General features: G+C 42.6%; 3 protein-coding genes and 3 non-coding genes across 8 annotated transcripts; 3 read left to right on the top strand and 3 right to left on the bottom strand.

Annotated features, from left to right (window-relative positions):
• Positions 1–76941: 76941 nt before the first annotated feature.
• Positions 76942–77686, bottom strand: LOC128054504 (thiamin pyrophosphokinase 1-like). The gene is made up of 2 exons (XM_052647129.1): positions 77327–77686; positions 76942–77206 (listed from the first exon to the last, which is right to left on the bottom strand). The coding sequence occupies exons 1-2, from the start codon at positions 77678–77680 to the stop codon at positions 76949–76951; spliced, it is 612 nt and encodes a 203-aa protein (XP_052503089.1). The 5' UTR covers positions 77681–77686; the 3' UTR covers positions 76942–76948.
• A 117667-nt stretch (positions 77687–195353) lies between these two features.
• On the top strand, positions 195354–195488 carry LOC128054895 (small nucleolar RNA SNORA70). Its single transcript, XR_008200042.1, has one exon. It is a non-coding gene; the product is annotated as a small nucleolar RNA SNORA70 (small nucleolar RNA).
• A 12733-nt stretch (positions 195489–208221) lies between these two features.
• LOC128054923 (U6 spliceosomal RNA) lies at positions 208222–208328 on the top strand. Its single transcript, XR_008200065.1, has one exon. It is a non-coding gene; the product is annotated as a U6 spliceosomal RNA (small nuclear RNA).
• A 5591-nt stretch (positions 208329–213919) lies between these two features.
• On the bottom strand, positions 213920–222106 carry SKOR1 (SKI family transcriptional corepressor 1). The gene is made up of 9 exons (XM_052647126.1): positions 222084–222106; positions 219572–221780; positions 218384–218474; positions 217399–217506; positions 216779–216850; positions 215407–215481; positions 215079–215153; positions 214502–214567; positions 213920–214014 (listed from the first exon to the last, which is right to left on the bottom strand). Exons 1-9 carry the CDS (start codon positions 222104–222106, stop codon positions 213920–213922), a joined length of 2814 nt encoding a protein of 937 aa, XP_052503086.1.
• An 18142-nt stretch (positions 222107–240248) lies between these two features.
• Positions 240249–502473, bottom strand: MAP2K5 (mitogen-activated protein kinase kinase 5). 3 transcript variants are annotated; one of them, XM_052646195.1, is made up of 23 exons: positions 501736–501835; positions 500474–500513; positions 494685–494733; positions 477955–478022; positions 462077–462146; positions 457965–458005; positions 456883–456950; positions 449616–449664; positions 442749–442813; positions 417014–417053; positions 408823–408891; positions 408648–408729; positions 397161–397222; positions 392283–392331; positions 362566–362639; positions 361553–361603; positions 351397–351468; positions 329535–329564; positions 308971–308997; positions 308627–308659; positions 288712–288773; positions 285708–285753; positions 240249–240695 (listed from the first exon to the last, which is right to left on the bottom strand). In XM_052646195.1, the coding sequence occupies exons 1-23, from the start codon at positions 501741–501743 to the stop codon at positions 240591–240593; spliced, it is 1260 nt and encodes a 419-aa protein (XP_052502155.1). In that variant the 5' UTR covers positions 501744–501835; the 3' UTR covers positions 240249–240590. The 3 variants fall into 3 exon arrangements, with proteins under 3 accessions (XP_052502155.1, XP_052502152.1, XP_052502153.1); XM_052646192.1 differs by lacking the exon at positions 500474–500513 and having other exon boundaries at positions 501736–502473; XM_052646193.1 differs by lacking the exons at positions 329535–329564; positions 500474–500513 and having other exon boundaries at positions 501736–502473.
• Positions 491860–491932, top strand: TRNAS-GGA (transfer RNA serine (anticodon GGA)). Its single transcript has one exon. It is a non-coding gene; the product is annotated as a tRNA-Ser (tRNA).
• Positions 502474–509574: the final 7101 nt, after the last annotated feature.

Raw genomic sequence — 509574 nt, 5'->3', positions numbered from 1 at the left:
TATATTTGAAAAGTATATATATATTTTTGTATTAACATATAAAAATCTGGAGACTTCCTGGAGGTTCAGTGGTTATATATCTGCCTTCAAATGCAGGGACACAGGCTCAGTCCCTGTTTGGGAAACTAAGGTTCCACATGCGGTGGGGGTACTAAGCCTATGTGCTACAACTAGAGAGCCCGTATGCTATAACTACTGATGCCCTCATGCTTTAGAGCCCAAGCTCCACAACAACAGAAGACCATGTGCTGTAACTAGAGAGAAGCCCCTGGGTACCACACGGAAGAACCAGTGCAGCCAAAAATAAAAATAAGTAAAATGAATGGGAACTTATTTAAAAATATATATATCGAAATTTGTGGAGAGAGGAACAGCAACAAAATACAGAGTAGATAGCTCCCAATTCCATACCACAAATCATTGAAAAAACAAACAGAAGGTATCACACCAACTTTATCAGAATTCTGGAAAACAGTCAAAGATTTACAGCAACCAACCAAATGCTTAACTTTTTTTTTTTAAGGCAACTTAAAAATGGTAAGAAAACTTTATGACATTTTTACTTGCCCCTTCCCTACTCCCTCCCTGACTCTGCAGCAGACAGAAGCCCACATTTCCAGGGAAGAGCCCTGATCCCTGGTATCACTGTGTTTGTCTATTCCAATCTGTCTGGGGGCTAGCTGAAGGACTAATTCAAGGCCCTTGTCTTCATCTTGTCAGCGCTGGAACCCAAAGCAGTGGTCATTGCTTGAAAACACTTTAAAGTGAATAAATAACCTGCAACGGCCTGGGGCCAAAGATTACAGCTGGTACACAAAAGACCTTCTAAAGCCTGGAAGTAAAAGCTGGAGAGAGAAATTTTCTGGGAAGTAAGAGCACTCAAATTCAAAAGTGCTTATGCACACTGGGGTATTTAGAAAGCTAAACAAGATGCATGCTCAGGAAAGACCTGGGAAGATCCTAAAATCCTACCACTAGCTGATCTATATGCTCAGTGTAACCAGGAAGTAACAGGCTGAGGAAGAATTTCAAGTGGCCTGGCTAAGTGTTAAAGGAATACTCCTGCAAGAGCCAGTTGCAAAAATTGGGAAAGGTATTTGTTTAAGTGCTCAGTGTTCAAGGAAATCTCAGTAAAAGCACTGGCTGAAAGTAAGCTGAGGCTTCAAAAATCAAGACCAGCAAATCCTGGGCAAGGGAGAGAGATTAATTTCCAAAGATAACCTGTTATAATATTCAAATATCCAGTTTTCAACAACAACAAAAAAAATCACAAAAAGTACAAAGAAACAGGAAAAAATGGCCCATTCAAAAAAAAATAAATTGACAAAAACTATCCCTGACGAAGCTCAGACATTGGTACTATTCAGATTAGATTGAAAAATCACTAACATATGTACAGAAAAGAAAAGAAGGGAATCAGAATATAATCCTACATAAAAATCAACCAAAAAAATTGTCAGGGCAGTAATGGGGGAATGAAAAGTGTATAAACCATACAGAAGATAGTTAAATGACAGAAGAAAGACCTTTCTAATCAATAATTATTTTAAATATAAATGATTAAGCTCTTCAATGTGAATCTCTTGGTTAAATTTATTCTTAAGAATTTTATTCATTTTAATATTATTAAAAATGAAATTATTTTCTTACTTTCCTTTTTAAATTGTTCATAGTGTACAGAAAAAAACTAATTTTTGTGTGTTGATTTTGTATTTCATACCATTACTGAATTTAACTCCTAGGTGGCAACTTTTGTGTCATAAAAAAATTAACCAAGCAAATAAACTTAGAAGGAAAACATAGCCATGTGTGCCAATATAAGAAAAACTTGAAGGTTGAAAATCAGTTATATAAGTTTCCATCCCAGGCAGCTATTAAGAGAATAACAAATCAAACTCAAGCTAGCAGTAAGCAAATAATGAGAGCAGAGATAAAATTTAAAATAAAAATAAGTCAGCAAAGCCTAAAGTTGGCTATTTGAAAATTTTAATGAAATTGGTAATAAAATGAAATAAAAATAATACATAAAATTAAATTTCTCCTAATAAAACTTATCAAGAAGAAGAAAAAAGAAAGAAATTATCATCATCACGATGTCGATTCCACATGAAAGGCAAACAAGCCTATGTATGCCAGTAATGACAGAAGCCCTTTTTAGAAATTATGATCATCATGAATGAGCTAAGGGTCATCCACTACAGAGCCTATAGACACTATAAAAGATAATGAATACAGTGAACAGTCTGACTCAAATACAGCTGATGATTTAAGCAAAATGATCAAACTCCATAAAACCTACAGCTTGCCAAAACTGACTCATAGCCAAGAAAACGAGAACAGTTCTACATCCATTTAAAAAGTTGAATCTATTATCTAAAACTTTCTTACAAAGAAAACACCAGACACACATGATTTCACCAGTGAATTTGCTAGACGATTAAGGAAGAAATAACAGCCAATCTTAGTCTTCTCAAGAACAGAAAAAGATATAACATTCTCAACTCTTTACAAGGCCAGGACCGTGAAACCAAAACCTGACAAGGATATTACAAGACAGGAAAAGTAAGGAACACTCTCTTTCATTCCCATAGGGGTGAAAAATCTTAAGCAAAATATGAGCAAATTTAATCCAACTCTCTCTCTCTCTCTCTCTCTCTCTCTCTCTCTTATATATATATATATATATATATATATATACACACACACACATACATGTAATGGAATATAACCAAGGGGAGCTTATTCTAGGAACACAAAAAAACTTTAATATTTGAAAACAAACCATTTAAATTTGTCACATTAGCAAAAAGAAAAAAATGATATGATCACATTGATAGATATAGGAAAATCATTTAATAAAATTTAATACTTATTCATGATACTACTTCAATAAGCTAGTAATAGGAGGAAACTCCTTTATATCATTATAAGTATTTACCAAAAACCCACAAAAAAACATAATTAATGGTAAAACAGTGAAAGTATTTCTTTTGATAATTGGAATGAGGCAAGATGATAACATAAATAGAAGGGGAAAATCAGAATTAGAAAAGAAGTAATAAAACTGTCATTCACAGAGAACATGATGGTGCATGGAGAAAATCTCAAAGAATTCTTACAAAAATTATTGGATAGTAGAATTTATTAATAAGTGAATTTCACTGGATGGGATGTGAGCTAACAAAAATCAATTACATTTCTATGTCAGCAATAAATAAATAGAAGATGTAATTCAGAAAAATATGTCAATTACATTTAAAAAATAACAAAAAAATATATTTGAACACATCTTACAAAAAAAAAGACCTCTACACAGAAAGCTATTAAACTTTTGATGAAATTAAAGACCTAAATTAACAGAGATTATGCTCTTCATAGATTTGAATACTCAATATTGTAAAGACATCAGTTCTTCCTATATTGATATGTATTTAATTGGGATATATTCAATGTAACTGTAATCAAAATCCTAGTAGATTTGTTACAGATACTAATAAACTGATTCCAATATTTATAGAAATGTGATGATTCAGAAAAAGGAAATGCAGTCTCGAAGGAAACAACCTAAGTGGAGGCCTCACACTACCGGATATCAATATATATTATAAACGTAGAGTGGTTAAATCATCATAACACTGGCACAAGGAGAGAGAAATAGACCAAGGAACAGAAGAAATAGTTCAGAGACACTTGGAAAAAGCACACTGTTTTCAGAAAAAGACTACAGGTCATTGGATATCATTTAACAAAAAATGACTCATGACCCTTACCTCAAATCATACACTGAAAGCAATTACAGACAAATTATAAATCTAAATGTGAAATGTAAAATAATATCTTCTGTAAATTAACATAGAAAAATATCTTTAAGGTCCTAAGGTAGGAAGAGATTTCTTAAATGAGATACAAAAAGTGCCAACCACAAAGGAAAACTTGAATAAATTGGAGTATATAAAATCAAAACTTCTCTTTGTCATAAGACACGATGAGGAGATGGACTTCCCTGGTGGTACACTGGAGAAGAATCTGCCTGCCAATGCAGGGGACATGAATTCAGTCCCTAGTATGGGAGAATTCCACAAGCCACAGAGCAACTGAGCCTGTGCTCGGGAACACACGAGCCGCAACTGCTGAGCCTCCTTCCTGCAACTACTGAGCCTGCTTCCTGCAACTACTGAGCCTGCTTCCTGCAACTACTGAGCCTGCTTCCTGCAACTACTGAGCCTGCTTCCTGCAACTACTGAGCCTGCTTCCTGCAACTACTGAGCCTGCTTCCTGCAACTACTGAGCCTGCTTACTGCAACTACTGAAGCCTGAGCACCTCAAGGCTGTGCTCTGCAACGAGAGCCCCACGCATGACAACGAAGAGTAGGCCCTGCTGGCCGCAACTAGAGAAAGCCCACACACAGCAACAAACACCCAGCACAGCCAAAAATACGTATGCTAATTAATTTAAATTTTTTTAATTGAAAGATAATTGCTTTACAGAATTTTGTGGTTTTCTGTCATAGATCAACAAGAGTCAGCTATAGGTACAACCATGTCCCCTCCCTCCCAGACCTCCCTCCCAGCTCCTTCCCCATCCCACCCTTCAGCCGGTCAGAGCCCCTGTTTGAGTTCCCTGAGTCATACGGCAAATTCCCATTGGGTATCTATTTTACATATAGTATTACAAATTTTTATGTTACTCCCACCATACATCTCCCCTTCTCCCTCCTCTCCTCCCACCGTGTCCATAGGTCTATTCTCCATGTCTGTTTCTCCACTGCTGCCCTGAAAATAAATTCATCAGTGCCATCTCTTCAGAGTCCACATATATGTGTCAGTATACGATACTTACATTTCTCTTTCTTACTTACTTCACTCTGTATAATGGGCTCTAGTTTCATCCACCTCATTAGAACAGATTCAAGTGTGTTCCTTTTTATGGCTGAGTAGTATTCCATTGTGTATATGTACCCCAGCTTCTTTATTCAATCATCTGTTGATGGGCATCTAGGTTGCTTTCATGTTCTGGCTATTGTAAATACATTGGGGTACGTGTGTCTTTTTCACATGTTTTGATTTCCTCAGGGTATATGCCTAGGAGTGGGATTGCTGGGTCATATGGTGGTTTTATTCTTAGCTTTCAAGTAGTCTCCATACCATCTTCCATAGAGGCTGTATCAATTTACATTCCCACCAGGAATGCAAGAGTGTTCCGTTTTCTCCACACCCTCACCAGCATTTATAGTTTGTAGACTTTTTGATGAGGGCCATTCTGACTGGTGTGAGGTGATGTCTCATTGTAGTTTGATTTGCATTTCTTTAATAATGACTGATGTTGAGCATCTTTTCATGTGTTTGTTAGCCATCTGTATGTCTTCTTTGGAGAAATGTCTCTTCAGGTCCCTTTCCCACCTTATGATTGGGTTGTTTGTTTTTCTAGTATTGAGTTGTATGAGCTGCTTGTATATTTTTGAAATTAATTCTTTATCAGTTGTTTCCTTTGCTATTATTTTCTCCCATTCTGAGGGTAGTCTTTTCACCTTGTTTATGGTTTCCTTTGCTATGCAACAGCTGTTAAGTTTAATTAGGTCCCACTTGTTTATTTTTGTTTTTATTTCCATTACTCTAGGAGGTGGTTCCTAGAAGAGAGAGAAAAGGCAAGCCACTAGTGGGAGACCATATTAAAATACATGTATCCAACAAAAGAGATCTTCTATAATATTATACAAGAAGCTTATAAAACTTATTCAAAGCAATTCAACAAAATAAAAAGCAGACAACCCAATAGAGCAAATAGACAAGAGGGTTGAATTGGCACTTCACTAAAGAGCATATTCTAAATGGCCAATAGATACAGAAAAAAATGCTCAACTTCATCAGTCATCAGGAAAACACTTATTAAACCCATAGTATAGCAAATTTAGGAAAAGGAAGAAATAGACTTATCTATGGGGTTGCGCAGAGTTGGACACGACTGAAGCGACTTAGCAGCAGCAGCAGCAGCTTAAATGTTACTCCCTCTGAGATGCCTTCTTATCCAAGACAGTACATGGTGGTGTTTATTTCACCTATAGTCAACATTTACCTTATTTTTGGCTGACCCACATCTAAGTCACTTCTATTATACTAGACCTCACAGAGGGAATCCCCCGTGGTGGGAGTTTTTATGGGAAGCAAGTGTCCAGAGCTAGCCACCCACAATGGAAGCCAGCAGCTGAGGGAGAACAGCTTCACAGGAGTGGGACAGGAGTGTGAATCAAACCCAGTAGAACAAAAGCTTGCTGTTGGTTCCCTGATTCTCTGTTGAGACCTAGACACAAGGGCAGAGACCTAGCAACCCCAGCTATCTGCAGCATCACCTTCTCAGTGGTTTCTGATATTCTGTCTCTGGACCTCTCAGGGTTCTAGTTCGCTTTCCAAGTCTACTTACCCAGACTCCCTTTGATCCAAAGTTTCCAATTACCTTCTAATAACTACCCCCACCCCCAACTTTTTTTTTAACCTAAGTGGATTTGCTTGCTTACAATCAAGGATCCTGTCTGATGTGTCTCTCTCATTCATTTTCTTCATTATAGCTATCACAATGTATAATTATTTTATCTATTTGTCTTCTTGGTGGTGACCTATGCCTAACAGTAAGCCTCAGGAAGTCGGGGTTAGTATCTATCTTGTTTTCCACTGTACCTTTTATACTTGAATAGGAACTGCCATGTAGCAAGAACTCAGTAAGTGCTAGCTGAATGAATGAGTGCCTCCTTTGCTTACTTACCTGCCGTATTGTCTGTTTCCTCACAGACAAGGGATTTTCAGCAGCCATCCCCTCTGTAATGTTTAATTCAACATATTTTCTGTTGAAGCATTTTCATCCAATGATTAAGAAGCCTGCATTAAGGGAGCCTAGCTTCAAGATAGATCAAGGCTCTAATTTCAGGATAAATGATTAGGAAGTTGCCTCATGTTGCTACTTCTCGAATATGCCCAGATATTTATGTTAACCTTTTAGTTGCTAAACAATAGTTCACTTTTCTGTCTAACTAACATTCTTCCATTCCGCAAAGGAGATTATCATAACCTGATGAATATCCACCGTCTTAGGGAACTAAACTAAGTCACTTAAAATTTTTGAATAAAAGCAAAATAAGGATTTTGTTTTGAATAAGAACTTTTAAAATTTCTCTGAATTGACTCTCTTGTAAAACACATTATTAACCAGGAGTTTCAGTCTTTAATAGAATTGCAGAATGAAATATAAGGTAAGGAAGAAGGATAGACTAAGGAGATAGCCAAATTATAACTTATTTTGAGTGAGGGTGGTGTAGTGGAAGGAAGTCAGTCTTAAGGATTGCGTGCTTTTATTTAGCTTTAAAGCAGAATTACATTTTTTTGAAGGTGGGCTCAGAATATGGTGACCCATCCTCAGAACCATAAAAATAGAGTAGTCCTTCTTGGAGCTGAAAAATGGGACCCAGTGATGTGGATAATGAGAGGTTGTTATTGTTACCTATAGTCCATTTCACCGCAGTAAACCCTCAAAACAAAAATACCTGTGATAGCCACTAAGTTTGTTTGCAAATATCTAAGTGTTAGGAGGAGGGAGATGTGTCTCTTCTAGGCAGAGCCACGGATCGGTGCCATATTCCCGCTCCCTGCTGTGATGATTGTAGAAGCAGATGCTGAAGGGGATCTTCCATCAGCTAAGGCTCCTGGGCGACTTCACCAAACAGTCAGCCCCGCTAACCCACACTGGATATATAGCATGGGCAAGAAATAAACTTTCCTTGTTTTCAGTGATCAAGATTTGGAGTTTGTTACTACAGCTTAATCCTGACCTCATGCCTAATATGAGATGCTGCCAGAACAAAAACCTGTGAAGTGTCATTGGCAGTGACAAGGATGATGAGTCATGTTATCCAATGGTGAAACATTTGGTAAAAGCTGTTGCCTGAAATTACTTGGAAGGTAAATTATGTACCTAATGAAGCTGTAGATCTAGAAGAAGCAATTAAAAACCATAATGTTAACCGTATGTTTTGGCTGTTTTTGACAAGTTATTACAGAGAGAGAGAAAGGGAGGGAGGGGCTGAGTGGTTTGCAAGCAGGAATGAAAGACAAAAGAAAGAGTCCAGGAATTCAGAGATCTGCAGAGCTGGAAGACTGCTTCTACTCACAAATGAAAGATCAAACAACGAAAACCCAGTGTTATAGTAAGAGTCTATTCAAGGCTGCTGCCCTCATATCCACATTTAAAACCTCCCCAAGGACTAAACTGTGAGCATAAAGGTCCAATCAGAATGGGACTTTGGGGTTGATTCCCTTCAGAAAAAGTGAGTGAGACTCTTTGGATTTTTGGTTTTGTGAGTTTTTTCGTTGTTGATTTGTTTTTGGCTCCTGTGCACAGGCTTTCCTTAGTTCTGGTGAGTGTAGGCTACTCTCCAGCCAGCTGCGGTGCTCGGGCTTCTCATTGCAGAAAGATGGCTTCTCTTGCTGCAGAGCAGGGGCTCTAGACACGTGGGCTTCAGTAGCTGTGGTGCAGGGGCTTAGTTATCTTGCGGCATGTGGGATCTTCCCAGAGTAAGGATCAAATCCGTGTCCCCTGCATTGGTAGGTAGATTCTTAACCACTGGACCTCCAGGGAAGCCTATGAATGTGAATATTTGGATTGTGGGAAAGGCTTTTGGTGGCTGAAATGTGGATTATAGTAATCCTCGTGGCTGTATATAAATATTTTGGTTTTCTTCTCCTAAGCATATGGTAGGATTGTACTTCCTCTTTCAATCTGAAATTAATCCTGACCATGTGATTGAATTTGGCTGATAGTATGTGAAAGGAAATCACAGATGGCATTTGGGGGCAGAAGCCTTTTTTTCTGTTTTGGCAGCATGGGGGATCTTAGTTCCCCAACTAGGGATCAAACCCGTGCCTCTGCAGTAGAAGTTTGGAGTCCTAAGCACTAGACCACCAGGGAAACTCAGGGCAGAAACTTTAAGAGCCAGTGCTGACCCATCATTTCCTCTTCCTCTTCTTCCTCTGTGTTGGTGTTTATAGAAGCACATCTTGAGATTCAGTCTCCTTTAGCATGGGTCCTTGAGTGATCACAATCCATACAGCTTTTTGCCGACCTAACATGTAATATAAGCAGCAATACTTCTACTGATTTACTTCACTGAGATTTTAGATCGTTTTTTTCCTTCTTATCACAGCACCCCTAATCTATCCTGACCAATGCAGTGAGCAGTGTGCTTAATCTCTGTAGGAGGAAAACATTAAGCAAGAAAGGAAATCCACAGCCAGAAACTAAAAAAAAAAAAAAATGCCATATTGGTCTACATACTAATTTTAACTTTTGTGTGGTAAAAGATGCCACAAAGAAATCATATGCTAGAAAAAAATATTTGTAATATATATAAAAAGGATTAATATTCACTATCTTCAAAGACCATTAATCAACTGATTAAAAAACTACCGAACAGAAGCAACAGGCAAAGGATATGACGAAGTTGAGGTGGACATTTTTCGTTTCCTTCTCCAGCAGTTTTTCTTTCTGTCGAAAACATAGATTTTCCTTTGGAGGAACTGCTCCTCTCACATTCTCAGGCATGTGATTGGGTAGGTCTGACCACACCCGCAACTCCAGTGGACTCCAGACTGGATTGAGTCACATGCCAAACCCTGGACTAATCACTGGAATTGGGAATGACTGGATAAATGTTGGCATTTCCACTAGATATTACTGAGCAGCTTTCAAAACATGAGATTGTTCTAGTATGCTTATTTGGAAAGATGAGCATAATATATATTGATAGTTTGATGAAACAACCAAGTTTTCAAGTAATGTGTATAATACGATCACATTTTTTTCTAAATAAAAAGAGGAACGCCTATAATACATGTGAATAAATCTTCGTATGAGCACAGAGAGAAGTGTATAGCATGCAGATAATATCATTAACACTGTGTGCTTGTTGTTAGACTCTTGTCCGAGGTCCAGAAACCTTTCATTCTGCTTTGTGATGCCAGGCCTGAAACGCCACAAACTACAGTTGCCAGCTACTGTCACCCTCCGTTAATACGGGGTGCAGGAGGGAGACTGGAAAGTTGAAGGAAGGACTTCCTGTTTGCCTCCTGAGGGCTTCCTGTAAAAGTAAGCCCAGTAGTTTTTCACACTGGCAGCAACAGTTGGTTCCAGTTCTCACTACTTTCCACAACCCCAGAATGAGCTTCATGATGCCCCTTTGGAGCACTGGTCCGCTAGTGTCTACTCCTCAAGAGGTCTGGGTCCCGGCTCTCCTAGTGTCTGAGTTCAAACAACTCTGGCTAATTCCCTTTGTTCTCCAGCCCTAGGGGTGGGGAGCCATTTCCTACAGCTTCTCTGTTATCTCAAAGCCCCCTTTTGCCTCCTCAGTCTTCCAGTATCTGTTTAAGTCAACGGTATTGGATTGCTATTGCTGCTCCAGTATATTACCACAAACCTAGTGGCTTAAATCAATACACATTTATTATCTTACCGTTCTGGAGGTCAGAAATTCAAAATGGGTTTCACTGGGTTAAAATGAAGGCATCAACAAAATTCTGTAAAGCAGTTATCCTTCAATTAAAAAATAAATAAGAAATCAAGGTATCAGCAAGCCTTCATTCCTTCCAGAAGGGTTAGGAAAGAATCTATTGCCCTGCCTTTTCCATATTCTAGAAGCTGCCTGTATACTTTGGCTTATGGCTCCACCTTCACAGACAGCAGTATAGCATCTTCACCTCTCTCTCTGACTCTCCTGCCTCCCTCGATCCCTTTTAAGGACCCTTGCAATTACATTGGATGCACACTGGTAATCCATGATAATGTCCCTTTCTCAAGATCTGTAACCTTATCATTATCCACAAGTCCCCTTAGCCAAACCTTCATGACAGCAGGAACTTTGCTTTGTGAAGTACAAAGAAGGCATATTATGGATATTTTTTGCACAAAGGGATAGATTTATTTCTGTAGTTAATTATTTAGTAGAAAATGTCACTAGAAAATTGAAATATGTGCTTGGATCCCTTTGGTCAGTGGGACACCTGTACACAGGTTTTGATGTTCTGTATATGACCTACATGAATCATATGATTCCCAACCTTGGAGTAATGCACTTTCCTCAAAGGGCTTTCTTTTCCTAATAGTGACAAATTCTGGAGACTAGGATATAGACATCATTGGGGGCTAGTATTCTTCATGCTACCCCAATCTCCTGCATCAGGGATTTGTAAACTTTTACTGTAAAGGACCAGACAGTAAACATTTTAGGCTCTGCAGGCCATACTGTGTCTGTAACAACTACTCAACTCTGCTGTTGTAGAAGGAAAGCAGCCATAGATGATTGAAAAACAGATGAGCATGGCTATGTTCCAATAAAACTTTATTTACAAAAATAGATAGGGTGGGATTTGGCCAACAATTGTACTTGAATGAATTATGGGCCCTAGCATGTCAACTCCATCCTGGATTAAAACTATCTCTGTTAAACTACCCATGTATTTTTCTGTTTTCTGACTAATTCAGTTTAATTATGTCAGAAGGGTGAAATTGAAAAGAGAGTGAGGAGATTATTGAAATTTCTGTATATATCTCTATATTCTTTGACTTATCACAATTAGAATATGCTACTTTTATGACAAAAACATCAAACAGCCAAAAAACAAAAAAGTGTCTACTATATATCTATATATAAAAATATGTTCTTCATAATAGCAAAATATTGGAAATAACCTAAACGGCCAACCAGTGCCTGAATTGGTTGGATAAATTACATACTCATACAATAGGCAGTGCAATGGTTCCTCATTTCACTCACAGCAAAAATAAAAATCTTCACAACGGCCTACAAGGCCCTATACTTATCTATTTACTACATTTCTTTTTTTTGAAATGTCTGTCTTCTCTTACTAAAATGTAAATTACATAAGAGTGAGGATTTTTCTCACTTCTGCCCAGGACCGTACTTTTCAGATAGTTAGATATTCAATTACTATTTTTGGTATAAAAGAATAATGAAATACTTTGCGACCATTACAAATGATTTTGTAGAATGAAATTTCCACATTTAATCATGTAGGCAAATGTTCAAAATACATGAAGTGGGAATATCCCATTGTAAAACAATATGTACCCTATAATCCAATTTTCAAAAGGTGTGTTTATACATGGGAAAAAATATGGATAAGTCTACTTTAACATAATACCAGTGGTCATCTCAGAGCATGGAGTTTTAGGTACTATTTATTTAAATTTTTATTTCCTTCTATCTTTTAAAAGTTTTATGTATAACATACATGTTATATGATATATATTTTTTTTTCAAGATACTATTATGTCTTTGAGAAGAACCAACAGCAGTCCTGACCACAGTTAAGAACTGTCCAAGACTTAGCCAGCTATTTTTCAAAGCCTATGGCAAACAGCAACCTTTCCATCAATCCCCTCTTCCCCCGACTCCAGGTAAATGTCACTCCCCCTCCTCTGCATGCCCTACACACTTTATTGACAGTTCAGAGGCTCTCATATAAAAACCCTCCCACCCAGAATAGAAGCATCTGTGGGCAGGTGTCCCATTTTAGGTTGAGAATTAGTCTTGGTTTGTAATAAGAGTACTAACTCTTTTAAAAATTGTATTTATTTATCCATCTTTTGGCAGCTCTGAGTATTTGTTGCTTCTGCTCAGGTTTTCTCTAGTTGCAGGAAGTGGGGGCTACTCCCTGTCGAGGTGTGAGGGCCTCTCATTGCAGTGGCTTCTCTTGTTGTGGAGCACAGGCTGTAGGCACATGAGCTTCAGTAGTTGCCGCACACAGGCTCAGTAGTTGAAGCTTGCAAGCTCTAGAGTGCAGGCTCAGTAGTTGTGGCACACAGGATTTAGTTGCTCCACAGCACGTGGAAACTTCCCAGACCAGGGATTGAAACCATGTCCCCTGCACTGGCAGGTGGATTCTTATCCACTATGCCACCAGGGAAGTCTGAGTGATAGCTTTGGAGTCATTAAGACCTGCTGCTGCTGCTGCTGCTAAGTCGCTTCAGTCGTGTCCAACTCTGTGCGACCCCATAGACGGCAGCCCTCCAGGCTCCCCCGTTCCTGGGATTCTCCAGGCAAGAATACTGGAGTGGGTTGCCATTTCCTTCTCCAATGCATGAAAGTGAAAATTGAAAGTGAAGTCGCTCAGTCGAGTCCAACTCCTAGCGACCCCATGGACTACAGCCTACCAGGCTCCTCCGTCCATGGGATTTTCCAGGCAAGAGTACTGGAGTGGGGTTCCATTGCCTTCTCCATCATTAAGACCTACTTGATCTCAAGCAAGTTTCTTGAGTTCTTGGAGTCTCAGTACTCTCATCTGCAATTTGGGATAATAAGGCCCACATGAGAGGACTGTAGCAGTATGATTGTTAAGAACTAGGACTTTGGAGTTGAACATGGCTTCATATCCAAGCTCTACCACTCATATGCTTTGAATCCTGAGGCAAGTCACTTTATCTCTGAGCCTGAATCTCCTCCTCTATATACATCATTTCAGTACATATGTCAGAGGTTGGTGGAAGATAAATGAGAGTGTAATCGCTATGACCTCACTGGTCCAAGGATCAGCATCACTTTCCTCTCGCTGATGGCAATGGCCTCCTCGGGTCTCCATGCTTCTCCCTCCAGTCCCTTCTCAACACTGCAGCCAGGGTGCTCCAACTGAATCTCAATTATTATACATTCTGTTTTTCCTTGTCAGTGAGGGACAGAAAACCAAGGCTTACTAGATCTGATAGACAGAGTGCTTGATGAACTATGGACGGAGGTTCGTGACATTGTACAGAAGGCAGGGATCAAGACCATCACTGAGAAAAAGAAATGCAAAAAAGCAAAATGGCTGTCTGAGGAGGCCTTACAAATAGCTGTGAAAAGAAGAGAAGCCAAAAGCAAAGGAGAAAAGGAAAAATATACCCATTTGAATGTAGAGTTCCAGCGAATAGCAAGGAGAGATAAGAAAGCCTTCTTCAGTGGTCAGTGCAAAGAAATAAAACAATAGAATGGGAAAGACTAGAGATCTCTTCAAGAAAATCAGAGATACCAAGGGAACATTTCATGCAAAGATGGGCTCAATAAAGGACAGAAATGGTATGGACCTAACAGAAGCAGAAGATATTAAGAAGAGGTGGCAAGAATACACAGAAGAACTGTACAAAAAAGATCTTCATGACCCAGATAATCACGATGGTGTGATCACTCAGCTAGAGCCAGACATCCTGAAATGCAAAGTCAAATGGGATTTAGGAAGCATCACTACGAACAAAGCTAGTGGAGGTGATGGCATTCCAGTTGAGCTATTTCAAATCCTGAAAGATGATGCTGTGAAAGTGCTACACTCAATATGCCAGCAAATTTGGAAAACTCAGCAGTGGCCACAGGACTGGAGAAGGTCAGTTTTCATTCCAATCCCAAAGAAAGGCAATGCCATATAATGCTAGAATTACTGCACAATTGCACTCATCTCACACGCTTGTAAAGTAATGCTCAAAATTCTCCAAGCTAGGCTTCAACAATATGTTTCACGACTGAGCAACTGAACTGAACTGAACTGATGGAACTGGATACCATGATCTTTGTTTTCTGAATGCTGAGCTTTAAGCCAACTTTTTCACTCTCCTCTTTCACTTTCATCAAGAAGCTCTTTAGTTCTTCTTCACTTTCTGCCATTAGGGTGGTGTCATCTGCATATCTGAGGTTATTGATATTTCTCCCAGGAATCTTGATCCCAGCTTGTGCTTCCTCCAGCCCAGTGTTTCTCATGATGTACTCTGCATATAAGTTAAATAAGCAGGGTGACAATATACAGCCTTGATGTACAATATACAGCCTTGATGTACTCCTTTCCCTGTTTGGACCAGTCTGTTGTTCCATGTCCAGTTCTAACTGTTGCTTCATGACCTGCATACAGGTTTCTCAAGAGGCAGGTCAGGTGGTCTGGTATTCCCATCTCTTGAAGAATTTTCCACAGTTCATTATGATCCACACAGTCAAAGGCTTTGGCATAATGAATAAAGCAGAAATAGATGTTTTTCTGGAACTCTCTTGCTTTTTTGATGATCCAGCAGATGTTGGCAATTTGATCTCTGGTTCCTCTGCCTTTTCTAAAATCAGCTTGAACATCTGGAAGTTCACGGTTCACGTATTGCTAAAGCCTGGCTTGGAGAATTTTAAGCATTACTTTACTAGCGTGTGAGATGAATGCATCTGTGTGGTAGTTTCAGCATTCTTTGGCATTGCTTTTCTTTGGGATTGGAATGAAAACTGACCTTTTCCAGTCATCCAGTCCCATTACATCATGGCAAATAGATGGAGAAACAGTGGAAACAGTGGCAGACTTTATCTTTGGGAGCTCCCAAAATACTGCAGATGGTGACTAAAGCCATGAAATTAAAAGATGCTTCCTCCTTGGGAGAAAAGTTATGACCAACCTAGATAGTATGTTGGAGAAGGAAATGGCAACCCACTCCAGTATTCTTGCCCGGAGAATCCCAGGGACAGAAGAGCCTGGTGGGCTGCCATCCATGGGGTCGCACAGAGTTGGACACGACTGAAACAACTTAGCAGCAGCAGAAGCAAATGGCATATTAAAAAGCAGAGACATTACTTTGTCAACAAAGGTCCATCTAGTCAAGGCTACGGTTTTTCCAGTAGTCATGTATGAATGTGAGAGTTGGACTATAAAGAAAGCTGAGTGCCAAAGAATTGATGCTTTTGAACTGTGGTGTTGGAGAAGACTCTTGAGAGTCCCTTGGACTGCAAAGAGATCCAACCAGTCAATTCTAAAGGAAATCAGTCCTGAATATTCATTGGAAGACTGATGTTGAAGCTGAAGCTCCAATACTTTGGCCACCTGATGTGAAGAGCTGACTCACTTGAAAAGACCCTGATGCTGGGGAAGATTGAAGGCGGGAGGAGAAGGGGACAACAGAGGATGAGAGAGTTGGATGGCATCACTGACTCAATGGACGTGAGTTTGAGTAGGTTCCAGGAGGTGGCGATGGACAGGGGGGCCTGGTGTGCTGTAGCCCATGGGGTTGCAAAGAGTTGGACACGACTAAGTGACTGAACTGAACTGAACAGGCCAAATACAGTCCATAAGCTCAGAACGGTTTTCACCTTCTCCAATTGTTGGGGGGAAAAAAATCAAAAGAAGAATAATATTTTGTGACACATGAAAATTTTACAAAATTCCAACAGAGTATACATAAAGAGAGTTTTCTTGAATCACAGCTACATTCATTTGTTTACACAGTGTGTCTGCATGGTACAGTGGCAGCTTTTTGAGTAGTTGTGAGAGAGATCGCATGGCCAGCAAAGGCAAAAATTAAAATTTTTACTAACCGGCCCTTTCCAGAACAAGTTGACCAATCCCTGATTTAAAACACAGGTAACAAAACAAAACAAACTATAAACACCCTGATGGCTTCCATCTCACTCAAATGTCACTTTCTCAGGGAGACCACTTGAACCACCTATTTAATATTAAATACAGGTACCTCCCTAAGTGGGCACTCCTGATCACCCTGTCCCCATTCTATTCTTTTCCACAGTAGCTGTCATCTTCAAACACTCCATTTTCAGTTTACTTATTACATCCGTGAGCCTGCCGCTCCTACCAGAATGAAATCTTCTCTAGGGCAGGGATTTTTGTACAGTCATGGCTCCCAGCACTTACGCCTAAAACAAGTGTGTTGAATAAATAAGTAAAAACATAAAGCATTAAGTAGGGCTTCCCAGGTTGTGCAGTGGTAAAGAATCTGCCTGCCAAGTCAGGAGATGCAAGAGATGCAGATTCCGTCCCTGGACTGGGAGGATCCACTGGAGGAGGAAATGGCAACCCACTCTAGTTGCTTGCCTGGAAAATTTCATGGACAGAGGACACACACACAAAGCACTGAGTGCTGTGCCTAGACCATAGCAAGTGTGTCGAAGCACTTACTGTTTTTATTACTATTGATTGATTAGAAGTATGTATACAAGGGCCTAATGTAAAACAAACTTGTAACAGATTTTAATTTCCTTCCCTTCCCTTTATACCTCTTACAGTACTTTGAAAAATGTCTTACCATACTAAGCATTCACTATTCTGATGACTTTCCACTCATCCCTGTACCCCTACCTATCAAGGCAAATACTGGGCCTCTAATGAAAAACCAGAGGAACCAGAGATCAAACTGCCAACATCCGCTGGATCATGGAAAAAGCAAGAGAGTTCCAGAAAAACATCTATTTCTGCTTTATTCATTATGCCAAAGCCTTTGACTGTGTGGATCATAATGAACTGTGGAAAATTCTTCAAGAGATGGGAATACCAGACCACCTGACCTGCCTCTTGAGAAACCTGTATGCAGGTCATGAAGCAACAGTTAGAACTGGACATGGAACAACAGACTGGTTCCAAATAGGAAAAGGAGTACATCAAGGCTGTATATTGTCACCCTGCTTATTTAACTTTTATGCAGAGTACATCATGAGAAACGCTGGGCTGGAAGAAGCATGAGCTGGAATCGAGATTGCCGGGAGAAATATCAATAACCTCAGATATGCAGATGACACCACCCTAATGGCAGAAAGTGAAGAGGAACTAAAAAGCTTCTTGATGAAAGTGAAAGAGGAGAGTGAAAAAGTTGGCTTAAAGCTCAACATTCAGAAAACAAAGATCATGGCATCTGGTCCCATCACTTCATGGGAAATAGATGGGGAAACAGTGGAAACAGTGTCAGATTTTATTTTGGGGGGCTCCAAAATCACTGCAGATGGTGACTGCAGCCATGAAATTAAAAGATGCTTACTCTTTGGAAGAAAAGTTATGACCAACCTAGATAGCATATTCAAAAGCTGAGACATATACTTTGCCAACAAAGGTCTGTCTAGTCAAGGCTATGGTTTTTCCTGTGGTCATGTATGGATGTGAGAGTTGGACTGTGAAGAGGGCTGAGCACCAAGGAATTGATGCTTTTGAACTGTGGTGTTGGAGAAGACTCTTGAGAGTCCCTTGGACTGCAAGGAGATCCAACCAGTCCATTCTGAAGGAGATCAGCCCTGGGTGTTCTTTGGAAGGAATGATGATAAAGCTGAAACTCCAGTACTTGGGCCACCTCATGTGAAGAGTTGACTCATTGGAAAAGACTCTGATGCTGGGAGGGATTGGGGGCAGGAGGAGAAGGGGTCGACAGAGGATGAGGTGGCTGGATGGCATCACCGACTTGATGGACGTGAGTTTGAGTGAACTCCAGAAGATAGTGATGGACAGGGAGGCCTGGCGTGCTGTGATTTATGGGGTCTCAAAGAGTCGGACACGACTGGGTGACTGAACTGAACTGAGCTGAATCCTTTTCCACCTCCCAATATTCAGCCCTGTGGCTCTGTGACCAGGGGGAAAGTGTACCCTACCTTACCAGATCTGCCTGAACCACTGTGGATGGTGCTGTGCACAACTCTGGCACCAATCTGGGAAAGGCTATTCAAAAGCAAAACACTTAGGAGGTACAGATGCTTGTCCCCAAGATAAAACCATGATAAAGTCTTCAGGGTTTGCAAATAACCTGGCTGTGTAAGTACCATGGCTTGGCTTTGTTTAAATAAGAGTGTTAGAGGAACATGTTCAGGACTATTTAAATTCAGATTATGTAGCTCCTAAGGAATTCAAAATATAAGGGCAAACACTTAAATGACTTTAAATGTAAGCAAGATAGGAAACTGTATAACCTATATAGCTCCACTCCTGGTTCTGGGGATCAAGACATTCTCTCTGGAATATTCAGGGAAAATAAATAAAGATCAGGGGGTGGGGGAGATGAAGTCTATCTGTAGGTGTACAATGAATTCATGCCTCTTGGATTTTCTGAAGTGAAAGTTGCTCAGCCATGTCCGACTCTTTGTGACCCCATGGACTACACAGTCTGTGTAATTCTCCAGGCCAAAATACTGGAGTGGGTAGCCTTTCCCTTGTCCAGCAGATCTTCCCAACCCAGGAATTGAACCGGGTCTCTGGCTTTGCAGGCAGATTCTTTACCAACTGCGCTATCTGGGGCATGCTCAATATCAAATTTTCTGCATTGTCAGACAGTGTATCTTGGATTTTTATTTCTGAGAATGTGGCCACCATTTTAATCCATTTAGATTAGCTATTCCAACACCCTTATTTTACGAAGAAGAACATGAGGCCCGGAGAGAGACTACCAATGCTAGGCATAGTTCCTGGTACATAGGTACTAACTAAATATTTACCCATTACTATCCAAGATGGTGGAGCAGAAGGACATGTACTCATCTTCTCCTGCGAGAACTCCAAAATTACAACTCACTGCTGAACCACCATCAACAGAAGAATGTTGGATCCCACCAAAAAAAGATACCCCACATCCAAGGGCAAAGGAGAAGCCCCAACAAGGTGGTAGGAGGGCTGAAATTGTGTTTACAATCAAACCCCATACCCACCAGAGATGCTCAGAGGGCTCAAACAGAACCTTATACATACCAGGAGAACCCACAGAGACTGAGCCAGATGTGCCTTTGAGTGTTTGAATGTCTCCTACAGAGGTACGGGTCAACAGTGGTCTGCCACAGGGGCAGGGGCTCTGGGTGCAGCATACCTGGATATGGCATAAGCCCTCTTGCAGGAGGTCACCATTAACTGCATCACAGAGCCACCAGAATTTACACAGGACTGGGGAAACAGACTCTTGGAGGGCACAAACAAAACCTCGTGTGCATCAGGACCCAAGAGAAAGGAGCAGTGACCCCACAAGAGACTGCCCCAGACTTACGCATGAGTGTCCAGGAGTCTCCAGGGGAGGCATGGGTTGGCGGTGGCCTGCTGCAGGGTCGGGTGCACTGAGTGCGTTCAAGGGCCCTTTTCAAGGAGGTCACCATTATCTTCATTACCTCCACCATAGTTTGGCCTGAAATCAAACTAAATCTGGGCCTAATCTGACTAAATCTGGGCCAATGACTTGATTAAAATTAGTAAGTTGCAGAGTTAGAAGGCCTCCTTAGGCCCTCTCAGCTGGAGACCATCAAGTCTACAATGTGCGGCCTCAACTCCAACAGGTCCCAGGCCAATACTGACCACCACGGACAGAGAGTTAGCCACCACAGTCTTTCAGGCAGGGGGTTTGAGATTAAGTGAGCTTCTGCATCCTTGCTGGGGCTTCTGGGCTACAGTTATACATTTCTCTAACACCTGTCTCACTGGTACCACATGATGCCATTCTTATGGGCCCTTCTGAGAAACCTGTCTTGTTCTGAGTCAGTCAACTCTGCAACCTATGTCCCCATCTGTTTAGACAGAGGCTAAGGCCCATGTCAATGGTAGCCATGTTTATAGACTGGACACAAGGGAAGTCCGGAGGGTGCCAGGCATGAGAACTCTGGCAAACCAGCACATTCTCTCTAGCAGAGTGACCAGTGGACCCACCAGCAGTACTCTCTAGAGGACAAAGAGAAGATGTAAGGGGTGCTGTGACAGGTCACCACATTCCCCCTTTAGGAATGAGGCCCTCATTTTCCCCACTGCAGGCACTATTGGCTATTCACAACCCATTCCTCTCCTAGACTTGCTCTCAGCCAAATTATACCCCTTCACCAGGAGCAGCCAGTATCTAATATCCTGTGGGAGAGGACAAAGGTCTGGCCCCATGGGCTCAATGGGAAGCATCTCTGAGAGACTTTTGCAGCTCCAGAGTTCCCCATGGGGTGGCTGGGGCCATTGTATTGACTACATCAGTCTCACTTCTCCCTTGTCTCTTCCTTCTCGTGGGTTTTGATCATTAGCATTCTTCCCAATAATCTTCTTGCATACAAATATCCATCACAGAGTCTTTTCCTAGGGAATCCTAGGACAGAAGGGAAAGCAGACAGTGCAACAGAACCTAGATGTATTCAGAGGAGACAGTAAGTAAAAGGCATGACCATGTCCTTACAGAAAACCATTCATAAGTCAGGAGCTACAGGTAAAAGGAGAGAAGTCCAGAAAGCTCAAATCACTTTCCCAATACATTGTTAACATCATTTGAAGTAACCCGAGTTGTCTCCTTTCCTTCTCACTGGAAAGACCCTTAGGACCACACTCAGCTGGGTAACTGCCTGGTGTCCTTATTGTTTCTCCACTTTCTGCCTTGACTCTGGGACCATGTGGCCAGGACACTCTGCCCACATTTGTCAGCCTCTCCCTTTGAGGAACTGGCCAGTATTCTCTAAACCCCCAACTTCTGGCTACCGTCTTGTTCTGAATCAACTGATGACCCAGAACAAAGGTGCTTCCGCCTGTCTGACTCTGAGTATGGCATGTCCCTTTGGAAACTGTCTTGGACTGCTGCCAGTCCCCTGGGGGCTAGTCTGATGGTGGAGTCATTCTCTGTACCTCCATGCCTTCTGGCTCTGGCTCCCGTTCTCTCTCCATTACCCCAGGATGTTGAGGGTACAGCCAAGTACACTCAGGTTCCATAATCTCCTTTTCCTTTTTGGCTTTAGTTTCACCTCTAAGAAAATACAGGCATGGCTTATTACAATTTGAGATTTTTTTCCCCTTATGTCTTGCTTTCTTGGTCTGCATGTTTCATCCTTTAGCAAGAGACCATCTTAAAATTTAAAAATTCATTAGGTCAGAACTAAGGGTTATGGAGAACAACTAACTGGTAGAATAAAGTGTTCATAGTGAGCTTGAAATATTAGTTCAAATATTTCTTGTCATAATATAAAAGTTGATGGATTGTAAAAAGTTACTTTTAAAATGGATTTACTTATTTATTTACTTTTAAAATAGTAGTATGCAAAGTTTTAGGGCTTTCCTGGTGGCTGAGTGGTAAAGAATTTGCCTACCAATGTAGGAGATGTGGGTTCCATGCCTGGAGCAGGAAGGAAATGGCAACCCAATCCAGTATTATTGCCTGGGAAATTATTGCCATGGGGTCGCAAAAGAGTTGGATATGACTTAGCGACTAAATAACAACAACAATGCAAAATATTAAATGTACACAAAAGAAATCTTATGATGAAATTTCATGTACCCACCATCCAGCCTCATCCATCTAAAATGCACATACTTATTTCTACTGTGTTCAGCTGAGTGAGTGCAGTCAATAGATGATGAATCAACTTATTTACTTGTATGTAACTCAAGGTCAACCTAAAATGACAACTACTAATCATTTCATTTGATTGATCTGTGTATTCCATGACTTCCACATTAAATTGGTTGGAAAAATGAATGATTCTTCTTCCCATCTCTCAACTTTATCACCTTCTCTCTCCACCCTATTTCTATAGTTTAGGGACCTCAGTCATCTCTTGACTATGTAACTAGATTTTATATTTTGAGATTTTAATGTTGTCAGTACCCTTCCCCACACCACCCCCCAATTTGTTCCTCTGTATTCCTCACATTCAAGCAAAGGGTCAGCTCTCAACTCAGATAGCTTGAGAAAGACCTGATGCAAAGCAGAAGGCAGAAGTAGGCAAAGCTTTCTCACTTTCATTTCCCTAAAACCCAAGCAGTTGGAGAGAAAATTAGAGAGTTTGCAAAGGAAAGAAAGGAAGAAGTCTTTTTGCAGGTATAGATAGTATCTAGGGGCAAAAATAGAGTTCCTTGGTAGGGGAGGTCCCTGATCCACAGGGAGCCTGGTTCTGATTCCTGGGAGGTAGCCAGTACCCAGGGAGGAGTGGCTTCTGGCTGCATCTAGGGTGGGTGACTATAATCAGACTCACAAAAGATGCCCAAATCCCCAGTGTGGCACAAAGATAGCAGAGAATTCCTGGGGCTAAAGGGCCCGTGTGGGTAGGACCGATGGTTGTCTCAGTGGTACCACGTGTCTGATGGGAGCACATTGCCACCCACCCCCACCTCGGCACTGAGGGAGACTCTGGAGCTGTGTGAAACCAGCCCTGTTAGTGAAGCAGGGAAGAACTCAGTTTCAAGTCTCAGTGGGATGCCCACTGAATCAGTTAAGTAACTTGCCCAACTGCTAACGCATGGCAGAACTGATATTTAAGGCCAAGTCTGTTAGCTTTACTCCAACCCCCCACCTTGCCTCCCAGTTACTCTACAGCAGGGGTCCCCAACCTTCAGGATTTAATGCCTGATGATCTGAGGTAGAGTTATGTCATAATCATAGAAATAAAGTACACAATAAATGTAATGTACTTGAATCATCCTGAAACCATCCTTCCCACCCTGGTCTATGGGGAAAATCTGTCTTCAAAATTTTCGGTCCCTGGTGCCAGAAAGGTTGGGGACCACTGCTCTACAGGATTATAGAAATTCAGCGCCTTTACACCTCCATCAGCTTCCTGAGGAGTGACTGATATCCTTTTGCCCCAGAGACATGAGGGTACCTCAGACACCCTTTCAGCTGACTTCTCTCCTGAGGGGGCTGTGAAGGTGAAGGAGCTGAGGCCAGCACAGCCTCAGACTCTCTGAGGCTCACTGAGCCACGTGACGATGCCTGGCCTCAGGTTCATCTGTGAGATGGAGCTACAACATCAGCATCATAGGGTTCCTGGTGAGCAGGAGATAAGAAAACGAGAGGAAATGTACTATAACATGTGTCTGATATTATTAGGAGTAATATCAGGAAGAACAATAATAACTAGTACTTTCATACCTAATAACCATGCTCCAAAGCCTGCTGGACCTTCATTTTTTTAAAATTTAATTTAATTTTATTTTATTTGGAGGCTAATTACTTTATAATATTGTGGTGGTTTTACCATACATTCACATGAATCAGCCATGGGTATACATGTGTTCCCCATCCTGACCCTCCCTCCCACCTCCCTCCCCAGTTCTGTTCCTGCATCTCAACTTATGCAGAGCCTGCTTCCCTTTCCTGGACATCTTGCCCCACTCTCCTTTTGCAAACTCCTTTTTTTTAGTGAATAATTCTATTTTATCTTTTCTATTGTTTGGCTGTATCTTTTCTATTGTTTGGCTGTACCACACGGTGTAAAGGATCTTAGATTCCCTACCAGGGATTGAACCTGCGCCCCCCTGCATTGGAAGCTCAGAGTCTTAACCACTGGACCACCAGGGAAGTCTGCAAACTCCTGTTGATCTGGTCTCACTGTAACACGTCACCTCCTCTGAAGGCTCTCCCTGAACCTCACCCCACCCAAAAGCCTAAGTGACACACCCCTTCTCTGGGCAGTCCCTACCTGCATGCGTTGCCCCTTTAGTGCTGCAGTTCCCCCACTAGCCAGCCCATCAGCCCACTCCTCTTCCGCTGCAGCCTCCCTTCTTCAGCTAAACTAGCAAATTCCTGGAGAGTGGGGGCTGTCTTGTTTATTGAATTTCTAAAGTGGAGATAGAACAGGGCCTCACACAAAATAGACACTCAAGGTTTCAAAATCTGTTGAAGGAAGGTACAAATATGCCCTCTGAGTCATCAAACACAGAGATTCATTTGTGGCCCCAGTGGCTTCAGTGCCAACCATGTCTTACTATAATTGAATTTCCTAAAAATTGGTAATACAAACAAAGTTTAAACATAACATAGCTAGTCAACAGCCACCCATAAGGACAACGTAAGTTGCTCCTTGAAGGGCTTGATAATTTTTTGGCTTGCCTAAGAAAGTTCAAGAGACTTTTACTGAAAACATTCTCTGACATAAACCATACCAATGTTTTCTTAGGTCAGTCTCTCAAGGCAATAGAAATAAGAGCAAAAATAAACAAATGGAACCTAATCAAACTTACAAGCTTATGCAGAGCAAAGGAAACCATACATAAAATGAAAAGACAACCTAAGGAATGGGAAAAAATATTTGTAAATCCTGCAACTAAGGGCTTAATTTCCAAAATATACAAATAGCTCATACAATTCAACAACAAAAAACCCCAAAAAACCCAATCAAAAAATGGGCAAAAGACTTAAATAGACTTTTCTCCAAAGAAGACATATAGGTGGCCAATAGATGTTCAGTATTGCTAATTATTAGAGAAATGCAAAGTAAATCAAAACTACAATGAGATACCACCTCCTACTGTTCAGAATGACCATCATTAAAAGTTTACAGATAACAAATGCTGGAGAGGGTGTGGTAATTTGGCACAGCCACTATGGAAAACAGTATGGAAGTTCTTCAAAAAACTAAAACAGAATTACCATAGGATCCAGCAATCCCATTCCTGGGTATATATACAGATAAAACTGTAATTCAAAGGGATACATACACCCCTATGTTCATAGCAGCACTATTCACAGTTGCAAAGATGAGGAAATTACCTAACTGTTCACTGACAGAGGACTGTAATGTATACATATCACAACTTCTTTATATACACACACATACCTACATACAATGGAGGTACATACCTACATACAATGGAATAATACTCAGCCATAAAAAAGAATGAAATAATGCCACTTGCAGCACTATGAACAGAACTAGAGATTATCACACTCAGTTCAGTTCAGTCGCTCAGCCGTGTCCAACTCTTCGTAACCCCATGGGCTGCAGCACGCCACGCCTCTCTGTCCATCACCAACTCCCAGAGTTTACTCAAACTCATTGAGTTAGTGATGCCATCCAACTGTCTCATCCTCTGTCATCCCCTTATCCTCCTGACTTCAATCTTTCCCAGCATCTGGGTCTTTCAAATGAGTCAGCTCTTCGCATCAGGTGGCCAAAGTATTGGAGTTTCAACATCAGTCCTTCCAATGAATATTCAGGACTGATTTCCTTTAGAACTGACTGGTTGGATCTCCTTGCAGTCCAAGGGACTCTCAAGAGTCTTCTCCAACACCACAGTTCAAAGGCATCAGTTCTTTGGTGCTCAGCTTTCTTCATAGTCCAACTCTCACATTCATACATGACTACTGGAAAAACCATAGCCTTGACTAGATGGACCTTTGTTGGCAAAGTAATGTCTCTGCTTTGTAATATGCTGTCTAGTTTGGTCATAACTTTCCTTCCAAGGAGTAAGCGTCTTTTAATTTCATGGCTGCAGTCACCATCTGCAGTGAATTTGGAGCCCCCACAAATAAAGTCTGCCACTGTTTCTGCTGTTTCCCCATCTATTTGTCATGAAGTGATGGGACTGGATGCCATGATCTTAGTTTTTGGAATGCTAAGCTTTAAGCCAACTTTTTCACTCTATTCTTTCACTTTCATCAAGAGACTCTAGTTCTTCTTCACTTTCTGCCATAAGGGTGGTGTCATCTGCATATCGGAGGTTATTGGTATTTCTCCCAGGAATCTTGATTCCAGCTTGCGCTTCCTCCAGCCCAGCATTTCTCATGATGTACTCTGCATATAAGTTAAATAAGCAGGGTGACAATATAGAGCCTTGACGTACTCCTTTTCCTATTTGGAACCAGTCTGTTGTTCCATGTCCAGTTCTAACTGTTGCTTCCTGACCTGCATACAGATTTCTCAAGAGGCAGGTCAGGTGGCCTGGTATTCCCATCTCTTGAAGAATTTTCCACAGTTTATTTGATCCACACAGTCAAAGGCTTTGGCGTAGGCAATAAAGCAGAAATAGATGTTTCTCTGGAACTCTCTCGCTTTTTTGATGATCCAGCAGATGTTGGCAATTTGTTCTCTGGTTCCTCTGCCTTTTCTAAACCCAGCTTGAACATCTAGATGTTCACGGTTCCCGTATTGTTAAAGTCTGGCTTGAAGAATTTTGAGCATTACTTTACTAGCGTGTGAGATGAAGGCAATTGTGCAGTAGTTTGCTCATTTTTTGGCATTGCCTTTCTTATCATACTAAGTAAAGTAAATAAGAAAGAGGACAAATACCGTATGATATCACATCAAATTGCCAACATCTGTTGCATTATAGAAAAGGCAAGCAAATTCCAAAAAAATCTACTTCTGCTTCATTGACTATGCTAAAGCCTTTGACTATGTGAATCACAAACTGTGGAAAATTCTTAAAGAGATGGGAATACCTGTCTCCTAAGGTACCTGTGTGCAGATCAAGAAACCACAGTTAGAACCAGATATGGAACAACTGACTGGTTCCAAATTAGGAAAGGAGTATGTCAAGGCCATCTCTAGTCATCTTCCTTATTTAACTTCTATGCAGAGTACATCATGAGAAAAGCTGGACTAGATGAAGCACAAGCTGGAATCAAGACTGCCAAGAGAAATATCAACAACCTCAAATATGCAGATGATACCACCCTTATGGCAGAAAGTGAAGAGGAACTAAAGAACCTCTTGATGAGGGTGAAAGAGAAGAGTGAAAAAGCTGGCTTAAATGGAATCTGGTCCCATCACTTCATGGCAAATAGATGGGGAGACAGTGGAAACCGTGACAGATTTTATTTTCTTGAGTTCCAAAATCACTGCAGATGATGACTGCAGTCATGAAATTAACAGATGCTTGCTCCTTGGAAGAAAAGCTATGACAAATCTAAACAGCATATTAAAAAGCAGAGATATCACTTTGCCAACAAAGGTCTCTATAGTCAAAGCTATGGTTTTTCCAGTTATCATGTATGGATGTGAGAGTTGGACCATAAAGAAGGCTGAGCACCAAAAAATTGATGCTTTTGAACTGTGGTGTTGGAGAAGACTCTTGAGAGTCCTTTGGACTGCAAGGAGATCTAACCAGTCCATCCTAAAGGAAATCAATCCTGAATATTCATTGGAAGGACTGATGCTGAAGCTGAAGCTCCAATACTTTGGCCACCTGATGTGAAGAACAGACTCATTTGAAAAGACCCTGATGCTGGGAAAGATTGGGGGAAGGAGGAGAAGAGGGTAACAGAGGATGAGATGGTTGGATGGCATCACTGACTCAAAGGATATGAGTTCGAGCAAGCTCTGGGAGATCGTGAAGGACCATCTGGCATGCTGCAGTCCATGCGGTCTCAAAGTGTTGGACACAACTTAGCAACTGAACAATAACAACACGTGGAGTTGCTGGGCTGCACTCCATAGGCCTACAGGGCCTGCGCTTGCTCAACCTCAAGACTGAAGAAAGAACCTGGAGTCAGTAACAGAGACATCAATGGTTTAAAGGATGGGGGAGTTTACACGTCTGGAGCAAGGTCCTGGAGTGACACCCCACCATGTGTGGAGCACAGCAGGGAGGACATGGCGGTCTCCACTCCCAAGGGGAAGGAGAGGTCACCAGTTACAGGGGACCTGATACCAGGTGGGCTCATTAGTCACCAGAGAAACCAGTAGAGGAGCAAGCCCTTACTGCCCCACTGATGAGAACAATGCCTAGCTGGTAGCTGCGGCAAGTACATAGGAAGGTTAGTCTAGTGGGTGAGATATAGGTGAAGCAGACACTGGTTGGGCAAGGGATGTACAGAGGAGCCTGGTGAACTACAGTCCATGGGGTCATATAGTGTTAGATAGGACTGAGCAACTAACACACACTCATACCCCCACACACTGTGTAACATAGGGAACTATATTCAATATCCTGAGTTAAATCATGATGGAAAAGAATATTTTTTAAATGTATATATGTGTGTAAGTGAATCACTTTGCTGTATGGCAGAAATGAACACAACATTGTACATCAAATATACTTCAATTTAAAAAAGTATTTAAGCCTAAAAAAAGAAACATTTGCTGAGTAATTGGTCAACACCAATTATATAACCTTCCTTGGCCAGTGTGAGGACAGAATTCACTGCATAAATTCTTACTGCTTAGCACAAGCTGAAGTGTGTTCTATGTTTCGTAAATTATGGGAATTGGGAACAAGCTTTTTCCTCTTAAAAAATATCAAATTCTAGCATATTAAGGCCTGATGCCAAGAACTATGAGATTGTTGGGATAATCTAAGGTCTAGATTCTAGATAGCCCTGCCTTCAATTGTTTACAGTCTAATGCTAGAAGATTTTAATAAACAGTGCACCACTCCTATCTTAACCTTGGCTTCTGCTTAAGTCCACAGATTTGTGCTGTCTTCTATACCCGAACTGGTCAATGAAAAGTTAATGACCTAAGAAGTCTGCCAAGCCCTAAACCAACAACTGTCCCAAATATTGACTAGACTGACTGATCAGCCTCGGACAATTCACAATGAATGATGGAGGGGGTGATTCGCAGTGAAAGATGGGGATTCAATCTTACAGCAAACAGTACTAGATTAAATTGTCTTCCATAATACCATTGCAAACAGCTAGGCCATCAAAATTACGAATTGCCACTTAGGCTAATATATTTTGTTTGCCTCTCGCCAAGAGTCATGACTGAGTGACTGAACAACAACAACATTTTGTTTGCCTGATGCCCTCTGGAGCTGTTTATGTCTCTGCAAAGATGATGGATGTATGTGATATCTTAGTTTGGAGTGAGAACAATGAGGTCTTCTCTAAGTTTTGGAATAGACTTCCCATGTGTTGGTAATAGTAAAGAACCTGCCTGCCAATGCAGGAGATGCGGGTTCCATCCCTGGGTCAGGAAGATCCCCCATAAAAGGCAATGGCAATCCACTCCAGTATTCTTGCCTGGGAAATCCCATGAACAGAAGATCCTGGGGGGTTACAGTCCATGGGGTCACAAAGAGTCAGGCATGACTGAAGCTACTTAGCATGCATGCATGCATGCTTCTTATGTATAAGTTTTGTATACCAGGTCTCAGGACAGCTGTCATCTTTTACAACACCCCGTGAACTCTAAGTACAAATGATGCATTTACTCCTAAGGAAAAAAATGGACATAGAGATGTAGTTTTTTTCCTGTCTGGCTTCCATATCTCCCTTAGCCTTGAAGAAACTTCAAGGGATGCAAGGCTGGATATCTCGGGCAAGCAGAGCAAATGAGTGTCTTCCCTGGGACTCTAGAACCAAAACTATTAAAGAGATTCCATTTTCAGTGGGACTGGTTTATAGATAGGACCTACAAACGCAGAATCTGAGAGTGATGACTTCTGCCACGTGGCCTGTGGAACAAAGAAAGTCAAAATGCAGTCAGGAAAAAGCAAGATGGAGAGGATGCAAAATGAAAGAGAATGTTCTGGCACCAATCCATGTTCTTTTCTGAGATTTGGTTACTTATTGGGATTTTATGAGACTCTTCTGCATCCTCATAATAAATCTCTTTTTGCTTAACTTGGTGCAAATTTTCTTCTATCACCAATTTGTCATTACCAATTATATTTGGCTTAATATATTAGTCAGAAGATTCAAAACTAATACACTATTTTGTGGTAAACATAAACTGCAATAAGAATTTGAGCACATGTAATACAATGGTGCTAGAACATTGTCAAGAAATTCTTGTGAAATGAATTGAGACCAGTGATTTCCTGGTAAATGGTTACTGATGGGCTTTGTTTGTGGGTAGGTGGGAGGGGTAGGCCCTAATTTGTAGCTTTTGCCAATTTCCAAGGTGTAAATACTCTCAAGATATCAATGTGAAGTCAGCACATACAGAGTTAGAAGTAGCGTACTATTATATAGTATTTCTACAGTACACATGCAAGAGATGTAAATTAGCTCAAAAGCATTGCTAATAGTAACATGTAGTAAAATAATTAGTAAATGATGAGGATTTAATAAAGATTTGTCACTTTTGTTTTAAATAGAATGTACTTAATACATTCCAATACATTTATGCTATTTAATTTTAATAATGGCTGTTTAATAACTGAAAATCCTATAAATTTGACCATCTGCTTCTGCAAACTGGTACAAACTGACTCTAGCACACCACTGATTAAGATGAATGTTTGTTGGTCAAATTCTCATACAGATTTATTATCCCGACTAAGGTCCGTCTAGTCAAGGCTATGGTTTTTCCAGTGGTCATGCATGGATGTGAGAGTTGGACTGTGAAGAAGGCTGAGCGCCGAAGAACTGATGCTTTCGAACTGTGGTGTTGGAGAAGACTCTTGAGAGTCCCTTGGACTGCAAGGAGATCCAACCAGTCCATTCTGAAGGAGATCAGCCCTGGGATTTCTTTGGAAGGAATGATGCTAAAGCTGAAGCTCCAGTACTTTGGCCACCTCATGCGAAGAGTTGACTCATTGGAAAAGGCTCTGATGCTGGGAGGGATTGGGGGCAGGAGGAGAAGGGGACGACAGAGGATGAGTTGGCTGGATGGCATCACTGACTCGATGGACGTGAGTCTGAGTGAACTCCGAGAGTTGGTGTTGGACAGGGAGGCCTGGCGTGCTGTGACTCATGGGGTCGCAAAGAGTTGGACACGACCAAGTGACTGAACTGAACTAATATAATTGTTAGGGGAACCACTGACTGAAACCACCCACCCTGGCCTGGCCTGATTGTAACCACTTGCAGGAGTTAATCTTACAATAGGAGGTCCTGGTAAGGAACTTGAAACTAACAAGTTACCAACAACCAGAAGAATTTGGGAAAGGTCGAAAGGAGAGAGGAGACTCCATATGTCCTGCTAATCTGCCAGAATCCTTCTTGCTGCAATCCATCTAGGCTGCTGCTGCAGGTACAAGCTGAGCATGTCCTTGCTGAGCCACATACAAGCCATCAGGAAGGACTCTGAGTCAGAATGACAGGCCTAAGACAACCTGGAAACTAAACCCATTACCATAATACCTGAGACTGTGAGCCACGTGTCCGAGCAATTCTCCTCACATCCCTTACCCTACAGCTTCCCACCAGGGTTGTTGTTGTTGCTGTCGCTTAGGCAGTCCAACTCTTTGCGACCCCATGGATAGCAGCACGCCAGACTTCCCTGTCCTTCACCATCTCCCGGAGCTTGCTCAAACTCATGTCCATTGAATCAGTGATGCCATCCAACTATCTCGTCCTCTGTCATCCCCTTCTCCTCCTGCCTTCAATCTTTCCCAGCATCAGCATCTTTTCTAATGAATTGGCTCTTCGCATCAGGTGGCCAATGCATTGGAGCTTCAGCATCCGTCCTTCCAGTGAATATTCAGGGTTGATTTCCTTTAGGATTGACTGGTTGGATCTCCTTGCAGTCCAAGGGACTCTTAAGAGTCTTCTCCAGCACCACAGTTCAAGAGCGTCAGTTCTTTGGTGCTCAGCCTTCTCTACCACCTGTGTGTCCTTTCCCAATAAAGCCTCTTGCCTTGTCAGCACGTGTGTCTCCTCAGTCAATTCATTTCTGTTAGACAAGAACCCACTGTTAGGTCCTGGAAGGGGTCCACCTTCCTGCAACATAATAACTGATACAGAGTAATCTCACCTAATCCTTACATTCCTATGGCTTGACATGACACATATATTGTTTTGTTGTTTCTAAGTAGGAACTTTCTCATTTCCCCTGAAAGCTGTGCTAATTGTTTACCCATCCTTCTTTCTAAATAAATGATGCCCTACCCTTTCCAAGCCCTTATCCCCCACCCCTAAGCTTAAGCTACGAGCCATCTCCTCAGGGACATCAGGTTATTAATTGCAGTCAGCGCATCCAAACCTGAACTCATTATTTTCTGCCTGAACTTGCTCTTCCTCCCCACTCTTCACCTATTTAACCTAACGACAAAGAACTATTTGTTCCCTATCTCATTTAATATCTCAAATTCTCTCTGTTTACCAAGGTGGAACCCTGAATGCAGTGTCTCCCAACCTAGGCTACATTCAAAAATACCTGTACCTGAGTCCCATGGGCAGGGATTCAGACTTAATTGGTCTGAGGTGTGGCCTGGGCATTGTGGGAGGAGAGGCTTAAAAGACTCCCAGGTGATTCTGATGTTCAGCCAAGTTGCAAACCACTGCTTTACTGTCATCCTTACCTACTCTCTCCTAGAATTTATTAAATTGGCTGCAAAAACCAGTCAATTCTGTCTCCAAAATGTCTCTTAATCCCATTGCAAATCTTCATTTCTACTCGTCTTACTCCTTCATTCCCTCACCTGGACTACCATAATTGCTTCTTGACCCATCTCCCCACAGTCAGTCCCTCCTCCTCTCAAACATCCTCTTGGACTTATCAGAGTGATCTTTCCCAAACACAGGTCTGGTCCTGTCTTAACACCCACTGAAAATCCATTATAGTGGCAAGCATTTGCACAACAATATTTGGATGCAAGAAATATTGAGTCTCATTATCTCTCTCAATCAAATTAAACTGACATTGAGCATCCATTTTCCAGAAGAGCGGCTTATTATTGAGGATCTTCTTTCCTAGAATTATACAAGAATCCCAGGAGGCCCTAACAAGCCAGAAAATACGAGGAAAGGCCATCAAGGTACATCCTGGTCACTCGCTGCTGAGGTGCTATTTACCCAATTTATAAACCAAGTCCATCCTCTTTGAGTCAAGCAGGTCACAAAGATCTTTCATCCAGACTTCCAGGCCCTAGTTTGTAGGATCTGGCCTCCTAGTGCTGTGCTAGGTCGCTCAGTCATTTCCGACTCTTTGCAACCCCATGGACTATAGCCCTCCAGGCGCCTCTGTCCATGGGGATTCCCCAGGAAGAATACTGGAGTGGGTTGCCATGCCCTCCTCCAGGGGATCTTCCCAACCCCGTGACTGAACCCAGGTGTTCCACATTGCAAGCAGTTTCTTTACTGTCTGAGCAACCAGGGAAGCCTAAGAATACTGGAGTGGGTAGCCTATCCCTTCTCCAGGGGATCTTCCTGACCCAAAAATCAAACTGGTGTCTCCTCCACTGTAGGCAGATTCTTTACCAGCTGAGTTACCAGGGAAGCCCCTGGCCTCCCTGGGCCAGCCTCAGTCTGGGGCACTGGGTGCCAGTGGTTGCCCTAGAGTTTATCACCCATGAACCCTCTATCCCAGAACACTCAGTCCCTTCCTTGCCTCCTCAACCCTGGAAGACTTCCTTGTTCTAGAGGAACAAGCTTCAGAGTTCAACACAAAGTCCTGTTTTCTGAAGGGCACGTGGCCTGGCAGGCCTGCCTCCACTTGGCATATAGGAGAATCCTGGCCCTGGCCTGGTCTAAGCAGGTCATATCCCCGGGCCCAGAAATAGTGTGGGGCCAACATCACCAGCACAGATAGTTATGACTCTTCCTTTTCTAGGCTTTCGTTGTGGACTCACCCACTGTCTTATCAACACATTCCTCTTTTACTTAACCCTATGGAGTTGCAAAATAATAGAAGGAAGGAGTGATTCATCAATGATTAATCAACCTATTGTTGGTCACATTCTTACAGAATCTAGCATCAGCCCAAAAAGAGTTCATGGGATCTGGGAGTTTGAGAAGCATGCCTCTGTTCAGTTGGTCCCTCAGCATCTTCTTGGCCACTTCTAGTCACTCTCCCTGGGTATGCAGGGAACATAGTGAATTACCTGTAGTTCACCAACCAGGTAGCTCTTGTGGCTTCCGTAAGTTTGCTTATGCCGGTCTCGTCTCTAACACCTCCTCCTTCTTTTCTATCCTGGTGAACTCCTACTCTTTAACACTCACTTCTGTTGCAGGAAGGGGGACCCAAGAGTAGGCTCTTGTCTAACACTCAGAAATGGATTGTCTAAGGAGGCACACATGCTGACAAAGCAAGAGACTCTTTTGGGAAAGTGTGCTCTGGTGGAGAGCAGAAGCATAAGGAAATCCAGGAGAATTGCTCTGGCACACGGCTTGCAGTCTTGGGTTTTATGGGTTAGTTTCCAGGTTCTCTCTGGCCAGTCACTCTGACTTGGTCCTTCCTGGTGGCGCACACGTGGCTCAGCCAAGATGGATTCCAGCAAGAAGGATTCTGGGGAGTTGGCAGGATGTGTGGACTGGTATCTCCTCTCTCCTTTTGACCTTTCCCGAATTCTTCCAATTAGTGGTAGCTTTTTTATTAGTTAATAACTAATTAGTTATTGGTTCCATGTTTCTTACCAGGAACTTCTATTGTTTAGATAACTCATGCAAGTGGCTACTATCTTGCCTGGCCAGGGTGCGCAATTTCAGTCAGAGTTTTTCCTAACACTTCAATGTCATCTTCTCTGAAACTCTTGCAAAAGCATCTCACAAACACTTGAGATATACCTTCATCTTAGGGCCCATCACATTACTATCATTAATACTATACATGCTGGGACTTTCCTGGTGGGCCAGTGGCTAAGATGCCATTCTCCCAATGCAGGGGGGCTTGGGTTCCATCCCTGGTCAGGGAACTAGATCCTACATGCTGCAACTAAGATCCAGCACAGCCAAAAAAAAAAAAAAAAAGAACTCTACACATGTTACTTCCTGTGATAGTGAATATCTTATGGATAGAAACTGTGTTTTCCTTTAGCACTTTTCACAAGTCAGGCATATGTTACATGGATTCTAAATTCCTAGAGTTTTAGAGCTATAAAGGAACCTTTTGGATGGCATGACCGACTCAATGGACATGAGTCTGAGCCAAAGTCTGGAAGACAGTGAAGGACAAGGAAGCCTGGTGTGTTGCAGTTCATGGGGTCTCAAAGAGTTGGACATGATTTAGCAACTGAACAACAAAGGAAACTTGGAGATCATCTAATCCAGTGGTTTTCAAACTCTAGTTCTGCAATCCCTCTTCAAACAGAATCTTACATGGAAATGATATTTAGATAGGTGAGAACAGAGAAGCTCGAGTTAAAGCAGACGAGATGCTGGTACCAAGAGAGAAGCCTATGGACCCACCTCCACAGGTCAAAAATTGAAAATTCTCAGGCCTTGCTCAGTGCCTGCATTTCACTGATGAGACAATCGTGGTCAGGGAACATTACTATTTCATAAAAATCTACTTTACCCTATATCCTTAGAACGTTGTTGCTTTACTCTCTCCAATCTTCTAGAATCATCACAGCCTGACAAGAATAATCAATGACCCATTTTTAAAGCCTTTGTGGGGTAAACGATTTCCTTTGCCATATCTTATGCATACTATTAGCCAATTCTTCAAGGAAGGTGTTTACAGGCAAGTTATTACTATGTCAGGATTGCAGAAACATGTATAGCAATTATCTGGGTTTTTTTTTGTTTTTTTTTTGCTTAAAAAATTTTCCCCTATAATATTGTGTGGGTGTTTGTAAAATTAACAGGCTTGAGTCCATGCCATATAGCTCTGCCAGTGTGCTTCAGTGAGCAGTTCCAACCTGCAAAAATACTCTTACAGGCTGAAGATACTCAGGAAGTATCTGTAGTCTACATGACAAGATCTAGTTTGGTTTTTGTTGCTGTTTTTACATTTTCCAGGAAGTAGACTAAAGCACTCCCTCCCTCTAAAAGCCACAGAGCTTTGAGATGCAACGTTGAGGGTAGCGGCATTTGCTTATTCTTAAGCAGGCCTTGGGTACTTTTAAATGACAAGGGAAGTCATTGGAAATTCTCAGGGTCAGATCACAATTGCCTTAGGAGAAATGCATACCGTGAATTCCCACAGAAAGGATATCATCAATGCCATCAGATTCACAGCTCTTTAAATCAGAACTTTTGTCTCCTTTCCACAGTCACCACCCTAAGACAGGTCTCACCATCTCTTGCATGTATCATGCTTTATATACATATATATATAATTTACTTTTTATTTATTTTTGTCTGTGCTGGGTCATTGTTGCCGCATGGATCTTTTCTCTAGTTGCAGCAACCGAGGACTACTCTTCATTATCACATGTGGGCTTCTTGATATGGAAGCTTGTGGAGCACATCTTCTAGGGCACTCCGGCTTCAGTAGCTGAGGCATGTGGGCTCAACAGTTGCAGTTCCTGGGCTCTAGGGCACAGGCTCAATAGTTGTGGCACACAGGCTTAGTTGCTCCTCAGCATGTGGGATTTTCCTAGACCAGGGATTGAACCCATGTCTCTTCCATTGGCAGGTGGATTTGTCACCACTGAGTCACCAGGGAAGCCACTAGGCTATTTCAAATCCTAAAAGATGATGCTGTTAAAGGGCTGCATTCGATATGCCAGCAAAGGTGGAAAACTCAGCAGTGGTCACAGAACTGGAAAAGGTCACTTTTCATTTCAATCCCAAAGAAAGGCAATGTCAAAGAATGTTCAAACTACCACACAATTGCACTCATCTCACATGCTAGCAAAGTAATGCTCAAAATTCTCCAAGCTAGGCTTCAACAGTATGTGAACCGAGAACTTCCAGATGTTCAAGCTAGATTTGGAAAAGGCAGAGGAACCAGAGATCAAATTGTCATTAACTCCTGGATCACTGAAAAAGCAAGAAAATTCCAGAAAAACATCTACTTCTGCTTCATTGACTATGGTAAAGCCTTTGACTGTGTGGATCACAACAAACTGGAAAATTCTGAAAGAGATGGAAACACCAGACTACCTTATGTGCCTCCTGAGAAACCTGTCTGCAGATCAAGAAGCAACAGTTAGAACTGGACATGGAACACCTGACTGGTTCCAAATTGGGAAAGGAGTACATCAAGGCTGTATATTGTCACCCTGCTTATTTAACTTATATGCAGAGCACATCATGAGAAATGCTGGGCTGGATGAAGCACAAGTTGGAAACAATATTGCTGGGAGAAATATCAATAACCTCAGATATGCAGATGATACCACACTAATGACAGAAAGTGAAGAGGAACTAAAGAGCCTCTTGATGAAAGTGAAAGTGGAGAGTGAGAAAGTTGGCTTAACACTCAACATTCTGAAAACTAAGATCATGGCATCTGGTCCCATCACTTCATATCAAATAGATGGATAAACAATGGAAACAGTGAAAGACTTTATTTTCTTGGGCTCCAAAATCACTGCAGATGGTAACTGTACTCATGAAATTAAAAGACACTTGCTCCTTGGAAGAAAAGCTATGACAAACCTTGACAGTCTATTAAAAAACAGAGACATTAGTTTGCTGACAAAGGTCCCTATAGTCAAAGCTATGGTTTTTCCAGTCGTCATGTATGGATGTGAGAGTTGGACCATAAAGAAGGCTGAGTGCCAAAGAATTGATGCTTTTGAACTGTGGTGTTGGAGAAGACTCTTGAGAGTCCCTTGGACTGCAAGGAGATCCAACCAGTCCATCCTAAAGGAAATCAGTCCTGAATATTCATTGGAAGGACTGATGCTGAAGCTCCAATACTTTGGCCACTTGATGCCAAGGACTGACTCATTAGAAAAGACCCTGATGTTGGGAAAGACTGAAGGTGGGAGGAGAAGGGGATGACAGAGGACAAGATGGTTGGATGGTATCACTCACTCAATGAACATGAGTTTGAGCAAGCTCCAAGAGATGGTGAAGGACTGGGAAGCCTGGCGTGCTGCAGTCCACGGGGTCGCAAAGAGTCAGACACAACTGAGCAACTGAACAACAACCACCATTGCTGTTTCCCTCTGACAAATGTCTCTGTCTTCAGTTTCAACCCCTTGGACCCAGCTTTTGAGCTGCTGCTAGAGAGGAATTTTGCAAATACATTTGTGTCCTTGGGAAGGGGTGGTGGCCAAAAGGAGCTTCTGGGATGCTGATGTGGTTCTGTGTCCTGATTTGAGTTCTTGGTTACATGGATGTGTTCACTCATTCATGATTTGCATATGTTTCTGTCTTTGTGTATTACTCTTATCTTGGCAGGTTTATTTAAACTGTTAGACTGTGATCCAAGGACACGTCTTTCACTATCTTTGTGTCCTGGTATCCAGCACATGTGGGTTATTCTCACATTATTGTTGAATGCTATAGGCATAAATAATCAAATGAAGAAATAGGACTGAAGAGTCGGATGGCAAGGGCCATAGAGTCTTTCCTAGGGCTGGATGATTACCTACACTAAAATGGAATTATGAAAGTTGGGGGAGTGGGTGGAGTAAAGGGCAGGTCGGAAAGTTGTTTGCAAGTGTTGTGTTTAGACAGGAGGAAGATCAGAGTGAAGTGAGGCAGTTATAGGACGCCAGCCAACAGAAGCCAGACTGGCATCCCCATGTCTTGGTCCACTTCAGGGTACAACTCCTTCTTCCTCTTTTTAAAAAAATATTTATTTATGTGTTTGGCTATGCCAGGTCTTAGTTGCAGGTTGCAGCCTGGGGGACATAGTTGCCTGAGCAGGGATTGAACGTGGGTCTCCTGCATCAGGAGCATGGAGTCTTAGCCATTGAACCACCAGGGAAGTCCCCAACTCTCCTTCTTGACATCCCTCTTCTGAGACTGCCGTCCTCCCGAACATGAAACTCTTCCTGTGTTCTCTCTTTTTTGTCCCCTCAACCTTCAGTTTGCTGCCAAGATATACGTTTCTCAAATCAACCCTTCTTCCGTTCTGATCACTGGCCTCTTTATTAAGATCCTCCTGGCTCTAAGAGTTCCTACCTGGTCTCCCAATTAGGACTTTTTGTGGCATGGAGCCGATATTGGAAATGGACTGATTTTTTAAAAATAGAAAATAAAAAAGGCTTGTGGGGGAAGATTCATCAAAAGATTACAGGGATGACCTCTGGGACCTCAAAAAAGAAACACTAGAGTTCAGTTCAGTTCAGTCGCTCAGTCGTGTCCGACTCTTTGCGACCCCATGAATCGCAGCATGCCAGGCCTCCCTGTCCATCACCAACTCCCGGAGTTCACTCACACTCACGTCCATCGAGTCAGTGATGCCATCCAGCCATCTCATTTGCTTTGGCTCCATAGGGACAAGAAAAGCACCAAGGCTCGTTTGCTGCCTCTTTCACTGTACTTCTTGGTAATTTTAGTCTATGCCTCTCTCTCCTTTTCCTCAGACCTCATCAGGGGAATCATGGTCAGTGGACCCACAACTGAGGTTTTCCATCTGCTTCCAAGAGACCACTTCAGACAGGAATGAGAATGTCTTAGACTCAATACCAAATCTCCATGCAAGGGACTCCTGGGGCAGGCCTCTGCCTTGGGACCACTTAGCTGTGTTCTGGGGACCTCGTCCAACTGTGACATAGACTGTTCATGATCGAGCACCATTGCCATGAAGAAGGGGCATGGCCATTCCCAGAGAAGAGGACCTGGGCAAGCAATCCAATGATGAATTTACACCTTTGTCCCTGACTCTGCCTGGCCATATTGTCACAGAGCTATCCTTCCCAAAGGAGACCTCTGAGTAAGTCACTTTCACTTAGCAACTTGACCTCAGCTGCAAGGTTACCTCACCTGTGGTCACAGCCCACAGTGGTCTATAGCTGCCCGACAGTGAAGCCAAATGAAGTAGGGGTCTACAGGCCTGGGTATCGCAACCTGACCTGGGACAGCACTGCCAGGCACTACTCCTGGCAGAATTTCCCACCCAAGTGGCTGAGGCTTTGTCAAGCTGGCATTGCAATTCTGCTTCTTCCCCATCCTTCCTGTGTCGCGTTCCAGCCTTCCATGGATGTTGCACTCTCAGTGTTTGCTTCCAGGGGAACCAAGCTTCAACAGTTGAATGATCTTTCTGTCCATCTAGATTGCCCATTTCCTACCATCTCTTCCTGCCTCAATTTGTCCTACTCTTTGGATGTCATCTCTTCTCAGAAGCCTTGCCTAGCTGCCCCAATCAGACATACTCCCACCATTCAGTAATCTGTCACCACCTTAGATGGTGTACCTCTTTTATTGAAATTGTCTGCTTCTCCCCAGTATTGTAGCTTTTTGTGAGCCTTTCCACCACCACCCCCCATCCCCACAATACACACTAATCAGTGAGCTCTTGGAATGAGAGGCCCATTTTTACCCTTTTTTTCTCTCTTTCTCCAATGCTCTGCTCAGGACATGGTCAATCCTCAGCGAGGGATTATTATTATTATTAATTTATTAGACTGCATCATGTCTTAGTTGCAGGGTGCAGGATCTTTGCTGTGGCTTAGAGGACTTGTGGCACACAGGAAGCAGAGATAAGGGGCTCAGCAGTTTTGGCCTGAGGGTTTAGTTGCCCTGTGGCAGGTGAGATCTTAGTTTCCCAAGCCCCTGAACTGGCAGATGGATTCTTAACCCCTGGACCATCAGGCAAGTCCTCATCAGTGAGGGGTTATTAATGTTCTGAAACACTTGGGAGAATCAGGCAGTAAATGAATATAAACCACCAAAACTCTTTAAAAAATTCTTTTTCTTGAACAAGATAGGATCAATTTTAACATACCAAATGTTTGCAAAACTGTTTTATCTTCACTGCTAGTCTATAAGCTTCTACACAACAGAGACTATGTTTTACCAATGTACGCATATCCCTCCCAAGCAAATTTTAGTAAGATAGAGGCTAAACCCACCAGGTCTGCAGCTCATTAGACCTGGGGTTACATCTTGTCTCTGCATTTACTTCCTGCACACCCTTGAGCAATTCACTTCATTCATTTAACACTTAATTTTTTACCTGTAAAATGGGAAATACCTGTAAAACATAAGGTTGTCAAGGGACTAACTGAGATAACTATATGAAGCATAGGCTCTGGGTTGGGTAAGGGTGTGATAACAACTAGTTAATTTTATTTGTTATTAAAAGGTATTCTATAATGTTTACTAAATGAATGGGTGAGTACAAAGAAAGGAGGAGGAAGAAAATAACTTGGAGAAAATCTTTGTAAATATTTTGCTAAAAGTAAAGACCATGAGTCAAAGGATGAGATGCCGAGTCTTGTGAATTTTTAAAAAACTGATTAACTTTTGGTCATGCTAGGTCCTCGCTGCTTTGTGTGGGCTTTCTCTAGCGGTGGTGGTGAGCGGGGCGGTGGAGGAGGCGGGCTACTCTTTGTGGTGGTACACGGGCTCCCCACTGCAGCAGCTTCTCTGGTTGTGGAGTGCGGACTCTAGGCGCCTAGGCTTCAGTAGTCGCAGCTTGAGCGCTCTAGAGCGTAGGCTTAGTAGCTGCGGTGCATGGGCTTAGATGCCCCACAGCATGTGGAATCTTCCTGGGCCAGGGATTGAACCTATCCCCTTCATTGGCAGGTGGGTTCTTATCCATTGTGCTACTAGGGAAGTCCCAAGTCCTGTGAATTTCATAACTCTTTCATCCTGCTTATAAAAGAGTGTTTGCCCATGCCCATAGTAGGCACTCAATAAATGGAACTCTTCCAGAGACCAAAATGGGCAGGAGATCAATGATATAGGTCCGTTTTAGACTAGAGCAACTGCTCTCAAATCATTTGATTTTAGGATTGCTTTACGCTCTTAAAAATTATCAAGGATCCTAAGAACTTTTATGTGGGCTACATCTGTCGCTATGCAGTTTTAAAAATGAAAACTGAGAACATTTTAGATATTGTTTTATTCTTTGAAAACTAACAATAACAAGCATGTTATTGTTACATTGTGATATAACATGTTACATGTTAACATGAATAATACCATCTGTGAAAAATAGCTGTATTTTCTACATAAAAAAATGGTGAGAAGGGTGGCATTTGCAAATACCTTTGATGTCTGGCTAACAGAAGACAGCTGGGTTCTCATATCTGCTTCAGCGTTCAATATGTGATATGTTGTTTTGGTTGAAGTACATGTAGAAACTCTAGTCTCACACAGCTATGCAGATGGAGAAGGGAGGAATACTTTAAAAGCCTTTTCAGATAATTGTGAGTATTCCTTTTTGCTACCACTCTAAAACTCATGAAATTTAACTTTATTAAATCAAATAAGTTCCTTAAAGGTTAGCTGCAATGTGGATTATGAAACCACATAACAAACATTTCCCACTCTATTATATTAAAATCCATGTACTTTGGATCATTTTACTCATGTGTGATTTTGTAACATTATGTTTTGCTCATTTGGAAAATATTGGCTCACTGAGTTATACAGAACTTCCACATGTTGACATAGTTCAGTATATAATATCAAAAAATAACATTTGTTAATATTGTTACTAATCCCATCAGAAAAGTCTTTAAGTATTGGTAAGCTGTCAAGTTCTCAATGGCAAATATAGGTTTTCCAAACGTCTAGTTTTCAGTTCAAAACCTGAATTTTATCATTGGCAACAAATGCTATCAGTTGTTTACCTTAAAGTGACTGGCTTATTTTGTTTATATTAATATTTAAGAGACTGTCTACTAAATAATTATCTTAATAAACATCTTTGTCAATCTTCTTTCAAGTAAAAACACTATTTCAGGGAGAAAAAAAAAAGCAGGGGATTCAATTTTCATTTCAGAGCAATCACACTTCTTAAGACAACCATGGTTTTTCAGTATTTAGTAGAAATGCTTCACTTGTACTTTTCCACATGCATGCATGTTCAGTCATGTCCAACTCTTTGCGACCCCATGGACCCCATGCGCCAAGCTCCTCTTTTCATGGGATTCTCCAGGCAAGAATACTGGAGTGCACTGCCACTTCCTATTCCAGGGGATCTTCCTGACCCAGGGATCCAACCCACGTCCCCTGTGTCTCCCGCATTGGCAGGCAGATTCTTTACCACTGAGCCAGGATAGTATTAAAATACAGGTACTCAGAGGTCAAGATATAGTATAAGAAATACTTTCACAGCTTCGTTAAGGTCACTGTTAAGTGAATCTGGCTGTTTTTCAAACTTGAGAGTCCAGACTGATTAAAAATGCCACATCTACCAGTACAATTTGGTGCTGCTGCCTCAATTCATGCTTAAGTGCCAGCAATTGCGCCCATCACTGCTTTTGCATCATCACATCATTGCTTTCGCACCATCAGTGCAGATGTTAACCTGTGGAAAAAGCCAATAATATCTTGTTATTACTATGAAAGTAGTCTTGACAGAGCTTCTGGAATGGTCTTGAGGATCAACCAGGGTCCACAAACCACACTCTGTAACGGTTGGGCTAGAAATTCAGAAAGCCGTGTCATAATTCAAAGGTTCATGGCCTAGAGGAGGGACTTGGGAAACTACAAGGAATTTTGAAGACAGTGTCTCTGGATAAGACCCCCAGGATTGGCAGATTTTATAACTAAAGTTTTGGTTATCTTTGTTCTTATGTTCTCTAGGGAGAGCCCACCCTTTTGTTGCTCATACCTGGGGAGGGCTGCTCCCGACACTAGTTCTTGTCACAATCCCGTTGGGGGCAGGGGTGGATTTTTTTGGCCATGCACTGCAGGATCTTAGTTTCGTGAACAAGGACTGAACCTGCCCCCTGCACTGGAAGTACAGAATCTTAACCACTGGACCATCAGGGAAGTCCCTACACCCCTGTTTTTAAAAAACCCTGAAGGGCTGTGACTTGCAATCCTCTGCCCTTTACTTTAGTAAAGTAAGTCAGAGAGAGAAAGACAAATACCATATGATATCACTTATATGTGGAATCTAAAATATGATACAAATGAACTTTTCTATGGAACAGAAACAGACTCACAGATATGGAAAACAGATTAGTGGTTGCTAAGGAGTGGGAGGAAGGATGGATCGGGAGTTTGCGACTAGTAGATGCAAACTATTATACACAGGATTGATAAACAGCAAGGTCATACTATGTGGCCCAGGGAGATACTATTCAGTATCCTGTGATAAACCATGATGGAAAACAATGTGAAAAAGAATGTATATATGTACACAACTGAATCACTTTGTATATAGTAGAAATTAACATTGTAAAGTAACTATACTTCAGTAAAATAAAATAAAATTAACAATTTAAGTGATACGAAAGTACTGTGTCACAGTTTGACCACGCTTTTTGTTCATTCTTAGTGATACATAAAATGATGGGTGTATCTTATAATTGAGGTATATTAGATTTGATGACGTATGATGGTAGTATTTGCATTTAGGTATATCTGAGGGTTTGAAACATAGCCCTTGTGAATGCAGAAACTCTAATGTATTTGTTCCTTGTTTCTGTCCTTATTGTTTTCTTCCCAACACAAACATCTGCAGATGCATCACAAAAGATAAAAACAATTTAGAAATGAAAGTTACCCATAAACTTGGTCGCTAGACATATCACTATAAACACAATAGTGTATATTCTTCCAAAAATAAACTAAAATTTACTTTTAAAAGAATGTGTATATGTAAGTTATGAAGGATAAAACTAATAACCATGAACCCATCTCCCCTGTTAAGAATTATAATATTCCAATAGCATTGCATTTTCTTGGATATACCTTCCCAAGTCCATCCCCCAGTGCTGTCCCCCAACCCCAAGGAAACTGATTTTGTTTATTTCTCTTGTTTTCAGTATGATTATACTGTATATGTGTGAATTCCTATACAGTGCTTTCTGTTTTCTTGCCTTTGAATTTTAAGAAAAATAGTATTATTCTGTACATATTCTTCTGCAACATGTTTTCTGCACTCAACATTATATTTAGGAGATTCATCCATATCAATGCATATAATTCAGTTTCTCAACCTTGACACTGTTGATAGGTTGGACTGGATAATTTTTTGTTGTAGAGGGCTGTCCAGTGCATGTTAGAGCCTGACACATAGTAGCTTCTCAATAAATCTTCTTTCTCTTGTGGCAAATACAGAAACTTGTACACCAAGGTATTCACTAATAATATTTGTTGAATGAATGAATTAAGCCTTTACTTTTCTGGGGGATCTTCTTAGGGCTTCTGCTACCCTAGCTTGTTACTCTTGGCTTGGTTCTTTCCCTTAAGTTTTTTTTCCTTTTGGCTGTGCTGGGTTTTAGTTACGGCACAGGAACTCTTACTTGTGGCCTGTGGTATCTAGTTCCCTGACCAGGGATCGAACCTGGGCCTCCTGCATTGGGAGCGCAGAGTCTTAGCTACTGGACTTCCCTGTGGGAAGTCACAAGCAACCATGAGAAAACGTGACCCATTCAAAGAAGGTGGCTTCTGGTCAGTTCCATCTGAGTGTCAAAGGCCAGAATCTTCTGATTTTCTAGAGACTCCCCAAATTCCAGATTTTTATGGATATCTTCTGATATTTAAACATTGGTAACAGATTCAAATTTTTTTCCTATCACAGAGGACAAATTAGATATGCCTAAGGTTTGCTTTGGCCTGCAGGCAGCCAGTTTGCAGCCTTTGTTCAGGCCAGCCACCAAAGTACTGCTTTCAAATGACCTCGGAGGTAATGCTCTTGGCCTTGAGAACAGAACCTTCACACAGTGTCCTGGGACCCTTTCTGCTGGATCTTGCCAGACCAAACACTCAGGGAAGGGGAAGGAAGCCAACATCTATAGATGCACCAGACACCCACTCTTTCCCTCACTTGCTACAGCAGCCCTGTGAGGTAGGTGTAATCGTTATCTCCATGTTGACGGAAACAGATCAGAATTATTACATAACTTGCTAAAGTTCCACTTTGCTACTAAGTTGTAGGCTTTGAACCCAGGACTATCTGACTAGACCATAAACTCCTAAAGAGAAGGGAGAAACATGTACCCTATTTCTCTGTGTACCCTTCCTAACAGAGGTCTGGGCATGTAGTCAGTGCTCAGTAGGGTGATTGGTGATCAATTAATTGGTGGGGAAAGACACGCTTATTGCCTCATCCTCTCCACACTTACACAAGAAATTTGAGATTTGATCCTCCACCAAGAAAGAAAAACACCACACATGTAATAAACTGAATTATCTGAACTGAGTTCTTATCTGAATTAGCATCATAGAGATACAGAAGAAATGCAGAGTAAGTATTTAAAAGAATAGAATTGTGATTATCTACCAGCTTTTCATAAGCTCTTGCCATTCTCCCTGCTTCTCATCTCCCTCCACCAAAAGAATGTTTTTGTGGTTAAAAAAAAAGTCTCTGATTATCCTTTCATGAGCATATTCTGAATGGGATTCCATACACTAAATTAGTGTGAGTGGCTGGTGATGATGACAAGGATACCTCAGCTTGGAACAGTGATTAATTCTCTATGTTAGTGTTTCACAATATGGAGCTCAAGTTACAAACTTAATTCAGTGAAAAAACATGACAGGCATTTATAGTCAAAATACTTGTTGAAAGACTCCCCACCTATAGAAACATACAGGATAGCTCCAGGGTGTATATGATCATTTTCCTAAAATTTTGGCAAGAAGCTGTTAGGAGCCCTGATAAGGCTGGCAATATGTAAGAACATTTCCTTCTCTTAATGGCACCCAGCCAGCTTCTGACAGCCCTTGCCAGCTTCCCAGAACTGCAAATGGCTTGGGGGTGATTTTATCTTGACTTTATTATCCTAACTCACAACCTATAGAAGTAATAAAAAAGGAAACACAACAGATGAAATGTGTGAAATGTGAAGAAATAGCAATGAGCCATGACCAATTTAGGATGAAGTTCAACATACATAACCAAGCAACAGACTTAATCTAAATTCAAGCAGTAGGTAGTAAGGTGGACAAGCCCCAAAGAAAGTAGTGGCATTAGAAAACTACAAGGAAAATAACTAAAATACTCCTTTGACTCCAAGTGGGGCCAGACAGGTAGAGATTCTGTTTCCTCTCTCTCAGGAGGCTTGAAATGGAAGTCAGGGATGAGAAAAGATCATTTTCTATGTAGTTCATGGTGCTCAGATATCATTTGTAGTTTATAAGAGACTGGGTATAATTTATTCATGTATTCATTTAAAACATGTCTCAAAAGATGCATGCATCCTAATGTTCATAGCAGCGATTTTACAATAGCTGAGATATGGAAGCCACCTAAGTGCCCATGAACAGATGAATGGATAAAGAAGATGTGGGAGTTATATATATATGTGTGTGTGTGTGTGTGTGTGTGTGTGTGTGTGTGTCTGTCTGTCTGTCTGTGCTGTGCTTAGTCGCTCAGTTGTGTCTGACTCTTTGTAACCCCATGGACTGTAGCCTGCCAGGCATATATATATATATACATACACACATACACATATATGTATAGATGGCATATATACATATATATATACAGGTACTCAGCCAGAAAAGAAGAATGAAATTATGCCATTTGCAACAATATGAATGGACCTGGAGGGTATTCTGCTTAGGGAAATAAGTCAAAGAAAGACAAATACTGTACGATATTACAGATATGTGGAATCTGAAAAATAAAACAAAGTAGTAAATATAACAAAAAAGAAACAGACTCTCAGATACAGAGAACAAACTAGTGACTACCAGTGGAGAAAGAGAAGGAGGAGGGGCAAAAGAGAGGTAGGAGATTAAGAGGTACAAACTATATATATAAAATAAATGAGCAACAAGGATATATTGTACAGCACAAGGAATATAGCCCAATATTTTATAATTACTATAAATGGAGTATAACCTTTAAAATTTGTGATTCACTATGTTGTGCAGCTGAAACTTGTATAATATTGTAAATCAACCATACCTCACTAAAAAAAAAAAAAAAAAAAACCTCTGAAGGGAAAAAAATATGTTTTGACATCTACCCTATCGTATTTCTGCCTTCAAATCCCTCACAGTCCAGGGAAGGGCTCGGTGGTAGTGAAATGAAATGATACAAGATGAGATGATAAATTACAGATTAAAAAAAGTGGCACACACAGAGGAAGGAGCAGTCTGACTCCTCCCTTGGGACGGAAACAGGAGTAGGAGCTGAGAACCTGAGGCTGGGGCAGGGAATTCCCCATCATGGGTTGTTGTGCCACCAAAACCAGAGGGTTGAACCAAGTCCAGAGTCCATGCAGCAAGGCAAAGTCCCAAGTCGAAATAAAAGTCCTGGGGTGGACAAGGCAAAGGGCTCAGTCCTGGAGCACAGAGCTCAAGCTCTGGAGAAGCAGAGAGGCCACACTGGCCACAACTGGCAGGTATTGGCACCCCCCACCCCCACCCGCTGCTGCTCCAAAGTTCCCCACCCCTTCCATGGGACCTCCCCAAGGTCCAGAAACCAATGGGTTCAAATGACCCACCAGGGGCCCCCATGATGCAGCTGCACGCTAGGCCTTTTTCTATTTTGATAGCTTTCACGTACTTGTCAGGGGAGTGATATGCAAGTGGATCAGCCCAGTTTGATGGTTTAAGATTCAATGAAAGGAATATCTTGCTTTTTGGAGGCGAAAAGGAGTTTTCTCAGACATGTTGATAGTAGGCAGGTGTTGAGCTGATGGAAATGGGAAGTGAGTGAGTGTGTGGGCAAAGGCAGGAAGCATGTGAGGAGCTGGGTTCTGGGCTCCAGGGGCCATGGGTACCAATGAGCATGTGCCAGTGGAAGTGAGCCATGTTGGGAAGCCTTGGGCGCAGGCTTCGGGGCTTAGACTTTATCCTCCAGCCAAAGAAAAGACCTTCTTTTCAATGAAAAAGATGTGGCTCTGGACCCAGGAGCTGTCACTGCCTTACTAGATGGGTCTGAACACTGGCTGTCACCACGCCATTTTCTGTGTCCCAGAGAACAAGCCACTGGGAAACAGGCGTGAGCTGTGTGCTCCTCTGCCACTGCCTCTGCTGCTAAGGCTGCAGGTGTCTCAGTCACAGGGGAGGGTGCTCGAGCTAGGACCCAGAGGTGTGCAGACATCAGCTCTACCGGGTGACCACACCCCGGGGGCCTCAGGAGGTGAGCAGTGCCCCTTTCCCAAGTGCTAGGACACAACCATTTCCCTGGACCTCAATCTTTGGCCTTTCAGGCTCCCAGGGGCTGGACAGTCTGTTTTTACAGATCCAAGAGGTAAGTTTGCACAGGACTTTGGAGAAGCAAATGGCTATCCACTCCAGTAGTCTTGCCTGGAGAATGCCATGGATGGAGGAGCCTGGTGGGCTACAGTCCACGGGGTCTCAAAGAGTCAGACACAACTGAGCGACTTCACTTTCACTTTCACTTTTGGTGGCAAATAATACATATTCTATAATGAAAGAATGTTACTTACTAGGGACACAGCTCATCTGTCCCTGGTCTGTGCCTTTGGGCAATAGCTGAATTGTACAGAAAGTATAAATGTCATGTGAGAATCCGACAGACATTCTTTCCTTTCCACCTATGTAAAAATTTACCTGTAGCCCCACTTCAGGTTGCTCAAAGTTTCAGGGACTCAGAGGGACCGTGTCAACCAACTTCATGGCAGCTTGCTATGGCTGGGGGTGGGTATGGGGACTGATGCTCAGACAGGGTAAGTGTCACAGTTTGTGAAGTTGAGATTCAAACCCAGACTTGCCAGAAGCCCCAGCCAATGCTCTTTTCACTGGCTCACACTCTGTCTCCTCCCAGGGAAGAAAGGCAAGTCCAGAGTGAGGGCTGCTATTTCCAAGGGCCTGAGATTTGTCAGTGTGATTTGAGTTTAATACTCTTATATTGCACTCATCTCACACGCTAGTAAAGTAATGCTCAAATTTCTCCAAGCCCCAGGCATCAGCAATACGTGAACCGTGAACTTCCAGATGTTCAAGCTGGTTTTAGAAAAGGCAGAGGAACTAGAGATCAAATTGCCAACATCTGCTGGATCATCAAAAAAGCAAGAAAGTTCCAGAAAAAACATCTATTTCTGCTTTATTGCCTATGCCAAAGCCTTTGACTGTGTAGATCACAATAAACTGTGGAAAATTCTTCAAGAGATGGGAATACCAGACCACCTGACCTGCCTCTTGAGAAACCTATATGCAGGTCAGGAAGCAACACTTAGAACTGGACATGGAACAACAGACTGGTTCCAAATAGGAAAAGGAGTATGTCAAGGCTGTATATTGTCACCCTGCTTATTTAACTTCTATGCAGAGCACATCATGAGAACTGCTGGGCTGGAAGAAGCACAAGCTGGAATTGAGATTGCCGGAAGAAATATCAATAACCTCAGATATCTAGATGACACCACCCTATTGGCAGAAAGTTCAGTTCAGTTCAGTTCAGTCGCTCAGTCGTGTCCGACTCTTTGCGACCCCATGAATTGCAGCATGCCAGGCCTCCCTGTCCAACACCAACTCCTGGAGTTCACCCAGACTCACGTCCATCGAGTCAGTGATGCCATCCAGCCATCTCATCCTCTGTCATCCCCTTCTCCTCCTTCCCCTAATCCCTCCCAGCATCAGGGTCTTTTCCAATGAGTCAACTCTTTGCATGAGGTGGCCAAAGTACTGGAGTTTCAGCTTTAGCATCAGTCCTTCCAAAGAAACCCCAGGGCTAATCTCCTTCAGAATGGACTGGTTGGATCTCCTTGCAGTCCAAGGGACTCTCAAGAGTCTTCTCCAACACCACAGTTCAAAAGCATCAATTCTTCGGTGCTCAGCCTTCTTCACAGAAAAACCATAGCCTTGACTAGATGGACCTTAGTCGGCAAGGTAATGTCTCTGCTTTTGAATATGCTATCTAGGTTGGTCATAACTTTTCTTCCAAGGAGTAAGCATCTTTTGATTTCATGGCTACAGTCACCATCTGCAGTGATTTTGGAGCCCCCCAAAATAAAGTCTGACACTATTTCCACTGTTTCCCCATCTATTTCCCATGAAGTGATGGGACTGGATGCCATGATCTTTGTTTTCTGAATGTTGAGCTTTAAGCCAACTTTTTCACTTTCCTCTTTCACTTTCATCAAGAAGCTTTTTAGTTCCTCTTCACTTTCTGCCATAAGGGTGGTGTCATCTGCATATCTGAGGTTATTGATATTTCTCCCGGCAATCTTGATTCCAATGTTTCTTCCAGTCCAGCGTTTCTCATGATGTACTCTGCATAGAAGTTAAATAAGCAGGGTGACAATATACAGTCTTGACGCACTCCTTTTCCTATTTGGAACCAGTCTGTTATTCCATGTCCAGTTCTAACTGTTGCTTCCTGACCTGCATGCAGAAAGTGAAGAGGAACTAAAAAGCCTCTTGATGAAAGTGAAAGAGGAGAGTGAAAAAGTTGGCTTAAAGCTCAACATTCAAAACACTAAGATCATGGCATCTGGTCCCATCACTCATGGGAAATATATGGGGAACAGTTTCAGACCTTATTTTCTGGGGCTCCAAAATCACTGCACTTGGTGATTGCAGCCATGAAATTAAAAGACGCTTACTCCTTGGAAGAAAAGTTATGACCGACCTAGATAGCATATTCAAAAGCAGAGACATTACTTTGCCAACAAAGTTTCGTCTAGTCAAAGCTATGGTTTTTCCAGTGGTCATGTATGGATGTGAGAGTTGGACTGTGAAGAAAACTGAGCACAGAATTGATGCTTTGAACTGTGGTATTGGAGAAGACTCTTGAGAGTCCCTTGGACTGCAAGGAGATCCAACCAGTCCATTCTAAAGGAGATCAGCCCTGGGTGTTCTTTGGAAGGACTGATGCTAAAGCTGAAACTCCAGTACTTTGGCCACCTCATGCGAAGAGTTGACTCATTGGAAAAGACCCTGATGCTGGGAGGGATTGGGGGCAGGAGGAGAAGGGGATGACAGAGGATGAGATGGCTAGATTGCATCACCGACTTGATGAACATGAGTTGGGGTGAACTCCGGGGGTTGGTGATGCACAGGGAGGCCTGGCATGCTGCAGTTCATGGGTTTGCAAAGAGTTGGACACGACTGAGCGACTGAACTGAACTGAACTGAAATGAATACTCTTATAACTCAAATTATTCTGACTGGGCCTGAAAGACAACATCTAATGAAGGTGAAAAGTGTGGGAAGGGAGGGTTCAAAATAATATTTTGCATTTCTAGGACTCTATTTTCCCAAGCATTTTACACTTTCCACTGCACTGAGTCACCCAGCCCTCCTGTGAGGGAGCTGGAGCAGTTGTTATGGCTGGCTCCTTCTGAGGGCTGGGGCAGAGATCAGGCAGGCTGCTCCAGATTTCAATGGCTCCCCTTTCCTGGGGCTACAAGTGCTCCAGGGTGTATTAGAAAAGAAGGCATTGAGCGGTAGTGACCCTCTAGTGCCAGGCACTCCTCTCTGCTTGTTGACGCCTCCTCCTGGGAGATTTTCACGGTCCCCTTGAGAGCAAGCTCCTTGCTCCAAATGGGAGGGGTAGGCCACTCTGACCCTCTTGCCCCCTCCCTTTATTCTCCAAGACATCATCAGGCTAAACTAGTGGGGAGGGGAGGGTAACTAGGGACAATCTCAATGTAGCAATGGAAAAAATTTTAAGCATGCATGCTAAATATGATTTTTCCCCCCATAGATTGAGAGCAAGTGCCAAGAATTGAAACCAAGAGGTTTGGGGCCAAGAAGTCATCCCAGGTATGTCTGTGAGTACCACAAGCCCCCAGGGCTGCCACACTGCACAGCTCAGTCCTACCTGGGGCTTTGCCAGTCCCTAATCCTGTGCCCCAGCCTCACACTTCTCTGAGAAAGCTTCTTCCTTTTCACTTCTGCCTTGCAGATCTGACCTGCAAACCTCTCTGCTCTGCCTCACAAATCTGCTCCCACTTTTTAGGAAACCCCAACTTTAAACCCCAGGACTTGATCTCGCTATAAAGCATTCCCTACCCCAGCAGTATCATTGCTTAAGTATGAGTTATTCAGTCTGGAAAAACAGCCAGAAGGGCTGTGGGACAGACCACAGAGAGTAGTGGCACTCTGTTCCATAAAATCATCAGAGGCTGGGGAGGGCCTCGCCAGGTTCCTCTAGAATCTGTCCCCTCAAATCCCAACTATCACCACCCTGTGAGAGTCAGGCAGGCTTCTTTATTTTTCTCATTCACCCCCCTTATGGCAGAAAGTGAAGAAGTAAAGAGCCTCTTGATGGAAGTGAAAGAGGAGAGTGAAAAAGTTGGCTTAAAGCTCAACATTCAGAAAACAAAGATCATGGCATCTGGGCCCATCACTTCATGGGAAATAGATGGGGAAACAGTGGAAATAGTGGCAGACTTTATTTTTGGGCTCCAAAATCACTGCAGATGGTGATTGCAGCCATGAAATTAAAAGACGCTTACTCCTTGGAAGGAAAGTTATGACCAACCTAGATAGCATATTCAAAAGCAGAGACATTACTTTGCCAACAAAGGTCCGTCTAGTCAAGGCTATGGTTTTTCCAGTATGGTCATGTATGGATGTGAGAGATGGACTGTGAAGAAAGCTGACCACCGAAGAATTGATGCTTTTGAACTGTGGTCTTGGAGAAGACTCTTGAGAGCCCCTTGGACTGCAAGGAGATCCAACCAGTCCATTCTGAAGGAGATCAACCTTGGGATTTCTTTGGAAGGAATGATGCTAAAGCTGAAACTCCAGTACTTTGGCCACCTCATGCGAAGAGTTGACTCATTGGAAAAGACTCTGATGCTGGGAGGGATTGGGGGCAGGAGGAGAAGGGGACGACTGAGGATGAGATGGCTGGATGGCATCACGGACTCGATGGACGTGAGTCTGAGTGAACTCTGGGAGTTGGTGATGGACAGGGAGGCCTGGCGTGCTGCAATTCATGAGGTCGCAAAGAGTCGGACATGACTGAGCGACTGAGCTGAACTTTAGATCAGATACACACTCATCTCTAATGGACAGAATTTTCAGTCTAAATCCCTAAAGCTAAATAAAGTCTGCAAATATCTAGTTGGTGTGTGCTGTTTTCAAAAATGTTTGAAAGTTTGAACTCCTCGAAGTAGGGCAGGCCTCCTCAATTAGCCACAGTCCCCACTGTTCTCCAGTACCCTACACACAGGCTGATTCACTCGTATGCATTGTCTGTGTTGCCCCTATATGTGTCTGTGTTTGCTACTATTCTTCCAAACCCACAAGTAAGAGAAATATTTTCCTAATTGTCCCTGAGTTTGCAAACCTGCTTCACCTTCAGTGGAGCTGGTACTGCATATTATTACCGCATTATGCTTCATCTTTTCCTTAAACTCCCTTCTACCTTTCAAACAAGCTTTCTTGGGCATTGTGAGAGAGGTTCAAGAGGGAGGGAACATAAGTATACCAATGGCTGATTCATGTTGATGTTTGACAGAAACCAACACAATATTGTAGAGCAATTATCCTTCAAAAAACAAACAAAAACAAACTTTCTTGGCTCTGCTGGCATTTTAAAATTCCATTACTGGGGACTTCCCTGGTGGTCCAGTGGTTAAGGCTCTGCCTTCTGATGCAGGAGGCACAGGTTCCATCCATAGTCAGGGAACTAAGATCCCACATGCTGAGCTGCTTGTGCCTTAAAGGTTGCTCTTCTAATTATACAAACACATGTTGGAAGTTTTGAAACTATCTCTGGCGTTGGAGCAGGATGGTGGGGAAGAGCAGGCAACAGCCTAGCCCTATCACAAGCCAAGCAGGAGAGAGGTCCTGACCTGCCTCTCGGACTGGCCTTCAACTGCAGTGCTCTTTTCAGCATGAGCAAAAGGAGTTGCCCGGAATCAACTGACTAAGACTTGGGAGAGGAAAGGAGCAGCTGAGAGCATCAGATTCAGGTCAGGTTAACTGGAGGTCCCAAATGTTGCCACATGAGCTACTTTCCATCCCACACACTCATTCCCACGGTCTGGCAGACATGATTAAACAATCTCAGCACTGTTTCCCACCAGGCGGGGTACTCCCCCATGAGTCTACCCATCCCTCACTCTGGGCAGCCGGCACAGCCTGAGCAAAGCCGACAATTGTGATGAAACCTACTTCCTACCTTTTGATTGCGCTGGATGGCTAACTGAAAGACCAGGACTCTGGTGTCAACCCTGCCATTGACACTGGGATATCTGGAGCTTGGGCAAGGCTGCTTACCTCTGCTTCTTCATCTGATAAATGAAGTGGTTGGGCAGTTGACTGACTGACTTGCAACCTCATGTCAAGGCTAAGTGAGTGGGATGATGATTTAGGTGAGGAGGGCTGGAAGACTGCAAAAAAGGAAAGGATCCCTGTGGGTGAGGGGCCCTGAGTGGGTCTCTAACTTAGGAGAATTCATGCAAAGCTGATGGCCACATTTACAGAGACAGGAGGGGCTTCCAAGCAGGCATAATCAGCAATGGCGTGGAGGTAAGAATGTACTGAACAGGAGACAGCCCATAATTAGCAATGATCTCATGAATCCCTGTGCTAGATATATGCAATCACTCACTCAATAAACCTTTCCTCCATCCTACCGTGTGTTGGGTGTCGTGCTAGGTGCTGAGGTCCTGTGGTGAACAGAAGACATACACAGAGTGACTGGTGCTGTAGGCTGCCTCCTTACCCATAGTTCTGCGTGTTCAGTCGCTCAGTCACATCCGACTCTTTGCAACCCCATGGACTGTAGCCAGCCTGGGCTCCTCTGGCCATGGGATTTTTCAAGCAAGAATACTGGCGTGGGTTGCCATTTCCTTCTCCAACCTTACCCATAGTGAAGCAACAATAGGACTGAATCCAGCTTGCCCTCTGGCCCTTCCACACAGGCAAGGAGATACATTTCAATGACTGAGTATAACCAAATCACCCAACTGCTTTCAGCATTTCTGAAGGTAAGTGAGGTGCCCCATGTAAAAGGCAATTTGTAAACTGTAAAATCCTCCATGGACGTTGTCCATAAATCTTGACTGGGATAATAACAATTGAACAAGATGCTGATGATAGATTTTAGGCAAGGGCCCTGAAGTGGGAGAAACCCCCTGGAAACCAACTCATCAAGGTAAAGCTGACACTGACCCGTGCTTCCTGACCATCCCACCTTCAGTGTTTTGACCCAGTTTAGGCTTCCCTTTAAAAGCTCATAGAAATATTTCCTCACTATAATTACAGGCGAGGCTCAGGATCTCTGTCGTAAGAAGGGCTGGTAGAAAAGGGACAATTAACCAAGGCACATAATTGAAGGGTAGATAAATATATCCGGTGGCAATGAGGCCCCTTCCTATTGGATACTATTCCCAGTATCCAAGGGCAAAGATAGGAATGTGCTTCATTTAGACCAGAGGATGCTGAGCACTTTATTATTAAAGGCTTCTATCAAGGAGTGAGGTGCATGTGGATGTGGGGGATGGAGACTTTCGGGTGCCTCCTGCGTGGACGGAGTCGACATGCTCCCTTTCCTACCCAGGAGGCTTTCCGTGCTGCTGGCAGTGGCTCCTTTTTAAAAGTCTGCTAATTATGAGATTGGAGGGCATGCTTGGGAGAGACAGTGTGACTCCTGTCACTAAGCAGAACAATGCAAAGTTCAAAAATAGTAGTATCTGCTAGTGGAAAACCAATAAACATATAATTTCCAGGTAATTACTATCATATAATTAGCTCTCTGCTTTTATATGCCCCAGCGGAAGTTGGGTTGGGGAGCAACTGTAACACAGCTTAATAATCATGGTACATTCCAACAGCAAAATGAAGACTTTTTTTTTTCTCCCAAAGAGCACCAACAGGGACTTCCCTGGTGGCCCAGTGGTTAAGAATTCACCTTCCAATACAGGGGACCTGGGTTCGATCCCTGGTCCGGGAAGATCACAAGTGCCATGGGGCAACTAAGCCCACACACCGCAACTACTGAGCCTGTGAGCTGCAACTAGAGAAAGAAGCCCATGCCACAACGAAGAGACCACAGTGAAAGACCCTGTATGCCACAGTGAAGATGCTGTGTGCGGCAACTAAGATCCAACACAGCAGGTGAGTAAATACATAGATTTTTTAAAAAGAGCACCAAGACTGGCTGATCCTGGGCCCAGTTCACATGGACTAGTGAGCCAGGTTCTTAGGTGGCATAAAATGAGCTCTGGGCTCTGAGTCTGAAGAGCAGGTTTTCATTCCCGCTCTGTCTGATCACCTTGTACGACTCCTCCTCCAGCACTTGGTATCCTTGTAATTGGTAAAATGAAGGTGTTGGACTAACTCATGCATTCTCATCACACTCAAAAGGGTGAACATTGGTTCTGGAGGTGAAACAGTCTTATGATATTGCAATGGCTGGTGGCCCTCCAAAGCTCAACCCTATCTGGCAAAATCTTATTTCTTAGAGCTTACTTGTTTTCTCTCATCAGGTTTTCTTTGGTATTGACATTAGGGTCACAGAAGATACACAAAATGCATGCAGGATCAGTACTGCAAAACTACAGGGGATGGACTGAAGACTTTCTCTTCATCCTTCAGTCCATCACAAAGTCCTGTCATAAGAGATGTTTCATGGGTGCCTATTGGCTCCTATTCACTGCCTCCTGGATGTTGTTTATGTTTATTTCTCAGTGACTTTGTGTGTGACTTGGGCTTTCATAATGAAATAAAAAGTTGTATTTTACTATATTTCATTCTGCTAAGTTATTCAATCCATCAATAATTATGTCAAGTGCTGAAAAGGAGAAATGTCAACAATATCTGAAAGAATATCTAGCTAAGCATGCATGCATGCACAGTGCATAAATGGATATACATCTGTGGTATTGAAATTTCATGCAAGCCTTGGATAGGGTTAAAAAAAATGTAAAAACACCCTTGGAAAGGTAATAATAGGCTGAGAACACTGCACTAGATATTTCTAAGAGTCCTTCCAGCTATGAGATTCTGTAAGTCCATGGTTAACAAGTGTCCTCTGAGTTGTTCCCCACCCAGCACAGCAAAGTTACTTATTGTCTGGTGAATTGAGAGGGTTTCTTAACCCCTCTGAACCTTGGATTTCTCATTTGGAAAGAGGACATGCATACATGCCTCAATAGGTATCAGCATCTTCCTTCTAGGGGAACAGAAATAGACTAGATTGAGCAGCATCTTCCTTGTTGTTGTTTAGTCAATAAATCATGTCTGACTTTTGTGACCCCGTGGATTGTAGCCCGCCAGGCTCCTCTGTTCATGGAATTATCCAGTCAAGAATACTGGAGTGGGTGCTATTTCCTTTTCCAGGGGATCTTCACAACCCAGGGATCAAACCCACGTCTCCTGCATCGACATGTGGATTCTTTCTCACTGAGCCACCAGGGAAGTCCAGAGTCTTCATTTGTGTTCTAAAAGCTGAGCCTGAGACAAGAACTTAAGTACAGGTACGTTTGGGGAGAGATCCGAGGATGCAAGAGTGATGGAAATTGGGGTAGTGAGACAGAAAGGGTGAAAAATCAGTAAAGTATGTGAGTTGATTACTGCTGTGGGCAGGTGGGCCTGAATCCTGCTGGTAAATCTCTTAAGAATAATCTAGAACACATCTCACAATTGTTCCTTTGAAAGATGAGAGGCTGGGACATTTGAGCATTGATTTTAATCCTCCATAGCAGAGGATTATCCCTGGGGATGTTGACTCCTCTGCACTTTCAGGCTGCCCTGCACTTAGGCTGGGTGAACTTCTGCAGCTTTGGAAAAAGATTTGAGGCAGGACATAAAAAGATACTCACTATTGCTAATTGTTAAGAGAAATGCAAATCACAGCTACAATGAGATACCACCTCACTTAAACCAGTCACAATGGCCATCATCAAGAAGTCTACAAATAACTGAAGAAGGTGTGAAAAAAGGGAACCCTCCTGAACTATTGGGAGGAATATACATTGGTACAGCCACTAAGGGGAATGGCACTGAGGTTCCTCAAGAAACTAAAAACAGAGCTGCCATATGATCCAGCAATCCCACTCCTGGGTATATATCTAGACAAAACTATAATTCAAAAAGATACATGCACTCTTATGCTCATAGTATCACTATTCACAATAGGTACGACATGGTAAAAACCTAAATGTCCACTGACGGAGGAATGGATAAAGAATATGTGGTACATGTATACACAATGGACTACTGCTGCTGCTGCTGCTAAGTCGCTTCAGTCATGTCCGACTCTGTGAGACCCGATAGACAGCAGCCCACCAGGCTCTGCCGTCCCTGGGATTCCCCAGGCAAAAACACTGCAGTGGGTTGCCATTTCCTTCTCCATCCCATGAAAGTGAAAAGTGAAAGTGAAGTTGCTCAGTCGTGTCCAACTCTTAGCAACCCCACGGACTGCAGCCCACCAGGCTCCTCCGTCCATGGGATATTCCAGGCAAGAGTACTGGAGTGGGGTACTCAGCCATAAAAAGAGCAAAATAATGCCATTTGCAGCAACATGGATGGATCTAGGGATTATCATACTAAGTGAAGTAAGTCAGAAGAAAGAGAAAGACAAACACCATGTGATATCACTTATATATGGAATCTAAAATAGGACACAAATGAACTTATCGACAAAACGGAAACAGACTCACAGACACAGAGAGCAGGTTTGTAGTTGCCAAGAGGGAGGAGGGGCCAACGAGGATGGAGTGGGATTTGGGGGTTAGCAGATGCAAATGCTTATATACAGGGCGGGTAAACAAGGTCCTACTGTACAGCATAGGGAATTTCCTATATGTATCCTGTGATAAACCACAATGGAAAAGAATATTAAGAAGACCGTACATATACACATAGAGCAGAAATTAATGCAACATTGTAAATCAACTATACTTCAATTTTCTTAAAAAAAAAAAAAAAAAAAGAGCTGAGGCAGAAAAGGGGATAAAATACCTGAGGTGGGAAAAGGGGATAAAATGCCTGAGGTGGGAAAAGGGGATAAAATGCCTGAGGTGGGAAAAGGGGATAAAATACCTGAGGTGGGAAAAGGGGATAAAATACCTGAGGTGGGACGCTGTCAATGCGCTTGGAAATATCTCTCATGGCCTCAGTGGTGGCCCAAAGCCTCTGCCACAAACACAAAAGAGAGTGTGTTAAGCAGAACTCATGGCCATACCTCCATCCATCCATCCACACAGCATTCGTGCATCATCCATTCATTTAAGCATCTAGGGATCTGTCCATACACCCATCTAGCCATTCATCACACTTCTTCCCAGTACGAAAAAGATTTGAAGTGAGCCACCAACATGTGCTAAGACCCTGGAAAAGTCATTCCCTCTTTCTGAGATTTCCTTCTTCTCTGAAAAAAAGATTGGGATGCTTGGTCTTACACCCCCCTGCCAGCTTTGGGTTAAGTGTCATAAAAACAAGGATTGCAAAGGCAGGTAGAGTCAGTGGCCCACCCCGCCTGGAAAAGCGAAGTACAGGTATGTTCTGGTGAGGCTGGCTGCTTGTCCAGAGAGGCAAGGCCTTGCTGCAGGTCCACTCTCCAGAATCTGGTCTTCTTGGAGCTTCAGACACTCGGTTATCACATCTGGATGTGACTGAATTTGGGAAATGGAAGTAAAAGGTGGTTGGGCCCTGATTCTGAATTCCCAAGTTCATCAGGTACCCCAGAGACAAATTTATTAATTTAGCTTGAGATATAACTCAAATTTATCAATTTAGCAAGAGAAACAGAACCCTTAGTGGGCTGATAAGGACATACAAAAGAAAACCTATATAGGAAGTCAAATGCTAAACACAGGCTGTGTGGGGAGTCTGGTTCAGAGCCATTGGAGGGAGCAGGTGGTTTCAAGGCAGGTGTCACTAAGCTATGACAGTCTGATACATCCGTCACTCTTTGGAGGCAGGCTCACAGGGGGTGCAGATAGTGAACCCACCTTCTCCTCTGATAAAGTGTTGAGACACGTGGCCAAATTTTATTCTCTGAGTCCTCACCCCAACTGTCCATATTCCTACTGAGAGTCCATACAACTTCCTAATTGGATACAGTGCAATCAATTTTGACTCAAGTGCCATAACTGAAATCCCATTGCAGTTCTGCTTCCCAGCAATGTCCGGGGTGCACGCAACGATTTTGGTCGCCTGCTAAGGGTTGCTTTAGAGTGGCTAATGGCATCCAACATGTATGCGTTTTCTAGTTTGGCTCTTTGAGAGTGTACTGGCTAACCATCCCCTGCTCGTTGGCAACATACTCACACTTTCCCCAGATCTAATCTCTGTTCTATTCTGTGCCCCAGGTCTGCCTCTGTAGATGTACCCCCAGCCCCACTTGCCAGCTTACTTCTGGTTGGTAAGAGATGCGGGACAGGAACAGATTTGGGGGCAGATCTTTTTCTTTCCCTCTGTCTCCATGCTGTCCTGGCTTGTCTTTGTCTGCCTCCCTCCATGGCTTGAGCTCCTAATGGGCAGTCCCTTGTCCCAGGTTCAGCAGGCCCCAGTGATATTCTTCCTCTCAGTCCTTCAGACCTAAGGCTGGTCTCTGAGTAGCCTCAATATCCCTTGTTTGCTTCCCGAATTCTGCTCATGTCTCTGTATCTCCCTCTATCAAGTATCTTCATTTGAGCCATCTGGGGGTAAATCCTACTTCTTGCTCTGACCCTGATCATTACAGAGTATGCCCTTATCCTCCACATCTTGGTAGGGGTCCATAATAGTTTCCCATATCTCCACACAAAAAAAGGCTTTATGTTTTCACGTGACAACATGTGCTAGTATAAAAGTGAAAGCAATTGATATGGAGAGATTTAGAAACCCTGGACGAGAATAAAGTGTTTCAAGGGACTTTTCTGGCAGTCCAGTGGTTAGGACCATGTGCTTCCACTGCAGGGGGCATGGTTTCCATCCCTGGTTGAAGAACTAAAATCCTACAAGCTGTATGATGCAGCCAAAAAGAAAAGGAATAAAGTGTTTTGAGAAATGTCTCAGCTGGACAATGGCACATTAAGGAGGAGACAGTTATGACCATCAGTGACCTTCTCAATGACTCACCAAGGAGGGCGTGCCTGTCCTGAAAGTAATCCCATTTCACTTTATCAGAAAACAGAGATATCAGATTTAGAAATTAAATAGCTTATCAAATTTTAACTCTCAATCATAAGATATTACAGTTATTAATTATTAAAATTCTAATCATTCATTAAGGTACTTTAAACATTTAAAAATACACTGAGCTTCTAACAAATTAAATTTTACAAAAAGAACATCTGTTGAAATGAATAGAAGTTAATTTCGCTGGACCTTCCTTTCCTCTCCTGTTTGGCAGAACAATAGAAAGTCTAAGATTCCATGATCCCATGGAGATTCCTTCTTCCCATCAATGTATTCATTCTGATCACACTTTTTTCAACTTATTTGATCACCTAACACTGCTGCATAAAAAGGATGTGGAGTCCACTAAGAGGAGGGCTTTACCCTGCACACATGTCTGCTTCAAGTTCCTAAATCCTCCTCTATCACACTTGGCCATAAAAAGCTCGTCTCTCCTTTCCTCATCAACACTCAGAATTTAAACCACACAGTTTGCCATCTGCATATATTTTGTTCTCTACTTGCTTCATGTGTATTGTTTCTTGTATTTTCAGTGAAATTATGAATCATTCTAGACATAGAAAACAAACTTACAGTTACCAAAGGGGAAAGGGTGGGGGATAAAGGAGGAGTTTGGGATTAACCTATGCTGCTGCTGCTAAGTCGCTTCAGTCGTGTCCGACTCTGTGTGACCCCATAGACGGCAGCCCACTGGTTCCCCCGTCCCTGGGATTCTCCAGGCAAGAACACTGGAGTGGGTTGCCATTTCCTTCTCCAGTGTGTGAAAGTGAAAAGTGAAAGGGAAGTCGCTCAGTTGTGTCCGACTCTGTGCGACCCCATAGACTGCAGCCCACCAGGCTCCTCCGTCCATGGGATTTTCCAGGCAAGAGTACTGGAGTGGGGTGCCATTGCCTTCTCCATGGGATTAACCTATACACACTACTATATATAAAACAGATAAACAATAAGAACCCACTGCATAGCATGAGGAACTGAACGCAATATTTTATAATAACCTATAAGGGAAAAGAATTTAAAAAAGAATATATGTATAAAACTGAATCACTTTGCTGTACAACTGAAACTAACACCACATTGTAAATCAACTACATTTCGATTTTTAAAAAATCATTCTGGGATAGGCACACCATCATTTACCATTGCATGCCCTTTGCCACCCAGAATAAGGGCAGGCTCATAGATATTACACATCCATTTAGCCAATATTTTTCTTAAAGAGATGGGAATTCCAGACCACCTTACCTGCCTCCTGAGAAACCTGTTTGCAGGTCAAGAAGCAACAGTTAGAACCAGACATGGAACAACAGACTGGTTCCAAATTGGGAAAGGACTACATCAAGGCTGTATATTGTTATTCTGCTTATTTAACTTCTATGCAGAGTACATCATGAGAAATGCTGGGTTGGATGAAGCACAAGCTGGAATCAACACTGCCAGGAAAAACATCAATAACCTCAGATATGCAGATGCCACCACCCTTATGGCAGAAAGCAAAGAGGGACTAAAGAGCCTCTTGATGAAGGTGAAAAAGGAGAGTGAAAAAGCTGACTTAAAACTCAACATTCCGAAAACTAAGATCATGGAATACAGTCCCGTCACAATCATTTCACGGCAAACAGATATGGAAACAGTGAAAGACTTTATTTTCTTGGGCTCTGAAATCATTGCAGATGGTGACTGCTGCTATGAAATTAAGACACTTGCTCCTCAGAAGAAAAACTATGACATACCTAGATAGCATATTAAAAAGCAGAGACATTACTTTGCTGACAAAAGTCCATATAGTCAAAGCTATGGTTTTTCCAGTTATCATGTAAGGATGAGAGAATTGGATCATAAAGAAGGCTGAGCATCAAAGAATCGATGCTTTTGAATTGAGGTGTTGGAGAAGGCTCTCGAGAGTCCCTTGGACTGCAAGGAGATCAAACCAGTCAATCCTAAAGGAAATCAATCCTGAATATTTATTGGAAGGACTGATGCTGAAGCTGAAGCTCCAATACTTTGGCCACCTGATGCCAAGAGCTGACTCATTACTAAAGACCCTGATTGGGAAAGGCTGAAGGCAGGAGGAGAAAGGGACAACCAAGGACGAGATGGTTGGATGGCATTATTGACTCAATGAACATGAATTTGAGCAAGCTCCTTGAGATGGTGAAGGACAGGGAAGCCAGGTATGCTGCAGTCCGTGGGGTCACAAAGAGTCGGACATGACTGAGTGACTGAACAACAGCAACTATGTGCCAGGCTCAGTGTTAGGCTCTGGGCATAAAGATGATTAAGATAAAGTCCAGATTCTCATAAAACTCAAAGCCTGGAGAAGACAATAGATTTGAAAATATAAAATTACAGACATCCTGGTAAGTATTCAAAAGAAATCATGATTTCAAATACCAGGGAGAACAAAGAAGATGAGGATTGATATAGATGTTGAAGAATAAAAAGAATTTTCCTACAAGGGCAATGGTGGAAGAGATGCTATTAATGGGGAATTAAGTGAAAAGAACTATGTCTGCAGAAGGCAAGCAGTGGGGTATTTAGACACCCCTTGGAGAGGAGGGGATGGTATGATGATGGGAGATGGGCTGTTTCAGAGGCCCTTGGTGGCTTCCTGGAGCTAGAGTACTAAGACAGGCGTCTGAATTCTAGTTTTGCCTTTTCCTTCACATCAACCTTTATGAGCCACCATTTCCTTATCTCTTAAACAGGAACAGTAATACTTATTGTTTACTGTCTTTGTAAGGATTCAACAAGGCAATGCATGGCAGAACATCAGTTGAATGTCCTGCCATACCACTTACTGGTTATGGGATATTAGCCAAGTTACTAAATCATTCTAAGCCTCAGTTTGCTCATGACAATAATAATTATACTTAGATTAAATTATGTTTAGAATTTCCATAGCAAGTCTTCTTTTCTCTGCCTAACTGATAAACATCCTGTTTTTTTTTTGAATAATTATGGAAGGAATTGCAATTTCCTTTTTTCTCCCTGGCTGCCAGGAAGCTCAGAAGCAAGTTTGATGCCCAGTCCCAGCAAAAATGTGTCCCCTTTTGTGCTTATCTCTGCCATCTCCTCTTCCTGAACTGCATTCTCTGTGTTATTGCTCTTACTTGAAATCTGTCCTTTGTTGTAAAGCTCTGATTGTTGGTTCCTTTTTTTCCCCTCCCACTTAATCTGCTTCTTTTCCATGAAAATTTATGCTTTTATGAGATAGTAGTTTTAATGCTTGCAGAATATTCTTGAGAATCCAAGCACCTTTGTTTAACCAACTCCTTGTTGCTAGAAACTTAATGAATTTCTATCCTCATATTTAGACAGAAGATAGAGATACAGAAATAAAAATAAAGAGACATACTCACATAGATGTCAAAGCCCCAAATCATGGCAGTGCAGCACTAAATACTGCCTGAACATTTTCATTTATTATGATTTAAACATGCACTTATTTATTCTCGGCTGCCCTGGGTCCTCGTTGCTCTGTGCAGGCTTTCTCTAGTGGAGGGCAGGGGCCACTCTCCAGTCCCGTGCTTGGGTTTCTCAGTGCTTGCTGCAGAGCGCTGGCTCTAGGCTGTGCAGGCTCGTTAGTTGCAGTGCCTGGGCTGAGTTGCCCCACAGCATGTGGAATCTTCTCAGACCAGGGATTGAACCCATGTCACCAGATTCTTAACCAGTGGACCAGCAGGGAAGTCCAATTTATTATTGATTATTATTTACTTTTTAATTATATGAATAATACACAGATACATTCTCTCTGTAAAAAATTAAACATCGCTGATAAGGCTAAAGTCTTCTTGGAGTCCCTGACTCCATTACCCTTTCTGCCTCCCCAGAGGAAACCATTACTGTCAGTTTGATGCAAACTTCTTAGCCCTTTCCTATAGGAATATACACACTCTCATAGAAAATAAACTCTTCTTTGCATTTGGACAGTTAGTCTTCTGGGCTGTGCCTAGGGTTGCACTTCATATTCATGATTACTTATTAAGACACCCCATGTGTATGTAAGTGTACATAAGTGAAATAATTTATGAAACCTAAGAGAGAAAAGGTATCACAGGGGAAATATCTCTAGAAACTCCACAGCTTTTAAGAAAATAGAGAGCTCACATTCCTCCAACAGCTTCCAGGTACTTTCTCTTTCCTGGGTTAATCTCTGAGTACTGAGGGCTTTCATGGGCTGCCAAAGCAGTGGGCACACTTTGTGCCTAAAGGAAGAATGTATCAGAATGAAAGATCCTTGACGCTCCCAATGCCCATTCTACAGACGGGTATATCAAGACCCAGGGAGGAAGTAATCAACTTCCAAGGTCACACAATTGGGTAATGGCAGGGCTGGGGTAGAAACCCAGGCTTCCTGATTCCTGGTCCAGTATCCTTTCCATGCTCACACGCCCAGTTGCTGCTTTCCCTTTGGAAACTTGCCCACAGATCAACCTGTGTGCAATCACTCAGAGATGATAACATTCAGTCAACTTGTACACATGTTGTGCACATTGTAGAGGATATGGGAAAACTGTGATATTGAGGGATGTTGTATGGATGTGCTCACTCATTCGCTTATCCTTATATTCGGGGATCCTTATCCTTATGTTCCTTGTCTTCTCTATGCCAGGACCTATGACAGGTGACATAGAGGTCCAAGGATACATCAGACCAGGTCCTGCCCTTCAGGAGCTCACTGCTTGACGACATGACAAGTGCATTAAGAGCTGCAGTGCCGAGTCTCATGGAGAAGGCGATGGCACCCCACTCCAGCACTCTTGCCTGGAAAAGCCCATGGATTGAGGAACCCGGTAGGCTGCAGTCCATGGGGTTGCAAATAGTCGGACATGACTGAGTGACTTCACTTTCATGCACTGGAGAAGGAAATGGCAACCCACTCCAGTGTTCTTGCCTGGAGAATCCCAGGGACGGGGGAGCCTGGTGGGCTGCCGTCTCTGGGGTTGCACAGAGTCAGACACGACTGAAGTGACAGCAGGAGCCAAGTCTAAAGTGCTGAGTGCCGTGCAAGAGGTGGAGAGTGCAAACAGCCCAGACACCATCACATCCAAGTCAGACAGCTTTTTGAAGAGGTACCATCTGAGCGAAACTCTGAAGGATGATTAGGTTAGTTGAGGGGGAGTAAATGAAGGGAACTCCAGGTACAGCAAGGTTCCCAGGAAGAAAAGCAGAGGTTTTAGAGAAAAGGCAGAGCACAGGTTGGGGGACAATGAAGAGGCTTGTAAAGGATGTGGGCGCCAGGTTTAGCCTCCTTGAGTTAAAGTCATGAGGCACATATCTTGTTGCCTTCAGTACAGTGTGTGCCCCCAAAGAAGACAGAGCTGACCTCACGTCTCTGAGCCTTCTTGATGCCTGGCAAAGTCATGCATATATTACATTATCGTGGATTATATTATTATTTGTTGCTGCTGTTGTTCAGTCGCTCAATCGTGTCCGACTCTCTGCAGCCTCATGGACTACAGCATCCCAGGCTTCCCTGTCCTTCACTATCTCCTGGAGTTTGCTCCCATCTCATCCTCTGTCTCCCCCTTCTCCTCCTGCCCTCAATCTTTCCCAGCATCAGGGTCTTTTCCAATGAGTTGGCTCTTTGCATCAGGTGGCCAAACTATTGGATTATATTATATCAATAATGATAGTATGTAACATTATAATGCATACAATATATTTTTTATATATATGGGGCTTCCCAGGTGGTATACTGGCAAAGAATCTGCCTGCCAAGCAGGACACATGGGTTCAATCCCTGGGTCAGAAAGATCCCCTGGAGAAGGAAGTGGCAACCCACTCCAGTGTTCTTGCCTGAGAAATCCCATGGACAGAGGGGCCTGGCAGGCTACGATCCATGGGGTTACAAAAGTTGGACTTGACTTAGCAAGTAAACAACATTTTATATGTGTGTGTGTGTGTGTGTATACACACACACACTCTATAGATTATATATGCATGCATATATTTAGAATGAACTGGATTACAATGTTGTGGTCTGCCATCCAGAGCCAGACCTTCTGGAGAGCGAAGTCAAGTGGGCCTTAGGAAGCACAGGCTCGGGATGTGACAGAATTCCAGTAGAACTATTCAGAACCCCAAAGGGTGGTGCCATCAAGGTGTTTCATTCAATATGGCAGCAAATCTGGAAAACCCAGCAGTGGTCACAGGACTGGAAAAGGTCAATCCTCATCCCAGTTCCCAAAAAGGGTAGTACTAAAGAATGTGCTAACCTGAACTGAGCCGTGGGACAGTTGCACTCATCGCCCATGCTAGTGAGGTCATGCTTGAAATCTAGCATGCTAGGCTTCAGCATTATGCAAACCAAGAACTTCCAGACGTCCAAGCTGGGTTTTGAAAAAGAAAAGGAACCAGAGATCAAATTGCCAACATTCACTGGATCACAGAGAAAGGAAATTCCAGAAAAACATCTACCTCTGTTTCACTGATTATGCCAAAGTCTTTGACTGTGTAGATCATAATAAAATATGGAAAGCTTATACTCCTCATACTTAGATGCTGATTACGCATTTTCGTCAGAAATATGACCGAGGTGATGGTATGTCCTTATCAATAAAGAGGCACACGGTGCCTACCTGTCACATTAGTAGTGAGAAGTGGGCAACAGAGGATGAGATAGTTGGATGGCATCAACTCAACGGACCTGAGTTTCAGCAAACTCCAGGAGATAGTGAAGGACAGGAAAGCCTGGCATACTGCAGCTCATGGGGTTGCAGAGAGTCAGACACAACTTAGTGACTCAACAACAACAACAGTCATTTAGTTGCTTCCCTATGGCTCAGTGGTAAAGAACCCACCTGCCAATGCAGGAGAGGCAGGTTTGATCCCTGGGTCAGGAAGATCCCCAGGAGAAGGAAATGGCAACACACTCCAGTTTTCTTGCCTGGGAAATCGCACGGACAGAGGAGCCTGGTGGGTGAGAGTCCATAGGGTCGCTAGAGTCGGACACAACTTAGAGAGTAAACAGCAACAATCGCTCAGTTAAGGTGTTGACTGTCAAGTTTCTTCACTTTAAACTTACTACTCTTCCCTTTGTAATTAATAAGCTTCTCATGGAAATATACTCTGAGACACTGCAAATATCCTGTTTCCTGTTAAATTTTTACCCACCAATTTTAGCAACTATTGATGCTAACTGTTTTACTGTGAAGTGAAAGCATTAGTCTTTCAGTCATGTCCAACTCTTTGCAACCCCATGGACTGTAGCCTGCCAGGCTCCTCTGTCCTTGGAATTCTCCAGGCAAGAATACTGGAGCAGGTAGCCTTTCCCTTCTAGAGGGGATCTTCCCAACCCAGGGATTGAACCTGGGTCTCCTGCATTGCAGGAGATTCTTTACTATCTGAGCCATCAGGGAAGCCCAATTCTTCCCATGGTGGTTGCCAAAAGGTGGTTTTCTGATTCCATCAAACTTTCTTTACTAGTTGGACTTCTACCCTAAGGAAAAACTTTCCCTTCTCCTTCATTTATAGATTCATCCATCTTTTTATCAGCATGGATTCTTATTTATCTTTATTTCAAGGGTTATTATATATTATTAATTATTTTGATGCTTAAGTTACCCCAGATTTGTCCACTGGGGATCCTTTCAACTGACTCCTATGTTCTTCTGACAGAAACTCATCTTTTCTTCTGACACTTTTAAACTGTCTGATGCACCAAGATATTCCAGGTTTGTCTTGTACCATCCATGCCTCAGTCCTAGCATCTGTCATTTCTCCAAAGAAGCCTTGTTTACTTTTAGTGGATAATAGTATTGAGAAACCAAGATTTGGACAATAAGTGTACTCTTTACAACTACCCTTTCATTGCCTCTGGGCCCTGTCAGCAGACACAGCTAGGAAACACACACACACAAACACACAGAAACACACATAAGCACATATTTATACTTGTGTATCTGAAAACATGTTTTTAACAAAATATTAAGTGGAAAAATACAGAATTACATGTATATACAGCAGACTGAACCCACACCCAGCCTTAGAAAATATAGGGGGACAAGATATACATTCAAAAACAAGTAGAGTTTTCGTCATTGTCCAGGAGTGTGAAGGATTTCCATGAGACTGAAAGCAGGCAAGATTGGATTAGAGAGGAAGTCAGTAGCAGCAACAGCTGGAGTGGGCCACTCCAGAGGAAGGAAGAATACCAAGGGTGTCCCACATCCAGAGGCGATGGGAGAAAAAATTAGTGCCCCTGGGGAAATTGATGGGGGAATTTTGGGGAACTGTAGTAGGAACAGACAGGCCCATTGACCTTGCATTTCTCCATGCACCTTGTATGTAAGAGTTTGAGGGTAAGGACTTGGATTAATGAGAAAGGGCCATGCACTGAGTGGCTGTCAAAGTCTGGAAGGAATGAAAAACATCCATGCCCAGAAGACCAGCTGCTGAGGTTCTGTGGGCAGCAGGTCCTGCCCATCAAAGTATCATGGAGTACAAGTCCTAGCAACTGTTTTGCCCCTCTCTATAAGCAAACTGCTCAACAAGAGACAGCTGTCAGCCTAATCAGAAACTGCAACTGCAAAAATGCATAGACAGTCAACAATTGCCAATTGCTTGAGGTGTGCAATATTATAAAAAAAGGCATCAGAGGTCTAACAGATAAAGGCACATTTGAGGAAAGAAAGTTAACCAGAACTAGACTTTAAAATAAATGTGATGATAAATCCTCAGAGCGACAAGAAAGAGTGTTTCATTTAAGAAGCAAAAAGAGCTGGTTGTAAAACAGTAACAATTAGAGATTTTGTAATAAAAATATAATTATTGAAATTTAAAAATAAATGGGCTAATAGCTGAATGAACACAGTTAAAGAGTGAATCAGGGAACTGAATGATAAGATCTAGGAATTCTGGAATGCAGCACAAATAATAGAGATGGATGGTAAAAAGAACACTTAAGGATAAAAGGGCTAGATTCAGAAGTATTAATACATATCTAAAAAGAGTTTCAGAGATATAGGGCAGAGACACTAGAAAGGATGCAATATTTAAAGAAATACTATCCAGAGATATTCTTTTAAAAAGTCTTCAGATTTAAACAATCCACCATGTGCCAATAAAAATTTTCAAGCCACCTTTGGATTCATCAAAGTGAAATTTCAGAAGATGAAGGCTAAAGAAGAAATTACAATTTAAAAGCTCATTTAAAAAAATCAGATTTATCAACTGCAAAAGAATGAAATCACATTTCTTTTTGGCAACATCACTTCGATGTCTTCAAAATGCCAACTGTGGGGGCATTTGTACTCATTATTTAATAGCCAAATTATTACTTAAATGTGAGGATAAAAGAGAGGCATTTTCAGATATAAAAGTACTCAGAAAATTTACTCACCTCTTCTCTCCAGATCCCTTCTGAAAATAAGACAAAATAAAACAATAGCCAATTAGATGTTGTGCTCCAGTTAAGGGGGAAAAAAAAGTAAATCCAAGAGGAAACTGTCATGCAAAGACCAAAGGAGAACAAAGAGTTTAAGAAATCATAGTAAGAATTTCCTGGAAAAGTTGTAAAATAACCACCTGGAACTAAAATTTCAGGTATCAACAAAGTCAGCACGTATAGAAATATTGCACAAAAAGGAAAATAAAAAAGTTTATTATTAGAATTTTTACCTTGTTTGAGTGAGAACATAGATCCTAATGAATTCTTTAAAAATGTATTTGTATATGTGCATTAAAAAATGAATACTAATATAGAAATGAGTTGTATTTCTTTATACTAACAATGAGATGTCACAAGGGGAATGTAAATAAATAATCTCTTTTAAAATCATATCCAAAAAATCCTTAGGAATAAACCTCACCAAGAAGGTAAAAAATTTATATGTTGAGAACTAAAAAACATTAATAAAAGAAATTGAAGATGATTCAAAGAGATGGAAAGATATCCCATGCCTTTGGATTGGAAGAATTAATACTTTTTAAATGGCCATATTGCTGAAAGCAATCTACAGATTTAATGCAATTTCTATCAAATTATCCATGATATTTTTCACAAAACTAGAACAATGAATAATCCTAAAATTTATAGGGAACCATAAGAGATCCAGAATTGACAAAGCAATCCTGAGAAGAAACAGCAAAGCAGGAGGCGCAACCCTCCAAACTTCAGACAATACTACAAACCTACAGTAATCAAAACAGTGTGGCCCTAGCACAAAATGATACAAGGATCAATGGAACAGAATAGAGCACCCAGAAACAAACCCACAAACTTATGGACAATTAATCTTCATCAAAGGAGGCAAGAATATACAAGTGGTATACTCAGCAAGTGGTACTGGGAAAGTATGTAAATCAATGAAGTTAGAGCACACCTTCACACCATACACAAAAATTAACTCAAAATGGCTTAAAGACTTAAATATAAGACAAGATGCCATAAAACTCCTAGAAGAGCACACAGGCAAAATATTCTATTATAAATCATACCAATGTTTTATTAGGTCAGTCTCCCAAGGCAATTGAAATAAAAAATAAACAAATGGGACCTACTCAAATTTACAAGCTTTTGCACAGCAAAGGAAACCATAGACAAAAGAAAAAGATAACCTACAGATGGGGAAAAAATATTTGCAATTGATATGACCAGCAAGGGCTTGATTTCCAAAATATATGAACAGCTCATACAGCTCAATAACAAAGAAACAGTTCAATCAAAAAATGGGCAGAAGACCTAAACAGACATTTCTCCAAAGAAGACATACAGATGGCCAATAGGCACATGAAAAGATGCTCATTATCACTAAGTATTAACATCAAAGTCAAAACTACAGTGAGGTTCCACCTCACACCAGTCAGAATGGCCATCATTAAAAAGTCTACAAATAATAAATGATGGAGAGGGTATAGAAAAAAGGGAAGCTTCTTATACTATTGGTGGGAATGTAAGTTGGGGTAGCCACCAAAAACAGTGGAAAGGTTCTTCAAAAGGTTAAAAACAGAGTTTCCATATAATCCAGCAATCCCACTTCTGAGCGTATATCCAGACAAAACTATAATTCAAAACAATACTTGCAACCCTGTGTTCATAGCAGCACTATTCACAATAGCCTAGACATGGAGACAACGTAAATATCCATTGACAGAGGAATGGATAAAGAAGATGTGGTATGTACGTGCAATAGAATTCTACTCGGTCACACACACAAAATGAAATAATGCCATTTGTAGCAACACGGAAGGACCTGGAGACTATCATACTAAACGAAGTAAGTCAAGCAGAGAAAGACAAATGCCCTATGCTTATCACTTATACGTGGAATCTAAAATATGACACAAATGTACTTATCTGTGAAACAGAAACAGGCTCACAGACATGGAAACCAGACCTGCAGTTGCCAAGGGGGAGGAGAAATGGGGGATGGGAACTTGGGATAAGTATATGCAAATTATTATATAGGATGGATAAACAACAAGGTCCTACTGTACAGCACAGGGAGCTATATTCATTATCCTGTGATAAACCGTAAAGGAAAAGAATATGAAAAAGAATGTATAAATATATGTATAACTGAGACACTTTGCTACACAGCGGTAATGAATACAACATTGTAAATCAACAATACTTCAATAAAATGTTTTAAAATATGTTAACAAGCACAGGAAAATGTATTCAACATTATTAGTCATTAGGAAGTTGCAAATCAAAATCACAACAAGATACCATTTCACACTCATTAGGATGACTATAATGAAAAAGATAATAAGTATCGGAGAGGATGAGGTGAAATTGGAACCCTCATATATTGCTGATGGGACTCTAAAATGGTACAGCCACTTTGGAAAACAGTTTGGCAGTTCTTCAAAATGTTATATAAGAATTTTCTATATAATCCACCAATTCTAATCCTGGAAAATACCCAAGAGAATTAACAGCATATGTCCACACAAAAGCCTGTAAACAGATGTGTTTCTAATGAACAGCCATGTTTAAAAACAACTGCATTATACGATCTTTTACTTTTATCTAGTTTGTTTCACTTTTTCTATTTCATAGTCAGTGCGGGTTTGATTCTTGGGTTGGGAAGATCCCCTGGAGGCGAGCATGGCAATCCATTCCAGTGTTCTTACCTGGAGAATCCCATGGACAGAGGAGTGTGGTAGGCTACTGGCCATAGGGTGGCAAAGAGTTGGACATGACTGAAGCGACTTAGTACGTATGCACACATGCTCCCATTTCAGTTTACGTTTTCCAATTTCCCTGTCTATTTTGTTGTTTTCTCAAGCCTTTATCAAGCATACTATAAAAGCTTTCATATACATATATATATCATTTCAGTTCAGTTCAGTTGCTCAGTCATGTCTGACTCTTTGCGACCCCATGAGTCGCAGCATGCCAGGCCTCCCTGTCCATCACCAACTCCTGAAGTTCATTCAGACTCATGTCCATCGAGTCAGTGATGCCATCCAGCCATCTCATCCGCTGTCGTCCCCTTCTCCTCCTGCCCCCAATCCCTCCCAGCATCAGAGTCTTTTCCAATGAGTCAACCCTTCGCATGAGGTGGCCAAAGTACTGGAGTTTCAACTTTAGCATCAGTCCTTCCAATGAACACCCAGGACTGATCTCCTTTAGGATGGGCTAGTTGGATCTCCTTGCAGTCCAAGGGACTCTCAAGAGTCTTTTCCAACACCACAGTTCAAAAGCATCATTCTTCGGCATTTAGCTTTCTTCACTGTCCAACTCTCACATCCATACGTGACTACTGGAAAAACCATAGCCTTGACTAGACAGACCTTTGTTGGCAAAGTAATGTCTCTGCTTTTGAATATGTTATCTAGGTTGGTCATAACTTTCCTTCCGAGGAGTAAGCGTCTTTTAATTTCATGGCTGCAATCACCATCTGCAGTGATTTTGGAGCCCCAAAAAATAAAGTCTGACACTGTTTCCACTGTTTCTCCATCTATTTCCCATGACGTGATGGGCCCAGATGCCATGATGTTAGTTTTCTGAATGTTGAGCTTTTTTTTTAATATTTTTTTTGATGTGGACCATTTTTAAAGTCTTTATTGAATTTGTTAGAATATTGTTTCTGTTTTATGTTTTGGTTTTCTGGCCGCAAGGCATATGGGATCCTAGCTCCCTGGCCAGGGATTGAGCCTGCATCCCTTGCATCGGAAGGTGAAGTCTTAACCACTGGACCACCAGGGAAGTCCCTGAATGTTGAGCTTTAAGCCAACTTTTTCACTCTCCTCTTTCACTTTCTTCAAGAGGCTCTTTAGTTCTTCTTCACTTTCTGCCATAAGGGTGGTGTCATCTGCATATCTGAGGTGATTGATATTTCTCCCGGCAGTCTTGATTCCAGCTTGTGCTTCTTCCAGCCCAGCATTTCTCATGATGTACTCTGCATAGAAGTTAAATAAGCAGGGTGACAATATACAGCCTTGACGTAATCCTTTTCCTATTTGGAAACTGTCTGTTGTTCCATGTCCAGTTCTAACTTTTGCTTCCTGACCTGCATATAGGTTTCTCAAGAGGCAGGTCAGGTGGTCTGATATTTCCATCTCTTTCAGAATTTTCCACAGTTTATTGCGATCTACACAGTCAAGGCTTCGGCATAGTCAATAAAGCAGAAATAGATGTATTTCTGGAACTATAGTACTCTTGCTGGAAAACTATTTCTTGCTTTTTCCATGATCCAGCAGATGTTGGCAATTTGATCTCTGGTTCCTCTGCCTTTTCTAAAACCATCTTGAACATCTGGAAGTTCATGGTTCACGTATTGCTGATTTTATGCCAGTGCCCATTATTTGCTTTCATACCTTATTCAAGAAACCACATTGTATTTAATTGCATTGAGCAGCTTTAGTTGCATGCAACAAATTCTGGTAAATTCTCTTTTTGTTTTTATCTTATTACAAATATTTTCCAATTTTCTGTTATGGCTTCTTAGATACACCCATCATTTAAAAGTGGACAGTTAATTTCCAAATACATGGGATTTTGTTTAGAGGATCTTTAGTATTAATTTCTCATTTTTTTATGTTTAAGATAAATCATATGTTTAATAAATCATTACATGATTTTATTTTTTTATTTATTTTTTTGATAACTATTTTTATTTCACATCTGGATTCAGTTTCACATGTATTTGCATAAATAATTTAAAAATGATCTCTAATGATTATGCACAGCTGCATGCTAGTTCAACGGGCCCCACTTTTCTCCACTTACAACGTGACCCTCCCTCTGTCGCAGCACCAAAGAGAGAAGCCGCTCTCATTCTTTACAGCAGCACTGGGTTTGTGTCATGTAAAGCAGCTGGGTGGGTTCTACTTGTTTTAAATTTTAATAATCAGGCTAGTGATTTTTTAATTTATCATTAAAAGATAATACCCCAAACTGTTAAGGTCAGAATAAAATGGTGCGGTTCTAGCATCCCAAGCTAGAAGGAATTATATTTTTCAGTGAAAGGGAATCCACATAAGACTGAGAGAGAGAACATTATGAGATAGAAGCAAGCATTTAAGGATCAACAGGAGGAGGTGTATGTGCTGGACACCACGGAACCTCAGAGCTTTCTCAGCTTCAAAATTACAAGCCGTTTTCTGGGGGTACCTGGAGTGATTAATAAGAGTGATCAGGACTGAACTTGAGAGTGAGATGACCCACGTTAGTCTTCCAACTGAATCTAACAGAGCATATTTACTTTAAATAATGACGACCCTCCCCCCTTCCCTGGTCAGAGTAAAACTGAACTCTGTCATTTATAGCGCTCCCTGCATGATCAGAACATGAAAAGTCTTTAAAACTAGCGGGCCTCCCAGGGGACAGGTTTAGATACTGCCAGCCCAGGAGGACTGTTCTTGTTGAGCATGATGTTGTTGGCAAATGAGGTATGTCAGAGGCACAGCGACGGAGGTCAGTGCTGGTCAGAGTTTTACGGCCATGGTCCAGAGCAGGGGACAGTCCGTCTCCACAGCCACAACACCAGATCCGTCGTAGGCGTTGGAAGTGCTGACTAGTGTTCCAAAGCTGAGCGTCTGATGTGTGAGGTTCCACTTTAGGCCTGTTGTTGTCACCTGATTGCAAGGCTGTCCAACAGGAATGAGGCCACACCAATCACCTTCCATCCCAGTATCTACATGCAATTTGTGCTTTCCCGGTTGGAGCAGGTAGACGAGAGATTCCTCTTGGATTATTATAACGGACAAAGAAGTTATTTGAGGCGCTTGGAACAAAGTGCTCACAGATGCCATGATCTGGTCAAAACGTCCAGCAAGTCCTCCCAAGGTCACAATCATATCTACCTGTAGGTCTTTTTCTTCTATCTTCCTTTGGAGCACTTCAAGGCACTTGGTAAAGTCAGTATGGTCTTGATCCGGAGTTGAGATAATTTCACAGCCCTTAATAGCGTAGTATTCTCTAACTTCAGGCCTAATAGAATCAAAGTCTCCACTGATGAATTCAGGCAGAAAGCTCTCCCTCTCTCCTTCTGTGACATCATATAAGCGGTTGGCACCTCCATCAGCACAGGCTTTTAAAAGAGCTTTGTGCCAAAGATGACGAAAACATTTGTCCAAAGGCTGGTTCAGAATCACAAGGCAGTATTTCAAACTCCCAGAGGGAAGCAGGGGTTCCAGCGGGGTAATGGCATGCTCCATAACGGATTGCTGGTCTCTGCGTTAAAAAAAAAAAAAAAAAGCCACATCAGAACTTCTCCTAGCTAATTAAACAGCACGCGGAAACGCCAGTACGTGTGGCCACGAGGCGGACCGCGGAGCGAGCCGCGCTCCCGGTGTGCGGGCCCGGGCACTGCCGGCTGGGCGCTGATTTTATTATTATATATTACACAGTATATTATCTCATGAGCAACAGTCCAAGAAATTATTATGCTGGCCATTTGTCAAAAATGCTTTGTTGCTATTTCACCTTTTTTTCAGGCCACAATTTCTCATTTTGATACTAATTTCTCATTTAAATGTTTTCTTCTCTGCAATCACCATCTTGTTTTTTCAGTCTAACTTTATTGATGCTTTCAATGGCTAAGTTGAAGATCTCCTTGGTAAATGTCATACTGCACTTGAAATATATGAGTAATTTTCAAATATCTTTTGATACTGATTTCTAACATAATTCCATAGTGATAAGAGAACAGACCCTTAGACCATGAAATTTCAATACCTTTAGACCACGAAATTTTTGCACCTTGTTTTATGTCCCTGGATATTTTCCAGTGTCTCCTAGTTTACCGTCATAGGAACTTGAATAGAAATTGTATCCTATTGTTGTGTGAAAATCGTATAAATTTTAATTATGTCAAATTGATTTAATGCTTTTCAGGTCTACTGTATCCTTCTACTTCTCTGTATATTCATTCTATCAACTTTTGAGAGTTTGATATTGGAACTCCATCTAAAAATCTTAATTTATCTACTTAAAAAATAATTGTAATATATAGTAGAACTATATGTAAACTTGTTCTGTATTTTCTAAGTCTCCTATAAATGTGTTATGATACTTTCATAATTTAAAAACTAAAAAAAACTTTTAAACCTGTAAATACATGGTCATAGAAGCATTATTCATAATAGCTAAGATGGAAACAACTCAAATATCCATCAACTGATGGATGAATAAACAAAATGTGGTATACTCACACAGTGGAATATCTTTCAACCAAAAAAAGAAATGAAGTGCTGAGGAGAAGGGATAAATTGGGAGATTGGGACTGAAATATGCACATTGCTATATATAAAATAGATAACTAATAAGAACCTACTGTATAGCACAGGGAACTCTGCTCTATAGTGTGTAATTATATATGGGAATAGAATCTAAAAAAGAGTGAATATATGTATAACTGATTCACTTTGCAGTACAGAAGAAACTAGCACAACATTGCAAATCAATTATACTCTAATAAAAATCAATAAAAACCAAAACATCATGGTTGATACTATCGATGATTAGATTAAAATTATTTTATTATAGGATGTGTCAGAAAAAAATAAAGAAATGAAGTATGAACACATGCTACGACGTGAATAAACCTTGAAACCATTATGGTAAATGAAAAAAATCATATACAAAAGGATAAATATTGTATGATTCTGTTTCTAAGAAATGTCCAGAAAAAACAAAACCATACAAAGAAAAAGTAGATTAAAGATTGCTAGGGACTAATGGGAAGGGAGAATGGGGAGTGATAATTGTTTGGAATGCTTTTTCAGAAGGGTGATGAAAATGTTCTGAAATTAGAGAGTGATGATGGTTGGACAACTCTATAAAACTACACCCCAAATACTCAGGTGTACATTTGGCAAAGGCAAATGTTATTGTATGTGAGTGAAGTGGAAGTCGCTCAGTTGTGTCCGACTCTTTGCAACCCCATGGACTATACAGTCCACGAAATTCTCTAGGCTAGAATACTGGAAGTGGGTAGCCTTTCCCTTCTCCAGAGGATTTTCCCAAGCCAGAGGTCAAACCCAGGCTTCCCCAATGCAGGCAGATTCTTTACTAGCTGAGCCACAAAGGAAGCCCAAGAATACTGGAGTAGGTAGCCTACCCCTTCTCCAGGGGATCTTCCCGACCCAGGAATTGAACTGTGGTCTCCTGCATTGCAGGTGATTTCTTTACCAACTGAGCTATGAGGGAAGTCCATTATATCTCAATAAAATTGTTATTTAAAAAATTAGTGTCAGAGAACTTCCCTAGTGGTCCAGTGGCTAAGAGTCTGCACTACCAATGCTCATGGCCCGGGGTTCAATTCCTGATCAGGAAACTAGATTCCACATGTTGCAACTAAGACCCTGTGCTGTCAAATAAATAAATACATATTAAAAATGGATTTATGTCAGAATGTAATATTATTCAGACTGAAAGACAGAAGAGCATTCTGAAAGATGTTATGGCATGACTGAACTTTGAAGACATTATGCTAAGTGAAATCAGCCAAGCCATAAGAGAACCAACACTGTATGATTCCACTTCCATGTGATATCTAGAGTAGTCAAATTCATAGACAGAAAGTAGGGTGGTGGGTAGCAGGGATTGGAGCAGGGGTGAATAGGGAGTCAGAGTTTCAGATGAGAAGATGAAGAAGTTTTGGAGGTGAATGGTAGTGATGGTTGCACAACAATGTGAATGGACTTAATATCCCAAAACGGTACATTTAAAAATGGTTAAAATAGTAAACTTCACTTCATGCACATTCTACCCCAATAAAAAATGATTGTTAACCACTAGAAGTCTCAAATAGAATATGCAAGTTTCAAATCAGTAGATGAAAAAACTGAATAAATAAAATCTAATGATTCCATGATTTCAAGAAAATCTAGGAGAGTGTGTGGGTGGTGGGCAGAAAAAGTTGGTAAAAACCTAGAAATGGAAATACAAATAAGATGATCAAGAATAAGTGCAAGAAATGTGATATCCTGGATTCAGTCCTGGAACAGAAAATAGACATTGGTAGAAAAACTGATGAAATTGGAAAAAAAAAAAAAAAAAAATCTGGGCTTTAGTTAACAGAAACCTACTAATACTTGGTTTTTTTTGGCTTTGACAAATGTACCACTATACTGTAAGAGGATAACATCACAGGAAATGAAACTGGATGTGCAGTATTTAGAAATTTCTGTACTATTTATATTTATTAGTGTATCAGTACTATCTCTGCAACTTTTCTGTAAATATAAAATTATTCCAAAATAAAAAGTTTATTAAAAAATAAGTATATCAATAATTATTAAAATATGGTTAATTTTAAAATCCATTAAAAGAATGTAGCTATATTTTATTATATAGAAAATGTACTTTTAAAAATTACAGAGGAAAGCTGAAAAAGAACCTTTGGCAAATAATTAGCGAAATACTTTCCAGATTGACAAAAGGGATAATTTGCTAAAAACTTAGAATACTTGTGAGATTTTGTGCACCTAACAGCATTGCTATGAAATACACAGCAAGATTCTGTAGAATTATGGGACTTCTCTGATGGTCCAGTGGCTAAGATTTCCCCATCCCAAGGGGCCCAAGTTTGCTTCCTGGCTAGAGAACTAGATCCCACACACGGCCGCTGAGAGCCTGCACGCTGCAGCTAAGACATGGTGCAGCCAGTAAATTTTTTAAAAAGATTTTATAGAATTACTATGAGAAATTTATAAATCAGCATTTCTATTGAGAGATTCTAACACACACACTTCAGATCTGACTACTAAGTAAGACAAAAAATGTAAAGGCATTGAGTACCTGAGAGCAAAAATGTTTCTCAGTTTAAGTCACATTAACATCTTTAAATAAAAAACACCCCCCCCCTTAAATATAAGGAATTTAAACGTTAAACAATATAAGTTTATTTCTCTTTCATGTAAAATCCAATCTTAGATCACTAGGTACTGAGGAAGGGTCTCTGCTCCAAAGAGTCATTCAGGGATTCAAGCTGATACATACTGTGCAAGCTTCAAAATATGGCTTCTGTGGTCACCTAAGTGTTGAGACCTAGCAGATAGCTGTGGTAAAAGAGAAACTGTGGGGACTTCCCCAGTGGCTCAGTGGTAAAGAATCTGCCCGCCAATGCAGGAGACATGGATTCGATCCCGGATCCGGGAGGATCCTACATGCCAAGGAAAAACCAAGCCTGTGTGCCACAACTACTGAGCCTGTGCTCTAGACCCAGGGAGCTGCAACGACTGAAGCCCACACACCGTAGAGCCCACACTGCAAGTCAAGAAAAGCCTCTGCAGTTAGAAGCCCGCACACCATAGAGCCCACGCCACAAATCAAGAAAAGCCTCTGCAGTGAGAAGCCTGCACACAGCAACTAGAGAGTAGCCCCTGCTTGCCACAACTAGAGAAAAAGCTAACCAAAAATAAATAAAAGTAAAATTATTGGGAAAAAGGTAGAGAGAAAGTGGAGAATCAACTGTGAACCAGTCCTAGAACTGACACATTATAAATTTTACTCAAGTTCCAATACCCAAAACTCATACGGCCACATCAAATTGCTAGAGAGACCATGAAAATGTTGTGTGCCCAGGAGGAAGGCGAAAACAGGTTTGTCTGTCAGGTAGCCAGTCTTTAACATGGTAATTAACAACCTATGAATCTAGTGGATATGTGCAGAACTCTGAACCCAACAGAAAATGCACATTCTTTTAAAAGACAAATGGAATATTTACAAAAATTGATTATTAGGTTGCCTGGTAAGTCTCCAAAAATGTTTTGACTGATGTAATAATCTATTGACAACACAAATAAAATTAGGTGTCAACAACAGTATAAAGATGACCAGAAAATTGTATACACCTGGAAATTTAAAAACAGTTCTAAATAATTAATGGGTTGAACAAAAAATCATAAGAAAATTAGAATTGAATGAAGTACTGCTTTGGGATGCAAAGTAGTTTTCAGGGAAATATACAGATTTATAGGCACCTATTATAAGGCACTTATTATAAAATCAGAAAGACCAATGATGGATGAACTTAGCTTTTGTATTAGAGCTGCCATGACAGGTTATCACAAATTAAGTGACTTAAAACAACAGAAGTTTATTGTTTCATAGTTCTAGAAGCTATACTCTCTCTGAACACTCAATGGGAGGATACTTCCTTGTTTCTTGTTAGCTTTTGGTGACTGCATGCAATCCTTGGCACTTTTTGGCTTTAGAGACACCACTCCACTCTCTCCCTCCATCATCACATAGTGTTCTCCCTGTGTGTCTGTCTTTGGGCCCAGAGAAAGACTTCTTTTCTTATAGGGATACCAGTCATATTGGATTTAGAACTCATCCTAATGGTTAGGATCTAACCCAGTAAGATCTTATCTTAACTTGGGTACATGTGCTAAGACCTTATTTCCAAGTAAAATCACATTTATAGGTTCTGGATGGACATCAATTTTGGGAGACACCATTCAACCCAGTAGGGCTTCCAATAAAAAAATAATAAATTGGGAAAAACCTTATGAAATATAAAGAAAGCAGATAAAGGAAAATAGTAAAGACCATAGTAGTAAGTGATTAATAAGAAAAGGTTAATTAATAGTGATTTTTTTTAAAGACTTGAAGAACTTGATTGAGTAAACCAAAAGGAGGGCAAATTAACATTATATGTGCTGTGTGCGCTTAGTTGCTCAGTCATGTCCATCTCTTTGCAACCTCATGGACTGTAGCATGCCAGGCTCCTCGGTCCATGGGGATTCTTCAGGCAAGAGTACTGGAGTGGGCTGCCATGCCCTCCTCCAGGGGTTCTTCCCAACCCAGGAATCGAACCCAGGTCTCCTATATTGCAGGTGGATTCTTTACCGTCTGGGCCACCAGGGAAGCCCAAGAATACTGGAATGGGTAGCCTATCCCTTCTCCAGGGGATCTTCCTGATCCAGGAATTGAACTGGGGTCTCCTGCATTGCAGATGGATTCTTTAGCAGATGAGCTGCCTAACATTACATGCATTGACAAAATGGTCAAACTACCAACTACTGACTCAGAAGAGATTTTAAAGTTTTAAAAGACTACTAAATAACATTATGCAAAAATGAAACCCAGATGAAACGGAAACAGGAAAACATAAATTATCAGCCACAAAAGAAATTGAAAGTATGGTTAAAGATCCATCCACTAAAAGATACCGGTCCATGTGGTTCTATGGGAGCCTGTTATCAAATGGTTGTGCTCATGCTTATGCTCACTCATTCGTGTCTGACTCTTTGCGACACCCTGGACTGTAGCTCACCAGACTCCTATATCCTTAGGATTTTTCAGGCAAGAGTACCTGAGTGGGTTGCCATTTCCTCCTCCAGTGGATCTTCCCAACCCAGGGATGGAACCTGCGTCTCTTGTGTCTCCTGCATTGGCAGGCGAATTCTTTATCACTAGCACCACCTGGGAAGCCTCCTTATCAAACCACAAGGGGACCAATAATTCCTATCTTATATAAACTCTTTCAGAGAAGAAAAAAGAGGAAAAGCTACTCATCTTATTTTCTAGGTAAATTTTCCATTGTGAGCCTGAGAAAAATGTTTATTCTGTTGTTGGATAAAGTAGTCTACAGACATCAATAACATTAATAGCTGGTTGATTGATGGTGTTGTTGAGTTCAACTATGTCCTCACTGATTTTCTGCCCAAGGAATCTGTCCATTACTGACAGAGGAGTGTTGAAATCTGTAACTATGATAGTGATTCATCTATTTCTTCTTTCAGTTCCATCAGTTTTTGCCTCATATAGTTTCTCACTTTGTTGTTAGGTGCATAGGTATCAAAAACTATTGTATCTTCTTGGAGAACTGAGGTGAGGTGAAGTCGCTCAGTCGTGTCCAACTCTTTGCGACCCCTTTGTTATTATGTATTGCTGTTCTTTATCTCTGATAACACTTATTTTGAAGCTAATTGTCTGAAATTAATATTGCTGTTCTTGCTTTCTTTTGGTTAATGTCAGCATAGTATATTTTTTTCCATTTACTTTTAATCTGTATGTCTTTAAATTTAAAGTGGTTTCTTATAGACAATACATAGTTGAATCATGTTTCTTGATATACTTGGACAATATCTGTATTTTAATTGGTGCATTTAGAACAATGGCATTCAAAATGATTATTGATATAGTTGGATTAACATCTACCATATTTGCTACTGGTTTTCTACTTGTTGCCTTTGTCATTTGTTCATCTTTTTGTCTTCCACTCTTTCTGCCTCTTGTGGTTTTAATTAAACATTTTATATGATTTCATTTTTTTCCTTTTTAACAAATCAGTTATATTTTTTAGTGGTTTCCCTAAAATTTGCAATTATATGTTTGCAACTACTCTAAGTCCACTTTGAAGTAATACTAAACCAGGTAGTGTGAGTACCTTATAATAACAAAATATCCTAATTTCTTATATCGAATTCCTTATATTCCTAATCCTGTCCCTTGTATCATTGCTGTTATTATTTTATTTATTATATATATATATATGCATGCAAAATAATTGAATACATAGTTAATATTATTATTTTGGGCAAACTATTATCTCAAGTCAATTAAGAATAAGAAAAATGAGTTTCATCTTGCCTTTGCTTATTCCTTCTTCGATGCTCTTTTTTTTTTTTTTTAATGGAGGTCTGAGGTTTTGACTTATAGTTGGCCCTCCATATCCATGAATTCCATGTCTGTGGAATCAATCAACCTTAAATTTTGGGGGAAAAAATTCCAGAAAGTTTCAAAAAGCAAAATTTGAACTTGCCAGACCTTTACATAGCATTTAAATTGTATTAGGTATTAAAGCAATCTAGAGATGATTTAAAGCATATGTGAAGATGTGCATGAGGGACTTGAGCATCCACAGATTTTGGTATCCATGGGAGGTCCTGGAATCAGTCCCCTGCAGATACCAAGGGACAACTATATATTATTTTTCTTCTCTCCAAAGAACTTTTAAAATTTCTTGCAATGCAGGTCCACCAGCAACAAGTTCCCTCAGTTTTTGTTTATCTGAGAAAAAACATTTTTAGTTCTCCTTCACTTTTGAAGGCTAATTTTGCAGGGTACAGAATTCTAGGTGGCTGGATTCTTTTCCTCTCAACACTAAATATTTCACTTTACTCTCTTCTCACATGCATGGTTTCCGAGGAGAAGCTGGATCTAATTCTTATATTTTTTCCCCACTATAGATAAGTTGTGTTTCCCTTTTGGTTTCTTTCACTTTTTTCTTTATCTTTAATATTCTGTAATTTGAAAGTAATGTGCCAAGACATTGGTTTTTAAATGTTTATTTTGCTTGGTGTTCTCTAAGCTTCCTGAATCTGCCATTAATGTGAGAAAATCCTGTCATTATTGTTCTATTTCTTCTGCCCTTGTCTCTTTCTTGAGGTATTCCCATTACACAGACGTCATACTTTATGTTGTTGCTCCACACACCTCAGATATTCTGTTAATTATTTTTTTCAATCTTGTTCTACTTGCTTTTTTGGGTTAAAAGGATTCTATTGAGATATTCTCAAGCTCAAAAATTCTTTCCTAAGCTGTGTCCAGTCTACTAATGAGCCCATCAAAGGCATTCTTCCTTTCTGTTACAGTGTTTTCTTTTTTTTTAATCTCTAGAATTTCGTTCTGGTTCTTACTTAGGATTTCCATCTCTCTGCTTATATTGCCCATCTGTTCTTACAGGCTATCTACTTTCATCCATTAGAGCCCTTAGCATATTAATCAGAGTTATTTTAAATTCCCAGTCTGATCATTGCAAAATCTCTGCCATGTCTGGTTCTGATGCTTTCTCTGTCTTTTCAAATTGTTTGTTGTTGTTGCTGTTTTTGTCTTTTGCCTTTGGTATGTCTTATAATTTTTTCTTTATAGTCAGACTAGGTACAATGCTGTACCAGGTGAAAGGAACCACTTTGTTAATCGTTAAATAAGATTATTTTAAAAATTACAATATAATACACTCTATACATGGAGAAAAAATATAGAAAAAAGACTGAAAGGAAACATACAACAGTGTTGAACAATGGCTGTGCTGGGTGATATGTTTATGGGTGATTTTGTTTTCTTTTTTTTTCCTGTACTTTCCACATTTTCTGGAATAGCCATGTGTTATTTTATAATTAGCCATGAAAAATGTAAAATAAAAATAAAGAGCCTTTTTAAAAAACCCACCATCAAATTCAGCCTTTAAAGAGTAGTGTGTTTACTCCTCTTTCCCCTAAAGGAGGGCCTGACATTTAGAGAAAACATAAAACACTCTGAAGCATCATTTAATCCTATTACGCTTCTGGACCTCTTATAAACCAGGGGATGATCCTGTTGGCTCTTTAAAATAAATCTCCCAAGGTCACAGGGCTTGTCTGTTACAGAGGGGGTTGAAACTCTCAGACCAGTGCTCCTCCCCCTGTACCATCTGGCACCTCGGAATTTCATCAAAGACTGCTAGAGCTAGCCAGAGCCAAATGTTCAAATTTTTCTTCTTTCTAAGGCAATATTACTCCCTCTTAGGATCACTCTGCTAACAAGCCACTGCCCTGTCACTGGGCCTCAGTTTCCTCCTCTGTAAAACAGGGGACTTGTGTTGCCCTAGCAGATGCGGAAATCCCAGGCTCCAGGACAGCTGTGCTCTTTGTTTTCTCCCCTGTTACCTAAAGGGTTCTGCTTTTCTCTGCTGGCTCTGTCATGGTCCTAGGGATGCGATGTCCCATCCTGGTTCTGTCACAAACTCTTTTACTGGGTATCCTTGATCCAGTCAATGACTATGTGGGGACCTCAGTTTTCTCATCTGTATTATGAGGGTTTGGGCACAGACCAGAGATTTTCACGTTCTGGGTGTTGCCACCCTGGATTCCTGGGGAGGGTGGGTAGAATGAGCAGTGCCTACTGTGTTTGGTTTGCATACTGGATTCTGGGCAAGATTTCCTTTGAAATAAGGGTCTGTAGCTACTAATACAAAACTACTTGAAAACTACTGAGCCGGGAGACTCTGCAGAGCTTTTTCTAGGGCTGACATTCTATTTCTACACCAACCACAGAATGCTGGGTACTGGGGTGAAAAGAACACAGTAGACTCCAATTCCCTATAGCACTGAGCTACTGGGAGAAGAGTGGAGATGGGTGCTATTAGATGGTGCTAAGATCTGAGAAGCTCAGATCAACTCAACCCACTCAGCCACTTCTCATTCCGCTCCCCTTCCTCTGTCACCGAGGCAACCAAGCAGGGCACTGGTTGGTGGGCCTGCAGTCCTCCTCTTCCCCCCTCCGCGCTCACTCAAACTCCAGGCTGCATTCCCACCCCTCTGTCTGTCCACAACTTGTCTGGGTCTGGAGATGCAAGTCTCACATTTAGGGCTGCCTTTTTGTGAGCATGAAACCCAGATTTCAAGCAGGGTGGGAGGTGGAGGCTTGCCCCTAAAATAATTCTGGCTTGCATCCCAGATTTGCCTGCTTTCCTGGAACGTGTGTTGCAGGCAAGGGGTCTGTCTGACCTCACCAGGGCAGTGAGTGCAGAGCTCTGGGATGCCTGAGACCCCAGTCACCAGGGACTGGGGTGGAGTTTGGGGGTGGGGGACAGAGACAGTGGGTGCCCTCAGCAGTCCTCCGTTGCAGGTGGGAGGTTGTGGGTAAAGAGTTCTAGGGTTTCTTTTCTTGAGAATTATCTTGGCAACCAGAAGACTGAGCTGAGTGCCAGTGTCTGGGGGGGAGTCCAGCTGGACTCGTGATAATGGTTAAAAGAAAGTAAACAGGAGGTAGAGATTGGGGGCTTGGAAGGGATGGATAGGAATTTTGTTGAGGGACCTCGCTTGAATTTGTGTCTGCATATTACACTGAAAAGTTCCAGGTTCAATTCAGGGGGAGGTGAGCTGGAATGTTAAGCTGGGTAAGCGGAGCTCAGCCATAAGAGGCAGTATAAGGTGGGCAAGTCCCAGCTACTCAGTTTCTTCAAAATTAAACAGAGATGAAAGAAGGTGTGTGGAGGACTTTCCTGGTGGTCCAGTGGCTAAGACTCCCTGCTCCCAATGCAAGGGTCTGCATTCCATCCCTGGTTAGGGAACTAGATCCCACGTGCCCCAACTGAAAGATACCGCGTGCTGCAACTAAAGATCCCGCATATCATAGCAAAGATCAAAGATCCTGTGTGCTGCAACTAAAACCTGCCACTAAGACCTGCTGCAGCCAAATAGATAAATGTTTTTTTTAAAAGGTCGCATATCAATAGCAATTAGAGCTAATAAGGGGGCTTCCCTGCTGGCTCAGTGGTAAAGAATTCGTTTGCAATGCAGATGAGTCGGGAGACATGGATTCCATCCCTGGGTCAGGAAGATCCCCTGGAGAAGGAAATGGCAACCTGCTCCAGTATTCTTGCCTGGGAAATCCCATGGAGAGGGGAGCCTGGTGGGCTACAGCCTATGGGTTCCAAAAGACTTGGAGATGACTTAGCAGCTAAACAACAAGAGCTAATAAACAGATGTAGCAAAGTTGCAGAATACAAGATCAATACAGAAACATTATATTTTCATAAATGAGCAGTTAATAGCCAGAAAAGGCAATGAAGAAAACAATCTCATTTATAATAGCGTCAAAAAAAATGAGTCTATCAGAACTCTCCTTACTTTCTGCTCATTTTTTTCTGTAAACTTAAATGTCCCCCCAAAGTCCATTAATTTTTTTAAGTAATAAAATATTTAGGAATAAATTTAACCAGGACTTACATTGAAAATATCACTGAAAGAAAATAAGATCTAAATAAATGGGAAAACATTCTGGGCTCATGGATTCAAAGATTTAATATCGTTCAAATGGTGATATTGTGCAAAGCAATCTATAGATTCACTGTCATCTCTATCAAAATCTGAAAGGCCTTTTTGCATAAATAGACAAGATGGTTCTAAAAATCACATGGAATTGCAAAGGGCTGCAAACAGCCAAAGCAGGTCTAGGAAAAGAACTAAGTTGGAGGACTCATTCTTCTTGATTTCAAAACTTACTGTGAAGCTACAATAATCAAAACAGTATGGGACTGGCTTGAGAATAGAAATATAGATCAATGAAATAGGATTGAGAGTCCAGGAATAAACCCAGACATCTACAGGCAATGATTTTTGAAAGGTGTGATGACCATTCAAAGGGGAAAGAGTCTCTTCAACAAATTGTGGTAGGAAAACTGAATGAAATTTGAATCCTACCTCATCCCCTATTAAAAATTAACTCAAATAAAGTCAAAATGGATTAAAGATCTAAACGTAAGACCAGAAACTATAAAACTCCTAGAGGAGAACATAGGCAAAACACTCTCAGACATAAATCACAGCAGGATCCTCTATGATCCACCTCCCAGAATTCTGGAAATAAAAGCAAAAATAAACAAATGGGATCTAATTAAAATTAAAAGCTTCTGCACAACAAAGGAAACTATAAGCAAGGTGAAAAGACAGCCTTCAGAATGGGAGAAAACAATAGCAAATGAAGCAACTGACAAACAACTTATCTCAAAAATATACAAGCAACTTATGCAGCTCAACTCCAGAAAAATAAATGACCCAATCAAAAAATGGGCCAAAGAACTAAATAGGCATTTCTCCAAAGAAGACATACGGATGGCTAACAAACACATGAAAAGATGCTCAACATCACTCATTATCAGAGAAATGCAAATCAAGACCACAATGAGGTACCATTTCACGCCAGTCAGAATGGCTGCGATCCAAAAGTCTACAAGCAACAAATGCTGGCGAGGGTGTGGAGAAAAGGGAACCCTCTTACACTGTTGGTGGGAATGCAGACTAGTGCAGCCACTATGGAGAACAGTGTGGAGATTCCTTTAAAAATTGCAAATAGAGCTGCCTTATGACCCAGCAATCCCACTGCTGGGCATAAACACCAAGGAAACCAGAATTGAAAGAGACACATGTACCCCAATGTTCATCGCAGCACTGTTTATAATAGCCAGGACATGGAAACAACCTAGATGTCCATCAGCAGATGAATGGATAAGAAAGCTGTGGTACATATACACAATGGAGTATTACTCAGCCATTAAAAAGAATACATTTGAATCAGTTCTAATGAGATGGATGAAACTGGAGCCGATTATACAGAGTGAAGTAAGCCAGAAAGAAAAACACCAATACAGTATACTGACACATATATATGGAATTTAGAAAGATGGTAATGATGACCCTGTATGCGAGACAGCAAAAGAGACACAGATGTATAGAACGGACTTTTGGACTCTGAGGGAGAGGGAAAGGGTGGGATGATTTGGGAGAATTGCATTGAAACATGTATACTATCAGGTAAGAAACGAAGTGCCAGTCTATGTTCGATACAGGATACAGGATGCTTGGGGCTGGTGCATGGGGGTGATCCAGAGAGATGATATGGGGTGGGAGGTGGGAGGGGGATTCAGGATTCGGAGCTTGTATACACCCATGGTGGATTCATGTCAGTGTATGGCAAAACCAATACAGTATTGTAAAGTAAAATAAAGTAAAAATAAAAAATAAATAAATAAAATAAAAATTAACTCAAAGTGAATCAAAGCTTTAAATATAAGATCTAAAACCATGAAACTCTTAGGAGAACACATGGGAGAAAACCATGAACTCAGATTTGGTAGTTTTTTAAAATGACACTGAAAACATAAGGAATAAAAGGGGAAAAATGGATGAACTGAACTTTATCAACATTTAAAACTTGTGTATCAAAAGACACTGTCAAGTTGAATGGATAAAGAAGCTGCGGAACATATATACAACGGAATAGTACTCAGTCATACAAAGGAATGCATTTGAGTCAGTTCTAATGAGGTGGATGAACCTGGAGCCTGTTATACGGAGAGAAGTAAGTCAGAAAGAGAAAAACAAATATCGTATGTTAATGCATACACATGGAATCTAGAAGGATGGTACTGTTTGCAGAGCAGCAATCCAGACACAGACATAGAGAACAGGCTTACGGACAAGGGAAGGGGAGAAGAGGGAGAGGGTGAGATAAATGGAGAGAGCAGCACGGATGCATGTGCACTGCCATAGGTAAAGACACTGACTAAGTAAACAGGGAGCCAAGGGGAGTTTGCTGTAGACTCAGGAAACTCAACCTGGGGCTCTGTAACAGCCTAGAGGGGTGGGAATGGGCGGGGGCAGGGAGATTCAAGAGGGAAGGGATGTATGTACACCTATGGTTAACTCATGTTGATGTATGACAGAAATCAAACCAATATTGTAAACCAATCATCAATCAATTAAAAATAAACAAATATTTAAGATAAAATACTGTCAAGAGAATGCAATGACAGCTGACAAAATGAGACAAAATATTTGCATTTCATATAAGTGACAAGGAACTTATTTTATCAGAATATATTAAAAACTCCTACAGTTCACTTCAGTCATTCAGTCGTGTCTGACTCTTTGCGACCCCATGAATCACAGCACGCCAGGCCTCCCTGTCCATCACCAACTTCCGGAGTCCACCTGAACCCATGTCCATCGAGTCAGTGATGCCATCCAACCATTTCATCCTCTGTCATCCCCTTCTCCTCCTGCCTTCAATCTTTCCCAGCATCAGGGTCTTTTCAAATGAGTCAGTTCTTCATATCAGGTGGCCAAAGTATTGGAGTTTTAGCTTCAGCATCAGTCCTTCCAATGAACACCCAGGACTGATTTCCTTCAGAATGGACTGGTTGGATCTCTTTGCAGTCCAAGGGACTCTCAAGAGTCTTCTCCAACACCACAGCACAAAAGCATCAATTCTTCAGCGCTCAGCTTTCTTTATAGTCCAACTCTCACATCCATACATGACTACTGGAAAAACCATAGCCTTGACTAGATGGACATTTGTTGGCAAAGTAATGTCTCTGCTTTTTAATACGTGTCTAGGGTGGCCATAACTTTCCTTCCAAGGAGTAAGCATCTTTTAATTTCATGGCTACAATCACCATCTGCAGTGATTTTGGAGCCCAGAAAAATAAAGTCTGACACTGTTTCCACTGTTTTCCCATCTATTTCCTGTGACATGATGGGATGAGATGCCATGATCTTAGTTTTCTGAATGCTGAGCTTTAAACCAACTTTTTCACTCTCCTCTTTCACTTTCATCAAGAGGCTCTTTAGTTCTTCTTCACTTTCTGCCATAAGGGTGGTGTCATCTGCATATCTGAGGTTATTGACATTTCTCCTGGCAATCTTGATTCCAGCTTGTGCATCATCCAGCCCAGTATTTCTCATGATGTACTCTGCACAGAAGTTAAATAAGCAGGGTGACAATATACAGCTTTGATATACTTCTTTCCCTATTTGGAACCCGTCTGTTGTTCCATGTCCAGTTCTAACTGTTGCTTCCTGACCTGCATATAGGTTTCTCAAGAGGCAGGTCAGGTGGTCTGGTATTCCCATCTCTTGAAGAATTTTCCACAGTTTATTGTGATTACAGCTCATCACAAAAAGACAAAAAACACAATTACAAAATGGGCAAAGGACTTGAATAGATATTTCTGTAAAGAAAATAGTCAATGACCAATAAGAATATGGAAAAAATGCTCAGTATCATCAGTCACTAGGGAAATGAAAATCGAAACCACAAGATCCCACTTCAGACCCGCTAGGACAGCTATGACTTTTTAAAGTAGAAAGTAGCAAATATTGGCAAGGACACAGGGAAATCAGGACACTCATACATTGCTGGCGTGAATGTGAAGTGGTGCAGGCACTATGGAAGACACTTTGGCAGTTCCTTAGAAACTTAAACATGTGACCCAGCTATTCCTGTCCTGGGTTATATACCCCAAAGGATTGAAAATAGGTGTTTAAGCACAAACCTGTACAAAACTGATCATAGCAGCATTGTTCACAGATGAAATGTGGAAACAATTCAAATGTCCCTCAAATGATAAATGGGTTTTTAAAATGTGGTATATACCTTGTTTTTGTTATTTCGTCACTCAGTTATATCTGTTGTATCCAACTCTGCTACTCATGGACTGTAGCCTGCCAGGCTCCTCTGTCCATGGGATTTCCCAGGCAAGAATACTGGAGTGGGCTGCCATTTCCTTCTCCAGGGGATCTTCCTGACCCAGATATCAAATCCACATCTCCTGCATTGGCAGGTGGGCTCTTTACCACTAAGTCACCTGGGAAGCCCTGTGGTATATACATACAATGGAATATTATTCAGTGCTGATGCATGCTACATCACGGATGAACCTTAAAAATATTGTACTAAGTGAAAAAAGCCAGGCACAAAAGGCACATTGCATGATTTCATTTATGTGAAATACCAGGGATAGGCAAATCCCCAGATGCAGAAAGTAGATTTAGCGGTTGCCATGGGCTAGGGAGAGAGGTTAACAGAGAGTGATTGCTTAACGGGATTGAGGTCTCCCACTGGGGTGATGAAAATGTTCCAGGATTAGGTAGTGGTGAACACTGTAGAAGACTGTGAAGGTTCTAAATGTTGCTAATAGTACATTTTACATTGTGTATATTTTACCACGATAACAAAATGTTCAATGAATTAGTTTCCAAAAGAAAGTGAATTCCCTAAGCACCTCTCCATAAGCAAACAGACAAACAAGTTTGTTTTAACAGCAAAACTATTATGTTCAAGCATGAGCTTATGCAGAAACTCCAACAGAGGTAAGTGGAGGTCCTGGGACAGGGGGTGACTGTGCCCTTTTCACTACATATGAAAGTCCCTGAGCAACTGAATAGTTTCTGAGATGCCTTCTAGCCCTGATCTCCTGAGTCTGAAGGGCTTATGTGTTGAAGGACAGCTCAGCAGAGGCCACCAGAACTAAAGGGTCTTGGATTGGTGACCAGGCCAGCTCTAGCCTATGTCCACTGTGGAATTCCAGCCAGAGCCTACTGAGCTCAGCACTGGATGGCATTCTCTCTCTTAAAAAAAAAAAATTATATATATGCCAGGTCTTAGCTGAGGCACATGGGATCTAGTTTCCTGACTAGGGATCAAATCCTGCCCCCCTGCAGGATTTGGGAGCCTGGAGGCTTAGCCTCTGCACTACCAGAGAAATCCCTGGATGGCTTTCTCTGAAAGATGACAAAATGAACCAGTAACAAAGGGTCCAAGAATGTCTGGGATAGGGAGGAGGCAGGTGTGGTGCTTAGGAGCTGGAGGCTCTGGACCCAGTCTGCTGATTTTGATTCTCGTATCCATACTTATTAGCTATTTCCTGGAGTAAAGTTTTCAAACCATCTGTTCTCCAGGGATTAATATTACTATGTATGGCATGGTGGTATCATGAGGATTAAAAGCATTAATTGCAGTAAAGTGTTTAGAACAATACCTGGCATATAGAAAGCCCTCGATAATTAATCTTACTTTTTATTCTAGAATGACAGGGGTCCCTTGCATCATATGACTCAATAGAGTCAATCCTATGGAGACTGAGACTCTCTTGCTGAGAAGGATCCAAGAGATGACGTTGGGCCACAGCCTGCCTCCATCCTGGTTTCTCCTGTGCATGCATGGCTATGGCAAGCTGCAGTATTCTCTCCAAAACGTCTGTATAATTGAGTTCACTTCCAAACTGCTGGTCTTAACCCATCAGTACTGAAATCAACTGAGTGGTTGTAGCAGTTACGTTTCAAACCATGAAAAAAAGCCAGAATGGCAAACAAGAGGGCAACATAGATGATTAGGGTGAATATTTAGTATTGTTTGTTGAAGCTTCTGTTTCAGTTTGTGTGTATGTGTGCACACACACACGTACATGCTAGTGAGCACCTACATAATGAGTCATGATAGAACATGTATTTCTTGGTAAGGGTTGCAGTAAAAGAGGTTTTAAGGCCATGATCTGGTAATACCTAGCAGCTTTCCAAAGGTCCCTGAGCTGAGCTGAGGAGGTCTGCCTGCCCTAGGAAAGCAGATCTGATTTGGTAGGCAGGACTGATCTCGGGTCATCTGTCTAGCTCCCAGCAAACTTGGGACAGTGGCTTGCAAAGAGGAGGGAAGAGTCTCAGCTGGAAGGTGGGGAAATTCAAAATATAGATCAGGTATGCTGATACTCAAGAGGCAGGTTAGGTGGTCTGGTATTCCCATCTCTTTCAGAATTTTCCAGTTTATTGTGATCCACACAGTCAAAGGCTTTGGCATGAGAAATCTGTATGCAGGCCAGGAAACAACAGTTAGAACTGGACATGGAACAACAGACTGGTTCCAAGTAGGAAAAGGAGTACGTCAAGGCTGTATATTGTCACCCTGCTTATTTAACTTTTATGCAGAGTACATCATGAGAAACGCTGGGCTGGAAGAAGCACAAGCTGGAATCAAGATAGCCGGGAGATATATCAATAACCTCAGATATGCAGATGACACCACCCTTATGGCAGAAAGTGAAGAGGAACTAAAGAGCCTCTTGAAAGTGAAAGAGGAGAGTGAAAAAGTTGGCTTAAAGCTCAACATTCAGAAAACGAAGATCATGGCATCCAGTCCCATCACTTCACAGCAAATAGATGGGGAAACAGTGTCAGACTTTATTTTGGGGGCTCCAAAATCACTGCAGATGGTGATTGCAGCCATGAAATTAAAAGACGCTTATTCCTTGGAAGAAAAGTTATGACCAACCTAGATAGCATATTCAAAAGCAGAGACATTACTTTGCCGACTAAGGTCCGTCTAGTCAAGGCTATGGTTTTTCCAGTGGTCATGTATGGATGTGAGAGTTGGACTGTGAAGAAGGCTGAGCACCGAAGAATTGATGCTTTTGAACTGTGGTGTTGGAGAAGACTCTTGAGAGTCCCTTGGACTGCAAGGAGATCCAACCAGTCCATTCTGAAGGAGATCAACCCTGGGATTTCTTTGGAAGGACTGATGCTAAAGCTGAAACTCCAGTACTTTGGCCACCTCATGCGAAGAGTTGACTCATTGGAAAAGACTCTGATGCTGGGAGGGGTTGGGGGCAGGAGAAGAAGAGGACGACAGAGGATGAGATGGCTGGATGGCATCACCGACTCGATGGACGCGAGTCTGAGTGAACTCTGGGAGTTGGTGATGGACAGGGAGGCCTGGCGTGCTGCGATTCATGGAGTCGCAAAGAGTCAGACACGACTGAGCGACTGAACTGAACTGAACTGATGCTGATACTTGGGGCTTCCCTGGTGTTTCAATCGGTAAAGAATCCTCCTGCCAGTGCAGGAGACCTGGGTTCAATCCCTGGGTTGGGACGATCCTCTGGAGAAGGAAATGGCAACCCACTCCTGTATTCTTGCCTGGGAAATCCCATGGAGAGAGGAGCCTGACAGGCTACAGTCCATGGGGTTGCAAAGAGTCAGACATGACTTGGTTACTAAGCACCACCACCACCCTAATATTTGAATCAAGTCAGTAGAACTTGGAAGGCTCCACTCTCCCCCCCTCCCTACATAAATGCACACTAGGATCATTTAAGCACAAAAGGAGGGCCTGTATCAGATGTTTGCTGTCTCTTTCATTGTATCTTGTACTTGTCGGGGTACCTTATTCCCCAGAGTGGTGTTTCGGTCCCAGAAGCCCCGACCTTCCCCTGCCTTTGAAACGACCCTTGCAGGCTCATTTCAGAACCACTAGCTCTCCCGCTCCCCTTACTCCCTCCCTTCCCAGATGTCGCTGGCTTCCCTGGCTCGTTTCTCCTGGTAGCTTTGGCCCTAAATAGACTCCTCCTTCCTCTACCCCAGCATGAAAGACTAGCACCCCCTCTCTTATATACAAACTTAGACTCAACAGAGATTGGGAGTCATGGCCAAGGTCTGGGAAAGGGCTGCCAGCTTTGTGGAAGGGGGCTTCTGGGTATTTCCCAGGTGGGGACTCACACTGAGAAAGAGATGGCAAGAGCTGGAAGTATTGTTGAAAATGTAGACAGTGGATAGTCTGGACTACTGATTGGTATTGCTTAATCCAGGATGAAGTAGGTGGGAAGTAAAGTTGCCTTTGAATGCTTGGGACTTCAAACCCTTAGCTTCTCTCGCCTTCCTGTGGGTCTGCTGGGAGTATGGCAATTCTATGAAGCTGGGGCTATCAAAAGCCAAAAGGAGGGGGACTAGACCTCAGCTGGGGAAGCATACAATGGGACCCAGTTTTTAAGGGCTATTCATGTGATTTAAAGGGGATTCATCCGATTGAAAGCTTTAAATCCAGTCCTTATAACAACCTAGGTATCACCTGCATTGACCACACCTTTGCTTTGAATTGCCTATAAGCCATGACCACAGCCAGAGTCTATGGACCAGTCACTTTGGCTACGTTCCATCATCTTCAACTGCAAAATAGTTCTAATAGTATCTTTCATAGGGGGTTGTGAGATACGAAAATATCCTAGCCCAGCGCCTAAAGCAAAGCAGACATGTCACAGATCAATCCGTTATCACAAGCATCCTTGTAATGTCACATTTTATCATTGACATCATATTTTATAACTTGGTTGAAAATTAGTGAAAACACATAAAGTAAAATCCACCCACAGCTCATCTGTATGTAAAAAGAAAGAATTGTACAAAGACTTCACAAAACCCTACTTTCCACTTTCTAGGTTAACAGTTTGCTGTGACTCCTTCTTTATTTTTCTTCAAGTTTAATTGGACCACCTATTGATCACTCTCTCTTTCTTCAGGGCTTTTTAAAATACAGAAATTGAATCATGTTGTCTAGTAGCTAGTCCGGAGAAGGCAATGGCACCCCACTCCAGTACTCTTGCCTGGAAAATCCCATGGGTGGAGGAGCCTGGTGGGCTGCAGTCCATGTGGTCGCGAAGTCAGACACGACTGAGCGACTTCACTTTCACTTTTCACTTTCATGCACTGGAGAAGGAAATGGCAACCCATTCCAGTGTTCTTGCCTGGAGAATCCGAGGGACGGGGGAGCCTAGTGGGCTGCCGTCTATGGGGTCGCACAGAGTCGGACACGACTGAAGCGACTTAGTAGCAGCAGCAGCAGTAGCTCGTCAGTGTTTTAACTTGATATATCATGAATGATATATGAATGCAGTCATTCCTTAGGTATTATCTGTCTTTTTAGTTTTTTCTAATCTGATGGGCAAAAGAGAACATCTCATTGTTTTGGGTTGACTGTCTCTGATCAAGCATCATTTTGTGTCCTCTGAAAGTTTGCATTTTCTCCTCTATGAATTGCCAATTCAAACCTTAACAGGGAACTAACTTCCCTGGTGGTCCAGTGGTTACAACTCCCCATTTCCACTGCAGGGGACATGGGTTCCATCCCTAGTAGGGGAACTAAGATCCTTCATGCTGCAGTACAGCCAAAAAAAAGAAACAAAAAGAACTAAAAAACCTTAACCCACTTATCTATTGGGCCGTTTCTATTTTTCTTATTAAATTGTAGAACACTCTTTGTATAGGAAGGACATTTACCTTTTGTCTGCTACTTGTGTTAAAAATATTTCCCCCCATTCTGCCCTTTGCTTTCTGAGTTTATGGTATCTTTCGTCATTCAGAAATTTTAAATATTTTTTGTAGTCAAATGTGTCCTTTATGGCATCTCGGCTTCTTTGGGGGCTGTTTGGCAAGCCTTTGTTTTCTGGCTGTCCTGGGTCCATTGCCATGCTCTCCATCCTCTCGCGGGTGATAGTTGGCAGTGAATGTCCTCATTGAGCCTTGCTCTGTCGCTCATGCCAGCACCTTGGGCTCCTTATGTATCAACACCATGTAATAATTGTCTGGTGCTGGCAAGTGTTACAGTGTGTGAGAGAACACAGAGAAAGGCAAGAATAGAGGAGCCAAGACAGTCCCAGAAGGCAGTGAAAGAAGTGGGTGGGAGCTGGAGTAGCCGAAAGGCTGAAAAGCAGAGAGGAGCGGGGAGAGGAATTTCATGACCTTGAACTGAGTGTCTAAAAGTCACGCTAGCTGATACTCCGAGTAGGACTTTTGAAACTAATGGCATCTTGGAAAGGAATTTCGTTTAACTTTTTTTCCAAACTCATTTCATTCTTTACAAGCACTACATAGTGGCTGGTCTCCGCACCTGGGAGGCAATATAAAAATCTCCTGCCAGACTCAAAATGAAAGAAAAAGAAACTGGAAAATAGGACCTCAGCTCAAAAGTATGTCTCTTCTTGAGTAAATTTTAATAGATATTCCAGGCTCCATAGATCAAATGCTTAAATTAAGATTTAAAAAAAAGAAAGAAAGAAAGTAATGATACTTTGGTTAGAGTGAATCTGAGTTCCTTACCTCTCCACAGTTTACCTTCCTAAATAAATAGACAAAAACAGTTCAGGTCACCACATACACGGGAGCACCTACCCTGTACCAACTGTCTCTCCTGAAAACAGCTCTGGAGATAAACAGGACATGGTGTAGGGGTCACTTGGGATCACTGAAGCTCTGATGGCTGGAGCATTGCCTAATAGTCCCTGGCATCCTATATACCCCTGACCATAATGCTCCAGCATCAGGCAACAAAGCTACTCTCTGCCCCTACAGTTAGAGCTCCTAGAGCCTTGGGGCTTCTGCTCACTCCCTTCTCTCTGTTCCTCTGTAGACTTCTGCCTCTTCCCAGGCCTCCTCGGTATGCAATGCCTCTTTTTAAAAAATTTTTCTTTATTTATTGGCTGTGCTGGATATCGTTGCTGTGAGTGGACTTTCTTTAGCTGTGTCAAGAGGAGGCTACTCTCTGGTTGCGGCGCACAGGTTTCTCGCTGCAGCGGCTTCTCTTGTTGCCGAGCATGGGCTCTAGGCGCGTGGGCTTCAGCAGGTGCAGCCCACGGGCTCAGTACCCAAGGTGCACAGGCTTAGTTGCTCCACTGCATGTGGGATCTTCCCAGACCGGGGACTGAACCATGTCTCCTGCATCGGCAGGTGGACTCTTAACCACTGGACCCCTAGGGAAGTCATGGATGCCCTCCTGAGGCTCATGCTCACACTTTCCAAAAGACAAGGTCTGATTGGTTCTAGTTGCTGTTGTCCTTTTGGGGTTGTCTCATTGGCTGCTGGTCAGTCTATACAGCCAACTCTTCTTGGGTTTGTTGCCCACCCCTGCTTCATGGTGGCAGGGTCACGTGGCCAGGTTTCTTCAAAAGGAGCTCCACACGGGCATGAAGTCCTCAAGAATAAAATAAGCTGCTTTCCAATACTCATTCTTTCCAGCATCATGCCCACTGAAACAAAATTTGACATCTGGCTATTTAGTTTGTAGTAGATTAGAATGTGAAACAGGGAAAATAGGAGATGAGAAAGATTTACAATCATAGTCAAACATTATTAGTTAACTAACTTCCCTGGTGGCTCAGATGGTAAAGCGTCTGTCTACAATGTGGGAGACCCGGGTTCAATCCCTGGGTTGGGAAGATCCCCTGGAGAAGGAAATGGCAATCCAAACCAGTACTATTGCCTGGAAAATCCTATGGACAGAGGAGCCAATCCATAGGCTACAGTCCATGGGGTCACAAAGAGTCGGACACAACTGAGCGACTTCACTTTCTCACATTTGTTAACATTTCAATGTTTGTTACTTTCTAAGCAATAAGTTACGGTTTTTTAAGGCCTACAGTGAGGAAATAGCATAACTGACATATGAGAACTCAAGAAGCAGGACTTTTCTGGTGGTCCAGTGGTCAAGAATCAGACTTCAATGCAAGGGATGCAGGTTTGATCCTTGGATGGGGAACTAAGATCCCATGTGGTACAATTAGGGCAAGCCCTGCATGCCATAACAAAGACCTGGCACCACCAAAATAAAAATAAATAAAATACAAGGAATTCAAGAAGCTACTAAGTGGAGCCATGTATTGTTGCAACAAGTCTTGCCCCCTTCTCTGATACCAGTCTACCCCTATTTTACAGCCCTGAATAATACTTCAGATTCAGAAAAATACTTGAACCATGGAATTGTTAAGGTGGGTTCCAAAGATTCTACTCAGTGGTTAAGAAATACTTAGGTTTGTGATTATTGATCTGTCATCACTTTTTCATTTTGTTGACAACAGTTATCTGTAAGGCAACTTGTGGAATCTTCTTGCAGACATCAGGCAGAATACACAAATTTGCCAGAGGAGTGGACTCAAGTTATTCTGAATAACCATTTCCTGAGATGTTTCTCAACTCCATCTTCTATCTATTTTGATTCATAGCAATCTTTCAGATAATACCATGTGTTTTTGTTAAGATTATTATTAAAAACAACCATAACTAGCACTACAACACCATTTCTAAGCTATATGTGTCACCCAGGATCCTTGCAGGGGATCTATGTGATTGGAGGAGAATTTTTTTTTGGCTCCATCATGCAGCTTGCATGATCTTAGTTCCCTGACCAGGGATTGAAATCAGGCCTACAGCAGTGAAAGCGCCCGGGTCAGGCCACTGGACTGTCAGTGAAAGAGGATTTATAAAGGGACTATTCCCAAAAGTATGAGAGCAAAGGTTAGGGAAACTGCCCCGTGCCAGTGCAGCACCCTGAGGCCAGCAACCCTGAGGAGCAGTAACCATCCCTAGGCTTAGAGGGGAGAAGGGAGGAAGCAGTGTATAGGGGGTGTATATGGAGAAGGTCCCTTGACAGAGCTGTGGCCTTAGCTAGAGGCACAAAGCCAAACCACAGTGACCTGGCAGAGAGGAAACCATGGAAAATATCTCTCTCCTCACTTTCCTCTGGCCCTCCTATCTCCATTATTTCCCATTTGCAAAACCTTACTGGAAGCCTGAGTGCAAGAGATATATAGCCCATGGAAGTCCATCTCCTAGGATACAGAATAGAGTAAAAAGAGATGAAGGGCAAAGAGGCGATGTCCAGTGCTTCTTCAATGTCATATTCACTAATCACATTACTGACAACAATATTAACAACACGTCCCATTTGAGCCCCTGCTTTGCACCCTTCACGCCTGTTTGCCTTCTATGGGTAAGGAAATGATGGTTCACAGGCTACTGTGCTCTTCAGGGACCCTGTAGAACAGGGAGATTGCCTTCTGAAAAGGAAACTCTTAAGCAACGATGGGGATGTCCCTGGTGGTCCAGTGGTTAAGAATCTGCCTTGCAATGCCAGGGATATCATTCAATCCCTGGTTGGGGAACTAAGATCCCACATGCCATGGGGCAACTAAGCCCACACGTTGCAACTACGAAGCCCACACACCACAATAAAAGAAAAAATCCCAGGTGCCCCAACTAAGACCCAAGGCAGCCAAATAAATAAAGGATGATCTCAGCCATCTAGGATATATTAGTTATCTGTCACTGCTAACAAAACGTAGTAGTATAAAATAACAAACATTTATTATTTCATGCAGTCTCTGTGGGTGGGTGGTACTAGCTAAGGTTCTGTCATGAGGTTGTCAAGAGGTTGACCAGGGTTGGAGGCCTCTGAAGGTTTGCTTTGGGCTGAAGGATTCATTTTCTATGCAGCTCATTCACTCGCCTTGCAAGTGGCTGCTGGCTTTCAGCACAAGGCCTCAGCTGCTCACCATGTGGACTGCTCCACAGGACTGGTATAGTGTCCTTGAGACATGGCAGTTGGCTTTTCCCAGGGTTATCCAAGACAGCAAAGCAGGTAATTCCTTGGTGATCCAATGGCTAAGACTCTGTGCTTCTAATGCAGGGGGCCCAGGTTTGATCCCTGGTCAGGGAACTAGATCCCACATGCCACAACTAAGGCCTGGCGCAGTCAAATCAATAAATAGATACTTTTTGAAAAATATAATTAGAATAAATCTATTTTAAAAAGGAAAGATCAAAACAGAGAGGAACCACAGTACCTTTTATGACCTAGTCTCCCAAGTTATCGGAGAAGGCAATGGCACCCCACTCCAGTACTCTTGCCTGGAAAATCCATGGACAGAGGAGCCTGGTAGGCAGCAGTCCATGGGGTCGCGAAGAGTTGGGCAAGACTGAGCGACTTCACTTTGACTTTTCACTTCATGCATTGGAGAAGGAAATGGCAACCCACTCCAGTGTTCTTGCCTGGAGAATCCCAGGGGCAGGGAAGTCTGGTGGGCTGCCGTCTATGGGGTCGCACAGAGTCGGACATGACTGAAGCAACTTAGCAGCAGCAGCAGCAGCAGCTCCCAAGTTATAACTCATCACTTCCACCATATGCTATTCTTTAGAAGCAAATCACAAAACCCAAACCACACTTGTGGGAGGGAGGAGATACATGGCAGGGATTAAATGCCACCTCTTAATGAGATTGGTAAGAATCTGTGAACATATTCTAAAACCACTAGATATCACAATAGCATATACCAAAGATATTGTAGTTATTAATATACGACTGAAGAGCTTAGGGAAGACTTTACATTGAAACTTGACCATCACCAAGCAAGGTGAAATGTCCCAAGCATACTGTGCTCTATACAAAGAAAAAGCAGGTTAATAGAAGAAGGCTAGTTCTCAAGGAATCTATGAGAAGATGGCCCAGAGGGGTAATACTATACAGAGAATGGTGAACCCAGTGGACACAGTTATCTGATAAAAGGAGAGGCATACTTGGTTTGGAGGCAAGAATGCATCAAGTCTAGATGAAATATCTGTCAGAATTATCCATTTCCCCTGGGTGGGAGATGCCTTCTGGGAATGTAGAGTCCTAGGCATGATGGTTTCAGTAAACCTAAAGAATCACCTCCACTTAAGATCAACTAATTGCTAACCTTTGGGTACCCAGCAGTATCTTATGAGTGTTGGTAATATGACTTGGGCCTGAGCATTTCCAGACCTGCAGAGCTAAGGACTAGATAGACTCTTGAACATAGAAGTCCCACCCTGCAGAGAAATCACTGCCTTGAGTGATGCTCTTATCTCACCATGCCTTTTGTTATTGCAGAGCCCCTTCTATAAAAATTCATGTGTCATTTCCATGCTGGCACCACTAAAAGCAAGCTGGGTCACTGGCAGGATCACTGAAGCCACCTGGGAAAACTCAGCCAGGGTCCTCACTCATTCTGTGTCTGCTCAAACCAGCACAGTCTGATCTGGAAATATGGCCTCAATATGGGCCATCAGTGTTTCTGTTGGTACACAGAGGATACAGTCTTCATCAAGTCAGACTAAGTGATTTTCCTTGAATAGATTGTCCAAGACATTTACTCAGTGAATAAACAATTCGGGTTCTTTGTATATAAAAATTTTTAAAAAACAACTTCAAAAGAATTCATGCAATAATAGAACACAGTTTATGACACCAAAAATACTGCAAACAACCCAAATGTTTAGCAATATGGGACGGTAGCATTAACTATGTTACAGCCACACAGTTGAATACATTAGCTGCATTGACCTTTTTGCCATGATGGAAATATTCTACTCTGTCCAGTATGGTAGCCTCTAGTCACATGCAGCTACTGAGCACTTGAAATGGGGCTAGTTCAGCCAAGGAGTTAAATTTTAATTTTATTAATTTTAGTTTAAATAACCATATATGGCCAGTAGGCTATCTTAATGGACCCTGCTCCTCAATACAATGATATCATATGAACTCCAAGATAGATTGTTGAATAAAAAAACAAGACGTCAAAAGTATCGAGTATGTTACCTTTTGTGAATGAAAAGGAGAGAAGTAAAAATAAATATTAATACTTACATTTGCACGAGTTTTCACATAATTAGTGAAAGAATAAATGAAAAGGACAAAGGGAACAGGAAGGATGTGGATGGAATGAAAGGGAGACTTCCCAGTGCGTATGTTTTAATATTTTGTAGATTCTAAAACCATACAAATGTATTACCTACTCAATAAAAAGAATAAACCAAAACAAAATAAAAAGTTTAAGATAAAAAATCCATGTGAAGATATACTTAGCATATGAGTGTTAGGAATAGATCTTTCTCTGAGTTCTCATAGACTTCCCTCTATCAGATAAGGCAAGATAAATAAATCATCATGTTTCCTTTTGCCTTAGTTGCCTGGAAGGGCAAAGCAGAATGTAATGTTTAGCTATAGTCTCTTTCATTTATCTAGATTTCTGCTATAACACCTCCCCACAGTCCTACCTTTTACCTGGTTTTTGTTAATTTATCTTTCTTACTGACTTTCACTGTAAGCCTCTTTTCTGAAGCAAAATAGTAAAAAAAAAAAAAAGAATAAATAGAAAATACCTGATGAAGAAGATAAGAAAGGCACATTTTTGATAGAAGTTTAAAATGATACCATCTTTTAAGAGTGTAATTTAGAAATGTCTATTAATTTCCTAAATATTCATGGATTTTGATTCAACAGTCCTTCTAGGAATTTGTCTTATGAAAATGCTTTTAGAAATGTGTAAGATATAAGTACAAAGGACAATCAAATCCCTTATGATTATACAGTGGAAGTGAGAAATAGATTTAAGGGACTAGATCTGATAGATAGAGTGCCTGATGAACTATGGACGGAGGTTTGTGACATTGTACAGGAGATAGAGATTAAGACCATCCCCAAGAAAAAGAAATGCAAAACAGCAAAATGGCTGTCTGAGGAGGCCTTACAAATACCTGTGAAAAGAAGAGAAGCCAAAAGCAAAGGAGAAAAGCAAAGATACAAGCATCTGAATGCAGAGTTCCAAAGAAGAGCAAGGAGAGATAAGAAAGCCTTCTTCAGCGATCAATGCAAAGAAATAGAAGAAAACAACAGAATGGGAAAGACTAGAGATCTCTTCAAGAAAATCAGAGATACCAAGGGAACATTTCATGCAAAGATGGGCTCGGTAAAGGACAGAAATGGTATGGACCTAAGAGAAGCAAAAGATATTAAGAAGAGGTGGCAAGAATACATGGAAGAACTGTACAAAAAAGAGCTTCATGACCAAGATAATCACGATGGTATGATCACTCACCTAGAGCCAGACATCTTGGAATGTGAAGTCAAGTGGGCCTTAGAAAGCATCACTACGAACAAAGCTAGTGGAGGTGATGGAATCCCAGTTGAGCTATTTCAAATCCTAAAAGATGATGCTGTGAAAGTGCTGCACTCAATATGCCAGCCAATTTGGAAAACTCAGCAGTGGCCATAGGACTGGAAAAGGTCAGTTTTCATTCCAATCCCAAAGAAAGACAATGCCAAAGAATGTTGGAACTACTGCACAATTGCACTCATCTCACACGCTAGTAAAGTAATGCTCAAAATTCTCCACGCCAGGCTTCAGCAATACGTGAACCGTGAACTTCTAGATGTTCAAGCTGGTTTTAGAAAAGGCAGAGGAACCAGAGATCAAATTGCCAACATCCTCTGGATCATGGAAAAAGCAAGAGAGTTCCAGAAAAACATCTATTTCTGCTTTATTGACTATGCCAAAGCCTTTGACTGTGTGGATCACAATAAACTGTGGAAAATTCTTCAAGAGATGGGAATACCAGACCACCTGACCTGCCTCTTCAGAAACATATATGCAGGTCAGGAAGCAACAGTTAGAACTGGACATGGAACAACAGATGGGTTCCAAATAAGAAAAGGAGTACATGAAGGCTGTATATTGTCACCCTGCTTATTTAACTTATATGCAGAGTACATCATGAGAAACGCTGGGCTGGAAGAAGCACAAGCTGGAATCAAGATCGCTGGGAGAAATGTCAATAACCTCAGATGTGCAGATGACACCACCCTTACGGCAGAAAGTGAAGAAGAACTAAAGAGCCTCTTGAAGAAAGTGAAAGAGGAGAGTGAAAAAGTTGGCTTAAAGCTCAACATTCAGAAAACGAAGATCATGGCATCTCGTCCCATCACTTCACAGCAAATAGATGGGGAAACAGTGGAAACAGTGTCAGACTTTATTTTGGGGGGCTCCAAAATCACTGCAGATGGTGGTTGCTGCCATGAAATTAAAAGACGATTACTCCTTGGAAGGAAAGTTATGACCAACCTAGATAGCATATTCAAAAGCAGAGACATTACTTTGCCGACTAAGGTCCGTCTAGTCAAGGCTATGGTTTTTCCAGTGGTCATGTATGGATGTGAGAGTTGGACTGTGAAGAAAGCTGAGCGCCGAAGAACTGATGCTTTTGAACTGCGGTGTTGGAGAAGACTCTTGAGAGTCCCTTGGACTTCAAGGAGATCCAACCAGTCCATTCTAAAGGAGATCAGCCCTGGGTGTTCATTGGAAGGACTGATGCTAAAGCTGAAACTCCAGTACTTTGGCCACCTCATGCGAAAAGTTGACTCATTGGAAAAGACCCTGATGCTGGGAGGGATTGGGGGCAGGAGAAGGGGACGACAGAGGATGAGATGGCTGGATGGCATCACTGACTCGATGGACATGAGTTTGAGTGAACTCTGGGAGTTGGTGATGGACAGGGAGGCCTGGCGTGCTGCGATTCATGGGGTCGCAGAGAGTCGGACGCGACTGAGCGACTGAACTGAACTGAATGTGCATCAATAGGGAGTGGTGAAGTAAGCTATGAAAAAACATGCGATAGGGAAAAGGAGTGCGATAGACCTGTTTACTGACAGTTAATGGTGATTAAGTATTAAACAATACATAAAACGGCAGTTCTCAGAATTTTTGGTCTTAGGACTCCATTTTACTCTTACCAGTTAATTAGGATTCCAAAGAGCTTTTGTTATGCACATTATATCCACTGGTATTACCACATTAGAAATTTAAACTATGACATTTAAATATATACTTCTTAATTTATTTAAGGTGTTGGCTAACCTTCCCAGGTGGAGCTAGTAGTAAAGAACCTGCCTGCCAAGGCAGGAGACTTAAGGTTTGATTCCTGGGTTGGGATGATCCGCTGGAGGAGGGCATGGCGACCCACTCCAGTATTCTTGCCTGAAGAACCCCATGGGCAGAGGAGCCTGGTGGATTATGGTCCACAGGGTTGCAAAGTGTCGGACACAACTGAAGTGACTTAGCACACAGCACGTTGGCCAACCCAATAACAATAACAAACACATTACATGTTTACGTAAGTCACATCCTTTTTATCAAAATGAACCATGGCAAGATGTAATTTAGTAAGAAGGCTGGCAATGTCTCACATTTCTGCAAATGTATTTAATATCTGGCTTAATAGAAGACAGCTGGATTCTCACAGCTACTTCTGCAATCAATCTGTTGTGGTAGGTGTTTTGGTTGAAGTACAGGAAGAAAAATCCAACCTCATGCTCAGATGTAGTTGGAAAAGGGAGGGTAATTTTCATAGATCATTTTGGATATTCTTCTTGGAGAGTTCACCAAATTTCCACAAGTGGTGGTTTCTCAAGGATTAGTTGCAATGTGGATTCCAAAACCATATTGATGAACTTTTCTTAGTGTTACTTTAAAAATCCATCAGTCTATCTTCCACTTTGAATGATTCTTTTACCCATGTATGACTTTGTAACATCATAACTGGTCATTTAAAAAATACCAGTTCACTGAGTTATACAGATGTTTTGTATAGTGACACATTTTATTAACAATGTCAAAAATCACATTTGTTAATATCACCACCAATCTCATCATTATAGTCTTTAAGTGTTGGCAAACTGCCAGCTCATAATGATAAATATAAGTTAAACAGCACACTTTGGGAGTTGTTGAGTAGCTTATAATCCCTTTTTTGTTAAAAAAAAAAAAATCCTAATTTTTGCTTAAAAGCTTGAATTTCATCATTAGTATTACACACTTGTCAGTTTTCCATGAAGTTAACAGGCTCATTAGTTGTTGAGAAAATGTTTGAAAAAATCCCCAAATCTGACCCAACATAGTTTGCCTGTTAGTCATTGTTTCAAGTAAAAATATTTCTCCATTAAAACACACACACACACACAGTTGAATTCAGTTTGGAAGTCAAACAATTGCACAGTGCTACTCCTCCAGACCATTGTTGTAACTTGGAATGCAGCTGAAGTGTTTGATGCATACTCTTCATCTCATTACAGATTCTTAAAAATAAAGGGACTCCAGGGTTGAAGTTTAATAAAATTAGTCATCTTTAGTGTTCTATCAAGGGTGTTCGTAAGGAAAACAGAATTTCTGTTATTCTGAGACTGTGCTGGTGAAGCATACAATGATTCCCCACCCCCACCCCAGGACAGTTTGGTGCCACCACCCTGATCTATGGCACCAGCAGTTTTACCTACTTTTGTATTTTGTAACATCAATGCAAATATCAACACTGTGAAGAAAGCAAATAATGCTTCAGCACAATTATAAAAACAGCTTTGGCCTTATGGACCCTCTGAAATGATCTCAGGAATCTTTTGGAATTCATAAAATCACCCTTTGAGAACTGCTGATGTAGCCTATGATTCCTTTTTTGTTTAAAACAAAAGAAGGCAAAGACCAAAAGAAAGAAAGGTATTCACCGAAGTGCTAACAGTGACTATAGCAGTAGAAAGTGATAAAGTGACATTTTCCTGGTATGTCACATACTTTTCTTTTTTTTGAATCCTTTACAATGAGTATGTATTTAAGTAACTAAAAACACTAAAGAAAGGAAAAGATTAAATAAATGATAAACACCGATTACAACACACTCAGAGAATGTAAAATGCTCCATGGACCTGTTTTTATATTGAAAATATGAAGAGATTAGATACATAAAGCAGGGAGCTTAAATTATTAAAAAACAAAACAAGATACAAGAGAAACCTCACCCTGAGAAAAACCTCATTTCCCACAGGGCTGGAGGAAGGAAGTGCCGCCCTGCCTGAGATGCTGAGGCATCCACCAGGCCCAGGTAGCCTAAATGAACGACCCTGCTGATACTTTCACATGCAGTCTGAAAATAAATCTAAAACACATTTCTCTGTAGAAGGCAACAGGATTGGACTCGAAGAGTGATTTAACACTTTAGAAAGCTCACAACTTCCTTCCCAGAGGAAAGACAAAGTCAGGCCCAGGACCCAGGGCTTACAGAGCAGATACAAAGTTTCTCTTTGGTGCCTTAAGCCTCCAGCTCTGCGCCTTCCTTCCTCTAGACTGAACCGGTCACCTCTTGCCTCTGCCGGATCCAGTGCTCTTCTGATCTCCTCTCCTTTGCCCTGGTGGCTCAGACGGTAAAGCATTTGCCTACAATGCGGGAGACCTGGGTTCAATCCCTGGGTCGGGAAGATCCTCTGGAGAAGGAAATGGCAACCCACTCCAGGACTCTTGCCTGGAAAATCCCATGGATGGAGGAGCCTGGTAGGCTACAGTCTATGGGGTCGCAAAGAGTCAGACACGACTGAGCGACTTCACTCACTCACTCTCCTTTGCCCCTACTATCTCAGCCTCTACCATGATATCAGTCCTCCACGCCTGTCAGTCATCTACACCCTAGCATAAATGAGTTTCCATTACGAGGCTCCCTCCCCTGCTGCATTTGCTTCTTAGACTGATCTCTGATGGTGGACTAAAAGGCTGGATGCTGAGAGAAGGCAGCTGAGGCATCATCGGTAATTGCTGGGGAAGTCCCTGAAGCAGAAGTCTCTTTCCCGGGCTTCTAAAATCATGCTCTATGGGTGGCTACCGTCAGCAGTTTCCTTCTGCTGTGTGACATCAAAGATGTTACTGCTGCTTTCTGGGCTCTGTTAACCCAAGTGGGTTGGACTGGTGACCTCCTGGGTTTCTGTGACTGAGCTCCATTAATGTACAGGAGAAGCCGGCTCAGGAGGCCTGGGGAATGGCATCTTGTTTTCAGTTCCTGGATTCAAGGAGGATTCAGAGGAAACTCCCCTCAGCTCCCTGCAGTTTGCCCCCCTCCCCCCTTCTCTTCCTCATGACCTGTGTCTCCAGGGGGAGGATCAAACAAAGAGGTTGCAGAGGGTAGTGGAATGCTGTGTTTGGTTAAGTCCCAGGCTGGATGTGATTACAAAGTTCCTGTGACTGCGGAGACGTGGTGGGGAATGTGGTGGGAGGGATTCTGATGTCCAAGAATGTGTTCAGGCACACCCCCCACCCCCCGCACACACATACACACACAACTCTTAATGCAGTTGTGAGTTGCTAAACTTTGTGCTCAGACCCTCACCTCATATATGCCCACCACCTCCTTAGAGATCATTTGTTTTTTCCATAAAGGCTTTCATAAGACCAAACAACTTTCACAAATTAAAGGAATAAATAAATGATTTTCTAGTATTTTTGCCTCTCAATATCCGTCATCCTCAGTTTAGTCGCTCAGTCGTGTCCGACTCTTTGCAACCCCATGAATCACAGCACGCCAGGCCTCCCTGTCCATCACCATCTCCCGGAGTTCACTCAGACTACATGTGGTGAATTCCCAAGGACAAGAGTCACAGCTGACCCCTCTCTTTATCCCCGCCCACTCCTTTCATCATGCCCAGTACTTACTTGATGCCTTCCCCCAATTTTGTGCCATGTACAGATATGAAAATGAATGAATGAATGGAGAAATGAATGTTTCCACTAAAAGGTTCAAAAAAGTGTTTTTAAAGGTAATGGGTTACTGGGACTTCCTGGTGGTCCAGTGGTAAAAGATCTGCCTTCCAATGCAGGGGATGCAGTTTCAGTCCTGTCAGGGAACTAGGGTGTCACGTTCCCTGGGGCAACTAAGCCCACATGCAGCACCTACTGAGCCCATGTGCCGCAAACTAGCCAGGTCCACACCCCCCAGTGAAAGATCCCAAGTGCCACAATGAAGGCTTAATGCAGTCAAACAAATAAAGTATGTAAAAATAAATAGATTAACCTCAGATATGCAGACAGCACCACTCTTACAGCAGAAAGTGAAAAAGAACTAAAGAGCCTCCTGATGAAAGTGAAAGAGGAGAATGAAAAAGCTGGCTTAAAACTCAGCATTCCAAAAATTAAGATCATGGCATCCAGTCCCATCACTTCATGGCAAATAGATGGGGAAACAATGGAAACAGTGAGAGATGTCATTTTCTTGGGCTCCAAAATCACTGCATAAGGTGACTGCAGTTAGGAAATTAAAAGATGCTTGCTCCTTGGAAGAAAAGCTATGACAAACCTAGACAGCATATTAAAAAGCAGAGAGACATTACTTTGCTGACAAAGGTCCATATAGTCCAAGCTATGGTTTTTCCAGTTGTCACATATGGATGTGAGAGTCAGACCATAAAGAAAGCTGAGCACCAAAGAATTGATGCTTTTGAACTGTGATGTTGGAAAAGACTCTTGAGAGTCCCTTGGACTGCAAGGAGATCCAACCAGTCAATCCTAAAGGAAATCAATCCGGAATATTCATTGAAAGGACCGATGCTGAAGCTGAAGCTCCAAAACTTTGGTCACCTGATGCAAAGAGCTGACTCATTGGAAAAGACCCTGATGCTGGGAAAGACTGAAGGCAAGAGGAGAAGGGGATGAGAGAGGATGAGATGGTTGGATGGCATCACCAATTCAATGGACATGAGTTTGAGCAAGCTCTGTGAGTTGGTGATGGACAGGGAAGCCTTGCATGCTGCAATCCATGGGGTTGCAAAGAATGGGACATGACTGAGCAACTGAACTGAAATAAAGGTAATGGGTTATTCCCCACGGAGTGTCACCATGTCACTCAACTTGTCTTCTTGTCTCCACTTCCTTTACTGTAATTCACAAAAGAGTGGCCCTGGGGGTGTTCACGGTAGATAAGGAAGAGCAATCTGAAAAGGACCCTGTGCTGGCACTTTCAGCTTTACGACCTTAACAAAGTCACTCGCCTTCTCTAGACCTCCGTTTCAACTCAAAGATAGGGTTGAAAATACCTGCCTCGAGCCTAGAGGACCTATAGGAGCCTATGTGAGACTTCAGGTGAGTAAGCAAGATATATCAGGGCCACCCTGTGAGTTAGGGACAGGGAGACTCAGGCTAGCTGATTGGAGACCTCCAGAGCATGCCTCCCCTTGGTGGCTGGCTTCCTCGTCCCCTTGAAGACTCACAGCAACACAAGAAAAGGGAGTGATTTATCTTCATCCCCCAGCAGCCCTTCAGAGCCACTGGGACCATCAACTCAGTGGGACATTCTGGAACTACTGGTGGGGAGATGGTTGTTTGGTTGGGAGGAGGTCAGGGTCATAGGCTTGGGCTGTGCCCATCAGACAGGTCTGCAGAGCATAAAAGTGTTGCAGCGCACGATGGAATCTCTTCCCTTAAAAGAAACACATCATGGAAACGATGTTAAAAATGTTAACTTGACAATAAAGTAGCCGACTCTTGCTCCTCTGTGGAGAGGGTATCAAGATCGGATTCCCAGCCGCCAGAGTCCCATGCCCGGGTCAGAGCTTTCAAGGCCTGGCCACACGGGACGGCTGCCCCAGGGGCCATGTTATCAGCCCTTGGCGCACAGGACGTCCTGGGAAAGTCGGGGGCAGGAGACAACACTTCCACCCCCAAAGGGACCTCAGCAAGGAGGGGTCACCACCTTGGATTCCAGCCCAAGAGTCAAAGAAGGGTGTCCTGTGGTCCTTCCTGTGCTGGTCCTAGATCCCTGGGCAGCAGTGTCAGGGGACAGCAGGAGTGCCTGCAGGCTGGGCGGTTCGGGTCAGGATGAGTTCACAAGGGCACGTTTGGCCAAGGCCGGGCTGTTGGACATAGGTATGGCCACTTGGCCATCAACTTCTCCAAAACTGGTTTAACATTCTGCAGGGCACTCGATCAGATGTGGTGGGAGGCATAGCAGCTGCTGTTCCCCTTTGTAAAGACACCAGGAACAGAGTTGGTTTTGACCCTAACTGTGCCAGTGTTCCTGCCTGGAGAATCCCAGGGACGGGGGAGCCTGGTGGGCTGCCGTCTATGGGGTCGCACAGAGTCGGACACGACTGAAGTGACTTAGCAGCAGCAGCAGTGGCATGTTGGTGGTGGTGGGTTTCTCTGCCTCTCTAACCCCTGCCTTGCCCCTCTTATCTATGGTCAGCAGGAGAGTGGAGTCTCAGATCCAGCCCTGATGGTTCTCAAAGCCCACCATCTCCCTTCTACAGCAGAGGTCCCCAAACTTCAGGGTCTAATGCCGATGATCTGAGATGGAGCTGATATAATCAGAAATAACGTGCACAATAAACGTAATATGCTTTAATCATTCTGGAAACTTCCCCTTCCCCCTTCCATGAAACTGGTCCCAGGTGCCGAAAAGATTGAGGGCCACTGTTCTACAGGACAGAGGCATTGGGGGCAAACTGTCTTCAGGCCCCTCCTCCTCTCTGGGCCTTTCGCCAGCCTCAGGTGGCCAGAGTCCCCTGGGTAAAGAGAACCCTCCTCCTTCCCCACCTAGTCCCTACCCCTGGTTAGGGAGAAAGTATCAGACAATAAACTCATTCAGGCTGAGGAGTTTTGTGGATTTAAAGAGGACAGTTTTGAAAGGGGGAGATGAGCAAAAATGATATTTAAGAAAAAAAATGACCTAATTAGCTGTGTGGCTTTGGGCTTTTTGCCCAACCTCACTGAACCCTAATATCTTCATCTATACCATGGGGACTAACACTATTTTTACCTTATGGATTAAACGTGGGAAATGCCCAGAACATAATAGGAATCTATATATTTAGCATCTCTATCATAAGATCCACCACACTGATTTTAAGCTTTCTACATTTACCCATGGAAGAAAGGGCTGTCTCTCCTCTGAAGAGTTTTTTAACAAGTGTGCCCATTTTTAACAAGGTAGCAGTAATTAGGGTCTGGGAAAGACATCAGGGACAGCAAGATTCTGAGAGGCTCCCACTTCTAGCTCAACCCAAAAAGGGATCTGAGCATAGACAGAGGAGGCAACCTGGATTAGAACAGCCTGTGTAGTTTAATCAAAGCTCCTGATACCAGTGTCTCTCTAAATTTCCAATGAACCATTTATAGCTGCAGAGAAGAATGTGTACTGCCAAGAGGTTTAGATATGCATATGGAATTGGCTGTCTGCCAGTAGGACATTTCTTAGAATACACTTGTGTTCACATAAAAATTGCTGCAGATTCTTCTATTCTATGTCCAAATACACACGTATTTAATTTAAAATTTTTTTTTTAAATGTGTGTTAAGTTGCTTCAGTCATGTCTGACTCTTTGCAACCCTATGTACGATTGCCCACCATGCTCCTCAGTCCATGGGGATCCTCCAGGCAAGAACACTGGAGTGGGTTGCCATGTCCTTCTCCATGGGATCTTCCTGACCCAGGGATCAAACCCATTGACTCTTGCATTTCAGGCTGATTCTTTACCAACTGAGCCACCAGGGAGGCCCAAATGTGTATGTATTTAATTTAAAATTGAAAAAAAAAACCCAAAACACTCAAACCAAAAGACAACCACCATGTCTCCCTGCCCCCGTACAATCTTCAAGCTGGCACTTTGAGAAGACACAGTGTGTTCAGACTGGCTTTTTGCTCTGCCTGTATCTGCCACAGACCCCCTCCCATGCCTGTGCAATTCCAACCTGACAGCATGGTTCAGAACAAGGATATGAATCTAGGTGACCCCACCATCTCCCTTAGTTCCTCATGCCTGACCTGACCTGCTCAACCAGTGCCCACACCCCATCCACAGTACAAATAAAACTCAGCAGAACCACACATATGTGTGCAAACTGAGAAGCCTGAACCACTGTTAGGGGAGGAAATGGGGCTTGAAAGATCTAGTAGGCATGGGTGCCATATTAGCCTGGGGTCTTATGTGGTAAGCAACAGAAACTGACTCTGGGTACCGTACCCAGAAAGTACTTTATTGGAAGAAGAGAGGCAACAGAGAGCTCAAAGAAAAACTGAAGCCAGAAGGACAGGTAGGACAGCAGTTTCAGGAATCCAGGAAGCAGATGCCAGGGTATAGTCACTGGAACTGAGATAAACAGACCCCAAACATTTTCTGTTTTGGTATCAACTGCTATCTCTTGCTAGGACAGAGTATTTAATCAGCCTAAATACTGGGTGACACAGCTCATCCTCTGGCCAGAGATGATGGGGTCCCCTGATGGCTAATCCCATCAAAATGCATCAGATGAAAGACAGGTCAATCATTCAGGCAAAACTGTGGTGCTATTTCCAGAAGAGTGGGCACTGAATGCAGTTCCCAGCTATCTGCAACAATGGACCCTAGAGAATATTGTGCTTAGCAAAGTCAGGCAGAGAAAGACAAATATACTCTCTGACATCACTCATATGTGGAATCTAATAAATAATACAAATGAATCTGTATTCAAAACAGAAACAGACTCACAGACATAGGAAACAAACTTACGGTTACCACAGGGGAAAGGGAAGGGAGGGATCAATTTGGGGTATGGGGTTTACAGAAATAAACTACTGTCTATGAAAGAGCTAAGCAACAAGGGTTATTGCATAGCACAGGGAATTATACCCATTCTGTTGTAATAACCTATCAATATAATGGAATATAACCTGCAAAAATACTGAATCTCTATGCTGTACACCTGAAACTAACATGATACTGTAAACCAACTACACTTCAAACGAACAAAATTATCCATGATGGATCCTACATCTTGTCTCCAAAGCCAGCCTGGTTGTCCCCAAGGGACTCACAGGTCCTCTCTAAGGAGAGTCTGCTGTCGCCGGATCACCAGCATCAGCAGCTACCGCTGAGCGTTCCCTTCTCAAGACACAGAGCCTTTCACCCCGAGCAAGAAGGCCCAGGATGAAGTACCTGGGCAAAAAGGCTCCAGGGGAGAGGAAGCCCCTCTGGAGAGAACTTAGTCCTCACCAAGATGAACTACAACCACAATCATTCAAGGGAAGGAGCTACAGGGAGACAGGGTAGGGGATGTGCCCACAAAGGGAGACACAGACAGAGAGGCTGGGCTCCGATACGCAGCCCGACTACCTTCATTATTTGGCCAAAGGTGTGTGCCAGCCAAGAGGTCTTCACCCCGAGGAGTCTGGAGAAAGGCCTGATTTGTCAGCCAGAGTCTTCTCCCTGCAATGCCCAAAAGAGAGGTATAAGCTGGTGGCCCAGTGGCTAAGACTCCATGCTCCCAATGCAGAAGGACCAGGTTCCATCCCCGGTAAGGAAACTAGATCCCACATGCTGCAACTAAGAGTTTGCATGCTGCAACTGAGACCCGGTGCAGCCAAATAAATTAAAAAAAAAAAAAAGAAAGAAAGAGATAAGTAAACAAAGAAACTCACAGCGACAACACTAGACATGTAATATACACAGCATGCTTATAAAACTTGCAAGTAGCACAGAACTATACAGAATACAAAATTAAAGTCTGTAGAATGACTCTTTCTCCCAAGCATGGGCCCCGTTTAATGGAATATCCAAGTCCTTGCTTCCCCCTTCTCAGTAGACACCAAGAGGAGTCCCGAGGGTGAAGGAAGAGAGGGGACTAGGCAGGGAAACTCTAAGTGCCCTTCCAGCTCAAACAGAGCTGCAGGGAAACCAGGGCAGCCCCCCACCACACACCCAACCCCCTACACAGTGGCTGCACCCTGGGTACCCAGGCCATAAGGAGGTGGTGAAGGAAAGGGGAAGCAGGGAGAGAGGCTGGGAGAGAGTGAGAGGATTAAAGTCCCCTTTACTCCCCCATTCCACCCATTCTCCTCCCTCCCAAAGGTAGCAACTGTTACCCACACTTCCTTACTTGCTTATACATGGCAGATAATCACAGAGAAACCGACTAGGCGTCATTTTCCTGCAGATATCTTATGAAAAGGCAGGAGACCTCTTCCATTCCTCATCTTCTCAAGTAAGCTTAAGTCCACTTGGAGCCCTGGAGGGCCAGGGCTCACTCCCCCGTTGTCCTCCTCCATAGAAAGGAGGTTCTAAAGGGAAGGAGATCTGTTTACTTTCTTCAACTTCTCCCACACTTAGAGCAGGGCTTGCAATATAGTAAGCACTCGATCTTTTTGAGTAAATGAAATTTCTTCTCTCTTCTCGGATGAAGATAGCATTCCCTCATAACAACACCTCCTCCTTGTCCTGATTGATGAAGTTTGACTGAGTTACCGGTCCTGGTCTTGCCACTCAACGACTCCCAGTTGGAGCTCATGTTCTTGCTCGTGTACCCTGAGATAGGGGAGTACATGATGGAGCTGGAAAAACAAGGCCAAGCTCATTAGGTTTAGAGACAGAGGACCTCCATGTGTGTTCCTGCTCCTCAGCCACTAGCTCACGAGCTGTGGGCTGGAGAAAAGTGGTGGATAGCGTGGGGAATCACCCAGAGCCCTCTCCAGGGCTGAAGCCCACCTTCCCTAGCAGCTGGAAGTGCTGAAGGCTGAGGGCTCTCAGCTGAGTCACCTCAAGGACTTGCCTTGACTGAGAAGGCCCATCTTTCTCAAGCCCAAGGACCGCCTCCATGAAGGAGTACAAAGGCTTAGCCCCTGCTTGCCAGGAGGGATAACTCTACAGAGCCAGCTGAGCTCCAGAACAGCCTGCATGATGCCCTCAACCTCTGTGCCCAGTCCTGCGTTCTTCACTCCCGGCAGGTGACAATCCTACAAAGGCTTCCCCTGCAGGCCTCTCTGCTCACAGCCTGATTCTCAGGGTACCCAAAATACAACAAGAGGCCACACATATTCACTCTGTTCCCGGACTCATTAGCTATACAACACAAGTATTAAAGATGGGTTTTGAAGTCAAACAGATGTAGATTTTAATCCAAATCCACCACTTGCCAACTCTGTGTTAATGGGCAAGGTATTAACCTTGCTGAGACTTTCTTGCCTCATCTGTATAATGGGGTGGAGGAGATGCCTCTAGTGCCCTATGTCATATACCCTCCACTGGCCTGTGATGTCAGCTGTAGCTATGGGGGACAGTTTCATCGGAGCTCAGCCTCACCTGCGCTGCAGTGTCCCACCGTTTGTTCTTTACACCCTTTACTTTGGAGGGGACGTCCCCAGGCCACTTGACTTCTATATGCTTCACTGATGTGTTGGACCCTAAATCTAGATAGGATTTATATCCTCCCCTCTAGAGTAAATGCATCATACTTGTTACTTCTTCCTCAACTGGTCTCATGAACATGGGGTCATTGGTATGGTGCACTCTCATGTGATGCTCTGTGGAATGTCCAGATGATCCAGGTCCCTCCAGACTCCATGATGGTAGAAGGCGGGGGAGTTAACACAGCCCTGATGCAAGACACTAATGTATCCTGTCCTCTGCTCCACGTGAATGGGCACTGCTTTGACCCTCTTTTCTGACAGGGATGGAAAAGAAAACAAAAAACAGATCAATGAAGAAGAAAAAAAAAAAAAAGATCGATGGGCAGGCACCATGTAGTATTGGAGGCTATGTTGATCTGCTCCAGCAAAGATACCCTACTTAGCAAAACAGCACCAGCTGGGGCTCCTGCTTGGTTAGCTTTGCAGTAGTTTACTCTCTTCAGCCATTTTATCCAGTTTCTGCAGAGGCCTGATAGGTGAGTTAAATGGGAATACGACAGAGACCACCATTCCTGCATGTTTTTATCACTGAGGGTAGCACTGATTTCAGCCATTCCCCCTGGGATAGATACTCTCTTGTATTTGATTTACCATCTTGGCCAGGGAGAGGGAGCATTTTAGAGGCTTCAGTTAGCCTTCTTTACTGTATTAGCTCTTATTCCATAGGCCAAGGAACCCATATAGGGGGTTCTACCAGCTACCAAGTATTGTCTCTTCCAATACACACCCAGGAACAGTAACCACATTGGACCTGTAAACTCACGTTGAGCTGGAGCAAGGCCAGGGCTCCATTATTCCCCCTCACTCTAATGGAGAGGGTGGTGGTGATGGCACTTTGGGTCATCAGACCCTGTCAATTCACACCCTGAATCCCTGTCAATTCAAACCCTGGATTGTCAATTCAGACCCTTTGGCCAAAAATTCTGCCAAGTCCTTGGACAAGGACATTCCCCTGTCTCTTGCTCAGTTACACGAGTAAATGGTCACAGGTTCTTTTTGGAAAGAACTTGGAGGGAATACTACTGAATTCAAATTTGCCATGATGTTCCATGTCCTTTAGTCAATGGCTCAGGTCCAGAAACTGGTTAAGGGATCCGACATTTCACTGGGGGCGGCTGCCTTCAGCCCCCTGATCATCCATCCTTGATTTCTTCTGATTGTGTAAATTGAGCAATACACCCATCTATCTTATCCACCTGTCTAGGAGCACTGTGTTCTATCACCCACCTCCATAGAACTCTGCAGGTCATGCGCTCCTGACTGCCACTTGGATCACCTCTCAGATTTTACTCTTCACTGCGATCATTGAGCCCACCTGGGTTCTAAATGCTAAACACCGCAGCCTGACCGCTATTATGTCCGGATCCTCTAATCCCCATGGGTATCAGACAGCCCAGCTCTGTAATAGCATTTCCTACTCTGCCCCTCCCTCCCCAGCTTCTTCCTTACTGCCTGCATAAAGGATGCTCTCCCCGGCTTCCCGCAGCACAGAGTTGGCTGGTGGGTTTTCTGGCCTCCAGCACTACAAACACTCTGACATGCCCACTCCTCTGGGCCTTTTGATTTCTTCCTCCACCCTCTGCCATAGCAGCTCTGACATTTCTACTTCACTCGAGTGGACCTTTGCTTTTCCTATGCTTCTAAAATCCATCTTTAAAGAGTATTAGCACTACCTCCTAGGCTTCTGGCCAGGCTGCTAAATCCACTATCATGGGAGAGTACTTCTGTATCAACACCAGCTCTTATCCAACTTCACCTTCCTCCCCTCTTGATCTGGCCCCCTTGGGATTCAGTTCTGTGCCCACTTTCTGCCTGAATGTTATGAACCAGATTCAGCAGATAATCTCCCTCCTCCCTTAGCTAGCCCAGCACACCTGGGATTTGACTCGTTGTCCATCAGATAGAGAAGAGGTAGAAGTCGGTTCCTAGGGAGACAAGCTTTATCTTGCAGGGCACCTACCTCCTTTCAAACGGAGTGCTGTCTTCCTAAATGGGGGAACCACTATTTGCCAACTAGAAGTAGATGACTTCTGGGACTTCCCTGATGGTCCAGTGGTTAAGACTTCACCTTCGAATGCAGGAGGAGTAGGTTCCATCCCTTGTTGGAGAGCTAAGATCCCACATGCCTCACAGCCAAAAAAAAAAAAAAAAAACATAAACAACAGAAGCAATATTGTAACAAGTTCAATAAAGGCTTTAAAAATGGCCCACATCAAAAAAATCTTTAAAAATAAACTCTCAGGGACTTCCCTGGGGACCCAGTGGGGAATAAAAGAGAAGTAGGTCACTTCTGCTGGAGAAGGAAATGGCAACCCACTCCAGTGTTCTTGCCTGGAGAATCCCAGGGACGGGGGAGTCTGTTGGGCTGCCGTCTATGGGGTCGCACAGAGTCGGACACGACTGAAGCGACGCAGCAGCAGCAGCAGCAGGTCACTTCTGCAGGTCCGGTGGGTCCAGAAGAATCTGAGAGGGCTCTCAACTGTATTTACTCATATATGCCCAGCCCAGCTCTCAGGCTCCTACCGCTTTCCTAACAGTGATCTGACCTTGGCATACAAGGCCCGTCAGAACTAAGTGCCCACCTTCTCTGGAGCTCTTTCACTCTTACCATTATGTCTAAAGCCTGGTCCTCCCTCTGCAGGTGGGAGTTCCTCAAATGCTGCCCAGGCAGTCCTCTGGCTTTTGCCTTTGGCCTGAGTGATTTTTCACTCTGAGACTGTGAGTAAATCAATGGGTCTGGCAAAGTTCTTCATTTCCATGGTCCTTACGTTCACTGCTTCCTTCAATTGCCAAAAACATTGCACCAGCCAGGTGCAAATACCTTCCACCCATATTCCAGCCCAGGTCACCAACAGTGAGTGAGTTTTAACCATCACAATGTTATGGCATGCCAGGGACTAAGCTTACTTCTATCCATCAGGTTCACTGATACCTGGCTGGCAAATGGTCCCTCTCCAAATTCCCTTTTCTGCTTTGTAAGACCACTCCTGGCCCAAACTGTCTTGGTTCGGGTCCCCTGAAAGCGGACTCTGAGACAGAGAAGGTTTAGCAGGCAGAACTCTGAGAGGACAGGATTGAAAAGAGGGAGTAAATGATCACAATGTGGCTGCAGGCAAGGCCTCAGACGGTCGCACAGGAAGCTCTGAGCTGGGATGGCCCTTCTAGAGGGTTCCAGAATGTGTCAAGGAGGCCAGGGCATGACTTCTCTGCATCAACCAGTCACTGGCTGAAGACGGCCCAAAGGTCTGGGCCTTGCCTTGGTGGAGGCAATGACTTGTAGCCAGGAAAATTCCCAGGGAGGGAAGGAGCAGTGAGACACCAGGAGCCAATATTCTCAGCAGCTGGGTTTGTGGCCCTTGAAGGGGGGCCAGTAGGAACATGGTTCAGTTCAGTTCAATATAGTCGCTCAGTCGTGTCCGACTCTTTGCGATCCCATGAACTGCAGCACGCCAGGCCTCCCTGCTGCTGCTGCTGCTGCTGCTGCTAAGTCGCTTCAGTTGTGTCCGACTCTGTGCAACCCCGTAGATGGCAGACTCCTCCGTCCCTGGGATTCTCCAGGCAAGAACACTGGAGTGGGTTGCCATTTCCTTCTCCAATGCATGAAAGTGAAAAGTGAAAGTGAAGTCGCTCAGTCATGTCTGACTCTTCGTGACCCCATGGACTGCAGCCTACCAGGCTCCAGGCCTCCCTAACCATCACCAACTCCCGGAGTCCACCCAAACCCATGTCCATTGAGTCAGTGATGCCATCCAACGATCTCATCCTCTGTCATCTCCTTCTCCTCCTGCCCTCAATCTTTCCCAGCATCAGGGTCTTTTCAAATGAGTCAGTTCTTTGCATGAGGTGGCCAAAGGATTGGAATTTCAGCTTCAACATCAGTCCTTCCAATGAACACCCAGGACTGCTCTCCTTTAGGATGGACTGGTTGGATCTCCTTGCAGTCCAAGGGACTCTCAAGAGTCTTCTCCAACACCACAGTGCAAAAGCATCAATTCTTTGGCGCTCAGCTTTCTTCACAGTCCAACTCTCACATCCATACATGACCACTGGAAAAACCATAGCCTTGACTAGATGGACCTTTGTTGACAAAGTAATGTCTCTGGTTTTTTATACGTGTCTAGGTTGGTCATAACTTTTCTTCCAAGGAGTAAGCGTCTTTTAATTTCATGGCTGCAATAAACATCTGCAGTGATTTTGGAGCCCAGAAAAATAAAGTTAGCCACTGTTTCCACTGTTTCCCCATCTATTTGCCATGAAGTGGTGGGATTGGATGCCATGATCTTTGTTTTCTGAATGTTGAGCTTTAAGCCAACTTTTTCACTTTCTTCTTTCACTTTCTTCAAGAGGCTCTTTAGTTCTTCTTCACTTTCTGCCATAAGGGTGGTGTTATCTGCATATCTGAGCTTATTGATATTTCTCCCGGCAATCTCGATTCCAGCTTGTGCTTCTTCCAGCCCAGCGTTTCTCATGATGTACTCTGCATATAAGCTAAATAAGCAGGGTGAACACAGTTACAATTTATCAAACCATCTCAGCAAGTTCTCCTGAGAACTAAATGAGAGAAAATGTAGTAAGAGCTTAGCAATATGCCAGGTATATAATGGTTTTCTTTAAAAAGTTACTGGGACTTCCCTGGCAGTCCAGTGGTTAAAGATTCAGTGATTCCACTGCAGGGGGCGTGAGTTTGATCCCTGGTAGGGGAACAAAGATCCCTTATGCTGCACGGTGTAGCCAAAAAATAACAAAAATTATGAAAACAAAAAGTGCCAGCAGATCTTGTGTCTGGTGAGGTGCTTTAAAAAAAAAAAGGTAACTATTACTGTTTTTATTTCCAATGATAATTATAGTTTCTATTTATATCATAATATTCAGCTGAACCATGTAAGTTGTTGACATTTAATCACATTTGACCTACAGGTTTCATATGGCTCATCTGTTAATTAATAAGAATAATTGAATAATACCTGTTCTACCTACCTTGTAGATTTATTTGAAGATCTGCTAGCAAGGGGCATATGTAAAAATGCTTTGTAAAGTGTTCTATTAAAATGTCGACACACTAGATTATTGGGGTTATCTTTTACTACCACATCTAAGAGGATGGCTACATTCAGGCTTCCCCAGCCAAGGATAATAGAGCTATCTTATTCCCTTTAAATACTTAAATTACAACAAACTTTGAACCCTACGGGCCCTTATGGGAGCCCAGCCCGTGCAGAGTGTTCCAGCAGTCTTGAAGAGCGCCTCAGTGCTGGGTTACACGAGCCCTAGAACTCCCTCTTTCTGCTCTTCCCCTTCAGCTTCTGCAGTGGTCCCACACCCTCTGTGCCTTCCCACCTGCCTGGGCACGACCACTCTCTGTGGATGCTTGCACCAAGGAGCCTTCCACGGGCCTCCTCATAGCCTCTCAGCCCCAAGCATGGCCGGGGCCCTTTTCTCAATGCATCATACTTAACAGAAACCAGGCACAGCTTCTAGCATGAGCTGACAAAATTTCGGAGACCATGAAAGAAGAGCAAAACAAAGAGAAATACTCAAGACCATGATTGATACGGTTTTTCTCGGAGTCTACAGACCCCAGGCCGTTACCCAGGTAATCTCACAAGGTCACTGACCTGGCTAGCCCTGGCTAGTTCCATACGGCAGGGCCCAGCCCAGCACCATCTCCAAGGTTTGCTTGGACCGTGCCTTCCATCAAAGGACAGATGCAACTTTCTTTTTTTTTAGTTTATTTATTTGGCTGTGTCGGCAGCCCGGGAGAGGCCCTGAGCGGAGGACCCAAGTAAGCAGTTCTAACCTATAGAAACGGAGATGTAAATATCATCACAAGCCACTGAGTTCAGAGGTAATTTGTTATGTAGCAAGATAACTACAATGGGAATAATCTTCAAGGTGTGTTCTGAAGTAGAAAAATCAAGGTGCAGAAAAATGTCTGTTACATGTTTTTATTTGTATAAAAGGGGAGAAATATTTCCTTGGTCCCCTGCATTGGGAGCATGGAGTCTTAGCCACTGGACCACCAGGGAAGTCCCCAGATGCAACTTTGTTAAAGCACGGACAGAGGAGGAGAGAGAGAGAAACTTCCCTGTCATCCCCAGGGCTCACATCCTGAGTCCTCAGTTTTTGCCCCAGGACATTGTCCTCTTAGGATGACTGGCAGTAGGAATTTTTCTTTAACGGCATTTACCCCCATCCTGAGGTCATGGCCTTGCTCTTTGCAAATTGCAGAATGATTACAGGAATACAGAAGGTCCACGATCAGTGCAGTCCAGAATATTGTGTATTTATCGTGTACGTCCAATCCAGGCTGGTCCAGGCCCTTTTCACAGTTTCTGTTCCAGGTGACAGTCAGGTTCAAATGTGCTTTGTGCAGTCCTCTGGAATGGAGTTCCTCAAATCTTCTATCCATTCAAAGCACCCACAGTTCCATGAAGAACAAGCAACAGTTTATGGTCTGTATTGATCAAGACAGACCCAACAAAACTTTCTCCACCCTACACACAGCCCAAAAAGCATAGCAATAGCTGAGTGCCACCTACATGCACCACACACACAAGACCCCTACTTTCAGGAACTTCCCCACCAGTAGGGGTAAAAGACGTTAACAGGTCAGCCTATCAGCGGAACCCCAGTTAAAGGAGCAAGGGCCCATCCATTTGATGGAAGGCTGGGACAGACCAAGTGTGCTTTTTATTATGTGCTTCGAGAGAATTGTGGTCAGCAGCTTCTGAAATAGCTGCTGGTGATCCCACCTCCCAGGATTTATATCCGTGTATAATCCCCTCCTTGTGTACATGGATGATTATGGTGGTTGGGGTGGGGATGGGGAACAGCTGGACCTAATACCTTCTTCCAACAGCTAGAATACAACAAAGGCCTTGGAGGTTACTCAGAGATTGGGCTTTAAAAAGCTAGGGACTTCCAATTTGCTCACTCTCTTCTCAGGGCACTTACCCTGATGATGTAAGCTGCCATGCTGGAGAGGCAGCCAGGTCCTGCAAAGGACGAAGCTAAGGGTCTGGCAGCTTCTAAGGGACTGAACCCTACCAAGAGGTGCACAAGTGAACTTGGCATCTGATCCCAGCTGACACCTTGACGGCAGCCCGGGAGAGGCCCTGAGCGGAGGACCCAAGTAAGCAGTTCTAACCTATAGAAACGGAGATGTAAATGTCATCACAAGCCACTGAGTTCAGAGGTAATTTGTTATGTAGCAAGATAACTACAATGGGAATAATCTTCAAGGTGTGTTCTGAAGTAGAAAAATCAAGGTGCAGAAAAATGTCTGTTACATGTTTTTATTTGTATAAAAGGGGAGAGATATTTCCATTGTGTGTGTGTGATCCATATATATGTATATTCATATATATGTATTTGCTTCTATATGCATAAAATATTCCTGGAATGATATGCATTAAATTCAGAATACACTTTGCTTTCTTGAGGTCTAATGGTTGGTGGAGGGAGAATTTTCCCTGTACACCTTTTAGATCTTGATTTTGTATCAGGTGAAACTGTTGACAATTCAAAAAGTAAGCACAATTAAAAAAAAAAAAAGAGTCAGTCAATAAACCACCCAGGAAAAAGAAAATGAAGATAAAGTGTTTTAAAAAACAATTAAACTTTAAACTGAAGAGCTCTTATTGATTTGTACCTATCTCTTGTTCCCCACATCCAAGTGCTGTCAATTCTGAGAATATCTCAAATCTGTTGCACTTCTCTTTTTAAAATTTATTTTTAACACAATTTTTTAAAGTCACACTCCATTTATAGTCATTACAAAATATTGGACATATTCCTCATGTTATATAATACATCCTTTATAGCCTGTCTTACACCCAACAGTTTGTACCCCTTAATCCCTCCCCATCTCCCCACTGGTAACCACTAGTTTGTTCTCTATATCTCTGAGTCTGCTTCTTTTTTGCTATATTCATTAGCTTGTTGTTTTTTAAAGATTCCACATTTGAGATATAATACAGGATTTATCTTTCTCTGTCTGACTTGTATGCCCTCCAAGTCCAACATGTTGTTGCAAACAAAATTTCATTCTTTTTATGGCAGAGTAGGGTGCTCTTTGGAAGGAATGATGCTAAAGCTGAAACAGTACTTTGGCCACTTCATGCGAAGAGTTGACTCACTGGAAAAGACTCTGATGCTGGGAGGGATTGGGGGCAGGAGGAGAAGGAGACAACAGAGGATGAGATGGCTGGATGGCATCACCGACTCCACGGATGTGAGTCTGAGTGAACTCTGGGAGTTGGTGATGGACAGGGAGGCCTGGCGTGCTGCGATTCATGGGGTCGCAGAGAGTCGGACACAAATGAGTGACTTAACTGAACTGAACTAAACTGAGTATTCTATTGTGTGTGTGTGTGTTCTCTGCTGGAGAAGGGATCAGCTCCCCACTCCAGTATTCTTGGGCTTCCCTTGTGGCTCAGTTGGTAAAGAATCCACCTGCAATGTGGGAGACCTTGGTTCGATCCCTGGGTTGGGAAGATTCCCCTGGAGGAGGGAACGGCTACCCACTCCAGTATTCTGGCCTGGAGAATTCCATGGACTGTATAGTCCATGGGGTCGCAAAGAGTTGGACACAACTGAGTAACTTCCTCTTTCACTTTCATGCAGAAGAGGAATTGCTGAATCATATGGTAGTTCTATTTTGAGCTTCCTGAGAAACCTCCATAGTGTTTTCCTCAGTGGCTGCACTAACTTACATTCCTACCAACAGTACAAAGGTTTACCTTTCGCCACATTCTCCTAATATTTGTCATTTGTGTTCTTTTTGATGAGAGCCATTCTGACTGTGTGAAGTGATAACTCGTAGTGATTTTAAAACTGTCCCACTTCTCTCTTTCCATCTTCTCTCCTACTACTCTGGACCAAGCCACAAGCATCTTTTTCCTGGCCTATTGTAATAGCTTCCTAGTCATTCTCTCTGCTTCCTCCCCCTACCTTCTTTCCTGATTACACTGCTCCCCTTCTTCATACTGGAGCTTCCTGATCAAATGTTCTTTCTCTTTTAAAGTGAATTTCGGTATAGGAGATAGCTTCCTATTACAGAAATACTCTTGAAGAAACAAAGGGAGGGGATTTCACTTGTGGTTAAGATGCTGCTCTTCCAAAGCAGGTGGTGCAGGTTTGATCCCTGGTCAGGGAACTAAGATCCTACATGCAGCAAAAAAAAGAAAAAGAAATGCAAAGGGAGGAGGGAACTGCTATGTATTAGGTGCTTATGTAAAGCAGATTTTACATATAATGCTATTTAATCTTCATAACAGCCCTATGGCGTGGGTATAATTACTGTCCCCATTTTACAGATGAAGACATTTGAGGTCAAGGCTACAGTATTATGTCCATGGGTACCATCTGCTTAGCACCCCCTTCTCCTGGGAATGATCGTTCTTTCCTCCATCCATCTGCTTACTGTAGGAATGACCATCATCTGCAAATATCCTGCCTCCTGGTCACAGCTGATTCACTCAAGTACAAGCAGCTGACCCAGTTTGGGCAACAGAGCACTTCCTATCCTGCAGAGACCCCTTCCCCAGCTGCCAACAGCTGCAGAGAGACTCGGTAAACTGGATTGGAGAGGAGCCTCTGATGCACAGCACTCTCAGCTGAGAAGATGCTGAACTCTCATGATCAAAATTCCATGGAGTTGGACCAGAGAAATTGGCTACTATTGCCCCTTCTGCCCTGAAATTGAGTTTGTCACTTTCTCTGCACTTTGGTATTGTGTTTGTGAAATAACAGAGTGGAGGCCAGCAGGGTGGTTTGGACTGGAAGAGTTAATCTCCAAGGACCCTAACTCTTCTGTGCAACCTTGAGAATGCTGTTTCCCTACTCCAAGCCTCAATTTGCTCAACTGAGAGTTGGAGATGGCAGTGGGGGAGGTGGGGAATGGATGAGACAATCTCCTGAAGGACTTTCCAGTCAGAAAATTAAGGGCCCTTCACATCAGAGGTAAGTGGCTGCCCTCCTTCTCAACAGGAAAGATGTCTTTCCCTCTAAGTTCTGGCTGAGCCTCTCCAGGCTCTTTAATAAGAGGGTGGCGGACCTTCTAATCTGGGAAGGGGCCGATTTCACTCAGAACAAATGAACCACAGAGACAAAAACCATCTGTGATGTGGTGGAGACCCTGCCAGAGTCCCCTTAGCAGCCTACCTCTTGCCAAGACCCCAGCCCCCACCCCCAGCCCTCTCAGCAACCCCTCCCCCCATCCCAGATTTGATGAAATGTTACGTTTCCCATCATGCAATCGGGCCTTCTGCTGTGAGGTTACTAGCTGCTCTTAAGAGTTCTTTACACAGCTCCACTTGGGCTCCCAGCCACCAAATTCTTCCTGCTCATGCATTACTTAAATTAGCTAAGGATGTTGGCATTTAGAGCCGAACGCCAGCGTTTATCTCGGACGGCGGCCTCACGATGGCCGTGGCTGTGTTTTCAGTGCTGCACTCCTCTGCAGACAGCTCTTTGTAATGTAAGGTGTTACACAAGCTCTTGCTGTATCTACAATTCTGCATATTTTTATGATTAGCTGACTAGGAGTACATACATTCCACCTCCGGCCTCCGGTATGACAATTGGTCCAGGAAACACAGAAATCACATTCCAACGACTTTTGTTCCCTAGCTCCTTTTCAGATGACTCCACCTTGACTCTCGGCTGAAACAGAGCAAGGCTAATGCCCTCCACTGCCCAGACACCGAGAGGCCCTCACACCTGTGTGGCCTTTGACAGTTTACGAAACTTTCACTTACGCTGCTCATACTTCTGTGGCTGCTATTTTACAGATGAGGAAACTATGTCTCACAAAGAAAAATTGTCAATTTGTAATGCAAAGCACAAATTGGTAATCATTCTCACGATGCGGCCAAATTTCTTGAGTCTAGGGCTTTCCCTGCTATATCACTACTGTCTATTGAAAAGAAACCAGCTTTCAGAAATGGATGCCTACTCAAGATGGTCTATAACAGATGTTAGGGCAAGGCTCAGCTGCTATAATAGAGAGAGCTGATAAAACTATGATTTAGGGAGCAAAAAAGTCTATTTTTCTCTCCTATAATACTCCACGATAGCTGGCAGCTCAGCTGCACAGTTTGTCAACACCCAGGTTCCTTCCAGCTTGTTGCTCTACCATCTCCAGAGCCCATTTATAATCTATTTACCTGACTGACACTGGTTTTGCAGCCACATCTGGGTTGCAGCTGGTGGAAAGGAAAAAGAGGGGGAGACATGCCCATCATTTTAAAGCCTGAGTCCCCCAGTGCTACATACCATTACCACTCACATTCCACTGGAGAGAATTTGGTCACAGGGCTACCCTTAACCACAAAAGGGGAAGGGAAATATGATCTAGCTACATGCCTAGGAAAGAAGGGAGACGGATTTGGTAGGGTGACTGGAAGAATCTTCCACACAAAGCATTGAAAGTCTCCAACTATTTTTCATACTCTGCTTGACCTCCTCCCAAGAAAATAACTCTCTCACTTGCCTCCTTGTACCTAAAAATCAACCATTTAAGGGCCACCTTTGGGTTTTGAAGGCCCTTTGGTCTTCTAGAAATCTTTTTTGCATGTGTGTGCAATTTTTAAAATACTTATGTGTTTATTTTATTATTATTTTTTGGCTGGATCCAGTCTTAGTTGTAGCATGTGGGGTCTTTGTTGCAGCACACGAGCTCAGTAGCTGTGGTGCATGGGCTCTCTAGTTGAAGTCTGTGTGCTCGGTAGTTGCAACATGGGCTTAGTTGCCCCATAGAGTGTGGGATCTTTATTTAGTTCCTCAACCAGGGATCAAACCCATGTTCTCTTCATTGGAAGGCAGATTCTTAACCACTGTACCACCAGAAAAGACCCTGTGCCAATTTTAAATATAATTTTATTTAAGATGTTGCTTTCTCCACTTACAATACAGCGCTTATAAAGCGCAATATGATTTCCTTTCCCTGTGTAAATACCCATATCCAAGTGTCAGGAATGCCCAGTTACGTACTATAGCAGCTCAACTTTAAAAGCATCATGAAATTTACTATCAATCTGGGTCCTTCAGTGGAATGATGCTAAATCCATATGCTGCTGCTGCTGCTGCTGCTAAGTCGCTTCAGTCGTGTCCGACTCTGTGTGACCCCATAGACGGCAGCCCACCAGGCTCCCCTGTCCCTGGGATTCTCCAGGCAAGAACACTGGAGTGGGTTGCCATTTCCTTCTCCAATGCATGAAAGTGAAAAGTGAAAGGGAAGTCACTCAGTCGTGTCTGACTCTTCACGACCCCATGGACTGCTAGGTTAGCTCAATCAATCTCTTCAATGGTGTGCTCGGAGGAGGCACCCCCAGATGGAGGAGCTCCAGCACCAGGGAAGAAGCCCTCCAGGCCTGCCTCCTGCACTCTGGTACAGCATGGCACCAATGGGGTTGCAGACTTTTTCCAGCTCCTTCTCCTGATGTTCAAATACTTCCTTTTCAGCAGTCTGATTCTTATTAAGCCAGTTGATTATTTCATTACTTATATCAAGAATCTCCTGTTTGTCCTCATCATTGATCTTGCCTTGAAGTTTTTCATCTTCATCAGTAGCTTTCATGTTGAAAGAATAGGATTCAAGAGAATTCTTCGACGACAACTTGTCCCACAGAAGCGCATCTTCATCTTTGTACTTCTGGACCACTAGCTACTGTTATTTAAATATGTTTTCATTTTTTCCATAACCATCCATCCTCTGTAATGAGCACCTAATAGTACCATCTTTAATCCTCAAAATACTCCTTTAAAAGAGCGTCATTATCCTCCTTTTATAAGTGAAGAAACTGAGACTCTGGAAAATGGAGTGGCAGATCCAAGATAGTCAGAAATCAAACCTGGTTCTGTCTGACTCCAAAGCCCTAACTGTTTCTGCCACATCGTAATGATATATTTTCTTCCTCACTATAGCTTTTCTTCTTATCCAGAAACACCTTCTGAAGTCTGTGTACTGGTCCAAAAACAAGGTCTGAGGGACCCCAGGAGACAGCCTGATGAGAGTTTGATGTTTCTTTACAGACCCCTCTGTTACCACAGGAACAGTGTGGGCCCCAGGACAGTAGCATATTGCTTGCGTGCTCAGTTGCTCAGTCGTGTCCTACTCTTTGTGACCCCATGGACTGTAGCCCACCAGGCTCCTCTGGCCACAGGATTCTCCAGGCAAGAATACTAGAGTGGATTGCCATTTCTTCTCCGGGGGATCTACCCAACCCAGGGATCGAGCACGCGTCTCCTGCATCTCCTGCACTGGCAGGCAGATTCTTTACCACTGAGATACTGGGGAAGTCCCAGTAGCGGCATGTTGGGAGCATCTTTGTCTCAGGTCTGTGCTGTGGTTGCCATCTAGAAACTCTCCAGGGCTGTGACCCAGACTCTTCACATTAAATATAATTTTTAACAAAACCAAAGCACATGTTTTGGTTCCAGATATTGTCTGACAGAAAAGGCTAATCAAACAAGAAAAACTTTTTTCACAATCCTTGGAAAAGCCCACTTCTATACTAACCCATAGACCAACACAACTTTCAGCCCATGTCCATTGTGGTTTTGGACAATCTTGTGATTAACTTCCAGGATGTTGATACTGGGCCCAGCAGTGAGGAGGAGGGGTTGTACATTTAAAGTCTTCAAGTAACGTACTTATTCTCTATCTGCATCAATCAGCACAGGCAGAGAATCCAGACTAAATGGAATTCAAGGGTTGTCGAGAATGAGACCCATACAGGCTTGCGTTTGTTCCATACTGTATACATCCCAGCCTTGGATCCATTCACTTCCAAGCTACCACTGTATCTTTGGGCTACTCCTGAAACCTCAAAACTTTTCTTTCAACTCAACTGACCCCTGTTTCTTGAACACCTTCATCTGTTGGCGCTGATATTCCCTCTTGCATCATTTAAAGTAAATCTAAGGTTTCATTGATGGTTCAGTGGTCATGAATCTGCCTGCCAATGCAGGAGACAAGGGTTTGATCCCTGATACCACATGCCATGGAGCAACAAAGCCCGTGCACCACAACTGTGGAGTCTGTGCTCTAGAGCCCGGGAACCACAACTGCTGAGCCACAGTCACCAGAGCCCGCATGCCTAGAGCTCCAGACAACAGAAGCCTCTACAATAAGAAGTTCAAATACCACAGTGAAGTAACCCCTACTCACTGCAACTAGAGAAAAGCCATGCAGCGACAAGACCCAGCACAGCAATATATATATACATAGATAAATTAAAAATTAAGCAAATCTAATTCCCCTCCCATGTGACAGCTTTTTACATATATAAGGATATGCGTATCCCTGTTTCCCAGAAGCTTCTCTTCCTTAGTGAATATCCCAGCTCCTTTAACTTTTTCTTGGATAACCACCCTGAGTTTCCTAACCCCACAAGCACCTGATCCTCCCTCCACAGAGGGATTTCCTTATATGTTGCCCAAGAGGCAACCTACGTGATATTTTGTCCAACTCTCTTATATTGGTCAGAAATAGAAACCCAATTCAAATTAAAGAAAGCAAATTGAAAAGCAGAGACATTACTTTGCCAACAAAGGTCCATCTAGTCAAGGCTATGGTCATGTATGGATGTGCGAGTTGGACTGTGAAGAAAGCTGAGTGCCGAAGAACTGATGCTTTTGAACTGTGGTATTGGAGCAGACTCTTGAGAGTCCCTTGGACTGCAAAGAGATCCAACCAGTCCATCCTAAACAAGATCAGCCCTGGATGTTCTTTGGAAGGAATGATGCTAAAGCTGAAACTCTAGTACTTTGGCCACCTCATGCGAAGAGTTGACTCATTGGAAAAGACTCTGATGCTGGGAGGGATTGGGGGCAGGAGGAGAAGGGGACGACAGAGGATGAGATGGCTGGATGGCATCACCGACTCCATGGACGTGAGTTTGAGTGAACTCCAGGAGTTGGTGATGGACAGGGAGGCCTGGCGTGCTGCGATTCATGGGGTTGCAAAGAGTCGGACACTACTGAGCGACTGAACTGAGCTGAACTGAATAACAAATAAGTGGGGAAGTGTTAAGAATGTATTGGCTCCCAAAGTTGACAATTCCAGGAACTAGATCTTTGCCTTTAGGCATGGCAGGATCTAGGGAATCAGTGTTATAAGAACTCAGTTTCATTTTGTCCATCTCTTAATTCTGATTTCTTCAGGGTTGTCTTCATTCTCAAAAATAAACTTTCAATGAAGTAAGTCATCATAGCTCAAGGTTAACATTATCTCAGTTCTATAGCATAGTTGAATAGCTGCATTTCCCCCCATGATAGCAACAAAAGTTCCTGGATGTTATTGGCAAGCCTGGGTTGCTTGTGTTTCCTTGAAGTCAGAGGATAAGATGAATCTCTCAGAACCACAGAGACTGAAGATGGGAAGGGAAACCCCCCAAAGGAAAATCTCACTGCTATTATCAGATAAAGGGGGAGTATGGAAGAGAACATAGGTAAAACACTCTCTGACATGAATCATACAAGTGTTTTCTTAGGTTAGTCTCCTAAGACAATAGAAATAACAACAAAAGAACAGCAAATGGGACCTGATCAAACTTACAAACTTTTGCACAGCAAAGGAAATGATTTTTTAAAAAAATCATAAAGACAACCTACGGACTAGGAGAAAATATTTGCAAATGATGTACCCGACTAAGGCTTAGTCTCCAAAATATACAAATAGCCAAGACATGGTAACAACCTAAATGTCCACTGACAGATGAATGGATAAAGAAGATGTGGTACTTATATACAATGGAATACTACTTAACTATAATAAAGAAGGAAATAATGCCATTTGCAGCAACTTGGATGGGCCTAGAGACGATCATAGTAAGTGACGTGAAGTCAGAAAGAGAAAGACAAATACCACATGAAATCACTTATATGCGGAATCTGAAACATTGCACAAATGAGCCTGTCTACAAAACAGGAACAGACTCACAGACACAGAGATCAGACTTGTGGGTGCCAAGGGGGAGACAGAGAGAGGGATGGACTGGAGTCTGCAGTTAGGAGATGCAAAGTATCATGTTTGGAATGCATAAACAAGGTCCTACTGTACAGCACGGGGAACTATATCCAAACTCCTGGGATAAACCATAAAGGAAAAGAATATAAAAAAAGGATGTATATATGTATATAACTGAGTCTTTGCCATACAGCAGAAATTAGCACAACACTATAAATCAACTATACTTCAAAAGAAAAGAGAAAAGGGGGAGCAAATCATGTGCAGAAAAACACCACTGAAAATAGGTGTCCATTCCATCACTTTTACCCTCTCAGCCACATGTGTTTTACTATCTTATCTTTCCATCCCCCAGAGTGTTCAGCACAGTGGGAGCTAAAAATTGCTTGCTGAATGTACAAGTCACGCTCAGTGAAGAAGACCAGCTCTATGCAAAAAAAAGGAAATTCCCTCAACAGGAGGCCAGTTACTCAACAAATATTTTTTGAATGCTTACTCTGTGACCAGGCGCTGCTCTCGATGAACCAGCAAAACAGAGTTCTTGCCCCCAAGGACCTTACTTTCCAGCGGTGGGGTGGGAGGGGAGACAGTAACGCTCATAAGTAAATGCACAAATAAATAGAAAAAATGCACATGGTAGGAAATGCTGGCATAGATGAACCTTGAAGAAATTATGCCAAGTACAATAAGCCAGACACAAAGTAACGAAGCCTGTATGATCCCATCTATGTATGGTGTATAGAATAGCCAAATTCATAGGGACAGAAAGTAGAACCAGGGGATGGAGAAGCAGTGAATGAGGAGTTAGTGTCTAATGAGGACAGAGTTTCAGATGGGGAAGATGAAAAAGTTCTGGAGATGGATGGTGGTGATGGTTTGACAACAATATGAATGCACTGACTGTCATTGAATTGTACATTTCAAAATGGTTAAATTTCATGAGGTACATTTTTTTTAAAGGTAGATGATAATAAACAAAAAGCAGGAAAAAGAGGAATTCTCTAATAGCTCAGTTGGTAAAGAATCTGCCTGCAATGCAGGAGACCTCAGTTTGATTCCTGGGTCAGGAAGATCCCCTGGAGAAGGGATAGGCTACCCACTCCAGTATTCTTGGGCTTCCCTGGTGGCTTAGCTGGTAAAGAATCCACCCACAATGTGGGAGACCTGGGTTCGATCCCTGGGTTGGGAAGATCCCCTGGAGAAGGGAAAGGCTACCCACTCCAGTATTCTGGTCTGGAGAATTCCGTGGACTGTATAGTCCATGGGGTCACAAAGAGTTGGACACGACTGAGCAACATTCTTCTTCTGGAGAAGAAAATGTTATATTAGACAAAGGGTCAGGAAAACTCTTTCTTACAAATTGGATATTGAAGCAGAGTCCTGAATGGTGCACTGACTCTGGGGCATGGGCTGGGGGCTGGAGGAGGGGAGAATGTGCCAGGCAGAGCAACAGCAAATGCAATGGCCCTAGGGCAGCAGTGATGAACTTGGTAAGAACCATGAGGAGGGTAGGGCTGCTGGGACTCTACGAACAGGGAAGACCAGCTGTGGTAGAGATCTGGGGACCAGATCTCACAGGGCCTTAAAGGCCACTAGAAAAGCTTTGGGTTTTACTTTAGGGAGCTGGGAAACCATGGAAAGACTTGACTAGCGTAACATTGTCACCCTCCCTCACTCCTCTTTTATTTATTTGGCTGCAACGGGTCTTAGTTGCGGCGCGAGGGATCTTTAATCTTTGCAGCATGCACGATCTTTAGTTGTGGCGTGTGAACTCTCGGAAGCAGAATGCAAACTCTTAGTTGTGGCATGTGGGATTTAGTTCCCTGACCGAGGATCGAACCCAGGCCCCCTACATTGGGAGCAAGGAGTCTTAGCCACTGGACCACCAGGGAAGTGTCTCCCCAGCTTTTTTAAAAAATTTCAAAAGTACAAAAAGTAGGAAAATACATACTAGTGAAACCACACAGGACCCTGTGGGGCTCCTGGGCAAGGAAACCTTTCTGGGTCCCCCATTTCTTGTTTGTGGAGAACAGACTCCAGCCTCCATGACCTTCCCTCAACAGGGAAGGTGTTCCCAAAGGGCTGATTCAAACAGCTGCTAATCAAGGAAGGGAGGGGATGCAGAGACAAGGAAGGAGCTGCTGCTGCTAAGTCGCTTCAGTCGTGTCTGACTCTGTGCGACTCCACAGACGGCAGCCCACCAGGCTCCGCCGTCCCTGGGATTCTCCAGGCAAGAACACTGAAGTGGGTTGCCATTTCCTTCTCCAATGCATGAAAGTGGAAAGTGAAAGTGAAGTCGCTGAGTCGTGTCCAACTCTCAGCGACCCCATGGACTGCAGCCCACCAGGCTCCTCTGTCCATGGGATTTTCCAGACAAGAGTACTGGAGTGGGGTGCCATTGCCTTCTCCGAAGGAAGGAGCAGCCAAGAAATGATAGTACAGCCTTGGGGCAGGGTCCTATTTCTGCCTCAAGGAATACACAGAACAATATGTTTGAGCTCTTTGCAGAATTAAGATCCTCAACAAATGGAAGGTGTTAATGTTCTTCATTCCAGAGGAGACCTTCATTCCAGAGGCCGGATTAAAGGAGTGCAGGCCCTGCATGCACCTGAAGCTTGTCAGTAACCCCACCCTTGAACTCCTGGTATAAAACTCCTCACCGAATCCTCCTGGGTTGAGACACAGTTTTTGAGACATGAGCCCACTGTGTTCGCCTTTGCTTGGCCAAACAATAAAGCTCTTCTTTTCTATTTCACTCTGTCTCTGAGATTTGATTCAGTGCCAGTGCACAGAGGCCGAGTTTTCAGCATCACTGCCACCTGGATTTGATAATTATTAACCTCTTCCCATGTTTGCTTCACCCTTTTAACCTTTGCTGAGTTCTTGAAAACAAATTTGTAGACATTGTGACATTTCATCATAATTAAATAGGCATCTCTTGAAAATGAAGGCATTTCCTACATAACCACGATATCACACTTGTTTCTAACAAAATTAACAATTCTTTCATATCTGTATTTCAACAAGTGTTCATAATTTGGTCTAACTCGGGATCAGACATTGCATGGTTTCAGTGTTTCCTAAATATTTTAAATCTTGGACAGGCTCTCATTTCACTCCCATTCTTATTATTCTTTGACTATCAAAGAGGTTAGGGCAGTATCCTATAGAATGTCTACATTCTGGTGTTGTGACTTACGTGTTTAAAGACCACCCCCCACCACCACCACAGACTGTAAAGGGACAGGGATGGAGGCCAAGAGACCAGTTGGGGGAGGGGCGATGCTCATTGCAGTGACAACAAATCCTAGGTACACAAGGATAACAGAACAAGAATGGAAACAATTGGGGGAAAGAGCTGTCAATGTGCGAGGAGGGTGAAAAGCTGACAGAGGGATCCAGTCTGTCTTATCAGGGTAGGAAAAGCCAGCTCTTTTTGGCTGTCCATTCATGACACCATGAGAAATAAGCCCATTCACCCTGTAGAAACCCAGAAAGTCTCAGTAACTGGGGGCACCAGGTAATTCGGAATGCTAAAAATAAGAGGCTTTGCTGATGATGACACTGAAGATTTCCTTCAAAACACACTGCCTGTGCTGCTCCCTTGAGTCTGGCCCACTGGTGACAATCCTCTCTACGAATATCGAAATTCCATAAAACTTTTCCTGACTCACTCTTTAATAAGAATAAACAAAGGTTTCTAGTAAAGTTGAAGAAAGCCTCCAACATTAAAGACAGGAAAAAACAGAACATAAGAGCTTAGAGGAAACAAGGGCAGTGCAGAGAGCAGAATGAAGCAAAACAGTCACAGCCGTACTTAACATCCTCAGAAGAGCAAGAGAAGACCCTGTGGATGTATAAAAAGAGCATGCTACAGTAAAAACAACAAAGAACAAGACAGGGCTTTGAGACCCCAAAAGTATGGTAGCTAGGATAAAAATAATTCAAATAGAAGGACTGGAAGTTAAAGTCTAGGAAATTTCCCCAAAAGGAAATTAAAAAGAAAAAGGCAAAAAATAAAAGAAAACTACAGTTTCAATCCAACGAGTAAAACCTAATGAATTTTTTCAGAGCTTCAGAAAGCTAGAACAGAGAAAATGCAGGTAGGAAATGATAAAAGAAACATCACAAAGAAATTTCTCAGAACTAAGGGATATGAATGTTCAAATTGAAAGGGTCCACTGAGTGCCTGGCACAATGACTAGAAATTAGGCCTCACCAAGTTACATCACATTGAAATTGAAGAATATTAGGAATAAAGAGAAGAACATAAAAACCTCTAGAGAAGAAAAAACATATTGTAGACAAAGAACTGAGTATCCAAAAGTTATTAGAATTCCAATAACCTGTATGTTTTAAAATAGTGAGAAAAAAATTATTTCCAATCTAGAATTCTACACCCTGAAAGCTATCACTCAAGACTGATGATAGATTAAAAACATTTTCAGATATATCAAATTTCAAAATTTTACTTCCTATATATATTTTCTAAAGTAGTTACTAGAGGATGTGCTCTGGCAAAAGGAGGAAGTAAGTCAGACAAAAAGACATGGGATCTAGGTAAAACAAATGCAACACAGAGAAGAGATCGAGTGGATTTCTCCTTTCTTCCAAGGATGAGAGCTGAACCCAAGCCCAAAGGGGATACCCAGACCACGGTGGAGCAGGAGGCTGGAGGGCTCTGGGAGGGGCTTCAGTGAAACCATGGCACTTGGCGAAAAAAATGTTTAACCATGTAGAAAATTATCTGAGAGAAGCTGTTGAAAGTCAAGGAACTATACAAATGAAGAAAAGAATGCAATAGTTATCAATTCCACATAAAAACCAAAGTTGTCTGAGAAAAGAATAGGAAATATCACTTGGTATACTACTTGGCTCAGCAGAGATCCTCAGTCACAATAATGCAAACACTGAATACTGATTTAACTGAAAATTATGCTATAACTTAGGGCTTCCCTGGTAGCTCAGATGGTAAAGAATCTGTCTGCATTGCAGGAGGCCCCAGGTTTCATTCCCTGGGCCAGGAAGATCCCCTAGAGAAGGGAATGGCCGCCTATTCCAGCGTTCTTACAGAGGAGCCTGGCAGGATATAGTCCATGGGATCAAAAGCGTCAGACGTGACTGAGTGACTAATACTATGCTGTAAGTCTATTAAGATAACTAGGTAGGAGAAATAACTGCAAGAGAGTAAATAACAGAAGTACAGTCTTACCTGCTCTAATGGAAAATAAATGAGCAATGCTTAAAATTATAAATTAAGAAAATTAAAAAATTATAAGTTTTAAGAATTAGAATATGTATCAACAAACTACAGTGCACAGGTCAAATCTGTTTTTGTAAATATAGTTGTATTGGGAAATTTCAATACTGACTCAATTTACCTACACTGCCTTCTAGTTAAAAGAGAGTAGAACTGTTACAACAAAGAACTGTTGCATGTAAAGAACCGTTTATATGAGCCACAAAGCTGAAAACATTTACTATGCAGCCCTTTACAGAAAAAATTTGCCTTTGTACAGAAAAAGTAAACCCCTGATTTCAAATAATGGAGCTTAATACATAATGAAGTAGCTAAAGGGTTAAGGGGTTGTTCTGAAATACACTATTTGTTATAAACCTCGAAATACTAGCTGACTTTTTAAATTATGTACATTACTACCTTCAATAAAAACTAAGAAATTGTTTTTAAAGAGTTGTCCTGATGCCCCTGGAGGGACAGAGAGGGAGACCCTGGGCTGATATCAGGGTTTGTGCCTGAGCCTTGCCCTGGAATCTGTAGCTTTTTGCCAGCTGTCCATCTAAACGGAATTGAGTGAGTCAGAGCTGCCTGGCCAGAGTTTCATAGGAACTGGACATAGAACCATAGATATCAGACTTGGGAAGAACCACTCTGGGTCAGCCTCCTGCCCATTAATAATAGCCATTACTAATACTGTCAGTATCACCAGTGAATGGCAGTGTAGTAGTGAAGTGGTCTAAGCAGCATGAGCTCTACTGCCAGACTGCCTAGCTTCATAAAACTCAGGCCCTCCTCTAATTAGCTATGGTATGGGTAAGTCATCTAAGTTCTCTGTGCCTCAGTTTTCTCATTGCTGCTGCTACTGCTAAGTCCCTTCAGTCGTGTCTGACTCTGTGCGACCCCATAGACGGCAGCCCACCAGGCTTGCCTGCCCCTGGGATTCTCCAGGCAAGATCACTGGAGTGGGTTGCCATTGCCTTCTCCGTTTCTCATTGCTAATTGAGGCTAATGATGCCTCCTTATAGTGTGAGTGAGTGAAGTCGCTCAGTCGCGTGTGACTCTTTGCGACACCATGGACTGTAGCCTATCAGGCTCCTCCATCCACGGGATTTTCCAGGCAAGAGTCCTGGAGTGGGTTGCCATTTCCTTCTCCAGGGGATCTTCCTGACCCAGGGATCGAACCCGGGTCTCCCACATTGCAGGCAGACGCTTAACTGTCTGAGCCACCAGGGAAGCCTAATTCAACTAATACATGTGATGCTGAAATCTCAGCCTCTGTGCACCAGGGCCAGATCAAATCTAAGAGACAGAGTTTTGGGTGAAGTAGAAAAGAATAGCTTTATTGCCTTGCCAGGCAAGGGGGACAGAATGGGCTTATGCCTCTTGAAAACCATGTGTTCCAATCTGGAAGGATTCAGTGAGGAGTTTTATAGCAAAAGAGTTCAAGGGTAGGGTTACTGATAAGATTAGGGTATGTGCAGGGCCTGCACTCCTTTAGATAATTTGATGAGTAATCTTCAGGTAATCTGCTGAGTTTCTCTGGTTCCTTTCATCTAGAATGAAGAACGCTGACATCTCCCGTTTGTTGGTAGTTCTATAAAACCTCAAAAGGTATTGCTACCTGTATCCCTTAAGGTGGCACCAGGACGCTGCCCCAAGGTTGCATTATTGTTTGTTGGGTATTCTTCCCTTGTCTCTGTATCCCTCTCCCTTCTCTAATCAGCGACTGTTTGAATCTGTCCTTTGGAACTCAGGGAAGTTCATGGAAGCTGGAGGCTGTTCTCTACAAACAAGGAACAGTGGACATGGAAAGGCTTTGGCTCAGGAGCCCCACAGGGTCTTGCTTGGTTTCACATGTAATTCATATAAGCCTAGTGAACACTGGCTATTGGTATTCCCACTTTCCCAAGTGACATAAATGAGGTCCAGAGGAGGAAAGTGGCATGTGCTATCTCGCACAGCACACCAGAGGCAGAAGTAGGCCTAGGGCCCAGGGCTCTTGTCTCAGTGCAATACTGTCTCCTGGCACCACTCCAAGTTGCTTACATAAACGTAAAGCCCTTCTGGAAAGATACACAAGAAATGGACGACAGTGGTTACCTATGGGCGGGTGGAGACTGGAGGATGGGAGTCAGAGTGGGAGATTTTATTTTCACTTAAAAAATTTCAAACCATCTATTATTAACACAAAACTGGGAAACAAGTTAAATAAATGAGCTTAATGCCTTTCTCATGGCAGAGATCAAATAAGATAAGAAAAGCAGAAGTTCTATGTGAAAGTAATAGCCAGATATAAAGGGTTATTCCTAGTAATTACAGTGCTTTTTAGTAAAGGCAAACTTTGCTGTGGATTTGTGGGATGAATTGTACTAAAGGGCATACATTTCAGGACATGCATTAGCCAAGGCCTCCTCTATAGAGACAGAATAGGTTTCCTTGGCCACAGGGGAAGCCACCTTGGAGTGCAGTGGAAATTTCCACCTTGCAAGTCAAAGGCCTCTCCCCCGACTGGCTCTCCAACACCCAGCACTTAGCATCCAGGCCCCCAGTTGGACAACTCTTCTGGAAAACATGATTAAGGCTGAAGAAACTGGGGGTTTTATTGGGGATGACAGTGAGGGCCACAGTTTGTTTTTCAAGGGAGGGAACTAAGTCCCAGAAATAGCTGAGCCCGAGCTGGCAGGCGGCTGGCAAAGAGCAGGAGGCTCCAGGGCAACGCTCCCAGGCCATGTTGACTTTGGACGGGCTGCCTGAGCATTGTAAACAATTGCAGAAATGATTTCCTACCCTGGCAAAAGTCTTGTTTGGACAAGGGGTCTCCCCCCCTCTTTCTTTAAAAGGCAGTTTTATCATTTGTTTGCAAAAATGCTCAAACCCCTCTTTCTTTTCTTGTTCCCTCTGTGGCTCTGGTCTCCCCCAGAGCCAGATGAAAAATCTTTGTGTTTCTTTAATGTTAACCAAACCCCCACTCCTCCTTTTTTAAACTGTTCCAGGTCTGTTGGACAAATACTCCCCAGCAACAGGACTTACAAGGGTCTGTTAAAGATTTTGTTAGGCTGGAGTCTTTAGCCAGAGTGACTTAAAAAAAAATTTTTTTTTTCTCCTTGTTTATTACATTTTAAACTTCTAGCACAATAAAATCTGCACACAAGGACTGGGAAAGCAATAAAAATGCAACTCATAACGTCTTGGCCTGAACCAGCAAATGCTCCATCTAGACACTGATACAAGAGACGTGGTCTCACCCACCCTCTCGAGATGTCAGACCAGGAAATAAACGGGTCGTCTATAGGAAAAAAGCAGAGGATAGAGTTGTGAGCTCTGGGCTGCTGGCAAGGGTGGGGCTTCTGAGAGGCTGGGCCATGGGCTGCACACTCTGAAAAGCAGCCAGAATACAAAGTAGTGCAGAAAGGAATACTGTGTTCTTGACCACCCAGGGACGAGGGCAACCACAGACCAGATGAAAAGCCTGATATGGTAACCTACAAACTTGCCTGTCACCCAGCTCTAAAACGAGAAGAAGAAAGGACGAAGAAAAAGAATAGCGCGGGGCAGGAGTAGGGGATGGCAGAAGGGAAGGAGAGAAGAGAAAGCGGACAGAACACGTGGAAGGAAGAGGGGCACTGGCTCTCAGGAGTGGTGGAAACAGAGCCGTCCTCGAGCTGGATGACGGAGGAGAGTTAGTGAGGGATGACGGACAAAGTGTGAGCAAGAGTTGAGGGAAGCCAAAGGGAAATGTGCTTCACCCGGGAGCCTGCAACAACGGGAAGGCTGTTCCCAGGCCCAGGTTGGACACCTCTCCTTCCAAAGACAGCACAGTAACATTCTTATCATTCACTCTATTGTCAGGAAATCTCTCACTCTATTTGAAGACATGATAAAAACAACCCAAAAGATGAATATAAATTAAGAACTTACAAACAGAATCACTTTGCCATACACCTGAAACTAACGCAACATTGTAAATCAACTATACTTCAAAAAAAAAAAAAGTGTTTGTGTAAAGAAAAAAGAAAAGAACTTACATAGAGGGAAATGAGATATAAAAAGACTGGTGGTGGGCATTAAACCTATTTAAAGATATAATTAAGCATATGTAGCTATAATGATTTTATTTACCAAGAAAATAATGTTAAGCTTGTAGTTATTATGAACAGCATCAGAAAAAGCCCTACAAAATGTTGTTGTCGCTAATAAGTTATGGGAGGAAAGAATCTCAAATTGTCGTTTAAAAAAAAGATGGGAGGGAATCAAAGGAAAAGAGATTGGTGTTTGTTTGTTTGTTTATGTGTATCTTGGTAAAATATGCGTAAATAAAATTTACCATTTTAGCCGTTTAATAATGTATACAATTCTGCAGCATTAAGTACATCCACATTGTTGTACAACCTATCACCATCATCCATCTCAAGAACTTTTTTTCATCTTCCCAGCTGAAACTTTGTACCCAATAAATACTAACTCACCATCCCTCTTCCTCCAGCCCCTGGCAACTACCGCCCTACTTTCTGTCTCTGTGTACTTGACTGCTTTAGGAATCTTGTATGAGGAATCCTACAGTGTTTTGCCTTTTGTGACTGGGTTCTTAATTCACTAAGCACATCTCCTAGGCTCACCCATGTTGTACCATGTGTCAGAATTCCCTTCATTTTTAAGGTTGAATAACATTCAAATCCCACACTGTGTATGTCCACGCCTCTGTTGGTCACTCAGGCTGCTTCTGCTTTTGGGTTATTGTGAATAATGCTGCTATGAACATGGTTGTACAAACATATGTCTGAGTTTCTACTTTCACTTCTATACTCAGAAGTGAAATTGCTGGGTCATATGGTAATTCTTTGTTTACTTTTTTGAAGAATTGCCATACAACTTTCCAAAGCAGCTGCAAGGAATACTGTTTAAATCACCAATGTTCTTATTTTTCTTAGGAGAATGTAGATGACGTTGTTTCTCTTCTGAAGATAAAAAATTGAAAGATACTGATTAAACATATGATTTAAAATTATAGAGGTAGCCACCAGTGGAACTAAAAATGTTCTGAACACCTTCCAAACTGCCAGAAAGCAACAAACAAAAACAGACCACACAGAAGCATAAAAGCAGAGAACACAAAACAGGACAGATGTAGACCAAACCTTTCTGTTACAGGGATGAGTGAAACTAATAAAGACATGACTTTTTAAAAGGAAGTGAAAGATAGCTATATGTTATCAATGAGAGATATGCCTAAAACAAGAAAGCCCAGGAAGGCTGATATTAACGGGGGAAGAAACATTGCATGTGATTACAAACGAAAAGTAGGCAAGAATTCTGTTAATAATAACAGGCTGAATTTACACTGAGTGCTATAATTAACAACATTGAAAACCAAAGTAAAAATATAACAATTAAAAGGACTAATTTACAGATTATGATACTGAAATAAGTACAGAAATAAAAGTATAATCAGGTGCTTTACCTCACCTCTCTCAGATCTTGACGAATCAGACAGACAAAAAAATAAGTTGAGATTTAGAGATTTTTAATAATATATTTAATAAAATTGATGAGAGGTCACTAACTAGCAGGTTAAATAGGAAAATAGAGCATATATATAGATATGTATACACCCTGAATATTGAGACCATATCTTATTTTCATGCGCTCATGAAACTTGTATAAGCTGATGGTACAATAGGCCATAAACAAAACGATTTACAAAAAGCCAGAAATGGAATCAGTCGTATTTTCTGTCTATAGTACACCAAAGGGACCAATGAATAATAAACATAGAATAAAAATTAGGAACCAGTCTCTAAATACCTTCTGAGTCAAAGAGGAAATCAAAACCAGTGACTACTGAAAATCCTGAAAACAAGAAAACACTGCATGTTAAAAAAAAAAAAATCCATGACCTTGAAAACATGCTAAGCGACAGAAGCCAGACACGAAAGGCCTCGATGCTGTATGATTCCATTCATGTGAAGTGTCCAGAACAGGCACATCCACAGAGACAGAAAGAGACGAATGGTTGCCAGGAGGTGGGTGGAGAGCAGATGCAGAGTGACTGGTGATGGACGTGGCTCCTTCTGAGGTGATGAAAACGTAACTAGGTGGGATTGGGAAGTGGTGATGGCTGAAACTAGGTAACTAACCTGGAACCAGGTAAGTGGTGATGACTGAACAACGCTGAAAATGCACTGAAGGCCACTGACTTGTACACTTCAAAAATGGTTTAAATTATAAACTTCATGTTAATATGTATTTTTAACCACAAGTTTAAAAAAAATCTATGAAAAGAGGGATTTATGTTTCCATTAATGGATAAACTGGCTACACGGGCCAAACTGAGAAATTACAAAATCTGGACAGAATATGAAAAGCATCTAATTGCAGGACTGAAGATCTAAACAAGACGATGAAAACGGAGTGGGTCAAAATTCAGAAAAAGAAAACCGAGAGTGGTAAGCTGAGAGTTTGGCCTTGCTCCAGTGGGCATCAGATGAGTCCAGGAAAGGAATTTGAGGGGCTGAGAAGCTGAGTAGAGTCTTTGCCAGCCTTTGGGGAATGGAATAAAGATTGGAATCTGCTCTGACACCAACTGGTACCCAGAGATGCAGTTCTGATGGTGACCACCTGGAGTTAGCAGCAAACACCACAGGTGTCAGAGCATGGCCAGCTCCAAAAAACCTGTCCTCACTTCAGACGCCAGCCACACCTGGGGGAGTCCCCAGTCCACCAGCACTTCTGCCCAGCTGGCTATAAATTCGAGGGTTCCCATGAGTCCCTCGGTTCAATGTCTCACTAGAATGATTCATAGAACTCGGGAAAGCACAATACTTATTGCTGTTTTACTGTAAAGGAGGAGCCAAATGAAGAGAGAGACATAGGCAGGGTTTGGGAAGTCCCCAAAGGATGCTTTGTGCCCTCTGCCCTGGAATCAGGGATACCAGCCTCCTGGCACACAGATGTGCTCGGCAACCAGGAAGCTCCGCAGAGCTCAGTGTCTCCATTTCTGTTGGGGTGTCACTACATTTGTTGCTCTGTTGCTTAGTTGCTAAGTCATGTCCTGACATTTGCAAACCCATGGACTGTACCCGCCAGGCTCCTCTGTCCATGGCATTTCCCAAGCAAGAATAATGGTTGCCATTTCCTCCTCTGGGGGATCTTCCCAACCCAGGGGTTGAACCAGCATCTTCTGTATTGGCAGGTGGATTCTTTACCACTGAGTCACCTGGGAAGCTGGTTATTACATAGGCAAGCTTGATTAAATCACTGGCCAGAAGACTGAACTCAATCTCCATGCCCCATCCCCTCCCTGGAGGTTGAGAGGTCAGGCTAATATCACAAGCTCAACCAGTCCCTAACCTGAGGCTATCTAAAGGCTCACCCTGAGTCATCTTATTAGCATAAACTCAGATGTGATCCAACAGCTCATGAATTACAAAGACACTCTGATCTCTAGGGAAATTCCAAGGGTTTTAGAAGCTCTGTGCCAGGAACTCTGAACAAAGACCAGAAAAATTCTTTCTTATAAACACTGGCCACCACCCCCCATCCCCTCACCTCCACTCCCATCCCACTCCACCCTATCTCTGGTCATAGTTCCCACATAACAAAACAATCAATCCTATCTGAGCAGCTACATTTGGTGTAACATTTATACAATATACACATCAATATTCCAACATGAATATGCCTAGCCTTTGGAAAAGCCAGTGGGAAATGGGGAGGCTTTTAACTCAATTTCCCAACATATTTGACCATCAATATCATTATTAAAATCTTACCAACAATGCCAATTTAACATCATTATTACACTGTAGTAGATGTAACCTGAAAAAAAGAGTAAAAAAGATTCTGGCACATTACTAGGATCTCCTAGCATATGACCAAAATATGTCCCAGGGCAAGATCACTCAGGCTTTCGGATTTCTATGTGATCTTGTCAAAAGCAGGAATGGTCCCAGAAATACATGGTGTCACCTTTTTAGGTATCTGGTATAATTGTGCTAAGAAACAATATCATCTCTTGTTATTGAAACCAAGCAAGACCCTGTAATTCTCTCGGGTACAAACCCTTTCTGTGTCCTCTATTTCTTGCTTGTAGGAAATCGGCTTCATTTAGCTTCCATGATCTTCCCAGAGCTCCTAAGTAGTGAAGTCGCTCAGTCGTGTCCGACTCTTTGTGACCCCGTGGGCTGTAGCCTACAACGCTCCTCCGTCCATGAGATTTTCCAGGCAAGAGTACTGGAATGGGTTGCCGTTTCCTTCTCCAGAGGATCTTCCCAACCCGGGGATCGAACCTGGGTCTCCCGCATGGTAGGCAGATGCTTTACCTTCTGAGCCACCAAGGAAGTCCAGAGTTCCTGAGGGCAGGTTCAGATAGGCTAATCAGGGAAGGGAGGGAATGCAAAGACAAGGAAGGGGCAGGGTCCTGGTTCCTCCTCAAGAAATATACATAACAATATCTTTGAGTTCTGCAGGAACTAAGGCACCCACCCGGATGGAAGGTAGTAACTTTAGGCTGAGCACAAGATTCCTGGAGCATCACCCTGTTACCTTATCACCAACCAATCAGAACAAAGTTACACACACCCTGCAGCCTTCACACCAAGTTTTGCTTATAAAACATCTCCCCCAAAACCATTGGGGAATTCAGGATTTTTGAGCAAGAGTCACCCATTCTCCTTGGTTGGCCCTGGAATAAACCTTTCTCTGCTTCAAACTCTAACACTTTGGTTTGCTTAGTCTCACTGTACATTCACAGGCACATGAACTTGCATTCAATAACAGCGTGTCTGTTCCAGTCCTTTTACAGTACTTTGAGTGTTTGCAACTACAGCTGGGTAATCAAAGCCCAGCCCAGGGTAAGTGTTCTTGTTAGGACCCATTTGTAGACTTCCAGTGCTACCAGTATCAGTCCCTTTTGCCTTCCTTCCAAGGAATCTTTCCCATATGAAACCGAGCAGGACCCTGTGGGGTTCCTGGGCACAGAATTCTCTGTCCCCTGCTTGTTTGTAGGGAACAGACTCCAGCCTCCATGATCTTCCCTGGATTCCAAAGGACAGTTTCCAACAGTTGCCAGTAGGGGAAGGGAGGAGATGCAAAGATAAGGAAGGAGCAGCCAAGGAACCACCTGAGCAAGATTAAAGGAGTCAGAGAAGCTCATCAAGATTAGACCACCTGAGACGAGATTCAAGGAAGGCAGGCCCTGCATACACACCCTAATCTTGTCAGCAACCCCATCCTTGAACTAGAGATGAATACTGTTGAAAGGAGATTTTATCACTTACATTTCCAGAGGGGAGGGGACTTGTTATGCCATACAAGGCCACTAGGAGAAGCCCCAGTGTTGATCAGGAGATAGTGGAAAGTGGAAGTCGCTCAGTTGTGTCCAACATTTTGTGAGCCCATGGACTGTATAATCCATGGAATTCTCCAGGCCAGAATACTGGAGTGGGTAGCCTTTCCCTTTGCTAGTAGTCTGGCACCTGACGCTGGGATATTTCAGGGGAAATATTCATTTGATGTGAGAGAGTGAGATAAAGAGGTGATGATGTAGGGTATGGACTCTGGATCACCAGGGAAATATAAACAGCTTTAGCTTAGTTTGGCCCTGCATTAATGGATGCCAAACAGACAAATATAGACTCCAAGGACACACAGTTTCATGATCAGAACATCATTGGAGCTAGCAAGTAGATATCCTGACATGCTCACTTGAGGTAGCCACCTTGGTCCATGAAATAAATGGATATGGGAGCTTCATGAAGGCAGATACTGGCTGAATTTAGATTTATACTTCTTGCACCCTCTGAGGCATGAAATGCCAGTAAGAACTGTTCTAGCTACCAACAAGATAACTAGAGATTGCAGTGCACTTGACCTCTGTACACTGGTGCCAAATCAGATCTCAGAGACAGAGTTTTGGGTAAAGTAAAACAGAAGAGCTTTATTGCTTTGCCAGGCAATGAGCCCCTGCCTTTCAAAATGGGGTGTGTCCCAACCTATGAGGTTTTGGTGAGAAGTTTTATAGCACTTGGACTTCCCTAGTGGCTCAAAGGAAATGGCAACCCACTCCAGTGTGCCTGGAGAATCCCAGGGACGGGGGGGCCTGGTGGGCTGCCATCTATGGGGTCGCACAGAGTCAGACACGACTGAAGCAACTTAGCAGCAGCAGCAGCAGTGGCTCAGATGGTAAAGCGTCTGCCTACAATGCGGGAGACCTGGGTTCGATCTCAGGACTGGGAAGATCCCCTGGAGAAGGAAATGGCAACCCACTCTAGTATTCTTGCTTGGAAAATCCCATGGACCAAGTAGCCTGGTTCAGGTGCCAGACTACTAGAGACAGTCCCAATGCTCCAAAACTTATTGGAACTTTTCAAACTAGCCAATCCTAAGCTATTTATGTTGCATTTCCCTTGCATTTCCCAAGGGAATAAAGGCTGTGACCTATATATTCCCTTTGCTCCTTTCTACCTCCTGATCAATCACTGGCTTCTCCTAGTGGTCCTGTATGGCATAACAAGACCCCTCCCCTCAGGAAATGTAAGTGATAAAATCTCCTTTCAACAGTATTCATCTCTAAGTGTCATCACTCCGTCAACTTTACCGAGCACAAATAAGATGGTCATTAGTTTAGTTCAGTTCAGTTCAGTTGCTCAGTCATGTCTGACTCTCTGTGACCCCATGGTCTGCAGCACACCAGGCCTCCCTGTCTATCACCAACTCCCGGAGTTTACTCAAACTCATGTCCATTGAGTTGATGATGCCATCCAACCATCTCATCCTCTGTCATCCCCTTCTCCTTCCCTCAATCTTTCCCAGCATCAGGGTCTTTTCAAATGAGTCAGTTCTTCGCATCAGGTGGCCAAAGTATTGAAGTTTCAGCTTCAGCATCAGTCCTTCCAATGAATATTTAGGACTGATTTCCTTCAGGATGGACTGGTTGGATCACCTTACAGTCCAAAGGAATCTCAAGAGTCTTCTCCAACACCACAGTTCAAAAGCATCAATTCTTTGGTGCTCAGCTTTCTTTATAGTCCAACTCTCACATCCATACATGACCACTGGAAAAACCACACCTTTGTCTAGACGGACCTTCCTTGGCAAAGTAATGTCTCTGCTTTTTATTAAGCTATCTAGCTTGGTCATAGCTTTTCTTCCAAGCAGCAAGTGTCTTTTAATTTCATGGCTGTAGTCACCATCTGCAGTGATTTTGGAGCCCCTCCCCCCAAAAAAATCTGTCACTGTTTCCATTGTTTCCCCTACTATTTCCCATGAAGTGATAGGAAAAGTGAATAACCACAGACGGTCATCAATATGTCCTATTTTAATCGCACCCTTCAAATTCCTGAGATGATTTCCATAGGGCTGTGCCCCATATGGGCATCTCTTTCTTGGGCCCATTTTCTGTTGTCCTTCTGCCTAACCATAAGGTTGGTCCATCGACAACTTCCCGTAAGTTAGTAAAAGCTCAAACGTGGGGGCAAACAACATGCAATATAGACCACTGAGCAGATTTATTTTTACCCGTTTCAATCAGAGTATCTCGAAACTTCCATTCATAAACCAAGATGCTTTTTGCTGGTCTCTAGGGCACTGTCCATCTTCCAGTTCCTCAAATGATTTCAAAGCCAGTCTTAAGGCAAGAGTCTACCTGCTTGACAACGCACTGAGTAACTCATTGTATTCCCTCAAGACTTGATCAAAGAACTAGAAACCATGAAAAGGACAAAGTAGAAATTCTAGATATGAAAAATACCATAATTGACAAATAAAAACTCAATGTATGGAATTAATGGTAGGATTAAACAAACCTAAGGAGAAAATTAATGTACTTAATAAACAGAACTGACGAAATATCCAGATTGCACGAACAGTCAAAAGTAAAAAAATGTGGAAGTGAAAGCAGCAATACATTAAGAAGGCCTAATATATGTACAGTGGAGTTCCATGTGTAACAGTGTGAGTCACTCATTTATGTCTGACTCTGTGTGACCCCATACACTGTAGCCTGCCAGGCTCCTCTGTCCATGAGATTCTCCAGGCAAAAATACTGGAGTGGGTAGCCATTTCCTTCTCTAGGATATCTTCCCAACCCAGGGAATGAACCCAGGCTTCCTGTATTGCAGGCAGATTTTTTACCATCTGAGCCACCAGGGAGAAATGAGGCAGAAATAATACTGGAAGAGATAATGGCTGAGAATTTTCCAAATTGATTAAAGATATCAAGTCACAGATATAAGACTTCCTACCAACTCCCAAAGAGGGTTCAAAAAAAGAAAACCACACCTAGACAAATCATACACTCAAGCACAAAGAAAATCTTAAAAGAGAGAATAAACAGATTCCACTCAAAGAAGCAGTAATTATGACATTAAATCTTAACAAAAAAATGAAGTCTAAAATACAATGTGGTAATACCATCAGAGTACTAAAATACTACACCCAGAAGAAACACTCTTCAAGATTGAAGATGAAATTAAAAAAGACTTTCAGACAAATAAAAACCAAGAGAATTCACATAGATTCAACTCAAAGTAAACATTAAAGGGTGTTCATTAGGCAGATGGAAAAGGTATCAGATGGAAGTACAGAGACACAGGAAGAAATAAAGAACAACAAAATAAGCATGTCTATAGATAAATCTAGTTGACTACTGACTGTCAAAAACAATAATAATGTCTTATGAGGTTTGAAATATATATGGGACTAAAATGCATTTAAAAAAATCATATATAAGTTGGGAATGATGATAAATGGAGTTAAAGTATTTTAAATTCCTTACAATATCTAGGAAGAAGGTAAAACTACCTAGTAATATTAGATTTTGATAAACCAGAGTTTCATTTATAATAATTGAAGTAACCACCAATAGAATAATTTAAAAGTATTTAATTTTCAAGCTAATAGAAGATAGAAATAGAATGATAAAATATATCAATCCTAACAAAGACAAATAAACCAATAAACAGAATTCAATTCATACTTATTAAGTCACCTAATTTATAGCAAAAGTAACACTGTAGTACATTAGAGAAAGAAAACTCTTTTAATATTTGGTCTTGTGCTAACTGGATGCTCAAATGGAAAAAAGAGTGTTGGTCCCCATCTTACATCACACATGAAAAATAACCACAACAGACTCCAGATCTAAATATGAATTTCAGAAAAAACAAAAGAACTTTTAGAGGAAAACATCAGCGAACATCTTCACAACCTTGTAGCATACAAAGACTTTTAAAATGGGACCAAAATACTAGGCTAACTACATAGAGAAAATGATAAATTGGACTGTATTCAGAATAAAGGTATTTGCTAGTAGAAAGAGAGTAAAATGGCAAGCTATAGTGGGTAAGAAGATACTTTCAATAACAAAGGATGTATTCATTTGGTCAAAATATATTTAAAATCCCTACAAATCAATAACAAAATGACAAAATGAACATGCACTTCACAATAAATTATATTCTAACAGCCAATAAACTCAGAAAAGGTACTCAACTTCATAAGCAATGACAGAAATACAAACTAAAATCATAAGATATTCCACACTACCTCCAGAAGTGACTGAAAAAAAAAGAAAAGAAAAAAATCAAATATACCAAATGTTGACAAAGCTGTAGGTAAAACAAACAGAACTGCTGGTAAGAGTGTAAGTTAATGTATGGGAAAATTGTTTGGCAGTATCTAGTAAAGCTGAAAATAAGAATACTTATGAACCTAGCAATTCTTAGGTATATCCAACAGAAATGTTGATGTTTACCCAAAAGGCATAGAATGCTCATAGAAACACTATTCATAATAACCTCAAGTTAGAAACTAGCCAAAAGTCCATTAACAGTAGTGCAAGTAAATAAAACATAGTACATTCTCACAAAAAATTTCTATATAGCAATGGAAATTAACAAACATGCAACAGTATTATCATGGACTAAATTGCCTTCCTCCCAAATTCATACGCTGACACCCTAACCCTCAAAGAAACTTCTTTGGTCACTGGGCCTTTAAGGAGGAATTAAGGTTAAATGAGGTCATAAGGGTAGGGCCCTAATCCAATAGGACTGGTGTCCTTATAAGAAAAAGAGACGCAGAGGACACATGAACAGGGAAAGGGCCCTGTGAGGACATCAGGAGAAAGCATCCCCTGGAAAGACAAAGCGTGAGAGGTCAGGCGAAAGCAAAACTGATCAGGGACTTCCACCTTCCAGAACTGTGAGAAAATACATTTCTGTTGCTTAAGCCACCCAGTCTGGCAGCCCTAGCAGACTTACACAGTATGGATATACCACATTTTGTTTTTCCATTTATCAGTTGGTAGCATTTGGGTTATTTCCATTCAGGGGCTAGTATGACTAATGCTGCTATGAACATTCATGTACAATTTTTTGTGTGAACATATGTTTCCATTTCTCTTGGGTATATTTAGAAGTGGTGTTCTGTGTCATATGGTAACTGTATGTTTCAATAAACACACACACACACATACATATATATATATTTTTGGGGGGAGGGGGGGTTGCAGTGGGTCTTCGCTGCTATGTGAGGCTTTTTCTAGCTGTGGTGAGCAGGGGCTACTCTTCCTTGTGGGGTATAGGCTTCTCATGGTGGTGGTTTCTTTTATTGGCGAGCACAGGCTCTGAGCACATGGGGCTTCAGTAGTAGTGGCTAAGTCGCTTCAGTCGTGTCCGACTCTGTGACCTTGTAGATGGCAGCCCACCAAGCTCCCCCATCCCTGGGATTCTCCAGGCAAGAACATTGGAGTGGGCTGCCATTTCCTTCTCTAATGCATGAAAGTGAAAAGTGAAAGTGAAGTCGCTCAGTGGTGTCCGACTCTTAGCGACCCCATGGACCGCAGCCTACCAGGCTCCTTTGTCCATGGGATTTTCCAGGCAAGAGTGCTGGAGTGGGGTGCCATTGCCCTCTCCGAGTAGTAGCAACACATGGGCTCAATAATTGTGGCCCAAGGGCTTTAGAGCACAAGCTCTGCAGCATGAGGGGGTCTCCCCAAACTAGTGATTGAATTCGTGTCCCCTGCATTGGCAGGTGCATTCTTAACCACTGAACCACCAGGGAAGTCTGTCAACAAATTATATTTTTAAAAGTACAAAGGAATCCATAAAGATAAGAGCAGAAATTAATGCAACAGAAGACAAGTTACAACAAAAGATTGATTAAAGTCAAAAGACTATTCTGTGAAAACATTAATGAAGTGTAAAAGCCCCTAGGAAAATTGATAAAGGAAAAAAAGAAGGCATGAATTACCAGTATTAGCCATTTTCAAAACGGACATTGCTACAGATTCTAAAACATTATAAAGTTACAACTCGATGCCTTCAAATAAACTAAAAGATTTAAGGGAGTTGAGAAAGTTTCTAGAAAATTAAAACTTACAAAAACCAACAAAAGCAGGAATAGAAAATCTGAATAATATTATATATATTAAAGAAATTTAATTTATGATTTAAATCTTCCAACAAAGAAAACTCCAATCCCAGATGGCTTAACTGGCAAATTCTAATAAATATTTAAGAAAGAAAAATACCACAATTATACAAACTCTTCCAAATATAGAAAGGAGGAAACATACCGAAACTTAAATTCTGAGATCAGCATAACCTTGTTATTAAAACAAGGATAATAAATGAAAGGAACAGTTTAAGCAAATCTCACTAATGAACACAGGTGCAAAAATCTCTAAACAAAATAACAGAAAAATAACTCAACAACATATACAAAAGATTATATATCGTGAAAGTTTGTGTTAGTCCAAGAATGCAAGTTTGGTATAAATTTGAAAATTAATGATTTAGTTCAGTTCAGTCACTCAGTTGTGTCCGACTCTTTGCGACCCCATGAATCTCAGCACGCCAGGCCTCCCTGTTCATCGCCAACTCCCAGAGTTCACTCAGACTCACATCCATTGAGTCAGTGATGCCATCCAGCCATCTCATCCTCTGTCGTCCCCTTCTCCTCCTGCCACCAATCCCTCCCAGCATCAGAGTTTTCCAGTGAGTCAACTCTTTGCATGAGGTGGCCAAAGTACTGGAGTTTCAGCTTTAGCATCATTCCTTCCAAAGAAATCCCAGGGCTGATCTTGTTTAGGATGGACTGGTTGGATCTCCTTGCAGTCCGAGGGACTCTCAAGAGTCTTCTCCAACACCACAGTTCAAAAGCATCAATTCTTTGGCACTCTGCCTTCTTCACAGTCCAACTCTCACATCCATACATGACCACAGGAAAAACCATAGCCTTGACTAGACGGACCTTAGTCGGCAAAGTAATGTCTCTGCTTTTGAATATGCTATCTAGGTTGGTCATAACTTTTCTTCCAAGGAGTAAGCGTCTTTGAATTTCATGGCTGCAGTCACCATCTGCAGTGATTTTGGAGCCCCCCAAAATAAAGCCTGAATCCTTAGCACGGGCTGCTGCGACTGGTGTACTAAGCACGGGCGAGAGGAGCTACCCCACGTCCGAGGTCAGGGGCAGAAGCCGGGAGGACCCCATGCCCGAAGGGTGGTGGCCAAGAGGCGTTACCTCATGTCCGAAGTCAGGGGCAGCGGCTGAGAGTGCCAGGCTGCAACGGCGCAGGAACGGCCAAGAGGAGCTACCCCGAGTCCAAGGTCAGGGGCGGCGGCCGGGAGGAGCCACTCCACGCTCGAGGCCAGGGGCAGTGGCCAGGAGGCGCAGGGGGGCCTAGAGGAGCTATCCCACGTTGAAGGTCAGGAAGGGCGGCAGTGAGGAGACACCCCTCGTCCAAGGTAAGGAGCAGCAGCTGTGCTTTGCTGGAGCAGCTGTGAAGAGATACCCCACATCCAAGGTAAGAGAAACCCAAGTAAGATGGTAGGTGTTGCAAGAGGGCATCAGAGGGCAGACACACTGAAACCATACTCACAGAAAACTAGTCAATCTAATCACACTAGGACCACAGCCTTGTCTAACTCAATGAAACTAAGCCATGCCCGCAGGGCAACCCAAGACAGGTGGGTCATGGTGGAGAGGTCTGACAGAATGTGGCCCACTGGAGAAGGGAATGGCAAACTACTTCAGTATTCTTGCCTTGAGAACCCCATGAACAGTATGAAAAGGCAAAATGTTAGGATACTGAAAGAGGAACTCCCCAGGTCAGTAGGTGCCCAACACGCTACTGCAGATCAGTGGAGAAGTAACTCCAGAAAGAATGAAGGGATGGAGCCAAAGCAAAAACAATACCCAGGTGTGGATGTGACTGGTGATAGAAGCATGGTTCAATGCTATAAAGAACAATATTGCATAGGAACCTGGAATGTCAGGTCCATGAATCAAGGCAAATTGGAAGTGGTCAAACAGGAGATGGCAAGAGTGAACTTCGACATTCTAGGAATCAGCAAACTAAAATGGACTGGAATGGGTGACTTTAACTCAGATGACCATTATATCTACTACTGAGGGCAGGAATCCCTCAGAAGAAATGGAGTAGCCATCATGGTCAACAAAAGAGTCCGAAATGCAGTACTTGGATGCAATCTCAAAAACGACAGAATGATCTCTGTTCATTTCCAAGGCAAACCATTCAATATCACAGTAATCCAAGTCTATGCCCCAACCAGTAATGCTGAAGAAGCTGAAGCTGAACGGTTCTATGAAGACCTATAAGACCTTGTAGGACTAACACCCCCAAAAGATGTCCTTTTCATTATAGGGGACTGGAATGCAAAAGTAGGAAGTCAAGAAACACCTGGAGTAACAGGCAAATTTGGCCTTGGAATGCAGAATGAAGCAGGGCAAAGACTAATAGAGTTTTGCCAAGAAAATGCACTGGTCATAGCAAACACCCTCTTCCAACAACACAAGAGAAGACTCTACACATGGACATCACCAGATGGTCAACACTGAAATCAGATTGATTATATTCTTTGCAGCCAAAGATGGAGAAGCTCTTCTTGCTTACACTAAAATCTCGTTCTCTCTGAGGACATTGTTTTTCTTTCTTGCGTAGCAGATGATTTTTCCCTTATATAGGCCCATAGGGAGGGTGGGGGTCCTCTCTGCTCTCCTTTACCTTTTCTAGACTTATTCCTTTCTTTTCCCGATAAATCCCCATTCCCTTGAAGTTGTGTCCTTAGACTCTACTACCGCTATTCCTCTTGAAGTCTTTCCCAGCCTGATGGCCACTCTGCCTCACTCCTTGAAGACTTAAGGCCTGGCTCTCAGCTCTCTCTCCATCACTGGTGGTGGTGGTTTAGTCACTCAGTCGTGTCCGACTCTTGCAACCCCGTGGACTGTAGCCTGCCAGGCTCCTCCGTCCATGGAATTCTCCAGGCAAGAATACTGGAAGGGGTTGCCATTTCCTTCTCCAGGGGAACTTCCTGACCCAGGAATCAAACCCAGGTCTCCTGCATTGCACACAGATGATTTACCAACTGACCTATGAAGGAACCCCTTCTCCGTCATTAGAACCTAACTATTTTTCAACCAGCATCCATCAAAGACTCATACAACATCCTAGCTTTCCAGGTTCCGCATTGCTTATCTATTGGTGTGTAATAAGTCAGTCAGTTCAGTCACTCAGTCGTGTCCAACTCTTTGCAACCCCATGGACTGCAGTATACCAGGCCTCCTCATCCATCACCAACTCCCGGAGTTTACTCAAACTCATGCCCATTGAGTTGGTGATGCTACCCAACCATCTCATCTTCTGTCGTCCCCTTCTTCTCCCTCCTTCAATCTTTCCTAGCATCAGGATTTTTTTTCCAGTGAATCAGTTCTTCACATCAGGTGGCCAAAGTATTGGATTTTCAGCTTCAGCATCAGTCCTTCCAATGAATATTCAGGACTGATCTCCTTTAGGATGGACTGGTTGGATCTCCTTGTACAAGGGACTCTCAAGAGTCTTCTCCAACAACACAGTTCAAAAGCATCAATTCTTCGGCGCTTAGCTTTCTTTATAGTCCAGGTCTCACATCCATACAGGACTACTGGAAAAACCATAGCTTTGACTAGACAGACCTTTGCCGGCCATGTAATGTCTCTGCTTTTTAATGTATGTCTAGGTTGGTCATAATTTTTCTTTCAAGGAGCAAGCGTCTTTTAATTTCATGGCTGCAGTCACCATCTGCAGTGACTTTGGAGCCCCCAAAATAGTCTCTCACTGTTTCCACTGTTTCCCTATCTATTTGCCGTGAGTGATGGGACCTGATGCCATGATCGTAGTTTTCTGAATGTTGAGCTTTAAGCCAACTTTTTCACTCTCCTCTTTCACTTTCATCAAGAGGCTCTTTAGTTCTTCTTCACTTTCTGCCATAAGGGTAGTGTCATCTGCACATCTGAGGTTATTGATATTTCTCCCAGCAATCTTTATTCCAGCTTGTGCTTCTTCCAGCCCAGTGTTTCTCATGATGTACTCTGCATATAAGTTAAATAAGCAGGGAGATAATATACAGCCTTGACGTACTCCTTTCCCAATTTGGAACCAGTCTGTTGTTCCATGTTTGGTTCTAACTGTTGCTTCTTGACCTGCATACAGATTTCTCAGGAGGCAGGTCAGGTGGTCTGGTATTCCCATCTCTTTCAGAATTTTCCACAGTTGGTTGTGATCCTCACAATCAAAGGCTTTGGCGTAGTCAATAAAGCAGAAGTAGATGTTTTTTTGGAACTCTCTTGTTTTTTTGATGATCCAATGGATGCTGGCAATTTGATTTCTGGTTCTCTGGCCTTTTCTAAATCCAGCTTGAACATCTGGAAGTTCACGGTTCATGTACTGTTGAATCCTGGCTTGGAGAATTTTTAGCATTACTTTGCTAGCATGTGATAAATTACCACAAAACTTCAAACAAAAGCATTTATTGTCTCGTGCAGTTTCTCTGGGTCAAGAACTCATAAGCACCTTAGACAGGGATTCTGGTTTAGAGTCTCTGAGGATGTTCGGTCTGTCTTCTGGAGCAGTCACAGTCGTCCGAAGCCTTCACCAGGACAGAAAGGCTGCCTTCCAAGGTGGCTCAGAAACATGCCTGGCAAGTGAGCATTGGTTGGTTCTTGCCACTTAGAGAAAGTTCTTGCACCTTGAGAGGCAGCTGGCTTCTCCCAAGAGACAGAAGCTGTAAGTCTTTTACAGCCTAGCCGTGGAAGTCCTATACAGTCATTAGTTACACAAATCAGGTCTATTGAATGTGAGAGGGACTACCCAAGAGGTGTGAATATCACCAGGTGAGAACCCCGAGGGGCCAGGTGAGAGGCTGGCATCTTAGGTTCCCGATTTCTTCACCTCCAACTATTTTGTCCTCCACGCAACCTCCGGTCTCTGCCATGGTCATACCCCTGACTGTCATCAATAACACTGTTACTACCTTTAAAATTAGTTTCCAGCATCCCACTCTTTGGCCATTTCCTCTAATCTTTCCAGCTGTCTTACTCTTTTACCCTGATTCAAATAATTCTTCAACCCCAGAGAGACTCCTCAACACTTTCATGGCCCATCACTTTGCTCATCTCCTCATTTTCTTCATTATCTCTTTAGATTCCACAGCCCATCACTTTACTCCCTCCTTGCCCTACTCTTCCTCATCTTATTGCCTGAAAAATGGTAAAAGCTAATTTCCTGCACCTCACATCTGCGCCTGAGCAGCCAGAAGTGGCTGGAGGAACACACAATTACGCTCACTAATCTCTCTTCAAATTCATGACCACAAACCTCCAGTGGGCCATCAGCATTAATCCTTATAAATTCACATCTCTGCTCTCAGAGATAACTATTTCATCTCATCTTGCGAGAAACCTCCCATACCTGTCCCCACTCTGCTCTCAGCTTCTCACCTGACAACCTCACTCATTACCATCTGAGCCACCAGGGAAGCCCTTCCTTGAGATAAAAGAAGCGTCCTAGGGCACTTCCTCATCTTCCCATCACCTAACATCATGCTACCTGGATCTGCATGTTATAAAGGATGGACCATCGCGTCACTAGTACACTGGATCCTATGTCCGCTTCCAGAAGATGGGATCTCTGGCAGGGTGATGTCAGCCCACCCTTGTTAGGTACTTGATATGAGGAGAGAGATACAAAGGCAGGGAAGGAACTTATGGCAGAGATTATGTGCCTTTTAATCAACCAAAATGCTGAGAAAACAAGAGCAGGCAGGCAGAGTGAAGGAGAGGAAAGAGAGGTGCCTGAATTCCTGGTTTTCTGCACTCCTTCCAGGTCTCATGAAGCATCACTGACTGCAATTCTGGGAGATATCCCTGACTCCTCACAGCACAGTCCTTGTTACATAAGTTAGCTTGAGTGGATTGTTGCTTGTTGTTTTACAACTGAAAGAGCCCATGTATTTATCCTATCCAGATATAAAAAGATGGTCAGAAGCATGTTCCGATGAAAGTCAGTAGAGTAGTTCTCTCTGGGAAGCTGGCTTTTAGAGAATTTTAAATGATTTCTTCTTTATACTTTCTTGAATTATTTACAACGAGCATATACCAGCTCCCTTCCTCTACTTACCAATCCATCAGCACCTCCTTTCAACTTCAAATGGCTCAGATAGATCCAGCTCACTCTCTGTCATCACACTAGCCCAACTGTCTCTCTCCCTCCCTCTCTCATTTTTCCTCCTTTCCTCCCCCTCCCCTTTTCTCTTACCCGGTTGACTGCACAGTCCCTTCACTTGTCCCTCTGTTCCTCCCTTGCAAACCTGCACACCAAGACTCACAGAGCAATCAGCCAGATCTTGTTACCATATCAACCCAGCCATGCTGCTGCTGCTGCTGCTGCTAAGCTGCTTCAGTCGTGTCCGACTCTGTGCGACCCCATAGACAGCAGCCCACCAGGCTCCCTCGTCCCTGGGATTCTCCAGGCAAGAACGCTGGAGTGGGTTGCCATTTCCTTCTCCAATGCTTGAAAGTGAAAGTGAAGTCGCTCAGTCGTGTCCGACTCTTAGTGACCCCATGGACTGCAGCTCACCAGGCTCCTCTGTCCATGGGATTTTCCAGGCAAGAGTACTGGAGTGGGGTGCCATTGCCTTCTCCGTCCAGCCATGCTACTTTGCTTAAAATCATTCAGTGGGTTCCTGCTGCACCTGGAATAAAACTCAAGCCTAAGTCTCCTCACCTGTAGAGTAGGTTGTCGGAATGGTCAAATACAGTACTATGTGAGCAGCCCAGTACGGAGCCTGGTCCCTAACAGGTGCACAGAGAATAGGTCCTCTTGTCCCAGGCTGCCCAGCCATTCTCGGGAGTTCTTTTAAGTTGGAAAGTTCTTAGAAACCGGTCCATTTCTACTCTGCAACTTCATCTTTAGTCATTTTCCCCTTGCTTCCTGAGCTCCTCTCATACTAGCTTCTGACAGAATTCAGAACACACCCAACACCCCCTTCTGTCTCCACGCCTTCGCTTGTTCTTGCTGCTCTAATGCTCCACACGACTCCTCATGTGGCTGATTCCTCACCCCACAGTTTCCTGTGTTTCAAGGCCACCTCCTTCCAGACACCTTCCCAGACCACCTTAAGACAAGCCCCTGCTATACCCTCCTCTATCTAACACAGCAGTACTTCCTTCTCGACTTGTATCACAATCTGTCATTTGATATTTCCATGTTGACTTTGTTCCCCCTCTCACCAGACTGTATGCTCCCCATTGGATTTATTTGCCTCTTTATTCATCTGATGCTTGGGGCTGGGCCTGGTGTAGATAAGCTTTTCTGGTGTTAAGAGAATGGATTTTAACATAAAAGTCTTGCCTGGTGTGCCCAGGTGGAAGCTATCACTGGGTCCCTTGTATTCTCACATTTCTTCATCTCCACTTTCTTCAGTTCAGTTCAGTTCAGTCGCTCAGTCATGTCTGACTCTTTGTGACCCCATGAACTGCAGCACGCCAGGCCTCCCTGTCCATCACCAACTCCCAGAGTTCACCCAAACCCATGTTCATTGAGTCGGTGATGCCATCCAACCATCTCATCCTCTCTCATCCCCTTCTCCTCCTGCCCTCAATCTTTCCCAGCATCAGGGTCTTTTCCAATGAGTCAACTCTTCACATGAGGTGGCCAAAGTACTGGAGTTTCAGCTTCAACATCAGTCCTACCAATGAACACCCAGGGCTGATCTTGTTTAGGATGGACTGGTTGGATCTCCTCGCAGTCCAAGGGACTCTCAAGAGTCTTCTCCAACACCACAGTTCAAAAGCATCAATTCTTCTGTGCTCAGTTTTCCTTATAGTCCAACTCTCACATCCATACACGACCACTGGAAAAACCATAGCCTCGACTAGACGGACCTTTGTTGACAAAGCAGCATCTCTGCTTTTCAATATGCTGTCTAGGTTGGTCATAACTTTCCTTCCAAGGAGTAAGCGTCTTTTAATTTCATGGCTGCAGTCACCATCTGCAGTGATTTTTGTAGCCCAGAAAAATAGTCAGCCACTGTTTCCACTGTTTCCCCATCTATTTGCCATGAAGTGATGGGACCAGATGCCATGATCCTCCACTTTCTTAGGACCCATCTTGTTTTGTATTGGAATTATATGTACAGAGAGGCAGGGTAGTATGGTAGTTAGAACCAGGCATCTGTTCAAATGCCAACCCTGCTTTTTCTAGCTCCACAGCAGTGCCTGGGACAGAGAAAACAACATAAAGAATGAGTATTACTCTGCTTTGCATTATCCCCCCCATCAGGAGCTGAGTCAAAGTTCCTTGAGGGTAAGATCACACATATGATTTAGTCTTTGAAAATTTCCACATTGCCTAGCTCAGGACACATAATAGGTGTGCAATAGATAACAAACTATAAGAGCTGTTTCCATTTCACAGATTTCACCAAGTCGTAGGGAATTAAAAACTTGGCCCAGGATCACTCAGTAAGTACGTGGAGTATCCAGGATTTGAACACAGGACTCAGTCAGCCAAGCCTTAACTACAAGATACAGTCAACTGCAGGCCAACTAATTAGAGACGATTTGAGAGGTTAGAGACAACACTCTATAATGATCAACAAAAGAGCTGGTTAACTAAACTGTAATAGAACCATGTGATGGTTAAAATGATGATAGACATCTATAACACCAAAAGCCAGTCATAAGGTAACTGAAAAAAGCAAGTTAGAAAACAGTATAATAAACCTACACATGAATGTTTACAGCAGCCTATTTATAACTGCCCCAAACTGGGAGCAACCAAGATGTTCTTCCAGAGGTAAATAGATAAACAAACAGTGGTACATTCATACAATGGAATATTATTCAGCCATAAAAAGAAATGAGTTATTAATCTATGAAAAGACAAGGAAGCTGAAAAGAATATTGTTCAGTGAAAGAAGCCCTCCTGAAAAGGCTACTTCTGTGTGACTCCAGTGATAAGGCATTCTAGAAAACAGCTAGAGAAACAGTAAAAAGATCAACGGCTGCACGGGGTCTCGGGGGACAGATGAATAAGCAGAGCATGTGGGATTTTTAGTGTAGTAAACTGATTCTGTGTGGTGCTGTTGTGCTGGACACAGGAGAAGTTATGCCTTTATCAAAACTTGGAACTTGGCAGCACAAAGAGTGAACCTTAATTAAGCTATGGATTTTAGTTCACAATAGTGTATCAATATTGGCCCATCAATTGTAACACAAGTACCACGTCAACACAAGAAGTTACTCATAATGGAAAACGGTGTGTGGGGGCGGGGGATGGAGGCGAATAGAGAAACTGCACTCTCTTCAGTTTGCTGTAAACCTAAAACTGCTCTAAAATCTAAAGTCTGTTACTTTAAAAACAAACAATAACAGCACGATCCCTTTCATGTCAATATACATCTGTGTGTTTTTGTCTACATAACTCTGCAAGGACATAACCAAAATTAATAGCAATTGTCTGAGTGGTAGGATGAATGGAAAGCTTTCTTCTAGTTCTGCTTGTCCTATTTTTTTTTTTTTTTTTAACAAAAGCATGTGTTAATTTCTCATAAAGAAATAAAGTGAGGCTGGGGGCCCAGTGCGCCCCGGAGCCGGCTCTGCCCAGCGCTGGCGCCGCGGAGAACGTGGCTCCGGCTCTGCGCCCGCGGGGACCCGCGCCCGGCCAGGCATCTGCTCCGCCCTCCGCGTCCCACGCCTTCTTAGCGTTGTGTCCCGACGGCGAAGGAAGAGAAGGCAGAATTCCTCCGGTGCGATTGCTTGTGCATGCTCGGCTGGCGCGGAGGCCGGGAGGGCGCCGGGCAGGGGCCGGGGCCGCGGCGGCAGACGCCCTGCGCAGCCCCCCGGGGGGGTGGAGGGAGCAGGGGCGGTGGCTGCCCCGCCTGGCCTTGTGGGGGCTGGAATGTTCCCGCGGCCGAGTGTACTTTGTTCTGGGGATGGGGGAGGGTGGAGCGGGGGCAGGGCTCCAGGACTCCAGGGCCCCTGGGACTTGGCAGGCCGCCAGCTTTCCGTTCCCAGGGTGCCTTCCGGGGTGGGGTGGGGAGGGCAGAGAGCGGAGCGGTCTAGTTCCTGGCCGGGCAGCTGCGAGGCACCTTGCGGAACCCCTGGATTCCAGTGTCAGCCCAGCCACGACCAGCTGCATGCCGCGGGCGTTCTGTCCCTTGACCTCTCTGGGCCTCAATTTCCTCATCTACAAAATGGGGATAAGAGTAACAAAAATGGCACAGTTATTGCCAGGCGCTGTGGTAAAGCCCTCTGCAAGCGCTCACTCCTCCAAACAGCCCCTTGAGGTAGGTGCTGTTACTATATATGATCATGTAAGTATCCTAGTAGTATTCTAAGGCACCGGTATTCATACATATTCTGTTAGTGTAAGAATACTCCCTTACTGCCAGTCCCTTTGGACAGCCCAGATGTTCTGGCTTTAGAAAGCCTGGCCCAGCCTCCTTCCAGGTAGTGAAATGTGTACTATTATTACTTTCACTTGAAACACGAGGAAAGAATAGCTCAGGGAGGTTAAATAACTTGTCTAAGGGCACACAGCTCCTAAGTGGCCACCCTGGATGCAAACCCAGACAATGAGGCCAAAACCCTCCACTCTTCCTGGTACAGATACTGCCTCCATACTGCTAGTCTACAGGAGCCCTTAAAAAATCTGTTTATTTGGACATACTGGGATCCATTAACAATTTTGAAGAAGTGTTGCTACTACTAATAATTAACAATAAGTAATGATAGCTATCACCAATTGAGGACTGTGATTCACAGAACACCCTGTGAGCTAGGTACTACCATTATTATTCCCATTTAAGAGATGAAAGAATTGAGGCACTGAGAGGGTGGCTGGGTTCTAGGAGGTGGAACTCATTCATCGTGAAGCCAGAGCCCAATAACCGCTTAGCTGCATCCTTTTTTTTGTAGTGTTTAACAAGGAGGCAGATTCCTCCTGAGTCTGTGATTACAGAGGTTAGCCTGGAAGGACAGTCCTTCTGTCTCTAAACATTGCCTGAGGCAACTCTGCCTAGTGATCTCAGGAGCTTTGGAGGGTGTAATGAGTCTCAGGCGGAATCTTAACACCTGCTGGGGAGCTGCTCCTGGTGTACAGCTTCCAGGAGCCCAGCTGCCTAGAACCTGTGGAAGCATCTCCACCCAGAGTCTCTGCAGAGGGCAGGTCAGCTGCCCTAAGTCGTGAACGAAGGAGTGCTTGGTAAGAAAATCTCCGTGTCCCATTTTCAGCATGCTCCCTTCCTTCGGCAGTTCCTCCATCACCCTGAGTGGAAAGTCATTATCGGATGTACATCATCCCTGGCTGGGTTCTGCTTCTTTGAAAAATGCAAATGTTTTGGGACTTCCTTGGTGGTCCAATGGTTAAGAATCTGCTTTCCAATGCAGGGGACATGGGTTTGATCCCTTGTGGGGGAAAACCAAGATCCCACACGTGGCAAAGCAACTAAGTCCAAGTGTAGTGACTAGAGAGCATGCGTGCTGCCACTCCTGAGCCTATGCGCTCTAGAGTCCTCGCGCCACAACAGGAGAAGCCCGTGCCACAACAAGACCCAGTGCAGCCAAATAAATAAAAATGAAAAAATGCAAATGTTGCTGTTGCTTCTATGGAATCTTCCCCCTGTGTTCCTTCAACCTACCACCTCCCGGGAAAGGAGCACTCTCATTCTTCGTAGTAGGTGTTAAATGTTTGTTGAACATGGTTTTCCAATGGCCACATATTGCAGTCTTGTCATGTGGGCACACAGTAGGCACTGAATAATTGCTCCCCCAGCCTGGAAGGCTCTTCTTCCAGGTACCTGCATGGATTCTTCCCTCCCCTCCTTCAGTTTTTACTCATGACACTTTCCTTGTGGGGTCTTCCCTGACCACAACCGTTCACTTCCAGCCTAACCATGATTCTGATTCCCTTGCCCCGTTTCATTCTTTCTGTAGCGCTCATCCCTGTCCCGTACACTCGTGTTATTTTTATTTTTTGTTTATGGTCTGTCTTGTCCTACTAGAAGCCAAGTTCCTTGAGGGTAGACATTTCTCTCTGTTTTTTCCCTCCTTGTAATCCCAGTGTGTGAAACTGGGAGGAAGGAATGGAAGAAGAGGGAAAAGTAGCTTCTTAGGTCCTTCCACCCATTGTGACTGCCAGCCCTTGGAGAAATACACATTTCTTATTCAAGTGATTCACTTAACTATTGCTGTATCATATCCCTTGGTGGGTTTTCCTGGTGGCTTAGGGGTAAAGAATCTGCCTGCAATGCAGGAGACCTGGGTTCGATCCCTGGGTCGGGAAGATCCCCCGGAGAAGGAAATGGCAACCTACTGCAGTATTCTTGCCTGAGAAATCCCATGGACATAGGAGCCTGGCGGGCTACAGTCCATGGGGCCGCAAAGAGTCAGGCATGACTTAGTGACTAAACGACAACAATCCCCTTGGCGACATCACTTGTAGCGCTGTCTCATTCTGTTATATGACTTCACAGTTGTGAACCTCATGTACCTGAGCAGACAGTAAATTTCCTGCCTGAGGACCAGGGGGAAAAGGGCTTTGAGTCTTTGTAGTCCCCCAATACCAAGATCAGGGCAGAATTTCTACATGTTCCAGAGCTTTTTTTGATTTCAGAAAGAAAAATGTCACCCTTCGCTCTCTTCTTTGCCCTCACCTTTAACTCCGCCCAACGCCCCCAGTTCAGCTCCTTTATTATTAATTAGACTTAACTGCTTGTTTGGTTTGTTTGAAGTTTGATATTTAATATTTTAGCCAAATAAATTTATAGCGTTTTTGACAAATAACATTTAATATTTCTTAATAGGGGTCAACATGTGAACTATCTTATTTCTCAACAACAGCTCTGTTTTCTCATTAAATGAAACAAAAAATTTCATACCTTGGCTATGTTCTTGCTATAACCTGCTTCCTTGGTTTCATCTTTATTGTTAAAAGGAATTTTTAAAAATGTTTAAAAGAGAGAGAATGAGTTGCATTCCCCAGAGGTGAATGAAACTTGCTGCCTCCCCAGTCCTGAAGAGCAGGGAATGTGCAGCTAGTGAGAGCCCTTAGTCTGAGAGTACCACGAATGGGCACAGCACACACCGAATTTCTCCTTCTCTTCCCAGGTGGTGCTAGTGGTAGAGAATCCACCTGCCAATGCAGGAGACGCAAGAGACTGGGGTTTGGTCCCTGGGTCAGGAAGATCCCCTGGAGAAGGAAATGGCAACCCTCTCCAGTGTTCCTGCCTGGGTAATCCCATGAACAGAGGAGCCTGGTGGGCTACAGTCCATGGGGTCCCAAAAGAGTCAGACATGACTTAGAGGCTGAGCACACACACGCTTTCCCTACATTGTCCCAGGTTGTGATCTGAGTTGGTATCATATCCAGCTCAGGGGAAGTGAGAGGTCAGAGGGAAGTGGGAGGGACTTCTTGAAAAAGACTATCTAGTGAACATATAATCTCTGAATGGGTTCTGAATAACTCTACAAAAAATAACTACAGAGTCCTCATGAGCTATATGGGAGGAAGTGATGACTGAGTGGAGAATCAATCAGTGGATGGTAGATGGATAAGATAAGCAGATAAATGAATAAAGGGGTGAATGGCTAGGGAACTGCACCAATGGATAAATGGGGTGAGATAGGTAACTGGATTTGCTGGCCTCCAAAGGTCCTTTTGAGCAAAGTGAAAGTGAAGTCCCTCAGTCATGTCTGACTCTTTGGGACCCCATGGACTGTAGCCTACCAGGCTCCTCTGTCCAGGGGATTCTCCAGGCAAGAATACTGGAGTGGGTTGCCATTTCCTTCTCCAGGGGATCTTCCCAACCCAGGGGTCGAACCCAGGTCTCCCGCATTGCAGGCAGATGCTTTAATCTCTGAGCCACCAGGGAAGCCATGCTAGGCTTTAGCAGTACATGAACCAAGAACTTCCAGATGAACAAGCTAGATTTAGAAAAAGCACAGGAACCAGAGATCAAATTGCCAACATCTGTTGGTCACAGAAAAAGCAAAAGAATTCCACAAAAACATTTACTTCTGCTTCATTGACTACGCTAAAGACTTTGGCTGTGTGGATCACAACAAACTGTGGAAAATTCTTAAAGAAATGGGAATACTAGACCACCTTACCTATCTCCTGAGACACGTATATGCAGGTCAAGAAGCAGCAGTTAGAATCAGACCTGGAACAATGGATTGGTTCAAAATTGGGAAAGGAGTGTGTCAGGGTTGTATATTGTCACCCTGCTTATTTAACTTATATGCAGAGTACATCACGTGAAAGCTGGGCTGGATGAATCATAAGCAGGAATCAAGACTGCCAGGAGAAATATCAACCACCTCAGTTATGCAGGTGAGACCACTCTAATGGCAGAAAGTAAGGAGTCTCTTGATGAGGGTGAAAGAAAAGCGTGAAAAAACTGGCTTAAAACTCAACATTCAAAAAACTAAGATCATAGAGTCTGATCCAATCACTTCATGGCCAATAGATGGGGGAAGTGGAAACAGTGGCAGATTTTATTTTCTTGGGCTTCAAAATCACCGGGGACAGTGACTGCCACCATGAAATTAAACGACACTTGCTCTTTAGAAGAAAAGCTACGACAAACCTAGTCAGTTCAGTTCAGTTCAGTCACTTGGTTGTGTCTGACTCTTTGCGACCCCATGAATCGCAGCACGCCAGGCCTCCCTGTCCATCACCAACTCCCAGAGTTCACCCAAACCCATGTTCATTGAGTCGGTGATGCCATCCAACCATCTCATCCTCTGTCATCTCCTTCTCCTCCTGCCCCCAATCCTTCCCAGCATTAGAATCTTTTCCAATGAGTCAACTCTTTGCATCAGATGGCCAAAGTACTGGAGTTTCAGCCTCAGCATCATTCCTTGCAAAGAAATCCCAGGGCTGATCTCCTTCAGAATGGACTGGTTGGATCTCCTTGCAGTCCAAGTGACTCTCAAGAGTCTTCTCCAACACCACAGTTCAAAAGCATCAATTCTTCGGTGCTCAGCCTTCTTCACAGTCCAACTCTCACATCCATACATGACCACTGGAAAAACCATAGCCTTGACTAGACAGACCTTTGTTGGCAAAGCAATGTCTCTGCTTTTCAATATACTATATAGGTTGGTCATAACTTTCCTTCCAAGGAGTAAGCATCTTTTAATTTCATGGCTGCAATCACCATCTGCATTGATTTTGGAGCCCCCCAAAATAAAGTCTGACACTGTTTCCATTGTTTCCCCATCTATTTCCCATGAAGTGATGGGACCAGATGCCATGATCTTCGTTTTCTGAATGTTGAGCTTTAAGCCAACTTTTTCACTCTCCACTTTCACTTTCATCAAGAGGCTTTTTAGTTCCTCTTCACTTTCTGCCATAAGGGTGGTGTCATCTGCATATCTGAGGTTATTGATATTTCTCCCGGCAATCTTGATTCCAGCTTGTGCTTCTTCCAGCCTGGACAGTGTATTAAAAAGCAGAAATATCACTTTGCCAACAAATGTCCATATAGTGAAAGCTATGGTTTTTCCAGTAGTCATGTACAGATGTGAAAGTTGGACCAGAAAGAAGGCTGAGCGGCAAAGAATTGATACTTTCAAATTGTGGTGCTAGAGAAGACTCTTGCAAGTCCCTTGGATAACAAGGAGATCAAACCAGTCAATCCTAAAGGAAATCAACACTGAATGTTCATGGGAAGGGGTGATGCTAAAGCTCCAGTACTTTGGCCACCTGATGTGAAGAGCTGACTCATTGGAAAAGACCCTGATGCTGGGAAAGATTGAAGGCAGGAGGAGAAGGGGATGACAGATGATGAGATGGTTGGATGGCATCACTGACTCAATGGACAAGAATTTGAGCAAACTCCAGGAGATGGTGAAGGACAGAGAGGCCTGGCGAGCTGCAGTCCTTGGGATCACAAAGACTCAGACATGGCGTAGTGACTGAACAACAACAAAGCTCCTTGGCCTACCCTGGCACTGACGTGACCTCACAGGTTTTGGTTTATTCACTTGTCTTCTTCCATAAGATCTTGAGGTTCTTGAAGGCATGTTGTTGTTGTTCAGTTGCTAAGTTGTGTCCCCTAAGTCATGTCTGACTGTTTTAGACCCAGTGAACTGCAGACTGCCAGGCTTCTCTGTTCATGGGATTTCTCAGGCAAGGATACTGGAGTGGGTAGCCATTTTCCTCTCCATAGGATCTTCCCAACCCAGGGATTGAGCAGGTGGATTCTTTTACCACTGAGCCACCAAAGGCATGCAGTTAATTTTATCATTTCTTGTATCCTGGCCCCTAGGCTTGTTCAAGCCAGTGTCTCGCCCCTTCCCAGACGTGTTAGAATATAGATTTGACTGCTGTTACACGCAGGATCTCATTTGCACGATGGAACACCACAAAAGCCACAACATAACCAGAATGAAGGGAAACAGAGGAAGGGGTGGGCACACATTGTCCCCTTAAACAGCAGCACCTAGACATTGCACACATCATTTGGGCTCTCATTCTAAAGGCCAGAACTTAGTCACATGACTGCACCTCACTGAATGGATGCTGGGCAGTCTCATGTCCAGCTAAAAATTAATGGTTCTAGGGGTATTCCTTCTGCCCCTTTCTGATGTCTATGTCAGAAGCTTTCTGTCTCCTTTATACTTCAATAAAACTTTGTAAAAAAAAATTAATGGTTCTAAAAATAGCAGAAACAGACATTGGAAGAAGTCTCTTGCACATAAGTGACCAACACACTCTCATTTGTTAAATTAATAACTAAATAAATTAATCTGACATTGAACATCTGTATCCTGAAGAGGTAGGGCATATTGAATCATACGTGTACGTGTGTGCTAAGTCGCCTCAGTCATGTCAGACTCCTTGCGACCCCATGGACTGTAGCCCACCAGGCTCCTCTGTCCATGGGGTTCTCCAGGCAAGAGTTCTGGGGTGGGTTGCCATGTCCTCCTCCAGGGGATCTTCTGGACCCAGGGATGGAAACTGCATCTCCGGTGGCTCCTGCATTGCAGACAGATTCCTTACTGCTGAGCCACCGGGAAGCCCCACTGAATCATAGAGTTAAGCGAAAAAAACAAAGTAGAATTTCAGTTCAGTTCAGCTCAGTTCAGTTCAGTTCAGTCGCTCAGTCATATCCGACTCTTTGCGACCCCATGAATCGCAGCACGCCAGGCCTCCCTGTCCATCACCATCTCCCGGAGTTCATTCAGACTCACGTCCATTGAGTCAGTGATGCCAGCCAGCCATCTCATCCTCGGTCGTCCCCTTCTCCTGCCCCCAATCCCTCCCAGCATCAGAGTCTTTTCCAATGAGTCAACTCTTCGCATGAGGTGGCCAAAGTACTGGAGCTTCAGCTTTAGCATCATTCCTTCCAAAGAAATCCCAGGGCTGATCTCCTTCAGAATAGACTGGTTGGATCTCCTTGCAGTCCAGTGGACATATTAATAGTATATAATTATTTGCTTCCTTTCTTTAGTAAGAGACTTTTTGTTGAGAGTGACAATGGGCACAGATAAAATATTCCACCTCTCAGACTCCCTCCAAGTGGCTAGTGACATCACTGTGACCATCGGGATATAAATGGAAAGCAGCTGGAGACTCCTGAAAATCTTTTTGTTTTCAATACAGTTTCCCCTCTTTCTTCCTACTTCTTGATTAGTGAAATACAGATGTGAGAGTGAAGGTGGAACAATCAACTTGTGACCATGAGACAATGAGCAAGAAAGGAGAAACCACACAGTAAGTGTGACCGAGCAGAAAGATGGAACATAGTAGGACATTGATGATGTCATGAGGATGCTGCCCACCCTTGAATGCCTGCCTGCAGACTTCTCATTAATGAGAAACAGAAGCTCTTCCGTGGTTCAGCTGGGATAGTGGCTTTTCTGTTCTATCCAGCCTAACTGATATATAGAGGTTGAAAATTCTTTGAGTACATAGAACACTTCTGGAATGATACTCAAGAAACTGTAGCCATAGTTACCTCTCTTGGGAGGAGAAATCATGAGTGATTAGAGGACAGGGGTGGACAAGAGACTTGCTTTTCATTTTAGTCATGTTTCTGAATGTTGAATGTTGAACTTACGTATTCAACAAAAAAGTGTTGCAATAACATCTTACAGTGAAAAAAGTCAAAAGACAGTTTCATTCATGAATTTAATGGCTCAAGAAATACAATGTCTAGCAGTTATATTTAGAGAAGGCAATGGCACCCCACTTCAGTACTCTTGCCTGGAAAATCCCGTGGATGGAGGAGCTTGCTAGGCTGCAGTCCGTGGGGTTGCTAAGAGTCGGACATGACTGAGCAACTTCACTTTCCATTTTCACTTTCATGCATTGGAGAAGGAACTGGCAACCCACTCCAGTGTTCTTGCCTGGAGAATCCCAGGGATGGGGGAGCCTGGTGGGCTGCTGTCTATGGGGTCGCACAGAGTCAGACACGACTGAAGCGACTTAGCAGCAGCAGCAGCAGTTATATTATTGTAACACCATATTATGACATCATCAGAGGCAAAGATGTCCCAAGAAATTAATCAAAAGGGGTGGTTCAAGAGCTGAAATGTGTAGTGGCACAGACATAGAGAACAGCCTTGTAGACACATCGGGGGAATGAGAGGGTGAGACAAATTGAGAGAGAGCACTGAAACATATACATTACCATATGTAAAACAGATAGCTAATGCGAAGTTGCTGTGTAACAAAGGGAGCTCAACTGGGTACTCTGTGACAACCTAGAAGGTGAAAGGGAGGTTCAAGAGGGAGAGGACATATGTATACTTATGGCTGATTCACGTTGTTGTATAGCAGAAACCAACACAACATTGTAATGCAATTATCCTCCAATTAAAAATAAATTTTAAAAAAAGCTGAATTGTGAAATTATTTATTCAGGAAAATAAGTTAGTAGATGTATATGACACTTCATAAAATGGGGGGGTTGTTTTGGGGTTTTGTTTTGTTTTAAATCAGAAGGAGCTTTCATCGTCTAATGTTTTATTGCTTAAGCTAGGTGGAGCGCACACTGCTCTTTGTCTCATCATTCACTGTATTTCTTTGCTTAGAATATTTCCTAATTTGAAACTAATTAATCAATTAACTGGAAACTCAGACTGCATTTAAGTATAATGACACACCCTGCCTCCCTTGAATTATGATGCGCTTTATCCTGGCTGGTCCAGTGAACGCCCGAAACTACACATGACCCACAGGTTGTCTTATCTCGGCCTCAGCTGGTAGCAGCTACCCCTGACTGTGGCCCCACAAATAGTAGTGGGGATAACGAATGATCTTGGTGCCTGAGCCATGATCCTTACGCTACTTTCACTTTCTTCTTGATTTTACCCATAGATAAATTCTTAATAGGGAAGGAGGCAGGGGAGATGAATCAAACACAAAGGCTACATCCACATCTAGAAGGCACAGGAAAGAGTCTGGCAGGAGCACTGTTTCTGTTAGGAACCAGATAGCGGTTACCAAACCAAACACAAACTGATGGTGCAAAGGCAATTTGTCATAATCATATTCATGTCAATGTACAGATTTGATTTTGCTATAGTTTTAATAGTGAAATAAGATGAGCTCATGTTTTTTCTGCAACAGCACGTATGTTCCTTTAAACACACACACACGTATATATAGACACCTAGACACATACACACACACATATATATACACACACACACATATATATAGACACATACACACATACACACACACACACACACACACATATATAGACACACACACACACGTATATATGGCTTCCCAGGTGGCGCTAGTGGTAAAGAACCTGCCTGCCAATGCAGGAGGTATAAGAGATGCGGGTTTGACCCCTGGGTGGGGAAGATCCCCTGGAGGAAGTCATGGCAATCCTATTCTTGCCTAGGTATTCTTGCCTAGAGAATCCCATGGACAGAGGAGCCTGGAGGGCTACCGTCCATGGGGTCGCAAAGAGTCAGACACAACTGAAGCAACTTAGCATGCACGCAGATGTATATATATATATATAGGCCACACTATGTGTCACATGGGATCTTAGCTTCCCGACCAGGAGTTGAATCCATGCCTCCTACATTGGAAGCACGGAGTCTCGGCCACTGGACAGACAGGGAAGTCCCTTCCCTTCCTAATATTATCTATGATGTGAAGATGCAGTGAAAATAAAATTTATTAAAAGGTACATTTTAATTTAAATAAAGCTGCATATTAAAAAAATTAAGTTGGTTATATTTATGCACTTTTCCTTATAAAATGACAAAGTTTTAAAAAATTCCTTAAAGGGTTGATTTTACTACTCATATGTTTCAGTTCAGTCGCTCAGTCGTGTCTGACTCTTTGCGACCCCATAAATCACAGCACACCAGGCCTCCCTGTCCATCACCAACTCCCGGAGTTCACTCAAACTCACGTCCATCGAGTCAGTGATGCCATCCAGCCAACTCATCCTCTGTCGTCCCCTTCTCCTCTTGCCCCCAATCCCTCCCAGCATCAGAGTCTTTTCCAATGAGTCAACTCTTCGCATGAGGTGGCCAAAGTACTGGAGTTTCAGCTTTAGCATCATTCCTTCCAAAGAACACCCAGGACTGATCTCCTTTAGGATGGACTGCTTGGATCTCCTTGAAGTCCAAGGGACTCTCAAGAGTCTTCTCCAACACCACAGTTCAAAAGCATCAATTCTTCGGTGCTCAGCTTTCTTCACAGCCCAACTCTCACATCCATACATGACCACTGGAAAAACCATAGCCTTGACTAGACAGACCTTTGTTGGCAAAGTAATGTCTCTGCTTTTCAATATGCTATCTAGGTTGGTCATAACTTTTCTTCCAAGGAGTAAGTGTCTTTTAATTTCATGGCTGCAGTCACCATCTGCAGTGATTTTCTGTTTTTATAAATAGCATGCCAAAAAAACTTTGAGGGTCTGTTTATTTTACTTGTCTATGAAATGTTGAATATTCCTCAAAAACAGGTTATGTCTATGAAAATGTGTCTTGTTAGTGAATTCATTATGTATGTCTTTGGGGTTAAAAAAGGCTGAGAAACAAGAAAATCACTGCATTGTCAGTAGATTTTAACAAAACTAATAATAAGATCAGCTATGATTCAATGGAGAAACTAAGACAAACAAAGCTGGACTTCTGAGCATCATTGTATACAATAGATTACATAATTAGTTTGTACCAAGTCCCAGACTCTTACCATGCTAACCCCTAAACCAAAAATGGAGGGGGGTGTATGGGGAATCTGTAACATCTCATTTGGATGTGACTTGCTAAGGTACAAAGAAATATATTTCTTAAAGGAACACTGTTATTTTTGTTAGGTTAAATATGCTGAATAGGCTTTATAATAAAGATGTGTGGGTCTTTTTGAAATAAAAAAAAAATTTTTAAAAACTTAAATCCTTGTGGAATTTAAAAATAGTTTATCTGTCTTCCAAATCACAGCAAGATAATAGCAAACAAAGCACAGTGGGTATAACAGAAGACAGGGACAAATAAATAGAATCATAAATAAGCATCAGTCATAAGCAAGATTACCAAAAACAAAATGTGTAATCAAAACAATTCATGTAAATGAGTTAAAACTCCCTATTAGAAGACAAAGACTCACGGTTTAGATTAAAAAGAAATCAACCATATGCCTCTCATAAGAAGCACACTCAAAATGAGGCAAAAAAGATTCAAATGAACACAAAATGCAAAAATTTAACCTTAACTTCGTGTGAGTTATAAATGTAACTGTGGTACTTATTTTCAACTTTGGAGTGGTGGTAGCATATGAGTTCTAGTAGAATTCTAGAATGTAATAATTAAGTATAGACATATCTGTATTAGCAAAATGTTCATGCTTGTCTTACTCCTTCAAGACTCCCCTGCTTTCTTTACAATGTGCCTAGGAATTCAACGTGTGTGCTGTGTGCTTCTGTCCTGGTGGAGGGAGGGAGTGGGCGACTGATGCTCACTTTCATCTTTTGCACCACAACCAACTAGAAAGTAAGAGTACAGAGCAAACATCTTTAAAAATATGAGGATGGAAGTTGCACCATCACCTCAACTCACATCTCATCGGTGAGAGCTTAGTCACATGGTCACAGCAATTAGCAAAGTAGGGCTGGAAAATGTGATCTCTAGCTGGGTTGCTCCGGGCCCAGGAAGGAGAGAACAATTTAGTGGCAATAATTTATCGACAAAAATGATCATCAGCGGTTGGTGCAAGACCCCTCATTTGTCCCATCCATTCATTCACTCACTCTTTTTTATGGCCATCCCACACACACCCCCATATACTAATCAATCTATTGTATTTAAAGTACATACTTCTTGTGACTTCCCTGGTGGTCCAGCAGTTAAGAATTCACCTTCCAATGCAGGGGATGTGGCTTCAATCCCTGGTCAGGGAACTAAGATCCCACTTGCCACGGGGCAAGTATGCCACACGCCACATGCCTGCAAGCCACAACTAGAGAGTCTGTGAGTCGCAACTACACAGGCCACACACGCTAGAGCCCCCACACCGCAACTAGAGAGAAGCCTGCACATCAAACTGAGACCTGACATCACCAAAACAAATAAATATTACAGAAGAGTGAATCTTACAAAGGATATTCAAGACTTGAAAAAATAAACTACATGCTCTGTTTATATTTTTGGGAAAAAGTAATTTTTGTTTTGTGGGCATGTGATTTTTTCCTTCTGTGGAGTTAATTTTATTGAGATGGAATTTACTTTCAATAACAGTCAACAGATCTTTGACAAAAGAGCAAACACAAATCAATGGGGGAAATAGTCTTTTCAACAAATGCTGCTAAAACCCTGGATGTCTTTATACCAGGAAAAAAAAAAAAAAAAAAAGTCTAGGCATAGACTTTACACCTTTCATTAAAAACTAACTCAAAATGGATCATAGACCTAACGTAAAATGCAAACCCATAAAATATCTAGAGAAAAACAGGAGAAAATCTAGGTAACTTTGGGTTTAGCAATGAATTGTTAGATATAACACCAGAAGCGTGATTCATAAAACAAAAAGTGGACTTTATCAAAATTAAAACCTTCTATTCTGCAAAAGATGCTGTTAAGAGAATGAAAAGGTCACAGACTGAGAGAAAATATTTACAAAACACATATCTGATAAAGGACTTGTTTCCAAAACATATAAAAGAACTCTTAAAACTCAACAGTGAAAAACCAAGCAACCCAACTTAAAAATAGTCAAAACTTCTGAACAGATACTGTGCTAAAGAAGATAAATAGGCGGCAAATAAGCATATAAGAGATGCTCAGCATCATTTGTCATTAAGCAATTGCCATTGAATGAATGAGACACATATGTAAAGGCATATTTGACTTTATGGAAATAGTATTCCAAAGTGAGACACCATTCTGCGTTCCACCAGCAATGCATAAGAATTCCAGGTGCTCTGTATCCTTAGCAGTAGTTGGTATTGTGAGATTTTTTTATGTGAGCAGTTTTGTGACTTAGTAGTTTGTCATTGTGATATTAATTTTCAACTGCTTGATGACTTCATATTGAGGACCTTGTTTATATTTATTTCCCATCCATACATCTTATGTGATAAAGTGTCTGTTTAACTCTTTCCTTCATTTTTAAAGCAGGTTATGTGTTTTATTTTTATTGTGAACTCAGCGATTGAACAACAGTGTTTGCCAGTCTAAGTGGAAGGTGATATTTCATTGTTGTCCTAATTTAACTTCTCATTATTAATGGTTCTAATTCTTAATAATTCTATTCATTTGCTTGTTTGGGTGACCACTTTTACAAGTTGCCTGTTGATAAACTTCACCCATTTTTTTCTATAGGACCTGCTACATTTCACTTACTTGGAATTTAATTTGCTCTTCCTTTTCTAGTTTCCCAATATGGAAGCTTATATCATGAATTTTAAATCTTTCTTCTTTTCTAACACACACATCTAAGCACTGCTTTGCTACATCACACAACTTTTCATTAGTTGTATTTTCATTTTCATTTAGTTCCAAATAGTTTAAATTTTCTCTTGAGACTTCTTCTTTAACCCATGTGTTATATAATGTTCAATTATCTTGGGATTTTCCAGCTATCTTTGCTATTGATTTCTAGTTTAATTCCACTGTGATCTGAGGGCAGACATCGTATGATCTCTGTTTTAAGTTTGTTAAGGTGTGTTTTATGGCCCAGAATGTGGCCAGTCTTGGTAAATGTTCCGTATGAACTTGAGAAGAATGCATATTCTGAAGTTGTTGGATAGACATCAATTATACCCACTTGACTGATATATTTTGTGTTCAACTGTATCCTCATGGATTTTCTGCCTGGTCAGTCTATTTCTAATAGGGATGATGAAGCCTCCAAGTGTGACAGTAGACTCATCTATTACTTCGTGCAGTCCTATCAGCTTTGCCTCGGATGTATTGATGGTCTACAGTTAGGTGCATATTTGTTAAGGATTGTTAGGTCTTTTTGGAAAATTGATCCTTTGATCATATAATGCCTCTCTTTATCCTTGATAACTTTCCTTGCTCTGTAGGCTTCTCCGTCTGAAATTAATATGAAAGTGAAGTGAAAGTGGTGGTCGCTCAGTCATGTCCGACTGTTTGCAACCCCATGGACTGGAGTCCACCAGGCCCCTCTGTCCATGGGATTCTCCAGGCAAGAGTACTGGAGTGGGTTGCCATGCCTTTCTCTGCTTTCTCCTAATTGATGCTATCACGGTATAGCTTTCTCCATTCCTTTACTTTTAAACTGTTTATGCCTTTATATTTAAAGTGTGTTTCTTATAAGCAGCATAACTGGGTCATATTTTTTAACCCAGTCTGACACTTTCTGTCTTTCAGTTCGTGTATTTAGATCATTGACATTTGAAATGATTGTTGATATGGTTGGATTAGTATGTACTATATTTGCTACTGTTTTCTATATGTTACCCTAGTTTTTTGTTCCTATTTTTGTCCTCTAATTTTTGTCTGCCTTTTGTGGTTGTAATTGAACATTTTTACATGATTCCATTTTCTCTCTTTTCTTAGCATATTAGTTATGCTTCTTTTTAAACATTTTTTAGAGGTTATCTAGAGTTTGCAATATACACTTTGACTAATCTAAGTTTATTTTCAAATGTCCCTACACCACTTCACAGGTACTGCAAGTACTTCATACTAGCCAACTATTCTTAATTCCTTCTTCCCATGCCTTGGATTATTACTGTCTTTCATCTTACTTATACATAAGCTATAATCAATGAGTACATAATTGCCATTATTATTTTGAGCAAACTGGTACATGTTAGGGGGGCTTCCCAGGTGGTGCTAGTGGTAAAAAACCCACCTGCCAATGCAGGAGACATAAGAAACGTGGGTTTGATCCCTGGGCTGGTAAGCTCCTCCGGAGGAGGGCATGGCCACCCACTCCAGTATTCTTGCCTGGAAAATCCCAGGACAGAGGAGCCTGGCAGGGTACAGTCCATAGGGTCACACAGAGTTGGACACGATGGAAGGGACTTAGCATGCATGCACATACACGTTAGCTCAGTCAAGAATAAGAAAATAAAAGCTTTTAAATTTTACCATCACTTATTCCTTCTCTAACACTCTTCCTTTCTTTATGTAGGTCTAAGTTTCTGACCTATATCATCTCTTTACAGGCTTCCTTAGTGGCTCAGATGGTAAAGGATCTGCCTCAAGGCAGGAGACTCGGGTTTGCCAGGTGGGTAAGATCCCCCAGAGAAGGGAGTGGCTAACGACTCCAGTAGTCTTGCCTGGAAAATTCCATGGACAGAGGAGCCTGGTGGGCTACAGTCCACGGGGTCACAGAGAGTGGGATACAACTGAGCAACTAAGACATTCACTTTCTCCCTGAAGAACTTTTAACATTTCTGGTTCTGAAAAACTTTTAACAGGACTGGTTTACTGGCAACACATTCCTTTAATTTTCGTTTGGCTGAGAAAGTCTTTATTTTTCCTTCACTTTGGAAGGATAATTTCTCAGGATACAGAATTCTAAGTTGATGAGGTTTTTTTTTTGCTCTCAGGACTTGAAATATTTCACTGCACTCTCTTCTTACTTGCATAATTTCTGAGAAGTCAGATGTAATGCTGATCTTTGTTCCTCTGTAGAGGTTTCTTTCAATATTTTTTATTTACCTTTGACTTTCTGCAGTTTGACGATAATATGCTTAGGCATGTAGGTTTGCTTGTTGTTGTTATCTTACTTAGTGTTCTCTGAGCTTCTTGGATCTGTGTTTTGGTGTCTGATTCTAATTTGGGGAAATTTTCAGCCATTATTGCTTCAAATATTTCTTCCATTTCTTTCTCTCATTCTCTAGCATTCCTATTATGTGTATGTTACGCCTTTTGTGGGATTTCCCTGGGGATTCAGTGGTAAAGAATTTACCTGCCAATGCAGGAGATGAAGGTTTGATTCCTGGGTTAGAAAGATCCCCTGGAGAAAGAAATGGCAACTCACTCCAGTATTCTTGCCTAGGAAATCCCATAGACAGAGAAGCCTGGCAGGCTGCAGTCCCCGGGGTTGCAAAAGAGTCAGACACAATTAGTGACTAAACAACAACAACGACACACCTCTGTAGTTGTTCCACAGTCCCTGGACATCCTGTTCTGCTTTATTCCAGCCATGTTTCTCTTTGCTTTTCAGTTGTGTACGTCTCTATAGACATATCCTCAGGTTCAGAGATTCTTTCTGCAACCACGTCCAATCTTGGCTGTGCTGGGTCTTTGTTGGGGCACGTGGGGACCTCTCTCGTTGCAGAGCATTGTCTCTAGAGCATGTGGGCTTGCTGGTTGGAGTGTGTGAGCTCTCTCTTGTGGCATGTGGGCTTAGTTGCCCGCAGCATGTGGGATCTTAGTTCCCCAGCCAGGGATCGAATCCGAATTGCAAGGCAAATTCTTAACCTCTGGACCACAAGGGAAGTCCCCAAAGGCATTCTTCATTTCTGTTCAAGTGTTTTTGATCTCTAGTACTTCTTTGGGATTCGTTTTTAGAATTTCTCTCTCTCTGCTTGTATTGCCCATCTGTTCTTGCACGTTGTTTATTTTATCCATCTAAGTGCCCTTAGTATGATAATCATAGTTATTTTAAAACCTAGTCTGATAATTCCAACAGCTCTGCCAGATCTGAGTTTGGTTCTGTACTTGCTCTCTCTCTTCGAATTTTGTTTTTTTGCCTCTGAGCATGCAGTATAATTTTTTGGAAAGTCACTCATGGTGTATTGGATACAAGAAACTGCAATAAATAAGCCTGTCATTATTTGGTAAAAGGGGGAGTGGGAAGGAGAGTCCTAGAGTCCTATGATAAGGACTTAGGATTTTGTTTTTGCCTTTTAACTTATGGCTGCACTGGGTCTCCACTGCTGCCCGTGGGCTTTCTCCAGCTGCAGCGAGCAGGGGTGGCTGGTGGTGTACAGCTTCTCACTGGGGTGGCTTCCCTTGTTGCGGAGCATGGACTCTACAGCATGCAGGCTTCAGCCGTTGTGGTGCATGTGCTCAAATGCTCTGGGACATGAAGGATCTTAGTTCTAGCATCAGGGATCAAACCTGTGTGCCCTGCATTGGCAGGCAGATTCTCAACCACTGGACCGCCAGGGAAGTCCAGGTCTCACTTTCTTAGTGACCTTGTACCTCTGGATTGTGAACTTTACAAGCGCTTCTGTCTTTTTCCCCTGTTCAATTACACAGGACGGCTAGACCTGGCTGAAGTTGGGGTTTTCCTTGCCCCACGTTGGTTAGACTCTGCTAAAACCCCAGCAGATTACACTCAGGTAAAATAGCCTCTTCTGGGGTGTTAGGAAGAATGGAACCTTCTGATATATTTCAAAATGGTTACTTTTTGTCTCCCCCTGCTGGAAGCATGACAGTTGCTGTGAGAACCTGGTCGAGCTCCTAGAGGTAAAACTCACAGAAGTTTAGATGTCCCTATAAGACTGGCCCTTCCTGGAGTTTTAAATCTCAGACTTGTCCATATGGTGCCTCCAGCAGCTCACTAGGCACAGCTGAGGCTTGCCTCTCCTACTGCTGGCTCTCAGGGAGGTTTCTGTCTATGAATTTTTGCTCTGGTAAGTTGTGAGTATCCACATGTCTGTGTCTTCACTTTTTGAAGCAATGGTTTGCCCTGTGTCCTAAATTCTCTGACAGGTCCAAGGAGAGTTGTTTATTCTCAGTTTGTTCAGTTTTTCCTGAACAAACAGACTTTCAATCTCCTTACTTGCCCAATTGGAAACTGAAGTCTCTTGCTTTTTGGTTTACATGACTTACTTGTATATTCTTACTTGTATATTCTTCAGAGTAATTCATTATCATTTTTAGGTTTTATAAATATCTGCTCCCATTATATCATCTATTGTCCATGGTATCCTCTTTTGAACAGAAATCCTTAATTTTAACATCAACAAATTAATCCATTTCTTTCCTTCTGGTTTGTGCTTTTGAGGTTTTGCATAAGGAGTTCCTCTCTCAACCCAAGTTCCAAGATACTCTTTTATACTTTCTTCAATTATTAACTTTAGAGTTTTACTTTTCACATTGACGTCTTTTGTCATTTACAGTGTACATTTTTATTTGGTGTCAGGCAGGAATCCCATTTCATTTTTCTCCATCAAGTAAGACGGTTAACCTGCCCCTTCTTCATTTATGTGTAATGCCTCACATCATGGTCTGATTTTGAGTTTTCTGTTCTTTCCTATGCTCTATTGGCCTGTTTGTATGCAAAATATTCTTTGTTTTGCTCTGTCTGGCTGGCTTTTTACATGACTTTGTAGCGTGCTGCTGTTTACTCTTGTAAGGCTGACTTAATCCTGTTCATCCATATTAATTTTAGAATGAGTTTATAAAGTTCCTGGAAAACATATCTGAAATTTTTATTGGGATTTCATTGCATATATAAATTAATTCATAAAGAACTGACTCCTATCTAGTATTGTCATTCTATTCATGAGCATAACATTTCCCTTAATTTCTTAAGGTTAATTTATATATCCTTTATTAGAGTTTTAAGGTCTTCTTCGTAGGTTTTCTTGCATATTCTTGGTTAAGTTCATTCCTAGGTATTGTACAGGCTCTTTTGCTGCCATTGTAACTAGACGTTAGTTACTGCTGGTGAAGAGAAATGTTACAGATTTATATTTTAGGTTAATATGTCTAGCGATTTTACTGAATTCTCTTGATGGTTTTTCTCTTAAGAGTCTTAATCTGTTGCTTCTCTTTACTCTTCGTTTTTCAAGGCAATTTATCCGTCTTCTACCCCTTTCCCCCTTTGGTAACCGTAAGTTTGTTTTCCATGACTGTGAATCTGTTTCTGTTTTGTAAGCAAGTTCATTTGCATTATTTGTATCATATTTTAGGTTCCACATATAAGTGATATCATATGGTGTTTGTCTTTCTCTTTCTGACTTATTTCACTTAGTATGATAATCTCTGGGTCCACCCATGTTTCTGCAAATGGCCTTACTTCATTCAGCCATTGCTGAATAGTATTCTATTAAAGAAGATGTGATATATATCATATATCTCTCTCATATATATGAGATATAGATATACCTCCATCCTTCTTTATTAATTCAATATGATAATAGTTTATTTAAAAATATTTATTTTTAATTGGTTGATGATTGCTTTACAATATTGGTTTGATTTCTGTCATGTACCAACACGAATTAGGTGTACATATGTCCCCTCCCTCTTGAATCTCCCTCCTCTCCACCCATTCCCACCCCTCTAGGCTATTACAGAGCCCCAGTTTGAGTCCCTGAGTCTACAGCAAATTCCCCTTGGCCGTCTATTTACACGTCGGTTTGTATGCATCCGTGCTACTCCCTCCATTCATCTCACCCTCTCCCTCTTCCCCTGCCCCCATCCGTAACTCTGTTCTCTGTGTCTGCATCTCCACTGCTGCTCGGCAGACAGATTTCTCAGGATCATCCTTCTAGATTCCATATATATGCGTTTATATACAATATTTGTTTTTCTCTTTCTGATTTACTTCACTTTGTATAATAGACTCTAGGTTCATCCACCTCATTAGAACTGACTCAAATGTATTCCTTTTAATGGCTGAGTAGTATTCCATTGTGTACCACAGCTTCTTTATCCATTCATCTGTTAATGGACATCTAAGTTGCATCCATGTCTTGGCTGTTGTAAATAATGCTGCAGTGAACAGTGGTGTACATGTGTCTTTTTCAGCTTTAGTTTCTTCAGGGTGTACAACATGATGACTGTTTTATCTCTGTTAATGCTTCTCTTGTTCTTTGTTTGCAATTAGCTTTTTCTAGAACTTCCCTTATTACATGCTGAATGTTAGCAGTAGAGTTGGAGTCCTTATTTTTTTCCAGATCTTAAAAAGAATATATTTAAAGTCTCTTTATTAAGTATGATGTTTAATGTTTGCTTTAAGTTTTTTGATATATCACCCTTACCAAGTTAAAAAAGCCTCTTGTATATCCAGTTTGCTAAGTTATTATTGGATTATAAATAGGTAATGACCTTTATCAAATGCTTTTTCTTCACCAATTGAGATAATTGTATGATTTTTTTCCCCCTTTAGTAATGGGGTGATTTCTGGTGCTGAACCAAACTGAAATTCCTGGGATAAACCCTACTTGATCAAAATGCATTTAAAAAAATATATGACTGGGTTACTTAGCTGATATTTTATATAGGATTTAAAGTTAAATCAGTTGAAACAAGCCTATTCTTTTCATTTATTGGTGTGTCTTTACTGATTTTGGAACCAAGATTACACCGGTTTCATAAAATGACCTGGGCAGCTTTTGCTCTTTCTAATTTTTTTGGAAAAACTTATATAAAATAGGAATTAACCATTCCTTAAAAGTTTGGCACAACTCCAGAAGTTCATAAAATTTTTACTACCCTGACTCCTCCAGCCTCACTGTCTTCTACCGTTTACCACATGCTTTGGAAGATTTGGTTTAAATTAGTGAGTGTACAACTTCTTCTTTCCCCAGGTGGCTGCATGCTATAAAGTACTCACGGCCCTTAAGGATGGTGCCACCAGGGGACAAGGGTTTGATCCCTGGTCCGGGAAGATTCCATGTGCTGTGGAGCAACTAAGCCCATGTGCCACAGCTACTGAAGCCCATGCATCGACAGCCTGTGCTCTGCAGCAAGAGAGGCCACCGCAATGAGAGGCCCGGGCACCGCAGCGACGCGCAGCTCTCACTCGCTGCAGCTAGAGACAGCCCACACCAAGCAACAAAGACCCAACGTGGCAAAAAAATATCTTTTAAAGAATGGTGCCCTCACAAACTCAAGGTCATCCATTTCAACCAGACTGTCACCCTGTTTACTCTCTGGAAGCAAAAGGATCAGGCATCCCTCAGCCCCACCTCAAGTCTCCTCCTTGGCCCTCACCTCTCACATTTGAATCAATGACTCAGCCTCCTACTTTATTGAGCCAAGGGGACTCCTAGAATCTAGCTCTCCTGCCTCTCACCTTACTTACTTACAGTGACTACATATCCAAAGCCAATCACACCTCTTTCTACTCGTCTCAGAGAACGAGATGTCCCTTCTTAAATCCAAGATAATTCCTGTAAATGTGCTTCAAAACCCCATCCCTCTCTCCCAGTGACCTCACTCCTTTAGACACCCTCTCTCTCCTGAAATTGAAACCCTCCCTCGCTACAGGGCTCCTTCTCCTCAGACCAGCAACATAATCAAATCTCACCCATCCCCAAAAAATCCCTCCTTTGTGTGCCGTGGGACAGGCATTCTCACACACTGCAGGTGGGAGTGTAAATTGGCAAGATCTTTCTGGGAAGCAATTTGGTAACCTGAATCAAAAGCCTGAAAAATATTTGCACTCTTTGTCCCAGTAATCCTACCTCCAGAAATCCATCTAAGGAAGTAATCAGAAATGCTGACAAGGAGAGATGTTTAAAGATGTTAATCTCACTGTTATTTTAATAGCAAAAATTGGAAACTAAAGGGTCAACAATCAGGGATAGGTTAAATAAACTGTACTTAAATATAATGAAATTTTGTGCAGTCACAAAAAATATAATTTTAAAATAAAAGTTGACATCAGAAACTGTTCATGAAGCAACGATATAAGTGAAAACAGCAGCATGTAAAAAATATATACAGTGGTGCTAATTTTGTTATATATATATATGGCTAACGCTTCTGGAACGTTAGCTATTGTATACATCCCGTCCCTCAATCTTCACAACATTCCTCTACAGTTAATACTGTTGGTCAAAAAAAAAAAAAAACAAAACAAACTGTTGTTCACATTTTGTAGAGAAAGAAACCAACTAGAAAGACAGACATCAGCGTTTCCCTTCCTCTATAGGGAAGAAGGGGGGTTCTGATGAATTTCTTCATAGTCTTTTGTACTTTCTAAGGCTTTAATAGAGAGGTATTACTTTTTATCAGGGGCTTCCCTGGTGGCTCAGAGGTTAAAGCGTGTGCCCGCAGTGCGGGAGACCAGGGTTCGATTCCCGGGTTGGGAATATTCCTTGGCGAAGGAAATGGCAATGCAATCCAGTATTCCTGCCTGGAGAATCCCATGGATGGAGGAGCTTATATATGTGAGTAATGAATAATTTGAGCAATACAGAGAAAACGAAAACCCTCTCCCCACTATTGCTAGAGACAGAGGGACAGAGACAGTCCGCTGTGAATAGTAGGGCTGTTTTATATTTGCTTTAAATTCATATTTGGCTTTGGTATTTATATTTGTTTTCCAATTTTGTCTGTAGACATACACAGTTGAAAAAGCAAACGTGATCGTCTTACCAAGTCAGTACTTAAAATTTGATAATTTGAGCCCTTTCAGCCGCTGTCTTTTGGTTTCTATGCTAGGGGAGGTCCAGGGCCCCTTTCTGCTGGAGTGGCCCAGCTTAATTTTGTCAATTGACGAACCATTTCTAACCGTGCCTGGCCGCTCCATGAGCTTTGGGTTTAAGGTCTGGAGAACTGAGTTCTTGTCCTACTTCTGCCATCTACTAGCTGTACAACCAGAGGCTAACGGCTTTTTCTCTCCGGGAGCCAGTTTCCCCGTCCTTCGGATGGGGTAACTGCTCTTGCCTGCCCACGTGAAGGGGACATTGTGATGCTCCCAATGGTGATGGCTGTGGCTGGTTAAGTGCTGCCGGCAAAGCAGTGCTCTTCAGGCTCCTCCCTTCTGTCTCTCCTCCCGATTTCCCTGCAGCCTGAGGGATTCTTCAGCTTGTCTGGAGTAGAGCAGGGCCAGAGGGCCGCAGAAAGGGAAGGGTCACGGTCCCCAGGCAAACGCTGGAGGTCCAGAGGCTCGAGACTGGCTTTCGGGCCCCCTCCAGCTCACTCGAGTCTTCCGACTGACATCGGCGGCGGAGGACTCTGGAGGCAGGAGCAAAAAAGAAATGCCTGGAGTGCAGCGGCGTGTAGCATGGAAAAGCACTTAAGGGCTGAAGACGCTGCCTGGCGTCCCCTTTCCAAAGCGCATTTTCAAGCCCTTGCCTCAGCGAGCGGGTGCAGCGCCCAAGGCCTTCTTCCGCGGAGCTGCCGCCCTCTAGTGGCCGCGTGCAAATATTACAGCTGCTCTGTAGGCCCCGCCTTCCGCTACAGGGGCTGAGCTGCCACTCACATCCTCAAAGTAAGGGGCCCTTAGAGAGCTCCCAAAGAAGACAAATCTGGCAGAAGGGGAAGCCAGGCCTGGGTGAACCAGGACTGGAACCTGGGACTCCAGATGCCCCATTTACAACAACTTCTCGACATCTTTTAAGCAAAAGGCACCAGGCGGTGGTGAAGATTTTATTCAGGCTATTGCAGTAGGGAAAAGGTTCATTCATGAGAACCATCTCAAAGAAAAGGAAGGGGCCTGAGATTTTAGAGAGGCAGGTAAACCAGGGAGCCATCAGCCTGTCTCATAGGAATAGCAAGAGGTGTAGATGGGTTGTTTTCTTGGAATATGTGAGAGCAAAGTAGCCCTGTTTCCCCAGAACTTAAAGAGATGGGGGAATTTCTTAACCACAGTTGCCTTTCAGGAGCACAGGACTCAGATGAAGTTCAACACTGTCATAATGGAGCAGGCTGCAGGAAGGCCACTTAAGAGGTGAGGGTAGTGAGGCCACGTCATGCATCTATGGGTTTTAGTGCCTGAGGCAAAATTCCAGCCTGCAGATAATTAAGACAGCAAGGTGACCCCAACCTGAAGTTGAAAGCTCCCCCTAAGAGTAAAATCATCCAGTCAGTGTGCAAGGGAGGAGCCCAGCCTGCCCCAGAAATGGCCTGTGCTCAATCACGGCTTTCGGTTTGATGGAGCGTATCAGCAATGTGCTGGGATCACCCAGGAAAAGTGTTGGGATTTACCGCAGGAAAGGCGGGATGGTGGCTGTGAAGATACTGTGACGTCCCCTAGGCAAGCTGGGGAAGGGCCAGTATGGGGGCAATTCTGGGACGCAGCTCCTGGGTCACTCTGTTAGCCAGTCTGTCTCTGTCTCTGGCCCCCAGTCTGTTTCTCTTCCTACCCAGCCTCTTTTCTCACTCACAATCTCTACTCCCCCATAACTTCAACTGGCACTTGGCCACTTGCAGTTACCCCAGCCCCCGAGTCTACCCAACCTCCAGCTATAGAGCCCACCAGGAACTGCAGCTTCCTCTGGGTCTTTTAAGACCCCTCCCCAAAGCTAGCCTATGTTTTCAAGCCAGGCCCCAAGTCACTGACTGCCCTGCCATGCCTCTGGCAGGCAGCCTACCCAGGTCCGTCGGTTGTTCAGGGTGGCGTGGATGAATTAAATGACCTGCTTCTCGTAGGGGCTGGGACAGGACAGCCACTCTTAGAAGTGTTGGGAGCAGCTGCGTCCAAGTTACCTGGGGCTGCAGTCTGAGAAGCCAGGCCAGAAGGTGTCATCATCTCCAGGCACCTGAGCCCACCTATGGGTCCTACGCTTTGCCTACAGGAGGGTGCTGACTGAAGGGGGTGGTCTGACTGGCCGGAGAGAAAAGGACACCAGTGTAACAAGCCTGGGCTGTGGTCCCGGTAGTACTCCTGGCCTGACCCAACTGCCCAGTCTCCTTGATGGACATCTTGGCATGAGGGCTCATGCCCTAGGAGAGTAGTTTGTCAAACCTGGCTCTTTGCTGCCTGTTTTGGCTTGGTCTGAGAGCTAAGACTGGCACTAACATTCTTAAAGGCAAATCATCAAAAGAAGAATGATACAGCAAGACACAGGATCATTATATAAAATTCAAATTTCAGTGTCCATAATAAAACTTTTTGGGAACCTGACTATGCTCACTCATTTAGGCATTGTCTCTGGCTGTTTGGGCTGCAGAGGTGAGTAACTGTGACCAAGCCGAAGGTGGTTACTATCTAGCATCAACAGAAACTGTTTGCCGACTCCTAGCCTGATGCCACTAGCTGCAAAAATCACCGCTGGCACTGGGGCCTGCTCATCAAGAGGGTTCCAGGAGTCAATCCGGGTGCTTCTTCTCCAGAAGGAGCCAGCAGCAGTAATGACTTAAAAGGCTGATCCAAGGAGCAGTTGAACTTCTCCCAGTAAATGAATCACTGGCTTCCTGATCCACAGATCAGCCTCGCTGCATCAGCTAGAATAACCCTATCCTCAGTCTGACTTGGAGACTGTCAGGCAAGGATCTTTCATTACAGGTGACAGAAACCCAGTGTGGACCATCTGAAAGAAATGAGACCGGGATTAAGATGACCTGGCATGGGGCATGGAATCCCATGCTGGCTGGATGGCTGGACTGCAGGGATGCGTAGGGCCTCGCTCAGACCTGGTACAGCCTGGTCCCACTCTCCAGATGCCCTCTGCGCATCACCACCTGAACCTGTTCCAGGCTGCATCCTACACCATTAGCCCTCAAGGAGGGGTGAGCTGACCCAAGTCCAAACACGGGCTCTGACTGGCATGTTCAGAGGCCCACCTTTCCACTGGACAAGGGGACAGCAGTGCTAGACTGTGTATCTTTTTTACTGTTTCTTTGTTATTTATTTGGCTGCACTGGGTCTTAGCTGCAGCACATGCGATCTTCCATCTTTGTTGCGGCACATGGGATCTTTAGTTGTGGCATGCAAACTCTTAGTTGCAGCGTGTGGGATCAGGTTCCCCGACCAGGGATCAAACCCAGGCTTCCTGCATTGGGAATGTGGAGTCTTAGCCACTGGACCACCAGGGAAGTCCCTAGAATGGGTGTCTTTACTGTGCTTCTCTGGTATGTCTTTGTTACCTCTCTGCCCTGGCCATTCTGTCATGAATGCCCTTACCACCCCCTTGGCAGGCAGGCTCTGCCCTCTTTCCAGACTCAGGCTGGCTATCACCTCCTCCTGGAAGCACCTACCCCTGCCCTTGGGGTGCCCTTCCTTTGTGCCCCCATAGGATGCTCCCTTCCTGCTTCCTTTCCGTGCCCCATCCCCCAGCTCATCCAAGCTCAGGAGTTACTGGAAGTCTCAGCCATGTCTCATCCTCAGGCCCTGGGACCCAGAGGAGGTTCAGGAAATGTTTCCTGATTGGAGAGCTTGGATTCAGTAGTGGGGGTGATTTTTCAAAAGGGGATCCCAGGATTTCCTTTCTTACAGGCTGCAGGGTAGCAAGTTCAACTCTTGAGTTTTAATTCCTGCTTCACCACAGACTAGTTAGGCAAGTTACCTAAGCTTCTGTTTCCTAACTCCCTCAGTTTCTCATCTGTAAGATGGAAATACTAAGAATACCTATCAGTATAGGTACTGTTGGTTAAATTAGACACTGCTGTTGTGAGGTTAAATTAGATACTGCTTAGCACAATTCCTGGAACAGTATACATACTCATTATTGTATTATTGTTTTTATCATACACCCTTTTCACTCCCCAAGAGAACTCAATACGGACTCCAAAAGCTGTGCAGAGAACAGGATACCTTTCTTCCAGCCCCTGATGATCCAAAAACAATCATTACTCCATCAATAAAACACAGGATCAGTCTGGAGCCTCACTGGACTTCTGTAACAAAGTTAATCATATGTAAAATTTTGTGGAAAATATAATAAAGAAAAATACCAAACAATCTAATATACTTTGGCATATCTTTTCCAGTCTTCTATTCTTATGAACATTAAATGCAGTTTTAATCATATTGTATATTTGCATTCTGTTGTCCATAGTAGCATCATATCCAACAACATCAATAACAGAAAAGCAACCCAGTCCAAAAATGGGCAGAGGACCTAAACAGACATTTCTCCAAAGAAAACATATAGATGGTCAATAGGCATGTGAAAAGAGGTTCAACATTGCTAAGTATTAGAGAAATGCAAATCAAATCTACAATGAAGTACCACTTCACACTGGCCAGAATAGCCACCATCAAAAAGTTTACAAATAACAAATGCTGGAGAGGAGGTGGAAAAAATGAAACTCTCCTACACTGTTGGTTGGAATGCAAATTGGTGCAGCCACTACGGAAAATAGTACACAGGATGCTGAGAAAACTAACACTAAAGCTGCCACATGACCTAGCAATCCCACTGTTGTGTGCAAACCCAGACAAAACTATAATAGAGAAGATACATTCACCCCCAGCAGCACTGTTCACAATAGCCAAGACATGGAAACAATCTAAATGTCTATTGACAGAGAAATGGATAAAGACTGTGGTACACACACACACAGTGGAATAAGACTCAGCCATAAAAAGAGTGAAATAATGCCATTCGCAGCAACATGAATGGGCCTAGAAGTTACCGTTTTAAGCAAGGTGAGAAAGAGAAAGAGACAGTAGCATCATATCATGTCTGCTAAGTTGCTATAGATAATGCTGAACACACCATTTCCCAACTTTTCAAGAAAGGCGGTTATTTTTAAGTTACAACCACGGCTCATACAGAAACAAACTGAATACATATAAAGGTATTCTTTAACTCATTATTAACCAGGGGCTCAGGAAGATACTATAACCAGTTCAAAGGTGAAAGTACAGAACAAGCACATTTAGAGAAATACTGAGATGAATGTGTAAATGGAATTAAAACTGGCTTCCTGCACAGCGGGGAAGGGAAGACAATTGAATGACCACTGAACTGAATTTTTGCAGGTCCCGAAACATGTCTGCTGCTGGTTGGACTCATCCATTGTACTGTGAAAGGTTGTGACCCAAGAAAAGGCCACACAGTTGGATTGCTATTGAAGGGTGAAGGTATCGTACAATCTAAGACAGGAATGTACCAGATCCAGCTGGCCAGGCTGCTCATGAGGAGACACTCACGGATCACCAAAAAGTGGAGTAGAAAGGGAATCTTGCTACCAAGCGAGTTAAAAAACCAATTTGGATGGTACAATTGATTTTATAGTAACACATATACAATAATATATGCTACAATATAGAAATGTCTATAGGAATATATGCCAGACAAGTGTTTATCTCTGGAAGGTAGAGCTGTGAAGGATTTTCACTATTTGGGGGTTTTTTTTAGGGGGGGAATGTTGCACTGTTTGAATTATTTACAATGAACCTGTATTACTTTCATAATTTTTAAAATAAGGAAGATGGCAGTTTCCATGCTACACATTAAGACTTTATGGATGCTTTCACATATTCGTTCATGCAATCTTCTGGAAAGAATTACTCAAATTACTCAACTACATACAGACTTCAACCCACTGATACATAAATTGAAATCGGGAATTTCAGGAAATGCAGTGTGGCTGATCATATTTTTCAAGATGTAATGTGTGTATATACGCACATGTTCATGTACATGTATGTATGCCTGTATGTGAGCATCCCACTTGTTCCTCTTCCTCTTACGTGGTAACGTTGGCACACTTCCATTCGATCTGGGTGCATCTTTGAAACGGCCCCAACCACTGGGACGCAGCAGCATTGGCCCTGAATGATCTCTGAGGTTTGGTCCGCACACAGCATTCATCCACCTGACTCTTGGGGGCGAAGTGGCAGGGGGATGCTTGCCCTTGGAACTCGGCCTCTACATTTCAAGGAAGTGCAGGCTACACAAGAGCTACGTGTGGCATTCTGGTTAACAGCCCCAGCCAGGCCGCCAGCGCCAAACACGAGTGAACAAACCTTCAGATGATTAAGGCCAAGCTAGGGATTCAAGCTTTTAAGTCTTCCAGCTGAGGCCTCCAACATTCGTGGAGAGACCAGGCATCCCTGTCATACCTTGTCTAACTTCCCGATGAAGGAAACTCCACTCAGTGTTACATAGCAGCCTGGAGGGGAGGGGAATTTGGGGAAGAATGGATACAAACATACGTATGGCTGGATTGCTCTAATCACAATTTAATTGACTATACTCCTATATACAATAGTTTTTTAAAAATTAGTAAATAAATACCTGATGTACAGAAAATACAAGAGATAATAAATGATTATTGCTCTAAGCCATTAAGGTTTTTGGGGGGTTATACATACAGCCATAGTGACTAAACACACACTATACATGGTCACCACTTAAACACAGAGAATTCAATAACAATAACTGTCACAAACATGGTTAAAATTTGAATGACAAATTCCAATTTTTGGATAAAGAAGACTTACATAGTTTTGAAAAAGATAAGATAACTAAGCCTTTAATGGAAAGGTGTGGAAGTAAGGAACTGGAAAACTTCTTACCTTACATTGCAAGAGAGACAAAAATTGTAGATTTTTCTTGAATGTGAGAGTTGGAGAAACATGGGTGCCATAAAATGTTTTACCATCTTGTTGGCAGCCAGTTAAGCCAGCTGTGTTCTTGTCCCCATGGAGGCCTGGTGTGCGATGGTTGCAAACAGCAGCCTCCTCTGCGGTGTGTGCAGCCTGCTGCCTGTAGGCATTGCCTTAAGGAACCCTGGAGACAGCCCTTTCCAGTGGTGCTCTTTCCAGCGGACATTCATGACTGGCATGCTGTCACCAATCTAGGCTCCAGGCCTTTGGAAAGCCCAAGGGCACAGTGGTCAGCGTCCACATAGGCCAAGTCATAACGTCCATCCACACCACGCTGCAGAACAAGGAGCATGTGATTGAGGCCCTGCGCAGGGCCGACTTCAGGTTACCTGGCCTCCAGAAGACCCACATCTTCAAGAAGTGGGGATTCACTAAGTTTAACGTGGATGAATTTGAAAACACGGTGGCCAAGAAGCAGCTCACCCAGGATGGCTGTGGGGTCACATACGCCACTAATCGTGGCCCTGGACAAATGGCCCTGCATCCAGGAGAGCCTTGCGCCTTCCTTACTCATGCCCTTCAATAAACCCTACCTTCCTGCCCCCCAAAAATCTTGAAGGTGTCAGCAGAATTAAAACAGTAAGCTGTATACTTTCCAAATCACAGAAGATAAAAATAAATAAATCATACCTATCACAGAAGGCAAGGAAAAAGAGAAAGCTTAGATCAAAACATGAAAATAAAGCCCAAACATGAAAATGAAAGCAAATGCCAGAATAAATATAAATGCATTATCCTCCTCTACTAAAAGCCAAAGAGCCTGGAATTAATTCAATTTCATTACTACTACGCATCTGTATTACTGTATATAAGATATAGCTAAATAAAGATATTTTATAATACATATATATAATATAATTCAACTAAATAAAGATACTGTATATAAGATATAGCTAAATAAAGATATTTTATAATACATATATATAATATAATTCAACTAAATAAAGATACTGTATATAAGATATAGCTAAATAAAGATATTTTATAATACATATTATATATATAATATAATATAACTAAATAAAGATACTGTATATAAGATATAGCTAAATAAAGCCAAAGAATGTTCAAACTACCGCAGAATTGCATTCATCTCACATGCTGGCAAAGTAAACTCAAAATTCTCCAAGCCAGGCTTCAACAGTACATGAACCAAGAGCTTCCAGATATTCAAGCTGGATTTAGAAAAAGCCAAGGAACCGGAGATCAAATTGCCAACATCCTTTGAATCATCGGAAAAGCAAGAGAGTTCCAGAAAAACATCTACTTTTGCTTTATCGGCTACGCCAAAGCCTTTGACTGTGTGGATCACAACAAACTGTGGAAAATTCTGAAAGAGGTGGGAATACCAGACCACCTGACCTGCCTCCTGAGAAATCTGTATGCAGGTCAAGAAGCAACAGTTAGAGCCCGACATGGAACAACAGACTGGTTCCAAATTGGGAAAGGAGTACGTCAAGGCTGAATATTGTCACTCTGCTTATTTAACTTATATGCAGAGTACATCATGCAAAATGCTGAGGTGGATAAAGCACAGGCTAGAATCAAGACTGCCAGAAGAAATAACAATAACCTCAGATATGCAAATTATACCACCCTTATGGCAGAAAGAGAAGAAGACTAAAGAGCCTCTTGATGAAAGTGAAAGAGGAGAGTGAAGAAGTTGGCTTAAAACTCAACATGCAGAAAATGAAGATCATGGCATCTGGTCCCATCGCTTCATGACAAATAGATGGGGAAACAATGGAAACAGTGAGAGACTTTCCTTTCTTGGGCTCCCAAATCACTGCAGATGGTGACTGCAGCCATGAAATTAAAAGCACTTGCTCCTTGGAAGGAAAGTTATGACCAACCTAGACACACATTAAAAAGTAGAGACATTACTTTGCCAGCAAAGTTCCGTCTAGTCAAAGCTAAGGTTTTTCCAGTGGTCATGTATGGATGTGAGAGTTGGACTGTAAAGAAAGCTGAGCAAAAAAGAATGATGCTTTTGAACTGTGGTGTTGGAGAAGACTCTTGAGAGTCCCTTGGACTGCAAGGAGATCCAACCAGGGCATCCTAAAGGAGATCAGTCCTGAATGTTCATTGGAAGGATTGATGCTGAAGCTCCAATACTTTGGCCACCTGATGCAAATAACTGACTCATTGGAAAAGACCCTGATGCTGGGAAAGATTGAAGGCAGGAGGAGAAGGGGACAACAGAGGATGAGATGGTTGGATGGCATCACCAGCTTGATGGACATGAGCTTGAGCAAGCTCCAGAAGTTGGTGATGGACAGGGAAGCTTGGTGTGCTGCAGTCCATGGGGTCACAAAGAGTTGGACATGACTGAGTGACTGAACTGAACTGAGCTAAAATAAAGACACATCCTTTCCTCCTGTGCTGTTGCACATTAGGTGAACATGCCTTCCGGACAGACCCCTTGCCAGTACCACTCAACTCCCTGCTCTTAGGTTTCCAGATGGACAGGGGCTAACAAGAGGGCCCAGGGTGGACAGAAGTGACCACCTCAGGAAGCCATACCTTCATGAGAGGAGGAGTTACCCAGTTATCTGGCTGGAACAACCCCAGAAAGGGATTGAGGGTCAAACATTCCCCCTGCGTGCTTCCTGTCTGAAGGTTCAAGGCCAGTTTAGAGGGCAAAGCATGGATGGGGACTCCCCTGGTAGTCCAGTGAATAAGAATCCACCTTCAAATGCAGGGGATGCAGGTTTGATTCCTGGTCCAGGAAGATTCCACATGTCTCGGAGCAACTAAGCCCCTGCAATGCAGCCACTGAGCCTGTGTGCCTAGAGCCCGAACTCGGCAACAAGAGAAGCCACGGCAATGAGAAGCCCGTGCACCACAACCAAGAGTAGCCCCCTCTCGCTGCAACTGGAGAAAGCCTACATACAGCAACGCAGACCCAGCGCAGCCAAAAGATCAATCAATAAAAACTTTTTAAAAAATCATGCACTGGCCACCAACTGTGCCATCTTGCTCAGCCCCACAAGCACATCATTAGGGAAAATTCCTCCCAGGCTCCTGCCAATCATTTGCCACTTTTTCTAAAAGGTTCTGAGTTTTTTTCTTTTCCTATACCTTAATTAGCTTTTAAATTGGGAAGCTGGGAGATGGTATATCTAGGAAGGGCTTCCCCGTGGCTCAGATGGTTAAGTATCTAAGAAGGTTGTTGAATGTCATCTTAAGCCTAAGATCTTCAGTTCAGTTCAGTTCAGTCGCTCAGTCGTATCCGACTCTTTGCGACCCCATGAATTGCAGCACGCCAGGCCTCCCTGTCCATCACCAACTCCCGGAGTTCACTCTGACTCAAGTCCATCGAGTCAGTGATGCCATCCAGCCATCTCATCCTCTGTTGTCCCCTTCTCCTCCTGCCCTCAATCCCTCCCAGCATCAAAGTCTTTTCCAATGAGTCAACTCTTCACATGAGGTGGCCAAAGTACTGGAGCTTCAGCTTTAGCATCATTCCTTCAAAGAAATCCCAGGGCTGATCTCCTTCAGAATGGGCTGGTTGGATCTCCTTGCAGTCCAAGGGACTCTCAAGAGTCTTCTCCAACACCACAGTTCAAAAGCATCAATTCTTTGGTGCTCAGCCTTCTTCACAGTCCTGACCTCTTATTTCAATAGGAGGCCCTTTATAAAAACTGTCGGTTGAACCTCAGGTGTTGTGCCATGCGCCTGGAGCACAATAATGAACAAAGCCTGGCCCCACGCCTTGGGGAGGTGCTCATCACCTGGAGAGGGCGGCAGGGAGGCAAGCAAGCACACAGCTAACTCTAACACAGGGCAGAGGGAAATAAATGCTAAATATAGATGCCACGTAGCCAGGACAGGGAGGAGGGAGCAATTAATGCTGGTGCAGGAATGAGAGAAGCCTTTATGGGGAGTCTGCAAGGCCTCTCTCTGAGCCCACAATAGTAACTATAGACAGAGGAAAATACCCACACACCCCAAGTGCGGTCATCCTGGGGCAGCTGAGCCCCTTGGAGGGGAAGGTCCACCCCCTCCACCCCCTGCCTCCAGCTGGGGCCCACAGAAGGGGTGTGGGGAGGGGGCAGATGAAATGGATCACATTGGGTTCAGGGGAAAGCGGTGACCCAGGATGAGGTACAGGAGACCCCAGCCCCGAGAATACGAGGTTTCTGATGTTGCCTAAGATGAAATGTTGCTAACAGTCAGGAGGGTGAGTTTTGGGTCTTTTCTCAGTCACTGGTTGGAGAGGAGGCCGGAATGAGATGGGGGCTGGTTGAGTCCAGCCCCAGGAAATGTGGGTGAGAGTCTCAGCTAAAGGAGGGAGAAGCATTTATTGATGGCTTCATGGGGCAGGCACTAAGAGCATTGTCTTACCTAGCCTTTGTTATTCTGCAAATACTTACTGAGCACCTATTCTGTGCCACACACTGATTTAGGCACTGGGGATACAGTGGTAAACAAGACAAAAACAAGACAAAAATACTCCTGGTGGACAATATTTGACATAATATTTGACATAATTTCAGTGATAGATACCTATCACCAGTATTAAGTACTATGAAGAAAAATAAAGGGGAAAAGAATAAAAGGAAGTGCCACTGTCAAGAAGCGGTCAGGGAAGGCCTCCCGGAAGAGGTGACATCTGAGCAGAGACCCGGCTTAGCAAGAGAAGAGCCTTACTGCATTTTAGTGAGGCTTACGCAGCCTAAAGATGAAGAAACAAACCTCAGATGCCTTGCCTGGTGGTCCAGTGGTTAAGACTCCACGCTTCCCATGCAGGGGTGCGGACTCAATTCCTGGTCAGGGAACTAAGATTCCCACATGTCAGCGCTGGGAGGCCAAAAAAGAAACAACCCTCAGAGAAATGTAGTGGCTTTCTCTAGGTTACAAAGCTCCTAAGACTCCTCTCGGGAAGGGTGTGAGATTCTAGGCTCTGGTGATGAATTCAGAAGCAGCACCTGACCCTCAGACTCTCCATTCACAGACAGCTGCGGTGGCCGATCTTTAGGTAAACTCACTTGGTAAGAAGTCAGCCCATGGGTTCTTCTTGCCCTCTTTCCCTCTTCTCCTTCCTGCTTTTACCACACTTATTATAAATAAGCACTGGGAAGTTTATTATAAACAAAGTTTCAATTCAATGAATAATTTTAGAAAGAACACTTTAACCGGTGCCCAAGAGAACAAAATATTTAGCCACCATCCCAGGAGACTTCACGTGTTCCTTTCCATGTTTTTATTGTTCACAGTAATCCCTTCCTTGTCTTATCATTTTGTACAATCTATATTTGTATTCCTAAACAATACCGTTTTGCCTAATTTTGAACTCCATTGAAATGGTATTAACATAATTTTGTATATATTCTTGTCTTACTTCTTTCACTCAACATCATGTTCACAAGATTCATCCATGTTGCCAAGTATATTTGTTTATTGGGGCTTCCATAACAAAAAACTACAGGTTGGCTTAAACAAAAGAAATTTATTTTCTCCTAGTTGAAGAGACTAGAAGTCTGAGAGCAAGGTGTCAGCAAGGTTACTTCCTTCTGAGGGCTGCGAGGGAAGGCTGTGCTCCAGGTCTCTTCCTGCTTATCGAGAGATGGCTGTCTTCTCCCTGTATCTTCATCTTTCCTCTGTACGTGTCTATGTCCAGACACCCTTGTTCTATAAGGACATCAGCCATACTGGATGGATGCTGGCCCATATGACCTCATTTGAACTTGATTGCCTATGTAATTAAATATAGTCACACTCTAAAATATGGGGGTTAGGGCTTTATATGAATATGGTGGGATAGGGGAGATACCACTGAGCCTAACACTGGATGTAACTACGGCTCACTCATTTTCATTACGGTGTGGTCACCTATTGTACGTCAATCACAATGTATTTACCCATTCTATTGCTGATGGGCACTTGAGTTGTTTCCAGTTTGGAGGCCATTACAAATAACACTGCTTTGAATTGTCTTTCACCTGTAACTTGGTGCAGGTGTGCATGAATTTCTTTAGGGTTTGTAGCTAGAAGCGGATCAACTGACTCACGGGATAAGTTTATCTTCAATTTTATTCATTTATTTTTTAAATTGATTTGGCTGTGCTAGGTCTTAGATGTGGCACACGGGATCTTTGGTCTTTGTTACAGTATGTGGGATCTAGTTCCCTGCCCAGGGATCAAATCTGGGCCCCCTGCATTGGGACCATGGAGTCTTAGCCACTGGGCTACCAGGAAAGTCCCTATCTTCAATTTTACAAGGCGTGTGGACAGTTTCCCAAAGCGGCTACACCAGTCTCTTCTTACCCCAGCCATAGCGTCTCACGTCTCCACCGCTCTGCTCCTCGCCAGGACTTGGGATCAGCAGACCCGCCAGGCTTAACTGTGAGGTAGTTTATTTTGCATTTCCTTAATGACTGAGGCATTGGGCACATTTTCATACGAACCATCTACAGCTGCCATTTTGTAAAGTGCCTGTTCAAGACTTTTGCCAACTTTTCTATTAAGTTCTCTTTTTAACCTTTGAATTACTCCACTTTATACATTCGGAGCAATTTTATTATCATTTAAGGGCATAATGTTAACCTTCCTGCTCCTTGGTCGGTACCATCAGATCCATCCTGAAATTTTTTAATAACTTGAATCTCAGAGAAAAAGGATTGGAGGTTTAATCTCTTTCTTCCCAGAAGCCCCTGGGCTTCTCAGGCAAACATTCCAACACCCCTCCTTCAACTTCCTACCTCCACATGTGGGTAGAGCACCCTCCCAAGTCACAGCATCCCCTCCTGCCTGCGCTGCTGCCATGCCCCCACACAGGACATGATCACTGAAATCAGGTGCAATGTCCAGCATAATCCCAGGAACCCCATATGCTGTTAGTAAATATTACTTCCTTCCCCTTCCTGATGCTCTGCAGAAAGGAAAGTGAAAGTGTTGGTTGATCAGTCGTGTCTGACTGTTTGCGACCCCAAGGACTGTAGGATGCCAGGCTCCTCTGTCCACGGAATTCTCCAGGCAAGAATACTGGAGTGGGTTGCCACTCCCTCCTCCATGGAACCCCCCCACCCTCCCCCCCAGGGATCAAACCCAGGGCTCCTGCATTGTAGGCAGATTCTTTACTGTCTGAGCCACCAGGGAAACTACTGCAGAAAGGAAAAGTAACAACTACTGACCAGCCTCTGAGTGCCAGGTCATATGCCAATGCCTGCTATTTGCCCATTCATTGCCATTCTCTTCCTCTTTCTTAGCTGCAGATTTTATTCAAGGAAGTAAAAGGCACCCTTTGCCGCTTTCCTGACACCTGGGACCTCCTCCAGCCATCTTAGTTGTTGCCTTAAAGGATAAAAGAACTTACCTGGCTCTGTGACAGAGAGGAGCCATCAGACCAGACCCTGAAAGACAACTTGTTTTATGCAACAGAGAAATTAACCTCTGTCACTTTAAAGCCATTGTTACCCGGTTTTCTCTTAGATGAGGCACAACTGAATCTTGATACTTAATGGAAAACACATATTTTCAGTTAATTATAAACATCTGTTGGCTGGAGTTAACTTTTCCTGCTTCCACTAAAATCATTTTTCTGGTGAGTAAGTTTTAATATATTTAGATATCCACATTCAACTTTACATTTTTCAAATAGCCAATTAGATCAGTATTTTCATGCTGGTATGAGTATTGAGATACAGTATCTTAAATGGTTATAAACTTAAGTACTTCCTGTGATAGAAGTATCCCTTCCTCTCTAAGAAGCCGTCTTGTTTATGACAGCTACATGTAAGTAAACGTTAGGATACTCAGGAGGTAATGAATTCATTCTCTATTTATTTTTTTGGCTGTATCTCTGGGCATGCAGGATCTTAGTTCCTCAGCCAGGGATCGAACCAGCCCCCACTGAAGTGGAAGTGATGTCTTAACCGTTGGACAGCCAGGGAAGTCCTGAATTCACTCTTTTTGAATGCAGCTAATATTCACAGAGAACTTCCTGTGTGAGTTAGCCAGGCTGTGTCCTCCCTGTTCAAAGTGAGGCTCTCAAGTCATGGTCCCTACCCTCCATGACTGCAATGTGATAAAGCCACGGGTCACTGTCAGATAGCAGGTCATGTATTCGGTCGGGGAGCCACTATGGAAATGAGAATGTGCATACCCGCACATGCACCCACAAACACACGAGAACAAGGAGGCTGCGTGAGATGTAGGAGCAAGCACTGGATTCTGACTGTAAAGCCTTAGACGATTCACTGAGTCTTTCTGAGCCTGTTTCCTCTTCTGAAAATGGTGGCTTATCCCACGGGTGTATTGTGAGGATGAAATGAGAAAACACATAAATGCCGGCATAAAGGAAGCACTCAATCACGTTCAATAAAGTGGGTTTGTGGCTTTTTTTTTTTTTTTTTTTACCTCTCTACTGACTTTGTTACAATATTGCTTCTGTTTTATGTTTTGGCCAGGAGGCATCTGGGGTCTTAACTCCCTGACCAGACAGAGATGGAATACACACCCTCTGCCATCAGAAGGGGAAGTCTTAACCACTGGACCACTAGGGAAATCCTGGTTTGTTTTTATTTTTAACTTAACTGGCTAAAGCAGGGTCAAAGACCCATCTGCCACTTCAGCAGAAGGCCTTACTCCAGCCACCTGAGTCATCCCCCAGCCAGGCCCCAGGGCAAGAGGCCTGGGGTGGGTCCCAGGGTCTCTCATCTCCCAAAGGCAACGATACTTCTCATCACCAAAGCCTGGAAGAGCTGGGTGTAAGTACAGATTAGGTTTCCATTTTTACTTAAAAATCCTAACTTCTGGACGTTCATTTTGGGGATTACAGCAGTAGATTAAGCTACTTTAAGATGTTATAAGTTGAAGTCTTTACTTGGCTGCTAAAGTTTAATTCAGTCTAATTATTTCATATGGCATCAACTATAATAGTTTCATAATTTCTAGTATATTAAGCACTTAATATGTTGTGTCATTTGAAATCACATATTAAATTCAGCAAAGTACATTTTAATGAGAGTTAAGTGGTGTGAAAATATTAATACAATGTGATGCTTCATCTCGGCGCTCATATTTTGTGGGTCTGTTCCTTGTGTACAAATGCCTGGCTCACCAGGTAAGGGAAGTGTTTAACTGCCTGGAGCTCAAATGGGTGTCTGACCAAAACATGCTCCCACCTTTTCCCATTCAGCACTTTACAGTGGGATTTCTCACTGGACCTCATAACCCAGCAAAGCAAGCAGGGAAATCATTCCATTTTAGAGATGAGAGAGCTGAGGCTCATGCCTGGGACATCACAATGACCCTTCTTGGCTCACAGCCATAGCTGTTTTCCCCCTTCTCCGCAGCTGTTGTCAGAATAACCCAGGGGAGAGTAATGTCTGGACTCTGGCACAGGGAGGATTTGGAGGACGTGTCATTCTTCCCCCGACTTGTATCCACACATAGAGAAACTGACAGAGACACAGAGAAGTTGGCTGACTTTGTACTTGCACTTGGCAATTCTTTTTGAACCTTGTTTCAGCGCCTACAAAAATCACAGTGAAGCCTTAAGATAACAACAGCTTGGACTTCCCTGGTGGTCCAGTGGTTAAGAATCCACTTGCCGATGCAGAGGACACAGGTTCAGTCCCCGGTCTGGAAAGATCCCACATGCCATGGAGCAACTAAACCCCTGCACCACAACTACTGAAGCCCACAGGCCCAGGGCAACACAGGAAGCCACCGCAGCAAGAAGCCCGCCACCACAGCGACGAGCAGCTCCTGCTCATCACAACTAGAGAAAACCCACGCAGCAGTGAAGACCACCACAGCCAAACCAAAGTGTGTGTGTGTGTGTGTGTGTGTGTGTATAGCAACAGCTCAAAATAATGATGTGTCAATGGCAGAATTTAAGGCAGCAAAGAAAGAGATTTGAGAGAGAGCTTCCTTGAACCCTTCAAGCTGCATTCCCATCTTCCCTCTAGGTGCAGTTAGCCCTTGGAGTCAGAGAGAGCCGAGAGCAAATTCCAGTATCATGGACTAGCTGCGCCCCTTTACCTCTCTAGACCTAGGTTTTCCCCATCAGGAAAACAGGAATAATAAACCCCCTGTGCTTATCTCTCAGAGACATTAAAATAAAATAATACATCAGAAGGTTCTATGGCGACCTTAAAGGGCAAGGACTCATGCTAAGCTGAGTGAACAGGAGTTAATGAGTCTATGTGATGCTGTCCTTCCCAAACAATGTAACTACACTTTGATCAGGGCCTCTGGTAACTCAAACCCAAAGGATTGAAGACCTCTGGTAAAAACAGTACCCACAGTAGCTTAGTAAAGGAGGGAAAAAAAAAAAACAGAAAAAATTCCACCTGGTGGCTTAGATGGTAAAGAATCTGCCTACAATGCAAGAGAGGTGGGTTTTATCCCTGGGTCAGGAAGATCCCCTGGAGAACGGAATGGCGACCCACTCCAGTATTCTTGCCTGGAATGAACAGAGGTAGGGGTGTGGGTGTGTCAGTGTGGCTGCGAATGTGGATGTGAGTTTGTGTGGGTGTGTCTAAGAAACAGTCTCCACAGTAGCTTAAAGAAAAGAAGGGAAACCTCTCACCCTCCCCCAACCTCCCTCTCCCTCCTTGCTGGGCCTTCCAGCTGGGGCAGAGGCAATTGGTTTATGGTTCAGCAGGTCCCAGACCCTAGGTCCACATGAGCCCCTGTGGACTGTTTCCAGGATCTTCCATGCCCTAAAACAGAAATCAAAACTAGTGTTGAATTTTAACATCTTGCTAATTAGTCTTGAAAAATTCTTCATTTACCTGGTTACAAAAACCACAGCAGGTAAAAGCAGACAGAAATGTTAGTCTCTAGAGCACTTTCCTCACTTGGCAGAAGTTAAAACTGAACCAGAGAGGTAGGTCCAGAAAGTTGGCCAAGGTCACCAAGACAGGTGCAGGGAGGAATGGGAACTAAAATTCAGATCTCTGTCCTCTGGACCACAGCTGCTCAATAAGAAACAAACAAACAAACAAACAAAAACCCACCTCTGGCTCAAAATAACACAAACTCATATAGCCAGAAACAGTGAACAACTTGGTCCATCAGCCTGGTCCATCTCCTGCTGGTTTCTGCAATAAGGCAGTTATGAACCCATGAGAGGTACCTGTCACAGTGACACGTGTGTGCATCGACTGTGTCCAAAAGGTTCTCCCTCTAAATAAATGAAGAAAAACGTGGCTGCTAATTGAAGATTAGCATCATCTCCCATCAATGCTAATACGCATTTTGGTTATTTGCAATTCCCTTTTGCAAGTCTGAGGGAAACATCATTGCCCAAATTAGCTCTTTTCGCTCAATAAAGGCCATATTAGCATTCTGAGGTTTGTGTTTGCTTACTGCTTATTTAGAGAGAGGTCAGATGAGAAGTTGGGCTGTCTGCACCTGATTCCCATTTCACTGAACACGGGGGGGGGGGGGGGGGGGCGGGGCAGGGGCTCCAAAGTCCCCAGAGGCCAGGCCAGGTGCTTCCCGGCTAGAGCTCAGTCAGGCTCACAGTGCGGTGCCGGAGCTCCACGTGGAGCACCAACTATTGGACACCTCCACAGCGGCCTCCTCTGAAGCACTGGCCCAGATGGGTGAAACTAACTCAGGTGACTCCAGAGTGTTCCTCTGCCTGGACTCTGCGTCCTGTCCTCTCAGGGCTGCATCCCTATCATCAAGTGACAGCTCGACTGTCACCTCCTTCCTGCCCACCCACTTAAGTGGCCTCCTTCCTCAGCCACACTGTATCCCCGCCTGTTCCTTCCCATCTGTCTCGGCACTGAAAAATGCTCTCCCCATCCTGGAACGCCAGCTTCATGAGCCCTGCAGCCCCGGTGCTCACGTCATGGATACTCAATATTTGGTGGAAATAAAGGCAGGAAGGAAAACCTGAGCTGATAAGGCTTTGGGAGCATCGTTTAAGAGGAAAAGGGCAGACTACACTCCTGGTCCCGAATATTTTCTCTCTTGAGTTACACCGTGAAGAATAAAAGATCAGTCTTTGAAACCAGATTTGCATCCAAATCCCCAGTTGTCTCACCACTGACAGGATAATTTTGGCCTTGATAGTTTAACCAACTAGAGAATCCGTTTTCTAACCTACAAACTGGGCGGGGGCGGGGGTGGGGTGGGACTGATCAATCAGATTCAGTGCCTGGCCCAGGACTGGATCAAAGGGTGGTGATATTTCCCAGACTGCCACCACCCTCGAGCCACTCTATGCAAAGCCTGGACCCCAGAGAGGACCCGCCCCGCCCCGCGCCAATCTCTCTATCCCTTGGCTTCAAGTGCGGCGCCCAGCCCCAGCCGCGCAGCACACAGCTTCCCGCGCCCAGTCCCTGCCCGGTCTCTGTCGGTGGCTCAGCCCTCGCGGGGTCACTAGTCCCAACGCGACCATCGGTTCGCAAGCGGTTAGGAGTCCCGGGCCGCACTTCTGGGGGGATCTCTTTGGCACCATGGCCCCTCGTCCCAAAAAAGCGTTCTCGCGAGGCACACGCCGCCACGAGTAGTTGCGGGGATCACCGTGCTGCCGCGTTCCCCTCCGCCAAGCGCTGCGACCGACCCTTGGGCATTCAGCCCGGCAGGAGCGCAAGCGGCGCGTGAGCAACGCGCACCACGTGACCGAGCTTGTCTGCCCTCGCAGGCTACTAGGCGCGCAGAGGTCGGGCGGGGGCAGGGCCAATTTCCCATGGTTCCCTTCATTTGCATATACGATGTAATAAGGTTATGGAGACTATTAAACTTAATCATAATCAAACAATATGATGACAGTATGTGTGGTACAAAAGGTCAGAACTTATTATGTACTTTGAATCTTAAAGAAGGATTACAGTCCAGTCACCATAACTGTAAAATTTTTTCTATTCTTAGCTTTATATAGTTTCTGAGAGGACTCTGCTGTCGTGCTCGCTTCGGCAGCACATATACTAAAATTGGAACGATACAGAGAAGATTAGCATGGCCCCTGCGCAAGGATGACACGCAAATTCGTGAAGCGTTCCATATTTTTGTCCAGACGGTCTGCACAGCTCTCACCTTGATTCGAACGCTTTTCGCCTAAAGTTTCTGCTTTTTGCTTGACATAAAAGAAGCCATAGCCCCTGGAGACGAAGTAAAAGTTAAGTGTGGGCAATCAGATTGATCACTTGCTGTGCTTTTCACACCTGGCCCTTGGGCTCCAGTCTTCAGCCTTGCAAATCTTGCCTCTGCTTGCCTCTGCATTATCCTGAGTTCTACTGTACCTTACCCTTAAGGAAGTGGCCTTGCCAAAGTTGGTCCGTTTCACGTCCAAAGCATAACAGGACCTTGCTGCTAAGTCGCTTCAGTCGTGTCCAACTCTGTGCGACCCCATAGACGGTCTCCCACCAGGCTCCCCAGTCCCTGGGATTCTCCAGGCAAGAACACTGGAGTGGGATGCCATTTCCTCCTCCAATGCATGAAACTGAAAAGTGAAAGTGAAGTCGCCCAGTCGAGCCCAACTCTTGGCGCCCCCATGGACTGCAGCCTACCAGGCTCCTCCATCCATGGGATTTTCCAGGCAAGAGTACTGGAGTGGGGTGCCATTGCCTTCTTCGAACAGGACCTTAGTGCCACCATAAACTTACGTTGTACTATGCCAGGAACTTGGAACAAGACTGACTCATGCTACCTCTGAATCTTAAAATAATAACAATACTCACTCCTTATTGAGCATCTCCTATATGCCAGGGCCTTCACCGATATCTCATTTTAATATTCCTGACAGTCCTGTCTCGTGGGTATTACTGCCACTATTTCATAGGAGATGCTGAGGTAAAGCCACCTGGGCATGATCATGTTAATTAATAAGTAGCTGAAACAAGGCCTGCTAAGACCTTTAGCTGCACAAATCCTGAAAAGCCCTGCCCCCAGGTAATTCAATGGCAAAAGGCACGTCCTAACGAATAAGAATGAAAAGGGGGAAAATGCCAACAAAGTTCAGATTTATCAATTTCTTTCCAAAAGAAAAATGTGGGTGCATACGCCTTGCTGGTGCCTGAACACGCGTGTAGTCCGCCTGGCAGTGTCTGCAGCCCCTGGGAGCAGGGTTGGCATGCCTCCCGCAGCCCCTCGGCTCCCAGGCTCTGCTCTCACCTCAGTCAAGGCACAGGGACGGTCGCCCAGCCTCAGAGCCGCCCCAATCGGCGAGTGCTCAGAGCTGCAGAGCAGTGTACTGTCAAGGATCCACTTCTGTTCTCTTCAGTGGAGGCAAAATGATCCTTTCCAGGAAACAGCTGAGAACAGGCATCCCAGTGCGTGGAGTTAGAGAACAATTGTTGGTTTTCGTTTCTTCCCCCAAAGATACTTGGTTCCTTGGAGGCCACGTGGGTCACTGGGTGAGTAGTTTAAAGGCCCATTTCTGGAATGTCTAACAAGAAAATGACCACTATTGGTTTGGCTCTCTTTACCCTTCTTTGTGGCATAACCCTGTTTCAGAGTAAAATTTAGAAAAGACAGGAGCAATTCCTAGTGCTGTAAAAGCCAAAGACCTAGCTGACTTCTGCGGCTCTGCAGCTCTATGAAGTAGGTATTCTTTTCCCCACCATGTTATAGATGAGGAAGCTGAGAAACAGAGATATTCAACAGCTTGCCCTACAAATGTCACACAACCAGTCAGTGGCAGAGAAGGGACTGAGACCCAGGAAATCTGGCTGTGGAGTTTGTGCTCTTAACAAACACTGTGTTTCCCTTTGGAGTGCAGAGTGGGAGAAAAGGCTGTTTAGAATTAATGCAAAGAGAGTGCAGGTCCTGTTTTGCTTTTTTTGGTGTTCTGAATTCAAGGATAGGAGGCACATGTTTTGCAAAGGATCAAGGCTCGACTTTAGATCAGGGTAGCTGGGAATGGGTGGACAGTTATGTGCCCAGTAACTTTGCAAAATTAGAGGGAGTGTGAAGGAGCACCCTCTTTGGGATGCAATTGCAAGAGGAAAATACTGTTCTAGGTTGACCACCCCTTACCTGACCCTTGCCGCCTCCCCCCAAACTAATCCTATTGACAAAAGATCTTCTGAGCAGTAAGCCTGTTTAATTAGCTATGCAAATAAGCTTAACTGCTTCGCAGTAGCTGTGGTCCAGAAGCACCTAAGGTTTCCTTCCTTCAGACATTTCCAGCACCCAGATGAACCACAAAGCTGACCCCATTCATCTGGACATCTGTTGAGTACCTGTGATGCACTGGGCCCTGTTGGAGATCACCAGGAAGGGCAGATGTGGCTCTGATGGCCAGATCACTTACAGTTCTCTGGGAAACACAAACACACACCAAGGATAACTCAGGGAGGAAAGCACCCTATTAGCTTCCTTAACCAAGTGCCATGGAACACAGAGGTTACTCCCAGGAGTTCAGAAATCTTCCAGGTGTGTTTTGCTGAGGGGTTACCTCAAATTTCAGAGGAAATGAAGGTGGGGGAGCTACCTACTGGTTCTCCCAGGGGAGTGAAAAAACCAAGTAGCTTGATGCTGTCCCCACCTGCTCCTCCAGCTTCCCGCAGTTTATCACCCTGGATTTGTTGCGGCAGACGAATACACACTACCTGTCTGGAGGAGCATCCCTAGAGCCTTCCTCGGGCGAAAAAGGAGTGGGAGATACAAGAGGCATGTTTGCCTGGTTTCTCATCCCCAAACCACAGACTCTAAAGCCCGACCTTCTTGGGTACTCCGGGGGCCGAGGTGAGGAACAAACAATACGAAAGCTCCCCATTCCCCAAGCCCCACTTTTTCTCCCTAAGACATGGCTCCCTAGTCTGGGGCCTTCGGACGCTGGCTGTAATGCCTAAAATGTGTCGCAAGGTGGCAACGTTGTGGCGAGAAAAAGACATTAAAAATCGGGATTTTTTTTTTTCAAAGCATATTTTCCCTATTAATGTTTCATTTAACTTAATTAGAATCTGGTAAACTAATTAAAGTAGCTACGAGCCCCGCAATCAGCAATAATTCGTATAATTATTGATAATTACATCCATACCAATCGCTTGGTTATTAACATTTGGGGGGAACAAACCACTTCTGAAGGGAATCGGAGCCCAGGAGGGCTTTTGCGAGCTCTTTCTAGGTCGCATCCGCCTACACCTCCAATCCACAGAGAACCCGGTCCAGATGCTGCGCCCTTTCCGGCCGGCCCCAACTGCCTGCGGCGCTTTCCCCCACTTGGGGAAATTCGAAAAGGAAAGGTGGAATACTTACCAGATTCCTCTGTGTGGGCCACAGCCAAGGAGTAACTTCGTACGTAGGGAGTAAGTGTTGATCCCATTTTACAGAGAAGGAAAGTGCTGTTTCCTAAGAAGCTGTTCCGTCCAGAGGGAAAGGCGTGCGAACTCCCAACCTGCGCTCCTCGCCGGGTCCCAGCTCCGCTCGCCCCTAGAACGCGCTAGGGACCCACGTCTCTTCTTCTCTTGGACCTCGGTTTCTGACCCGGTTGGTTCCACGCATAAAAACGTTCCCGCTCCCTGGAGGGTCCCTATGCGGGAGATCGCGCGTCTCGAGGCGAGCTCATCCCTCAGCGACACCTCACAACTTACCCATCCATTCTCTCAGTCCCCTCCGGGTCTAGCCCGCGAATGTCCCGGGACGGCAGGGCTCCGAGCCCCAGCACTGGGTGCTCCAGGGCCTGGCTTCCTGCCAAGATCGCGCGGCAGATCTCCCCTCCTGGGCCCCTTCTCCCAGACCGTGAGCGCGCCCTTGCTCGCCAGCTCCGCCCCTGGCCCTCTGGACGGCAGGCCAAGAAACTTTCCCAGGAACGCAGCCGAAGGCTCCCGGGTCCCAGCTGCTGGCTCGGTGGGAGCACAGGACGCCCGCCTCCAGGGTCTGCACCCTGGGCGTCCAGGGCCGCGCAGTGAGAGTCCTGCGGTGTCTGAAAGCAGGTCGTCGGGGCCCGCCGGGGCCCGGCCGCGCAGCGCGGCCCTGCGCTTGCTTCCTCGCAGAGCGCGGTTACGCGCCGCCAGGGGCGGAGGCCCAAATATTATTTTAGAAAGAATGAAGGGTAGGACAGGGCACCGCTGCTAGTCAAGTAAGGAGCAGAACTTGGAAGTCAGGTCAGAATGACTCCCAGGACCGTGCGCTTTCCCACTCGAGCCACACTCTCCTCCCTCTTCAAAACGCGCGCTGCCGTTTCCATCTTTTATCCGAGCCCAGGCAGCGAGTGCGCTGTGGAAACTGAGGCCGAAGGGAGGCCGGCGGCTAGGTAAGCCCTGGAAAACCGCGGCCGTCCCCCGGAACTCCAGCGGCCGGCGTATCTCACCTTCCTCCTTGGGCTCCTCCACGTCCGCAAACCCGCTGGGACCAAGATGGCCGGAACGTCCCAAACCGCCAGGACTCCCTGCCTTCCGCTAGCGGCGAGGCAGGCGGACATCGGTACAGGCCCGCGAGGCCCAGGCCCATCCCACGTATTTCGCCCCCGCCCCGCTCAGAGCTCTAGGCCCGGGCCGACGGCGCCCGGGCCTCCTGGCGGTTCTGGTTGAACCCGGGGTTCCCGGCAGGGTGCGGATTCCGTCTCTGAGCGCCCCGGAGGAGGCTTCTCCGGTGGAGCAGGCATGGACAAGGGTAGGAGTAAACGCTCAGCCCCTGCGAGCGCTAGAGGGCAGATTCAGAGACCTCACAGGAGTTCTCATTCCTCGCCGAGGCCTAAAAGAGGGTCCTAAACGTGGGGCGGGGACGGCCTATGGCCTATGGGGCAAGCCGGGTGTGCCTGAAGAACCGATGAAGAGGTCGCGGTGCTCGCTGCTGACCACCTGGTCAAACACCGGTCTCAGCTCGGGCGCCCCAGCACCGGCGCTGCGGTCCCCACGCCCCACCTGTTGCGCCTGCTTCCTCCCCGTCCCTCCCCTCGCCACACTCCCATCTCCACAGCCCCAGAAAGTGTCGGGGTTTTCTTTTCTTTTTTATTAAAAACAAAACAAAAATCAGGGATACAGGGTGATCTCCCCAATCAGGCTCAAGGTGGTTTCCATCTCGTGAGTCAGTTGTCGCCCTTTTTAAAGTGCTGTTACATCAAGAGTTTACAACAACAAAAAATAGACAAAGCAAAAACCCAAGAGGGAATGCAACATGGGACTGGAAGTACGTCCAGGAGAAGGAAGCAAAATAACTTACAGCATAAATAAATTAAAAATGAACCCATTATTACTGAACCAAGAGACTCACAATACATTTATATCCATTGCACATAGCCACTTTGTCATTAGGAACAAGAGTTTCAGAAGTGGACGGGGAGGGGAGCGCGGGGCCAGCGAAATTGCTACATTGTATTCACAATTGGGGTTCAGAGGCTGTACAGGGAGAAGAAGCCCCCTATCCCTTTTCTTTCCCCCTTTGGTCGGTTAAGACCATGAGACCCGATGCCCGGAGTTGAACCATGAGGCAAGGTGGTATTTACAATTGGAAACGGATACTGGGTCCTGGTCTCGGGCTCCCAAGAGGGAGCGGGCAAGGCCGAGGCGCCCGGGAGAAGGGCAGGCGGGCGGGAGGCTGTATTTACATCGGTCCGGTCCGAATGGCTTGTATCTCGCTCTCGGCCGCCGCGGCCGCGGGTATTTACAAGAAGAGAGCAGCATGGCTTGAGGGCGCGTGGGCGCGGCTGGGCCGGCCCTAGGGCAACAGCGGGGGCTTGAAGGAGCAGTTGCCGGTGCAGTGCCGGGGCGTCAGCATCTTGCAGGAGAAATGGTGCAGGGCGTCGTGGGCTTCTGGAGAGACAGTCAATTGGGCCATGTTGGGCTCCTCGCCTGCCTCACCCACGCGGTCCACGGGCTCCCTCGCTCCCCTAGCTACCCACGTCTAACCCACCCCTTCAGATTCAGTTCTCAAGCGAGAAGATCAAAAAAGGGGGGAAGGTGGTAGAGATCCTGGCCATTCAGAACCACTGCCCTAGTTCAACAGCCCCATTTTACAGAAGAGGAAACTGAGGCACAGGAAGAGGGAGGTCGATCAGCTCAAAACCAGATTTGGACCTGTGACAGATTTCCCAATGCCCAGAGCTCACGGGGCTCTTTCTCCCTGCCTACCGTTCTAGAATAATTTCTTCTTTAAAATGAATTCCCATTTCCCTCCTCTCAGTTACTTATCTCTGCAGAGCTGGCCTTCCCCCTATCATCACTCATGCATTCATTCATTCAATCATTGGCCTGCACAGCCAGTGCCTGGCACCTCTCCTTTGTTCCCGCGCTTCCGCACCTTTTAATTTCTGCTGGATGGCATAGCGTGCCTTCCGCTCCTGGTCAAGTTCGTTACAAAGAGTATCTGGAAGACATAGAAAGTAGCCGGTGAGGAAATGAGACCACCCAAGCACCCGTTGGGGTCATAGCCCGGGCCTCACCCTCTTCTCAGCGCTCAGCCCCTGGCAGAAACAAGTCCCGGCGACCGAGGGAGGGGGCGTCAAAGCTCCAAACTGCAGCTTGGCTGAGGGAGGAAATGGCCTGGGATGGCGCTTAAAGGCAGACGGATCTAACCAAAATTAAAGCAAACTTAGGCATTACTTCCCAGGTAATTTTACGCCTCGATTTTTAATTTAGAAACCATGGAAATTGCCGCGATAAGAAGTTCAATCACTCCATGTAATGATGCCTGCAAGCCGTTTGCTGGGCTCGCTTGCCATTCTGAGGCTAATCAGAGTATACAAAGGATATTAAATAAAAAAAATAATTGTTAAATTACCTTCAATTTAAATCCAAATGACTGAGCCAACATTGCGGCTCCTGCCAGACGAGAGGCAGTTACGGCCCTGCACGCGCTCACCTGACTCCCGTCTTACCTCTGACAATTTGCAGCTGTTGCACCATTTCTTCTCGATAAGCCAATTCCCTCTTCATTTGATCCTGAAAATTATCTGTGCAAATTGATTAAGTGAGAGCTGTTACGCACAACCCCCTCCCTCGGCCCCCTTTCCCCACTCCCCAGCCCCACCCCACCCCCTCTGTCTTTGGCCTAGTGGGAACCCGGCTAGGAAAAGAAGGGTTCGCTGCTTCTGGCTGCACGCGAAGCAGCAGCAGCTGCCTGCACTGGGTCCCCGGTCCAGGCCAGGCAGGGCATGCGGGAAGAAGGCTCTGGAGATCAGGTGGGGTGGGCCTGAATGAGGGTACCTTTGAGACTCTGAAATTCTCGCTCCAGCTTCTTGCGAAGCTCCATTTGCTCCAGGAGCAGTTTTTGCAATTCGTCTGTGAAGGGGTGAGAGTGGGATGTCAAGGAGGAGGGTGGTGGGACTCAGGTAGCCTCTAAGGCACCCAGGTCCCACTCTGGCCAGTAGCCATGAGAGGAGTAGAGGAGGGTGAGACCAAATAGTAGGCCCTCAACGCTCAGTGTTTCCATGTGCATCCAAAGGATTTGGGAAGAAAGTGGGGTTAGGGGAAGTTGCCCAGGAGAATCAAATTCAGAATAGCAGAATGCTTGTTGGACTTTAGGTCCTGGGCCCAGGTACTAACCAGCATGGTATCTGCTTTAAATTTTCTTAACTCCATAAGTTTAGAGGTAGGCCTAGGAAGACTCAGTTCACCCCTTCAACTGACGAACCTAACCTCTCCCTTCAATGATACAGACCAGGAAGAATCTGGTCAAAGCCTTGGACTTCCACCCTAGAAAAATACACATATTCATAACAGTTTATTTATAACTTTAAAAGGTCCCAGGACCCCAAATCCAGGCTAAGAACACTCATATAAAGCAGAAGGATTTTGAAGGTAACTACATCACCTGTAAAATCTGTAACTGGGAACAGTGGAAGACCACAAATGCTTCACCCCCCCAATATATACCAGTTTCCAAGCCCAACCTTGGGCTGGGGTGGGGTAAGGGGGCAATTGGGTGTGGAAAGCCCCACAGGTGCTCTCAAAGTTGCTTTAGAGGAGTGGCAGGGAGCTGCCCATGGAGCTATTGGTATCTGGTCCTCTCCTCGAAGGTGCTCAGAAAACACAAAAATGAGAGACAGAGGAGCAAAGTGGGGTTAGAAGTTCCTTTCTCAGCTTCAAGCCATACTCAGCCCCTGCAGTTGAGCAGGGACCCCATTCCACATTTAGGGTGAGGTGGAGTCAGTTATGCATTGATTCCAGGAAAAGAAAATAACCTCTGACACACTCCTGAAGTAAATGCCTCCTCAAAATCTTGCTATTCAGATGAGGTTGAGAGACTAGATTGTCCTTTCTCATCGTCCACATGCGTCAGGTTCTAAGGATCATTACTCATTTTTCTTTCTCACTGGACTATTCAGACAGGCCTGGCCTTGGGAACTCTGGGGGTGGCTGGTTCCCTCCCCCTACTCCCCTCACTCTTCCACCCTCCCACCCCCCACCTCTGTGCCAGGGTAATGTGTCCAGGGGATTATCCTTTCGCGTCAGTGAAGACTGGTTCCTCAAGAGCCTTGTCTTCTCACACTCACTCCTGCAGGAATAACACCCCTCTACAAGAAGGGACGATTTCCCCCAAGCACAGTGTACACCAGTTTCATAGATTTAACCTCACCTCTGGCCAGGTTCTCGATATCCTTCTCCACTAGTTGAGTTCCTGTGACATCTAGGGTGAGCCCATCTTCGCCTGGGATACAAGGGCAGGTAAGAAGGGTTTTGTTCTGGGAGAGGCCTTGATAGGGGAGGGGTGAGCTTCCTGGTAACTGAACTAAGTTGAGTACCTATTTCAGACCCTGTGCCTTTAGAGGAGACAGTTGCAGGCATCCAGTTCTACCCACCTCCCAAGCCATTATTTTAGGTCACTCAGAGTGGGCCCCCCCACCCCCACGAGGAGAATGGAACCAGGGATAATAGGCTATCTTAGGGCAGGAAATGTTCTTTGACTTGTTTTACGTGGGTGATGGTGCTCCTCATATCCTTCTAGTAAGTCTCCTTCCCTTACCCGGGAGAGCCCCAAACCCACCAAGGAGGTAAGCAATTCAGGAAACCTGGCCTGACCCTTGCCCATTGTGTTTAAATGTTTATCTGCCAGCCTGGAGAGGAAGGCAAATGTTTATCCGGCAGCCCCTTAGGCTTGATAGAAAGCCTCCCTCGCAAACTGGAGTCGGTGGAAACCTGGGCGACCTGGGGTCCAGCTCCCGGGTTGGGGTGGAGAGCGAGGGTCCTAGGGCTCACCTCGGTCTGTATTTGCCGGACTTGGCTGGGAGATACTCCTTTGGTCTGGATAGCATTTCCTCGTTTCCAAATCGTCGGCGGTCGAGTGATTGTCTTCCTTATCTGGCTCTTAAAGGCAATAAACCGAGTTTCAAGGAGAGGCAAATAAACCGTGACCCGGATACGGCCAGAGCTGCCGCGGTCGGGGCGCCGGAGCCCTAATTAAAAGCGTCGTGGCCGCCGCTGGTTCCCGGCTGTGCGCCTGGGCTCGCACCCTCAGGCTTTGGGCCGGGCACCACCTCCCCCGCGCGCGATCTGCTCATCTCCGGCTCCACGCCCCCTCCCTAGCCCCTTGGAAAAGAGCAAAACGAGCAGCCGAGCCCACCAGGGACAAGCGACCTACATCGCGCGCAGATACTGGGGCACCGCGAGCGCGCGTGGCCGCCGGGTCTACCTGCTCCGAGAACGCGGCCCAGGCGGCGACCCGCGGGGTGGCGACAGCGGGGGAGACATCGTACCGGGCTCAGGCTGCCCGGATTTTCGAGGCCCTCAGTTCACTCTCTGAGTGTCAATGGGTCCCGCGCGCACCTCCGCGTTGGGCTGCTGCTACCGCGCACTTCAGGGGTCCCTATGCGCGTGGCCAAGCGCCCCCACCCTCCGCCCGGACCTCTCGGCCCAAACACTTGCTGAATAAATGAGAGAATTTGAAAGACGTGCCAGGCGTGGTTTCTAAAAGGTTTAACCCATTGTATAAGGTGTAGGCGAGCGGTATCTTTGCGATGGAGAGGGCGGTTTGTTGTTAAGTAACCAAAAGATGCAAGTTGTTGGGAGTCCTCGCTTAGCTTCCTTTTTCTTTCAGTGTTTTGCTTTCCCTCTCCCTCCTTTTCTCTGCTTCTCTCTTTCCTCCTCTAGTCCTCCCTCGCAGGCCTCCTCTGGCCCCGGCCCTCTGCCCGCGGTCCCCCCCACCCCCATTCCATTGGCCAGCGACCTCGGCAGGGGGCGTTACCGTGGGCCTCTGGGGCGCAGAGGTAGGACGCCGCGGGCCCCAGCGCCGCCGCCGCGCTCTTCACGTGCTCGTCCCTCTCGGGCGCGTACACCTGCGGCGGCCGAGAAATGACAGGCGGTTAGGGGGGCGCTTGACGGCGGCTTGGAGCTGCCCAGCCCTCCGCCGCAGCCAGGAGAAAACCTGAAGGGGTGGCGGAGGTCTGCTTGCACGCGGGACCCCAGCGCCCCGAGAGGCCGTGACGCACGCGGCGCAGCCTGGAGCCCTCGGAGGTCGCATCGCCGTTTGTAGTTTCCCGGTAATTGGGAGCGCCCTTGAGAAAATTACCCGAGACACAAAGCGGTTCCCAAGCCAAGGGCCGCTCAAAGCCCACCCCCACCCTCCTCGCCCGCCTCTTTTTCAGCATCTTCTCTCCCGCCCGCGCCCAGTCCCCGACATAAATGACGCCTTTCGCATCCGGCTAGTAATTCGTGTTTTAATAGACCGAATGGAACTGTACAGGTGTGCCCACCCACTGTCAAATGGCGAACGATTCAGGCTTAGCTGCATACCCCCCACGCGAATCCGCGGCCGCGGACACCTGAGAGCCCCCTTCCCGCCCCGCACACCGCCTAGACAGCTTCCTACCAACGAACCCTGAGGTTCCCGGGGCAGGAATTCTGAGACTCGGAAAACTGCGAGTCGAGTTGGGGTGTTGAAAGATGCCGAGGACCTCGTACTGCAGCTTGAGGGAGAGGCCTCCCTCTTCTCGGCTTACTGGCCCGTCTTCCCCGGAGCTCTGATCCCCATCCCGGAGGGCGTACTACCCGCTCGGCCTCGTGAGCGCTTTTCTCTGGCTTTTGGTCTTTCTCTTCCAGACCTTTTGATTTCTATCTCTGTATGACTACAGATCTCGGCCTGTCTCCTCCCTACTCCAGTCAACAAAAACATAGCACACGCAGTTTTCAGGCCTGCTCCTCCCACCCCCACCGCCACCCCCGATCTTCCGAAACCCTCAGTCAGGGGTCCCAGCGAGTCCAGCTCCACGGAGCTCCCGAAGCTGGGCCTACCCAGAGCAGCCAGGGCCTACTGCTTGAACGCCCGCTCAGAAAAAAATTCCAGTCCCCCACCCGGCCAGGGCCTGCCCCCCAACCCAGAGCTGCCGAGGGGTAAACAAGGAGGCACCACCAGCGAGGCGGGCTTGGGGCTCACCTTGGCGGGCGCGGGGCCCCCCAGCGGTCCGCAAGCCTCTCGCAGCTCATAGCCGCCGCTTGGCGGGCTCTTCTCTGGTCTCCGCACCATGTCGTCGGCCGCCAGGTCCCCAAATGCGGCTCGACTGGCTAGGGGTAGCCCCGGGCGGTGCCGGGGACGAGGGCTGCCGCCTTCTGGAGAGTCTGTGGGACCGTCGGCGCCGGACGAGGTGATAGACGGGGGTCCTGCGGGCTGGTCTCCATTCGGGCTGCCTCCTGTGCTGGGCGCACCGGGCTCGGCCTCGTCCGGGGCGCCCTCGTCGTCGGGGAAGCGGTTGGACTCCACGTCCACCTCGGGCTCGTCTGCAGTGTCCACGTCGGGGGAGGCGGAGTGGTAGCTGGAGCTGCCCTCGCTCAGAAAGTCGGGGCTCACGTAGCCGCCGCCGGTCCCTGCGCCCGGCCCCGGCCCCGGCCCACGGGCTGGCCCACCGCCGTAAGCTTCGCGGGCGCTACCGTAGAGCTTGGCGATGCTTTCGGCGTCCTTGACTACAGGCCGGAAGGCCGACACGTAGGAGCCTTTGCGAGCGGGCGGCGGGGGCGGCGGGGCCAGCGGGGCCAGCGGGGGCGGCAGCGCCTCGTCCGCGCCGTCCTCGTCCAGTGGCCCGCGGGACAGCGCGCTGGGGCAGCGCTCCTCTGCGACCAGGCCTCCCTCCTTGGTCGGCTCGGTACCGTCCAGGGGCTCGGGGCCGCCACCTCCCGCAGCAGCCGCGGCCGCCGCCGCTGCCGCCGCTACGGCCGCCGCCACGGCTTTGGCTTGGCTCTGCGCGGCCGGATAGGGCGGCACCGGGAGGCTGCCTGCGGCCGGCCAGAACATGGGAAACGTCGGGTACACAGTGGCTGCGGCGGCGGCCGCAGCTACGGCCGCCGCGTCCTTGGCTGCCCCGGAGGGCTGGTGACCCCAGAACATGGCGCCGCCGCCCGGGCCCGTCCCTGCCCCGGGGGGCAAATGGCCGGTTCCTGGGCCGCCCGCTCCTGCCCCAGTGCCCGCGCCCCCGCCACTCCCGGGGCCTGGGCCGCCCTTAGGTTCGCCAGCGCCTAATACAGGGTCATCCTTTTTGGGGCAGAGACCAAAGGCCGTGGGGAAGCCATAGGGATGAGGGAAAAGCGGTGGGGGCAGCTTCTGCAAGAGGCCAAAGCCCTTGCTGGGCACTGGGATCACAGGGTAGCTGCGGACCCCGGCGCCGCCACCTGGCCCTCCAGGGCCCGCGGGGCCGCCAGCTCCCGTCGCCAGACCAAGTCCCCGCTGCGCGTGAGGAGGCGGCGGCCCGGGAGGCCCGGCGGCCTCTTCTTCGCCACAGCGCAGGCTTTTGTGCGGCGGCGGACCTGGGGCCATGTCTGCGCCGCACCCCGGGCCGCCCCCACTGCCGCCGCCGCCAGCACCACCCTTCCCCTGTCCACCCGACCCTCCGTTAGCGCCGCCGCCGCCTCCTTGCAGCGAGAAGGTCCGCTTGCGGGTGCCACCATTGAACATGGCCTTGACGTCCTCCCAAGCGTGGCTCAGTTCGTCTGTGGCCGACTTGTCACTGAGTTTGAGGTGTCGGCGCCACGAGTTAAAGTTGGCTGCGTCGGGCTGCGTGTACTTGGCGTCGGGTGTGCGGTGCGAGTGGAAGATGAACTTGTTAGGCGAGAAGTACATGCTGCAGTAACCGCACTTGATGCATTTGGCACGCGAGCTGTTGTAACGCGCGGGGATGAAGCTGCCACGCGAACCCCAGGCACACTCGTGCACCACATCGAAGGCGAAGTTCTCGGGCAGCTTGGGTGGCTTGTGCTCGCCGAGAAACGACTTGCACAGGCGTTCGGCCTCACGTTTGGTGATCATGCCGCAGCGGCGAGACGAGATGGGCATGGCCCCTGCCCGACGCAGAATTTCCAGCTGCACCGGTGTGCACTGCACGCACGTGATGCCCAGGGCCACGCGGCGGTTGTGTATCTCATTGTAGCTGTAGTTCTTGAGGAGGGTGTTGGAGATTTGCGCCAGGCATAGGCGCTCCTGGCCGTCGATGACCAGGGACACGATAGGCACCCCGTACAACGACGTCTCGCCCACCTGGTTGGGTTTGAGAGCGCTGGAACCCGAGTAGGGCTGCAACTCCTGCTTGGAGTTGGGAGAAGAGTTTCCCTCGCGCCCCGGCCCCAGCTGAGTGGTGAGAGCCTCCATGCCGCCGCTCCTGCGAAACAGAGAAAGCAGAGAGCCGATGAGCCATTTTCAGCGCCAACGCCGCCCGGGCCCGCCCAGCAGGGCGCGCAGAGTCGGGCGCGCGGGGAAGCTTGGCAATGGGGAGTCCTAGCTCATTCGCCCCCTGGACGGGCCTTTTGTTATTCAGACGCGTGCTGGCGCTGGAACAAAAGCCCCCGGGGTTTGGAGGAGGAGTAGGGGTAATTGAGACCTCAGGAATGCCTGGGTAGCTAGGAACCCGATCCTGTTTTCGGGCTGGGGAGGAAGTGGGGCCCAGAGACGGAGAGTGACTTGCCCAAGGCCACACAGCAAAGCCATTGCCAAAGCCAGGCTTCCTGGTGCCCAGATCCGTAAGACTTCGGCCACCCTCGCAGCCTGCCCTATCCGCCCGGGTCCCGAAGCTCGGACTTCGGGGACAGGCCGCCCCTCTGCTCAGTCGCGCATGCACGCGGGCGGGGGCAGCGCTGAGAGGAATAGGGAGGGGGGAGGGGCGGTCACTGCCCATCTCCAGACAGCAGGGGGCGGGGCGGGGGGTGGTAAGGAGAAGGAGGAGGGTCTAGAGGCCGTGAGGGAGGCGGAGAGAGACAGAGACGGCCGCTGTTCGCGGTGCTGAACCCGACTCTCTCCAAAGCTCGCTGTGAGCGCCCAGCCCTGGAGCTGCCCTCACTGCACCCAGCTCCGTGCAGCTGGCTCCCTGGGATAACAGCACTGCTTTCCCCAAACACAAGCTTTTCCTCTTACACCCGGAACCCCGCGTTCGTTGAGCAGAAAGATTCCGGCTGGAAATATAAACCGTTTTCTTTCCAGCCATCGGTGGGATTCGGGTCAAGCAATTCCTAACCACATTTCCTGCATTTTTAAGCTGCGGTCTAGACCCAAGCTGGTTCCCCTCCGGGTCAGCACACGGGACGAAGAGGTTCTCAAGGAAGTTTCTCAGAAGCCACTTCTTTGCTTGCAGCCGCCCGCTGCCTAAGTTTTCCTCCTTCAGATATACCTTTCCCACTCAGGCCAAAAGCAGTCTTTAGGTTCTGAGCTGCTTCTTTAGGGGACATCCTCTCTCTCTCTCTCTCTCTCTTTTTTTTTTTGGAGTATCCTTCATGCGGAGTTGTCCTGACTCATACGGGCTGAGAGGAATCCTGACCCGTCTCTGAAGCCACCCTAAGGCTCCAGGTCGAAAGTTACTTCTGGTCCCAAGCTTTACTCTCTGGCCGAGGCAGGGAGGCAGTCGCTCTGTGGACAGCGGCAGCGGGAAGGACCCGGGGACTGATGCTTGGGGCCCCCTACATGGCTCAGCCCAACCACGTGTCCTCAGACAGGGGAGGCTTGCCCTGGGCCCGTGGCTGCAGGCAGTCCTGCGGCCCAGACAGCCCAGTCCTGAGGGCTCCTCCTCTAAACTCAGCAGAAACTGACAAATCCATTTTCAAAGGGCAGCTCCAGCCAGACAGGGCATCCACGCTCAAAAGCCTGGGATCTTCTTTCCCTCTGCCTCTCTCCCTCCTTCATCTGTCGATCTTATCTGTCCCTGAGCTGTCTGTCTCTCCCTGCTCGCTCCTCTTTCTCCCATCTGTCTTCATACCTTCTTCAAGTATCAAGCTATTTATCTGTTATCTATTTCATCTTTATCTCCGTGGATCAAACTGAAACTAGTTGACCCTTCTTTTGCGTTGAAGTCCCTTGCAATATTTTAGGAGGCAAAAGCACTGTCCTAACCCCTCGGCTGAGGGATCAGCAAGAAAAACCCCGCACCCCCCTCCGAAGGGTCTTCAGGCTGGCTAGGGAGATGGAAGTGGGGTGCCGCGGCTCTGGGAAATGAAGATGTCTTCTCGGTTTCCCGAAATCGGCCAGTGTGCCCTGCCCGCTTGCAGTGAAGGCAGAGCCCTGAGCCGAGCGTGTCTTCTCCAAGCTGAGGGTCTGGAGTCCCCTCGGGGTCTTTCCGAGTGGGAGGAGGGGACTCCGGACCCCGGAACCGGGAGAAAGAGGACCCTAGGAACGGAACCGAATTTCAAAAGCCAGGGCAAAGCGCTGTGCGCAGCGACAAGGAGCAGCGGCCAGGGCGGCTCTGGGAGCCCTCGCCGGCTCCTGGGGCTTGAGGGGTGAGATTGGAGAGGGCGACGAGGCTGGAGTCAGGCAGCGCAGAGAGTGAGGCGATGGAGTCTTGAGGTCTAATAATAAAAACAACCACAAGAACCCATATCGGAACTAAACGAAAAAAGCTGTAGAGACAAGGCGCGGGGTCAGCCAGCTACCGGGCGCGGGTACTCACCGTGCGGCGGCGGCTGGAGCCGGGCGAGCGGTGAACGGAGGTGCGCGGCCGGCGGAGCGGCGGGCGGGAGTCGGGGATCCGCCGGGCTCTCCGGGTGACGGCGCGGCCCCTCCCCGCGCGCGCGCACAGCCGCGCTCCCGGGCTCCCCGCTCTCACACCCGCGGCCCCACTGGCCCCTCCCGCGCGGCGCAGGCTCTCAGCAGGCGCAGGGCTCCAGGGTCCCGGGCAGAAAGATGGGTCCCCTGTGCGGTTGCCCCTGAGGCCCTGGACGGGCCCGGCGCGGAGGCCGAAGCCTGGAGAGCATAGCGCGGCGACTGGCAAGGCGCGGGGACAGCCCGAGTGGCGAGCCCAGCGCGGGGCGGGCGCGCCTGACATCTGCGAGCCGGGGCGCCACACCCACCGCCCGTGCAGTCACTCGCGCCCTCCCGGGGTCCGGTAGCTAGCCCGCGGGCCACGCGCCTGGCCCCGCCGCCTTCCCGCAGCTCCCGGCTCTGGGCGCCCCAGGTAAGCGGCCACACACCTGTTCCCTGAGCCCCGCACCAGCAGCCCAAGCTCGCTAAGGGGACCGGGAGGAAGGAGGAGCCCGGGGCCACAAAGTTTGCCCCCAAGAGCAAAGTGGGGGAGGGCTCAGCTCTCCAGGCTAAGTGGCAAGGAGCAAGACCAAGGGCTAAGGAAGACTCAGAAGGAAAGGGCTTGAGAATGCATACCGCACTCTCGGGCCAGGGAGATGACCCTGGGAAGTCGGAGCAGAGATCAGGGTGTGAGGTGCCAGGGGATAGTAGCCGGGAAGGGGCAGAACCAACTCGCCCACGCTTCTGACTAGGACGCACTGGTGTCACGACAGACTCCTTTCTCCTTCACTGAGCTGTGGGCTCGGGAACTGGGTTTAGGGGGGTCCTGAGCCTTTAACCACCCCCCCTCCATTAACACCAACCAGCCCAGGCCAGGAGCCGAGTCATCTCTGGGTGATATCTGGGGTCAACTACTAGTTGAAAGCTAGACCCCTCACTGGGTCTCCTGTTAACTTAGTTTCCTGGTGGTGGGGGTCTAGCCCCTGATGCTGCAGACCCTCCCTGGCATCTTCTCTCTTCGAAGAGCTCCATTTCTTTCCACCTCTTCACTTTTCTGTCGATTTCTGTCTTCACCGTTCTTTCCCCCCACTGACTCAGTAGGTCCGGTTTTCTCCCTCTCTCTCAATCTCCGTCTTTTCTTATTTGAGCTACTAGTCGTACTCCCTCCCTTTTTCCCCGCACCCGGACACCCCCTTACCCCCCCCCCCCCACCCCTCTGTGGCATTAAGTGTCCTTAATGGACACGTTAATTAAACTGTAATTAATCATACTGTCCAGTCCAAGTTTGAACAATTACCCTAATCAAACAGAAGTTAATAATGGCAGGCATGGCCCGGGGCGCGGCGGGCTGCCCGTGCAGGGGGCGCAGCGGCCGCTGCAGCTCCTGACACGGGCAGCAGCGGCGATCGCAGCCAGTCCTTGGAACCCGGGCGGTGCCATAAATCTTCCGCGGCCAGCGGCGCCGGGTCGCCCTCGGCCCCGCCCTCTCGTCTTCCCTCTCGCTCTGGGTTTCAGGCCCTCTCCCCTCCTACACTCCGGCTCCTCTAGGGTTCATCTCCCCTTCTCCTGCACTCCCCTGTGCTTTTCTCTTCTCCGCGGGCTCGCAGGGGTCTTGGGAAATGCCTCTGGGGGTGGGAACAGATCGCCCAGGCCTACCCTCGGAGAGAGGGGGCGGCCAGGCCCTGTAACTGGCTTGCCACCTGCTCCTCGCGTGTTTTCCGGGGCTACGAAACAACCCCACCCCAAGTTTGAGGGCTTAGTCTCTGCTGCGGGGTCTCTTCTAGAGGGGTTCTTGCTCTTTCACCTTTATCAGCTCCCGCCTTTCTCTCTCTCTGGTATTTCCTTGCCTTTCTCTCTTTCCTCCTGGAGCCTGCTCAGCCCCCTTTCTCTCTCCGAATCTTGTCCCTCCACTGGCGCGTCTTTCCCAGTTTCTACCTCTGTCCCGCTCTAACTCAGCGGATCTCCACCCCTGCATTCCCCATCCCACTTCCCTCCAAGGAAAACAGGAGCCTATTTTCTGTCCCAGTCCAAGAGCCGTCCCCCAGACTCCACCCCTCATCCCCCTCCCTTGGCCGGCCTCCTCACCCCATAATTACAATCCCGTTCGGTAATTATTCTTAGCCTCCTAATGATTTTTTAAAAGACATCTCAGAATTCGGTGTGATGGTGACGATCCTGGAGCCCGGACGCCCTCAGGGTGGTGGGGGTTGGAGTGGAAAGACGATGGGGAGGATCCCCTTGAGCTGGGCCTGTCTCTCCTACCTCTATTGTACTGCGATGGCCGGCAGTGCCTCTGGGGACGGCCTCCAGGGCACTCCTGGCAGCCGGGCCGCGCGGTCTCGGGGGACTTCTTAGACAAAAGTTCCCTTTGCGGATGCAGCGCCGTGGGGTGCGGGGGAAGGGATGCAGGTTGACCCCTGCGTCTCCGTTCAGCACCAACCCGTGGACAGCTCCCTGCGCCCTCTCTGACTTCGAAGACCCACCCTGCTCTTCCACCGGGTCTGAAGCAGAGAAAGACTTAAACGCGTATGGGCAGAGGCTGGGGAAGGGGCGCTGCTCGCTTGAGAGATGGTAATCTCCGAGGAGGGGTCTTGGGGTCGGGCCTGGACTCTGCGCTGGGCCAGCGTCCAGTTGGTTAGTATCACCGCAAAGAGCATCTCAGTTGGCAGAGCCCTTTCTCACAACAACCCTGGGAATAGGTAAAGATAATTTATTCCCATTTTACAGGTAGGAAATCGAGGGTCAGGCAGTGGAAGCCAACTCACCCAGGCTCCTCAGTCAATAAGGGATGCAGGCTGATCTCCCAGACCCCAAATACCGTGTCTTGCACGCTGCCTGGAGGGCGTCGTTTAATGAACGGAAGACAAGCACTGCGCAGCTCACGAGGAACTTTTAGGGTCGCCCTCGAAACACTCCGCGAAGAGGAACACAGGCCTAGCAAAGCCAGGTGACTTGCTCAGATGCGGGCAGCCAGTGTGGCGCAGCGCTGGGACTTGAACTCAGGCTCAGACGAGGGAGGGCGGCATCCCTCTTGCTCAGAGGGGGCTCTGAGTCCTGCAGCTCAGTCCAGCGCCTGGGGAATGCGCTGGAGTCAGTGCCCTTGGCCTGTCTGACCCGCTCTGGCGCGGATTCTATTTTACCCACTGCTGGGTGCACCAGGGTCGGAGGGCCAGGATCAGGGACACGCCTGGCTTGCACCCCACCAGCCCCCGCCGCGTCCATGCTGCCTCTGAGTCCCTGGCGTCGAGTCCACGCAGCCGGGCGTCCCTTGCCCATTCCAGCTCTGTCTTGGGCTGCGGCCGCGCCTCCTCCGCAAGCACATATCTTTTACCAGTTGAATTAACGGCAGTTTTCGTCAGTTAATTAGGTTTAATTTACATAATTAGTACAGTATAAAGAGGATTGGGGATAATCATGGGGTACGTAGCGCTTACTGTGTAAACACGTATTCTGAATTAAAAATCAGATGTAATTAAGGCGCGCAGGCCCTGTTTAGGCAGGGTTTTAATTGTAATGAATTTCTAATTAACACTCAATGATTGCCAAATGCAAAGGGCTGTAAAATTTTCTTGTAGTTTTGCTAATTTATTGTTTACTTAATATCTGGATATTAATCCGACGGCCAGATAGACCCTAGCCCCGCCCGGCTGCCAGCTCGAGCAAATGAAGGTGGCTGGGTAGGTGGGGCCTGCTGGCCGTATCAGCGAACAGAGGTGAGGTCGTCGGGGAGGTGAGGGGGCTACAGAGCCTGCGCGAAGGTGCTCAGAAGTGTCCACCTGATTCCATGTGGGGACAGGAAGACTGAAGCTCCCGCGTTGTGGGGGCAGGACTGGCCAGAAGCCGCACACTCTGGGTTCCTGTGGCCCAGACCGGGTTCCTGGGGATCAGAGGCCAGGCCAGCACTCCTCCCAAGGAAGGACTCCTGGGGACATCAAAAGGAGAGAGGAAGGTCTCCAACTTGATCCAATTCTACTGACCACTTGAGTAACCATGGACCCTGACTTGGCCTCAATATGTGCATCTGTAGCATGGGCACACTGGCACTGAAGGGTCGACTCAGAGGCCCAAGAGCACTGAAGAGGAACATCTTTTTTTTTGTGGAGCCCTGTGGGGATGGGCCCCTGCTTGAGTGTAGGTGGCTTAAGCTTGGGGAAGGGGCAGCGCCAGGAGAACTTAAAATGTATGAAGGTTGCAGGGTCCTGCTCTGCCCACTCTGGGGCTCTCTCTGCACTTGGGGATGAAAGTTAGGCTGGGAGGGACTGAGGAGGGAGCCCAGGACAGACTTATTTCCCCAACTAGACAGAGATCCCCAGGGCCTGAACAGGGGTATTTTGAAAGAGGAAGGGTGAGTAGTTTAGCTGGCCACAGGACTCTCCCTCAGCCCCAAATCTCTAGTTTGGTCCCCAGCTGCCTCCCCTATGTCAGCCCCAGCTTGGCCCCAAGTCTCTTTCCAAAGTTCTTAGCACAGGGGAGACTCTGTAGACACTTCAAAATTTCCTATCAACCCAAGGAATACATAGGAAGAAAATTCAATGGCCCCTGGAGGTTTCTGCCCCATAGAACAGCCTACCTTCCTTTCTCTCCCCAGTGCCTGCCTTTCAGAGGTCTCAGAGACCTCTCCTGGATACTATACTGGGCCTCCTCTAAGCCTGTCTGCTTGCTTGGACCCCTCACTCCTGTCTGTCTGATGCTATTTTGTTTTCATCCTTGGATGGTTCATTGGTTAATAGTTCCTGATTTCTCTGGGGTGTCTTCTGTCTCTCCCACTGGAATGTTTTGTTAGCTGTCACATTGCCAGGGCTTAGAACAAGGCCTAGTACACAGTTGTTGCTGCCCATGCTTGCTAAATGAATGAATGAATGGCATTTGAGTGGAAAGGCTGTGAGCTGGGTTGGCTATTGTGATGGAAAGGTGCCTTAGGTGTCTAGTGGCCAATCTGGTTCTTCAAGGAAGAGTTGAAGGTTCTGTGATCTCTGGTGATGTCTAGGAGGATATTCGGAGAAGGCGATGGCACCCACTCCAGTACTCTTGCCTGGAGAATCCCATGGATGGAGGAGCCTGGTGGGCTGCAGTCTATGGAGTCACGAAGAGTCGGACACGACTGAGCGACTTCCCTTTCACTTTTCACTTTCATGCATTGGAGAAGGAAATGGCAACCCACTCCAGTGTTCTTGCCTGAAGAATCTCAGGGACGGGGGAGCCTGGTGGGCTGCCATCTATGGGGTTGCACAGAGTCGGACACGACTGAAGTGACTTAGCTGCAGCAGGAGGATATTGGGATTCTTGCCTCCCATATGGATTCAGGCAAGGCTACTCAGGCAGAGCCTGTGAAGGCTGCAGGCTGCTTCTTGTAGAAGGAGGAAGTGAGCTCTGGGAGGCAAGTGGGGAGCCACTGGCAGGTTTACTGAGTATTCGCTGATAACAAGAGTTTCCTTCCCAGGGCCTCCTCCACACATGATCGGGGGAGGGCTGGGAAGAGAACAGACTTTGGACTCAGCAAGGCTTGGGTTCAAATCCTAGGTCTGCTCTGGTTGAGTCTCCAAACTTGCATCTGTAAACTAGTTCCTGGCCTTACCGGGTCAGGGCTATTCAGGGTCTCACAGAGATGTCATAAGAATTAAATAAGGTGCTGAGTGTATGGCACACAGCACAATCTTGGATTAGACTGAACGCCTTGGGTGCACCATTTGAGCAGGGATTCACTCTCGGGCTCCTGAAAATCCTTCTCACAGTCCCAGCCCTACGCAAAGCACATGGCACAGAGTAGGTGGTCAACATCTGTGAGTTCCCTTCCCCGGCAGCCTCAGATCAGTTCTGGACAATTGCCTGAACCTCGGTGGAGTTCAGTCTGCTTGCTGGGACAGGTTGAGCTTTATTGAGATGTCATTCACATACCATATAATTCACCTATTTAAAGTGTACAATTCAGTGCTTTTTCATATCTTCAGAGAGTTGTGCACCACCATCAATTTTTAAAAACTATTATTTAATTTATTTGGCTGCACCAGGTCTCATTTGCAGCATGTGGGATCTAGTTCCCTGACCAGGGATTGAACTGGCCCACCTGCATTGTGAGCACAGATTCTTAGCCACTGGACCACCAGGGATGTCCCACCACTATGAATTTAAGAATATTTTTATCACCCCAAAGAGAAATCCTGTACCTATTAGCTATCTTCCCACGTTCCCCTGGCCCCTGGCAACTACTATTTTCTGTTTGCCTGTTCTGGGCTTTTTATGTCATTGGAAACGTATAAAATATGATCTTTTGTGTCTGGCTTCTTCTACTGAGCAAATTTTTAAGGTTCATCTATGCAGAGGCATCTGTCATTACTTCATTCCTTTTTATTGCCAAATAATATTCCATTGTATGGATATCCTACATTTTGTTTATTCATCCACTGATGAATATTTTCGTTGTGTCTGCTTTTTGACTATTATGAATGAAGTTGCAATGAACACTAATGTACAAGTTTTTGTGTGACTGTATGTTTTAATATATCTCTTGGGTACATACTAAGCATAGAATTGTCAGGTTATATGGTAAGTGAATGAAGTCACTCAGTCATGTCCGACTTTTTGTGACCCCATGGACTGTAGCCTACCAGGCTGCTCTGTCCATGGGATTTTCCAGGCAAGAATACTGAAGTGGGTTGCCATTTCCTTCTCCAGGAGATCTTCCTGACCCAGGGATTGAACCCGGGTCTCCTGCATTGTAGGCAGACGCTTTACCATCTGAGCCACTAGGAAAGTCCTGGTTATATGGTAATTCTATGTTAGTCTTTTTTAAGGAAACACCAGACTGCTTTTTCAAAGCGCTGCACCATTTTCATTCTCGCCAGTGATATATGAGGGTTCTGGTCCCTCCACGTCTTTGACAGTACTTTTTATTATCTATCTTTTTTATTATCCATTCTAGTGGGTGTGAAATGGTATCCCGTTGTGGTTTTGGTTTGTATTTATCTGCTGAGTCATGATTTTGAACATCCTTTTCATGTGCTTATTAGCCATTTGTACATCTTTCCAGAAATGTTTACTCAGATCCTTTGCCCATTTTTCAACTGGATTATTTGTACTTTTATTATTGAGAACATTCTTTATATATTCTAGAAACAAGTCCCTTATCAGATACATGATTTGCAAATAACTTCTTCCACCCTGTGAGTTGTCTTTTCACTTTCTAATGGTTTCTTTTGAAGCACAAAAGTTTTTAATTTTGATGATGTCCAATGTATCTTTTATTTTTTGCTACTTGTGCTTTTGGTGTGAGAACTGAGAAGGCTTTGCCGAACCCAAGATCATAAGATTTACTCTTATATTTTCTTCTAGGAACCTTATAGTTTTAGCTCCTACATTTTGTTCTCTGATCCACTTACAGTTAATTTTTTTGTGTATGATATGAGGTAGGAATCCAAATTTATTCTTTTGCATATGGATATTCAGTTTTCAGAGCACCATTTGTTGAAAATATTATCCTCTCCCCATTAACTTGTCTTGGCACCCCACTGGATTTTCTGGCCTGGAGAAATGACTCTCTTCCTTTCCCCAGGAGAGATGGGGCCTCCCCAGAGAGGGGGCCCAGCCAGTCTATTTCTAATCTTCACAATAACAGTAGATATTATCATCCTGCACAGCAGATATTATCATCCCTGTTTTGCAGTTGAGGAAACTGAGGCCCCAGCGTACAGGGACTAGCTTGTCTTGATCCCTACCGTTTCCCCAGCTCCTGGAACACAGGAGGTGCTGAGGAAGGATCCGATGAATAAACAGTGTCTCCAGAGCCTGAGCTGGGCAAGCTGGAGCATTCAGAGGTCCTGGGGGAGTCCCTAGTCCCTGGTACTGAGATAACTGAGGTGCTGTAAGGGTCACCCTCTGGGGGTCAAGGAGACCAGAGCACTGAGCTCTGTTGGGGGAGGAGAACCAAGAGGGGAGTAGAACTGGAGGAGGGGATAAGGCTCCTGGAAAACGGGAGTTATTGGCGCTGGATACGAGGTGCTGGGGGAGGGGAAGAGAGAGGAGAGAGAGGAGAGCAGGCATGGGCTGGTGAGTGGGGAGGACAGCTGAGGATGGAGGTCTGGAAATACATGCACTTCTCAGGTGACTCAGGGGTAAAGAAGCTGCCTGCCAATGTAGGAGTCGTGAGTTCAATCCCTGGTCCTGGAAGATTCCCTCAAGAGGGAAATGGCAACCCACTCCAGTATTCTTGCCTGAAGAACCCCATGGACAGAGGAGCTTGGCGGCCTACAGTCCATACGGACGCAAAGTGTCGGACATGACTTAGTGACTCAAGAACAACAAAAAGGATGTGCAGACGGAAGGATGTGTTTCTAAGGTATTTGAAACAGCTTGGGCTGGAAAATGAAGAGGAGACATTTAGTTTCTGATTTCTGCCATAACACATCACCAGTGTTTTAAAACAATACAAATGTATTATTTTATAATACTGGAGGTCAGAAATTGGAAATGGGTTTCACTGGGTTAAATTCTAGGCCTTGGCAAGGTGCTGCATTCCTCCTGGAGGCTCTAGGGAGAATCGGCTTCCTCATCCTTGCCAGCTTCTAGAGCTGCCTGCACCCCTTGGCTCTTCCTCCATCTTCAAAGGCAGCAGTGTAGCGTATTCAGAGCTCTCCGCCTCTGCCTGGTCCCTCCTGCCTCCCTCTTTCACCTTCTCTAAAGTGGTCCTCTACCCTTGTGGTTACACTGGGCTGACCTGGATAATTCAGGATAATCTTTTTTCTTTCCAGGATAATCTTTAAAGCCACGTGAATATATTCATGGATTCTTGGGGTCAGGCCGTGAAGATCTTTGTAGTAAGGGGGCTGTCCCCATATTGTGCCTACTACAGATGTCTCTCAAAAAGAGGCTCTGCAAAGCTGGAGTGTGTGCAGAAACTTGACTGCAGAATATGGATGAGAGCGTGGGTGTGTTGGGTGAGGGTGCTTCTGTCCCCCTCCTTGGCCTCCTGAGCCTGGAATCCAGAGCCTGGGTGTGGCCAAGGCTGAGCTTGGAGCTACTGCCCCGAGCTGCACAGACCTCCTGGGCAAGCCGAGGCAGGCCTGGGTGTGGGCTGAGGATCACACTGGTGGGGGGCAGTGTGGTCACCCACAGGCACTGCCATTAAGAGTCCAGCGAGCCCAGGCCAGGCTCTCACACCAGATGTGCAGTGGCCCTCGCTGGCGGTGATATATCTTATGTTCCCATCCTTTGTCCTTCTCCCGACTTGGAGGGCCTGGGTGGGGGGCAGATGAAAAGGTGGGGGGTTACAGGGACTGAGGGGTGGCTGTGTGGGTCTGTGTGAAAGTGTGGCAGGGGTGTCTGGAGGAGACCAGGGCTTCGGGGGAGTGTTCTGGCATGTCCCAGTCAGATTGGAGAATGATTCGATAATGACACCAACAACCCATTAGGACATCGTCATGACCCCATTTTACCAATGAGGAAACTGAGGCCCTTCCAGAGAGGTTAGGCATCCTGCCCAGGGTTGCACAGCGAGTCGGTGGAGGAGTGAGGATTCCAACCCAGGTCTGCAAGCCCAAGCCCCTGCCGCTCATTGTTCCACTCCACTGCCTCCGGCACAGGACTGCCAAACAGGGATCCGGGAGGCATGGGTGGAGAAGTGCTCGATTTGGGTGTCAGAAAACTCACATTGAATGCTGCCTCTCCCACCACCTTGCTGATCATGAGATTTAACCTACCTTTAAAACAAATTGCTTTTTATTATACAAATAATACATGATTGTTGCACTGTATCAGGAAAATGCAGAACAGAAGCGAGATTAGAGCAGCTGCACTCCACTGCTGCCCAGTATTAACCAGGGTCTTGTTCCCACGTGGTGGGGTGCTAGAGGCCAGGTCACTGATTTCTCTGAAGCTCCTTGGTCCCACCAGTCTCCCCTTCATTTATTTAACCACTATTTCTTGAGCATCTCTTGAATGTCAGGCAGTGCCCCAGCTTCCGCCTTCCTGGGGCTCTCACTAGAACAAGGCAGACAGGCGGTGCAAGAAAACCGATGAGGTCAAGACGGTGAGGCTGAGTGGTGGCGAGTAGCCGGGGGAGTGTTGAAAAATGCCTCCCCAGAACATTTCATCTGAGTCTTGGAAGAGGAGTAGGAGTTGGTCAGGAGAAAAGGAGTGGTGGGCAAAGCTGTCCAGGGCTGAGGGAACAGCCTGTGCCAAGGCTCAGAGGAAATGCTCAGCTCATTTAAGACTAGAGGGCCTTTCCTGGTGGTCCAGTGGCTATGAGCTCCTGGGAGGGACCTGAGTTTGATCCCTGGTGGGAGAACTTGATCCTACATGATGCAACTAAGACCTGGTGCACCTGAATGAAAAAACAATTTTCTGTTTTTTAGAAAAAGGGCTAGGGCATCCCCCCGCTGTGAGCGGAACATGGAGTGGGAGACAGAGGTGGGGCAATCATGCCCCTACCCTTGCAGGGGTGCTGGGGGGACCAAACAGGGTGAGTGTGAAGGCGGTGTGCCATGCCCAGCTGATACTGCAAGCCAGCTCTATTTCTCCTCTTTCTAAGAACTAAAGTGACCTGGACACTGAAACTCAGGGGATCCTTCACGTTCTCCCCCTTCCCCACCCCGTCTGCTTTTCTCAGTGTGCACCCCACTGCTCTCCCTACTCCCCACTTCCTCCAGTGGGGGGGGGGGAAGATAAAAGGCAAACTCTTAGGAAGAACCAGCAGTACAACCCGACTGGATGCTTTTAACTAAGTCTGCGGGCAGGAGAGACTTTTTATCCCTTGCAAGTTAATGCAAACTGTTAGGGAGATAAATAAACGACAGAGCTGCCGATGGACTGTTGGGCTCAAAGAAGGGAAATTTGTCTCACTTTAGAAGAAGGACCTGGAGGGCTCAGCCCCATCGACTCGTTCATTGTGCTGTTATCTGCCAGAGAGGTGGTGACGCCACAGCAATTAAGACAAACTTCAGTCTATAAGTTTGTGCCTGCAATCTCATGGCTTCAAAACAAGACAAATGATACCGCCAAGGGAGGAAACAAAGTCTTTTTCTGACTCGGTCCAAAGTCACCGCGAATATTTGTAGTTGTTCAGCAGAAAATTTGTCATCACGAGGCCGGACTCTGCTAGCTCCCCCTGCCTGACTTCATCATCCATCTTGGTGGCTTGTGCCAGCCTGGGCTGTCTCTGGGATTCTCCCTGGCTGCCCTCTGTGGGGCCCCACCCATTGCCAGGCACACCCACCTGCCTCTTAGGTTATACGGGCATCTTGGGTGGAGCAGGACATGGTTTCTGCCAACCGGAAAGGAGTCATGACAATGCCAGGAAGAGCATCAAAACCCAGCCCTACCATGGAGGGCTGCAGACCCTTCCCATCCCCCTTCTGCTCCTGGCATGCGGAATGCATCCTGCGCCATTGACTGCCTCCACCTGTGCAGGCTCCCACCCCTCCACCATCCTGCCTCCCCCGACCCCATCCCACATCACCGCAGCTGTTGACCTTCTCCACATGCCCCTCAGAGCTGCTCCTCTTCTCAGCCTCCCACCTGTGGTTGGACTCAGCTGTGTCTGGCTGCTTGAAGGCCCATTCTAATAGGGCCCAGATCTAGATAAAGGATGAAGCTCCCATGGGGAACATGGGCAGCAGTCATGGGGATGGAAGACATCTTTAACGCAGTATCTCGGTCCTCTCTGGGTTTCCCAGCCCACGTGGAGGCGGCCGTCCATCCCCTTCTAACCCACCTGTGCAGTAGAGGGGTCTGGAGAGCTGCTGGCCTGCCTGCCTGGCACTCTCCCAGGGCCTCGCTTTGAGATTATGTTTTGGCCTTCAGTCTCAAGTGTGGGGAGATCGGGAAGCATATGCCTGCCCGCAAAGCTCCAGGCCTGTTCAGCTCAAGTACGAAGCCCCTGGTTCTTGGCCTGCAGGCAGGGCACCCATGGCTTTCTCAGCCAGGCTCAGCATCCAGCCCACTTTGCACTGGCCTGACTGCCCCCAGCTAGGCTGGGCTCTGGATCACACTGCTTTGGGGCTGCAGGGCCTCTGTCTGACCACACCTGGGAAACAAGGGTCCCACCATTCCTCCATGTTCCCATTTCCTTCTTGGAAGATCTCCAAAGCTCTGGAGTCCTGTAATCCCATGTTTCCCAGATGGGAAACCTCGAAGGGCAGGACAAGGAAGGTCCAGGCGGTTGAGTGCTGAGGGGACTTGGCTCCAAGCCCTGGGTGGGGCCCACCTCCCAGTGTGATCTGGGGTCTCCACGAGGACCGACCTGTCCCAGAAACCACCACCTTCCAGGCTTCCCTGAAAGTCTGAGAGACTCGAGGCTGCATCCCATGGGGCTCTGGTCTCCAGGAGGCTCTGCCTAGAAGGCAAACGGGTGTCCCTGAGCCCGGGGAGGGGCCTGCGGGCCTGACCCTTCCTATCCCAGCCTCCCCCACCTCAGAGAACCTGCCACGTGCCACATGTTAGGCTGATGAATCAGACCCTCGGCGGGCTCACAGTCTGTACCAGAGAAAGGCAAAGGAAGCTTCCAAGAGGAGCGGGGCTTTTAAGAGGGGCCTGGATGGAGGAGTGGGGTTGGCAGAGTGGGCAGGGTGGTGACAGTTGGGCAGTCAGGAGCTCACTCCTGTCCCTCTATGTGCCTGGTCTCAGTCCTCCATGCCCCTCAGAGCAAGGGCAGCTTGGCCTTGGGGCTGCTAAGGGTGACTGGGGGGGGATGACCAAACCTAAATGCCTTGAAGGTGGCCCTGCCCGCCAGCCAGAGGGGTCTTTGGAGCAGAACCCCTCAGGGGTTGCCCAGCCCCCCATCTTCCCAACACTGAGCAGAGAGAAACTCAGACCTGGGGGGCTGTCCCAAAGCTGAGGGTCTAGACCTGGAGCCCTTGAGTGAGTGGGTTCCATGACTCCACGAACTCTAAGGTGTGGACGAACTTCATGGGTGTGCGCGTGCAGGGGCACTTTATCCTGGCGGCAAGGTCTGTCCCTTCTACGGTATGCACATGGCAGTTTGTGACCCCCCAAAGGGAGGAGCCTTGTTCTGGACATCAGGGCTGGGAGGAGCTCTAGGACTTGGTGGGACTGACTCCTGCATTTACTGAAGAGGAAACTGAGGCCCAGAAGGAGACATGCTTTGTTCAAAGTCATCCTGTTCCTGGTCCAGGGCCTCGAAGAGCCCTCTGAAAAAGTTAAAGTGAAAGCGTTAGTCACTCAGTTGTGTGACTCTTTGCGATCCCCTGGAGCATACCCACCAGGCTCCTCTGTCCATGGGGATTCTCCAGGCAAGAATACTGGAGTGGGTTGCCACGCCCTCCTCCAGGATCTTCCCAACCCAGGGACTGAACCTGTGTCTCTTACGTCTCCCGCATTGTGGGCAGGTTCTTTACCACTAGAGCCCCGTGGGAAGTCTCTGATGGGCCCTCTGGAGGATGTGTTTCTCAGTGCCGCTGGAGGGCGCTGTGTCGGGGTGGAGGGGGCTGGTCAGCGAGCAGATCCCTGGGCCCCATTCCAAAGGTACCGATACAGTATCCTTGCACACCAGAGTTCGTGTGCAAACTCTGTTCTAGAGGACAGGGTGTGCGCCTGCTCACGTTACACAGGCAGTGCTTGTGGAGCTGACTTCTGGAGCCATGGTTAAGCGTGTGGTTGAGAGTATGGCTTTGCGTTCCAAACGGTACCTTGCTACTCACTTGCTGGGTGTCCTTGGGCAAGTCTCTCTTGACCTCTCTGTGCTTTGGCTTCTCCATCTGTAAAATGGGGGCATTCACAATAGCTCCTATCTCATGTGAATGGTACAGCTGATAAAGGAAGCCCTCAGCAAGTGCTGACATGGGATTCCTGCTCATTCTCCCTCTCCCTGGGCTTGGGAATCCAAGGACAACAGGCTGCCTGGGTGCATCTTCTCAAAGTAAGGATGACCTTTGTGTCTGGGTGGCGGCTGGTTCTTGTCCTGGGCTGGGCAGGTCCCTCTGGGGAGCATCTTTCCAAACATGTGCTCCATGCAGTTCTCCCTGCCCTGAGCACTGACCCGGGGAGCAGCAGCCTCGATGGCCCGGGCCTCATCTCATCCTGCGACCTCCCAGCCTCAGGGATGCGGCAGGTGCTCGGTAAGTGGATGAATGCTCTGCCCGAGGCCCAGGGGCAGCTGGAGGCCTGCACCACCTTGAAAAGTGTTACCAAGAACATGACGACTCTGCCCCAGGAAATAAAAGGATGTCACACATAGGCTGACCCTTCATGGGCAAAGAGCTGAGCAGCGCTGGAACCACAGCCCCACCACCGTCCACTCAGCCCACACTTACTGTGCGCCTGCAAGACCAGGTTCTTGGCACTGGGTGGGGGGGAGTGGATATCATGTGAAGAAAACAGTATGTCTGCCCTTGTGCAGCGTACGTTCTGCTGGGGGTCGGGGGAGGAGGTGGAAGATAAGACAAGTGAGTACAATTAGTGGTTTGTAACAAATGCGATGGAGGGTGGTGGTGCAGGCAAGGGGAACATGGGTCCCAGGGAGCAGCTGTGGGCGGGCTGCGGTTTCAAATAGGGTGGTCAGGTCAGGCCTCACTGAGATGCCATGTGAGCAAAGACCTGAATGGGACAGAAGGGAGCCACGTGGATACACTTCAGGGGAAAACATCCTGCATTTGGTATGAAGGCCCGTATGAGGTGGTGTAATACTAGCTGCCAGGAACATAAACGCTGAACAGTTTAGTTCAAGCTCATTGAACAGCCATCAGTGCAAGAGTCCCTGGGGGTGACACATTCCTCCATGTGGTGATTCAAGGATTCAGGCTCCTTCCGCTGGTATCTCAGCCCTTCCCCGCCTCCCACCGGAGTCACTGTCCGTTTAGAAGAGGGTGGGAAAAGGGGGCGCACGGAAGGCACATCAGCCTCTTAGGCTCCTTGGCCAGGAAGCAACCTGCCATCAGCTTCCGCTGATGAGCACTAGCCCCAGGCCCCTGATTAACGAATGGGGGCCTGGGAGCTGGCGTCCGGGGCTGGGCAGCGGCTTCCCCACAGCCCTGCGCTACGCAGGGAGCATGAGCTGCTCTTGCAGTTTGGGGGTCAGCTTGGTGTCTCTGTGGTGGCCCTCAGTGGGGAGTGGGCCTGGATGTTCAAGGGTTAGTAAGGAGGCCAAGTGGCTGGAGTGGAGTGAGAGTGGGGGGTGATGGGAGCTGAGGTCAGAGATAACGGGGTGGGGGGCTGCGGCAGACTATAGGGTCATACAGGCCACCGTTGGGCCTTGTGAGCAAACAGGAGCTCCTGGGGGTTCTGGGTGGGGAGGGCCATGATCCCAGTGTTCCAACCAGCTCCCTCTAGCGGCCGTGTGGAGAACAGACTGCCAGGGAGGTGGGAGCAGGGGCCCTGGGAGGGGGCTGCCTGCTGGTCCAGGTGTGGTGCCTTGGGAAGCGGTGGAATCAATACACTTTGAAGGCAGAGACAGCAGGACTTCCAGGTGGGTGAGCTGTGGGGTGTGAAAGAGAAAGGCAGCAAGGCCGTGGCCCAGCACGCCAGAGGGCACTGGGAGGGTGGAGACAGGAGAGGCGGAGGGGGCTCTTATAACACTGGGACCTCCAAGTGGAACCCCAGCCTCTCTGAGCCTCGCTTCCTCACCTGTAAAATGGGAGGAGAGGCCTCCTGAAAAACACTTACCTGGCGGGTGGTTGAGAGCATTACTCGACAGGATGGCTCTGAATGGCCCAAGGTGAGTAAGCCGTGCTGAGGGGGCCAGGGCAGTGGGGGCCAGCTCGCTGTGGAGAGGAGCTGGTGGCGGGGCTGGGGTGGGAGGGAAGGGGGTGCCTCTGAGAACCACCCCAGTCCTTTTCCAGCTCTGGGTCTCCTTCCCGCACGGCTCAGATCACCGTGTTGGAGCCGGAGTTGGAGCCGGGACTGCCTGGCCCTCGAGGGTGAGGACAAACTCCAGCCCAGCAATGGCACAGGACGGGCGCTGGCTGGGCCACTCCGTGCCAGGTGACTTGCTTCAGGGACCTCCACACCTCAGTTTTTAACCTGTGAAATGGGTTGGTCTGCGAGCCTCCTCAGAAACTGGAGGAAGCACGTTGGGGGAGGGGCTGGCACTGCCCACCCCCCGCAGTCCCTGCCCCGTTCCCAGCCCTGGGTGGGCAACAGACACTCTGCACAGCACGGCCCTCACGGCGGGAGGCAGCTACAAAGCAGTAATACTTTTATTCCCATCAGGGTAGCTGACGGGGCCCAACCTTGGCAAAGAAGATGGTTAGGAAGAAGAAAGGGCCAGGTTGTAGGGGCCTCCATTTTTGATGCCCCAAGCCCTCCACCCACCCTGCCAGTCAGGCTTCCAGACCCGAGGCGGGCGACGGCTGGCTCTGCAGGGCGGGCCACCCTTGAGGGCTCCCTAGGCAAGGCCATCTGCCAGCAGTGTCGAAGGTGAGTCCAGCAAAGCTCTTCCAGTGCAGACAGCAAACGGAGAAGGCGCAACAGGTGGGTCTTCCCCTTGGTGACCAGTCCTGAGCTCTCAGCGTCCACCCCAGCCTCAGGGGGGGCCCTGCTGGCTCCGCCTCTCCTCCAGCGCCCTGCACACCCACATGGACACCACGGTGGCATTTCCATCGTTGAACTGCACGATGAACGGGTGGCCCTGTGGGGAAGAGGAGGAAGCTGTGACAGGCATTCCCTGGACTTTGCACGTCGCCTGTTCACCGCCTTCCTCAACAGCCCTAAGAGGTGAGGGCAGCTTCAGTCCTGTTTCATAGCCTTGATCACTGAGGCCCAAGGCAGAGCAGTCTGGAGCCTGTCTGGAGCACTTGCTGCAGCCCTCATATTCTACCTTCTCCTTAAACTCCAACCAGCCTGGAAGGTCCCCCAGGGTATGAACCTGTCTTAATTCCACACAGCCTGGCCGTTGCTCGGCCCAGCGTCACTCCCAACAGCTGGCAGGCAAGGCCGGGCACCGGAGCCGCCAGCGTTCCAGTCCAGTTCCTGCCCAGAAACCAGAGAATCATCTCGCCAGGGGCTACGCCAAGCCCAGTTTTCTTTTGTTTCAAGCTCTCCTATGAACAAGCCACAGTCTACGAGTGGAGGGAAGGCAAAGTGACAGGGGGTGCGGGGGCAGGAGGGATGCGCTGGCTCCTGCTGAGCAGCTGGGAGCTGGGAACTGGACTCTGGAGTACAGCCACCTCATGCTCTAACTTCTGCTGCTGCTGCTGAGTCGCTTCAGTCGTGTCCGACTCTGTGCGACCCCATAGACGGCAGCCCACCAGGCTCCCCGGTCCCTGAGATTCTCCAGGCAAGAACACTGGAGTGGGCTGCCATTTCCTTCCCCAATGCATGAAAGTGAAAAGTGAAAGTGAAGTCACTCAGTAGTGTCTGAGCCTCAGCGACCCGATGGACTGCAGCCCACCAGGCTCCTCCACCCATGGGATTTTCCAGGCAAGGGTACTGGAGTGGGGTGCCATTGTCTAACTACTTACCCACAGTCAGTCCCTCCCCTGCTGTCCAGGAGACAAGATCTCTCCTGATGATCTTAGGGCCTCCTTGGGAGTTCCCGGGAATGGTCAGAAAAAAGCAGGGGCAAGCCACGGGTGAGAGGAAAACTGCAAAGCCTTCCCCTCTTCCCCAAGTGCTTGTCTGTTAAGCAGCGCTCGCGAGGCAGTGTCCTCCCCTACCAAACTCTGCAGCTTGAGACTCGGGGAGCCACGGTGGGCAAGCAGAGAGAATAGGGGGCTCTCACACCCCCAGCTCCTTTTCTCCCTCTGGCTTCAGCTCTCCAGCTCCAGCTGCCCTGCTCCGCCTGTTCTGAGCCCTTCTTAGGTGCCCTCTCCCCACCCACCCCTACCGCCCTCCCCCAGGCTGGGCTTTCCAGGCAGCTTTCCCTATGAGCTCATCAGGAGGCGCTGGGTTGGGGCTTGGACGCTTAGACCCCATGTCTGTAGGAGCAGTCAAAGCCCAGGCCGGGGGAGGGAAGGGGGTTGCTTAGTCAGCCCAGAGATGTCCCTGGAACAGGAAGAAGAACGTCCAGGCTTCCTCACCCCAGGCTGACACCACGCCCCTTGCCCAGTTTTCCCAGTTTGGGCAGGAAAACCTGCTCCTGGAGCACCCTGTGTGGGGCCAGCTCAGAGGCACAGGGAGCAGTGTCAAAGGTGCAGGGAGGAAGGGAGCTCGGCTTAGAGGGAGCCAAGGGCACCCCACCCAGGGCAGAGGGTCACCAAGATCACAGTGGAGCTGGGCCTGCAGCCCTGCCTGGCACCTTCTGTGATCTGCCTATGGCTTCCAACACACCTGCAAGGCCCCCCAAAGGAGCAGGTGCCCCTTCAGACTGCAGCTGGGGAAGGGGGTGGGAGGTCAGGTTGGGTGGGCATCCCCCCAGGCTGCACAAGCCTGAGTGGGGGCTGAGGCAGGAGAGCCCAGGTAGGACTCTCTCGTGGCCCTCATACGTTTCCCACCCCCCCATATTCCCACCTCATGTGTCCCCCCACCCATATATATAATCCCACCTCATGTATGCCTGCCTAAATCAGCAGCCAGACAGAAGGAACTCTTCCTGAAGTCAGCGAGCACGTTTCCTTTGCAGGAGGCTCAGCGGAGGCGACCTTGTGCCCTTCTGAAGAACAAAGGGAGATGCCGTGCTCAGGAGCCGGTGGGCCCCTCCCCTGCAGCCCGGGGTGCACAGTGTCACTCTCCCAGAATGCCGGGTGACTTTGGGGGCCATATGCTGCATCTCTGCTGTCATCTGTTCAGGAGCAAGCAGAGCGGAACCGCAGGAGGGGAGAGGGGAGCGTTCTTCCAGCTACAGCAAGGCTGAGGGCTGCGCTGCAGGAAGCATCTCGCCCAGGTGTCCCGGGAGGCGGACGAGGAGAGGGTGGGCATCCACCGCTTTGGTGGAGATTCTGCCCCCTTCCTCTCCTACCCCCACCCCCTGGCTGGGACGGGACCCCCACCTCCTGTGTACCCCTGGGGCTTTACACCACCCAGCACGGGAGTGACTGAGACGAGTGGTTTTGTCCCCAGCTACTGTTGATGGGTTTGGGGGGGATAAGAAGAGGAATCACAGAGGGAGAAAGAAAGGAGAGACACAGAGACGGAGGGGAGACCCCAGCCTCCCCAGGCAGCCTGGGCTGTGACAGGTGAACCTGGGAGCCGCAGACTGCCTGGTCCACCACGTGACTGGACGCGCCGAGAAAGCCAGTATGCGGGGAGTGAGAGCACGGACAGTTGTCCAGAAGGAAATGAGCTGAGATGGCACTGGGAAGGCTGGAGATCATGGCAGTCTGGGGGCATTTCTGCCTCCAGGGTCCAAGGGTGCCTCAAGGTCTGGGGTGGAGGCGCTGAATCACACAGGTGCCATGATAATCTCCCCTTTGCAGATGAGGAAACAGAGGCCACAGGCTCACGGTTGACCTGTGCCGGCTCCCAGAGCTGTGACTGGATCACAAGTCTCTGAAACCCAAACCTACTGTCCGGGGCTCTTCCCGGGCTGATTAGGGGCAGGCGGACACTGGGAGTCACTTTTCCCTTGCCTGATTTCTGCCACGGGATTCAGGCCTGCCTGACCGGAGGGGACTGAGGCTGCAGGTCCTGACCCCTGGGAGAGTGGTGTCAGGGTGGTAGGTCACTCTTACTTGACTCCCCCCTCCCATCAGCCCTGGGTGGGAAGCAGGGTAAGTACACCATAACCCCATTTTACAGAAGAGGAAACTGAGCGCGGGAGGGAACATGACTTGTTAAGTGCTAGGGCTTCTGGTTGCTCCTCTGGTACATTCTCAGGGCTGGACCCCAGCCCCTGAGACCCCGCCACCCTGTGGGCTCCTTTCCTCCCTACCTAGCAGATGCTCCTCCAGCCCCAGACATGCACGGAGCAGCTATTCCTCACGAGTTTAATGAATAAACAAAAGCTGATGGACAATGCTGGCAAAAAGCATGAAGATCACTCTGCCACCCTGAGGGGCCCCAGTTCCTAGGTAGATCCTGACAGGCCTGAGCAGGTGCGTGCAACCACCAGAAGCCTGGAGATGGATGGAAACTATACACTGGTTAATACCGAGTCCAGCACCCTGGACCGAGCACTGTGTGCCAGGCCTTGCCAAGAGCTTAGTCCTGATTCTCCCACCCCCATGCTCACTGCGGAGGTGCACATGGCCACCTGGCCGATGAGGAAACAGACACTCAGGGAGCTGTGTGAAGTCACGGAAGCCAGGGCTGGGCTGGAAGCACCACCTGGGTCTCTGGACGCCAGGTGCCATGCTCAGGACCGCATGCTCTCCGACACCTATGGCATGACGGCTGCCCTCACAGGCCCCTCCTGGGGTTTCTGTGTGGCCCCCTGCACCACACCCTCTACAGTACCTGGGTAAATGCACACCCCGGCCCCCTCTCCCAGGCAGAGGAATCCAGACACGGACAAGCTCCCCAGCTCCCTCGGACTACCAGGGTCAACAGGAGCATGGCGTGGCCCACCCCCTGCTGCCAGAACACCCACACGCCGCTCGTTGAGAGCATCTTCCACCCACGGTGACTGCCCCAGACACCCAGGCCTCTGCTGCCCGCACAGAGTGTGTGTGAGCGGTCACTCTGCAGGCCGGACCCCGGACGAGCTCACTGGCCTCCGTGCCAGGCAGGGGGAGCCACTCTCCTTTCCAGGATTCTCTCAGGGCCAGCTGCAACCATTAAACCGGCGAGGGCTGAGGTAAAATGCACCACAAACTCCGCCACAGAAGACGGAGGCATCGTGAAGGGGAGAGGACGGGACCGCAAGAGGTAGGATGGACCCCAAGGTGGGGCACAGTGGAGGGTGAGCGCCGGGTCAACGACAAGCAAAGCCAGCGGGTCGCCGGGTGCAGACCTCCCACCACCGGGCAGATGGTGCTCCGGCAGCAACTCGTGACGAGGAACCAGAGCACGAGGCGTGTCCAGCACACCCTCCTCCACCTGGGCACTAGCGTCCAGGGCTTTGCCAGAATCTGGCCCTCGACTTTGGTAATAACGTCCTAAATTTTTGCCCACTGGTGTCATTGTGATGAGACGCTTTCCTGATGAATAACAGCATGACCCTCCCTCTATGGACAGCACTCCATGCTTCTGCCAGAGGGGACAGGGAGAGGAGGGGTCCGGGTGCCCACCGCACGGGCACGCGGTGGACGTTTTGAACCTGCTGCGGTGGAGGGCGGCCTGAGGCTGACATGTCTGGACTCCCAGGCCAGTGCTCATTCACTGACACTTTGCTCTGTGACATCAGTTGGGCTTCGAGTTTCTTCCCAAATAGGAATTTACCCCACTGGGGTCTCCACACTTTCTTCTCTTGTATAACTTCCTAGAGAACTCTGCATGTGAATCATGTAATGCCTTGCTGGTGTGGCTGCCGCCCTGCTACAGTGCTGGCAGGTAGCAAGTCCTCCATTAGCCGTGGGCCTGTGGCAGGTAAAGAATCCAATGTGGGAGGCCTGGGTTCGATCCCTGGGTCAGGAAGATCCCCTGGAGAAGGGAATGGCAACCCACTCCTGGATTCTTGCCTGGAGAATCCCATGGACAGAGGAGCCTGACGGGTTACAGTCCATGGAGCCACAAAAGAGTCAGACACGACTGAACTGACTAACACCCCGTGGCAGGAACCAGTGACCTGCCTGTCCTCTCTGCCTGCATCTGGTCACCGAGCCCCTGCTGTGGGCCAGGCCTGGGTTGCCTAAAATGGCTCTGAAACCACCCAGCACCCTGTTTACAGACAAAGGAGACCGAGAGGCCAACAGACGCGACCTGAGCTAAAGTCACAGAGCTGGAAGGTGGCAGAGCTAAGGGCTGAACCCAGGACAGTGTTCTGCCACGAGGACACCACACCACTCTGCTCACTGAGCTTGGGCACAGCGAGTTTAAAATCCCTACTTTTTAATAGAATATATGGTACAATATTATTTTTTATTGTTACACATTTTATTAACCCCTTGAATAAGTTACCAAAGGAGGTACTGTGTTCCCTCCACTCTCTATAACAACCCAGGCTTTATTCGGAGGAATGGGATAATAAATTCTGTGCCTGTTCATGTTTATGGCATATTATTTTTAACTGGGGCTTCCCTGATAGCTCAGTTGGTAAAGAATCTGCCTGCAATGCAGGAGACCCCAGTTCGCTTTCTGGGTTGGGAAGATCCACTGGAGAAGGGATAGGCTACCCACTCCCGTATTCTTGGGCTTCCCTTGTGGTTCAGCTGGTAAAGAATCCGCCTGCAATGTGGGAGACCTGGGTTTGATCCCTGGGTTGGGAAGATCCCTTGGAGAAGGGAAAGGCTACCCACTCCAGTATTCTGGCCTGGAGAATTCCGTGGACTTAACTGGTAGTTTTTAACTGACAAACTAAAAAGAGAGCGGCAAAAAAGGCAAACAGTGTCCTCCCTGATCCAAGCTGTATCAGGCACTTCTCATCAAGTAATTTATTTATTACTCCGCAAGTCTATTTATTGAGTATTACCCTATGCCTGTTCTACAGACGGGGAAGCTAAGGCACAGAAAGACTAAGGACTCTGTCCAGGACCAGGGCGCTTGCACGTGGCGCTGTCCCTGGAGCCCATGTCCTCAGCCATCACACCGTCCTTCCCCACCAGCACCAGGGCTGGAGGGCGGCACCCACTCTGCAGGACAGCCAGCCGTCAGAGCAGGCGCCGGGGGTCTGCGTGGTAACCCCAGCCCACCCGGTTCTCTGCTCCTTCTCTTTGGGTCTAGATTCTAGGGAAGCAGGAAAATGAAGACCTGGGATCTGGCAGGAATTTTCCAGAGCCACAGAGACCACACCCTAGAGAAAAAGTGAAAAGTGAAAGTGGAAGTCACTCAGTCGTGTCCGACTCTTTGTGACCTCACAGACTATACAGTCCATGGAATTCTCCAGGTTCCCTCATTGCAGGCGGATTCCTTACCAGCTGAGCCACAAGGGAAGCCCAAGAATACGGGAGTGGGTAGCCTATCCCTTCTCCAGAGGATCTTCCTGACCCAGGAATCAAACCGGAGTCTCCTGCATTGCAGGCGGATTCTTCACCAACTGAGCTATGAGGGAAGTGCCCCCCAGAGATAAGGGCGGCCATAATAAACAGGGTGCCTGGCAGCAGACTGCACCCCATGCCTAAGATCTTCTGAGGCCTTGACTCCTGTCTTCTCTCGAGGGGTGCCATCTCTTCCGGAACAAGTGCACACACCTGTCCTGCTGTGTGTTATCAACATTTGAGCCCACCTTATTCCTAGCACGAGACTGGAAGCCTCGAGAACACGTGGTGCTGATCACTGAGGAACCACCAGGAGAAGTTAGCTGGATTGACAGGCACGTTTCACTGCTTTCCAGGAGCCTGGTGCTAGGTTGGGAAGTGCAGCAGGTTGGGCGGGCAGGCCCGGGAGAAGGCTCCACAAGCTGAGGCTGCTCTGGACTCCCTGGACCAGAGAGGGCTCCAGAGAGGGCTTTTCTCTCTCTGGAGGAGCCTCAGGCCACCAGCCACCTCCTGGCCCACCAAGGATGCTGCACAGGGCAGAACACCAAGGACCCATGAGTCAGTTCAAGCAACTAAACCAACCCCTCTCCTCCTACCAAAAAGCAAGCCAGCCCAGCTCAAGTACACTCCAGTTAAGTCCAAAATAAAAAGAGTCCAACATGAGCCACAGGACCCAGTCCAGTGATTAGGCAGGCCCTCTAAGAGGTGATCTGAGAGGCCAGAGGGGCCCTACAGTCAATGCATTGCCCATCACTTCACCTTTCTGCTCTGGGCTTGCCGACCTTCCTTGAAGGTGCTCTGTGTGTCCCTTTAGGATCCAGCCCTTGTGGCAAGGGTACTTCAGTCCCTTTAATTATGGAGAAGTGGTGGGAGGGGATGGGACCTCAGAGACCAGCAGGGCCACAGGGGCTGAGCTGCGTTGGGGTTTCCACAGTTTGATTCAAATCATTAAGATATTTTAAGCTATATTTGTTTTTTAAAAAAACTAATTAAAAATAACATATACACTCAACTATCTTCAAGTCTTAACTGCTACCTGGCATACTGGCAGTGTGTTACCCAACACTGTGATGGTAACTGATCTTCTATAGCTCTTCGGATGGGTGGTCTGGTTAGATCTTGTTAGATCGGTGCATATTACTGACTGCTAATATATGCGCTTAGCCTAGGAAGGCTGGGCTGGTGCACTGGGCACCTGAAAGAACTCAGGGCTGTGACGTCCACTTACTGGAGCCAGTGCACTGAGCCTACAGAGCGTGTCAGCCTGGTGGCCAGGCGCACGATGCCCAACCGGGGTGTGGGTCAAGCCTTCCAGTGGCGTCAGCTCCTACAGGCTTTGAGTCCCTCTTCTCTGATCTGTATGTAGACTTATTATAAGCAATTCATACGAACAGCAGCTAGCTACTGTCAGCAACTAAACTCTAAAACTTTTCTGCTATTCCTTTTTTAAGCTTCTACATGGGTTTAAAAGATGCCTAAGCTGAGAGGACAGTTGGGGGAGTCTGGATTTCCTTGATATGAGGCTCCTGAGACAGTGTCAGAGATAAGTGGGATGCCGATGCAGATACTAGACTGCAACCATCACCCATGACCCCAGCTCTCAGATTTTTGTGTCCTTCAACAGAGGTCTCATGCATCTATAAAAACAGTAAAGCGTCTGCACACAATGCGGGAGACCCGGGTTCAATCCCTGGGTCGGGAAGATCCCCTGGAGAAGGAAATGGCAACCCACTCCAGTACTTTTGCCTAGAAAATTCTATGGATGGAGGAGCCTGGTGGGCTATAGTCCATGGGGTCGCAAACAGTCGGACACTGAGCAACTTCACTTCAACACATTCATGCTAAAAAAAAAAGCTACTTTCCCCTATATTAATAATGAGATCCTGCATTAATTTTACACAATAAAAAGCATTCCAATGCTGAAGATTCAAAACTAGCAATCTAATCCCTACTTACCCTGGAGACAACTTCAGATTAGAGAAGTTAAACAATTTTTGGAAAAATGCAGAGACTGTCCAATGTCTGCTAAACTGCTGACAAGGGCAGGGCAGTGGACAAACCTATATAATATTAATATTTTTTAAGATTTTTTTTTAATGTGGACCATTTTTAAAGTCATTATTGAATTTGTTACAGTATTGCTTCTATTTCATGTTTTGGTGTTTTGGCCATGAGGCATGTTAGGATCTTAGCTCCTTGACCAGGGACTGAACTCACACCCTTGCACTGGAAGGTGAAGTCTTGACCACTGGACCCCCAGGGAAGTCCCTAATATTAATTAGTGTACATGAGATAATAAGTCATGCTCCTCCTGAAGGTCTGCTTCCTTCGGGGTGGGTGTGCCTGGGCTAATCAACAGGGGGTGTCTGGGAGGAAGGTGTTGGACTGAGGCTGCAGTAGGGGGTGGGGGGGGGAGGTTCCCCAGGAGTGACTCAGCAGGAAGAAGCTGAGGCACCACCAGAGCAACTCTTGCATCCGCCCCCATGTCGGGTAAGGCAAGGGGCCCTGGCCTGAGAGTCAGTGGGCCTCCTCTCGACAGCCCTGGACTCATGGAGGCTTGGGAAGGGCCATGATGGCCTCATTTATAGAAGAGAAAACACTCCAGGGCACCTCCATTCCCTTGGCTTCATCATCCCACATGGAGGGACTTGGGTTGTCATGGTGCCTTTCCGCCCTTCCCCCGGGGAGGAGGAGGAGTCAGGCTGGCGGGAAGTACGCAGCAGGCCCAGCCCAGGGGTCTCCTGCCCACAGGAGGGCTGGGTGCTGGCCTGCCCGCTTCTGGCGAGCTCCCAGGCAGGCTCCGGACTGCTGTTCGCCTCTGATGGGGCTCTGTGGGAAATTCCCAGCAAAGCCCGGCACATCAGCACAGCCTTTGACTTAGACTGCATAGAAGGAGAGCTTATGCTTCCTTTCTGCCATTTCCTGAGTCTTATTTCTCAGCTGGGTTTGAACACGGGGAGGCTGCTGGCTGGCCTTGTCACCCTACTGAATATCTCTGCTCCCTCAGCCTCTGGGCTGGGGTAGGAAACTGCCTGACTGCAGACAGGCTTCCCAGACACTGGGTAGCGTGATGGGAGGCCACTACGCTTCCATGTAGAATACACTGAGGGAGCGGCAGTGAGACGAAGATGTGAGCCTTGCCTGTCAGCTCGTGTGGAATCTCACCGTCTGCCTAGCGTGGCTTACCTGGGCCAATGCCCTGCTGCAAAGCTCTCAGAGGCAAGGCGTTGGTCCTGAGACTGTGCTTTCTCAGCCTCTGATTCCTAAAGCTGGGGGTGCGGGTTCCCTTCTAGTCTTTACTTTTCTTTGAAATGAAGAAATGGTCCTCAGCTGTGACATGCCATTTCAATCACCCTTCCTGAGTTTATTCTTCACAAATACCACGGAAATAGATGTTTCTTCCCAAATATTCAATTATTAGCAGCAAATTGCTTCCCTCTAGCCACCCTAGACTGTACATGAGGCACCTCAGGGGGTCAAGGTGAGATCTGCTTTCACCTGAGCAGATCTATGTGTTCCTACACAGGGTGATTGGCCAGGAAATGGCCCATCGAGAGGGCGAGGTATTTCCAGAGGCTCCGCCAGTCATTCTAGGGCCTATGTTGACAGGGCAGCCCCAGGACCAGAGAAGTGTGGTACAGGAGAGGGCACAGGGAAACTGCAGTGGGCCACTGTGAAGGGAAAGGAGCGGGGTGTGTGTGTGCAGGTGTCTGTGTGTGTGTGCGCACGCATATGTGCGTGTGCGTGTGTGTATGTGTGTGCCAGCACCCGGGAGTTTATGTTGGAGGAAGTGGATCCATGTGGGTGGCAGAAGGGTGCCCCCTGCCCATTTAGAGGGGCTGTGGTGGCTGCCCTGTAGAGAACTCAGACAAGATGGGTGAGCGGGAAGAGCAGGGAGCATGCTGGTTATCCCAGTCACTCTCTGAGCAGATACCGAGAGAAGTCAGGACCGGAGGATGCCAGAGAGAGTGGGGTTCTTGCTCCAATAATGCTGAGGCCTCCTATCTGAGAGGCTGATTCTGCAGCAGGTCCAAGCAATGAATAGGGGGGCCATTACAGGCATCCGGATGTTCAGGGTTTGTCTTTTGGTGTGATGGGCTGTGTGGTGGTGGCAGTTTACAGACACAATGCTTAAAAGGATGGTTCCCTCCTGTCCTCTTTTGTTCTTACCTTTTGAGATTTGATGTTTAAACTCTGAGACCTTGGCTCTCTCTGTGTATATATGCATACGTGGGGATGTGAGTGGGCAGAGGGGAAGTTCCATCACAATTTCTGGCAGAGTGGGGAGCTCAGTAAGCTTGTTGAACAAAACAGAATGGACTGATTCTGACAGTGAGAGAATGAAGAGGTGGGTACAGACTAAGCCTAACAGTCCGCTCTCTACAAACTCCCAATCAAGGAACATTTTACCAAAACCATAACAGATGAATTAGTAAGAAAGGAAATCTGCAAGTGCCAAAAATGAAGAGGAAATGGAAAACCTCTTCAGTAAGGGTGTGAGTCGAGGTCTTGTGGCCCTAAGGGAGGCTATCAGTTCCAGGAATGCACTACCTGGAAAGTGTGAAATACTAAGTGGAAACAGAAGAAAGGGTCCAGCTGGGGAGCTGGCCTGGGACCCTGAGCAAAGCTGGGACTGCAGAAAGTCTGCCCATCAGCAAAGGGGACGCTATGTAAGGTGGCTCTGAGCCTCGTGCAGTTTGTGGTCCTATGTACCACTGTTCTGGTCTGAGAACACAAGGCTGATTAATCTAACATAACATTGATATTGATCCAGCAATACTCTGGAGTATGTCTCAGGAGCAAATGAAAAAACATTCTGAGGCAGTACTTCTGGAATGTAATCATCTCCACAGCAATAAGCCCCATTCAGAATGAGCTTACAATAAAAATTCTAAAACACGTGAGGAAACAATTACCCATGGACAAGAGCCAGCAGACACAACACGTGGGAAGATTACAGCTCTCAGAACCAAGGTGACAGGTAAATAATTGGAAAGAAAATGCAAAACAATGTACAGTTGAAAAGACTAAAGACAAAAAAGAAGCTGAAACACTGAGAACAAGATATTATGAAAAAGAGAAGAGAGATTTGAAAAAGAATCGAATATAACTTATAGAAATAACACGTGTAGTGAGTGGGAAAAACAAGAGAAACTCTCCATAGATGAGCCAGACAGCAGGCTGAATATAGCTGAGGAGAGACTTAGCAAGCTGGAAGAATGGTCTGAGAAAGTTATCCAAAGCACTACTCAGTACTGAGAGATAAACAAAAAATAATTTTTTAGTGTGAAAGAGACACCCCCAGAGGAAAGAATAAGAAGAGACAAGACAGTGACAGATGGAAAATATTCAAAGAGACAACATCTGAAAATTTTGAGAACTGATGAAAGATATGAATTTTCAGATTCAAAAATCAAAATGATCTCCAAGTAGAATAACAATAAAGAAATCTATACCCAGACAAATTGTAGGGAAACTGAAGGATACCAGGAACAGAGATGTTAAAAGCTCCCAGAGAGAAAGACCATGGCAACTGGGCAGATTCTCACCAGCTAGTGGAGAAGCCTGGAGAAGGAAATGGCAACCCACCCCAGTGGATAATTTCTGGAGAGTTGCCTGGAGAATTCCGTGGACAGAGGAACCTGGTGGGCTGCTGTCCATGGGGTCACACAGAGCTGGACACGACTGAAGCGACTTGGCATACATGCGTGCATTGGAGAAGGAAATGGCAACGCACTCCAGTGTTCTTGCCTGGAGAATCCCAGGGACAGAGGAGTCTGGTGCGCTGCCATCTATGGGGCTGCACAGAGTCGGACACGACTGAAGCGACTTAGCAGCAGCAGCAGCATGGAGAAGCCAGATGAAAACAGAGTATCTTCAAGGCTCTGGGGAAACAGTCAATCTAAACTCTTAAATCCAGATGAACTAACAATCAAGAGTTAGGGCAGAACTTCCCTAGAAGTCCAGTAGTTAGAATTTTGAGCTTTCACTGCTGAGGACTGGGTTTAATCCCTGGTTCAGGAACTAAGATCCTACAAGCTGTGAAGTGCAGCTCCCCCCCCACCCCAAAAAAAGAGGGCAAAGTGAAGACAATCTTAGAACAAATGACAGAACTCTTAATGTACTTCCAAAAGGAAAAGAAACTTCAGGAGGAGGAAGTAGGATGTAACAGGAATAGGAACAGATACTGGTAAACACATGGATAAATATCAACAGGTGTTGATTATACAGAATAACAAGAGTAATGACTAACTGCAAAGACCTAAAAACAAGATGCCAATGAAATCCTGGACATGAAAGAAGAAGGGGCTGATCAGAAATTCTTAGGGTCCTTATATTCGGTGGCGTGAAGCTGTGGTTGAGGCTGCTAGCTGCCTGTCAATATCCATTCCTCCTTCTTCCTTAGTGATACGAATCCTAAGTTTAATAAGGGACAGAGTTGATGTTTGGAAGAAACCAACAAAATTCTATAAAGCAATTATCCTTTAATTAAAAAATAAATTTAAATAAACAAAACAAAACAAAACAACACAGTGGGAAAGCACACACACACACACACAAAGGAGGAGTGTCATCCAGCAAAGCAGCTGCATGCCCGGCCTCCCTTGCAGCTAGTTTTTGGCCTATGCCATGTGAGCCCGTAAGCGTGTGCTGATCCACAGATCTGTCCTTAAACAAAGGAGTGTTTTGACCACTCTTCCTCACTCCTGTTGGCTAGAGCTCAAATGCCCCTCGACTAGAAAGGAATGGCCAACTCATCTGGGATATGTCCTGCCTGTCTTTATATGTGTGGGGAATATCCTGCTGTCATATTTAAGCTGTTGTTTATTTTAATCATGTGAAGTTAAAGCCAATTCTACCTAATATAAAGGTTAAGAGATTGAACCTAAAGCTGAATATTGTCGGGAAGGGGGTATATTTAGTGATTAACCTTTAGGCTTTGCTAAATTAAGTTAGAAACTTGGGGATAACCATTACAAGGCTAGAAATAGAATACAGTATCTAAACCGATGGGAAGACTAAGAAGGAAGAAAAAAAAAATCAATCTAATAGAGTAAAGAAAGGAGAAAAAAGAAGTCAGAAAGCACTGTAGAGAGAAAAGTACAAAACAGGAGAGTAGAAAAAAATGTAGGTGTATCAATAAGCAATAAATATAAATGATTAAACTAATGAATTAAAAGAGAGTCAGATAAAATTCAAGACATCAATAGGAAAATGCAGAGATTCATTTAAAAGAAAAGAGCACAGAAATAATGAAAACAAAGGGGCAGGAAAACATATAGCAGACAAACACTAACCGAAAGAAGATAGGTATATTAATATCAGACAAAAATAAAACTTAAAATATACTAAAGAGAGTCACTACATAAAGATAAAAGAAACCTTTTAAAATGAAGATACAGCATGTTGACATAGTCACCTAACATCATCACCTTAAAGAAAGTACTAACAAAATCCCGAGAAGCAAAACCACACTAACAGCGGGAGACTGTAGCACAGCTCTGTCAGTAACTGATAGATAAAGCAGGTAGGAAATTAGCAAGGACACAAAATATGTACGTAATGCAATTAACAAATTTGACCTAAAGGATGTAAAAAGGACACTTCAACAATTAAGAGAATCACATTCCTTTTAAGCAAAGAGAGTACACTGAAAAAAAAAAAACCACAGTGTAGTAACCACAGGTATTTCAACAAATAACACAAGGTCTTTGTTATTTTGGTTGATATTATATCAACCATGCTCTCTGACCAGGGTGCACAAAAGGAAGACAACGATCACAAGATAACAAAGCAACACTGAGAGTGTGCAAACAGAAATTCTTCAAATAGTTCATGGGTCAAAAAAGAAATCCCAACTGAAACTGAGAATTACTTACAAATGAATGACAATGAAAATACTCTATGTGGAATGCGGGTAAAGTAATGGAGAGCTTTACGTGGATATATTAAGGAAAAAAAGATTGGAAATTTATGAGTTAAGTCAATAAATTATAAACGGAAGAAAAAGTAAATCCAAAGAAAACATAAAACAGCAGTAATAAAGAATGCAAAAGAATCAGACATTAAAGAGATGATCAAATCAATAAAGTACTGGTTCTTTAAAAAGATGAGTAAAACAGACTAATCCCTGGCAAAACCGGTAAAGAGAGAACAGAGGCAAACATCTTCAGGGATGAAAAAAAGGCACATGCCCATGAATGTAGCAGAACACTTAAAATAGTAAGGGCATACCTTATGAATGACATGAGACCAGCGTCGCTGAAAATGTAGCATCGTGGCTCCCAGGAGGGAGAGGAGAGAGGGGAGAGGAGGCGTGTGTGGGTGGTGCTGGGGGCAGAGGGCAGGGTGGCGATGCTGGTGACCTGGAGGGGTCAACAAGTATTGACAAATAGTCACCCTGGTAGGTTTTGAGCCCTGATGTCACACTTCAAACTTTTAAAATGATTCTTACCTATTGCTTCATCTGATTTCAAGAAACTTCCAATTAAGTAAAGGTGCTACCAAAATCCATCTCAGTAACAGCTTTTCTAGCTTCTCAGGAAGGAAAAACAAACTTTCACACAAAGACTGAACCTAAAGTGGAGATTTTTTGATGTTACTAAATCAACAAAAAACCTTAAGGAAAAACTGCTAACGACACCAGATGTTGAATTTTGGGGTAGGTAACTATAACTGAAGGGCCATCTTTTTTTTTTTTTTTTTTAAGGTTTCCAGCTATGATACCCCAGTTATCTGAGCTTCATTCAATTCAGTAGACAGGGTTGCTGTTGAGGTGAGTGTAGGGGAGGCAGGGGACTGGTTGGGGCAGCCTTTTTGGAAAATCTGAAATAAAAGCATAACAAAGGGCAAAGTTACCAGGCCTAGCCTATAAAATACAGGATTGAAAATTACTAGATACTCCAGAGTGTCTGCTATCAGCAACCATTTTCTGAAACTGCCCCCTCCTTTTTTTTTTTTTCCCCTAAAGAAAATCCCACAAAAAGGAAACAAGCCATTTGAAAATTCTGATCATTTTGTGTCCTGGCAGCAAATAAAAATCATCAATAGAACTCGCTTTTAGCCTTGAGCAATATTTTCTAAAACAACACACAAAGAACCTGTGGTACTTAACTATTCTGTTATTGATTTACTGTGGTTTGCAAGGTAATGTTGAAGAAAATTAAATGTATGGAAGGCTGAAATGCGTTTTCTGAGGTGGTGAGCAGGGTAGCCTGTGTTTTCTGAGGCGGTGTCGCTGGTCATGCGCAGAATGAACGACTAAGGGAGCGCACTTCATCTGATTACAAATAAGCTGGAGAAGCTCCTTGCTGCAGAGCTTTATGAAACCAAAGTCTGTTTTCACTGTTGAGAAGGACAGTTATTTAGTTGCAAGCTTACTTCTTCTGCTAGTTATGCTCCAGTGTACAGGGAGATTTCAACCAAATCCAATATGGATGTATTGAGTGGCTTCTGTGTGTCTGACTCTAAATCTGATTTTTAAAGTCTAAGGACTCCCTTTTGGCACATTCATGGCTTATTAGGTCCCCAGGGCTTCCCTTGTGGCTCAGCTGGTAAAGAATCCACCTGCAATGTGGGAGACCTGGGTTCAATCCCTGGGTTGGGAAGATCCCCTGGAGAAGGGAAAGGCTACCCACTCCAGTATGCTGGCCTGGAGAATTCCATGGGCTGTATAGTCCATGGTGTTGCAAAAGAGTCGGACACAACTGAACGACTTTTCCTTTCATTTCACTTTCAAAAAAACAACAAAACCCTCAACAAATAATAATTCAAAACAATTTTATGCTAATTACTGATTCAAGAGCAAAGTTTCAAACTTCTGCATTTACATTAAATCTTACGGAGCAGTGTATTTCCTATTTAGTGAAATGGCCTATTTTCAAATCTAGAGGCACTTTACAGACCTATAGGGCGCTGTAAATTTGACTCTCTTACTTAAGACTAAGAATCTGAAAGTTACATTAAAACTTGACCACTTTACTTTCAGTTAGCCCTTCAAGCCTTTAGTCCATTTTCTTGCAGTTTAGACTACTAATGCGAACACACTTAGTATCTGGTTTCTCAATCTAAAGCACAAAATAGACAAATAGAAGAGGAAGAGCAGAGAGCTATTAGAAAGGGAACAAGGGCAGGAGTACTAAGTGACATCTATTAGCAACACTACACAAAAAAAACGAAACCAAGGAACCAACTTGGGATCAACCAGGGCAAAGACAATGGCCCTCCACATGTTAATATCAGGAGACGCTAGGACGGCAGAATACAGCAAATGACTATTTATGAAGACGGTCTAAGAACATTTGCTAAAAAGCAAACCCTGAGGCATATAATCTATTTAAGAGGATAGGGAAGTGTACAATACATTTAAAACCTCTTGCCTGCAATCTTTTTAAAAACCTTTGCTTTTATAAGGAATAAGTTTCAGTTATCTGAATAATTTCCTTTATTTGGAGGTGCTCATTTAAAGTGGTGAATAGGAGACTTGCTGTCCTTTGCATTTTGGAAGGTCAGGATTAAACAGGGAAAAGCTCGCACTCCGGCTGCCTTTCAGTAGCACTGTGTGACGTCACCAGGCAGACAAGCCTTCAGAACCTCTGAACTCAGTAAAGACATCTGGGGCCACTTAGGGCCCAAGTTTATCTTGGCTTCCTTTGGAGCAAGTTTGATTACTTCTAAGATTTATGGTCAAAGTGGAAGGGGAAAAAAAATACCTCACAGAGCAGATTTATAACCTCATCTTGTTTTTATAATAACATTAGGGATGACATCCTATGACAGAATCTTGGAATGACTGCAGGGAGACTTGGAAACTCAGTGGGAAGCTTTATATTTTGGGGGTTTGGAGCATTTTGTGCTTCCAGAGGTCAGGGAGGAAAGGACCAGGGAAATGAGCCAGGGAGACAGTCAGAGAGTGAGTGTCAGCTGGTCTAATTTTCTGTGTCAACTCTGAAAATTAGATAAACAATGACAAACCAGGCTTTTTAAATGAACTTGTCACTTCTGGTTTTCTTGATACAAGGTAACATTTTTCAAGTCCTGGTAGCCCTAAAGACAGATTTAACCCCTGAGAGGTTTCTGTAAGTGTTCTAAAGCACTCACATCGAAACAAAAGGTTGAGTCCAACCCTATCACCCTTAAAAGAAAAACTAATTATCCTTGAAAGTTAAATACTCTTCTTCTAACAATTAAGGGGATTATGCCTAGAGCCAAAGGTCCAGCCTTCTACAGGACAGCCTTAGCAACTTGATTTTTTTTCCCTTTCGGTCATCTTCTTGTCTCTCCAGGCCAGCATCACCCCTCAACATGGTCCTTTGATCTTTCAACCAGTGTTCTAAGCAGGGACTGGTTCTTTGCACCAACTCAGGGGAGCACAGACTGTTCTGGGTCCCCTGCTCGTATGTTATGAAGACATGGGGTAGGAGAACCGCTCTGGCCTACAATTTGGCTGTAACAAGCTCCTTGGTGGAGACACGAAAGATCAGTGAATCTTTAATAGCTGCCCTTAGTGGCTTTGCTCTAAGGATATTTATTCAGTTGGAACATGTTGATCTGGAGAGAAAAATAAGTATAAAAATAATTAGCAGCATCTGAGTAGAGTTTTTCATTCCACAAAGTGCTTTCAACCTCATCAGCTAATTCAAGTGTCACAGTAATGCCATGAAGTCTCAGGATGGGATTAGTGTCATTATCTACTTGTGGATTTGAAAACTAGGTTCAGAGAAGTTAAGTGATCTGGCTAAGGTGGGGCTGGGATCTGAACTGGACACCAGCTCCAAAGCCTGTGCTTTTTGTTATCCTTTGTTAAATTATAATATATGATAAGAGCAATTTAACAGCCAATGGTTGTGAGCACCTATCCCATGTCAGATACTAGTCAGGTGTTTTCATTTACAGTATTTCCTACCATCTCCAGGCACCTGTCAGAAGAGATGTGGGCCTACTTTACAGCAGAGATACCGATGTTCCTAGGTGGTAAGCCCTGCGCTTCAGGCTGAAGTCTCAACACTGGCTGGAACCCAGGTTCTTGGACTTCATATTCTTTCCCCACACTCGACAGCTTGCAGCAACAACCCCCGCCCTCCGCCCCCCGCCCCCCTGCATTCCATACAAAGCACATGTGCCACAGTCTGCCCTGCATCAAAGTATAGAACAGGTCTTTTAAGGTTCCCTGACCCCAGCCATTGCCTCATCCCTGAATTCTAATGTCCTTTTCCTTTCTGATGTAGTAGAGTCTCCTCTTCTAAAGTGTCCCAAGGTTCAAAACTACCTCTGCTACCAGCTTACTGTTGAGGAGAAAACTATCTGATTACACCAACTCACGGGATGGTATGAATAACTAATAAGGGCACTGGGACTATATGCATTTGAAAAGAGGACACCTGCCCCAGTCCAGCTGCATCTCTGATCTCTCAGGTGATAAGAGTTCTGGGTGTGAGGGGCTCTGTCTATGTGGGCACATAATTTCCCTGTGGTTTCCAGGGCCTGTGAAATTCACTCTCCATCATGCAGCTTTCCCCTCTTGCTCTGGAAACTCTGCTCTGTACAAGGAGAACACCACCAACTGCACAGGAAGGCCATGGTCTGCCCTGGACATCAGGAAGGCTGTGTTTAGGAAATGCCCAGCACAGAGGCTACGCTGGAAACAGCTCTATAGTCGTGACCATCAGTGGCCTGGACTTGTTTTTTCCTAAGGACATTTTTGCAATACCTAACATGTGCTCAGTGCTAAGTCTGGAAGACCGAGTCCGGCTCTCCTGACAGCTGCACACGGTGTGGGTGGACAGGCAGAGGAAAATGAGGGGTCTGGCTCTCCATGTAGGAAGGACTCTCACCACTCACTGAGCTGCCCCTCTCCTGAGCCTCAGGCCTAAAGACCCAACTTGCTCCCTCATTTAAAACGGGAATGAGCTGACTTCCCTGAATTCAGAATTGCGTGTAACTAAAACACAAAACAGAAAAAAAGGAAACCCAACTGTTGCACTCGCGGCACAGCCTATAGACAAGACGGCAGTGCCCTCGGACAGCATTTCAAATACAGTTTATTAGTGTGTGATATGAAAAGGGTGTTTTTATTGCATGATATAATGCAATGGGACCTTGGGCGCTCTGTGGAAAGACCTCACACTCAGAAGTGTAATGAACCCGTAGTCCCCAAAACATTATACTGTACATTAACCTATCATTAATGGCACGTTAGGGCTAGGGGCATTGCACGCTTGCTGGTCAGGGCTCCATCAGGACAGTGTTGAGAAAACCGCACAGTCTTCCCAGGCTTAAAGCAAATAGAGAAAATAAATATTCCTGATGTCTACAGGCAGCTTTAACGGAAGTTCAATCCCAGCTCTGCCTTGCAATTTCCAAGACTGCTTTCTTAAGAGAGGAAGATTCACAACTGAACAAAAGAAGGAAACGAGCCTTCTGCAGTTCACCCGCAGCTATATGTCCCATAACCCCAGTGTGGGCTAGACAAGGTCACAAGCAGAGGGCGCCTCTGGTAGCCGTGCAGAAGCTGCCCGCAGGACACTCAGGCCAGAACCTCAGTCTCCAGATGCAGAAGGGCTCTTGGTGACTGTGCGCCTCCCTCTCTCGCTCTCTAGATGGGGAAATCAAGGCTCAGAAAGATAAAGGAAGAGACAACCTATCCAAAAGAAAAATGCACACAGTATGTGAAAAAAATACTGACGGCCAATAAACATGAAAATAAACTTCATGCTTAATAAGAAGAATGCAAATGAAAACAATTCGATACCATTTATCACTGATCAGATAGGTGAAGATTAACGTCTAATACTTTAGTAGCAAAAGAGGTGAATGCTCAGTTGCGTCCAACTCTTGGCGATCCCATGGACTGTAGCCTGCCAGGCTCCTCTGTCCATGGAATTCTTGAGGCAAGAATATTGGAGTGGGCAGCCATTTCCTTCTTCGGGGGGTCTTCCTGACCCAGGGACAGGACCCACATCTGCATCACAGCTGGATTCTTTACTGCTGGGCCACCTGGGAAGCTCCAAAAGAGGTGAGGGGGAACTGCAATTCTCAAATCCATTTTGTAAAGGCGTTGTTGCTATGTTGCTAAGTCACTTCAGTCATGACAGCCTCTGTGTGACCCATAGACGGCAGCCTACCAGGCTCCCCCATCTCTAGGATCCTCCAGGCAAGAACACTGGGGTGGGTTGCCATTTCCTTCTCCAATGCATGAAAGCAAAAAGCGAAGGTGAAGTCGCTCAGTCGTGTCCGACTCTCTGCGGGCCCATGGACTGCAGCCTACCAGGCTCCTCCATCCATGGGATTTTCCAGGCAAGAGTACTGGAGTGGGGTGCCACTGCCTTCTCCGTAAAGGCGTATGTATATATATAGAAAGATGGTCACTAGCTTAACAGAAAAGGTCTGGAAATCACCAAAATGTTTTATGGCAGGGTCCTGGTTAAATAAATATGAAACATCTATATAATGGAACACCATGCAGCATAAACCAGAATGAGACAGACTTTCCTGTGATATGGAATGATCTCAGATCTCAAAGATATAAGCAAAAAAGTAAGGTACAGAACAATAAAATTAACAATTCTTGAAACAAGTTACTATTAATAGTGCTTAATTCTGGAGAGTGGGGCTGAGGGTGTATTTTGCATCCTTCTGTACTCTTTGAATTTTTAAACAATTTTAACACTAGTTAGAAAGTCAATGATGAGAGCAGGAGCAAACATTTTGGGGGAACTTATTTCCTAACTTCTACGCTAAGTGATTTATGCACTCTATCTTGTCTGGATTTTCACACACAAAAAAGCAGTAATTTGGTCACTATTATCCCTTTCTATAAGGGCTTCCCTGGTGGCTCAGACAGTAAAGAATCTGCCTGCAATGAAGGAGGCCTGGGTTTCATCCCTTGTTTGGGAAGATCCCCTGGAGAAAGGGAATGGCAACCTACTCCAGTATTCTTGCCTAGAGAATTCCATGGACAGAGGAGCCTGGCAGGTTACAACAGTCCTTGGGGTCACAAAGAGTCAGACATGACTTAGCAACTAACACACACACATCCCTTTCTGTAATGTGGGAACTGAAGTTTTGAGGGATAACATAGGGTGACCTTATTGCCCATCTACTTTCAATAATGAAACAGTATTTGTAAAATAGAGAAAAATCTTTCCAGATTCTGATGCCGCCCATGATCACCTTCCTGGGGAAAGCTGGGAAAGCTTGCCTTACCCTACCTGTGGTCAGGGAGGAAGGCAAGACAAAAAGACTGCTGACTTTGAGGTGGAATTGAATTTCTGGAAATATCTAGTCTCTATATCACAAAAGAAGATGGGCCGAGGGACCCTAGGCTACCCACACTGTTCAGGTAAACAACGCTTGGCAACCAGGGCTTGAACACATGAAGGGAAGTATTTCCCCAATTAAACATGAAACGACTTCAAAGGAAACCCAGCAGGCACTTCATGAATGAAGAGGCAGCTGTCTGAGACCAGCAGAATCACAGGGTGAGAGTAGGGGCCAGGAAGGAGGGGGCAACGCCACACCTTAGGACTCTGTGCAGAATCGCGACGCTGCTTCAGGAACTTTGCTCTGTTTTCTCATTCCTCCATTCTCCCCAGTAAAAGAGTCTTGCTATTTTTGGATAACAGACTTTGCAGCAACATTTTAAAATGCTAAATTTTATTTGTCCTAGGGTCTGCCAACACATGCTGTAATTAAAATGTTGATTAGTAAACAGTTTAAACATATGACAGACAATGCAGTTAAAGCCTACAGTTAGGTCAATATGTGATTGAGATTTGCCATTTAAAAAAATCTCATTTAAATTTTGCATACATTAATCACTACCATACTTCAAGGTTCTGATATCCACCTGACTACAATATTAAAATAAAACTTGCTGCCCCAGGGAAATCCTACTTATTCTTAATTGTTTCGAGGCTTTGATGGGCTTTTAATCTAAGATTAATTTATGCAATTTTAAATAACTCTTCTTATGATTAATAAGCTTGAAAATTAAAAGGAGTCTAAAGCAATTATAATGAGCATTTGGTCATAACCTCATTAGAAGAAGGAGTGAAGGATACAGCTCTGGAATTCTTACAAGACTACAATTTAAGGTTACTTTTAGAGAAGTCAAACGTAGTTCCTGAAATTGCAAAGGCAGGTTAGCAAAGGTCACTGTTAAAATGATGGCTAGCTAGATTAGCATACTAATGATTTTCCAGATAGTGACAGAAAGGACACTGAAAAGAAGATGCAGAAAGAGAGACAAATGACATGCTGCCGAGAAGCCACAGGCCCTGAACTGGGTTTCCTGTTATTCTGGCTGGAGAACTCCATGGAAATTTCAGAAACAGCCAGGGGATTAGAACATCCCTATTTATAAATCAGTTTCAGCAAGAGAGTCTGGTCCACATGGTGCAAGCAGAGATCAGTCCTCTGTAGCCTGTTTGCCTGTTGTGGTGGGGTCACTGCCTTGCCTTGGATAGCAAGGAGATCAAACCAGTCAATCCTAAAGGAAACCAACCCTGAATACTCATTGGAAGGACTGATGCTGAAGCTCCAATACTTTAACCACCTGAGGTGAAGAGCCGACTCCCTGGAAAAGACCCTGATGCTGGGAAAGACTAAGGGTAGGAGGAGAAAGGGACAACAGAGGATGAGATGGTTGGATGGCATCACTGATTCAATGGACATTGAACTTGGGCAAAAACTCTGGGAGATAGTGAGGGACAGGGAGGCCTGGTGTGCTGCAGTCCTCGGGGTCATAAAGAGTTGGACATGACTTGGCAACTGAACAACAACAACACTGCCTTGCCTAAGAACCAACGATGGCTTCCTGCAGCTGCAACTCCTCACTGGTGTGCAAAGCCCTTCCGGAGCTGTCTCTCTGCTGAGCCACCCCTTCCTTTAAAAAAAAATTGTTTTTTATGTGACCCATTTTTAAAGTCTTTACTGAATTTGTTATAATATTGTTCCTGTTTGGGATTATTTTTTGGCTGCAAGGCACGTGTGATCTTAGCTCCCTGACTAGGGATCCTGCATCCTCTGCATTGGAAGGTAACATCTAACTGCTGGACCACCAGGGATGTCCAGAACCACCATTTTAAAATTTCTATTTTCAGACAAATCCTACAGATCTGGCCGGAGCTGACATGTGTCCTCTGACCACCCTCAGCCTCCCCGTCCTGAGCCCTCGCACCAGGCACAGAGCCCACCCTGCGTTTTCTATATGTCTCCTCTGGGTGTGACCAGTCTGCTCCTTGAAGATCTGGATGTTTCTTACATTTCTTTTGAGCCCATCACAGCACCTCATGGAGAGCACATTCTTGTTACTTAACTGTTTCATAATAATCCCTCCAACAAGATGTTCATAATACTGATACTAGAGGACTGACACAAAAAGTTAAGGCTTTATAATGACTGGGGAAGAACAACTCACAGAGATCTGTCTATCCTTAGCTCAGTTCAGTTCAGTCGCTCAGTCGTGTCCGACTCTTTGCAACCCCACGAATCGCAGCATGCCAGGCCTCCCTGTCCATCCCCAACTCCCAGAGTTCACCCAAACTCATGTGCATCGAGTTGGTGATGCCATCCAGCCATCTCATCCTCTGTCGTCCCCTTCTCCTCCTGCCACCAATCCCTCCCAGCATCACGGTCTTTTCCAATGAGTCAACTCTTTGCATCAGGTGGCCAAAGTATTGGAGTTTCAGCCTCAGCATTAGTCCTTCCAATGAACACCTAGGACTGATCTCCTTTAGAATGACTGGTTGGATCTCCTTGTAGTCCAAGGGACTCTCAAGAGTCTTCTCCAATACCACAGTTCAAAAGCATCAATATTTCGGTGCTCAACTTTCTTCACAGTCCAACTCTCATATCCATACATGACCACTGGAAAAACCATAGCCTTGACTAGACGGACCTCTGTTGGCAAAGTAATATCTCTGCTTTTGAATATGCTATCTAGGTTGGTCATAACTTTCCTTCCAAGGAGTAAGCGTCTTTTAATTTCATGGCTGCAATCACCATCTGCAGTGATTTTGGAGCCCCAAAAAATAAAGTCTGACACTGTTTCACCATCTATTTTCCATTAAGTGATGGGAAGATTGAGAAAAGCTACCCCACGTCTGAGGTCAGGGGCAGTGGCCAAGAGGAGCAACCCCACGTCCAAGGAGTGGCAGCTGCATGGGCGCAGGAGGGCTGAGAGGAGCTACTCCACGTTCAAGATCAGGAGGGATGACCTCATCCAAGATAAGGAGCAGCGGCTGCTCTTTCCTGGAGCAGCTGTAAAGAGATACCCCACATCCAAGCTAAGATGGTAGGTGTTGCAAGAGGCATCAGAGGGCAGACACACTGAAACCATAATCACAGAAAACTAGCCAATCTGATCACACAGACCACAGCCTTGTCTAACTCAATGAAACTAAGCTATGCCGTGTGGGGCCACCCAAGATAGATGGGTCATGGAGAGGTCTGACAGAATGTGGCCCACTGGAGAAGGGAATGGCAAACCACTTCAGTATTCTTGCCTTGAGAACCCCATGAACAGTGAGAAAAGGCAAAAAGACAGGATACTGAAAGAGGAACTCCCCAGTTTGGTAGGTGCCCAATATGCTATAGGAGATCAGTGGAGAAATAACTCCAGAAAGAATGAAGGGAAGGAACCAAAGCAAAAACAATACCCAGTTATGGATGTGACTGGTGACAGAAGCAAGGTCTGATGCTGTAAAGAGCAATATTGCATAGGAACCTGGAATGTTAGGTCCATGAATCAAGGCAAATTGAAAGTGGTCAAACAGGAGATGGCAAGAGTGAATGTCGACATTCTAGGAATCAGTGAACTAAAATGGACTGGAATGGGTGAATTTAACTCAGATGACCATTACATCTACTACTGTGAGCAGGAATCCCTTAGAAGAAATGGAGTAGCCATCATGGTCAACAAGAGTCCGAAATGCAGTACTTAGATGCAATCTCAAAAATGACAGAATGATGTCTGTTTGTTTCCAAGGCAAACCATTCAATATTACGGTGATCCAAGTCTATGCCCCAACCAGTAATGCTGAAGAAGCTGAAGTTGAACGGTTCTATGAAGACCTACAAGACCTTTTAGAACTAACACCCAAAAAAGATGTCCTTTTCATTATAGGGGACTGGAATGCAAAAGTAGGAAGTCAAGAAATACATGGAGTAACAGGCAAATTGGGCCTTGGAGTACAAAAAGAAGCAGGGCAAAGGCTAATAGAGTTTTGCCAAGAGAACACACTGGTCATAGCAAACACCCTCTTCCAACAACGCAAGAGAAGACTCTACACATGGACATCACCAGATGGTCAACACTGAAATCAGATTGATTATATTCTTTGAAGCCAAAGATGGAGAAGCTCTATACAGTCAGCAAAAACAAGACCGGGAGCTGACTGTGGCTCAGATCATGAACTCCTTATTGCCAAATTCAGACTTAAATTGAAGAAAGGAAAACCACTAGACCATTCAGGCATGACCTAAATCAAATCCCTTATGATTATACAGTGGAAGTGAGAAATAGATTTAAGGGACTAGATCTGATAGAGTGCCTGATGAACTATGGATGGAGGTTTGTGACACTGTACAGAAGACAGGGATCAAGACCATCCCCATGGAAAAGAAATGCAAAAAAGCAAAATGGCTGTCTGGGGAGGCCTTACAAATCGCTGTGAAAAGAAGAGAAGCCAAAAGCAAAGGAGGAAAGGAAAGATATAAGCATCTGAATGCAGAGTTCCAAAGAACAGCAAGGAGAGATAAAAAAGCCTTCCTCAGTGATCAATGCAAAGAAACAGAGGAGATGAAAAAGCCTTCCTCAGTGATCAATGCAAAGAAATAGAGGAAAACAACAGAATGGGAAAGACTAGAGATCTCGTCAAGAAAATTAGAGATATCAAGGGAACATTTCATGCAAAGATGGGCTCGATAAAGGACAGAAATGGTATGGACCTAACAGAAGCAGAAGATATTAAGAAGAGATGGCAAGAATATACAGAGGAACTGTACAAAAAAGATCTTCATGACCCAGATAATCACGATGGTGTGATCACTCACCTAGAGCCAGACATCCTGGAATGTGAAGTCAAGTGGGCCTTAGAAAACACCACTACGAACAAAGCTAGTGGAGGTGATGGAATTCCAGTGGAGCTATTTCAAATCCTGAAAGATGATGCTGTGAAAGTGCTGCACTCAATATGCCAGCAAATTTGGAAAACTCGGCAGTGGCCACAGGACTGGAAAAGATCAGCTTTCATTTCAATCCCAAAGAAAGGCAATGCCAAAGAATGCTCAAACTACTGCACAGTTGTACTCATCTCACATGCTAGTAAAGTAATGCTCAAAATTCTCTAAGCCAGGCTTCAGCAACATGTGAACTGTGAACTTCCAGATGTTCAAGCTGGTTTTTGGAAAGGCAGAGGAACCAGAGACCAAACTGCCAACATCTGCTGGATCATCGAAAAAGCAAGAGAGTTCCAGAAAAACATCTATTTCTGCTTTATTGGCTATGCCAAAGCCTTTGTGTGGATCACAATAAACTGTGGAAAATTCTTAAAGAGATGGGAATACCAGACAACCTGACCTGCCTCTTGAGAAACCTATATGCAGGTCAGGAAGCAACAGTTAGAACTGGACATGGAACAACAGACTGCTTCCAAATAGGAAAAGGAGTCCGTCAAGGCTGTATATTGTCACCCTGCTTATTTAACTTCTATGCAGAGTACATCATGAGAAACGCTGGGCTGGAAGAAGCACAAGCGGGAATCAAGATTGCCGGGAGAAATATCAATAACCTCAGATATGCAGATGACACCACCCTTATGGCAGAAAGTGAAGAGGAACTAAAAAGCCTCATGATGGGCCAGCGAGAAAATGGCAGTGGCTGGGGAAGCAGCGTGAGGAGCTGGATGAGCGCCGAGGCTCATTGAAACGGGTCGCCATGCGACAGTTTATAACTCCAGAGGAGTGAAGGAATGCCTCTTGAGAGAATTTCATCATTAAATATATTTTTGGAGATTTTAGCCCTGATGAATTCAATCAGTTCTTTGTGACTCCTAGCGCTTCAGTTGAGCTTCCTCCGTACGGCGGGACAGTTCCGTGTGGCGCACAGGCTGCTGGTGACCTCCCCGATGGACACGACTATCAGAGAATTGAATTTGGTGTTAATGAAGTAATTGAACCGAGTGACACTTTGCCGAGAACTCCCAACTACAGTACTTCAAGCACACTGAATCCTCAGGCCCCTGAATTTATCCTTAGCTGCACAACTTCCAAAAAGCTCTCTGATGACGTTGATAAAGAAGTGAACTACAGCTCCGCCGATTGCCAGTACCCAGGCCCTGCCCTTGCCCTGAATGGCGGCTCTCAGGCCGAGGCGGAAGCTTTAGAGAACGATGGTGTTTCGGGTGGTCTTGGACAAAGGGAGAGTAAAAAGAAGAAAAAATGTTCCCCTGGATGTTACAGTTACTTGAAAGATGGTGGTGAGGGTGGACCTTCGGTGGAAGCCCTGGTCAGTGGCCATGCCGGCCCAGCAGTCCCCAACAGCGTAGGCGCCGAGGACGTGGACTTGATGGGGGATGTACCCATGGCAGGGACCCCCCGGACTTGGAGCAGCCCTCAGGATGCCACAGACCTTGTCAGCGATGCCAGGCCTGCTGGGGCTTTCCTCGGAGCCCTGGATGGCGGGGCCAGGACTGCCCCGAGGGCTTCCCCGGGGCCGACTCAGAGGCCTCCTGCCTCCCTGCCGAGGCCGGCAGGGACACCCTGTTGAGGACAGCTGTGGCTCAGCCCTCCGTGGGGACTGATACTACTGAGAACCTTGGAGTCACTAATGGACAAATACTTGAATCCTTGGGTGAGGGCACAGCTGCCAATGGGGTGGAGTTGCACACTGTGGAGAGCTCAGACTCGGACCCCACCGAGGTTGAGAGCGCCCCACCTCCTGCGGATGCCCCGGCCTCTGCAGCGGGCACTGTGCCCGCCAGTCAGCCCGCCAAGTCGTGGGCCAGTCTTTTTCATGATTCTAAGCCCTCTTCCTCTTCCTCGCCTGTGGTTTCTGTGGAAACTAAGTATTCCCCTCCTGCCACGTCTCCCCTGGTCTCTGAAAAGCAGGCGGAAGTCAAGGAAGGGCTGGTTCCAGTTTCAGAGGCTCCTGTAGCTATAAAGATTGCAGGTATAGTTCCAAAGATACAGGTCTGAGGCCGAGATGGGAGCAGACAGTCTGCACTGTTATCCAGAGCGATAGCAGGTTACCTGTGTGTTCAGACGAATTTCTGAACAACACCTGTGCCTTATGTGTCACTAAAAGTAAAATGACCTATGAGCAGAACTGGGCGGGGAGGGATATCTTACTTTTACATTAAGTGGAAAATCCATGTCCGTTATCAGTCATTTGACAGATTACATTTCCACGCCTTGCCTTCTGACTGAATAGTTGAGGTCCCTTGTGTGACTGATGGGTAGTCCTGTCTGTGTTCCAGTTATTACGACCTCAGGGTCGTAATCCCTGAGGATTCCACTCACTTTGGAGTTAATTCTTAGGCTATAAGAAAGTACTGTGTTTTTTTCTTTTTAATGCCTATTTTGGATTGAGTAAATGGATTTTATTCAGTTTTAGCACACCAAGGCCAATTCTTGACTAGAAAAGAAAAGCTGCAACAGTTTGGCCTGAAGTTAATGTTTCATTTGATATTCTAAGGCTCAAAAAGTAGGGCCAGTTCACAATAAAACTGTAAAGCCTCAAAAAAAAAAAAAAAAAAAAAAAGCCTCTTGATGAAAGTGAAAGAGGAGAGTGAAGAAGTTGGGTTAAAGCTCAACATTCAGAAAACTAAGGTCTATCCCTAAGAAACTACCAATTCATTAGACACTGCTACAAATGTCTAACTTACGTTTACTTGTTCTAGATTGCATTAAGCTCCACTAAACACATTTGTCTTTCAAGAAGCTACTGATCAGACATGCCCAGGAACATCAGATGAGGCAAATCATGACCCAAAGAGGCTGAAGGATTTAGTGCCCCTACAGATTTAGCACTTAACAGTTTCAACACTTTCACAAACTATTTCAGTAGGGAAAACACCCCACCCTTCAAGATTGGTATTAATTCTCATTTTACAGATGAAGAAGCTGAGGCTCAGTTAAGCTAAGTAACTGTTGATTACCCAGGAGAGGCAGAGGCTGTATCTGAAATCGTGTCTTCTGATAATCCAGATCAATGCTCTTTCCAATCTGCCATGTTGCTTCTCATCTTATGTTCACAACAGACTCACTTTCAAGATCGAGAGCCCATCTCTGGCCTCTGCAGACTTCACACACAGAGGACAGAGTATGTCCTGCTGGTTGTCAGTCACATACCTTTCCACTTCTACAACCGTGGTTATGGAAACGGGTGGGGTTATGGGATCATCAACTCAACGGACACGAGTTTGAGCCAACTCTGGGAGATAGGGAAGGACAGGAGAGCCTGGTGTATTGCAGTCCTTGGGGTCGCAAAGGGCTGAACACGACTGAGTGACTGAACGACGACGAGTCCTATGAGCAAGTCACAATCTGCGAGTGGAGGGAAAGCAAAGTGTCGAGGTGGGGAGGGACGCGCTGGTTCCTGCTGAGCAGCTGGGGGCTGGGGACGGGACTCTGGAGGGGCGGTACAGCCACCTCAGGCTTTAACTACTTGCCCACAGTCAGCCCCTCCCCTGCTGTGCAGGAGACAACATTCTTCCTCATGATCTTAGAACGATCAGAAGAGACTAGGGGATGCAGGCTTCAGTAGTTGCAGCTCATGGGCTCAGCAGCTGTGGCCCCTGGGCTCCAGAGCACAGGCTCACCAGCTGGGGCACACGGGTTCAGCTGTTCTGCGGCATGTGGGGTCTTCTAGGACCAGGGCTTGAACCCGTGTCTCCTGCACTGGCACGTGGATTCTTTACCACTGGGCCACCAGGGAGCCCAGTGTTTTTTTCCTTATAATGAGAACACTTAGGATTTACTCTCCTAACAACTTTGAAATATATCACGTTAACTATAGTCACTATTTTGTGCATCACATCCCCAGTACTTACTTATCTTAGAACCGGAAGTTTGTACCTTTTGACCATCTTTATCCAATTCACCCTTCCTCTGCCTCTAATCACCACAAATCTTTCTATGAAATCTTTTTTTAAGATTCCACATATGAGGTTTTGCCTTTGTCGTTGTCTAACTTACCTCAAACACCGTAATGCCCTAAAGATTCATCCATATTGTTGCTAATGGCAGAATTTCCTTTTTTATGGCTGGATAGTATTCCACTGTATATTTCTGTGTATCTATCTCACAACCTTTTTACTTATTCATCTGTTGATGGACACTTGCGTTGTTTCCATGTGTTGGCTGTCGTAAGTAATGCCGCTATGAGCATGGGGGTACAGGTATTTCTTTGACTTAGTGTTTTTGTTTCCTTCAGATACAGTCCCAGAAATGGAAATGCTGATCACATGACGGCCCTATTTCCCATTGTTTAAGGAAGCTCCATATTGTTTTCCAGAGTAGCCTTACCAGTTTGCAATCCTACCTACACAGGGTTCCTTTTCTCCACATCCTTGCCAACACTTCTTTTTGATGACAGCCATTCTAACAGGCATGGGGTGATATGTTCACTGTGGTTGTGATTTACATTTCCCTCCATAATTAGTGATGTACTTGCTGGCCATCTGTATAGCTTCTTTGGAAAAGCGTCTATTCAGGTGCTTTGCCTATTTAACTTATTGTAAATTTTGCTTATTTATTTATGGATGTACTGGGTCTTCACTGCGGTGCACAGGCTTTCTCCAGTTGGAGTGAGCAGGGGCCGACATGGCTTAGTTGCCCTGGAGCATGTGGAATCTTCCTGGACCAGGGATTGAACCCATTTCCCCTGTGCTGGCAGGCAAGTTCTTAACCACTGGGCCACCAGGGAAGTCCTCCTTTGCCTATTTTTAAATTGGTTTGTTTATCTTGCTTTTGAGTTGTATGAGTTCTTCATATATTTTGGATATTAATCCCTTATCAGATACACTGTTTGTGAATTTTTTTTTCTCCTTCTGAAGAGTGTCTTTTATTTAGTTCTTTTTGATCATCCAGTCAAGAGAGATTACTGAACAGCTACTTTGTGCCTTGCATTGTGCCGGCTGCCTCAGTGGTAAAGAACCCGCCTGCCAATGCAGGAGGCACGGGTTTGATCCCTGGGTCAGAAAGATCCCCTGGAGAAGGAAATGGCAATCCACGCCAGCATTCTTGCCTGGGAAATCCCATGGACAGAGGAGCCTGGAGGGCTATAGTCTGCAGGGTTGCAGAGAGTCGGACAAGACTGACTGACTGCAGGGGACGCAGTGTCTTCCTCACCACACTGTTAAGCTCCTGGAGGGCAAGACTGCTGTTTCGTCAGTCTCTGTATCCCACAGCTGTGCAACTCAAGTAAGTGGTCTGAGAGCCACTTGCTACTAATTTGCAAGAAGATAAGAAGCTATGCCACGAAGTAAATCAGCACACAGCTTCTTCACAGAGAAAATTTTGCTATAACAAACTGTCAGGTGAATTAAACAGAAAACTTCCATACGTGCTTGATTTATATTCTAGCACAAACTCATCTTGTGTTCAAGAAACTGTTCAGATATTACCATTAGTCCATGGTCTGTATCTGAGTAGCACTAAACTATAGCACCTAGCAACCTATTCTGCATATAGAACGTGCTCAGTAAGGTTTGCTGAGTTAAAAGAAATTTCTCCCAAACTCAAAGAGTGATATCACTTAGAAGCTGCTCATTTCTATAATTGTGATAGTAAACTAAAAAGGAGAGAAGGTTTTGTGGCTAAACTGCAGAACATGCTCTGCCTTCAGTTTTTGCCATAGACTGATGAAGCCAAAAAGCAGGAAGAGCTCACGAATTTTCACAGCTTCCCTTCAGAGAAAGAACAGACAGGTGCAAGCTGCTGGCGATTACTTCCTCTCTTCCTGCTTGCTTAATTTGCACTGAGGTTTAGGCCCCAGCCAGGCCCCAGCCGCTGTATCCAGACACCAGCTCTCTGCTCCAACCACAGCCCTCCAGATGCAGGACGAGGCCAAGGTGGAGGGGAACAGAAGAGGTGAGCTGAGCAAGCATCCTGGAAGGATGAACAAGCACAAACTGCTGACATTCTATGTTTCTTTGTGGGGTGTCTGTTTCAGTTTTGTTTTGGATTGCCTTAGCTGCAATTGTCACAACCATAGTAACAACCCTCTGCCCACTATGCACCAATACATATTAGCTTTGATGTATGCAGAACAGTCCTATATTCTTCCTGGCTGTGTGACTCTAGGCAAGTCAATTATCCTCTCTGAGCCCCAGTTCAATGTATCAGTAAAACGGGAATAAGAATAATCTCCATAGTGTTTGTGTGAATGTCAAATGAGATAAGATATACAAAAGATCTCTGTAAATACATGCAAATTTAAAACTGTGATCTATTAAGCTCAATTTTTCTCTCTAAAGTAAAGCTTTTCTTTCTTTAAGGTTAAAAATTAGAAGACTGTCTGAATTTATCTGCAGCCACAAGTTGTATGCAACAGTTGCTCCAATTTCAAGTAATTTCAGAGAAAATAGGTATAGTATGGATTTTGACTAGTGTGTATATTAGATATAAGCTGTCTCACATATGTGCAGAGAGTAATACACTCACAAAAATACCCCAATGTCCTGCAACACATGGCTCAGTTGTGACCCCATTCACAAAGCCTCCCCAGGCAACCCTGGCTGGAAGAAATCTTGCCTTTCTCAGAGCTCACTGTACCTGTTAAGTTCATATCACTTCAGTTCAATAATTATTTATTGAGCATTCAACGTGGGGCTAGGGATTGGGCTAAAGCTGAGGTACAAAGATAAAGATGACCTGATCTTTTCCTCTAGGAACCCGTGGTCTTGCTTATGGCCTGTTACATTACTGCCATAAAGAGTGAAAAAAGCACTGACAGAGGTATTCGGCCAGAAAGAAGGGTGACACACAACAGGGAGCCAGCAGCCCTACTGCAGGAGGCCTGGCAAAGCTTCAGAGGCTGAGCCAGTTGGGTTTTGCAGGCCGAGTAGGAGGTCACCACATGGGTGCAAGGAAAGTGCATTCTTGACGGAAGAAATGGCACATGCAAAGATATGACCGTGTGAGGATGTCTCATGCGTTAATGGACTGTCAGACTGTTAGGGCACAGGCTGCGTGTACAGGAGCACAGTGAGGTGGAGGGCCAGGTGAAGGTGGGCAGGAGCAGGTGCATGAGGGCCTTTGCGAGTCTATCTGTCCTGTGCTTGGCTGTTCATGTCCTCATATTCCTTGCTAGACTGGAAGCTGGTTGAAGGCAGGAGGCAAGATTGACAAACTATTTCCTTGGCATCAGGCAGGATGCTCTGCCCAGAGTAGACACTCAACAAAGAAGGGTGGGTGTGTGCTGAGACGCACAGGTGTGACATTCTCTTTCTATCTCACAAGAGCAGAGGAGGCTGCTGAAATACAAATCTGCACCAGACGTGCAGTGTGTTACAATTCAGCCGGCCCCCGAAAAGCTAGCCTCATGCCTGCCTTTGGTACTTAACCCACTTTCCAGATGACACGCACTGCTGCCTGCACAGGTAAGCTGGAAAGGGGGCCATTTCCAGAGGCAGGAAGCCGAGCTGCCCAGCCAGGGCTCTGCTGACCTCCCTGACAGCGGAAGGAAAAGCTCGTTTAGGAGAAAGAACTTTCCAACCCTGGAGCTGGCGCCTCAAGCCCGGCAAACGCCAGCATTCCAGGGCTGCTGATTTGCCTTTCCGAGAGCTAGAGTATTCCAGAGGCAAGCCTGTGGCTTAAAAAAAAAAAAATCATGTTTAATTTAAAAATTAGAAACTGGAGCAGGCTGTGAGCACAGGGGTTGATTGAAACAAAATTTAAATTCCTGTCAAGCCCATTTAAACACGGGGGCCCTTCATAGACAATTAGCTGCTCCCTGTGAATGCTGAATAAACTCAGGCCTGGTCACTGTGAGCAGAGAGGCACCTACTGTGAGGCGCTGAAAAAAAAAATTAACTAAAATCAGGCTGTATGAAATATTCAGCCTTCCAGTATATCACAGGGGTTTGAAAGTGTAAACAAGACAAAAATCGATTCCTTAGTGCCCTCAAATCAAGCCCCCAAAATGGTTAGGGCATCTGTTTCTGCTAAATTTTGTTTACATCGGCAGATTTGCCTTAATTGCAGTTGTTTATTTCTCATTGTCCCTGGGGCCCTAATCTCCCGATTACTAATACTTAACACTCATTTCACATCTAAAGCTACTTCTAATCCTCAACAGGTTTTGGGGGCTCTTAAAATTATTGAAACCACAGAGGCGGGAGAGACAGCCTCTTTGTGAAAGGAACGTTTTCTTATCTACTACCAGCTGGGCCCAATCATCACCAGGGATGGCTACAACAAAGGTGCTAAAAGGCTCTTCCACAATGACTGCTGCTCCACTGGGGATTCAGAGGATAAAAAGGAGCTTTGATGGAAAAATCTGAACAAGAGGCTAAAGCAGTCCAGCCAAATAAAGTTACTGTCATAATCAAATGCTGTCAATCACCATGAAAATCCAATTAAAAATGTCTCAGCACAGCCCTCTTAAGTGGAAAAATGTACCCTGTGTATACAAATTTTTGTCAACTCCACACCAGTCCCACAATGAGAAAGTCCTCCTATTCACTGAACCCCCCTCCCCCACCCCCAAGTTTAGAAAGAGATGCGGGTCATCCAGAAGGAGTCTGAGGGCGCTGCGACACACACAGGCTACTGGTATACAATTAAAAGAGTTAATTGGGTTACGTTTGAAAATTCCATTTTTATTTGTGTTGAGGGAACCTTTGCACGAATAAACGAATGGTAACTTATTCTCCCACTTCAGAATCAGTGACCATTTATATTTAAGAGAGCGGAGAAACAGTAAACCAGGATACTGGAAAGAAACTAGTCCATGCTCTGGCAAATGTCTCTCGGTAGACCATGGCCTAATGTTTAATTCTAATCTTGAAAATTAAATAGAGGACAGAAGGTCCAAATGTCTCCGCTGCCTTTCTGCAGTCTCTTAAACGGCTAAGTGAACCTCAAGTTATCTGCAGGCAGATCTGACCCCCCAAATAGCTGTCTACAGAAGGCCTCACTGAAATCACACAGCTCCTGGTCCCCCAAGGTCTCCCTTGAAACTGCTACAAATTAAAAAGCAAACAACCCATTAAACAAATCCAGCTGGTTACAACTATAAATAGGTGGCTTCTAATAACTTTCCAGCCCTTGAAATTCCTGGCTAGATTCATTCATTATTGATAAGTATTGCATCGATTTATTGGAGTGCTGTTGATGTTGTTGTTTGGTTGCTAAGTTGTGTCCAACTTTTTGCGACCCCATGGACTGTAGTCCACCAGGCTTCTCTGTCCATGGGATTTCCCAGGCCAGAATACTGGAGTGGGTTGCGAATTCCTCCTCCAGAAGATCTCCCCGACCCAGGGATCAAACGTGTGTCTCCTGCATTGGCTGGTGGGTTCTTTAGCACTGAGCCACCAGGGAAGCCCTTATTGGAGTGTACTTACAGAACATGTACTTCCAGGAATCGATGCGGAAACAGTGGAGACAGTGGCAGACTTTATTTTTTTGGCTCCAAAATCACTGCAGATGGTGACTGCAGCCATGAAATTAAAAGACGCTTACTCCTTGGAAGAAAAGTTATGACCAACCTAGATAGTATATTCAAAAGCAGAGACATTACTTTGCCAACAAAGGTCCATCTAGTCAAGGCTATGGTTTTCCCAGTGGTCATGTATGGATGTGAGAGTTGGACTGTGAAGAAAGCTGAGCGCTGAAGAATTGATGCTTTTGAACTGTGGTGCTGGAGAAGGCTCTTGAGAGTCTCTTGGACTCTAAGGAGATCCAACCAGTCCATCCTAAAGGAGATCAGCCCTGGGTGTTCACTGGAAGGACTGATGCTGAGGCTGAAACTCCAATGCTTTGGCCACCTGATGCAAAGAGTTGACTCATTGGAAAAGACTCTGATGCTGGGAGGGATTGGGGGCAGGAGGAGAAGGGGACGACAGAGGATGAGATGGCTGGATGGCATCACCAACTTGATGGACATGAGTTTGGGTAAACTCTGGGAGTTGGGGATGGACAGGGAGGCCTGGCGTGCTGCGGTTCATGGGGTTGCAGAGAGTCGGACATGCCTGAGCAATGAACTGACTGAGCTGACTGAGCTGACTACAGGGAAACAAGTGTGCTGCTTTCAGTAGCGATGCCTGTCACAGAGACTGGGCTTCAGGACTGTTTTATATTCCCCCCACAAGTGGCTGAATGACTCTGGAGCTTTCAGCCTAATCTATTATTCCCAAGGACTGGGGGGCAGGGTGGCCCACATCTGACATGGTGATAGACAGGAGACCTTGGGGCCCCCTGCCATCAATCTAACCCAAAAAAGATGGCGCTGGCCAGGTGGTCTCCTCAAAGTCTTGACTCTCTAATGACCTTTTGACTTGGAACGAACTGTCAAAGGTGAATTCTCAAGTGGTCAGAACACACGCCAAAGATCACAGGTGCTCTGAATAAGGCCTGCTTCACACTTTCTTGCTCTTCCTGTCCTTCCAGGGTGGACAGCAGAGCCCTGGTGCCTGCTCTGATTGGTCTGGCTGTACTGGTCATTAAAAGCCGAGAATGGTATCCAAGCAAACAATGTGATATCCCAGAAATTCTATTATTTTGGCACCAAATGATTTTCCCACATGACCTTTCATAGCAGAAAGTCAAACAAGAATCTCTGATCAGACCATGTAGTTCTAGTGTGGCCACCCTAACACATCCTGGATATCAGAGCCCAGGATGGCTTGCTCTTGGGTGAGTTTCCCCAACTTTACTCTGAGTTCCTAGAGAACAGGGACACACGACGTCACATTTGTCTTTATGTCTAACACAGTGTTTTATCACAATGAATTAGAATGAGTGGCACATGTAAAGAATAATCAACAGTGCTTTCTCTCCTTTTAGTCAGAACAGAGAACACGCCTGAAGGACAGCCACATACGACTAGGCTAGGAACTGAATTAAAGATCAGGCTCTTCTTTCAAGGAACTCACAATCTAGTTGTAAGGAGAAAAAAATGGTGTCAAACCAGTGAGTTTCACTTGGACGGTTTTTAAAAGCAGCAGCAACAAAAAGAGCCCCCAGGACCTGCTCCCTGGTCCAAACGCCAGAGATTCTCTGACTTGGCTTGGGATCGGGGCAGTTTCTTTTAAAGCCCACTCAGATGATTCTGATGAGTTAGGAACCCCTATACCACATGGACCAAGCTGTGAATCTACCACGAATGTCTATTTCATGTGATGAAATGCTGTTTCAAGTCAGAGACAGTAAATGGTGAGGGATTCCGAGAAGGGAGCAAGCACTGGCAAACAGGGGAGTGGGGAAAGCTGCAGGGAGGAGGAGGGAGAAGTTTCAGGACAGTGGAGAGGAGGGCATTCTAGGCTGAGGCCACCACCCAAATAACAGAAACTCCCTGTGAACTGAGCAACCTCCAAGGAGGAGCAAATGCATAATCCATTCAGAAGACCCAGCTCAGCCTGGGTGAATGTGGCAGGACACTGAAGCGGCCCCACTGCTGCACTTCACTGCATCCGAGGCAATCAAACTGTTCCTGTGGCCAGGGCTTTGCAGCCACACTGGGCCCTGAAACGATGCTGGGAAGATGGCAGTCAGCTCAGTAAAATAAGAAAGAAGACTCGCAGGCAGGAGTTCAAAAATCGCAGTCTTAAACAGGCACATCATCACCATATTAAGAGATCGGACTTGACTGATGGAGGAGAAAAGTTACCCTTAACAGGGAAATTAAAACTGTCAGATCACTATGATCAAGGAATGACAGATCTTTATCTATCTGTGTATCTCTGGCTATGTGCATATATACAAATACATTCACACGTATACACGTGCATTTATCTGCTAAAGTCTGGTGAAAAGATTAAGCAGGCACATCCATGAAAAAACAAAGCTTACTTTCTGGGGTTATAATCTCTCTGTTCTCGCTGAAGTGCTAACATGTCATCAAAAATTCAAATTAAAGCTGTCGGATTCAGTGTGATCTCAAGCATCCAGACAGTGATTCTGCCGTTGTAATTATGTGCAGTTAAAAACTAAAATCAACTTCTTACTAGTGCCTTCCTATTTATAAGCAGACACAAAACAGATGATTTTAATGGCCTTTAAAACTTGAAAATAATAATAATAAAAAATTCATTATGTGGTTGTCAAATAGACCCTATGTGGAGCCCCCGGGCTTCTGCGATATCTTTTGTGCTCGGAGAAAATATTTAGTTGAAGTTTCAATATTATCCAGTTTCCCTCTGCAAATCTGGAGTGTCTTGGCCAATGAGCTGATGTGCACTTCCCAAAGAAAAACCAAAAGCAAAAATGGTGTCTGCAAGAACTGGTGGCTAGACACACATGTAAGTCTGGCCCTAACGGTCTATTTTTAATACATGGTCCATGTGATGCAGCAAACTAGCTAAAGGGAGTAAACTACCACCAAGTTCAGATCGCTTATTAAACCATCATTAGTAGCTTCAAAAGCTTAGATTACAAGCACATGGTCCATGAGCACTGGGCAAGGGGGTATGTGTGTGGAAATGTGCCTTTCCTCATATTTGTGCTTAGGGACTCAGGAAGCACTGGACCAAAATAAAGTGGAACTTCATCTTTGGTCCAGTTAGTAGAATACAGTGATAATGCTGAATTTTATCTGAGTCCTAGGCTCCCAGAAAGCAGTAACAAGTGAGGCATCTCCCTACTCCCGGGTTAGCTCCAAAGACCAGCTGTTCTCACAGAGATAAGACCCCTGTCCATGCTGTAAAGCTGGCGGCTAACTCCCTGGTTCACTTGCCTCCATAACCTGGGCTCCCTCCCTTTGCTTTGAGACACTCCTCACTAAGAAACATTCTCCCTATTGCAACAGCCTGACTACAATCATCTCCTTAACCGTCCAGTGCATTCTGTGGGTTTGAGTCCCATAATAAAGCCATTTGGTCTGAACCTAGAAGTCACACTGGAATTTGAGTGCTGGAGATAAAAATCCTAACATGATGGTTTTTCCGATTTTTAAAAGGGACCCTGCCCAATTTATCGCATACCTGGATTCGCTTAGAGAACACCACACCAGCCTATCTGAAAATGTAATTATAATCAGGTTTTGGATAAGCAGAAAAGCTACCAGTGACAATGTAATTTAGAGGAGTTATACAAGTTAACATGTCTTTGCAAATAATTAAATGTTTAAACAGATTTTTTCTGGAACAGTTTGGTGTTTATTAGCCCCCAAACAATACCACCTCCAGTATATAAAGCCTTTTCTGAGAAATGAGATGCCTTCAAGTTTGCAGCTGCTGGAATTCAGATGAAGGGGGAAAAAAAAATCTTTCTAAAAGCACTATTTTGATTATAACTGACACTCCTCCCGCAAGACCCATACTTGCTTCTCTGGGGTTTGCAGCCCCGCTATTTACTTGCTTTCTAAGCAAAATGTCAAATTTCAATTGCAAACTGCACTCTGTGTTTCTTCTCAGGTGCCTGAGTGGAAAACCAAACCTGAGGAAATGCTGAACGAGGATGCCCTGCTCTGGAATGTACCAGGAAATGCACAAAGTATCAGGCATGATTATGGGAACCTGAGGAGAAAACCCATGTTTTTAAACAATTACTAAAGCAGTATAGTAACGGCATAAAGACAATTTCTGCGCCAGCTTGTTTCTCTGAAATTCTCTCTGCCACTGAACAGCTAGAACAGATAATAACTATTAGTAAATCAAACTCCACTGCAATATCCAGCTGTGCCTCACACATTTACATACAGATAGAATGGGTATATGTTTTTAATATGTATGTGATACGTACTTGTACCACAGCCGAAGCGCATGGTACAAAGGAGGAGGAGGATGGCAATCGGATCAGCATGAGATAATAAAGTGGCCTAGATAAAGTATTAGCCAGCGATTGATCTCAAACCGGGAGGCGGCTTCTTCTGACCTGATTACTTACTATGCATAGATTCCATTAAATAGAGCTTAGACATGGAAAGCTTCTGGAAACACTCTAAATGCATAGAAGGATCTATAGCGCTCTGAACCTAAATTGTAACTGCAGAGGTGCCCACGGCCCACACAGTTCTGGCTTGAGTCAAGGCCCACATTCAGGATAGGCTGAGAGGTTAAAGGGCCGCCTGACAGCTGGTGGGAAGCCCGGCCGGCTGAGTCCCACAGGGAGGGCCCATCCCTTTCCTTCCCTCCCCCATGCCAGCAAGCATTTCACCCTCCAAATGAAGGCCCCCCCTCTGGAGCAGCTCGCCTGGTCCTGGCCACAGAGCTCCTGTGATCAAAGTGGGAAGGAAGTGAGGAGCTGAACAATCACTTAGGGTCACGGTCCCCCTTTGAAAAACTGATGGCAGCCATGAATTTCTCTTTAAAAAAAAAACACATATCCCCACAAGCATATATGATCTTGGAGTAATTTCAGGGGCTCTAACAGACTTCCGGAAGTCACTGACCCTAGGTCAAGCACTGCTTGTCTAGTCCACCCCTTCCATTCTCAGATGACGACACAGAGAGTGGGGAGGGACTGGGGAGCTGCTGACCAGGGAAGGGAGGCTTTTCTGCTAAATCAGCCTGACCTTTACTATAAAGGGACCTGGAAGGAAGATTAATTCCTCAGAAGGAATTCTCTGTGGTTTATACCAATGGTCTATACAGAAAGGTTGCTCACCATGTGCCTTTTACTTAAAAATATGTAAACATACAATCTGAATAGCCAAGCCAGCCATGCACCTCTTCATCTCCATGCCTCCATCTCAGGTCGTCTCTCTCCCTGAACGCAGGAGTAGGATCCTTGATGCTTTGCTTCCCTCAATCTGATGGTTGAAACTGGGAAACCTTTCCCACCGCCTGCATGTCACCATCCTCTCCTCTCTTGTTGCAATCCCATCAACGCTTTCCACCTGGCAGAGGCTGCCCTTTCCCCACAGAAGCTGGAACATCCTTGCTTGGCTGCCTGACGCCTCCGAACACTGTCTGCCACTTCCTCAGAGTTTCTGCAGTGTGGGAACTTAGTTTGCTAAGTTTGTTGGCCTTCAGTCACAGAGCTGGGGCAGCATGGTCTTTTCTGTGCTTTATATCAGGGTGACTTAATAATTGGGTTATTTATGGAATCATCATCAGAGGAGCAGAAAGAGTGTGTGTGTGGGGGGTTCCTATCTGTCTGAATGTTCCTCACTGCCTGCATGGCTGATTTTCCTTTGCTTAAAGTTAGCAATAATTAGCGTTAAACAATAACTTGAAGAGTTACTCAGGACATAACTCTGAAGGCACTGAGGAGAGGGAAGACCTTCCCCAAAGATGAAGGACTTCCCTATAAGTGAGCAGGAGTCCACTCAGGAGAATTTACTCAAGAAAAAGGTACTGATGGCTGGGTGGCTGCTTCTATGTCAAGTCAAAGTTTTCAGACCTGGATACTACAGTTCCTTCTACTAGAAGTGGAATTTCTTAACAGATTGCCCAGCCCGTGGGGAATATATTGCCTGTCTGAACCCAACCTTTGTGGGTCTGTGACTCCAAGAGGCCAGTGTCAATGGGATTTCTGTTCTAGCAGCACTGGAGGTTTCACATTGCTCTGAAAAGATCTGGGGACTCGACACACTCATGCTTTGCCCATCCTTTCCTCTGCCTGGAATGACTCCTTGCAAACTCTCTATTAAAATTCAATTCAACCCCCTTTTCAAATGCTACCTTCTCCATATAGCTTCTCCCCATTTCTGTGGATCCCCACAGACTTCTGCAATTCTTTTCTGTAGTTAGTTTATTCTAGTTACTTGCACAGGTGCCTTACCCTCTGCAACACTGTACGTGGGAGGCGTACCCTTGTATCTTCTGCTGAGTCTAGCACAGGACTCTGCACATAATCATCTGTATGAATCTACCGAATTCAGTTGTCTGCCTGCTTCTGAGATCTCTCAAGCTGATGTGGATGCCAATGATGAGAATTCTGAGTTAACTCTTTATGTAGTTTAAGGGCTATGTGCCAGAAAACAGTACCAGTTCCTGCAGATCCTGGCTGGCCTCCCCCAAATGTGAACATCAAGGGAATTTCTTAGCCCAATTTTAAGACATTTCCACTTAGAACAGAAAAACTGTAGCCATCTTAGGAATAACCATGCAAAGCAGAGAGAATTAAATAGCTAAACGGCTAAATGAGTCCTAACACTCTAGAGCCTAAACCTGAGTTTTACATTTCATCTTTTAAGAATGACATGGTCAAAAACTGCAAAGATGATGATTTTTAAGACTCAAGTATTCTCGTGTGTAAGGCGACTGCCCCAAATAAAACGACAAAAACCACCTGTGCACTCACCACATGTACAGCCCAGGCCCAGAGGTGTGGGTGGTTCGGCACCCCTCTCCCTACATTCTCATTTACTAAGGCTGAGACTTGTCAGGGACACACTCAAGTTCACGTAAGGGTTTCTTGACGAGCCTATAACTTTGGATATTTCTGTCCAACTTCACCTCTGATGTTCTCCCTTTGATCTAGAAAATGCAGGCCCATAGGGAAATCTCAGCAATCCTGCAGTCTTCACAGCCGATGTGGCCCAAGCTGTGCAGACCAGGTTGGTATCCTGCTGGCTGGAGTCATCGGGCTTGGGAGATAAACTGCTCTTTCTGTGAAAGGCAGGCCCCCACCCACAGTGACAAATGGGCTCTACAGTTCATGCATTCCAGAGAATGCTCTCAGCTTCCAGATGGGAGCACCGTCAAATAGGTTGTAGACGGAGAAAGAAAAGGAAAAATTAAAGCCATTAATATGCTGGAAGGAAGACAGAGACTGGCTCCTTTAAGGGGGTCCCTAGGATGTGACTCAGGTTCTTCAAGCCAGGAACAGCCCTCTTTCTTTCTTATCCCCTAGGGGGTCCAATATTTGGGCTCAACCCCCTTGACCGCAGAAGCGTCACACACACTTCTTTGTTCCTGTCCCCTCACTGAGGCTGTACTAAGGCAGGGTGTGCCTCACTACTGCTACACCTAGGGGAATAAGCTCACTCAAACCAAACTGTGAGCAGTACCAGAAATAATGTTAAATTAAGTATAGGATGGTGCTTCCTGTGACTAAATTTTTCATTGTATCTTACTGATTTATTGATATTTATTAATTAAAAATGTGGGACAGCACACAGCAGGGTGTATAGTTGTAAAGAGATATATCGGAATATGTCTCCCTTGTCTCTCTGCACACACACAGCCAGCCACGTATGCTTGCTTCCAAGGCAATGACAGGACACACCCTTCAGCCTTGTCTTTACGACTTGCCACCCTGGAGTGGTGTTCCCCACCAACACAGACATCCGGATGCATTTATGAGTGTATGTACGATCTTTAGATGTTTTATTTATAAGTGGCCAACTCACTGCAGCATTGAAACATGCGTTTACAAATATATATCTGTTTTATGAAACCCTATTCCTTTGTTTTAATAGCTGAGCTATCCAGCCATAGCATGATAATGTACAAGGTAAATGGGTCTCCATCTCTAGAACCTGTTCCAAGTTTCCTCAAATGTGACTAACTGCATGAATTTCCCAACCATCAGAGACCTCCCCATCAAAAAAAAAAAAAAAAAAAGAAAGAAAAAAAAAGATGAGTTTATTCTAGACATGCAACCTGCACAGTTATAAATTGCAGGGGTTTTAGGGGTGAACTTTAACTTGAAACTACCCTGAAAACTGAGATTTTGCTCCAGGGGTAACATGAAGAAGAAAACTACCTTCCTGGAAAGCACATATGATGTAAAAGGGAAACATACTGCTATATTATATTTGGGGATGAAAACTGTATTACACAGAAGTTTGGGTGTTTAGAGTATTTACAAGGATGAAATACAAAGGCTAAAAACCTTTGAATTGATATCATAAAATGCTTATTATTTAAAGTGGTGAAAGAAAACTGACCAAAATTCATCCTGATTGCAATAATCTAGAGACAAGGAATGGTATGCAAAACATGAGAAAGAGTAGACTATAATTATTATTTACCAATGCTCGATGCTAACGTTATTCTAACAGCTTGTGCATTGTCAAATCAACAATCTGCACTAAATAAATGACCATTTGGGAATTTGTTAGGGAATGACTCTGTTCCTCTCCCTGCTTGACTAAAAACTGTCATTTGTAATCAAAGAAAGCGGCCTTGGAGCTGAGAACACAGCACTTGCAGCCTTACAGTTGCCTCTTTCTGAGGAAGGACTAAAGATTCACATTAACTTGATCTTTTACAGCCAATCTAATTTCATTCTACATGAATCCAAGAGGACGCCACGCCACATTCAGAATTTCCTCTAGGATTGCACTAAAAACTTAATATGCTGACTATCTTTTCTGTTACCAAGCCTCTGAATTCTGAGAAGCTGTAATAGCAAATAAGGACAAGGAGTAACCTAGATTAACTTGTGACCCTTGAGTGTGAGGCAAAGGCAAAGGATTCTGCATGAAGCTTCAAAATGGTGATGGGTTTTTAAAAAGTGAAAACTACTATCTGAGGATGTGAGCTTCAAGAGCACCCACCCAAATGAAGTAAATTATACTGGCTTTCTGGAGCCTATGGATACTTTAAATCTGTATCTAAAAAATATCTACTTACCATCAGTTCCTCAGGTGCCGGCCTTTCTTTCGGCTGCTTTCGCATGCTGTAAGAGAAAAACTCACATTATCTATATCACTTGTAAATCTGTGCAATAATTCCCACCACTGGCTATCTGCTCTGGAATTTGAAGGTTTTCAAAATTTACCACGTTCAATTCTTGGCCAAAGCATTAACATGTATTCTTGTTTGTTTATTTTGGCCTTCAGATAATCAGGTTTGGGGGGAAGCTCATGAATCAAAAATACAAAGGTTTTTTTTTTTTGTTTTGGAGTTACTCTTATAATACAGATAAATAATCAATTTAAATTTATCCTAATTCTACTTTTGAAACGAATTATGAAAAAGAGCAGCAATGTTCTCTTCCTGACTTGGTTATCAATCATTTCAAATAAATTTGGGGAATAATACACTTCTTTTTTGGTAACTGGGATAAGACAATAATAAAAGAAATGTGACGATCAGGTCAAATAAGAAAACATCTCATTCCTTCATAACTACTCTGAACAAGTCATATATAAAAGAGGTCAGGCATCTAGATAATGCTACAAAATTATAAATGGGTTATTACATTATCTTGTCTTTCATTTATTTTGGGTTCTCTGCAAGTTGATAATTCATTAAACAGCTGTGGGGAAGTTAAGTTTGCTGAAGAATCACATTCCTCTTGCAAAATATTTCATCTGACATACAACAGGCATAATTAGTAGCTGCAACATGCACTTAGCCAGGTGATGAAGCATCTACTCGGGGGACTGAGGTAGCCATGGGTAAGCTGCCTACTGATGGCCAATTCATACTAAACTCAGAGTATCTGTGGGATGAAGTCATGAAAAGAGATTGCTGGTTCTGTCACCTGTAAAATCATAGACATTTTTTGTTCATATGAGTGAACCTCAAACAAGCAAGAAAAAACAAACAAACATACAATCTCTGCATTTGCTGACAGCATTTTTTTTTTTAAAGTAGAGATCTAATGATCATTTGGTAAATAAGAACCGTAGTTACGAACCGTTAATGACACCAAGGACATTTGCCTTCCCTATAAATAAGCATATGCACCTCTCAAATACTGCATCCATTAGCAAGTAATTCAAGCTGTCTCACCAGTGGATTTGGTAACACTCCTAATCTGACATTCCAAAGTAGCTGTATCTCTTGGGAAAACAAGGCTATTACCCACTATCATTTCTGTTTCGGCTTGACATCTGTGGAAATTTCAACACAGGTTATCCCTCCCTCTGTTTCCATAAAACTTTAATGTAACAGCTGATCAATTTTTTTGGACAGAAGGCAGGCAAGGCCCTATCTGCTCAGAATGGGCCCCACCCCCAGGTTGGTCCCAGACCACACAGCGAGAAAAGCAGGGTGGTCAGGGCAGAAACCCAACATCTCTGAGCAGGTGATGCCCAAACCCAGCGCTCCAGGCAGCTCAGGAATTGCACGGTTTGTTTTCCAATGTGTACATTTCAAAATGGGACATTTCCATCGTGTGCTTCTGTTACTAGGAATTCCACATAAAGAAAATAAAGACTAATACATATTTCTAGATAATGGTTCTAGTATTAATGAGCTTAGGATTCCAGTGTTTAACCAATATGTATGCTTTTTAACAACATGGCTTGTTTTGAAAATTAAATGTTTGCAGAATGAAATTAGTTTTTACAAGCTACGGAATATATATAAGTATTTTAAATAAACAGAAATAGCGCTAATAAAAATTTTAGAAGTTGGGGGTTAAAAAATCTCTTCCCCACATATTTTTTTCTATGGAATATAAACTACATGAGACATTTTTATTAAGAGGTAACATATTACACTTAGTCAAAAAGGTGATAAAGCTTGACATTTATATTAAGGAATATTTCTTGGTTTCACTTGAGCATCATCGTCAGATGACTCACGGTGGGAAGGGGAGGGGAGAGTGTTCAGCCATTGCGGGTTAGCAAGGACTCCTGAGTGCACCTCTTGTGGCACTACAGGAATGAAGGGCTCGTCTTCCACTAGTGGATGTGATTCTGAAGGCGTGATGAAATGAGGACTTTAGGAAGGAGGGAAAGAGACGTAAAGGCAGTTAGGAAGGAGTTCCAGAATGTGCAGAACAGCTTCCGATCAGTCGATCAGTCTTGTCTCCTGCTTTGGGGCAGTCATCTCTATGCTCCCAGTTTCCTTCTCCCCCTCCCTCCCTCTCCATGTCAGGGTGAGGGAGCAGGCAGAAGGGTGGCAGCTGGGGAACTGGGCCTTCCAGGGCCACAGGGCTGCGTCCCAGTAGGGGAGAGGGGGTGATGTGAAAGGGGTAATAGAGGAAAACTTCATTCCATGGGGAAGAAAAAGGCAGACGGCTGGAAAAGAGCCCTTGCACCTGTTTCCTCAGATGTAAAATGACAAGGGGTTGCCTAGAGACTCAGAGATTCTGTGCCCCCTTTGATCTAAATCCTGTGGTTTTCAGTACTTATAAAGGTAAAAGCGGGCCTAATGGAACCACGTTTTCATAGCCTCTCTAACATCAAAATTCACTGAAATGGGACACCAGTATTTTGTCTAAAATACAACCAAAGATAAAAGTTGTTTACCGAAAATCCGATGAATTAATAAACTATTCTGCTTCCACTAAGTGACAGGCATTTTTATGGGTAACTTGAGGTCTCATTAATAAAAATAAGCTTCACATGTCTGTGCAACAGGGGCTATAAAACTGTGTACTTCTTAAACAAAACAAAACAACTGAATAGCAACAGCATCTGTGCTCAAAGAAGTAGCCTATTCTCAGAAGTTTATTAAAACAGGAAAAAGCCTCTAAAGTACGTTTACGACCCTGTGTGTAAATAACGTTCACATAATTTAAACAGTTCCTTCAGCTTTGCTGCCCCATCTGCCCAAGGCCCCTGAAGTCCCTCCCGTCTCCAAAAGGAAGCAGGGAGAGCCATAAGGTCTCACGGAGCTGCCGAGCTAATGGCATGTATCATTTACATTGAGGGCATGGCATGTTTGCAAACAGGCTCACCACTGAGTGATGAAATGTACAAATGGCTCGGAGAACTCTCCAACCGGAAGGACGGGCGAATCCTGGGATGGAGGAAAAACAAGTCATCAAAAGTCACAGCAATTCCTTGTCTTTCTTTATACCCTCCACCCCCATCCCAAAGAAGCAAATAAAGATGACTATATAACAAGGATTCACCAGCATGTGGAAAGGAAAATAAGGCATCATCCAATTAAAAAAAAAACTGTCTATACTCTTTCACGTTTATGTAAAAATGCCAAATTTAAAGCCACACACATTTTATAATGGTGAGAAACAGGAGAGCAAAGAGGGAAGGGAGGTGAAAAAAGGACAATGATAGCCACGGGGTAGGAAAGAAGGTATGAAAGTGTAAATGAGAAATTAATGATTATTTAAGTAACACACAAATGGTCGTGTAATTAACAAAGAGCTGTGAAATTATTCTTCTGTTGACCTTTGTTTCTCTTCCTGGATTTGCTATTTATTTACACTTTCCTTTTTATTTACATTTATTAGTATATTCAGTTGCTCTTAACTGCTTGCCTTTAACTGAGTCATGTGGGTCATAGTTGTTTTTTTTCTTTTTTTTTCATTTTAATAGAAAAGCTTTGAAAGGGGAAGAGCTGTTTACTAAAAAATAATTTTGGCCTATTTGCTAGTCTAGGCAAACTCATCACAGGAGCAAGCCAGTGAATTAAGGACGCCATGAAAAACGCCCACCTTGATCACTGGCAGAACTGGGGCGGGGATGGGAGTCACTCAAGAGGGCAGGCAACGACACAGCCACAAACCACAATCACCATGTAACACAGGGAGCAAACCCCATGACCATTTGCAAAGGAAGGCTTTAAGAATTTAGGAGTCTTTCCAAGAATGACAGAGAGCGCCACTGTGTTTATAGTGTAACAGCTCAGGGTGTAATGAAATTACACTGCAGAGTACTTTACCAGTCATCTCATTAGACCTACAGTTGGAACAAGAGAGCCACATAAAGTAGGCAGCTGCAAATGACTCTATTCTCATCTATTCTCATTTGCTATTAAAAATACCTTTCGGCGGCTTTTTTCCTCCCTGACATCCCCACACAAAGTGCCCTGCAAAGTATGATACATGCACCTATTTAAATTAACAGAGGAATGACTTATTTTAATCTCACTGTGCTTTGGAGTGCTTTGGCCATTTGGATGAGCAATATATCATTACATACAACCTTCTAGCGCTGCAGGCAAGAAACTCAGAGCATGCAGCATTTGGTGGGAGCCAAACAATTTCTCTAGCACACAACTGTGTCAAATGCATGCATGTATTCATTATTGAGAACGAGAGGAAATAGCTTTGATGTAGTGGAAAAAAGAAGATGATAAAAGCACCTCTGCAATATGCGTGTCATTATCAATGGTGGCAGATAGATACAATTGCACAGCCTCCTCTGTGATTAGTAAATATACATATAATTGCTGTGGCCAATTATCAGAAAAATGAGATCGGTAATTACAAGACAGAAAATTAACTAGAACTCTTATTAAGGCTTTGTTTCCAATTCAAACAATTGGAAACTGGTGGAAAATACAATTAAATCAAAAGGAACTGAGAGGGTCAAAGTACCCCCCCCCCAAAAAAAAATCCCAAAGAGGTTTTTTTTTTTTTTTAAAAAAGGAATGTGAACCAAATGTTTCTTAGTTTTTGCATATCTGTCCTCTTTGAATTGACTGTTCATCCAGAGGAGAGGTAGGCTAGTAATCATAAAGTTAAAATTCTCATCAGTAGAGAAAGGCTTCCAAGAGGAAAAGAAAACAAAGGAAAATGGGAGCGAAATAAAATCTTGCCTAGTTCAAGGGATTACATGCAGGCATTACATAGAGAGGACGTGAAAAATGGGGGGCTGATGGAGTGGTCTGCTCAAAAGAAACAAGGCATACAGCAACATGACAAGCCCTCGCTACAGGAACTATAAAATGGTCACGGAAGTCCTATCAGTTTGAGGAGCAAAAATAAAACATGATATCAATTTCAGCCCAGTCTGTTTTAGGAAAGCCATATATATCACCAACCTGCGAGATTCTACAAGGCCCAGTTCAAGAAGTGACTTTTTACTGCCTCAAATACTGTTAGCAAAAAGATACTTCAAAGTCTGAGGTATGAAAATTATGGACTCTGACCAGGTAGTTAATTTTTTCTAAGTCATTCCTTTCTGAAATTTTTTGGGATGTGGTAGTACTGATGTATTTGAGTAGCGGTTGCTTTAAGATGAATGTTTAGGAAAATAGAAGCTTAGTGTCTTAACGTGGCTGAATATTTACCGAGATGGTTAAAATTCTAGACTGGTTTTCTACAAAGATCCTGGTGTAAAACGTGATGCTGATGTGGGCCTCATTTCAAAGTATGATACCAAGAGTAAATTGATGAACTATAGGCAACTTGATGAAGATGTCATTTTAACATGGATGAGAAACAAAACGAGGGAACTGTGACATCTTTGCATGGGCAGTTAATTTTATTTAAGACCTGATATTGTAGCCTGTTAAGTTCCTCATAATATAAAACTAAGGAACACTGGGTGGTACCCATGAATAATTTATTTCACTTGTGAAAATGCCAGCACAAGTCGACTTTGCAGAACCACCGAGTGGATTTTCATCGCAGTGGTGCCTGGAAAGAATCAGTCATCAAAGATGCAGGGGAAATTCTAATCTCACATGCATAATGCCAGATACTGCTTTTCATTTTAAAATCCATGTCTCCTGTGTATCTCAGAGAATTTTCTGAGATACAGAGGACTGACTAGTGCCTGGGTGGGTGGGTGTCAAGAATGCTACATGTAAACTGGAGGCAGGGAGTCCTCGGAGAGCCTCCTCCAAATCCACAAAAGCATGCAGGCTGTTAACACCCCAAAGGAACAGACAGACCCGGCAGCAGTCACCACGCTGAAGGATTTTTCAGGTATACTTTCTTGTTTAAAAATAAGCTTAAAAGCAAGTAAAATTAGAAGTTAGTTTAGATCAAGATGTAAAAAAAATCTCCAAGAACCTATCTATTTTGTTATCTAATTCCAATCTGTGCAAAGGGGATGGGGAGGCTCACAGGAAAGCTGCTCTGGCGTCTCCGTGGCCCCCAGGGAGGGCAAGCAGTCATCCACCTTAGAGCAAGAGAGAACCATGCCCAAGGGGTTCAGAACATCTCTAAAGTCCTGCTACTTTTCCTGCTACTTATCAGAAATGTTCTCTGTGAAACACGAGTTCAGGCAAAACGAAGAAAAAAATACATTCTAAAAATGTAAACACAAATTAGAGAAGCAGTTACACCAACAGCTCAGCACTGGCTGAAACAGACTCTAAATTGTTAACAGAAGTCACTGTTTTTAGGAGCTTAGGTGCCACACCTCACCGTGAAGGCTTCTGCGGGACACTTCTCTATTGAACTTCTAAGCATGGAGGTATGGAACAAAAACAGTGGATACAACCTTAACCACAAGTCATGACCTGAGATTCTGGTCCCAAACCAACTTTTAGTGTCCTGCTTAAAGGGACACAGGCTGGATCTTGTTACAGAATAGGCAACTGTTGTATTAAAAACTGCTGTGGCCATTTCAGTAGGCAATTCTGGTCCTCACGGAGTATAGCCTTCAAGCCTCAGAGGTTTTGTGAACAGCCTGGCCAGCCCCTCGTGCTAAACAACTGCAGCACAAGCAGGCAGCAAGCTAGGGAACAGTGAAGGACAACAGGAAGAAAGTTTGAGTGATGCCTTTGCCTTGTGAATAATGAACGGTTCAGGAAGGTCAACCCATTACAACAGAAGCTGTTTAATTATTAATTATGCACAATCTATGAGCAAAAGGACAAGTTCAGAATGTTTAATGTATGCTAACTTCAGCTGGACTCTCTCTGGGTATTTTGTTATTAGCACTTGTCAGCAAGGTACTCAAGCATAAAGAAAGGTAAGCAGCAGAAAATCTGAGTGTGTGTATGTGTGCGGACCTGCAATGAGGAGGGGCAGGGGAGGAGGTCCAACTCCAATCACAGCTGCTGCTAGTTCAGCTGCAGAGTAAGTATGCCAAAAAACTACACTTTGTTACATTGAGAACAGGCAGGTAAGTTGGATACTCCAGACAATACAAATGAGAAAAACACTTTTGAAATGACTTACTTAAAAAGGAAATCATTATTACACAGGCATAGTTTTTTTTAAACCATGATGTTTCTTGGCTTTAAAGGATCTGTGTCATTTATATTCACACACATGCTAGTGCACACACAGACACACACTAGTGCATGGAGAACTGGCAGAATCTGAATAACCTCAGTGGATTATATCAGTGTCCATTTCCTGGTTGTGATATTGTACTGTACTTCCAAACTGTTACCACTGGGGGAAACTGGGTTAAGGATACACAGGATGTCTTTACATTATTTCTTATAACTGCATGTGACTCTAAAATGATGTAAAAATAGAAAGTTTAAAAGTTAAAAGGTAAGGAGTTTTTTGTTTTTTTTTTAACTCGTTGAGGTCCAGGTTTTTAGTAGAGTTCTGTTTTGAATAATGGAGAAGCCTGGTATAACTATTCAATTGGAAAAAAGGTTGAGGAACCTTTGCTTTAAAAACGTACCTGAGGATTTAAGTTTTGCCTTTAATTCATAATAAAAGATGACAATGGAACCTGACAATGATGTGGTGGTGAATTCAGACACTGATAGGCAGACACAAAATACTGTATAAAAATGATAAAACCATTCATTACTTATTTATTGGTTCACTCATTCAACAATTTTCTTGACCCTCTATTATATCAAAGGTGCCTGGGTGGGCACTGCAAGATGACTGATACTTAATCCACATCCTGGAAGAATTAGTGTTGTTCAGAGAGATAAGATGTACACTGCTAAGAATGATGGGGAAGAAACTAGGAGAGTCTGGAGGGCTGGAATATACCATCTTTGGTCTACTTTCTTCCATCCTCACTGCCAGAGAAGCACCTAGGGGTGAAGGGACCTTGAACATCTTCAGTTTAGTTCAGTTTAGTCGCTCAGTCGTGTCCGACTCTTTGCGACCACATGAATCGCAGCACGCCAGGCCTCCCTGTCCATCACCAACTCCCGGAGATCACTCAGACCCGTGTCCATCGAGCCAGTGATGCCATCCAGCCATCTCATCCTCTGTCGTCCCCTTCTCCTCCTGCCCCCAATCCTTCCCAGCATCAGAGTCTTTTCCAGTGAGTCAACTCTTTGCATGAAGTGGCCAAAGTATTGGAGTTTCAGCTTTAGCATCATTCCTTCCAAAGAACACCCAGGACTGATCTCCTTTAGAATGGACTGCTTGGATCTCCTTGCAGTCCAAGGGACTCTCAAGAGTCTTCTCCAACACCACAGTTCAAAAGCATCAATTCTTTGGCACTCAGTTTTCTTCACAGTCCAACTCTCGCATCCATACATGACCACAGGAAAAACCATAGCCTTGACTAGATGGACCTTAGTCGGCAAAGTAATGTCTCTGCTTTTGAATATGTTATCTAGGTTGGTCATAACTTTTCTTCCAAGGAGTGTCTTTTAATTTCATGGCTGCAGTCACCATCTGCAGTGAACATCTTAATCTGTGTTATGTTCCCTTCTTGTGTGCAAAAGAGACATATCTCCAAACCAAGATTTTACACTTATTGGGAGTAAAATGGAAAGAAGATAGAAGGACAAATTCTCAAGAATCTCAAAGTGTTGGCCACACTGGTGAATTCTGAGGTCAGCTGTGCTGTGATTAGATTAAACCAGACAAGTTAAGAGAAATATGGTCATCCTTTCTAACAGCCTATTTATAGACTTCTTGGTGTCAAGCCATCAAGCCAACAGGTAATTAACATCAGACAGTCACCTATGGTCTGGCCAGAACTGAGAGTTATGCTCTAACATTTTCTTTTCTTTCTTTTTTTTTTTTCCCCTTTATTTTAATTTACAATACTGTATTGGTTTTGCCATACATTGACATGAATCCACCACGGGTGTACATGCGTTCCCAAACATGAACCCCCCACCCACCTCCCTCCCCATAACGTCTCTCTGGGTCATCACCGTGCACCAGCCCCAAGCATGCTGTATCCTGCGTCAGACACAGACTGGCGATTCGATTCTTACATGATAGTATACATGTTACAATGCCACTCTCGCAAATCATCCCACCCTCTCCCTCTACCTCTGAGTCCAAAAGTCCGTTATACACATCTATGTCTTTTTTCCTGTCTTGCATACAGGGTCGTCTTTGCCATCTTTCTAAATTCCATATCTATGTGTCAGGATACTGTATTGGTGTTTTTCTTTCTGGCTTACTTCACTCCGTATAATCGGCTGCTCTAACATTTGAAAACTAATTCAAGCCTCATGCTCCTTTGGTTTGGCTCAACAATTTCTGGTCCTGCATACTGGCATTCATATGAATTGGCAGAGCTCTCCTAGCTTGCTCCATGTCTGTCCACAGTGCTGAGGTGGAAGGGTGTCTGTGACTCCAATGGCTTCACATCAGACTGTGTACATTTTGCTTTATCAGATCTCAAGTTGGTTTTTGATCCTCCCCTGTTCACTGCCTTAAAGTGGTATCTTTGTGAGATAACTGGCAGAATTCACAGGGCAAATCTGCTCTGGACTGGGGAGGAAACCTTGTTTGCTTGGGCGGGGGTGGGGTGTGGGGAAAACATACACACAAAAACGAAAGAACAGAATCCTCGCCTTTAAAGATCTCTACAGGAGACTTCCCTGGTAGTCCAGTGGCCAAGATCCTGCATTCCCAATGCAAGGGGTCCAGGTTCCATCCCTGGTCAGGGAACTAGATCCCACATGCTACAACTGAGGCTCAGCACAGCCAAATAAATAAACATATTTTAAAATATCTCCACAGAGGTCATCTCCAAACCAAAAATCTACCCATCCAAAGTGCAATCCAATGGTAGATTCTGGGAAATTAACTCAGTTTTAGTATTTTGAAGGTTCTCAATGTTCACATCTGTAAGTTTCTGCTATAACCGACTGTAGCCAGGAGGGAGAAAGGCAGTCACATCTCATCAGAGAGAGAGAGGCGGAAAATGGATAGACAAGTGCTCAGTCAGAGAGTAATTCAGCCTGGTTAATACATTAGTAAATCAGAATTCCACACCAGGGTTGTACAAATTCAATCAATGCTTGTTCAGAACACTTAGTTTACTTAAAAATGTGGCCACTTTGTCAGGGAACAATGAGTGTTTTGACCCTAAAGTCTATTTTTGATTTCACAATCAGATAGAACTGATCTCATCTGCAGGATGCAATGATGGACAGTGCTGGGCTGAGAAAGAGGCTTTGAGTTTAGGAAGGCTTGCAGATGGACATCATCAGAAAAGGAAACCTCTGACCCTCTTCAGCTGGAGACCACGGAGCCCTTGTCTTACTCATCTCACTCCACATCAAGACTTGAGCAGAGAAAGTGAAAGATGATTCAATTTCCACGCCGGGTCACCCCATGCTCTGGGTTGCCAGAAGTGACAAATTACACGTGTGGGCATTTGGGTGTGAAGTTCTATCCACTGGGTCCTGGCTGACAGTATCAGCTCATTTAACTTGTCTCAGGTGGACCTGGAACCAGGGGCAAAAGGCTAGAATTTTCACCACTGAAACATCCACCTTACCCGCAAACTGTTAAATCATAGGAGAACCAGCTACTAGCCAAGAGAACATCACGACCAGACGGCTTATAAAAAACACAAAATATAAATGAACAGTTCTAAAGGAATCTCTGAAATTTGAGATTATGCAGTCCCCACCCTCCTCCCCATTTTCTCCTAAATGTTTTGGCAGTTCTTCAGTACTGGGATAAGACAGAAGATAAACTTTGTCATGTATGTCAAAACTATCCCTTTTTTTTTGTCATTTAAAAGACTTAAATTTACTCAGGTATTTTCTAAACATATGGCAAAGATCTTGGTGTTTCATAAAATTCCTTGAAAATAGGTAGGTGGAAAACTTGAAATGGATTAATCTCTTAAAACCATATTTGCAACTGCTTCTTTTCCAAAGTCAATGAACATCTTTTTTTCTCTTTTTATTTTAGGTCTCTTGTTGGTCATAAGCTACAGTTCACAGTATTATTTAGAGGCGCCTATCTGAATGGCACACACACACACACATAGACACACTGACATTCACACATGTCTTCCTTTTCAATGGGTTAGGCAGAGCAGAAAAAACATGCTTGTCTCATACCAAAGGGATTTCATTTACAAAAGTAAAACCTGTTATTGTTCCCTACCACTCTCCCTGTAGCCTCCCAATGCATTTCTACTGCTTTTTCATAAAACACTGGTGCAAATAATCAAGCATGACCATTGACATCCACGAGATTGAGTTTTAGGAACCATTAAATGAGCTCACCCTCGTGGGAAGCCTCCTGTTCAGGCTAGTCTAAAGGTAATTATTCAGCAATTCCTACCTGTGGTTTTACCTAGTCTCTATATAGCGTTTGAATTTCATACACTGGTAAGGTTAGTTTTTTTTCCTCAGGAAAAGTCCAGCTTACACATGTCTGATCCAAGACCTAAATTTTAATGTTAATATACACACTACCATTTCACCAGGTTCTATCTGTAGAAGTGCTGATTAAAAGCAGTCTTAAAGGTAGATCATAAACTATATTAAACAAAAATGCAAGAGGAAAATCCAGGAGTGAAAAAGAGCCCTTAACAGTTCCTAAATGAGAGGAATTCTTCCTTTTTTCATTGGTAAAGGGTTAACATGGCAACAGCTGAACTACATCCACATACTGTTCAAGGGCAAGAACCTGGCAGGTCCGTGTCCTGAAAAATCAACAAGCCATAACGCTATCCAGATAGACTCAGGGAACTTGCTGAAATCCAAAGTCCCCATCGCCACACTGTGTGTCCTCCTGAACGTTCACTCAGCTGTTAGTTAAAATAATTACTGCCGTTTGCCACCTGCACTGCCAGCCACAGATACAGGAAAGAACAGAACTTCCAGTGGCTTCACGGTGTACGAGTGTCAGTTGTGTCTGCTTACACATTTTTATAAACCAATTCAAAGGTGAGGTCAGCGGCGAGTCGCAGGTTGAGAATTCTATGTCAAATAGTGCCATACCTGGTTCCATACAATAAACACAGAGACAAGGGGATTGAAAGCTGGCTGAAGGAGATACTGAATCCGTTTAAAATTAGCCAGTATGAGAGGAACAAAGAAAGAGAGGAACAGGGAGGGAGGAAGGGAGAGGAAGTGGGAAAAAACAGAACTACATACTGTGAAATGGACAAGTTCAGTTAGAACGTTCATCAGGATTTGGAAAATCATAATGCCATCTGCTACTCTGGACCTCAGAACATCAGGGATCTCACGGGCCCAGACGCTTCCATTTCCAGGAGGAAGGAAAGAGCTTAACACTCCCTGGAATGCTGCCTCCGTTCTGGAATGGAGGCAACACCCCAGCCGACCAGTTTGGATTCTCTTTTGAGAACATTTGTACAGCTCACAGACATGTTTCCCCTGGTTTAGGGAAAATTAACGGCAGGCAAAATGATTACAGCGACTCGGCAGTGAGGCGGAGCAGTGCCCCAGCCTGAGCTGCTGTGTAACTGACCCTGGCATCCAAAGTGGGCTCGGGGTGTATAGGTCCCATCATGGTGGATTAAACGAGCGCTGTCCTACGGCTGGATAAGACTTCACAATAGAGCAACACATGTTAAATGACAGCAGCCAAAACTGGCCCCACCAGGCAACTGCCCATTCACAGAAGCTATTCACGAGCCTTCACCACCAAGAAATTAATTCATTAATAATACATCAGGCTTCGTCGACAATTCAAAGAAAACAACACAAAGCGACTTGTTCAATGACTGTCTGAAGATGCAGTATTTTCCCTGTTTAAAAAAAAACACACTAATCTAATTGACTTACCAAGATCAAGATCATAGGGATGTTTATGCTAATATTTTGATTCGTAAAAAAGAAGTGAAAAAAAATCTATCCACTGAATTTATTCAGTGCCACTAAGAAATAATAAAAATATATATTTTTTCAGCAGTAGCTAATAAAATCTGATTTTATATAGCTGTATTTAAAAAATTATTTTTTCCCACTTTAAATGACTATATATTCTTCAGATTATCAGGAAAATTTCTGGTTTTAACTTGCTGCTTCTGTTACATTTTAAAATTTTCCTTCCTTCTTTCTCCTTCCTCCCAACAACTCATAAATATGAATTAAATATAATTATAAATGAACAGAACATTAACTTTTGGATTACTGCTGTGTTTTGGTAGAATGTTAATGTCATTTCTAAAGAAACAGTTATTACCAAAAGAAAAAGTAATTACTAAAGGAATCATGGCCTTAATGCTAACCTATCTTCAATCTTCAAACCACTCAAACTGCATTAATTTAAACATACTGGACTTTTCAAAAGAAGTATTAGATTTCAAAAGATTGCCTTACATAAAAGAGGAATATCGGTTTTCAGGATCCCAATTATACATTCCCGACACTCTGAGACAGAGATCTAGTTAACAATACTGCAGGCGGACACGACTCTTCTGCATCTACTTGTATTAACTTCCCAAGTTTCTGATGCATCCCAGTCATTAAGTTGTACAAGTCACAAATAACATGAAATCCCACATTATCAACACCCATTTAAGCCAGTGGTTAGGGTGTCAGGCACTGTGGTGGGAAGCTCCAGGCAGGCATGGGTTGTCAGACAGCTCAGGCCATCGAATCTTGTCTCACTTAAACTACCTGCAATTTACGTGCTGTGAAAGCAACAGGCCATCCTAGGATGCTGGAAGCAGGAGGGATGGGGGTATTCCTTTTACTCTTGGCTAACTTCAGAAATCAGAATTATGGTGAAGGTCCTTGGGCAAAAAATGAATGGATATTATTCCCTCTGGAGCTGGTTAATATCACTTTTTTAATTCCAAGGAGGTATTATTCGACAGCCATGTTCATACATCCATACCCCTACCCCCACTCCCAGAAAGCATCTATGTGCATACCCCAGCAGCTTCTCATTAACCAGCCCTCAGTTAGTCTAAGAAGGAGTGATTCTCCACGAAGGAATTTTTAAAAGGTAATAGTGGTTTAATAGCCAATCCTTTTGTATACATAAATCTTTCTAAAAGGAGTCAATCTCCTCCCTGCCAACTTAAACAGAATATGCAGAAGAGAATTCAAATCTTTCTTACAGGCATGGAGTCATTCTTATAGACAGTGAAAGTGAACTGTGTTGTAATATACTTCTGCCCTGGGGGCATGTCTGCAATGCTTTCTAAGTTGTCTTCTTTTACAGTTTTGAAAAATAATCTCTCCCTTTGACGCCAGAATGTCCAGCTGTCACTTTTTGCTTCTATCAAGGGCAGTTACAGTGTAGTAAAAAGAGGTGTGTCCTTTGGCCCTCAGTTTCCTCATCTGTAAAACAGTGTAGTGGGAAAGCAATGTGACATTGGGGAACACAGTGGAAAACAGTTGGTAAATCGTAAAGGTTAAGGCCAGACTTGTGAGTTTTGATAAAGGACTGTATTTATTAGCTAAGTATCTCCTCATCATACACTATTACTTTTTGGATTTGGTTTTCTGAGTCTTAAAAAAAGTAGTAACTTCTTATAATTATGCATAAATTTCATTCAACAAATACTTATGAATAGATACAGTACTAGGAAGACAGAAAAAAAAAAAGCCTGGGAACTTAAAACTTTAGCTGATGTATTTCTTATAATTGAGTCTGAAACAGGAATTGATAGTTTTTCAAAAAATAATTTTATTTATTTTTGACTGTGTTGGGTCTTTGATGCTGTGCGGGTTTTTCTCTAGCTGCACAAAGCAGGGACTACTCTCTCGGTGTGGTGTGTGGACCTCTCGCTGCGGTGGCCTCTCTTGTTGCAAAGCATGGGCTCCCGGCCATGTGGGTTTCAGGAGCTGTGGCTCGTGGGCTCTAGGGCACAGGCTCAGTAGCTGCGGCGTGTGGGCTTAGTTGCTCTGAGGCATGTGAGATCTTCCTGGGTCAGGGATTGAACCCATGCCTCCTGCACTGGCAGGTGGATTCTTTACTACTGAGCCTCCAGGTAAGCCCAGAATTGAGTTTTGAATGAGGTGCTTAGTGCTGTCCTATGAACAAAATGCTAATTATCTCCTCCTTATGTGTGTGCGCCCCATCTCAGTGAGGCTTTGACTGCCCATGCCAAATGCCTCTTCTCTGATTCCGTCCTCCCACTCTCCCCTACGTCCAATTATTCATTCACCAAATTCAGTTTATTCTATTTCCTAAACACCCTTCAAACATGCTAAGGCTGTCCTAATGGAAAGTCTGCATACTTTCTGATCAAGACTGTAAGTACAGTAAATTCCTGTCGTTTCCAATCCACTTTCCACAAGCCCGTCAGAGTGACTTTTCTAAAACACAAATCTGGTTCTGTTGATTCTTTGCTTAAAATCCTTTCATCCACCCCCTCCTCTTTCATTTCTGCAAATGCTTTTGGGTACAATGTTTAAAGATTTTTCTAAACCTGGCTGTTGCTCTCATCTGTTTTCATACTTTACCAAGCACTGCAGCCATGCTGAACTCCACATGGGCCTCAAGTATCTGTGAGGACAGCTCCTACTGGCCCTGGGGCTTCCTTTCTCTGTAGAGCCCTCTGGTATATTACCACCCACTTCATGACAAGCTTTCTTCTCTGTGTATCCCCTGCACCTTGTCTACACTTTGGGTATACATGGAATTTATAAGGGGGCTTCCCAGGTGGCTTGGTGATAAAGAATCTGCCTGGCAATGCAGGAGACGCTGGAGACTTGGGTTCGATCCCTAGTCAGCAGGATTCCCTGGAAGGGGAAATGGCAACCCACTCCAGGCTTCTTGCCAGGAAAATCCCATGGACAGAAGAGTCTAGAATTCATTGCCTGCAAACATCATTAAACGCCTTATCATACATGCTCATTTATGTGAGCAGGTAAAACAGCAGTCACTGTGCTCCTCTGAGAACCACTTACACTACCTGCAGTTTAAAGTTGGTGATGGCAGGGAAGCGTGGAGGGCTGCAGCCCACGGGGTCGCAAAGAGTCGGATGTGACTGAGCGACTGAACTCAACTGAACTCATATACGACTGCTTACGAGCCTGTCCCCTTAACTAAAGCAGAACCTACTGGCAATTGTAATTTAACTAATTCCCTATCCCCTGTACCTAACTCTGGGATTAATACAGGTTTACAGAATGATTGTTTGGGCTATAATCAGTGGTTTCCAAACTGTCATCTAAGGAACTCTAAGTACTTTTATATGGTTGCCAGAGGTGGGATGCAGACAGCGTGGAGATCTAAGCTTTCTAACCTGTGATCAAACCAGAAAGGCTTCAAAGTTAAAAAAAAATATATATATATATATGTATATATATATTTTAACTTTCATGTGTCAAAGGACAGCATCAAGAAAGTGAAAAAACAATCCATAGAATGAGAGAAAAAATTTATAATCGAGTATCCAGAATACATAAAGAACTCTAACAACTCAAAACTAGTAATTTAAAAATAAAAAACAATTTAAAAAGAGAAAATGCACTTGAATAGAAAAGAAGATATTCAAACAATTAATAAACACATGAAAATATGCTCAATATCATTAAGTCACAAGGGAAATGCAAATCAAAACCACAATGAGAGACTACTTCATATCCATCAGAATGACTACAATTAAAAAAAACAAAACTGAAAATAACAAGTGTTGACAAGAACATGGAGAAATCTGAACCCTCATAAATTGCTGATGGGGATGTAACATGGTACAATTGCTGTAAAATGCAGTTTGGAAGTTCATCAAAAAGTTAAATACAATGTTAATACACATATAAGAGAAAACAAAGGTATAAAGGATATACAAAAACAGTGTAATCAGGCCCATCACTGGATAGGTAACTATGGGAGACACTGGCATTTTCCTGTACTTTACTTGCCTATGGTTTTCTAAACTTGTACTACTTGGATAATATTAAACAATAAACGTTAAAATGAAAAAATAAAAAAGCTAAACAGAATTTTCGTGTGACCCAGCAATTCCACTACTGGGAACATATAACCAAGAGATTTAAAAACATACATCCACATATAAATTTGTACACAAATGTTCACAGCAACATTATTCCTAACAGTCAAAAAGTGGAAACAGTCCAAATGTTAACCAACTGATGAAAGACAGACAAAAATGTGGTATGTCCATACAATGGGGTATTATCTGACCATAAATACTGACAAATACCTCAACATGGGTGTGCCTTGGAAATATCACGCTAAATGAAAGAAACCAAACACAAGATGCCAGATATTACACATCCAGTTTATATGAGATATCCACAACAGGGAAATTCATAGAGAAGGAAAATAGATTAGTTAGTGGTTGCCAGGGATTGGAGGAGAGAGAGGAACTAGGAGTTACTGTTAATAGGTACTGGGTTTCTTTGGGAAGTGAGGAAAATGTTCTGGAACTGAGGTGTATACTTTATAAGAATGGATTTTATGTTATATAAATTATAGCTCAATACAAACGTCAAAGTTAAAAAATAGAAAACAGAAATAAGCTTCTCTGTGATGATCTGTACTTAGCAGTCCTTTTCAGCTGGACAGGATATTCCACACATTTATTCTTATGCCAGAACCACCCTTATCTTGATCACTGTAACTTGTAATATGTTTCAAACTCAGGAAGTTTGAATCCTCTCTGTTTTTTCTCCCCCTGAGATTGCTTTGGATGATACTCTGACTCCTCTGCATTTCCATATAAATTCTGGGATCAACTCGTTCACTTCTACAAGAATCCACTGGGATTGTATTGAATCTGTAGAGCAGTTGGGAGGTACTGCCATCTTAACAGTACTGTCTTCCATTCCATGAATCTGGGATGTTTTTCTGTTAAAGTCTTTTAATTTCTTTCAAAGATGTTTTGTAATTTTCAATGTAGAAGTTTTCTACTTCTGTTAAATTTATTCATAACTATTTGATCACTTTTGATGCTAACTAACTAGAACTGTTTTCTTAATTTCACTTTGGGTTACTAATATGAAGAAGTGCTCTTTCTAGCTGCAGCAAGCGGGGGCCACCCTCTGGTTGTGCTGCGGGGGCTTCTCACTGTGCCGTTTCTCTTGCGGCAGAGCACATGCTCTAAGCGCACAGGCTCCAGCGGTCGTGTCACGAGGGCGCTGTAGTTGCGGCTCATGGGCTCTGGAGCACAGGCTCAGCAGCTGTGGCACGTGGGCTTAGATGTCCTATGGCATGTGGAATCTTCCTGGACCAGGCAGGGATTGAACCCATGCACCCTGCATCGGCAGGCAAATTCTTAACCACTGGACCAGTAGAGAAGCCTCACAACTGATTTTTGTGTGTTGATTTTATACCCTATCATGTAGAAGATACTTCTGATCAGGTATAACACGTGACTTACAGGAATTCGCTTTTTCCTAGTAAAAGGAATAAGTAAACAGAGGTATATATCAGAAATTTGTTAACTGCCCTGCTGAGGACCTACAGATGTTAGAGAGAAATTCATTTTTAGCTGTAATATGCTTGAAACACATATAACACTCAGAGCAATAATCCGTTTTTTCTGGCTGTCATATGTTAGATATCCTGAACATTCTGAAACACATCTGTGAACTCAAAAATGATTTGCAAGACAGTTTCAAGCCCTTCTGTCTGACATTTAGTTTTTTCCTTTTTTGACCTTGTGAACTTCTATTCATGCTTTAAGACCTAGCTTAAATGCCACATCTCCTCAAGGCCCTCTCCCAATCTACCCCCAGAACACATACTCTTCTGGTAGAACAAACCCTCCTGTTTCTGGGTTGTACAGTATGCCCCCTATGATGAAGCGTAGTTATTCAATTCCGTAGCATTATCCTTTCCAAGTCTGTGGCTGGGTAGGCTCAAGGGGGAAGTCCCCACTTCATTCTTTGTAGTTTCCAGCACCTCAGTTCACTGATTTCCTGCTGGCCCCAGCCAGCCCTGGGTTTCAGTGACTCAGCTATCACCTCTCTGTTCCCATCTACCATCACCAGTGTGGCCAGGCCTTTGTTGCCAGTCAAACTGGGAGCCCAGGCACTAGGGAGAACTCTGGATGGCTACATAGCCTCCTGGGTCCTGGCACACTGCATTGGCCCGGGATCTGCGACTGGGCCTCTGCCTTTCTACCCTGACTCACCTAATTTGCAGTTGACCTGGGAGCCTTGCCCAGAAGCCCCATTCTCTCCGGTCTTGGGGGCTGTCCTGAGCATGGCCTGGTCAACTTGGGCTAGTATACAGTCGGCACTTTTGAGAACTATCTGCTGAAATGAATGAACACAAGTCCACTCATTTTACTTCATCAGTCTTATCTGCTCTTCTCAGATGAGTGTGTCTGACCTTACACATAGCACTTGGGTATCCAGTTTCATTTGATACCTTTCAGTTTTGCTATCAGTCATTGTGAGGAGTGTAAAGACTGAAGACAAGACGATCAGATCATCAGGCTAACAAGGAGTCACTGACAAGAATGTTAGTAGTCACTAACAAGGCAAGTCACCACAGAAAACAGAGGTGACCACAAGAGAGAACCCAAGAAAAGCATGAAGCAGATCAGCACGCCCTTGTAGGGCCATTTAGTCTGGGAGCAAATGGTTCTACACAACTCAAAAAGCCCAAGCATACTGCTGAGTGCCAAAGCAAAATAACACAGGCAAAATGGCTCGGAAATTCACTAAAAGAGAAAGGCAAGAGCCCCACAATTCTCTGTAACCCTATAGGACATCAGTACATCAAAGTTTAGTTCAGTGCTGTGTTCAAAACATGGACCTGAGTCATCAAGAAAAGGTTACGATACAACGAAACCTTTGTATCAGTGAAAAATGATATGCACCACACTTTATCAATAGGGTGCCAAAACCAAATAAATTTTAGAAACATTCTTTCTAAAAGTGCAAATTTTCTCACTGATGTCAGAGCTTAAAGCAGTTATCAGTTATTTTGACAGTAAGGGCCACCTTATCTCCCAAAGACATCAGATGGGCAAGGCAACACGGCACACAGAGACATACATGACTGACAGCAAACCGCAGCGCTTTACAGTTCAGGCATTCAAGGACTGGGGGTGGACCTGGTTATGAGTTTTACAGTAGGAAGCTCTTTTGAGAGAAGCAACTCCGAGGCAAATACGGCGACTCTAAGACAGCACTCACATGCTGAGTTAGCCAGGTCCAAGCTGGATAAACTGCACCCCCCGCCCCCCGGTTCTTCGGCTGCCCTTCCAGTTCCTATTCTGTGGTTCAGATTTCGTGTTCATGGCTCTTACCCCTCTGGCTTAACTTTTGGGGTCTTCTATCTGGATCTAAAACGGCTAACTCGCTTTGTCCCACAGTTCCCTCTCCCGACTCCCAGCTCCTGAGGTTCACCCCTGGCCACTCTGGCACCGCCTCCTATCCACGTGATGTTGTTTTACTACTTCCTCATTCTTCGCAGGCCACACTAGGAGGTCAAGGTATAGCCACACAATAATAAATAAAATATACTGGGCTTTGCTTACTAGCTATTTTGTACATGACTCCAAATATACCCATCTTATCTGAATTAGATTCCTTTGAGGGTGGTCCTTTTCGATTGTTAACTTTTTCCTAAGAGAAACAATATAGGCTCATTGGAGAGCCATTTTATAATGGGGTATATTCCATGCCCAAGGAGTAAGATGGTTCAAATCCTGGCTGGTTATACTGACTCAGAAATAGAAGCCCTAAATGTCAGATGTAAATGAAGATAGATAGTTAATTGTCCTCTGGGATCTACAAGGGAAGATTTAGCCATTATATTAATAGAAGAGGTTCTCAGACTTTATTGTGCAAAATTACTTGGGAAGCCAGGAAAATATAGATTCCTGGGCTTCATTCCCAGAAGGTCGAATTCAGTGATCTAGGTCCAAGAGACTGCATTTTAAACAACTGTCTTAGATAATCCTGATGTAGTTAGTCCTTGAACTACCCATACCCTTTGAGAAGCACTGTTTTACAGCAATGAGAAACCTGACAAACACGGGATGAGCACAGTAATCAAAGGATCCCACCAAACCTTCCTTTCTTAGAAGCTATGACGCACTTTGCCTGAGGCAGGTCATCTGGCCAACTCACTCCTAATACTCTTATTACCAACCATCAGCTGGTTCCAAGATCAACTTATGTTTGTTTTAAAGATATATGTGAATTTCCCAAGTATCCAAAAAAAAAGATATCAATGTTTTTAGATAAAATGGGAATAGATGTCTAAGTTACAGCTTTCTCTCACCTGAGGAAGAAGCACTATAAAGAAAAACATACTGTTTAAGTTGTAAGCTATTGTCCTTCATCACACAGACCTTCTCTCCTTAGAAAATCTCCCTATGATGATTTCAAAAGTCTCAAGATTTTACCCAACTCAAACAAGTAAAATATTTTACATTTAATAGCAATCACTGCTACTTTAAATAAGGAATACAAATATCCATTTGATCCAGAAAATCTTCAAGTGAGCTCTCCAGCAATACCCGTATTATTGGAGAAGATATCTGTACCTGAATATTCTGATGCCCAAGAGTCTGGCAGACCAAGAATAGCAGAGCCCAGGAAATGTGGCAGGCTGTGCACTTGACTGGGTAGGCCGAATTTCCCGGGACACTTTCCTAAGCAATCCTGAAGGGGGAGCTCAGGAAAATCAGTTTAATTAGGAGGATTCTGATGGGGATGGGATGCCTTCAGAATCTAAGATGACAGAAGACATTGATGAGCTGTTAGATCCAGGAGGTCTGTCTGATATTTGAGATAATGGGGCCTCCATTTGTTTCAGGATGATGCCTTCATTTTTGCACTAACATGGTTTATGGCTTGCATGGGATATATGGACTGACTGATGCAGCCATTAAGGATGCTGGAGCCCCATTCTTACTATTATTGTGATATGTGTATGTGTTTGCTTTTTTCCTAGGAGGATCTTTATTTTTTCTCCCAAATCTCATAACTGGTTATACAGATGTTTAATTGAGAGGAATAATTATGAATTACGATTTTTTTCCTTTCAAACTTTCCTATCTGAAACATTTATCGCCTTCACTACAAGCATTTCAAATATTGTAAAATTAAAGTTTAAAAAATAAACACTGCTAGCAGGCAAGCCCAAGCCCAGAAAAACTGTTTCTACAAAACATTAATGTTTCTTAATTGGAATCTTGTATACCATAAGACTGCTAATTTACAGAAAAAAAGGAATTTAAAGTCAGAGTCAAAAGTAGAAAAGCTGACTGAGAATGAAATTCAGGTAGCTTAACTCCATGAAGGCAAAGAGACAGTGAAACTTGATGGATGAGGATGATCAGAGGTAGGGTGACTTAACATGTGAGAATACCAGTTAAAAGCACAAAAAGTCAGGAGTATGTTCAGGGGAAAATGCCTAATTAGGAATTAAAGCTGAATTGTTGACCTAGAGCTTTTCAACACTTTTGTCACTCTGCTATGCCTTGGGTAAGTAAAGCAAGGAGGACAAATTTTATCCAGCTTATTTCTGCTGTTCAACTCTGACCCTTGTCTACTGAACGACTTTAAATATCTGTTACAGAAAAAAAATGGTACCACTTTAATTTCCGGCTCCATCCCCATCTGGCCAGAGAGAGGATAAATTAATATTATCGTGTTTTGTCTTTAGGGCTTCTGATACCCCCAAGGACCAGCCTGTAGGATAGTCTGTTTTGGCAGAGAGCCTCAGCCGGCATCAGAAGAGCGGGATTCAGGACAAGGCCAGTTCACGTAACACAGCTCAGAGCCATACAACACAACTTGCTCTGAGGATGTTGGGCACTGTGCTTCATTAGGAAACAAAATATAAGCTTTCCACACCATTAGGAATGACTTTAGGAGTGAAAGCACATAAGACGATGCCTCACCTCATCAACAATGCACTGCAGAAGCTGGAGAGGCTGCAATGGGAAAGAAGAGAGGAAAAAGTATTAGCCTCTATGCAATATCTTTACAGTGGAGTGGAAAGAAAAAATCATTAATGCAATAAAATATAGCAAGATTAATCAACAACAGCAAACTCTTATAAAAACATTGATGCTCAGGATGTTCTATTATTTCTAATGGTACCTAATCTAATACAGGCAGTTAAAGGTTTGCATTTTCTTCAAAATGCAATTTGCTAAGTTTAAAACAAGGCATTCAAGCATGCAAAGGAAGCAGCCATCAGGAAAAAGAAAAGTGAATTTTTTTCTGAACTCATAAAGCTTACCATTAAAGATCCCTGGTTTTTCTGAATCTGAAAAAAGGCAATATGTAATTAGCATGTCATAATCAAAATGACTCACTTGGACACATTATGATCACTGAGAGAAAATTATTGCATTGCTGGTGGCAATTTGTGGGCATGTGTTAACACAATTTACATAATGAAAATACACAAATGTTAATAGCTCGCTTCTCATTTATAGGCGAAAGTCAGCAGAATGTTAATTTCACACAACACTTTTTAGTACCCTCCAGGTTGTATTAGAATAGGGAGAAAAACCATAATCCATTTCAAAAGGCTGTTTACGATTCAGATATAAATAATGTTTTATATTGCTAGATTGTGAACACTGGGCTTAATGTTGCAATCATTGCTAATGTTATGAAGCTCACTCTTTTTAAATTAAAAACCGATTTATTTAAAATTGAAATTAAATCATAGTCAGAAATTAGAATTTTGGATTCCTGCCAGTGTCTGCTCACAATCCCCTATTTTGTGGAGAAAACTTTAATTATGTGGTTGAAGTATTTGCCTCTGACTCAAGAGTGGGTGAAGACTCCACCTTTTCCAAAGTTCCTCCAGCCTGTTTCCAGGGCAGCAATGCTTTCTGGGAAAATCAAATGCATGCAAGTTTTAACACTGCTTTTTAGGGGAAGAGAGCTGAGTCAAAGAGGAATGCCTGTTCTGGAGGCAGGATGCTCACACAGCTAACACCGATACACCACGTCTCTTAGAAAGTCACTAAATTAATAAAACATCCACTTAGTAGTTAAAGTATTAAACACTTAAGTGTCCCCTCCCCTCCAACCACCCCCCTAAAAAAACTGCCTTGCAGTTACTACAAACTCAATGAAAATGGAGTCCCAGGTATTAACTTTCCTAAGGAGGAAAATTTCATGGCTTATATATAATTACTAAGGGGTCAGTTGTTTGCTGGGATAGACTGGGCTTCAACAAGCTGGTAAAATATAGGTAAACTAATTAATAGTTTCTTATATGCTTTTAATGGTGCTTTTAAAAGTTCTTTCACATACACATGATCATTAGATTGCACAACCACCCTGAGTCTGGCAAGGATGGTCATCTCTAGTCTATAATGGGAAAAACTGGGCCTCCCAGAGGTTGGGGCAGGCCCAAGGCCTCAGGATCTGGCTGTGGTTGTTCTGGGGCCTCTCCCAGGCTCCCCTCTCTCCAACAGCATATCCGCCTACATCACAGCATTCCTTAAAAACAACTGAATTCACATGTGTTTATCTTTGGAATGGTAAATTTGATAAATTATCAGTTTTGGCCCACGGGTTCTTCTCAACTGGACTGTTAAGCTTCTCCAGGGCAGAAGCCAAGTTTCTTCATTTCTTTTGCATCCCTATGGCTGATCAGAAGACCCCCCCATCCAGTGCTTGAGTGTTTTAAAAAGTGCTTTCCCATGTGTTATCTTAAATGAACACGGTATCCTCTCTTTCCTGCTCTTGGCTCCGAATCATGCCCTCCCCAGGCACAACTCCCTGAAACTTCCATCAGAGGTGGACTGGGTCTTAATCTACTCTGGCAGTTCCTACTGAATACTGTCGTGAATTACTGTGCCTTCTTATTCCTCTAGTTTCTGTATAAGGATCTGCAGGGAAATGCTTATATTAAAAAGGAATACAGCTCTTAATTACCACCTTGGAGTGGTTAGGATTTTAGTAAAAAGCCACAGCACCTTTAAAAAAATCATGAACACCCCAGGCCAATTCTCCTATGAGATATCTTTGGTGCTTGCTTTTACAGTTGGTCCTTGAACAACACGGGTTTGAAATGTGCAGGCCCACTTACACAGTTTTCATTAGTAAATACTACAGTACTCAATGGTTCGTGGTTGGTTGAATCCATGGATGTGAAGGAATCTCAGATATTCAGACACAGGGGGCCACCTAAACTAAACCCAGATGAACCCCTTCATTGTTCAAAGGCCAACTGTATTTTTTTAAAGTATACATAGATTACTCACGCCCCCAACATTCTTAGTGAGATATATCTACTTCCAACAGGAGAGTTATTTGCAATGAACACAGAATTAGAAAACCTTTTTTGACATCAAAGAGAATGTTTTTCCATAAATTTCCAGCAATCAGGGGGATTACAAATTCTCCAAGGAAAACATTTTAAGTGAAATGTTTCAAAATGAATTCAGGGACGGACTGTGAGACATGGTTTCCAGTAACATCCACTGCGTGAACTAAATAGAATTTTCCTCATAGACTGAGACCTAGGAAAAAGTCTCCACCTTGCCCCATTCTTTGGGTTAAAAGCATGGTTTAAGACCACTTAAAACTGTACTCTTTTAACGTTTGTTCTTTACTACAAGAAAAGGAGAAATAGCAATATCAAAAGCCTGTTTTATGATCTTATAACCATACTGTTTTGCCTAGGTTTTTTAAAGAGAGACATTGTTACCAAGTTTTATTGTACGGTTTTGATAGCAACATATTATATGAAATCATCTTCATAAATTTTGTATTAAGGTAGCAGTGCCAGTACCTGAAATTGATTCAAAGTGCTTAAGATACTCAATTACTTTTTAACACTGTTACACAATGGAGTGACTTATATCTTCTATTTCACAAGAATCTGATGATACAACATCATTGTAATTGATTCATTTTCTCAATTAAATAAAGCTACTGTGCTTTTTTTTTTATATGAATGCCACATAGACCATAGAGTTAGATATATTATCTCCTTTCTCTGCCTCAGATATATAGCCTTGTAATGCTATGTTCTGTTCCTCTGTTAATTCCACCAGAAAATTTAATGCCAGGGTCATATTTTTCAAATTCTGAAGTGCCATGTACTCGGCTGTATTTATATTAGGTGTATTTTTCACTGCTAAACTCTTTGTTGTTTACCTTTTTCAAGATCACATTACTGTACAGGTGCAGCAACCATAAAACAGACCCAAACAAAGTCAACCTCCAGTCACTGCCTCTGCGTTTGCACACAGTTCATGAAAAAGTGAAGCCCTGGGTTTTATAGCACATTAAGAGGGGTACTAAGGGTTCTCAATATAAAATGTTAGCTTCGTGAATGCCTCTCTTTATTCTGGGTCTGCCTTCCAAATGCTTAGCTCTGAGAGCAGAGTTCAGAGGGACACAATAACATTGTTAGGGCTGATGTACTGCCTGTAACTCCCAACATATGAGATGCTGTTTATAACTTGTCCAAGTCCGCCTTCCTGCCTACACATTTTGCTCATACTGAGTTTTCTATGTCTAACTAATAATTGTGGACAAAGAACAGAATGATAATTGCTCCAGTCATAGACTTTGGTTTTCAGTCTCTAGAACCAGCAGCATTTTGAAACACCAGTTAGATAAACCTCTTCTCTCTTCTGGGCATAGCTTTTTTTTTTCTGTTCATCAGCTGTTAGATCCAAGATTTTAAGCTACACTAACAGGGGATGCTTCATTCTAACATAAGACAGACCCTTATGTGTCTAAATGAGGAAGAATGACTTCACAACAAGCAGGCCTAAATATCAGTTGGGTCTTATATTTCTTTGAGAGGACCATACAGCTGGTAATTTAAAAAGCTCCTGTAATATGACCTGTGAATCTGGAAAATGAACCTGGAAAGGAAATTACCGATGCAAAAGTTTGCTTACGGGGCCTCAATTATTTAGTCAATGACTCTGGTGATAAAAAAGCAACTTTGGAAGGTTCACATTATGCTTCTCTCTCTGGAGAGTTACTTTTTACACACACGATGGTAGACAGACCTTGCTACCAGCCCTTTTACATTATATTCAGAAGCACAATCAGAAAACTAAAATGAATCCACCTATGGAACTTAGAGAAGATACCAGCTCGAGCTTTCATTTTCTCTTTTACTCTCTGAAATTATGGCTTGCCCTGCAGCTCTTGTCGGAGAGATTTATGTGTGACCTGGGTCAGATCTTCCAATATCAGTTGACAAATTTTCTCTTTACATATTTACTGCTTTTCAAGCTTGTGTTATTTTCTCTTAAATAGAGGGGAAAAAAAAGAAATATAAAATTAAATCATACAGCTGGAATTTTAAAAGGATACGTTTTTATCTGTTGTGCTCCTGGTATCACATTTTAGCTTTTGATGCTGAACTCTATTCTCTTCTTAAATGTCAAATTTTAAGAACTGTAGTTATTTTGCAAGGGCTCTCTTTTCAAATCAGATGTACTAAGCTAGAACTCTGGCTAAATATTAACATAAACAAGTATTATAGCAAACTGAGATTTTATATTCTAAATGAAGAATGATGACCCTTTTTTTTTTTTTTAATAGATGGGGACCTCTGAGATCTGGTTTAATCTACTCATTTTGCTGTTAGGGAAACAGGCTCAGAGGGGAAAAGTGCCCAAGGTCACAGAACCTGGCTTGGAACTGACTGCTGACTCATGAGGCAACTAGTATGGGAGGGGGAATGCATAAGCTTTGGAATCAGAAAGATTCCTGGAATTCCTGTCTGATGCTCATGGCTTCAGAAGCTCCCTCCTTTCACTAGGCTCAGGGCTCTTGTCTAGAAAAGATAAGCTAGAGGGGCCCAAGCATCCATCCCAACCCTGGAGTCTCCCACTCAGGCACAGATGTTTTTCCTACCAGAGGGTGAACTAACACAGACATCCGGTCTGACTGTATCTGGTATTGTGCTGGGTGCTGAAACGGAGTCACATCACCTCCAACCCATCAGAACTTGAGAAAAAAGTGCCCAAATCTCAAAAAGCCCTCAGAGAGAGAGAAAAAAAATCACTTTCACATGACCACAAACTGAATTGTTATTGTTGTTGCTGAGCTGCTGAGTCATGTCTGACTCTTTGTGACCCCATGGACTGTAGCCCATCAGGCTCCTCTGTCCATAGGATTTTCCAGGCAAGAATACTGGAGTGGGTTGCCCATTTCCTTTCCAGGGGATCTTCTTGACCTAGGGATCTGACCCGCGTCTCCTGCATTGCAGGCAGATTCTTTACCTCGGAGCTACCAGGGAAATCCCTTACAAACTGAATACACAATGCTTGGTAACTTAAAATATGCCTAAACAAAGGGCTGTTTTTTTGAGAAGGAACAGGACAAAATTTACCCTGGTTAACTATAAATGGGAATTTTGGCAAACTGATATTTTTAGATTAACTGAATGTATTATGAGACAAAATAAATGAATAAAACATATTATTTCTAACAATATAAAATGAACAAATATGGTTTACTTGTGCTCTATCTCCCCTATTCATCAATCTCTGTCCTTGTTCAAGTTCTAATCATGCCTGTGAATCTATCGGCATAGCTTGTTAGGACAAATAAGTTACATGTGATCCCTGTGTTCTAAGATCCACTCACTGGCATGTTCTCCCTGCCTCACATCCCAAACTTGGGCCAGGGTGCTGCATTCCGGAGTGACCAGTTTTGAAAAGTTCAAAATAGATATCCCTGAATTTGACAAACAGTTGGGGCAGACAGAAAGGCTCTAAGGAGCCTAGAGGAGGGCACAGCTCAGATGGGACCAGGCAGAAAATCATCACAGCCATAAATTAGATCACTTGGCTCTTACTGCGTCCCCAAGCATCAAGGACAATGCATTTCCACACAACATACAACAGCTGGAGCACCAAGGTGCGGCGCAGCTATTATTCACATGCTGGGTCTGCCGGTCAGCGAGTAGGAAGAAAAGGACCTGATGGCCAGCTTGTACTCTTTTATCCCTTGTGTATTTAAAACTGACACAGCTCGTGTCCTCCCCTGCCCAGGGGTACAGGAGCCAGAGTGAATCATTTCCTGGGCAAATAATGAGAATTTCAATATTCAGACCTCAATTCTGTGAGAAAAGCAGGAGCTGAGAATCACAGTTCAACATGACCAATGTGAGTTGCAAAAACTACCTTTTTCCCTCAGAGTACAAGGTCTGGCTGAGGAGTCCATTGAATACTTGCATTTCAAAGAAGATCTGAGATGTTTGCTACATCAAACTGTTTTCTTTGCTACAAAAAAAGGTGTGGTCTTAGTTTAAGAATATCTGTTCTCTCTCTCTGTGGGGGAGGGGGAGGGGAAGGAGGAGGTGTTGCTTTTTCTGAGAAAGGCCTGTTGTCCATTCTACTTTTTATGGTCAAATAAATCTGCTATCAGTTCAGTTCAGTTGATCAGTCGTGTCTGACTCTTTGCGACCCCATGAATTGCAGCACGCCAGGCCTCCCTGTCCATCACCAACTCCCGGAGTTTACCCAAACTCATGTCCATTGAGTTGGTGATGCCATCCAACCACCTCACCGTCTGTCATTCCCTTCTCCTCATGCCCTCAATCTTTCCCAGCATCAGGGTCTTTTCTAAGGAGTCAGCTCTTTGCATCAGGTGGCCAAAGTATTGAGTTTCAGCTTCAACATCATTCCTTCCAATGAACCCCCAGGACTGATCTCCTTCAGAATGGACTGGTTGGGTCTCCTTGCAGTCCAAGGGACTCTCAAGAGTCTTCTCCAACACCACAGTTCAAAAGCATCAATTCTTCTCAGCTGTCTTAATAGTCCAACTCTCACATCCATACATGACTGGAAAAACCATAGCCTTGACTAAATGGATATAGCAAAAGCTATTTTAGTGTGGCAAAATATCTGAAAGGGTTTTTCTAGAGTCACCATTTAGGTTGTACCTCTATTAGGTTAAATCCTCCACATGCCACAGAATCCAGAATGATGTTAGAGGTCACCTAGTCCAATTCCTTGTTTCACGTAGAAATTGGCTTTATAATTTTCCTGACAGAGAGCCATTCTGTCTTTGCTTGAAGACTTCCAGTGCCAGGATTCCAATGATTCCATCTGGGGTAGCTTGAATTGTTAGGACATTTGTTCTAATTCTGAATTCAAATATGTCTTCCTATAAGATACGATCATGGTCTGGAGCTGCAGTGATTAAGTCTAAAGACAGCTCTTCACATATTTCAAAACAGCTGTCATGTCTTAACAATGTTTTCTTTCCTCAACAAACATCCCATTTTCTTCCTGGGGTCATTTGCTATGTTTGGCTGCCCTCTATCCTTCTCCCTTTCATTACTAATGGCATGCGAACAAACATCCCCTTGCCTCTAAGTAACCCATGAGCTTCATGGGAAGACGACTCCAACCCCAGCTTTAGAGGTGGGGCATGTAGCTCAGCCTTAAATTAGTTGGCATTGCCTACATGCCCCGAGTTCAGGGATTAAACTGATTCAATCAAACTGAAACTTACTGCCTCTGGCTGCTTGAGGTGAAAAAGAGACCTGCTCTTCCCTTCAAAACTGAGAAGCAGGTCACCTTAGAAGCTCTATAGTCATTCTTGGTCTGTGAAGGGAGAAGCCTACTAAGATCAGAGCCCAAAGTGAACTACTGGATAAGGTTCTACCTAAAACCAGCAATACTTAGCTTTTCGGTCATGTATTTCAATAAATTTCCCCTGTGATGGAGGCAACTTTGAGTTGGGTTTTCAGTGACCTGAACCAGAAACTTCTGGAAGAATCACCCAGGCATGATTTCACATTTTTCTTTGAAGCTACCTTTCGCTGAATGTGGTGCTGTATAGGTACATTCCTCATAAAGTGCAATGCCTATGCCTGAACACATACCTTGCACTGGCTTAGATCACCTTATTCTGGACACTGTTCTTGGCAGAATCTCATAGAGGCTACAAGGATATTCACATTTTTGACAGCCATATCACATAGTCGGCTCAATGGAGAGAAACAGAGAAATGCCTAAGTTTTGGGCTGGAAAAAAATTACTTCTTTCCTGTATTCTTCTATTTCTTATCTGTTTCACACTGACAGAGTATTTGAGAGTCAAAATGAACAGATGATTAAACCAATCACAGCATCTAGACAAGTCTGATGAAGTTTCTACCTGTGGTCTTTCCCTTGTAACTGATAGAAAATGTATCAGTCTTTCAGTGTCTGAAAGCCACCCAAAAGGTTCTTTAATCCGACACAGCTTCCACTCCATCTGACTCTTGAATCCTTCCATCATTACACCCCTGCTGACTGGGTTTCTGTTTGAATACATACAGTAATGGGGAGTCCACGCATTTTCTGACTGCCCATCCTACCTTCTGTTCCAGCTCTATCCTCCTAACATTGCAAATCCACATCCTTTTTTACAGAGAATCCTCAAATATCTGAAGACAACTATCGAGTCTCTTTGGAAGGCTTTATTCTTCACGTATTGATGCTGGCAGGGTAGAGTGGAAGTATGGACAATGGAAGGTGATGAAATTATTAATTTAAAGCCTAAGTGTGTGAATTGATTCTTAGTTTCTTCTGATTCTAAAACAAGCTATGTCAACATGTAAAAAAGTAAAATTAGACTAAATTATCAATTCATATATGTTTATGAAGATCTTACTCTATGCCAGTCACTTTATGAGACTCTAGGACCCAGATGATGGATAAGATATATGCTTGCTGGTCCACAAAAAACAAAGTGACTTTTTAAGTTCTCTAAAATTTAGCCACAGAGATGAGACTTAAGCACAGGGCGTGCACTCACCTCTATGTGAAACTGAATATTTGTATGAAATATAGTTCGATGGATTCAGGATGCTGTAAATTTCTAAGACAGCTTCCCCATGAGGCCCACAACAAGTCACGTTTTCAGGCATTGCAAGGAAGGTTTTCTTTGTGAGCTAAGACCCCACATATTGCTCCTTAAACAAACAAACAAAAAAACCAAACAAACATGATGTATCTGACAACATGGTTTGGCCTGCTGAGATTCTGAGATAAGCTGTAATTGCAGCCAATATGTGGTTCTTACAGGATTAGGAAAGAAAAGAAAATCTTGAAATACAGTCACATATAACCATGTTAATTAATGAATGCCTTATTGGCTTGACTGTAAATTCAAAACAGATTTAAAGAGAAGTCATAGATTTAGAATGAACTAAAGAAAGCTGACTTCTGTTTCAGAGTTTTGGATCACACCTCTCATATTTTGATATGGGCAAAATAAAGTTTCAATAAATTCTAAGAAAGGATTTAGGAGATGGGGATGAGAAAGGTGGCTGAAGGTGTGGAAAAGAGGAGGAAACTGCTCATACAAGATGAAAGCAGGGACTTCCCTGGTGGCCCAGTGGTTAAGGTAAGATTCTGTGCTTCTAATGCAGTGGACATGGGTTCGATCCCTGGCTGGGGAACTAAGGTCCCGCATGTCATGTAGTGTGGTAAAAAAATAAAAATAAAAAAATGAAAGGAGACCACAGATGTATCTAGCCCAGCAGTTTTCAGTCCTTGTTTGCCAAATATCTCTTAGTTCATTTCAATGTATCTGTGTGTGTATGCACATATGTGTCAGGGAGTGGATGTCCACCTACACTAGGTCTTGTCTTCCCATGATTTTGCCAAGTCATTTTCCAGATGAGGAAACTGAGGTCTCAAAAAAAAAAAAAAAGGTCAAACGACTGATAGGAACAGCCAGGACCAGAACTCAGGTTAGCTCTGCATGAGTCACGGGGCAGAAACCATATACCGACAGTGATTTCCTTCGTCATTTGCTGGGTGTGTCGCTTGCTGTGCCCCGGTCACCTCTGCTCTGAGTCACTGAACATTTCCAGTTGCCTGGCTACCAAGGAGGTACAGGGCTGTCCAGAGAGCAGGGGCTGTAGGGAGACCTTTAGGTGGGAATGTTCTTTTGTTTATTGTATTTTACCAAACTAGTCAAGATCTCCTCGTGCCCAGAATGATGCTCTCTGAAACTGATCTCTAAACAGGAAATAAAACAAGCTCCATTACCATCTTTGGTCTTTTTCTCTTCATCTGAGCTTCCTTCCTCATAAGACTGTCACATTCCCCAGCCTTCCTTACCCTCTCTCCATGTTGGTCACCACCTATAGACCCTGACAGTGTATAGCATAAGAGTCCACACTTGGTTGTAATTGGTTGCCTTAGGTTCCCTCGATACCTCGGCTCGGTGCATAAACAGACAACTGCCTCCTCTCTTAGCTTTTAGCAGTCACTGTGACCCTTTTTTCCACCTGGTGTGTCCTGGGCAATCTCCAGGCTTAAATCGAATCAGCTCTTTGCTCCTTTTAGGCAACTCATTGATTTTTCAATGAACTTAGCTTGTCTGTTTCATTGGCAGTAAAGAGGGTTGGGTTCTGAGCATCACTAACATTTTAGTTGAGGAAGAATTCCTAAGCCCCTTGGCATTAATCCAGAACTGTTAAACATCTGAAAAGTAATCTGTACTCAAACAAAGCTTGGCCAGGTCTGCCCCCCTTTTAACTTGGATGCCAATGAGCCCCTAGCTCCAAATCTACCTAAGTTTTCTATACTGAATGTTGTTAAATAAAACACTGGAGTACAATAAAAGTTGATGTCTTTGCCTGTTGTTGTTGCTGCTGCTACTACTGCTGTTGAGGACCACTTTCCCTCTAAGGGATCCGTAATTACCTAGCAGGTATGGAGCATCCTAGGACAGTAATTTCCATCTCTGAAGACACGCTGGTTGGAGGCAATACCTGAGTGGATGGGCGTGTAAAATAAGGATAGCCATTCTCACTTTCTCCCTGCACCCCAGCCCTCCAGAGCACGGGATAGTCTGATTCTGTTGCCAAATATCTGGTAATCATCAGTGAGTCATTTAACAGTTATGGACCCCCATGTCCTCCTCTATAAAGTAAATGAGTTGGACTAGACCATTGTAAGAATGCCTCACATCCTACAATTCTATGCTACCATTAAGTAGCACCAGTGAAACCAAAGGGGGAAAAAATGACTGGCCTTTCAGACCACAAGTCTCAGAGGGAAAGAAGGCAGTGACGTCACTCATAAAAGCCAGACCGGGCACCAAATTCTCTACTTCAAGCTTCAATTCTATTTCTGGGCTAAACTGGTTATTTAAAAATTGTAGAAGAATAATGGTTCCCAGTTATTGAATTAAAAATTACTATATTCTGCATATAATTCTATATATTAATGACTGATTGTTAATGATAGATTATAACTGAAAAAAGAAAGACTGTAAAGGAAGGCTCTTATGGGATCAGAAAAGTAATTCATTTTAGTCCTACCTGGAGTGAGACATGGTCATATATTTTCAGAGTTACATGGGTAAATCCCTAAAGTACTTTCTGAAAATATAAATAATACTAATATTACCTTGCTCTTGTTTACCAACTTATATTTTTCAAAGAGCTCTCTTAGGTATTAGGTCATTTGATCATGACAACCCCCACAATTCCCCAGCAGTCTAGCCAAGTCAAATTCATGAAGGGTGGCAGAGAACCCCTCAGAGGCATGTGCCAACTGACTTTAGGCTAAATGCTCAGTCCTGTCTGACTCTTTGTGACTCCAGGGGCTACAGACCGCCAGGCTTCTCTGTCTATGGGATTTCCTAGGCAAGAATACTGGAGTGGGTTGCCATGCCCTCTTCTAGGGGATCTTCCTGACCCAGGGATTGAACCTGCATCTCTTGTGTCTCCTGCATTGGCAGGCGGATTCTTTACCACTGGCACCATCTGGGAAGTCCAGACCCTAGGGGTAGAAATCTTAAAATGCAATGATTTCCAGATTTTCCTGGAGTCCAGTGGCTAAGAACACACCTGCTAATGCAAGGGACATGGGTTCGATCCCTCATCCGGGAAGATCCCACATGCCTCAGAGAAACGAAAGCCCGTGCACCATAACTACTGAGCCCACGCTCCAGCGCCCTTGAGCCATAACTACCGAACCTGCGCGCTGCAACTACTGAAGCCTGTGCTCTGTAATAAGAGAAGCCCCTGCAATAAGAAGCCCATGGACCACAACAAAGAGTAGCCCCTAGTCCCTGCAACTAGAGAAAGCGCTCACCCAGCAATGAAGACCCAGCACAACCAACAATTCAAAATAAACGAATAAACATTTTAAAAGTGCAATGATTTCTGACCTCAGATTGGTTCTCAGTCATCTCAAAGGGAGTCATGAAATTCTCAAGCCCAAGTTCATGACCTGGGGTCTGCCACATGTGCTGGCTCCATCCTGATACAGTACCTCTCTCTGTCATTCTTCCCTCCCCTTCTTACTTTCCCTCCTTGTGTTGCTTTAAAAGTCATCTAAGGAAATTCCCAAACTATAAGGGAGATAAAAGTAACAGCAGCAGTAGTGAACTTACTGAGTTGAAGTACTGTAAGGAAACCAAGTATAACATGCTGCTTCAGACCTTTCTCTTAAGGATAGAGAAAATGACTCTCTTGACTAGAATGCCTGGAGTTCTTTTCCATCCTTCTAGCAATGGCACCCCACTCCAGTACTCTTGCCTGGAAAATCCCATGGATGGAGGAGCCTGGTAGGCTACAGTCCATGGGGTTGCTAAAAGTCGGACACGACTGAGTGACTTCCCTTTCACTTTTCACTTTCATGCATTGGAGAAGGAAATGGCAACCCATTCTAGTGTTCTTGCCTGGAGAATCCCAGGGACGGGGGAGCCTGGTAGGCTGCCGTCTATAGGGTTGCACAGAGTCGGACATGACTGAAGCGACTTAGCAGCAGCAGCAGCCTTAGAGCCTCAGCTCAAGCATCATCTACCCTGTGAAACCATGGCTTCCTCAAGTGAGCTGACCTCTGACTTGTTAGGCCAGAGCATACCATCTCCTGTAGGGTTCCTTTTATATCAACTGCTATTTATTTATGTTTTTTTCTGCCCACTGCATTAGATGCTTTGATAGCAGGGACAACATGTTTCATTTCTCTACTCCCAGTGCTTAGCACAGTGCCTGGACAGAGTAGATGCTCAGTGACAAATACGTGTTCAAGTAAACTGAAATGTATGTCATAAAATAGTTTAGAAGGTGCTATAGAAACAAACCAACATTGGGTTAGTGCTTTAAAAAAAGACAAAGACAGGAATCACTAACCTAGCTGAGGTATTAACAAGTACTTTATCTTGAAAGTTTCACATTTCTAAGCTACCCACATTTGGGGGATGATTTCTCTTCCATTTCTGCTCTACCTTAAAGGTATACTGGGAATCCACATCCCGTCTTCAGCATAGGCTAAGCAAATAAAATTATGAAATATCTTTATAAGTATGAAATAGGCATTGGGAGAAAAATTTGACAGAGGCAATTTAAAAATTCCTGGGAAGAAGCAAATGTGCATCAGCAAACATCTTCGTATCACTTAAATTTCACCTCTGCATTTTATGGAACATAAAATCTGATTTTATGGCTTCAAATGTCAGTATATTTTAAATGTCTATATCCTAAATAGTGAGGGTGAAAATAAACAATGAATTAAAACATGTAAGCTAGAAATCTGTTTGAAAAAATAAAACTGCACACATATCACTCTTTTGGACTCTTGCCAATTAAAGGTTGTAATTTGAAGTTGGGGTAATTACCCACTGCTACTTCTCTCTTTGACTAGAGATCTCACAGAAAAAACTGGATACTTACAATTTACTAAAATCCTTTACGTTCAAATTCAAAAAGTTCATGCAACAAAGGATAGATTCTGAACACCTCTTTTCAAAAAAGGCAAGCTTTTTAGGTTTAATTTTGCAATACAAGGTTGGTCTAGATGTTATCAGTACATTAATACATATATAAGATAGTGATAGTGATAGTGTGCTATCACTAACAATATAAGACAACACGAAATTATCAAAGCTAGGATCAGTAGTAATATACTCAAAGAAATTTAAAACGAATAAAAGTAGGAGTAAAAACTCTTGTATTTTGACATTAACTTTTGGAAAACATTCACTATTTTAAAATAGTTTTAAGAACATATATTTTTACTTTATTATGAGAAAAATACTCTATTCAGAACACAATTTATTACTACAAAATAAACATATGTTTAAAAGTCCGTCAATTGAAAAAAAAAAAACTCACACATATTAAAATAGCAGGTTTCCAAGCCAAGTTAAAATATTTTCTACTTGACAAGCTGCTTACATTTAAATGAAAACAGGGCAACTGTGGTCAATAATATGGATTGCGTATAATAAAAAGGACCTTAGATCACGTTAATACAAGGATCAGAAAGCAGTAACTTCCATTAAAACCACCCAATTACTTAGCAAACTTTCAGATACAGCAAATAAATTAATCTGTTTTAAGTGAAAGTGCTCAGATAAGTAGCTTTCTGACCTATGAGTAAGTCTCACTAGCAGCAGTCACAGAAAAGCCAGAACCTGCTGAAGCAAGGCAGAGTCCCCCAATCAAACAAATGGTATTAGTAATCAAAAAGCATTTGCAAAACATATTTCCTTGATCAGCAGCAGGGGGTTCTAAGCACATGCCCCCTATAGCTTCCTTCATACTTTGATATACAGTGTTCAAGGGGTGAACACACCTTCCTGTAACCCATGAACAAGTGGGGTGTTTTGCTTTCTAAGAACAGGATATTTTCATTTCTACTATCTTGTGAAAAAGGCCAGTCATTATACTATTAAGAATACATATCTTTCACTTATGTTATATGTATTAAGAATACATATCTTATCCACTTATGTTTAACTTGTATTGGGATTTAAGAATGCCTCTTTATTGAGACAAGTAATATGTCATCATTTTGTTCAGCTAACAGGCCTGACAGACCCTGTCTCCTTGAGTTAAGAACAGTAGATCTCTACTTTGTACATTGGTAGCAAAAGGTGGCAGAATAAATGAGAATCGCCACTTGTAAAGATTTTTAATCCCAAAGATGCAGACATTCCTTCTACCTTGGCCTTAATTATTCTATTTGGCCAAATGATGGTATTTTTTTTTCAATAAAAGTGATCTCTACATATTGCAATATTTTATTTGAATGCCATTCTTATGTATTTTAACAAATAACATCACCATGTACTATATCTCATGTTTTTGATCCTTTTTACTACTTATCATCTTCTTTATTTGAAACAGATTTTTAACAGATAATCTTGATCGTTACAACAATATCTTGCTTGAATTTTATTCAAATAATTCTTAAAAAACAGCTTAAAAAGCCGTTTGGAATAACATCAAGCTTGCCATCAATCAAACGAAAAAATTCCGCTGGCGGTTGTATAAACATCAGATCAAGTCTGATGTCTTCAAGGATTTCAGAGTGAACCATAAAAAACTCCATTAACTTCTGACAAAGAATGCAAATTAATCACAACATGGGGTGAAATGAAATTAAAGGCTCTTTTCTAATCAATGACAAGGCAGGATGAAATATTTGTTACTCTCTCTGCACTCAGGCTGCCTAGGATGTTTGCACTTCCCTTGAAAAGCCCCAAATGTAAGGTGTGAGTACAGATTCACCCACAGTCGATGTTCAGCCCTCCCCGCCACCCCCAGAGCTATCTGCTTACAAGTCGTAGAGATTCACAAAACACACTAATCATCTGAATCTCAGGTGCATCCAATTTGTTATTCACACTCTCCCATGCCAGTGAAAAGCCTGGCGCAGACAGATGCACCAGGAACCCTAAATGACAGTTTTGGCCTCCGGAAGTACGATCACTACAGCAAAATCTAGTACAGCCTCCAGGTGAAATGTCTGGAGCTCCATATGGAGCAGGGAAAATTAACAACAAGATGAAAATCACTGCAGCAGCGGGGAGTCGGAATTTTTGAAAAAAAAATGAAATTTAAAGATGAAGAAAGAGAAGTAATAAATTAATGGGGTGTGAAAACATTCAAAGCTTTACAATACCAGGGGCACTATTTGCTCAGATTTTTTTTCCCTTTTTTAACTTCAGGTCATTTTGATGTAATTTATTAACCAAGATCAGGAAATGTAGCCAAAAGAAGAACATTTTTATACATGCAAAAGTACCTTAAATACATGTGTATCCATATTATCTTCACTTTCCTGTGGCATCTTGCTTACCAAATTTTCAAATGTCAGAGCCGACATAACCCTTGAGAAGTCTCCTTAATGGATTTACTATTGCCCTAATGCAGGGCACTGGCTGTAAAGTTTGAATGAAGGACAACAATTTTTAGCAGGCAGTCTCTTTTGTTTCCCCTAAATTACGGTGTCATTAAACCAACCATTGCCCACCATTGTGTTGTTTAAGTCAACTGGATTTGGATGTACACGATTAACTACACACAGCTCCCACCCATGTCTGGACATGCACATTGTTCCCAAAGAGTATTACAGCTAAACTGTTCAAGAAATTGAGATACTATCTCTTTACCAGATGTTTAAAACCATGATTTTTCATTATGCTATTTCAGAATATGCTTCACAGGCACCCAGAGTTTAATGGCACTGGGGTCAGTGAGAGCTCCAAGGCCTGCAGATCCCCCGTCACCCTGCTAAACACATGGTGAGAAAAGCAGGGAGGCTCCAGGGGAATGGTTTTGCCATCATCTTCCATGGGACAACTCTTCTCATCTACACAGAAGGTCTGCCAAGGGCAGAGAAGGTGAGCGAGGAGAAGGGCTTGGTGGGGCTGAGAGGGAGGAAGGGCAGTGGTTTCAACAGCCAACCAAAATCAGAGTTCACAGATCCAGTCATTTAGTTTAGTCACCTGCAAGTCTCAGCTCTCACTGTACCAACTCATCCCCAAGGCAAGACGCCTTGGAGACTTGGAGACTCAGTCTGCTCACCTGGAGGCTGGAAATAATAGTTCCTGCAGGTGGGATGTATAGCCTGAGTCACATAACAGCGAGCGCTCTGGAGCTCAATGTCAGAAAGGTGGTAGGTAGTTCCGACGTCATTGTTCACCCTACTATGAACTGTAGTAATAAGGCTGGGTAATTATAATGACTCCTAGCCTTTTTTTCCATAGAGCCTTAAACTGCATGCCAATTAGGCTACACAACTTTAAGGCCTAAAGGAAACTAAAATAGATAGTGCTTTCAAATAACAAATAAAAACCAACCCCCCAAACGATAATGTTTCCTGGAGAATGATTATTTCAACGGAAATCCAGCCCTTTAACCTTTATGTGGTTCCCAGGCCACTGACTCTCCCGGCTATCTTCCCAGTACCCCTCCCGCATCTGCATCCCCACCGGGTACACTCCGTGTCACCGGCAGGAGGAGTCGCTGCTAACGATGCTGTCAGCGGCGCTGACGCTGGGCTGGGGGAAGGATGAGTCTGGAAGCTGGCCTCTCCTCCCCTCCTTCCCTTCTGCTCATTTTACGCTCTGCTCCAGCTGCAGCTGGCAGGCTGAGTACACATCTTCTTGCAACCTTCGGTTGACGATCATAAGTTCTCTTTTGGGCTACAGTCCCACATCAGGGCCAGCAGGGTGGCCCTTTGTACTTTCCCAGGTGGTTTTATATCCATAATCTCATCTGCTCTGCATGCTTCTAATCAGACAGGCTCATTGTAGAGATGAGGAAACAGGCCTCCAAGAGTTACAAAGCAAGAATTAAGGCCTGCGGTGACTGAAGCTTATGGTAGAGCTGGGTTCATTTTTTTTTTTTTTTTTAAGATTTATTTCTTTTACTTTTATTTTTTTTGGCTACTCTGGGTCTTTGTTGCTGTGAGTGGGCTTTCTCTAGTTGCAGAGAGTGGGGGCTACTCTTTGTTGTGGTGCACAGGCTTCTCATCACGGTGGCTTCTTTGGTTTTGGAGCATGGGCTCTAGGCACATTCAGTAGCCACACAGAGGACTCAGTAGTTGAGGCTCTTGGGTTCTGGCTCAGTAGTTTTCGCGCAGGGGCTAAGTTGCTCTATGGTATGTACAATCTTCCCAGGGAAGGGGTCTAACCTGTGTCCTCTGCATTGGCAGATGGATTCTTAATGACTACACCACCAGGGAAATTCCAGAGCTGGGTTCTAACCCTAATCTTTTGGCTCCTGGTCTAGAGCTCTTTCAAAGAGGCCAGTCTCCTTAGCTTCCCACTAGTGGGGAGAGCTGAGATCTGGTGTCCTGATTTGACTCGGTACCATCCCTGGGGACAGAAGGGATGCAAAACTTTGAGACCTTAAGGATATGTGAAAATCTCTCCTGTGTTCAAGGAGCAGACTAGTGGGTAATAATTGAGACGAGGTAGTCCTTAAGCCTCGGAGAAGGCAATGGCACCCCACTCTAGTACTCTTGCCTGGAAAATACCATGGACGGAGGAGCCTGGTGGGCTGCAGTCCATGGGGTCGCTAAGAGTTGGACATGACCGAGCAACTTCACTTTCACTTTTCACTTTCCTGCATTGGAGAAGGAAATGGCAACCCACTCCAGTGTTCTTGCCTGGAGAATCCCCGGGACGGGGGAGCCTGGTGGGCTGCCTTCTATGGGGTCGCACAGAGTCGGACATGACTGAAGTGACTCAGCAGCAGCAGCAGCAGTCCTTAAGCCTGGTAAATCAAGATTTGACTCTAAGGCTGCTCTGTAAACTAGTGAGTCTCCTATCACTAGACGTGTTCAACTGTTTGCTTTTCAGAGATACTATGGAGAGGTCTGATTCAATGTTGTCTGAGATCCCTTTCCAATCTTGAGAGTTTGCGATTCACTCCTGCCCATTATACTCGGGATTCAATGGCCCCAAACCAGCTACGGTACAACAGTGAGCAAATCAGCTATCCTGTCTGCCCAATGTGTGAGGGGAGGCTACCTCACAGAGTGGCTCGGGGTTCAAATGAGATAATACGGGCCTAACAGAAGGTATTATTTCATAATCCAGTCCCTGCGATACTATAAAAATGTTTATTTTTCTTCATGTGTTTTATCTGAAGGCAAAAGGTCAGGGTAGAAGAGGAATTTATAAAGTATCCTTTCCCAATCCTCAGTATACAGTACAAAGCCTGTAAAACAAATGCCAAGTCCATCAAAAGGCATTACTGATGCCAACAATGAAGGGCACAAACTTCTGGTTGTCAGACCTGAGAAACAGACCTGATGGCATTGAAAGCTACTTCTATTACTTCAAAGCCCCAGTTTGGTGACAATACTCTATCATGACCCAAGGAACACAGTTTTCCCCTCACTCTGGCATAATAGTGATTGCTAACTAGGGAGTGCAGCACATTTGAGTTTTCCACTTCCACTTGACTGATCCAGTAAACATACACTTAACACATTCAATACTGGGAAAGGAGACAGCTTCTTCCCAAATTCGACCAATCTTCCAAAGCTTCATTTGTCAAATGCAAAGGCAATCGTTTCTTAAGACTTCTCACTTATCCAAATTTCACTGATTAAATACTCTAGGCATTAGGAATCTCAAGAATACAGCTATATTCTCAAACTTTGGTATTTTTTTCTACGTGGCTTACAAGCTTTCTACTAAGACTTGTTTGAGAGGTTAAGTTGTATAGCGCCTCTTCATTTACAAAATGAGGGGACTGCATAAATTGGCCAAACAGTGAATTGTTTAAAAATTACTGACAGAATAAGAGGCTTACCAAGATAAATATTCTAATGAGCTATAAATCCTGAAAATGTGATTTTAATTTGATGGGCTACCTAGAGCTAAGCAGCAAGGCTGTATACACTAAAATGTCACTAAATTCGAGCATGCATGCCAAGTGATTACATTTCAGAGCTTCTCTTTAAGGAAAAGATTATGTTTAAACAAATAATCCTACACATTTGAAAAGTGAGACTGACATTCTTGAACCTAACAACTTGGACAATTTCTCCTCTATTTATCTGATGGCTTTAACTGTAAAAGAAAAAGGATACAGAAGAGACATTTCAGTGTGTGAAGGGGCTTTAAATGTTCACATGGGTATCAGGAGAATTTGTTTAAAACTGCTTATAAAGATGGGAGAGAGAATGAGCCCCATCCTATTATTCAATAACCATGTTTGTGATGCATCTGCATAATCTAACCATGCATAAATTAGTATCTGTAATACAACACTTATTTGCATAATAATAGCAAGTTAATAGATGCTTAAAGAGCAGAGACCAACACCACCTTTAAATCAGACATGCCTCCAGGCACTTTGGCCTGTACAGACCAAGATGCCAGAAAAACAGTGAGCATCAACCAGAGGAAAACAGTCAAACGATTCATTTTTCATCCCTCTAGACATTTCACTTCTTTCTCCCCACACATTGGGGAACCATTTTCAAACCACAGAATAGCTTAACATTTTAAGTGCTAACACCCTTCTACAATAAAAATCAAAAATTACCACAGAGATTATCGTCAGCAATGGTAACATAATGGATAGTTTATTTTCTTAGAAATGTAAATAGAAAGGACAAATTTAAAAAACCCCAAAACCGCTCAAGATCATATCAATGTAAAAGTGGGGGTCCACCTATTTGCTTAGCAAAAATAATGATCTAGATTAGATACTTTCACCCTTCATCTCCATCCTTTACTTCAAATAACTAACTGAATCCAAAAACTCAAACACTGTATCAAGAAAAGGCTGTGCCTCTCTTCCAACCTCTGTATGAACACATGGGGCTGGGCTGGGATGTGGAAAACATCACCAGTGTCACACAAAGGAAGAGCGTGACGATGGCTTCCAACCTTTAACAAAGAGGGAAAAAAACCTGGAGTTTAAAAAAAATCAAAAATCAATAGAGACTTCTAAATGACTCCTTTAAGATTTCACTTTTCAATTTAACAGGACAGATTTATTTGTATGTGGCTCAAATGTTCACAATTGCTCCCTGTACCTTCATACATAGGAATGAATGTCACAGTGGCAAACGGCAGTAATGAACAATCTTACCTGAGGATATGGAAACCTCCCAAGAGCAAGCTGGGAAAGGAAATAATATTTGTCTAGTTATAGATTTGCATGCAGGGCAGATCTCCTTAAGACAGACAAGTACTAAATTTCAGAACTGTATTCAGCAAATATAAAAAGCTCACACCCTCAAACGCACAAACTAAATTATTGTTGTAATTACATTGAGAGTTGTATTTAGAATGAACATTTACATTGGACAACGTTTTATTCCCTGATAAAATATTCTAATTTTAACAACTAAACACTATCGTTATGTCATTTCTCTTAGGAATATTCTCAGCTGTACGGGCATTATTCACATTTACAAGTGTACAACAGCTTCTTTTAGACAGAGATGTAAAATCATAGGAGACTGTTGTTTTTTTCTCTTGTAAGAATGGGAACATTTAATTGATCCAAGCTAACTATTCTGTAGAATTTTCAGTTATAAGAATTATAAAAAGAGTTGTAGGAAATGGGGGATGGGCCATATGAAACAGGAAATTTTGCCACTATTTTCATTTTTTTCCCCATCCATTCACAGTTAAAAGGAAAGAGCTATTACTAGTGGGAAAATGGCATTTCAAGATCGTGGGGCTGGAACAATAGGTCTGAAATTTGGAAAATGAATCCTTAGAGCTTCCAATTTTGCTTGATTTGTAAACTGCTATGTGTTTCTACACCACTCACTTAACTTTGGTCTTTGAATTCTCACCTGTGGAAACAAAATGATTCAACCAGGAACAGGATTAACACACAGTGATAAGATCAAATTTACCAAACACACTATAAGACTATAGTATAAGACTATACTATTTTATTTAAAGAAAATAGTGGCTAAATTTTGCAACTTCATAATGTGGCCCATCTTCAAGCTCAAAATCCTTTAAATGTATTTGTAACTATTTAAGAGTAGAATTGCTACAACAGGGAACTTTGAAGCTGGAATGGATCCAAGAAACATCAATCCATTTTCCAGACTAGAACTGAAGACATTTCAATGTGGTTAATAAGTGTGGGGATTGACCCCAAGATTTGCAACTGAATCCAGGATTCTTTCCAACGTATTATACTACCTTTCTATATCTTGAGAAGTTGCATATTTATTTCAAAGACACTGGCACTGCTCAAACATTTCTGAACACCTCTTTAGAAACTATGTTTAGAATCATTTCAAGTAACAGGAGAATAACTTCATTTTATTAGAACTGCATCTTACCCTGAACTTAAAATTATACCCCTCTGCTTTTTGATCATGTAAATTATTTGTTGGCTAAAGTTTGAATGGCCTTAGTCAACAAAACCCAAAGCCAACCTCAAAGAATAAATATTTTGTTTCTTAATAAGGATAGACATGAAGGTGCTGAGGTTAATTTTTAAAGTTCTAAAACCAGTGCATGCTTAAGCAACGTAATAGGAATAAACCTATTGACCTATATGACAAATAAAAGCAATAAACCTATATGACCACAAAAGGTAACTACTTGGAAAGGGTCAACACTCATTTGGATGTATATATATATATATGTTTTGGAATACTTGGTAAGTTTTGTTACCTTGCATTCATTTCTTATATATTCAAAGTTCTCAGATTTTCAAGATATAAAGTTACACTATCATTGTTTCATCTGGTGGATGTCGTTAATCCATTCAAGTATAAAGTGAGGGAAAAAGAGTGTGAATGTTAAACTCCTTTTCACAGTTTTGCACGATTATGTCTGTCTATATCCTGCTGTTAGTTAGGAAGGGAAGCGACTCAGCTCTCCACTGCCTCCACTGTACCCCCCACCCAACACTGACCATCCATTTGACTTACGTTTTGAAATACAGTGTGTTTCTGGCCAATGAGAATGTGTACATTGATTCAGGAGGAGCCACTCTGGTCTTCTGTGGCAGAAATGGGTGGGCTAGGCATTTGCCCCATTCTGTACTGAACTGACAGGCAGTGACAGCTCACCAAAGGCTGTCACCTATCACCACACCCATTTGCAGATTATGAGCTTTGCACACTCTTTCATTTGGACTTAAAAAAGTAGCAAGAGGAGGGTCTCTCATCTACAAAAGCTGACAGCTTAACAACTACTAGAAAACATTTAGAACATTCGATCTGAAGTCCTTCCACAGGTGCTGCACCATTCACCCTGGTAGATGCTGAACATGTTATTAGGGCCTACAGAAGACTTCTGTCCACCTGGCTTACCAGCAGAAGAAACTTGTCCACCATACATACAGCTAAGGTCTAGACTAGCTGACCAGACTAGCCGGTCAACACTGGCCATTGGTTCTTACAGCTAAAAGAACTAAGCAATGATAAATGGAAGGCTTTTAAAAAATGGGATAAGATGAAAAATGTGAACTTTTCCCACTTCAACACAAAACCTCAAATTCTCAAGACATCACTGTCCTATGGAGAGGTGAGACTATAGCTGACTTGGACACGTACACGCATCAACTTGGCTCCCTTCTCATTAAAAGGTAATTAGGCTGGCTGATGTCATTGATTTACTCTGTCAGAGACCTCCATGCAAGAGAACAGAGAGAAAATTCAGCTGGGAGCCTCTGTACCAGCCTGCTTGGGAACAGGTGGCAGTGCTTGAATAAGCAAACTCATCATCCTTGGGACTGGCTCTACTTGTGTGTACTTTCCTGATAATCCTGTGGAAGCTCAGTCTTACTTGTCAACTGCATTCCTGGGACGACTGTTTCTAAGGCATCTTGCAGATCGGAGGGCAGAGAATGGTTCCTAGTTCTTGACCAGAGATGTACAACAATCATTTCCTCTTTCACAGTGCTGCCACTGGGTTGTTCCAGCGGCAAGCCAAGGATTCCAGTTCTGTGTCAGTGAAAACTGGCAGCGGCGCTGTAAAGGTGGCACCAAAAGCGGTCATTCTAAGACTCTGGGAGAGGGAGCTGCCTTCCACGTAAGTCTGTCCTTTTAGGTTTAATGCAGCTGCAATGTTTATGTTCTGTACTATTTGTCTTATGACAAAACAGAAGGAAATATACAGCCAGGCCCTAGAATCTTTTTATCAAGTTCAATTAGGAGAAGGTAAAAAGGAAACGGGCTCTCAGCAGATAAGGTTGAGGCTGTCAAAACTCAAATAAACACTGAAACCTTATGGGAAAGAGGGAGCAAATATGCTATGAGTGACTATTTCAGAGACAGACAGACCTGGGGCCATTCTGTATCTTTTACCCCTACTGGTCTATTAATCTACTTGCATTTCCCCAGCTTTTATTGTCAAGGTATTATAAATTAGGAAACTTACAAAAGAGGGTATGTAATCTTCTCTGAAATGGCCTGCAGATATGTCACTGTACTAAATGTGTTTCAGATTTAATGAAGCTTTAATGTCCTTTTTAATTTTGCCTGTTTCTGTATCACCAGGGGTCGGGCAAGGCAATCAGCACTCAAGAGGGTGGTTTGGTTTAAAACTAGGAAAAAACTCATTTGCTTATGAGTTGCACTGTATTTTCTTAATTAAATTTACTGAGTAAAATGGTTTAAGTTCAGCCAACCAATGACCTTTGTATGTAGATTTAGATTTATAAATAGGTTAACAGTTAAAGAAGAAGAAAAAAAGAATCACAACAAAGCAAACAGATTAGGGCTAAGCCAATAGAAGTCTTTGCTCTCTTTTATCATCTTTACAAAAGAAGCATTTAAATTTAGGCAGCTTAAGTCCAGGTAAAAAAAAAAGTATATTGAAAAATGTGGATCCATGTACGTGCCAGCAATTCATCAGATGACTCTAACATCCTTTTCATTCCCAGGAGGGGAACAGCTCATATTGTAAAAGATTTGGAAAAGCTTTATTTATTTTGGAGGAGTGGAGGCAGAGATGGGGGAGGGACAGGATTCTATGTAACATTAAATAAAAAAGTGCATTTTAATTCCAAATACTTAAGATTCAGTAAACTGCTAAACACTCTGAAAACATTTACCAGTTAGGAATACACTTAAATAACAGTAAACTACTAACATTTCACTGTAAAAACTAGGACTGTTCCTTAGCGTCATCTTACTGACCTTTTAATTTGTCCATAATCTATGAAATACTACTGAGTTAGCAATATTTGGATAAGTTGGATTTTATGATTTAGATAATCAATATATGTGTGGGTGTGATTATAACAATTGCCAGATACATAACAACTGCATGATAGAAACTTTTTCATTGCAACAAAAAGTCAGGGCAGAAGATATTTATTTACAAAGCAACAACAATGGCTTCTGTTAACAGTAAAGATCACTACTGTCATGAAGTCATAAAGGGTAAAGAGAAAACATACACTGTAGCCAGAAAGCCAGTGTAGGACATAAACTTAGGATATGTTTTTGGTGACCAACCTTCCAACTTAGAATATCAACAGTGGGGGAGTTGTTTTAAATTTACAGTTATGTTAAAGAGCATTGGAGTTTTATAAAATCTTAATTTAGACATATTCTATGTTTCTCAACAAAACTGCAAATTGAAAATAAGCATTTTCAACATGGTGATGTAGCTGAAGGAGGACTTTATAGTCTGAAATGTTCTAAAATTTGTGAATTACCTGTGCCCATCTTACATAGTTAAATTTCCACAGAAGGATTTTGCCTTTAGACCATACACTGCAGTTAAACCCTCATTTTACAGGATCGCAGCAGCACTTTGGAACATTCAGACACAGGGAAACTTAAAAAAAAAAAATCAGACTTAACTATTGGATTACATAAAATTCCCTAGGTGAGATTTCATCCGAAGACCAATTTACACAGTCCTAGAGAGAGAGTTTAAATCATCTGAAACTCTGCTGGCAAAGGACCATAATAAATATTAAATACCTCAAAACCTACCCTAAGATTTTACTTTTTTTACTTTTCTTCCCATGTATCAATTTCGCTGTCCTCTTACTAAATGGTTTAAAAAGAATCCGAAGGATATAACAGCAATTTACCAGTGCTAAAGTGCTTGGGAGGTTAAAGTGACAACAAAGAACACGGTAACACAAAGCGTCTTGAAGCAGGGTTTCAATTAAATGTGGAGGATTTACTAATACAGTATACCAAAAAAAAAAAGAGTTACAAATTAATTTAATCTTCTGCCTATAGTTTGCAGCTGCACTCCAAAGTGTCTAGGGCTTAAGAACAAAGCCTTGAAGGGCCTCGGAGTGAGGAAAGCTTCAATTTTTAATGTATAACGCCATTAGCTGATAACTTGTGGAATCTGAAACCCCTGCGGAGGGGCATAAGTGCGAGTAACAGAGACTGATGAAGTGACATATTTGTTCATGTCTAAAACTATGAGGAAGAGGGTTATTACTAACACTATCAGGCCCAACAGAAATATGCCCTAATAACCTTTGGGACCCTCCACGTTATCAGTTCTCACTACATCAAATATATTAAAATCAAAACCTAATTCCCTTTAATTAAAGACAATTAGTTTGTTTTACTATTACTGTTTTAACTTATATGACATTATAATACATTGTAAATTAAAGATGGAATAACAAATGGAATGAAAGCATCGAACTGTGAACACTTTTCCTCCCATGTTTGGTGAAATGGGCTTGTAACTGGTGTCTATTTCAGGAAATTTAAGAACAACCATCACTAAACATTGAAAAGTGGGGTAGAAACATTTCACCCTAAAAAGAACACAGTGGGACCACGCATATGTTTTCCCTATTCAATGTATACTTTTCACATAATGCTTTCCTATCATTCCAAGGATTTCTTTAACACAAACAGAATCATGGCTCAATGGAGGCATAGGAAGCTTAATTAATTTGCCCAAGGTCATACTGGAGGTTGGTGGCAAAGCTTGTTAAATTACTGGTAACTCTGGACTCTACAGATGTTTTGGCAATGGCAAAGGCCCCTGGTTGGCAAAGGCCCCATGAGACTCCCAGTGCAGTGGGTGAGCCACAGCAAATAACTCCTGACGCCTGTTCAAAAAGTGCCAAGTGCTCTGGAGGGCTCACAAATAACGTTTCCTTTGTGTAGAAAGAGCCTAACGGTGAGGTTCCCATCAGGGGTGCTTCTTAACATGTCCCAATATTTTAAAAGGAATGACTTATCCTCACCAGAGCCCACTGATAAAAAGTAAATTTGTTTTAACTTAAGGATCCCAAACACAGCAGCACAAAGAAATAAATCAAACGTTTATCCATCATTCAGAAGGTCCTCTTGCATTCTATTCCACTGATTACTAGTAATAATGGAGAAAAGATAGCATTACAAATAAATGTTTCTAATTCAGTGGGTTTTTTTCTTTTTAAATTAGAAACGGGTTTATAACAGTGGACACTTAAATGGGGCCAGGGCAACGGTAATTCACAAGTACAATATCCTAATGCTGTTCCTTTAATTGCTTTATTTGTTTTACTGTAAAAAATGATTGCTTGCTGTAGTCTAACCATGAATGCTGAAAAGCATGATACATTGAGGTCTCAACCTGGGCAAACTGTACCTAAACTTACACTTTATTGCAGCTTAGTTCACAATCTTCACCTAATATAGGGTTATATCCCAGTGCAGCAGGAGGATAAATCATCCTGGAATATTACTCTGGCAAAGTTTAGCTGTGACTGGAGCATATGTGCTTTCGAGCCACTGAAGCAAAGGCCCATAAAATACACTAATTACTGGAAGTTATGGTCACTGAGTGATTGATAGCGCTCTGCAAGGCAACTTCCTCATTTTCAGCTCTTCTGACGGGGCTCATCCGCCACATAGCAATTATTAATTCATGACCCACCCCTCAGGCACTAGTACCTTTACCTCTAATTCTCCTGCTACCAAACAACTGCTGCAGCTGGACACTGTCTTTCTTCATTCTGATGGCTGGGTAAGGATGATAAAAAGTAGATTTCATGCTAAACGCTATTGTTTTGAATCTTTAAATGGTCGTTGGTCTTTCTAACCTTGCTGTCCTAAAACACATGATTCTCCTCCTTCTCCCATAATGCTATTTTACTTGTGTCATTTTCTTCCCTTTTCCCTTATAAAAAGGGTTTTGTGTGTCTATGCATTATATGTATATATGACCACGTGTGTGATATACACACACATATATAAACACACATACAATCTATCTGTCTATACTATACTATAGTAGACCAAAAACTCTGCCTGACTAATTTTTTAGTTGAACACTGTGGTTTAAATGCAATATATAACTTCAACTAGGCCATAGTAAATACGAGCCAGCAAATTGATTTAAAATAAAAGGCACTCCCCCAACGCTCCATTTAAAAAGACCCACTTTAAAGCTTTGAAGACATTCTAATTGTTTCAAGTTGATTTCCATCAGTAGCTTCACTCAGAGTGATGCTAATTAAGATATCTGAGTATATAACTGAATCTCTAAAAGTCTCTTAAAATCAACTGCAAAGGTCTTTTTTGATGGTGTTCTGTGCACGGAGAAGAAATTCAGTGAGAGACTCTGAATTAAAGAGAGATAAAGTTCAGTCATGATGGATGAAAGCAAACATTTTACTTTTCTAATAGAAAAACAGATGTTCTTCAAAATTTTGAACAATTCAAAATGCAATAGTGAGGGTGGTTTTCCTGTGTGGAATCTGAGATAGGGTAACAGATGAATAGATGATTCCAAGCTACCTACCCTTTCAGGACTTGTTTCAAATTATTCCTCCTCTTCCACCGGGAGTCAGTTCCAGAAAACAATTTGGAGGACAAAATCCATACCCTCTCTGTCCATATTATTCACTGGACAGTGTATCACATCCCACCTGGTAACATCTTCTTATATACCTAATGCCTTGTAAGTTTCACTTGTTTAAGGGCAAACTCTAAGTTATAAACTTTCATATATCCTCCGTGACACCAGAGATAGTATTTTCCATTAGGCTAACCATGAGCATTTGCTGATTATGATAAGCCCCCTGATGGTGATGTCTCCTAGAGTTTAGTCAGCTTGGTGGTACATGGATGTTTCTACCATTAACACTACAATACTTTAATAAACATAGTATACAAACTTCTCAGTATTAGTGGTTGATAGTTTTAACTGGGGCTTCCTCTAATACTGAGAAATTTGTATACTAGGTTTATTAAAAGTATTGTAGCATTAATGGTAAAAACAACCATGTTTTAACTGGCAAGGCACTCTTACATCACTGGTTAGAATAATCATTTTCACATATTTCAGCATTATGATGAATTTAGCTGACTTATTTCTTATTAAAGACTAAAGGGTTTCAAGAAGGAAAAAAGATTAGAGTTAACTGGCCCCCAAACATTTCATGTGCCTATGAATTTAACAACTATTCTCATCTTTACAGTAAGAATTAAGAAATGACACTTTTTCCATATGTTCATATAATGCTGACCTGTGTCCTCTAACAGTGGGTAGCTTTAATCCTGATAACAGTCCCTAGAGACCTCGCTTGGGTGGGGGTGTCCTCCACCTCTAAACTGCTCACTGGAGTCAGGTAGCTATGGGAACCCTGAGAAAACATCAGTGCTGGGGTATGGTCTACGAAACGCAATCTAAGCCACGCTTGTATTGCTAGGCATTTCAAAGAGTCACAATCAGGAGATATGCTCACACTTGTGGCCTCTCTGTGTGTTGCTGCTCCTTGAGAAAGGGAGAGAGGAGGCATGGAGGGGAGAGAGAGATGGAGCGGCCGTCCCCACACCAAGATTCCATGCATGCAAGTGAAGGCATCCTGAATTTTCCATTCTTAAGCACCCCTGGACTGCACCCTCATGAGAGGATGCTACATGGAATGCTGAGCCCTACTAGGATTCCTGACTCACAGAATCCTGAGACAAAATTAATGACTGCTATTTTAAGCTATTAATGTTGGGTAGTTTATTCAGAGTAACAGATAACTGAAATGCTATCCTTGACATTGATGTCAGCTCTCCTGCTCATTTGCTCAGTCCTGCGCACTTTGCTTTTTACAAAGAATTTTATTTATTTGTCCATCTTCGGCTGTGCTAGGCCTTTGTTGCTGCGCACGCTTTTCTGTAGTTGAGGCAGGCGGAGCTACTCTCTAGTTGCGGTGGCTTCTCTTGTTGCGGAGCATGGGCTCCATGGTACTTGGCCTTCCATAGTTGAGGCTCACAAACTCTGGAGCACAGGCTAAATAGTTGTGGCTCACAGGCCTAATTGCTCTGTTGCACATGGGATTCTCCCACTTCAGGGACTGAACCCATGTCTCCTACACTGGCAGGCAGATTCTCTACCACTGAGCCACCAGGAAACTCCCTATGAGTTCTGCCATTGCACTTTTACTGATCTTTTCCTCTGAGTCAAGGAGCTCCTAAGAACAAAGTTTTTCTATCCCTACTGCTAACACAGGGCAGTACTACATAAATGTTTACTGATTAGATGGAACTTTTACCTACCCACTTCTACTTTATTTCAGCAGACATACTAGAGATTAGGTTAATTGTTGTGTTTCTTTAAGAAAAATAAACTAGGCCTTGGTTTCTGAAAAAACAACAGCAATTGTATTAATACATTTCAAAATACAATAGAGCTGAACCAACTATAGGGATAGTGTAGGTAGCAATCCTGTGAAAAGCAGTGATGAGCTGAGTCACAATAAACCAGTCTTTCCCTTTATCTAATTTCCTGCTCATTTACATCTACCATTTCTCACTCCTTTCTTCAAAACTACTGATCTACTTCTTTTCTACAGCTTAGCGGAAGAAGCAGGCTTTCATCCAGAGTCAGGATATTTAACTGCTGCTGCCTGGTTCAATCATCTAGCCTTTCTGGAAAAGTCCTTTAACTTCTCTAGATCTCAGTTTTCTTATTTGCCATGTAGGAACTTTGACGCTTACAGATCAAAGTTGGTGGAGTGATCTTCGATACCTTAAATTGCTGATTTTTTGGTCACTTCCCACCACAGTGGGAAGAAGCTTAAATGAGATAATGAATATCAAATGGCTTTGCTAAGTGTTACCTACACATAAAGTGTTGATATCCTTCCAGAATGACACTGAGCAAGAAGATGTCAACAGTGAACAATAGAGGAAAGTACACTTCCCTTCACATCAGAGGTCCCAGCTGCAGGGCTGCTTCTGCAGTCCTAGCTTTTGCTGCATCTGCAGGCGCAGTCTCTCCCTGGGATCCAGCGAGGATCTGAGCTTCCTCACTGATAGGAGGAGGGATCTGACTTAACAAGTTCTAATGTCTCTCTTCTAAATAGTTAAAAGACATTTTGGTCTCTAAATACAAGGATAAGGTGTGTAAAAGGTGTCTAAATAAATGCTAAAAACGTTATTACTCAGGTCAGAATCAAAGCATGTAAAGCAGACTGGAGGATCTTTGAGAGGATTTTTAAGTCAATTCCGGGTCACCGGATTTGAGTATTGATAGGACTCTATGATGGAGAAGGCAATGGCAACCTACTCTAGTACTCTTCCCTGGAAAATCCCATGGAAGGAGGAGCCTGGTAGGCTGCAGTCTGTGGGGTCGCTAAGAGTCAGACATGACTGAGCGACTTCACTTTCCCTTTTCCTTTCATGCCCTGGAGAAGGAAATGGCAACCCACTCCAGTGTTCTTGCCTGGAGAATCCCAGGGACGGGGGAGCCTGGTGGGCTGCCGTCTATAGGGTCGCACAGAGTCGGACACGACTGAAGTGACTTAGCAGCGGCAGGACTCCATGAGCAGTGATTGTTACTGCTGGGTATCTCAAAGATAGCAGCAGCAGTTCCTCAGATTATCACACTCAGAGAACTGCAGAGTTGACATGTCACTAGAACCCCTCCCGCTTCTTATCTTTTAGATCTCACCTCTAAAGTAACCCTACACTACTCAGTTACCCCTATTGTACGATGTTATTTCTGTCCAAAAACTTACTACTATCAAGCATAGTATACATTTATAATGTAGGCTCCATGAAAGCAGGGATTTGTCCCTTTCCTTCTCAGCAATGTCCCCAGTGACCATCACGGTGCCTGCCACATAATGGCACTCAACAAAAATTTGCTAAGTGACCAAATGAATAAATGACTGCATCCTGTCTAACTTTATACTTGGCTCTTCTACAAAATAGTTCTTGAAAAAAAAACCCAAACCTGAGACAAGTCTTTAGTCACTACTTAAATGATTCTAGGGATGGGTCATTTTTTACTTCTAAAGGGACAGCAGCACTGTTGAATAGCAAGGGTGTGGGGATCTATTCATTAGAATTTTTTTTTGAAGATTTTTTTTTGATGTGGACTATTTTTAAAGTCTTCACTGAATGTATTACAATATTGCTCCTGTTTTTTTTTGTTTGTTGTTCGGTTTGGTTTTCTGACTACAAGGTATGTGGGATCTCAGCTTGAGGGGGTTCAAAATATGGAATCATAATCGTACCCCCTGCACTGGAAGGTGAAGTCTTAACCCCTGGACTGCCAGGGAAGTCCCAGAGAATTCTGCCTTATACTAAATAGAAAACCGTGGACTTTTTGTTTTTTTGTTAGCTTCAGAAAGTTTGGCCTGCCAGTCATAAAGTAGCAGACTGCCCATCCTCTACTGACAATTCTTCAAACATTGGAATACGAGTTGTTAAACGACTGCTTTGTCCTCTCTTTATTTCTTTATTTTTTGTATCAGGACTTGATTCAAATGTTTTAAAAGTCTAAATTGTGTGTGCTTGTGTTTATACACAATTTGGACATGTGCTATTGAAAAAACCTTACCAACAGTCTGACATCCATCAAAATAACAAAATGCTTAGCTGGGATTGCTAGCACCTGTTCCATCTTGTTCTGTTAATCTCATGGTTGTTCACGATAGCTCTGAGCACAAAGCAAGCTCAACAATGCCTCATTCAGTAGCAAACACTTCACTTTGTCCGCCAGTTTCCCATGCACTACCATCACTGACAACCTTGGAAAATGCACATTTAGGCATGGTAATCTGGGACAGCTGGATCCCTTCACAGACCCAGCAAAGGACTGAACCAGTCAATCCATCATCTGCCAAAGGTCATTTTAACAGCTTCTTTTTGCAATAAGTTAACATAAAATTTCAGACAAGAAAAATGACAATAGAAAAAAATCAAGTTAAGACAATTACAGAAAGGGGCGTGCGGGCAGGGGCATGAGTGACAGAAGCTGTTGCAATGTCTCTTCCTCAATATTCTTCAGTGGAAGGGAAAGAGGCCCACGACAAGAATCCCAGAGCCACACTTCTACCCACTTTCTCATACAATCTCCCACTGAAACGCCCTTTGTCCTAGGACCCTTCCACTTTAACCCTTCTGCTTTCTGGTGGTTTTCAGCAGAAACTTCGATCAACAGGTAAGATATTTCACTAGACGGGGCAGCAGACAACACATTATAGTAAGAGTCAATGTCCACACAGGTGCTTGACAACGATTATAAAAAAGGAGAGGAGGAAAAACTGGTTATCTGTGGAGCACACCAAAGGCTAAGCTGTCATGGTTGAGAGAAGCTGGCAGCAGCTGCTCAGAGGGCATCCAGAGCCATCCGTCACCCCTCAGACCAGGCTCAGTGACCACAGGCTAGGAAAGCAAACAAAACTGCAGCTACAGACTGACTGGACAAAGTGACATTTCTGTTTGTTTGTTTGTTTGTTTCGAAAGCTGGGAATAGGTAGGTTCTTCAGTATATTTAGAGGCAGGGGCTGAGCCTAGATAATGCTCCATAATTCTTTTCACTTGGTAAAACATTCACTGCCTAGATGTTATTTCAAAAAGAAGCTTACTTCTCAAAGTGCCTTCTTAAAATATATATATATGTTTATTACTATTGTTTATCACCTGTCTCCTAATTAATTGTAGGTTCAACAAGGAAAGGGAACATGCCTGTTTTATTTATCAATGTGTCCCCAGCACCCAGTGAAGTATTTGGCACATAAGAAGTGTTCAATAAAATTTATTAATGTTATATTAATATATATATGCAAAGTAATCAATGTTATATTAATTATATGCTAATATTATACTAACAATACATTGGTGTTATATTAATTATTATTTTATTAATGATATTTATTAATGTTTATTAATACTAATGCTACCTTTGTTCCACAGATAAGAAGAGACTGATACTTGGAGTAACAAAATGACTTGGCCAAGATAACACTGATTATAAGTGGTGATGCCAGCATTTCTGGTTAATGCAAAATGTGAACTCTTAACAGCTCAAGAGTGAGGATGATAGCCTTAATATCTGAAAATATATCAGAGAAAGAAAATGACATACTCTTCACCACACTTCTCCAGAAACTTCTGTCAACGGTACTGGGTGGAGTGATCCATGTCACTTTTTCAATACTTTTTATTTTCACTTCACATAGCTCAATATACTTCATGTGTTTGCTCATAAACATAGAAAATCACAGTTCATTCTCTTGATATCTAATGAGACTTATCAGATATCCATTCAACAGCTGGATAAAGGCAAAATTTTAAAAATTAGATGTGTTAACAGCTTTTCAGAATCCCACAAGACAAGGTAGTTACAATCAACTATTTGCACATTTCATGCTAAATTTCCCTTGGGAAAATTCTATTATAGATGTCTACAGGGAATTCAATAATTTATGATTCTCTGACAAAAATTTACTTTCTCTGGGTGAAACCACTGACATATGTCATTTTTTAAAAAGTTAGGGCTTTTTTTTTCCTCTTGTAGGAATATTAAGAAGAAGCCCATCTCAAATGACATATAAATATTTCTTTCACATTATAAAATTAAAATCAAAACATTTGATGATTTCCTCCCCTTTGTTTTCTGTTCCTTCTTCCTGAAACCTGTTTTTCATGTCAGATTGTCTAATTTTCTCTAATTTTCAATTCTCTCTGATTTGTTGTTGTCATCTGAAAGTTCCTTTGTTACTGCAGCCTGTTCTTTTTTCCTGGATGCCATAACTTCTCCTATCCCTCAGTATATTATATAACTCATTTGAATGTTTCTCCTCTGCAGTTTTTAAGTTCTCCAAGTTTTTTTCTTTTTTAGTTATTTTAGGTCTGTTCTTACCTTAAAATCCTGCCTCAAATGTTTTGCTAAGAGTAAAATTTTGCTAAGAGTAAATTCTGACTGAAACTGCATTTTATGGATCGAGGCTGTAGGCTTAGGTAACGCCCTTTAGCTGGACTGTTTCCATAGGAAACTCCCAGTGCCTGGATCTTTAAGACCCCTTGGTCACATTTTCCTCGAGAAGGTCTCTTCCAATATTCTACCTGAAAGGTAATCTTGGCTGCCGCTGTCCCAGGAAACAGGGTGTGGTAGGACGGCTGGGAGTCTCCACATTTAGAAGCTAAACTTTCATTTAATGCCTCTGCATCAGGAATGAGACTCAGCCTCCTACAGTGCCAGGTATCACTTCTTTTATCCTCAGAGAAATTCCTCTACTTACTCCTCTCCTAACAAACTCCTTACACAAACTCCTCTTGTGTATTAGGGTTTAGGAGGGTGACTGAGTTAAGGAAAGAATGGCTGAGTCAGACAGTGTAACTATTCGTCCAACAGCGTAACTGTTTCTCAGACAGACTGAAACACTTCTCTTCCCTGGCCTCACTTCCACTCTTAGCTTCAGATACCTGGTGCCACCAATTCCTGAGCGTCCTCCGTGGCTTAAAGTAAGTCAGGTGCTTCTTTTTCCTTTACTGCTGGCTTCAGGCTACAGCATTCTCGGTTCCCTTAAGTTCTTTACTGTTGGCCATCTGCTTTCCCACACCCAAAATTTGGTAGCTGTTGTCTCCTTTCCCTTTCTGCATGCTAATAAAGCTTTAAAAATTTTTCTTTATGACTGTTTTCAGTGGAGTTTGAGGTGAGAGTGGAAGATAACGCATGTGCTTCAATGGCAGGCTCCTCTGTCTATGGAATTCTCCAGGCAAGAATACTGGAGTGGGTAGCCATTCTCTTCTCCAGGGGATCTTCCCAACCCAGGGATCGAACCTGGGTATCCCACATTTCAGGCACATTCTTTACCATCTGAGCCACCAGGAAAGCCCTTAACCCTAATTTGTAGGCTTTTTGAACCCATATGTGAACATTTCAAAAGGTAATTCCTCTTAAAGAGAAGGGATAATAGCTTAATTTTCTCACTGTGACCTTTTCACAAGCTCTGAAATGGAGCTTCCATCTAAAGGCCCCAAGAGATTAAATGATTTACCCTAGGATCTATAGTTTATACTGGCTGAAGTGGAATCTGAATCCAGGTCTGCGTCAAAACTCATCTTCACACTCAAAACACTTGTGATCCATTCAGCAAATGTTTGTGAGTGCTTACGTTAACAACTTCATCAAACTTTAACTCTGATCTTTATTTTCAGAAACTACTTTAAAACCGTTAACAAAAGTAAGGAAAAACTGAGCCCCAAAGATTTCCTGAGTAACCATTAGGGCAGTGAAACTGCTAGAGAGGGCAGGAGATTCCGAGAGAATCGGATTTAAATTCTGTCACAAGGATCTATGACATAGCAATAAATTAATATAATACAAAGTGAAAAATGCACATGCTCCAAGGAAGATCCAGATGAAGTTCAGAAGAGAAATTACCTTCAGCTGGAGAGACGAGTTGGTGTCATAAAGGATGGGTATTTAAACTGTATCTTGGGGAGAAGAAGAAAATGATACTCCACATAGAGTGAACGGCACAGTGCTCCTTGAATATTTTTAACATGGTTAAAGTGATTTTGAAGCTCACAAGAAAAACTCTAACTCTGTCAGAACAATACAACCCATCAAATCTTCAGAAGACGGTGCTACTTTGATGACAATGACCTCATGTGACTCTCTGAATGTGCTCTTCACCTATCTAGAGACATTTTTCTAAGCCATGGACCTTGCTTTCATCATTTAACACATCATTCAGACCACTTCAGTAAAACAGTGATCATGCTGAAAAGGGGTCTCAGAGGACGGGATGACACTCCAATTAACCAAGCACATTGAGCCAGACTGTTCTATGCTTTGGACTCAAGAGACTGCTGGAAAGAGGAGGTGAACAAAGGCAGAAAGAGCGAGGAGGACCCAAGTGAAAAGAGCAAAATGCAGGTGCTAAAGATGGGGCTTTCAGTCTGCCTGTGAGATTATTCACCACCGACCTTAGTAAGTTTATAATAGCCGGCCAAAGAGAATCACAAACCAGAACATGTACTTGGATAGCATACTCAGTGAGAGGAAGAACCCTGACGACTGACCTGGTGCCTTTTTTAGATGTGTGTGCATCGTCCTGGGCGCTATAAATGCAAGGACAGAGGAGGGCGTGTGCTGACTCATTTTTTGACCCAATTAGGACCAGCTGAAAAATCCAGCTTTCCCAAATATGACTGCTTACTTCCCTCCTACAGATTTGTGTTGTGATTTGAGTGACACAAGGGTATGAATGGCGGGACGGGGGGTTCAGGATGGGGAACACATGTACACCCATGGCTGATTCAAGTCAATGTATGGCAAAAACCATCATAATATTGTAAAGTAATTAGCCTCTGATTAAAATAAATTAAGAAAAAAGAGTACGAATGGGGTAACTAATTAGTGAGAAAGAACCGTGGGACTCTCAAGCCATTCATTCCGTGGGAGAAGAGAGAAGCACCGAAAGGAAGAAACACTGCCCTAAAGTGTTTTAGGCACTCCCTGCCCCTAGGAATGAAGGCCATCAGTTCTTACTGTGTACACACTCTTTTTCATTTTAAAGTGTAGCCCTGAAGTCTTTAAAGAGCAGCAAGAAGGGTGAACAGTCCCAAAAATCACCTGGTCAACTCAGTCCGTGGGACCTCTCTACGAGAGTCAAACAAATATTCTAGAGCAGGATCAATCTTCCCAGCTTGTCCTAGTTTAGACATTTTGTACGCCTGTTAGTGGTCTCACTTCTTTTCTTTTTTTTCATTTTCACGCTGATTGTTATCATAAAGCCTCAAGGAAGAAGAGCAGTTTCTTCCATGTGGGTTCTTTTCCCCATTATAAACCCCTTACATGGCAATGACCTTTATTTTGTTCTATAACTCACGTGAGGAGAACTACAACACATTTTAAGGTCTGAGTTGAAAATCATAAACAAAAAACAGAGAAATGGGCTGAAATCTTCATATCTTAGTAAAACCACCATGCTCTAGTCAAGCTGAATAATCTCATTTTTTTCCCTTCTTAAGGATAACTTCCATCCTTTATCTTACTTCAGCCAACTCCAAATACTATATATAGCTAACAAAATCCTGGAGAAGACCCATTTTCTCTCACAGAAAGAGGGATACTGAACTGAGAGAAGATGGGGGCAGTGTTGCTGCTGGATAAAAGACAGTCTGATATTAAAGATTTTGTGCTTAAGGCACAAATGTATCTGTGACTTTTTAAATGGCACATTTTAGCAGCATGTGGCATCATCTTTTGTGGAAGAGTGTGGGGAGAGGCCTTGTTATGACTCCCCATGGGGACTGTGACGGCACGTTAACAAGGGAAGGGCAGTATGAAGAAGGCAGGCAAGGGTGAGCCTGTACTTCAGGAGTTTAAAGCAGTGAAGGCAGGCTCTTGACTCCTGAATCACCAAAAACCTCGGAGAGCTTATGGGATTTGTGGGAGGGTGCTAGGTAGAAGTGGAAGGGAAAGAAAACTCTAGATCCCATCTTGTCTCTATTTGATTCTTGTGAAATTTCAGGAAAAGTCCTTTGCTCAGTTTCCCACATTCTCATCCCATCACGGCTTTTTAAATTTTAGTTTATTTATTTTTGGCTGTGCTGGGTCTTTGCTGCTTTGCATGGGCGTCCTCTAGTTGTGGTGAGCAGGGGCCACTCTTCGTGGCTTCTCATTGTGGTGGCTTCTCTTGCTGTGAAGCACAGGCTCCAGGCGCACAGGCTTCAGGAGTCCCAGCCCAGGGCTCCGTGGCTGTGGCGTCCGGGCTCTAGGGTGCACAGGCTCAGGAGCTGTGGCACCTGGGCTTAGCTGCTCTGCGGTGTGCGGAATCTTTCCAAACCCAGGGATCGAACCCATGTCTCCTGCACTGGCAGACGGATTCTTATCCACTGCACCGCCAGGGGAGTCCTCCCCCGTCGTTTCTTTACCACCTGGTACTCTAGGGGAATAAATTGATTGACTCAAACATTTTGAGGAAGGTATCTACACAAGTAGATAGACCCTGCATACTTGGACATCTGCTCTCTCCTGAAAGGTTTACAAAGATCCCATCTTAGAGTGTGCTGGGGGATGGGGAAGGGCTCCTCCATCTCTTCCTTCTTTCTCCAAGGGGCAACTCCCTTTAAGACAACCAAGCTCAACTGTCAGCTCCTTTGAGAAACCTGTCTTGCTCTCCCCGGCTGAACCTTTGTGGCTCAGAGTACTTCATTTTCACTAATGACTGTCACACTGCTCTGGGCTTTAAGTGTCTGTCTTCTCTATCACAGGGAGGCCTTCCTCATCTTAGTGTGCTCCACTCTTCAAGGTTCACTACATGGTAAGTACTTAAACAATGATTACTGAATGAATGAAAGTGTCTGCTCTCTACAGTGCATGTCTAGGAAGGGAACCTTGTTTTTAAAGGTGAGGATAAACAGAAGAGAAGCAATTACTCTTTGAAGATGTTAACTATGTTTCAGGACACAATTTTCTACTCAGAATTTTAAAATGCTATTGAGATTCATACTTTTCTCTGTTTACAGTGATTCTGAAAAGGACTCACCACATCTATTCCTAGCACACCATGATGAAAACAAAGAAATCAGTCCTTAAGTGCCTTTGTTGGGCTGACTTCCCAACCCCTTCAGGTAATGTTCTTATCACATCTGCTCCTCGAAAAAAAAGAACCTTGGGGTTCCCTTCCTTATTGACTCACACACAGTTTGTCATCTATGGACTCAAAGCCTCGACTCCTATTTCACATCACATATTTTTGTACCCCAAACGAATCTGGTATAAAACACATTGTTGCTGTTTGGTCGCTAAGACATGGCCCAACTGTTTTGTGACCCCATGGACTGCAGCCTGCCAGGTTCCTCTGTCCGTGGGATTTCCCAGGCAAGAATACTGGAGTGGGTGGTCATTTCCTTCTCCAGGGGATCTTCCCAACTCAGGGATTGAACCTGCCTCTTCTGCATTGGCAAGTGGATTCTTTATCACTGAGCCACCTGGGAAACCCATAAAACACATGCCAGGGCCTTACTCTTCTCTCTAAAAACTTAATTCATTACCTGTGTTTGGTCATTTGTTCTCGCTCGCCTATCTGCTGGGTCATAAGCTCCCAGAATACAGAGACTATGATCACATAGTTCCTTTCAAAAGCATTTAGTTAAGTATCCCACACACAGAGGCGCTCAACAACTCTTCATGATGATCATAATCACACGGCACTTTACAGCCTCTAAGCCCATCTCTTCCTCCTCCTAACATCTGGCTCCTCCGCATCTACTTTAAAACGCAGGGAGCGGTAAAACACTGAATGCTTTCCAGCCCTCACTCCTGACCAGTGGTCCTTTTCTACTCCCCACTTTATCGCATGGGCCAAGGCACTCCTTCAGGCTTCCAAGTGTCTCACACTGCTGGCCTCTTTTTCACACAGTTCCTTACACTGTAATCTTATAAATTCAATGAGTCTGTTTTCTTCAGTCTTCTAGAGACTATTTATTAGTTTACCTCCAGGATAAATGAACATGATCAACAAAATCCCAAATACATCAATGGCAATCTCCCTTCCTATACAGTAGAGTCTCTTTTTATTAATCTTTGCATCCTGAGCACTCAGGAAAATGCTGGCAGACATATATTTCAATATGCAACATAAATATGTTCTATTTATTAAGTATCTGTCTACCTACCTATCTTAACTAGTCTCCCTGTTTCCATGATTGTCCCTCTATGTTCTGTGCTTCATAGAGCACCCAACTATCTGTGAAAACATATTTCAGATAATTTAGTCTCAGAGTAACATCTAAAATTCTGACCATGGCTTACAAGGTTGTATAAGATGTGGCCCCTAGCTACCACTCTGAATGTGTTTTTTCCCATTTTTTCCTTGCTAACTCCACTTAAGTAACCCAGGTCTCTCGTATTATTTGCTGTTGCCTGATGGCCCCCTCTTTTCATACCATTCAAGTCTCAGCTCAAAGGCTGTTTTATCGGAAAGGGGGACTCCACTTCATTTTTCCCCATAAGACTTACCACCACCTGACAAATTTTATACTCAGTTATCCTTCTGTTTCCTGTCCCAAGCACTCCACCCCCCTCACCAAACGCAACTTCACAAGAATCAAGGATAGAATGTCCTTCATTACTATATCCCCACTACCTGTCTAGACATAGCGGGAGCTCAATACATGGAATGAAGAAATGAATATGAAAGGAAGGAACGGTGTGCTCTAAATCTTAACTCTGTTAGTTACCCTGTTTGACAGGATTGCTATGCTTCTGCATGTTTTTAAGTCACACAATTCTAGAGTTGTTGCAGAAAGTTAAAGAAAGGCAAGAGCAGACTGCTTAGAGTCATAAAATGTTACTTTGGAAAGGGGCTTAGAGATCATTATTTAACAGAAGAAGAAACTGAGGCCCAAAGTTAAGCACAGCGGCTTGCACAGGGGCACCTAGAAAACCAGGAGCAAAGCTAGAACTGCAACCCAGGTCTTTCATTCCCAGTCTAGGACTCTTATCTTTATACCATGCAACTTCTCAAATGTTCCACACTATATCTGGTCTTTTATCAAATATACTCAATGACAATGATTTAAAATATACAAAGGGTAATTATATAACAGCTAGAGCTGAGCTCCACAAATCAAAGGTACTAGTTTTCCCTGAAACAGGCTAACTGGACACACCCTTCAGGATTCTGTTGGGAGATTCAGTTCTGAGCATCTGTCGACGAGCAATGCCAATCTCTCAGCTGTTGCATATATACTGTATTTCCTCTTAGAGGCCCTTTCATGAAGAAGCAGAAAAATATGGTTCAATAAACACTGAATATTTTTGCTTTCTTTCTATAGTGCAGGTGAATTGACTCTGAAGATATCTCCTTAGAAATTCAACTGCATTCACGCATTGCAAAAATCACACAAAAAGCCATTTGACCAAAAAAAAAAAAAAGTGATGGAACTGTGACTGCAACTCTATCCATGATCTTATTTAAGGAGTTCTTTTCACTTTTTTAAAGTGTTCTCTTTTATCTGAATCAATGTGTGTAAGACACATCACTTGAAACACTGGTGGATATCGAGGCGCTGTACTGCTGTAATTCATGCTGAGCCAGATCTCCACCTAATACAAACTCTGTGCATTTCCTTACAGACCAACAATCACTGTACAGAAGCCCTAGCACAAAGTTCTAGTGGGGGTACATGTAGCTGACTAAAGTAAAGTCCATTCTAAATACTGTAAAGAGTAAATACAGTAAAACTGTGCTACGTACATATACCTATCCTCCTTCAAATCATTTCGTACTCTGTCCTGCAACACGTGATATGATTCTCACTGGAATAAGGTGGTTTTTTCTTTCTATGCAAACATATAGAAATTATACATCCAAATGAGTAGGGCTGTACTCTTTAATAAGGTAATCACCTCTAGAAGTCATATATGCCTTCCAACAAGGCTGCTATCACACATACTTTTTCTGGAATTTCTAGGTTCTCCACATTTAATGTGCATAAAGATCACACTGGGAACATGTTAATAATGCTAATTCTTAGAGATGTGCATTTAACTGGTCTTTTGATGGGAGTCCGGGAACCTGTATTCTTAAGCACTCCAGCTAAGTATTATACAGGTGATCTGCGAGAAAAAGCACTTTAGAATAGTCATGTAAGGGTATCAAAATAAAGACTACTGGGTTAACCTCTGTTTACATATACACATAACACACTGGAAGTTTAATTTTTTTTTTTTCCAAATCTTCATTTCTCCTAATAGAATATATTGGTACAGATATATATAAGAGCATCTATTTGCAATCAACATACCTCCATGAAAGAGATTCCTAAGCTCCAGACATCAGAATGAATTCCATACTGCTCCCCTGAAATTCTTTCAGGCTGAAAGAAAACAGAAGGGAGCTTGTGAGTTGATGTAAGCTACTCCAGGAAACACATATGCTCAAGTGAGCTCAGCTAAGGCAGAGTCACCAATATCTGCACAGCACATTAGGAACAGAAAAACAATTATATATATATATGTGTATTATATAGATAATCCATAGAAATTGTATAGGTAATACAGATATATTAGATATAATCTTATTGAATCCTCAAAAAGATCCTGTGAGGGAAACTTTGTTATCTTTAAGATAAAGAAAATGAAGGCTCACATTTGTGAGATATAAGGCAAAGTCCTAAACTAGTAAATGAGCTGAGACTTGAACTCAAACCAAATCCAGTGGTCTTAGCTGTCGAGTGACAAATTACAGGACATTATATAATATTATCACGTATTTGCATTTTGAGAGATGGGTCTGAATCACTAGGAATTCTGCTATTTAAAAATTTTTATTTGTATAATATTAAACTTGTAGGAAATTTTTAAGATTAAGACTAGTACAAAGAAAACCCATAATTCCTTTGCCCAGATTTACCTACTGCTCAAAATTTTATCCCATTTATCAGGCTTCTTTTTGATATAAACCAGGGAACAGTTTGAAAGGTCCTTTCGGGACTCTTGGTCCTCCATTCAAGATACGTAGAAGATACGTGTTCTAACAATTAGCTGCACTCTCTCCAGTTCAACAGGACTAATTCCATAGTGACAAGGCTGCTGCCTAGTTCCTCTACTCCTGCAGGATTTGGCATTCAGTAAGGTACTTCACAGAAGTCTTCCGAACGAACACAGGAGCAAATGAGTAGGAGGAACTGAGGTCTCACTGAGATGGAACGGCTGCTTAAGGTTACAGAGCTAGTAACGGCAGGGCTAGGATCGTGACCCATACCTCTTGGCCCCCAGTACCATACTCTCGTCTTGGTACCATCCCTGAAATTCTTGGAAGTCACCATAGCCATCATCTTTCGAAAGCCTGCATGAGCCACCCTTAGTAGTAACTGGAGTCAGGGTGAGTCTGGTCCACTGCAGATGGAAGAAATGGGCATTCACCACTCACCAGCAGGGGATACACCAGGGGTATGGAAGCTGTGGGCCACATACTCTCAGGTGAGTTGGCTTAGTTGGGACCCGAACTTTGTAATCTACTTCCCACTCCCACCTACCAGGCTATCTCAGTATATTTACTGTCTTCTCCTGGGGCCATTTTTCATAAAATTACATAAAGCCCTACCCTGAGGTAGCAGGATGGATTGTCTTACTTCCCTTCCTTTATTTATTTAATTTGTAAAATACCTTTCCTACCAAGAATAATTCTTCCCAAGGGCCGAGAGTCATGTGACCATTTTGCCAAGCCGCTAACAGACATGGTCATTCCAATCCCCTCATACTTTTTTTTTAATATTCTAATTCCCGCTACCATCACTTTTCAAGTTCCACGGTCATATCTGAATGAACTCATTATCCAATTCTAGCGAGATCAATTCATAATAGGAAGCATCCATATGGCATCAGCCAGCCAGTTATAGGAGTAATGCCATCGTCATCATCATCAATGACGACGTCATTACTCCATCCATTTACTGAAGAATTTCCATGTGCCAGGCATTGTTCTAAGTGCTTGTCATGCATATTTCACTTCAGATTCATAAATATCCATACTAGACTGGCACTATTCATCATCCCCATTTAACAGATAAGGCAAATGAGGCACAGAGAGGTTTAATTTGTACCTCCTGGGAAAGGATACTAATAGCTACCACTGAATGACCACCTAGTTTGTCCCAGACACTGGGCTAGATACTCTATATTCTCTACACTTCATATAACCTGACAAATATTGCCCTCATTTTACAGATGTAAAAATTGAGGTTTAGTAAGATTAAATGACTTGCCAAAGTGTAGAGTTATGGATTAAGTACTAAATGTATTATTTACGTACACAGCCAGGATTCAAACCAGGAACATCTGACTGCAAAACCGAAGTTCTTTGCTGTGTGTCAAACGGCCCCTCCGAACTATAAGTCAGAAGAGCCACACACTAGTCTTGACCTGGTCAGTATTTCTCAAAATACAGCCTTGGACTCATCATCACAGAACTGCCTGAGGTGCTTATTACAAATGAACTTCCAGTATCAGAATCTCTGGAGGTGGCTCTGGGAGACCTTCACTTTAGCAAGTTATTTCTCTGGGTGAATCTTCAGTAAACTCGGCCCCAGTCATTAAACTTGTCTCTGTTTCCTACAGAGGGGACGATCTGCCTTTCTCGTCTCTACTTGGTGCACAGAAAGGGCCCTTCTTAGGGCCCTGTTCAAGGGCCACACTTTCTGGGTGAAAACTTCTTCCACTCCTCAGATTGAATTATGAATCCCTGCCTCTGTACTTTAAAATGCTCTTCATATCTTTCACATTAATTTATCGCACTGAGTTGTAACCATCCAGTTGATAGTCTAAGAGGCAAGGAGGGTTCTTATCTCATATCCAGTACCATGCCTGCCACATAGCAGGCAGCCAGTTCCACAGGTCTGCCCTCAAGAATTCGTACAGTAGTAGGGACTAGAAAAAGGTGTCCAGGCTGCTGAAACTAACGTGGGTACAAGATGAGTCCCAATACATTCTGAATTTATGGAGCCAGGTCTTGAAGGCCTAAGACTGCACAACCCAAATCTGTTCTGACACTTGAAGCCAAGATGGCCTGCTCTGTCCTCTTCCCTCCAAAACAAAACAAAGCCAACAGCCAGGTACCACACTACTGAGAGATCTGTGACGAGTATTTTTCAGTTAAAAAGCAGAAGCTAGGTTACTTTCTGATATGATATTTGTCACCAGTACGGAAAGCTTAATAAAAGGAAAAATATGACTCTTGTCTGAAGCACTTCTGCACTGAAGTTTAAGTGTAGAGGGAAAACTCTGGTCTGTTCTTAATGAGAACACTAAGGAGTGGTGATGATTTAAAAGCCAGAGGATCTTAAAAGAGCACTGCTCCAAGATGGCACGCACACTCCACCCCTCCACTTACCGCTGTGACTGGGCATTAACCTAGGACCCAGATTTATCTAACTCATTCCTGAACTGTCTCTACTTATAACAAAACACAGGCTTCCCTGGTGGCTCAGATAGTAAAGAATCTGCCTGCAATGCAGGAGACCTAGATTCAGTCCCCGGGTTGGGAAGATCCCCTGGAGAAGGGAATCTCCCACTCCAGTATTCTTGCCTGGAGAATTCCATGGACAGAGGAGCCTGGCATGCTACATACAGTCCATGGGATCGCAAAGAGTGAGACACAACTGAGCGACTTACATTCTCCCATAACACAAGGCCCTAGGGTTTACTTGTCAAAAGCAGGACGATACCTGGTACATCCCATCCCTTACTTCTTCCCATAAAGGAATTTCTACTCAGGGTTAGGCTACTCAGAAAATTAACAAAGTATGCACAAAACTTTAGGTCAGTATGGAATAACTGCAAGGAGATCAAACCAGTCAATCCTAAAGGGAATCAATCCTGAATATTCATTGGAAGGACTGAGGCTGAAGCTGAAGCTCCAATACTTTGGCCACTTGATGCCAAAAGCTGACTCATTAGAAAAGACCCTGAAGTTGGGAAAGAATGAAGGCAGGAGGAGAAGGAAATAACAGAAGACGACTGGATGGCATCACGGACTTAGTGGACACAAATTTGAGCAAGCTCTAGGAGATGGTGAAGAACAGGGAAGCCTGGCGTCCTGTAGTCCATGGGGTCGCAAAAAGTTGGACATGACTGAGTGACTGAAAAACAACAGTATGTTAAAAAAAAAAAAAAAATATATATATATATATATATATCAATATCATAAACAATGGGTTGGTTTTTTTTTAAGCTGGCAAGATCACTATGTGGGTAGTAGAACATTCAGGTTAGACAGGGTCCTGCAGTCACACTGCTCTAACTCAATCTATCTTCCAGTTCGCTAATTCTCCCTCGTCTTCAACATGCTACCAAATAGTGAGTTTTTCATTTTTATCTAGTAGTTTTGTTTGGGACTTTCTTAAATCAACTATGTCACTTCTAAAATTTGTGAACTAAGTCTGTCTGCAACCTTTCTTCCTACTGGTTCTTTGGTTTGCTCTGTTTCTTTGTGGGCCTGGTTTTCTTTGCTTTACAGTTTTTGTTCATGAAAAAGAAATTTCACAGAGGTTTTCTGAGGCCTCAGGTTGATGTGTCTACTTCAAACAGTATTCTCAACATGAAGCTCCTTTTCTAACTCAGGTCACATATACAAACATCCGGAGTACAAATTTGTGCCAGAGATAATCTGTGGCCACAACTTTTCCCCTTTTTTCTTCCTGTTGCTCTTTTGTTCCCTGGGATGGGGAAGAGCAGCTTTGGTTCTGGTTTGTTTGTTTGCTTTTGTACGTGGTGGGGTAGGGGGTTCTTCAAGCTTCCAGCATAGTATGGGGAAGATCTCCTTTGAGACCCTCTGTCTTAAGGGAGCCCCCGTATCATTCACAGTTGCAACACACACAAATATCCTCAGCAATACAGGAAAATATCCTCAGGAATAAGTAGCTTTGGTACTCTAACATTCTGTTTCCCCTTCTGTTGTAGGTTTCCTTCTGAAAACCATCCCAGGAGTCCCCAGTTGTCTTTTTAGCTCTTCAGTGCATTTGAGATGGTTTTAAAAAGTATTTTAATTAGTATTTTTCAGCAGAAGAGTTGGTCCAAATAACCTAATGTGCTACCACCAGAAACTAGAAGCTGGTGTCCTAGTTAAATCTCGACTATCACTACTTGGCCAGCTCTGAGATTCTGGGCTAAAGTTACCTTTGGTTTCCTTACCTGTAAAATAAAGACAACATGTATACCTAATGGAGTTGTCTGAAGACTAAATAAATCCATGTAATGTGCTCAATTCAGTACATGCCACATGGGGATGCTTAGTAAATGCTGGCCTCCTTCCAAGTCATCACCACTATCACTACGATCACTGCATGAGCATGGCCAACCAAGCTGGATCATGGAATCTGCACAGGTTATAATCTGGGTAAAGATACTTTCCAAGAATAGGAAGAGTCCAGGTGGAAAAAATGTTCAGAAGATAGGAACAGTTATTTAGACTGACTTTCTGATCCCCCAAAACAAGTATTTGGATAAGATTTCTTAATTTCAAAACTTCAGGAATTCATAGTAATAATGTCAAAATTTTATATTTGATTTTAGAAAATTATAATAAATCACAATGACTCAGTAGTGGGTTAAAGTTTCAGAGACTTCTATCTTTAAAACAAGAGTAAAAGTTCTAGTGATTAGAATTTTCAAGAAATGATTTAGTATAAACCCCCAAAACCTTCTGGACTCCATTCGTAATCCTTCTGGAAGAAATCCTGTTAAAATATAGCTGAAAATGTTTCTTGCTTTGGATTAAAATATCCATTAAACCTAATTACCTACCTGCCCCAGGATGCAATGTGTACTTGAACACGCCACTTCATTTTCTAGATCATCGAGGAGGTGGGACCAGATGACTTTTCAAGTCTCCTACAAGGACCACTGTTTAACACGCCCATAAATTGTTATTGTTTATTTGCTTGTTTGTTCTGATGACTTTATAATCTTAGAAAAGCTTCCCTATCTTTGTCCTAATTATCATTTTCTTATACCTAACATTTCAGATTATAGGAGAATAAAGTGAGACTGTTCACACATGCAAGGCTATTTCTTTGATTTATTTTCTTGTCAATATTTGAGCAGTCTAGTGGGTTGTATCTGAGTCATCTGAGGGTCTTCTATACTTTATCACACAAGTAAGATAATACAAAAACTTAAATCGTCTGCTTATAATTAGTGAACAAATCATTTTTGGAATGCAGGTTTCATGAACTGATTCATTCACTTAGCACCGTATGAACGACTGGATACAGAGAATAAACTAGAATAAACCCTGAATATACTAATCTAGATTTGGAGAGACACATAAATAATTTGGATAGAGTGGGAGGCACAGCAGTTAAGAGTTCAGTCCCTGGAAGCTGATTACGGAAGTCTGACTCCTCACTCTGCTACTTATTAGCTGTATGAAATTGGTTAAGTCACTTAGCTTCACTATCCCTCGGTGCTGTCATCTGTAAAAGAACAATATTTATCTACCTCATAGGGTTGATTGTGAGGATTTAAAGAGTTCAGCCATCTCACACTCTAGCAAAGTAATGCTCAAAATTCTCCGAACTCGGCTTCAACAGTATGTGAACCAGGAACTTCAGATGTTCAAGCTGGATTTAGAATAGGCAGAGGAACCAGAGATCAACTTGTCAACATCCGCTGGATCATAGAAAAAGCAAGGGAGTTCCAGAAAAATACCCACTTCTGCTTCACTGACTACGCTAAAGCCTTTGACTGTGTGGATCACAACAAACTGTGGAAAATTCTTCAAGATATGGGGATACCAGACCATCTTACCTGTCTCCTGAGAAATGTGTATGCAGGTAAAGAAGCAACAGTTAGAATCGGACATGGAACAACAGATTGCTTCAAAATTGGGAAAGCAATATATCAAGGCTGTATATTGTCACCCTGTTTGTTTAACATATGTAGAGTACATCATGCAAAATGCTGGGCTGAATGAAGCACAAGCTGGAATCAAGATTGCTGGGAGAAATATCAATAACCTCAGATATGCAGATGACACCACATTTATGGTAGAAAGTGAAGCGGAACTAAAGAGCCTCTTGATGAAGGTGAAAGAGGAGAATGAAAAAGCTGGCTTAAAATTCAACAATCAAAAAATTAAGATCATGGCATCTGGCCCCATCACTTCATCGCAAATAGATGGGCAAACAATGGAAAAAGTGGTAGACTTTCTTTTCTTGGGCTCCAAAATCACTGCAGATGGTGACTGCAGCCATGAAATTAAAAGACACTTGCTCCTTAGAAGAAAAATGACCAATCTAGATAGCATATTAAAAAGCAGAGACATTGCTTTGCCAACAAAGGTCCATAGAGTCAAACCTATGGATTTTCTAGCAGTCATGTATGGATGTGAGAGTTGGACCATAAAGAAAGCTGAGCGAAAAAGAATTGATGCTTTTGAACTGTGGTGTTGGAGAAGACTCTTGAGAGTCCCATGGACTGCAAGGAGATCCAACCAGTCCATCCTAAAGGAAATCAGTCCTGAATATTCACTGGAAGAACTGATGCTGAAGCTGAAGCTCCAATACTTTGGCAACCAGATGCGAAGAACTGACTCATTGGAAAAGACCCTGATGCTGGGAAAGACTGAAGGCAGGAGGAGAAGGGGACACCAGAGGATGAGATGGTTGGATGGCATCACCAACTCGATGGACACAAGCTTGAGCAAGCTCCGGGAGTTGCTGATGGACAGGAAAGCCTGGTGCACTGCAGTCCTGGGGTTGCAAAGAGTCGGACACGACTGAGCAACTAAACTGAACTGATATGTAAAGAAAAGGGTGATTAGTGCACGGTTCTAATTAAGTGTTCACTATTACTATCGTTTTTATTATCACTGCACTGAAACAGGTATGAATATAAAGTGAAAGAAACAGATGCAAAATGAGTGCGTTATATTAGATGACCTCTAATTGCAGATGCTCACAATTTACTATTTGTCCTCTACCCTATACTCCCAGCCCCCACTCATGTCACTCCACCCTCTAATTCTGTCTTTGTTCATCCTCCCAAAGAGATCTCTTTTTTAAGTGCCCTTTTCACATACTATTTGAATCATCAAATTCATATATTATATGCCTTCTTATTCTCTAAAGGTATGCATGGTAAAACTGAAGGCTTTATGATGTCACACATGACATGGTCACATATAATGCCATGTTTCCTATGTTGCCAAAATCTTATGTGGATTACAGAGTGGTGCCACCATACCTGGCTAACTGCATGAAAGGCGCTCAGTAATTACAGGTTGATTAATTAAAGGTACTCAGTGTCAGAATTAGCTTTTACTGGCATAGACCAAAGGTTGGCAAACTTTTCTTGCAAAGGGCCAGACAGTTATTTTTCACTTTATGGGCCATATGGTCTCTGCTGCAACTGTCAAAACTATCCCACTCTGCCACTGTAGTGCTACAGCAGCCACAGACAACACAGAAATAAATGGGAGTGGCCATCTTCCAATGAAACTTCTTAAAATTTTTTACTTTGAAATACTTATTAATAAGAAGTGGAAAACCATATTCTGGGAGGTTTTGTACACTCTTCACTCAGTCCCTCAGTTGCTAGCACTCTAATACAGCATCACAACACCTCAGGCAGGGGTTAACATCTGTGTCAGAATAAATGCTACTTCCACCTTCCCCAACTCCCAACCTCTGTTCTCACAGCAGTTAGGTAAGTCATGGTCAACAAGACCCTGTTGAATTGAGCCAAGCATCTGTGTATCACACCCTTCGCTTTCTAGGTAGCTTATACTTTTTACAGCTTGAACTAGAAAGTGGATAACTAGAGTTCCCTTGCCCAAGAAGCAAACCAATTTTAGCTTTGCCAATATGAGCTAATGTTTCATAATTTTAATCTTCACATTTTCAATTAAGAGATGGATGCATCACATACATCCATACACAAAAAGGGAAAAAAAGTCATTTCTTTAATGTGTACCTGGGAAATACAACTGTAACCTGGATTTGTACATTCAAATATACCGCAATTTAATTATTAGAGCTAATGCTACTAAGAACATGATGGAAAGTGGAAAAGTTATTTCATTAATTGTTTGTCTTAAACCAGAGTGTTCCATGTTTTTTCAAAGACTGACATGGCATTTGGCATGGCTTTGTTAATTATAAAGGTGGCTCACCAATCTCAGCTAAGCTGGTAGAGCCAGGAGGGTGATTAAGTTTTATATAAAACAGGTATGGGGACTTCTCTGGTGGTCCAGTGGCTAAGAATCTGCCTTCCAATGCAGGGGATGCAGGTTTGACCCTGGTTGGGGAACTAAGATCCCACATGCCATGGGGAAAACCCATGCATCGCAACTAAGACCTGATGCAGCTAGGCAAATAAATATTAAAAACTAGGTGTGATGACTCAGAGATTAATTTTTTGTCACATTACCCAGAAAAATGAGAAATAATGAATTTTCTTTAAAAACAATGCAAGGCAAAAATTAACTGTTTTGGTATCTCAATTTAAAAAATGCTTTGTATTGTTATGAGAGTAAGATCCAGAGTTCTATCCATATTAACATCCTTTTAACAAAGTAACATATGAACAAAGAACACTGAGAATAACATCCAAGGTTCCATACATAGTTCGTTTAACTCATATAAAGACTACTTGGAGTGAAACTGACTACCTGAATAAATATAGAACCCTCATCAAAAAACTACACCTAAGATATAAAAACAAAACGTTGCTCCAAAATACTAAATAAGTTTCCTGCTTGTCGTTTCGCAGCACCCTACTCTTGAAATGAAAGGGGAAACCAATCAATAAAAGTGATTTTATGAACGCAGATAACTTCCCTTACTTAAAAGGCAGGCAAAAGAAAAAGGTATACCCACATTGGTATTTGAAATAATTCTATGCTTCTACTTCTTATTCCTAGTAAATTTGTTTCAGAGTAAATTTGTCTATTACCTTTTAATAGACATGAACTCAAATAAACAGAAGACAGACATAATGTTTGACAGTAAAATCTCTGCTAAATCCTTATATTCAGAGGCCCATAAGTAAAAATTTAATTTTTAATTAATAATTTAATTTTCATCTGGTGTGGAAGCATGCTTATTCCTGGAAAAAACAGTTGATCTTATTGACTGACATTTTGATATACTTTAAGGTTAATTAAATAAGCAATGAGGCAAAGTAGCTAATGTGCTGTAAGATGTAATTTTTCTATAGGACTGCATTCAAAACAATTTTATATTTGAACCAACCAGTTAAGTCAACAAAGTGAGAGAAGTTGGTAGCTCCTGTATAAACTCTAACATCTTTTAGGAAGACTTAAAAATTGAATCATGACTGGATTGACTTCATAATTTATGATCTGTTAGGCTAAAGCTGTGGATTTAATTCAAGAACTGTACATTACCAAGTACATAAAGTTGTTGCTTTTAAATGTTATTTTTGCATAAGTTTACTTACCGCCATATAAGCATTTGTTCCAACATACGTCTTGGCTATAGAATTCACCAGCTATGAGACAAAACAGTCTGTTAGAACAATATAAAGATAATGTGGAAATAAAATGGGCAATTATTCCTCATTTAACCTACAATCATCATTTCTATAAATCAACTAAAAATTATGTAAAAGGGAACAAATTTATCTACAAAGGCATTAAAAATGATTAAATCTCTTTTCTTTTGAATGTGATTTCCAATTTAAACAAGCACAGCTTTACAGTTTATAGCAGATAACCTTCAACAATTCACTTAAGCAGGATGCTTATCGCTTTAGTACCCCAAACCTGCCTGATATAAAAAGTCAATTTGAAGTAGAATTTGAACACACTCATTTTTTAGTCAGATGGCTCAAGATGTGAATGAAGCCCCATGCATTACCAGCATGAAGCGAACACTAAATACGCTGGAGGGATAACAGACTTTGACAACTCATAATACAACGATGACCTTCCCTTTGGTCTTCGTGTTTGGCTGGGAGTAAAGGTGGCTGCAATTCAAATCAACATCACAGCACGCTCATGGGTCACTATCACCGGGGTTCTCAGGGGAGGCCCAAAATGGAAATTAATTAAAATTTGTGCTGCACATTGTAATGGCCCTCCACCATTGTTGCTCCCAATATTAATTTTTATTGTGGGCCAGTTGGGCTCCCCAGGCACAGCTCCCACTCTGCCCTCCCTTTTGTCTGGCCAAAACGCTTTCATATCAAAGCTGCATATCAATGAAGTTTGCTATTCGTAAGTAGTAATTACAATATCAGCAGTTTTTACTGTCATTAAACAATGAACAATCATATTCTGATGAAGGCAACTCGCTCAGAGATTAAAAATGAATTACACAATCCCAGCCGACAAGAAGATGCAGAGTTCTGTTTGTCTGGCAGCTAGGTGATTTTTCAATCCAGAGAGAGAATGAAAATAGGAAGTAGATGTTACAGAAACGAGAACAGATCAGGAGGAAAAAGAGACCTACCTGAGTGCTAACTCCAAAATCACACAGCTTGACTTGTCCTCTCGTGTTTACTAGCATATTGGAGGGCTTCACATCTACAAAAGGACCAGAAAAACCCATGTAACTAATTCAATATCCACCGAGCTTGTTCTAAAAAAAGCAGACGCACACCAAACCATATTGCAGAAATGACATCATCTGTTCAACCTAGAATTCTAATCACAAATTTAATGCAAAGCATTTTGTCTGGAGGCAAAATGTAAGGTCCTAACTCCCTCACTTCCAACCATTTCTGTTTCTGTAGAAGCAAGAGTTTATTTATTTCATGTGAAAGTCAAATAAAATCTTGGCTTCCAACAACAGTAAACACACCTAACATCCTACTCCAGCTTTCAGAAAAAGTAGATAAGAAAATGTAGCCTTCTTGCAAAAAATTTGTACAAAAAGGCTTAGCTTTGCTCTTAATGTGAAAGTGCTTCTCCCACCTAAAAAGTAAGGCCAAAGGGAAAGCCAGTAAAGAAAAAATCATTCAAAATGTTTGCTGTAACAGGTTATATCTGATTGAAACAATGAAAGTGTGAATGCAGTACTGCTTTTTCCTGGTTTTACATGCAAACCATACTTCAGATAATCCTCAGAAATGGACCTAAAAGATGTATGTACGTGTGTGCATGCGTGCACTTACCAGTCTTTTATTTATCCCTCTTGTCCCTTATATCATTTTGACTGTTTTTAAAGTTAACAAAGGAACTGACATAGCTTTTGCCAAGGCAGTCTGCTAAACAGACACAAAGGGTTTCTGTGAAGCATCATCAGTGATAACAATAAGCCTTTTCAGGAATTCAAGGAGCCAACAAAAACCATCCAAGCAGGATGAGACCACAGCACTTTTGTTGGTACGGGACAGCACCTGCTTCAACATTTCATCTTCAGCAGCAAAAGTCGTTTAGAACAGACAGCTTGCTGTATTCAATAGAATATATGACCATAATTATTCTAAGACGGAACAAAAGACTCAGAATTTCCATGTAACATCTAAAAAAAACTGTGAGTTAATCTCATGCTGCCCATCCAATCTGCAAAAGGGTACCTCCCAAAAAATATCTTGCTAAGAGTAGGTACTTAGCTCAAACTTCAGGTTCAAACTCAGTAACCAATGATTACTGAACCCAACCTCCCATGTGACAGGCATCTTCTCATGTGTGTGCTCGTTCAGTGTTGCCTGACTGACAACAGAATATACACCCCATGTGTATTCAGGCAGGGACTTTGACTCTTTTACTGACTTCTAGATACTAGTTCCTGAAGAGGGCCAGTCATACAGGAAATGCTTAATAAATATTTCTTGAATAGATGAGACAAAATTAACAGAAACCATTACACATAGCATTATTTTGTGAATGATTATGTCTCAGTGGTCAGGGGTTAGCTGTAGACTATGCCTCTGTAGTGTGCCCTTTCAGATAAGACACACTATATACTTCTTGTAGGGGGGGCTTTCTCTCTGAAAACAGGTCAGTATGCCTAGGCGTGTGTAAGCTTTTTTAAACCAACTTGCCTCTCTGCTTCCAGTTTTCCCCAATTTCAACATAAACCTTATACCACCATCATATTAAATACACTTTCACTGTATAACTTCTCTCCTAAGGAGGAAGTAAAATATTCCCTGACCTCCTCCACCAACCCCAAAGTGAATTCCCTAAGAATAGGGTTGTGCTTTCATTTGAAAGCAGTTTGAACTCAGTTCAGTTCAGTTGCTCAGTTGTGTCCGACTCTTCGCGACCCCATGGACTGCAGCACAACAGGCCTCCCTGTCCATCACCATCTTCCGGAGTTTACTCAAACTCATCTCCATTGAGTCAGTGATGCCATCCAACCAGCTCATCCTTTGTCATCCCCTTCTCTTCTCGCCTTCAATCTTTCCCAGCATCAGGGTCTTTTCAAATGAGTCAGCTCTTCACATCAGGTGGCCAAAGTATTGGAGTTTCAGCTTCAACATCAGTCCTTCCAATGAACACTCAGGACTGATCTCCTTTAGGATGGACTGGTTGGATCTCCTTGCAGTCCAAGGGACTCTCAAGAGTCTCCTCCAATACCACAGTTCAAAGGCACCAATTCTTTGGCACTCAGCTTTCTTCACAGTCCAACTCTCACATCCATACATGACTACTGGAAAAACCATACCCTTGACTAGATGGACCTTTGTTGGCAAAGTAATGTCTCTGCTTTTTAATATGCTGTCTAGGTTGGTCATAACTTTTCTCCCAAGCAGTAAGTGTCTTTTAATTTCATGGCTGCAGTCACCATCTGCAGTGATTTTGGAGCCAAAAAAAAAAAAAAGTTTGCCACTGTTTCCACTGTTTCTCCATCTATTTCCCATGAAGTGACGGGACCGGATGCCATGATCTTTGCTTTCTGAATGTTGAGTTTTAAGCCAACTTTTTCACTCTCCTCTTTCACTTTCATCAAGAGACTCTTTAGTCCTTCTTCACTTTCTGCCATAAAGGTGGTGTCATCTGCATATCTGAGGTTATTGATATTTCTCCCGGTAATCTTGATCCCAGCTTGTGCTTCCTCCAGCCCAGCGTTTCTCATGATGTGCTCTGCATAGAGGCGGTCTTACATGTGCAGCCTCAGTAGTCTGCACAAAAAATGCACATCATAGACAGCCACGGTAGACACTCAATAAAATGTTTGCTGAACTGGAAGGAATGTTAAAGCCTGGTCTTATTTTCCAAATTTAATTCTCACTACAGGCCCTCAACTTTAAATATTTTTCTTTTGGACAATCTGCTCTTTTATATACTGATACCCTTAAACTGGGCTTCTCTGATAGCTCAGTTGGTAAAGAATTTACCTGCAATGCAGGAGACCCTGTTTCCTTTTCTGGGTCGGGAAGATCCCCTGGAGAAGGGATAGGTTATCCATTTCAGTATTCTTTGGCTTCCTTGGTGGCTCAGATGGTAAAGAATCTGCCTGCAATGCAGGAGACCTGGGTTCTATCCTTGGGTTGGGAAGATCCCTTGGAGGAGGGCACGGCAACCCACTCCAGTATCCTTGCCCAGAGAATCCCATGGACAGAAGAGCCTGACAGGCTGCAGTCCATGGGATCGCAAAAAGTCGGACACGACTGAGCAACTAGGCACAACACAGCACCCTAAACCACTCTTAAGCCACACATCTAATGGAGACAGGTAATGAACAAATATTTGGAGCTCCTGGAAGAAGGGGCTGTATGGAAATCACAAGGCATGGTAAGATGAACAAACCCTTAGCTTTAATCAGACACACATTTGACTTAAGTGGACCAACAGAGAGAAAAGAATAAAACAGCAAAATTTCTAGATTATGTTCTGAAAGGCAAGGTGTAAATAAGAACCGGATGGCATTCTCAGCTCTCCAATATCTTTTTTTAACTTATATATATGTCTACTGCCTGATTTTGTACATTTACTTTTCAGAAATAGTTTGTATATGAAAGCAGTAGGTATACAGCCATCCTAAAACAACTTCTGTATTCCAACTAGACTGGGCTAGCCATTGTCTCAAAAGAAACCAATCTCTAAAACACCACTACCATGCCATCATTCATGCTGTGTCCCAGACCTCAACCTCCCTGGGTTTAGAAATCCTTACTTGATATTTTTTGACTGATTTTTGTCCATCCTTCAACTCAAGTATCCCATCTCCCTGTTAACATATCTACTTGGCCACCAAAATCACTGCTTCCTTTGAATTGCTAAGGCATTTACTCTCTGTACCATTCAGAACTGAGCACGTGACACCTTTTTTTTTTAACCAGTAATTACTTACCGTATTTACTGTTAAAGGTATCACAAAGTAATAAGTTCACGGGGGAGGAATGTTACACATGTTTGTATTTATCCTGTGTGAGCATAACATTTTGCTCACTAGTTGATGGCTTCCTAAACAATACACTAAATTTGTTAGTATTAACTGTTCCCCTCCCCAGCAACATTGGACCATAATAGATCCCTTTAAACAAAATCAACGGATTCAGGTGAGGAGACAGAAGCCTGACTCAGTGGAGACATAAGACTTGGATTTTAGTCTTTTGGGCCCTGCCAAATGCGACTTTGGACTAGGCATGTGACGTTTCAGTTTTCACCTCTGTAGGGAGATAATAAAAGTTACCGCATCTTAAAAAATTGTGGGGATTAGATGAAATAATGAATGTAAAATAGCTTTTAAACTGTCAAACACTCTATGACTATAAAGTATTATTATTATCTACTGGCAATCAACCAAGTCATAAAAAGTGTTGTATTTCTTTATATTCAGGAATAATTTCTGTTGCTACTGCAGTAAATTCAAGCCGTATTTAGGTAAAATACTAGTTGAAAGAAAGTAATTTCCAAAGTTCAGTAAGTAGAATGATAAAACCTATTCAATGTTTATGAAGAGGCATATTTGCCAGACTATAGGAAATGGCAACCCACTCCAGTGTTCTTGCCTGGAGAATCCCAGGGACGGGGGAGCCTGGGGGGCTGCCGTCTATGGGGTCACACAGAGTCGGACACGACTGAAGCGTCTTAGCAGCATGTACTCATTCCCCGATAAGGCCAAAGAACTGGTCTCCTTACTTTCACACTTGCTCAACAGCCTGTCATGACCAGCGCTGCTAAAGTGATTCTTTTAAAGCCTGAATCAGGGGCTTCCCTGGTGGCCCAGTGGTTAAAATGCTGTGCTTCCACTGCAGGGGGTGCAGGTTCAATCCCTGGTTGGGGAACTAAGATCCTGCATGCCACTATGGCAGGGCTGAAAAATAGAAAAAATTAAAAAATACCCCGAGACCTAAGTAAGACCATGTCATTTCTCTGCCTGAAACCTCCAGGGGTCTCCCAACTCAATGCAAAATGCAGCCCTCATGGTTTCTGAAGCCTTCTCTGAGCTGCCCCCCTATTACCTCTGCACCCATCCTTCCTACTCCTCTCCCTGCCTGCTCTGCTTCATCTCACTGGCTGCCTTTTCAGGCATGCTCCTGCTCTGTGGTTCCAGAGCACTGGAATACTTTGCTCCCATATATATATAAGCAGGCGTGGCCTGAGCCTTTGCTTTTTTTTTTTCTTTCAGGTTTCTGCTCAAATGTTACCCTTTTAAGAGAAGCCTTCCTCAACCATCCACTATGAAAAGCAATACTTCCAACCTCAGAGATTCATTTTCCCTCTTCCCTATTTCAATGCTCCTTTTAACACTTAGCATCATCAACACCCTATAGAGGTACATGTAAATCTGTTCTGTCTCAGTCTTCCCTTCTTGAAGGAAAGCTCCGTGAATGCAGAGATGTGATCTGTTATGTTCAATTCTATGTTTAGAAGGGTGCCTGATAACGGATAAGAAATGGTATCTGTTGAACAAATCGTGAATGAATATTTCCACTAAATAAATGGGCAAATATGTGTGCCTGGAGAGGCATGAATTTGGACTGAGATGGAGCTCCACCTTTTCCCATCTGATGGCATATATTTCAGAATAAATGTATTTCACTATCAATGAATATATTTGTGAATGATATTGTTCATTCTGAGAAAACCTATAGGCATTCAAAAATACTCATTCAACAAATATTTACTGATGCCTTAGCAAGTGCCAGATATGACAGTAGGCACTGTGGAGAGAAGCATGAGTAAGATCTGTCTCTACCCTTCAGAAGAGTCAAATTAAGGAACTGTTGGTATATATTTTGACCAAAAATAGTGTATATGAGATTTCAGGATAATACCACTGCTTATGTATACTCTAAATGGTATTTGCTTCCTATAATTAAAACAATGAGAATTATGTAACTAGAGGGTTTCCAAGCTTGGCTGTGCATTAAAAAAAGAAATAAAACATTTTTGGTTCCACTTCAGATCTATGTATGTATGCTACGTCACTCTGGTTGTGTTTGACTCTTTGTGACCCCACGAACTGTAACCCACCAGGCTCCTCTGTCCATGGGATTTTCCAGGCAAGAATACTGCAGTGGGTTGCCATTTCCTTTTCCAATCTGTGTGTATATGTATGTGTATATACATATGTGTGTTGTCTGTGTGTTTATACCTCAGATCTACTGATTTAGAAATCAATCTGAAACAGTCTGGTCTTCATGTCAGCATTTAGAAAAGTCTACATAACCTGCTATATTTCCTTCTGATTTAACTGCTGGCAAGTTCAGAATATCTGAAAAGAAATTTTATTATTTAACTTTCCTTTTAAAATCAATTTTATTCATTAAAAATCAATTTTATTGCAGTCATTTTGAATATATAGTTTAATGAGTTTGACAAATGTATACCTCCATCTAAGTATACCACAATCAAGATAGGAAACATTTATATCACCCCCCAAAATTCCCTGTGCCCTTTACAGTCACTTCCATCCTGACCTCTGGCAACTGCTGATTGATTAGGTGATTTTTTTCCTTTTCAATATATATCATAAACCCTGTAATAATTTTGCTTTAAAAAGTCGATGATTAGTGTTTGGATAACACCTCTCTGTCACTAATATTTAAGGAAGTTATCTTGCACACAATATCAACTAGGTCTTACTTTTTTGACCAAACTTACATTTTTGCTATAAATTGTAGTATTTAGACCATTCAAATTTAACGTAATGGGTGATATGGTTGAGTTCAACTCTACTCTCTTACTATTTGTCTCATCTGTTCTTTGTTCCTTTCTTCTTCTGCCTTCTTCTGGATTAGTTTGGCTCTTTTTAGCATTCCACTGATCTCTACTATTGGCTTCTAAGCCAGAAGTTGATAAGCTTTTTCTGTAAAGGACTACATTTCAGGTGTTGAGGCCAATACTCAGTTTTGCCAACGTAGGGCAGCAGCAGTCACAGGCAATATGTAAATAAGTGAACATGGCTGTGTTCCAACAATCTTGGTTTACCAAAACAGGTAGTGAGCCGAATTTGACCTGTGGGCTCAAGTTTGCCAGCCCATTGGAAGGTTTGTTTTTTGTCTGAATGTCTGTTCTAGGGATTACAATGTTTCTTTAACATTTCAGAGTCTACTTTCAAATAATATTAGGGTATCTAATTGATAATGTAAGAATATTAGAACAGTTTGTTCCCATTTTTTCCCTCCCATCCTTTGTGATACTATTACTTAACTTTCCTCTACATGTCACAGAGGACATGCCACAATATAGTCTTTATTTTTGCTTTAAATAATCATCTTTTTTAAAAGTTTAAAAAGAAAAGGCATTTTACATATCCACAGGTATATCATTCCTGGTACTATTTATTTCTTTGTGTAGACCTAACTATCAATGTGGTATCATTTTCCTTCTGCCTAAATAACTTCCTCTAACATTTTTTATAATGATCATCTATTGGCAATGGATTCTCTCCTCTTTGTTCGCCTTAAAAAGCCTTTATTTAACTGTTATTTTGGAAGAATATATTTACTGGACTTAGAATTCTGGATTTAAAGGATTTTCATTTCTTCAATATGTTAATGATGTGTTTCCATTGTCTTCTGGCTTGCATAGCTCCTGAAAAGAAGTCCGCTGTCATTCCCATTTTCTGTTCCAATCTTTAATGTATTACTTTTACTCTGAATATTTTAAAGATTAAAAAAAAAAAAAACCACTGGCTTTGAAGTTTTTATTTTGATATACTTTGGTATGGTCTTGTATATGTCCTGGTTAAGTTTTCTAGGCTTCTCAGATCTCTGGATTTATGGGTTTTGTCAAATTTGGGAAGTTTGGGAAGCATTATTTCTTCAAATTATTTTTTGCTCCCTTTTCTTTTTCCTTTCCTTCTGAGACCTCACTTACACATATATCCTAGACTTTGTGATACTGTCTCAAAGGTCACTGAGTTGGTGCTCATTTTTTAAAAGTCTTTTTTTTTTTCCTTTGCAGTAATCTTAGATAATTTCTATGTTTCCAACACTGAGATTGCAAATTGTTTCTTCTGCAATTTCTAACCTATTGTTAATTACACCAAGTGAAATTTTTACTTCAGGTGTTTTATTTTTCATATCTAGAAGTTCCCTTCGATTTTGTCTCCCACTTCTCTCCTCATAATGCTCATGTTTTCCTTGAAATCCTTGAGTATATTTATTAATATAATAACTGTTCTAAAGTTCTTGTCTGCTAATGGGAGAGTCCCATTTCTTTTTTTTTTTCAACAGAAAGAATTTAATATAGGAAATTTGCTACAAAATGAAACTAGGGTAATAATTTTAGGAAGCAGCTATTGTGTCCTAGGAGAGATTTCTGCTTCTATGTCGAAGGGATTTCCTAGGAAAGAATACTGGATTGGGTTGCCATTTTCTTCTCCAGGGGATCTTCCTGACCCAGGGATCGAACCCACGTCTCCTGCATTGTGAGTGGATATTTTCTTTACCATTTTGCCACCAGGGAGGTCCAAGAACTCAGAAGAGAAGCTCTAAAGAGTCAGTGTTCAGACCTCCGAGAAGAGGTCACTGCCCAGTTGCAGGTCATATTTGTGAGGGAGCATATGGGGTTGGTTCTCCATGTGCTAAAAGAACCTAGGTGCTTGGGTCAGGACCCAATGCTGAGGTGATGCTGCAAGAGGTGCAGAAACCACTGGCTCTGATTCCCACCTCAGTCTCCCTCTACTGCCCCCTACTGGCAGAACCTAACAAAGGGCTACCAGTCCAAAGGTACTCCAAAATGTGATTTGGAGAGACCCAGCCTCTGCATGGCACCCCACTCCAGTACTTTTGCCTGAAAAATCCCATGGACGGAGGAGCCTGGTAGGCTGCAGTCCACGGGGTCGCTAGGAGTTGGACACAACTAAGCAACTTCACTTTCACTTTTCACTTTCATGCATTGGAGAAGGAAATGGCAACCCACTCCAGTGTTCTTGCCTGGAGAATCCCAGGGATGGGGGAGCCTGGTGGGCCGCCGTCTGTAGGGTTGCACAGAGTTGGACACGGCTGAAGTGACTTAGCAGCAGCAGCAGCAGCCTCTGCATCACAGATGAGTGTGTGGAAAGAAAAGTGGATGGGGGTTGAATTACTGCAGATAAACAACTAGCAAGTCATTTACACAGTAGATTTGGACTCTGCATGCAAAGCAGGCTCCAAGCTTTGATATTTGGATGTCTGTCTAGTATCTTCCTTCTAGATTTGATTGGCTTTTTCTTCCTTAGTAATTTATTTTTTTGCCTATTTTTAAAATTTAAGTAAAAAAATTTTTTTTTACAATGTTGTGTTGATTTCTGCCATGAAGTGAAATGAAGTGAAGTGAAGTCGCTCAGTCGTGTCTGACTCTTTGCAACCCCCTGGACTGTAGCCTACCAGGCTCCTCAATCCACGGAATTCTCCAGGCAGGAATACTGGAGTGGATTGCCATTTCCTTCTCCAGGGGATCTTACCGACCCAGGGATCGAACCTGATCTCCTGTATTACAGGCAGACGTTTCACCGTCTGAGCCACTGCAAATCAGTCATAATTATACATACATTCCTCCCTCCAGAGCCTCCCTCCCCTCTCCCTCATTCCACCCGTCCAGGTCATCACAGAGCACCAGACTGGGTTCCCTGTGCTACACAGCAGCTTCACACCAGCTATCCATCTTACACCTGATAATGTATACACAATGACGCTACTTTCCCCATTTATCCCACTCTCTCCTTCCCCTACTTCTTCCACAAGTCCATTCTCTCTATATCTCTGTCTCCAGTCCTTTCCTGCAAATAGGTTCATCAATCCCATTTTTCTAGATTCCATAAATTAATATATGTATTAACATACTATATTTGTTTTTCTTTTTCTGACATTTCACTCTGTATAACTCTGGCTCTAGGTTCGTCCACCTCATTAGAGTCTCATTTCTATTGATCGATTATTTTTCTAGTTATGGTCTTTCATTCACTATCAGAAGAAAAAAATTTTTTTTTCATGTACTGATTTTTATTTAGATGCCAGATATTTGCATTATGTTGTTGAGTGATTTTATTGTAATCCATTAAAGAGTGTGAAACTTGATACTGGCCGGTAGTTAACTTACTTGCAGAGAACCAATGTAGGAGACCTGGGTTTGATCTCTGGATCAAGAAGATCCCCTGGAGAAGGAAATGGCAGCCCACTCAAGTATTCTTGCCTAGAGAATTCCATGGACAGAGAAGCCTGGTGAGCTACAGAGTCAGACATGACTGAGTGACTTTCACTTTTCACCTCAAATTGTTAAACAGAACTGCATCATAACTACTGATAATATACACAGGCTGACAACTGCTGCAGCTTCAGTATCTGTCACATCCTCATTAAAAAGCCCACCTTACTGCGAAATCCCACTGAAGGAGCAGGAAAATATCGTGACAGGAGACACATGTGATGGGATCACTGTCAGTTCTTCTGTGAACAGCACTAGTCTTTCTGGAAGAAGCCTGCCTTCAGGTAGAACTCATATAATGAATTTGCATCTGATCTAATGTATCGGATGATTCACATCTTGACTTTCTAGGGTTAGAGTCATTGTCATTACTGATTCTACAGAGCAGTAGCTTCCAGTATATGTAGTGTATGTTTCTCCCATTTATTGTATTTATTTGTTGATTCATTGAGCACCATTTCTTTGACAGGCGCTGCTAAGCACACAGTCTCAGTTAATTTTTATAACAAATTTTGTCAATATAGGAAGATCAGATATCACCTTTAATCTTATATATCATACACACACACACGCATACTCACTCTGTCATACACATGTGCCCACGTGGGCAAATATACACACTTTCTGTGTCACCTCTGCTTTTTCTGAGAGGATCTGGCCAACAGGAATCTACACTGACTCCTACACAGCCTTATCTGTACAAAACAACTACGATTCTTCTAAAGTGAAAGAGGATAGGAAATACCTGATATCACAAATGGATAACCTTACGTTGAACCTTCATTTCACTTTATCCGACATAATGTTGACTTCGTGGCCAACACAAAGCAAACCTTAAATTAGGAAACACTAGAACGTGTTATTTTATGTATAATGTAAAGCAATTAGAGTTAATTTGGTTTTTCACTAAAGGTTTATGGTTTACATTAGATGCAGCTTGTTATTTTTTAGTGGTATGAAAAGGACCTGCATATAATTTCAGATTCTACACATCTCATTTGTATTTTCTTTTAGAAAATGTCTCAGTTAAAATCAATGCTCTACTATTCATTTAAGCTCCTTTGCCTTCAATAAAACTAATTGATAAACTCTAATAATTAATGGCCTGATTAAACCAAAATGACTTACATCTGCCCTGATGATTGCCATTTATAATCAGTCACTTTAAAGACTCATCTTTTTTGTGCTTTGCTTACAGAAGAAAGGCTATGATGCTTTTAAGCGAGCTGAATGAAAAGCTGTATGCTCTCAGTTGTTTGTTTTCCATAACGTGAAATTGCATTAAAATAAGCATAGTTACAACTGTCTTCTTAAAAGTAATGTTTCTGGCCTAATCTGTTGTGCTCTTGTTTATGGCTTGGAATGAAGTTGAAAACAAGCCAAAACAACAACAAAAGTTATTTTAGTATTCCTGGAAGTATTCTTGAGAATTACAGAATTTGCATGTTTTAAGTGAAAACATGGAGGAGATAAATTCACTGACTATATACTAGGTTTGTTGATGACTCAGATATAAGGTGGATTATTTTACTCAGATAAAGTGAAACTTAAATCAGAGGATTTAGTTAGCCTAAACCTGAATTTATGTGATGGAGTTTGAAGCAAATTCCAACATAAAAAGATTCCATTTGCTTCAAATTCCATCATATGAATTCAGATTTAGGCTAACTAAATAAATTCTTAGTTATTATAGCTTATTTATTTCAAAAAAGGATTTGAGGGTGCATGTATATGAGACAGTGAATACGTATGTGTGAGTATATGATATATAAGATTAAAGGTGTATCTGATCTTCCTATATTGACAAAAGTCGTTATAAAAATTAACTGACACTGTGTGCTTAGCAGTGCCTGTCAAAGAACTGGTGCTCAATGAATCATCGAATAAACACAATAAATGGGAGAAACATACACTATATATACTGGAAGCTACTGCTCTGTAGGATCAGTGATGACAATGACTCTTACCCTAGAAAGTCAAGATGTGAATCATCTGATATATTAGATCAGATGCAAATTCATTACATGAATTCTACCAGCTTTGTAAGATTTCACCCTACAAAAGCAGAGGCTGATACTTGGCCAAAAACTGAAGGAGACTTCCATGTAACTTCCTGAGCTCTTTCTCTGCACAGTTCCTTCCGCTCTAGGACTCTGCTCTATAAATTTCAGCCATTTCAGTCTTCTTGATTACCTCCAAGACAGGCTCATTTGAAGTGCTTAGAGGATTATTAGGGGCTTCCCAGGTGCCACTAGTGGAAAAGAATCCACTTGCCAATCCAGCAGTCTAGAGACTCAGGTTTGATCCCTGAGTCGGGAAGATTCCCTGGAGGAGGGCATGGCAACCCATTCCAGTATTCTTGCCTGGAGAACCCCAAGGACAGAGGAGCCTCGCGGGCTACACTACATAGGGTCGCAAAGAGTCAGACAGGACTAAAGCGACTGAGCATACACGCATGGAGAGGATTATTAGAACTATCAGGAAGCTGGGAAAACGGCAGAACTTACAAATAGGATATCAGTGTCATGCCACAGGTGGCTTTCTAGAAGAGCCTGTAACTAAATAAAAATCAGCCTCAAAGTGTCTTTTAAAATTAAATGTAAACTTACCATATAATCTTTGTGGTTGCATTCCTATTTTAACTTTAATTAAGTATGAAATATCAGTTAATTATTGACACTGATCATACAGTATGTATCAATGGAAAATGGTTATTTCTTTTCAAAACTGATATGCATTAGGTGATCTGATTCATTGTGATTACAAATATTTAAAGAAAGATACATACCACCCCAGGTAGTTACTCAAGAGAAATAAAAACACAGAACCAAATAAAGACTTGTGTACAAACAGTATCATTATTCATAATAATCCCAAACTGGATACAATCCAAATATCACTCTACTAGTAAATGGATAAATTTCTAGAAACATACAAACTTCCAAGATTGAATCATGAAGAAATAGAAAATTGAAAGAGACCAAATACTAGTAAGGAGATTGAATCAGTAATGTTTAAACTTCCTACAAACAAAAGACCAGAACCAGATGGCTTCACTACTGAATTCTATACCAAACAGTCAAAGAAAAATGAATACCAATTCTTCTCAAACTCTTCAGAAAAACAGCATAAGAGAGAACACTTCCAAACTCATTTTGTGATACCAGCATTACCCTGATGCCAAAACCACACAAAAATATCTGACTATTCAAAGGAGAAATAAAAGACAGTCTCTTAAATAAACGGTGTTTGAAAAAAATGCACAGCCACACTTTAAAAAATGAAACTGGACCATTATCTTACAACATACACAAAATTTCACTCAAAATGGATTAAAGACTTGCATATAGGACCTGAAGGCATAAAAGCCCTTGAAGAAAGCAGAAGGGGTTAGTTCCTTGACATCAGTCTTCACAAAGATTTATTTTGGATTTGACATCAAAAGCAAAGGCAACAGGGACTTCCCTGGTAGGCCCATAGTAAACAAAACGTCTTGGAATGCAGGGGACATGGGTTCAACTCTTGGTCTGGGAAGATTCCACATGCTGTGGTGCAGCTAAGCCTGTGTACACAACTGCTGAAGCCCGCACGCCCTAGAACCTTTGCTCCAGAACAAGAGAAGCCACCACAAGGAGAAGCCTGTGCACCGCAAACAGAGAGTAGTCCTTGCTCACTGCAACTAGAGGAAAAGCCATGTGCTGCAACAAAGACCCATAGCAGCCAAAAAATTGAGTAAAAATAAAAAAGCAAAGGCAACAAAAGCAAAAAAAAAAAAAAAGAAAAACAAACCCCACACAAGTGGGACTACATCAAACCAAAAAGCTTTGCAGAGCAAGGGAAACCATCAACAAACTGGAAAAGCAACCAAATGAATAAGAGAAAATATTTGCAAATCATGTATCTGATTAAAGTCTGTCTATATGCACGTGTGCTCAGTTGTGTCCAACTGTTTGTGATCCTTCGGACCGTGGAGTTCGCCAGACTCCTCTATCCATGGGATTTTTCAGACAAGAACACTGGAATGGGTTGACAATTCTTCCTCCAGGCGATCTTTCTGATCCAGGGATCGAACTCCTGTCTCCTGTCTCTTGCACTGCAGGTGTATTCTTTACCCTCTGAGCCATTGGGGGAAGCCCGTTTGATTAAGGGTTAACATCTAAAATACATAAAAGGTTCAGACAACCTAACAGAAAAAAAAAAAAGTCAACATGATTGAAAAACAGAGGGTCTGAACAGCCATTTTTCTAAACAAGACATACAGATGGCCAACAGGTACACAAAAAGGTGCTCCACATCTCTAACCATCAGAGAAAAGCAAATCTAAACCACAATAAGATAACACCTCACATCTGTTCAGATGGCTATTATAAAAAAGACAAGAAATAACAATTGCTGGCAAGGATGCGGAGAAAAGGGAACCCTGGTCACAGCTGATGGAAATGTAAATCGGTACATGGAAAATGGGCTTCGCTGGTGGCTCAGATGGTAGAGAATCTGCCTGAAGAGCAGAAGATGTGGGTTGGATCCCTGGGTCAGGAAGATCCTCTGGAGAAAGGAATAGCTACCTGCTCCAGTATTCTTTCTGGGAAATCCCATGGACAGAGGAGCCTGGTGGGCTACAGTCCATGGGGTCGCAAAGCGTAGGACAAAACTGAGTGACTAACACTTTCACTTTTACTATGGGAAACAGTATGGAGATTCCTCAAAGTATTACAAACAGAGCCACCATAACATCCACCAATTCTACCTCTGGGTATTCATTCAAAGGAAATAAGGCACTCACCCCAAAAGGTCTCTACACCCCCATGTTCACCACACCATTACTTATAATAACTGAACAGGGAAACAACCTGAATGTTCATCAATAAAGAAAATGTGGTACATACAGTGTGGTGTATATATGTACCAAATACAATGATGTATATATAATGAGATACTTTTTGGCCATAAAAACATGGTATCTTGTCATTTGAGACCACATGAATGGACCTCAAGGGCACTATGCTAACTGAAATAATCAGAAAAAGACAAATACCATGTGATCTCACTTATAAGCAGAATCTAACAACAACAACCACAGCAAAACAAACTCATAGATACAGAGAACAGACTGGTATTTGCTGAGGGGAGGGGGGATTTGCGAGGAGGGCAAAATGAGTGAAGGGAGTCTAAAGCACAAACATCTGTTTTTAAAATAAGTATGTCACTGTTGCTGCTGCTGCTGCTAAGTCGCTTCAGTTGTGTCCGACTCTGTGCAACCCCACAGACGGCAGCCCACCAGGCTCCGCCATCCCTGGGATTCTCCAGGCAAGAACACTGGGGTGGGTTGCCATTTCCTTCTCCAATGCATGAAAGTGAAAAGTGAAAGTGAAGTCACTCAGTCGTGTCCGACTCTTAGCGACCCCATGGACTGTAGCCCACCAAGCTCCTCTGTCCATGGGAGTCTCCAGGCAAGAGTACTGGAGTGGGGTGCCATTGCCTTCTCCGACGTATGTCACAGGGATGTAATTTAATACACAGCGATTACATTTAATAATACTGTATTACACATTTTAAATTTGCTAAGAGAATAAACCATAAAAGTTCTCATCACAAGAAAAAAATTCTCTATGTATGGTAACAGATGTTAACTAGGCTTATTTTGGTGATCACTTCATAATATATACAAATATTAAATCATTATGTTGTACACCTGAAACTAATATAATGTATGTCAATTATACCTCAATTTTAAAAAGACATTTTTTAAAAAGGAATGAACTGCTGACATATCCATGCTACTAAATGTGTAAACCACAAAACGATTATGCTAAATCAAAGAAGTGAGATAGAAAAGACTTCATGTTATATAAATCTATTTATGTAAAATGTCTAAAAAAGGCAAATCTACAAGTTCAGAAAACAGGTTAGTGGTTTCTGGAGGTTGGGGCTAGGAACAGGAACTGAACGCAAATGGGCATGTGGCTTCTTCTTTGGGATGATGGGAGATGTTCTCAAACGGATTACAGTGATGGTAACACAATTCTCTATTTATTAAAAACCCTTCACACTTAAAATGGGTGAGTTCTATGATATGTAAGTTACATAACAACAAAGTGGTTTTAAAAATCAGCCCCCAAACACAATTATTTAACTTCTCCATAGTTTCCCAGGTGCTTTGTGATCCCTGTGGTCACCTTCTCACTCTATTTATAACAAATTATAAAACATGAGTTACTTACGCTAATCATATACTACATATCAATGGTAAAATGGTTATTCCTTCTCAAAACTAACACATTCTAGAAGACCTGATTGTGATTATAAGCATTTTTTTAAAAGATATTAAATTTTAAATGTTGCTTTTGTGTATTTAAGAATATTTCCCAAAATGACTAAGGCTATGTATACAAAATGTGAAAACAAATGGTCCAAACATGAAAATTTTGATCAACCAACCATAGCTGTTTCAATAACCTCTAGTACTCCTTTGACTGATTTTCAGGCTGGACTGACTCTTTTTTCTTTCCCCTTCACTGAATTGACCAAATTGACTGTGGAAATTGGTATCATGTTGAGACAAACCCATGTTGCCACCCATAACTGCCTCATGCAGGAAACGATATCCTATCCATGCTGCATCAATTAGCCATTAAACAACCCACATAAACAGCATCAAGCTGAAGCTCGATAATAAAGGCCCACAGGAGCATGTGCTTTCTGCAGCTCTTCACAAAAGGCTCCTCCGCCCACTGCCCAGCCCCCACCCCCAGCACAACCAGGGGTCAGAGTGGGAGACAACCCTCCATAGGAAATGACTGGGTACTGAGGGGGCTGTTCAAAACAGATAAAATCCCTTTCTCAGAGCTACGACTGGAGTAACCCAATACACTTTATATAGGGCTCTATACATCAATTTTAAGTTTAGTTTCAAAGAAAACCACTTTGCATATGTGACTCTATGCTTTCTCTTTTCAGAAAAGGAAATTCATGCAAACTGAGGATTCTCTTTTTGCTGTGATCTATTCATATCAGGTTCTGGTGATGCATCTGACTTCTGCTCCCTTCTGGTCTCCATTGTGTCTTATAGTTAAAATGTTTAGTTTGCTCTGTGCTTTCATGTGGAAGTCTCACTGAATGCTTTTAGAAACAGGCACCATGCAATCCTTAAGGAAACATGAGCTCAGTTTTAAAATACAGCATGTGGTTCTCTTGCGGGATGATAATGGAAGCAGAAATAAACTTCTCTTCAATTTTTTCCCTCTATAAAGCAATTACAATATTTTGCTTGAATGCCACGAAACCACTCAGTTTACCAGGAGCTGGAGGACACATTACAGGTCTTCACTCCTAGTAAGCTCTCGTAACACTATGCCAAGTGTGCTTCAGCAACCTTCTTTCATTATGTTATTATGTTTAATTGTCTTATGAAAAGACAACTAATATATCTATCTAGTTATTTCTTGGGGACTCCATTCTAATGAATGAGAACAGCAGGTACAATTAAATATAGACTATGATGACACTCTGCGTTACAAATGCATCTGTGCACAACAGGAACATACTTAAGAGAAAACCACAATGTGATATAAAAGGTATTCTAATCATTCCATCACACAGTAAAGGGTAGGCCATCCAAATATTCTTGGAAAAGCCTTAAATAAAATTAAGCAGCATAATTAGCCATCCTAAATGGAAGCTATTATCTAGAGTCTCATGATTCAGTCTGAATGGAAGCAACAAACATTGGTTTTCTCTCTTTATATATGATGAAGGCAGGAGAATGTGGCATTTATAAGACTAATACCAGAGCAAAAAGGCTTAGGCCTCTCAACTCTGCCTTCCTTTTAGTAGTAAGTAAAACACAGTGGATCTTAGATCCTACCCAGCAACATTCTCTGGTTGATGCATGGGAAATACCAGGTATGGAGGAACAGGTTCCTGGGAGTCAGAAGGGAACTATATTCTGCCCCCAGCTCTTAACTACCTACTTCCCACGAATCTAAGATACTTCAAGACATAAGATTCCTATGATTACAAAATCTTTTCTGTGAAGAAGGAAAGGAAGCAACAGAATACCACATAAATAAATTATAAGATACATTTTGATTATAGACTTGACTTGGAGTAGCATGTCCAGAAGATCAACTGTGGTAAATTATTCTAAAGCATAACAAAAATAAGGGCAGATTCTACTTCTCTGCTGCTGCTGCCGCTGCTGCTGCTAAGTCGCTTCAGTCCTGTCCAACTCTGTGCGACCCCATAGATGGCAGCCCACCAGGCTCCCCCGTCCCTGGGATTCTCCAGGCAAGAACACTGGTGTGGATTGCCATTTCCTTCTCCAATGCATGAAAGCGAAAAGTGAAAGCAAAGTCGCTCAGTCGTGTCCAACTCTTTGTGACCCCATGGACCGCAGCCTACCAGGCTCCTCCACCCATGGGATTTTCCAGGCAAGAGTACTGGAGTGGGGTGCCATTGCCTTCTCTGATACTTCTCTGGCATTTGCTATATGCCAAGCACTGGGCTAAATGCATTTATCATATGTATTCTGCAGCTTATTTAGTTCTCATCATAACCCTTGAGATAGGTCTATTATTAACCCCATTTTATAGGTGAGTAAATTGAGACTCAAGTTAGTGAAATTACTTGCTCAAAGCCATACAACTAGAGTTTACAATCCTAACTCTTAAACCCTAGCAAAGAGCATTATGTTTATGAGATAAATATCATCTGAATTTGTGGGCCAGGTTACTATCCCAGTTTTGGCCTTGAATAGCTGTGTTGATCTTTATCATATGCTTACTTTAGATTTTTTCACTTATCATATAAAGTAGATACAGAAGAGAAGATTGAGGAAGGTTCTAACTATTCTCTCGCTTAGCCTCTTGCTGCTTGTCTCGATAAGCAGTAATTTGAACTATAACATAGCTATTATGTGTCAGACAGAGTGTTATGATCTCAAAGAGGTTAAAACTGATCCAAGGTCACATAGTTGAGTTGTATTAAGAAGCTGAAGCAGAAGTTAAATCTTGATCTGACCCTAAACCGAGAGCTACCAACCAATTATCACTTTTCTCCTGACTCAGTTATTTATCCTTTTTAAGCTTCAGTTTCTTCATCTGATAATGGGAAGACAATGACACCTTCCTTGCAAGGTTATAAAGAAGCTTAAATAAAATGATACACACAAAAGATCTAATACAACAGTACAAATAAGGCACTCAAAAAATAATATCAGTAACAGTAATAATTACTGCATCCAATGGAGAAGAAATTTAATTCACCAACAGCGAAAAAATGGATTTAATTTCCACGGTGCTGATCACCTTAAATCACGCCTTTGGAGAAAGGGAGAGCCATGGAGGTTTAACTGCTAAACAGTCTTGGCAGAATATTCTGTCTTATTTTAGTAACAGAGAGAGGAACACAGGATGACTTCCAATTAAGCTACACTACAAAAAATTACAGGAGAAAAAAATTAATCCCAGAAAACTGTGATTCAATTTATTCACCTAACAAACATACACTGGCACACAATCAGTGTTACAAACGAACTGTGGCCTCCAACCCTCTACCAATAGGAACTACCTAGCATACAGCTGTTCTCCCTCTTCCTCTGAAGAAACCCTAAACTCATAGTTAGATTAAAAGACAAAGCTGTGATCAGGGCTTAGTCACTCAAACACGCAACAGCCCACAGAGGGCCTCATGTTGGCTTGTTGGACAGCGGCTCACCATTAAGGTGAGGGGCATATATTTGGGTGCCATAAAGAACTGTGAGTCAAACACACAATGACAACATAATCTACTTTAAATCACAATCCCCAGCCAGGCAGAAGCATCGTGCTGTTAAGTTGCTTCAGTTGTGTCCGACTCTGTGCGACCCCACAGACAGGAGCTCACCAGGCTTCCCCCGTCCCTGGGAGTCTCCAGGCAAGAACACTGGAGTGGGTTGCCATTTCCTTCTTAGGGTAGGTATTTACAGGGGACTAAATACCCTCTCAGACTATCTGTAATCCCTCCCTGTATTGAACATGACTTCTCTTCCCTAAGGTTTTCACCGATATTCATTTTCAGAAAGAAGGGAAAGTGGCTTGCATGACAATCTCCCTGGGTCCTCACCTTCTTAGAAATGTCCTAAAAGGGATGGCTCTGTCTATGATAAATCCCATCACAGATGCATGGGGGACAGAAAAACTAAGTCCACAATATCAGTCCTCTCTGATTAAGTATACCACCCCAACATAGACAATCATAGAACAACCACATATTCTTTCTTATTATTATGCTTTTTGAGGTAATTGTAGACTCATATGCATTTATAAATAAAAGAATACAGACATTCTGTATACCCTCTACCCATTTCCTCCCAACAGTGACATCCTGAAAATCTACAGTACAGTATCACAAGTGAGATACTGACACTGATACCGTCAGGACACAGAATGTGCCCATCACCACATCGTTTACAGCCACACCACCTCCTTCCTACCCCTGCATCCTCTCATTAGCCTCCAGAAACCACTAACCTACTCTCCATTTCTGTAATTTTGTCATTTCAAGAATTTTATAAAAATGGAGTCACGCAGTACGTAATCTTTTGTGACTAGGTTTTTTTTTAACTCATCATCATTCTCTGGAGATTCATCCAGGTTATGTATATCCAAAGCTCATTCCTTTTTACTGCTGAGTAGTAGTACATGGTGTGAATGGAGCACAGCTTGTTTAACCATGCATTCATAAATGATGTCAGGGCCGTTTCCAGTTTTTGGCTGTTAGAACAAAGCTACTATAAATATTTGTGTACAGCTTCTTGTGTGAACATAAGTCTTCATTTCTCTGGGATAAATGCCCAGGAGTGCAAATGCTGGGTCATATGGTAGATTTTAAAGAAATGTCAAATTGTTTTCCAGCAGGGCTGCTTCGTTATACATTCCTATCAGCAATGTATTAGTGATCTACTTTCTCTGCATCCTTGCCAGCATTTGATGTTATCGCTATTTTTAAAATTTTAGCCATTCTGGCAGGTGTGTAGTAGTACCTTGCTGTGGCTTTAATTTGCATTGTCTTAACAGCTAATGATGCTGAAATCCTCTCCTGTGCTTATTTGCCATTTGTATATCCTCTTCAGTGGAATGTTTCTTCAAATATTTTATTTTATATTGGGATTGTTTGCAGGAGTGCTGTTGAATTTTGATAGTTTTTTATATACCCTAGACATACAATCTTTAAAAAAACACTTTTAAGTAATGCTATATGGGGTTTCCTGTTTTGAAAGTCATTACCAAAAATACAGAAATTTCTAGTGATTACTCAAGGGAAAGAGAATGAATGAGCAAACTGGGGAAGGAGGCTTAATTTTTAGAGATGCTCATTTGTGTGGCAAGTAACAGATATTTGCCAGGTTATGTATATCCAACATAAAACCAACAACCCAGAGTCATTGGACTAGTTTGTTTGCCTCAGTTAATGGGCTAAAGCTTTTTTTTCCCTCCAAAAACACAAGTGCTCATAAGTTACAATCTACTACATCACTGGCATATGATTAATGTATACATTTAAAGGATACTATTTAAAGGATTTGAATAGGAGCCTAGATGTAACTGTGCTCCCACCATGAGCACTTGCTTAACATAAACGCCTCCTTCCAGACACGTTTGATTAAGCAGTCACAAAGCCCAGGGAAGGAGCCCGGGCATGCCAGTCCTCTCATCATCACGAACTACAACATAAAACCAACTGGGGATGGTTTCTTTTAAAATGTTTTGGGTTGTTCAAACTAGTCTTTTTAAAACCTGTGTTTGGTCCTCTAGATAGCAAAAATAAAACTCACCTATGGGTAAGCACCAACTGTGTAAAACTCTGCAAAAGAGGTTATGAAAATCTGTGTATGTTACATTTCTTCATACAATACTTAAAGTTAACCAGGTGAGTTTCCTATTGATAGTAATGTTTTCCAACAATCCTTTCCCTAAAGAATCCAGCAAATGATCATTCCTAACTTTTTCCCATCACAACTCCCAACTTTTAAACACACTAAGGTATTCTTTTAACACTACCACCTTGACATCAAAGTTCATTTCCTAAGGAATTCAGAGATTTTACTTCTACCAGTTCATTCCTTTTCTTTCACTTAATAAGACATAATAAAACATAACTTGGAATATAACATAAATATTCTTATAACACTCTAAGTTTTAAAATTTACACTGATCTTACTTACAAGGTATTAGCAAATATACGTAACATTCACCTGTCTACACTCTTCTATGTCATTAGCCTCCAATTCTCTTACACATTCCTTCCTTAAAAAGGGTGCCCTTGAGAGGGACCTTCGTGTACATTCTGGCGGCGACTTTTTGTGGATCTATAATTATTTCAAAATAAAAAGATTTTAAAAAAAGAATTCCTTTGTTTTCCACCTAAGTTGTGACTCTGTATGTCCTTTCTGTAACTTTTCATTCATGATAATATTTTATTTTCCATATACTTTACAGTTTAAGAACTGTTTCCCCATAAAGAGTTTATCTTTTGATTTGATTCCATCAGTTTGATTTAGAAAGCAACCATATTCTTAGATAAGCCACACTGCTTTAATTCTCAATTATTTGTTTGCATTTAAGCCTCTTTAGTTCTAAAATATTTATTTCCTAGAGTTTCCCATTTTGAAGGAACACAAAATAGTTTGTACACATTAAGTACTTAGAACAGGGCCTGGTACAGAGAAAGCGCCTAATTAATATTCATTATTGTTATTATTACTATTATTAAATTTTTCATAGAAAAATCTACTATCAGGGATTTTCATTTGTTTTTCTTACAAAGCAAAGGACTTGCTTTGTACCTTGTTAAGATATCATATTTCCTTCTGTTACAAAGCAAAGAATCCAGAATATCCAGAATCCTGGTGCTTGTCGGAACCTGAATGATCATCCGGCCATTCTTTCATCATATATATGAGGAAACTAGAGAGCAGGAGTCACCTGCTGTTCCAGGGTCACACAATGAGGCAATCGGTCAGCAGGACTGGATTGGGAATTTACATAAAACCTATTCCCTCTTAGAAACTGAACTTTTAAAACTGCCCAAGTCAGGCCAATTCAGTGGTGCATATTTGCAGTTCTTAAATAATACCTGAGGGGGGAAAAATGGGTTAACTAAGGAAAGAAAAATCTGTCAAATTTCCAGATGTTCTAAATTGTTGACCAAGGACAACAGCAACTTTCTTCTTTTTCCCCTCTGCTCCCTTTCTTTTGCCACCCCCTCTCTTTCTGACATTGCAAACCGTGAGGGTTTCTATTTTTTTTTTTTCCAAGCTAGTGAGTTGCTAGATCAAACCTAGGTAGGATTTTTCAGGCATCACAAGATATGGTAATAAAGACAGAATCAACCAGACCCCTTGAAAAAATGGTCTGTCTCTTTAGGCAGGGAAACCTCTTTCTAAAGTAGAAATTCCACTGCACTGCTAAGAACTAAGAGAGTGCCTTTTTTCTCTTCCTTTTTTAAAGAAAGTTTGATTTACTGAGGTATTGGGTTGGTCCAATATAATTCACAGGAAAATTCATCCTCTCTAGATGTGTAAGTTTAAGTGTTCTGACAAACGTGTACAGTCATATAACCATCACCAAAATCAAGATATAGAACATTTGCAACATCTCCCCAAACTCCTCACAGCTCTATAGTCAACTCTTCCTCTGCCCTTGGGCAACCACCAATGTGTTTTGCATCCTTATAGTTTTGCCTTTTCCAGAACGTCAAGGAAGTGGAATGACACAATAGGGAGCCCTTTGAGTCTGGCTTCTTTCACTTAGCATAAGGAAGTCAGGATGCATCTGTGTCACTGCGTGAATCAGCAGTTTCTTCCCTATTATTGTTGAGTAGTATTCCATGTAGGGATATACTACAGTCTATTTATTCACCAGCTAAAAGACACTTAAGTCATTTCCAGTTTGGAGCTATTATACATAAAGCCATATGGCATGGGACTGCCAAATCACTTTGGAGGTCATTATCAAACTGCTTTCCAAAGTGGCAGGACCATTTCATATTCCTACCAGCAATGTATGAGAGTCCAGTTGCTCTGTATTCTTTGTCAGCACTTGGCATTACCAGTTTTTTCCTTAATTTTAAAGAAAGTCTCTCTTTTAGCAGGAAAAAAATGTGGCAGGAAACATTTTTATCACATTGAGCTATTGTTGAAAGTTGAAGCAACTTTAGCTCCTCTCTTCCTCTTAAAATTCCTAAGTAACCCACCAGGAAATTCTAACTCTACATATATTCAGAACCTGACCACTTCTCCACATCTTCACAACTGAGCCTCCACAGCTCACCTGGTTACTGTGACACTGCCTAACAGCTGATAGCACCCTCTCTCATGTTCTCAGTGTGACACACTGACCTCCCTGCTGTTCCATGAACACATTATGCACATCCCACTGGTATCTTCAGCTCTGTTCTCCCATATACCTTCCCGGCTAGTAACTCTCTTCCTTTAAGCCTTTGCTTCAATTTCATCTCTGTGAGGCCTACCTGATGAACACTGCAACCCATCTTTTGCCTCCCCTAAGTTTGATCTACTTTTTCTTTATATTAATAACTACTGTCTAACATACTCTGTATTTATTTTTTTATTATGTTCATTATTTATGGATGGCTTCCCAATCTAGAATATAAGTTCCACGAGTGTCAGAATCTTTTGTTTTATGTAAATCAATATATTCCAACTACACAGACAAGTGCCTAGAACACAGCTGAGATAAAAAGTTGCTCAATGAACAAACTAAAAACATTGGCTTTGGAGAAACAGGCATAGAGTACAGACTTATGGACATGGGGAAAGGCAAGGAGAGGGTGAGATGTATGGAGAGAGGAACATGGAAACATATATTATCATATGTAAAATAGACAGCCAATGGGAATTTGCCCTATGGCTCAGGAAACTCAAACGGGCTTTGTATCAACCTAGAGGGGTGTGGGATGGGGAGGGAGATGGTAGCGAGGCTCAAGAGGGAAAGGACATATGTATATCCATGGCTGATTCATGTTGAGGTTTGACAGAAAACAGCAAAATTCTGTAAAGCAATTATCCTTCAATTAAAAATAATTTTTTAAAAATTGGCTTTGGTGTCTATGACACCACCAACTGGAAGATAAGTATTGAGGCCAGATTTATAAAAAAATAATAAGGGTAGAAAATAAAATTTCTAACATGTATATTGACACCATGAGACTTAGTTTCTCCAAACATAAATCTATTTGGGCAGCACTCACCTTCAAAGTAATACAACTATATATATATATAATATGAAAAAGCTCTCCTATTAGAGAAAATTAATGAAGCTAACCAGGATTGTATATACAAAAAATATCCTGGGACACCAACTATCTAGGCTTTTTTCTTTCTATAAACTTCTCCATCTGTGTAAGACTGCCCCAGCCTGACTGCCAATTTTATTTTCTTAATCCAAGTTTTGTTCTCATACCGTTCCATTTCTATTTTTTATCCTCAGGGAAAGAGAGAGCAGTTACTGCCAGGGCATTCTCACATCTTCCAAAGAAATGGCACAGGTGTTAATCTTGTATTTATGTTTGATGTGGGTAATGATGGCTGTGACTGGAGCTGTAAGTTTATTAATATGCAGGGCTCTCACCTCATTAGTGGCGATGTATGTTTTGAAGTTAAGCTGCAATATTTGCTGTAATGTTGGATGTGGCCTAACAGACTTTCTCACTGTTCATTTTCTTTGTTTTTACTCAGTCAGTACATGCTATGCTTACAGGGCTCACATGAATGCTTTTTAATAAAGACAATTTTTTCCACAGTAGTTAATCTTGGTGGAAGTTTCAAACAGTTTTAATAATTATGTCTTCATGTGATATCACATGCTTTTCTTGAAGAAAAGATTTTCATAATTTTTGACCTAGTAATACCAAGTAGAATAAACTCTCTCCCTGGATTGATTTGGAAATGAGATAAGCTTATTAACAGGATAAAGTGGTTAATTCTAATAATAGTTATTATATAATTAAAACATACCTACACTATTAATATCTGGTAGTTTATAAAAACTTTCATATATATCACATCAACTAGATTGTGAAAAGAACAAAATAAACATCAGTAAAACCTGATTGAATATAATATATGATGATCCCCTATGAGTTGGTGGGATCTTATACACTTCAATTCCTAAAAAAATTTCCACTTTACACAATACACAAATAAACTGACCTGCACCAGACTAACAAGGCTCACAGGACGGAGGGGTGGTCTGTCACTGCTGTTCCTCAAGCTTCGTCCTGCTCTAGAGTCCTCATGGGGTTTTGCTCTATAGGAAAGGCTCAATTTTCAACAGCTTATCTGGAAGCCATTAGCTATCTTTTATAATATAAATTCCACAATATATTATATACTTCTATATGCATAATTTTTTTTAACAGTCACAAATCCAGGACCACTATACTTCAGGGAAGCCACTGAAATGTGAGAGACAGCTTGTCCTCTTACTGAATACATACCCATTTCTTAATCTTCTGAAACTTGTGTTCCTGAGTATAAGGATCCTGGCTTTCAGGGACAGGTACTCAGACAAGACAAAGGAAAGGAGGCTTAGCCCACTCATTAGTGTTTGTCTTTCCCTGTCTTCATTTTGCTCTGTCTTCTCACAGCGCTTGTACCAGGCTCCCCTATAGCCCCCGCCAGAGAAAGACCACTGTCTTTGATTTGACAGCATGAAACATATTCAGCTAGAACTCCCCTCACCATTCATTTTGAGAAAGCAAAAACAAGGATATGTGCTTTTAAGAAGGTACAGCAATAAGCCTGTACAGCATAAGTATATAAAAAAAGGATATTACCTATTTAATTGCCTTAGCTGAACTTAAAAGCTCTGATCTTTAATTGCCTGATTGAACTGATCTAGAAAGCTACAATTTTTTAATCAAGGAGAAAATTAAATAGCTTTTTGGTAAATATAAAGGCATCTTTAATCTTATTTTTATGAAATCCAAGTTATTAAATATGGACAAAACCTCTAAAATATTAAGTTAACAACTACTCAATCTAGAGTAAATTTCTCATTACAAAGCTTTACAAAAGTCTCCGGGGACACTTGGCTTCTTCCACTCTGCAATAAAAAACATGTACTTTTAAATCCAGAAGGTAAAATTTCCACAAATAACAAGGAAAACTCAAAAGCTAAACATACATATTTAAAAAGGTAAACTATGACAGCACACTGTTTCTATAGCTGAGTCCCCATAATTACTGGGGAATAACTGTCTATCTGCACTGTAATTCATCAGTCTTTGCATCGAGAGAGACACAGACGCACATTCACTTACTGGTACTTAAATTTAACACTGAATATATACACATTACCATATATAAAACAGATAACCAACTAGAAACTACTCTATAGCACAGGGAACTATACTCAATATTTTGTAATAACCTATAAGGGAAAAGAATCTGTATATCTTTGTACAAATCTGTGTGTATTTGTATAAAATCTGTGTATGAATGAATCATCTTGCTGTATCCTACACAACATCGTATACCTGAACATTGAACACAACACACTGGATACCTGAACACAACATCGTAAATCAACTGTACTTCAGTTATATAAATTTTAAAAATGGAAATTCCTTGAGAGGGTTAGTTGGCCCACTATCAAAATCCCCACTCAGCCTCTCCCCGATAACCTTAACCCAGAACCAGTGGCATCTCACAGTGGTTACTCTCTGTGAGAACTGGACTGGCGAGTGCAGACTGAAAAGAGAAGTACAGGCTTAGGATTCCTTTTTGAAACCTCTATGACCCCAATTGGTCAAACCACTAACGCCTTCATACGTCACTGATCAAAGAACCCTTCTCAGCCCAAACTGCATCCAGAGCTGGGGAGAAGGACCTACCTGCCTCTGAAAGGCTCTGGTCAGCTACACTTGCCCACAGTGACTATAGGGTGGTTGTACACGACTCTAACCAACATTTCAGTCTTTATTTTTAGATCCAGACATAAATCCATTAGAAATGTCTATCAAGACACCATTTCAAATGAAAAATTCCACTATTCCTCCAGACAAAAAGTGAAGCTAAAACCAATGGTTTTAAAGAAGAAAAACAAAGATGACTGCAGAATCATTGAATAGCATTTCCCTATTTACTATAGTTCTTTGTGCTACTAAGAGTCCTCATAGAAAGTTATTGTTAGTGAGAATTCCCTGTAAGCCAGAATTATGTTGTATGCCCGGAGTACAGGATGAGCCTAAGGGTCACTTTAATAATAACATTTGCATTTCCATGGCAAAGGCCTTTAAACGAAGGTTCTGCTGCTGAGCATTGATGACTTCCTTGAGTTCCTTTGTCAAAAGGATAGCAGATGTTCATAAAAATCAATAAAATGACAAGAATTGACCACTATGCTAACTACTATTAAAATGGTTATAACCACTTTATGGGTTGGCAAGTGTGGGGCAGTAGGAGTACAGGGGAGGAATGTAAGTCATATTACATTAAAGACTGTTCTCTTTTAATCCCGGGGGAGAAAATGCTCCACTTTTTCTCACCCACCAGATGTATTCACATGTTTATTTATTCCCAGGAAGAATAATACTGACACATTTAGTTAACTCTCTCTACATATAACTTTTGTACCAACTATATACTCAGAAATAGAGTGGACTGGCTTTACAGAAAAACTTGGTTTATGATTCCATTTAATCAGCATAAACACCTTCAAGAACTGAACTGAAAGTTTTGCCTGTCAGTATCTACATACCCTCTTCAAAAGAGGAAGGAGAATTTAAAACAAAAATTTGGAATCACTAGGATATTAAAACTACAACCACAATCACAACAAAAAACCCTTAGTGACAGATGTGATGCTACAGCTGAAGGCATCAGTTGTTTTCTCTCTCATAGCTTATACCTTAAAAACAAACAAAACTTCCCTTAATCACATCTAATGTGTATGCTGTTGCCTCCTCCAAATGTGCACAGAGCTAGGCTGAACAGATGTGTAAACTTAAACAGTAGTTACTAACATTAGGCCAACTTGCAGTTGCTTTTTTATAGTCTGTTTCTCACTTAATAATTTGCTCCAAATGAATTCAGACATTTTGGGAATATTAACAAGTGCAAAAGGAGGTTCCTTTTGCAACGTTCACATTCACCAGTTACCTGGTAATTCTTTTCATGCATTCTGTTAATAGGCTTAGGAGACTGATTGCTGATGCATTCACCAATTCCTTAATGTTTCGCTTTCAAGGTCTGTGAAGCTGCCTCTTAAGAAACAGTGCATGAGGGTATTTGAAATGTTAACGAAAGGAAGGGATGCAACTGCTAGAAAGCGAAGGGTTTTCATTAACTAGAGTTAAGAAAAGTAAGGTCCTGTCATTTCCAAATACTGTGAAATACCATTTCATGTGATTCGTAAACATTATCCACAAAGGTACAATACCAAGTACATAATCTACATCAGAGCTGTTCAGGGATAAAATCTTTTAAAAATAGCATTTGTGAAGGAGCCATCTTACTATCAAATGTATCACCTGGCTTAAATATGAGATCATCTAATTCCCATTAAAGATCAAGGTTTCCAGAGAGCTATCCACCCTACCCCCAAATAAGTCAGAGCTTATGAGCTCAGTACATACCTCTATGTAAGATCTTTAAACTCCACAAATAAGTAAGGCCTTTAACAACCTAAATTTAAGAAAGAGAAAATGGGTCAATGATGGTTTTTATGAGGAAATTTCCACATTTAAACACATAATCATATCAACCGTAATTTCTTCCTTCAAAAGTCTGTTAACCAACAAGCATTTATTGAACACCTTCCATGCCGGGCACTGTGGGGATACTGAATGTACATGCCACAGGTTCCTTCATTTAAGAAGCTTACAATGTTCTAAGGATAAAGTATGAAAGAAATGAGTATGTGTGCATATAAAGTGACGTGGAAGTCCAGTTACACCGAAGTTCTCAGTGGTAGTATGCGGGGGGGGGGGGGGGGGGGAGGACAGGGACAGGAAAAAGGGACAAAGATTCTCACTTATTTTTTATACTTCTGCATATGAAAAAAAAATTAAGTCATGACATTTATGACCAAGGAGAGACATTCCTTTTCAAATTTACTTTTTTTTTTTTCTGGAAGGGGGCCCTCACTTGAGCATGCCTGCAATCTAATCTCAGACTTCTTCTTCTTTTTTTTTTTAATTTTTATTTTTACTTTATTTTACATTACAATACTGTATTGGTTTTGCCATACATTGACATGAATCCGCCACAGGTGTACATGAGTTCCCAATCCTGAACCTCCCTTCCACCCCATATCATCTCTCTAGATCATCCCCGTGCACCAGCCCCAAATTTACTTTTAATTGAAGGATAATTGCTTTTACAGTATTGTGTTGGTTTCTGCCAAACATCAACATGAATCAGCCATAGGTATACCTATGTCCCCTCCCTCTTGAGTCTCCCTCCCACCAAGGAGAGACATTTTTAAAAACTTAACTAATGAAGGCAATGGATGAAGTAAAAGCTGCTTCCCCTGACAACAGTCAGGAGGGCTTTATTGAAGTGCCAGGCTCTGAGCAACAGATTCCACTGATGTGAGGAAAAGTGGAAAAAGCATTCAGGCCAAGGTAAAAATATATGATCCGAGTGTTGGGGCAGTGTAGTTTTCAAAAACATCGAGGTCATGAACGACAGAGAAACACTGAGACACTGTTCTAGATTAACAGAGACTGAAGAGACATGGCAACTATTATAATGTATATCCTAGACTGGGTGCTGGACCAGAAAACTTTTTCTTTTGGTCTATAAAGGGTATTATTATTAGACAACTGGCAAAACCTGAATCAGGACTGTTGATTAGGTAATAATGATGTATCAGTGCTAATTTTCTGATTTTGTTCAGTATATAGAGGTGATATAAGACAATACACTTGTTCTTAAGAAAAATACACCTAGAGTAGTTAGGAGTAAAAGGTCATGATACGTACAGCTTATTCTCAAATGTTTCAGGAAAATAATCTATATAGGGGCCTCCCTGGTGGTCCAGTGGTTAAGAATTCACCTATCAATGCAGGGGACACAGATTCAATGCCTGGTCTCGGAAGCTCCCACGTGCTGCAAGACAACTAAGCCTGTGCGCCAAGCTGCGCGCCCATGTGTCCCAACTACTGAAGCCCGTGCACCCTAGAGCCTGTGCTCCACGAAAAGAAAAGCCACCGCAATGAGAAGCCTGAGCGCCACACTAGAGAGCAGCCCCCACTTGAGGAAATTGGAGAAAATCTGAGCACAGCAGCATTTTTAGGTGAGTCAGGACTATAAGAAAAACTACCATTATGAGAAGTAATTGGCAATTTACATATCTTGAGAATGATGGAAAGAGGGTTGGGGCTAAATATGTAAGGATTTTAGTTGATCAAAAAAGATTAAGAGCAATATTAAAAATAGAAATATAAAGGGAAAAACTCAATTTTAAAATACGAAAAATACAGAAGATAAAATCTATATCAATTAATGCTGAGCAGAAGTTAACATATTTAATTATTCTGAGTGGAATGTACTCCTGAAAAATTTGCTAATGCATTATAATCAATTCTATGATATATTTGTCTATTTTAAGAGAACAGAATACATATCTATAGTAAATGATTTCTTTTAGAATTCAGACTAAGTGGCATTACAATAAAACAAATGTACTCTGAACAGTAAGATAATAAAAAAAGAAAATATTAAAATAGCAATAACTACAACAGAAGGAAGAAACAGGACAAAAATATTTCCTTAAATGCTTGCAAAAAAATAACATCAACAATAAAAACAATATCTTCTTTGAGCAAAGGACAAGGTCATCTTATTTAGTAATCACCCTCTGAGTTCTGGAAACAAGGTTAAATTTCTCAACATAAGCTTAGTTGAATGTTATAAAGCTTTCCCATTAAAGATAGCTCCCCACTAAAAATTAGTCCCACAGAAAATGAATAATCAGAAAACATACAAGGCGAAGTCAATCCACCATATTCAGATTACTGGGCAGAAAAAAGCAAAATAAATACTGATTTTATGATACTTGCTAAAATTAAAAGTTTTGTTGGAGATTCAAAAAAGAAAATATTCTTCCAACTTTGCCAAAATAGACTACATTTTCCTTTAGAAGAAAAATAAGTGTACAGGGAGCTAGCAATCTGTTCATTGAAAATCTAGAGGGTATTATTGTTATTCAGCAAGCTAGGTTTCACAACAATGACTTGACAAAGCCTTGACACTAAAAGTGCTTATATCTGCTGTCAATCACTCACTCCTTGACATGTCAAGTGCACATTGTTTCAGGGACAACTTCAATCAACATTAGCACTCACAGTACACAGTGTCACTGCTTCAAAAATAAGAGGAAAAATAAAATGTGTTAGATGGCAGGGAAAGGCAGAAAGGCATTCTTCTTTATAGGAAGGCCAGATTCAAACAAAATGGAAAAAAATCACTGAGCAAGTTGGAAGGCTGAAATCAACCAGTTTATATGGACTTCTTTTTCTGGGAAAAAACTCTCTTGCCATACATCCATCAAGAGATAATGTGAACAACATATTATAAAGGCTGACAGGGGTCTATTCTGTAATGAACCTTGGATCTGTGGACCTGTACAGCATGCCAGACTATTAGAATTCAGAAAATAAAGTTACTGTGGGAAGGGAGAGATGCCGAGATGAGGTTCTAAGACATGAAAAGAATCTGAAGCAGTGTATATTGTTACTCTCGTATTCTTTCATTTGTACTTCTCTCTTTTACTTTTAAATATTGTTCTTCCTTTCATTTCCTCCTCATTTTTTCTCATTTTCTAGGAAAGCAGAGGGAAAGAGTATGGGGCCCAGAGTTAAATTGCCCTGGGTTCTGATTATTACTGATTAATTACAGAACTCTAGGCAAGCTATTTAACTTTGCCGTACCTCACCTTGCACATGTTTAAAATATGTACAATAATCTATAGTTACCGTGAAGGTTAACTGCATTTATTTCATTTATTTCAAATGCTTTTCACTAAAACCACTGTCATATTTTCGATTACCCAGTAGGCAAGCCCTGTATTGGAGTTGGATTTTTTTTTTTCCTGACTCCATTCACTTCACAGGCTTCCCACTTCAGGAGAATTGAAAATAGCAATGGCCTTGTGTGGCTGTCCTACACAAGAGGGAGGCAAGATTTATGAACTCCAGGAAGAACAAGCTTCTCTTCTGAAGAAGGCAGATTCCTATTTTAGCCAAGTTTGATAGATAATTGAGTACAGAGAACTCATATACTTTTTTCTTTTCCAATTGGTATCCCTCTTTTTTTTTTTTTGCCCTTTATTATACGTGTTATTAAACTTTAGAGCCAAGAACTGCCAAAAGCCACAAAGCATTCATTCCCCCCAAGATTAAAAGAGGAAATGAAACATTTTTATTTTCATCTAAAATGGTGATTTAAGTACTCGAATTTCATACTCATCTACCTAAACATGTAGATTAGAAGCTACTTAGCAGCAGTAGCATCAGAAAAGAAAGTTCTCAGCACCCTGGGCAGTTCACACTAATAATTGGAAAGAAAAAAGGAAAGCTGTGAATTACAATGAACTAAGACTAAATAAGGGTCCATGTTGGATTAAAGGATTTGAGTTGTCAGTTTGATGTATAATGAATGTGAAAATCAGCCATTTAATTAAATGGTACATGGTATAATCACTTTGTTCTGCATTAAACTGCTTAAGTTATCAGAGTGCCTTTAGGTTAGCAACTGTTTACTATTACACCACCCATGACTTCTCTTAGACACTGTTTAGCCTATGTTATTCCAAATTTGAAATCTGGAGTTTAAATAATAATGTTAATTTAGTTGATATATTTCATCAGTTTATTAGTGAATATAGAAAACTTCTTTTAATTGCAAAGGAATAAATCCCTAGATACAGATGGTGAAAAAATTAAAAGCCAAGTACATAAAACGTATACAAAAATCTTTAAGACTAACGTAGTATTTCCTTGCAGATGGTTTTACTTTAATAATTCAGGCTTTAAACATATTTTCTAGTTGTATGCCTGTAACTACAAAATGTCAATAAGACAGCTTTCTTTTTGAAGAATGTGGAAATTTTACTGATTAATAAGAGCAGTAAGATCCCTGCAAACACATGAACTAGTCAGAATATGCAGGAAATTCCCCAGCGGTCGAGTGGTAAGGAGTCGGCCCTTTTACTGATGGGGCCCAGGTTCAATCCCTGGTCCAGAAACTAAAATCCTGCAAGCCGAACGGTGTGGCAAACAAACAAACAAAAAATCCATAAGCCTGAAAACTGTCATGTTTCTATGTCATTATGATAGGGTGGTCTACAAAAGGAAGAAGGAACAAAAATGATGAGTTAAGAAGATCCTGACAGTCAGTAGGGATTGAAGAAAAAGAAAAACAAAAAATCCTACGGCTATAAGGAGAATTATGCCTGACTAACACAAACAAATCATCCATATGTCACAGAGTGGAAGCCATATACTCACTGCCACTGCAATTCTTCCAAGGACATGCTCTGGAATTTTTCTATATACATCCAAAGATCCTCCTGTGGAGACAAACATGTTGTATTACGACAAATGAAACTACCAGAACAGTGCCCCCTCGGACACTGGGCCCCTCCTCTGACATCCACTGTGAGACTTTTCTTTTCCTCTACTTACAACATGAATTGGATGTCTAGGGTAAAACTGGCTTTCTAGTCCAGTTTCATTTATGATACAATCGTAATTCCAGATGAAGTGTAACTAGACACTTTCATCTTATTCTCAAGTGTATAATCATACACATGTAAAAACTGAAAGAAAGTAGTGAAGGACCAGCTAAGTATCTGTACTTTATGTAAACCTAAATACATACACAGAACTAAAGATTGATAGGACAATCATATCTAAGTATCACACTGTGTTAACAGTTTTCTCAAAGGTAAACCAGGACCTTATCTTAGAATTTTCACATTAACCAAACAGAAACTGGTGAGTATAATGTTCAAAATACACATAAAAATTGATAAAGTAAAATGGCAATGTTAACATCTATCTAAATGTATGTTAACCTTCAAATTAGGTACTATGGCAAGCAATTAACATATTCCAAAGAAGTTATCTTAGAACAAAATAATCTTTTGTTTTTTTGGAAATTCTCTGATACTATTTTGAAAATGACTGTGAGGTTAAAAAAAAATCTCCTTAGTCATAATATTTTTCACTAAAATGGTATTCACTAATACCCTTCACCTTTACCAAATTGAGCTTTTGGTGGTTTCCAAAAAATAAAATCACTAGGTTATAAACATAATAAAGACAGGAGTCATGTTGTTTTGATTTTTTATCAACCTAGAAATTAGCACAAATAGCAGAGAGTACATATTCTGTGTCTGTCAGATACATAAATAAGTGAATTTAAATCACCATGAATTTTACCAGATAGGTTAAGTTGCTCTGAAAACAGTTTTAAAAGAAGGGACCACAAATCACTTGCAGCAACAATAACATGATTAAAATAACTGCATAACTTTCCCAGGAAACTATTTCAAAGGAACCAATATTCATTTGGAAGTATTAGGCAATGGCACCCCACTCCAGTACTCTTGCCTGGAAAATCCCATGGACGGAGGAGCCTGGTAGGCTGCAGTCCATGGGGTCGCTGAGAGTTGGACACGACTCAGTGACTTCACTTTCACTTTTCACTTTCATGCATTGGAGAAGGAAATGGCAACCCACTCCAGTGTTCTTGCTTGGAGAATCCCAGGGACGGTGGAGCCTGGTGGGCTGCCGTCTATGGGGTCGCACAGAGTCGGACATGACTGAAGCAACTTAGCAACTTAGCATGCTTATTAAATGTTTAATCTTACACAAGTAGTATAAGAATTTCAGGAGGTTATGCAAAGAAACACTACTTTACTCCTACTAATGATATGATTGTATGAGAACTATTTTAACCACATGCAATAACATTTCTTTGAGTCAAGGGTGAGACTTACAGTCTTTCAGCTCCATGAAGAAATCCTGGAGCTGAAAGACTGTAAGATTACCCAAGATATCTGAGAAACAATTTTTGTTTCTATTATAAGCTAAAAATTCATATTTAACAATTTACCACTAGATGATTTTTAAGTATGCCTCATAAGATAATAGCATGGAGCATATTATCCTTTTCAAACGCAGTTAAGTCTATTTGGCAAATACAAAATTTTTTAATGTGAAGTTTTCCTAAAGCTGAACATCAGAGAAAAAATTATTTTTCCCTGTAAAAAACATTACATATATTCAATATATAAAGAAACTGGCTTTGTATTTATCCTGTTTAAAGGAGGGAAAATGATCACTTCTTGCAGCAGCTTTGGCTTGTATTTTCCAGATTCTGATGAGAAGCTGGAAATCCACAGTATGACTAAACCTTATGCTTTGTCTCTGGGTGTTACTGGGAAGAGAATGAAAAAGACACTTCTGCAACGAGGTGAACCATATTTATTTACTAAAATGGCATTTTTATTATATATGCAATAAAAGTGAAAACATGGTAGACAAAACATTTCATGTTCTCATTGATCTTTCAGATGAACTGGCAGTTGCAAGGATAAAAAATTCTCAAGAATACCAAGCTTTACATGTTGGTATTTGGAATGCTCAGAAATAGAGTTTAGCAGGCCAATCCCCTATGACGTGAACAGCTCGAATGGCTCAAAACCAGGAGGTGCGAATCTATTCACATATACTACTAAGAAGTCCTAAGAGGAGATTCACTTTTACATAGGCTATAAATCGGGCCTAATTAGCTAACAGGACAATAGTCAACAAGCTAAAACAAAAAAGGCAAAGATTAGGTTATTACCATTATTAGTAGAACAAGCCAAAAAGAAATCCCATTTTGAGGTAATTCACTGGTTTTTGTAAATATCTACTTAATCTCAGTTATATCCCACTCTCCTTAGCCATCCATATGGGGAAATCTTTACATAGCTGGCTTTGTTGTCATCACAGATTCATCTTGTCTTTGACACAATCATTAGATCCACTTAGAATCAAGAGTTCTGAGACTTCCCTAGTGGTCCAATGGCTAAGACTTCACACTCCCAATGCAGGGGGCCCTGAGTTCGAGGTCAGAAAATTAGATCCCACATGCCGCAACTAAGAGTTTGAATGCTACAGCAAACACTGGAGATCTCATATGCCGTAAGTAAGACCCGGCACAGCCAAATGCATATATACATATATATATTTTTAAAAAGAGACTCAAGAGCTCCTACCAAGCCAGATGAGTTCTCATGATATTAAATAATTCTTATCAGGCTAGACATGGCAGAGGATTTTCTGTTGAATTTTTACTGAGTTTTACTATCATTTCTATCGTATAGGCCTATCCCCAAAAGGCAATCCTTAAGACTCATCAAATCTCAGCACATTAGTGCTGGAGGGACATTAAAGATCAGTCTAATAACTTTATTTGACAGGGGAGAGAAACTGAGTTCTGGAGAGTGGGGTGTTCTAGTCACAGCCATGAGTCAGTTGAGGCCAGAACCCAGGAAAGACTGGAGTCTTTGACTTCTTAGAACTCCAAAGATCTAAAAGGTTTCCCCTTAACACACAGCTTGTGAATCACATGTGAACTTTTTAGTCTCACTGGAATGAGACTACATGACACACACTCAGAGAGGTAGGTTAAACTTAGCTGTGATACTGGTATGCTAGGCATGTAGAGACTCATTTATCTGCTGCATGTTTGGTGTGATCCTTTTCCTCACGATTCCAAGATCATTGGTCCAGGTCACTGTGACCTGTCACTTTCTTGCATTCCCTAGCCTTAGTCAGTCATTTCCTCGCATGCTACTATCTACCATGAGAACTAGGAGGAAGAATGCTAATAGAATAGCAAAAAACTCATCTCAACTGCCAGACAACTACACAGTTCTGCTGATGAAGTGGGGCTATTTTCTTCATTAAATTAAGTCAAAAGAACTCATGGGGTAAGGTCTCTGCTTATCCTAATACAGGGCTACAATACAAAGTAGTATCTTGCATGTGGAATAAACACAGATATGTAGCAAATGAACAAAGCAACATTACTGTGATATTTATCTCAACATTTTCCTTAAAATAATGATTATTAATTATTAATTTAGAAATACTAAAATAGAATTCCTGTAGAACTATTCAAAACCCTATAGAATGATGCCATCAAGATGTTGTATTCAATATGTCAACAAATCTGGAAGACCCAGCAGTGGCCACAGGATTGAAAAAGATCAATCTTCATCCCAATTCCCAAGAAGGGTAATACCAAAGAATGTGCTAGCCATCGAACAACTGCACTCATCTCCCATGCTAGTAAGGTCATGCTTAAAATCTTGTAAGAATTTCCAGATGTCCAAGTTGGGTTTAGAAAAGGAAGAGGAACCAGAGATCAAATTGCCAACATTCACTGGTTCATAGAGAAAGCATGGGAATTTCGGAAAAACATCTACCTCTGTTTCATTGACTACGCTAAAGCCTTTGACTGTGTGGATCATACCAGACTGCGGAAAGCTCTGAAAAAGATGGGAACACCTGACCATCTTACCTGTCTCCTGAGAAACCTGTATGCGGGTCAGGAAGCAACAGTGAGAACCCTGTAAGGAACAACTGGTTCAAGACTGAGAAAGGAGTACGACAGGGCTGTCTGCTGTCACCCTGTTTGTTTAACCTGTATGCTGAGCACATCATGAGAAATGCCAGGCTGGATGAGTTACAAGCTGGAATTAAGACAGGCAGAAGAAACAACCACCTCAGATATGCAGATAATACCACTCTAAAGGCAGAAAGCAAACAGGAACTAAAGAGGGTCTTGATGAGGGTGAATGAGGAGAGTGAAAGAGCTGGTTTAAAACTAAATATTAAGAAAACTAAGATCATGGTATCCGGCCCCATTACTTCATGGCAAATAGAAGGAAAAAAGGTGGAAGTAGTGACAGATTTCCTCTTCTTGGGCTCTAAGACCACTGTGGATGCTGACCACAGCCGTGAAATCAGAAGAAGATTGCTTCTTGGCAGGCAAGCTATGATAAACCTAGACAGTGTGTTAAAAACATTACTCTGCTGACAAAGGTCCTTATAGTCAAGGCTATGATCTTCCCACTGGTCACGTATAGTTGGGAGAGCTGGACCATAAAGAAGGCAGAACACCAAAGAAGTGATGCCTTCGAACTGTGGTGTTGGAGAAGAGCCCTAAAGTCCCTTGGACAGCAAGGAGATCAAACCAATCAATCTTAAGGGAAATCAATTCTGAAAACTCATCAGAAGGGCTGATGGTAAAGCTGAAGCTCCAATATTTTGGTCATTTGATGTGAACAGCTGACTCACTGGAAAAGTCCCTGATGCTGGGAAAGATCAAGGGCAGAAGGAGAAGGGGGCATCAGAGGATGAGATGGCTGGATGGCATCACTGATGCAAAGGATGCCATCACTGATGGCATCACTCTTTGCATGGGGTTGCAAAGAGTCGGACATGACAGGGTGACTGAACAGCAACAATTATTTGTACTAAATATTAAAAAATCTGAAGCCACAAGCAAGAATTTCAGAAGCTCTCTTAGCCTCTTTCTATTGAAAAAAATTAACTGTCCTTTCTTTCTTTGCAACACGGGTTGTGGGGGAAACAATTTATTCCCATGATGGTAATTCAAATACATGTACATAAAGTCTCATATGCTATATTTGGGTATTTCTGAGTGAACTTAATTTTGACTTAATGAGAATGCATACATATCACTTCCCTACTTGAAACCTTTTAATACATCCTAACAAATTCAGGCTGAAACATAAATTCCTCACCAGGCCCTATAAGGCCTACACAATTTAGCTTCTGCCTACTTCTCTGTCCTCCTGTCTGGCCCCAGGTCCTCCCAAATTACCAAGACTTTCTTGCGGGGCCCGATTACACCTTGCTTCCCATCTTAGAGCATTTATACTTGATATTCCCTTTGCCTTGAAGATCCTCCCTAAGCTGGCTCACTGACTCAGTCTCTGCGAAAATGCCACTCCCACGAAGAAGCCATCCCTGACTGTCAAAGGTAGCACCTCCTCTCCTTATTAGTCATCATCTATCTGCTTTAGGTTCTAATTACACTTACTCCTCTCTGTGAACATACTGTATGTTTCTTGTCTGTCTCCCCTTCTAGAATTTAAGTCCTGTACCAACAGGGATTAAGTCTTGTTCACTGTTATACCCCCAGGTTTAGAATAGTGTCTGAAAGAAAATGCTCAATTGATATCTGGAAATAAACAATATATGAGTAAAATAAACAATGAAACTCTACACTGAAATGAGACATCTAGGTTGAGAGAAAGTTATGAAGTTTTACTGCCATAGTAAGAGAAGGATTGACAGAGGACGGTACACAGTTTTTGGTCCACATATTTCTGAGGACTGTTTTGTTGTATTACAGAGAGAATGAAACCCCAAAAAAGAGAGGGTGGTTAATGAAGAAACTCTACCAAGGGGATGCACATGTAAAGAGATTTTCCTTAAGCAGCTCTTCATGTAAGAGGTGAGTCAGGCGTGTGCAGTTGTGACTAAGTTACAGGTGGAAGAGTGAGGACCTGTGAGAGCTCACTATTGTCTCTGAATGAGAAAAAGGCAGGTGAAATCTGGGGGAGGGGAATAAAGTTTTAGAAGAGTTGATGAGGATATAAGAAATACTGAAGTGGGAGATTTAATTGTTCAGGGACCAGTTAGTGTGGAGTAAAGGGAGTTGCCAAAAGCAGTAGAAGGGTTTAAGAGCCTAGAGAGTGATAAGTCTCAGAAACAGTATTAAATACAGACTACAAAGTGAATATTTTAAGTTAAGGATTTAAAGCATTAAAATGTATTAAAAGGTGATATCACTGAAAATGGCAAGGTATAATAAGGTCCTCTGAAAATTCCCTTCTCCGTGAAAGCAATGAAAGAACAGACAAAATTTGTCAGAATCAACCTTTTCAGAACTCTGGAAATTAGCCAAAGGACTGTAGCCACCCCAAAATTATTTGTTCAGGACTATGCTTGAATCTTGGTAAGAAGAGCAAGCTCTGTGGCATTTTAACTTGCCTGCTCTCCACCTTCAGTACAGCCTTGAAAATCAGCAGCCTGCTAATACAGTAAACACCAGCTGCCTGATAGTCACTGCACAGGCAGAGTTCAGCTGGTGCTCCTTCAAGATGATATAACAATTAAAACATATATGCCTCTAACAACAGAATGCCAAAATATTTGATGCATAAACTGACAAAACCGAGGGGAGAAACAGGCAACAAAATACCCCACCTCAATACCCTACACTTTCAACAATAGACAGAACAACTGCACTAAAGATTAACATGGAAATAAAATACTTAACACCGTAAACCAACTAGTCCTGACAGACATCTGAAGAATACCCTACCCAACAACAGCAGAATGCATTTTTCAGGTGCACATTGAACATGCTCCAGAACGATGTTTTAGAGCATAAAACAAACCTCAGTATGTTTGAAAGGACTGAAATCACACAAAGTATGTTTTCTGACCTCAGTGGAATATTGGAAATCAACAACAGAAGGACAAATTCAACATGGAAAATGACACACTCCTAAGAAATAAATCACAAGGGATTATCTTCGTGGGGAATTAGAAAATACTTTGAGGTAAATGAAAATGAAAAAAACAAAACCAACATATGAAAACTTCTAGAGTGCAGCTAAAGCAGTGCTTAGAGGGAAATGTATAGCTATAAACACCTACATTAAATAAGAAAGATTTCAAATCAATATCCTAACTTCACACCTTAAAAATATAGAAAAAGAGCAAACTAAAAACAGTGCTCATAGAAAAAAATGAATAAATATTAGACTAAAGGTAAATGACAACAGAAAAAAAATAGAGAAAATCAAAGAAATCAAGAGTTTGTTCTTTGAAAAAGACAAAGAAACCGACCAACTTTTAGCTACCCTGAATTAGAAGACGCTTACTCCTTGGAAGAAAAGTTATGACCAACCTAGATACTATACTCAAAAGCAGAGACATTACTTTGCCGACTAAGGTCCGTCTAGTCAAGGCTATGGTGTTTCCTGTGGTCATGTATGGATGTGAGAGTTGGACTATAAAGAAGGCTGAGCGCCGAAGAATTGATGCTTTTGAACTGTGGTGTTGGAGAAGACTCTTGAGAGTCCCTTGGACTGCAAAGAGATCCAACCAGTCCATTCTGAAGGAGATCAACCTTGGGATTTCTTTGGAAGGAATGATGCTAAAGCTGAAACTCCAGTACTTTGGCCACCTCATGCAAAGAGTTGACTCATTGGAAAAGACTCTGATGCTAGGAGGGATTGGGGGCAGGAGGAGAAGGGGACGACAGAGGATGAGATGGCTGGATGGCATCACCAACTTGATGGACGTGAGTCTGAGTGAACTCTGGGAGTTGGTGATGGACAGGGAGGCCTGGCGTGCTGTGATTCATGGGGTCGCAAAGAGTCGGACACGACTGAGCGACTGAATTGAACTGAACTGAAGAAAAAAGGGATATGATTCAAATGACTAAAATCTGGAATGAAAGAGAGAACATCAATACTGACTTTACAGATATAAAAATAATTGTAAAGGAATACTAATTGTTTACCAACAAATTAGATAATCTAGATAAAATGAACAAACTTTCAGAAAGCCACAAACTACCAAAACTGTCTGAGGAAGAAGTAGAAATGCTGAATAAACCTATAACTAGTAAAGATATTGGTTGGTAATTTTAAAAGCTACATCACAATACTATTCGGTATTACTGGAAGTAAATTTTGACATATGTCCCAACTTGGGTGAATCTTGAGGACACTATGAAAAGTGAAACAAGCCAGTCCCCAGAAGACAAATACTGTGAGATTCCACTTAGATGAGGCATCCAGAGTAGCCCAATTCATAGAGACAAATGTAGAATGTTTGCTGCCAGGGGCTGGGAATAGGACGTAGAGAGTCATACTTTAATGGGTATAGAGCTTCAGTTTTGCAAAAGGAAAGGAGTTCTAGAGATATACAGTGTCAGTGGTTGCACAGTAATGTGAATATACTTAATGCTGTTGAACTACACACTTTAAAATGGCTAATATGGTAAATTATATACGTATTATACCACAATTAAAACAAAAAACTTTTGGAAAAGAGAGTCTTATGCACACCATCTTGCAAATCCTACTTGGCCACATAACAATGGGCCTTGGGGCTAGAACAGTTGCTTACTAAGAGATAAAGAGGCCATATAGCCTGTGGTGGGTTTATCTCCTTGTTTTGGACCCTTTCCCTGTTTTAGGCTCAATATGTACTTCTCTGTCCTGTTTAAGCATGTGCCTCAGTGGACCTTAGGCACACCTTCAGGTTTTAGCATTTCTGACTCCAAGGGAGCGAGGTGGAGTGGGGGCTACTTTTTCTGCAACATTGATGGGTATGTGCAGGCCAACTGCCCTCCACAGACTGCCAGGAGGGACCTGCTGCTGGCCATGGGAAACTGACACCCACTACTGAAGCTGATCTTGCTCTGTCTCTCATTTTATTATGTGACTAAAGAATTGTTCAGTCCAGCGCTTACCTGGATTGTGTTTTTCTTGGCAACTCCAGTACCAAGATGCAATGGGCAGAAGTACTGGACTTCTCCTAATAATAGACAACAGATGCCACCTGACCATAAGAACTACTCACAAACAAAACCTCAGGACCAGAGGTTTCACCAGTGGATTACACCAAATGTTTTAAGAAAAATTACTTCAATCTTTCTAGCAAACTCTTCCAAAAAATGGAAGAGGACAGAACACTGTACACGCATCCTTTGAGGACAGAAATATCTGGGTCTCAAACTCACACAATGACATTACAAGAAAAACTACAAATCAATATCACTTAAGAATATGAATGTAAAAATCCTCAGCAACATACTAGTAAACTAAATCCAGCAACATATAAAATTGATCATACAAGATTGGTTCAATATGCAAAAATCTATTAACACACTATAACTATGGAATAAAGGACAAAAAAACACATGATCATTTCAATAGAAAAAGCACCTGACAAAATCTAATGCTGATTTATGATAAAAAATATAAAACAAACTTGGAAGAGAAGGAGACTTCCACAACTTGATAAACGACACCTACCAAAAACCCACAGCTAAATCATACTTGATGATGAAAGACTGAAAGCTTCCCCTCTAAGGAGCATCAGTGCTCATCACATGGTACATCCATATAATGGACTATTAGACGGTCGTAAAAAAAGGAATGAAGTACTGATAAATGCTATAACGTGGGTGAACCTTGAGAACATTATGCTAAGTGAAAGCAGCCAGACGCAATGGCCACATACTGTATGATTTCACTTTCTGAAATGTCCAAAATAGGGAAATTCATAGAGATAAAAAGTAGATTAATGGTTGCCAGGGACTAGAGGGAAGAGAATATAGGAAGCGACTACTAATGCGTGGGGAGTTTATTTCTGGGGTGATAAAAACGTTTTGGAATTAGTGGTAATGGTTATACAATCCTGTGAATGTACTAAAAACCACTGAACTGTACAAATGCACATCCTTCATTTAGAAGGATGAATTTTATGGAATTTGAACATACCATCTTAATAAATAAATTTTTTAACGTAACACAAATTGAAGAGTCAAAAAAGGATGACGGAAAGCCATAAAACAATGACAGGTACTGGCTCTATGAAGGGCTCCCCAGGTGGTTCAGTGGTAAAGGACCCATGTGCCAATGCAAGGAGATGCAGGGGATGCGGGTTTGATCCCTGGGTCAGGAAGAGCCCCTGAAGGAGGAAATGGCAATCTGCTCCAGTATTCTTGCCTGGAAACTTCCATGGACAGAGGAGCCTGGCAGGCTACATATAGTCCATGGGGTTGCAATGGTCAGAATCAACAGCGTGAGTGAGCATGCACACACTCGCTGGCTCTGTGAACTCACTTTTTCTAGCTGGTCTCCTTGAAGAGTAACTGTCATACTAATATGTTTGTAAGACTTTTAATTCTTGACATCTACTATAACAAATTTAGAACACATTCTTATAGTATTAAGGTATCAATGTAGGCTCATTAAAAAGTCTTATAGGGAATGAACTAACTGTATTATTAATATAATGAGAATGCCCCAAATGAACTATATATATATATATATATATATATAATATGTTTATATATATTTGGCTGCATCCCTTGACTTGAGGGATCTGCGTTCCCCAACCAGGGACTGAACCCAGGTCACAGCAGTGAAAGCACTGAGTCCTAACCACTGGACCACCAGGGAACTCCAAATGTTGAGTTTTAATGAGCTGGACATTAAAAAATTGAATATGTGAAACGTAAAGACTGCTCTGATTTCAAATGTGTAAACAATAACAATGGCGACATCATTTCACTGACAGGGAACCAAGAAACCTGCATTTTTGCCATAATATTCAGATCAAAAAAGATTTACCAAAGTAGAAATGAATAAAAAATAAAGGAAGGAAGGAAAGGGCTAGAGTCCAAAGAAAACTAAACACATCTTGGCTAAACAGCTGTGCTAGAAAACGATTTCTTATCTTGCAATTAAGAACCGATTTCTTTCTAAAAGACATAGGACATTGGGTTAATAGATTTCTTTAAAAGAAAATCTGTTTTGGCTATTGAAACATTAAAAGAACAGAACATCTGTTTCACAAGTGAAGACAGATTGTATAGAAGAATCAAATATCAAACCACCAATTAGACTAGCATTTAATCTGTTCTATTTAAATTTTCAATAAAAGTAAATGAAACTACATTCTTGAAATTATAGCTCAACTATAAATATTTAACACTAGGAACCCTTAACATTAAGATGTTTTAGAGTATAAAGGAGGTGCTTATTAGTATATTTTAATTATTTTTAATTCTACATGATACCTGTGTCAACATCAGGTTTTAAAGTATTCTACTCTCAAAATCACTTTTAAAGTATTATAAAAGGGAAAACTCACCATCCATAAATTCAGTACATATTGAAATCCTGTTCTCCACAAAAAACGCACCATAAAACCCTATGATATATGATGAATCACACTGTAACAAAAATAAGACAAAAGCAGTTAAAAGCCTGCAAGCCAATACCACAGGCATACTTTATAAGGAAAAATAACCAAGAAAAAAAATTACCTTATAAAGAATTTCCAATTCAGACATAATTTGCTTCTGAAGTTCCAGTGTAATATCTAGTAGTATGACCTAAACATATAAAGGAATCAACATTCACACATTTATTCACCTTAAAATTAAATCTAGCCATATTCACTATGAAATATAAAAACTAAAAAATATGGTGTTTCCCCTATTCATTCCACCTTTCTCCTCTTCACCACCATAACCTCTGGTAATACAAACTGTGTCCACATCTGTCTAACACTTTGTATTGGGGGAGGTGGTACAGAAGTGATTGATGGGATCAAGGAAAAAGCCAGGTCTCAAAGGTCAGTATTAATGGCTTCAAAAGTCAGTTACGTTATAACACCCTTAATTTACACACCCTATTTTGGCCACATTGGTTATTTTGAGACAAGGAAGACCGGAGTGACCCTGAAACCATTAAAAATTAATTGTCTTGTAATTCAGATACTGGGCAAAGCAGAAGAGAATGATAAGTAAAAATAACATTTAAAGTAGATTTTTAGTTATGAGAGAAATAAGGAGTTTTAAAAATATATCAGGTTTTTATACTCTTCCAATTGGGTAATCTTTCTTTGCCACAACTGTTATAAAATTGAGCTTGAAGGAACCTCAGAAATTATTTCACCTAATTCCTTTCTTTCTAAAGAGGAAGAAACCAAAGCTCTGAGGAGCCACGAGGCTCGGCAACATCAGGGCCTCTCCCTGATTCCAAGGACCACACACTTTCCAGTATGTTCCAAGGCTTTATGGTTTCCCTTAAAATATCAACCACTGAGTCAAATTCATAACACAGAAATGTACGATAATTTATAAACATACATAGAACAAATACTAGTTTACTTTGAACACTTATTTTAAGAAAGAAGACCATCAACCATTCAAATTTTACTCACTATTTACTGTGAAGTCAATTCAAAGGCAATTCTTTTTTACTTAAAAAGAACAGTGATGATAATAAAATAACTAGACAATAGCTTTAAAGATTGGTGGCAGAGTTTCTGATTTCAGACATTACTAGATAAAAACTTATTCAGGATTACCAAGGACAGTAATTATACACCATCCAACACTGATCTACATTTTGTATACAACTGCAGAATATATATATAAACACACACACACACATATATATAATCATACTGGAGGAAAAAACATAAATTTTCCATTGTAAACTGATGACAGAGCAAGGAAAGAAAAGGATAATCTCTAAAAACACAAATTTTCTAGTACTGACATCCACTGGGGGAGGGTAGAATGAGTACAAGAAGGCACAGCAGTTTCTATCAAGAGTTTGCTTTAGGGTTATTTATAAAAGCTCTCACTAAACTAGATTGTAAGTGTAAGGCAAAACTGCCAAGAAAACATTTAAACATTTCCCTCAATCAATAGTCATTTGTTACAATATTCACTTACATTTTTGCTCCTGTATAAAATATAGCAAGAAAATTAATTCATCTAGTGTTGTTTCAATTCTATACTATATATTAGAGCTAATATTGACCCTCTGTGTCAAGTACAGGGAAGCTTCCAGCCTGAAAAATTCTGCTAAAAGGAATAAAGCATCATTTAAAGCAGTGGTGCTCAACCCTGGCCTCACATTATAATTACCTTTATATCAAGGTACTTATATACAATAAGGACACTTTAAAAAAAGCCTGATGATGCACAGGCTTTACCCAGAATAAGGGAATCAGAATCTCTGGGGGTTGGGCCCATATCTTTGCATTTTTAAAAACTTGCCAGCTGATTTGTAGCCCACAGTAAGGTTGAGAATCCCTTATTTAAAGTTTCAAAAAATGCTGTTTATTCAGTGTGCAGTCTCACTACCAAATATCTGCATCTCCAGGCCCCCAATCAAGAAACAACATGATTCCACACGGCTAACCGAAACCTCGGAATGACCTAAAACGACCAGCCAAGAACATATCCTTTTCACAGATATCTTTATCTTAATTAGGCTTCCATAGTCTGGAATAAAGTTGAAATTCTAGCATGATATTCAAGGAATTTTCTCAAAGTCTACCTCCAATCTGTTACTCCAGTTCCTTCTCCCCTCACTCCTTACCACAAACCCACTCTACATGTAAACCAGGTGACTGCTCCCAGCCCACATGTCCTGTGCTCTCCCCCAGTTCAGTCTCTAGTCCAGGGGCTCCCTCCACTCGAGGTGTGCTTTCTCGCTCCATTCCATAGCCACTGGCCATAATACCTTTGCTATGCTTTAAACATAGCTTGAATGCCACCACCACCTCCATCAGGCCGGCCCTAAGGCCTTCCACCAGACCCTCTATCTTTCTCCCATCACACGGTGCCTTTCGCATTAATGCCTTGGCTCCTAAAAACTGAAGCCCAGAGAGTACAGTGGTTCTAAGCCTGTGAAGGGCAACAACTAAGCCTTGTGCATTTTTCTCTGGTTCCCTCCCTCCGTACCCAGCACCCAGCACACGGTCTTAAACAAGTGGTGCCCACTGAGTGATGTGGTACTTAATTCTCTAAATAAGAAGCTACTTCTAGACAGGAAGGAAATGAATTGTTTGATTTCTATAACTGAACTTAAAATCAAAGACATAAACACCAAAATGAATAAAATTGCCACACTGGCCTAAACTGTAGCGAGTAATAGTGTATTTGTGGGACCAATCCATTGCACTCTCAAAGGTCTTGATCATTCTTGAAATTTGCTTTAATCCAGAATAGTGGAGATTCCATAATGGTAAAAAAGTGAATAAAGTAATTTCTGGGAACTTGAGAAGGAAAGTAAAATCTACCCTAAAATGGAAAAACTGGAAAAAAAGCATGAGAAATACTAAATTTTTTTTGGAAGAACAAGGAAAGTATGAACTCCATGAGTCTTCATGATTATTTTCTCTTCTCTTTAGGAAGAGCTCAATTTTTCAAACTGGAGAGAATTTGAACATGAAGCACTTCCTGGAGAAAGGGTTAAGTGAGAAACTGAAATACCTGAGTGCATTTCCGCTGTTCTCCACTACACCTCCAGGACAAATAAGGATGAGTTGTCAAGTTAAATATAAGCAGTCAAGTGACTGAATTATAATTTACTCTGTGCTCAATTTAAATTAGTGTGAGGCTATTAAAATATACAATATAAATACGGCAATTCATCACAAGCTGTCATGGATGACTTCATTTATTTGCTGGAGTGGCACACGCTCCACTAAAGGGAAGGAGAGCAAAATCACAGGTCAAATTAAGCTGCTATTCTGTTTTAATTCGCTTATTTAATCTGTGGCGACATAATTGTCTTTTACAGTATGTACAACTCAGAAAGGAAATTTGGGAGGATTACAGTCAGTATACAAATGATTAATCAAATGGTCCATTTAAATGCTACTTTAAAAGCAGCAGAAACCCAAAGCAGTCAAAGAATGATAATCAGCATGTGCTACGTACAAGGCTAAATTTCCTGTACAGTGGGTTTTTCCCAATTAGAAAATATATAGTACAAGGGAATCTTTTAAGCTCTACTCTTTCAAAGATTTTATAGAATACATTAACAGTATAAAAAGGTTCTATTTGCAAAATGGCTAAGAGTATTTTTGTTTGTTTTCTGCTCTACTTGTTTGCAATCATCTTGCTTAACTACATTTCTCCCAACACTGTCACTCCCCAAAAGCTAGTTAGAAACATGTATTTAGATACAATCATCAAATAGTTATCTTTAAAATAGCACTAGTGACATTTTCAAAGTACTCTCTTTGAGGCAATTTTTTTTTTCTCAATTCAGTGATATAAATTAAAAATTCAGGGTACTTCTATTATTCCCAAAGTTCAACTTGCTTTTTATAATATCTGAAGTGATATTTTCCACCTCTGAAGTTTGAAGTGGTAAACACTAATATGCTTAGACACTCCAATAACCTTTGGGCAAAAGAGTCTAAAAAATAAGAACAAAAATTAGAAATATTTTGAGTAGGAAGAGAAAAGTAACAGATTTTCAAGGACTCTCATCTAATTGATCCCACATGACATTAAAAGTATGGGTGAAAATGATCATTTGACTTGGGAAATTAAATTTCCCTCATCATTCTGTGCAGGCATCAGAGCCCTGCAGGTGATTCTGTTTAGACAAGGACTGTGATTTGCTGCTCTTCACAATCCCTCTATGACACTAGACAGCCTGGTTTCACAGCTGAGGTCACTAAGAGGTTCAAGTGACATGCTTGAAGTCACGCAAAAGTCAGGAGGGGTTCAGGAAAAGATCAAATGTGCTTCTAACTCTTAACCTTACATTTCAGCCCTTAATATAAAAAATGCTAAGAAATACTCTGGGTGAGAGCAATGAACACAAAGAACACTATGGGATATTTTGCTTGTGAACTGAACTTACTTTTAGGATATTACTTTAAAACATGAATGAATGAACTAAAGAACAAATGAAACACTAAAGTTTATTTATTCAGTTAGTTGTTTTCAACAGATTATGTGTTGAACACCAAGTCATGACATGGTGTGCTCTGTATTACACTCTGTATGCAAGGTTCTACATAAATCAATGACTAAGACAAGAAGATAACAAGACCTGTTCCCCACTTTCAAAGAGACTTCAGTGTACTAGGGGAAAATGTAACATGCATACTATTAGAACACCAGAAGTCACCATGTGATGACACCCATAAGGGACACATTCAGAGAATCCTAGAGAGGTCTGAAGGAGAAGGTGGTAAGTGATAGATCTACCAGATGTGACAGGATCTACTCAAGTCAGCTCAAGGAGGAGCAAGCTTCGGAGCTGACCCGTGACAGACGTCGAGGATTTGGACAGGTTGGAGACACTGGTGAAGGAATTCTAATTAGAAAGAAATACATGAATAAAAGTATTGAAGTAAGAAAGTACTTGGGTTCAGATAAGGCAATGAGTTCAACTTAAAAGCAGCAGAGAATTCAGACACATAAGATAATGCTTTAGAAGTAGGCTGAGGACGTATTGTGCAAGATCTTGAGCTCCATCCCATAGAGCTTTCAGTTTACTTGGAAGTAATGCAGAGCCTTTGAAGACTTTTGAGAAGGGAAGAAATGCGCTATGCTTTAAGAAGCCAAATCCCAAAGTAGTGAACAGAAATACAGAACAGAGGTTAACAGCGTGGACTTGATTGAGGCAAGACTTCCCTGGATTCAAAGCTTGTTTCCATTACTTATTAGGTGCAGGACTAAGCTATTTAAGTATTCTGTGCCTCAGCTTCTGCATCTGTAAAATGAGGATCCATAACAGTAATAAATGCAAAAGGTCACGGTGAGCTTTAAACATGGAAAATGTACGTAGAATGCTTAGCAGAGTTTTTTGTTGTTTAGTTCCTAAGTCTTGTCTGACTCTTTTGTGACTCCATGGACTGTAGCTGACCAGGCTCCTCTGTTCACGGGATTCTCCAGGAAAGAACACTAGAGTGCGCTGCCATTTCCTTGCCCGGGGTGGGGCGAGGGGTGGGTCTTCCTGACCCAGGGATTGAACCTGGGTCTCCTGCATTGGCAAGTGGATTCTTTATCAGTGAGTCACCAGAGTAGACACTTGCTTGTGTGTGGGTGTGTGCTCAGATGTTCATTTGTGTCTGACTCTTTGCAATTCCATGGACTGTAGCCTGCCGGGTTCCTCTGTCCATGGAATTCTCCAGGCAAGAATATTGGAACAGGTTTCCGTTTCATACTCCAGGGGATCTTACCTACCCAATGCATCTCCAGCAGATTATTTACCACTATACCACCTGGGAAGCCCAGACACCTGCTAAGTATAGTACTATTGGATAGTACTATCTATTGGACTTCCATAGCTTCTATTTTCAAGAGAACAATTTAAAAGCTGGTCAAGAGACATGTCTGCCAAGAGGCAAAAATAAGTGTATGGATTAGCACAGGGATAAGAATGGGAAAGATACTAAAAATAAATAAATAAATAAATAACAACAAAACAGAAAAAAAATCAACAGGCTTCCAGAAATTAGACATTAGCTAAAATAGGACAGTGATCTCTGAGAGATGGAAAACCAAAGAGATGAGTCCTATGACCAGCTTAGTGACTAGACAAGAGTTTTTAGTACCCATGTAGGGAGGGGATCCTAGGGGAGCTCAACCACCTCCCTAAGCTGAGAGAACTGGGAGTTCTGAGGAGGCCAAGGCAGCTAGAATTCACTGGAAGAAGAGCAAAAGGAGACAGCTGCAGAAAGCTGAAGAGGGCACCTGGAGTCCTTAGGTGAGTAATGATTAGCACATGGATGTCAGGAAACTACATGAGGCCAGGGAAAGAACCCCAGGAAAGAATCAGAATTTCTCACACTAGGCAGAGATTGTGTTCCCACCAGGAAGGATGAAAACCCTGTATTTGTCAAAGTATCAGGACAGAGTATTCAGAAGACTACTGCTTCAGTCGACTCGGGAAAGTTAGCTCTAGACTAAACACTGGAAAATTCTGAAAGAGATGGAAATATCAGACCACTTGACCTGCCTCTTGAGAAATCTGTATGCAGGTCAGGAAGCAACGGTTAGAACCAAACATGGAACAACAGACTGGTTCCAAACAGGAAAAGGAGTACATCAAGGCTGTATATTGTCACCCTGCTTATTTAACTTATATGCAGAGTACATCATGAGAAAACGCTGGGCTGGATGAAGCACAAGCTGGAATCAAGATTGCCGGGAGAAATCTCAATAACCTCAGATATGCAGATGACACCACCCTTAGGGCAGAAAGTGAAGAAGAACTAAAGAGCCTCTTGATGAACGTGAAAGAAGAGAGTGAAAAAGTTGCCTTAAAGCTCAACAATCAGAAAACTAAGATCATGGCATCCGGTCCCATCAGTTCAGTTCAGTTCAGTTGCTCAGTGGTGTCTGACTCTTTGCGACCCCGTGGACCGCAGCATGTCAGGCCTCCCTGTCCATCACCAACTCCCGGAGTCCACCCAAACCCATGTCCATTGAGTCGGTGATGCCCTTCAACTATCTCATCCTCTGTCACCCCCTTCCCCTCCTGCCCTCTATCTTTCCCAGCATCAGGGTCTTTTCCAATGAGTCAGCTCTTCGCATCAGGTAGCCAAAGTATTGGAGTTTCAGCTTCAACATCAGTCCTTCTGATGAACACCCAGGACTGATCTCCTTTAGGATGGACTGGTTGGATCTCCTTGCAGTCCAAGGGACTCTCAAGAGTCTTCTCCAACACCACAGTTCAAAAGCATCAATTCTTCGGCACTCAGCTTTCTTTATAGTCCAACTCTCACATCCATACATGACTACTGGAAAAACCATAGCCTTGACTAGACGGACCTTTGTTGAGAAAGTAATGTCTCTGCTTTTTAATATGCTATCTAGGTTGGTCATAACGTTCCTTCCAAGGAGTAAGTGTCTTTTCATTTCATGGCTGCAATCACCATCTGCAGTGATTTTGGAGCCCCCCAAAATAAAGTCAGCCACTGTTTCCACTGTTTCCCTATGTTTGCCATGAAGTGATGGGGCCAGATGCCATGATTTTAGTTTTCTGAATGTTGAGCTTTAAGCCAACTTTTTCACTCTCCTCTTTCACTTTCATCAAGAGGCTCTTTAGTTCTTCACTTTCTGCTACATCACTTCATCGCCTGTGTGATGGTTAGGGTCTCTCAGAATGCCGTAAAGAAGGGAGGCAGACATCATAGGCTTTATGTTGTACACTACTGGGGCTGAGGGATGCCAAGACAGTGATGCATCAGGTCTGGGGTTCAACTTCTCAACTCCAGTGGCCAGGTGAAAGGTACAGTGAAGAAGCAGTTATAGAAGTCTAAGTATGAGGTATGTGAGCCTGATACAAGGCAAAGGCAATGAGGATGAGAACAGAAAGAAAGTGGCACATGCACCCATTTCAGGGGAAACTGCTGACAGGACATGGTGACTTACGGGATGTGGCAGATGAAAGAAAGAAAGAAGTGAACAACTACCGAGTTTTTGAACTGTAAGACGAGGAAGACAGTGGTGCACTGAGCAGGGAACATGGAAAGAAGCATAGGAGACGATGAGTCATACACAGTACGGGGATCCTGAAGGTCACAACAGGGCCAGAGCCTCCACCAGCCACCACCCAAACCTTAAACCACTTCACTTCCTCTTTGACAATACCTATGATTCAAGCTAACAGGGGTCGCGGTGGGAGAGAAAGCAGTAAGCATCACAACATTCATGAATTTCATAAAACTTATCTAGCACTTACCTTTACAGCTAGTATTTTCCCACTTGGGACATGATATGCTCTATGGAAAGAAAAAAAAAATCACTTGGGATTACTAAACAACCTACAAAATGGCTAAGGACATAATATAAATCTGAATACATCCTCAGTAAGAGAAATATGATACTTTCAGAGAACACTAATAACAATGGTAATTTACATTTCTATTGAGGTTCATGGTTTACACAGTGATTCATTATGCACTACCTTAAAATACCTCTGAGTTAATTCTGATATTATTATCCACTTTTTAGAGCCCAGAACTCTGAAGCATATTATCAATGGTAAAGTTAATAAGAGGCAGAACTAGACGTCAAACCAAAGTCTTCTGGCTCCAGATCCCTTACAACATACAGTCACGGTACGTGGCGGTGTACACCGTACAGAGCCACAAAAATGGGAGGTTTCCCTTTCGTTTATCTCAATTATATATATAGATAAACTGCATCCCTACATTTCATTAAAATAATCTCAAAACACATAGCTTAAGATATAAATTCATGTAAGAAGTCATGGAGTTACAAGGATCAAGGATGACAGCTGTCTTTTTCTTAAAGCTAGCATCTCTCAATATTTTTCAGAAAGCTACAGAATGAGGCTTCCCTGGTGGCTCGGTGGTAAAGAATCTGCTTGCCAGTGCAGGAGACATGGGTTCGATCCCTGATCTAAGATCTCACATGCCACAAAGCAACTAAACCCATGTGCCACACCTACGGAGCCTGTGCTCCAGAGCCTGGGAGCCGCGACCACTGAGACGGGCACTGCAGCTATCGAAGGCCGCGCACTCTAGAGCCCACGCTCTGCGACAAGAGGAGCCGCTGCAGAGAGAAGCCCACACACGGAAACTGGAGGGGAGCCCCTGCTCGCCACAACCAGAGAGAAGCCGACTCGGCAAAGACCCAGCGCGCCCAGAAATAAAACAAGTAAAGTCACACTCTAAAAAACCTTCAGAGGCCAGTTCAAATGATCAGGTACAGTGAAATATTTACAGTTTAAATCAAGCAATAGGAATACATTCATTTGTGAAAAATACTAAGGGGATTATGTTTGCAGAAATAAAATACCATTACATCTCATCAAGACTTTTTGTGTGAAATGAAATGTGTGCCCATGCACTGCACTGACTGCACATTCTGACCACTATACAGAAACAGTATGCTTTAAATAAAAATTTCAAAACAAACCACATAACATAAACAAGCACTTTTTATGGCACGTTACTGGAGTGGGGTGCCATTGCCTTCTCTGTCATAAAGGTATAAAGAAACAAATTAGTTTGGAAGAACTAAAATCTTGCTCCCTAAAAGATTTTACATATCAGCCAAGATCAAATTGGTCTTCTCTTAATCCAACTAATGTTAAGGTATAACTGGGGTAGGACAGATGTGGGTGAAAGAAATTTAGTTTCTCAGGAATTTCCCATCTTTACATGCTAAGCTTGCAAACTACATTTTCCAAATTTTACTGGGTAATGACCTAGCAGTAAACATTTCTCATTTCTTTTATTGTTTTAATTGAGATTTAACTGACATGCAGTATTATATTAGTTTCAGGTGTACAACATAATGATTCAATATTTGTATATACTTTGAAATAATCACCACAGTAAATCTAGTTTACATCTATTACCACACAGTTATTACAAAAATTGCTTATTTCATAAAATAAAAGCAAAACGTATATTCCATCATTATTAAAAATGAAAACACCATTTTCTGTCATTTTGGCAGAAATAATCATGTGGTTGCTCTGAAATTTTTTGAAAGCTTTATTAAGGTGTAATTATATATGATAAAACTCACTTGTTTTAAACGTACAATTAAAAATTTTTAGTACTCCAGTGTTCTTGCCTGGAGAATTCCGGGGACAGCAGAGCCTGGTAAGCTGCCATCTATGGGGTCGCACAGAGTTGGACACGACTGAACTGACTTGGCAGCAGCAGCAGCAGAGTTGTGCAGTCATTGACAAGTGTTTTTAAAGTGACTGACTTACAAGTATTTGTAATTTTTCACATATAAAGTGTTACAAATTCAGGTACAACTAAGAAAAAACATATATCAATATGTATATATATCCATATTTAGGACTGTTATAAAAAATTCCTTCTGCTTCTCCTACTCGAGTAGACAAAGGTCAAGACAATTATGGAAGAGAAACTTAGCCTTTATTTTATCAATTAATTGTACAGAAATTCAGATATATCTCATTAAAGGAAAGGTAAGCTTATAAAAATCAATTATTCACTTTACCAGAGAATACTTTAATCTATACAAGTGTCTAAAGACTTTTTCTAAACACCAACCTCCCTATTATACATAAATACTATTCAATTATAAAGCTTAAATAATTTTTAAAAATGTTATACTTTGTATAAAGTGATACACATTTTCAAAAGTGGAACCCCTGTATTATACTGGTTTTACAACAAATTACCATTTACTTTACTATCTGTGTTAACATTAGACTTTTACAATGTATGAAACTACATGTCATGATTTAATTCATGATATGTCTGAACTCACACCATAAATTAATATATAAAAGCTTACACTGTGTTTTTTCTCAATGCATGAAAGAGAAGTTGTTGGCCTAACCCAATTTGAAGTGTGATTTGAAGGAATTTAGTTCGGAGAAGGCAATGGCACCCCACTCCAGTACTCTTGCCTGGAGAATCCCATGGACAGAGGAGCCTGGTGGGCTGCAGTCCATGGGGTTGTGAAGAGTCGGACACAACTGAGCAACTTCACTTTCACTTTTCACTTTCCTGCATTGGAGAAGGAAATGGCAACCCACTCCAGTGTTCTTGCCTGGAGAATCCTAGGGATGGGGGAGCCTAGTGGGCTGCCGTCTATGGGGTGGCCCAGAATCGGACACGACTGAAGCGACTTAGCAGCAGCAGCAGCAGCAGCAGCAACTTTATTCCAGGCAATATAATACATAACATTTAACAATCATATACCATTTTTCTTCTCAAATTATCATAGTGTCTTCCAATGTCAACATTTAAAACACTCTATATTACAAAAACTGGAATGTAAAGATATATAATTGAATGCATACACAAGGACTCAAAACAGTGTTGTTACACTGGACAATGAGCAACACCTGGATATATTAGACTAATAGGGGTGATAGGGAAATGATTAGCAAATAATCTAGTACATACTAGATAACATACTGGACAGTTTGGCAACTTAATTAGCTTATCAAGAAAGCTGATCTATTCCAAAAGAAGGGTCTCCTATTTCCATGTGAATTAAAAGGGGAAACTTGATGATTTAATTATGATGCACGTTTATTCATCTGTGGAAGTTTGGGTTCGATTTCGAGAAATAAAAATGCTGTGTGGTTTGGTTTACAGTGCAATGACAGTACCAAATTAACATTTAATTTTCAAGAAGAAGTGGAAGACAAAGGCAATGCAAGCTAGGAGTCAAGTGTGTCCCTTAACTTTGCAAATGGCATTCTACCCAGAGACAAGGAATTTGTTTACTTTCAGTGGATACTGCATCTCAATTGTCTTGACCTTCCTCAACACATTAACTGTAAAGTGATTAATGAAGTTTGAATGGAGGCTCTGGTTACGCCAAAAGACAACTATACACCTCTGCATTGTTTTAATTAACAGCTAACACTTCAGATTAGTTTGCTGTTGCCACAGTAATTACCTGTTCCATTGAGTGCATGAAGGAAGCACTTTTATAAGTTACTTTTAGTACTGAGTCCTTGAGCATTCCACTTTGTGACCAGCACAGAACTTCTGGGAATAGTCCCAGCCCTTAAAATTGAGCACATAATCTATACACACTTTAGAACTGTAAAAGCTAAGTAGCCTGGTATTAATTTTTTGAGTATTAAAATAACAAGAAGACAAGCAAAGAGAACATCTATACTTTTCATACTTTCTTTACTTTCTCTTTCCATTTGGAACAATAGGTTCCATATGAATAAACAAAAAAGTTGGTGCCAACCTTTAACTTTGGTGGTACAAATTCAGACAATGTATTGAGCAAGTCAGTAATATTGAGTACTGTCTTATCTAATCCCGCCATTTTAAGGTAGAAATATCTAAAAGCAAGGTTAAAAAACTTGTCCAAGCATACACAGTCAATGGCAAAGACAAAACTGGAACTGAGGCAGAACACACGTATTCTAGGAACTAAAAAAATATGTGGTAATGTTTAAGTTCTCTTAACTGCATTCTAGAGCAGGGAAACCCATAATTCAAAACTTACAAAGGTGCCGCCCTATTTCAATCAGGCTAAGACCATCACACTAAACCTTTCCCAGCAAGGAAGCATTCTGCAACCACTGCCAACCTGTCAGGGGAGGGAGAGGAGGGAAGGCTGTATGCTCTGAGACACTGCCTGGGTTCTGATGCTAGCTCTGACGCTTAATGTGAACACGGACTGTTATCAAGCCTCACCTTGTCTCTCGTGCCTTAAGTCTGAAAAGGGGAAATTGGTTACAAACTTGTGAGGTTTAGTGAGATGAGCAAAACATGGAGGACAAGGCCTGGCACAGAGTAAGTGGGTGTTACACGTTAGGAAGCCAGAAAGTTTCCAGGGTAGTTGGGTGTTTTAAGAGTAAAACCACTAAAACAGACTGAAAAAGCTCCGTTTTCTGCTTCTGCAAATCTCCCTTATCCATAATACTCACTCTGCTCCACAAAACATCCTTCTGCCTCAGGCCCTTTCTACCTACATCTCAGCCTGGACCACCCTTCCTTCAATATCCACTTGACTTTTTCCATCACTTCCTTCAGGTCCAATGTTACTTCTCTGACTATCCTATGTAGAACAGCTCATTCTCTCTTTCTTTATTGTTCATAGAATTCATCAACACTCTACACAATTTATTATTTGTCTCCAACCACTAGAAAGCAAGCTCTGTGAAAACAGGGGCATTTTGTTGTTATTGGTCTATATGGTATCTCCAGTGCCTAACACTGTACTGGGCAAATTTTATAAATATTTGTTGGAAGAATGAATAAATTGCCCTTTTAAAAAATTATTGGTTTAGATTCTAAACCTATTAATACCCAATTTTTCTTTTCTAACACACATATAAAAAACTATCCTGTAAGTATGACTTGAATTCATGAGTTTTCATACAGAGTATTTTTCCCTGTTCAGTTGCAAATATTTTTGTCCCATTATAATGTGCTACACAACCCATAAATTATTCAGATGTGTGTATTTTAATTCTCAAATGAATAAGAGGTTTAATATTATTATTAATTTCTATACTAATTGTATTATAGTCAGAAAAAGTGACCTGTAAGTTACAAACTTAAGTGAGACTTGCTTTGTGCCCTAGCATATAATCAGTTCTTAAGTTCTCTATACCTCTATATCCTCTCAGTATGATTGATAAAGAGTGTTATATGGTCATGTGATCAGCTTGTTAATGATAGTGTTAAAGTCTTCTATATCTTTAATTTTTATTTGTTACATCTATTGCTTACTGAAAGACAATTCTCCTACTATGATTGTGGATTTATTAAATTTTCCTTGTCAAGGTTTTTTCCTTTTGCTTTATGTATTTTAAGGTTATGTTATTAACTATATACAAGCTTAAGACTATTATATGTTCTTTTTCTTCTATCATCATATAGTAGTCCTTTCTATCTTCATCCCTAAAAAAACACCCACAAAACTTTTTGCCTTAAAGTCTGCTTTGTCTTATGTTAATATAACCTCACTAGCTTTCTATTGATTAGTTTTTGCCTAATATCTTTTCCCCAACCTTTTCCTTTCAACCTTACTCTGTCTTCATGTTTTAGAAACATATGCTAAAATAGTCAAAAATAGCAGATAGCTCTATTTTTTTAAGTTCCACTTGACCAACCTACTAACTGGCAACATATACCCATAATTATTGATACATATAGATTTATTTCTATCACCTTTTCCATTTACGTTTCACCTCTCTCCCTCTACTATCCTGGATTGTTATTGCTGTTTAGTTGCTAAGTTGTCCAACTTCTTAGCGACCCTACAGACTGTAGCCTGCCAGGCTCCTCTGTCCGTGGAATTATCCTGGAAAGAACACTGGAGTGGGTTGCTATTTCCTCCTCCAGGGGATCTTCCTGACTTAATCACTGAACCCGTATCTCTGAAGTCCCCTGCACTGTGCCACCTGGGAAGACCCGATACATGTACACATATCCCCTCTTTTTGGATTTCCTTCCCATTTAGGTCACCACAGAGCATTTAAAAAACTATTTATTTACTTGGCCGTGCCAAGCCTTAGTTGAGGCATGCAGGATCTTTTGAGCTGCGGCATGTGAGGTCTAGTCCCCTGACCAGAGACTGAACTCGGACACCCCAAAACGGACACTACAGAGTTCAGCCGCTAGACTACCAGGTGAGTGAGTCCCTGCCCCACTCCCAAATGACAGTTTAACTGAGGCAGTTGTCTCCTTTTTATCTTGTGAGGACACTACAGAGTTTAGCCACTGGACTACCAGGTGAGTCCCCTGCCCCACTCTTGAGTGACAGTTTAACTGAGGCAGTTGTTTCCTTTTTATCTTGTGAGGATACCATTGTCTTTCAGCTTTCTGTATTATTGGTGCAAACGTGCTATCTACAATTTGCTGGCCAATAAATGCCACTGAAGGTTCTTGGACAGAAGAGTGGCATGATCAGACTTTAAAATCCTTACTCTGGCTGCAGATTACCACAATACTGCTTGAAAGAGCAAGGAGCCCTTAGAATGGTGTTACTCTAGTCCACGTAAGAGCGGGTGATGCGAATCTAGGCAGTTTTACCAGATGTGGAAAAGGGGACACAGATAGAAGACTTTGGCCAGATATAATTTATGACACACGGGGATGAGGAGGCTAAACCTAAAATTTCAAGTGAAGATCACAGAATTATGGTGTTTATTAACAGAAATAGAAGACTCTTATCTGCTGCTACTGCTGCTAAGTCACTTCAGTCGTGTCCGACTCTGTGAGACCCCATAGATGGCAGCCCACCAGGCTCCCCGGTCCCTGGGATTCTCCAGGTAAGAACACTGGAGTGGGTTGCCATTTCCTTCTCCAATGCATGAAAGTGAAAAGTGCAAGTGAAGTCGCTCAGTCATGTCCGACTCTTCGTGACCCCATGGACTGCAGCCTACCAGGCTCCTTTGTCCATGGGATTTTCCAGGCAAGAGTACTGGAGTGGGTTGCCATTGCCTTCTCCAGACTCTTATCTAGTCATCCTTAAATATATAATCCTGTACTTTTTAGATTCATGAGAGCAGAGACCACATCAACTTCATTCAACAATGTATATACAGTATCTAGCAATATACTTAGCACATCAGAGATACTCAATATTTGTGAGATAATAAGTAAATGGTATAGTCAGGAAAGGGGAGAAAGAAAAATGAAACGGGGAACTAACAATTTCTAACAGTTCACAGAATTATTCTAATTTCTGTGTGTTGTATGTAACATAAGCCACATTTCACATAATAACAATAGAAACAGATGTGGGGTTATTAAGGTAATAAGAATTCATGAATGGCAGGTGTAAGATTCAAATTCAGGTCTATTTCAATTTAATGCTTGTGTTCTTTCCAGTACAGACAGAGTATACACAGGGAATGATTTGAAATAAGTTTACTTCAGGATACTGTGAATGTTGAACATGGAATTCAGAAGAAGAATGTACTAAAATTCCACATATCATATTCCCTATCCTAAGGTTTATGTTTCCCTATCTTGTGGTTGATGCCAATTCATCCATTGGCATCAACTACTCTGATGTTTTATGATATGTCACATGTTGCTAATACTATTTTTCTTAAAAAGTGTTATATAACTTCACTAGTATATGCTTCGTTTAACTATACTGTAAACACTAATTACCAAACAATCTGTAAATTCTTAATATAGGGTCTGTATCTTATCCTATTTTATTGCAAGTTTCAAGTCAGGGTCAAGGTCCATTCTCTTCACTGCTATATCCCCAAATTCTACCAGAGTATTCGACACCCTCTTCGCTTACATACCTAGTTTTCGTATTTAATAAATAACGGATATCTCCAACTGTTAAGCACAATGGTGGGCATTGTGGCTGGGGTAGAGAACAAACCAGACAAGGTTCTTGCTTCCCTGGAGCTTACTTTCTAGTGAGGCAAGACTGACAATAATCATATAAATACACAATATGTCACGTAGCAGAAGTGCAACAAAAAAGACTAAAGGTAGGGATATAGACAGTGATCAAGATTAGGAGCATTTTAAAAAGATAGTATAGGTAGGAGGAACTTAAGGAAGGTACCTCTCATTCAGTCATATGTGAGCAGTAAAGGGGCACACCATTTAGACAGTCAAAAGAAGAGGACTGTAGGCAGATGACATGCTGAGTTCAAGGCCTTAAGGTGGAAGTGTGTATTTGACATGTGTGTGGAAGTGGAAAAAGAAAGAAGACGACTAGGTGTGGGAGACAAAGTCAGAAAGGTAATGGGAAGACAGACTGTTTAGTACCATTTAGACCATGGTGAGGTCTTTGGCTATCATTCTGAATGATATAAAAAGTCACAGGGTCACGTGGAGAGTTTATATTCAGAAAGATCATTTTGGCTGTTGGGTAAAGAGAATTCTTTGTAGGAAATTAAGGACAGAAACTAGAGCAGTAGCTGGGAGGCAAGAGATACTAGATGCTTAGAATATGGTGGCAGGTCAGAGGTGGTCCGCTTGCTCAAACAGCTTTGAAGAAACGCCAACAAGATTTGTGGGTTAATATAACGGATGGTCTGAGAGAAAAAGAAGAAAGAAGAATGACTGAAAAGTCTCTGTCATGAGCAGCCTGTAGGACGAAGTTTCCATTTGTAAAGATTAGAAAAACTAAGAAGGAACAGATTTTAGAGGAAACGTCCAGTTTGGGTAACTTTGAAATGCCTAAGACATTCAACTGGTAATTAGATATGAGTCTGAAGTTCAGGGCAGAGGACAGGACTGGAGATATACATTTGGGCTTCATCAACATACAGATGATATGTAAAGCCATGAAACTACAAAATCTCACTTGAGAATTTTTAAAAAATATTTTTATTTATTTATTTGGCTGCATTGGAGAAGGAAATGGCAACCCACTCCAGTACTCTTGCCTGAAAAATTCCACGGATGGAGGAGCCTGGTAGGTTACAGTCCATGTGCAAAGAGTCAGACACGACTGAGCAACTTCACATTCTTTCTTTCTGTAGTTCCTTTTGGAGAAGGAAATGGCAACCCACTCCAGTGTTCTGGCCTGGAGAATCCCATGGACAGAGGGGCCTGGTGGGCTGCCGTCTATGGGGTTGCAGAGAGTCAGACACGACTAAGCAACTAACACACACATACACATTTGGCTGCGCGTGTCTTGGTTAAAGCACACGGGGATCTACAATCTTTGTTGTGACATGTGGAATCTTCAGTTGAGGCACACGGGATTCTTAGTTGTGCATGCAAACTCTCAGTTACAGCATATGGGATCCAGTTCCCTAACCAGGGATCAAATCCAGGCCCCTCGCACTGGGAGCACAGGGTCACAGCCAGCTGACCACCAGGGAAGTCCCTCAATTAGGAATTACATTAAACAGAGACGAGGTATGAGGAATGGACCTGAACAACTTCAGATCCAGAAATCAGGGAGCTGAGAAGAAACCAGTAAGGAGTTGAGAAGGTACAGAACGTATGCCAGCAACAGAACCCACAGAACAGTACTCCCAAGGCCCTGAATGTTGGCGTTACATCTCTGACACTGCCAAGTGCAGTACCTTGCTCAGGGCAGGTATCCAAAAGAACATGTGACTGACTTCAAACGCAACATTTGGGGACAAATGCAGCTAATCTTATTATTTTCTATATGAAGATGGGTCTAGTACAATACACACAAGGTTAGAGGTGTGTTAACTTTCATCTAGGTCCTAATAAGATTTTATTAAAAGATACATCAATCCAAAAAACTAAACAGAATTTCTATAAGAATCTTTAAAAGTGTGTAAGGAAAAGGAGAAATTTGAAAATGAAATGTTAAAAAGTCCTACATTCACACAGGACATAAGGGAGAAGCAACCTGTGTTCACATTTCAACATCTGGACTCCCACACAAATTTATGTCATGCATAAGATCAATTGCATCTGTATTTTACAATGTTTACTGAAATTATTTATGCTTAGAATTTCAAATTCTAGGAGAACCAAAAAAATATGAATCGGCCCAGATGACTCCTGTTCACAAAATAAATAACCTAGAGCTCATCATATATTTTCTGATAAAGCTTATACAATCTCATACAATTAAAGTAGGCATCCAATTTCTATGACACTATTCTGCATATTAATTTCTAAATACTTTCTAATCAAATTATTTTCAATTATGAGAAGAAAGAATTTATAATAGGGAAAACTTGTGCTTCTCTAATTGCGAGGTAGGATATAATTTAAGAATGGGGGACTGACCTATGATCTGACTGCAAATCTTTCATATTTCAGCATAAATTATGACATGTGATAAGTGTCATTCTGTTAGTAAAACCGTCCTCAAAATGACCAAGGAAATACGCCTCCTCCCTTTCTTTTGCCTCTTGGAGCCAGGATTTCAAGAGTAATTGCACATGATGACTTTTAATCGTGACAGCAACACCAGAACACTGCAGTGGCAGCACTGGCACGGCCCTGTGAGGGGGCAGGGCAACCCTCTCACACACCATGCGGAAGGAACGCCGCTGACTCAAGTTCCACTCTCACAGAGCATGCTGCATACAAGCTTAGTGAAGAGCGGGATGCAATTACTGTGAATTATTTATAGAGCACTATCAATTGTTGGAAATTCTCCAAATGAATGGGAAACTTAACAAGCCAGTCACTAAAATGGTGAAACCAGTAGTTAAGCTCTGGCTTAAGAAATACATACATACACAAACAAAACAAAAATATTTTGTTATTTTGTGAGATTAAAAAAAAAAAAAAAAAACCTGGTTGTTGTCTTTTAATGCAATGACATGCTTTCAGGAACCAAATGTAAACTAGCTATGGTTCAGTTAACGAAAATTTTGTTTTATTGCTTGATCATTTTAGAGATTTATTCTCTTGGTAACTTTCTTTGGGGGTAGATTTTACCAATATGCCACATAACAAAATAGCCATCCACAGAAAAAAAAAAAATTCAAATAGTTTCAGGGAAATCAACACTGACAGTTGTTGTCTCCCATAATAGATAAACACATTAGCCAGGCTCTAGCTGTTAAAATAGGAAATCCAAAGTAAACAGCAGTTGTAAAAAGCTTTTATATAAACTGTACTAGTTCAAATAGCAGTCTATGCCAACGTTCTTTCTGCCTAAAAACCCATTACAAATGCTGACTACTGATTGTAAAATGATTTATGGTTAAGCAACAGGGCCCCCCAGACTGTTTAAGTATCAAATCAAACATATTATTAGGTCACATATATTAACAACTCTTTCAAGATGCTGATCATACACAGGGCTCACAGACCAACCTAATGTTTAATATAGAAAACTTGGCAGGGTTAGAAAGAGTTCCAACCAGAGAAGAGCTACTTTAACTCTACATTTTATGATTTCTTCTTCTTTCTATTTACTTTGGTTCTCCTTTTTACTCCCACATCTGTCTCAAAGTTAATGTGGTCATCACTTCCTCCATATTTCTTTCATAAGGTGATATAGCCTTATTCAAGCCTTTAACATCAACTAGAGTAATGTCTTTTAATACATGGCCCAAGTACCTTTGAGATTAAGGAAGCTACAGTCATAGTGATCTCTTGATCAAAGCTTCTGAAAGAATGTTAATGGGCAAAACAGAGGTAAGAGAAAGCCTCATGATGAGGATGGGGAAAAAATGAGGCAACACATGTGGGAGGGAAACAAGAGTACCTTGATGATTAACTAGCTAGGAAACATCTTTCCTGAAATAGCTTGATTACAATATTATCTCTGCTCATAGTGGAAAGCTAAAAATAAGTCACTTTCCAAAATGAGATATAAAAATGGCTATTTCAGAAAACCTCCTTCTACTAATAAGTAACATTCAATTGTGCTTTATGGTTTATAAAAATTTTTTTATATAAGGAAGCTATTTAAGTTGCACAAAAACGCATAAGGCAGATATTCTTACTAGCCCCATTTTACAGATAAGGGAAGCAAGGCTTGGTGAGGTTAACAACTGCTTCAAGATTCTTATCTCCTAAGCTTTAGAGAACTTTTTTTGGAAAAAGTTGGCTCAAAACTCAACATTCAAAAAGCGAAGATCATGATATCCAGTCCCATTTCATGGCAAATAGATGGGAAAACAATGGAAACAGTGAGAGACTTTATTTTTGCAGGCTGCAAAATCACTGCAGATGGTGACTGCAGCCATGAAATTAAAAGACGCTTGTTGCTTGGCAGAAAAGCTATGACCAACCTAGACAGCATATTAAAAAGCAGAGACATTACTTTGCCAACAAAGGTTCGTCTAGTCAAAGCTATGGTTTTTCCAGTAGTCATATATGGATGTGAGAGTTGGACTATAAAGAAAGCTGAGCACCGAAGAATTGATGCTTTTGAACTGTGGTACTGGAGAAAACTCTTGAGAGTCCCTTGGATTGCAAAGAGATCAAACCAGTCAATCCTAAAGGAAATCAGTCCTGAATATTTGGAAGGACTGATGTTGAAGCTGAAGCTCCAATACTTTGGCCACCTGATGCGAAGAACTGACTCATTGGAAAAGACCCTGAGGCTGGGAAAGATTGAAGGTGGAAAGAGAAGGGAACGACAAAGGATGAGAGGGATGGCATTACCGACTCGATGGACATGAGTCTGAGTAAATCCCAGGAGTTGGTGATGGACAGGGAAGCCTGGAGTGCTGCAGTCCATGGGTCACAAAGAGTCGAACATGACTGAGTGACTGAACTGAACTGAAATGACTGAAGCTTTGGACTGGGCTGTGGGTTCAAATTCCTCTGCAGCCAAATTCAATGCTTGTCCCAAACAAGTCTGTGTGAACATAAACGGGCTGCTTCTAGATCCTCTAATTCCAGTTGTCTTCAAGGTTCTCTGGATATGGTCAGTGCTGGTTTTTAAAAAGCAATAGGGAAAATCGATTGAATGACTCACTTTTCAGAGTTGCATTAACTTTTTCAGGCCACTGGGGTACAATTTACTAAATTACCTCTCCTAGAACACTAAATAGTACCCCAGTGGGTCAAAGAGTAAATGCACCTCTGAAAAGTGAGCCATTTATCCCCTTCTTCCCTGTAGTACCAGATGTAATCTGTCCCCTATGACAGAAATATTAACCCATTTCCATTAAAAACTCAAGAAATTGTCCCACACTTGAGAAAATGAGTAGGGGGAAGCTTCCCTGGGAGAGGAAAACAAAACAAACAAACAAAAATCTCTCTTCTATAACCTTGCCCACAATACTGGTGAAAAGTCACCATGTATTTATTTGAAAATAGTGGGGTTTCATTCACTGGAGATTGATTTTAATCAAGGCCTCAAAACACAACAAAAAAATACAAATTCAAAGCTGACGGTTTTCAGCAGGGAGATGCACAGGACATCATGATGGCTAGTTTCATCCTGTACTGCAGTATTTAAAAAGCAAAGCTCAAACATTCATCTTGCGTGTGTAATACGATATATATCACAAATGGTGGTTCTTCCACATATCTCACTATCCTAGAGATTATCCCTTTGACACAAAAAATTCTTCTTGGCTAGCAAATAAGCACATTATTACTTTTAACCTTTATAAAGGCAAAAGCCTCTGAATACATTTCTGAGTTGCCTCAGGAATAGCTATTGAGTGATTTAACAGTTGCTAGATACTTTAATAAAGCCAAACTTTAAGTTTTCAGCACTGTTAGTCTCTTATTCTTCTGGAAGATGGCTATGTAATGAAAATAAGACAACTTTAATTTAAGAATCATCCAGCTTCTAATTAAACTGCCATAGGCAGCTGGTTGGATAAGTTTTAATCAGTTTCAATCACCTATTGATTGGTATACTGAAGCCTAAAAAATTAAAAGTAAAAGATGATTGGGGAATTGTCCCATCTCAGAACAACAGTAGAGGCCTCTGTAAATAACTCCTCTTTTAACCATCAGCTAAATGAACACTTCAATACTGCAGTACAAAGTCTTCTGCAAAATTACTTTAACTAACAAGCAGAAATTTATCAGCTTCAGCCAAAATCAATGCTGAAATCAATTTGAACACTGGTTGTGTCTAAAGGGGCTCATTGGCAATTTAGGGAAATTACACCATGTAAATGCCTGTGCTTTAATTGAACAGTTTCATCAACTAGGCTGTGATTGCTGTCCATTCACTTATTTACTTTCACTGCAGCTACCATTCTGCAAAGGAATGGCTTTTGTCAGGCTGAAGAGAGGCACTTTATCTTCATTTCGTGCACTTTTGTGCATAACAGACGTCATGAAACTGGCATATCATGACTAGGGTTAAAACAAACCAGGAGGGACTTTTTCCTTTAACCCAAAAAATGAACAACACTCAAACTACCATCATACCTTACACCATCCAGGGAGAGTCATCTTTAAGCAAAGAAAAATCTTTGCCTCTATGTTTTGGACAACAGAAGAAAGTATTTGGATTCTAAACTAAATTCCACGATGCTCTTCTTTTTGAGATATCTGTAGTAACTTCCAAAAATATATAAACTGCATTAGAACATTCTCTCCAAAAATTAAGTAACATTTTGTTTTACAAAGTCCTTTGAGATTAGTCAAGAGGAGCTGATTCTCCAATCTATTCAGGAGATTAAGGCTTAAAGACATCACATATATTTTTAAAGTAAGATTAACGAGAGGAGAAAGGGAGAGGGGTCTGCATGGGAGGAAGAAACCAGACTTGTTTGTAAAGATCAGAGGCCAAAACATCTATAAGACTCCAACAACAATTTAAATACATACACAAAAGCACTCACAAAATCATGAGCAATGAGAAAAACCCAAAGATGCAATTTCTGCAGAACTATATGTGGAACTGACTGAAGTCTGGAGACAGGAATTAATGTTTTAAATATTGGGTTAATCACTTAGTTCAAAGATTACAAATTTCAGGCAAGGTGAGAAGAAAGAAGACAGCTGTTTGTTCACATGAGTCATCTGTAAGGTACACGTGCCTGATGCAAAAAATAAAAACACAACATACAGCTGTAGCATATGTGCTAGAAAATGCCATCAGAAAATTTTAGGCTTGCACATAGTTTGCTTACTTGAGCTCCTCACAGAATCAAAATGTAATTGTTTACTAAAAAGGGCACTGGGAAAGCATCAAGAAATAAGAAAGCATGACTTTCAACTGTGGTTCTAGCCCTTGTCTTGCTTTAAGTCCTCAGAGAAATCCCTTGATTTCAGGGCTGCATCACAGGTTACACGATGTTGGTGACACCTATTCTACCCAGCCACATTCCAGCGTTGCTGGCGTTAACCCTTGGCATGCGCCGGTGGCCCAGGGTGCAAACAGAAATGCAGCCATTCGATTCTGAGCATCCTCTGCATCCTGGGGACATGAAGGCAGGGTCTTAAAACCTTTTACTAGGCTTCCAGGGAAGCAGAGAAACTTCTCATTTGCCTTTTCAGCCAGCTACCTGAGGCTTACACTCTGCAACACGAAAAAATTAACTTTCAAAAAAAGTTAAAAGGAAGAAAAAACAAATGGTGTACAGAAACTAAACTGGGCACATGTGTTGTAGTAAAAATTCACTCTGTAATTTTATCCCACCTATCATTTTCCGTACAATTATAAAATTTCATTGGCTATATATTTTGTTGTGCAGACAACATAAAAATATATTTTATTCATAGTTTTTAGATAACTTTTCAGAAAACTTAATTATGGTTTAATCAGAGCTTTGTTTATTGACTATAGTATATTGTTACATTTTGTTTCTATAGTTAGTAGTCATAATAGTATCAGTATGCTTGAGAATCTTATGCAATGTATATTTTCCAAGTACACTAAGCTTGTTAAAATGCTATACTGATTGTGCCCTAAAGCAAGTTCTAATTTTGTCTGAACATTCTTCATTTCATTATTTGAATTCACAAAACAAAAACCACAGTTCTGCTTAGAGCAATAATATTGTACATTCTTTTTCGTTCCTTCTTTTGTAGTACTGACTAGGAAAAATATGGAAATTTTGGGGTCAAGAGGATAACATAATACAAAGTTACACTTAAAAATCAAAGTAATGTTTAAAAAAACTTGATGCTTAATACCCAGAGCGTAAGTCTCTATTGTTGTTTCCCCCTCTCATTTAGCAACCTGCTCCTCCAATTCAGTACTAGTGCACAAATCAGAACCTAAGTGTATTCGACTCCAGTAAGGCAGCAATTTAACAGGAACATGGTCTCTTATAACAAGGTAACCAAAGACAGAGCAATAAAAAAAAAAAAAAAAAAAAAAACTGTGGCAGAAAGTTATACACAGTAAATGCGGTTTGTACTTTCCAGTGAATTATTTTCCAAAAAAGCAATTTAAGCAAATACCCTAGATGCTATGGTATACAAATATTTGCTTGTGCTATATGCCAACCAAGAGCTGTTAATTTTCTAACACATCAGATACTGTAAAATAGTTTAGAAAAATTTAATGTGTCTTATAAATCAAGAAATGCTCCAACTCCTCTAGCACAACCACAGAATTAATCTCAGGATCCAATTATTAAATTCAAAGCTTTTGATAAGTAAAGAGACCCAAAGGATAGACCAAATAACAAGTTATGTTGCCGTAATTCTGTCAGCGAAGTAATGGTTGTTTTAACATCTACTAAAAAGCCCCGAAAATTAACAACTAGAGATGGTGCATCACTGACTTTCAAGATCATATATTAATTTAGATCTCACATTGAAAAATAATTTCGGTTAAAAATTGAGAAACTTAAGAGTGTAGATGACAAAAAGGAAAACCATGGCTTGAGAAGTAGGCCCAAGTACTAATGTAGTGTCCGAAGAAATTTGAGGTGGACAACTCGATGTTTTGATACTGAGTTCTAATCTTGATTTGACCATGGGCATGCCACTTAACCCTTCCAAGCTTTATCTTTCTCACTAGTAAAAAGGGGCCAAGTATACCAACCAGGCTTCTCAGCAAGGATTTAGCGGGATCTCAAAGATCCCACATGATCAGGCTCCTTCCCATTTCTCCACCGGCCCCCGAGCTTGCTCTGCTCCAACTCCACCACACTCCTAGACACAGCATCTTCACACCCATCTCAGGGCATCCTCCGCAGCAGTTCCTTCCGCCTGGATCTTGGATTCCCAGATTCTCCCATGACTGGCTCCTTCCTGTCCCTTCAGGTCTCAGCTCCAATATCCCCTCCTCAGGCAAGCCTTCCTGAGCATTCTTTATAGCACTTGTAAGGTCTGATATCATCTTACTTCGGTATTCATTTTCTTGATTGCTGTCTGTCTGCCCCCCTAGAACAAGCTCCAGGAGCACTGGCCACTTGTGTTATTCACTACTGGACGGCTTTGACACAGAGTGACTCTTGGTGAGTATATGTTCAACAAATATACAATAAGACAAAATCTAAAAGAACAAAACCAAATGATACTTGCCATTAACATTTTTATGGTAGCTGAATGCTAAATTTCATTCTGGAACTTTACACTCAGGAGTAACCTTTGCAGTCTTTTCACGTCCAGTCTAGGTGTGAATTCTTTTCTCAGCAGTCCTGAACACTAAGCCGTATCATTCTGCTTAAGGTAGAAGCCAGAGTCACCCAGCGATGCACAATACTTTGCATCCATCCTGAGACTGTGAAGACATGCAGGTTAATTCCTAAAACACTAAGTGTCTACAGTAGGTAAGGAGTGGCACTGGGCCCTGGAAAGACATCCGTCCAAATGACTTCTAGGCGATTCATGGGGTCGCAAAGAGTTGGACACAACTGAGCGACTGAACTGAACTGAGGGAGGACAGGCTGGCGGGAAGAGTAGCAGGAAGAGTACATGGCTCACTCTAACCAAAGGCACCGTCACACAGACATTCAAGACAAGCAATCTGAGGTGAGCCTTCAGAAAAACCTGCTCCTCTGTCTACAGGAATGCCCTTCAGACTTTATGTCAGTTGTCATGGGACCTCTTGATTTTCTTATTCAGATAAAAGGCAGCCAACTCCTCTGATCACTTTTCAATTCAAATAACAGTTCCTCCATGAGGCCCTTTCTGAATCCTCCTGAGCAAAGAGCTAAAAGTCATCACTCCCTCCTCGGCCCACAAGGGCCTGTGTACCACAGAGACACGTGGCCTAGACTGTGAGGCCCTGCACTTACCTATCGACAAGACGTCTCCCTCCATCTGGACAAGGCCGATGAGTGCCTGCTCTCCCCAGCAGCTGACGCAGTGCCCTCCACACAGCACACGCTCAGAAGGTGCCCACTAATGAACGAAGGAGGACCGGACGGCACAATGTCCCAGACCCCTGTTTATTCTCCCCATGCTCCTCTGAGTGGTCTCTGAACTGTCCATATCTCTGGAAAGTCAGTACCCAGAACTAGACACAAAAATCCAAAAGTTACACCCTGTGAGACAAAGTCAAACCCAGATGCTATACGCTCTTAATGCAGCCAGAAAATGGCTTTTAATGGAAACTAGACCTCTTCCACCCTATAAAAACAGAAGTGTGCTAATGCTTATCTGTTCTTAACCACTTCTGCTGAGGACTTTATATTTCTCTATAAAGAAAGCACTTTTATTAAAATAAAATATTAGAAAGAAGTCTTGCTACTTCAAAACTATTCTTCCCTAAAAGGAGATAGAGTTGAAATACTTCAATTCAGCAAATTCTTACTTGAAATATTACCATAATGTATTGATTTTTACCAGACTCAATTGACTGAAAAGTTGTTTGTGTAGCAATATTGGCCAAACCAATATACTAGAACAACTTTGTTACCCATAGTAATCAAGTGCATTTCTGAAGTATAATTATACTGTCATAAAAATAAAGCCAAGATACCCTTTTCCAAGCAATAAAACAATAAGGGCTATAAAAAAGGAAGAAGAAAAGGCTAAATAAATGAGATTTTTTAAAATGAAATTTAGTGTCTTTCAGAAACACCCCTGCCTCTTCTTCCTTCCCTTAAGCCAAGGTTAGCAGAAAATGATCAATACTTCAATCTCAATAAACTATTTCAATAATAGTTAATTCGGGTGGAAACAGAGTCTGAAAATCTCTGCTCAGCGACCTGTGACATCCTGTCATGTTGGCTGGATGCCAATAATCCATCATTGCTGTAATGAATGTGAGCATGTGTGAAGGTATGGGAACGTGGAGATGGGGCAGCAAAGGTGGGAAAGGTGCCGAGAGTCAGGGGCTCAGGTTCATTCTTCAGGTTCTAATCGATACAAGGCACATTACTGTATGAAAAAAACCTGTAACAGTGAATGCTGAGAGAGGGAAGTGTACATAATTAATTTTATTTGACAAATGCTCATTGATTTTCTGAAAATATTTAATATCCTTGCTTGTCACATGATACTATAATACAATCTAGCCATATGTAAGTATTTAATTTTACATTAAGATGATGTCTTATTTGCTTGTTTAAAATACGATCCTGGCTGCAAGGAAAAGGCACTTCATTTGATTGGAAATTTAAAGTTAAAATAAATCAAACAATCACCCTAGCTCTTGGGTCAATATCAAAACCATTTAAAAACTACTCTTAATTTACAAGATGCACTTCAGGGAGAAAAACAAAAAGAAGTGGGGTCACTGATACAGTTGTTAGAGAAACTGGGGTCAGGTCTATGACTGTTTCTGGTTTGGCACCTTTGGGTTGTTTGGTGAAAAAGGAAATCAGAGCTTTTCTCGGTATTATGTGGTTCCCAATATTTACATCAAGGACCCTCTTGATTGCACTTTCCCTTCAGGAAACCTATGTTTTGAAATATTTTGTTTATTAAACAGCATTTAATTAGGCAACAATTCATGTATTTTTTCATTTTCTATAACTGACCACCACAGCTTCTAATTTTCATAAAATAAATCATGTTAACTGCAATGGGCTGATACAATTCTAGTCCTGAAACAAAAATGTTTTAGTTAGCCTGTAAGTCATATCATAAGGGTAGAATACAATTTAATAGTTCACATGATCTGAGTTACTGTCTCCAAGAACCATCCCCACCCTACTGCCCAACAAATATTTCATAATATAGGTAAGACAACAGAAAGAAGGCAAGACCAACACCTTTGAGAATTATTAACCCTTCCCTCCTCTCTTATCTCTAGATATGGCCAAATTAATTGTTAAATAATGGTATATATCCAATTTTTGAAACACCATGTAGTTAGCATACATGCTACCGATTATACCACTGAGAAAATTCTACTTCAAACCCAGGTTACACTTTTAACTGTACCATAAGAAGCAGCTAGATTTAGAAAATCCACTAGTGTTTTCCAATACCTTGAGATTAGAATACATGGCCAGAAAGCTGACAGCAAGAGTCTTAGCCTAAATAATTGAATTAAAGAAAGAGAACAGAAAAACCTTAAGTGTGTGTTGGCTAACTGACTCAGCATGGCCTAAGTCCTAAGAGGTAGATACTACTTCATTTTTGGACCCAGAGCTTATGCGACTCCTTCAAACAATGCACTGAAGAAGCAAAAAACCTGAGTGCCTGGCTCATTATCATAGAACGTTTTCAAAGTAACTGGGCCTATTAATTACTTTCATTTCCACGTGACTTACTATCCAAGAAAAAAGGATAGTAACTAGAATGTTGAGTTAGTGGATACCAAATACTCAGTTTTTAATATGTGAAAGAAAATTAATCATTCAAACATGCTTTTAGTTTAGAAATCCCTATGCTTCTTGGTGAATGTTCTAAAACAATTATGCAGGCTCAAAATTATGCAGCCTCTACAACTAGCTAGACATGGGGAGGATCCAATTAAAGAACTCTGCTAAAACCTGCTTGGAAAAAACCTCCACTGGCCTCATTCTCATTCCAGCCAACATGTATAGAGCATCTCTTCTATCCTTAGGACTGTGCTGGGTACACTAGAAAATACAAGTAAATGCAATGGACTCTGCTTGACCTTGAGAAAACACTGCCTCGGGGAGAAACAGAGTGAAAGGAAGAGACGCTGTGTAGAGTGCTGGCTCTGCTACGTGAATGTGAGCCCCAGCTTTTACCAGTGGTAAAACAGGCTTGCCATTATACCAGCTGTCTTATAGCAATTTGAAAGTAAACTACAATAAAAGAGAATATACCTTGAAACTTTGAAAAATCATTCTATTTAAAATAATATACGATATAAAAATAAACCATATTCATAAAGCAACTAAAGAACAAAAGGAAACATAGAAATATATTATGTATCATACTGCAGAATTTCTCAAAGTTAATTGAATACAACTTTAATTCTGTGAGATATTTTCAGATCTTTCTCAAGAAAAGAATCCCATGGCCAAGTAAGCATACAAAGCCCAGGGATTAATGCTCTATCACTGTTCATTTCTATCATGAACAGTAGTAAGTTCATGTAAGTATCATGAACATTCAGTGTCAGTCACAGTACTAAGACTTTTTTATGGAACATCTAATTTAACCTCACAGTAATTTTGTAAGACGTGTACTCAGTTGCTAAGTCCTGTCCAACTCCTTGTGACCCCATGGACTACAGCCCACCAGACTCCTCTGTCCATGGGATTCTCCAGGCAAGAGTACTGGAGTGGGTTGCCACTTCCTCCTCCAGGGAACCTTCCCAACCCAAGGATCAAATCCATGTCTCCTGCATCTCCTGCACTGGCAGGCAGAATCTTTACCACTGAGCCACCTGGGAAGCCCACTTTTATAAGATAGGTATTAGTGTTATCCCCATTTTATGCATAGGGAAACTGAGATAGAAGACACTATGTAACTTTCCCAGCATCACACAAGCTGCTTAGTGGCAGATGCAGAATTCAAACTCAGAGTCCCTATACTTAACCACAACACATACTGTTTTCTACTTCCTCTAAGTTTTCAGAATTCATTGTGAATCTATCAGAAGGGAATAGTACGTGTGTGCTTCCTGATTTATTTTTTGGAGCAACTTGTACTTTAGGAAATGAAGCAGTTAAAATACATTCATTTACTTTTCCTAAATAATTCTTTCTCCTAGAATTGATCCATTTCATCCAAACTAATAATCCAAGAGATACCACAATTTAAAATTACCTGGCTGGATCGCTATCATGAGTTCAGCAGGGGGCTATACACAGAATCCACATTTGGTTCAAATACCTAGGCCCAGAATTTCATACTGTATAACTGAGGAGAATATCCAAACTTAAAGGATGAAAATGTGATCAACTATTAAATAATATATATTGTAGTTACACAATATCGTATTCCTTAAAATTCACAACATCTCAAGTGGAGCAAATAAGACTGAAATATCAACTTTTGCTTCACATTTATTAGCTTTATTATTCTTTATAAGAAAAAAAAATAGGCCCATTAGGCAGTTTTGTTACCAATGAGTGGATTTTCCAATATTTTCTTCATCTAGTTTATGTAGCATAGCCTGTAATGTAATCATTTTTGTTTGAAAAATCACAGTTTTTATAGTCAACACCATTAAGGTAAACTTAGTATAGGAGAAAGTCAATCATAACACATCAAACACTCAGTTTTATAGAGACTTTAGTAAAGTGGCTCTTCATTTCTTGACGATTATACCATTTCTTTGTGCTGAACTAAAAGCCAGAAATAGAACACCACAAATTGAAGCCCAGACAGAAATGAAGACCAATGATCAATGACGATGATCAATGACGTGATGGACATGAGCTTGAGTAGGCTCTGGGAGTTGGTGACGGACAGGGAAGCCTGGCATGCTGCAGTCCACGGGGTCACAAAGAGTTGGACATGACTGAGCAACTGAACTGAATTGAACTGATCAATGACAAGTGGTCATGTAATTTTATATCTTCATGTTCTCTCTCCTTAAGAATCACCTAGGCAATAAGTGAAATGTCTTCTTTGCATAAGAAATCTATGACATAAAATAAAGTACTGAAATGATCATGACACCGCCACTCACCCTCCATAAACAACCACTGTCAAAAACATACTGAATCTTACAACATGTTCTGAGCATCAGCAATGGAAGCCAACTAAATAAACCCAGAAGAAGTTGCTAATGTCACTGCAGCATCCTAGCAAATTAAAGAACTTGCGCTACGGACCCTCCCTTGGATACTGTGACTCTAATAAAAAGAAAACTTCTAGCCATGCTTCTTAGCTAAAAACATTAGCCAGGCGAATGGGAAATTATCTGCAAGACAAAAAAGTGCAGACGGACAGTGTTAATGGTCACACAACAATGTGAACGCACTTAATGCCACTGAACTGTAGACTTACAAATGGCTGATGGTAATTTTTATGTTTTTACTACAATTAAGGATAATAGTTAAAGAAAAACAACACTAAAATAATTTTATGCTGTAATTTTCCCTTGCTGGATGGGCATGTTATTTCTACTTCCCTGTATGCCCTCTCCCCTTTTTTTATAAACCTGTTTTAAAATAAAAGATTAAAATTTTAACACAGAATATTATTTCCAATAAAAATTTTCTGCTGGGGTTTGGTCCTATGTTTTCTCCTTTCTAGAATAAACCAGGACAGTAAATTCACAACAGGCCTTCAATTTAAAAATATTAACATGCTCAAGAGTCAAACATTTGGTGAAACAACACAAATAAGTAGGTTAGACGTCTAAAGAAATGTGTTTGGATTCTATTCGAAGCCGATAAAAGGCATTCAAAGAGTTGCTAGAAAACTTATCTAGCAACTGTTCTACACCTGAACATTAGCATAAAAGCATTAAGAAGAAGAAAGGCTGAGACTTTGAAAACTGCTCCCTTTAGGGAACTCAAGAGAAGCAATTCGAGTATACATGTTCCTTCTTATTTCTAATGGTACCTGAACCCAAGAACCTTCAGGACAGGGTAAAAAGTCAAGTCAGATAAGAGTGAGGAGGAGAAGACCAGAACGAAGAAATGCTATTTATGCAGTACTAGGGGTTGCATGGAGAAGGCAATGGCACCCCACTCCAGCACTCTTGCCTGGAAAATCCCATGGATGGAGGAGCCTGGTAGGCTGCAGTCTATGGGGTCGCTAAGAGTCGGACACAACTGAGCAACTTCACTTTCACTTTTCACTTTCATGCATTGGAGAAGGAAATGGCAACCCACTCCAGTGTTCTTGCCTGGAGAATCCCAGGGACGGGGGAGCCTGGTGGGAAGCCGTCTCTGGGGTCACACAGAGTCGGACACGACTGAAGTGACTTAGCAGCAGCAGCAGGGGTTGCATGGGAAGGAATGATAGTACAGATCCAGGAAATGACAATGGCAACCTCAAATTCTTTAGATGAATTAGGCATCACACATTTTAAGGGCAAGAGGGTAAGACCCAAGGATTGTGAATGAAATGTGTTATTATTTAGTTATCTGAATTAGCATAGTGGAAGCAATTAACATTCAGACCAACTACTCGCCATACTCAGTCATCTAGAGGAAAAACCATCCAAATATGTAAACATATGTTCTTAAAGGACTATGTTAAAGGACTTTAGGAGAAAGGACATTTCCTGGCTCTACCTACAGAGAGGATCAAAGCCCTAGGGAGGGAACTGGATCAGATAACTTTGAAGGAGCTTCTAACCTGAGAAATCTAATTCTATGCCAAGGTTGCATCTGAGTTGACGATATTCTGGAATTTTAGGATGTGACCTTTCATGTTCAAGGGCAACAGGGCAATTTTTAGCTATATTCACATGGTTAGTAAGAACTCAAAATTCTAAGAAAATCAGTAACCAATAAGAACATAAATTAATTATTTTACAACTTTGCAAATATATGTTAATATCAATAGTAAAATATCTAAGGTAAAAACACAATTATAATGTGATGCAGGGGTAGTGTATATATGGAAAACAGCTCTCTGGAGGAAAGCTTTATTACACCCTCAGGGCTTTCTTACAGAATATGGATTTTTTTAATTCCTAGTGGAATATTTTTCATACATCATTGCAGACTATTAAGTACCAGATATTACATTATGTAGTTTAAACTTTGCACTACTGCATGAGAAAGACTTCCCTGTCGAGAGAAGTATTTTTTACAGTTAGCATTTTTTTAATATGAAAATGAACACTCCTTTAGGCTAAGATCACTGCAACCAGAATTTGGGAGAATTTTATAACTTAACATATTCATCAATGTGTAGAAATTCTCTCAGGGGTGTAGGGTGAGGAGAGAAGGAAACACAACAGGAAGAGGCTTTTGAATCACTAAGGGTCGACACAGGGCAAAGCAATGGTATTTATAAGGTTTGTCTTCCCTTGGGCATAGGTGTAAACAGGCAGGGGACTAGCATAGGGTGCTGGCAAGTTAAAAAAAAAAAATGGTGTTAAAAGAGTGAAAAAAAAATGCATTAAACTTCAGGCCAGTTAAAGGTATACTTGTTAATGGTGGACTATTAAATGCTCACCCAGGAGAGATGCAGACTCAGAAATATTAAAAAGGCAATATAAATGCACTTTTCCAAGCAATTTCTGAGAAAATAGATGCCTTACAGAATTTTGGAGTCACATGTGGAAATAAAATCTAAGTGCTGGTGGTCATTTAAAAATCTCCGCCATGGAGAACTTGGATACCCACATTTGGCAAAAGTGGAGAGAAAGTTTAAACAAAATTGACTACTCACTTGTAGACTGTGCCGCCGTTGCCGTGACCAAGAGTGTCTCGATACCGTATGTCTTGTTCATTCATCTCCACAAGAAAGAAAGAAAAACAAAAAGGGTGTCATGCTGCGGATGGAAATGTCAAGGAAAAGCAACTCTGGGCCATAAACAACAAGCAGTCTGGGTCATTTCAAGTTCAGCTGCAAGAACGAGAAGATCAATACAACATTTGCTGTCCAATTTATAAAAGACGATACCAAGGGACAAAGTGATGGAAAGTTTAATGACAATTTGTTTGCCTGGGTCATTTCATTAAAGTTTGATAAAAGGTGTCAAAATGGAATGATATAACATAGCTCAAAAGGGTCAGGTCAGAGATACCGGTAAGAACGGTCTCCAGCACTACAATAACCACGGCCAAACAGCACTGCACGTAACCAAAGTCAGACTTGGCAAGACACACACACACACACCCCCCCTAGTAATCCAATGCACAATCTGTAAATACATCAGCCCCTGAAAACTCAAGTGACCCTCTAATTAACATTAAACAAACTAACTGAATAATGTTAATGATTTTCCTAGAGTTGACACTGCTTTTTGGGGGCGGGGAATGATAAATTAGTACCCAGCAATAGCTGGGTAGAAATCTTATGGAAAAGTGCCAAATCAACACACTTTAAAAGCCACATATAGTAAAATGTTATAATGCATAAAAGGAAAACAAGTAAGCATGTGATTCATATAAAGTCATTTTTCTAATTTATTATACAAAGCAACATGTACATTTTCCCAGATTCTGTAAAACTGTTATATCACAAATACTACTCTCATTTGTATAGTGAATAGAAGTGAAATTATTTTAGTACCCACAATATAATGTTTTAGAGTTTGAAACAACTCCTTAAGTAATTATTTATCAAATGACTTTAAGACTAGTCAGATTCTATTTAAGGTATTCAGTAATTTTCTACACACTGGTCCAGTTGCTTAAAAATTAACTGCCAACTTTATTCACTAAGTGGATTCAATAAAATGTTATTTTCCATATAGCTAAAGCTTGGGAAAAGCCATAGTAAGCCCTGAAAAAAAAATCAATTTCCAGGGAACTGCACTGCCTTGCATGGGCAAAAAATGGATGGAGTTTTTAATTCAGTATCACCTGGAAAAAAAATAGTTTGCTTTCAGACCATTATAGTAAAGCTTTAAATATTTTGCTCTACTCTAAACTTTCACCAGCGGAATAAAACAAGGCTCCATTTATCAAGGGAAATATTTTTCTTCTATACATTTCTGAAGTTGAAGCTTCAGAGAACTGTGATAATTAGGAATACAGTGGAAGTTATAGAAACAGCTTCCTTTCTAAGCCATTCTGCCAAACTGTAAAAGAATATTGACAGATTAATGTATAAAGGCCAATCTCAGCACCTAATTTAATTGTAGTATAACCTAACTGATGTAATTTGCAACCAGCTAATTACTACATTTAGGGTCAGAGGCAAAATGACAGATGAGTCATAAAAATTGGCAAAAATTTTTCTATTTGAGGGAAATTCTTTTCTTCATTTCCTTTAAATCACTAATACAGAAAATAAAACATATTTCAACCTATATAAAATATCTGGCATGAAGAAAAGAAAATCTCATTATTCTGAACCAAATGACAAATTTTAAAGCAGCATGAAATTGCACATAAAGTAACTTGAGATGCTAAACAAACTAGGAGAGTTCCTACTGGGTTTACCTTAATCAAACAGTATAAAATATGTAATATTTACATACATAAATATCAGTATATATTGGTGGGTACAAATAGGCTACTTCCTTGAAAACATTCCTCAAGGTAGCCTAAACATTACTGCAACAACCTAATGTGTACTAGTAACTTGCCCAACAATCTGTATCCTCATCATGGCCTGAAGTAAATTTCTAGGAGAAAGTTCATTCAATGTCCACAAATCCTGAGCAGCAATGAGATTTAAGGGTAAGCTGGATGCAGCTATAGGATCTGGGCCCTAGAGACGTCATAGTCCGATTACATCCCCTCCATCTACACCACACCATCAGAACTTTCCAGGTAAAAGGAACAGTAGTTTCCTTTTAGAAAAATATAAATATCAAGACTCAGTGATATTACACATTCCAATAACATACTGTGAGAGACTTAGGACTTTAGAGGGGGCTTGATTTTGTGATATTTTGCTGGAGGCAGAAAAGGCAAAGGGGTAGGTCTCTAAGTAGCTTCAACCATTATAATCCCAACATCAGTCTTTTTTTACCTTTAAAACCCCTAGGCTGAAAAAAAAAGTGGCGCAGTCACCCACCTAGCACTCCAACTTAACCAGGAGTGGTAGACAGAAAAAAGGCAGGGGCTAAGCTGAAAGCTTCAGCGATATGGGGATGTTATGGAGGCTATATAGGGTGTAGGGTGTGTGTGTGTACAGACAAGTGTTATGTGCATGCCAATACAATGTTTAGGCAAATTCAAGGGTGGAAATTTGGAATCCCTCAGATAATCAGAAAGACTGTAAGAGTATCATAAAGATAAAAATGGTTTTAAAGAATAAGTTCTAGAACTATGTCACTCAAAAAACAGTATCCATAAAAAATTAAGTGTTTCTACAATGTTTTAAAGCTTTATATAGAAATCTGCCTAGACTGTAAATAGACTGGTAGATTTTTCTATTTAAAAATATCAGATATTTTTGCCTATGGGAACCTTCTAATTTTTATACAGTATGTAAGTATTAATCATGTCAGAAAAGTTTTAAAAAAGGAAAACTATTAGGGTCAAGCTTATGAACTGATTACAAAAAATTTTAAGAATTGTCTATCTCTGATCAAAATGGGTTACTCTAATTGATCTTAAATATGAAACAATCATTAAAGGGATAAACAAATAGCTAACAACATATCTGCCTTTTTAGTTTAGAAAAGCATATTAATTCAACTTTTCTAAAATGAAACCTAGGAACAGTGCTCATTATGATACAAAGGTGGGATTTATAAGCCTACAAAGTATAGTATTTAAATATTACAGTTGAGATCAGGTAACATAAAAATCACATATTTTTACAACATTTTAAGCTTATAAGTCAATTCATTTGTGTCCCGTAACTAGTCAAGGTGGGAACTGAGTCTCAGTTGATCTCATGGGTAAGTAGGGAGGGACAGCCTCTCCATCAATGGTCACTGGCCCATAGAAAGGAAAATAATCAACTGAAGGGCACTCAAAAGTTAAAAGCAATTTCATCAACTACGTTTGTTTTTAAGAAGAGAAATCACATGGCTATTTTATTTTAAATAAGAGGTAAAAGAAAGTTTTTATACAATTAAAGATACCAAATAACTTTTCAGTATTAGTCAGTTTCCTTATTTCAACTGAAAAAAAAAAAAAAGGCAAATAAAAGGCAGAATAACAGATGTGAGGGAGGAAGAAGAAAAAAAACCCTGAGAGTTACAATTATGTGTCAACTGCCATGCTAGCAAATGACCTGAAAGACACAGGGGCACTGGGCTCTGAGGCTGCTGAAAGAGAAGTGGGGGGTCGGGGGGTGGGGTGCCGGGAAGGGTGGGGAGGTTTTGCTGGTGTGGGGAGACGAGCTGTCATGGAGTCGGGACACACACTCTCATCCGCATTCAGGTTAGACCTAACATGAACTGGGAGACTCTATGTGTTTTACATATATTGGTAATAGGACAGTTTTTAAAGCTAATTTTATGTTGAATACTATTTTTCTTCCTCCTTTTTTTTTTTTCTCCTAAACATAGGAAGTTTTTTAAAGGTATCTGAAGTTCACAAAACAGCCCAACATGTAGCAGGATTAGAATTATTTCTAGATTTCTGACTTCACAGTACATTTATACTTGAGTAATTAGGAACAGAAAAACACTGTCACTCTCTCCTACAAATTATTAAAAAAAAAACGAGGAAACACAACTTTAGAGATGCGAAGGTCAAAGTCATACATCCCTGGAGTAACTGCACTTTTTTAATCCTTTAAATTGACCCACTGGGCCATTTCTAATCAGTTTCAAATCAAGGGCCAATGTTAAACAGATGATACTGTACTACAACTGAAGTGGGAAAAACACAGCAGTAGTACTGACTTATAGCTCTCAATACAACATGCCAAAAATACCTTATGATGTTTTTTTCAAGCAGGAAAAAAAGGAATCCTCCATCATAAAGTGATTACAGAAAAACAGTGCCTTCATTTCAATGACTAAATGTTAAACTTCCTAAAAAATGTTTGATTTAATACAATATTAATGAAATTAATGAGGAAAATGAAATGGAATTCAATTATGGATCAACAAAGAAAATATTCTTTGTTTACTGTCTGCCTGTATTAAGAAGAATCAGTACCTATCGCTTATAAATCATTAAAACAAAAATGCTCAATTAATCCTACTTTTATATGTAAAGGTCTGACAGAAACCAGTCCTATCACCAGACCTTTGCTTCACAAATCGAAGCAATAATGGTTTCAGAAAGCAGTCACACTCTATGAGCAGACAATTGGAGAGATTTAGTAAATCCCACTTTATACAGCAGAGACTAATCGGAAAACACAAGCCAGTCAAATGTTTCTTATGAACTGTTGACACTATATCAATGCTGAATCAATTGGTGGCATTTACTCTGAGTGACAGAAAAGAAATAAATATTTATATCACATAACCTATATCAATGAACCCAGGCAAAAAGCTATTTCTAACCTGTCAATATTTGATTATCTTGAAGAATCATGTCCCTTTCTTTTAATCATTAATATGAATTCCTTATTAAATCTAAGTGGAGGCTAGTGGAAAGGCAAATCATTATTAATGCCTGAGAGCATAAACCACTAAAATAAAAGACTACGCTTAAGTGTTAAAGTATCGTTAAATGTGACTTACATCTTCTATAGCAAGTGGTGTCAGTGTTCAGCCCAGAAATTTATTGATGCCACAGTGTAGCATGTTACCTCACTGCAATGCAATCTCACTCACTCTTTACTTACCTGATAGCACCAAGGACTGAGGAATTAAGAGGAGGAGGAGGTATTTTGAAGACTTCCAAAGGTGAGAGTTCTTTGTTTTGTTTTGTGAATAAAAGTAAACGTAAAATGGCTAATCCTTAAAAGTAAGGAAATCCCACGCTGTTTAACATGGGGCTATCACATTCCCCAGGGAAAGCAATAAACAATCTTTAAGTGTCAAAAATCATTGCCATGACAATTCTCCACCAAAGAGAATTTCCTAACTGAGGGCACTAAGATATTTATGGTATTAGATTCAGAATACTAGGAACATTTCAGAATGTTTATTTTGTTTGCCCTAGAAATAAACTGTGTTTCATTTTTGAAAGAATCTATGACAGGTTATTTTCCGTTGCCTGGGTTGAACAAATGTAGTTAAAGCTTCTTAATTTATATCAATTTTGAAATATATTTTCCAGCTGAAGAACACAAGTAACTCATAAGTTACAGTTAGTAACTAGAATGCAAACATGTTGGAGATACATAAATATCCTAGGTTCAATATTTCAGCTTTTAGTCAGGTTTTGTTTCCTGTGTCTGAAAACATGCAGGGCACTAGGGGGATATATACGTGGACCTCAACCGAAACAAAAACTGGCTGCTTAAAGTTAAAGTACTATTAGATAAACATGATCTAAAATTTGGGGACCAATAAGATTATACATACAACACCAGATTCTCCTTAGCTGAACACTGAATAGTTAAGGACTAGAATTCACACACTCTGGATGACAATCAGATGTAAAAACCAAATCAATTTCCTTTTTCTATCTATATTCAAGAGATTACATGCTAAATAAGTAAGGTTTCCAGAAGTACCACCATACAGTCATCATTTTAAGGCACACACATCTATTAGGCCACCAAGTTACAGGTGATATTAAAGGACAAGCATGGGGACCCAGCTTTGTCTTCTTGACATGCTCCACTACAAGCACTTGATTCATGAAATGCCAATGAGGCTTGGAGAGGTCAGCATGTGAAGGCACTGAATAAGCATCTGAGATAATTAAGATTTCAGCCTTCGAAACATGGACGGGAAGTGAACAGCAGTTAAGAAAATCAATAAGAGTCTTTTATTTGCGGTGACACAGATGTCTCAGTCAATAGAGCCTAATAGGCAGGCTTGATCGCAATGGACAGGCGCCTGCCTCCAAGGCTATCAAAGGGCTTCCTCTATAACAAACATTAAAGCGCATTTATGTTGCTATTGAAGAATCGAGGACCCTATAGGTAGCTTAATTTACCAGCGTATGTTTAAAAGCACTATACTATTTCAGATGTGTCCATTTACTTGAATCAAAATTAGTGAGAAATAACTGGCCTGCAGGCCCGTTTGTCCCTCACTGACGGGAGGAGGTCATTCTGCTTTGGATGACCAGTCAACTGGACAAACTGAGGGTTCCTGAAGGCCAGGAATTTTAAATGGCAAAGGTCTGCTGTGACTCTGTTCCTCTAAAAAGCCAGTGTTAGTTTCAGGACAAAAGAAGGAACTAAAGTGAGAAAGTTAACAGTTTTTCTTTTTCTCCCTAAAGATAATGAAAGAAACAGTCACCTCAGGATGCAGGGCCATTTCAACAACCCATGGGTTGACACACTTGTTCAGAACTGATTAACTTTTTTTACCCTGAGCTGGCAGCAGGGTGTGTGCATGGTACTTCAATCTGCTGGGAGTGAAACCCATTAGCACAGTTTGAAAAACGTGCTGCAAATTGTTCTGCCAATCAAATTAAGCCATGTAATTCATTTATGACAATAAGAAATTTACAGACCCTTTATCTGTTTATTAAGTTTATGGATTTAAAAAAAATCTGGACAGCACTAAGTTACTACTACCAGAAAATCTTAATCTGTAATGAAACCTACCTGGCCATTGGCTAATATTTTTTTCAGTTCAGCAGAAGACTTCTTTAAGCTGAAAAGAAAAGGCATAGTTTTTAATAGGAAATTCATTAAACACCTCTGAACAACACTGAACGTTCTAGACTAAAATACACTTTTGCTTTAGGTGTAGACATAGACTACACTTTTGACATCCTTATCCCTATGTAAAATATTTTCTAAAGTAACTAGCCAAATGGCACAGGCATCAGTAAGAGACTGAAGCCCGTTGGTAATCTAAAGCAATAAAGAAGACTACTATAATAATGAAGCTAGACTGCTGCACAGACTACTTCAGAGACCTCTCCCTGCTATTAGTTCTGCTGTTTCGGGGTAGCCTTTCAGTGGCTATTTTATGTTGAGCACTACCAAGCACTTAAGAATGCACTCTTAGAATGTTCACGGCAAAGACTACAGAACTTCAAAAAGATAAAATAATTTAAGTTCTGATTTTTTAAATTATAGTTAAGAGTTACAATTCAGCTTCCTGAGAAGCAAATATGTAGCAGAAATAATCGCAGTTATTTACTCACTGTGTGCTCTGGAACAAGATACTTAGCCTCTCTAAATCTCAATTTCCTCTTTCTATAAAGTGGGGGAAATATCAATGTCATAGTGCAACCAAGAAGATTAAATATGACAAAGAGCCTAGCACTGGGTTCTGTACACTGAGGCATCGAATCAATTTTAGCTGCCTTCTCTTTCCTTTCTTCTCCTACAGGTATGAGAGTCAGTTTCCAGAATTATGTAAGAAATATGGGAATATTCTTCTCTCGAATATATGACTATGTAAAAATTTATTTGGATGAGCTTATGGAAAGTGGCCAAATAATGTTATGAAGTCCTTCTAGCTTCATACTGAGTTACACCTGTACACATTCACTCAATTAGTAGAGTGGTGTATAAAATAGTACCTTTTCCCATCAATGTTTTAATTGAAATTTAAAGTGTGATAACTCTATCCTTAATCTATCTACTCTAACCCTCTCCCCATCTGCCAAACTAACTCTTCCCTTTTGCAGATGTCTTTCTTTCCTTCACATCCTTCCCCAGACTGGAAGCTCCCTGAGAACACAGACCACATCTTACTCACATCTCTATATATTCCCACCCTTGAGCCTAGCCCAGTGACTTGACACATACCAAGTGTTTGATAAATGGTGGTCATTACTCTGGTTGTTATTATATGGTAGTACACACACACACACACACACATTCGTTACCCTTAATAAGTTATATTTGAGAAAACCTCAGACTTCAAGTTTGACCACACTCACCATTCCAAGTTATAATTACTTTTCCTAATAAATACTTCTTAAATTTATTAAATGAAAACTATGGGCCCCTAGTCTCTATATTCCCCAGACTTTATAAAATGTGTCTTCAACCAATGATTCTAAACTTTAATAACATCCTCCCAAGTCTAAGAATTCATGCACTAAGCAGCAGTTAAGAATTCTCCAGAATAGGACTTAACCTGAAATATATTAAAAAAATAAAATAACTGCCTAAAATGAGACCAGCTGAAAATAAAATAACAGACTCTACTATTTCCCAAGTGATGAGCATGTGCCATGCATTCTGCTAAATGCTATTACTTACCCCACTCCAGTACTCTTGCCTGGAAAATCCTAAGGACGGAGGAGCCTGGAAGGCTGCAGTCCATGGGGTCGCTAAGAGTCGGACACGACTGAGCGACTTCACTTTCACTTTTCACTTTCATGCATTGGAGAAGGAAATGGCAACCCACTCCAGTGTTCTTGCCTGGAGAACCCCAGGGACGGAGGAGCCTAGCGGGCTGCCGTCTATGGGGTCGCACAGAGTCGGACACGACTGAAGCGACTAAGCAGCAGCAGCAGCAGTATCCTGATCTAATGCTCACAATAACTATACCCCTGTGGGTATACCCTGTAGGGGGGAATTACTTCTTATATATAAAGAAACCCAAGGTACAGACCTTGCTCAAGATCACTTTAGTCTATCTCTCTAACATAAATACACTTTTTTTTTTTCTGGAAAACATCTGGATCCTTATATTCCCATAAATAGTCCCAATTTAATATTTGCAATTATTATAAAAACAGAAATACGCAAACAATGCCCAGGCAATGTTTCTCTACAGATATTCCATTATGTCATGCAACCTGAAATAGTAACATTTTGATTCATTGCATTTATACAACACCTTTCATCCAAGAAACAAAATGTGATTCCTTAATACAACTTCATCAATCTTCTAAACACCAGCAGTAGATAGATGGAAAATTTAATCATCCTAATTTTATAGGAGAAAGCCAAGATGTTCAGGAAAGGTCATGCTTGGCAGTGGACTTGAACTCAGTTAATTATGGCCTAGGAACACCATGTGAATGAGTAAACTCAATTAAAAAAGATTTATTTATTTGGCTATGCCAGGTATTCGTTGCAGCATGTGGGATCTTTCAGTTGCAACATGCAAACTTTTAGTTGTAGCATATGGGATCTCTAGTTACCAGACCAGAGATTGAACCCAGGCCCCCTGCACTGGGAGCTCAGAGTCTTAGCCATGGGACCACCAGGGAAGTCCCATAAGCTCAATTTAATAAACAGTCATCCACCTAAGGCAAAGACCAATTCATGCTTTAAGAGTGACAGAGGAAAAAACTGATTTCATTCATTATGCCAATATCTGGCTACCAACCTTGATCTGGCAAAAAATTACATTTATATATGCTGGCAATTTCTTTGTGCCCCAATTGACTCAGTGTTTTATCTGGTAACTGTGACTTGAGCTATTTAAAAGTCACTTTAAAAGATCCTTTAAAATTTAAGTGTGATACAACTGTCACCTGGGTATGATACTTTAGGGGACACTGAGATATTCAAAGAAGAGTGAAAGGGTGAGGGGACTAGAAATAATGTAGCAGAAAAGCTGAATGAGTTGGGAGAATTTAATTCAGAGATAAAACCTAGAGGGAATATAAATGAATCTGTCCACTCATTTATTCAAGCAGTACTGACTAACTATCACCTATGTGTGAAGCATCATGCTGAGAACTAGGGTTCAACAATGGCTGAGTAGTATTCCACTGTATCTATGTACCACATGTTCTTTATCTACTGAAAACCATAATGGAAAAGAATATGAAAAAGAGTATATATATGTGTGTGTATATATATATATATATACCTTAACACTTTACTATACAGAAATTAATACAACACTGTAAATCAATGTCAATAAAATAATCTTTTTTAAAAAAATAATGAATATGCAACCATCACTGCCCTCAAAGAGTACAGAATTTATTGGGGGACAGAAGTGATTACAATACAATGTGCTAACCACTATAGTAAAAGCAAGCACAGGGAGATAATGGGAATTCATAGAAGGGATACCTGGCATAGACAAGGAGGTGGGCAATAATGAGGGACAGTTTTCAGAAGAAGACAACAGCTTTGTTCCTGAAAGATAGCCAAGGTTAGCCAGGATGAAGGCAAAGGAGGGAGTGGATTAAAAGAAGCAAGCAGGAAAGAGACAGCAACAGATGTGAAGGGCCAGTAGTAAGAGGGAATGTGATCCATCAAGGGTACCATGTATTCATTAGCAAAGCTGGAGCATCAACTGGAAGGGGTATGGGGAGTGGCAGGCCAGGGGGCTAGAGTGGGCAGAGGACCCAAATGTGGGAGTCCATGGTTTACCTGCTGTGGAAGCTACAGCTGGTACTAAAGGCTACATGGATCAGTAAAGTGGGGAATGAGGGGCTCAAAACACCCATTGGCAAGATCACACTGGCTGCACCGTGGAGGAGGTACTGCAGTGGGGAGCTATTAGGAGGCTGTAGCAATGGTCGAAGGAGCCTGACCTACCTTTGCAGAAACAGAGATGCTGGCAAGCAGACTTCACAGTGATTCAGAAGGCAGAACCTACAAATGTAGGGACTGATTGGATGCGGGGCTAAGAGAGACCCAGGAAGCAGTGAAGGACGCCTGGCAGGTCATCTGTGGAGTTTGCATCCAGGTGGATGTGGGAGAATTTACTGAGACAGGAAATCTAGAAGTCTGTTTGGCGGGAAGATGACTGGTAGATGCATCATCTAAAAGAGGGAACAGCCCTGTTCTGAGGGCTAAACTCAGTCTTTACAGTTCAATACAGTTCAGTCGCTCAGTCGTGTCCAACCCTTTGCGACCCCATGAATCACAGTACATCAGGCTTCCCTGTCCATCACCAACTGCCGGAGTCTACCCAAACTCATGTGCATCGAGTCGGTGATACCATCCAGCCATCTCACCCTCTGTCGTCCCCTTCTCCTCCTGCCCCCAATCCCCCCCAGCATCAGGGTTTTTTCCAATGAATCAACTCTTCACATGAGGTAGCCAAGTATTGGAGTTTCAGCCTCAGCGTCAGTCCTTCCAATGAACACCCAGAACTGATCTCCTTTAGGATGGACTGGTTGGATCTCCTTGCAGTCCAAGGGACTCACAAGAGTCTTGTCCAACACCACAGTTCAAAAGCATCAATTCTTCGGCACTCAGCTTTCTTCACAGTCCAACTCTCACATCGATACATGACCACTGGAAAAACCACAGCCTTGACTAGACAGACCTTTGTTGGCAAAGTAATATCTCTGCTTTTTAATATGCTATCTAGGTTGGTCATAACTTTCCTTCAGTCTTTACAAGTGGGTCCTAAAAGGACACAAAGCTCAGCTCATGAAAAACAATGTTGAGACATGGCTACATGAACATAAAACAAGTACTTCAGCCAGTAAAGGGCGTTATTGCCACAGGGATGTTTCGGAAGCGCCTGGACGACCATTTGGCAGGGAGAGGGGAGTCACGAACCCAAGGAGGGCTGGATTAGATGGGGGCCTCTCCCTCTCCTGCTCTACACCACAGGCAAGAATCTTCTGTAAACACAGGGCTGGCCATGGTGCTCTTCTGCTGAAAGTCATCTACAGGCTCGCCAATACACCGAGAGGAAAACTCAAACACCAGGCCCCACCTGACCTGGCTCCTGTCACCTCCTTCTCTCCTACCACTCCTACTGCTCTCCCCACCTCTTCATGCCCTCCCCCAGCCCAGCAGCCCTCCCTGTGTGCCAGCCTAACTGGCCTCCTTCCAAACACATGGAGCTCCTTTGCCACCCCTGGGCCTTCACTGATGCTCTCCCGCCCCTCTGACGTGCCCTTCTCTGGTTCTGGATGTGGCTAGGTCCTTCTCACCCTTCAGGCCGGAACAGAATGTCACTGCCTCCTCCCACTTCTGATACCCAGTTCAAATCTAAACACATGCCTGCCCAGGTTCTTTCACTTTAAAATCTGCTTGTTTTCTTCCTAACAATGACTGTAAAGTATAATTATTTGCATACTGTAGGGTGGTCTTATATTCCTATTAGCATACTTCAGAGGATAGGGACCACAATGTATTCCTGGTGGGTAGGACAACACCAGATAACTAGGAGGCACTCAATAAATACTTCTGATTAGTTACCAACACGGCACAGAAAACGGCCAACCTAGGGTGGTACATTAAAATCACCTGTAGGACTTCTCCAGCTACACTCCTCCCATAACAAAAATCTCTCTTGGAGCAAACTACCATTACTATCTGGGAAGTTGTCATATCCCTAAAGGAGGATGCTACAACAAAGGGCTGAGAACCACTAGATCAGACAGTCTCTTTCCAACTCAAAGATTGTATCATACTTTGTGAATATAAATGACAGTCTTTTAAAAGTCAAGCTAATTCACTTCGAAAACCAAATCTGAGAGAAATGAAAATTTATCGTACTGCTTTTCTGTCTTACTATCTTTCTCAGCTTCATCTAGCTTTTTATACCATGATGAACTTTGACCTAAAACACCAGGAAAAATCCTTGCTTTCACTCAAGGCTCATAGTCTGTCTGAACATCACTGAACATCATTTTTTCTAGAAGTAGTGGCAATGATTAAAGGCCCTGCCCTCTTTGAGCGGACTGTAACAAGTGACCCTCAGTCCCCATGCCTCTACTCAGTGGCCATGGCTCACGTACCCAACAAGCATGAAAGAGAGGCTTCAGAGCATTGCTGAGCAGGGCCGAGCACTTGGATGAGGACTCAAAGAACTACCCCTCAGGACCAGGAGACAGATGGTCCACTGGTGAAAAACCAGAGGATGTATTTTAACACTGTTTAAAGAGGAAACACACTGCAAGAGTAGCGTGTTCACAGCAGGAAAGCTGTGGGTAAGATCTACTGACGCTACAAAAAAACAACCAAGGAAGTGACTTTTCGGGAGGGGACAGGAGAGCAAAGAAAGAGTCAAGAGGAGAGACTCTACCTGCAGTAAAGCCCAGCTGCAAAAGAACCAAGATCTGAGTGGAGGAGGAAAGGAGGGGCATGGAAGGGAAAGCAGAAGCCTAAGCTACATCTCAGCAGATGAGGGCTCTGCCAACACTGAGTACTGCCCTAAACCCAAGAAGACCAGGGCACGCGATGGAAGGGTGATCTGGCTCTGCGATGGCTTTTCAGTCACCAGTGTGAACACAAACACACAGAACAAGCACCTTCAGGTGTCATCTTCAAGCACAATAATGAGATGTCGTCCACCAGCGGAATAACTGAATGTATGACAAACAAGACCTAGATTTCTCTCGGCTTAAGCATGTCAGTCTACTTGAGGACCTTCATCTTTCAGAAGTGAGTTCTCAGGCCTGTCAGAAGAACACTTTGCAGAGGCTCAAGTCTTGAGTATCCATCCCAGTCTGGGACAACATCAGAATGAATTAATGAAAACTGTCTTCCTTCTAAAATACCTCAATTTCTTATATAACCAAAGGTACAAAAATGAACAACATGGCTGGTCAATTTAAATTTCACTACCTTACTCTTTCCTTGTCTCTTTCTGGGGAAGCGTCAGTGGAACATCATACTGCCAAAAGATGGACAAGCAAGACAGAAATAGTAACTATTCTACAACCTACAAACCAGATCATCAGAGCATGAAACGGTCAAAGACACTGAATTTTCTGGTTCTGTATAATCTGGGGACTGAAGGAAAACCACTCCACAGACCAAAATTAACAGTTCAACTTGTTTATCTTTCTCTGTGAGGTCCTTTCTTTTCAGTCAATACCAAAGCTGAGGTTACTTAGCTGGTCAGATTTCTTCTTAGCCACATACACACTTTTGTGGTCTTATGGAAAAGAGGTGTCATCCCACAAGTCTGTTCCCCACCCTCAGCTCTGTAGATAATCATGCTTTTGGGCACATTTTATTTGCGTGCTCTCACCTATTGCTTGGAAGTGAATCTGAGACTGCTGGGCTGCTGTGTTGAGAGGGTCCAGCCCGGGTATTCACCTACAAGTAAAGAAAGAATCTTGATCAGTCTGTGTTCTGAGGACACAGTTCTAATTAACCTATAATTTGCCACAAATTTCTCATTTCACTATGAAGGTTAATTAGCTTGTTGCTAGACCAACCCATGGTTGGAGACTATTTGGTATATAGGTTACAAAAAATGTACAACCTGTATATTACATAATACTTTGCTTCTGCCATTATTCAAATATTTAAATAGTGCTAAAAACAAAAAGGAGAGATAAATGGGAAATTTTCAATTCACTGTCTAGAACTGAATTCAATTCTAGAGAAGAAATTTGGTTCACTGTTTCTTTTTGTTTTATATAAAAAACAATGTATTCAAAAAAGTATATTAAGAATACATCCAAGGGCCAATAGTGAATCTCACATTATTATATCCCTCCAGCTCTAAAACCAGGCAGAATGTTGTAAAATGTCTCTTATTCACTGAAAAATGAGGTCCAAGTAATTAATTATAAAACACTTGAGTCTAATACAATAGCCAGTTTTTCTTTTAAATGTAAAGCCTTAAGCAGAAATCTAGAATTTAAAATACGCAGAACAATCAAAGGACATTAAATAGATATATGTTTCCAGCATAAACATGTCAAAAGAAGAGGGGGGTATTCTGTGTGCAATATGCTTATGTGCTTAATTAATCACTGAAATGAAGTCTATATTTTCACTCAAATAAATCTTTGTGGAGATCAGTAGCCAGGATCATCCTGAAAAAACAGACCAACAAAACAATTCCAAAAATAAAAAGGTTTTTAAAAATTTGGGATCAAATCCCCTATACACACACACACACACACACACACACACACACACACACACACACACACACTGAACAAATACTACAGATGACTCCCCCTCCACATCCCATTTTAAAAAAAAAAAGGATCGCTTGTCAGAGCTTGAGAAAGTGCAGTTTTATTTGACATTTCAATAAGTGGAACACAGCATTACAAATCCATCTAACTTTACTGAAACAATTATTGAAATTCGTACCTTCAGGCCATGTATGTTCCGTTCCCCAGGAGGCTTGCAGGCTGAAACAGTAATTGACTAAATTGTAGAACACATCAGGGCCATTTACAAATTTGCTCAAAATGAATCGTTTAAAAAGAAATGAGGGTGACACCAAAATTAGCAGAGAGAAATGATTGAAAAGTGGCTCCCAAGACCCAGAGTGGGAATTATGAACCAGGGTTTTTAACTTGCAGGAGTGAGCATTTATAAATGCAAAGAGCTTTCTGACACTGCCTCATATAAATTCCAATTTCTGCTTAAAACATATAAAAATCAAGTTAACTGAGCTAAAATGATTAGATTCCTTTCATAATTCAAATTTCTGCAATCTTTCCTCACTCTATTACATCATATATCTGCTATCACTTATTCTACAATGAAAATAGCTAGGGTTTTTGGAGAGGAGAGGGAGGAGGGTCTTTTAATGCCAAAAAGATTGCTAGAGATTCTATGAAATATTCAAGTTTGAATACTAGTTTGCATAGCAATAAGTAGTCAAATTTGCTAAATACAGAGGTATCATTAATTTTGTCACATTTCTTACAAATCTTGACATTTATTAATATTTAAGTCTAAAGATAAAGCAGTACCAGGAAAAATAACATTAATTTCTCTACATCATCTTGAGTTACAGATTAGTACAACACTTTTCCAATTCAGTAAATGCTTCTTCATCAGATGTTAAAAACATAAAGAGCTTTGTGTCCATGTTATATAGGCTGCTTCCATCTGAAAACTACGGTGTCCTACATATTATATGTTAAGGGGCCGTCAATTTTGATTGATTGTTTGGGGAAGGATGAATCTGATTTTTTTCTTTTTGCTCCTTTCTCAGATGTACATGTATTTCCCTCTGTTTCTGACAAGAAATAGAGCTGTTAAATAAGAAGATGATGTAGGTAATAATTACGAAGCACATCAGTTCCTTTAGTTTTGTGTATATCAAGCATACTTAAATTTATTATGTTATTTTCCTTAAAAAAAACTAAACCTCAATAAAGCATTTTTATTTGTTTTTCTAAAATACATTAAAATTAAGACTCCAAATCCTCTTTCCTTAGAATGGAAATTAACTTTTTGAACAAAACAACAGTCACATACACTTGATGCCTGGTCCTTTAGGGACCATTAATACATCCTAAGAAAACACTTCAGAGCATTTCCTCTGAAGTACCAGTGCATTTATAAACTTCATTTAGTAAGGAAGTGACTAACTAAGGAATTAGAGACAGGCATCAACTCTTATCTGGTACCTTAACATCTGCCTTGCTCCTCAGTTGGCTTCTTAAATCTTTATAACTGGAAATCTAAACAGTATTCAAAAAATACAGTAACCTTAATTTTCTAAAATTGTAGAGTCAGAAGTTACTATAAAGTCAGTGAATTTTCATGCTTATTAATAGTTGACATATCTTTTAACTACAAAGAGCACTCAGTCCTGAGCAGGGAAGTTACTATCCAACACAATTGTGTCACTTGGAATGAGAAGACCTGTTGTTAAAACAGAATCATTTTCTCCTGTCCTTCTGATTTGCTCAGTCTAGAGATTCTTTATAACATGGGGCCTGAGAGCCTCTCATCAACTCAGTAGACCCAGGTAACATACCTAATGTCTACACTCTTAACTGTAAAAATTTCCATAAACTCCAAATTCATATAAATCTAATATAAAATTATATATATATTAAATTATATAAAAGTAAAATTGTATAAAATCTATACTTTATGTAGATAAATATGCAAAAAAAGTATAAAACTATAAAGACTTACACAACAGTATCTACAAAAACCACAGAGACAGGGAGACTGAGTCTCGTACTTTAAAAAACTTAAATGTGGTATGGAAGAACTATATTTAATAATGTACTGGAAGCTAATAGATTCTTCTCATTGAAGGCTAATTCTGTTAACTGGACACTAATAGACTAAGACAACAGCAGCAGATTCTGTGCTAGGACCACATGTAACACTCATATCTAACGTATTTTCTTTTAAGAATCTCCTCCCTACAACACACTTTTCTCCACACTCCTATCAAGTCCTCCAAACTACCCCCATACACACTCTACTAATAGTTTAACCTGTATAAGAGCAAATAGCCCTCCTACTTTAAACAAATTACAACTTAAACAAAATTCTTATTCAAAGTGTACATTAACCACTTAAAACCTGTGTGTCTCTAGAGTTACTGAGTGGGCTTCCCTGGTGGCTCAGAATCTGAAACAATCTGCCTGCAATGCAAGAGACCAGGGTTCAATCCCTGGTTTGGGGAGATCCCCCTGGAGAAGGGAATGGCAACGCGCTCCAGTATTCTTGCCTGGAGAATTCCATGGAAGGAGCCTGGCAGGCTACAGTCCATGGAATCGGAAAGAGTCGGACACGACTGGGCGACTAACACTAGAGTTAATTAATGTCTCTGGACCTAAATATTCTCAACTCTAACATGAAAGCAATAATAGGCAGGACTTTTGAGAGAACTAGAAATGGTAACACACAAAGCAATATTAGTGCCTGAACAGAGAAGATCTCTAAAAACAGCTGTTATTATCATGGGAGGGGCACGATGGTATGGACAGGGAGACTGACAGGGACTGTGCACAAGATAGAAGAAAACAAAGAGAACCTGGAAAGATTCTGGACGAAGAGAAGTAAATATTATGGGAGAAAAGAAATGAAGACCCAAGGCATCAGAATTACAATAATCCAGGGTACTGTACTAGGGTTTGCTACAAGAGAGCTATAAAGTTATAAAGCAGGAAAGCAATTGATGGAAATGATTTCAGCCAGTAAAAAAAAAAATATTCCTCATGGAAAAACAGTTCTGAAATTTCCCCAAATTCTCTTGTCTTGTTAAGAAATAATTTGCATCCTGTTATTGGCCTAATACACAGAAATGGCCAACTTTTTTTTTCTCTTTTTTTTTTTTCAAGTTTTAGTCTTTAGGTACAACAGAACTCAATTAATCATAATTGTTTCAGATATGTTATCAATGGCCAAGTTTTATTTACTTACTTAGCTCTTTAATAAGTTATTATCAATAGTTTACTAAATACTCCTAAGCCAGCTGCCCACCTTAATGCTAAAAGAATAGCATTACTCTTGAACCCAGACCTTCTCATGGGCTGGCAGAGCCAGCTGCCTTTGGAGACTTCATCAGTGCAAATAGCAGTCTACTGGTTAACTGAGCCATTTAAACTTCAGAGAGTTACAGGTAATGAAAGTCTAGAATGCCTAATTGGAAAACTCATACCATGATTATTTGTACAGTATCAGTTAACGAAGGTAAAGTTTAACTTCTAATTATTTTAATTAAGCTATTTCTAGAAGACTCAGGGAATTTTCTTATCTGTTTCATCAGTTAGAAAACACAGACTTCCAAGTAGGGCAATGTATAATGGGTGAAAGACTTAATGGTTTATATAATTAAACTGTTCTTTTTCACCATTACTCAAACTTTGAGGAAACATTTATATACAGTTGAGCAATCATATCTGTTACAAGGCTAGTACTATCAAACCTAAAGGGAAAAACAAATGATTTGACTCACCAAGACTCACTCTCATCAGCTCATATTTTTTGAGACTTAACAATCAAATTCCTATTTAGGAGGATTTTCAATTATTTAGAAGATATATCCCCCCCAAAATCCAGCACCAAACATTCCACCAAAATATCTCTCCTAAAACCTTCTAGTAAATCAAGGCTTCTATACTAGCTGAAAGCTTTCTCCTTAATAGCAACTCTGGCTACCATCATGAGCCACAATTTATAAATATCCAAAATTAAAGTCATTCATTTTCCTTGGTTTAGAAACCATGTGGACCCCCAAAGAGTTCTTTAAGCGAATGTAAGTATGCACTTCAAAAACAAAAAACAATCTAGTTAGTTTAATTTACTCTACTAAATTAGATATTTTATCTGCCATAACTATAATATAGCCTGCAATCCCCATGGTAATGAATACTTCTTTTGTTTTTTCAAATTAAGAGCTAAACATCATGTTATGCGCATTTAAACCTTTGGAAAACATAACTGTTGATGAAACAGTTTGCTGAAATAATCATTGTTGATTAGAATTTGTTCAACATTACCTCTTGGAAATATCTGCAGAGGCTCTATTAACTGTCCATTTACTTGCTGTTCCATTATTGTAGAATAATACTGCAAAGAGATTATAGAAAGAGATTACTCAGTAATGTATGAACACTGGAACAGACACTTATGGGTTGTTTAATTCACAGCACTTTTGTAAATTGCTGGTACATACATAGCAGCCTAGAGAATTCTTTTTCTCTATTTGCACATCAAACTGACTATAGTGGATACTCGAAACTGAAAGTCCAGTATAGTGTTATCCTTCACGCTGTCTTTAAGAGTAAAAATGGCTGATTAAGACTTTAGGTTAGTATCTCATCTCTAGAAATGTTTTGAAAATGATATATATTAAAAATGACACAAAGTATTTTAGTAGAAATTTCTCAAATTGCCTTTTGTTCTTTTTCCCTGGACTTTACAAAGCAAAATGGAGATGCCTCATATTCAGTTTGGACCTATATGCCAGTTAGTTAATCAAACATTATTCACCTTTGTGTATAAAATATACAGACAATGGAACTCAAAATCACAGAGACTGTGTAACAAGCAAACAAGACATGACCCATCCAAAGATAACAGGATTAACATGATAAAAAGGCAGCCCAATTTCAAGCAAGCATAACTTTCATGCTTTAATCTTCTAAATACTTTAGTACGGATCAAATTTCACTTTAAAAATTTGAGCATGAAAAATAAAGTTCCAAATTCAAAAAGCTTTCATATATCATCATAAACAAGTTCATTCGGTAGGCTGTATTACAGTCTGCTCCTATTTTCCTTAATATGTTAACTGATGAGCATATTTCCACCTAACCTGGAAATGGCTTCTGTGCCCTGACTTCTTTTAACACTTGATGTTTTAACAAAATGATGTTCTTGGTGGAAAATATCAACAATGAAAGCCACTGATTTTGTGTTTCAAGGGACTGTCAAAGAGCAGAACTCCCCTTCTGTACTTGTTTCTATATTAAAAACAAATGCAGGGACTTCCCTGGTGGTCCATCTGCCTTCCAGTGCAAAGGACCCAGGTTCAATCCCAGGTTGGGGAACTAGACCCCACATGCTGTGGGGCAACTAAGCCCACACCACAGCTACTGAATCTGTGTACCTCAACTAGAGAGAAGCCTAGAGCTGCCATGGAGAGAGCCCACATGCTGCAACTAAGACTTGAGGCAGCCAAAAGTAATTAAATAATATTTCTTAAAAACACATGCATATTTCCTTTTTAGCTATCACATTTCCAGAAAATTTCTCTTTGATAATCATTATTTGTTGACATTCTTAAAACTTTCTTTTTAGAAAACATGTACATATATCTTCTTATTGCTTTTATGTACATTAAAATCATCACAAGATTGAGTTTATTTTTCCCTTAGAAATAAAGGGGAGTTACAAAATTCCATATCATCTGTAAAATCACAAATTAACAAGTCTAAGAATCGTCACCCTAAAAACAAAGTGAAAGTGGATTTTTGATGTGAAAGTGAAAGTGAAGTCGCTCAATCATGTCTGACTCTTTGTGACCCCATGGACTGTAGCCTACCAGACTTCTCTGTCCATGGGATTTTCCCAGCAAGGGTACTGGAGTGGGTTGCCATTTCCTTCTCCAGGGGATCTTCCCAGCCCAGGAACTGAACACGGGTTTCCCACATTGTGGGCAGATGCTTTACTCACTGAGCCACCAGGGAAGCCCCCAATGGCTATGGGTTAATAGAAGCATACCCTGCCTTCTGAGAGCTTTCAAACCACAAAGGAAACTCATTCTTTCCCTCTATGATGTAAAAGTATATATACATACAGCATAAACATGTGATACACTCCCTGGAATACGTACTAAAGCAAATGTCGTTCAGGAAACTATATTCCTTAAAAGCACAGAAATACAGGGCTCGCCATTACTCAAACAGTGATGACAAGTAAATGAAATATCAATCATGTAGGCTGTCAACCTTATGGGACAGCAATAACTGTTAACAAGTAGTCTGGAAAAATTGTCCGAAAATGACTTGTCCTCAGCACACAAGTATTTGAGGTTTCCATGGAAAATTAAGATGCCAGTGGCTATTTGAAACATTGCTCAGGTATTCTTTTTAATGGGAAATTTGCTGGTTATTGATCCACGGCATGTACCCTCTTGCTTCTGGAAGGCTGCAAGCAACTTTCCAATCAGTAGCTGTCAAAAAAATTACTGCCTTTTTATACTGATACAAGACAACAGCAGTGGTGGTGTCCTCCTATACTTAATGCTTTTCTTTAATTAACTGCCATGTACAGTAGGTTAGGAATTTCAGTTACGACTTGACCACAGTCCTAGAAATCAAAACAAATAAAATATCCTTATGCTTTATCTAACAAATTAATTATAGTTGTCTGAAACCGGTGCTTGGGGTCAAGTTTGAAAACAAATAACCTCACATGTAAAGGGTCAGAACAGGTGCAAGGTATTTTTTTCCTACTATAAAACCTTGCATGCATGAAATTGACCTGTTTTCCAACTTTATTTATTTACCTCACAAAATATATAAATAAAAATGGTTTCCCTTTCCTTTCTGAGCTGTGCCAAATCAACTGGCAAGCCATACATACTTTTAGGACCATTGTAGGAATTTTTTTAGCAATCTGTAAACATCTCTTTGTACACTGATTAATACAGTCACAGTAATGATATTAAGCATGCCACCTGACAGCTTCTTCAAAGCAAGTGGTCAGGATTTGTTTTTTGTTTTCTACAATTCTTCCAAATCCAAGGAATGTTTTCTCCTGCTAAGATACAGGGTTTGATCTGTGTTCATATTAACACAGAATCTTGTGTTTCACACTCCAAAGTAATTCACCCTCAAGGGCAAACTATAAAGGGTAGTAAGTAAACCCATGGCATGGGCCCACTCTAGGCAACTGACCCCTCTGGAGCAGGCCTGGTGACGGCTGAGCGGCTGCCAAGGGGGCTCGGAGCTTAGGCCACTGCTCACATGGCATTCCTCAACGGACAAGGATAAAGCGTGGGCCATGCACAGCACCTCCTGGCATGGGGCAGTCCTGATGAGCCGCAAGGCCTGTGCTGCCCAGAGAGACGAGCAAGGCCTTGAGACGAGTTAGAGACTCAAGCCCTGGGATCTCAGTACTGGCCACTTTGAACTGATGACCTCAGTGAAGAAATGCTCACGGTGTCTCAGTTTACTCAGCTGTAAAATGAAGGTGGTATGTACCCACAGGACTGTTGTGAGACTCACACGAGAAAATATGAGAGCACTTAACAAGTTATAAAGCAAATTCCTTTTAGATCTTCATCCTTTCTCAGGGTTTTATATATTTTCCCTTTAGAGGGGATTCTTTCCAATTTTGTTCTAAATAGTGATAAAATAAGCAATAATGACAAAGACTAGGTTTGTACTAGATAAAAACAAAATGAAAAGACAACCAACCAAACCAAACAAAAATCTAAGTCTTTTATACCAAGGTATTTATTAATGATATGGTTTAGACAGAAAAGTAACAAAGTGATCATGATAACATTAAAAGAGCTATAATTTGAAGTTATCCAAAAAGCTTTCTTAGCTCAACCTCTATTATCCTATCCAGCTTTCATTACCCCTAACACAAAGCCTGGCACATAGTAGGTGTCTGATACATACTGACTGAAATGGAGACCGATACCAATTCTGCCATTTATTAATCTGCACAGCCTTTAGGAGGTCATTTAACCTCACTGAACCTTAGTTTCCTCTGAATGAGAATAAATATAGCTTCTCTATTATATAGGGTTACTGTGAAGCTCAAAATTAAACCGCAGCAATAGAATTAGTGAAGGCATTTGTAAACGGTAATGATTAGTAGCTGAGAGATTTAAAAGTGAACCTCCTAACAGTGAAACAATATTAAGCCCAGTGCTTTCTAAGTAGAAGTGTTCCAGGATTTAAAGACACAAAAATGGTATGTATGAAAAGTACGAAAGACTGCATTCATTCTGAACACGTCAGCGGCAGTTATAAAACGTTGTTTTCTCTGGTATCCCCTGTAGAATCTGTTACATGGAGTAATTGCAGCAATAATCAATAAGCTAACTGAGTAAAAGATTAATCAGTTTTGTGATTGCTAATGGAATCTCCAGTACCAGACTCAGATTAGTTTCAAAGTCCCTCTGAGATGTTCTTCAAAATCCTTAAACAATTTTAATAAGGATGTGACAAAGTTTAGCATAGTTATCCAAAAATCTAATTAATTTGAAACAGAGGGCCAGATTCAACAAGGGGATAACAAGTACAATTTTTGGCTTTGTTCTGTTTGCAAGTTTATCATACAGTATTCCTGTCTGTTATGAACCTAATTCTAACAGTGCAATCCAATCAATAATTACAACACTTTTTTCTTCATGGAAATCTGCCACATAAAAACTTGAGTTCTAAAACAGCACAGTTTAATTTTACAAGGCACAAGTCCTCTGCTGAAAGGAGAGAAAACAAAGAGACAACAAAGAGATATACCCAGAAATAACTCCCACTCACTGGATACCTACTGTGTGTTAGGCTCAATACTGATAGAGCCCCTCAACTCCCCTGCCAAGTTTATGATTAATTTCTCCGTCCAAAACTTTATTCCCTTTCTTGTCCCACCTCTGTTCCCCTCGGTATTAACGAGTATCAAAAAAACAGGAGGGACTGAAACTTAAGTAAGACCCTTCAGGGCCCTCCTGGGTTCAAAAGCCCCTCGTGTCCTCTGTTTCTTGTTGCAGAAAAAGGCTTTAGTCTCCTAGGCTTCCCTGAGTTCCAAAGAGCAGATTCAAGGAGTAAACTATTAGGACAACAGAATCACAGGCCTGCTTAGTTCCTCCTGAAGGGATATTGTTAACATCTGATGCATATCTATGTTCTACAGAAACAGTTACATAGGGTTACTGTGAAGCTCAAAATTAAACTGCAGCAATAGATTAGTGAAGGCGTTTGTAAACTGTAATGATTAGTGGTTGAGATATTTAAAAGTGAACAGGTGGAGGATGATGACTACTTGCTGACCACAAGCACTGGACCCCAGACTGGTTGGAACCAGAAGGTTGAGATTCCTGAAACCTTACCCTGTAACCCCACCTCCAGGCAATCAGAAAAAGGTCCATGAGCTGATCAACTTCCTATGACCCCCACCCTCACACTGTCTTTAAAACTCCGACCTGAAAGCCATGGAGGAGTTTAGGCCTTTGGACCATGAGCTGCCCATTCTCCTGGCTTGGTGCCCGGCAAATAAACCTTCACTTCACTACAAACACCCACTGTCAAGAGCATTCTGTACCTCATTCACATGAGTCCTTGCTTGGTAACAATACTAGATATTTACATTTATTCACCTAATTTCTCACAACCCTATCCTATTCTAGGAATATCATCACACCTATTTGACAAATGTAGTAAATGATTTATCAGTCAACCAAGAAGAATACTCCTTTCATTCTAGTCCATGCACTCAGAACATAAAATGTTTGTTTGCTAGTTGAGAGTCAAAAGGTAAGTTATTCTCATTTATGACTAAGGATGCTAACTGTTTGTCATGCAGTGCAAATAAAATACCATATTTTATTGCCATCAATTTACTATGGTGTTTTATATTTTGGTTGTATATTAAAATATAATCATGATTTTTTTTTTTTAAAAAAAGATCAGCTATCTCCTATTTCTCATACCTCAAAAGATTTAACTAAAGCAGGCTACGGGGTGGACTGCTGAGCTGGTGGAGAGCCTGGCTTCTTCACTGTCACCTGTGCGAGTGAAGCCATGTCGCCTGGCCTTTCAGAGGCCGGGGGTGGTGGGAAGGTATTAATATACTGCAGATTCTGTGCTGGCTGGTGACTCTCTTTCTTAAGGGGCTCCGCCACCCCTCCACATCTTCCTTCTGCCTCTCTTGCCACACTGCTCAGTTTCCTGTAAGTGATTCTTTCCCCATTCCTCCGTTAAATACTCAAGTTTCCCGTGGCTTTTCATCAACCTTCCTTTTTTTATTTTATCCTCTCCTTGAGTTAACTTCAGCCACTTCAAAGCTTTCAATTACCAGAGAAGTCATTGAGACTAATTAGGAGCTGATGAATCACAAACCTTTATTTCCAGCCCAGATTTCTCTCCTTAGATTCAGAACATATCCAATTGGTTGTCCAGAGGCCCCTCAAATTGAACAGGTCCCCACCTCTCCCACCCTCCCTCATGTCCTAGGCCTGTCTTCCAACATATGGGCTCACCATCCGGATGAATGACATCACCATGACCTAGCCTCCCAAACCACTCCTTTCCTTCTTCCCCACATCTAATCCATCACCTTCTTACTAACTCTACATTCTCCTCACTGCTCACATCCTCAAGCTAGGGCCCCCCATGATCGAGCCTACTTGCCTTCACAACCTCATCTCAACCCTCCCACACTGTCCATCCCACACTGTCCATCCCACACTAATCACCGGCAGTGCCTCCTGAATACCCCAGGCGCCCTTTCACCTGGGCCTTTAAACACACTATTCTTCTCTTCAAACACCCTTTCCAGACCCCTTGTCCTTGCTGCTCCACCTAGACACTACTCAGGAAGCCTTATCTGTCTCCAGAGCTACATCTGGTGCTCCTTCTCCGAGCTCACAGAATACCAAATGCTCAGGTCACTCCGCCTGGTATTTGAGTCTTTCCTGTCCTCCCACATGAACCACTCTTTCCTTTTTTGTTAACTTCCCTGACTGAACCATGAGCTCCCTGAAGGAGTGAACTATATGTTCACTGCATCTTTACCACCTAGCATAGGGCTTGGCTAGATACGTGCCATCCCATAAATATTTACCGCATGAAAAGCTGGCTGGAGGCTTCCCTGGTGGCTCAGTGGTAGAGTCTGCCTGCCAATGCAGGAGACACAGGTTCGATCCCTGATCTGAGAGGATCCCGCATGCCGCAGAGCAACTAAGCCCATACGCTGCACTACTGAGCCCGTGCTCTAGAGCCCAGGAGCCACAGTTACTAAGCTCCATGCGCTGCAGCTACTGAAGCCCATGCACCCCAGAGGCTATGCTCTGCAACAAGAGACGCCACCACAGTAAGTCTCACACTGCAGTGAAGAGCAGCCCCCACTCTCTGCAACTAGAGCAAGTCCACGTGGAGCAACAAAGACCCAGAACAGCCAAAACAAAACAAAACAAAACTGGCTCTATGAATAAATGGGCAAATCAGTGAGTGATCTCAGGTCCCATCTCTGCATTTACCAGCCATGTGACCTTGAGAAAGGCAGGCAACTTGTTCGTGCCTCAGTATTCTCAGCTCTAAATATGAAAAAAAATACCTGCCTTGCTCACCTCATAGAGGTGTCAGGAACATCACAATCATAGAAGCTGGTATATAAGAAACATTTTTATAAAGTACTCTGAAAGATATCTTAAAATAGGGCACCATGTTACTACGAATCTCCCACTTCCAAGCAACAGTACATACAAGGAAAATGGCCATGACAATAGGGTGACACAGAAACCGCTAAACGAGACTGCCGAAGTCAGACCAAGTACAGAGGCAGCGTGTAAGTCACGTTTACCAAGGCTGAGTCAGTGCGCCCGCAACTCCCCTCCATTACGGCAGTACTATAAATAATAATAAAGTGGAGAGGCACTGTAAGGGACATTATTTCTCCATCTGGAAGTTCATCAAGGCCATGGACCACGTCTCATGTATTTTATTATGTCTTATGCCAGAGGCGTCAATCTGGTGTCTATATGGGCCTTGGGAGATCCTTGAAATTCCTGAACTCCTAGGTGAAATGCTGCACTGTGTGAATTTTCTGGGAAAAGAACAGACCCCTTTCCTCACATTTTCAAAAAGACCTGTCTCCAAAAAACCTAAGAAGCTAGTAGAGTACCCAGCCATAGAGTGTACAGCACCGTCCCATATGCACAGTGGCCACTCCGCATATGTTCAAGGGGAGGAGGCCGACAGGAAATAATCCAGACGTGATGACCACGCATTCTCATTGGCTGGATCTCTAACTTCGTGGCAAGTCTTACATATCAACTCAAATCAAATTTATTTATCATTTTTCTATACATTTATAACAGAAAGGTTTCTACTCTCGCCTTAGCATGCCTTCTGGCAGACAATATAAACAGTACAGTATGAGGATATACTTGTAAAAAAATAAGCATGCTGGCTTTTCCTATTAATGATAAAATTTTAAAATTCCTGTTTCGTCAATACTGCAAGCATACCCCATTATATGTAGCTGAGTCAGTAATTACAGCAATAATCAACAAACTGACAAACTATTTGCAGTCCATGGTTATATAATTTAGTTTTCCTGGTGAAGAACTCAACAACCTTAACTGTCAGATGGCTACAAATTCAAGTACAACACTACTCAGCAATGTCATCAATTATACTTTCTTTCAATTATTTCTTATACTTTACATTTAAGAGATATCCCTTCTATGATGCTCACCTCTTAAGAAGCACACAGCAGCTCCTTAGTCAAAAATAACATATGAAACTAATCTATTCTGAATACCAAATTAATAACTATCTTTATTTTCTGGCTTCAACCCCTGAAAACTCATTTCCTCTGCCTTGAGGTGACTACAAGGCACACATGCTCTTTCTTAATGACTCTAGACCAAGGGTCCACATATGGTCATGGATTGATTAGATGAAGAGAAAGAAAAGCACAATGAAAAGTCTTCCAATGAAAGGTCAACAGGGAACAACTCTGGGGCCTCTTTATAGATCAACATTACCAGACAAATGTATTTATTAGTGATTTGAAAATGAAACAGACAGTAAGTTGGCCAAGTTTAATGATAACACTATTTGTTTTGGACAGTAAAACTATAAAGGATGTTAGGGAACTCCAGATGGTCTTAATAGGAATTGAAGTTTGGATAGCCAACAGCAGATGAAATTCAACTTGGCCAAGTTTCAGGTAATGTGTGTTGGCAGAAGTTTAAATTCGTATTCAGCAATGGGTCCAAAACCTGTGAGATCCTCTCAGATAAGGCTTTACTAGTCACCACCATGGTTGGCTTGAGGCACTGTCTACACTGGCCTTTCATCTGATCTCTAAGTTGTAGCAATTCTGCCATACCTCCAAAGGAGGAGAAGTTTAAATAGCTTCAGGGAACCTACCACTTAAATAAAACAGGAGCATCAGGTCATAAAGATAGCAGGCCAAATAGGACATTCCCTTATAAGTAGACTACTTTATTTAGCCAGTTCCAATCGTGTTCAACAAAGATTCAGCCTACTGCTCAAACGTTGTTAAAAAAATTAATGAAAAGGCAGTGAGGATGAGTAAATAACATATAACAGAGATACTTGTAATAACAGAGACAATTTGTTTTAATTTCCAATTACAATTTACACCTTTTTGTACATATTGTAGTCATGAGTTGAAAATTTACTGAATTCTTCTAACTTTATTGTAGCAAATTTATGTTCACCTTTCAGATATATAGAGAAAACACCCATCTTGTTTCCAGTAAAACTGGCCCTAAGAGAATGGGTTCATTTGGAGGTGCTACAAGAGCCTAAGGCCTTGGTTATGCCCCACAGCAACCTGACTGCTGGACGTCCATCATCTCCTTCCAGTCCACATCTCTCCAGAAGAGAAGCTCCTACGATAGCCCCTAAGAGCCTAATTGATGTCCTGCATTTTTCGGTCCCCTCATGTCAGCTGCCTCAACATAGGACCCCAGAGGACCCAAACTGTAGGTCATCCTGAGCCCTCCATAGAGAGGGAACTGAACTAGAAGCGTGGCCATATTAATGACAAAATATTGGTGGTTCAAAGCCCCAGAATACTCTGGTGCCACCCTGACTGAGGCCTGCTTATTCTGTCTCTTCCTTTGCTTCCACGAGCTACCTAATAATCTGATGCAAACTTCCATCTGCTTCTGCTTCTTGTTAGCAAAAACGCCCTGAGGTATTTCAAAGAGGGGCTAAATAAGGGGCCACTACATTCTTATCACTATTTCAAGGATATCCATATATCCCAAATAACATAGAGAAGAAAGTTAGAATAATCTGCCTCTGAAAAAAAGTTTCATTCTTTGACTAGGATGAGAAAAAAAATACAAAAATTTTACTTATAGCTTGGAGTATGACACTATTCCAATTTAAAAGAAGCTAAATAATTTAAAACACCATTTATTTGCGCTTCCTGGATAACTCAGTTGGTAAAGAATCCACCTGCTATGCAGGAGACCCCAGCTTTCCTGGGTCAAGAAAATCCGCTGGAGAAGGGATAGGCTACCCACTCCAGTATTCTTAGGCTTCCCTTGTGACTCAGCTGGGAAAGAATCTGCCTGCAATGCGGGAGACCTGGGTTTGATCCCTGGGTTGGGAAAATCCCCTGGAGAAGGGAAAGACAACCTACCTACTTCAGTATTCTGGCCTGGAGAACTCTATGGACTATAAAGTCCATGGGGTCGTAAAGTGTCATGCTCTATACCTTAGAGCATGATACTACGCCAATTAAAAAAAAAAAAAGCTAAGCTAAATAATTTCTAACAGCATTTATGTACTGCATTCAGTTTTCCTGTCTTGTTCTTTTCACCGTCTCCCCACCCTGCCAGGAGAGTACCGAGTATTACCAGTTGTTTGGATGGATCAACCATTCACTGAAGACCAAGCTATTTTGCTACATACAAAGTATGCTGGACCGACTTAATGTGGAGCATATTTAAAAGCACCATGTGGAAAAGAGCTTCCAATCTCTGCTCTATGTAGAAAACTTTCTAATCGTAAAGGCCCTAAGGCTATTAAAGGTTTAACAGCTAACTGGGCAACACATCCTAAAGTAAAATTCAGCCCTGTAGGAAGGAAACTTCAAAAGCCCAGAGTATTTCTTTACAATCCATTTCAAACTCAGGTACACTAACATGCTACTAAGTAGTAGTATTTTTTTGTTATCAGGAAAACAGTGGTATTTGCAAAGCTTCTTCTGTAGGATCTCAATAAATGCCAAAACAAAAACATCAGTTAACCAGGAGTGAAGACTGGGATTCCAGGACCTAGGTCTGTGTTCAGGCCTTCCCATTTATTAGCAATATAACCTCAAACTGAATCTGATCTTGCTGGGCCTCAGTTTCCTTATCTGTAAAATGAGACATTTGGACAAGACCTCTAAGGGTTTCTTCCAACTCTACCTGAGCAACTATGATTTTTCTCTTTTTAAAAAAAATTTATTTTTAAATTGAAGGATATTGCTTTACAGAATTGTGTTGGTTTCTTCCATACATCAACATGAATCAGCCATAGGTATACATATCTCCCCTCCCTCTTAAATCTCCCTCCCACCTCCCTCTCCATCCCATCCCTCTAGGCTACTGCAGAGTCCCAGTTTGAGTTCCCTGAGTCATGCAGCAAATTTCCACTGGCTATCTATTGAGCAAGTATGATTTCTGAGGCAATCTCCAAGTTATGCACACTAGGATAAAGCGAATCATATCCAAATTTACAAGGTGCTACAGATCTCAAAGAGTATTCTCCCTCATGGTACCCAACATCTAACAAGGTACACTACAGTCAAGTATATCAAAGGGAATACTTACACTCCAATAATACACAATGTCTGCCATAATGGGAAGTATTACAGTTAAACCCACCCCATATTCTTCTGGCAATGTGGAGAAATGGTGTAAAGAGAGAGATTAGGCAAAACGAAGAAAATAATTCTTATTAATACTGTTTTCCACTCATACAAGCCTCTCAGTATCAAGAGAACTAGATGTAATAAACCCTTTACTAGCCACAGGATTTAGCAGAAACAAATACGAGTCCATTTACAAAAGTAAGATGTACTGCTGAGTTCCTTGAAGAAAGGTCACCTAAAAGCAGAGGTTAACATTAAAATAACCCCCTCCTATAACTGAGTCTCAATGATAAATAAAGCTTATGATGAATCAAAAATAAGGCTGATGCCTCATGCTGTAAGGAAATGAGGTCAGCACTACCAGACAACAAATACAAAAAGATGGAAGGAGAAAAGCCGTAGATTATTGTCTATCCTTCTAGAAAATGAGAGAGGAAAACAAGAACAACAAAAAATTTAAACTACTTTAAGGGAGTATTTAACAGGGTCCTTTAAATAATTAGCAATGATCAGGTATTTAGTTTTCAGGAAATGTAGGTTGGGTGTATTTTTTTTTTCTAATAAAAGCATTTCAAATTCTAATTAAAAAAATACTTTATGGAGAAATTAAAAAGATACAATAGTGTCAGAGGAAAAGCCATGATCCCAAAAGTGGAATATTCTAACAACATAACTTACATGAAACTACGCTATAAAAACAGATTGTTGATTAACACAAACTCATAACAAAACGCAGAGAGTGATCACAATGGTGCTGTAATAACACTTGGCTGCTGAATTCTCTCAATACATTAAATATCTCCTTGGAGACCAAATTACTTTACATTTTCTTAAAAGACAATTTATTATAGCTTTGTTTTCTTCTCATTATCTCTTAAAAATATATCTAATGAAGAAAAGAACACAACTTCTAAATAACACATAAAATGGTACTAATGTGTGACAACAGACTTTGGTTTAATGTGCTAGTTATTATTTAACAGCATACAACCTAGTATCATGACAAATCCTTACCACAATGCGACATTCAGTGGGTCACATGCATCAAAAACCACTGTATGCCATTATTACGGCACACATAAAATTAACAGCCTCGGGCTGCCAGCAATTTAAATAATTGATAAGTTTTCAATTAAAAAGGCAACATTTTCAGGTCTAATATAAAAATCTATTTAAATTACTGATACAAACTTATGCTTCTGTTGGCCCAAAGCCAGAAAATGCTTACAACCAAGGGGGGTAAAAATTCTGCAAGTTTTAACTCAGACACTGCAGCTTTTTTAAAAAAGACTGATTAAAGGATTTACGGCAAAAACATGTCTAGTTTTGCTTTCCCCATATGGTTTTTAAAGAAATACTAAAGTGACTGCAAATTTATTGAATTCTACATGAAAAGCATAGCTTTTTTTAAAAAAAAAAAAACAGTAAATATGTGGTCCCAAGTCCTGGAATCAAAATTTTTCAGAGCCAAACTGAACTTAAAAAATAAAAGGCCAATACAGGTTTTTAATACCAGGTTGGCAAGTGAAGACTATCAACCAAAATCTACTGTGAGGTTAAGTCCAAATTGTTCTCTTTATGGCAAAACTGTAACCCAAAGGAATTTCAACCTTAAAAACCAAGACAGATCAAAATGGCAGCCCACCAATCTTGTTTGTGCTTTCTGAGACAGAGCTTCCTCTACTCTTTACTATTTAATTGTTTATTCAGAGCCTGACTCTATATAAACAAAGAGTATTTGATGGTAGAGGCTGCCTCAACAGACAAGAGCAAAAGGAAATCCAGTTAGGTTTTAAATAACTTAAAACCTGTTATCTCTCTCAGGGATATTTTCATTTTCATTTTAAAATAATCTGCTCCAACATTCACAATCTGGGGAGTGGAGCTCTATCTTGGGGCCTCAGGTTCTTATCTATAAATATCAAGTGAATTAATGAGAAAACTCAGACCTGATCATCTAGACCCCATTCTATGAACCACAGCCAGTTTACAGAAAAAAGTTCATCCACAGCAAATGAACGAACGTAAGAAAACTGTAGTGAGTTTTACATAAAACTCTCCGAGGAATATAACCTTAACCAGTCAGTCTGGAATTTCCTGGTCATTGCTAGTGAGGTCATCCACCTGACAGACCCCTGCTTCCCCCAGAGGAAGGTGACCTTGCCTGAAACCATCAGCTCTTGGCTAAAGTGACTTCCTTGTCCTGTCTCCTGCCACATCTTTAGAGTGCCTTTCTATCTGCTGGATGGGATATTGCCCAATTCATGAATCATTAGATAAAGCCAATAAGATCTTACAAAATATACTCTGTTTTTTACAATTTTGAAAACTTTTTTTTTTTTAATTTTTAAAATTAAAAAGAAAAAAAAGCTCATTTTTAACACATAGAAAGCTCCCAGTACGAATGTGCAAGAAGGTGGGTGGGAGAGCAGCAGTATGAAACAGTGAAGGAGCATGGGCCTTGGCACAAGGAGAAGCTGAACTTACAGTCCATACTCATACTCATATAGCTGTAAGACCTTGGGCATGTCTCTTTAACCATAGCTTCCTCATCTGAAAGGTAGGGATAATATCTACTTTACAGAGTGATTATTAAAACCAAAGGAAACTAAATACCTTAAGCATCTAGCGTAAAATGGGCACTTAAAAATGGAAATAATTATGACTATCACTATGATCACATGTAGTAACACTTCTCAAAGAGCACAGTTTGTTAGATCTTCCCAAAAGTACATTTTTGAAAGCAAAATTTTGTGTGAGGTCATGTCAGAGACATAATGAAAGTACATGGATGTCAGCAATGTTCTCTCTGCAGTGGATCCATGTGAAAAAATTAGAACCTATCTGTGTGTGTGTTTTTTCTAAAAAATAAGCATGTCACATTCTCAGGAGAGGTAGTTGATCTATCAATACTAGCGCTAGACCTTTCAGCAGACAATCCTACTCTGCCTTTCAAGGTACTGATGAGCCCTGCTCTAAATTCTCAGGGCACAAAGACTCTCAAATAAGTTAATGTGAAGTCAATGGGAAATTGACTTTTCTACTCTGTGCTGGTCTGAATGCAACGCTCTGTTAACCATGCCATCTTTCTTGTTCTCTTTCCTCCTACCCTAAATTAAAACTACTGGTGGAAACCCATACAGATATTTTACAGTTTCCATTACAATGAAACAATATCCTGGTTAAAAACCTACAACCTAATCATTTGCTAAGATTAGAGACTCACTGAAAAGCCAGGGCGCCAGTTTCATCATTTCCACCATAATACCACTTTGCATTTGTATAGAATTTTTAACTTTTCAAAGGGTTTCACATCTATTATCCCATTTGACCATTACAATGACCCTGTGCAGAAGAAAGGACAAGTATTATTATCCACAATTGACAGATGAAGCAACTACTGCACAGAAAGGTTAAGTGTTTTGCCTAAGGCCAGGAAGCCAGAGAAGGGCAGTAGTCTCCTGACTTCCAGTCCAATGCTCTCTTCACCAGACCACTAGAAAAGGTTCTGTACACAGACTGCAAGCTCAGAAAAAATAAAATGAATTAAGAAAAAATGAAATAAGAGAAAAGAACAAACCAGGGCTCAGGGAAGCTATTTCTCTCCATAGTAGCTAAATTATTCAAGCTTAGTATTAAAGTTTTAGAAATGTATCCTTTTTTCTTATCTATCTACTTTGGCCCTGAGACAAATATTAATGCAAATTTTCACTGAAATTTGAAACACAAAAGAAAAGTCATTTGGGGGATATATTCAAATCACTTAGATTCAGTAAGTAACCCTGTAGCTCATTTTCGGGTGGGGTGGTTAGTACATAAAATCACTGACAGTACATCTGTAAGTCTCTGTAAGTCTCTGTAAGTCGTGTATCCACATTAAGCCAGCAGCTACATTATAACTACAGTCTGTTTGGAAGGGGTGAAAGGGATCTCCAGTCGAAAGTAGATTTTGAAAAATTTTTTAGAGCCCAGGGGTTCATTTTTAATGAGCCGTTACTTTAAGTACTGCATAAAAAATACAGGAAATTGATAGTCCATTTAGTCTGCCCCATACCTAATGCAAAAGTCATTAAGATGCATTATTCTTAATGTTCATGATATGATCAGTAAGTGTCTTTTGAAAAGAATGCCCTTAAACTTTCATGTAAGGAGATCTTTAAAATTTTTATATGTTGTCTAGAAAAATGTTAAGAGCAACTGTGATTTACTTTCATATCTTCACTACATCAAGAAACTGCATCCTCAATTACAACAAGATTTTTAGAAAAGTCCTCATTAGTAGTATACTTACATATGACAGCATTGCCTTCATTTCTTCATCACTTCTCACTGTAATTCGATCACCATCTTCATCTTCATCTGTTTAAAAAGCAACATAATGTAAGTGTTAAGATTTTTTAATATACAAAAACCATGTCAGCTGGAAACATAATACAGTTGGTTTGTACAAACTTGATGTCCACATCCTCAACACTGTATGTTGCAGACGTTGACGTTATTAGTTTGCTGTTTTGGTTTTTTGGTTCAGAATACAACAGAATCTCAATAAAGAACTATAAATTTGGGGGACAGCTGAAAATTAAAATATTGCTCATGTCATTTACGACATGAACCTAAGGTAAAGTAAATATAGGGATTTCCCTGGCAGTCTAGTGGTTAAGATTCTGAGCTTCCCCTGCAGGGAGCATGGGTTCAATCCCTGGTCAGGGAACTAAAATCACACGTGTTGCATGGCACAGCCAAATAAATAAATAAATATTTTAAAAATAAAGTACATACAACTGGAGTATGAACAGGTTTGGCTTGAAGAACTTTAAAAACTGAAGAAAGGCCAGTATTATTCAACTATTAGTACTTTTTGCTTTCCCACACGGCACCCTATCCCTCTATTTCTCCATTCTTCCTCTCTCCCGGCAATCTGTCATGTCACAATAGCATAATAAAAATGGCTATCATTTACTGAACACTACTATAACACAAGGCACTGTGGTTTATGCTCCATACACCTTTAAAAGCCTCATAACGATTCTATGATGTGGACAATATGACTTGATTATTATCATTCCCTTTTAACAGAACTGAGAGCCCAGTGTAAGGTTAACTTACAAAGCAACTCTAATACAGTTCTCCTCATAACCCACTTGATCTCTCATATTCTGAACTGTTTCACTTATACTGAGTACTTTATGACCACAGAAAGCTTCAAATGGTGACTTGCACTACTGCGAAATCATTTAAACAGTCTTAAAACTAGAGGATAATAAGACTTAACAAAATACTGAACAAGAATGGGTAAATCTGAGTAAGTGGATCATCAAAGGAGCCACATCCAAAACAATGTACTGATTTCATTCATCCTTCCCTTAATTAAAACAGTTGTGAAATATGTCTTCAAAACTGCTTTCAGAACCTGAAGATAAATCAAGCAAAAATATCAGATCTTGTTTTTAGTCCCAAACAAAACTGTCCACATCCGATCACTCACTCATCCATACTATCTGCCAGGCAGAATGACTTCTGGTTATTTCTAAATATTTAGTTAGCTACTTCATCCTTCTGAGGATAAAGATCTGTCAACAGGAAAACAGCATACTTGGTAGACTCTAAATGTACAGTTGTTTGAAAAATGCCAAAAACATTTTGAGCAAGGGCAACACTGATGGAAGACGTACACAGCCTCCCAAGGGGACAACGCGGAAGAGACAGGCTCTCTCTCAAATGGGTGCCTCCGCTGTTGTGCATTTCCTAAACCGAGCTAGGATTTTATTTATTTATTTATTTTGGTCACTCTTGGGCATCTAATTGCTGATTCGATCAGAGGCAGAGAACCTGATCCCAGATCTGGAGAAAAAGACAAATCTCTCATCATAAAGAGAATAAGCTAGCATGACATGCTCTGAGAACTCTTACTGAAAATATAGGGGGAGTTCAGTTTAGCACCTGGATCTTAGCCCACCACCCCTCAGCAGGCCCTCCCTCCTGTCCAGCTGCTTTTTTTAAGATAGCCCACTGTTTGGTGTAAGAGGGAGATTGTATTCTCTCCTAATTAGCCTATTTCAGAGCACAATGCTACCTTCTTCTTCTCCCTCACAGCCAACAGCAATCTGAAAGTACAAGGGAAAGCAGCATCTGAATTTGTCCTGTTCAGTGACCAAGCCGACAGCTTTCACTGGGGTTTTCCCTCCAGAGTAACTGTTCTAGATCCTAGATACAGGTTCACTCCTGCAGAGTTCCCCAGCTGGATCATCAAGTCACACTGAATATTTACATAGCTAGGAGCTGCAACAATCACCACTGGTATTACCTACCAAGAGCTGCCTATCTCGGTATAAATGGCACACAGTGGTCACCTTCAGTAACAAAGAAGGCATATTCTTACGGAGGTTACATATATAAAGAACTACATAGAAATCTAGCGTTTTCCTTCCCTCTCTTTCTTTCTTTAAGCTCTAGGCTAGAGTCAAACTGGGAGAAAAATGCTGTTCTAATTTTGGAAATAGAGATAGTTTCTACATAGGTTCCAGAAACTAATATTTTCAAGGTTAAGTCAAAAAGCTGTCACATAAATGCAGGAAACAAAGGAGAAAAAAACAGATATTGTATAAAGGAATATAATGTTAGATATAACCATATATGAAAGCACTGTACATTTTTTGTTTTAAAAGCAAGTTAAATTCTCAGTTTGGATGTGGACTAAAATGATTTGTTCTTGATGAAGTCCTGAACTTGGTAAAATTTTCGGTCTGAACAAAGTAGCTTTATGTAAACCTCGTCGCTACACCAGAACTAGCTGTAGGGATGGTGGCTAAAAAGGGACAGATTATCGTCAAATCCCAATATACACTAGACCTCAATAAGGTATTGTCCACATGGAATGAAGAAGTACTTGGAGTTTAATAAAACAGGTGAAGAATCTTCTTATAATTTGTAAAGAGAAGGCACAGATTTCAGAAAAAATTGTTTAAATCACAGTCTCTCTAAATCAGTAACAATAACAACAAATATAATTCTCTAAGCTCTCAAAGCCTGGGCTTGAACTTTTAAGGCTACTTAAAACCAAAGACTGTATAATTCTAAAATTCTGTAAAATCACTGAATTTATTTATTTATTTTAGTTACCATAAATAATCTGGTAACTGTGAGGGAAGTCAGTTACCAGAATAATCTCTTACTTAGCAGTTCCATAGAAAGCAGCTGTGGAACACTAAAGGGCACTCCGCTTTAAGTGGACAGAAAAAACTTAGGACAAAACTCCAGAGCAGCTTTGACGCAAACCTCAAGTGCTGTCTCGTAAGGAGACAAGGTAACCTGAAAGAGGCATTCTAATAAAGCCTGAGGACAGTATCAGGTTAATAAGACACAGTGATTAGTAGCTCTCATGGATTAATGAGAGGCTCCCTTTTATGTAGGAACTACTTTCCCTTACAGATTACTCTTTGAAGGACTGTCTGCTTCATTCTTTAATAACTGCAATTAGCAGTTTTAATGAAGACTCCTTGTCTTGTCAGAAAGGAGACTGAGCTGAAAAAGTAATCACACTAAGAGAAGACAAATGATTCTGGCCCAAAGGCAAAATCCAAGCCATGAAGGCAACCCAAGAGCAAATCACTGGCCTTGAAATTTAAAATGAGAATACACTTCTCTCTAAAGACAAGGAATTCCGAGAAAGATATACGAAGGGCCAGTGGGTACACAGACAGGTGCTCCCCATCTCTAATCATCAGGGATATGCAAATCAACACCGAGATGAGGTATCCCCTCACACTTGTTACACTATCATTAAAAAGACAAGAGAGAACAAGTGTTGATGAGAATGCAGAGAAAAGAGAACCCTCATGTACTGTAGGTAGGAATGTAAACTGAAAAAACCACTGTGGAAAATAGTATGTGGTTCCTCAAAAAAATAAAATTACAACTAATATATGATCCAGCAATTGTACTGCTGGGTATGTATACAAAGGAACTGAAATCAGAAGTTTACAGAAATATCTGTACTCACTGGATTTGAGCATTCTTTGGCATTGCCTTTCTTTGGGATTGGAATGAAAACTGACCTTTTCCAATCCTGGGCCACAGCTGAGTTTTCCAAATTTGCTGACATATTGAGTGCAGCACTTTCACAGCATCATCTTAGGATCTGAAATAGCTCAACTGGAACTCCATCACCTCCACTAGCTTTGTTCGTAGTGATGCCTCCTAAGGCCCACTTGACTTCACATTCCAGGATGTCTGGCTCTAGGTGAGTGATCACACCATCGTGATTATCTGGGTTAAGATCTTTTTTGTACAGTTCTTCTGTGTATTCTTGCCACCTCTTCTTAACATCTTCTGGTTCTGTTAGGTCCATACGATTTCTGTCCTTTATTGAGCCTATCTTTGCATGAAATGTTCCCTTGGTATCTCTAATTTTCTTGAAGAGATCTCTAGCCTTTCCCATTCTATTGTTTTCCTCTATTTCTTTGCATTGATCACTAAGGAAGGCTTTCTTATCTCTCCTTGCTGTTCTTCAGAATTCTGCATTCAGATGCTTGTATCTTTCCTTTCCTCCTTTGCTTTTGGCTTCTCTTCTTTTCACAGCTATTTGTAAGGCCTCTTCAGACAGCCATTTTGCTTTTTGCATTTCTTTTTCTTAGGTTTTAGAAAAGGCAGAGGAACCAGAGATTAAATTGCCAACATCCGCTAGATCATCAAAAAAGCAAGAGAGTTCCAGAAAAACATCTATTTCTGCTTTATTGACTATGCCAAAAGCCTTTGACTGTGTGGATCACAATAAACTGGAAAATTCTGAAAGAGATGGGAATATCAGACCACCTGACCTGCTTCTTAAGAAACCGGTATACAGGTCAGGAAGCAACAGTTAGAACCAAACATGGAACAACAGACTGGTTCCAAATAGGAAAAGGAGTACGTCAAGGCTGTATACTGTCACCCTGCTTATTTAACTTATATGCAGAGTACATCATGAGAAACACTGGGCTGGAAGAAGCACAAGCTGGAATCAAGACTGCCGGGAGAAATATCAATAACCTCAGATGTGCAGATGACACCACCCTTATGGCAGAAAATTAAGAGGAACTAAAGAGCCTCTTGATGGAAGTGAAAGAGGAGAGTGAAAAAGTTGGCTTAAAGCTCAACATTCAGAAAACGAAGATCATGGCATCTGGTCCCATCACTTCATGGCAAATAGATGAGGAAACAGTGGAAACAGTAACTGACTTTATTTTGGGGGGCTCCAAAATCACTGCAGATGGTGATTGCAGCCATGAAATAAAAAGACACTTACTCCTTGGAAGGAAAGTTATAACCAACCTAGACAATATATTTAAAAGCAGAGACATTACTTTGTCAACAAAGGTTCATCTAGTCAAGGCTATGGTTTTTCCAGTGGTCATGTATGGATGTGAGAGTTGGACTATAAAGTTGAGCACTGAAGAATTGATGCTTTTGAACTGTGGTGTTGGAGAAAACACTTGAGAGTCCCTTGGACTGCAAAGAGATCCAACCAGTCCATCCTAAAGGAGATCAGTCTTGAGTGTTCATTGGAAAGACTGATGTTGAAGCTGAAACTCCAATACTTTGACCACCTGATGTGAAGAGCTGACTCAGCTGAAAAGACCCTGATGCTGAGAAAGACTGAGGGCAGGAGGAGAAGGGGACGACAGAGGATGAGATGGTTGGATGGCATCACCGACTCAATGGACATGAGTATGAAGTGAACTCCGGGAGTTGGTGATTGATGGGGAGGCCTGGCATGCTGCAGTTCATGGTGTCGCAGAGTTGGACACAACTGAGCAACTGAACTGAACTGTAAACAACTCAAGTCTCCATCAATGGATCAATGGATAAAGAAGATGTGTACACATACATACACACACACAGAGACACACACATACAGAAACACAAACACATGACTATTACTCAGCCATGAAAAAGATGGGTGTTCTTCCATTTCTGACAACATGGGTGAACCCTGAGGGCATTATGCTAAGTGAAATAAGTTAAAGAAAGACAAATACTGTATGATATCACTTATATGTGGAATCTAAACAACTGAAGTTCAGGGTTACCAGGGGTGGTAGAGTGGGGAAACAGGGAGATACTTGTCAAAGGACATATACTTACAGCTATGAGAACAACAAAGTGTGAGGACCCAATGTACAGTGTGGTGATTACTGCTAAAAAATTGTATTACATACTTGAACACTGCTAACAGATCTTAAATATTCTCACCTCAAAAAAGAAACGCTAATTATGTATCAGGATGAACATGTTGGCTACACTACAGTGGTAATCATTTTGTACTATATGACGATTGAATCAACATATTATACACCCTAAACTTTCACAATGCTATGTGTCAATTATAACTCAATAAAGCTGGAAAGAAAATTTTAAGTAGACAATGAATTGAGAGTAATGACAAGTTAATAAAGGATAAGAAAGGAGAACTACATACCGAGCAATTTAGTATGACAATAACTTAAAATACTTTTCTGAATAAAAAGGAGGATAGACATAGTCAGTCCATCTATCAAAGACTCTGGCTGGGCCTATCACACTGGATTAGCTATAAAAGTCCACTAGCTGGAACCATAAATCATAAAAAACTTACTAAAATGGCAGAAAGTGTCAAAGGTAGAACTGAAGAACACTAGGAAGCCAACGCACCAGGAGAAGCAGAAAAAAATAATTTGAACTCTTTTTGTCTTACACATGGAGGTTCTTTGCCATCTGACCAAAAAAGCATTACTAGATATGACCAAGAAGGGGGGCAGGGAAGCGCTCTGATACACTGGTTCACAATGAGAATTCCAGCCTTCTCTAGTTGCCTGGAGCAGAGTAATATGATTTTCCAGCACATTAGGGAAGCAAAAGTAGAACCAGAAAGTCTATGTACTGGCTGGATTCTGTTAATGTCACTTAAAATGGAGGAAAAAATCCTAGCAAGATACCAAATAGAGTGCAGCAGATGGTAAACAAATATTATGAAGCAATCTTCACAAAATCTGCAGTGTGTCACAAATATACAAAATGGCAGAGTTTGGGAAAAGAGAATCATAACAGGCCATATGTTGGTAGTGATTTCCTTCGAAGCAACATGCAATCCAAAAGAGAAACCAAGAGGAGGAACATAAAGGCCCAATAGAGGAGAGGCAGCCTCAGGTGAGGGGCGGTCAGAACGGCAAGCAGAGTTCCTACCGAGTAAACAGCAGACGAGCAGCAGATTCTGGGCAGCTCTCAGGCACACGCCACCCACTGCAGTGGCAGGGCTCAAGTCAGCTTTCGAGAGAAATAATTTAGCTTCTGCCAAGAGCCATACAGACACTTAGGACAATACTGCAGTTTATTTGTCATGTGTCATGTTACTCCGGTGCCAGGTAAGAAGGGTCAATTAGAACTACAGCAAAGGCATTTTTCTAAGGCAAGAGGAAAGAAATGAAAACAGAGTTGTAGAGGTTAAAAAAGACATCAACAGGAAATGATCAGAAAACCTGTCAAGTTTAGAACCTTTCTCAGGGTCTAAGATGGACTGGAGGCCATAGTTTCTAAGGCTAAATCTTCATATCCATGAGTTTTAATTTAGCTCCATGCCTCCCACCTCCTGAATCCTTCTTCTTTGCTTCCTCTTTCTTTCCAAAAAAATATCTAAGTGCCCACTATGTCACAGGTAATGTTCTGGACACTGGGGATAACAACAGTGGAAAAAGGAAAACCCCTGCCCTCACGGAGGTTATACCCTACTTGAGAAAGACTTGAAATGGATGAGGGGATGAACCATACAGATATCTGGGGAAAGAATGTTTCAGGCAGAAAGGCAGAAGAATACCTGACATGCCTGAGAGACTAAAAGAAAGCCAGAGTAGCTGGAACAGGCTGAGAATAAGATGGAGGAGAGAGAGACGAGTTCACAGGAGTAATGATGGAGTAGAGCTGGGGGCAGATGAGAAAAGGCAGGGCCTTGCAGGACTTGGCTTTCACTCCTGAGTGAGAAAGAAACCCTGGAGGGTCTTGAGTGCAGTGATCTCACTTAACTTCTGAAGGGATCACTTTGGCTGCAGTCTGAGGAAGAGGCTATGTGGAGGCAAAGCAGAAACAGGAGGCAAGTCAGGGGACCATGGTCCTAGTCCAGGTAAGAGGTGACGGTGGCCTAAACCAAGTTGAGATTTTGAGCAGTCATTACATGCTGGATATATTTTAAAGGTAGAGCCAACAGGATTTGCTGATGGATGAGAGACAGAAGGTGTGTTCTTACTACTTTATTCCTTCAACCATTCATACATTCCAGAAGCACAAATTGAGAGTTTACCATGTGCCAGGTGCTACGCTGGGTTTCTAGCGACTCAAAAGTGAGTGGTACTGGAACCTCCCTGGCGGTCCAATGATTAATACTCTGTGCTTCCACTGTAGGGGGCACAAGTTCAATTCTCAGATGGGGAACTAAAGTCCTGCAAGCCATGGGGTGCAGACCCCCCCAAAAAAACCCTGAAAAACAAGCATCATGATCTACTGCCCTTAAGGAACTAACCTGGTGCTTGGGTAAAAGACTTAAACTTCTAAATTCTCATGTAAAACAGCCAGACTACCAATGCTTACTACTACTACTACTAACAATGACTAATAAGACTACCAATACCTACTACTACCACTAACAACTCGCATAAGACTAAAAATGTTTTGGACTTTTTGCATCAGTGATATTTCAAAATAAAATTTCAATAAATTAAAGCCCCTTTTATACCGTCTCAAATTCTAAGAATACACAATTAGCTCTTACATGTTTATTTTTTTCCACCAGCAATGGGTACCATTTAAAACATTTATTAGATATTTTGATGGATCACTGAAAGGTATCTCCAGGCCACATCCAAGACAGTCTTTCCCCCTGTGTTTCTTTTTCTTTTTTAATTGGAGTATAGTTGACAGTTACAATGTTGTGCTAGTTATAGGTATACAGCAAAGTGACCAGGTATACATATATACATATCCACTCTGTTTTTAGATTCTTCTCCCATATAGGCCACTACCGAGTATGGAGTAGCGTTCTCTGTGCTATACAGTAGGTTCTTATTAGTTATCTATTTTACATATAGTAGTGTATATATCTCAATCTCAATCTTCCAGTTTATCCCTCTCACCACCCGCCTTTGCCCCTGATAACCATAAATTTGTTTTCTACATCTGTGATTCTACTTCTGTTCGTAAATAAGCTCATTTGTATCCCCCTTTTTTAGCTTCCACACATAAGTGATATTATATATTTGACTTTCTGTGTCTGACTTACTTCACTCAATATGACAATCTCTACATCCATCCATGTTTTTGTAAATGGCATTATTTTGCTCCTTTTTATGGCTAAGTAATATTCCACTGTGGGCTTCTCTGGTGGCTCAGTGGTAAAGAATCTCCCTGCCAATGCAAGAGACATGAGTTTGATCCCAGGGTCAGGAAGAATCCCCTGGCGAAGGAAATGGCAACCCACTCTAATATTCTTGCCTGGGAAATCCGGAATAGAGGAGTCTGGTGGGCTATAGTCCATGGGGTTGCAAAAGAGTTGGACACAACTTAGTGACTCAACAAAGACAACAAATTATTCCATTGTATATAGCTTACATGAATTTTTAGACTCAGTTTATGTCTAATGTGAAATTACAATTTTTCATTAACCTATCCAGTTTTACTTACAGGCAAACAGTTAGCTTTTAGATATGGTACAGTGTAAGAAAATAATGCTTCATTTTTCCCAGAAATTCATAAAATAACTGAAAAGGATTCTGTTCAATGAAGAGTGAGTATAAAATAGTCACAGTTAAAGAAAAACAAAACAAAGACTGATTCTAAAGTCGTATTTTCCAAACCAAAACTCAGACACCTGGTTTAACCAATGTGAAGATACCCATATAAGGGCTATAGATCAGAATATATGACGTCAGAGTATCCCAGAAAAGTGGGACCTTACGGTATTTATAGGTATAAGTCAGCATTTGTCTACATAGACTTAAAATGCATCTATCAAGTCAACAGTAAGATTTTTACTGTCCAGCAACACCAGCCCAACTGTAATTTTATACTAGTAACTTGTCTAGAGAAAATCCAGAGAGAGGAACACATGTAACAATATGCCCAGGAAACTCCTTAGCGGGCACAGCTGACTGTTCTCACCTCATGTGTTGGTGTAGTCATTAATCTTTTAATGACAATGTGAAAATCAGCAGGGATCTTTGGACCTATATGAATGTCAAGCTCCTATAGCATACATAGGGCCCACACACGCAAACATATAAGATGTTTTATGGTTATGGAATTTAGCTTCATCTCAGAAGTGTTCTCATATCTGGGGAAAGACAAATTATTCAATAACCAGCATGGAATCAACTGTCTGTCTTCTTGAAAAATAAAGCTGGATCTCCGCCTGACTCCTTACACCAAAATAAACTGAAGATGGTACAAAATTTTTTTAAAAATCCTCTGCCTTTGTAATATAATACATGTTGTTTTATTAAAGAAAAAGAACCCACATGAATACACATACAAACATACATACTTACATACACACCTAAAAGTGTGTATTTAACCCCATTAAAGTAGAAAGAAAAAAGAACCTGAATTAATGTTTCTCCAACATCTTGGAATGTGGAAGACCTTTCGAAGCATGACATAAATCCAGAAGTCAAAATATGACAAACCAGACCATGCAAAAATTTTAAACTTCTCCATGGGATAAAAAAAAGAGAGAAGAAAAGACCAAAACAAGCTGAAACGAAAGCAATAAACGAAACAAAAATATAATATCTAAGACAAAGGAGCAATTTTCTTAATATTGGAAAACTCTTCAGTCAACTAGAAAAACACAAATAACCTAAACAGAAAAATGGGCAAAGGTGATAAATAGTTCACAAAAATTAAATACAAATGACCAAAATATAAATGAAAAGATGCCTAAGCTCATTTATAACCGAAGAAATACAAAATAAAATTATAATATAATAATCTTTTCACATATGAAATTGACATCAACTAAAGTTGATTTGGTGAGGGTAGAGAGAAATGGGCATTCTTGAACACTGCTGGTGGGAGTGCAAATTGGCTCTACCTTCTAAAGAACAACATGGAAATAGCTATTAAAACATAAAATACGGTGCTCTTTGTTTCAGTAGTTCCAAATCCATTTCTACACCGTGGAAAGTCACAAGAGACAATGCTGTTGTTGACTGCAGCATTTTTTTTTTCTAATGCTACTAAACAAACTGATAACGTCTTAAACTTAAAACTGGTCCACCAACAGGTTAAATAAATTAAGTTACAGCCATAAGAGTATCCAAAAGAATGAAGCTGATTTATATACACTTACATTAGAAAGCGGAGAAGGCAAAGGCACCTCACTCCAGTACTCCTGCCTGGAAAATCCCATGGACGGAGGAGCCTGGAAGGCTGCAGTCCATGGGGTCGCTGAGGGTCGGACACGACTGAGCGACTTCACTTTCACTTTTCACTTCCATGCATTGGAGAAGGAAATGGCAACCCACTCCAGAGTTCTTGCCTGGAGAATCCCAGGGACGGAGACGCCTGGTGGGCTGCTGTCTATGGGGTCGCCCAGAGTCGGACACGACTGAAGCGACTTAGCAGCAGCAGCAGCAGTACATTAGAAAGAGACCCAATATATACTATTAAGTAATGGCAGGGGCAACTAGCTGCAATATTGTATATATTATACATGAGGAAATATCTGGAAGGATACAGAAGAAACTGTTAACTAGGGAATTGGGGATGGAGACTTTTTGCTTTATTTTGATACTGACTGAAATTTTTTTAAGATCATCTTCTTAACTTAAAAAAACAAAAAACTAGACACTATATATTGAAAAGTAGTACTTTCACCTAAAAGTGGTAAAAAGAAAAAGGTTTGAGGCCATTAGTCCAAAAGGTAAGTCTGGCACGAATGGGACTCCTTCCCCTCATTCACCCCTAAGTCCCCTTGGAAACGCTACCCCCAGGAACAGAAATCAGGAAGAATATAACCACTTACAGACCCTCTGCCCTCTCAGGACAAGTGTGGGAATTTGATTTTGGATCCTGAATTGCCACCACCAACCAGTTATATCCCATGGCTGAATAACTGCACAAATAACCCAAAAAAAAAAAAGCAAATTTTTTACTTAACTTTAGGTTACATGCATTTTACAATTCTCTTTTGAATATGGACATATATAACATTCCATCTTATTCAACAAGGGTGTTTCTACAAGGCACAAAGTATACTTGTTCCTCAGTATGCATAGAGTATTAGTTCCAGAACCACATCCCTCCTGCTCCACCACGAACAGGATACCAAAATCCGTGGACCATCAAGTCTCTTACAGAAAATGGTGTCATACAATTGGCAGATGTGGAACCTGTGGATATACAGGGCCCACTGTACTAAGAGAGCCAGAGTGAAATAAAACGCAGCCCCTGTCACCAAGCCATCAAAATCTAGGGAGGATGGGAAGCAGGCAACAGCCAATGGGAGGGCAGGCCCAATAGGTCACCTGCTCCAGTGAAGTGCTCAGAGAGATGCACCACACCTGTGGGGACTGGGGGTTTCACCAACAAGATGGCATTTCTCAGAACTGAACTTCCAGTAAGAGAACCTTAACCCTTACCCTCTTTTCCACTTACTCCTTTTCTCTTCTTTTATATAGAACAGGTAAATTTGACATTGTCCTTTCTCTTGTCACTTAATTACATCAGTAAATATAATACCCCTCTTTTGTAGAGCTTAGTGTTGGGTATACTTTGCAGGGCTTCCTTTTGGCTCAGTTGGTAAAGAATCCGCCTGCAATGCAGGAGACCGCCTGCAATGCAGGAGACCGCCTGCAATGCAGGAGACCTAGGTTTGATCCCTGTGTCAGGAAGATCCCCTGGAGAAGGAACTGGCAACCCATTCCAGGCTTCTTGCCTGGGAAATCCCATGGACAAAGGAGCCTGACAGGCTACAGCCCATGGGTCCCAAAGAGTTGGACACAAATTAGTAACTAAACCACCGCACTTAGCAGCCTTAAATATATTACCATAAACATCTTAAAGTTTTATTTATTCAAGATTTGTTCCGTCATACCATAAACTACTGAAAGAGCTCTAACATTTCAGCAAATTAGCATATAAACTACATCTTTCCAACCATCAGTATTTTTTGCACATAAATTTCATTCATTAGTATGGATCTTTGGTACAGAAAATAAGGTCACACTAGAACACTGATGAAAAAAGCCTGCGTAGGATTTTAAGTCTATGATGGAAAGTCCACAACGATCTGAACACAACGAAATGAAGAACTATCATTACTTTGTGTACTTTTGTTCTTATTCTTGCCACCTAAAATTGGTCCAGAAGGTGATGTTGTGGGGGGAAAAAAGTAAAGATCACTAAGAAGTTAACCCTAGAAATTTAAACATTTCTTTCGTTAGTGTTAAGTATACTTTTCAGTGTTACCATAAATATTTCTTTGATCAAAGTTTTACTTATTCAAGATGGATCTTACTGTTCCATCACACTCATAAACCACACTTAACACCCTTCACAGGCTTTCAATGTACTTGGTTACAAAGGCTGCAAGTTTCATGCTCAAAACAGAACTGTATTTACATATGGACTCTACCACTTCCTAGCTAATCACCTTCAACAATCTCTTTATGTCTCTGAGTTTCAGTTTCCTCACAAGTGTAATTTTCCTACCTTACACAATTATTGCAAAGATTAGCAACAATCCAGGTACATCATCAAGAACACTGTCTGGCACACAGTAGCCCATCAATTAGTTCAGTTCAATTCAGTCGCTCAGTCGTGTCCAACTCTTTCCGACCTCATGGACTGCAGCACACCTGGCCTCCCTATCCATCACCAATCCTGGAGTTTACCCAAACTCATGCCCACTGAGTCAGTGATGCCATCCAACCATCTTATCCTCTGTCATCCCCTTCTCCTCCCGCCCTCAATCTTTCCCAGCATCAGGGTCTTTTCAAATGAGTCAGCTCTTTGCATCTGGTGGCCAAAGTATTGGAGTTTCAGCTTCAACATCAGTCTTTCCAACGAACACTCAGGACTGATCTCCTTTAGGATGGACTGGTTGGATCTCCTTGCAGTCCAAGGGACTCTCAAGAGTCTTCTCCAACATCACAGTTCAAAAGCATCAATTCTTTGGTGCTCAGCTTTCCTGGAGTCCCTGGTGGCTCAGAGGTTAAAGTGTCTGCCTGGAATGCAGGAGACTCCAGGTTCGATCCCTGGGTCGGGAAGATCCCCTGGGGAAGGAAAATGGCAACCCACTTCAGTACTCTTGCCTGGAGAATCCAATGGAGGGAGGAGCCTGGTAGGCTACAGTCCATGGGATGACAAAGAGTCAGACACAACTGAGCGACTTCACTTTCACTTTTCTTTATAGTCCAGCTCTCACATCCATACATGACTACTGGAAAAACCATAGCCTTGACTAGACAGATCTTGGTTGGCAAAGTAATGTCTCTGCTTTTGAATATGCTATCTAGGTTGGTCATATCTTTCCTTCCAAGGAGTAAGCGTCTTTTAATTTCATGGCTGCAGTCACTATCTGCAGTGATTTTGGAGCCCCCCAAAAATAAAGTCTGACACTGTTTCCACTGTTTCCCCATCTGTTTGCCATGAAGTGTTGCAACCAGATGCCATGATCTTTGTTTTCTGAATGTTGAGCTTTAAGCCAACTTTTTCACTCTCCTCTTTCACTTTCATCAAAAGGCTCTTTAGTTCTTCTTCACTTTCTGCCATAAGGGTGGTGTCATCTGCATATCTGAGGTTATTGATATTTCTCCCGGCAGTCTTGATTCCAGCTTGTGCTTCTTCCAGCCCAGTGTTTCTCATGATGTACTCTGCATATAAGTTAAATAAGCAGGGTGACAGTATACAGCCTTGACGTACTCCTTTTCCTATTTGGAACCAGTCTGTTGTTCCATGTCCAGTTCTAACTGTTGCTTCCTGACATGCATCAATAAGTGATAGCTAAAATAATAAGCATTACTACTATGAACCCTGACTCTGAAAGCCAAAAAGGCACAGGTACAGAGAGCCACTTGGAGGGATACAGAGAGGGAGAAATAGAAAAAGCAAGGTGAGATTCTTTTTTGCCTCACCTAAAAACAATTAGAATGCACAACATCAAAAATTATGACAACTCTTAGAACAAGTCTCGACAGTGGCTGAGAAAATACACATGAGAGTTCCACTTTATCACCTACTAGCTGTGAGACTTAAGTTACTTAGAGGAGGTGTCCTCAAGTAACACAGAGCAAATAACAGTCCTTCAAAGTACTTCATGGGGATCTTGCGAAGGTTAAATTAAATGAGATAAGCCATGGAACACTCTTAACACAGCATCTAGCAACAGTTAAGTACCCCAAATGTTAATTACCAGACCATCCATGAAATCCTTGGCACCCCTGAGGAGTTACCGCAAGGCGTCTGAAGAGCTTGCAACACTAACATGTATTTCAGATATACATACTATTTTTCAGTAATATATGAAGTTCAGTGTGGTTAATACAATACTCTTCTTTATTAATTATTTTAAGAGTTCTACTCAAGTAGCTTATGTTGTTGAAAAATATTCAATAGAGAATACTGAAATAGCAATAGAGAGAGAGATAAAGCAGGAAGTGTGTTCATTCAGTCAATTCTTCCCCTACTACAGCCCCAAGTCTGCTTTTCAGGAGAAATGACTGGAAAGCACTGCAGCGGGCATGTCTTCAGATCTTTGTCTCAACATGTACATGAAGTTGGGAGGTGGAAGTAGGGAATAAATATGGGATCATACTATATTTAATCAAAATGGGATCATACCATACGTATTTTGCCTATTAACAGTATATCCCAAATATATTTCCATGTCAATGTTTAAAATTCTTAATTAATTATTCTAGGCATTTAGCTTACCTCTAAATTTTTTGCTTTTAAAAATAATTCCAGGGAATTCCCTGTTGCATAGTGGTTAAGGTTTGATGCTTTCACTGCTGAGGCCCAAGTTCAATTCCTGGTCAGGGAACTGAGATCCCACAAGCCTTACAGAGCAGCCAAAATTAAAGAGAAAAAAAAAAATTCCACAATGAACGCTTTGTTTGAAGGGCATTCGACATATGTGTAGGTATTTCTGTTGGACAGTTTCCTAAAAGTGGACCTGTCCAGACAAAGGTTCTGAACATTCTATATTTTGGTAAGTATTGTCAAATTGTCTCCAAGAGAACATAAATAAAAGAGAGGACCTTGTACTCTCTGTCATTAACCATCTGCTTAAAAAACAAGAACAAAAAAGATACAATCATGTGGAGAAACTGTACATTTTTCCACAGGGAAAAGCACACCACATCTTCAATAAAAGAAGGGGCCACAGTTACAAACCTTTCTTTATCCTCCCCAACACCAGAGGCCCTGTGCTACTGACTAAACTCTCATCCTACTCGGCCCTTCACATCCCCCTGGATTATGTCAAAGCCAGTGTTCTAGTACACCCTGCCCCCACGCCAGGCCCCAAGCCAATTGGTTTGGTGGGGGTTGTTGGGGGGAATGACTCAAGACCTGAAGTGTTGCTGTCCCCATCCAAGAGCCTTGCCAAGACCCACTAAAGCAGAATTATTCCACGCAACATTCACTTAATTGCGCTACTCTGTTGCTGTTTTAAGGTAGCAAAGGATTAAAATCTTTTCATCAATAATCATTGGCCTACAGGTAGTTTACAGGTTTCATTTGTCCTACAATATTATTACAGTGAGGAGCAAGAGCAGATAAAGGTCATGTTGGTAATTAAAGCTATATTATAGAAATATGTACACCCAAGATATGATTAAATAAGAAAATATTACTCAGTTCAGTATCATCATTAAACTTGCATTAATTTATAAATATTTAAATGTACCATATGATGATCATAAATAATCTGCTTTTGTCAGTTTCTAAAGTAACACAACCCATAAACCCTTTGAAAAATTACTGCAGAAACAGTCAAAGTATATAACCCAGACTTACATTCAAATGCTGTGGTTGTTGCTTCAGGCAGAACCTGGCCTATCACATCCTAAACAAAGAAAGAATAAAGAAACACAATTAGCCATCTTCTTTACTGCTAACATGTGGCAAATCCTAGAGGAAATATGTGAACCTGGAAAAGATTTTTGAAATGTTGGCATAAACTATAAAAACATTAGCACATAATCACATTTACTCCAGCAATCTAGGTCCAGAGTTTAAATCTCTATTCTAGAGTTTAAATCTTTTCTACGGGAGGGGATCGTTAAAAAGTCCTTTCCACTCTGTATTAATAGTGTAAGTTTTTACCCTGGATTCAATAGCATAGACAAGTACACTGTTGCGCATTTACCAAAAAAAAAAAAAACAAATAGGTTTCTTCTATGGGAAGCTATAGAAGGAATGTACTATTATTAGAAAAAGAGGTTTCAGGAGTCAGCCTGGCCGGAATCTGAATCTCAGCTCTGCACTAAACAAGCTGTGTGACTGGGAACAAATTACTCACCCTCTCTGAGCCTGAATTTGATTATCCTCCAATATGGGTCTATAATGCTATTGGTACTTGTGTTCATGCTCAGTTACTAGGTCATGTCCTACTCTTTACAACCCCATGGACTACAGCCCATCAGGCTCTTCTGTTCATGGGATTTTCTAGGCCAGAATACTGGAGTGGGTTGCCATTTCTTCCTCCAGGGGATCTTCCTGACCCACAGATCGTACCAATGTCGCCTGCACCTCCCGCACTGGCAGGCAGATTCTTTACCACTGAACCACTTGGGAAGCCCAGTGCTTATGGAGGTAATGTAAAAAGTATTAAATAATGTAATAAACATGAACTAACCTAATACACCATAGATCTTCAACAAATGTAGTTCTTGATATGTAACTAACAACCATGCCTTGCACTCATAATGGGAGGAGTTCAAAAAACAAGTTTCCATGATGATGATGTAAACCTATAATACTACATTTAATACAAAGAATTATCAACCTCTACTCTGTGCAACGGAGAAACACATTTAATGACATCAAAGCAGAGTTAATCTATTATGTAGTTATTCTAGCCGACAAAAGAAGTGCATATAACTTGGTATCAATGTTTAAATGAACCTGTAAAGTTAAAAACACTTGAAAAATAGCCTACAGAGACAGTTTATTTAAAAGGGTACAGAACACCTTCAAAACAGCTCTGGGTAAAGTGACCCTCCACGATGTCCAGTCCAACCCAAATGGTCTACACACACTCCACTGCCCTCGGGGAGCTCTGCTGCAACGTCCCTCCTGGGCTGTGCCGCAACTGGCACCAGGTACCGGCTGGGCGCCCACAGCCCTTCCAAGCAGGGCACTTAGCAGTGTGGTGGCTGCAACTTCCTTCTAAAGGCAGTTCTTTAGAAGCTTTTGCTGCAGTGGCAATCTGCATAATAGCCTTGCCTCTATTCTGTGTGTGTGTGTGTGCTTTAAGTAAATCTGTGCATATAAAATTCATCAAAAGGAACTATCTTAGGCAGTCCTCACTCATTAGAGCCAAGAGATTTTTTTTCCTTTAGTCTTAGCAAATGAAACAACTTTTTGAGGAACTATCTGTAAAAGATTTTAGTATTGGAAAACAAATTCTTTCTAGATATTTGTAGGTAGAAAGTATCTACCTACTTTCATCGACAGGTAAATGAAAACTGCTGAGTTCCTATGGAATACACAGGCAACCAGTGCAAAGCCTGAGAGTACGGAGGTGAGCCAAACTGCTAGGCTTGGACCCTGGCTCTGCTGTTCAGGCCCTGATTGACTGGATCTCTCTGGCCCTCCATTTCCTTCTGTGTAAAGTGAGATCATAATGTACCTACCTCGTAAGACTAATAAGTTAATATTTATAAAGCGCTTACAACAGTGTCTAGCACATGTTAAGTGCAGTATTAGTGTCTGTTAAATAACTAAAACAGTCACTGATGACTGGAACGTTACAAATCTTAGCTCATAACAAAACCCTAAATTTCAGCACCTGACAATTAATGGAGGATGATCTCTGGTTCACTTAATCCTATGCATTTACCAAGGACTAGCCAGTATTGGTTTCCGGAGAAGGCAATGGCAACCTACTCCAGTACTCTTGCCTGGAAACTCCCATGGACGGAGGAGCCTGGTGGGCTGCAGTCCATGGTGTCGCGAAGAGTCAGACACGACTGAGCTTTCGCTTTCGTGCATTGGAGAAGGAAATGGCAACCCACTCCAGTGTTCTTGCCTGGAGAATCCCAGGGATGGGGGAGCCTGCTGGGCTGCCGTCTACAGGGTCGCACAGAGTCGGACACGACTGAAGCGACTTAGCAGCAGCAGCAGCAGCAGCCAGCATTGGTTTAAAAGTGGGGAGAGAAGGCCAAACACTCTCCACCTTCCCAGCTCTCCAAGTCTAGGTTATGACTGCTTACTTTCAGACAACCAGTCTCGAGGTGTGAACACGACAGAATTAGCAAACTAACTTAGGATCCTTCCTACTTATGAATAGCAGATCCCCATCAAATGACAAATTTCTAACAACTATTTGAACACACTGCTGGGCAGCAATGGCCTCCTTAGCCCATCAACATAAACAAGGAGCCAGACAAACTTTACATCTAACATGGAGAAACAGAGAAAGAAAAACCAAGAATCATGAGAATCACATGAACATAACCAGCCACCTTGTTCTGTTAAGGCAAATAAAGTGGAGCTATCGTGATGACAAAGGGGTAAAAAGTTGGAAAATAAAACACTATCTCCTGGTCTTTTCTAAGCAGGCACATCCAACTTTATGCATATTTTCCAGTTGTATTTTAAGTAATTAATTTCAAAATGACCCAGTCTTATTCTCAACATTTTACCCAACCTAAAGAATGTTTCAAAAGAGCACATGGGTTTACACATGGGATGGTGATCATTTCTTGATCCTTTTCTTCTCCTTCGCTTCAGTCAAACCAACGGCAAACCAAAAATATAAGGGAGCATCCACAACATGCCAGGAGCACAAAGATAACAAAACTGTAGGTACCAGAAGAATAAGACTTACTCCTTGGCGTCAGGAAGATTACAATCTGTCACAAAAATAAAGACAAACCTAAAAGACTAACAATTCAGAGCACTTACAGTTCCCCGACGGCTCAGCTGGTAAAGAATCTGCCTGCAATGCAACCCCTGGGTCAGGCAAGAGCCCCTAGAGAAGGAAATGGCAACCCACTTTCATTCTTGCCTGGGAAATCCCATGGACAGAGGAGCTTAGCAGGCTACAGTCCACGGGGTCGCAGAGTCGGACACAACTAAGCAACCAAGCACGCACAGTATGATAAAGTGAAAGTGAAGTCGCTCAGTCATATCCGACTCTTTGCGACCTATCAGGCTCCTCCATCCATGGGATTTTCCAGGCAAGAGTGGTGGAGTGGACTGCCATTTCCAAAGGGCCAAACAAAAGACATAAACTAGCAAATAGCAGTTGTTAAGTTAGAAGGCAGGAGAAATCACAGGTTCAGATAAGACAGACACTTCACAGATAAGAGGAAATGTGGGCTGGAACTTGGGAGAGAGGATTCAGAGGAATGGAGGAATGTTCTCTCCTACCACTCACTAATCCAGACCTCCTACACAATTTTCCCCAAACTGGGGACTGTGTCACCAAAAAAGGCATGAAACACAGAAAGCTGAAACACAGATAACCCATATGCCTCTGCCCGAGAGGACCAGCTGGGCCTACTTCACACGGCAGCCAGTCCCTATTTCAGACGGAGGACACAGCCACCAGAGAGGCCCCATGACCTGCCCAGGGAGTCCCAGCCATTTGGTAGAGCTATGAGTGGTGCCCTCAATTACCGACTCCGAGTCCAAAACCACCCTCAGCTCCAGCTGACTCAGTCACTACAAACTGCTTCTGGCTTCCGTGTCTGGTTCTGCCACAAGCTAGCCATGTGGCTTTATCATTTTCCTCATCTGGGTTTCATGAGTGCTCATTTGAAAAATGACGTGAGGACAGTTATATCAGATGAAGGGGAACAGTGCAGGTTTCATTTGGCTTAAAATTTTAAGGTTCCCAGCCAAAAATGCTGATGTGGACTGCTGGCTTCTTGCTGAAGGAAAACCTGGAAAAGAGAGCTCAGAGGTCCTGCAAGATTTGAGCTTGCAGTTCAAATAACTTGATATACCGCACAGCACCCACTGTCACAAGCCCTGCATCAGGCCTTCCCAACATAATACGCTCTACCTGACCTTATCTGAGTAAGCACGTGTAAAGGCACCTTGCACTCTGAGCTCTCAATCATGGAACTGTTTGTGCAAGGCTTACTTTTAGGCCAATCATCCTTGAGCCAATGTACAACTAATAGATGCCCAGGCCCTGTCTCTTCTGTTGCTATAACAAAAACACTTGGAACTTAGTAAGCTCTAGGTTGTTTTAAGTACTTTACAGGTATCAACTGCCCTAGAACTCAGAACTCTATGACGTTGGCACTACTTTTATCCCCCAATCCTATTTTGTTTTCTTTTTACCAATGAAGAAACTGAGATACAGAAGACACTTGCTTGAGTGAGTATGGTAAGGCTTGCAATTTAAACCCAGTCAGCCTGGCTCAAGAGTCTGTTTCAAACACTGTACCATTCTGCCGCTGCTGCTGCTGCTAAGTCGCTTCAGTCATGTCCGACTCTGTGCGACCCCACAGACAGCAGCCCACCAGGCTCCCCTGTCCCTGGGATTCTCCAGGCAAGAACACTGGAGTGGGTTGCCATTTCCTTCTCCAATGCATCAAAGTGAAAAGTGAAAGGGAAGTCGCTCAGTTGTGTCCGACTCTTAGCGACCCCATGGACTGCAGCCCACCAAGCTCCTCTGTCCATGGGATTTTCCAGGCAAGAGTACTGGAGTGGGGTGCCATTGCCTTCTCCGCTGTACCATTCTACTTGGGCTCATTCTACTGGTGGCTCAGTGGTAAGGAATCCGCCTGCCAGTGCAGGAGAAAATGTGGGTTAAATACCTGGGTCGGGATGATCCCTTGGAGAAGACAGGCCAACCCACTTCAGTATTCTTACCTGGGAAATCCCACGGACAGAGGAACCTGGAGGGCTACAGTCCATGGGATCACAAAGGGTCAGACCCCACTGAGTGACCAAACAACAACAACCATTCTACTTAAAAGAATACCTTCTTTGTCTCAAATGAGCAAAGTCAAAGAAATCTTATGTCTTTCTCATCAAAGACACAATCTCAGTCAATCTTTAGAAGTCTCTGAGGCAGGTACCATTACTCCTAATCTACAAGCAAGAAAATTTAGGCTCGGAGAAGAACAGTGACTTTCCTAGCTATAGTTAAATCCAAAGTTCTTGATTCAAAGCCTAGTATGTTGTCCACAAAACCATAATGGTGTGTATCCTCTTTGAGGCTCCCTCATAAACAAATCTTTGGGGGTCCTAGGTAGCACCAGAAACAGAGATGTCCGTCTCCTCTACAATTTTATCATCTAGTGGAGGGGACCAACAAAATGAGCACAAAACCCATGTACTTTGCCAGGCCAAAGTTGTGGGCACACAGAGGAGGTGCATGTGACCAAGACCAAAGCAGAGGAAAAGTGAAGCTCGACTCTGAAGGACAGGTAGGACCGGGCTAGCTAAGGAAAGAGGCCAAGTGGACATGGCCTGGGCACCTTGGAGAACTCAAGGTTAATTCTATACATCTGGAGGACAGGATGCTCATGTGGGTGTAGTGAGAGATGAAGCCGGAGCCAGGCAGGCATACGCCAATCAAGACGGATCCAGAGGACCATGCCGAGGAGCTTGGGCCTTACCATGAAGGAAGAGGTCAGGAAGCAACAGTCAGAACTGGACCTGGAATAACAGGCTGGTTTCAAATAGGGAAAGGAGTACGTCAAGGCTGTATATTGTTACCCTGCTTATTTAACTTATATGCAGAGTACATTATATGAAATGCTGGGCTGGATGAAGCAGAAGTTAGAATCAAGACTGCCAGGAGAAATATCAATAACCTCATATACGCAGATGACACCACCCTTACAGCAGAAAGCAAAGAAGAACTAAAGAGCCTCTTGATGAAAGTGAAAGAGGAGAGTGAAAAGGCTGGCTTAAAACTCAACATTCAAAAAACGAAGATCATGGCATCCGGTCCCATCACTTCATGGCAATTAGATGAGAAAACAATGGAAACAGTGACAGACTTTATTCTTTTGGGCTCCAAAATCACTGCAGATGGTGACTACAGCCATGAAATTAAAAGATGCTTGTTCCTTGGAAGAAAAGCTATGACCAACCTAGAGAGAATAGTAAAGAGCAGAGAAATTACTTTGCCTCCAAACATCCATCTAGTCAAAGCTATGGTTTTTCCAGTAGTCATGTATGAATGTTAGAGTTGGACTATAAAGAAAGCTGAGTGCCAAGTCTAACATTCTATTTGAAATACAGTTTGAATAGTTATTATGAAAGTAAGGCTTCACTGAGTCTTAAAAGTACATTTTAACATCTCTGAAATAACACCTCTATTTTAACATCTCTGAAATTGGGTTTTGTACAATGTATGGCATGTCATAGTTTAATGGGCTGCATTTTTTTCTTCGTTTTACTTCTTTCTTTCTTTACATAAAATACTATCTTAAAACTTAGGACACTTTAGGTTTGCTAAAACGTGATTGGTTAGGCTTGTCTTCTTTCTCTTTTCCACTAGTTACCAAGTTTAGAGAACTCAGTAGAAAGACCTGGAATCTGGCCAGGGACATTCCACAAAACTCTCTTCTAGATTCAGCTTTTTGTATCTCAGTTGGTTGCTTCTGTGTGAAAAATTTTATCCCAGTCCAGGCTGAGTTCCTTGAGGGCAGGGGTCCAATCTGATTCATCTCTACTTCCCCAGGGACCTCAACACTTGTCAGCTTTCAGTCCATGCAATTAATCAATGCTTGTGGAAGCAATAAAACTGCCCCCACATGGAAGCCAGCAATGGTCACTAGCTCAGGCCACCAGGGTAAGATTCAGTGATCACAGTACCCCACAAATGCCTCCCCCCACTCTGTAGGACTGGCACACTGAGATGAACACTCACCAGCACATCCCTGAAGAGCAGCTGCGGCCCAGAGTGCACTGTCCAGTCCACCGCTCCACTATTGGGAATCTTGATGCGAATCACCAGCACTTGGTTCTCCATGGCACGGAAGGGGCCAAGGAGCAGCCACAGCATTACATGTTAAAGGGGCTCACATCCTAGTAGGGGGGCCCTCCTCCTCCCTGGTTAGACGTGGCGGGCGCCAAGAGGTGACAAGAGGACCGAGGGTCAGAGCACGGAGGGGGTGGAGGGTTGAGGAGAGGAGGTGGTCCGGAAGCAGCCCGCAGGCTCGCGGCCAGGCCCAGGCTGTAGGGGGTGGAGGGACGTCTCCTGATGAGCGTGGACGGGGTAAGGGGCAGAAGCCAGGAGGAACTAGCGGAGGTCAGAAGGTTCTGGAGTTGAAAAGATGGCAAACGGGATCGTGAAGCTCTCTGCCGTCTGTGTGGGTGTGAGGGGACGGCAAAGAGAGGACCCCGTTTTAGGGAGATACAGCGGCAGGTGTCCACTCCTCCTTAAGAGGAGCGGAGGGTCCCCGACTTGGGGGGACTCAGTTAGGGGCTGTTAGGAAGGAGTCCCAGGGCCGCCGGACCAACAGAAAGCCGAGCGGACCGTCCCCGGGAAGGTCGGGGACGAGTCCTCTGCCCCACCTCAGCCAAAGTGCGCGGGGCGCGCGACTCAGCTGCGGCCATCCGAGGCCAGCGTCTTGGCGGCGGCGGCAGCGGCGGCGGCGGCAGGAGGGGGAAGACGGCGGCGGGAGGGGGAAGGCAGCGGCGCGGGCACTGTTACTCCGGAACCAAAACGCGCGGCGCCGGAACCCCGGGAGCCGGAGAGCGGACCCGCCTCCCGCGGCGCCATGTTGGAAGAGGGCAGCTCCCGGCCGTCCCCGCCTCCGCGCGTCGCGGGGCGGGACCAGAGGAGCAAGTGCTTAGTGCTGAGTCTGGAGGGGATCAAGTAGAATACTCTGTCCCGAGACCCGAGAGGTCGCGAAGCGACCATCCACGGAGACGGCCCTTTCCTTTCCCGATCCTGATTAAAGTCGTCGAGGTAAAAGCATCTAACAAAAGAAGGAGGAAAATGAACTAGGGCAGGGGTCCGCCAAAAGCCGATTGATGACTTCAAATGCGTACTGTTTGCCTGTACAGAAGCCTAGAAAAATAGAACTGCAGCTCTCGTTAATTCCTGCTTTATCAGCCCGTGTACGTAAATATTCGCTGAGTTTGTGCATCAAATGATCAAGAACAAGGTTGCCTTTTTTCCTTCTTCCAAGATACAGATTAGAGATCATCTGTCTCCCCAAATGAGTAATGTGACCGTGGATTTTTCAGTGAAGTTCTTTACCCATGGTTGCCCTAAAATAGCAAACAGCCCCCTATTGAAAAGCAACAGGAAAGAAATTCAGTGAAGAGGTTAAACTGCCTGGGGACAGTTGGAGTTGTGGCATCATCTTTCCTTATTAAACCGTTGCAAAAAATATCCTAGACAGTCCATAAATTTTCACCTAGACAGCAATGTTTACTCAATCGGTGATAACACAGGCAGTAGCAATAATCCTTGATTATTTTTAAATGACTTGTTAACTTCAGATTTTTAAATGCACAGTTTTGTTGATCTGTGACGCCTTATATGGAAGTTCATTTACAAATTGTTTCGTCCTTTATCTCTAAGAAAAACCTACATATCGCTTTACATTGGGGGACTGAATTTTGTATAAATTCGGGTGAGGAGTGTTATTTCTCTAACAGTCAGTTGATGAATGCAACCAGAAAAATCATTTAAATATTTGTCAGTTTTGATATAAAAACAATTTTCTGCATATTTTCTCTACCTACGTTCCTTTTATATTTAATTTGAAAGTCCATTGTAGGAGATAAATTATCTTTTCAGTTATTGTAAATTAATAGCTTAGGAGGAAATTCATTTAGTCAGATCCTCCAGATAGTCAAAGAATTGCCCCTTTCCACCTGCACATCAGTCTGTGAAAAATAAATCGTTTGTTCAAGGTCCCCATACACTTTTTATTGAAAGTTAATTTCCTATTATTTGAAAAAATAGACCACAAAACCAGAGATTTCTATGAACTCATAATTTGTTAAAATGGCTTTTTTATTCATAGTACTATGGGGAAAACCAACTCAATTTGTACTTTCAATTCTTTTGGATATATACCCACAAGTAGAATTGCTGGATCATATGATAATTCTATTTTTAATTTTTTGTGCAGCTGCCCTATTCCACAATGGCTGCACTATTTTACATTCCCACCAGTAGCGCAAGGGTTCTAATTTCTTCACATCTTCACCAACACTTGTTATTTTCTGTATTTTTGTTAAAAGCCATGTTCTCATGCATATGAGGTGATATCTCACTAGGGTGATATGCATTTCCCTAGTGATGGAAAAGGCAGTGGCACCCCACTCCAGTACTCTTGCCTGGAAAAACCCATGGATACAGGAGCCTGGTAGGCTGCGGTCCATGGGGTCGCAAAGAGTCGGACACGACTGAGCGTCTTCACTTTCACTTTTCACTTTCATGCATTGGAGGAGGAAATGGCAACCCACTCCAGTGTTCTTGCCTGGAGAATCCCAGGGATGGGGGAGCCTGGTGGGCTGCCGTCTCTGGGGTCACACAGAGTCGAACACGACTGAAGCCACTTAGCAGCAGCAGTAGCAGTGACTAGGGATGTTCATGTTTTCATATACTTGTTGGCCATTTGTATATTTTCTTTGGAGAAGTGTCTATTCAAGTCCTTTGCCCATTTTTTAATTGGGTTATTTATCTTTTTTGTTATAAAGTATTTCTTAAATGAAGAAAATTAACATTTTACTACTACATTGATTCATAGAGGTTTTGTTTCATCTCTTTTTACGTTGCTACCCATCACAATCCTTAACCCAGAATCTGATCCCTTCTGAATGCTTCATAGATACTATCCCAGTATTATATTCATACTATATTTCTCTCTTAAATATCTGTTTCCATTCTTGCCACTGCTATCAACAGTCTATTCTCAACCCAATTACCAGGGTTAGATCAAGTCACTCCTTTGGTTAAAACTCTCCTGATGGCCTCCTAACTTGCACAGAATAAAAACTAAAGTCCTTTCCTTGAACTGCAAAATGCTATACATTCTGCCCTCCACACCTCCTGGCTTTAAGAGCTCTCAAACTTCATTCACATCATCCTCCTTCTTACTGTTCCTTGAGTACATCAGGCATCCCACCTCAGGGCCTTTGCGTTTGCCCTTTTCTCTCCCTGGATTGCTTTTATCCAGATATCCACATGGCTCACTCCCTCACCTTTTGCAGATCTTGACTTAAAAATCACCTTCTTGGAGACTTCCCTGGTGGTCCAGTGGCTGGGACTCTGTGCTCCCAGTGTGGGGGACGTAGAGGGGAGGGGCCCAGATTGGATTCTTGGTCAGAGAATTGGATCCCACATGCTGCAACTAGGGGTTCCTCAAGCCAGAACTTAAAGAGCCCATATGTCACAACTGAAAAAAAAAAAAAAAAACAAGATTCTGCATGCCTCTGCTAAAGATCCTGCATGTCACAGCTAAAGGAACCCACATGCTGCAGCAAGAATCAAAGATCCTGCATGCTACAACTGAGACCAGGTGCAGCCAAATAAATAAACAATTTTTAAAAAATCAACTTCTTGTTGAGGTATTCCTTTAGCTCACTATTAAAAATCAACCCCAAGCCCACCCCACCCATGGATGCACTCATACAGGTGTGCATGATGCCTGGTCCCCTTCCCTAGTTTACTTTTCTCCTAACACTCATCACAATCTACCATGCCACATGTTTCACTCCTGTGTTTGTCTCCACACTAATCTATAACTTGGCAAGAGGAGGGAATGGTACGTGTTTTAATCACTGTTGTATCTCTAGTACCTAAATAGTACCTGGCATACAGTGGGCACTTTAATATTTGCTGAATGCAGAAAGTGAAGAGGAAGTAAAAAGCCTCTTAATGAAAGCAAAAGTGGAGAGTGAAAAAGTTGGCTTAAAGCTCAACATTCAGAAAACCAAGATCATGGCATCTGGGCCCATCACTTCATGGGAAATAGATGGGGAAACAGTGGAAACCGTGTCAGACTTTATTTTTTTGGGCTCCAAAATCACTGCAGATGGTGACTGCAGCCATGAAATTAAAAGACGCTTACTCCTTGGAAGAAAAGATATGACCAACCTAGATAGCATATTCAAAAGCAGAGACATTACTTTGCTGACTAAGGTCTGTCTAGTCAAGGCTATGGTTTTTCCAGTGGTCATGTATGGATGTGAGAGTTGGACTGTGAAGAAGGCTGAGCGCCAAAGAATTGATGCTTTTGAACTGTGGTGTTGGAGAAGACTGTTGAGAGTCCCTTGGACTGCAAGGAGATCCAACCAGTCCATTCTGAAGGAGATCAGCCCTGGGATTTCTTTGGAAGGAATGATGCTAAAGCTGAAACTCCAGTACTTTGGCCACCTCATGCAAAGAGTTGACTCATTGGAAAAAACTCTGATGCTGGGAGAGATTGGGGGCAGGAGGAGAATGGGGCAACGGAGGATGAGATGGCTGGATGGCATCACTGACTCGATGGACGTGAGTCTGAGTGAACTCCGGGAGATGGTGATGGACAGGGAGGCCTGACATGCTGCGATTCATGGGGTCTCAAAGAGTTGGACACGACTGAGCGACTAAACTGAACTGAACTGAATGAATGAATGAATAAGTGGGTTTTGAAGGCAAAGGAGACTGGCTAATACAAATGCAACTACCATGTATATTTTCTGCCTGTCTTGAGCCTCAGTCGTTCCTTTGCCTTCCCACTGCCATCACTACCACCATCACTGAGGCTGAGACAACAAACATTATTGACTCCCATTGAACCACAAACTTCATAACATGTCGATTGCCTCCTATGTTTAAGAATTCCACTTGCCTCCTTCAGCGCCTAGTGTCCCTGCATTGTTCAGTCACTCAGTTGTGTCCGACTCTGACCCCATGGACTGCAGCACACCAGGCCTCCCTGTCCTTCACCGTCTCCCAGAGTTTGCTCAAACTCATGTCCAGTGAGTCGGTGATGCCATCCAACCATCTCATCCTCTGTCATCCCCTTATCCTCCTGCCTTCAATCTTTCCCAGCTTCAGGGTCTTTTCCAATGAGTTGGCTCTTTGCATCTGGTGGCCAGAGTATTGGAGCTTCAGCTTCAGCATCAGTTCTGCCAATGAATATTCAGTGTTGATTTCCTTTAGGACGGACTGGCCCTTGATGTCCAAGGCATATAACATTCAAATATTTGATTTCGAGATTCTTTTTTCTTTTTGTTTTCTCCTCCCCTCCCCCACCCTCAGCCACACCACTGAGCTGGCACGATCTTAGTTCCCCGATCAGAGATCAAACCCAGCCCCAGCAGTGACAGCACCAAGTGCTAACTTGTGGACCACCAGGGAATTCCCAATACTTGTTGATTTTCATTTAAAGGAATATGATGAAAATAGAGGATGGAAAGAGTAACTTTCTAGTGGAAAAACCTGGCAGACACCATCCAAACCAATTGATCAAGGTTAACATCATCTTTGATGTCATGTACTCTCTGATATGATGCAATAAATAGGGCATTTGACCTGTGGGATCTTCTTCCCCAAACCCATTACATCAATCTAATCATGAGAAAACCATCAGACAAATCAAATTGAGGGACATTCTACAAAATATTTGACAAATAATCCTCAAAACTGTCAAGGTCATAAAAAACAACAGAAGTGTCACAGACCTGAGGAGACTAAGGAGATATGATGATTAAATGTATTGTGGGATCCTCAATGGAATCCTGGAACAGAAAACAGGAGAGTAATATAAAAAACCAGTGATGTGGAATCAAGTTTGGAGTTTAGTTAATAATACAGTAATATACCAATGTTGACTTTTCAGTACTGTACAATGATTATGTAAAATGCTTACATCAGGGGTATGGACCTAACAGAAATGGTATGCACCTAACGGAAGCAGAAGACATTAAGAAGAGGTGGCAAGAATACATACAAGAATTTTACAAAAAAGTTTTAATGTCTTAATGACCCAGATAACCACAATGGTCTGATTACTCACCTAGAGCCAGACATCCTGGAATGTGAAGTCAAGTTTTAATGTCTTAATGACCCAGATAACCACGATGGTCTGATCACTCACCTAGAGCCAGACATCCTGGAATGTGAAGTCAAGTGGGCCTTAGGAAGCATCACTACGAACAAAGCTAGTGGAGGTGATGGAATTCCAGCAGAACTATTTCAAATCCTAAAAGATGATGCTGTTAATGTGCTGCTCTCAATTTCCAGCAAATTTGGAAAACTTAGCAGAGGGCACAGGACTGGAAAAGCTGAGTTTTCATTCCAATCCCAAAGAAGGGCAATGCCAAAGAATGTTCAGACTACCAAACAATTGCACTCATTTCACATGCTACAAGGTAATTCTCAAAATCCTTCAAGGTAATTCTCAAAATCACTTCAACAGTATGTGAACTGAGAACTTCCAAATGTACAAGCTGGATTTAGAAAAGGCAGAGAAACCAGAGATCAAATTGCCAATATCTGTTGGATCACGGAAAAAGCTAGAGAATTTCAGAAAAACATCTACTTCTGCTTCATTGACTACACTAAAGCCTTTGACTGTGTAGATCACAACAAACTAAAAAATTCTTTAAAAAATGGAAACACCAGACCACCTTACCTGCCTCCTGGGAAATACATATGCAGGTCAAGAAGCAACATTTAGAATGGGACATGGAACAATGGACTGGTTCCAAATTGGGAAAGGAGTATATCAAGGGTGTATATTGTCACCTTACTTATTTATCTTATATACAGAGTACCTCATATGAAATACTGGGCTGGATGAGGCTGGAATCAAGATTGCTGGGAGAAATATCAATGACCTTAGATATGCAGATGACACCTTCTTTATGGCAGAAAAGGAAGAGGAATTAAAGACCCTCTTGTTGAAGATGAAACAGGAGAGTGAAAAGGTGGGCTTAAAACTCAACATTCAAAAAAGTAAGATCATGGCATCTGGTCCCATCACTTCATGGCAATTAGATGGGAAAACAATGGAAACAGCGACAGACTTTATTTTCTTAGGCTCCAAAATCATTGCAGATGGTGAAATTAAAAGATGCTTTTGAAATTAAAAGATGCTTGATCCTTGGAAGAAAAACAGTGACAAACTTGGACACTGTATTAAAAAGCAGAGACATTACTTTGCCTAGAAAGGTCCATGTAGTCAAAGCTATGGTTTTTTCAGTAGTCATATATGGATGTGAGAGCTGGACAATAAAAAAGGCTGAGCACTGAAGAACTGATGTCTTCAAACTCTGGTGCTGGAGAAAACTCTTGAGAGTCCCTTGGACTGCAAGGTGATCAAACCCATCAATCCTAAAGGAAATCAACCCTGAATGTTCATTGGAAGGACTGATATTAAAGCTGGAAGCTCCAATACTTTGGCCACCTGATGCGAAGAACTGACTCATTGGAAGAGACCCTGATGCTGGGAGAGATAGAAGGCAGGAGGGGATGACAGAGGATGAGATGGTTGGATGGCATCACCAACTCAATGGACATGAGTTTGAGCAAACTCCAGGAAATAGTGAAGGACAGGGAAGCCTGGTGCACTGTAGTCCATGGGGTTGCAAAGAGTCAGACAGAACTGAGCAACTGAACAACAATATTAGGGTGATCTGGGTGAAGGTATATGGGAACTCTCTGTACTATAGTGCAACTTTTTGGTAAACCTAAAGTTTTTCCAAAATAAAATGTTTTTTTTTTTCTAAGTAAGTTGCAATTCTACACACCTGCAAT

Source organism: Budorcas taxicolor, chromosome 10, assembly GCF_023091745.1.
Source record: "Budorcas taxicolor isolate Tak-1 chromosome 10, Takin1.1, whole genome shotgun sequence".
NCBI lineage: Eukaryota > Metazoa > Chordata > Mammalia > Artiodactyla > Bovidae > Budorcas > Budorcas taxicolor.
The sequence above is the reverse complement of the archived record's forward strand: the minus strand, read 5'-3'. Positions and strand labels throughout refer to the sequence as shown.

Excerpts from the sequence above, each read along its gene's own strand:
- LOC128054504 (XM_052647129.1), bottom strand. The coding sequence starts at position 77,680 with ATGGAGCATGCCATTACCCCGCTGGAACCCCTGCTTCCCTCTGGGAGT. Across the intron at positions 77,207-77,326 it reads TAGAAGAAAAAGACCTACAG|GAATCTCTCGTCTACCTGCT; the intron begins GTAGATATGATT and ends ATAATCCAAGAG.
- SKOR1 (XM_052647126.1), bottom strand. The coding sequence starts at position 222,106 with ATGGCTTTGCTGTGTGGCCTTGG. Across the intron at positions 217,507-218,383 it reads CTGCGCCCCAGAGGCCCACG|AGCCAGATAAGGAAGACAAT; the intron begins GTAACGCCCCCT and ends ATTGCCTTTAAG. Across the intron at positions 214,568-215,078 it reads ACAGCTGCAAATTGTCAGAG|ATACTCTTTGTAACGAACTT; the intron begins GTAAGACGGGAG and ends TATGTCTTCCAG.
- MAP2K5 (XM_052646192.1), bottom strand. The coding sequence starts at position 501,870 with ATGCTGTGGCTGCTCCTTGGCCCCTTCCGTGCCATGGAGAACCAAGTG. Across the intron at positions 494,734-501,735 it reads TGCTCTTCAGGGATGTGCTG|GATGTGATAGGCCAGGTTCT; the intron begins GTGAGTGTTCAT and ends TTCTTTGTTTAG. Across the intron at positions 308,660-308,970 it reads AAAACCAGGGATCTTTAATG|CCTCTCCAGCTTCTGCAGTG; the intron begins GTAAGCTTTATG and ends TTCCCATTGCAG.